The sequence below is a fragment of the Canis aureus genome, chromosome 16, assembly GCF_053574225.1.
Source record: "Canis aureus isolate CA01 chromosome 16, VMU_Caureus_v.1.0, whole genome shotgun sequence".
NCBI lineage: Eukaryota > Metazoa > Chordata > Mammalia > Carnivora > Canidae > Canis > Canis aureus.
Window position 1 is genome coordinate 55544200 of NC_135626.1, and position 406536 is coordinate 55950735.

The 406536-nt window shown below is 50.0% G+C and overlaps 1 protein-coding gene and 6 long non-coding RNA genes across 13 annotated transcripts; 4 read left to right on the forward strand and 3 right to left on the reverse strand.

Annotated features, from left to right (window-relative positions):
- Positions 1–60191: 60191 nt before the first annotated feature.
- LOC144285396 (uncharacterized) lies at positions 60192–73870 on the reverse strand. Its single transcript, XR_013353668.1, has 3 exons — positions 73103–73870; positions 63243–63314; positions 60192–62459 (listed from the first exon to the last, which is right to left on the reverse strand). It is a non-coding gene; the product is annotated as an uncharacterized LOC144285396 (long non-coding RNA).
- A 1440-nt stretch (positions 73871–75310) lies between these two features.
- On the forward strand, positions 75311–84562 carry LOC144286942 (uncharacterized). Of its 2 annotated transcripts, none has more exons than XR_013354899.1 (2): positions 75311–75537; positions 82429–84562. It is a non-coding gene; the product is annotated as an uncharacterized LOC144286942 (long non-coding RNA). The 2 variants fall into 2 exon arrangements; XR_013354898.1 differs by having other exon boundaries at positions 75311–75497.
- A 70181-nt stretch (positions 84563–154743) lies between these two features.
- On the reverse strand, positions 154744–173785 carry LOC144286943 (uncharacterized). 2 transcript variants are annotated; one of them, XR_013354901.1, is made up of 3 exons: positions 173580–173785; positions 168313–169046; positions 154744–156426 (listed from the first exon to the last, which is right to left on the reverse strand). It is a non-coding gene; the product is annotated as an uncharacterized LOC144286943 (long non-coding RNA). The 2 variants fall into 2 exon arrangements; XR_013354900.1 differs by lacking the exon at positions 154744–156426 and having other exon boundaries at positions 165454–169046.
- A 6677-nt stretch (positions 173786–180462) lies between these two features.
- Positions 180463–186803, forward strand: LOC144286944 (uncharacterized). Of its 5 annotated transcripts, none has more exons than XR_013354903.1 (4): positions 180463–180509; positions 180594–180648; positions 180733–181750; positions 185507–186803. It is a non-coding gene; the product is annotated as an uncharacterized LOC144286944 (long non-coding RNA). The 5 variants fall into 5 exon arrangements; XR_013354906.1 differs by having other exon boundaries at positions 180476–180509; positions 180721–181750; XR_013354905.1 differs by having other exon boundaries at positions 180507–180648; positions 180733–180820; positions 180922–181750.
- An 11777-nt stretch (positions 186804–198580) lies between these two features.
- LOC144286245 (uncharacterized) lies at positions 198581–374896 on the reverse strand. Its single transcript, XM_077852452.1, has 7 exons — positions 374229–374896; positions 240326–240400; positions 217741–221515; positions 209539–209777; positions 209307–209375; positions 200485–200741; positions 198581–199508 (listed from the first exon to the last, which is right to left on the reverse strand). The coding sequence occupies exons 1-2, from the start codon at positions 374894–374896 to the stop codon at positions 240397–240399; spliced, it is 672 nt and encodes a 223-aa protein (XP_077708578.1). The 3' UTR covers positions 198581–199508; positions 200485–200741; positions 209307–209375; positions 209539–209777; positions 217741–221515; positions 240326–240396.
- LOC144286945 (uncharacterized) lies at positions 298357–300086 on the forward strand. Its single transcript, XR_013354907.1, has 2 exons — positions 298357–298714; positions 299617–300086. It is a non-coding gene; the product is annotated as an uncharacterized LOC144286945 (long non-coding RNA).
- Positions 303168–305583, forward strand: LOC144286946 (uncharacterized). The gene is made up of 3 exons (XR_013354908.1): positions 303168–303417; positions 303672–303737; positions 303880–305583. It is a non-coding gene; the product is annotated as an uncharacterized LOC144286946 (long non-coding RNA).
- Positions 374897–406536: the final 31640 nt, after the last annotated feature.

The following is a 406536-nucleotide window of genomic DNA, read 5'->3' on the forward strand; positions in this document are numbered from 1 at the left end:
TCTGGCTTCTTTTGCCCATCACGATTCTATTCTATTTCTATGAAGCCCATCAATACTGCATGTGCCAATTGTTGATTCTTTTCTCTTGCTGAATAGCATTCCCTTGTATAAATGTGCAACGAGTTCATCCATCTTCCTACTGATGGACATTTGGATTTTGTCTACTTTGAGACTACCGTGAATAGAGCTGGTGGAAATCTCTCTTGGGCAAATGCCTAGATATGTGACCGCTGGGTCATAGAGCAGATAAACACTCAACTTTATAAGTACCTTCCAAACCATTTTTCTAAGTGCATAAATCATTATATACTCCCATATGAAATATAGGGAGTTCCAGTTCCTCTACATCTATGGCAACATTTGTTGTCAGATTTTAAAATTTTTGATACCTGTTTTTGTGAAAAGGTATCTTGTGCTTTCAATGCATTTCCTTGGTGCACTATGTAATTCTATTGCACATCCTTCTGCATTACAGAATTAATGTGACCTTGGTTCTGAGGACTCCCTACACTCTTTTGGAAGGATGCTTATTTCCTTTCTTTGGATGGGAAGAGTTTGGGTAACCATTTTTTTATGACTTTTTTTTACAGGTTTATTTATTTATTTTAGAAGGGGTGGGGAGAGAGGAGCAGAAGGAGAAAAGCAGACTCCCCCTTGTGTGTGGAGCCCAACACTCAGCTCCACTCAGGGCTTCAACCCACGACCTTGTGATCATGACTTGAGCCAAAACCAGGAGTTTAAAGCTCAACTGACTGAGCCACCCAGGTACCCCATGACTTTTCATTTTTGTAGCTGCTTAAGAATTGTATGAATTCAGCTGGAACCATATTGGGTATACCAAGCACGGTGGTCAGGGGAGGCTGATTGTATTGGCCCTGCAGAAAAATAAGGCTGGGAATCTGGGAGTGTCTAATAGGAGACTCCCAGCTCCACTATGGGCAGCTTGAGAGACAGAGGGAAGTCAGGATAATGGAAGGGAATGTGAAAGCCCAAATAAACATCTGAACTTCTCGGTGGTACTTATTCAAGTTACCCTAAATTCTCTTATCTGTGGAGACCCACATCTATGCAGATAAAAGACCTTATAGAAAGGCAACATTTGTGGGGCTTTTGCACTTTATGGCTTAAAGCACCTAGAAAGGGCCAGATTTGCTCCTCCTCTGGGTGTCATTCATCTCTGTAAGTTCAGCAGGGAGAAAAGGGCACTCTTCTTCTAGGGTCCCCAAAGCATAGCTAGAATAAGGAGTCTGGAGCTTCATTGCCCCTTCTGCCTGAGGCCCCTGAGGCCCAAAATGGTCATGCATTTGTTCCGTCTCCCAGTCAACAGAACTACCTCTCTCCAAGCCAATTTTGAAAGTCCCTGAAATTTCTGAAGCCCTCGCTGAACATGAGCACACATCTGACCTCTGCGTTGATTTCATCACCCAGCTGGCCCCTGTCTGAACCTCTGCCTCCATGGAGAATTCTTGAAATCCATCCTATTCTCCACCTGCAGCTGTTTTCTGGGATTTGAAAAAGAGAAAAAAAAAAAAAAAGATATGGCATTTTTAAGTTTCCTCCATGCCACTGCTCCTAGATCCCCGACTCCCACCAAGACTCTTTCATGTCCAATTCTCATCTGTGTTATCTGGTGATTTCGATTCAGATATAATGCAAGTGGTTAACTATCGAAAGCAAGCCTGCACTCATGCCAGACAGCAAAATTAAGATGGCAGGAAAGTAACTTGAGCCAACAGAGTATCAGAAGTCAACCACGAGCAGTAACCGATCAATGGACGTGAGGCCAAATGAAATTCAGCTGTCCAGCTAGAGGCCAGCACCCATAGCTATTAATCAAAATGATCCTCATGGGCATAGAGTGTAGAAAGAACTGTCTTGCTCTGGTCTATTCAGCTACATTGCTCAAGAGGTCATAATCATTGAGACAACAAATGATTCATGCTCGCCTACCACCTGACAGGCTCCACGCTAGAAGCTAGTGATACAGACAGACCCCACACCTAGTAAGAAGAGACCTGCATTAACAAGTAATTTTAATAAATTATGGAGTTATGTTCCTGGATTAAATATAGTCAAGGGAGTTAAATGAATAAAGAGCTTATAGTCAGGTGTTCCTTAACCTCTAAAATTCATCATCTGAACATGTATTACTTTTAAATACCAAAAGAAAAAGGAAAGATTGCTTAATAAATAAATAAATTGATTACCTGGAAATAAAACCCAACAGTAGCCTGATTTGTAGAGCCACCTTCCATTTGATTAGCATCTAGATTACCCCACTTGGCAAGGTTATACTTTATTACAACCCCAGTGGTTTAATCAAAGCTGCAGTTACCATTCATTATTGATAGCGGGTGGTGGGGAAGGGCTGGCCAATCCTCTCACTTTCCCAGAAACTCTGTCTCTTCTGATGTGATATCTACACTCTTTCTCCAAGTGGCCACATTTTTCACACTTGATTTCTCAGAGCTACCCAGCCCAAAAGTCCCCCCAGAGAAAGAGTCCAATAGCTTTTGAAAGGGAGCCAATGCTTCTGTCTAAATGTCTTTTTTGCTTATTCCCTGTAACATCCTGGGCCATCGTCGACAGAAGCGGTACAGTGTGCTAGCCCGCTGTTGGCTTGATGTGCAAGCACTGGACCAAAACCAGGTTTAAACAAAGTTGACATAATCAGATTTATCTCAAATTTATATGAGATTGAAGAAAAGAATAGCCACACTGCATAGATGATTAACCACCAGCAGCAGCGAGGAGGCCTGTTTGCAAATAATCCCCTCTGATATCTAACAGATCATCCAATCTTCATTTCACAGCCTGGCTCGGTGAGTGAAGGAGAAAGGTTGCAGGAGCCCCATGTATGCCAAGGACACCATTCTTGGGGATCCCCACCCTGCCTGGGAGAAGAATCTGGACAGATTGCAACCCCCCTCAGGCGGGGACCCACCCCACAAGCTGCTGTTGTCCTGCCACAGCTGTTTCCGTGTTTTATTACGATTTTCTCCGCCTTTCATTTTTCAGGCCAAGGAGAAGCTCAGGAGGCCCATCTGTTTCTCTCTTGCCCTCTTCCCTGTTCCCAGAAGCAGAGCACACACATGCATGCGTGCACACACACTCCACCACAAACTCCTCTTAGGACAATGAAGAGAAGGAACCAGAGAGAACACCCCTCACCCCAAGGGCCTGCAGTGAGAGGCAGGGTGAGGAGAGGAGGCTGAGCCCTCCGAAAGCTGGAAAGGAAGAGTGGAGCTTGACAAGAGCAGCAGATACAGGAGCAAAACCTGGTAAAAGCAACAGGTTTCCTCCCTAGGAGAATGCTTTGTTTGGTTTTTGTTTTTACTTAAACTTTCCTGTTCAAAAACAAAACAAAACAGGCCCAGTGTTGCAGCTTCACTGCAGTGCAGATTCACTCCCGGCCAGAAAGCCTAGGAGAAATGATCCCATCGGGCTTAGGAAGAGTTAGCAACTAATTAAGAGAGCAACTTTCCCATCAAGATAGAACAAAATAGTGTCGTTTCTACAGAGAACAACACGACAAAAGCCAGCCAAAGCTCCCAGGGCCCCAAGGACGAAGCTAGGTCTTCGAGGACATGGTCGCATTCAAGTACCTGACTTTAGGACCATCTCTTCTGTCTTCTGTGGCAGGAGTAGGTCTGCACATCCTGTTGGTTCTTTATCTCCGGCGGGTCCCTCCACAGCCACCCACCCAAGAAGAGCTGGTGCAGCCCAAGCTGAAGCTGATACAACTGTCATCTTCCTTCTGCTGTCATCGAAGTTTTCTGGAGCATCGATCTTGTCTGCATTATCCAAGAAGCTGCAAAGCCAGGCCCTAAAGACCACTGTGAACCCAGCAACTAAGACTGTTGACTCCTTTTCAATCTCAGGTCCCTTCCACTGCCATCTCCAGTTGTCTCTCTGGATAATCTGTCCCACACCCCATCACAATGCTAGATCACCCATCCCTTGAGAGCAGCGTTTCTCGATCCCTGTGCTTTGGGATTTTGTTGTTGGGTTGTCCCATGCATTATAGGGCGTTTGGCATCCCTGGCTTCTAGCCACTTGATGTCAGAAGCATCTGTCATCAATTGTGATAGTCCAAAGCTGTCTCTAGATATTACCAAATAAACTTCCTCTGGGGGAAACAAAATTGCTCTGGTTGAGAACCATTGCTATGGGTCTCTGTTTCCACGATTCTTGGGTGGTTGCATATTTCTACTTGCTCTCCTTATTTAGAACTTCGAAGACTTAAACCATCTCCTCCAAAGACCTTGAGTGAGCCATGGCCGAACTGGGGTTGACTATGCATTTTCCCTCGCTACCTAGATAAGTTCCAGATAGTTACATGTGTTTGCTGGGTCATTGCTTCCTAACTGTTTTGTATGGGTTTGTCTCATACACAGCAATTGCTTTCAAGCTTCTAGATGACCAGAGTTGTGCCTTACTCTTTTTTCTTTCAAGCATCACAGATAGCTCTGAGCAATTAATACAGCATTCCACTCATCGCAGAGTACATGGCACCCAGTAAGCCCTGAATAAATATCTGTGAAAGGAAGGGAGAACAGAAGGACAGAAGGAAAAAGAGAGAGGGGAAAGATATTTAGTAGCTCCTTATAGCTGGAAGAATGAGCAATGTTCCTTAGTTTTCTCTGTCTCCACCCCAGTATTTCTTTGTCCCTTTACTGGCACCTGCTTCCTGAAATCATCACTGGAAGCCTAAGTCTGGGGAGCCCTGGCGTTGGGCCTGGATGCAAATAGGACCCTGCCTCTCGATAAACGACAACTACCAATTTGAAAACCTTCTAATATGCAGTCTTTGATCCAAGGCTTCAGGGTCTGTAGTTTTGGTTTGGTTTTCCCCTGGAGAGTGCTCTTAGGAGCAGCTAGCTGCAAGTAGATAGAGTCCAGGCCTTGGGTCTCATCAGTGCCAACTCTGAAGAACCTCCAAAGGGTGTGTGAAAGTGGGCCAAAGGTGAAATCATGGAAGGCATGAAAATGCCTGAAAGCCACGCAACCAAAATGGGCAGTGACTGAGCACATCTCACATGAGGCACGTTCGTGTGGATTGGGCTTGGGGCAAGGTCTGTCCCAGCTTGAAGTGGGACTGAAGAGAGTAAGTGAGCCTGGAGAGGGGAAGACAGAGTTGACTCACTGGATTTTCCCAATAACTTCCAGGGTCATTTCAAAGAGCACATGAGATCATACATGGCTCATTGTGCAGGGCCAAGAGACGGGCTTCCATCTCCCTCCATTACTTCTCCACCACACTGTCCTAGTAGCCTTTGAGGTCACCTCATACTCTGCCTCCCATCCGAGTGTTTATAAATCTGTAATCCCCAACACAGTCCTGGTTACTCACCACCATGGTCCCACCCACTCATACCAACAGTTCCACTGGTCTTGTCTTGTTTGCATGATAAAATCCAGAAACTCCTGAGCTTGACCCCATCCCACCTTCCCTTTCTGACCTCTTTCCCCTCCATTACCTCTTTCCATTGCCCTCGTGTGTTCACCAGCCTCAAGCTCTTGCTGCTTCCCTACGTGTTTCTACCTGGCTCCTTTCCCCATTGCCCTGCACCCACTTCTGTCCATCTCAACAGGTTAGCCTTTCCTGAGCCTTCTTGCCTCCACACTCACACCCAGCGTAGAGGACCTCTCCTTCTCCCAACAGCAAAGCATGTTAAAGGGACCGTTGTATTGGATCAGATCTGGGATGCCACTGATTGAAAGACCAATGTGCCTCTTCAAATGAACAAAACAAGTATGTGTTCTGAGAACTCGTCTTTCCCGTGCACTTATCCTGCATCGCCGTTACTGTGCATGTTCTCTCTCTGAACTGAGATCTTCTTAGTGGCCTCCGGCTGACCCACTTCTGTGCTCCTCTTCAAACCGAGCCCAGGGCTGACGCCGCATTTATCCACACAGATGAACATATTCAGATGTGTGTACGAAACTGGAAGTAAGAACGAGTAAGTGTTCCCGACTGCAAGAATCCTCGTACAATTATTCACCTCGTTAGGTTTTGTCGTTAAAAACTGTCACTTGCTTATTTTAATGACCTAACTCATCATACATTTCAAAGTCTTGACTTATACCGACAAAATATAGACAGACAAATCAACGTGGAAGAGCAAAAAAATCATAAACTATCAAATCATATTGCACCGGAGCATCTACTAAGTGCAGAAGCTACAAACCACCTGCTGGATGTGTTTTTGCCTTGATCCTTTCAGTCCTGGGAGGTGAGTACGATGGGCTCCACTTTACAGATGGGCGTGCTGGGAAGGGGCTGAGGCCGAATTTGAACCCACTTTATCTGGATGCCAAAATCTGAGCTCAAGGTTTTCTAAACAATGCCTAGCCTACTTCTCTCATCCCAGAGGCAAAATGTACTCACTCTCCTAGAAACTAGCGAATCTCACTGCCAAGCCAGCCAGCAGCTGCTCTCCTGCCCCTCAAGGGAGGAATCGGGCCACCTCGGGATATGATTCCAGGGGAGGCAATGCGAGAGGCCACGGGAGCGATTCTGGAATCTTCCTCTTTCCTCAGACTGAGAAATCAGCAAGGATCTTCCCACCTATGTCTCTAGAGGTTGCAGAGCAAATCTCCCTCAGCTGAGCACCCTTGTCACCCTCGGCCCCTTGGCCAAGAGCCACCGGGGAGAGGCCTGACTTCTGCACCAGCCAGGCATCGGGTTCCACAGATCAGAGGCCTTTGGTCGACCACACTCCCTGCAGGGGGAAGAGATTCTCAACGGGAAGAAGGCAACGGGGGTGCGCGATGGAACTGAAGTAGTTCGTATGCATGCGTGACTGCATGGTTGGTGATGACAGGGGTGAAACTGGCTCAGCCCATGAGCTGGGGAAGCCCTAAAGACTATACTCGGAGCCACTGCCTTCTCTTGTGGGCTCTGTGCGTGCACATAACCACCGTTCACACCGGAGGAGGCGGTTTCTCCTCATCTACTCCACTGTGTGGCGGGCACAGTAAGAGACTCTCCATTTTCACTACTATGGCAGCTCAGCTTTTCTTTTACCTATAAAGATGTCAGACACGTTGTGAACAATTAACACATTGCACATATGCAGAAATAAGGAGTAGAAGAATCCACACGCCTAGACTCCCGGTGGAAACCTCCATTAACCGTGTGCATGTGCCATTCATTGCACGTGGCCCCTGGAAATGAAAGAGTGAGAAATCAGGCAACTTGCTGGACTTCTATTTATTTAGCACCTTGTACTGAGCACCTGTCTCATGCATCGTCCTGGTGAGCCCCCCACCCCTCCACCGAGGTAGGGCCCATTTGCCCCATTGTCCAGGTATTCAGTGAGCGAGTAGCAGCTAGAAGGAGGATCAGGTGGGCGGAGGACCTGACAGCAGAGGACCACCGACCAGACCCTCCCCGCGACTCTAAGCTTCTGGCCCATGAGGCTGCATGCAGCTCACACCACCGCTGCAGGGAGCCTGTCCTCTCTCCCAAAGATGATTCCAAAATGCATCCCTCGACAAGATATCCTATACGAACTTGGAAAGTCCACACTCTCCCCAAGAGGGACTGCATGTCTTCCGTCCACAACTGTCGTCACTGCGCTTTGACCCAGAATTCAAGGGAGAAAAGGATCTACCCATTCATCCGCGTACAATAAATGGCCAGTCTTACCTTTCAGCCATTAGAATAAAACACCATCTCGGGGGACAGTTGATTCCTGCAAGTGGTGCAGAGTTCCGCTCGCGACAGCATGAAAGCACACCATCCCATAACCCCGGAATCTTAGTCCTACTCTCAACTGACCGCGTATGCTTTGAACAAACAGATGCTATCCCAGAAGGAAGGAACATAATGCCTCCAGAGATGCTAAACCTGGACCATGTTTACTTTTGATCATCTCCGTTTATAGGACTGTGCCGACTGCCCACTGGGCTTTATTCTCTACCTAGGGGATTGCTACCCAGAGTTGCTGGGGCTCTGAGTTCCTTATCTCCCCCCGCCCCCAGTGGTCTCAAGTCATAAATTTCAAGCCACTATTAACTTGCCCAGACAGATTTGTAAGACTCCTATAGACAGCATACAATTAACCATCTCCTGTCAGCTGGAAAATCAGCTCAATGGCCATTCAAGTTCATGTCCAAACTCCTTTACATTAAGGAATGCTTAGAAAGGTTCCTTGAGTCTCAGAACTAGGATGTCTTTGAAACTATAGAGACAGGAAGAAGTCCAAAGTGGGAAATAGAGTTGGCCATGAGGAGGAAGGACTACACAAGTGTTATACATGCACATCGGCTAGAATTTAAAAAAAAAAAAAAAAAAAAACTCCATTCTTTCGAAAGACTCACAAAGAAGGAAAACAATGTTCCAAGAGGGGTCAGAGGGTTCTTGCCCACTTGATAACTTTGCCTGTGTCTGATTCATCCTGGTGAGGCTGGGAAACTCTCTTAGTCCCTACAGGCCGCTGTACTAGAACGCCACCATAACAGAAATTCATATCTCATAGCTCTCAGGGCTCAGAAGTTCAAGATCAAAGCTCCAGCAGATTCTATGTCTGGTGAGAGCCCACTTTCCGGTTCATAGATCCAGCTTTCTCCTTGTGTTCTCACCTTGTCGAGGGATGCATTTTGGAATCCTCTTTGGGAGAGAGACAGAAGGGGCCTAGGGAGCTCTCTGGGGTCTCTTTTTTAAAGGCACTAATCCCTTTGGTGAGGACTCCACCCTCAGGACCTAGTCACCTCTCAAAGGCCCCACCTCCTAAAACCATCACCTTCTTCTATTAGGACTTCAACATATGAACTGGGGAAGCTGGGGGAGGATGGTCACGTGTGGTGGGGGCCTGGACACAAGCATTTGGTCTGTAAAAGAAACACATCAAAGTCCATGTGCCCAGGGTCAGGGGCTCTCATGAGATGACTTCATTAGTGTACAAACATTATTTTAACCATATTCAAAATTTAAGTGTGTAAAGAATTAAAAAATAACACTATCATAAAATAAGAAAATAAAACAAAGCATACTAAGGTTTCCTCCGATTAAGAAGGAATTTTCAACCCTCTAAAACCCAGAAACCCAACATGAGATCGCTGTGATTTTCTCCCCTTGCCTGGAAATGGCAATATTAACAGCGAGGCCCAGCAATTTAAAGATCTCCAAAGGAAAAATAAAAAATTGCTAAGTCTTGAAATTCCAGTGGAACACAGCCTGCGTCCTGAACTTGCAGCTTTTATGGGAAATCTATTTAAATGCAGATTATAACTTTCTACCTGGGGTTGCTAAACTGTTTTACCAGCAAATCAAGAAGGCCTTTCCCCAAAGTGGAGCCTGGGCTGCATTTGAATGTTGTTCTCTGCGTCCTTTGCCTCTCTCCCTCGGTCTCCCTTCATGAAGGCTGATCTGGCTGTTACCTTTCCTCCTGCCTGCAGCCCAGCTGTTCAGGAACAAGTAAGTGCATGACAGGGGTGTGAGGAGATGATGAGCAAGGGCTGGGGGAAATGAAGAAGAGAAAAACACTTGTAAAGTCTGGAAGCAGTTAGACCAGCGTTGTCTTTCTGTCCGCAAATGGTCCACAAATGGGAATCTGAGTTATTATTTATATGTACTGTTGTTCAGCTAGATTTTAACTGAAGCTATATCAAAGCCTGGTTAATTTATAACAGAGCTGCTAAGTGAAAAAGATGCATCCCGAATTCCAAATAAAGTCACAAATGAAGGCTTGGAAAATAATCTGTTCTTGAGTTGGACATTACATGTGTCTTTATGAATAGACGGTAAGATTGGCTTCGATAATTTTGGCTACTTTCTCAAGACTTTTGATTCTTACTAACTGAGCTTACCTTTAACCCAGATAGCTCGTTTTAGTCCCATAAAAACCATTACCAATTGATTTTTGAAATTAAGATCTTCGGGAATTTGCTTTTCACCCCGTTCAATTTCTTTTGGCTTATCTGGATCCGCTACTACCAATGCTCAGCTCATTCTGAAATTTTTTTTTAAGATTTTATTTATTTATTCATGAGAGATACACAGAGAGAGGCAGAGACACAGACAGAGGAGAGGCAAGCTCCCCGTGGGGAGCCTGATATCAGATTCGATCCTAGGACCCTGGGATCACTACCTGAGCCGAAGACAGATGCTCAACCACTGAGCCACCCAGGTGTCCCCTCATTCTGAATTTTAATTGAAGTTATCTATATCAGTTATCCCTTCCAATTATTGATCACAAAGACATTTCCTAAGCATGTCATTGAATTTCCATTGATGAAAATGTTGAGTGGGACCATGGCAAAGTAGAACCCAAATGATCTTCCTTTGGAGATTCTCTGTCATGTTAACTCCAGTTTGGTATTGAACAGTTGAAACATGCTTGCACACAAGGACAGGTCTGTTTCACATCTGCCTCAAGCCCTTCCATTTTTCGGTGCCGGCCTGCCGTGGGTCCCACCCAGTTTCGGTGCTAGAGCTTCATGAGTTGAGACCAGACAGCTAGTTTTTCTTTCCAGCACACCCTCTAGTAAAGGACTCACAAAAAATTTATTTACATTAACATCTGTCTGCTTCACCCCTGGTGAAAATATCGATTTTGGAATATGAGATGACAGTGTAGGAGTTCAAATACTTCTATTTCTCAAGACCGAACCTGAGTTTTACAAAACGTAAGAAACACTGCCGGAGAGCATCCAGCCTCATTCTCCAAGCCAGTTGCGTGGGTCATGACTTGACCTTCTCTCTCCTTCTCAGGGACACTGTGGGGCAACGCTAAGAAGCTCAGCATTGCTTTTAGATGCAGTAATTTCCACCCTGGCAATCAAATCTTGTTCTGGGAAAGAGAACGTTTCATACCATGAGACGCGTTGTAGATAAGCCTTCTAGAACTGGCAGCTACCACAGTAAAATGGGTTGGGCGTCTCCACTGACCTATTACACACGGTGTGACAAAAAAGGGCACTATCTGATCATGAGCTGTCCAGTCCCAGCAGGCCTGCCACTCCCATGGTGGCAATGGTGGGGGACAGCAGCGGAGGCATGGGGGATGGGCCATCACGACAATCAATCATGCAACAATCTAAGAGGTCACCTGGGTTCCTTAGAGAAGGGACATGAAGACAATGGAAATGAACAAGAATGAACAGGAGAAGAAAGGAAGGATGGTGACACCTAGCACATATCACACCTGGCTTACGTGCCAGGAAAAGGCACTGTGATCTCCATTTTACCTGTGAGGCCACTGGGGCAGCATGGATTTGAGTCATAGAGCCAAAGTCAGAAGGCTGGTAATCAGCAGAGATGGGATTTGTACCCAGATAATCTGGTTCCAAACCCTCCCCTGAGGTCTACAGCCTCCCCAGTAGAGGGAGGGAAGCGGGATGGAACAAAGCTCCATCATGCCAAGTTCAAGTCCTTCCAGGGAGTGCTGATGGGAAAGCTAGGAGAGAACATCTTGCTCCGATCTAGATTGCAAGGTCCTTGAATAGTCCCTGCCCCTTGTGTCTCTTTTCTTTGCCCAGTACCCCACTCCCACCCTCAACCTTGATATCTCCTGCCCCGCAGCAGCTTCTCCCCCAGTATCACCAGTTACAAGGAGGCTGGCAGCATTGCAGATCCATCTGTTTTTAATTAAACTACACACACTCACACCTCTTTCTTGGTCATTTCCTAAAGAGGTGGGAGGGAGGAACAGGGGTCTGGGGAGGTTTTGAAAAGCATTCTTTCCACCTCTTAGGGCCCTCTCCTCCTCGCTAAGAGCACGGGCCCCAGGGGAAGTTCCACTGGGTGAGGGGCTCAGGCTTTCCAGGGAGAGGGGAGAGGGCCAGCAGAGAAAGGGGGAGGGTGGGGGCAGGAAGGGGGAGGGGGAAAGGAGAGCGAGGGGAGGGGGAGGAGAGGAGGAGGTCGAGGAAGGGGAGGAGAAAGAGGGGGAGGGGAGGAGGAGAAGGGGGAGGAGGAAGAGGTTTGCCTCTCAAAGATCCTTTTCCCATGGAAATGCACTGTGGCTGGTGCCCATTAGCATCCCTAATGCATAATCAGGGTTAGGCCTATTGTCATGCAAATTAATTCAGATGACAACACTCTCTCCTCGACAACATGCCCGGGCACAGGGAAGTTTCTCACACTGCCTCAGCCAATGCTAACCGGTGGTCTCCACCCATCTTTCATTAATTATTTTACCCCCTTCACTCCTGCAAGGTTTGTTTTCTGGGCTGCAACCCCCTTCACTCCCCAGCTGCTGCTGGCTGCTTTTCATTCTAGAGCGGTTGAGAGCATCCCAATAAACAAAATAAAATATAAGGAGGGCACCCAACAACTAGGAGAAAATCGGCATTTCAGAGCAGACCTGAAAAGGAAGAGTCAGACTGAAGAGGGAGGTGGGGCTCTTTGCAGGCATCCACAGAGCATCGGCCCCTTTATTCCCTCTCCCTTTACGGTAAGACTACCTAAGCCTAAACCCTATCTCTTTTTCCTGTTGGTCATTTGAGGCCTGATAAGATGGATTCTTTTTGAGGTTGACTACAAAGGGGCTGAGTCATTCTTGCCATTGTCTGCCTGCCAACCTCTTACTCCAGGCCACTGCCCAAGTGTTTCCCACTTGTCCACATCTGCTCGCACTGCCACAAGCTGAGACCAAGTCTTGCCCCGGAGGGAGTTCTCTGTCAAAAGAAAGAGTAAACATGGGTGACTTTGGACCAAGTCCGAGAGTAAGAGCAGAGTTACAGCACATTCGTGCCGCAGACGTGGGCTCCGCAACCCTCTTCCACCTCCCGCCCCACCTGGACATCCAGACAGGTCTTCCTCCGAGCCCTCCCCTGGCCTGACGATTTCTCCCTAAAGTTAAGAGCTGGCCTCACCCTGACTTCCAGAACTATGGCTACTTCTTCTATGCACGGCCTAGTGGACCAGCTGATCCATAGTTTGGGAGTCTGAGGACCAAGCCAAGTTGTGATGACCTGTCTTCACTTCGTGATCTCAGGCAAATTACTCACCCTTTGTGGGTCTCACTTTATTCATCTATAAAATCCAGGTAACAAGCGTACTCACCTAGTAGGGCTGTTGTGATGATGAACACGTAATACATGGAAAGCACTGAAAACAAAGCCTGGCACATCGTGAGCATTTTTGATTAAGTGCTAGCTCCTATCATTAATTACTTTTCCCAGGCTTTTCTCCTTCTTTTGGTTTTTCTGGCTAACTCTCCTCTTTCCAGTTCAGCCGAGTTCACTCCCCTACTTACTGCTTCTAACCCTCTGGACAGCCCTGTCCTGGTTTCTGTTGCCATCCAAGACGTTTTATGACAGTAAAACTCATAATAACGCAAAGCATTGTTGACACAGAATGTGTCATGTGACCCCCTGAACATCCTGACATTTCTGCCATGCATCTGAGTAGATGGGGTAAGGAGAGATGGGGAGAGAAAGACATTCTAGAAATTAACTTTAGCTTAAACATTATCTGAACAACAGACAGGCTTTGTAGCCAGACACAAATTATATGCAAATCATATGCAAATCTGAATGTAAATACTTTGGGCCTAGGGAGAAAATCCTTGAGGAGACATTCCCATTCCCTTGTCCCCTGCTTCTCAAGCTGCACTTTGTTTTCTGATTGGTTAGTTTGGAATTCATTATAGAGATTCAAAGGTGCATCTAATTTTCCAAAAAGAGTTCATTGCACCTGTTGCACCTAAGGGTCAGAGGCTAAAAGACCTCAGGGAGCTGACATTCCTGCAGGAACTTCTCCCATGGAAGGGAATGTTCTGTCCACTGTAACCACCACCCCTCCTCAGCCAAGAAAAAGTGTGTATATCAAAGACAAGGTCAAGAGCCTGAGCAACTACAAACCTCTCAAGGGGCTCTTGGTTGGGCTGGGGAAGGCCCCTGAGAGGTTTGGACCCTCGAAATAGCCAGAAATCATGTGTGTTTCCTTAGTGAGCTCTTGTTCCCATTCCAAGGAATGGCTGTATCCTACTTCTGCTTTCCTCCATCCACCTATCCCTTCTGCTTCCTCGCCCCAGTGCGATGATCACACCTCATACAGAAAAACAGAAAACAGAAGCAGGCCCACGAAACGCACAGACCTACCCGCACCTTGTCTGGTCTCTTCTCGTCCTCCAGTGCCCAAAGGAGGATACATTGTTCCTTCCTCTACAAACCAATTGCTCCAGGTCTTCTTGGGACCTTGCCTCCTCAGTTAGACCCCTCGCTGAGACCCCTTCAAATTCCCCTTCCCTCCTCGTGCTTGCTCTTCTGGCACTCAAACATCAAGCTGACAAAGTCACTGAATGGATGGCCTCCTCTGTCATGCACTTAGAACATTGCCTCCCAGGTATCAAGTGTGTCAAAAAGTCTGCTATAATTATTCTATGAAAAGCTGATCAAGGTCATTGGTGGCAGGGACATGCATCCCAAAACAACGAGATTCTTTTCTTTGTCCAAGAGCAGCGCTGTCTAGTAGAACGTTCTGTGACAATGGAAATGCTCTGTATCTGTGCAGTGCAATATGGTGGCCACTAGAGCTCTAGAAAGGTCGCTGGTGCAGCCGAGCTAAATTTTTAATTTAGTTTTATTTTAATGACCTTTAAACAGACACACATGGTCAGTGACTACTGTTTTCTTCAATAGCATAGATCTCAACGTGTGACAAAAATTTGAAGGATTGGTATTATCCGGTGTGGCCAAGTGTGTGGGAAGACAGGTGCCCCCATACACTGTGAGTGTGAGTATCAGCGACTATGGCCTTTTGTAGGACCGCAGGTCAGTATCTTTCAGCTCAAATGCACATTCCTAAAGTTGGCAGAATCTAGACTAAAATGAGCTCACATAAGGGCACAAAATGGGAAGAATAAGGAATTTATAATTTGCAAATGTATGTGCTTGTTTCCAATTCCTTACTCTTACATAGAATGCTGTAATAATGTACATCCTGTCTTGTCTATAAACTGATGATAAGGATCGAACAGAGTTATTGAGTGAATAGGAGCTAATTTATCTTAAGAGCCTAATATGGGTCCCAACACAAAGCAGATGCTTAATAAATGGTTTTATTAGTTAATAATAATCATCACCAGAATAACATTGGTAGGGTCAGAATTGGAGTCAAAGCCTCGTGAGCTGGTTCCTAAAGCTTCCTGATCTTATAGGAAAGCAAAATTCAAGGGGTAGCTGCAGGCTGAGTGGAAGAAGCCACCAAAGGCGGCATCAGTCAAAGAAGGGCGTACCTGGCCTTAGATCCCACCCGTTACACTCCTCAGTTGGAAATTACCCTTTCACTGTGTGACGGAAACAGAGTAAACACCAGAATCCCAATGACCTGTGTTGAAATTCCAGCTTTTCCTTTTAAAAGGTCTGTGTCCTTGGGCAAGTTACCCAACTCCTCTGAACCTTGGTTTACTTACCTGTGGGAATCGTTGTCAGCTAGCTGTCAGATTCCTCCTAACCTGTGAATGGCTCGAAAAGAATTCCGGTGTTTCGGGATAAATTGCGTCCTCCTCAAAATTCATAAGTTGAAGTCCTAAGCCTCTGTACCTCAGAATGACTGCATTTGAAGATGGGGCCTTCAATGAGATAATTAAGTCAAAATGAGGTATGCGGCTAGGGTCCTTGTAAGAAGACGAGATTAGAGTGGAAGAAGAGATTACACTTATGAAGGAAAGGCCATGTGAAGACACATGGAGAAGACGATCATCCAAGCCAAGGAGAGAGGTCTCAGAAGAAATCACCCTGCTAACACCTTGATCTTGGACTTCTAGCTTCTGTTGGGTAAGCCCTCCGGTTTGTGGGATTTTGTTATGGCAGCTGGAAAAAATGAACACATCCTCCCAGAGTCTTATCTTGTCTTGCCTTTTTGAAGATCCTGCTTGATTTGAGTTTTATTTTATTTTATTTTATTTTATTTTATTATTTTATTTTATTTTATTTTATTTTATTTTATTATTTTATTTTATTTTATTTTATTTATTTTTTGTTTCCGGTTTTTATTTGAATTCTAGTTAGTTAACATACAGGGCAATAGTGGCTTCAGGAATAGAGTTTAGTGGCTCACTATTTACATAACCACCCAGTGCTCAACACAAGTGCCCTCCTTAATACTCATTATCTATTTAGCCCATCCTCCACCCACCCACCTTCCTCCATCACCCTCAGTTTGTTCTTTATAGTTATTATGAGTCTCTTATGGTTTGCTTCCTTCTCTCTTTTTTTCCCCCTTCCTCCATGTTCATCTGTTTTGTTTCTTAAATTCCACATATGAGTGAGATCATATGGTATGTCTTTCTCTCACTGACTTATTTTGCCGGAGTATGATACACTCTAGCTCCAACCACGTTGGTGCAAATGGCAAGATTTCATTCTTTCTGATAGCTTGTAATATTCCTAATACATATATACCACATCTGCTTTATTCCTTCATCAGCTGATGGGCATTTGGACTCTTTCCATAATTTGACTATTGTTGATAATGCCGCTATAAACATCAAGATGCATGTGCCCCTTCGAATCAGCATTATTGTACCTTCTGGGTGAATATCTAATAGTGCAATTACTGGATTGTAGGATAGTTCTATTTTAACCTTTTGAGGAATCTCCATCCTGTCTTCCAGAGTGGCTGCACCAGTTTGCATTCCCACCACCAGCATAAGAGAGTTCCCTTTCTCCACATCCTCACCAACACCTGTTGTTTCCTGTGTGGTTAATTTTAGCCATTTTGACAGGCATGAGGTGCTATCTCATTGTGGGTTTGCTCCCAAGAATATCTGAAAGTTTCACAGTAACTTCTAGAACACCTTTGAGGTCTATAGGAGTCGATCTCTAATGGGAAAACTCTTGCAACAATGACAAGCAGTAGAAGAAACACACTTGGCCTGTTCCTGGCACTATTGCTCTATACAGTTTCTCGTGCTCTGAACACGGTCTGTGGAGTCTGAGGACTTGTCGTGGGAAAGCTCAGTCAGATTTGAAGGAGGTAGGAAAGATAAGGGAGATATTTGAGGCCCAGTGTGTATGCTGTTGGAATTCCTCTTGTCTGAGGCTTTATTGGATTCAGCACCTCAACATTGCTTCTACCGGTCTGAAATAGAACATGATGGGTCCGGAAGCTTGAGTGTGACAAGATTAACACAAGGACTGGGTCTCCCCTACTTTAACATTCTCTAATACTATGCAGCACCCTGTCTCCTTCTGTGCCCCCTTCTTCCTCATTCTCTGTCACACACACTCATTGTCAGTCTTTCTCTATCCCTCTGCATATTTCTTTTTTTTTTTTTTTTTTAGATTTTATTTATTTATTCATGATAGTCACAGAGAGAGAGAGAGAGGGGCAGAGACACAGACAGAGAGAGAAGCAGGCTCCATGCATCGGAAGCCCGATGTGGGACTCGATCCCGGGTCTCCAGGATCGCGCCCTGGGCCAAAGGCAGGCGCCAAACCGCTGCGCCACCCAGGGATCCCTGCATATTTCTTGTTTTATCCCCATGTCCTTCTTTTTCTACCACCATTACTCCTCCCACCCTCTATTTCTTCTCGAATCATGGTGGAAATAGGTTGGAATTATGGAAGGCAACCAAGACTTGGTCTGAGGTGGGGATAAACAGTCCCAATCTCTCTCTGTAGGGGTCCCTCTGCTTAGAAACTTCCTGTGGCTTCCCTGGATTCGGTAATGGACACCAGAGTCCCAGTGACCGGGTTGTCCTCCCCCCTCCTCCAGGAATGCCATAGCCAGGGAAAGAAATTTCTATCCAGGATTCATTTCCACAAGCCTTTCCATTACCAGAATGTGCTTTCCCCAAGGCCAGTCTTCTACTGGCTCTCTCTTTCTTCTACTTCCCCTGCAAGCCCTACCACCATTTCACAGGTAGGGGAACGCCAGGGAGGGCTCGCATCTCTTGCCTGCCTCTAGCCCCAGAAGAATGTAGGGTCCCGTGGAAACCTAACACAGAAGGAAAGAAAGGAGCCGTGGAATCAAGCTCTTTGCTTCCCACTTGTTGCCTGGATCTCGTTTCACCCAGAATACGTTTCCAGTGGTCGCACGGCCTGCTTTCTCTGACGACTTGAGCCCATTGAATACCTCTCTTCTCCACTGATGCTCCCTCGTGCTTTGTGCCATCAATGGAGACGAATGGTTGGATCTTCTGGCCATCTGCCATAGGAGTTCATTTCCAAAGTCCGGGGAAAAGGACAAGCCCGGGCACGGCATTGGGTCCCCTTATCAATGTGGGGGCTGGGGACAGGGGTGTGTGGAGGCTGAGTGGGCAGCCCAAGGGAAGACAACCTCAAAGGCAGCTCTTCCATCAGAGGATTCCTGCTTTTGATTTTGCAGCTTGCACAAAAGCTCTCACCACGCCTGCCAATCGCACCAGCAAGGAAGGGGGTTTGGCGGCGGGGTGGGGGGTGGCTTGGGGGGCTGGGGAGGAAAGCCAAGGCATCATTCAAGCTGCCTGCCTTGGCCCGTCATTCCCTGTCTGTGCGTGGACTGTGCTCCTCTGTTCTCATAACTCACTTCCCCGAGGTGTCACGGTGTGAAGGGACGAGGCATGTTTCCTCATGGTTTCCCTAATCCTCCCGTGTCAAGTAACATATGCATCGCTCCCCTACCCTCAACACAGTCTTGGCAGGTCCTCCGCCAACATCTGTTGCCCGAGGTCTGCCCCATACAAGCTTCCCCTTCATCAGATGACAGGGCCAGTAGGTAAAGCCCTTCTCTTCCTTCCCTCTCTGCCAGCTCGCAGCTTGGGGGCCCAGGGCCCAGCACCGGAGCCGGCAAGCAAGGCCAGGAGGCGGAGGCGGCCCCCGGGGTGCCTCCCCAGAGCCATCTCCAGCCCCATCCCCGTCCCCCCGCCCCCCCAACGCCGCCCGGGTGACCTCCTCGACAACACCAGTAATTTGTCTTGGAGACCGGCCATACCTACAGCAAACACAGGAAGGATTAGAACACAACATATGCCGCACAGCAACAGAAACATGTGAAGGGTCCTTCCTGAGCCTGCGGGATTACCAAGCGGGAGGAGAGGGGGACAGGGAGAGCAAGACAGATGAATGGCCAATCAGAGAAACCCCGTGTGCTCCCCCAGAATGGAAAGGAAGTGGATGCCTCAGAACTGGGTGTGTTGAGGTCAAATCCGATAGGGGCTTTGAGTTGCAGCCGCTTTAAAGCTCATTGGTGACAGATGTGGGGCTTTCGCCAAGTCAACCACAAAATAGGATCAAAGGAAGTTGAAAAACAACAACAACTGGAGCTCCCTGGCTGAAGTTTTTTGCTGCCCTCGGAATGTTCGCCCAGAGGACCCCGATCAGGAGGTGGAGGAAAGACCGGGGCTGCATTAGGATGATATGGGGAGGGAAGAACCACAAAGATCCAGAAACTGGTCCAATGCTCCAGGGTTGGGGGCATTCTCCATTGCAGGCAAGAAGCAGAAAAGGCGCCCCGGGGCGCCTCCAGGGACCCCCAGAACCAGTGCTGCTGCTTTGAGAGCACATCTCAGTCACCTTCATTCAAGGAAGGAGATGCTGAGTAATAATTCATGATTTTAAAGGTGAAAAGGACAGGGAAGCGAATTAGGTTTCAGATTACTGGCTTTGAGGTCAGAGTAATTAAGTTCTCTTTTTTTTTTTTTTTTTTTTTTTTTTAGAGAGAGAGTAATTAAGTTCTAATCTGGGTGTTGCTGCCTCGTGGCTGTGTGACCCTGAGAAAGTCACTGAACTTCCCTGGCTTTCTTTTTCTCATCCATAAATAGGGTGGAGAACAGTCTTAAACTTAAAGGGTTGTAAGGCTGCAAGGAACACACTGCTTGAAACAGTGCATGGCAAGAGTAAAAACTCAACGAAGGTAAGCGACTATTTTGACATCAATTCGTGAGAGTAAGTTTACATTCTCTAGAATGTCCACCCGAGGGAAGGCAAGATGAAAAGCACGGTGTGTATGTGTGTGTTCACAGTCCCGAACTCAGAGTCCTTACTGTGTGACAGTAATTTGCAAATGAAAATTGTGTTGCACCAACACATGTAAATTTTAAACTCGTCATTCTTCACCTTTAAAGCAGCACCCCATCCAGGGAAGCTCAAAGCTCACGCAAACAACAAAAATAATTGCCTTGAGAAGGAAAGCAGACCTCAGAAAGGGTTAACACACTTGCTAGCACTTTCTGGCTGTGGTCAGGTTCGAACCTGTTCTTGAGTCAGTGAGGATAGTCGGAAACATTAACCACTGTTTAGTTATCCGCCTGCCTTACCACCAATGGACTATCATGCCGTCTGTCCATCCCCCTCTTCCAAATCAACTTCCCCCCACTGTTCTCACAAAATCCACAGACCTGGAATTCTCGGTTCCCTGCAGCCCAGCTCCATGTGGATCAACTGCCCAGGTGTCAGGCTTAGTTATGCTTGGAGCCCTGTGGGAAAGGGGGTATGCTATCATCACTAACTCTGGGGCAAAGTCTCTTTACACCAGACATCCCATCTACCGACAAATGTTCCCAGCTGTGGGAAGGGGAGCTGAGGGTCCTTCCCTGTCGCCCATCAGCCCCTAGCTATTCCCCTGAGGAGCTTCCTGCAGGGAGGAAGTGGATATCTCTCCATGGGAACATCTCCAGGGCTGGCTGTGTGCCCCCAGGGCAATAATCGCAGTCTGGGGCATACCCCACACTGTCTCTGACTCAATGCCTTGGCACCGATCTTTACGATGGGGGCACAGGGTAGAAGGGCCCTGGCAAAGGAAATTTCTCCCAAAATAGTTGAGCAGAACTGACTGCATGAGTGAAACAGTGTTCTGGTTTTTAGATCTACCCAAAGACAGCTATGGAAGATGTCTGTGACAGGCAGGTGTCGCAAATAGGTTTCATCACATCTCAGCAACCAACCCCGACGGCTGGGTAGTGGATTCCTGAGGCACTCTGCTCGGGCAGATTGTGAAGCCACAGACCAGCATTAAGTTTGCTGTGATTGGTCAGCAGGGTCTGCCAGGAGTGGTGGCCTTGGACAGGGGTCTTGGATTAAAAAAAAAAAAAAAAATCCTCATGTTTTAATAGGACTGTTCTGAGGGGTCTTTGGATAGTTTCTTGAAACTCCTCCATTTTCTGAGGCTATAAAAGGGAGAGGAGAAGGAAGAGTTAATCCTTAAAAAAAATGTTTGAATGAAGTGGGGTGTGAAGTCAGTTTTTATTTATATATGTCATGGCAGGCGTGGAAACCCTCCCAAAGAAATACCAGATCTAATCCTAGAGAGTTCAGTAAAAGTTGATTTCTACAACAGTAGCGGACTTTATTTTCTTCCTCCTTAAAATAACTTATCAATAAGCCACCTACCTATCCAGGGGCATTCTGTTATCACCGCTTGAATCTGCAATCTTAACCATCAAAGACTGAGGTGCAGGAGCTCACGGGGAAAGCAGGTAAATTCACTGCAGATGACGTTGAAGATACGGCTGGGTGGGGGAGGTGCAGTATGAGCTTACATTGACTGCATAGGTCAGAACCTCTCCCTGGATAAGTCCTATTCTCTCTCTTTCTCTCTCTCTCTCTCTTCTACTTTGGAGGTCTTGTTCTCCATCTTTCTTTTTTTTTTTAAGATTTTATTTATTTATTCATGAGAGACATAGAGAGAGAGGCAGAGACACAGGCAGAGGGAGAAGCAGGCTCCCTGTGGGGAGCCCAATGCATGGGACATGATCCTAGGACCCCGGGATCACAACCTGAGCCAAAGGCAGATTCTCAACCACTGAGCCACCCAGGGGTCCCTCCTTCTCCATCTTTAAGAGACATGCCAGAAAAAAAAAAAAAAATAGGAGGAAATAACCCTGAACTATAGCCTAGGGTCCCCTCTACAAGAAAGCAAAGAAGAGAGGGGAGAGATTCTAAAAACATGAATGAGCTCAGATTTTGGACATGAAGTCCAATTGCATTGATTTTACTTGAAAATAATTGTTTGTTCATCCTCATCCGTATTTTAAGATTAGCTTTTGCCGTCCTAACAAAAGGGACAGAGGTAACTAGCACGATTAATTTCTGACCCTCTTCTTGCCTTGAATATAAATAAGTATGACGCCTGGAGCTGCAGAAGCTGTTTTGTGACCATGAGGCAACATCCATGAGGGCGAAAGGCCAACACACGAAGCTAAGGGAGGACGTGTAGAAAGGCCGACGAATTTTCCGTCATCATTCAGCGCCGAACTCGCCCTGCCCTACCAACCTGCAGATTTTCTTGTGAGGCGCAAATTAAATGATTCTCATTTTTAAACCGCTGTTATTAAAGTCTTATTATTTACAGCTCAATGTATGTCCATACAACTATTTATCTTACTGTTACAATTTGGTATTTTTTAAGGCATTGGACCCATACTGGTTTCCAGAATTCCCTTATATTGGGCCTTTAGAAAAAAAAAAAAAAAGTGCTAAAGGTAATAATTCTAAATCGTCAAGCAGTCACAAAGAAAAAGTGAATCCTGGCAGCTAGGGCAAATGCGATTTGAGAGATGCAAGAAGAGCTCTGTAAGGATAGCGAGGCCAGAATTTCAATCTGATTGACTTTTTTTTTTTTTTTTTTTTTTTTTTGATTGACTTTTCTAACATATTCTGGAGGATGAGAAAATAGGTTAGGCATTGGCCAATCCCTTCTAAATGCAGCCATTTCCCAAAGCTGTGCCCTGGGTGTCAACACCTTTGAGACTTGAGTCAGAGAGAGGGCCCATCTGTACACACAATCTCCACCCACCTGCAGCTTATCCAGTAAGCAGAGTGTAGCTGAGTCAGCTCCCCACACCTGTGCTAATAATTTGGGGGCACCCAGCCTGCTTCTTTTTGTGTATGGCTTACAAGAACAACCCAGAAAACCGCTACTCCTTTAGATTTCAGTGCCCTGGTGCTCATGGGCAGTATCATTTTGTGCCATTATTGTTTCCAACAGAGCCTGGAAACTGCCACCAGAGGAGTCAGGAAGGGTTCATCGTGGGCTAAGAAAACCTCTTCTTCCCAAACAACTAGATATTACTCATCTGCCTTGAGAAAACCAGCAAAGAATGCAAATGGCATCTCCTCACATCCTGATTTATCCAATGAAAACCATATGTAGACCGTCCTGCCTCCTCTCTTCCTATATGTCATAAGGAACAACTAATAGGCAGAAGGGATGGGGTTGAAAAGAGGGGAGCATTTCTTTAGCCTCTGCTCTGTGCCTGGCACCGTGCTGGTAGGTAGCTTCCTGCATATTATCGTATTTAATCCTCATAAGAATTCCAGAAGCTAGGGGATTTTGTCCTCTTTTTACAGATAAACAAGGAGGGCTTGAAGAGAACAAGTGATTTGTCTGGAGACCCACAGGTAAGTGTGTATGGCAGAGATCATCAGTGTTCCCCCGTATTTCCATACATCTCTCCATTTCCCAGTCTTCCTTCCAATTGTGTTGAACAGGAACAGGGCACATCGCCTCTCAGCCAGAGCCCTAAACCATCTTGCATATTCTTGCCCCTGAGACTGGAAGTAAAAGACTCCAAGATGGTGAAGCCACCAAATAAAAGGAGCCAGGGTCCTTGAGCCACCGCTTGGAGGGCAGCTGGGCAACTTTTGGGATTGTGCGAAGGGCTACTTGTGCATTTACTTGGTGCTGAAGCACGATCTGTACTACTCTATCTTATAGGAGGATCCCATTTCAAAGAGGGTCCGTGATATGCTACTGCGTGGAGTAATGGAGGAATTTTTGAAGTACGGACCCACATACTTCATAGGTCCATCATGTCCTATACAGACTCACAAGTGAAACTGCCCCAAAATGAGTCCAGAAGGATTGTATAAGGACAAGGAAGCCATATTATGAACTCTCTGGGGCACAATTTTTTGTGTCTAACCTTTTTATCTAACTAGTACTCAGACGTAATAGAATCCAGAAAATGCATGTTGAATAATCAAGGTTAGCCTCATGTTGGACTTGAACTTGGCGTAATAGCCCTCCTAAGGTTCACGTCTCAGTTTCTTCCTTTCTTTAGTGTTAGGAGAACAAAGGCTCCCCTTCTGAAGTGTTCTTCAGGTATATGAGAGCTGCATAGCAGACACTCGGTCTGACTCGGAGACCAAGCCGTGACATCATTGGTAGAAATTTTTTAAAACACCACGTGCAGGTACAATTTCAATACGCTCTGACTCTTCAGGTATATATTCCAGGCAGGGCTAAGCTCTGAGAAACCAAACCAGTGATTATCCCAAGCAGATCAACTTTTATTAAGAAGCCGTCAAAGAAAAGTAGGTGGTGAGATGGATTAGTGGACAGGGAAAGGGGTAGAGGCTGCTGGTGAAAAGCAACAAAGATTTAGAGGATTTTGTATCCTTGGTCCTCCTTCTCATTATATAGCATCTCTCGTGGTATGTGACTGTTGATAAATATTCATTGAAGGGGGAATGGACCTAATGTAATGCAAATCACATGCAAAGCAACATGTAAATTGGAACCATTATATGAAGTCAATAGGTGAGGTACTATGCATATTAAAAGTACAGGACAACAGCACAGAAAGACCTAGAAGAGGCCCATAATACTAGCAGGGGACCTTCCATTCCAAAAGGAATCCCATAGTCAAAGAGAGAACATTGCTGCCAAAGAATGTCACCAAGCATGAAGCAGGGACAGTGGGGCCTAACAGAGAGAGGGACGCGAATGCGGGCCGCTGTTTGCTCTCTCCATCCCTTTCAATGCTGTATTCAAAACACGTTCTCCTTCATCGCCTTCCCATACTGATCAGACCTGATACTGATTGATTGGTCAAATCCACTGAGTGACGGGGAGGCAGTCTGATCCGCTTGTCCATTAGCCACGCTATTCAGGATGGTTCCTTCAAGCCTCCCAACAAAAGAGCGAGGGACACCAAGCAGCCCGTGAGGCTGGTCACTTTGAACTTGCTGGCACCACACGTAAGAAGACTTCTATAGGCTTTTGCAGCCCCTGAAAGCTCCCTTCCCACGAGGGCCGCATGCTCACGCACAATGCGTGCGTGTTGGGCACAGATTTGCATGCGTCCGCAGCAGGGCACGAAGTACAAAGACGTGCCCAGAGACGCTCAGATACGCACTCTTTTTGCCTCCACCTAAGTCCCCCGGGAGCTGCAGGAAAGTTGACCATCACGACTGCTCTGGGCTACAGGAGGTCACAGGCTGGTTCTGATTGGAGCCCTCTGCTGTGTTTGCTTTCTGCGCCCCCACAGACCTCCTGACAGGACTGGAGGACATGGAAATAAGTCAGGGGTGACCCTTCTGGTGACCCATAGCCTCGCCAGCCCACTCCTGATTGCAACCTTCTGGCTCCAGTAACAGCCTTTAATGCAGGCCTTCTGGTTTCTCTAAGGCCGGAGCCGCGGCATCGCTGGTAGTGGTACACACGCTCAGAGGCGCCGTGGCCTCTCTCCACATGCGAGACGGCCCGAGGTGGAGGTTGAGTGGAGTGTGCGATGGAAAGGACCAGAAGCTGAAGCGTGCACCTGACTGCCCAGCAAGCAGGTATTCTTCCTTTGACTATCAACAGCCTCTGTCCCCGGTATTACGCTGCTGCCCAGCTGGGACCTGCTGGCTTCAGTCCCTGGGTGCAAGCCTCATAGAGCACTTGGACAAGCATCACAGAAGTCCTGCCTTCAAATCCCTGCTCCTGTGATATGGGGTTGTAGAAGCTAGTCCAGATGACATAAGTAACATAAATGTAGACTCAGAGTCAACTCTTTTACATACACTGCGCACATGCTGTTTGTGAGGGGAACGCACGTGTGCTTGCACGCACACACATATCTCTGCATATGGCATAGTGGGCATAGTCTGTCCAAGGACATGTGGCTTTTTCTTTTCTTTTTTTTTTTTAAAGATTCTATTTATTTATTCATGAGAAATACAGAGAGAGAGGCAGAGACACAGGCAGAAGGAGAAGCAGGCTCCTTGCAGGGAGCCCGACGTGGGACTCGATCCCAGGTCTCCAGGATCACGCCCTGGGCCGAAGGTGGAAGGTGGCGCTGCTAAACCGCTGAGCCATCCGGGCTGCCCGACATGTGGCTTTTTCAAAAAGGATCCCTGTAGGGGCATCTGGGTGGCTTCGTGGGTGAGCATCTGCTTTCAGCTCAGGTCGTGATCCCGGGGTCCTGGGCTTCCCGCAGGGAGCCTGCTTCTCCTCCCTCTGCCTATGTCTCTGCCTCTCTCTCTGTGTCTCTCATGAATGAATAAATAAAATCTTAAAAAAAAAAAAAAAGGATCCCTATATTAGACAATAGACTTGAAGAGTCAAAGCGATTCCCCGATCTCCGCAACCATAGGAGTGAGACTATCTGCCCAGCACAGACGGGGACATCTCACCGACTCTGAGATTGGTCAATCCTACCATCTCATTGTCTCTTTTTACATAGATAGACCCGAGGCCCAGAAAGAAGAAGTGACCTGGTCATACTGCTGGGTCATGTGGGCAGTGGCTGGACTCCCAGCCCAGTGCCCTTCCCACCACGCACGTTCCCAGATGGCGGCCAATGTCCAGGACCTCTGGCCGTTCCTTCCCTCCCATACAGGATTCTTACAGGTGGCTTTATAGCACGCAGATCCTAGATAAATGCAATGACCTCCTAAAGGGCGTTTAGAGTAGGAAGCAGAAGTGAAACGCAAGAGCCTGGGAGCCAAACTCATTGCGTCTGTTGTAGTGATTTCTGAAGGCGCTACGGAACGGACTTAGAATCCTCGCTGGACCTCCACTGGCCAAGAGGCCAGGTCAGATCCAGGATCTTCTGATAGCCAAGCACCACCCCTCCCCCGGCTTCCCCAATCCAAATTCAAACCTATCCTATCTTTTGGAAAATTTGCTTTCCGAACTCCAAGGTCCTTTTAGTTTTAAGAAGTTTCAAGACAAACAGTATAAAAAGATGAAAGTTGCTGGAAGGAAGTCAGCCTTGATAAGCCATCCTTTACAGGGGTGGAAACCCGGCTCCTCCCTCCCTCTGGAGGAATCAGCAGGCCTGCCCGCTTCCAGCCTCCCAACAGAAGAAAATTGGCTGCCTAAACCCCCGCTGCTTATATACATATTAAACACACTCTGTCAGGGTGATCCAGGCTTAACATTTGACCCGCTTCTATTTTCCTTTTCCTTTTGCAGAATTGGCGGTGAGTTTACTTTTTTATTTTTTAATTTTTTTTTTCTGCGTTCATTTATTTTTAAAGCTTCAAAGCAAAATCCACGTCACATTTTTTAAAAATCAGATGCCAAAGCATTCTCAGCGTCCCTCTCAATGAGTGGCATGGGGTTTAGCTTGAGCGCTCTTCCGAATGTGTGCCTTGCTTTTAAAAACCGGACCCTCTTGCTGTCCGTGTGTATGCAGGAGCACTGTTTACTCAGACCCACACTCTTGAGCGGGGGCAGGGTAGCACCTTCCCCAGTCCGCAGAACCCCTCCCCCCCCCATTACCAGGTGTCCACAGGATTAAGTCATTTGGTGGCTCAAGTAAAGTGGCATAAGCAAAGGTGGCTTCTTCTTTACAAAAGCAACTTGTAACCTTTTCAGTCCTGGGTAGCCTATTGGAAAAAGACCTTCTTCCCTTGAGTCCCAGCTTGGAAGTTGCCCATGGTGCCAACTCCAAGCTCCCCAAGTCATTCATTCACTCATTCATTCATTCATTCATTCATTCAACCAACAAATATGGTGAGCAGATCAACATGACCCTGACTTCACAGAGCACACAACTTAGTCAGGGAGACAGACAATAATCAAAGGCCCAAACTAATGGAGCGTGGTGGCCAAGGAAAGGAAGGCCACAAGGTGAATTTGAGAGGTAGACAAGGGCTGGTTCCTTATGACTAGGAGGCCCCGGAGGCCACTGTAAGGGTTCTGGTTTCCACCTAAGAACGGGGGGATGTCATGGCTGCAGCCCCCTCCCTTCTCCGGCTTCCATGCTCTTCCAGAAGGGACACACCCTTCTGGTTTGAGTTAAAATTGTACTCCCATCCACACTAAAAGTCTTCCCCCTCGAACCAGAGAGTGTCTTTCATGTCGTGCCACCCACAGCAGCCCCTGACACCACATGCCCCACAAGAAGAAGACAGAGTGGGTGTTCAAAGTCTGAAGATCAGCAACGAGAAGGCTCCAAAGAGTTGGGGCCCCCAGCCTGGACCAGAATTTCAGGCCAGCTGGAAAACAAGCATAGAGGTGATCCAACTGTTCTCTTGTTCTGTTTGGAAACACGTCAAGATGGCATGATATTTATGTTTAAGAGCCAAGACTGGCTATCCCATGGTGAGGCTGGCTAGTGCACATTCGCGAGGGCAAGTCCATGGTTGAGCCGACCACTCCCTGCACATCTTGACAGGCTACAGGACCCTACCCCATGGAAAAGCAGCCTTGCTAACAGCCACCCTTTCCAGCTTAACAGCTGCACCAGAAGGCAAAACAAGCCATGATGTAATTAGCAAAATGATGGGAACATGCATAAGCACTTCGAGTAGCGCCCGAGTCCCTCTAAATGAACACGTCAACGGCATTCGGTGCACGAGTGCAAAAACGCAAGGATCTGACACCATTGGGTGATTCTGCAAATGATTTTCAGAACTCTCTAGACCGTGGCAATCCTTTAGTTCAAAAACTTCTTCCCAGGATTCAGCTCGGAAAACTCATTTGCAGCTATTCCTGAGCAGGCTAAAAATTGTTATCGATTTTGCCTTCCCCTGCTGGTCTTCAGAACACAGGATCTGCTTAGAGCGGTTTTAAAGTCGGGCTGGTGGCCAGACTGTGGGCCTCCAAACCTCTGCTGTCTGAGCAGCAGAGTCCCCGTGCTTTGGGGTAGATGGTGCTATTCTCACACGCCGTCTGGATTATATTCTTCTAGGAGATAAGAGGATTTGAGTGTGTCTAGTAAGTGGAATCAAAATGAAAAAGGAGGGAGGAAAAAAATAGAAAGCAAACCAAGTCACTTTTGCATCAGTCCCTAACCTCCCGATATTTGGGGTTGAGATCTTCCATCGTTTTCTTAAAGGAGAATGGTTTTTATATGACTTTCCCAAGTTCCAGAGTGACTTATCAGGAAGGACAATGGCCAAAAAAAAAAAAAAAAGGAAGAGAATCCTGGGATGTGCCACTAAAAATAAATCATTATTTTTCTCTAAAGAAATAGTTTCCCCTCCCCTCTCTCTGTCCTACTTGATGATACATCTGACAGTGAGTCAGATGACCAGGCCAAAAGACCAGGCTCCATCTGGGGCCATCTCCCCCTTCTCTTACTTTCTGTAGCTAGAAGTTCTTTCAATTTGACCTCCTAAAATTGTCTCTCATCTTTCCCTATCACCGTTTAATTTGGGCCATGCTTATTTTCTTCAAAATATTATTATAGTTTCCCCCAGATATTGGCTTCCCCGAATCCCTCATTTTATCCAGCCTGGGCTCCAGTTCCACTTGCTCAGAAAGCCCTTCTCAGGCCACCCAACCTAAAATGTGACTGCCAGGGGGCATGTGGGGCTCAGTCGGTTGAGCATCCCATTCTTGATTTCGGCTCAGGTCATGCTCTCAGGGTCCTGGGATCCAGCCCTACATTGAGCTCTGTGCTCAGTGGGGAGTCTGCTCGAGATGCTCTCTCTGTCTCTCTCTCTCCCCCTCTCTGCTCCTCCTCCTGACTCATGCATGCACTGCCTCTCAAATAAATAATCTTAAGAAAAAAAAAGATCGTCTCTTTCCCTTGCTCTCTGCCTCTCCCCCTGCTCGCATGTGCCCTCTCTCAAAAAATAATAAAATAAAATAAAATAAAATAATAAAATAAAATAAAATGTCACTCTTCATTCTTATCCACTTCATTTTTCTTAAAAGGCCCTATTTGCACTCTCATCACATCACATATGTTGTGGTACATATGTGTCACGTAACTATATATGATACATTTATATACTGTATGTTTAGTTGTGTGCGTATCATATATTCGGTGTTGGCTTTTCCTACCAGAAAATAATCTTGTTTTGTTCATTGCTGCATCCCAGGACCTGGACTGATGCCTGGTGCACAAAAGGAGTTCTGTAAATATTTGCTTAATAAACCAACAGATAGGTCTCCCTACCTCTGCTCTCATGTACCTTGCCATCCATCCTCTGTATTGGCGAGACTCACTTTCTGAAACACAGATTTGACCGCATTCTTTGACAGATACAAGTGTTTCCATGCCTTCTGGTGACCCACAGAATAAGTCTCATGCTCACCACTTTTGCAACTGCCTTTCCGTGCCCACTTCCAACTCCCCAGGTCACACTGACCCAACAGACCACCATGGGCAATGACCATGGGTTCCCTCAACAGGCTATGCTCTTTCCATACTCAATACTCTCATGGGGGATATTTCCTAGGCCTCCCTTTGATTGCTGGGCGAGACTCTGAATATCCATCCCTCATCCACCCAGCGCCCTCCCTCCTCCCCTACTGGCACAAGACTCCTACCACAGGTTATAGAAACTTAGCAGAGTGTGGCGTGTGCACTTGTGTCTTTGTCTGCGTCCTTCCTTGGCCTCAGAGCGGGGACCATATCGTAACCATATTCTGATAGACGCTCAATGTTTGGAGACGCTCAATGTTTTGGAGTCTCTTATGTTAACATTTCTTATCATAAAATAAAACATAGGTTGCGAATGAGATAAAGACAAACTTTAAATCTCTCAATTCTGCTTTTCATACGCCCTCCCTGGGGACCTGTTATTTAGTCAGCAAAAAATATATAGGGAGAGAAATCATAAAGGGGAAAAGCAAGAAAGATAAAGAGATCAGTACAAGATGCATTTGTCAGCCAAACCAGGGGAAAAAAAAAAAAAAACCCAAAACAAAATAACTAGCTTTTGCTTTTTCGTTATATTGATTACATAACTGAGGCCTGAACTCAGATGACAGAGAACTTGGCAAAATTAACCGCCCCCACCATGAAGAGCGGCTGCGCATGTCCAGTGAGTGAGGTTGGCAGGAAGCCAAGGCCGGACAGGAAATCACTTTGGGCTTTGACTTTTATTTCTCTGGAGTGGCAGGGAGGTGTGGCAGGGTGTTCAGGACACCTCCGGCCCAGCGACCCTGCGACCACACCGGCGCAGGCAAAAACCCGTTACTGTCCTGCCTCAGCTTGGCCACCCCTGCCCCTCTGGTCGCCAGTCCCCAGCTCTCCTATGAAATGACTCCAGCTGTCCCAGGACCAGTTTCCTTTCCTCTGCTCTGTTTTCTTTGATGAGCTCACGCTGAGTGCAGAGAGCGAGCTGGGAGTGCTGGCTGCTGGTGGGTGTCCAGGGACACTGGCCTCGATCCTTACCTCCGCTCTCATGGCCAAAAGGGGCAAAAACAATATACATGACATGAAATATAAAAGTGTATTTCATTTTTGCAAAAGGAAAAGTGGTTGAAAGCTTTACAGAGAAAAGCCTGGATGGGAACATCCGCTGGAGGAAGGTGAAGCTTGAGAGCCAGTCTCTGGGGGGTAGGGAGGGTATGTTTGGGCGGAGGCCCCCAAAACAGCACACCGAGGGGGTGATCCTGCCAGGCTGACTCTGGCCCACTTGCTGTTGCCTTGTCCTTGAACAACGTGCTTCTCTATCTTAGAAACTTGGATGTGAAGATCCTGTTTTGACCTCTCTTCTAGTTCTCCTGGAAAAGTCTGGAAATGTGGCATGTGAGGTCCCCGAAGGCTCCAGAAAATAGTTCAGCAGGATTCAGCTTCGTGTCGGCCTGGCCCAGGAGGGACACATATAAATTCTCTCATTAGAAAAATTTACTGTTACCGGGCTCTGAGATATGGTAATGTATGGGGGGAAAAAAAAAATTCCACAAAAATTCTTGCCCTCTAGGAACTAATTTTCTGCTGGGGGCGGGGAAGGGAATAAGAAAATTGAAAACAACAATAACAAGAACAACAAAGGAGTAGTGAAAATGCACGGATGTCAGAGAGGGAGCGCTAAGGACGAAGAGGCCATCGCAGGGCAGTGCATGAAGTGCTAGGGGGTTGGTGGATTGTTTTTGGCCCAAGAAGGCTGCGTTGAGAAGGTGACATCTTAGCAAAGCTGGGAAGGACCACGTGAGGGCGGGTGCAAATCAATAAAGCAAAGCCTTAGGATTATAACGAAGATTCCAGGGAGGCTCCCATGCTGTCCTACCCTGAGGCAGGAGGAGCAAATAAAAATAAGGAGGAGAAGAAACGGAAACCACATCACCCACTGTACTTGTTGCCATCTGGTGGGCCCTGGAAATCATCAACGTGTTTGGTTACTGTGTTTACACAGCCGGCAGGACACACACTGTTCGCTCAGGGCTCCCCAGAGCTGTCAGAAAGGTCCCTGCTTCCCCGGATTCCTGAGGCCCCCACATCCGGGTGCTCAGCCCCACCCCTTGCAGGGGCTCAAGAATCCCCTTGGGTTGTCCAAAGACTGGGGCCCCCAGGACTCCCTAGGGGGGACTGCCCAGATCTTTATCTACCAAGTCTGGGGCCTGGGTGTTGAGTCAGGAAGGAGGGCTCGGGAAGCCACTGTCTCAGCCAGGAAGGAGGGCAATGGGTCTGAGGGGGCTGCTGAGCTGAGGAGAGCGAAGGAATGAATCCTATCACATCCTAAAGGCGGTGCCCAAGCCATGGGAGGAGCTCGCTGAATATCAGCCCTTAGTAATAATAATCATCACCCCTGGGACTGCATTCCAGGCTCAGGAAGCGTACACCTGCACATTGAGCATGTTACATGCAGGTTGGGTGGGTTTTGTTTTGTTTTTCTCCATATGATCCTATCTTGGGCCTATTTTATTTTCATTTTTTTTTAAGATTTTATTTATTTATTCATGAGAGACACAGAGAGAGAGAGAGAGACACAGGCAGCGGGAGAAGCAGGCCCCATGCAGGGAGACCGATGTGGGACTCGATCCTTGGTCTTGAGGATCACGCCCTGGACTGAAGGCGGCACTAAACCGCTGAGCCACCCAGGCTGCCCTCTTGGGCCTATTTTAAATCAAAGACCGTGAGGTTTAGAAAGTTTCAGTGCTGCTCCCAAGCTGGCACAGTTATCGAGTGGTGGCCACAGCCTGAACCCAAGGCTGCTCAAGCCTAAAGCATGGGTTCTCAATGGAGATGCCTTAGCTTCTACCTACATTTAAGGATAAAAGAGGGAAAATAGCTTCTGGTCTTGCAGGCGAGACTGGCATCTCTCCTTCCACTTCAGAACATTAGGATGAGGGGGCACCTGAGTGGCTCAGCGGTTGAGCGTCTGCCTTTGGCTCAAGGGCATGATCCCGGAGTCCTGGAATCGAGTCCTACATCGGGCTCCCCGCAGGGAGCCTGCTTCTCCTTCTGCCTATGCCTCTGCCTCTCTTTCTGGGTCTTTCGTGAATAAATAAAATAAATAAATTTTTTTTTTTTAAAAAAAGAACATTAGGACAAGGATAGTTTGCAACATGAAAAACCAAGGAAGGGCCATATTCATGTAGCTAAACCTCAGTAATTTCTGGTAGTTCTTCCCAGAGCGGTTATATATTTTTTGACTGCCGAATGTCATACCTAGGAGGCTGGGAAGAGCATGTGGATGGTTTGGACAGTTTAGACAAGTCCAGGCACCATCACAGGAAGTGCCCAATGGTTCTCAGTCACACACACACACACCGACCCTCGTTACACAATCGGCAGAATGTTTCAGATGAATATTTGTATCAACGCTGGGACTTGTTTCTCATTTCAGGGGCATTGAAAGCCAACCTAAGAGACTGGGATTGGGATGATTTATGGCCTCTGTAAGAAAGTGAGGAAAAAAGAAGCCCAGGGTTTGAGGGGGGCTGTCTGCAGTTAGCGCAAGAGCCCACAACCTGAGAGAGCCCTGCTAACTCCCAACATCCTGGGCCACCCGGCTGAGGCCTCAGGGACCAGGGAGCCCTCTGACCTGCAGGCTAACATCATCAGGCACGCAAATAAGGATCCATATTTAGAAGGAGAATGTTCCAGCTGACTCTAACCCTTTCCCACCACCTGCCACCCTGAACCCCCAGTCTCAGAGCTGCATCCAAGACACATCCAACGAGTATCCAAATAGACCTCTGAGGCCAGCCTGGGCCCACTCACCCACACGAGGAGGCAAAAGCAAATGCTTCCGCCCCCGGGACTGGCCAAGGCAGTGGGTGGACCAGCCTAGGCCAAGTCAAACAGGGACGGGGCATCCGAAGGCATTATTGACAAACTGGGTGTGTTCATGGACCCAAGAGTGGGCCAGATGGACGCTCCAAGGCCGCAGAGAGGGTGTAGGAGAAAAAAACTTCCAAAATCTCTCTGCAGCCTCGCCCAGCTCCCCTGAAAGAATCCCAGGTGTTTCACTCACCAGCCCCCCTCGCCTCCCTCGCCTCCCTACCATTGCTGGGAGAGTCGGGGCCTTCCTGCAGGCTGGCTGTTTAACGAGGCAGGTTGAGAATTTTCAGCCTCTAACTCATGTGTTCTAATCCTATTAAATATGCACCGGCTTCCAAACTCAGCTTTTTAAAAACTGGCTTCCCCACCCCCACCCCCACCCCCCCTTCATCTTACTTAGTCTGACTTGCTCCCTTCCAGCTTGGAAAGCCATTGCTCAATTGTTGGCAGGGGTCCCACCAGCGTTTTTGCAAGGATTTGGGCTGTGATTCAGCTACCTGCAGCTGTTCCCCAGTTACCACCCACGTAAAGGAATTTCTGATATTAAAACGGGTGACAAACTTCCTCCCCCTTCCCCCAACACATTACTTTGATTGACACCCACAGTCCAAGTGGCCAAGTTCACCCTCACTTGGTTCTCCATGTTCACTGGATGATACATTTAATTCTATCCACCCTCCCATGACTTACACACACCTCCTTCTCACTCTGAAGGACACCCTCTGCTAAAGATCATTGAAATACCCCTGGGGGAATATTTAAATAAATTAATTAAAAAAAAAAAAAACCAACCCATTAAATCTCTCAAGAGCTAAATTTTGGTCTCTATTTATCATCCAATGAAATCCTCTCCCCAGCACTGCAGCAAATCTTCCTAATTTCTCCCCGACGGGGGAGGGGGCGGGGGGGATGTCTTCAGGTGGGAATGGGAGTAGCAAAGCAAAGACCAAGATCTGAGGTTGAAGGCCCAAGTTCAGATGGTTCCATGGAGCCTTTCAGAGCTAATGTGGGCGGTGGGGGGGGTAGGGTGGGGTGGGGGCTTCTCTCCAACAGCTCAGAGATGCCAGGGTGTCCCTTTTGACCAGATGGCATTGTCTCCAGTGGGGCCCACTGAGCGAGTATCCACACAACTGGGCACAGGCCTGAGCGTCCGGGCTCCAGCTACTTTCCTTTGTGTGCATTGGTGGTGGGGTGAGGGGCGGGGGACGTGCAGATGGCCATGCTGTCAACTGCCCATCCTCCTTCTGGCAGAAGTCCCATCTCACCCTGGGCTCTTCAAAGGAGGATGAGACAGAGGCCAACACGGCACCCCCAAAAGCATCAACGTTCAGCACTCTGGGGACCTACCTTGAGTGTAGACACTCAAAGGAGACTTTTGAGCCCTGACCACACCGGTGCCCCTGGATGCCAAGTCCTGGGCTTTCTCTGCGTTTCTCCATTCCGCTTGGCAGGCACTCTGCCTGGGAACAATGGAGTGGCCCCACCAGTCCCATCAACCCCGAGGCCGTGTCCCCTTGCTTCTGGGCAGTAGCCAGTAATGCGATCCTTCAAGGCACTGCCAACCCCCCCTGTTGGGAATTCAGCCAATCTTGGGGCTCTTCAGGGAAGAGAAATTCCTTTCCCTGACCTCTGCAGGTGATCGGATTGAGGTCCCTGCAGCTTGAAATTTGATTTGATCTTTGATCTCTGCTTGCACAGCTGCGGTGGTTATTATGCACCATAAAGGATCCCAGCGCCCTTTCTCGCTCACCTGCCCTCCAGAGTGAGTGCTTGGGGCCAGGTATTCCTGAACTGGGCCAGAATATTGCCTCTCTGGTTTTCCCATACTGTGTCCCCCCCTCCCACACCCTCCACCCCCGCTTGGCCCTTGATTCCTCGTTCCCCTCATTCCCAGGACTTAACCCCAAATTCCAAGACTGTGGACATTTTCAAGTCCTTCGAAATGACAGCATGTGGTTTCAAAAAAAAAAAAAAAAAAAGGTGCTGTGCGTTCGAACTAAATACTTAAACAAGGTCATAATCCCGGAAGAACAGTGTATGGTTCTGAAGATGTTGGTATAGGATACTGGTCCTCAGAATGTGTTCTCCTGGATTTAGTCCGCTTCTCTGTCACTCTGTGCAAGGAGAAATGCCTAAGACTGAAAGTTTAATGCAGTTCATCAGGCCTGCATCCTTCTTATTAGTGGTAAATGACATAACAGGTGGTATTTATTGAAAGCTACCGTAATTTTGGACATGATGCTAAGTCTAAGCCTCACGACCTCTATGAAGGATATACTCTTATTGCCTCATTTTATAGATAAGGAAGAGTCATTTGGAAGGGTAAGTAGCTGGTTCGAGATTACACAGGCAGGGTACAAACAGTTAGGGCCCCCCCGGCACATTTGTCTGATCCTGAACTCAGGTACTGAACCAATTTCATCTGCTGCCTCTCTTTGGAGTTCTTTGCCCATGGGCTGCAAAATTGCACTATCAAGAGACCCTTGATATCTTGCCTACTTTGTCCACAACCCAAGAAAACCAAGATTTATTTGGCGGCTCCCTTGATTTTTAATCCGAAAACAAGATAAGAATAACATATTTTCTCCTTTCATCTTTTTAAAAAAAATTTTTACAAGATTTTATTTATTTATTTTAGAGAGAGAGAGGGTGTGTGTGCAAACAGAGGAAGAAGAAAGGGAGAGGGAGATAATCTCTAGCAGGATCCTTGATGAGCACAGAGCCAGACACAGAGCTCGATCCCAGGACCCTGAGATCACGACCTGAGCTGAAACACTTAACCAACTGAGCCACCCAGAGGCCTCTCTCCTCTCATCTTTCAAAATTAAAATTGAGGGACGCTTGGGTGGCTCAGGGGTTGAGCATCTGCCTTTGGCTTGGGGGGTGATCCTGGAGTCCTGGGATCGAGTCCCACATCGGGCTTCCTACATGGATCCTGCTTCTCTCTCTCTTCTCTCTCTCTCTCTCTCTCTGTGTCTCTCATGAATAAATAAATAAAATATTTTTTAAAAAATTAAATTAAAATTGAAATTGTATTCAACAGTTTAAGAGACTGATAAAGAGATTTAGTACCTCTTTTTAAAGAAACATCCAAATGGGTATAATATGGAAACTTCTTTGCTAATATTTAATTCCTGGGTCCCCATGCGGACCTTATCTTCTGGGCAAGAATTGATAAGAATATTTCTCTGTAATTCTGTGACGAGCAAAGCCAAATACTTCTCTCTTGACTCTCAGATTGATTAAATATTTTAGCTAGTGTTTTTGTTTTGTTTTTTTTTAGTTCCTGCTGAGTGCCAGGCATTAAAGAGCATTGCAGTTGCTGCCTTTTTTTTTTTTTTTTTTTTTTTAGAAAAAAAGAGAGAGAGAGACAGATGAAGAGAGAGCAGGGCTGAAGGGAGAGGGAGAGAGAGAGAGAATCCCAAGGAGACCCCATACTGAACGTGGAACTGGATGTGGGGCTCGATCTCAGGACCCTGAGATCATGACCTGAGCCGAAATCAAGAGTCAGATGCTTAACCGACTGAACCATCCAGGTGCCCCGACATTGCAGTTGCTTTAATGTTTTGAGTATCTTTAGTCACTTTAAGGAAGGAAATCGTTCTCTTGCCGAGATACCCCCTTCCATCCCGCTCTCCCTGTGATGGTTTTATTTTTCAATATTTACCTCTTTTTCTTTCTAGATCTCCTCCTTCATCTTCCATGTGGAAGAAGCAAGAAGAGGATATTGCTGTGTTGTGTCTCATTATCCACCACACAGGCCTTGAAGGAGTGTCTTCTGGCATCTCAATCTTTCCACCTTCCTTCTTTTTATTTTCTTTATTGGGTGGAAGTTTGTCTTAAGTTTGTCTTCAGTTTTCCCCACTTCTGACCGATGACTCTCAATAAGTCTTTGCTAATTAAAATATGATCACGTGCATTCTCTTGGCAGCTAATAATCTTTACCTACTGGATTGTGACTCAGAGCTGAGTTACAGCTTTATACAAGAAACTGTATCTTTTCGAAGGAGATGACAATAGCCTTCCCACTCCAAAGCTTTGTCTCAACGTTTTGGTATAAATTGATAGGAAACTGGAAGGAATAGTACGAGGAGAATCTATTTAGTTCCTAGACTCAACAATTGCTAACGTTTTTTGTTATGTTTTTCTTGCCACATTTGCTTTTTCTCTATTACATGTGTGTGATTTGTGATTTTTGTTTTGTCGCTGAACCATTTGAAGACAAGTTGCAGACAGCCGGACACGTCACCTCTAAAAAGCCTAGAATGTTGGCATTCTCCTACATAACCACATCACACTAGTGGACCTAACAAAAACTCACGCTGTTGCCTACCCAATACCTGCTACCCAGCCTGTGCGAAAGTTCCCTAGTTGTATTACGAATACCTTTTAGAGCTTTCAGTTTGGGGGTTGGTTTTAGTTTTAGTTTCTACTTTTTTACTCTGAATTAGAGTCCTGGTTTGCCTGGGTATGTTCCAGTTTCAGGACTGAAAGTCAGGGAAATATCCCCACTAATTCTATCCTAGGCAAACAGAAAGTCAGTCACCCCACCGGGGAGCCAATCAAGTGGCATGCATTGCCCTTGATTATTCTGTTTGGTATTTGCTCTTTTTAAAATTGCAAATGTAACCAGATTTTACCCAGAAAACTCAAGATGTAAAATTAGACATCTTAAGAGATCTCCTGACACTTAGGGCAAACCTTGTTTCAGGGGATCACGGTGTGGTCCAGAGACATCAGGCACAGATTTCCCAGCCTCACCAATACATCTAGCCTTGCAAAAGAAAACAGTCACCTCCAGAGATAGTGATTAGTGTTTTTCTTCTGTTTCACTTTGTTTTCTAACGATCTGATTTGTTGTTATGCTTCAGGAGCATTTGTAGCGAGTTGAATGGAGTCATTCACTCAGGCCACACCAGTGGGTAAAGGATCCATTCGGATTCTGGACCTCGTCATTAGCCACTAAAGGTGAGCTATCCCAGGGCTCCTGTTGCTCTTTCTTGGGAGCCTATATTGAGATACGATCAAAGGGTGGATACGGGGAAACTGCTCATCTTTGACAGTATGCTCATGGTGATCCCCACCTAGAGGAATGCTGAAAGCACCAAAATGAGACCCAGCTTGGAGGCCCTGCTCTGCATACAATCGAACAGCATACCTCTGGTCCAAGCATAGGTCCTGTCCAGGCCTCCGTTCCCTTGTCTGCAAAGCCACGAGTTGCTATGGTCCAAAAGGCAAGGCCATCTTCTTGGTTGGCTTCATTTCAGGCCCTCCCAGGAATGAACACCTGGGGCTCCAGGCACTCCCTCAGATTATTATTAGAATTTCCTCACTTTGTCTCCAGGAAGTCACCTCTGTGACGCAAGCCTGATAAATTCATGGAAGGTCAGGATACTGGCAACGAGCAGGCTTTGAGAGTTTCCTCTGCCCTCTTTGTGCCTCAGAAAAGTTCAAGCAGGATACCTGGCTCCCAGGCCTCATCAACGGATCCACCTTGTCCAACTCTCTCAGACCCTTCTGTCCCTCCATGGACTGCGAAGCTCTCCCTTCCCTCCATCAGCACTTTTATGATATGGTGAGAAATGCATCAGAGTAAGAGTTAAGATATTAGTTCTAAATCAGCTGTGATCTGTGAGTTCTGGACCGATGCATTAGCCGCCTCCTCAGTGTCTCCTGTTGGATGACTGACAGCACCTCAACCTTCCTTACATCTGAAGCACAACTCTTAATGGCCTTCAAACCGTCCTCCCCTAAGCTTCCCCAAAGCAAAAAGTGCATCATTGTTCACCTAGGTGCTCAAAGCAAGAGCCTAGGGATCATTCTTAAAGCTATTTCTGCCTCTGCCTCAAATCCAATCCATTTACTCGTCCAGTGAGCTTGACCTTCAACGTAAGGCTGAGTTTTCTCCTTACGCGTCGGCTCCTGGGTCATTCCTTTAATTAAAACTGCCACTGCCTCTTGTCCAAACTACTGCAAACATCTGAATTTCCAGCTTTCCCTTCTGCCCCCCTGCAGTTTAATCACTGCTCAGCAACCAGTGATCAATCAAAACTGTTAATCAGACCAGATCGCTCTCTTGTTTGTAATCTACCAAGAGTCTCCTACTGAGTTTATGATAAATTCTCACCTCAGCCCATCCTCTTCCTCTGCCTATCCTCGACCATTTTGCCTCATTGAACTTTTTCCCTTGCTGGCTGCACGCCAGCCACGAGGAGCTGTCCCTCAAACATTATCAGGTCCAGTATAGAGTCTACTATGCCTCATGCTCTTGGGCTGGGCTTCATTTCAATAGCACCTTTGCCACTTACCACCACCCCCTGCCCACTACCATCACCCCACGTTGACTCTCTTCACCCTCCTGCCTTATGTCATATTGTGTGTCTTGTGCATTCGCTCAGTCTCCCCTATGTGACCGATGAGAGCAGGTGCATAACTTGTTTTATTCAGTAATGGAACCCCAGTGCCCAAAACACTTCCAGAGACAAAAGGCACCAGATACATCTTTACTGAATTCCTTAATTAATTGAACATGATTATCCAATTAAGGCACAAGATAGAGGGTGCAGGTGATAATCAAAACACCTTCACTTTGACACTTTGGTAACTGCTTTTAACTCATTTAAATATAATAAGGTGTAGGGCAGCCCTGGTGGCTCAGTGATTTAGCATCACCTTCAGCCCAGGGCATGATCCTGGGGTCACAGGATCGAGTCCCACGTCAGGTTCCTTGCATGGAGCCTGCTTCTCTGTGATCTCTGCCTTTCTCTCTCTCTCTCATGCATAAATAAATAAAATCCTAAGAAAATAAACATAAGATTTAACTGTTATAAAGTCTTACCAAACCGATCCATGGCACATTTCTGTCATAGTAAACCATTACCTTGTTTATTTTCTTCCTAGCCCTTACTACGGTCAGTGATTATTTTGTTATTTCATTTGTTACTACCTCTTTTGGTCTGTCTCATCCATTTCAGGATATAAGCTCATGAGGGCAGGAGCTGTCTATACTTGCTCAATGCTGTACATCCCCGGTGCCGAGCTGACAGGCTGGCACCTAGTAGGTGCTCAGTACACATGGGTTGAATGAATAACTAAGTGGGAAAAATAACCGAGACCAGAAATCTCATTAGAAGGGATAGTGAGCTGTTCACGGTCAATAACTGGATTTTTTTCGTATTTGTCCTCCACTTAGAAGCCTAACACAGGGCTTTGCACTTAGTAGGAGTCCAGTAAACATATTTATTCAGTTGAATTTCACTGAGCAAGCAAAGTTTCTGAGGCTCCATGTCCTAATTAGAAAAACTCTTCTGGAGAGCATAAAGGCGGGGAGGAGGAGTTTGTCAGGAGACCCAGGTTCCCAGCTTGGCAGGACATAGACAAAGGGTTCAATGGGCTCATTTGCATTTTGTTCTGCATAAATATGCAAGCTGAGTGGCTGAGCCGGTGTCTCTAAGGATGTCAAATGGCAACTGACTGTGTTTTCAAATAGCATATCCAGGATCTTACGAACAGTCAGATTCCCACCCAAAAGAAGGTTCTTCATCTGCCCTGTTTATGGGGAGATAGCCTGACCCTGACTGAGTAAATGTGCCTTGACCGGGTCTTCCCTATGCCCTGGCCACTGCCAGCCACTTGGCCCACGCTCACCCCCTCCCGAGACCTTGGCAAGCCTGGCTAAGGTGTGGTAACTTCCAACAAGGCCCCGTTGACAGAGTTTAAAACAAACCTCCCTGTTCACACACTGGCCAGGAAGACAGAAAGAGCCAAGTTGGGGAGACCAACTCTGGCCGGCTGAGGCTACCAGTGCAGGAGAGAAGTTTCTAACTGAAAACAGCCCTTAAAAAAAAAAAGGCGGGGGGGAAGAAAAAAAAATCATCCTTTCTGAAGCCAACATGGAGTGCTGGGAAGGCTCAGAAACACCATGGGATTTTTTTTCTCCCCAGTTAATCCAGTTGCTTGATTTGCATGGGATTTGCATAAACAGCACGTTGTATTCAAGCAGCCCTCACTTCAAGGGCCAAGATTATGGTGGAGGATTTGTCCCACCCACAGTAGTTTTGTTCAACTTCCACTGTCGAGAAGCTCGGGGACACCTCAAATAGCTCTTTATATACTGGCCGAGGTGAAAAGGATACAAAGTGATGTTGGAGGAGCGGCAGGGACTGGGGCATGCAGTGCTCCGTCCTGGCTTCCAGGAGGGGAGATGGAACAATCGGAACTTGAAAGTGGCGTCCGGTTCTGGAATTCTATAAATCTCTGCAGGGTGCCAGGCACGGAAGGGCAGGCCTGGCCAAACCCTGGGATGGAACTGGGAGCAAGATGTATGGCTGCATCCAGATCCAGGTTGAGCTAATATTTGCTGAAGGCTTTTCTGTGACAGCCAGTGTCACGTGGGGAAAGGGAGGAGATGTGACACCCCGTTGGACAAAGGAAGGGATGGGCGAGAAGGAATGCGGAATTCTTCCCTTGACCCCACCACCGTGGCCCTGTTAGCCACGAAGCAGTGACAGGCCCCCGAGAAGGGTAATGTTTCCAAACCTCTTGTAACTTCCAGCCAGCGAGCCGTACTTTGTCCTTGAGGGAGAAACAAGAGCTCCCGTTGGCACTGGTCAAGAGTCGCCTTCCAGCTCCCGATGTCGGGCTCCACTCAGGGCATTTCCAAATGGGCCTTCCCACCCACAGCTGGCTCTCCCGGTGCTGGTCTTTGAAATTTCCCGTGTTTTCTTGGCCTGAAGGAAGTTGCCTTGGCCCCGAGCTCTGCTGAGCCCACACCCAGATATTCCAACCTTAGCTTTAGCATTGTGCCAAGAAAGATCACAGAGCAAGATCGCGCGGAGCCTACTGGGCTACCTCAGATAAAATAAACAATAGGTAATAACCTCCCAGGAGCAGATCAGGAGAACCTGGAGGACACTCATGAAAAGAGACTGGGGGGCAACGTCCAAGGTCTCGGTTTCTTTCTCCCCAACTTCCTCCATATGGACACGGAGTCCTTGTTGCTGGTTACTGTGTGCGCAGCTGGGCACCCGATACAGCCGGCTTCCAGGAGGGCCGTGTTGTCCCAAGAAAGAGGCAGGGGCAAGGCAGCGAGAGCAAAGCGCTGGGACCCTACGCCTTCCTGGCTTGGCCTAGTCTAAGCACCGCCCACTTTACCTCTACAAAATCAGGTTGGTCGTCCCACAACTCCTAGGCATCATTGTCAAGGCGAAGAAAACTGGAATAAAGTAAAACAGATGAGCGAAAGGTCCTAACCCTAAGGCTTGGAAGCTATGGAATTTGCTCAGGTCATTCTAATTCTCCAGGGACTTTACTGCTCTTCCTTACATAACGGGACTTTTAAAGCCTGCCCTACTTTAGACAGTTGAGAATCACAAAGGAAATTGCACAGGTGCTGATTGAGACGCCACCTGTCACAAAGTATGATTTCCCCCCAGAAAGACAGACTCGGCTTATGTTTTTCCCAACGTGTCCACCAAAAGTGAGTTATTCTGATCACCCTACATCTGATTTCGCCTAAATCATTTATGATCAGTAGCATTTTCTTTTCTTTCCTTTGTTTCTTTTTTCTTAATCTTCTTTATTTCTTTCCTTTCTTTTTCTTTCTTTCTTTCTTTCTTTCTTTCTTTCTTTCTTTCTTTCTTTCTTTCTTTCATTCTTTCTTTCCATCTTTCCTAGAGATGTGGGAGGAAAGAAACTCAGGATTCTGGAGTCTTTCCATCCCCACAGAGCTTCTTCAGCAGCTGGTAGGAGACACACAGTATCAATAACTCCTTCTATCTCATTGTTACCTTGTGGCTTAAGAAAACATTTTGTGATTTGGTGACTGTAAAGTAGATTTTCTCAAAGGGAATAGGAGTTTGGCTTTCTGTGGTCTTCAGATGTCCAGGAACCAAACTTAGCTTGTGAAGATGTGGAACAGAAAGTCCTGTTCCCATTTTTGATGCTGACCTCCTATCAGATTCTGATGCTCATGGGTCCCTGAGCCTAAATTTAAACAATTTCTAATAACCTGAATTATCCTGTTTCCCTCTGTATTTTTTTTCTTTTTCTTTTTTTCCCCCAATTAACCCAGAGAGTCAAAAGATTGAGGAAAATGTCCCAATGCCTTTTAGCTGGTCTCTGGTTTAAAACCAGTTTTCTTCTGAAATCTTTGGATCTCTACCGCAGGATGAGCTACATACCTTAAGCCTCCCTTTGGTTTACCCCAGAGATGAATGTACCCTGGTGATTTATTTACAGATCTTTGGGATGCTCTTCTCTCCACCCCGAATTGTTGCCAAAGTCCAGGAACTAGGGATTTGGGGAGGAGAAAAAAAAACCCATATTGTTGCAATCCCCTCCTTCTCCTTGATCATTAATTGTATCCTGCTGGGAGCCCTCCCGTGCACTCTGGGTGAGCATGTGTCAAACACATTTCCCTCTTCCCTGCACTTGCCAAGGGTGTGTTAGCCTCTTCATTTTGGAGCCCCCTCCCTGGGATGCGGAGAAAGTCAGACCAGAGGAAGGAGGGGGAGGAGAAGATCACAGGCATGCAGCGGGCCGGGGTCAGGCTCTGGGCTGCAGCCTGCAAGTCCCAACTTCCTCCCTGGACAGAAGGTGGGGGTGGTCAGTTCTTCTGCGGTGACCAGCTGGTGACGGGGCAAGCAGAAGGGCCCTGCTCGGTTGACCGGAAGCTAAGAGGCTGCAGACTCAGTTGGGGTTCTCTGTAAATGATGGAGCAGCAAACCTTTCTCTAACTCCGCCTCTGCTCATTCTGAGGCCCCCAGACAATCCCAGCAGCCAAATGCGGCTGCTTCCCCTCCCAGCTGTTTTGAATTCTTCTGAGAGAGCAGAATAAGCAGACAAATCCTTCCTGGATATTTATTTGCCCCAGAGGGCAACAAGGTACACGACCAAGGGGCCAGGAGCAGTCTATTGGGTTCCATCAAGGGAAGGAGCATTCACAGTCTGGGGGGCCTAGAAGCTCCTTTGGGGTTTTTGCAGTTGCTCGGGCTCACGTGGAAGATTCTTGCCTCTCACAGTTGCTCACAGAAGACTCAGATCAGCCTCAGCAATTCCCCTCGAGGAACTGTAGGCGTGAGATTGTCCTCTGTCGCCAAGCTTAGCCCTGTTTCCTTCAGCCCCAGCCCTGTGCAGCGACCTCAAATTATCCTTGCAGATCAAGGTGGGCTTGCAGAGATGCTGCTTCTCCAAGACAGGGGAGGACTGTGGCCCTTTCCCCAGGATCAGGAGAGGCTACTATCTGCTTTCATTAAGCTTCCCATGACTAGCTCTTTGTTGCACCCTACACGATATCTTCAACCCCACCTCGGTCCCATGGCCCTGCATACTCCTTGGATAAGTTGTGCGACTTGCCACAAAGTAGTTATCACTGCCCGCTGCAGCCTCCCTGGCTACTAATCCGCCAGGCTTCCAGGCAGGCAGGACGTGCCCCAGACCTCGTGTCAGCAGCAAGGACCCGTCCTATATGAACAACTGGAGCCCTAAAGCTGGGCACCCCTTGCTCATCTTTAAAAGACTGAATGAGGATGTGTATGTACGACCCGTAACACTCTGGGGACTCGTGGTGTTCAAGAAATCAGATTTTATTATTGCAAACCACGTGAGAAGCGGCAGGAGTGAGATCCGGAAGCTCATGTCGGGCCAGCCACCTTTACCAGTGACATTTGCTGGCCAGGCTTGTCCTCTGGTTGACGTCCTCTGGTTTATGTTCCTCTTTGGGTTGAGAGCACACACAGGCCCATGAGCCACAAACTCTTCACTGTCCCATAAAAACTCAACCCAAATGGAGACAGGCATTAAAAGGAGAGGAAGAAGAAGAAGAAGAAGAAGAAGAAGAAGAAGAAGAAGAAGAAGGAGGAGCAGGAGGAGGAGGAGGAGGAGGAGGAGGAAGGAAGAGCAAAAGCCAAAGTCTGGCTCTCCTTGGACCCTTGCTTCACTTGCATTCGGCACGCTGCCCACTTCTGCACTAACAGGCACAGCTGTTCTTCCCGCCACGCTCAGCCCCAGCATCTCATGTGTCCCCGCAGGCCAGCATCCTGAACCCAAGTCACAGCTGGTTCCTTGAGGCAGCCTGAGGCCTGACACCACCTGTAAAGAAAACTCTTCTCTCTGTTGAAAACGCGCAGGGCCCCCTCTGCCCCGGTCCCCGCCACTCCCCCAACATGGTCCTACTACTGTTTCCGTGGAGCGCATCTGGCCAAAGCAAACAGCTCTCTGGAGCCGCTCTCCAGCGAGCAGCTGCAATACAAAGTTGGCAGGCGGTTTCAGGAGGCCTCGGCCTTCCCCCTGCTCGCCCTGTGAGCTCTCCTGGAAGACACAAGAAATGAGGCCTAACCTTTTAATTAGCCCTTGCACAGAGCCTGACCCCGTTCTCCGGAGGAACTGGCCCTCCTCTTCCACTCCTCTGCGAGCGCCCCCACCCATCTTCCACATGTTGGGTGCCCAAGGCCTGGGATTGCTTTCCGTCCTCTCAAGGAAAAGGAGAGTGTCCTGTGCACGTGGGATGGTGGGAGCTAAAGGAGCAGAGATGAGGCCCACGTGTAGGAAGCCTTATTATTATCCCATATTCATGGCGCCCTGCCTGAGTCAGAGGTTTGGGGATGGATGAGGGTCTCAAATCTGGGAGTAATAAGAAGAGGAAAAGTCGGAAGAACAAGAGGAGAAAGAGAGAGATGGAAAAAAGGAAGGATTTTTAGCATGTTTATAGGTTAACTACTGTGAAAAGTGTTTTACATGGGTTTTTTCTTTTAAAATCCATGAGGCCATGGGTATTCATTATCCTTGTTTTATGTATAAGACTTTGGGGCCCCAAAGAGAAGTGAGATGCTCGAGGTCACAGTTGGTAAATGGCAGAGCCAAGGCAAGAACCCGAGTCTTTGGGATCCAAGGATAGAAACTTCCCATCAAGTTCTGCTGTTGCCCAGTAGTTTACAGAATCCCCTAGAAAGTACTTTGTTGGTCCCATCACCTGGAATATGAATGCATCACTTGGAATATGAATAAGATGCACCCTTATGCCTCAGGCGCCCCTATCTGGTCCAACAATCTGAAATGTGTTATATTGGCTAAGGTTGGTAGTACCTAACTTTGATGTTTTTAAGAGCTACCTGGTGGTGGCTATAGTGGTAGTTGGGATGGCAGGGGAGTGGCAGTGGCAGCAGTGGCGGTGGTAATTATGGTGGATGTGGTGATGGTGGATCGGTAGTATTGGTAATCACGGTGAGGTAGATGGTGAGGATAGTGGTGGTATTGATGGTGGTGGTGGTGGTGATAATGTTCTTAATGGTGATGGTGGTGGTGATGGTGATGGTGGTAATGATGATGGTGATAACAGTGGTCGTGATGATGGTGGTGATGGCAGTGATGATGGTGATGATGGTGCTGCTGATGTTGTGGTGGTAGTGATGGTGGTGGTAGTGATGGTGGTGGTGGTGATGGTGGTGGTGGTGATTGGGATAGTGACAGTGATGATGGTGGTGGTGGTGATGATGGTGGTGACGGTGATGGTGCTGGTAGTGATGATGGTGATAATGATGGTGATGGTAGTGGTATCAGTGGCATGTTGTTACTAGTGGTGGCAGTGAGAGTGACACGAGACATAAATAAACCAGGTAACTGGCTTCCTCTGTCCCTAAAATCCTTCCTCGCATCCCACTCCCACTTTCTGATCTTCTGATTTTGTAAAGAATGGCCAGAGTTCTGAACCTTTGTTTTTGGTAGCGGCATCTGTAAGATGATACGACAGCCTTTTTATTTATTTATTTTTGGAAGGATGTAAGGGAAACAGCTTCCCTGATTTAAACAAAACACAGAATCCCCAAGGCTTGAAAACTGGAAGCCGACTGTCCAGGTGGGCGGGGTGCTGAGCAAGCAGGGCCAGCACCTCTCCCGAGCTTCCTCCCTTGCCCTGCGCTCCCTCTGGCTCTCACAGCCACCACCAGGCCAGCCCGGCCCCGGGTTACCGCTCACCCTCACCCTCCGAGCTCCGGCCCCAGCGTGGCCAACCATCTGCCCCCGCGGAAGCCCCTCGTCCAGCTGAGAGACTGAAGTTTAAACGAGGGAGAGAACGAGAGACAGAGACACAGAGATAGGGACACACAGAGAGAGCAGGGAGGAGGGGGGGACCTCGAAAAGAAAAACCAAAGGAAAACAAACAAAGCAAACACAGGAAGTTTAGCGAGCATCCCGATCACAAAGCTTATTTTTCTGGACCTTCACGCTAACTCATTCCCAGGGCCCCGGGCCGGGTCTCAGTCCACGTCTGGTCGGACAGGCTCGCGGTGCGGGGACAGTCTAAGGGACACCTTCGGGCATCCACGCTCCCCACAGTTCCTGACGTGTGTCAGCAGGGAGAAGGTCGGAGCACGACCCCTTCCACACTCGTCTAGCCCCCTGGTGCCGGAGGAGCCCCTGCAGACCGTGAACCCCAGCCACCCATGACCACAGAGATCGCCCACCCCAGCCAACAACCCAGGGGCACCCCCTGCAGCCCCCTTAGCCCAGCTGTCCGGCAGTACTGCAGCTCCTCCAGGAGGGAATGAATGCACCCCTTTAGGCGACTGGCTTGGCCTTCGGTTGGCCTAGCAGCCCAGCGGGCCCAGAAGCCCAGAACGGGTGCAGCTCGGCCATCGCCCCCCCATCACTCCCAAGAAGGGCTTGATGCAGGGGGGGCCCTCAGCCTCCTCTCTCCTTCCTTGGTGAAGGTGACATGATTGACAAAAATGAAAAGGACAACACACTTAACGCTCAAAGGAGGACAATTAGAAACTCCCCGGGGCTGCAAACGGAGTCCCCCCACCCCGCCACCCCCCGAATTCCTCGGGAAGCCCTATGCAGCCCACTTCTCTCCCCCTTTCCGAAGTGAGCGCCAGTCGGAGGCTGGGATGCAAGCAGCCGGGCCTAGCTCGGGGCTGGGTGCTGAGGGTCCCCGTGGGGTCGCACCAGGCTGGGGGTGCTGCAGGACCCCTCGCCCCTCGCCCGGCTCCCCTTCTGGCCTCCCCCCACTGCTCCCTCCGGGGCTCTTCTAGAAACACTTCGATCGGGGACACAGGATGAGAAGATGGAAAACAAGCCTGGGAAGACTATCTGGCACATGTTTGTCTTTGCCGTTCAAGTAACAATTTCAGCCTGGTCAGTTTGGACCGCAGCTTCTATTTATTTTTGCCAGCGTCCTGCCCTATTCCCATCCCCGAGGGTGGGGTGTGGGGTGGGCTGAGAGTGGCTTTCAAGGCTGTACTAAAAATTCCAGCCTCCCTCATGACTGCAGCCCCCAGGATTACCAGGGCAGGCAGCCTGTCCCTCTTTGTCACCCACGGGACACGTCCCCAGGCCAGCCTCCCCCGGGGGACCTCGGGGTGCGGCCTTGAAGCCTTTGGAGATGCCCGGGGCCCGGGACATTCCGCCCCTCTCCTCTATCTCTCAGATGTGCTGCCTCAGGATGGCAATTGTTTCTTTTTTAGCAGAAACTCTGACAAAACTCCGAGTCCTCCCCGGGGCTTATCCCTCCCGGCCTCACCAGGAGTCCTAATCTTTCTGCAGAAGTGAAACTGTTTCCATGCCCCATCCCTGGGCTGATGGTTCCGCCTCCCACCTGCCCCCCAGTGCCCCCCCACCCACCCTCGCCCTTGGGGCTGGACTTGGCAGGGAAGGAAGGTGAGGCCGGGAAGCCGAAGGGTTAAGTTAGGCCAGCTTTGGGAAGAACAACCGACATTCCCCCTGGATCCCAGATGGAGAGCCCCGAATAACTCCCTTCGGCGAGTCCGCTTGTTTGGTTATCTTGGAGTGTGTACTGGGGCTAACTCATCCTGGCCGGTCCTCCCGGATGTAGCCTCGCTCAAAATCCAGCCTTATACAGGAGTGTTATTCCCCGGGGCTGCCTCCTCCCTGGCTGATAAAGAGTTTCATCATGGATGATTCAAGAGGTTGAGATGCAAGCTCTGGTGATAGCTAATGAGGCCTCCAGCCCCCAGCTGACCTCACTTTGGAGCTGTTGACAGGTTCAGTCAGGCTGGCCAAACGGCATCCCAACCAAGCCAAGACAAATGATCTCCAGCGCTTGCACCCTTCCATGCCTGCCTCCAAGTCCCCCTCCTGGATGGCCATCCACCTCCAAGACTCCCCATGGATCGTCTCCAGCCGCCCCTTCTTCCGTCGGCCAAGGGGCAGGCCACGATGGTGAGGGCTGGTTCTGCTCCCCGGCTCTGCAGAGCTTGACATGGATCCTCATGGATCCTTCTTATTTCTTCCCAGATTGTCCTTCCCATTTGATCCCTTAGGGGCCTGAGTAGGTGGTTTTGAGTCTTGGGTCACTTTAAAAAGTACGTGATAGGCCCAGTCTTCTTGGGGACAGAGACTTTAAGTAGATGAGGGACACATACACACACACCGGCACACACACACTCAGCAGCTCAGCCCACTCTCCAGCCAGGGGTAGGATGGGAAATAGAGACCTCCTTATCACCCATCCAGTGGCTCTGAGGGCCCCCAGCTCCCGGGGATGATCACCTCCTCAGATCCCGAGTCTGGGACTAAATGAAGACAGACAACAAGGCGGCGCTGGTCTCCCTGTGGGTGCCAGACACACCGGCCCAGGACATTTTCTCCATAACTTCTAGAGTTAAGCATCGCTTTGGAAGCCTTGGAAGGGACAAGAAGTCCTGGGACGTGTGAGGAGGAATTTTCGCCCTCCCCTCCACCCCACACAGCCAGCTCTTGGGGGCCAGCTCTCAGACCGATGTGCAGCTTGGGCCGTGTCCATACTGGACTCAAGGCTGAGGCTGAAAAGGCTCCAACCCCCGTGTGGCAATTCAGTCCCAGGAGGTAGACCCCAGGGCCTCACACTCCCTGACTGCCCTGTGATACTTTGCACTTCTTTAACCACCCCCCCTTTTTTTTGATATACATTATCTGATCCTCATGCCATGTCTAAGAGGTAAGATATTATATTACCCTTTTCTCCTTTATAGAGGAAGAAATTTGGGAGAGTAGGGAGCAGAATGAGGACACTAACCTTGTACCTTTGACCCCAGAATTGGCTCCTCCCTTGAAGAGAGAATGTAATGGAAATGGATAATGCTTTATGGCCACATGAGGAGGTGGAGACAGCTAGGCACGATGATGAGATTAACAAAGGCAAAGTGACAAAAGAATGGAGATCATTTTTCTTTTAAGAATTTTTTAGGGATCCCTGGGTGGCGCAGCGGTTTGGCACCTGCCTTTGGCCCAGGGTGCGATCCTGGAGACCCGGGATCGAATCCCACGTTGGGCTCCCGGTGCATGGAGCCTGCTTCCCCCTCTGCCTGTGTCTCTGCCTCTCTCTCTCTCTCTGTGACTATCATAAATAAATAAAAATTAAAAAAAAAAAAAAAAGAATTTTTTAGGGATCCCTGGGTGGCGCAGCGGTTTGGCGCCTGCCTTTGGCCCAGGGCCCGATCCTGGAGATCTGGGATCGAATCCCACATCAGCCTCCCGGTGCATGGAGCCTGCTTCTCCTTCTGCCTATGTCTCTGCCTCTCTCTCTCTCTCTCTGTCTCTGTGTGTGTGTGTGACTATTATAAATAAATAAAAATTAAAAAAAAAAAGAATTTTTTAATGGCTTTACTTCAGTGGAGTGGAGAAATTTAACTTTCATTACTTTATGTAGTTAGGTCATGGTTACTGTAAAAAAATGTTTAAGTTTAATAAGAAAAAGGGAAAAAATAAACCATTAACTAAAATTCCAGCCACAAGATGTATGTTCATATATACGTATGTACATACATATCCTTGCAGAGCTGTTTATGCATATAAATATTGCACTTAAAAATCATATGTTTGTTAATAAGAATTATATATTCATATCTCTGTGTATCCTCTTTTTTACTTAGAAGCCTAGACAAATCCTAGAACTATCTTTCCAAGTCAGTAAATAGGTCTGTACGATTTGTTTTTAAGATTTTATTTATCTATTCATGAGAGATACAGAGAGAGGCAGAGACACAGGCAGAGGGAGAAGCAGGCTCCATGTGGGGAGGTCCGATGTGGGACTCCATCCCGGGACCCCGGGATCACGTCCTGAGCCGAAGGCAGATGCTCAGCCACTGAGCCACCCAGGGGCCCCGGGTCTGTATGATTTTTTAATGGCTTCCCAGTGTTCCATTGTATTGATATTATTGGACACTGAACATTGTTTTCATCTTTTTGTAATTGCAAATCACGCTTTAAGGAAGCTTCTCAGGCACAGATCTTTGTGCAGCTGTCTGATTATTTCCTTAAGATAAATTCCTGGCAATGGAATACTTGGTCAAAAACATACCTTCAAGGTTTTCAATGTATTTTGCCAAAAAGTGTGCTTTTTTTGTAATCCCGACAACAGTATCCAGGGGTCGCGAAGCTTAGTCAGAGAACATGTGAGTAGGAGAGAATAGCTTGGGGGGTCAGAGGGCAAGTCATGTTTGGGGGGACCTTGGTTGACATAAAGTAAAGATTGGACTTTGATTTCTAGGGATTAGAGAGTTAGGTTTTGAACAGAGATTGACTTGGTCAGAAGTGGCAAAAACAGGAGGGGGAGAAACTAGAACAGCATAGAGCCCTGGTTAGGTGGGTGGAAGGAAGTGCTGAGATGGGCTCCAACAATGGACAGACAGACAGACAGAGTGGGGAATGAGATGGGGAGGGAGGGAAAGACGAAGAAAATAAAGGCTGAGGGAAAGGAGAAAGAGGAGGAGTAGACAGATGAGGCAGAGGGAGTCATGTCATATGTGGGAGTAATTCAGGATGATCTAAAGCTTTCACGTCTGAGCAACAGGAGAGGAGAGGTACTAACAACGCCCAGAGAAAATGGGGGAGAGTCAGCTTTGTTTCGAACGGTTTGTTCCTATCCACGCGCAGGCGTCTCTCAGAGCTGGCTGTTGGGGAGGGTGACCTGGCTTCCAGGCAGGTTTAGAGCCAGCCCCAGAGCTCAGAGTAAAGGCTGCCAGAGTGGACAGCCCTGCAAGGAGTGAAGAGCAGTATGAAGAGAGGACCAAGGACAGATCCTTGGATAACACCAACTTCAGTTAGGGGGAGGCAACAAAAGCCAAAAATGATGGTCAAGAAAAGCCAACAGAGAAGAAGGAAGAGGACACTGGGAATTCAGGTGGTGGGGCCTGAAGGGGAGAGGTTTGGGGTATGTTGTCCATGATGTGGAGAGGCCATCTAGAAAAACGTGGAGAAGGAGACATTCATTTGACCCCACTGGTAGGATCCTTATGGAATGAGAGAGAAGGCATCACCCAACTTGCCATGAGTCTGGGAGGAGTTTGGTCTGAACCTCTGCTGAGGGCAAAGATGGGAGTGAAAGAAAACAGAGTTCACAGAACCAAGAGAAGGATTCATAGGCTGGGTCCAACCAGGACTATTTCTAACCAGTGAGTCTGGCTTGAACCTTCAAAGTCTGATTGAGGGGACAGGGCTGGGGCACAGTCTCCGTGAATTACTCAATGAATGCGCAGCACACAGAGGATGCATAACCCACGCTGTTTCAGGCAGTGGTGCCATGGTAGCCCAACTACTTTCTTTCTTTCCTTTTTTAACATGAAATTCCAACACAGAAGAAAAGGACATCGTATTCCATATTATGGGCAAAATTTCCTCCTCTCCATTCAACAAAATTGTAAAGGTCTTTGGGCTGACACAAATGCCACCCTCCCTCCTCAAACAAAAATCTCAGTTACAGAAAAATTATTCCCCCAGAGAAGCTGGGCATTCTGTTACAATCTCCGTGCCTTGGGTGTCTCCGAAGGCAGTTCCCTCTGTTATGTCCCTCCACCCCCAGTTTCAGAAGGCGGGGGGCTGCCCGTCCGCTGAATCCCTCTGCTCTGCTTTGCCTCCTCCAGGACTCAATTGAGAGCACACACCAAGCAGAACAAAACAGTGGCAATTGATGACAAATGGGCTGAGCTGCCCCCACGTCCCCCTCCCCACTCCCTGTTGCCATGGAGACACCAGCCAGCCGAAGCCAAGAGACCAGGAAATATCCATAAAGGACAGTCTGGTGGACACAGGTGTTTGGAGAATCAATAGGAGCCAACAAGATCCTTTAGTCTGTTGAGGGTTGGAGGAGGGAAAGGCAGTGAGATGGGGAACAGGGAAATAAGTAACACAGGTGGGCTCTGTCCTTGGAACTAGAAGGCTCTTTTCTCCCCACTGGGAGTTATGCCATTGATGCCACACTCCAAAGCTCTGTTTTTGTTCAGTGTCTGCTTCTTCTCTCTTCTACTTCACCTGCAAGTCTGAAGAACCGCCCAGATGGGCAGGGGACAGATGCTCAAGGAGCCTTGAAAACAGGCAGAATGTTTAGACCACTTGGTCACTGAAACCTCCTTCATTCACTTTGGACAGTAGATGGGACCTGAATGCCAGTGAAGGTTTCTCCCCACTCTCTCCAGTTGGGAGAAACAGGAAATACGTCCTCAAAATTTACAGGCAGAAAGACATCATTTTAAAAGGGTACAGACACCCAAGTTCAAGAGAGAGAAGGAAGAGACTTAATTTATATTGTGGTTTATTCTTTGCTATTAGTTTTCTAACAGGAAGCTAACAGTCAAATATTAACTGGAGGCTTATCACAACTCAATAGGTCTAGTGGACATTATTTCATTCAAAGAACTGTCATCACACATAAACATGGGAGGAAAGAAATTTCTCAGGTATTCCTACTTTTTTTTAAATGCAAATACCATGTTCCTACTTAGGTGCTTTGAAGTTTGGTCATTTGAATCGTTCTCATTCTAAGTACGTGCCATGATTCTTATAACAGGACACTCACTGCACTCACCTCAGCAGCTGGAGGACGGATTCAGCCCATTGCCCTAGGATTTCAGGTCATTGCTTTGTCACTGCAGTAGTTGTAAAGATCAAGATTTTTGCAGCTGGTTTTGCAGAGCATGAGTTGCCAAAAATCTAGTAGGGTTCGTTGCTTGTAGAAGGCGCTCAAAACATGCTGGTTGATTGAATGCTGGAAAAATTCTAAGTCTCACTATAGAAGTTATAGCTGAATCCCCAGAAGCTTTTCTTTTCTCTTCTGTATAGGAGTTATAGGATTTGAATGGAGATTGATCCCACTTACCTGCAGGGTTGGACCAATCAGAGGTTCAATTCTGATCCTCCAGCCAAAATGACTGGTTCAAGTAAATGAAGTCTATGTCAGTCAACACATGGCATTTTCCTGAGCCCTGGGGGAAAACTTGCTAAGACTTTTTGAGAGAGTAAGTTCTTAACTTTGTCAGGGAGAGCCACCAAAGCCAATGTCCTCACTCCTGGAGAGCATGGCTTGAAGATGACATTCCAGGCTTTGGACATTTTACCACCCTGAAGGAAACCGGCCTGAAGATAAAGATGGCACCAATGAAGACAGAGCAAAGGGTCAAAATAAAATCAAGTTCTTGATGACTTAATTCATTTGTTGGATCAAACCAACCCTGAATTCCACTTTATCCATTCTTCCAATGGAGTAGGTCAATAAAGCCCCTCTTTTGTTTAAGCCAGGTCGAGATGGACTGTCTTTTTTGTTTACTTATTTGTTTTGTTTGCAAAACAAAGAATCCTCAGAAATTGTTTAAAATTTTCTAAAAAATAATAAATAGTCCTAAGCAATATATTTACCCAAACTGTCATCCTTTGACAGTTTTGCTGTCGGTGACCAGGGAAAATAAGTTTTGGAGATCTGGAGACTTAAGTAACAAATGTAATCTCCTGTTTGGAAAGGTACAGGCTGGTGAATCCACCAAACTTTCTCACCAGCTTATACCACTGGTGACACAAGACGTTGAAGCATAATCAACTTTTGAGCATTCTTGTTAAAAGGTGGGGGAAATTTAGAGAAGATAGTGAACATTTTGCAGTGCTCTCTATGTACTGTGAAAAACAGATCCATTTATATGTAGCGAAAGCTATTATTTAAAAGAATTTTAATATCTGAGCATGAAATATGGACCATTGTGAAGAACAGATGTTGCAAGTGCGCAAGCATTCCAGAAACCAATAAGGAATTTAAATTAGAAATGAATAATATAAAATGTAGCTAATCCCAATGCCAGTTGCTGAGAAAAACTTTTAGGCATTCTATTGGAATTAAACTATCTGTCATGTAGTCAAAAAGAACATGTTAACTGATCATTGGTCTGCAAGAAGACCCCCTAGTTACCCTGACCAGCTACACAATTGAAAGTACTGAGAAGTTAATGCCAAATATTATTTTTGGAGATTTAGTGATTTGCTGGCTGTATTCTGCTAATCCAGGGATGAAGCTGTGCTTTGTTCTTTGACTCTCCACAACTGCAGAGTTAAGAAAATAAGAGATGCTCAAGAAATAATAGACAGATGGATGGATGGATAGATGGGCAGATGGATATACAGATGACAGGTGGAACCCTCACTGGAAAGAATTCTAATCCATACCACCCCATCTAGCCTGAAACATTCTTTCCAAAGGCAGGAACTCATCTCTAATTCTGGGATTGCTAGTCTAAAACACATTCTTTAATAGCATTCATCACTCACCCAGGTCCGGAAATCTCCACCATTTCAGATGATCAGCAAGTCTCATGGTGGAAGCCTACCTCTTGTGTCTTGGACTTATGTGGCCTTAGCATCCAACTAACACATATACCTCTTCCAATTTCTTTCCTCTCAAATGAGGACTTGTATGTACCCAGATTCATTGAATTCCAACCAAACTGTCGACTTCCCAAACTCTGTTAATGGAAGCACCATTGTCTTTGCCAAGGCCCCAACTTAGGAAATCCCAGTTGTTCCCCACTTCCCATTTGGCTCCCACATGCAACTTGCAAGTCCTGAAGAGCCCGTCTCCTCAATGGTTCTCATCTTGTTTCCTCCCTTCCTTTTCAACCACCACCCCCTATGTCAGGTTCTCATTAACTTATCATTTAAACAATATAATTGCATCTTATTTGGTCTCCTTATTTCCAATCTTACCCATCCCAAGAAAATATGATGTTGTTCCAAAGAACCTCCTTTTTGCCCCAACTTAAAATATTATACAAGACAGAAAAAAGCAAGGCTTCTTTGGAGAAAGCTGGAATAGAGTTGGAGGAGCAGGTGATGCATTGCCCCCCATGGCAGTCCCTGTGGTAACTCTAAAGCACCCTACAGCTGGAGCCCTCTTCCCCTGCTACTTTCCAGGAGAAGGCTGCTGAACAGATGTAGAGAGCACAGGACTTGGAGACGCTAAAGAGTGTGGTGTCCCTCCATCCTCAGTGACCTGTGATCCTTTCTAGAGCCTTGAAAGCAATGGGAAATATTCCCTTTTCCCCATCTCTGTATCTCATAGTGTCAACTAGCTATATCCCACTTCTCACTTTGAGCTTTTGCCTGCAGCTGTTTTTTTCTATAGGAATTGGACTTGTGTGAGGGACTAGGCTAGGGAACAGTTACCATTCTGATGACATCCCAGCTTTGTCTCCTCATCTACCTCCCAGGGACCAAAGCAATCCTACCGTATCCTTCCAGATGGATGGATACATATAAATTATATATATCCAATTATATATATGTAACCGTAACCCTAACACTAACCTAACTTAATCAGATATGGCAGTACTGGGCTACTGCTTTAGTCCGTATCTATAAACATGTGTTTTCCCGGTGGTCTTAGGGATCATTGTCAACATTTCACTTGTCTCTTCTAGTATCCAGTTAACTGGTTCTGTTGATTCCACCTCCTAAATATGTCTCACTTCTGTCTCCTGGCCATCCCCATTTTTCATCACCCTACTTTAGGTTCTCATTAGCTAATGCTTGGGCAATACAATAGCCTTCTGATAGGTATCTCCACTTCTAAAATCATCCTCTCCTTTCTATTTGTTCTTAAGTTATAGTTGGAAAATACATACACAGCCCAGCTTAAATTTTTTCAATGGTTCCCTTTGGTCTAGAGATAGAAAGCTAACTCCATTCCTAACCCGGTCCTGCTTCTGCAGTGGTTTCCTGTACAACTGTCTCCCCAGTAACCCTTTTGAGAATTGGTTAAATGCCCCTATCCACATTTGTGGTGGTTCAGAGGAAATGGCCATGTCAGAATGTGAGCCTGTCCCGTGGCCAGAATTGTTCAGTCCTGAATGGGTATTTGATCATCATTGGGTCCATGAGTTCCCTCACGAATTCTATGCAATGTTAAACCGAGGAATGCTTCCCACCTATGTTGTCCGCTATGTTTTACACTAACCTGCTGTGAGACAGAATGGTAGAGCCAGCCAACACGGGAAGTGAGAAGTCATGCTAGAGAGAGGAAGTACTGATCGCACTCCAAGCTTTGGTCCTCGTTGTTCCCTCCTCTGGCAGGTGCATCACTGAACAACTCTCCCTTGGATCCCATGAGCTACTGTAGTAGTCTTTCTTTCAATTCTCATTTGACTTATGCTAATTGGAGTTGGGTTTCTAGAGCTGCAAAGGAGAGTTCTTATTACACAGCCCACCTTACATCTCAGCTACTTGAGACCAGGTCTGTGTCTCTGTCATCTCTGCTACCCTCAGTGACTGGCACTCAGAGGTCGTGGAATGAAGAACTGACCTGGTGCCAAATATTAGTTTCTAGCCATCTCTTTTTAGCTGCCTTGCTAGCTCATCATCAAAAGACAACTAATAATGATTTAATTTAAAAGACATCGGCAGCGTTCACCCGTTCCATGCTTCCTGGGGTAGCAGCACCTTCTCTTTGGAGGAAGTTTCTGGTATCCCAGCAACAGCAGCAGACATCTAGTAATGCCAACCACCGACGTGCACGTGCATGATCTCGTGTCATCCTCCCCACAATCTAGCGGGGCTGTGCTGTCATTACAACCGTCTCCACATTTACAGATGGACATACAGAGGCCCGGAGAGAGAGGAAACAACTGGCTTGATGTCCGTGACCCTGCAACTGCACGGAGTTCACCTGGCTCCAAACTCACTGCTCTTGCGGGGTTTGCTTCCTGGCCTGCTCGTCAGATTTCCTGAACTGATTGGCTCTGTTTTTAGATCAGAAGACTCTCCGGAGTGTGAGCGTATGTCTAAGGTCCCTGTTCTCTGCTTGCAGTCACTTCTGCCAGAGTGGAGAGAAATCCACCCAAGCACCTGTGGACAGGTGAACGGTCACATTCTGTGCCAGAGTCACACCAAGAGCAATTCCAGTCGGTGGAGTGAGCCTGCACAGGGTCAGGGACACTGGATTTTCCCAGAGCGTCCCAGGCGTGGGACACAACGCGTCCCTGCCCCACTGACCATCTTACCCCCTCGTCCCTCCGCCGCAAGGTGACTTTAAGAGCTGATGCGCTGCAGAAGCAGCAGGCAGGAGAGGGGACCCCGAGGTGGGTAACAAAGAGTTAAGGCCGCAGCTGCCAGTGCATGCAGCGTGGAGTTATGTTCAAACTGTTCCCACTGGAGACCGAGTCAGCTGTCATCAGAGAACAAAGGATCCCCCAGAGCCGCTCAAGTTATGTCACACCCGGGAAGCCCTGAGAGCTCCCTGATTAGGATTTCTAAATCAGCCCCATCGAGGCCTGAAGCACAAAGCTAAGGAACAATGAGCCGGCCACATTCACACAGTCCCAGTCCGGCCTGGCTGCCCGCCTCCCGCCACCGCCCCTCCCACGGGGCCTCAGAGGCCACTTCACCTCCATTGGGAAAATCCAGTCGCCTCCAAAGCCCCCAGCGGGCTGTGTCCTGAGAGAGCTCCGGCCACAGCCTAGGGGTATTTGCTGCCAGCGGGTGGGGAGGGGGAAGGTCTCTACTTGCCAATCAGAGTAAGGGGCCAGAGGCTCTGCTCAGGTGTGTATTTGGGGCCATAAAGTGGTATCCAGTGCAAGGATGGGGTGGGCCCCCCACCCCCAGGCATAGCAGAGGCTCAGTTTGGGAGCACAGATTTTGCTGTTTCTGTTTCACTCTGTGCAGATCTAGTTGGTCAGTGCTTAGTGCTGGAATCCTGGAAGACTCCACCCTGCAAACTCAGCCCCAAGCCTTAGAACCCCCGCTCAGCTCAGATACTACCTGCGGTTGCTAAAAGGCCCAGAGTCCTTGGCAGAGACCATGGCAAGATGAGCCACCATGTTTCCAAAGCACTTTATTTATTTATTTATTTTAAGATTTTATTTCTTTATTCATGAGAGACACAGAGAGAGAGAGGCAGAGACAGAGGCAGAGGGAGAAGCAGGCTCCCTGTGGGGAGCCCAATGCGGTACTCAATCCCCTCCCCCATCCCCTGATCACACCCTGAGCCAAAGGCAAACGCTCAACCGCTGAGCCACCCAGGTGTCCCCCCAAAGCACTTTAAATTCAGAGTTTTGACTTCACCCCCCATGTAAGGATCTTCATAAAATCATTATAGTCCTGAGTGCTACGGAAACTTCCTCTATTAGAAGTAAAAGCTCTAAAAACACCACTGTTAGAACCGTTCATTTGCATATATTTTAAAATGTTGTCATCCTCAAAAAAAAAAAAAAAAAAGACAGGCTGAAACTCTCAAATTCCGAGAATTCTTGCTTTTCATTCACACATTTTTCCTTTTTTTTTTTTTCTATCAAGAGTCAAAGTCATTGCCTGGGACCATCCTTCAGTTCTGGGGTCATGGGGTCCTTAACGAGGGGCTTGGGAGTGTTTGAGCTCGGAGGGGAGCCTGCGGCGGTAGCTGGGGGGTTCGGGCCATCCCCTGCTCTGCCTGAGTCTGGGTCAGCCCCATAATCTGTGGGTTTGGTGAGAGGTGTCCCACCTGAAGCCAGGCCCAGGGAAGCTTTGTCCACCTGCTGTTCTCCACCATGCCTTCCACCGACTGGAGTCACAAGGGGATATACTTGCATCTTGAGTTCCGTGTTCCACTTTTCTGAAGGCGATCGTGGAGGAAGGCATGGCCAGACTCCCAGACCATCTCTTAGAGCTCCAGCCCTGAGATCTGAAAGCCAGAATCAAAAAGATCACAGTCCTGGGGATCCCTGGGTGGTGCAGTGGTTTGGCGCCTGCCTTTGGCCCAGGGCACGATCCTGGAGACCCGGGATCGAATCCCATGTCAGGCTTCCGGTGCATGGAGCCTGCTTCTCCCTCTGCCTCTGTGTGTGTGTGTGTGTGTGACTATCATGAATAAATAAAAATTTAAAAAAAAGATCATAGTCCTTTGCAGCACAGTGATTCAACTGCTCACTGGTTATCAACTAACTGCAGAGGCTCCTGAGGGAAGCGGAATGCATTCGGCAGGTGAGCACACCAAATGCATTGAGCTCCAAGATTTTCTCAGAAGCATATGCCTAAGATAGGACAATCCATCACAGAGTCTGTTAGTAACACCTGCCAACACGGGACCCTTCCTAGGTATTAAGCATTGCTTGCAATTTATGCCATAGCAGTTGGCCCTCAGAGCCCTGCTGCAGAGAGCAGAAATAAAGAGCACACAGAGCAAAATATTGACAGAGCTAGGATCTGAGCCCAGGTCTGTCTGTCTGCCCCCCCAAGGCCAAATCTCCAGGTTTCCTGAGTGGCATTCCCAATCTAAATGTAAAAGTCTTCGGTTGCCACGCTTCCCCTTTCTCCTTCTGTCCTCTCACTCGTGAAGGATGGAACAAGATGGAACTGTCACCACCAGAGGACAGCGTCCCCTGGGTTGGGCTGCAGGGCAAGGGTGCAGCAGCCAGCCCGGTCAGGTGTGGAGGCGGCTCTGCTGACTGCAGGCTGAGCACCGTAGGTCAAACACCTACCCTCTTAGAGCCTCAGTTTTCTCCTGTGCGAAAGTCTGGACATGGCACCAATCTCACTCATATTGTGGGGATCCGAGGGAGAAACCTGCCCAGAAACACCTGACCCATCCTATGTGTCCTGCGAGGTCTCTTCTACCTCCCCTCCAAGAGTATAAAGGTAACTACCAACTCTGACCTGTCATCACTCTGCTCCAGGTGAACAAACTCCCAGAAGTGGTTCCACTTTCTTTGCTCTTTTTTTGGACCATCTTTTGTTAACACCTTAACACCTTCTTGAATCCTGAAAGGACTAACCAACCAGAAATGTCTCCTAAAGATGAGCCAAAAAAAAAAAAAAGAAAAGAAAAGAAAGAAAGAAAGAAAGAAAGAAAGAAAAGTAGGAAAAGAATTATGGGGGCACCTGGATGGCTCAGTGGTTGAGCGTCTGCCTTTGGCTCAGGTCGTGATTCTGAGGTCCTGGGATCGAGTCCCACATTGGGCTCCCCACAGAGAGCCTGCTTCTCCCTCTGCCTCTCCCTGTGTCCCTCATGAATAAATAAATAAAATCTTTAAAAAAAGAAACAAGGGGATCCCTGGGTGGCTCAGCAGTTTGGCGCCTGCCTTTGGCCCAAGGCGCGATCCTGGAGTCCCGGGATCAAGTCCCGCGTCGGGCTCCAGGCATGGAGCCTACTTCTCCCTCCTCCTGTGTCTCTGTCTCTCTCTGTGTCTAAAATAAATAAATAAATAAATAAATAAATAAATAGATAAATAAATAAATAAATAAATAAATAAATCTTTAAAAAGAAAAAGAAACAAATTATGATGTTATATCACGATGTAATGGATTCGTTGTCAGTGTTGGAAATAAGTAAACTGGAGGAAACAAAGATGAACCTCCCATCCCCTGAACATTAGGGTCAAATTGTTTTGTTTCTTTCCTAATCTAGAATATAAGTCTGATGTTAGCAGAAATGCCTGCAAGCTCATCACCACTGCTTATGGATCTGGGAAAGGACAAAGCGACTAAAGGGAGAGGGCACGTGTTAAATGCAGGCTAACCTAACACTAACGATCAAGATGGTGATGGCAAGACGCTGTTGGCGGCCTTCAACTTTTCTCCGAAGTTCTTTCAAGTTGTTCAGCATGTGGCATCCTACACAGGCATCAGGCTGAGGCCTGGGGGCCTTGACCCAGGAAGGAAGCACTGTGTCCTGAAGATGCTCTGTTTAGGTGTCTAGGTTCGGCGATGCTGAACATGTCTGGTGGGTTGAATGAATGATTGATCATTCATTGATCATTCAATCAATAATATCAAAGGGATTTGATAGCACATCCCAAATCAAGATTTTCTCTACCCCCAACTCACTGTTGCCCAATGACATCAAAGTGCTATCAAATCCCTTTTCCTAGATTTCATCTTAAAATGCAAACTCAACTCTTGAAACTAGAGAAACTTTCAAATTGATGTTGGGGGAATGCCAAGAAAAGACATTGGAAATTACTGACACACCTGAGTGGCTGGCAGGAGAGCAGAGGTGTGGCACGCCTGGCCAGATGCTGGGGATGTGAGGGTGTGTCGAGCCTGGAAAGGAGAATGAATAGCAGATCTGAGGAAGACTGGATTGTTGGAAGACCCACCAGCGGCCGTTCCATGGTGTTAATGCAGGGCGTCAAGTTTAAGAATTCACAGAGCAAGACAATACGGGGTGTCATTCCAAGAGCCGGGACTTTAACAGAGAATCTGGTTTCAAACTTGACCACTTACTGGACTGGAAAGCTCAGTTTCCTCACCTATAAAGTGTAGAAACAAGTACCAACTCATTTCAGGAGGCTGTTGTGTGAAAGAGATGAAATTGAACCCATATCTGGAGCCTGGCCCAAGGAAATGCTCAGTAAACAGTAGTACGATGGGGAGGAGGCGCGAAGGAAGGGGTTAAAGGAAGCAGCGGGCCGGGGACCCAGGCTAGGGGGCAGAGGGATAAGATCTGGTGCAGTAACCACTGTGTGTGTGAGGACACGTGGCCGAAAAGCGTGTCTTAATTATGACATGAAAGCCAATAAGGGAAAGAAAGGAAACATCTGTTAACTCAGGGAAAATAGGAAATGGGTGAAGACCCAAGAAGGATTACCTGTGAGACCCTGGCTTGGCCCCTGGGAGAGGCGTCTCTCACGGCCGCCATGGGCCACCTGGCTGGGGCAGTCCGGGTGCAAATTGTGCAACACACCCCATGTGTCCTCGTGGTTGGGGTCTTCCCGGTCCATACCTGTTCTCGCTCCCCATTTCCCAGAAGCCAGTGATGTCACACTGTCTCCCTCTCCCTGATAGAAAACCTGCCCTCCAAACGTTTCATTCATTCATCAATGTCAACGCATGGATGACAATTTGAAATACAAACCCACCCCACAGGTATTTATATTTGAAAGCCAGTTAAATAAGGAAGTTGACTTAGCAAATGTTTTTGGAACTCTGGTTTGCTCCAAGCATTGGGACAGGCACTGAGGATACAGAGCAGAGGGAAATGCCTAGTTCCCGCCTTCACTCCATGGCCTGCTTGCTGGTCCACCCCCCAGAGTCCTGACGTTTGAGCACCGCAGAGGCGCCCACGGGTCAAAAACACCCCGGCCACAGTCCCCTTCAGTGGGCTTCTCCGGCACACGGCATCCTGGGGGAGCAGGACATCGCTTCTTTCTGCCCGACCGTGAGCTCCGCACACTTGTCCCACTGGGCTGCGCACTGGGCTGCGCACTCCAAGGGCAGAGGGCTGATGGGCTCGGAAGCCAGAGAGCAGACAGCTGACAGTCCTTGCTCTTACTGGCTTGCTCTGTGACCCTGGCCAAGCCACCTTTCCTCTCTGTGCCTCAGTTTCTCTTTATAAAAGCAAAGAGAGCCCTTCTAGTACCAGCACTCCAGGAATTAAATGAGATGGCAAATCAGACTGGCTCAGAGAACCACTTTGCTTTTTGTATTATGTATTAATTATGTATTATACATATATTATTACATATACGTATATACAATAATACATAATTAACCATGTATTAATGTAATTAATATTAAAAATTACTATAATAAATTATAGTGATATATTATGTTAATAATATATAATAAAATAATGTATATATTAGTGTATTTACTATATAATAAAATTATATATACACAACATACACGTATATGTGTATATGTATGTATATATGTATCTGTGTATTTGCCCCCCTATTTAATTATGTACATATTGTGTATATATGTATGTCATATATGCTCACATACGTGTGCATGCATAAATGCACTTAAAATAGTATTAAGAACCAATGTCTAAATCACAGAGTATCTTCTCCATATAAAAAGGACCCACACAGTTCAGTCAGAGCCACAAACAAGTTTGCTGCTCTTTGGACAGTGTCATTATTTTAGATTTTGGCCCCCAGGGGACATGGGGACCTGTAATCATTTCCCTGGCTCCAGTCTAAACAGGGCTCAGGGGTGCTTGGGTGGCTCAGTCAGTTAAGTATCTGCCTTCAGCTCAGGTCATGATCCAGGGTCCTGGGATCCAGGCCCGCAACAGGCTTCCTGCTCAGAAGGGAGTTGGCTTCTCTTCTTCCTCCCTCTACCTCTCCACCTGGCTCTTCTCTCTCTCTCTCTCTCTCTATTTATATATCTCTCTCTCAAATAAATAAAATCTTTAAAAACCCAGGATTCAGTGAAGACTCCAGACTTACTACCCCCATGTGTACTTACTATCTGTTGTATTTATTTATTTATTTATTTATTTATTTATTTATTTATTTTGTTGTTGTGTATATTTAAACCACTTAAAGTGTGCTTTTTGTTTCTGGCCTGAAAGAAAATGGTGCATTTCGATAAAAGGGTAAAATTAGTAAGTGAATCATGGAGCTTCAATATCAAAATTACTGATAATGATGATGGTGAATGACAATGAAGGTGTCTCCAGGCAGAGAATGGAAGGTCCCCGAAGGACTTTCTGCTCCCTGTGCCAGAGACAGAACTGGATGATGCCATCATTCTTGGGCTCACAGGTTGGGAGGGATCTCTTAAAATTTAGCCGATTCCACTGCACCTGATACACACGTAGGCAGGACATCTGGACCCACCACCCAAGTAACAGTCGATTGCATCCCTTGACTCAACTCGTCCCATTCACCAAGTGAACACAAGAGGAGCTGGGCCAAGCAGATTGCACCCCTGGGGGCTTGGTGATTAAGACACAGAGAACAAGATGCGGTTCCAGTTAGCAGGTGGAATTGAGTAGAGAAGTCAGCAAGTGGAGTCTAGGCTGGGTCAGCATGGGGCCAACCACGGTCATGGCCACAATATTACGGTGCAGCAGAAACTGCAAGTACACCGAGCAGAGCAATTTCCCAGAGGGGCTTGTGAAGCAGCTCTATCTGCAAAGCAGAATGAGAGGGCATTGGCTCCTGAGAGGTGGGAGCTGGATGGAGAGCCCAGCCCTCGGTTCTCATGAAGCCCAGCAATACAGAGCTCCACGGCAAACCAGGTCAACGGCAAATAAAATCCTCTAGAGACATCAGTAGTACAAAGTATGCTGTTAGTTCTAAATAAAAATTTACACGTGCAAATTGTGAGCATTTCGGTATCATCTCATGCTCCCTCAGTATTTCTGTATCATCTATGTCTTTTTTTCATGCTAACGTTTTACCTATTTTATTTTATTTTATTATTTTATTTTATTTTATTTTATTTTATTTTATTTTATTTTATTTTATTTTCGTTTTACCTATTTTAGATTGTAGCCTCTGGAGATGAGGGACAGTATCTGTTTGTTTTCCTTAGTACAACATGTAGCACAATGACACGTTTGCAACTTGGGGGAGTGCTTTTGTTTTTTTTTTTTTTAAGCATCATATTTCAAAAATGAGCTAGGATTTTATCAATTAAGAAAATGTCCTCATCTTGCAAGCTTTGTAGACCTCTCTGAACTCCATGCATGTTCCAGTTATAAGAGCGCAGCCTGGAAAGTATCCAAATGTCCATCCACAGCAGAATGGAAAAATAAATTGTGGTATTTTCACACAATGGAATATTTTACCACAATGAGAATAAACAGTCTATGACTTTATGCAACAGTCAGACTGGATGACAAGAAGCCCGACGCAAAACCACACGTAGTGTGTGATTTCATTTATATAAGGTTCAAAAATAAGCAATACAAATTGAGAGTGTTAAAAGTCAGCATAGGGGTTTCCCTCCCTGGGAAGGGGGGAAGAGTCTCTGGAAGGAAGCACGAAGGGGTTTCTAAAGTTCTGCTTCTTAATCCCAGCGCTGGTTGCAAAGGTGTGATCAGTACACGAAATTCATCAAGCTGCTCACCTTTGTCATCCGAGCACTTTTCTGTGGGTATATTATTATATTTCAATACAAAAGCAAAGAACTATGTGTATAACTGTGGTGAACATAAAATAATACGTAGGAAAATACAGAGGTTTTACAAAGCATCTTTGAGGTTTATGGTATTTGTACTCGCACAATCGTTCTGAACCATTGAGACACAAGATGTTATAGAAAACTGTTTCATGAGAGGGCTTGCTTTAGAAAACTGTGGTTTTTGACTTTGGGTTATATAAATTCTGTCCTAGAAGGCTGCTCCCCAGCCATGCATCTTATCGAGAAGTAATTCATTATGACATCACTAACTCAGCTGCAGCTAACGTCCTGGACCTTTACAAAAGGTGTGCAGATTCTCTTAAAACTAGAAACAGAACTAAAGATGTTTCTTCTTATTTTATCTTATTTAATTAATTAATTTATTTGTTAAATAGGTGGGCATTGAATTCAAGACCCCAAGATCAAGACCTGAGCTGAGAGCAAATGTCGGATGCTTAAATGACTTGAGCCACCCAGGTTTCCTCTTATTTTTAAAAATTGATATTTTTAAGTATAAAATGGCTGTCTAACTAAATTGGGAGAAACAACATCAATTTCAGTGCTTCCTTCTGATACACCAAGACCCATCTGAGATTTTTTTTTTTTTTCCTAACATATCCCCTGGGCCATCTTCTTCCCAACCATTCTAAGCCCAATTCAAGTCAGTTTGAAACGGAGGCATAAACATCCAGAGCAATGCTCAAGTTTTGCAAAATTCCCTCTCAGACAAAACTCTGTCCTAACGCTTGAGTTCTTAGAAAGCTATGAATAAATGCATTATTTATGGATTGACGCATGGAGGTCTGTATAAGCCTACTTAGAGAAGGCACTCAACCCTTTCATGGCAACCAGAGACAAACATCTTATCTTTAAAAAGAAAAGTTTCTCAAAATTTTCATGAACCCATCACTTTCACAAAGCTACCTTTCAACCTTCTATGACTTGGAAGGTAAAGCTCCATGTTCAAACAGGAACATTTTTCTATTAAAAATAAGCCCCCTTAAAAAAAAAATAAGCAGGCTCTTAGAGTTCACTAATTGAATTGAAAGTGGGATTTTTTTTTTCATTTTTAAGTGTTCATCACTCTTATAGCTGCTTAACTCTGAGCTCACGCATCAGCTTCCCTACAGCTGAGCATCTTCTCAGGAGAGCAGTGAGTACTGCAGTGGGGTCTGAGGAGCGGTGGAGCCTTTGGATTTAGCTCTTCTACTCAACCCAACCGTTCTCAAACTTGAGCATGCATGAGGATCACCTGGGTGCTTGTTAAAATGCAGATTCGCAGGGCCCTACCCCTTTCCAAATTCTAAAGAGGCGGGTCTTGGCTGGGGACCCAGACTTGCATTTTGTCTGACACCCCCAGGTCACTGCCGCAAGTCCCCCTTGGCAGACACACTGGGATGGGTGGTACGGATAAGCCCTGGGATTCCGCATTAATCAGGGGAGGTGGTTCAGATCCACTCGGAGGCGGAGCCACTTCTTCCCCGACCCCGCTGATTGACTTCAGCTCCCAAGCCCAGTCTAATGCACTGATCCCAATTTGCGAATGAATTGTATTTCAAATAGTATTTTGTCAAGCTTAATTGGAACTAAGAACTCATGTGGCTTTTTTGTTTTGTTCTTTCCTTTTGAACGGTGCTTTTGGCTCTTAGGTCCTCTCATTTAACCTTTAAGGGAGCAATTTGCAGCAATAACTATTATATGCAGGGTTCTGGGAACAGAGAGGTGGAAAAGTCATATTACCCAGACAGGAATGCTCTCAGGCAAATTTTTTTTTCAAGGGGGTGGAGTTTGCCCAAAAGCCCCTCCCCTCCCTTTCTGCACTTTTCCCCCTCCTGGGATCCTTTCTTGGAGGATCTTAGGGCTTTCTTAGCCTTTATTCCACCCTTACCACACCGATTCCTGGTAACCAAGTTCCCATTACCTACAGTCCGTGATGTCAGCTAAGATTTAAATAATGGCAATTTGATCGAATCAGTTCATGCTAATAGGTAAATGACTGATAGAGTGGAGTCATACTTTAGCAGAGCTTCGAGGTCAAAGCATCTCTGGGCCAATCATAGTCCAATTCTCTAATTTCTTGTAGGCTCTCAACTGCATACCTGAAAGATGTCCTACTTAGCATCCTTAAATTGGCTTAGAAGCCACACCCAGGATCTCAGGGACTCCTCACTCACACCTAGAGCTAGCCACTGTCTCGTCTCAATTCTTGATGGCGCTGCTAAAATTGTGTAATTCCAGCACAGCCTGGTCTGTTAGTACTTCATCACTTAAAACCTATACAGATTTGACCAGGTTTGTCCATAAAAACGCTACAATTTCTCTTATTTTTAAAATAGTCTCCCTCCTTTGCCATATTCCTGAGTATGTTGGAGGGCATCCCATTTCCCAAAACCAATATCGATTACAATAGGAAATCGCAAAGACATTCCCAGCTGCCCACACAGAAGCACTTACTAGGCTGACTGTCACCCAGCGGGCCCTAGAGACAGACAGGGCTGGGAGTAGCTTGACAGAATGTCCTGTCCCCTTGAATCTGGGCATGGCTCTGTCCATCCTCTTTGTGTTGGGGCCTTATCCTATTTCCTCGACATCCCATCTTTGGAGATGTCAAGCGCCAAGGCCCGCTACTGCTAAAACCACGTAGGGGGCGGACGAATGGAAAACTATGTTGAAGCAAATTTGTGTCACATTACAAATGGGGAAAAAAGGCAATTGCATAGTTCCTTGACAGGTCTGAAGGAGAGGTCCGAGACCTGGGGTCCAGCTGCATATGTTCATTTCATTCCACCAGCAGGTTCAGAGTGACCCAAGTACACACTTTATGAATCAGACCTAGATGGGGGCAGGTGAGGCGACAGGGGTAAATCAGACAGACAAAGCCTGACCTTTGGGATCCTACAGGTCCTGAGAGGAATCATGACTACTTACGGTAGAGAATGATAAGCACAACGAAAGAGGTTATATATATATATATATAGTATATATTATACTATATTATACTATAGTGTATGTTATTCTATATTATATTTAGTATATATACTAATATATATAAAGTGTATATATATTATTATATATACTATATAATATATTAAAGTATATTATATATATTATATAATTATATATATAAATTGTATATATATAAATAATTATAAATAAATAAATAAATAAATAAATAAATAAATAAATAAATAAATATTTTAAGGCCTGAGATTTATTTATACAAGAAGCCACAGAGGGGAATGTGATTCAAGTAGAAGCAACAGAGGAGCAAAGAGCAGAGAGAGGTGTTCTCCTTCCAGGCGGGCCCGGGGACTGGGAGGCAGCCGAGAGAACCCAGAATCTCCAGGTGAGAAGTTCAGGGCAGGTAAAGGCGGGAGCCGGGCGGGCGGCGGCGGGGAGGCCTAAGATTACAGGTGGGTTCAAAAGCCAAAGGATGATGTGAGCAAAGCGCAGAGGCCTGTCCTAAGGAATGTGCCCCACTTTCCTGGCTCCTTGGGGACTCCAGGCATTCTAACAAGAGACATGTCGCCTGCCAGCCAGCAGATGTGGCCCATGAATAAACATCCCCGCAGGGCTGGGGAGGGTGGGGAGAATAATAAATATGAAGAAGGTGGTGGCCCGCCCCTCCGGGTCCCCCTCCCCTGCTCCCAGGGCAGCAGACACCCTGGCCCAAAGGGGCGGACTCAGACGTCCCCACTCTGGGCCGGGTCGGCCACACATTAATCCGGGTGGATTTGGCCATCCTGTGACACAGCCAATCAGTTCGAGGGAGGGGACGGCAGGAACGCCTCTCCTTTCACGCCACAAAAGGATTTTCGTCCCTTGAGAGCACAATGGGAAAAAAAGCCAATCAAGGCGGGATCAGCTGTGGGCTGGTCGCTGCGGATCTGTCTCTCCCAGAGGGGGGTGGGGGGGACATATTGGTCCGTGTGGGAAACCCACAGCCTCAGCTTCTCACACATTGTTCTCCTCCTCTTCAACTGCACCCCTCCCCAGCAGCCCGCACCCTCCCCTCTCCCCTCCCCAAAGCCGTTAATGCCACAAAAGATACTTTCCCCATTGTGCCCGGACAGCTGAGAGGTCCAAGCTCGCCCTACACAGCTCTGCGTCCTCTCCAGGGAGAAGGGGCCGGACCGTCCAAATGGAGAGCGGGATGCTTATCATACAAAGGAATTAAACCCACTTGGGCTCTCTCCTGCTAATCTGGGGCTGTGGGGGGTTAAATACGGTTACATTTTCATTAGGTGCTAATAGCCAGAGGGCAGCTCGGGGCAGCAGGGACCAGACATTGTCATGCAGAAAGCTCCCCCCAGGCAAGGGAAGGTCAAGGCAGGTGGGGTGGGGGGCTAGGAGGGCCCAGCCAGCCCTACAGCTTGGTCTGGGAGGAAAGGGTGGGGTGTGCTTGCAACTATTGTTGGCCTCAGAGTTCCATCAATGGGAAAAGTCATGTTTTCTGCAAAGGGTACAAGGTGGAATTGTTGGGGAGGGGAAGTGCCGGTGGGTGGCTGGGGACAGAGCGAGGCCACTTGTGACTCTGTCCACCTTCTAGGGAGCCCTCCCCACTGTCGGTCTCCTCTGAGGCTCTGTCAGGGTAAATGGAAGATTCCACGCCTGTCGGGTGTGGGGGGGCATGGGGTGGAGGGGCAAGTTTGGGAACCAGGGAGAAAGGACGTGAGCCCTGGGCTCTGCTAATCTCTCAGGGGCCTTGAGGCCCTGGAGCATCTGGGTGACTCTCTGAACCTGTTTCTTTTTCGTGCAAAATGGAGATAAAACTTCCAACCATGGATTCCTGAGCAGCCTCAGTGAATGAAAAGTGCCCGGTACAAACGAGGTGCTAAGAAAGAGGACAGCCTCCGACTGCCATCCGGCTCCTAACTACCACCAAAAAGACACATCAAAAGGCGGGCTTTGCTACAGTGGCCTGATGTCACTTCACTGCCTTGTGCTGTTCCAGCCTCTTGGACCCCGGAGCACATTCCTCTTGTCTTCGTTTTGGTTTCTTCCAGAGTCTCCATCCGGAGCTCAGCTCCGCCACAACCTCTTTCGGCTTTAACTTGGGCCCATTCAGACATTACAATCCCCCAGGCCTGCAAATGTGTCCACGAATAAATCAACAGGCAGGCTCATGATCTATTTTCTGTTGTGGTTTTCTCTTCTGTGCATTCATTAAGACACTGGCCAGGAAGGGCTTCGTGGGGACGCAGAGAAGTGTGTGTGGGAAGACAAGAAAACCAACGCCCTGCAGGCTGGCCCTAGCTTTATGGTGGTGGGTATATCGCCCTTTCACTCAATAAGGCAGGAGACCATTGCATTTGGGCTTCCCAGAAACTCAGAATCCAATCGCAAGCTAAAAAGCTAACAAAGTGGTGGATGGCCAGTAAAAGATCCTAAGGATCTTTTCTTTTTTTTTGTTTTGTTTTATAAATTTATTTTTTATTGGTGTTCAATTTGCCAACGTATAGCATAACACCCTGTGCTCATCCCATCAAGTGCCCCCCTCAGTGCCCCTCACCCAGTCACCCCCACCCCCCGCCCACCTCCCTTTCTACCACCCCTAGTTCGTTTCCCAGAGTTAGGAGTCTCTCATGTTCTGTCTCCCTTTCTGATATTTCCCACTCATTTTTTTTCTCCTTTCCCCTTTATTCCCTTTCACTATTTTTTATATTCCCCAGATGAATGAGACCATATAATGTTTGTTCTTCTCCGATTGACTTCCTTCACTCAGCATAATACCCTCCAGTTCCATCCACGTTGAAGCAAATAGTGGGTATTTGTCGTTTCTAATGGCTGAGGAATATCTAAGGATCGTTTCTATATGGTAGACAAGAAGATGTTGCGTGTGGTATCACAAGCTCAGCAGAGGTAGAATTTTCCTATCAACCCTTTGCCTCAAGTGGTCGAGGCATCCTATACCCTTCCCCAACATTACTACACCCCTGTGCTGCTCCCACCTTGTCTCCAGTACCCACCTCTGCCAACAGCGGTCCTGGATCTGCGTGCAGTGATGGCCTCTGCGGGTTTCAGGCTCTCCAAGACTGCTTTTCAACCAGAAAGAAGTGCCAGGTCAGGCTTATGATCTCCAAGAGTTCCTCAGGAACGGACTTCCCAGGACGCAAAATGGCTTGACCAACAGTGGCGCCTGTGGAAAGTCTACAAGAGGGACTTGTTTTCTGGAGCCCGCACACCCAATTTCAGAATGTCTCCAAAGAATTCAGTTGGGATGGATGTGTGGATGCGGAGGAAGAGGCAATTATGCCTTAAATTGGCGGAGTGTCTTGCTTGGTCTAACATGGGTCTTACGGTGACAGAGGCTCTCTGGTCATTTCTACTTCATGGGAGGTAGTTTTGGCATCAGTGAGCACCAAAGAAATAATGCACTCATCTAAATACCTCTGAATGAGAGAATAGATTATGCTCCAATCCAAGTAGCAGTCAGAGAAATTCCTCCTTGCAAATTCATTACCACGGGTCTGACACCTGAAATCTTTAATAAGCTCCCTCTTCTCTTCGTCAAATATCAGATGTGACTTCTGATCTCTTATTCGGAATGTCAAAACTCAAAACCAAGGAATTCAGGGGAAGCTAAAGCACTGGACCAGACTAAGGCAAAAGGAGAAGGTTTCTAAACTCAACCTGGACTTTTTCTTTCCTCTCCTTCTTCTTTCAGTAAAAAGAGAAAATGCCTCACCCAAATGGTTAATAAAATTAGAATTCAAAAATCTTTCCAGGTGCAATGATAGATCCCTTTAGAGGAAACTACTTCCCTGAAGCCAGCAGTGCTCAGAAATTACAACCGGTTTCAGCAATTAAGAGAAGTAAAACATTAAAAAGCAAGAGGCAAAGTACATTTGCATGCTAATAGCCCCTTCTGTAGTGCTGGGAAGCTGTGTTGTACAACAAAGCAGATAACTTTCCCACTATAGCAATATTAACCCTTGGGTTCTCACTCCAGCTCCTTGCCCGGATTCTAATGCCTGGAATTCTTCTGGCGCTGGTTGGGCAAGACCAGGCTTAGCTGCATATCAATCCATGCTCCATCCTCATGCTCTCTGGCCTGGGTAGGAGAAGAAATAGCAACTCAACACGTCTGAATGTCTTTCGGGGTAGTAAGAGGAAGGTGGGAAAGATGCACCAGGGGTGAAAAGAAGATTTCCCTAGAAAACACGCTGGGATGGGCAGGGCATAGGCCTGGGCGTCAAGCGAGACTTGAATTTGAACCTGGCCATACACCACTTCCTACCGACATGACGTTGGACAAGTTCTTTAAGTTCCTGGAGCCCAGTTTGCTCATTGAATAGGGCACAATGATCATTAAATGAGGGAATAAGGATAACACTTCTATGCACCTGGTGACTCTAAAGGTTACTGTAATGGTGTTGTGGCCGGTGGCGTTTGAGGTGCCTTAGGAGGAACTTTACAAAGAACGTGTGGGTACAATGCCATGAAAAATCACTATGATTTTATTGGAGATGGAAAACAGTCCTTTTTACCTCGTGTAGAAAGTGCATCTTGGAATAAGGGCAGGTAATATAAAGGAGTCCTTTTCTTTCTCCCCAAGGTGGAGGCCAACAAGGTTTTGGGTTCCATCAAAGATGGCAACTGTCAAGAATGTACAGTAGGCTTAAGGTAGCTCCCAGAAATGAGGGGAAAATATTCAGTTCCTATCGGAAGAAGAAGGTATAGCATACAGCTTGGGGTTGGGAGCCGTGTACCCCTGGTTTGGAGATCCGCTTGCTTTGAAACTGCCTGGCTGCATTACTTTGAACGAATTTCCTAACCTCCCTGGGCCCCAGTTCCCCACTATAAAATGAGGATGATAAAATAGCATGCATTTGGGGCAAGGGTTCTGTGAGTAAGCTCTCGGCAAGTATCAATTACCAAGGGGTATGTCTTTGTTTCTCTTTCGAAATCCGTCCTTCCCCATGACACAACGGGGAAGCAATGCCCAAAGTATGTCATGTCTTGGATTTCAAGCCAACTCACTGAAATCGAGTAAAGATGAGGAAAGAGAAGTTTCTGTTTGTGCTCCAATGTCCTCATCACTCACCACATAGTTCTGCTGATGGGAAAGAGAGGCTGCCGGAAGGAAACAGAAGTTCATCAAGGGCTGGCAAAATATTAATCTGGAAGCTCACGGATGGGCAGTGATGCGGGCTCTCCGGCAGCGGGCGTCCCCTTCATGGTCATGCTACCTGTGGGCTGGACGAGCCCACCACCCCGCCCTTGCAAGGGGGCGGGGGGCACTCACCGTGACGCACCACTCATCCTCTGTTCTAGATCTACCTCCACATTACTTTCTGAGACACGAGGCCGGGAGGGGAATGGAGACAGAAAGGGAGCAGCAGAGTTCAGCAAGAAGCACAGGTACAGGTCTGAATGAATGGAACTCCTCCCTCTCGACAAGGTGCATTTCTCCCCCTGAGTGGTGGGTGGGTTTAACTCTGACCATGCACTGGAATCGCAGAGGAAGGGGCGCCTGGGTGGCTCAGTCGGCGAAGCATCCTCCTTGGGCTCAGGTCATGGGCCCAGGTTCTGGGACAGAGTCCCAGATGGGGCTCTCTGCTCAGTGGGGAGTCTGCTTCTCCCTCTCCCTCTGCCTGCCGCTCCCCCTACCTGTGCTCTCTGACTCTCTCTCTCTCTCTCTCTCTGTCAAATAAAAAATAAATAAAATCTAAAAAAAAAAAAAAAAAAAGACAGAGGAAGCTTTACAAAGTTGTGCTGGGACTCTACCCCCATTGGTTATGATTCACTTTCGTTCTGGGGTGAGCCTTGTATGGGCATATTTTTAAATAGCTCCTCAGTGATTCTGATGTGTACCCAGGCTTGAGAACCATTGTCCCACTTGGAAAACCCCGCTGAAAGTGTCCCTACTGCTCTCTTCTCTCTTACTTTGCTGGGTGTGTTTGATCAGCCAAAAAGCTGCTCATTCTAGGGTACACATTAGGGTTACCCGAAGAGCTTGTCAAAATGAGGATGGCCAGGACCTGCCCCCAGAATTTCTGATTTATTTGAAGTGGGGTGCAGACATCCAAAATATCCCTCCACAAGCTTACGCTTTCATCCATACAAGACTATTCACACCCACACAATTTGTAATAGTCAAGATTGGAGACAAGCCAAATGTTTATCTAGAAGAGGTACGTTAAATAACGTTTAGTCTATTATCAACCTGGAATACTATGCATTCGTGAAAAGGGATGAGAAACATCTCTCTGATTGCACTGATTTGAAAGATCTCAGGGAAACATATAAAGAAAAAAAGAAACAGAGTAGCTATGATAGGAAGGGGAAAAAGTCAAAAACATACTTTCATGTCTGTCTCTGCATAAAGGAAGATGGGAAGAATACGTAAATCATGAAAATGCTGACTAGAGACTTTTTATACTTTCTTAATAACTGAACTATCTAAATTACTTTTTTTTTTTAAATAAAATTCTTAAATAGTCACTCTGGTGATTCTAATGAGTCCTCAGATTCGAAGACTTTTTTCCAGGGCAGGAGTCAGCAAATTACAACCTGTAGACAAAACCCAGCCTGCTCCCTGTATTTATTTATTTATTTATTTATTTATTTATTTATTTATTTATTTATTTATTTATTCAGCCAATTTTTATTTGGGAATGATTTTTGACTTTCAAAATTATTGAGAAAATGGCTCAGAAATTCCTTGTATGTCCTACACTCAGTTATTCCCCTATTATTACCAACTACTGAACATTATTATCAACTTAAGGCCAACTTCAAATCTCCTCAGTTTCCCCTAAAGAGCTTTTTGTGGTCCAGGATCCTGTCTAGGATCTCACATTATACGTATAGTCATCATGTCTCCTTAGACTCCTCTTGGCTGTGATAATTTCTCAGATGAACTTTCTCTGGTTTTGACCTTATCAGTTTTGTTTGTTTGTTTGTTTGTTGTTTGTTTGTTTCAAAGTAGGCTCCATGCCCAGGGTGGAATGCAATGCAGGACTCCATCTCATGACTCTGAGATCAAGACTCAGCTTAGATCAAGAGTCAATGCTTAACCAACTGAGCCACCCTGGCGCCCCAGTGACCTTGACAGTTTTAAGGAACACAGGTCCAGCATTTTGCTGGATGTCCCTCAGTTGGGGTCTGTCTGATTTTTTTACTTTTTCATGATTAGACTGGGATAATGTGTTTTGGAGAGGCAGCGCACAGACGTAAAATGCCATTCTCATCAGATCATTTCCAGGGCACATGCAATCCACAAGATTTATCACTGTTGATGTTCATCTGGATCACCTGACTGAGGCAGGTTTTGCCAGGTTTGTCCACCGAGAAGTTACTGTTTTTCTGCTCCCTGTCTATACTGTACTCCTTGGAAGAAAGTCATCATGCACAGCCCACACCTCAGTTGCAATAGCTACATAAGTTGTTTGGAATTTTCTCCAGTTCTTTGGAGATTTACCTATCCATTTTTTCATTCAATTTCTTCTTAATGTCATATATACACACACACATATATATATAATTTAATTTTCTTACTCAACCAGCTTTCAGTTAGTTTCTGTATCCTTTTAACATACTCCCATCATTGCAGGGTATTTGTGTTGTTGTTGTTGTTGCTTTGTTTTTTGAACATTTTCTCACATTCTTGCACTATAGGATATTCCAGGGTCATTTTGTATATTTCCTGTTCCCGAAGAATTAGCCATTTCTCCAAAGATCCTTGGGTTGTTTTGTTTGTTTGTTTGTTTTCACTATAGAAGATCATGGGCACTAGGTGTACTCATTGCTTCTGAGGAGTCGTGACTTTTCGATTCTCTCAGCTGACAGAACAAGGAGACATATGTATGTATACCCACCTGTGCCTACACATGTATCTACACATATCTCTATGTGTAATTATCTGTGTCTATATGAAGCTAACTGTGCGTTCATACTGATGTCGTTAATGCATTACCCCATGGATACTTCTCGCTTCCTCTCCTTACTTATTTATTTATAATATCCCTTTCCAACAATAAAAAGCCAGATCCCACCATTCTCCATCCATCAACTTAATTGTCCAATTCTGGCATACGTGCATAATGGCTTAACTCATATGCCCATAGTCTTGCAAACTCCACTCATTTCAAAGTTAATTAGATCAGCACTTGTTCCCCAACTTCAATCATTTATGTGCTTACATAATTAAAAATTTTAAAAAAAATTTTAAATTATTTTGTTGCATGCTACATTCCACCTGGGGATTCCTCCAAATGCTTGAGTGATTTTTAAAAATTTGTATAGTCTACTTTCTGTGCTATAAAGTTCCATGGGTTCTGATAATTGTTTGGTTCTTATACCCATCATTACAGTATCAAACAGAACAATTTCAGCACCCTAAAAAATTCCCCACGTTCCACCTCTTCAACTATCCGTCCCATCTGAACTGCTGGGAAGCACTCATCTATTTATCATCTCTATAGTTTTGTCTTTTCCAGAATGCCATATCATTGTAATCTTACACTTTGTAGCTTTTTCAGACTGTCTTCTTTCACTTAACAATATGCATTTGATTTATCCATGTCCTTTGATGGCTCATTTCTTTTTTATTGCTGAATAATATTCCATTTTATGGATATACTACAGTTTATTTATCCATTTACCTATAAAGGACGTCTAAGTTGTTTCCAGTTTGGGGCAATTATGAATAAAATTGCTATGCATAGGCAGATTTCTGTGTGGGCATAAGTTTCCAGACAAGTTGGGTAAGTGCCTGGAAGTGTGATAGCTGAATTGTAGGGTAAGACGATATTTGTTTCATCGGAAACCACCAAATTGTCTTCCAAAGAGGCTGTATCATTTTGCAATCCCACCAGGAACAAATGAGAGTCCCTGCTGATCTGCATCCTTGCCAAAAGTTGGTATAGTCAGATTTTGGATTTTAGTTATGTTAATAGATATGAAGAAAAAAATTGTTGTTTTAATTCATTCTTTCATTCATGTTGTTTTATCATTCTTTGATGATACATTGAGTATCTTTTCATGTGCTGAGTTGCCATCCAAATGCCTTCTCTGGTGAAGTTCTGTTCATATCTTTTACTCATTAATTGGGTTATTTTCATATTTTTGAGGGTTTTTTTTAAAGATTTATTCATTTATTTTAGAGAGAGAGAGAGGGCATGACTAGGGGAGGGGCAGAGAGAGAAGGAAAGAAGGAATCTTAAGCAGATTCCACACTGAGTGCAGGGCCCAACACAGGGCTTGATCTCACAACCCTGAGATCACGACCTGAGCTGAAACCAAAAGTCAGCTACTTAACTGACTCTAACACCCAGGCATTCCTCTTATCATTGAGTTATAAGAGTTCTTTGTATATCTTTATACAAGTCTTTTATTAGATGAGTGTTTTGCAAGTATTTTCTTCTAGTCTATAGCTTATCATTTTATTCTCTTAATGAGGTCTTTTGCATAGCAGAAGTTCTCAATTTTAATAAAGTCTGACAACAATTCCTTGCTTCCATGCACTGCGGTGTTAATGTTTTATCTAAGAACTTATCACCAAACCCAAAGTCATGAAGATTTTCTCCTATGTTTTCTTCAAGAGTTAATTTTTGTGTAAGGTGCAAGACCTGTGTTTAGGTTCTTCTGTTTTGTATAAGGGTGTCTACTGTTCTAGCACCATTTGTTGAAAAGACTATCCTTTCTCCACTGAATTGCCTTTGCTCCCTTGTCAAAAATCAATTGACTATATTTCTAGGAGTCCTTTTCTCAGCTCTGTATTCTGTTCCATTGATTTAATCTATTCTTCCGCTAATACCACACTGGCTTGATGACTAGCCTTTTGGTAAACCTTCTAAATTTGATAGTATGAATCCTCCAACTGTGCCTTTCTTTGTCAGAATACTGTTGCCTAATTGAGATCCTTTGTTTTTTCATATAAACTTTAGAATCAGTTTATTAATATCTACAAAATACTTTGCTAGATTTTGATTGGAATGGTGGTGAATCTACAGATCAAGTTAGGAAGAATTGATAACAATATTGAGATTTCTAGTCCATGAATATGGTATATCTCTCCATTTATTTAAATCTTTGATTTTTTTCCCCACCAGTGGTTTTGTTTTGTTTTGTTTTGTTTTCCTGTTGTTTTTATAAATAACATTCCTTTGGTCCATAGTCATGCTATTCATTTATGTATTGTCTATGGTTGCTTTTATGCTATAATGTCAGACTTGAGTAGCTGCAACAGAAACTATAACTCACAAAGCCTAAACTTACTATCTCGCCCATTCCAGAACAAGTTTTCTGATCCCTGATGCAGAGTTGCTGAGCATCTTTCTATCAACCCTGCTCTCAATTATCTTTCTTTTTGTTGGCTTTGGGGAAGAAGACATCATCCAAAAAGGAATAAGGGCATCTTGAACCTCAGCAATGGGTTAAAAATTCTCCCTTTCAGGCAGTGAACAGAGGACCAATAGAAACCTTCTTTATTATCAAAGTTTTGTGAGTTGAGTTTAGAAGTAGGTTATATATGAGTTTGCTTATGTTCTGAACTCAGTGCTGTTGGCCTACCAGTATCTTAGTGCCCATGATAGCACATGAAACATGAGAGATTCTTAATAAATGTTTGATGGATGAATGAAGTAAGAAATGAATGACATGTGACAAAAAAATTCTCTGGGCTCTGCTGAAGTACAGAAATAGCATCTCAGGAGCTATGAAACTGGGATAAATGGAACAGATGCACGAAAGATGTAGCTAGCAGCAGATATATATATTAAAAGAATGACCCTTTGTCTCCCAGGGAAGCAAACAGATAACATGAACACTGGTTTCTACCCTTAACAAATGCAGTCTCCTTTTTTAAAAGATTTTATTTATTTATTCATGAGGGACACACAGAGAGAGGCAGAGACATAGGCAGAGGGAGAAGCAGGCTCCCTGTGGGGAGCCTGATGTGGGACTTGATGCCAAGACCCTGGGATCACGCCCTGAGTCCAAGGCAGATGCTCAACTACTGAGCCACTCAGGCATCCCAGCAAATGCAGTCTTAAATTGAGTCTGTACCAGTACCAAAGCAGTAGGGAGAAAAATGTCTATTATGTATTATCATACTCCAGGCATTCATGATAGGGTCTTTACACATATTATTTCCAAACCATACAATAGCTACAAAGTAGCCAGCCCTTAGCGATCTAATATTAAAGATCAGCAAACTAAGAATCAGAGAGCAAAGTGACTCTTTCAAGATCTCTTCATGTTGAAGTAGTAGAGACAAAACTAACTGGGGGAGGAGGTATAAAGGAATCTTGATCCACATGTTACCATTCAGCCACATTCAGTGCAAGTACCAGCAAAGAGCACAATATGCTTAGAGCTCCCTGCTATCCTACAGTTAGTATCTCTAGATGCCAACTCCAGGGATCTCAAAGGCATGTCATAGACATAAAGAAACCAGCAGACATATGTCTATGTCCATGAAAGTCCATCCTTACTCCTAGTTTGTTTTTCTTGTGTGTTTTTTAAAATATTTTATTTATTTAGCACAAGTGAGAGAAGTGGCAGAGGGAGAAGAAGAAGCAGACTCCCTGCTGAGCAGGGAGCCTGATGGGGGCTCGATCCCAGGACCCCTGGATCATAACCTGAGCTGAAGGCAGATGCTTAACCAACTGAGCCACCCAGGAGCCCCTCTACTTGTAGTTTGTTAATCAATTAATTGGTCAGGTAAGGGAGTCACTTCCAGCTGAGCATACAGCCCTCTGTAGCAGGCACTGAATGAACATCAGCAAAGGGAGAAACCTATTTCCTGCCCACAGGAGCTCATGTTCTCCTTGGGAGTCTAGCACACATGTGCACATACCATCACCAGGAGAGTCAATGAATTTATTAAAAAGCACATTTAGACAAGTGATCATAAGCACATATATATATATATGTGGGCATTGACTCAGTATGATTCAGCTGCAGGGAACTCAAACTCTCCAGTCATTTGTGCATTCATTTATACAACAAATCCTCAACAGTACCTGATTTACACTGTCCAGTTAATCATCTAAACATCAAAAAAACAAAAACCAGACAAAACTCTAGCATTTTTATTATACTTTATAGTTTACATAGACCTTACAAATACATTTCCTACCTTCAAGGTACCTAGTACAGGAATTATTATTGTACCCATCTCAAATCTTTCTATATTGAGGTTCAGGTAAGTGACATGATTTGTCCAAGGTTACAGCTTGTAAGGCAAGGCCTGTCCACTAGCCTACCTACAGTTCCCTCCACCACCCTCAGGTCCCCAGATCTTCAATATGCTAATCTTTTCTCTTCATTCGTGTGAAATCCACAGTTCCCTGTGTGCTGAGCATGCAATGATGAGGGTCTCCTTCTCCTCTCCTGGAGCTTCAAAACTAAACGGCCTCTCCTAGAAGGGCTTGGTAATTTCTTCTCCAGTGACTAGCAAAATGAGGTAGCTCCCAGTCCAAGAACCAGAGCTGATTTAGTCCAGCTTTCACCTATGGAGCATCTACAAACTCTTGTTGTCTCAGCCTAGCTGCTTTGTTACCCCCAGCATGAAAAAGCATATAGGCTCAGCAAACAACTTGCCATGCAATGGCCAAGGCATTTTCCATGGATCCCATTCTCTTTTTAAAAGATTTTATTTATTTATTTATGAGAGACAAGCAGAGAGAGGCAGAGACATAGGTAGAATGAGAAGCAGGCTCCATGCAGGGAGCCTGATGAAGAACTTGATCCCCAGAACCTGGAATCATGCCCTGAGCTGAAGGCAGATGCTCAACCACTGAACCACCTGGGCGTCCCTTCCATGGATCTCTTAACACAAGGCAAGTGAATCTGGTTCAACTTCAAAGCTCTGTGCCCCCAACCCACTGCCTCACCCATCCCCAAGGAACACAGAAACCAGCTACTCTGTTCTCATCCTCCCACACCCCTGTGGCCCTTCAGTGTCTTCCAAACCAAAAAGAGACCTACCACTTCCAGGGGGTAAACAAGGAAGTAGAAGATAGAAATTGAAGTAGACTCCCTAAAAGAACCAATGGACAATCTTTCCATACCTTCCTTCAACACTAAGCAGTAGCTAAGCACCCAAGCCGTACGGAACAGGAGCTTGTATTGACAGAGCAGCTTTTGGCGTCTCATCACAGGTTGGCCAGGGTCCTTCCCCAGAGGGGAATATTTTGCTGTGAGTAAATCTCAAGGAATGGCCTCATCCAACCTCCCACCTCAGAGGAATCAGAACTGACAGGCAAATTCCCAGTACCAGAGAAAAGCAACAAGGTTGAAGGGTGACCGAGGGTTTCCTGAGCTTTTGTTGAAGGCCACAGGTATTCACAAACTCTTGTCGCTCTTTACTCAAGATGTCATGGATGCTTTCTGAAAGGCAGGCTGGAGTGCAGGAAGATGAAATGGATTAACCGTTCTGAGGACAGGCAGTGATTATGACCCAAGCCCCCAGGACCCTGAGGCTGCCATCCAACCACTCATCTAATGCCACTTGTCTTGCAATCCAAAGGACAGACATGTGGTACAGATAACAAGTCAGAAACTGGACAGAGCCAGCAAACGCTCTGAAATGTTTTCTCCGCAATGGGAGTGGGCTCCCCTCCGTCCACTGGGCTCAATGCAGGGAAGGGCTTATTACATCTTGTGCACTGCAGTATCCCTGACACCAAGCACAGTGCCTGGCACATAGTTGGTGACCCATACATCTTTACTGAATGACTGAGACTCTCCGCACCTTCTCTATCCTGGAGCTAAGTCCGTGCACGGACACCAAGCAAGATCAACTCCATTTCAGTGGGCACTAAACCTATGACCCTGGCTACTTTCTTCTGCTGCACTGATGTGGGTGTAACTACAGAGCTTGGGCCAACATGGTCAGAACAAGGAATCCGAGTGAGGAGGGGTCTGGTGAGGATGGAGGGAGGGACTGGGAGCAGTCACTGAACTGAGAGCTTCATGCCTTCTGGACTGGGGGCACCAGACTGCTGATGCATGAGAGGCAGTCAGACTCAGAAGATTCCCTGCAGGAAGGAAGGGTCTTGAGCCATCCTAAAGCAAGCGATTCGTCCCTTGATTCAAGATCCAAGATGAGTCACTCTAAACAGTAACTTGTGAAACACTCAGAAGTAATCGAGTAGATTCTTCCTCCAGAAGCTCTTGGGAGGAATCATGATTTTATGAGAAGTATTAGTATCGCTGTGGTTGCTACTACTCTTACTGCCACGATTTTCTTGTCTGACTCACAATGTTTCCCTTTGGCTTAAACTTCTTCTTGGATCTGCCTAGGAGATCATTCAGGAAGAGCGACCAGCACTCTCTCCCCCAGCCCTCAGATTTGTTTGAAGAGATCTGTATGAATCTGGAGAGAGAGAGAGAGACAGATCTCGGTCCCAAGGTTGGGCAGAGCTACTGCAGCTGCAAGGTTATAGGCCCATAAATAAAGTTTATGGTTAAACTGGCCTGACCTGGCTTTGCCCCTAGGTACAGAAGCAGTATCTTGTCATTAGTATGCAGAACACATCAGCCTAATGTCTGCTCATTTGTTCTCAAGCCACTCTGCTCTATAAATCTTTTGGCGAGGGAGGAGTGGGGGGGGGGGATTGCAGGGGGCAAAGAGAGGGGTAGACGGAGAAAGGGTCAGGCGAGGGAGGGGTGCGGGCTGCTCTGAGTTGAGTTTCATGACTAAACTCCAACAGGCCCGCCGCTAGTTCATTTGCTTGGTAGAGGGGCAAGTCACAAGTCACATAAAATAAAGTATTTTGTTTCTCCGGTGATAGGTGAAGCAGTAGGAGGCTGTGGGAAATCTAACTGGTAGGATGCGACCCTTTCCTTAATTCTGCAAGTTCCAAAAACAAGGTCAAGGTTATATAGCATAGGATTTTACCTAAAAGGCAGAGTCCTCTGCTTCTTGGGTTGCTTATTTTTGTCTCTGCCTTTGTTTTATTTTGGGTTTGGGGTTTTTTGGTTGTTGTTGCTGGTTTTGGGGTTTTTTTTTGTTTTTTTGTTTTGGTGTTGTTGTTGTGTGGGGTTTGTTGGTTGTTTTTTTTTGTTTGTTTTTTTTTTTTTTTTTTTTTTTTTGCATTCTAAGGAAAGAACTGGATTTCACTCACCCAGACTCCGTGGAGGAGAGCCCTTAGGGAATCAGAGGGGGCAGTTTTCATATTTCCATCCTGCAGGCTAGGGAGCTGCTGGGTGTGAGGGCTCAGCTCTTGGTCACCTCTGCAGAGGGCTACCCAAGAATGAAATGAGGGCGAACAGGCACGTAGGAGAGCTGACCTTGGAAACCTCCCTGAACTAGAAGTTATTGAGAATTGATTGCATTTCCTGAAGGTGAGAGTTTCTTCTTTGCTGGGGTAACGTCCAGACCAGAATAAATCCTGACCCTGGCAGTGTCCTGCCTGGGGACTCTGGTGCGGGGCACTGGGGAGTGAGGAGGAGAGGTGGGTCTGGGACCAAGGCTGGCCTGATGTTTGTTGCCTCAGGGCTTTCCAACTTTCCTGGGGCAGCAAGCAAGAGGACTTCTCACCTTCAGCCTCCACGCAGGCACAAAGAACCTTCCATGGCACATTGGCAAGGGGTTGCAGGAATCATGCAGAGCCATAAATGGCTCGTGTCAGAGACGTGGTGGCCCGGAAGAGCAGAAAGCCAGAGAAGAGGGCTCGGCCCACATCGTGTAGACTGCCCAGCCCCCAACATTGTTCTCTGCTGAAAGATGGTTAAAATTAACCCAGAGTAGCCTTGAAGGGGAAGTCAGGAGCAGGATCCTGCAGTCCTGAGGTCTGAGGGGAGGTGGGGCGGGCCCGGGCCCGCTGGTCCCGGGCTAGCTCTCCAATCCTTGATGATGGCACCCCGGGGCCAGAGGACATAGAGGGTGTCTGCTGAAGGTTTGTATTCAACTCTCAAGCCCTTCATTTATTATTATTATTATTTTTTATTTTTTAAGTAGATCATGCAACTCCCAATCTCAGGGTTGTGAGTTCAAGCCCCACATTGAGCATAGAGCTGCCACAAGCCCTTTATTGTACTGTATTTTTAAAAAAGATTCTATTTATTTATTTGAGAGAGAAAAGACGTGTGCATGCGTGAGCAGAGGGAGAGGCAGAGAATCTCAAGCAGATTCCCACTGAGCATGAAGCCCAATGAGGGGCTCGATCTCACAACCCCAAGATCGTGACCTCAGCCAAATCCAAGAGTCTGATGCTCAACCAACTGAGCCACCCAGGCGCCCCAGGCCCTTTATTTTATTTTATTATTTTATTTTATTTTATTTTATTATTTTATTTATTTATTTATTTATTTATTTATTTATTTATTTATTTTTAGGCCCTTTATTTTAAAACCAGTTTTCTTCCTCACTCTGGAGTTTCTCAACTGCTGCACTATTTACATTTGGGGCCAGATCACTGGTGTGTGTGCAAGTGTGTGTGATCTTGTGTGTCCGTGCACTGGGGGTTGCTCAGCAGCATCCCTGGCTTTCAACTACGAGATGCCAGCAGCATCCCCCACCCAGTTGTGACAACCAGGAAGTATCTCTGGGCATTGCCACATGCTCCCTGGGGGCAAGATCATCCAAGGGTGAGAATCACTGCCTGTGTCTCTTTTGCCTCCTCCACTCAATGCCATCAACCTGACCCTGCTAGCTGCCTAAGGGCTTTCTCTGGACGGGCAGGAGGAATTGAGCCCCAGGGGACATAGTGAGGGAGGAAATCAAATAAGGATGCCCAAGGTCCTGACCTTAGGGAATTCTGTTGACCCAAAGCACCTTTAAACTCATCCTTTAGAACATAGACCAGAGAGAGACAAGCCATATGGCTCTTCAGGTAGAGCTGTCAGATTTAGCAACAGGGACAAAAAGGATGCAATTTTTTAGTATGAGTATACCCCTATGTTGGATTTGGGATATACTTACACTATTTTGTGTGTGTGTGTGTGGGGGGTATATCTGGAATTCAGATTTACCTGGGGGTCCTGTGTCTTATTTGGCAACACTATCTTTAGGTGGTGGTTCTCACATATGGAAAAAGCTCAGAGAGATGTTCTCACAGTGCAGAAATCTTCCATTTTCTTGGAACAGGATTTGACCTGTAATTGAGAACAAAAAAAAAAGGCCCCTGAATCCCACTGAAGCGCTCTCAGAATTCAGGCTGGACTGGAAGACTAGAGGGTGTCTGCATATCCCTGTCTGAAAAAGTGGCCTCTGCTCCCCATTGGTGGTCCTATTTGCACACCCACCCTGGAGAATCTTTCCCTGGACCTGGCTGCAGAGAGGAAACGTGACTGCGGGCGGGCGAGTCTCTGCCCGGCTCTCTCTGGAAGGGGGAGACGTGGCTATTTCATAAACCCACACACAACAGGCACATTTCCTGCTGGAGCTGGGGAGGCAGGGGGACTCTTCACTGCTCTTTTCCTCTGCCATCAATCTTTTTCCTCTTTCAAGGAGAGGCACCATTACTCATGGGCCGACAAACTGAACAGAGGGGAGGAGGGCCGGGGCAGAAGAGGAGACCTGACTGGTAGGTGTTGGATCCGACAATCCAGGGGAGGAGGGAATCCCAACAGGACCAGACAAAGCTGACCAGGAGCCAGAGAGTTTCAGGGGATTAGATATGGGGGGAGGAGGGGATGGGAAGTCACAGGTGCTTATGCAGATCCTTCAGGGCCATTGGAACCTCTCCATCTGTATCTGTGTCGGAAGGAAGGACGGTGCTGTGAACCCGGTTGGGGTTCAGGGCCACAGTTCAGTCTTGACCTGCCTGACTCACTTTCCCACGCACATCCCTGTCTCTTCATTTGTCAAATGAGGGGCCAGATCCAAATGATTTTTTTTTAAGATTTTATTGATTTATTCATGAGAGACACAGAAAGAGAGGCAGAGACACAGACAGAGGGAGCAGCAGGCTCCCCGAGGGGACCCCGATGTGGGACTCAATCCCGGGACCCCAGGATCATGCCATGAGCCGAAGGCAGACACTCAACCACTGAGCCACCCAGGCGTTCCTATTGATCCAAACGATTCTTACAGTCCCTCGGATTATCTGCTTTTCCTTCCATTCTCCACATGCTACAAGCTTAGGGAATTCTGCTGCTTACTTCCTTTCATGAAAATCTGAAGCCCTGAGAAACCCTAGGGAGCCCCTGAGCCCCATGATTTTCTTTGAAGGTGATGCAAAGGGACACCACGTCCAACAAGACGTCTCCTCCGGGACAGTGTAACCTGAGGGAAGCAGGTAACTTCTGTGACTCCGTTATACCCACCTGTAAAGTGGGGGAGTAAGGCCTGCAGTTCGTCTACTGACACAACGAATGAGATAGGTGTTAGGGCAGCATTTTCAAAAATAGAACGGCTCCACACACTTTATACCTAATAGCACACACGTGTGTGGCAGAGACGCACACGCAGGGCAACGTGACTCCAGCCGTCTCTAGACTTTAAGAGTGGAAACAGAGCAAGAGCGTGTCTGGGAAGGGAGGGGGCCAGGTCTTTGGGAAGAAGCTGCCAGTCTGTCTTTCCTTCAGGACAACAGCTAAATTCCAGAGCCTCATCAGACGGGCCCTCCATGTCTTCGTAAAACTGAACTGACAAGCATGACCTCCCCTTGGCGGTTCACCTTATTGAAGCTGTCTGCTAGGTGAGACATTTATTAACATGGATGGACTGCCTACCGCCAGGGCCCCACCACTGAGCGCTCAGCAGAATGAATTCCTTCCCCAGATGCAGTAAGGCTCCGCTTCAATACCATGTCCTCCTCGCCGAAGGGCCCTGACTGAAGGAAGGCCGTGCTTATGACGTGGGAATGGTCAATCCAGGGGGCTGAGGGGCTCTACGTGCGAGCCCCAGTACTGGGACCACAGTGCCTGTTCCACGGCTCTGGACAGGCCACTCCAAACTCAGTTGCCCCAGCCGGGAACTGGATTAAAACTGTCCACGGGAAGGATGGAGCTGGGGAGGGACAGCATGAGAAGTATCACGGAGTCAATCCATTTGAATGTCAGAAAGGTCACAAATCACTCTCCGTCCTGGGGACCCAGTACACACACCCATGTTTAAGATGAAACATTGGGGGGAAATCTCAGAACCAGCCTCAGCAGCACAGCAAATGTATTAGCTATCTGTTGCTGTATAACAAATGATCCGAACACTCAGCGGCTTCGAACAACAAAACACTTATCATCTCACCCAGTTTCCGGTGGGTCAGGAATCTGGGCTCAGCTCAGATGGGTGCCCAGAGTCTCACAGAGTGGATTCGTCTCCAGCCTTGACTCGGGGAGCGGGGGTTCGAACCTGCTTCTAATCCCCTCTGCTAGGAACGCAGGGCTACTAGACGGAGGGCCTCGGGTCCACGCCAGCTGTTAGCCTGAAGCCTCCTTCAATTCCTTGTCGTGTGGGCCTTTCCAGAACATGCTCACAACCTACCAATCGGTTTCCCTTCCAACGAGGGAGGGCACGTGTGATGGTTACTTTGACCCATCACCCTGGCTGGACCATGGCACCCAGATATTCGGTTAAACATTTATCTGGAATTTTTCATGAAGGTGCTTATTGGATGAGATTAACATTTAAAGGGGTGGATTTGGAGTCAAGCAAGTTACATTCTGTGTTGCGGCTGGGCCTCATCCAATTATGTGAAGGCCTTAACAGAGCAAGGAGTGACCTGCTCTGGAGAAAGGAAAAAGTCTGGTAGCAGACGGGCTTTAGATTTGAACTTCACCTCTTCCCTGAGGCTTCAGCCTGTTGACCTCCTCCGTCAGATTTTGGACTCAATGAGCCTCGGCAATTGCACAAACTAATTCCTTAAAATCTATCCATCTATCACCTCTCTATCATCTATCCATCCATCCTGTTGGTTGTTTCTCTAGCAAACCCTGATTAATACAGACAGAATCAGAGAGCAAGCCAGATGGAAATCTCAGGGGGTTTTGTAGCTTAATCTTGAGAGTGAAACACCATCCTTTTTTTTTTTTTTTTTTTTTTACTAATTTTTTTAAAAAAGATGTATTTATTCATCTGAGAGTGAGAGAGTTTATGTGAGTGAGCAGGAGGAGGGGCAGAGGGTGAGGGAGAGAGAATCTCAAGCAGGTCCCCTACTAAGCACAGAACCTGATGTGGGGCTCGATCTTACAACCTTGAGATCATGACCTGAGTTGAAACCAAAGTCAGATACTCATTCAACTGCACCACCCAGGCACCCCCTTTAATTTTTTTTAATGTAAAATACACATAACATAAAATTGACCATGTAAACCTTTTTTTAATCTACAGCTCAGTAGGATTAAATACATTTATAATATTGTGTAACCATCACCACCATCCACCTCCAGAAGTTGTTAATTTTCCTCCACTGAAACTCCCTGTGCATTAAACCATAATCCTCATTTCCCCTTGACACACACACCTCACTCCTGGCCACTACCTTCCTACTTTCTGTCTCTATCAATTTGACGTTAGCTGCCCTATGTGAGTGGAATTCAGTACTTTTCCTTGTGACTGGCTGATTTCACTGTTCATTATGCCCTCCAGGTTCCTCCAAGTTGGAGCAGGTGTCAGAATTGCCTTCTTCTTTTTTTTTTTTTTAAGGATTTTATTTATTTATTCATGAGAGACACAGAGAGAGAGAGAGGGAGAAGCAGGCTCCATGCAGGGAGCCCGACATGGGACCTGATCCCAGGTCTCCAGGATCAGGCCCTGGGCTGAAGGCAGCACTAAACTGCTGAGCCACCGGGGCTACCCCAGAATTGCCTTCTTTTTTAAGGCTGGGTAATATTCCTTTGCATGGATAGACCACCTTTTGCTTATCCCTTCATCTGTGACACCCATCAACTTTTGCTGTATTCTACTGGTTAGAGGTGAGTGGCTGGGTCCAGCTCACCCTCAAGGGGAGAGAGTTCCAGAGGGTGTGCATGCCAGGTGACGGGGATCGCTGGTAGCCATTCTCAAGGCTGCCTGCCACAGCAGGAGTCTGGGGACAAACATTCTCGTGTAACTTATCAACTGCATGATTTGAAGGCAAGTGATTTCACCTCCTTAAGCCTCATTTTCTGTGTTATGTGTGTTATGGAGAGGGAGGGAGAAGGAGAGCGAAAACAAATACAAAATCAAAAACAAACCTCTTATAGTGATTCTATTGTGCAGTCAGCATCAAGATCTATTGCCTAGAGCAGGTTAGTGACTATGGCCTATGAGCCAAATGGCCCAATACATGATTTTATAAATAAAGTTTTATGAAACACAGCTACACTCATTCACTTGCGTATCGTCTATGGCAGCTTTCTTGCTACAGCGGCAGACTTGAATAGTTGCAACAGAGACCACATGGTCTGCAAAGACTCAAATGTTAACTATCTGGCTCTTTACCAAACAAGTGGCCTCCAGCAGTGATTGTTCAGTCTTGGTGGATATGGAAATCCCTGGAGAACATGATAAAAATGCAAAGGCCTGGGCCCTTTCTTACTTCCACGGGCCTGCGCCTCCGAGTCTTTATTAGAGCTCCCGGTGAGTCTGTTGCACTGGTTGTCCTGGAGGACAACCCCTAGCCTGCCTGATGAGGAAGACCAGGAGAAGCGGCACCCAGGCCTGAATATCAGCAGACACTGGGCTGAGGTTCTGACCCCTGACCTCTTGTCTTTCTCTCTGTCTCTCTCCTTCCCTCTCTTTCTTCCAGGCTTTTGCTCCATGGAGCTACAGATTCAAACAGGCTTCTCTCCCCAGATTGAGATGTCACAAGAATCATTTCAGTTCCTCATGAAACCGTGGCATGGAGCCATCCCACACAAGGTCCCTGAATCACAGGGGAGGCCTTGCTGGCTACAGTCAGGCACTGGGGTGCCATGGGCCGGTTATATTCTTGGGCAGGATCTGGAAGGCCCACACCTTTGTTCTGACCACTACCTCCTCTGTAGTGTTTTGCTCCTGGGAATAGCCCTGACATCTGTCCAATGCAAAGGGTGTTACTGTGGTGCAGTGGCTCTCAGCCATGACGTTGCATCATTAGAACTCCTTAAAAGATCTAAACAATAATCTGATGCTTGGTCTGCACTCTTGGGGATTCTCGTATAGTAGGTCTGGGGTGGCAACGGGGCAGCTGATTATTAGAACACGGTCGCCTGGCCTGGGAATCATTGTTCTAGACTCTAGAATCTAGAGCAGTGATTTCCAAACATTTCCATGCATCAGAATCCCCTGGAGGGCTTGTTAAAACACAGATTGCTGGGCCCCACCCTAGAGTTTCTGGGAGTTCTGGGGTGGGACCCGTGGATTTGCCTTTCTAGCAAGTTCCCAGGTGTTGCTGAGGCTGCTGGGGGCAAGACTGTGAGAACCACTATTTTAGTACCCCATCAGGTCGGACCAGGGAAGGGACTTGAACAGACAGAGAAACATGGGCTTGATTCAGGGTATTTGAGTCCTGTGGGGAAACCACTGGCAAGTCTGTCTCTCCAGATCTCGGTTTTGTTGTGTGCGGATACTAAGTCCATCGGCGGGTGGTGGTGGGGGGGCGGGGGGGCCAACAAGGTAACATAATATCTGCTGATCTCCAGATAATTCCCCCTGGAGGGCACCAGGGAAAGATCAAGGATGATGAACAAGGGATGGGTGAAACAAAGCCCAGGAAAACAAAGCATTTCAAAATTGAAATTACTCAAAGCTTCTTTAAAACCCACCACCAGTGGGAACCTGAAAGTGTAATTATTACAGAACCCACGAATATAATTAGGCGCTTCCCTCCTGTCCCCACCCACTTCTCCCAGGCTTTGGGAATGGGAGAAGGCGGGAGGGGGTCCGGAGAGTCTCCAGACTCACAACACAACACCCTACATTCCCCTGCTCTTATAAACTTCCTCAAAAAACAGTACTTGGATCCGGCTGGAGCCAAACCCCAGAGCTTCTTGTCCATCAATTAATATTTATTGGGCCTTCACAATGAGCTAAGCAGGCATATAAAAGACAACAGTTCCTGCAGACTGTTATTAAGCCAGAGAAGAACAAGCACCTCGCCTTCCTTTTCAGAAGGTGCTGGCAGCTGGGTGGTTGTGTCTGGGTCAAAACGAACATCCAACCACTCAGCCCACAAAAATTTACTGAGCACTCGCTACGTTGCCGACACGGTTGTAGGTACTGGAGGTGTGGCAGTGAGCGAGACAGTCAGAAGCCCTGGGCCAGGTGGAGGGTACAGGAGAGGGACCCTAAGAAGAATGGGAGAGAGGCCGGTGGCAGGTACAGCCCCACACGTGGAACCCTGAGTCCCCGCCACCCTGCCGTAACCCTGATTTTACATGCTCCTTTCCAAAAAACTGCTACTGGGATATAGCTGTGTAGGATTTCGAGGCCACCAGGGGAAGGAGTCTGAGTTTAGACCACGTGAAGTGCGTTTTCCCCAAGAATGAATCAGATGCTCGTTGGAGCTCTGAATCTCTTGCCCAAGTAAAATATTCACCTTCAAACCATTTGAAGCCAGAAAATCTCCAGAGCATCTTCTCATCAGCTGCCCTGCTCCTCAGATGCCATGGGCCAGTTTGGAAGCTGCCTTGACCCTCACTGGAAGCTGTGACTCCTCCAGGTCAAAGGTGGCTTGTCAAACTCTCCCAAAAGGCACTTGCGGGTTTCCAGCGTGTGCAGTGCCCTTCTGGGAAGGTGGCTGGGGACCAGAAAGTCCGTATCTGAGCCTGACTGGTGGCCACAGCAGGAGTGCTCCCAGTCAGGATCCTGGGACTAGAAGCTTCACAGAAGCAGGTATCATCGTCCACCATGGCCATCTGAGCACCTAGCAGTTTCTTTGGAACCCAACGGGTGAGTGAAAGAAGGAATGAGTGAATAAATAAATCAGAAGCACTTTGTGGGGATCCCTGGGTGGCGCAGCAGTTTGGCGCCTGCCTTTGGCCCAGGGCGCGATCCTGGAGACCCGGGATGGAGTCCCACGTCAGGCTCCCTGCATGGAGCCTGCTTTTCCCTCTGCCTGTGTCTCTGCCTCTCTCTCTCTCTCTCTCTCTGTGTGTGACTATCATAAATAAATAAAAATTAAAAAAAAAAGAAGCACTTTGTGGACCTTTGCAGTCCTATGAGGTTTGTGCCTGGAACCCTCTCCACCCTCACGTGTGTCACATTGACCTCATAGAGGACATTTACTGTGTCCATGGGGCATGGAGGTGAGACATGAGGCCAAGTTTGTAATCGGAGACTCACAGGATGGGAGAAACAGCCACAGAAAGACCTAGACTGTTGTCCCATGAGGAATGAATGGAGGAAATGGCTGGTGGAGCTGGAGAAAAAGCAACCTGCCTCATACACTGTCTCCTGCAACCCCACTCTTACACGTCAGGTAGAAAGGGGAGCATCGAGGGACACCTGGGTGGCTCAGCGGTTGAGCATCTGCCTTTGACTCAGGGCGTGATCCCGGGTCCTGGGATTGAGTCCTGCATCGGGCTCCCCGCAGGGAGCCTGCTTCTCCCTCTACCTGTGTCTCTGCCTCTCTGTGTGTGTCTCATGAATAAATAAATAAAATCTTTAAAAAAATAAATGAAAGGGGGCATCGAGTGAATTTTGAAAGAGAAGTATTTGAGCTTCAGAGGCAATAAATCTGGGATGAATGGGGATTGAGCCCCATATTTGGAGGCGAGGAAGAAGAAGAAACAATGCATAAAAGAAGCTCAGTGTTGTTGCAGGGTGATATGAGAACGTGTTACGGACGCAGAGCATGTTAGCGTGGGCCCGCCAGCAGAGGTGTAATGTGTACATTGAATGTCTAGTGTAGGTTCTATAGGGAAGCAGGAATCAGAAAACCAGACAAGTTTGTGAGAAAAGCTCCACTGGGGATAAACAATCACCATCTGCTTGTTCTCACTGTGGGGAACGTGTTTCGCCTTCTCATAGTTTTTTCTCTCTGCAATGTCAAGACTTATCTTTCTAGAAAACTCCTATTCAGCCTTCGAAATTTAGTTTTCGTGTCACCCCTTCCCCCCAAATGACCGCATTTCCCAGGGATTGCCATCACACCCTGAACTTCTACCATCGTCGTTTATATGTGGTTGACCTTGTTACCCATCGGATAGATGGATAGACACCTTGCTCGGCCATGAGTTCCTGGAGGCCAGGATCCTATCCTACTCATCCTCTGTCTCTCCAGTATCTGGCATGAAGTCATCCTCAACGCATGTCTCTCGGATTGAAAGAAATAAATTATTAACAGAAAAGGAAAAACAACCACTATGGGCCTTGTCAAATTTGAATGTCCTATGGAGACACGTCTACATGGGGGAAAACCAAGTTGTTGCAGAGAGTTGAAAACCATTCCTTGAGTCAGACCTTCCAGGTCATAGGCAGTGGGGATGACCCCATGTCAATGCTGGGCCAGAGCTACCCCATCATTCCGGAGGCCCTCTCTGGGAGCAAGGAGGCTCATAGGCGATTGGAGACTTGTTTATATCAAATAAGCACTTGCTGGAGTATTCAACCATCAGCAGGTTCCAACTTGAACTTTCTGGAGAAGTCATGGCCATATACCCTACATTTGGTGCAAGAGTGTGGGCTGCTAGACTAGGATTCAGTCTGTGCCTTGATGAGAGACCCAGTGGAATGGTCGGGGTGCCAGGGTCAGCAGGACCTCTGGAACTTTGTGAAGACAAGCTACCCCTCATCCCACTGCCAGGTGTCCCTGCTGCTACCTGGGGAGACTGGTAAGCAAAATGAAATAACAGTGGTATTTACCGCTGTTAATTAACAGCAAGGTGTTCATGAGTAATGTTGTGGTATTAAGGGCGTGGTGTAGCTTTTTCATTACTGACTCCCTCCTTTGCAGGGTTATAAACTCCAGAAGAGATGTTCCCTCCTGGCTGAAACTTGGCAGCTGGCCTGAGGATCTTCCCTGTGGCTGGTGCTGGACCTGCCTGCTCATCAGCCTGTTGAGATCTGCTTGCATTTCCACAGCAATCACGGCAGGGGCCATAAGCTTCTGGAAAACTCGCCATTGGAAGCCGCTCCTATGTAAAACCTAGCATATGAAGCTCACAAAGCAAAGAAGTCAATAATGAGATGGGCATCCTCTAGAAATGTCCAAGTCCTTCTGAAGGGCCACCCCAAGGGCCACCAGGAGGTAGTCTGTGAGTGCGCAAGGCTGTCTTTCTACGGCAGAGAGGTGCAGAATTGTTGAATCAAGAACAAATCTGTTATTCTCATGACCCGAGACTCAACATTTCTAGCAAAAGTCCTCCGAGGGTTGCTACAGATGAGAGGCTGTATTAGGGAATGAGCCGGGGGTGGTGCGTCTTTTATTTGGATTACGTTTATTATAAGTTATAACATGCTCTGACTTCTCATTCCCTGGGCAATTTTCACATCCCACTATGTTTTGCACTTTATGCTTTCCATTGCCTTTTCACAAACAATGTTTCATTTTCATATTCCTCCCTCCAACAACCCTCCAAAGTGGGATTCGTACTCCGGTCTCACAGATAAGGAAATCAAGTTTCAGAAAATTCAAATGACTTTCCCAGATTTATGTGACAGTGTCCAGATTCAAACTCAAACCTTCTGACGCTTGGCCCAGTGCTCAGACTTTCCACTCTAGCCTGTTCTAGAAAACTAGGAGTCACCATTGGTCCCACTTCCTGCAAAGCTGATTGGCAAATGGGCTGATGGTAATGGATTATGAATTTCCCTCTGGGAAAGGAGTGTTGCTCAATGAGCTGCGATTCTCTTTTGCTTAAGCACAGGAGAAACTTGGTTCAGCTTGGCTTGGATTCCCCATGGTTAGGGACCCAGAATGAAAGGCCCTTCTGAATTCCGTCAGCCAGAACACTAGGCCAGAGAAAGAGAACCAAGGGCAGATGCTCTGGAGACCATTGCCAGACCCCTCTACCCCAATCAGACAAGGGCTACATTAATGCAATCTTCTTAGCCCCCAAGTCCTTAAAAAGCAGTAGCACGATAAAAGGAACCAACAAATTAGTAACCCATTACCTACAGATTTTAATTAGTAATGAAAACTAGACCCAACATGAACTCCTCTCTAGAAATTCTTTCTGTTCCAACCACCTGGCAGGGACATTCACTCCTATCTGGGAATGCTTTCAAGAAGCTGGCAACAACCAGCTCAACCTGTCCCATCCTCTAAGATGAAGGAAAGAAACCCTGGATGAGCCACTGAAGCCCAGCCAATGACTCCAGCAGAGCCCAGAGATCCATGGAAAAGCCCAGCCAAGGACTCCAGCAGGGCTCAGAGATCCATGGAAAAGTGATAGGGCGTTGGTCTCAGTTGCCTCTGATTTCTTAGCAAATCTTGGCTGAACCATATAGAAACAAACAAACAAACAAAACCAAGAAAGACATCTCATTTTCATACTTGGAGATTTAAAGCCTCCTCTTGATTATCCACCTGAACAAAGTTTAACTAACACAGAGTGTATAAAGAGGTACTTATGTTTAATTTTGAGATCAGTGAAATATGCTTTATTTTGCAATGGCTTCCCTACCTGCTTAGAATTACTTGGCTCCCACTTGCATTATTGTGCATCAGCTGCACAATGGAAACAAGGAGATGACGAATGGGGAATATGAAGTGAATGTGAAGCATGGAGTATGGAGATGGCACACGTGAAGGAATTGCATGGTATACGGCTCTTGGCTCTTCCTCCCAGGTGCTTTCTTTTCTGAGCCATGAGAGGAAAGAACCATCCTAGGATTAGTTTTCATGCCTTCCTATATTCAGGGAACTGCCTTAGTCACTGCTTATCTTCTGGTCCCTCCACCACTGTGGCTACCCTGAGGTGATGTGGCTGGTAATCGATGGAGGTGAGGGTTGGTGCTCTTCCTGTCGCCTATCATCCCCAGCAATCCACAAGGTAAGGGGAAGCAGATATCTCTCCTTGCCCTGGGACCCTCTGCCTTTCTGGTCTTCCCCCATCCATCTGCTCAAATGTTCACATTTTTTCCCCGAAGTATTGGGAAGATCTCAAGGAGCGATATTGGGGACCTCACCTTCCTTATTTCCTTGTCCCGTACCAAGATGAAGAGGTATTACAGAACTCAGGAAGGCAGAGTTCCCACATGGAGATTCCTCTTCTCCTGACCCATCTCTTTCCACATGTTCTTTATCCTCTCATAGGACCCTCCAGAATGCACCCCATGCTCTTTCCTCAAGAAATCCACCCTTCTCATTTCCTACTTAGATCTAGCAAATATAGCATTCTATGGGATGCCAGTGAGGATCTCATCTGCGTGTGTTTGGAAACTCAAGTAAATGAGCCCCAAGAGTTGGGTAGAAGGTGGGAGTTCAAGTTTACGTAACACCTTCTTTAATAGGAAGCTGCAGCTGATATACTCCCAAGTTACCTAATAATCAAGCCTTCCTCATTAAAGCCAACAGCATTGTATTTTTCTCAGGGATGCCGCCATCTGGTCTTATATGAGGAAAATACATCCTTCTAATAGCATGGCTTAGGTGTTTTTCTTTTGAAAATAATAATCCTGGAATTATATTAAAATGTTGGATCACTTACTAATATAATGAGAATGTATTAGGAGTACATGACATTTACATATCAGGGCTGGGTGGTGGGAGCACCTGGGTGGCTCAGTGGTTGAGCATCTGCTTTTGGTTCAGGTGGTGATTCTGGGGTCCTGGGATCGAGTCCCACATCAGGCTCCCCACAGGGACCCTGCTTCTCCCTCTAGGTCTCTACTTCACTCTCTCTCTCTGTCTGTTACAAATAAATAAACAAAATCGAAAAAATAAAGAAAAGAAAAGGGCAATGACAGTTGCAGTTAGGTAGTGCTGGTGACCTAATATTTCCTCCGTTTATGTCAATATGTCCAGGATTGTAGTCCTGTCTCTGAAACTGAAATTCTTCCTCTCCTCCCAGAACATAAAGTTCTGTTTAGTTCATGCCATCTTGGCTATTTCTTTTCCAAGGAGAATAAGTGTCCTTCCCCAACCATACGAAGGGAGATAACAATCTGGAACTACCTTGGCCTCTTGACCTCATGGCATCCCTGTGGGTGTTGACAGGCACCAGTCAGAATGAAAGAGAAAGAGAGGAGTGCCTGTCACCCGCCCCCCCTTTGCTCTACGGTGCAGGTATCTCAGCCTCTACTCTACCAGGGGACAGGATTAGACAGGTTGCTTGGGCATCAGATTTCAGACTCTTGACTCTTTCACTTTCTCCTTAGCATGTAGGTTTGAGAACTGAAAGCAAGACAGGAAGGGGTAACGTGGTAGAGGCAACATGGAAGATTAGGAGTTGATAGATAACTCACAGAGCTGGAGAGAGAGTCAGAAAGTGTAAAGGAAAAAAAAAGTGTAAAGGTAGGAATCTCAAGGGGTCAGTGCAACTAAGCGAACAGTAGGGTGTCATGGCCACATCGGTGGTTGACCTGGGCACATCAGAAGTCTTCAAAAGGAGGGAGTAGACAAGAGATTCAGGTAGAAACCACACATGAGAAAAGTAAGTCTTATCAAGGGAGGAGACTCGATACTGGCTGTTGAAGTTTATGCGTTCTGTCTTTGATGAAAAATAGCATTTACTGAACTAATGACCTGTGTAATTAAGCTCCAGTGGCTAAAAAGTAATGAAAATTTAAAACTGTCTCGAGCTCTGGAGCAGGAGAAAGTAGAGGAGATATGCCAGGAAAGATGCCTCATTAAGAGTGAGGCTAATTAAAAGCAAGACCGAATGATTCAGGACTACCTTAGAAGGGGGAACTCTTCTAAGAGATGACCTATGATGGCTCTCTTGAATTCTGGACGGCTGCTGTGTGTAGGAGACAGCCTCTAGGCAGGCACTGAATCCGACGGTAAGATGAGGTTAAAAGCTGAATTGTCAAGTTCAATTTCCTCAGTATAATGATGAAGAAGAGTGAAAAATTTGGAGTCAGAGACTCCAAATTTGGGGTTGGTTCCCCAATCTGCCTTTCAGTCACCGTGTGATCTTGGGGAGGTTACTCGAACTCTCTGAGCCCCATTCTTTACTGTGTATGACATAAGCAATAGTGCTCAACACACAATATTGTTGTAAGCATCATACTTCTAGAAAGAGAAAGAGAGGAGTGCCTGTCACCTCCGTCTTTGCTCTGTGGTGCAGGTATCTCAGCCTCTACTCTCCCAGGGGACAGAACTAGACAGGTTGCTTGGGCATCAGATTTCAGACTCTTGACTCTTACTCTTAGACTACAAGTAAAAGTAGTCAGTGCCAGAACATACTTCGTAGAAGATACTTTGAATGTCAATATTCTTTAGCTCAGAACATCAAAACTCAAGAGATGAAATAATGTTCAAACGACAAGTTAATAAAATAGTCAAGAACGTAACTTGGGTCTCTTAGTATTTCTTACTAGTTGAGAGCCAGTGACTTGAGGGTGTTTATAAATGTTATAATAGGGTCATTCATTGAGATTTTCCTTTTTTTGCCATCTGGATTGAGCCGTGAGCAAACCCCAACTCAATTTCTCAAGCATTTGTTGCCTTCCCATCAATCCGGAGAGTGGAGTGAATGAGTACTTTCCCCAGAGACCAATATTGCAGCTTCCCAGGGGCTGTGGGAGTTCTTCATTCATCTTGACGGTGAGGAGGTGGCAATAGGCAGCATGAGGAAGGCATGTCAGCATGCTCCCAGAAAGCCTCTCAACGTCAGAACTGAAATCTTCACGGGGCATGGGCAGCCACTGTGGGGCCAGGAGGTTGGTACCATCTTAGGAAGGAAAATGGGTCCTGTCACAAGTAAAGACTCTCTCCTCCTGCAGCTCCTCACGAGACTGCCTTGTGTCACCCAGAATGCCAGCTAAGCCATAAATCCACCCATTGGGTGAGCCCCAGCAACCAGTCCAACCCTGCTGGGAAACAACACATCCGGCCCTTGACGGCACTCTTATGACTGCTTGGCTGAGAAGTGGTATTTTAAATAAAGAGAGAAAAAAAAACGCCCTATTATTTTACTCTGGTAATTGACAACAAGTTTCTCCTGAGTAATTTTATAGGGCTCAGGGTGTGCCAGGGGTTTGATTTCACTTCTCTTTACAGGAGCCTCAAAGTTGCAGTACAAACACTATTTTGAATGGAATGAAACATGCTTCAAAAATTTACATGGACATTGTCAAGGCTTTAGTTGAAATATCCTGATCCCGCGGCCCACTAAGAACTTGTCATTGCTGCTTCTCTCAGATTCCATTTTGGGGAAAGGGAAACATCTGAAATTTGGGATTCTGAAAGATCTTAACTAAGAAAAAAAGACTCTAGTTGTTTTAGCACAATTCTAGTATATATACTTTTTTCTTAAAAATCTATATCCTAACAACTAATGAGTGATTGGCAAAGTAGAATATGCAGAAAGTAAGTTCCCTGAAATATTCTTTAAAAATGGGTGGAGAAAAAAATAAAAATAAAAATAAATAAAAATAAAAATAAAAATAAAAATGGGTGGAGAGTGGGACACCTGGGTGGCTCAGTGGTTGAGCATCTGCCTTTAGTTCAGGTCATGATCCCGGGGTCCTGGGATTCAGTCCCGCATCAGGCTCCCCACAGGGAACCTGCTTCTCCCTCTGCCTGTGTCTCTGCCTCTCTCTGTGTGCCTCTCATGAATAAATAAATAAAATCTTAAAAAAATGGGTGGAGAGTGATTTCTACAAATCAAATGTAATTGGGAAACACAGCTTGTACACTACTGGTTCTAGAAAGTCACAACACACACTAGTGTGATAAAGGATCTGGGAAGTCCTGCAGGAAGAAAGCCTTGCTCACTGCTGTTTTGAACACAACATTACCCACCCGCAAAGGAAGTATAACACAGCATTTCCCTACAAGAAATTACATATACAAACACATTCCACCACTTGATAATGTCACAGTGATATTTGATCCCACAGAGTGAGAATTTTGAGAACCAGAGTGTGAGAAACCCTGAGACAAAAGAAAAGGAAGGAGGTAGGGGAGGGGCTTAGGAGTAAGCCATATCGTACTTGACTTTGGCCTTTGTAACCCAATACCTCGATTATTCATTCAACAAACATTTATTGAGACTTCAGTATGGATAATGGGCACGAGAGATGCAAAGATAAATCAGATATGAAGAATCTGATTCATATCTGTATTACTTGGTAATACAATACAGCACTGTTGTGAGATAATGTAATACAGCACTGTTGAGAGATAATGTGACGGATCGATTCAAAAGATTGAGTTCCACTTCCTTTCTAGCTAGATGGGGAAACTGGGACTCAGAGAAATTGCATGATTAGTCTCTGAACGTAGATCACCAAGGCACCGCTTCTATTCTGAAGCCCCTTCCCTTAGAACATCAACATGACTGAATTAATATTTAACCTAGAGGAGGAAAAATATGGTTCCAGATACAAGGGTCACGAGTTCAAGGCATCTGCAAGTGCTTTCAAAGTGAGGGTCTCTTCCTGCAGAAGTTTTAGAGAAGGGGCGGAAATCAAGGTGGCTTATTTGCAGGAAAGACATCAAGAGGAAATTTGATAAGCCAGATGTCCTGCATGGAGGAGGAAGTTGGACACTCAAACCTGGTCTCTGCATCGAGAGGAAACAGGCCGTGGTAGCCACATTCAAGGCCACCGGGTTCCTTCTAGGACTCAACGGCCATGGGAGAGCCCTAGCGTTTATGAGAGACACTGTCCTTGCATTCTCATGCTGGGTACCGCTGGGCTCACTGGGCGCTCACAATAATTGCTCTCCGTGGGTTGGGTTTTGTTCTCTCTCTTGCTTTTAGTGATGAGTCCTCCGTGTAGAGTGTTAGCTCAGTAATGTGATCTTTCTCCTTTCCAGCCCGCGGAGAGCTCATTCATTCCGAGAGCTTTGATTATGACCTGTGTGCAGATGACTCCCATGTTTGTGAGTCAAGTTCTACACTTCTACCCAAGCTTCCTGTTGGGTGTTTTCATTAGTCTCCACACATTCCCCTGGGACTCCTTACATATCTGGATGATCTTCCCTCAAACGCTGTTTCCATCCATACAAGCATTTTTCCATGATTCCCCATCCCCTCATTTCCAGTCTCCCAGGCACTCAACTTTGAAGGCACAGAACTTTGTGTCTCTCCTCTCCACTTCCCACAGGCAATAAGTCACTAAAATGTGCCCTTTCTTCCTTGACATGTCTCATGTATCTATCTTTTCCTTCCCTTTGTAATTGCTACCCGCATAGAAGAGGTCTTGCCCTCTGTGGCTGGACCACCAGTCTTGTAACTCCCGCCCACTGTTCACTCCCTGCTCTGGTCCTCTCATCTTCCTATGGGTTCTCATACCAGCTGGGAGCACGAGTTGTTGAAACTAAAACAAAACAACACTGAAACAAGCATGCTCGGGATGCTATGTATTTTTTTAATTAATTTATTTAAGAGAGAGAGGAGGAGCGAGTCAGCAGAGGGGAGGGCAGAAGGGGAAGGAAAGAGAGAAATCCCCAAGCAGACTCCTTGCTGAGTGGGGAGCCCAACATAGGGCTGAATCCCAGGACCCAGAGATCATGATCTGAGCCAAAATCAAGAGTTGGACACTCAACCAACTGAGCCACCCAGGTGCCCCCAGGGATGCTATACATTTAATACATTCCTCAGGTAATACTGATACTCTGCCACAATTAAAAACCCTTTGCACCCAGTTGGTGTTCAAAGCATGGTGGCCTCTTTGATCACACTATCTCCTGGGACACAGTCTCAATCTCCTCATCAACCATGAGTGGCCCCCGCCTGTTCCCTGCTTACCATATGCCAGACATTTGCTCATTTGCTCCATCATCTGCCACCAACATCTAAAGTTCTTATCAGGAAGTGACTTCCCATCTCTTCCATCAGCAGGAAGGACAAATTACATTTGGGCCCTTTAAAATCTTAATTTGCATATACCCCATCACCTTTGCCTATTTGAACAGTGAGTGGAAATAATCAAGTCATTGGGGAGAGAGAGAGAGACGTGAAAGGAAGGCATGCCTCTGTCAGACACAATTGGAGGTAGCAAGTGGAGAAAGCATGGAAGAGGATGCAACACAAGAGAAACTGTCTATATTAGACCCAGGCGCTGCGCATCAGCGCCCTAGGCCCCGCTGTTAACATCAACCTCAAAGCCAACCAATGGTTTGGCCTTGTTTTGCATTTTGAAGAAAAGCGTTACAGATGCCCCCCTGACCCAGGCTGTTGCAGGGGGGCCCCCACTCAGACCCCACCTTTCCAGAGTAGAGGTCTCAGACCCCTCCCCAGTCCACTCCCCTAATGGCTTTCCACTCCCTGAGCCCTGCTGAGCACTGTCTCTGCACCTGCCTCCACCCCAGCCGGCCCTCAAAATGGCAAAATCAGCTGAGGGGCGGTGGGATTACCACAAATGAAGTAAAGATAATCCCAGGCAAGGACCTTTTATCCAGGAAAAGTCTCCATCTAGCCGTCATCACGGCTCTGCACAATCTCCTCTTAATAACTCCAAGGCCGGAATGTTGCAGAGATTAAACCTGGTGAGGAATTTGATGCTTTGTAGCCCTGACATGGAGTGCTCTGAGCCAGGGAGGGAGGGGCAGGTGGAGGGCGGTGGACGGCAAAAAGGAGAAGAGGAGAGAAAAGCAAGACAAAGGACAACATACTCTGCAATCTTTCTGCTAAAAGCCTTTGTTCCGCCGGGACGTTATTTGGTGATCTAGACAAGGCATAATAATGTACTGTATCTGCTCGGTTTATTATGTGTGTGTGTCATGGGTGTACATGCATATTACGGACTCTAAAATATATAGACTACGTGCCAGAAAGAGGACAGAATGCAAATACTTCTGACTCAGTGAGAGTTTGCCTTCTCTTGGGCAAGCCCGCCTTCGGGCACCCTAACTGCGATGATCATCTCTAGCCCAGCAGTGATTTTTGAGAAGAGGCCGTGTCATAAAGTAGAAATAATTAAAACATAAGATAATAAACAATGACTGTTAATTCTTGCTTCCAAGGGCCTGGGCTAAGAACAAACCAAAAGATTCTCCTGGTCATTAAGTGTCATGTTTAGTTTTCTGGGAGTGCAGTGAGGGCGGGTGGGGTGGTGGGGTGAGAGATTGACCCGCGTATTACTGAAGAGAAACGTCCTATCTGCAGACCAGCTAGAGCAAACTGGCTTCTGTGGGTGTTTTCTGAAACATGTTCTCTGTTAACGAAATATTCATGGAGGTAGAATTAAAGTAGAATTTAAAAAAAAAAAAAGCTCTGGGGTTAAACAAACCTGGGTTCAAATCTTGCCTCTGCACCACCCCCTCCGGGAGCTGTGTGATTCTTGTATGATCCTCTTTGCTCCTTGGTTAAACTCATTTGCAAAATGGAATAATGATTCTGACCTTGGAAGGTTTGTCATGTACGCACTCAACACAGGGCACATGGCTTTAGCATCTGCCATTTACAAGGGGCGCAACTGGGGAGTTGCCTTCCCACCTACTGCAGAATAACTATGGCAAGGGGGTGAATTACTGAGGGAGGTTGCTGCTATCTGACTGCCTTTGGGAGGTCATCCTAACCCCCTGCAGTGTCCATGAAAGAAAGACAATCAATTATAGCCAATCAACTCCCAGAGAGTTTGGAGAATATCTTATATCTTAACCATACAATTCTTTTTTTTTTTATTAAGATTTTATTCATTTATTCATGAGAGACACAGAGAGAGAGAGAGAGAGGCAGAGACAGAGGCAGAGGGAGAAGCAGGCTCCATCCCAGGACCCCAGGATCACACCCTGAGCCGAAAGGAGGCACCCTACTGCTGAGCCACCCAAGGGTCCCTTAACCATAAAATTCTTTTAAAAGAGGGAACTGGCATAGGAATTCGCTTGTCTTTCCCTAAGGAAAATGGGGAGATGCCTCCAAAGCATCTTCAGGACCATTTGCCGCCTCTAAGTGAGCTTGCTGTTGCAGGATGTAGTTTAGCACCCTTGGCTCATGCATGGCCAAGTCTGTGCTCTCTCACTGACCATTGGAGTTATTGCCAGTCACCATACACCAGGTCTCTAACAATTTGCTCACTCACTTTGCAGATGTTTGTTCGTTTTAAGAATGCTACGGGGTGTTATGATATGTACAGGGAAGCGACAGAGGGACACATCTGCCGGCGGAAAGCAATAACGGACAATTTCAACAAATCTCAAAATCTTATCCTGGACACTCCTGTTGCCTTCAGCTGTTCAGACATCTGTGGAAATCATCAAAGACAGGAGGAGACAGGAAGAAGTGAAATGCACATTTTTTGGTAAGCAGCATTGGAGGGTATGAAAAGGATAAAAAAAAAAAAAGGAAAACAAAGGAAACGTCCAGTTTAAAACGGGCATTACCTTCAAGAGATAGTTCATCTCACTGAGAAAACTGGGCATGTGTGCACGAAGAAGTAATAATTTAGGGTAACAATTCCAGAAAAGTCAAAGCCCTATTCTTTCAACTTTTCTAAGGGTAATAAATAAACAAGTTACAAGCAGGCAATGTTCATTTTCACATGGGCGTCTTAAATGGCATTTGTATTATAAGAAAGCTGACAGCAGGGATGCTGCCCTGATCTGAAACAGATCGGAAAGTCTCTGCAAAAGAAAAAGGACTTGAGTTGAGCCTTTTGAGAAAATATAGTAAATCTCATGATCGGTGATGAGACAAGTTGCCTTCATTTCTCAACCTCACAGGCTGTGCCAGCCCCGGTGTTATGTGCTTAATCAAAACTGTCCTCATGAGATTCTCATATAATAACCAATGTGAGTTTTGTTATCCTATTTGACAGAGGTGAAGACTGAGGCTCAGAGACATTGAATGAGTTCAAGGTCTCAAGGCAAGAGAAAGTGGTAAAAATCAGGATGCAAACCCCATTCTATGTGACTCCAGGAGTAGTGCTCATCCTCCTCAGTCAGAGCGTTTCCCTGACAAGCAGGACTTAGATAAACAGGAGACTGTGTCAGGCAGGGGAGACCATGATGCAGCACAGCATGGTCACCAAAATACCATGTTTTGTGAGGAAATGAAAGGATTGGCTCTATCTCTGCTAGGGATTATTGGTTGATCCCAACAGCCGTTGCCACTTCTTGCTTTGGTAATAAAGCCCTGAGTCTTGGCCAGGCATGCACAATGCCCCGCCATAGTAAAGCATACACTTCCTAGCCCCCCTCCTTTGTGCCCAGCTGTGGTCAAGTGACTAAATTCTGACCAATAAGACTTAAGTGGAAGCTGTCTATACAATTTCCAGGAAATGTCCTTATACAGAAGGGCTGTAACCTTCTTCACTTTTTCTTACTTCCTTCTGGGTGGACTGTGAATTTGACAGCAGGACCTGACATGGCCACTCTATCCAGGATGCGCTTGGGGATGGAGGTCACACAAGGTAGAGCAACGTGATGGAAGGAGCCAGGGTCTCTGGGCAGTCGATAAAGCACAGCTATCATTCCCATCCTGGGCTTTGAAATGAGAGAGAAACAAGCTTCTGTGTAGTGTAAGTCACGGTTATTTTAGGCTATGGTGTTACTGGTAATTGAACTTAATCCTAATTAGAACGTGGTCTAAGTTGACTTGAGATGAGTTCCTGTAGATGATCCATGGGAGAGCGGGTCAGAAAAAAAAAAAAAATGGAGATTGTGAAGAACTTCTCAACTCATGTTAAGGCACCTGTTAGTGATTTTGTTGGGTTTCTGGGCAGGCAAGTATAGAAAAAGTGGCATTTCTAGAGGAATACACACTCTGTTTTATAGTGTCCCGGTTTAAAGAACTAAGGGAAGATGTGAAGGCATTTGGGAAATCATGCCAATGAGCCAGGTGTGAGGTGTTCAGGGCCTCACCAAGGGGACTGGACTGAGCAGTCAGGACCTGAAGCTATAGGATTCAGATACTAAGTTGACATTGAGGGTCAGGATACAGAGTAGTCCAAGGTGCCTGAGATTTCTCTTTGAACGGCCATGGTACCTTGACCAAAACAGAGAAGTCAGCAAGGGAATGAAAAATCAAAGACAGGGACCTCTGTTTTGGAATTACAAAGCTAGAGATCATGGCAATACTAGCAAAAAGACGACTGGGGTGTCCATGCATGCAGCACAATAGAGGACAAGTCGAAAAATACAAGCTGGAGCAAAGGTAAGCATAAAGGATAGAGTTGAAATCATGACCTTAGATGGGTTTGTTAAGGAATGTGCTAGAAGAATCAGACCAAAATCGTGAGTATGAGGAGGGAAAAAGAGACAGTAGAGGGGGAAAAGCAGTGGTGAGTATAGAGAGAGAAGGAGAAGGTAAATTGGTATGATTCATTGTCTTAGGGCCCAAGGAAAGATCTTCCATCCGCAGTCGAATGTGCCAGAAAGGAAGAATAAAAAAGAAAAGGTGATTGAATCTGACAAAGGAAGAGGTAAGTCATCGTTGACTTTTGAGTGACAGTGTCACCAGAAGGCTGAGGATGGAAGCCTACCTGAAGAGGATTGAAGAATCATTATCTAGTAGGTGAAGGGAGGTACATTTAAGAAACCTGTGTATGAATTGAAAATAGAAAAAAGGAGCTAGAAAGTGAGGCTAAGAGGACAGTGGTGTCAAAGTCTTACTTGGGATGGGGGAGCCCTACATGGATTAGTTAGGGGGAGGAGCCACCCCCCCAAGTCTTGGTATCTTCATGTGTCCCATGAAAGTATTACTATCTACCATGTGGGATCGTGGCGAAGATAAATTAACATGTGTGAAAATACATAGCACGGAGCGGGTCAGGTAGTAGTTACCCAACAAATATCTACATATTCCTCAATGGCTTCAGATTCACTCCCCCATTTCATCATGCAATTTTAGATCTAGCTACATGCCCCCCACACGGATGTCTGTGTGCTTATGGAGATCGGATAAGCTGCAAACCCATGCCAATCATTTAAGGCAACAGCCCGATTGCACTGTGACCTGGATCCCACATGGCCTCGGATTTCCCAGCAGCTTTGGGAGCCCTGTGGTGGGGGAGGGACCCCTCAGAAGTGGAGACTCGAACCATTCCTGTAGCTCTCCACACCCAAGGAGCATATGATGGCCCTCCCATACGGTAGCCAGGCCATGTGCTAAACCCAAGCAGACTTTATTCCACTTAATTCACCTTAGGAGGTTGGCACAATAATCTTCTCCATTTCCACAAGCTGGTGCAGAGCTCCTGTGAGGAGGAAGAGGGTTTTGAGCTCAGTTTGTGTCTAAAACCCATGAGTGCTGTGGTTGCTCTATTGGTTTCTTTTTGATGAGGTATTTGGAGACCTGGAACTTTACTCAGTGCTCTCTCTGCCCCATGAAGGAGAGGAGGCCCAGAGGGAGAGAAGGCCGGAGTCAGCCCTGGCCCAGCCACGAGAGGTGGGATGGTAGCTATGTTCGAGGGCAGCCGGAATGAAGGACGAGCCTGTTCCCAAACAGGGAGGGGCAGAGGGGAGGCCAGTGGCCCCAGTAACAGAGACGGAGCCCAGCCCTGTCACCTCATTTATCCAGAGGCAGAACTGGACCAGACCCACACGCCCCAGCTTGAACTTCCACACAGTCTGGCAAATCCTGACACATTTTATGCCTCCCCCAAGGCCCCTTCAGCCACCAGAAGCCACTACCTCATGGACACCGAGACAGCCCTGGCCTTCACACAGCGCAGTAATTGTGGTGGCGGCTGGGCCCCCAAGTGACCCCACCCAACTCAGACACCTCGAAACAGCTATTCTCTGAAGCAGGCCTGAGACTGTTACCTCTAAATGAAGTAAGCGAAAAGATGAAAGACCAAGGTGATCATTTCAGTTCGGCTTATGCATAATTATGTATTCATCAGTCAGAGCTTTAATTACCTGGAGATAAAGGTACCATTAGCGTTTGGGGGAAAACTGGCTCCAGCAAAATGCATTTCTTTTGTCTCCCAGCCAGTGACAACTCACTGTTATCCTCGGAAGGGCTTAGTAGGGAGACTCCAGCCTAAACCATAAAAGGCCCTCAGCCCGAAAAGGCGATGCCACTGAGTTAGGAACAGCATTTGTGGGAGATGCGGCCTCTCTGGGGAGCCTGAGAGAGCCTCCACGGGCAAGGACACGCTTCCCTGCGGGGTGGGGAACAGAGAAGCATAAGGCACAGGTTTTGGGGGCCCATAGAACAGGGTGGAGGGAAACATGAGAGCCGCCCTTAGAGTTTTACCTGGCTTGTCCCTGCCATGAAATGCAGAAATCTCTCACATTCCACCCAAGATCCACGGGATCAGAATCTGAATTCTCACATCATGTCCTCGGTGCTTTATACACACGTTCAAGTGTGAGACATATTGCTTTAGAGGTCTTCATACTCTGGACAACATCCTTGTTACTCGTTATTAAAAACAAGGAGGTGGAGCTTACTCACCTCTTCTATTTGTCTCCTATTCATTAAAGATGAAAACTGAAGACAGAAATGAGTGTGTGTGTGTGTGTGTGTGTGTAGCGAGTGTTTTTCTTTTCTTTTCTTTTCTTTTCTTTTCTTTTTTTTTCTTTTCTTTTCTTTCTTTTTTTTTTTTTTAACATTTGGCAGGAGAAATAGATTTTTCCCTTCCAGTGCTGCTTTAAAAGGTAAACATAATTGAATGGGGGCAAAGTGGGGGCGGAAGTAAAGACCATAAAACACACAACGTCAAATTGAAATGATTAATAAGGCGGAGAGGCAAAGCATCCCCCGGTGTGCTGTGCGATGCGACAGACAGGTCAGGGCAAACGCTAGCGAATCAATTTCAGTGCCTCTCGCCTAAGGGCTGGGACAGGCAGCAACAGAGAGAAAACCATTTCACAATGAGAAGAGGAAACTGGAGAGAAAGAAGCCTCAAGAAACAGGGGACAGGGTGAGAAGGAATCATGTAGGGAGAGAAATTGCTTGGGTGGTGAGGTTATAGGTGTGGTGGGACGTTAGGGCGGCATCTAGACCATACCCACAAGATCGGATTAACAGACCATAAATGCCAGGCATCCAACCCAGAGTTTTGAATAATTAGCCAAAGTTCTGAGGTCTGAAGACAGATTTGGCTTTTCATGCTAATGCAGCCATTTAGAAATACATATCTGGGTGCAATGCAGATTTTTTCGCTGTGCCTGACCTTCTTCGTCTGTAAAATGGGATAATTTTCTCAATCTCACCGAGTTGTAAAGATTAAATGAGGTATTGCCTATTAAACCTCAGCACAATGCCTGGCAAGTATGACGCTCTCAAAAATGGGACTATTATCATTTACTATTTGTCTGGAAAGTATTCCCAGCCATTATTAAATTCCCAGCAAATCTTTTCTCTTGGTCCTGACCTTAATCTGTGCCCTGAAAGAGTGATGGGAAGTGATTCCAGTGCCTCTCCATACTCTCCATGTAGGATCTAAGCAGGATCTTTCATCCCATTCGTTCTTTCTTTCAACAATATCCAGAACTTACAGCATATCAAGCATATTAACAAAACTTCACCCACTGGTATCAAAGCATCAGTGGAAAAGAGTGTAATAAAGATGCACAAAAGCAGGAGAGGAGAGTGCTTGGAATCCTGTCAACCATGTGCACCTGCATTTTCTATCAACCCAGATCTGAAGAAATTCGAGACAGGGTTTGAGCCAACTTCGCGGGTCCCCTGAAAGTGTATATATGCTCTGAAGAATGACTCCAGCACAAGGTGAACAGCTCAGCGATTTCTGCACCTCATGGAGCACTCCCTCCATGCTGTGTCCCTCAGATGAAGGGGCACAGAGCCAACGAAGCCTTTCTCGGCCACTCCTCAAGGGGCTTCTTGGCACTGTGATGTCATCTGCATCCCAGACTAGATCTGCTGCCACACAGATTCACGTCTTTTATCCTGAGTATGAAGGAATGAGAAAGCAGGTGGATCTGCATGATTCCCCTTTCAGGGGACGGGGTGGGAGGGATGAGTAGGCCTTGAGAGCAGAGCTTCGGAGCTGGTGAGTTTTTGACGTCATTATCAGGGGCTGCCAACACAGGAAGGAACCGCACAGAAGTCCTGAGGTACAGTCATCAATCACTGGCCTCAACTCAGATACACCCGGACCTGCACACCTCTTATAAGGTGGGAGCCCTTAGCCTTAGTGGCTTGCTCTCCTCAGTCCTCAGTTTTCTTGCCTGTAAAATGGGAATCACATTAGCAATGACTTCTATATTAGTCAGCGTCCTGGGAGGAACAGATGACACACTCAAATTAGGTAATTTAGGGACAGGTTAATGAAGGAAATACTTATAAAGGAGTGAGCAAAGTGTAGGGAACTAGGGGGGATAGAGCACTACCTCAAGGCCAACTCTCAGGGCTGAAGGACAAGAATGCAGAAGAAGAGTGATATGCCCAAAGAGCAGTTGTGAACTCTGATGGAAGGATGCAACTGGACAGGGTGACTCTGAAAGGTAGGGAGTGGCTCACCTTTGTCTCCTGCCCCTTAGCTGAACCCAACTGGAAGCCAAGGGCTTGATACTTGGATCAATAGGAAGCCAACCTATTGATATTGTCCCTACAGCTCAGCCTCTTGGGCACAGAATAGGGTGGATCTGGAGAACAAACTGAAAATACCCAGCACAGTCTCATGGGGTCATCATAGGGATTAAATGAGGTCACACATGTGAGCGTGAGATAAATGTTAATTCCGACAATGACCCTTTTCTTTTCTTTTCTTTTCTTTTCTTTTCACCAGTGAGGAGAGTGAGATTTAAGAAGTTTTTAAACTTTCCCTGAGTTACGAGGAACGGAAACAATTACTGGTTACTAGTCCTAGAATGTCACCTCCCAGGTACAGGGGCAATGACAAGGGGACGCAGCAGGTAAATGGAACATCTAGAGGAAAGATCTCAGGCCACCAATAAAATTGGTCACACACCCACTCTTCATAGCCTCTCGTATTAGGTCCAGGGGATGGAGTTAACAGGAAATATCACCACCTAAGATATTTATGGGATAAAGAGGGGATTTGGGCCAGACATAAGAATGCAAAAACAAATATGTGGAAATTGCAGGTCTGTCTTGACATCATCTAAGCAGATGTAGAGCTAAGTATAGTCCATAAGAACCAACACTTCCATGTACCTGTGAGCTCGACACTGGTAGACCTGGATAACATACCCAGCATTGTCCACAGAGCAGTCTGGAACATGACTGGTGGGTGGCTGCTGGCATAAACTGCATCTGTCCCATTCGGGGGCATCATGCTGAGTGAGGCTATGGAGCCCTGTATGCTCAGGGAGGAAGAGCTTGTTTAGCTAGCCCGCTAGAATCTGGAGTCTGCCTTCCTTAAACCCCTCATTTCAGTGTAATGATGCCTGAGTCTTGCACTAAATTCTTATTTTGGAGATGATCACCTAGAAAGGACCCATGGGCTCCAGGACTCCTGCCAGATTACACAGGTATCTACTACCCTCTCTGAAAACAGGATAGCACCCCACTACTGTCCAACTAGCTCCCCCAACAAGATCCTACTGAATACACAGTGCTGACTCAGGACCTGACGATGTGTTTCATTAATCTCCTGTCATGAGAAACATTTCTTCTGGACCCAGAGTCATTTACAAAAACTTGACTTAAATGTTTTACTTTGACTTTCTCAGGGACATCCATGGGGATGCCTTAAAATACCCCAGAGGACACCGTTTTTGCCATCGGCTCCCTCTGCTCTTGGCTTCCACTATTGCTGGCAGTCTACGATGGCTCTGTATCTGGCTATAAACCACAATCCCTGTATCCCCAGAAGAATAAACATCAACGTATTGCAAAAATCTTGGCCTCGTATGCAAACCCCTATAGCACTTACTCATACCCAAATTGTTTCATCCAGAGCTCATCTAATGGGCAAACACAGGAGTTGAAACAACTCCTCATTAGGTCAACCTCAGGTAGCACCAGAACCAGTAATCCCCAGGGATGGTCGCCAACATATGCTCCATTTGGACTCACGGGGTGAGATTGCTCAACTGTCAGACAGCCACCAGCTTGTTCGACAAGCGTGCAAGCAGCTCTCCCCCTGGATGCATCTAAGCTGAGCTTATCCCATGGCAACTTGGGTTTTCAGTGCCCTGCTAAAAAGTCCAATTTTAAAATAAGACAGCGACAGTTTGGTCTCAGGAGCAAATTCAAGCATAAGCGTGCATTCTTAAATGGATGCCTCAAGTTTCAAGATGCCCTGCAAGTCATACCTCTAATCATCAACATTTCTACAGACCTGAGTTTTATAGGCACTTCCCCAATTATTTTCCTAGAGGAACAGTGGAGATGCTACTTGGTATTTCTCCATCGGCTTTTGACTTTTCAGGACACCGGGCTCTGACCAAAAACCACAGGAGGCAGTATCCAGAGTGGGTCAGCCCAGGTTGTTGGTGGGAAGACAAACATTAGCTGCCAGGCCTTGAAATGTCCTATAGCTTTCCTGGCCTCTGTTTCCACAGCTGTAAAATGGGGCCAAGAACATGGCCTGTCTCCTAAGGAGGTTTGTGAGGAGGGGTGAGAGAATTCACAAAACATTGAGTCCGACAGACGGTGGCCCTCAGTAAATATTAGAAACAAACAGGAAAGAACGCTCACCATCCTGACCCATTTCCTTCCTCTTCTATCCCTAAAGCTAGTTAAAATACCACATTAAACACTGGAGAGGTTTGTTCTAGGCAATAATAGGAAATCCTTGATAGAAGAGGCATTTTCAATGACATTGGCCATTTCACCTCATTGATACAGATGTTGACAGAGGTAGGGGGTGGGGTGGGGCATGCACAGGCCAGTCTGACCAACGGCTGGGATGACAAGGAGGGCAAGAGTCATTTTAGTAGCTGTATGGCGATCAGATGAGATTTGGCTTAACATCTCTTAACTAGTGAGATGCTGACTCAGTTGATGAAATATGGAAAAACTTAATAGGAAAAAATGAATCCCATTAGGGCTGCCTCCTCTTGCATGTTGGCTACAAGGCTAAGTGTATCACAGGCTTCCAATAAATATGAACTAATAATCAAATTGAAAAGCTAGGAAATCATTGTTCTCCTAGCCTGGCTGCCAGCCCAGCTGCTGCTCGGAGGGTGATGAGCTGCGTTTTTATCTGAGAGTGGATCTCCCCTTTGCCCGGAGAAATTGTTAGGAACCCAGTCCAGCTGGAAGACTTTTCTCAGCAGTGTTTGCTTGGACCATGGCCTCCCTTCTCTAGCACAATCCTCACACCACACCCCCGGGGACCTCACCCTTGGCTTTTTTTTTTTTTTAATTTTATTTTTTATAAACAACTTGCATTGGTTCCAGTTTCCTTAAGGATCAAAGTATAAAGAGTCCACTTTTGGCTTCCAAGTCTACATTGCCAAGAACAGAGTTATACTAAAATCAATCAGAGCCCAGGAAAGACCAAAGGAGAGAAGCCACTAGTTCTTTAAGCTGGAAGAGTTCTGGGAGCTCCATGTTGATTCAAACCTGGAGCTGGAAGGCACACCACCATCTAAAATGGACTTATTCCATCTCTGCCCAGTACCTCCCTGCAGGATGCTTCTGGTTAGTTCCTGTTACTTCTTCCTGCTGCAGTTGTTGACTAAGTAATCTGGATATCAAAAAGGGGTTTATTATCAGAGATGGCAAAAAAACATCAGGTTTCTCAGAAGAGTAGCTTATACATTGACGCAGAACATACATTATAGGTGATTCTAGAAACTCTCAGTCTCTTAGGGGTCTCCATGCCATAGAAGCTTCTAAAATACAAACAAACCATAAATAAATAAATAAATAAATAAATAAATAAATAAATAAATAAATAAATAAATAAATAATCAAAGAGTTTTTGGCCAGTGCATTTGATGTATAAAGAAGAAATGTGACCTAAGGAACTGTAGAGACTGGTAGAAAAATTGTCCACGCATCCCCAAAACGCTGAATGGGTATCAAAAGGAGAGATAGGAAGGTGCCAAAGACCTTTCTGCTTACTCTGACTTTTACCCAGACCAAGCCTATTTTTTTGTTTGACCAAAGCTTTGGGACACTCTATTCCAATCCAAATTAAGGCAGGAAGGTCTGGATAATGAATATTGAAAGAAACCATGCATTTTACAAAGAAACCACCAAAGATTTCCTCTGGTAATTTCCTTAAATATGTGTAAAACTCACCCACTTCAAGTTTCCCATATCCACAAGGTTGTCAAGGCACCTGTCTTTTGCAAATGCGAGGCACACATCTGTAGAAGTTGTAACTTTTCAGACGTTTTGTCTTTGGAATAGAAAATCCTATTTTTATCCCATTTTCTTTCTCTTTTTTTTTTCTTTCTCCCATTTGATAAGATGATTAAAATTACCCTTCACAAATTTATAATTAGTTATAGGGGAGATTGAGAGCGAGTATAAAATGGAGAACTGATTCCACCAAATTCTACCAGCTATAGCTGTGCATTTCCTCCTCAAAACCCACCTCTGTAGGGCTCATGGAACCCTGGCAAAGGAGATCTCTGTTCTTCCTTAAAGACCGCCCACCCATCTCTAGAAGATGAGCTCCAGCAACCCTTTATCAGTATTTATTGGACCAATCTTTTCACATGCAGTAAGCGTGATGTTTTAAGCATGCAACCTAAAGTCCAGGTCAGAAAAGCAATCAGTTAAATAAAATGGCCAGAGAAGTCCAAGAGATTCATTGCTTTAAATATAAGTTTTTGGAGGTCTCTAGTGTCAACCCCCAGAGGGGGTAAGGGGCAGCAGATTATCTCTGCATGTCCTCTGGGCCCCTCTGGAGGAAGCTCATTTTGGTGTTGCAGGATCCTGCGAGTGTATGATCATGGGGCACTGGACTGTGGCTCAAATTCCAGCTAAGCAGACAAAAGATAACATGGGGGTCACTGGCCATGACCATTATGGAGGGAATCTAGGACCAGCAGATGGCATCTGAATGGAGAATGTAGGCATCTGAATTAAAGTCACGCCACCATTCCCACTCCAATACACACACACACACGTGCATATCCATATCCACACATACACATACACACACAGTTACACACACACACACAAAGATATACTCATGTGTGCATTCCACATCCACACATCCACATGCAGTTACGCACACACACATGCATATAGAGCCAAACACACAAATACACACACACAGACAAGCAGATCCACGTGCATACACGCACATGAACGCATACACACAGTGACACACAGACGTGCAGGTCCACACACATACACACGTGCACACATCTGTATGTGTGGCCGCTTCTCCCTCTAGTATTATCCTCAATCATGTTCAACTTGACTCATCAATCACACCCTCCACTTATCAATAAAACTCCAGGACCCCAGAACACCTCGGTCTGACACCTTAGCTGAATTCCCACTAACAATTTCAGAGGCAAATGTATCCAGAGGTAAGAAATGTCTAAAATGAAGTCAATCAATCCAATTCATCCGTTCTTTACCTAAGGCTACTGTTAAGAGAGGAAAGGAAAAAAAAAAAAAAAAAGGGAAGGAAACTATCCCATAATATCCATCCTCAGGCCTCCGAGCGGGTTTGCCTAAACGTTGCCATGGTGATGTGTATAGAAGTCGGTCTTCACCCTGAACCACAATCGCTGACTTGACAGAACACCCATTTGGGCTCCAACGTCAGGTAATAGCCGGGGAGCAGGAAGGCATGTTTTTGCTCAGGTTGAAACTTGAGATTGCTACCTCCCTACAGGAAGTCGCGAGGTATTTTGTGTGTCATGTTTGTCCCCGTGTCCCTCTTCTTCTTTTCATCCTCTCCCCACCTCTACGGGAAGAGAGGATGGGGCGCGGAAGGAGCCCCAGGACAAGCCAGAAGGGAGCGTGGGGCTGGCCCCGCCAGGCCCGGCCTTCATCTCTGCCCAGAGCAGAGGGCGAAGGGAGGCTGGCCCTGGCGCTGGCCTCCTGGTCCTCCCTCCTTGACAGAGCCTCAGGGGGGCAGGCCACCCCCCATCTGGGATGGAGAGGGACTCGCTCACTTGCTTCCTTAAAGACCGCCCACCCATTTCTAGAAGATGAGCTCCAGAAACCCTTTATCAGTATTTACTGGACCAATGCAGGTAAGCGTGATGTTTTAAGCATGCAACCTGGAAGTCCAGGTCAGAAAGGCAATCAATTAAATAAAATGGCCAGAGAAGTCCAAACACAGATTTGATCTCCTGACTCCCACCCAGGGCTTCTCAACATACGCGACAAGGGCATGCCCAGGACTGTCTGGGAAACCGACATTCTTCTCATAGGAAGTGTCGTGTCCGTCCCACACTCGGAGGGCGGCAACGGGCATTTGATGAATGAATGAATCAGTGAATGACTGCAAGATCAGAGAACGGGCAGCTCTGTCTTTCCGGGGTTTCTGGATTCCGAAGCCAACTCACAGCTACAAAAATAACTGGTCGGAAACACCTTGCATCCCTAACTACCCAGTTCACAACCCAGAGCCAGTCTGCTCCCAGGCCCGCAGGGTTCTCCTGAGTGAGTCGCCCCCCTGCCCATCGCGGGAATATCAAGTGATTGACAAACCAAATTGTAGTTCCAGGGTGTGTTTTGGGGGCGGTGAGGAGGAAAGCTACTCTCATACACCATGAGTAGATTGAGAATGTAATCCCCACACATCCTTTTGTGTGAGGTCCCATTTCGGACCGAGGTTACTCATTTATGAATGAATAAAGTGCCACCTTGGATCGGCAGTGCCTTTTGTGGCTCCAGATGACGGCTGGGCTAATTAGAACGTAAAGGGGGCGAAACCAACGGTGGTGTCCTTACCTTAAATGAAGCCAATTAAATTAGCCAGTTGCATGCCGCATTAACCCCCTCCCCATGGCACCCCAACGACACCGCTCCTCTACAAATAGAAAGGCAGCTGAAGAAATGCGTAGCCTCTACAGAGAGAGATGCTACATGTAGAAACAAACACACAAAATCACCTTCTCAGGATAAGCTCGCTGCTTCTTGGGCTTTTGTAGCCCAGCCCTGCTGGCTGGCAGCTTGGTTTGTCTCCTTAGTGGGAACCATGATGCATTTGGCTGGCTCTTGGCTTCCAGTCCTACTTGTAATTTGAAGCGAGGGTAGATGGCTGGGGTCAGACAGCAAGGAGCCTGCAGGCTTAGGGGGGGAGCCTCCTTGCTTGATGAGACACCGCAGGGCGCCGAGGTAGGAAGTCCTAAAACTCTGCAGTGCTCCGCGTCCTAAGCTGGATCCTACTAAAAGTCTAGAAGGGGGCAGATTTTAACTCAGGATCTTTAGGAGCTCCCTGGGGGACGAGTGCAGAACACACCTAAACACCCCACGGCTTGGCATTCCCAGGGCACCAGGAGATGTCCTACTTAAGCACCAAGGATAAGACAGATGTTGCTGCCACTTGCTGAGAGTCCCCAGGGAAAAAGCGAGTATGGTGCTTGGCACATGGCAGAAGCTCCTTAAATGCTTGTTGATTTAAACCAGGAGAACCTACGTCTGCCCCCCCCCCCCCCCCACGTCTGGCTTGCACTATTTGCCGTACCAAAGAGGAAATAAATTGTGGTGATGGGTGAGTCAAAAAATAAGTTCGGACTGACTTTGAAATCTATAATATGGTGCTTTTTAAAGCTGTTGCAGCAGATTTACTTCGCTCATTGTTTTTAACCAGGTTGAAAAAAGAAAATGATCTGTGTGTGAGGCCCCATGGGGATGATCACGAGAAGTATCCAGAAGTGGACAGGTAGGGATCCCCAGCTGAGCAAACCATAGAAAGCAGGCTCGTTCCTGTTCTACGGGGGAGACATGGTGCCAGTCAGAAGGCAGCGGACGTGTTTGGGTGGGGCAGTGTGTGCTCCAGGGTGACTCAGCTGCAGAGCTCCAAGGATCCAGAGTTGCAAGGGGCCAGGCTGGGAAATGGCCAACCCCGAGCCCAGGTGAGACCCAATTAACTCTCACCTCCCCTGGGAGGAGTTTACTATCTCAGACTCGCCTCTTAACCTGTCACCATCCAGCTACCCAAACTTCAGGAATGCAAACTCATGCTCACACCAGCCCAAAGAAAAATATACAGTCTTGAGTGTGAGTTCACCTGCAAAGTTAAGTGCATGTGTTCCGACGCTAACAACTCATGTTGTTCTTCTGGGTTCTGTGCTGGTCAGAATGACCAGAGACAGTTCCGTCTCTCGATATCGCCAAGGCAAGCCTCAGCTCTGCCTGTTACAAGCTGTGTAACCTTAGGCATGTGGTGTAGCCTCAGATAGAGCCCTCTCGATTCCATGCCTGTGATCCAGGAGCCGTGCTAGGTACTGGGGACACAAAGGTAACCACTCTTTCTGGAAGAGTCTTTGGGAAAGATGAGTACCTCCACCAAGAATCTCAAGACCACATGGTCATTGCTAAGATGTACTAGGCAGTGCGTGTGCCCACGTGTGCACATTGCACCCCGGGACCAGAGAGTAAGATACTAGGTTGTTACCATTCTACATGCTTTACATCCAGAACCTTACAGGTATCCCCCATCCTACAGATAAGGAAACTTGACGGCTCACAGAAGCAAAATAGCATCCTCATGGATGTCGCTAGGACATGGTGGAGCCAGAGTTCAAACTCCATCCGGTCTAAGCTCGTAATCCCTGCATCATCCTTGACCTTGAGGATTTATGGTCTGCTGAAGGGACAGTGGGCAAAACAATGTTAAAAAAGAATGACATCAACCGGAAAGCATACATGGATGGATACGTAGGTCAATACTCTCCTTCCAGCTTCGTTTTCCAAGCTCCAGATTCAGATTCCCAGTGGCTTCCTGAAAATTGCCACATGGGAACACAGGAATCCTGTGGCCACCTCAGAATTGGCAAATCCAGAATCTCCAGTCTCCCCACCTGCACCCTCCACCCCTGCACACACACCTGGTCTACCCTTTTATATTCCTTACCTCAGCCAGTCTGGTTATTGTTCAAACAAGTGTCTTCATGATCCTTCCCCTCGCCCCGCACGCCCCAAATCCTGCTGAGTCTACTTTCCAACCTCTCACAGGATTCTTTCTGCCTCTGTCTTCCCGCTGGCACTGCCTCGTCAAGGCTGCCGTCAGGCCTCCCTACTTGAATCTCGCCTTCACGCTAGAGTCAGTGACTCTCCAACAAACCCATCTGATCATGTCACTCCCCTGAACTAAAATGCCTCGCTGATGTCGCCATGCTTCCAGAAGAAATTAACCCTCGCTGATGTCCATCCTTGCATGCGACAGCCCCATTCTCATCTATAATCTTGCCCTGTCATCTATTCACTAATGTCTGGTCTGTGGACTTTCCCCCATTCCCTAAACACACCAATATTTTTCCAGTTCAACACACATTACCAAGTATCCCTTTATTTGCCAAGCCCTGTATTGGACGTAAGGATGCAGGGCAAGGCTTCTCAACTGTGGCCCTATTGACATTATATGCAGGTAATTCTTTGTTGCGGGGGCCTATCCCATGGATTATAGGATGTTTAGCAGCATCCCTGGCTTCTACCCACTAGGTGCCAGTAGCAACTCCCCCCAAAGTTGTGACAACCAAGAATGTCACCAGGCACTGCCAAATGTCCCTCAAAGGGACAAAATCATCCACAGTTGGGAACCACGGCTCTAGAGTAACATATGCTCCCTGGCCCCCGAGAGCCTGCCTGTGGTTTGTGTTAGAAGTGATGGGCACACGTTGTGCAATGCAGCAAGGGAGATGCCGAGAACATGAGCTTTTCGATGGGTTCACCCTGAGTTAGTGTTCTGGCTCCCCTGCTTCCCTCGGTGGGCCTTTGGACAGCTTCATGAACACTTTTGAGCCTTCAGTGACTCATGTGTAAAATAGTAATTCTAATTTTACCTCCAAGCTCTACTGTGTGCATTATGCAAATGAACGCCCATACATACCTGACGTGTTGAGACCCTCAAGATATGTTTTCCCAACCCTCACCATACACCTTCCTGTCCCCAGGGTGGGGCCCAGAACTAGCTTTGGTGCCTTTGCCCCATGCTGCTGCTTCTACTTAGAATCCTAGTTTAGCCCCCCTTCTACTTAGAATCCCCTCCCTTCTCACCCTTTGACAAATCCTTTAAAACTCAGTCCCAATGTCACTCCGACAAACTGGTACAGCCCCCCCCCAACCCCCGAAACAGGCCTAGACACTCTGTTCTCTGTGCTTTCCATGTGCTTCGCTTACATCTCTCGTAGCCTATTGTTCCTGTCATTCATTGACTAGTTCTTCCTCAATGTCAGGGGCCAGCACACATTTTTTCTTAGGGGCTAAAAGTAAATAGTTTAGGTTTGGGGGCCTCGTGGTCTGTATTACAACTATTCGACTCAGCCACTGGAGGTGAAAGCATCCATAAACTGTAGTACCCAAATGGGAGAGGCCGTGTGCCAATAAAGCTTTATTTATAAAACTAGATGGTGGCTAGATTTGGCCAGGCCTAGACCTCTGCTCTGAGCAGTGAGCTCCTTGGGGTCAAGGCCTGTGTCTTACTGGCTTTTGTCTTTGCAGCATCTCACACAGCACCTGGTGCATCACAGACACTGTTGATTTTTTTAAAAATTTTTTTAAAGATTTATTTATTTATGATAGACAGAGAGAGAGAGAGAGGCAGAGACACAGGAGGAGGAAGAAGCAGGCTCCATGCCAGGAGCCCGACGCGGGACTTGATCCCAGGACTCCAGGATCACGCCCTGGGCCAAAGGCTGGCGCCAAACTGCTGAGCCACCCAGGGATCCCCACAGACACTGTCTAAATCATCAATACATCGATGGATCCATATTAGCTACCATCTTACCAGTATTAGTAAGATAGGTAGCTACATAATCTTTTTTGAGATTGTGTGCGTTAAGGAGCTGATCAAAACAATGCAAACAGCCTCCAATGCTAATTCAGTAATTATAGAGCCAACAGCATACATTGAAAGAAGAGTAGAAAACCTCTCTCTTCGCTGGAGCCATGAGCCAACGTTTAGTTAGGTGTAGGATTGCCAGAGAAAGTATAGGACATGCCACTAAGTTTGAAATTCAGAGAAATAACAGTAAAGTTTTTGGCATAAGCATGTCTCATGCAATTTTGGGGACATACTTATTTCCAAAAATTGGTGATTGTATATCTGAAATTCAAATTTAGCTGAGTGCCCTTTCTTTGTATTTGTTAAATCTGGCCACCTGACTTAGGCACAGACTGTTGACAATCTCTTCTGTTTCCCTCCCTCAACCTTCCAGGAGAAAAGATGAGAGCCTGTCTGACCTGCTGGGCCACCTTCCCACCCTCCAGGAAGAGGGCCCCCTGTAAACCTCATGGCAGCAGCAAGAAGTTCTGTTAGAACTAGAAATTTAATTAACAAAATGCTAACATGTAATTTCGAGGAGGAGGGGGGAAAAAGTGTTATCACGAAGTTAATAAGAGAACTATTTTAATTACGGTATTTAACAAGTTATGACCATGCCACTGTTGTTCTCTGGGGAAGGATTTACACAGTTCAAGAATCTCGGGGCAGGGAAGGGATGTGATGAGGAACGGAGGTGGAAACATTGCTATCCTGTGCTTCTCTGCAGCACACCTCTGAGTCCTCAGGCCTGCCCAGCATTGAAAAGCCCCGAAAGTCAGGTTGAAGGAGCTCCCACTTGCCAAGTCTGGGATCATTTGAATAGCAAAATCGACCAAGCAAGGGCTTATGACTAAGGAAAATAAGAATTCATGAGTCCACACTTATAGAAATAAATTGACATTTTGATGAAAAACAGAATTATTTGCAGTGTCTCAGAGTGCCTCTCCGCACAGGAAAAATATTTACTAATTACATAGGGAAGAGTCGTAACTTTCTCATGGCAGGATCTAGTAGCAGATCCGCCTTCTTCAAGTGTTCAGTGTTGTGTATCATGTGTCAGGATGTAATGAAAAGAACACAGGGGCGCCTGCGTGGCTCAGTGGTTGAGCGTCTGCCTTCAGCTCAGGTCGTGATCCTAGGGTCCTGGGATCGAGTCCCGCATTGGGCTCCCTATGGGGAGCCTGCCTCTCCCTCTGCCTGTGTCTCTGCCTCTCTCTCTGTGTCTCTCATGAATAAATAAAATCCTTAAAAAAAAAAAAAAAGAAAGAAAAGAACACAGCATCGCTACCGTGATGTGTCTGCCTAATATGCACCACCTAAAGGCAATCAAGAAGAATCATTCATTACACAAACTAAAATAAAGGACATTCTAAGAATTCTAAGAATTACTGGCCTGTAGTCTTTAAAATTGCCAATGACATGGGGGACCCTGAGTGGCTCAGTCAGTTAAGTGTCGGACTCTTGATTTCGGCTCAGGTCATGATCTCAGAGTTGTGAGATCAAGCCCCACAGGGGGCTCAGGGCTCAGCGTGGAATCTGTTGGAGATTCTCTCCCTTTGCCCCTCCCCCTGCTCACACTCTTTCTCTCTAAAAATAAATAAATACATATTTCTAAAAAAAAATGGCCAATCTCATGGAAGTCAAGGAAAGATTAAGAAACTGTGATGGTTCAACAGGCCCCAACAAGTCATGTCAACCCCAATAACTGGATCCATTATTAGAACAGTTGGTGACACATGAATGGCCCTCAGGTGCTAATGTCAGGTTTGGGATGGCTGTCTCTTAGCTCTCTTAGGATGCAGTTGTGTACATGTAGCTCCTCCTCCCCAAAGAGCTTGTGATAATTCATAATCAGTGAGGCTAAGACAGTTGTCCTGGTGCTGGTTCTTCTGCTCCAGGACACCATTCCTACACCCTTGACTTTACCAGTGGCGGCCTGGGGAAGGCTTTGTTTCTTCGCTGCCCTACAGCCTGCTTCACGGAAACCTGGCTGCGGCTGTAGAGGTGCAGCTTGTGTCTGTCCCACCTGGACCCTCTCCTGGAGCCTGGTGGCCTACAGCTCACTGGAGCCATGACAGAGGCTCAGCAGGAAGAGCTCCTTTCTTCCAAGAGAAGGCGCTAGAAACACAGCCCCCCACTGGTCCAATACTCATAAACCTTCTAGCAGCAGTTCCTGAGATACATTCCAGGCCTTGCGTCATCTCTTTATCTTTACTACAAAGGCCAGTAGGATGGGATGGTTCTTCCTGGGCAGCTGGTGGTATGTCAGGGTAGGGTATTTCAGGAAAAGAAGTCAGATCTCTTCCTCTGCATGAAATACAGATGCTCACCCACCACAGTTGCAAATACTCCTAAAAATCTGCCCCAACACTTATTCAAATCACCGTCTTCTCCAATGAATGGTTGGTAATGCCTTGGAGCGCACCGATGCCCCTTCCTACCCCAGTTAAGGTTTGAGAGACTCCAGATCCAACAGGAAAAGGGTGAGGGAAATGCCCACTAGACCAGTTCAGGTGTCTTTCCTCATAGAATTCTCCAGGAGAGAGAAGAATGTAAACTATGCTTTTCTCTCAACTGCCGGCCTGCCATGAGGCATGGCAACAGGCGGGTCAGAGAGATGGCCCAGATCACATAACATGGCCCTGGCACCCGGCTCCATGTGGCACCCTGACAAACCAAACACGAAACTGCCAGGCTCATTCTCTGCCACCCGTGTTGCTGGGAATCCAACTCTGGGTGAAATGAGAGTTTGCTTAAAAGTAGGGGAGATCTGCCCAAGGGTCTCAGCAAATTTTATAGTTTAGCCTTGAGCAATAGGTGCCTGCCATCATTCGCATCAGGTGTTGCTCCATTAAAGAGCATGATTGTGCTCATCCAACTGAAGCACAGAAATGTTAAATGACCAGCCCACGCTCGTATTTAGAGATTGAATCAATTATGATGTTTCTGGCCATGATTTAAAAAAAAAAATAACCCGAGAAAAATGACTTAAAAACTAATACATTTAATTATGTCATAGAATAAGAGGTCTGAAGGTAGGCAGTTCCAGGGTGAGTTAATTTGGCAGCTCGAATATGTCTGGGCTCTGGGTCACAGTCCCTGAAATTTTCCACGCTTTTCCTCATGGTCACAAAATGGCCCCTGCAGCTCCAAACATCAAATCTGTACTGAGCAGCTGTCATCTGCTAAGCAGTATATAAGGATGAGCCAAACAATTGAGATCCCTGACTTCTTGTGTCCTACGGTCTGTGGTTAGTCCAGAGAATGTCCTGGAACATGCCCAACTACCGTGATTCTGATGCTTTTCAATCCCGATTGCATAAAACGGCTTTGCACAATGCAATCCGTACTCACATATTTTAAAACTCAGAGGTAGTCTGAAAGCTTGACATATCCGGAATTCCTTTCCTCCAGGATTCCAGCTTTCCCACCTCCTTGAAGGAGTGTTGTTAAATAATTAAAAGATGCCATAAATAGCACGTAGCACAGTGCCAGAGACATGGTGAATACCCGCAAGAAGTAAGTTCTAGTGTTCTTCTCCTGATGGTTGAGGGTCCTGGCCACCATGAGCATGTGTCCTCCTCCCTTTTAAGAAAGAGTTTCCTCTTGTTGGGTTCTTAATCAAACTACAGCCTGGTGACAGGCGAGACAGTGATTTATAGGGAACCTTCTATCCTCAGCCTCCATTCCCCTACAAGGGCATCTGAGCTACTTACTATCCTCAGAACATGGTGTGTCCCAGGTCCTGATCTATGAAATCAGTCCCGGATTAATTCTATACAGAGCATAAAGCTCTCCACAGCTGTAGGAACCACTTCTTAATCAGTTCAATGTCCCAGAGAGACTTGCCTTGAGACCAAAATACAGGTAGATGGATCTCTGTATGGATGGGAGTCAAGAAAGAATCTTTTCCTAATTGTTCCTAGATTCTGGTTACCAGGCTACACGTCACCAAATTTAAGCCTCCTAATAATCAAACGAAGGAGGTGCTATTTCTTTTCGTTTTCACCTGAACAAACTTAGATTCAGAGATTCGAAGATTTAGGCTCCACAGCCAGTGGTAAAGCCAAGATTAAACCCAGCTATCTTGAGACGTGATCTTTTTTGTCTTTGCCATCTATGTGGCCTTTACCATGGAGAACAATGGGTAAGAGATGGGAGCGGGGCAGGATAGACCCTCTCACAGTTATTTAAGCCTCAAAGCATCTGCGTGGAGCCATGGGCAAAACCATCATTTGTTCAGTAAACATGGCTTATTCATTCACCAAACACGCTCCCCTTCTGCTAAGGCCTGGAAGAGTTTAGAAGGTCCTACAATCAATGAGACAGTAGATCCCAACCTTCAAGGACCTCCCATCTATGCAGGGGTCAGATTGGTGGGAGGTAAAGGCATATAGAGATTTTTTTTTTTTTTTTTTTTAATGATAGTGGAAGTGGAAAGAGAGCCAAACATGTCTACTTCTGGAATGAAAAAATATAGGGTTTTTTTTTTTTTTTTTTTGACTTTTAGTAAGAGAAGGCCCTTTCCAAGCAAAAGGTATTGTCATGGAACCGATACATGTACATAAATAGCAACAGAGCTGGAGGGAGAAACAAGAAGCAATGATCTGATACCTCTTGTTGCCGAGCAGGAAAAACATTCCCTCCTGATTTTCACACCTCTCTGCCAACTGGGGAAATTCCCCTCCAGGTCCCTGTGTCGAATCTCAACACCAAATCTCTGGAGAGTGTGCATCGAGGAGGCCTGTGGGGACCAGCGCTGGTGCAGCAGGTCATGCGTGAGAGGGGAAGCCAGGCCGGGGAGACGAGAGAGCTGGAGGTCAGCCCTTCAGGGTGGTGTCATTTCAGGCAAAGTCGCCGATCGTCTTTGTTGAAGTTTCCACTACTCCGTAGGCTGGAAACAACCAGCTTTGCCCCTCGACTGTTACAGTGAGCGGAGGTCCAAGGGGTCAGGGCGACGGAACCAGCTGGAACGGGCCCACCCACCCCTCATCTGTTCTGCTCAGGAGACCAAGTGTAGCAAGAATTCCAACTGTTGCGTCTTTCTCACTAAAATGAGACTCATCTCTGACGTCTCTGGGTCCTGCAGTGTCACGCGTGCTGCCCTGTGGCCTCTTCCCATGACCGTCCCCGCAAGTGTCCCACAGGGACAGTGGCTGAAGTCCAGTGGACATGGCAGCTTTCTGGTTCCTTGACTCCAGTTTCAATGCCCATCCCTGTCTTTGCTCTTCATGGACCCACTTTTATGGCCATGTCTTGGACTTAACGTCATCCCAAACAGTCCCACCTCTGACATTTAAAACCTGAGATCTCTGACACAACGTCCCCTCTTTCCAGCTCTTTCGCTTGCTCAATCTCTCACCTCATCATGCTCTCTGGACTCCGGACTCCTCCCTTTTCTCTCACTTTGTCATCTTTCTCCCCCCTGTCCTTTCCTTCCCAGGTAAGCCCATTCGGCCAAGGCCACACTCTTGCCAACGACTAAAACAATGCCAGTGTCTTTCCACCTCCAGCCCCACTCGCACACCAGGCCAACCACAGATCTGCTCTGCCCCCCGTACCCCAGCCCAGTGGCCGGGGACCCAGTGAGAATTGCTCACAGACCCCCCCCCCCCACCACGGGCAGGGCCACGACGTGCCAGGAGCCAGCCCTGATGACTTCCTTAGCGCCCAGCCCTCCTCCTGCAAGTTACCCATCAACCTCACACCCTGTTTTCCTCACAGCGATGCCAGAATCGAAGCCCCTTCTTTCCTAGTAGAGGGGACCTCGCCTATTTTACTGAAACATAAAAGGAAAGAAAAAAAGAGGCAAGTGGACATGAACTTCCTCCCTTGGTACCCAACCCTCCCTGCCCCTGTGCCTCCTTCCTGCATCTCTAATACTAGTGGAACCTGTACCTTCCATCCAATAAGCACCCACAAATAGTGTCCATTTCTCCAATAAAACTTCCCTGCATTTTTTCCTTCTCTCCCTCTCCATTGACTTCTTCCTGTCGGTCTGTTGACATATTCAAGAGTTTTCAATCTTAAAGAGTCTTTTAATTTTGCATCCCTTCTAAATACTGTTCCTTGTCTACTTATCATCTACCTATCCGTCTATCAACCGCTGGCCTGTCTCGATGCATGCACACTACCAGGTTTTCGACAGTGACGCCTACATTTAGGGTAGCTACCTTCTTACCTGTCAATGCCCCTCAGCTCACTGGATGTGTCCCCTCCGTCTCTGCACTGAAACAACTCTCTCTAAGATCCCACTCAGCCTCTAACTCCCAGACTAAAGTGATTTTCAGTGTCCTTGTTTGCCCTTTTTGCTATGTTTTCCATGTTAACCACGCATCCTCTTTGGTTTTGATTTTGTTTTGTTTTGTTTTGTTTTTTTGAAACATTTTATTTATTTATTTATTCATGAGAGACACACAGAGAGAGGCAGAGACACAGGCAGAGGGAGAAGCAGGCTCCTTGCAGGGAGCCTGATGCGGGACTCGATCCCAGGACCCAGGATCACGACCTGAGCCAAAGGCAGATGCTCAGCCACTGAGCCACCCAGGTGCCCACGCATCCTCCTTTGAATGTCCCCTCACTTCCTTTTCAGACACTGGCCACTATCTCCTAACCGGCTCCTTTCTACTCTTATTGCACCCCCTTAGCTCTATGTGGACTTCTCTTTCTCTCCCCATCTCATCAATGTGGGTGTTTCCCAAGACCTAGTTCTCTTGCCACTACCTTTTGTCCCAGGGGGAATTCACCCACGCTGAGACCGTACCCACCACCCACATGCTAATGACTTCTAAATGACAGTCCCCACCCACACACATTCCTTCCCTGGACCCCATACCCCCAGAGCCAGCAGTGCACTGGATATCTACACCAAGACCTCCCCGGAGGACCTCAGAGACCCCCCCCTTAACCACTGGCTCCCCTCATCTCCTCACTGTCTCCCTCCATGAACAGAACCACCCACCACAGTTTGTCCGAGTAAGAAAACCAAGACCCATGCTTCCTTGATTACTCACGTGTAATTGAAAATTAAATCTAGTTGATCCCAAAATGTCTCAACTACCCACCTTTGCACCACCATCTGCATGCCATTACTGTCAGGTTCCTTTGCTTGGAATTTGGAAAATGCCCTTATCTGGTCTTCCTGCCTCCAGCCTAATTCCCTATACTCTATATCCTGCATGATGCCAGAATCATCCTTCCAGAGTGCAAACATGAGCCTCTCATCCCCATGCACGTAAAGCTCTTTACTGGCTCCTTACTGACAGCAGGATGAAGGGTACTCTCCTTTTCATGGCATTAGGCTTCCTGTGAGCTTGACCTCTTCACTCCTGTCTGGCTTTGTCTCACCATGGCCCCCCTACCCCACCCACATGTGATACTCCAGGCATTAGTAATTCCTCACCACTCCATGCTCTAACTACCTCAGTACCTTGACATTTGGCTTTTCATCTGTCTAAGATAGCTCATCTCTAACCCTATCTCCTTCTGATCTCCACTGGAGGTGGAGGGGTGCGGGTCTCTACTCTAGGATCTCATCTCTTGAGAAGTATCTCCTAGAAGTCTCTCCAGAAGATTCTGGTGCTCAGTCACATGGCATTGGTGTTGTTTATCTACTCCTTTCTTTCTTCCAAGGGAGGAGTCACATTCTTATACCTTTATGTTCCAAAGGCTTAGACTCAGGTATAGTGATCCCATAAAACTGTGTGAAGCGAATACATGAATAAATGAAATAAAAGAAGAAACACCCCTCCCAGTCTTTGATCTCAAATATATACAACTGAGAAGAAATATGCCAGCAGAAGGAAGGAGAAGGGGACCACAGCAACAAATGTAGCCAGGTTCAAATATGAAGGTCTTTATCTAGAATACGATTTTTGCAAACTGGATCATATAACTAGCATGGGACTACTATAAGAAGACCCTTGATTATGCATGAGTTCCTATTATTTGAAGTATGGGATTTAAAGTCAAATCATCCTCCAAATCCATGGAGTATTCACAGTGTGCTAAGCCTCCTTGAGCCTCTGGCTCCATTTCCTCACCACCTCAAAAATAAAGGTCTTGCCTTTGAGCATCTGGCCACCCATTGGACTGTGGCTCCTGAAGCAGATTGGTCTGCACCCAGAGAACAGACAGTCCCCCATGTGCTAGGCTGTTGCTCCCACAGATCCTTTCTACCATGACTTCAAATTTCCTGAAACTGATTCTTCCTGTTGGTCATGGCAGGAATCGGCGGCTGTCTCAGTCCCGCAGAGATGGGAGACGGGGCCAGGTGACCACTGCCTGCAGATTCTTGGCTATATGACTTAGCAACAACCCAAGCCTGGGCTGGGGGAACGAGAGTGTGCAGGGGGAGCCGACCAGGAAGGGGCGCACCCCGATTCCAATCCGGTGTTTCAGCTTCTAAGATATTTTCTTTTTTTTCAAACCTCTGGACAAGCAAGTCTCCTGGGAACAGAGCCATGTCAAAGGAGGTAGCATGAGAGAAATGGCTTCAAGAGAAAAAAAAAAAAAAGAATTTATCATGTCATCACTTATTATAGAGCAAAGAATTCCAAAATTTTTTAGACCATTTAATATAGTTTGGGGTGCACTTGCAGTTAGAGAATACTGCTTTGGATGACTTCCTAGGGAGAAGCCCCCTACTCTCCATCTCCTGGGTCTTCACCCACTCTGCTACCCCAACCCACCCCTTAGACACACCAAAGGAACGTCGAGTTCAAACATATATAAACCAAGCGTCTCCCATTCCCTCTCCAAGTCATTGTCAAACTACTCCTGGAGAACAGCCAAAGACAAGTGCCACCTTCTAGGTGACTCTTCTTTCGAATCACCAAACCCGAAACTAGATCTTTCGATGGTTCCCCAAACTCGACAGCCTGTGCTTCTGGGCCATGCAAACGAGCACAGACCCACCACTGGTCCAGGACTCCAAGACCATCAGGCCAGGATGAAGAAAACATACCCAGCTATTTCCTGCTACCTCAAGCAAATGTCACCGTGGATTTGTTGGCAAGTGGGCCAAACAGAAGTGAATTTTATTATGACCTCTAAAGACTTTGGTTAACAAAATAGAATCCTAGAAACCAACCTAATGAACCTTTATATCTGGCACTCTGTTAGGCATTTGTCACGAACTAGGTCATTTAACAGTGACCAGAGACTTTTTTGCTTCACTCTAGGAACACCTGCCTGCCTGCCTCTGAACCCCATCCCCCCAACACTGAAGGGAAGATCACACCTCCTCGACATTTCCCGGAGGCTGCCTTGGGTGCTTTCTGCTTCATCCCAAACTGGGTGCCCTCTCAAGCACGACTGGGCTCGGAACTCTTCCAAAGTATCCTACCTCTGGCCCCCTGAGGGGGACCTCCCAGAATTTGACCTCTGACTCTTAATAGGACTTCTGATTCGTGTTTCTACCACCCTGTTCTGAGGTCCTTCAAAACCAGCCCCTCACTCAAGCAAAGGGACCACAGCAAAGAGCTCCTGGAAGAAATTTCACCTCCCTGCAGTCAGCCCCTGGATGGGTCCAAGGCACTGATGGTGCCAGGAACGGAGGGAAGGCCAGAAGGGGCCTTGGATCTAGATAGAGACCTGTCCAAGTGTCAAAGCAATGCCACCATGTGCCCTGTTTATGTTGCATCAAGCCTGAGTTTGGTCCTTCTTTAAAACTTTTTCCTTCAAAGAGTAGGAAAATGCCCTGGCAAGAAAGATGATCCCCTCCTACTGAGTTCCTCTGAGCATTAGCTCATCAGAACTTCCTTGCTTGTTGCTGCCGTGAAAGGAACTTTCAGGAAGGGAGCTAAGGAGGAGGCGTGGCAAATTCAGCAGCTTCTCAGCTGCCTGGTTGGTTCCAACAGACCTCTCTCCTGCTGCTTAGATGGTAGGTCTTTGGAAAAAGAGTCTCAACTGATTAGGCTGCCACATTCCTCTGAGCTTGTTTCAGGTCTGGAGCCTTCCCCCAACCCACTGCCATCCTCTCTCCTCCTCTACCCTCCGGGCTCTCCTCCCTCCCCCCCTCCTATTCTGTCCTGTAGACAAAGGGTTAAACATTCCCAGAACTAGAAAGGTCAGGCAACAGAGGTGCAGGTGCTAACAGGGAAGCTGTGGGCTGGAATCTAGAATGATCTGTCACCGTTCCAAGAGCTTCTTTGGGTGAGGAGTGATCACAGATTTCACCAACAGTCTCCCGGTGAAAATTCGATAAATCCAGAAACTGTGAAACTCAACGGAAATTTAATTAAATGAGTTAGTATATGTAGAGGGTTAGGGACAATGCCTGGCACATAGTGAGCTATATAAACACTTTGAAATGAGTACGAGTTTGGGGAAATCTACATTTCAACATCACAGCTGTCTCTATATTCCAGAACCCTGGCGAATGGTCATTTGGATTCGCGTCTGTGCGCTCCAAGTCACTCCTCTCTGTAGCCAGTCCCAGGGTGTTTTTCTCCTCCATTTCTTTCCTTCTTTCTCTTGTGTCCCCCTAAGAACCTGTGAGTCTGCATGCATGGCTAAAGATTCCCGCCTTCTGTTCTCACTGTTATGCCTTACTCTCAAATCCAATAAAAAGGCTTGATTTCCCTGACCCTCATGTTGGTGTGGCTTGTGGGGTGTCTTTCCTATCGCCTTGGCAGCAAACACACTGGTTTTATAATAATAACCATTTAGTGCTTTAGAATCAAGCTGTAATTATAGGAATGCACTGGAAAGCCCATCTACAGTAAGCTTTCTTCTCCTGAACACATTGGCAAGGGTTCTCGTTGGGTTTTCAGCAAAGATCGGGTCTGGAAATCTCAAGGAAAGGAGGTTTGGAGGTGTGGGGGGAGGTGAGACTCCAGTGGTCCAAACATCCACACTCGCCCTGAGTGTGCCCCTCGCTGCTGTGCACTGCCTGTTAAAAATGCAGAAGCCTCCACAGCAAAGCAAGTCATCTGTCGTGTCCTTCAGAGTCGCAGCTCAAGGAGGAGAGGGAAGAGGGGCGAGGATGTTTCCTTCTTCCTAATTAATGTTTCACGGGGAAGAGGACAAGGTGGTTAGGAAAGCAGGAAACTTCCTTCACCCAAATGTGTGCACAGGGCCCGAGCTAGAAGCCGACCTCCCAGCTTTGCTAATTGCTCCAGGATTAGGCCCGGTCCCGGCTGCACTGAGTTCCAGCTCTCTCTGCCCAGGCCCTCCTGTTCACCAGGAGAAGGAGCGAGTGACAGACTGTTCTCCTGAGACATGATGAAAGATATGAGTCAGAAGAAGTGGGAGAGAAATTGGCTCCAGGTTCGGGGGGTCCAGGGTACCCACAGCTGGATGGGGCTGACGAAAAAGGAGAGGGACCCCTAAGGAAGAAAAATCATTGTCTCCAGTTCCTTCCTTTCTAACCTACTTCGGTATTTCAGAAATACGCCAGGTCAAGAGTGGTCAGGTCTAGGAACCAAGGAGCCATCTATAGATATATACTGAGCTCCTACTCTGCGTCTCACGCTGTTCTCGACCTAGGCTGATAAATGGTCCGGGGCAGGTTGGATGGGAACAGTGAGGTCACAGTGCTGACCTGGTTTTGATGTGGTCACGCCATATAATGTCCAACTTAGAGCAGTTCTCAGGTACCGCCGTTTTGCAGAGAAGCAAGCCAAAGCTTAGAGACAGCAAGGAGGTTACCTAAGACACAGCAACTCAGCTGGCTGGCAAGACTTCATTGTTTTTTTGGCCCCTTGGGACAATACAATGTGCAAGGACAATGCAGAAGAGCTGGTGCATGAACCCCACATCTGTGTCTCCTTGGGGACACTGACCTCCACACAGCTCCCCACCACTTTGTCACCTGCAGGCTTCAGGATGGCCACATAGGTGACCTCGTCCACCTACCCTGGTATCTCAGTCTAGGTTAGAGTCCAGGATCTGTGATTAACAAGCTCCCTCCCAATCTTAAGAAAAGCAAAAGAATCCATGTGACTAAACATGTATCCATGATGGAAGGTTCATCAATCAAACATCATAAAGCTTGAGACTCTTACAGTTCTTTATTATTAAGAAGGAAAGAAAGGGATCCATGGCCAATGTAAACGTACCATCTACCTTGGTGTCTTTTAAAAAACAAACGACAGAATAAATAATCTGTGGTCCATCCAGACAACAGAATATTATTCGGTACCAAAAAGAAATGAGCTATCAAGCCGTGAAAAGACGCAGAGGGTCCTTCCATGCATATCACTCAGTGAAACAAGCCAATCTGAAAAGGACAAATATGGTAAAATTCCAATTCTGTGACATTCTGAGAAGGAGAAAAACTATGGAGAAAGTAAGAGGATGAGGGGTTGCCAGGGGTTAAGGGAAGGGAGGAATGAGGAGGTGGAGCACAGAGGGTTTGGGGGAGGCAATGAGACTATTCTGCATGACACTGTCATGGTGGATACATGTCTTCATACCTTCGTCCAAACCCATAGAATGTGCGAGACAACAAGTAAATTCTCACATAGGCCATGCACTCTGGGGAATAATGACCCGTCCGTGGAGGCTCATGGATTATATAATAAATGCCCTGCTCTGGTGGGGGGTGTGGACAGTGGGGGAGGCTGTACATGCGAGGGGCAGGGGTATATGGGGAATCTTTGTACCTTCCTCTCTGTTTTGTTGCGAACCTAAAACTGCTCTAAAAAAAAAAAAAATCTCAAAAAAAAAAAAATAAAAAAGAAAAATTCCTATAGTGGCTGGGATCCAATTTCCAATTCAATCCAACCAACATTTAATTGACTTGCTAGTTTCAGCAAAAGATATTTTTTCCTCCCTGACATTTGCCAGTTTCACTTTTTCACAACCCTTGGTCTTCTGTTTTATTTTGTGAAAATGCAAAGAAAAATATAGCAAGTGGCCCCTGATCCTAAGAGAATGTTCCCCAACTGCAGTGCACACGTTTCAACCCATGGGAGTGGGGCTGTTGGGAGGTGTGCTTGTGAAAAATGCACATCCTTGGGCCCTCCCCCTAATCCAAGAATTCAGGTCCTCTAGAGCCAGGGCCAGGAAATCTGCATTTTCACAACATCCCCACATGCTCATGAGAGCTCAAGTTTGGTAAAAACCACCTCCTCAACGCTAGGAGGACAAAAGCCTCTGGGAAGAAGTATGCAGGCAGCATGACTGTGCCCTCCCCATGGACAATCTAAGATTGATGGGAACAGACTCACGGAGGACCACAGACATCAGGTGACAAGCAGGGGGCAGGAAATCAACACTTGCCCTTTCCCAAAGATCATTAGATCTGAAAAATCCGCTTTCACTGTGGCCTTTCCCCCCTAGATGGATGCCAAGAGCGTCACACTCGTTCGTGGCTCTCTCCTCGGTACATGGCTACACAGATAAATTGGGCTTGCCCTGGAGAAGACCCAGATAAAGACCCTGGCAAAGATTTCCCAAACCTCACCCAAATTATTCATTCACTGCTGCATTTAAAGGTGCAGGTCTGGGTGCCTGGGTGGCTCAGTGGTTGAGCATCTGCCTTGAACTCAGGTCATTGTCCCGGGGTCCTGGGATCGAGCCCCTCATCAGGTTTCCTGCAGGGAGCCTGCTTCTCCCTCTGCCTGTGCCTCTGCCTCTCTCTCTGTATCTCTCATGAATAAATAAATAAATAAAATCTTTTTAAAAAATTACATAAAATAAAAAATAAATAAAGGCGCAGCTTTCCTTGCAGGCCGCGTACTTAACACTCCAGGCTGCAGAAATGCATAATAAAGCCCAAACGGAGCTTGGACACTCACTCCTCCGCTGCTCAGAGAAAGTGACTGCAGAGAACTTTTTAACCTTCTGGAAACCAGGAACATTCTGTTTCCAGAAGTCACAGCTCTAGGGAGCCCTGCTCGCTCGGGGTGGTGGCGCTAGCATTGCTCAGTTTCCAGGATACGAAAACTACAGCAGCTAAACAGACACCAAGTTCTCAGAAGGGACTAAGGCAGTGAGCGAAATGGGGCCCAAGGCCTGCAGAGATCTGCAGCCCCCACCCCTAACATTTGCCCCATCACCGCTCAGAGGGCCCCGGATGCCCTCCTCTCCGATGCATTTCTTTGAAACTTAAAATGCTCCTGAAATTGTTGGAACCCTGACCAACACTAGGGGAGGAATCACTGCATGAGTTTGCTAAGGCCGCAATAACAAAGTATCACGAACTAGGTGGCTTCACCAAGCGTGTCACCTTATAGTCTGGAAGCTGGAAGTCTGAAATTGAGGGGTCGACAGGGCTGGCTCCTTCTGAGGGCCCCCGAGGGAGGGATCCATCCAGGGCTCACTCCTCGGCTTGCAGACGGCCGTCTGGTCCCCATGGCTCTTCATCTTTCTTCTCTATGCACCCCTATGTCCAGATTTCCTTTTTATAAGGACACCAGTCATATTGGGTTGGGCCCCACCCTATAAGGATCTCACCTTGACTTGATCACCTCCATCAAGACCCCATCTCCAAATATAGTCACCTTCTGGGGGACTATGGGGAGGGCGGTTAGGACTCCAACATGTGAATGTTGAGGGAGGGGGGGACACAGTGTAAGTAACTCCGCATATTAACTAATCCCCTTCTTTTGGGACAGAAGCAAAACAAAGAGAGACTTGAGGAGAAAGAAAGACTGATGGTCAGAAACAAGCCCTAAAAGATGGGATTGGCAGCCCCAGGGGAGGAAGAGAGAGGGACACACGCTAGCAACACGGCCCAGGGTTGGTCTCAGCACCCGCTGGTCCTTACCTGCTCCGTGGGCCACTATGTCGCTCCGCATGTGCCCCTCGGGTGATACAGGCACACTGGTGCTCTGCAACTATAGGGAGGGGACAGCGTTTGGAGGTCCACGTTAACTCTCCTTCTCCACGTCCTCAATCGCCCTAATAACCTGCTCCCACGCTGAGCTCCCTCCAAAGCCCAACGTGCGACGTTGCATTTGCTCCTAGGCTGCCTTAAAAATGCCCTCCAGTTGTGAGCAGGGGGCGTATCCTGTCACCTTTAATACATTTTTCAGTTCTTTTGGTGACAGGCTAACCCAAGGTCTAATACCAGTTCCGTCACTTACCACCTGTTTGGCCTGGAGCAAATTATTCCACCTCTTTGTGCCTTGGTTTCTTCACTTCCTGGTGGAGATAATGGTGACCCTCTGTGTTATTGTAATGATTCAATAAAGAGTGTATGTAAAACGTGTGTGTGTGTGTGTGTGTGTGTGTGTGTGGAGTGAGGACTGGGGATTACCTGCTGCTCTGCCTGCGATGCTCGACACTTACTGCTTTTCTGTGTGTACGATGGGTGCCCGGTGTTCCTTATCACCTGTCGTTGTTCTGTCCATATGGAGGTGCTAGGAAATGCTCAGCCCTGAGTGCTGACCCCAAATCAGCCCCAGACTTCTCGTCCCTGCCCCTAGAAACCAGGTACCATCCCATCCCATTCTCTTCCTTTAAGCCCAAATATTCTGTTTTTTTTTTTTTTAAGATTGTATTTATTTGTTTGAGAGAAAGAGAGAGAGAGAGAGAGAGAGGGCAGGAGCAGGGGGAGAGGCAGAGGGAGAGGGAGAGGGGGAAGCAGACTCCCCACTGAGCAGGGATTCCCAATATGGGGCTCGATCCCAGGACCCTGAGATCATGACCTGAGCTGAAGGCAGACGCTTCAGTGACTGAGCCTCCCAAGTACCCCAAGCCTCAGATATTCTGTTCTGAATATACCAATTCCTTGCATCACTTAAAGGGAAAAACCCTCTAGTAAAGGTTAGGTGGATACAGTTGGGAGGGTGAATCGTTCTCAGAACTTGAGGACCCCTGGCCATCCCACTGGGACATCTGGGGGATCCTGACCCATGAGGCCCCAGAACACCCTCCATGTATTTGGCAAGCCAAGCCAGATCCTCCACCCTTGATCTGTGGTTGCTTTTGAAATCCAGCACCCAGGCGAAAGAGTTAACATAAGTTCATTGCAGGAGGATTTCTCCATAATCTGTACACATGTCCCAGGGATCAGGACTGTGGGAGGTGGTGCTATTCTGTGGCAGTTCTTGGGTCCTTGGCCCACAGCCCACCAAGCTCCCAAAGCTCTCTTGTTCAAGTCCATTTCAGATTTAATTAAGAACAACCGAGCAGAGGCTGAGGCCTCCACGGAGCCATCACCCTGGAGCTTGGAGAAGGCCAGGGAGATAAGTATCTTATCATGAAACAGAAAGTTGGAAGAGGCTCCTGTCACCTCACCTGTGAAAATAAGCCAGCCTTAACCAGCAGGGCAGAGAGGCCCAGAGTTTGGGCCCAGAAAGAGCCAGAGTCATGCCTGTGGATGGTAGTAGGGGCGGGGTATGAACAGTGTCCTCCGCGGCAGCCTCGAACTGACCACCCTCCTGTGGTCCCCAGAGGCAGCAGGAGGGCCTGTCTGCCTCTCCACCTCCTTCCCACCCTTTAGGGCCGAGAGGCCTGGCACTACTTCTCCCCTCGCACTGGTGTGACTCAGTAACTGATGTCTGAGAATAGCTTGAAACACAAAAGCACAAAGAATATAAAGGGAAGAGAGAAGTAAGGCAACACAGACCGAGTCCTCTGACACACCCCTGGAGTAGAGGACCTGGCCGGGTGAGAGCGTGGAGAGAGATTAGTGCCTTGGTGGGGTCGGGTATTTCTACATGCGGGTCACTGGCTCTCGATATCAGGAGGGTTCCCAATTCTGGGATGCTTCTGATCAATACTGATTTCTAGGCCTGCACCCAGACTTAGGAGAAGACCATAAAAGGGGCCAGATGTTTTAAAACATCCTTCTGATGATTCTGACCACATATTTTAGGAAGCTAGGGTAGCCTAGAAGAGGGATTGGCAAACTGCAGCCTGCGGGCTGAATGTGGCCCACTGTCTGTTTTTATAAATAAAGTTTTATTGACACCCAGCCACCCCCACTTGTTTATACATTGTTCATGGCTACTTTTGCAATACAAGGGCAGAACAGAGATCCTGTGACCCTCAGAACCTGGCCCTTTCCAGGAAATGTTTGCCAGCCTCTGATCTGGAACAGTGATGACCTTAGCAATGTATTAGAATCACCTGGGAAGCTGCAAAAATTCCTGATGTGGGCCCAAATCAATGAAGTCAGAATGAGGGTAGCAGTAGCCTCGGGCACAGATCAATTTTTATGCTGCTAAAGTCTAGACAAAGTTGTGAGAAACCCTGTGTAGTTGCGGAGTTGGCAATGATTTGGAATTGGCTGGTGCTCCCTCCTCTGATGGCAAATGGCTCCAACAAACACTTATGGAGGATCTTCTAGTACGAGTAAGATACTAGCACTAAAAGGCGACTCAGCCATGCCTGTCTTCTAGGGGTGCATGGTTCGTTACGCAGTAAGTGACAGGGGTGCATGGTTCGTTATGCAGTGACACTCAGCATGTTTTATCCCCTGGACGCCAGAGGTCTGCTCTATCCTTAAGGAGACATCTTCAGTTTGCTCCAGTGACTTCCCAACGCTGGCTGGCCCACAGACTGGTAGACTCAGAGTCACTCGGGGGAGCTATTAGGAATCCAGATTCTGGATCCCACCCAGAACTATGAGTCCAACTCTGTGAGGCTGGGACCTGGGAAGAGTTTTGATTAATGAGCATCCAGGTAGTTGTCGAAGCTGCCAGACTCCGGAAACCCTCAGTAGAGGTCTGAGGCTTAGCTGGAGAAAATTCCATTTCAACTAGGTTGAAGGTGCTCTTCTAAAGCCAGTAGGTCCAAAGGAGTCATTTTTCCTGTTTATGATATGAATTGGGAAGGTAGCTGATCCGGGTCCATTTGTTGGGTCCCAGTAAGGAGAAGTCAGAGCAGAAGGCTGTGATCACTCTACAGTGGTGTGCGTGTGTGTACATATGTGCGTGTGTGGGCCTGCATGAATATGAGACTGTCTGTGGGTGAGAGAGTGTGGGGGCAGACATGTGTGACTATGAACACGGTAGTGTGTGCATGTGCCCATGTTTGAGTACAAACATGTTGGTGTGTAAGTGTGAACGTGTTTGGTGCAAAATGGTTTGTATAGGTGTGGACATGTTAGTGTGCAAGTGGGCCATGAGAGTGAACATGCTAGTGTGCAAGTGGGTGTGAACATGTTGGTGTGCAAGTGGTTTGTGAGGGTGAACATGATGTGCAAGTGGGTGTGGACATGTTGGTTGCGACGTGGGGGTGTGAGTGCAAACATGTTAGTGTGCAACTGCGTACTTGTGAATCTGTGTGAGCACGGGGGTACGGGGGTGAGTGCACATAATTGAGTGAGTGCGTCTGAGTAACCCCTACATGAGAGATGGTTCTAGTCCATGAGGAAGAGCTCAGGGTCTGGACCAGGGTGGAGGGAGTGAGATGCCCGAGGTGCTCGCCCTCAGGGTCCCCTGCCAGCCTTCAGGATCCCCCCCGCCCCAGCTACTCACCTACCCCCTGCATCCAGGCAGGAGCTGTCACTTCCCTAAGACTATTTCCTCATCCCCAAACTTGGGATACTAACCATGCCTACTTGATAGAGTTTGAAGAGGGAAAACAAAGAAAATGTGAGACGAGACCTCTAAGTGCTCAGTTGAGGGCTTGGCTGCCAGGAAACCACTCATCTGTTTGTCCTTCCACAAAATGTTCAGTGAGACCCCGCTCTGCACAGGTTCTGATCTGGGTACTGGAAATAAAAGCATCAAACAGAATAAACTCCTGGTCCTCGTGGAACGTACGTTCTCCTGGGGATGGGACGGGTCCGGAAGCAAACACAACCAACCGAGTAAATACGCTGTACCTTCAGCTGGCTATAAAAGCTACAAAGGACGGTCAGCAGGGCCAGACATCAGGCTGACACGGGTTCGAACGCTGGTGGTAATTCAGAAACGGGGGCGGTGGACGGCTGCCTCCCCAACATGGATGGCTCAGCGATCCTCGCTCCAACACCCCCCGACTTCCTGGGACCCGAACATAGTGATGTGTGGTTGAAAGCGGAGCCTTCCATCGAGAAAGCTATGCGAAGCAAAACAAAAAAACAAAACAAAATAAAGTAGTGATGTAAAAACAAACACAAAACCCCCATACTTTTGCGGGAGGTTTGTTTTTGCTGGCTTCTCTGCCAAGAGGGAGTATTTACCCACAGGAGCAACAAGAAGGTGGGGCCTCCAGGATGCAGCAGAAGCGGGGGGCCAAGGAGGGGGGACTCCCCCCCGTTTCTAGGGCGGCCGGCTGACAGCTTCAGGGACCGCTGGGGACCCTGAGCCTGCCCCTCCGGAACCCAAGCTCTCATTTGCAGCTTGTAACTCTAGATGCATTGAAGACGGAGCAACCCGGATCGTGGCCGTGTTTAGCCCACCACGCTCCCAGGGGGCGTTTCGTAATGGAAGGAGAAGATTTTGAAATGACTCTCTTCTGGCCAGTGAGAAATAAATCTCAGTTTCTGGTCAGAGGCTGAGACTGACTGGCTCTCGGAGTCAGTCGGGAGAGAAATGCATCCACCACCGCTCCCCCTGGCGCATCCCACCTCCGCCCTGCGCCACCCGGGAAATACATGACCGCTCGCGCACCCTACCCGAGCCAGCTTTGGAAGGTCCTCCAAGGATCCGAGAAGTGAAATGCTCAGGGCTGGCTGGGACCTCTCAGTTGTTCTCGTGGATTCGTGCAAGCAGCAGCCCTCGTGCAAGGGTCATTCCTTCAACCCCATTCATCCCCCACCTCCCACCTCCAATGCAGTTGGGATCCCATTAGACAACCTCAGTCCAAGTCCTTCAAAAACTGCTGGAAAGAGGGGCCCCTGGGGGGCTCAGTCCGTGAAGCATCTGCCATCGGCTCAGGTTGTGATCCCGGGTCCTGGGATCAAGTCCCACATCAGGCTCCCTGCTTGGCAGAGAGTCTGCTTCTCCCTCTGCCTCTGGTCCCCCTGCTGTCTCTCTCTCTCTGTCAAATAAATAAGTAAAATCATTGAAAGAGAAGAAATAAAAACTGCTGGACTGTCATTGCTATTCTCCCCCCCCCAGACCCGCAGCATTCTCCGACCCGAGTCCGCCTGGCGTGTTAGGAACCTCGGGGGGCTGTCTGCGTTTATTGCCCATTTCGAGGACAGGATGGTGAAGAATGGGCAGCGGTGATACGAGAATCTGCCGTACAGGCCGCACCCTCAAGACATTCTGGATTCTGCTGTCGGTGGCCGCTGCTCGCCTCCTCCGAGCTCATGGGCCAAGAGGAGACAGACCAGGGGGAGAAGTCACCCGCACTTGGATTCTAACACTGAAGCAAAAAATTCTCCTTAGCGTATATCTACTGAGCCCTCCCTCTGTCCCCAGACACCAAAAACACAAAACGAAGGGACGCCTGGGTGGTTCAGTGGTTTAAAAAAAAAAAAAAAAAAAAGACATTTTCTTAAAAAAAAAAATGCGGAACAAAGAAGCCATGTTCCCTTCTTTCCTCTCTAGGAGTGCAGTCTGTAAAGGTAACAGATAAACAAATGTATTTATTTTTTTAAATTTTTAGAAAGATTTTATTTATTTATTCATGAGAGACACACACAGAGAGAGAAGCAGAGACACAGGCAGAGGGAGAAGCGGGTCCCATGCAGGGAGCCTGACGTGGGACTCGATCCCTGGACCTTGGATCACACCCTGAGCCAAAAGCAGACCCTCAACCGCCGAGCCACCCGGGCATCCCTACATGGTGTTTTTCTAAAATATTAGCTACAGGGTTGCAGAGAACTCACAGGTCAATGCCCAGCAGTGTGACAAAACAACGTGAGGATCAGCCACGGAAGTGGGAGTAGGAATGGGAGGATCTTCTAACGGTCCCCCCACCTTTACTCCCCAAAGCAGTTGCTAAGACCGACCATAGGGCCTCCGGCCATGGAGGGACACGGTTTAAAATACAAATTCCAAAACTTACCCCCAAGAACTAAGAAATACAAAATGAACTCAACGAGAGCACATTTCTCTGCGGGCACCAAAGCTGCAAAGCTTAGAGAAAGCCTCACCACCAGCCTGTGACCCCCAGCACCCGGAATGAGCCCGCCCCCAGCTGTCTACTGCAGCACAAGCATCTCTTTTGGATTGCCCGGTGCTCGGTTCAGGACACTTGGGCGCAGTGGCTGGCTTTTAAAAATTTGTTACGAAGTTGATGTAACCGGCTTACTCTGATCAGAGCAGAAAAGGAAAGAGTGCTGAATTCGAAATGCAGCAGGAAGTGGGGAAATAAAGGAGACTTATGGTGGAAAAGCCTAGAAAGAATAGAATAAGACAGACACGTATTTACTGACTCTGATAGGAAAGGGGATGCCGGGAAGCTGGGTAGGACATGTGCAGGTGAGACCCCCGAGTCCCCCGCTTGCTCTGAGCCCAGTCCACTCCAGCCGCCCTCGCGGAGATCCCTCTGTGGGCCGGTGGACCTGGTGTCCGAGGCAGAGTCACAGGAACTAACGTCTCACCTCCGCTCCGCCTCGACAGCTGCAGGACAAGGGTCAGGAGAGCACAAATATCCATCACGGCAGCAATAATAATAATAATAAACCACATTTGGAGGGTTCCCTGGGTCGGCGAGACGCTAAGCATCTCACATTCAAGATCTCAGCTAACCTGCCAACAATTTATGAGACCAAAAGTGGACTCATCCCTGCCTTCCAGGTACGTTACATAATTACTCTACGGCTGCACCGCCCTGGGATTCAAACCCGAAGGACCCTTCAGACCGAGAGACCCTCTACCCACCTCCTCCTTGTCTACACAGTGGCCCTGACCCTTCCTACCCTGTACACCTCACAGGGCACAAATGAGGGACAAATGGCATGTCCCATGTGACAGTGTCTCTTAGGGGTGCCTGGGTGGCTCAGTTGGTTAAGCATCTGCCTTTGGCTCAGTCATGATCCTGGGGTCCTGGGATGGAGCCCTGCATCGGGCTCCCTGCTCAGCGGGGAGCCTGCTTCTCCCTCTCCCTTGGCCTCTGCTCCTCCCCTGCTCTCTCTCCCTTTCTCCCAAATAAATAAATAAAATCTTGAAAGAAAGGAAGAAAGAAGAGCCTCATAAATGGGAGCGCACGCTCTGGTTGTTCCCTTCTTCAGATCCGCACCGCGGGCCTCCTTGGGGCCAGACTGGCTCGGAGTCCGGGTGGAGCCCAGAGAGACGTCTGGGACGTGCTGCCAGCAGACAACGCAGACGGAAATAAAGTGAGTGGCACAAAGGGCCAGGAGGAAAAGCAGAACAGGCCAGGGCAAGTGATGGTGAGCCAGTGAGATGCCACCGTGCACAGAGTCGACGGGGAAGGCCTCCCTGGGCAGAGAACATTCCAACAGACAGCACCCGGCCCTGGGCCCCGCAAGGGAACAGCGCTCAGGGCAGCAGGACTATGTGGGCAAATGGCTCAAGCCCAGGGAGGGGAAGGGCGGGCATGAGGTCGGGAGGCAGCCAGGGCCGAGACGTGGGACTGTCCTGCTGCGAGGCGGGAAGTGGCAGGGGAGCTGCACCCCCGGGAACCTCGAAAGGGATGGCTCCGGCTGGACACCAAAGCAGCTCTCCCGTCCAGCAGCTCCTGACTTCCACCAGTCGCCCCGAAACCGCCCCTGCTGCCCTGGCCTTCGGCTCCCCTCTTTCTTCCCTTTGCGACCTGCACGACCTGCACATTAGCTGCTGAGCACAGAGATCGGGGAACAGGGAAGTGGGCCGGAGGTGCCTCCCACCACCTTTCCTCCCACCTGCCCCTGCTTATTTGCATGAGATAACGGCAGTCAGCAGTTCAATCCAAGGAACAGCAGAAACCCAGAGACGTGGGAGCGAGGGCATCCCAGAGCAGGAAATGATAAGGGTTAGGGGTAACGTGTTAAAGCAGAAAGGGAGCTGGGATGAATCAGGGTGCAGACTCCACTTAGCCAAATGTGATTCTCCACGTCCCCATGAGCAACGCCCAATGCAAAACTATTTGCATCCAGCCACCCTGTACAGCAACCCCCCGCCCCCCAACACCACAGGGGGACATGTGATTCAAAGGCAAAAAAAAATGCCGGATCGGCTTCTTGCCACATGCACGAGCTCCCCTGTGTGTGAGGCGAGGTTCAGGGGTGGCGGTAAATGGTTCCCACCGTTCTGGTTTCTCCCCTCTGGGTCCGTCTTCTGGAAGAGCTCTGCTTCCAGGACAACAGCCAGCGCTGTTGGCTTTGCTCTGGGGCTGCCCTTGGCCGTGGAGGGCCCAGGTTCTAGGCTTCCTTCACCGCTGGCCCCTCGCCGTGTGTCTCAGCAAGGTAGAAGGGGAATTGCCTGGTCTAAGGAGGGCAGTGATTTCTGATAGAAGGTTCCCATCACCCTCAGAAGGAACCAACCCCGCTGACAGCCTCCAGGGCTGTGAGACATTACGTTTCTGCTGCCTAAGCCACCCGATCCGGGGTTTGTCACGGTAGCCCCAGAAACAGATATACTCCCCGCCAACAGGTGACACTCCACAGCAGGTCTCTAACCATTAGTATGTTTCCCTGCCTCCCCCCCCCCCACCCCGATGCCCTGCAGAAGATGCTCATGGAACTGAAGCTGGGGCCAACTCCTGTACAGTTTTGAAAGGTGCTGGGCTCTCTGCTCCTGGTTTTCCCATGAGGACTGTGAACACGCCCGCCTCCCAGACTGTCACTGCTCCCTTCGTCCCAGGCCTGGGATGGTTTCATTTCATCTCCATGCTACTGGTTCCTCCGTTTTACAGGCGAGGAAACAAGGACATTAGTTCGTGCATGATATTCATGACAGACGCCTGGGGAATCCGGAGCATCTTGGCCAAAGAAGAGTCCTCCTGAGAAGAGCTCTGCTCCTAGTTGGTGAGGATGGTGCCCATGGAGCTGTGAGTTCTCCTGATCCAAGGAAACACATCCCAGAGGAGGAAGAGGCTGAAGTTCCAAGCCTGGCTCTGCCCCCCACCACGCCTACCAAACAGCCATCTGACCTTGGGCACATGGATTCCAGAGCTCTCTCCATGAGGAGGGTATTGACAGGAATGTCCATGCATCACAGGACGTTCAGCATCCCCAGGACCTGCCCACTCCTTGCAAGCAACACCCCGCCAGTGGACCCCTCAGATCATCCCACACATTCCAAATATCCCTTAGGGGACAGTGCCCTACATAGTAGAAAGTCACTGGGTCACTCTGATTCTCCTAAGCTTTGCCTCTAGAATGAGAAAGGGACTATCCTCTTGTTTAGGTCATGAGAGCCTAGAGATTTTCCATATACAGAGAGCAAGTTTTCTCAACCGTGGCACCATCGGCTTTTTGGACTAGATGAGTATTAATCATGGGGTCTGTCCTGCGCGCTGGGTGTTTAGGTGCATCCGTGGCTTCTACCCACTACGTGCCAGGAGCACCCCTCCCCCCAGTTCTGACAATCAAAAATGTCTCGGGGACATTGCCACATGTTCCCCGGGGTGGGGGTGGGGGCAAAATCACCTGCAGTTGAAAACCACTGATATAGAAGACTCAGAGCAGCATGAGGTTTGTGATAAGGAGAGAAGGAATTATAGGTTTTACGGTGAAGACACTCAGCTTTCTTCTGATTCTACTCAGTGACAGCAACCAATCAATTGGATCAGACGATAAGATTGACCCACTGACCTCTGGTAGCGCCTGCATTACGTGAGCAGCCCACAGGCTTTCTTATTGATTCCAAAGACAGAGCATATTTATTGCCATTGTCTTCCTCTTGCCAGGTTTTTAAAATTTTTTCCTTTTATTTTTTAGGTAGGATCCACGCTCAACATGGGGCTTGAACTCACAACCCTGAGATCAAGAGTCACACGTGCTACCGACTGAGCTGACCAGATGCCTCCTCCTCTTGCCAATTCTAAGAGCCCTTTGCAGAAGCCCTGGCCTCACCTCTGACCCCTCGGTCTCCAGCAGCTCTCTGATGCTCCCTGGCCCTGTTCAGTAGTTAGTCCCCCACTTGCCATTCCCTCTCCAAGCTCACCGCCACCCCCCAAGGCGAAGCGTCCTGCATCCTTCATCCACACACCTTAGCAGCTTCTCGAGAAAGACCCTGGTCCTCCCATATCCCTCCAATCCTTCCATCTCCTCCTGTCAAGACAACATTTCCCCGGACACCACGTTGATGCTCCATACACCAAAATCAAGAACTTTCACTGACTTCCAACTCCCCTTTGTCATCTTTCACCTTCCCAAACTGGCAGCCTTCCTTCCCAAGGCCCCCGGGCCTATCCTGTTGCCCTCTTGCTTTGTGCAGTCTTGCCACATCCTCCCATGCAGCGTGCGTCTTTCTCCCCCACTCTCTTCCCATTCCTTCCTTCCCAGGATTCAGCTGTCTTCAAAGCTTTGTTGAATTTCTCCAACCTCCAACTACTTCTCCCTTCATTAAATTCTATTACAGGTATGATCATTTCCAGAAGGCAGAACACTTATTCATTGTTTAAATCCAGTTTGCCTTAAAAAAAAAAAAAAAAGAAAAAGAAATCCTGGCATGATTAGATGAATGAAAATATTATCTTTATGGCATGAAGCTCAGGACCCTTCCATGCCATCCCACCAAAGGTACCTGGCTTATTCCATCCTTCAGGTGGGTTACTTGAATGTCATCTGCTCAGCACCACCTTCTCTGACCACCGTATTTCAACTGGCAACTCCCCCGGGACACACACGCAAGCAACCCATGCCCTCGCCTACTGGGGTCGCGGCAGCTAGAGACTGATGAGCTGTTGCTGTCATGGACCTTATGCGAGCTGACATATTTACTTGGACATCGGCTGTATTCACTTCATTCCCTCATTTTGTTCACAGTTCAATATCAAATCTGTTCTCAGTATTCTACGATGACTCCCCATCAGTAGTCTGTGACCTTGACTTGAATCTCAAAGACCAGAATCTCCTCGGGTCTTTTCCAGTGAACGTTTAATTCCAAGATCATTTTCTTTTTTCTTTTTTCTTTTTTATAAATTTTTATTTATTTATGATAGTCACAGAGAGAGAGAGAGAGGCAGAGACATAGGCAGAGAGAGAAGCAGGCTCCATGCACCGGGAGCCCGACATGGGATTCGATCTCCAGTCTTCAGGATCAGGCCCTGGGCCAAAGGCAGGCGCCAAACTGCTGCGCCACCCAGGGATCCCGATCATTTTCAATCCACAGAAGCACTGTGGGGTTGGTACAGCAAGCTCCCATACAATCCCACCCCGTCTCCCCTATTATGAGCATCTTCTGTTACTACGGTACGTTAATGCACCAATATCGATGCATTACTGTTAAATGAAACCCTTACATTTTTCAGATTTCTTTAGTTCTTCCCAATGTCCCTTTGCTGCCACATGCATCACATGTAGTCACCGCGTCTCTTCATGTGCTCCGTGGCCATGAAGGTTTTCAAGTTTCAGTTTTTTGTTTTTTGTTTTTTTCATGACCTTAGCAGTTCTGAGGAGTACCAGTCAGATATTTTGCAGAATCTCCCTCCGGTTTTATTTGTCTGATGTTTTCCTCATGGTAAGACTGGAGTTACAAGTTTGGGGAAAGAAAACCATGGAGGTAAAGTACCATCCTCATCCTATCATCTCAAGCCTACGCTCTTGACATGTTTTATTATTGTCAGTAGTGACCTGGGCCTCCTGGCTGGGGTAGCCTTCATCAGGTTTGTCCACTGTGAAGTCCCCTCCCTCCCCTCCTTTCCTGACCGTGCTCTTTCGGGGGGAATGTCACTAGGTCCCATCTCCTTGATGGTACAGTATCTACATAAATTATTTGAAATTCTTCTACACAGAGAACAGTCTTTCCCATGTATTTATTTATTCAGTCATTTATTTACATCAGTGTGTACTCATGGATATTTCTTTTATCCCTTGGTTTATAATCCAATACCACATTATTTATTTTTTTGCCCAAATTGTTTCAGCTTTGGCCATTGAGAGCTCTTTCATTTTGGTTCCCGTGTTCCTTTGACATACCCTCATCATTGTGTGTATGTGTGTTTTGGTTTTTGTTTTGTTTTATTTGTTTGGAGTTTAGGCATTACCTTACTTTCTGGCACTACAGATGCTCCAGGCTCATCTTGGATATTTCCTGCCTCAGCCCTGGAATCAGCCATTTCTCGAAGGAGCCCGGGTTCTTCTTCCTGAAGAGTAGGACCAGAAACAAAGGGGATTCGGTGTGCTCATTGGTAGTGTGGTGATGTTAATTCTGAATCCTCTCAACAGACAGAGCGGGAAACATGTACCAATCCACATTTGCACACACACACATTTATAAATGTTTCCGTATATAAACATCTGTATCTCTATTAAGCTAAACATGAGTTCATACTGATATTTCCAACTCTAATCCTTTACCACATGGGTCATTCTAGCCTCCTCCCTTTGCTTAAATGAGAAGTCCACTCCAACAGTGAGAACCTGGGCTCCCACCATCTGCTGTCCATTTACCTACATGCTCAGTTCCAGCAAACATGTGTAGCAGTATGAGAACTATTAACCCATGCCTCCGTGGGAACCAATTTTGTGAATCATGGTACCATAATGGGCCATTCCTTTTGCCCTTAGTTTTACAGAGACATTTCCAAAGTCAGGTAGGTCCATACCTTTCCCTCCCTCACGCTTCCATGAGATGGTTGCATATGTTTCCATCATGGTTAGATTCTTCTACCACAATCCATCTTAGAATCCTCCAACCTCCTAAATTTTTCTTTCTATTTTTTTTAAAGATTTTATTTATTTATTCATGAGAGACATAGAGAGAGAGAGAGGCAGAGGCACAGGCAGAGGGAGAAGCAGGCTCCATGCAGGGAGCCTGACGTGGGACTCGATCCTGAGTCTCCAGGATCAGGCCCTGGGCTGAAGTTTGCGCTAAACCACTGAGCCACCCGAGCTGCTCTCTTTCTATTTTTTAAAAATTTATTTATTTATTTATTTATTTGTTTATTTATTTATTTACTTACTTACTTACTCACCTACTTACTTACTTATTTTAGGGAGAGTACAATGAGGGAGGAACAGAGGAAGAGAACCTCAAGGAGACTCCCCACTGAGCATGGAGCCCGACATAGAGCTCGATCCCACAGCCCATGAGACTATGACCTGAGCCAAAATCACAAGTTAGACATTCAACCGACCAAGCCACCTAGGCAAAGTCCCCCAAAATAACTTTTTTCAATTGCATACATTAAGGTTTGCTTTCTGGGCTGTAAAATTCGATGGGTTTTGACAAATGCACACTGTCACAATTGCTGAATCGAACACAATTGTTCCATCGCCCTAAAAATTCCCCTGTGCTTGGCCTATTTAACTCTATTTCCCTCCTGAACCTCTGGCAATCACCAATTTTTTTTCTCTGTTTCTGCTATCCATATTTTTGCCTTTTCCAGAATATCATAAAAATGGGATTACACAGTATGTATGTAGCCTTTTCAGACTGGTTCCTTTCACTTGGCGATTCGCACGTGAGATCCACCAATAATTTTGTGTAGCCTGAGATAGTTCATTCCTTTTTGCCACTGAATAGTATCCCACTGATCATTATATGTACCCACCGAGGTCTCTTGATCCATTTCACCCACTGGAGGACATGACAGTTGTTTCCAGTTTTTGATGATTGGGAATAAAGCCGTTACAAATATGTGTGTGCAGGGTATAAGCTTCCAAATCAGCTAGGTAAATATCCAGGAACACGATTGCTGGGTTGCATGGTAAAACCATGTTTAGCTTTGTAAGACCTTCTTTGTTTATTTGGGAAGTTTTGTTGGTTTGTCTGGTTGGTTGTTTTTAGCAGTGCTCTGTACTGAGACATCCACGGACAAACATTTGATAAATAACATTTTATGTATTAAGGATCTAACAGTCAGCAGCTTGTAGACTCATTTCCTGTGAGAGCAACTTTAATTGCAGCAAAAGAAAAGGACATCCCTGGCATGACCACCTTCATTGCCAGAACAAGGAGTCAGGATGCCTCAACATCAAATCTGCTTATGGGGTCATACGCTGTGTCTACTTCTGCACCTCAATTCCTTTCAACTCAGCCATGCCTTGAGGTTTCTGAGATAATACATGTTAAAGGAATATTAATCATGATTAACTGCTAACCCATCAGTTAATATTAAATTGTGTGGCCAACTGAAAACCATATTGTCTCCATTTGATTACTGTATCCTCATTCCCTAGGCAGCTGTTTTCCCAAATCCAAACACTCTTGCTGCCACACCCCAGAGTGAGGAGAAGCCCATTTTTCCGGGGCGGGGTGGGGGGGCGGGAAGTAGTGTTAAAGAGCCTGAGCTCATTTAGAAAATACCAGATCTCTCCAACAGGATCTGGTTCTCCTCCCAAGCACTGGAAGACAGAAGATCCTGTCCCTCTTCTTTTCTAGTGTTTGGTGGGACAGAGAGGACCTGGGATGTGTCTGGATTCTCCTGCTGACCTCTGCAGATTTAGCCCAGAGCAGTGGGTGTGGGACTTGAGCATGCATTCAAATTCCCTAGATGTTAAAACTCAGACTGCTAGGACCAATCCCCACAGTGTCTTATTCAGTAGGTCTGGGTTCAGTAGAACTTTCTAACAAGTTCCCAAGTGATGAGATGCTATTGGTCCTGGACAAGGCTTGAAGAGCCACCCCCCTAGAGGATTATCCTTCATGCAACCAATGCACCCAAGCCATCACTAGGACTTGCTTTCACCACTCAGATGGAAGACAAGGCTAGATGAAAGAGCTGGGAAAGGTCGAGTTTAAGGGAGGAGTGTCAAGGAGTCTGGCACTTTAACAGTGGACACACAAGTCACCTGCCACTCTGGAAATGTCTCCCTACAGCAAAAATACAGGCATTGGGAGGTGAAATGGACTATGGTGGCCAAAACCCCTTCATTGTAAAAGGGAAGCAAGTGAACCCAGTGGGTGGAAGCAACTCCCACAGCAAACCAGGGCAGAGCCACAGTGACCTAGATCTTCTGGCTCTTCCTATAGTAGTAGAGCTACTCTTCCTTGATGAAGGCAGCACAGGCTACTTCTGTGCTCAGAGGTGAGGAGGGCAGAAGCAAGCCCATTACTGAAACGACGATGCTTGAATTGTCATCTCAACAGGAAGTGAATAAAACATAGCTCCTCCCTCCATACATGCCCTACACACACACACACACACACGGGTTCACGAAGGCCAGCAGTCCAGAGATAGAGGTTGAGAAATGGGCAAGTAAGGAAGATGAAGGATCATTGTTTCTCAGAGCAATAATTTATGTTGGACCACACAGGATAAAGAACTCCAAGCTTCTAGAAGATGAGGCTACTAAAATTCTCAGTTGAAAAACCAAGGGCTTAGATTTGATGTCCTCAGCTCCTCCCCCGAAATAAAAGAACTCTGGCCATCCATCCTGTCCTTGTGACCCTGGACATTGCTCACCTGAGCAATTCACCATATTTGTTGAAGATGAGTAACTTCCCATCACCGTGTATAGAATCCGGATCTCAGATCACCTGTAAAAGGAAAGGGGAGGGATGGGCAAAAGAAGGGGTGGGGGGAGGAGAGGCTTTGCCTGCTTTTCCTTAGATTTAAAATATTATTAGATGATTTCCTTGAATTTCTAATAAGCAAGTAGAAGTTTAAATTACAAGATCTCTAACAGAGTCAGAATCCAAATGGCACAGGAGTCCACAGACAACAATTGCCATGGCCGGATGGGTTTCAGGTTTGTTCTTTGCAAAGACAAAGCTCCCATTGAGTGGTGGAGAGGAGGAGAGCCCATGGAGGGTTTTCATTACCCTGATCACCATCCCCATGGCCAGGGGAGGACGCAGAAGGAGAAAAGCATAGCCTGACTGGCCAATGTGCTGCTGAGGATGACAGTTCATGGTGAGGCACACACCTGCTATTTGTGGCTCCTCTGGAGCAGGGTGGGGACAGAAGACAAAGATGAGAAAAGAAAGAACCAAGCCCAGCAATGCAAGCTCAGGCATTCAGCAAAAATTAAAAAGCACAAACCTCAGAGTAGAGAATGAGTTCTTGGTAGCAAACAACTATGTCGCCATTTGTGTGCGAGAGGAGAGTTCTTGCTGAGGTCTTAATGGGACATTTGGTTCACGCTTCCTTCATTTTGTTTATGAAGAATTTGCAAAACTCTTCAGCCGGAAATGTTCGTTTAATCGATTCTCTCAGAGGCAGTGCAGGAAAGGTTATGGAACGAGGGTTTGGGGTGAGGATTTCAGTCCTGCTTCGGATACTTAATAATAAATTATGCCCAAGTCTCCTACTTCTCCTAGGGCTGTTGTGAGCATTAAAATGCAAATATACGTAAATGTTAGCAGTGCTCCCAGCACTTGTAAGCACCCTATGATTTGTAGCTACTTGTTGTCCTCTCCCTTGTACCTGCAGAAAAGAGGCTCTGAGCAGCATGGTGACTTCCATTAGAATTTGACCACTCTCGGGATCATCCTTCACTGAAGGACCTTCAGCCGATTGCTTTCTTGCTCAAGTTTCAACATTTCCAGTTTCTCCTCCAGAACAGCTGGTCCCAATCTACTAAATAACCCCTTTGCACACTTGAAGACCATTATTAAGATTCCCTTTGGCCATAAACATATGAAGAAGTGTTTAACAGATGAAAAAAATGTTTAACCTCACTGGTAATCAAAGAAATCCAAATCAAAACAACAAAATGCAATCTTTGCCTATCAATTTGGTAACTTTTTAAAATGATAGTACTCCATGCTGGTGAGAGTAGGGTAAGGCGGCAATTTCGTACATTGCTGGTGGGAACATAAATTGGTACAGTCTTTCTGGAAAGCAATTTGGCAATATGTTATCAAGACCCTGAAAATTGTCCTTACCCTTTTACCCAGTAATTTCACTTCTGGGAATCTATCTCAAGGAAATAATCAAAGAATCGGACAAAGATTTCTGCTCCGTGGGATTTGTTCTAGCACACGGTATTTTGATTTGTGAATAAGTAAAACCACCCAGAAGTTCAGGGATGCCGTGGCACATATTAACAAGTTATTAAAAGTCATGTTAACAAGGCATATTCAAGGACTTGCAGAGTGGTCACCATAAGCTGGGAAACACAAGCACACACAACAGGACACAAAACAACGCAGTAGGATTTTAATTGCATAATTACATAGATTTATACTTTTATATGTGCACAGGGAAAGGCTAGATGCAAACACAGCAAAATAGTAACAGTTCTTATTAGACAGTGATAGAATTGCGGGTGACTTTTTATTTTCTTCTTCATAATTTTATAGGTAAAAGAAATTGTTTAAGAGCTATGTGGCCTTAAAAAAAAAAAAAAAAAGAGCTATGTGGCCTTACATATGTTTCCAGGTGGCTTAGCATGGTTGCTGTCCTGCCATAGCACATTGTCCAGAACCGAAACAATGGACGATCAAGGGTTGCAGAGTTTTTCTGGAAAGAGCCAGATAGCCAATGTATCAAGCTCTGGGGAATCATACAATCTCTGTTGCCCCTAACTCGACTCTGCTGTTGTATGGCAAAAAGCATCCATAGACAATCCGTCAACAAGTGGGCGTGGTTGTGTTCTAATAAAACTTTACTTACAAAATTAGGCAGCGAGTTCACTCTAGCCTATAGCTTTGGTTGCAGACCCCTGGCCTAGACGATGTGAATTTCTCCCAGCCTCAGAAAAAAAATCTATAGTTTCAAACAAATATACCTGGAGAGACTTCTAGAAGAACTGGTTGAGGCATCGCTCTTCTGTATTCTCCTGATGAGTCAGTCAATCTGAAACCTTGATTCAGAAGCCGTCAGCGAAGGGCACTCTACACGGGCCTTGCCTATTCACCACTGCAAGACATTCCCTCTACCCCATCATCAGCACCACCTTCCGAGGAGGCTGCTCGGCACCACCCACTTCAGCCCTTCATGCAGATGGTGGAGTGGGGAGTGAAGAAAGCCAGAAGTCTAAGTGCTGACAGCAGAGGGGCTGCAGACTTGGCACAGCTGATAGCTGGTTTGAGATTTCCACTCTCTGCCATCCATGTAGCTGTAGAACCTTCCAGAGTCCTAGGTCTATTGTTATGTATTCCTTTGGTCCCTGGGTTGAGAGGTTGACAATACATCAGCTGCATCCCAAGCAATATTCAAAGGGGGTACAAAGAGATGTTTTTGGTGGTGGTGGTGGTGGGGTGCTTGATTTTGTAGACAGACAAACTGAACCCTTGATGAGAGCATATGATGCACCTGTATGTACACATATGTATAATACGAAGCTCTGCAATTTCCCTTTTTGGGTTTGGAATCCTTCACACTCACCTTGGCAGAGACACAGGCCATCACGGTATTAACAGTCTTTCTCCTCACTCCCACCTGTCTTTCTTTGCCCCAACTCCTGGTGTGTGTTTCCAATGGAGACACCTTATCTAAACCATTGTAGACACTGGACACTTGTCCAGGAGGCAGGAACGGCATCTCAGAGCAGCCTGCATATCAGACCCGATGACGTGACAGGAGGTTGTAAGATGAACGTGACATTCCAGGGCTCTTTATTACCTTGTCACGTTTCCCTAATCAAATGTCACCAAATCAAATGTCAAGTTGTGAACCACCAAGTAAAAACGGCCCAAGTGGAAAGAAAAAAACCATAATCTGGGGCTTCTCCCAAAGTCCTCTTTCTGGCTCTTGGTTTTGATTCCCCTGCCTTGGCTCAGTCTGACTGCCATATTTTCTCTTAACTCTGAGTCCAGGCTGTGAGTCCAGGAGACAGGCACTGGTGTCAGCCGGGTTTCCACAGAGACTCTGCCATCCGGACAAGTAGACAGTAATAAAGGAAGAGAGAACAAAGAGATTTTGCATTTAAAAAAAATTAGGGGGCACCTAATTAAAAAAATTAGGGGTGCGTGTGTGGCTCAGGTGGTGAGGCATCTGCCTTCGGCTCAGGTCATGATATCAGGGTCCTGGGGTTGAGCCCCACTTTGGGCTCCCTGCTCAGCATGGAGTCTGCTTCTCCCTCTCCCTCTGTAGCTCCCTCTGCTTGTGTTCTCTCTCTCTTTCTCTGTCACATCGATAAATAAAATCTTTTTTAAATTTTTTTATTATTTTTTAAGATTTTATTTATTTATTCATGAGAGATACAGAGAGAGAGAGAGAGAGAGAGGCAGAGACACGGGCAGAGGGAGAAGCAGGCTCCATGCAGGGATCCCGATGTGGGACTCAATCCTAGGTCTCTAGGATCACACCCTAGGCCAAAGGCAGGCGCTAAACCCCTGAGCCACCCAGGCTGCCCAATAAATAAAATCTTAAAGAAAAAAAATTAAAAGCCCCAGTAGCTTGTTTTGCTCATAAAATGTCTCTGACATCATCACTAACACAGAAAATACTTACACCAAACCCTCTCCTCTACCTACCTGTCCACTAGGCTGCCCATCTATGACATGTTTTCCTGTTAAAGACCATAATGTAGGTCCTATTTCGATTTGCCCTGGATAGAGGCATTTGATTACTGTTTCATCAGAACAAGGGAATGGAATTGGCCCATTGTGACCTGCCCTGTTGCACAGCAGGCCCTCTTTTTTTTTTTTATTAAATCTTGTTCAATAAACAAATATTGGGAGTACCATGGTGTATTGAAAGGCCGCAGGATTAGAAGTGATTCATGCAGCCTGCTTCTTAGGCATTTTTGCTACAGAAGACATGGTTTTCTGTAGCAATGCAGTTCCATGACTTCCCAGCTGTGTGAATTACTTAATCTCCCCAGCCTTATCTTTCTTCCATGGGAAGAAGAAAAAGAACTATGTGGGGGTGGGAGGCACAATGAGATCCGTCACACAGAGTTGTAAAGTCGGAACAAGGGACCACATGTGAACGCCCAACACAGTGTAGGATGGAACATCTTATTCCCTTTTCAGTTCTTTAAGCAAGGAATGGTGCTAATACCTCCGAGAGATGCAGGGAGGAAAGGCACCTGGTCCTGCCCCCCCATCCCCAGCCATCCCCAAGCGTTGGATATTTAGGGAGCAAGATTTATGCGCAAAATGGTTGTGTCATGTGCTGTCAGAACAGAGAAGAGGGAGAGATTCAATAAAGCCAGTAGTATTCGTGAAGGCTTCTGGGGCGAAGGGGAGGGAGGGGACATGTGACATTTCGGTTGAGCCTTGAGGGACAGGGTTGGAGATGCAGGAGAGGCTTCTGGTCCGGGGAATGGCCAGAACACAGACTAGAGACAGAGAGGGACAAAGCACTTCGGGCAATGATGCAGGTGGGCTGCTCAGTCAGGTGAGCAAGGGCCCAGAAAGAAGGGGAGACCAAAGTCACCGAGAAGCCCAGCTCACAAGGGACCCACGAGCACTGTGCTGAGGCTACACCTTATTATTGCGGAGGGGGGGTGGCGTGAGATTTCAAAACCAGGAAATGGCATCATCAGAAAGTCCTGTTAATGGGGTGAACCCACATCGCTGCCTGCCCAGGGTGGCCCGGCCGTGTCATTGTTACTAGAACTCCCTTTGGCTCACAAAGTGTTTGTGTCGGGACAATGAATGATGAGCCACCCTAATTTTTCACCTTGCTGTCAACGGAGAGAAAGAAACCAGGACAGAAAGAGGCTAGCCCCAGAGAGATCCGTTCAAAAGCCACTTCGAGTATCTGGGCAGGAAGTTAGAGTCTCCAAAGGCAGAGGACCAATGGAAACAGAAGGAAACAGATCAACGACCCAGCCTGAAGCGGGTTCGCCAACTCCTGTACATTGGTAGTTGGTAGATGAGGGAAGGAGGGAGCATGGGCCGTGGCTGGTATTTTAGTATTAGATGAGTTGGGTCCACGGGGTGAGCAACACACTCCATGGAGAAGAACTAGCAAGGAGCTGGAAATGCGAATCTGGAGCGCCGGGGAGGTCAGAGCTGGAGATGTGGACCTGATAGACTCTTGGGTAAAATCGTGGCTGAAGAGGGAGTGTGTGAGACCACCCAGGAAGAGGACAAACAAGATGACACTCGGGGGGCTCGCGGACAGATGCTGATGAGTCACGAGCCAAAGAAATGAGGATCCAGGGAGAGGCGGACGCAGGGACGGCCAGGGAGGAGAGAGTTTGGGGATGACCATTGGGATGGCCAGAGCCAGCTGCTCCCCGAGGACCGAGGGGGCTGGAGGAGGGCCATCGGAGAGACCTGGGAAAGAGCCAGGCCGCCAGAGCAGCGGGGGCAGGAGGCAGATTGCAGTGGGCCCGGGGTGGGGGCGAGTGGGAGGCCAGGAAGTGGTGTCAACGAGCATAGACGATTCTCTGGACAGATCTGTGAGTGAAAGGAAGGAAAGAGAGGGGCCTGCGGTTTGAGGGAATGATCAAGAGAAGGCGAGCACTGCGGGGAGTGAAGTGAAGCCTGCACCCACCAGATGGCATGGGGGGGGAAGGGCGTTGGAGGCCAGAGATGCTCACGGGGAGGGACACCATGGGAGCAGAGGGCTCCTGCTTCAGGGGAGAGGCCTCCCATCACCAGAGGCAGGACTCCCCGTGGTCCAGAGTGGGGGGGCGTGCAAGGAAGTGAGGCCGTGACTCAAAGGTGGCTGTTAAGTTGAGGGAGTGCATGGTGGGGATGGAGGTGGCCTCCGTTTGTCACAATTGGCGACACTTAATAGCTACTGCTACTTCCCGCTTACGTGCAAGAGCAAGTTGCACGCATCAGCGGAAACCTCGCCGCCACCCATTTTACAGGCAGGAAAACTGAGGCTGAGGGAGGCGATGTCAATTGCCCACGAGCAAAACGTGAAGGCAGTGGAGCCCCACTTGAAGCCCAGGTCCTCCCCACTGCACCGCCGGGCTCGCAGGCCATGTGGAGTCCGGATGGACCGGTGGCTTCATCATCTCCGTGGAGCCGGAGGTGAGGTCACCCGCTGTGAATGATGGGGGTGGATTCAGAGGCCTGAGGACGGAGGAGAAGAGTTGAAACAGCTGCTGTGAAGAATGCGGCGGGGATGGGCCCAGGGAGAGAGAGGGCACGGACAGCTTCCCAGAGGCGCAGAGAGCTTCCAGCAGATTCCATCTTGCTCTTATCGGCCTGTACTTCCCAGCCCCATTTCCAGCTGAGAACTTGCCCCACGAGCTCCTGGTGTCTTTTGTTGCCCTCTCTCTTCCCCTGGAGGGAAGGATGGGTCACGTGGGCCAAGCAGAACAGGGTCAAAGATCTTCCCACCCCTGGGTGGCCTGTTGGTGATGAGCCGGGAATGGAGCCGGGGAGGTAACGCTGAGCTCCTACCAAAGAAACCTGGAGGGGATCCCTGGGTGGCGCAGTGGTTTGGCGCCTGCCTTTGGCCCAGGGCGCGATCCTAGAGACCCGGGATCGAATCCCACATCGGGCTCCCGGTGCATGGAGCCTGCTTCTCCCTCTACCTATGTCTCGCCTCTCTGTCTCTCTCTGTGTGACTATCATAAATAAATAAAATAAAAATAAATAAAAAAAGATTAAAACAAAGAAACCTGGAGCCTGGAGGGTTTGAGGAAGCCGTGCGCTCCGTGGGCAATAATGATTGCACAGGGAATGGCTGGGAGCCACGGTCCAGTTGCTTGGGCCCGGCCCATAGCGGAAGAGAGAGCTGAGTCAAAGGACTTCAGCCAGGTAAGCTGGCCACCGCCTCCTCTCACGCCACCTCCTTCTAGTCCAGCAACGGGCCCGTCCGTCCTGGGACACCTCTCCCTACTGAAGGTCTATTCCTTTCAGGTGGTGACCAATGAGGAAGCCTCCTGCCCTTGAGTCCAGAGCTTGAACGGCTCCGTCGGAGGCCCTGGCTTGACCACTATGAAAACAGTAACAGCCTGGAGCTGGCCCTCCCCCTCTGGGAGAATGCCATCGACCTAGTCGCTGATGGTGTTGGCCCCAGGGACAGGCCTGAAGACGTAGGGTTATTGCTCGTTGGACGTGGCCCACCAGCTCGAACACAACTATTAAGCCATGGGTGGAATTAATAAAATCCATACGGGACCGGAGTCTAGAAAAAGCTGGGCTCAATTCAAATTTCCATAAAAGCGGCTAACAGGACCAGGGAGTTGGCATCGAATTCTAGAAGTGTGCTGGCTTCCTGCCTCCCCGAACGTCATTTTCAACACACTGGGACTCGGGATAGAAAGTCTGTGGGCTGGAAGATTCCAGAAGCTTTTATTAGAATCTTCTCAGGGCTGTCTTTCTCCATGGGGCTAGAAACTCACTTGCAGGTGGGTGATCATAGTTGGTTCTTTCAAACAGATTGGGGAGAAAAGGGCACAGGGCAAAGACCTGCAGCTTCTGTGCAGGCCCAGATGGAGTCATTCCAGGGGGATACAGGCGAGTGGGGCTCTGATTTACATCCGAGGGCCTCTAGTTGTGGGGTGGGGCAAGGGAGAGGGGGCACTGGGGCACCTGGCAGAGAATTGGGCTGAATGTTTGTGTATTCCGGGGGCGTGGGCAGATGATGGAGAAGCAGTGATCCCTCTGTGTGTGTGTGTGTGTGTGTGTGTACACACATGAGCCCACAGACACTCCAGGCTTGGGAAGAGGTGCCTACCATCATCCAGCCCGAGGTAAAATACAGCACCTGTCTCCTGGTAGCCCCGATTTAAACTGGATCCCCCTCCCACAGGCAGGGGGGTCTCCTGAAACCCCTGGCCACATCTCCCACTCCCCCGCAGATTACCATCTTACCCAAAAGTCGCCCTGAAAAGAAGCCCATGGGCAACAAACCCCTCCCTCTCCTACCCGTTCCAACATTTCTCTAATTAATGCAGGAGAAAATTAATTACAGAGGGATTTTCAAGAACTCGGCATCTAATGGCCAGCCCGGCACCCCACTCCCCCACCTCCCCGGGGCCAACTGCAGCCCCCATTGGCTGAGGGGCCCTCCCTCCTCCCCAGCCCTGCACACAATACCGCAGGCTAATTAGGCCGGGAAGGAGTTTCTTGGCAAAGGGGGCTAAGCACTAGGTCAGTACCTTGAACAACCCAGAAGAAAGACAAAACAGCATTAAAAGAAAAAAAAAAAAGAAAGAAAGAAAGAGAAAAAAAAAAAAAAAACCCTGCTAATCCCAAGTGCATTTCCGCCAAATATTCTCCTTTTCAAGTGTTTTCTTCCTGGTAAACAAAATGCTGTCGCTGGCTCTGCAGATTTTAGGACACGGTTGCTTAGTAATATTGGGGAAAACACCAAGTCCTCACCTCAGTTCCATTTGTTTCTCTTCTGTCTTGCTCACTTCACTGAGAGGCCCTGACATTCCCACATCACGAGGGACTGCCCGTTTTGTAAAGAAGAGCTGGCTTTTCTTTTCTTCTTTCTCTTTTTCTTTCCTTCTTCCTTTCTTTCTATTTCTTTCCCTTCCTTCCTTCCTTCCTTCCTTCCTTCCTTCCTTCCTTCCTTCCTTCCTTCCTTCTTTCTTTCTTTCTTTCTTTCTTTCTTTCTTTCTTTCTTTCTCTTTTTTTCTTTCTTTCTTCTTTCTCTTGTTATCAAACTGCTCCCCAAAGCCAAGCTAGAAACACAGTTCAGGTCCTGTAGACCAGTGCCATCCTGTAGAATGGTCTACACGGTCCAATATGGCAGCCACTAGCCACTCATGGCTCATGAGTTAGAGCTCCAGGGCTCCTGACAAAAACCCTGTGAGTTGTGCTTGGCAGGACCACTGAAGGGACAGCCATAGAGTCTGGTGGCTCTGTGATGGTCGTAGGGGACAGAGGGTGGTTTAGCATAAGGATCACACAGGCTTCCATCCAAATGCATCCCCATCTTCCCTCTGTAGGGTTTTGTGCATCACTTAACTCCTCTGTACTGCTCTAGGCAATCCCACAAGCACACCTCAGGGTTGTGTCTGAGGCCCTGATGATGGAGGACAAGTCCCCAGCACATAGGTGAGGCCCCCAGTGACCCCTTCCACCAGAGCACAACGCGCACAGCTGGCGTGGCCCACTCTGCAGTGTCGCTCTTGCTTTTCTTGCTCCCAGAATCCTGTGCTGTTTCCCACCTCTGTGCATTCCCCTCTGCCGGAAACACCCTGCCTCCCTGCTCTTCTGCCTCGGCCTCTAATCTAAGAAGTCCGAAAGACTCAGCTTGAGAATCCCCTAAACTGAGATGCTGTTTCTTTTCCTCTCTAGAGCCCCTTACTCTCTCTCTCTCTCTCTGTCTCTCTCTCTCTCTCTCTCACACACACACACACCTTTACATACACCACACCCCTCCCCCTCCCCAGAACTGGGCTGGAGATCCTTCCACAACCTTGTCTCTGTGCCCATCTGCTCCTCTGCATTTGTCTCCTATCATCCCTGTTACAGAGTGAACCCTGAGGACATAGCCCGTGTTTGACTTTGTTTTGCTTTTCAGAGGTGTCCCCAATATCCAGAATGATATCTAACACACAATAAATTCTCAGTTAATATGAGTCATCTAGGAAGCCACAATTATCCATCACCATTTCCCCCTTGCATCAGAGGTCAGCAAACCATAGCCCACAGGCCAAGTCCAGTCCACCACCTGCTTTCAGTTGACCCTCAAGCTAAGAAAGTTTTTATTTTTTGGTTTGGGAGGGGGGGATTTTTTTTTTTTTTTCATAATGTTTAAAGTGTTAGATTTTAAATGGTTGTATAAGTACCTGTGTAATAGAACTCTGACTTTGCCTCTTGACTTGCAAGGCCTAAAATAGTCACTTTCTGGCCTTTTAAGAAAAAGTTTACAAACCTCTGGTCTAGATCTCAAGAACAGCCACTGATGGGGCTTGGTGCAGCCACCGTCAGAGAAAGGGAGAGAGGGTACTTGGGGAGGAGTGCTGAGAGAGGAGAGAGAGGGTGCTTGGGGAGGGGTACTGAGAGAGGAACCCAGAGCTCCCATCTGGGCCATTTCCAACAGAGTTGAGCCCATGGAGCTGGGCAGATGGCACGAGCTAGTCCCCAGGGATGCCGCCAGGGGGGCAGCACGGACAGGGCACGCTTTGTCTTTCTCCCACCACCTGCCTCTCCCCACTGCAAACACCTCAGGGAGTAGGAATCGGAGGGGCACACGATGTGGGCTTCTGAGAAAGCTCTACGTGCCCACACTCAACCATGGCAAATGGAAGAGGGGCTTTTCTGTCATCTGGGTTGTAGTTTGGCTGTGTTAAGTAAGTTTCTATTTAAAGTCAAGCCCCCCAAACATGTTTTCAATAGCAATGGGAAGGTCTTCCAGAGCAACAGGCACAGAGGCTTGGAAGCTGTCATCCAGGAGGCAGGAAGCAATCTGTTCTTCACCGTCCTGCTAAGACATGAACTGAGGTTTCTAAGAACCAAAGCAAAGATCGCTCCAGGCCCTGATGACACCGTGTCAAGGTGAGCAATAGGAGCCTCAAAGGCACCCCATCTCTCCCATGTCCCTCCCTACCTTCCATACACCCCCCAACGTCTTCCAATATCCCGTCCAGAGGCAACTTGCCAAACGTCTCAGGCATGTGGGAGTACCTGGAGGCTCACTGGTTTCACTGCTTGGTTCCCTCTTCCAACAGGGAGGGGCCGAGTGCACCCCACGTGCTAAATATTTCACTGCTGGAGAGTCTATTTTGCTTCTGCTGCTGTTTGGCAGCAGAGAGACAGGAAGCTATTTAGATAGATTATCTTCCTTTTCAGGAAGTTTAGAGGAACTTTTCTATTGCAGTTCACACAAACATCCAGCTAATGGTCATTTAGTCATGCCGGCTCATTAAGTCACCAGTGAAGAATGCTCAGCCTAGTTCAGCGACACTCGAGCGTCTCTACTCGTTGCCCTAGATCCAAGGGAGAGGGAGAGCTGGGTGAGTTGTAACCAAGACCAGGAGCTTAGCCTGAAGGCCATGAGGGTCCAACATAAAGCGATTCTCACTTCCCGGGGTTGCCTGTGATTTTATAGAGTAATTGAAATGTAAGTGAGTAAGAAGGTGTCTTCTTGAAGAGTTTCTGGACAGATGATGCTGTGTTTTTAAGGAAGATCAGAGAGAAATTCTTGGCAGGAGGTAGTGAGAATGTGGTTATGAAAAAAGTGATATGGACCCATGGACTAGAGTTCAAGTCATGGAGATGAGTCAACAGCTGGGAAAGGAGACTGGTACAGACCATCATGGTTAACTATGATTGATCCATGGCTAACCATCATGGACATTAGGCTCTGGACATAAGTGCTCTACATGCATTAACTCATAGGAGGCTCAAATAACTCAAGGAGGTAGGCACAGTGAGGAAATTGGCCTAGAAAGCCAAACATGCTGCTTAAGCTCATGCAAATGGTGAGCGGCAGGGCTGGCATGTGGATCCGGTCTGAGCTATCCAACGGGACTTTCTGCAAGGGTAGATATGTCCCACATCAGTGCTTTCCAATATGGAAGCTACATGTGGCTATTGAGCCCCTTGAGGGTAGTGTGACTAAAGAACTGAACCCTTAATTTTACTTAATTTTAATGTATTTAAATCCAAGTAGTCACACGTGGCTAGAGGCTGCCATCCTGGACTCCCCAGATCTAAGCAGTCTGGCTCCAGAATCCACAGCCTTAAACATTAGACTATCCTGCTTTTTAAATCAATTGAGAGAATCTGGAACTGTTTATTAGGAGAATACTTAAAATCTAGAGGTAGATTTTGGTTGATTTAATTTTAATTAATTTTCAATAGAACATATAAGAAATTGCAGTAAGAATGAATATATAAGAAATCAGACTGAATGGAAATGCAAGACAGAAAAGTTTGCTTATGTTAAAAAGTAACCAATTAGGTAACCATTCGGATCAGGTGTTTGGCAAAATATCTATAAAGGGAGGAAGGTAAAACATCAGCATGATTTGTCAAGAGAGGTTTCCTCTTGTTTCATCAATAAATTCTATCAAGCTCCTATAATACAACTTTATTAAATCTCTGCTCTCTAAAGACATATGGTCTAGGTAGGAAACCATGTCAAATCCGTCACACAAAGTAAGGCTGCATGATCCAGGGTGGACGGTACAAGTAAAGTGTGTTCATCCTGTTGGAATTCAGGTCAGATGTTTATCCGCAAAAGCGAGAATGATCAAGGAAGTCTTCATGGAGGAGATGGCATTTTAGCTGGAGGTTGAAGGATGGATTGGATTAGCACAGCGGGAAGTTGGAAAGGATGAAAGTAATGACAGGCTTGGAAGGAAAAACAAACTGTTCTTGACAGATCTCTCGGAGACTGACATTTAGGGATTAATCAAAAGTGACTCCAAATTCTCTAGCTTGGACAAAAATAGTGGTTCTGGGGGCAGACAAGGGAACTTTAAGGGGTGGTAGGAGGCAGTTTGGGGAAATTATGACTTTGGTTTTGGCCATGTGGATTCCGAGGCCACAGCTTGTGTAAATCTCAGATTAATACTCACTTTTCACGAGCCATTAAATGTCCAATTTAGATGGGAGGGGGGAGGATCAGAAGGCTGCCCAAGATCACCTCCATCCTAGTACTCAGTGACTTTGCTTTCCCTCTGAGGCTGAGAAATTAGGCCATGGCAAAATGGAAGAGAAGCCACAGGACTCCAGTGATGCGCACGTCACCACCCCAGTGGGGACAAACGCATACCTTGTTTTCTCTGCTACGCCGAGTTGACAGACATCCGGTTACTTCATCTTGGGAGTTATATTCATCTGCCCTTTGGAACATCCTGCCCAATGACTGATTTCTTTAAATAGCTTCCCCCCCAATTATATTTGTAATACCTACTTACTGCAAAACATTTGGAAACTTCAAAAACAGAAATAAGGAAATGCAATCACATATCTGCGCACACACGCAACAGACCTGCATACGTGTGTGCACATGTACACATTCCTATGTGTATGTATATTTATATAGATATAGTTTTTGTCCATTTCTACCTGGTATTTTAAAATACCTTTTTAGCTGAAAAAATCTGTATGAAAAAACTAAGAAGATAATGGTACCCAACTTTTATCGAGTTGTCCGTATGTTCTAGGCATAGAGGAAAAAAGTCATCAATCTCCGCACGCGAGCACATCTAGAGGTGTCTATTCCTAAAACGAACCTATAGACCTCTCCCCTTACTGCTCGGCAACTACGTCTTTAATGCCTGTCTTCATCATTTGCTTTATTCCTTTGAGCCAGACCACTATCAATTCAAAATTCCCTGTAAGGGACCGAGAAAACCAAAGAAGGGGCAGCAGTTGAGGCTTAGGAGTGAAGAGTAGGGATCAAAGGAAGCAGGTGCCCCGTCAATATTCTAAACCGCACATCTGGAATTCCTGGCTCGAAAGAAGGTTCTGGACAAGAAAACAAATGCTGAACAAACATAGGGGAAACCACAAATAGACATCAGCAGCACCTGGAGAGAAGAAGTAGCCTTGCGGAGGAAAGGGAGTGAAGAAGACACGAGATGAGACTGGGTAGGACCAAAGGGAATTTGTACGTTGCCTTTAAACTGCCCCAGGGAAATCAGAGATTGAATTATCCCCTAGTGAATATGACCCATGTAGACAGGGAATCTACGGATAATTCACACACACATAAGCAAGCAATCTCAACAGGGGATTCTTCACTCCTGCCTTGGTTTCCTGGGGATTCAAACCAAGGCACTGGTGCTCCATTCTTGGAGATACCCCAAAACACCAAGGCTGTAAGGCTGTGGGTGGATCCTTATCTGGTCCTTTTCTTTCTTTCTTTCTTTCTTTTTTTTTTTTGCAAGAAACGGCTTGCTCCCTGAGCAAAGCTTGTGGGAGGAGAGCGCTGTCTTAGTGTATTATACACCTAGGGAGGGGGTAACGAGGGGATGGCCTTTCCACCAAAGATAACACAACAGCCCCAGACCGCCTGTGATTCCCTCTCCAAAACTTTCCTAATGAGCTGTCTGGGGTGGGGGGATCTGGGGGGGGTGTATTTTCAACCATATTTCAGCCACTACTTGTTTTTTTTTAGATTTCTGTCTCCATTTTTTGATTTCACAAACGCTGTTTGCAATGACCTTTCCCTCTCCACCATCTTTGACAGTTTCTCATGCGTGAAACATATTTTTGTTCATTATTTTTTTTTTTTTTTTGTCCACAACCTCCCCTCACAACCGTCCAGCCCGGGTCTCCCTCCCTGTACCCTTCACCCCCATGTCAGACATATAATGAATTACCATTCCTTCAGACAACGAGGTTGAAAACTCGTGGTCTCCAAGGCAACGGGGTGTCCTGGGGTGGGGTGCTGGGGAGGGGGGCTTGCCTGGCCAGGAAAGGACTGGAAGTAAAGGGGGATGGGGAGGCAGAAGCAGAGATGATATCATTCCTGAAGACTGAGAGCAGCCAATCGGCTGGTGAGGATATGATGTCATCTCCCCCACCCCCACCCCCTTTTGGCCTAGGTAGCCCCACTGAGAATTCTAGACAAGTATTGAGCTCAAGTTGTATTGCTGTGAGAGAAAGAGGGCGGGCGATGGCAAAGGGGGGAGAGAGAGAGAGAGAGAGATCTACCGGCTTTCCGGATGGCCCTAGCAGACACTACAGTCTTCACTGGAGGCAGCCCCATAAAAATGTCATCAGCTTGGGCTCTCCCTGCATTACAACACAATGATTTCTTTGGGGAGAAGAAAAAACCCTGAGATTTATTTTGCAGCCACACCCCCGCCTCCCTTGCAAGAGAAAAACCAACCAACAACAAGTTGTGAATGAAGTGTCTGCACATCATCCCCCACCAACCCAGCCTGAGAACTTTCTGAAACCGAAAGACGCACACACTCACACAGAGCCAGCTGAGCACATTTATGCGGCCCTCTGCAGCCACAGGGATGGAGGAAAGGCTCTAGGTGCTCCCAGGGTGGGAGTCTGCTTTGGGGGAGAAGACGCCCAACCTGGCAGCCGGGGCCACTTAAGGTGCTGGGGGAGGGGCGTCTGTCCCCAAGACAATGACAGTATCTCGGGCTCGGTGCCAGGCTCCTAGGAGAAGCAAACAAGCCATGGCTTTAGGGAGGGGTGCTGGCTCGTTAGAGCGCCTACTGATGTGTTACCCCCACGCAGAGGGGAGGGTGAGTGTGCATGGCTCTCTTTTGCCAGATCTTTCTCTTGGGATTGGGAAGCAGTGCTATTTCACAAAAAAAAAAAAAAAAAAAAAAATTAAAATTAAAAAAAATGTTCCCAGGAGTACAGGCCATAGGACGGTGTGTCCAAGGGCTCAGATCAGGCCAGGGAGGCCCTTGCCTCTTGCCTTCGAATGGTGCAAGACGTGTAGGTTCCCCCACGGTGGTCTTTCCGAAGTCTTTCTGGAGTTGTCCGACCTGGACCCACCGATGTCACCTTTCAGGACACAAAGAAGCCAAGATCCATGTCCAACACCCCATTTTGTAGATCCGGGCATCAAGGCCAGACAAGGGAGGGACCAGCCAAATGACGAACAGATGCACCAGTAGATCGAGAGTTGGCCCCAGAGCTCTGCCCACTGTTCATTCTTCGAGACAAGCCCGTGACGCAATGGTGGCCCTGCAAGATGGAAAGCCTTCAATTTCAGGGTCACCTGCTTACCATCTTCTGCATAAGTAATTACAGGTACTGGACTGAGATGATGATCTCCAGCCCCGTTCCAACGAGGTGTGAGTGAGAGTGACCCCACAGACATCTACCTCGCATCCAGCTCCCCCTTGACCACCAGGCCCAATGCGCACAGAACCAGAAGCCACAGCCAGGCTCCCGAGGGGCCCACCTCCAGGAAAGGAGACAAAACAGGGGCCATGAAAGTATGTGCAAATTGTACACATGAGCATTACGAATCAGGGCTGGAGACCCGCGAGAGAGGGCGTGAACATCCCTATTGTAGCAAATACTTACTGATCACCTACTCCGTAGACAGATGTCGAAATAGAAGTAAGGCTAAGTCTGAGTTCTACCCTCATGGCATTTCTGCCAAGGAAAGGACACTGAGGCTGTGTGCACAATGACCTCCTTTGAAAACCTCAGGAAGACAGGGACTCGGTTGTGCTGACGGTGTATGCTCCGTGTGGTGTCTGGTATACAGCAGGTGCTCAATAAATTCTTGCTGCATGGCCAAAGGGAAGCAGGGCCTGGAACACATCATTCTATCTTTGGAGGACATTAGCAAGGAGCTGACACCCGAACAGGGCAATGGAAGAAAAATAAAAATTTGCCAGGTAGAAAGAGGGGGAATATTTTTTTTAAGATTTTTATGAGACACCCACAGAGAGAAGCAGAGACATAGGCAGAGGGAGAAGTAGACTCCCTGTGGGGAGCCCAGGACCCTGGGATCATGACCTGAGCCAAAGGCTCAACCACTGAACCACCCAGGTACCCCGGAAGGGGAATATTCTAAGTAGAGGGAACCACAGTTGCAAAGACATAGTGTATAAGGATAAGACAGGATGGGTTGGTTCTGCTAAGATAACCAATAACCCGTAAGTCTCCATGGTTAAAATAACAAATGGTTTCAAAATGGTGGTTTTCGGGCTTTACCGCCTCCCCCCACATTTACCCTCTGGCCTTCAGAATGCTATTAGCAATTTATCCATTATCTGTCATTCATCTATCGATATATTAGCATGGACTCACAAATTCCTATTTTTTAATGGCTTATAATTTTTATGGACTGAGTCCTTGTGTCCCCTCGCGTCCAAAATTCGTATGTTGAAATCCTAACCCCCAGTGAGATGGTGTTAGGAGGAGAGGCCTTTGAGGGGGGGATTAGGTCACGAGGGTGGAGCCCCATGGATGGGATCTGTGTCTTTATAAAAGGAGGCTCCAGAGAGCCCTCCATTTCTTTCCACACCTGAGGACGCAGCAAGGAGATGGCCATCTCTGAACCAGGAAGCAGGTCCTCACCAGACACTGAATCTACTGGTGCCTGGACTTTGGCCTTCCCAGCTTCCAGAACTGTGAGGAATCAAGGTTGTTTGTGGAAGCCACCAGTCTCTGGTGTTTTTGTTAGAGCAGCTGGAGCTAAGATAATCATTCCTTCCCGTACTAAATCATGGGGGTGGGGGTGGGGGGTCAAATTTGTGCCAGGTGTGGCCAAGGGGAGTGCTCCTTTAAGTTGATTTCTGTGTCTTCGTGACTGCCCCCATCCTTTTTAAAATATATATCATTTTTTAAATAGGTACCAAAATGACCTCATTCGCTTGGATGTTCCATTGTGATCACGAGGCGGCTGAAGACTTGGGGATGGCAGGAGAGTTTTGGGGAAGCAAGAGGAAGCCCCCTCTTGGCTTTCCAATGTTCTGGGGAGAGGAATCTGCTTTGTGGAGAAATGACGAGCCCCTCTTAACACAAACCGTAACAAGAGCCTAAGAAACAGTCAAAGAAATGACTACAGAAAATGCTCCTTTGCTGTTCCCTTTCAGAGACACTTTTTGGAGCCGAGGCTAAAGGGTTCGGAGGCACAGGGCAGAGGTGGGAAGGTACTGTTTCTTTGCACCGTTATAGCTCAAAATGCCACATTCTTGGAATTTTTGTGGAGTTCTGTGAGTTTTTAGCAGGCTGGATACAAGAGTCCCTATTACCACCCCCATTTTTGGCAACGGAGCTAATTCTTTGTACTATTACCCTTCCCCTCCCAACACGATCTTCTAATAGAACACATCTGGGTAAGGGTTTCTTACTCCCATTTTACAGATGATGGCACCGAGGTTCCAAGACATCAAGAGATTTGTCTGAGGTCACACAACTGGGCATTTGGACACCAGCTCCCTGACCACTCTATGACTTGGCTGATATCTGTAGATGGGAAGGAAACCAAAACAAGCATGTACTTCTGGGCTCTTCTTCACCCCCACTCACCTCACACTCACAAAAGTGTAGCCTTCTGAGGGTCTCAGGCCAGTCCAGGCCCCGGTATGAGGCAGGGTATATATGGCTATGTCCAAAAGCAAACAGTGGGATGTGCCCACTGCTCATTCTCTCAAATAAATACAAATTTTAAAAAATAATCATAAAGCCAGAGCCCTAATGCAGCAACCTCAGGATGAGACCAGGGAAGCTGTCCAGGAATGATACCCGAAGCATGGCGAGTGAGGCCTCCAGGTGTCCCAGCTGAAGGGAACCCATTCAGGTGACACCACGTATCCCTCTCTCTGGGGTCAGAATGAAGACAATGCCTTCAGATTAGGAGACTAAGAGCTCCTGCAACAGGGGTCAGCAGCACTGGCTGGATGTTGGTCCCCATCACAGGACTGCAGGGACCAGCGAGTTACCCTGACTTTCGGATTCCCCCCACCTCAGTAAAACGAAGACACTGAAGACCCACAGGGAGCCTGCAGGGGGATTTCTGATGCCAGCCCCATGTAAACTTTATTTATTCTTTTTATTCTTTCCCTCCCATGGCCTTTTATTTTTCATTCGCTTAAGAGATGGAGCTTGGAAGTCAGGCAACGAGAACAATTTATTGCAACCTGAGGTCCCCCAAGCTGATTTCCTCTCTACATGGGCCTAAGGATACCTCCACCTCAGGGCTGTGTTATGGTTAAATTAGACAATGTATTTCCCAAGGGGTGCTTTGCTCAGTCGAGCCCAGAGAAATCCCCCGGTCTGCGGGAATCAGAGCTGGATTTGGAGGCAAGGCCTCTAACAAAGTAATGAAGGTAAAATGAGATTATATGGGTGGGTCCTCGTCTAATCTTGACTAGTGGCCTTGTAAGAAGAGGAGGGTAGGATAGGGACATGTGTGCGCTGAGCGGACACAGAGAGAAGACAGCCGTTTGCAATCCAAGGAGAGAGGCCTCAGAGGAAAGCAGCCCTGCCGCCACCTTGACCCTGGAGCTCCAGCAGGTGAGTGTGTGTTGTTTGAGCTGCTCAGGCTATGGTGCTCCTGCCTGTCTTTTCCTTCTCACTTCTCCTTCTCTTTGCCTGCGTTCCCCTTGCCCTACTCATGGCTCTCATGGTCTTTCTGGAGAGTCTTGTGGCTGACGTATGGTTGGTCCCACCCTTCAAGGGACAAAAGGCTCCGAGGTCTCATCTGGGCCACACCTCCAGGTTCTGAGCCTTTGGCTCAAGAGTAGATGGCGAAAGACACACAAAAGATAGGACTTTGCCTTTAGCCCGGATTCTGTTTTTCACTTAAAAAATCCAGGTCTGCCGCCTGCCACGCTTGTCACGTGGCACATATACCACCAAAACCCATTGCACAGTACTTGGCATTCGGAGCTGGGAGGCCAGAGCAACACTGGAATAAAATCACTATTTATTGGTCTCTGACTTCTGACAAAACTGGTTCTCTGCTGCCCACCCACCCACGAGGCCCGCGGGCGAGACTGCGTGGTGAAGACACCGGTGTGGTGAGTCACCAGTCGGCTCAACCGAGCACGCTGGCTGCTCAGGGAGGCCCAGGCCTGAAGCCCCACTGGGCCGGCGTCCACAGTCAGGTCAGGCTCCCTAGGACCCTCTGGCCTGACTGATGAGACAAAGCCAGAGAGAATGCCCTTCCGACAAGGCGGCCCTCTCGTGCTCCTGTCCCACGGCCCTGGCCGCAGCCCCCTACCAGCCAGGGAGCTCTGGAAGGTAGAAGAGTGTCTGGAGGAGGCACGAGGGAAGGGGAGGGCTCAGGGCAGCAGGGGAGGGAAGCAATTCTTACCACCAGTTCAGATCAGCTGTGTTCCGGGAGGCAGGTGACCTGTACTGAGGCTCCTTTTGTGGCCTTTTCACATGCAACCTTGGCCTTCCCACCACGGCTAATCAGGGCATTTCCAGAAATGATTACAATCAACCACACTACCCCGAGAACTGCCCCAGAGCCCTGCCAGAGCAAAAACATGCTGTTCTTCTATTTTATGAATGAACAAACCTGTATGCTTTCTATAAATGTCTGCATAAATCACTGCTGAGCATTCCCATCTTGGCACAGGAAACCCATCCCAGGCTGCAAAAGTGGCTTCTTCCCCAAGAGAGAGGCCCGGGGGCCACTCCCTGCATTTCTCCTGGACCCCAGGGAGCTGCCTCCTGAGCTGTTCTCTGGCTCCGGGGAGAGAGCTCTTGCTCAGACAATGACTCAGCCCCAAAGGGGCGGCAGCTCACCTTTCCAGGGGCCTTCTGGGCTGAGCTCCAGGTGAGGCCCAGCCAGGCCTGCTGGGGTTTAGGGGATCCTTCGTAAGCCGTCCTCCTGGTAGCTCCAGCTCACCCAGACCCACGGCCCCACTCGGCCCACCGCAGCTCGCAGAGGGTAGCGCCTGCCGGAAACAGCCCCTGGGAATGGATCTGCGCCGCTGGCATTTTATGCAAGAGCTCCGTGTCCACTTAACTAACGAGTAATCATTAATATTACCCCTGGCCCATGTATCCAACTGTTAAACTGACACTAATGAAATGACTCTCAGGCACCATGACCAATATTAAAACCAAGTCTGCACTGTTAACTTAAGTGACCCAGGCTGATTGATACATCGTGCCTTGCATTTAACCAGAATGGAGGGTTTTTTTTATAACAAAATGCACAGACATTTCTTCCACCCTGGTTTTATTCTTTCTGATTATATCCCAGCGCCAACTGGATCAGACCAGACCGCAGCAGACGGTCCCAGACTTCATTGCTGGAATCCTAGTTCTGCTTCCTTGGTAAAAAAGGGATTGCCAGGAAAGGGGGATATTTCATGGAAAATCTGGGGTCGAAAATAATGTACCACATGTGACTTCGGAATCAGCTGTGAAGAGCACGCTATAGGGTGGACTCATTCAAATGTCCTGGCTTTGGTTAAAAAAACAAAAGAGGAGGGCAGCCTGGGTGGCTCAGCGGGTTAGCGCCGCCTTCAGCCCAGGGCATGATCCTGGATACCCGGGATCGAGTCCCATGTCAGGCTCCCTGCATGGAGTCTGCTTCTCCCGCTGCCTCTCTCTCTCTCTCTCTCTCTCTCTCTCATGAATAAATAAATAAAATCTTTTTAAAAAATTTAAAAATCAAAAAAGGAGGGTACTCAGTGTTAGGAGGGCTCTCCGGAGGGGAGGATCCAACTCAGCAGAGGTTGCTCACGGTTCTCACCTCCTCCAGGCTGGCCTCTGAGAGGCAAGAGAAAGTCAGGATCCAGAGGAGGACCGAGCAGCAGAAACCCTGCCAAGGATGAGAGGCCTGCCCCCCTGCTGTCCTTACCTCTTCCCAAGCATGCTGGGCTTGGTGGTCTCCCTTAATTTAGAAATAAGTGGTGCATTCATCCCACAGAACACTGCACGCCTGCCGGGCAGCTTGCCTTCCTCCTGGTCCCGCCCCTGGCCTCAGGGACACAGCCCAAAACAGTCACTCCGCCTGCATCATCTGCCCGCGACCCACAGACTCCACGTGGGTGGGCGGCATCTGGGAGAAACACAGGCTACAGACAGCCCTGGTCCTCTGGCGGCCCCGAGGGGGGCATGCGTGGGCCAGCCCAGGAGGCCACCTGGCCACGGGATCCTGAGGCTCCCCTGTGACAGGAGGGCTGGGGTCTTTGGGGTTGGGCAGCGATCGGGGCATTTCATTCCAAAGACCTTCGAAGCTGGTGCTGCCACAAGCCAGGATTGAGGGTTTGGGGAATGTTCCGGGTAGGCAGATAGCATCTACTCCCTGAGGAAGACTAGGGGGACCAGGGGGGCACGACAGTTAGGGAGCCCAGCTAGGGAGTGAGTGGAGGCATCCTAGGACAGAAGATGGAGCACACCCTCCAATCCTGGTGGACCTACCTGTCCCGGCCCTGCCGTGTGGCACGGTGGCTGGGCTAGGAGCGTGCTAAATCACGACAAAGCCTCCAGAGTCTCACTTTTTCTTTTTTTTTTTCTTTCTTTTTTTTTTTTTAAATCATTCACTAGTTGGTTTTGATTCTTGGATCTGATCTAGCTGTGTGGCCTTGAGCAAGCTACCTGCCCTCTCTGAGGTTCATTTCCCACATCAGTACAACCAAACACTCGTAGCGAAGGATTAAGTGAGATACTTCGTGTAAAGCCCGCTGCACAGTGCCTGGCACACGGAGGATGCTCAAAACCCGTGGCTTTTCTCATCTTCCTGCTTCTCCCTCCCCCGGGGCGGTCTAACCCCTTCACCTCTGGCAGGGAGGTGCTCTTTCCTCCTCCATCACCCCTTCCTTACTCATCAGCTTCACACGGGGCTCCCCTGGGAACGCGGGCCGCGGAGGGGCAAGTCTGGAAGCTTTGGGCCAAGCCAGACCATCTCCCTGCAGAGCCAGCGCTCAGCAAGCCCACCTCCACCTGACCTGCCCAGGTGAGCCCAGGTGGGCCCTCCCCAAGGCCACGCCCCCACGGTGTCACGTTCAGTTCAACCACCTTCCCTCTCCCCCCTCCTCGGGGCCTGGCCCTCGCCTGTCCCTTCGGAAGCTCTCAGGCACCCCTGCTGCCTTGTCAGGCCCTAACTCGTCGGGCCGGCTTGCCTTGGCGCTGTGGCTTATCCAAACATCTTCATCGCTTTTCATAAATTCAATCCCTCCTTATCAGCCGCACCATCAGGAGGAAGGGCAGGGGGGCTTGTGACTGAAGTGCGGGGAAGAGAAGCTTTAATTAGCCTCCCTGCTCGGCGGGGTCACCCGCAGTTCACGCGCCCTGCCCTCACATGTTCCCAATCACGTAGTGGGAGCGCCAGCGTGGCACACGCGGCGACGTCTGTCCTCTGCTCCCGGCTCACACGCGGGGCTGGGCAGGAGGGAGGCCGTGCAGGGGAATCAGCTGGCGTGACTCCCCACCCCCCCACAACCCCCCGATCTGTCCAGCCACCCCCTGAGCTGTCAGAACAGAACCCCAGCCCCACGCCACGAGCAAGTCCTCCCTGCGGAGAGCGTCCAAGCGCCCCTCAGAAGGCCAAGTGCCAGCTCTCGGGAGCCCCTTCGACGACAGTGACCGGAGCGAGCACTGGGCTTGGAGCAGCGCGCTCATCAAGACTCTGGACTCTACTACCCTTCAGCTGCGCAATTGCACAAGAGTCCTTGTCTCAAAACAAACAACTAAAAAAAAAAAAAAAATGTGGGGATGAGAACACTGATCTTCCCTACCTCTGAGTGTTGTCAGCCTGGAGCAAGACTATATGCAAACACGCTTCCTTCTGTGCCAAGTTCTAAACAAATGACACATATTCCTACCTACCCAGACCGCGGGACGTGTGGCGACGCTTTGCCACAAACAGGCTCAGAGACCGCCTGTGTTTTCACCAACTCTGACGTTTTCTTCAAGCCCCGTCTCTTCCACAAAGACTTTGACTTGGTCTCAGGCACCTCGCTGATGGGGTTTACAAGCTGGGGCTCATTTTTCACAGTGTAAGGGTGTCACACAAACGTCACCCCCACCCCCACCCCCTCCTCTGGCCACCGCCTCTCCGTGCACCTTTAACCACTCCAGGAAACCCAGACGATCCTTCCCAGACCTCCCCCCCAACCCCCCGGCCTCGAACCCACCAAGACAACCCAGCAGCCAAATGGGCTTGACAATCAGCGTTGCTGAGGGTCCTTCCCGGTGCCAAGCCCTGTGCTGGCTCCTGGGAAAAGTCCTTGACTTGCTTGTGGCTTCCCAGAGGGGTTACGGACGGTGAGCCCACGGACCTGTTCACCCAATCTGGAACACTCCTGAGAGCAGAGGTGGACTATTAATAAGCACATTGGGAAAACCCGTGTAAATTGGGGGACTGTCTTGGGCCAATCGGGAGGTGTGGTCTCACGTTTTCTAGATCCTGGGGGGAGAAGGGAGAAGCCAGGTGAGCTCTGAAAACTGGGTGCCCAAAGGGCTAGCAGGAGCCAATCCCTCTGTCACTGTGGCAGGAACTGGGAGAAATGGAAATGCTCATCCTCTAAGTGGGTTCCAGTCTCACCCGGGAGGGATGCCTCCACCACCACCCCCCCAGCTGCCCCCTCCCCCCTGCCATGCACAGCTGAGCACCTGGCACATGAACAGGCCGTCGGCGTTGGCTGGCCCCAGCTCCAGGGAAGAGACCAATCTCAAGGAGAGACACAGTCCCAGATTCCCCGAGAGGTCCCAGCCCCAGCCTTTATGATTATGATTCTAACTGGCATGTGTGTGGTAACCAGGCCTCCTGAGCACATTCTCATGCATTTTCTCTTTTGATCTGAAGCAGATAACGCAGACGGGAGCATGCGTCCCATAGGCCACCCTGTTGAACAGTACACTGGCTGAGCAAGAACAAAGACTGTAAATGAAGAAGGATGTTTGCACTACGCTTCCCGCTTGCCTGCAAACAGGAAGCTTTGGAGGCCTACTCTGGCGAGATCCCCACCTCTTGCTTACCCCAAAGTGACATGGCCTAAGAGGCTTTCCTTTTATTGCTTTTTTTTTGTTTGTTTAATGGGGCAAATCTCTTCTGATACACTTTTTTTTTTTTTTTTTTGGTGTCATTTTGCTGCAGCGAGAGGGAGCCACGTCTGTTCTGATGGCTCCGGGGGGACATGAATGGGTGGCAGATGCTGGTCCCCCTTCCCTCTTACCTGACTCGTGACCTCTGCAGATTCCACCTGGTATAAACACCTGGAGGGAGAAGCTGCCACTGGCGGGTGGGGGGAAGGCCAGCAGTTGACCCATCAAGACAGCTAGGCATGCTCCTGGGGCTAGTGACTTGGAAGAGGTCAGAGGTGGCAGGCTGTTGAAGCATGTTTCCCTGAAGACAACAGGGATTGCAAAATGGCCAAACTGACTTGTCTCAGGGATGGTCTTCATCAATCCCAAAAAGGACTGGAGAAGAGCTCTCTTGCTGACGGAGGAGGACCAGGGACCAGCCAGCTAGGAAACCCAGGGGCGGAATATGGCTGGGCATAGATAGGAACGGGATTGGGGACGTGTGTCTGGAAGCCGCAGGTGAGATGTGGTCCAGACCGGCCTCAGGAATTTTTATTCTATAGCCTCAGAAGCCTCTGGGTCTTCCAGGCTCCTGTTCTTAAAATGCAAAGGCTGGGGGCACCTGAGTGGTTCAGGGGTTGAGTGTCTGCCTTTGGCTCAGGTCATGATCTCGGGATCCTGGGATCGAGTCCTACATGGGGCTCTCTGCAGGGATCCTGCATCACCCCCTGCCTAGGTCTCTGCCTCTCTCTCTGTGTCTCTCATGAATAAATAAATAAATAAAATCTTTTTAAAAAATGCAAAGGCAGGCAAGGGAGTAATGCTCTGAGCAGTGAGAGTTCTTCAGAGAAACAGAAGCAATAATGGGATATGTACGTATATATGTATGCTTGTGTGTGTGTCTTTATATACATATATATACCTAATGTTCTCAGGGGCAATTGTACCCCAAGAACATGGCAAAGAACATCTGAGCAAATTCAGAAAGTAGGAAAAGAAAGAAAGAAAGAAAGAAAGAAAGAAAGAAAGAAAGAAAGAAAGAAAGAAGAAAGGAAGGAAGGAAGGAAGGAAGGAAGGAAGGAAGGAAGGAGAAAGAAAAAGGAAAAGAAAGAAAGAAAGAAGAAGGAAGGAAGAAAGAAAGAAAGAAAGAAAGAAAGAAAGAAAGAAAGAAAGAGAAAGAAAGAAAAAAGAAAGAAAAAAAGAAAAAAAGAAAGTGATAGGTAGATAAAAATCTGTAATTAAATATATCAAATAGAATATAAAATTATATAACCCAACATGAGGGGATATGTGATCCATGTGTTTTAAGATCTGGGTTTTCCTCTTTCATTTCTTAATCGTGGTTCTCTTTGGACACTTGCTGAAAACCTCTGGCAAAACCATATGCTTTGAATTTGGCAATTGCTACTGAGAACAGTCTGAAGACTGTATATACTTGTCTCCATATCTGAAGATAATAAAGTGGAAGAGCCACCCTGGAGAAAGACAAGACTGGGGTGAAGGGAACGGGAGACCTGCAGGGGGAATCCAAACGCCAAAACGCAGGAAAGGATGCTCTGTCTCCCAGGAATCACAGAGATCATCACTTCAAAAAGTACTGTGAGGAAGAGGTCCTCTCGCACTGTCGATGCGGCTTTTTCTTGGAGGTCGGTTGGGCAGATCTACCAAGTCTGACTTATATTCTTCAACCTAATTCTATGTATAATTATCTATCCCTAGGGAATACCCACCTTTGGGTGCCTCTGTGTTAGAATGCTTACTGCAGTCTATTGTGGCTACCAGAGAAACCACAAAAAGCTTATACATCCACAAAATGGCTAAATAAATTATCATATACCCAGGTGATGGAATTTTACGCAGCAGTTAAAGAACGAGGGGCCATATACATTGATAGGGAGAACGGCGGCACGATGCCTACGGCATGAGCCAAAGTTCTATTTTACAAGCTCTGTATTTGCACGTGTGTGTGTATGTGTGTGCATACAAAATTATCTGGGAAACGAACTAGGGGCGGTGGAAGGGGAGGAGGGCGGGGGGTGGGGGTGAATGGGTGACGGGCACTGAGGGGGGCACTTGACGGGATGAGCACTGGGTGTTATGCTGTATGTTGGCAAATTGAACACCAATAAAAAATAAATTTATTATTAAAAAATAAATTAAAAAAAGAATTGAAAAAAAAGAGACTAGGCAAAGTGCATTGGGATGGAGGAAGGGGGTGATGGCACAAGAGGGTACTGAATTATTCTCCCTACACGCACTTGTATCGTTTTATTTGTTCACAACCAGAATGCAGTCCCACACGGCCTGTATAATTTCAATGACAGTAAGAATAGCAACAACAGTATTAATAAAAGGCAAAACCAGAAGAGAGTCATTAGCCTTTTGCTAATCACTGTGATTGTCTCCCTGTTGTCCACCCTCCCTGCTCCCCAGACTCTCCTGGGCGAGGCTCTCTGAGGCTTAGCTTACTCTCAAGGAATGTGAAAGCAAAAGGGATCCGTAAATGCCACTGCAATTTCTAAACTCTTCCCTCAAACTTCCAGTTATGGCATCGGTCAGGGGCTCGGCAGGAAATGATGACACACTCAGATGAGGTCATTGGAGGTGAGTTAGGAGGAAGGTTGTTTTATAGGGTGCAGGCAGGTGTAGAGAAATCACGAGGGGCGGTACCATCCGTAGCAGCTCAGCTGATGCCCAGTGAGCGCACACCTCCCGGGGGGATAGAATGGGGTGGTGAGCACCCCGGCTTCACCGTCCTCCCTCTCTCCCATCTTCCTCCAGAACTCACCGTGGACCAGAGCCGATGTCCGGGAGCCTTTGGATGCAGCTCATGAGGGTTAGTCTCCTGGGGCCCAGAGCGGGGGACGCCGGGTGGAGAGGGACAAACGAGGGAAATCCACACGCACAGTTGTCCACTCAGATGCGGAAGATGTGCACGGTCACCACTGGACTTTGAGCTCCGGCATCACAAGACCGCTTGGACATGCGAGACTCGCTGCCACTAACTGGTGATGTGCCCTTGGGCGCCCTCCTACCCCAGTCCCGCCGAGCGCCCCTCATTTCTTAATCCGTAAGATGAGGGTGTTGAGTGGATCTAATTATTTCCTAGGTGCCTTCCAGCTCTAACTTCCATGACCGTGAGTCTATAGTTTTGCCTGGGCCCTGAGCCCTTTCCATGGCCAGTAAGTACTGGTGACAACTGTCACCTCGTTGGCAGCGGGGAAGCGGCCAGCTCTGGAGGACTGTGGCAGGCCGGGAGTCTGTAGGGATATTTGCACACCCACGGCCTGTCTGCGCTCCAGGACAGTAAGTGGAGCCCACACTAGCGAGCCCACGGGCAGGCTTACGGCTTCACCACGCTCAGACAAGGGGCAGGTGATCGGGTAAAGCTAAAAACAGGTAACAGATTTTCACCCACTCCAGGGCCACTTTTCTCCTCTATGGACTGCTCAACCCCCACCCGCTGAGTCAGAATAAAGATAGTTCAATTCCCGAGGGACGTTGCCAAGAACCCTCGTTCCTCAACCAAAGACTCACGTCTGAGGAATGTGATGCGTGGTACACCTTTTTATTTGGACCCCTCACAACCCAAACAGAAGGGTGGTCTAGTACCCAGGTGACCCCATTGTGGTTTGGCCCTGCCCCTCCCAGGCCTCGGGCTCTGAGCTCTCCTCCCTCAAGCAAGGAGCCATTCTTTTGAAATCCAGGTACTTCTTTACCTCTCTAGAGCGTAAGGGCTCTCAGCAGTGACCTTGAACCAAGAACACACAAAAGCTGAGAAGTCAGCTGACTTCAGAAGGGTACAGGACCCAGCTTCATGCCTCGAAGAAGCTGCAGCGGTGATCACAAATGCTTCCTCCATGACTTAAACAAAAATAAAAAAATAAAAAAACCTCACTCCCACCACCCTTCCTGCAGACTTTTGGCTTCAATAGACGGTGAATTCACTGAAAGGCAAGGATTTTACTGTGCATTTCCTTCTCCACTGTCATAGCTGTACTTCTGTTAGATGGGCACCCGTAACAAGGAGAGATGGGAGGGTGCCCATCAGCTGAAGAGATTGATACTGAACGAGGAAACTTGCCTTTCGAGCAAGAGACTCTCAGCTTATGAAATAAGTCCCCAGCAATGCAGGGCATTGCAAGGGATTGAGTCACACCATGCCAGGGCCTGTGCCAAGATGAGATACTCAGTTACCCGTCTTCCCAGGTATTCGAGCTAATAAAGAAAAGAGAAAGGTCTGAGTAATTCTTTCTCGGCATTTGGTTGATTTTCATTTTCAGGGGTTATCTGGGTGCCCCCGTGAGGTCTCAGCATTCAACGCTCAGGATCACAGAGATGAGAGCTGTCCTTTCTTCTGCGGACGTCCTAGGAGAAAGAGAAGGGAACGGGCCGTATCGGTCACGAATAGACTGGCCCAAGGGCTTCATAAACATCATTGCATCTTTTTTAAAAAAGATTTTATTTATTTATTCATAGACACAGAGAGAGAGAGAGAGAGAGAGAGAGAGAGGCAGAGGGAGAAGCAGGCTCCATGCAGGGAGCCCGACATGAGACTCGATCCCGGGACTCCAGGGTCATGCCCTGGGCCGAAGACAGATGCTCAACCGCTGAGCCACCCGGGCTGCCCCATCATTGCATCTTATCTTCACAATTGTTATGCCCATTTAAAGATGGGGACGTGGAGACATTCCCTGGGAAGGGAAATCGATTTCCCCAGGATCGCCGCTAACTGGCGAGGCCACTATCCAAACCTGAGTCCCTCTCACATTGGAGCCCTGGCCCCATCCACCTCAGCACGCTACCTACATGTGGATTTGGGGGAACGAAATCCGGATCTCACGGCTTTTGAGGGCCCAAGATGGTGTCACGTGGTTTACTTCTGCTCCATGGGCCGTACCATGTTGTCCATTGTCCACGCTGCCCGGCACCAGGGGGTCTGGCCACTGCAAAGGAAAGACTCGCTAATGGGAGGCATGGAGAGCTGCTGAGAGGTGACACCAAATGCTCAGCTCTCCGGGCTGGGCCGGCCTGAACTGAGCAGAATGGGGAGGCGGGGAGCTTCAGGTGAGGCTGGAGAGCAACCGGGCTCTGAGCTGGACAAGCTCCCCAAAGCAGGTAGCTGGCATAATGTTCTAGAAGTCTTAACTGACGCTCGTGCTCCCACTTCTCCATCCAGCGTGGCCTCGCGCTCCTGGGCCTCTCCTGGGCCCGCGGGGGAGGCCCTACTGAGTCGGCTGCATCGGGGCGGGGGGCGGGGGGACAGCACAGCAAAAATCAAAGTAATCCATTCCAGCTTGGGTTTCGAAGGCGGCTTTGGAAATGTATGGCATGGGGATCCCTGGGTGGCTCAGCGGTTTAGCGCCTTCCTTGGGCCCAGGGCGTGATCCTGGAGACCCGGGATCGAGTCCTGCATCGGGCTCCCTGCATGGAGCCTGCTTCTCCCTCTGCCTGTGTCTCTGCCTCTCTCTCTCTCTCTCTTTCTCTCTCTTTCTCTCTCTCTATGTCTATCACGAATAAATAAATAAAATCTTAAAAAAAAAAAAAAAAAGGAAATGTATGGCAAACACCACACATTTGGGAGAACCCAGGATGGGGAAGAGCCAAGAAGCTCACGGATAGAAACTAAGAGAGAGAGTCCCCGTGTTGCGGGGTGGGGTGGGGTGGGGGTGGGGGTTGGACAATCTGGGAACAGGGTCAGGGGTGCTTCCAAGGCTTCTTGAAGCAGTAGCTGGAAGCATGTGGCCCTGGAGGGTCTCTGGTGGGGAACAAGAGGTGACTCAGAGGTGACTGGTGTGGACTGATGGCCAGGGACCTCGTGACTAGCTGATGGAGGTGTCGGAGGAGGCCAGTGTGGACGATGACGCAGACACAGCCTGTTGCCGAGCGCCCCTCATGCCACCATGCTCTGTTAACGCCCCCATGCCCTAAAGTCGATGCCGCCCCATGGAAAACGGGGCAGTGGTGGTGCTGACACGTCCTGGTAAAATGCAGTTGTAAGAGAGTCAAGTTGTAGTCCTTGCATTTCCTTTTTTTTTTTTTTAAGATTTTATTTATTTAATTCATGAGAGACACACACAGAGAGAGAGAGAGAGAGAGAGAGGCAGAGACAGGCAGAGGGAGAAGCAGGTTCCATGCAGGGAGCCCGACGTGGGACTCGATCCCAGGACTCCAGGGTCACGCCCTGAGCTGAAGGCAGACGCTCAACCCCTGAGCCACCCAGGCGCCCCTAGTTCTTGCAGTTGTGACTGTGTAAACAGAGGCTCGCATCTGTTCCCCGAGCCAGGCATCTCTCCAGGACAGACCCCCATGCCCCTCGTCACCCCTCCTCACCCTGAACTGAGTTTCTACCCTCTGCTTCCTACCCCAAGGCCCCAGAGAACCTGCCCCACGGGCACCTCTGCCACCCAGGAAGATTCCTGAGTGTCACACTGCACCACATTCGTGTAGGGTGCTGCACACTGGGACCTGGACTTTGGGCTTGGAGGTGTCCCCCCCTCACCGCCTCCAGCCAAGGACAGCAATGCTGGTGACAAGTCCATCCCAACCCCATCCACGGGCAGAGGAAAATATTGAGGAAGGAGAAAAGCTGAACAAGAAAAGGACAATCTCCACCCCCCACCCCCACCCCGTGCCCCGCAGTCTCGGGAACACCGTATCTCAGGTTTGTTTGGCCACCCAAGGTGCCAGCCCCTGCCAGACCAGATAACCGTTCCGGTTTGACAGGCACCCAGGGCCCCCTGGTATGTGCCTCTGGGCCACCCCATAGTTCTGTTTTCCTTCTCCCCTGGGATCCCTGGGCTGCTGTTCCCTGCCCCTCCTCACCCCTGACTTTCAACGCAGGCTCAGGAGATGTCACCCCGCCCTGCAAGAGGCCACCCTACAAGAGGCAAGCGGCGGGACGCCCCAACATCAGGAAAGTTGTTTTAGGCTTTTCTAGACCTTAGAAGCCTTGCAGGGTGAGAAAGAGCCCGACATACCTCGGAGCGCTAGTTCTCGGCCCACCCCAGACATGCGCATCTGTCTTTCCCCAGTCCCGTGTGAGCACCTGTCGGGCACCAGGCTCTGTTCTGGGGGGTGGGGAGCAGCCACAAAGAAGATCTACGAGGGGATCCCTGGGTGGCTCCGCGGTTGAGCGCCGGCCTTCGGCTCAGGGCCTAATCCTGGGGTCCCGGGATCGAGTCCTGCATCGGGCTCCCTGCATGGAGCCCGCTCCTCCCTCTGCCTGTGTCTCTGCCTCTCTCTCTCTCTGTCTCTCATGAATAAATAAATAAAATATTTTTTAAAAAATAAGGAAAGGTCTACAAGATCCCTGCTCTTGGAGAACGTACATTCTGACCAGGCAGGGAGGGCACGGAGACGCGCCACTCGGATTCCCCTTCAAGAAAGGGCGAGTTGCCTTGGCCGAGGAGCTCGACTGGCTCGCGGCCCCCCTCCCCGGCCACTGGTATCTCCAAGGTCCCCTCCGGCTTCCCAGCTGAGGTCACGCTCTTCTTGGGGAAGCCCCTGGCCCATGCCTAACCAAGGCGGCGGGCCAAGAGCCAAGCCATTTCCACCCACGGGGGATTTCTCCAACGGGGCAGTCTCTGCTCCGGAGGCTCCTCGTGAGACTTTTCAGGTCTTCACATTCTCTGGGCCCCTCCTGACCAAGCCTGCTCTTCCCACCTTTTGCTTTTATGGGTGTTCCTCCCCAGGAAACCCTGACTCCATCTCAGCATCTCCGGAGCACCCTATCCACAAAGCACAGAGACGAACAGCTGCTCCGGAAAGAGGCGAGGGCGATATGATGAGCACAGCTGGTTTGGCCAAAGAGGACAACGTCAGCTAGATGTCAAGTGCCCCCACCTTCTCTGAGCAGGTGACATTGGAGCGGAGTTGGAAGGAGGAGAGGGAGTCAGCGGTGCCCCGAGGACCAGAGAGAGGGTTCCAGGTGGTGCGGAGAGGAAGAAGCGCCTCGGTGGCTGAGAGCGGCGATCGTGGCTGGGGCACAGCAGCCAGGTGACGGGAGAGCCACAGGCCGTGAGCCAGCGAGGCTCGTGGCATCTCAAGCACCACCGAGGGGCCCAGAATTCCCTTCTCTGTAGAACTGGGTGCTGGCCGCCCTGCCCTGGGTGCAGCGTGGTCCCCTGGACAAACCCAAATGTGATGAAACCGTGGAACATGGCAGTAACTTGTCATTGCAACACTACTCGGGGCATGTTACCCAAAGCTGCCCCTGCCATCTGGGCTGCGCCCTGAGTGAGACAGGCCTGGAGCAGTGGCCAACTGTGGCCACTTGGAAAACCATGCTGGAATTCGAGAGGCTGCAAGCCGTGTTGCTATGTCAGTACCTGCTCTAATTTGTTTTCAAAAGTGAATCACTCGCAGACCTCAGGATGTTATTCATAGCCACTCATCCGTTCCCCTCCTCATGAGTGACGGTGACACACTCGCATGTCACTTCTCCCTGGATTAGAGCTGCTTCCCTGGAGGTGGGGTCGCGGGGCAGGATTTTCTGGAACAACGAACAGTGCCTCCCTCCTCCGGGACCCCTGGGTCTTGGCAGAAAGCCTTTCCCTGAAATCGGTGGGAATCTCCAAAGAGAGGTGATTTTGTGCCCCTGGGAACATTTGGCCACGTCTGGGGACATGGCTGGTTCCTACGAGTGAGGGGGAGTGCTAGCGGCATCTGACGGGTCGAGGCCAAACATCCTGCAGAGCGCAGGCCGGCCTCCGCTACCCAGGACGGTGGCCCCCCGGGTCGGTAGTGCCGGGGTCCGGGAGGAAGTCCGCCTGGGAGCAGGGCTTGTCCAGCTGTGCTTCCCAGCCCAGCAGTTCCACCTTTACCGGGGAACGCGTTAGAAAGGGGCGCCTGGGTGGCTCAGCGGTTGAGCATCTGCTTTTGGCCCAGGGCGTGATCCTGGAGACCCGGGATCGAGTCCCGCATCGGGCTCCCTGCATGGAGCCTGCTTCTCCCTCTGCCTGTGTCTCTGCCTCTCTCTCTCTCTCTCTCTCTCTCTGTATCTCATGAACAAATAAATAAAACCTTAAGAAAAAAAAAAAAAGCAAATCCCCAGCCTGGGTCGGTGGGGAGCCCACCCCCAGATTTCCTGAATTTTCTTCCTCAACTATTTCCTTCTATGCAGTGACCCCAGTGGGCACCTGGGAACCACAGGACCATCTCAGGCAGGTGCCTTCGGCGGAGAGCTGGCCGCAGCGGTTGATGAACACAACCAGCGGGCATCCTGCCGTCTAATCCTGCGATTGCAAAGCACCAGGTCTGAACGCTTGCGCTGTCTTTTTACTGTAGTTAAAATACCAAGAAAAGATTTCCTTCAAAGAGAGAGCCTAACCTTTAAGATGGCAGTCTCTCCCGCACTGGCGGTCTTCCAGGCTGGCCGGTAAGGCCAAGTGGGGTGCAGACCCGGCCGGAGGGAGAGGATTGGGCGGGATGACCGCCCCCCGCCCCCCCGCCCAAGGGAGGTCCTTTCCAGGCAAGCTTTCCTATGATAATAATGCAGAATGTGGCAGAGTGCTGCATTTTAATTAATTTTAGTCCCTTTCAAGACCACAGTTATTATTATAAAAACACTGATAATACCAAACACATGTTGAAAGTACACAGCAGGCTGCAACCCTGGAGACCTGGGGACATGCTAAGTCATATGTCATCTGGGGTGGTGAGAAATCGGCGGGCCCCTCCCCTGCACGCTCTGACACCCCACACCCTTCTGGTAGGCCTGCTTTCTTTGTCACCAGCAGGCCCCTTCCCACTGAAGCTCGGCCCTCTCCCCTCCCTCCGCGCAGAAACTGCCAGAAACCAGGAGGGCAGTGAGGTGTCAGGCCTCCAGAAATCCCTGTTTAATTATTTTATTGAGCAAGGTGCGGGGGGGAGGCAAGAAAAGGCGCATTCTCTGATTTTGGAAGAATGCTTCATTATCTGCCTCTGCAGAGCGCGGAACAGCTCCCTGGGCTGTAGGCAGTCCTGAATTATGACGTGAGATGCTCAGGCGCCTGGGCTCTCCCCCTCCTCACAGCAGCCCCTCCCGCCCACCACCACCACCACCACCACCGCCCTCCCACCCTGCAGGTTGAGAGGTGCATGGGTGAGGGCTGAGAAGGCCCAAGAGGTGCAGTGCAGCGCGGTGTTGGCAAAACAGGGCTGGGACCCGGTCCCAAGGCAGCAGCCTCCGTAAGGGCTCCTGCCCTGGAAATATCCCCCAAGAAGAGACAGCCCGGAGGATGGCTGGTTCCCCCAGCGCTCCTGCCCGACCCCAGCGTCGCCTGCATCCGTGGCCTCTGCTCACTGCCAGTTCCCGGGTGCACAAAATCGCCTGGGAAAACATCTCGAGTCCCCAGAGGAGGTTAGGAAGCTCCTTGCAGCTGGAACAGGAGGACAGACACCTGCCTGGGGAGGAGCCCTCTGTCACTGACGAGTGAGTTTGCAAGTCTTCCGTATCCACGGTCTTACTCAACTTCACCTCCTCTTGCAGATGACAGAGCAGTACTGTGAGCCCCATCTTACAGAGGTGAGGTGGTTTTTCCAAGGACACGCAGCAATTATAAGGCAGGGTCATGGGGGCCAAGGGCAGGGGTGGCATGAGGCTCTTGCACACTGATCCATCCCAGAGGTGGATAATCCCCACCCTTGGCTGCTAGCAGCCTTCACACAGACATTCTCTCCAAACCCCAGGGCTCATGTGGCTCCTGGAACAGAGGGGAGGAGGGGGTCCCTGTGTTCCAAATAGTGGCCTCCATCATTCAGGGGCACAGCACTGGGTTCAGGGGTGGCTGATGCTGTCAGATGCTGCTTCCCCTACTGGCGGGGCCTCCCTCCTTCCCCGGAACAGGGGCTCCCCCCACTGAGCTTGAGCATCCAGGCCCTGGTTCCCCACCACCACCCCTCTCCTGCAGGAACCCCTGCAGTCACCTCTCTCCCCTATCCAGGGCACTGAAGGACCAGCCAGGCCTTCACTCCATCACCCATGGAAAAAAATTGAAACCTGTCTCTGCCTAACTTTCTAAAGACCTGAGTGAGGAGTTTCTTGAGGACAGCCCCTGAAAAAACCTTTTGTTTAAAAAAAAACATAAACAAAAACAAAAACAAAACACAGGTAGAGACTATTGAGTGTAGTAGGATTAACACAGTCAACCTTTATTTTTATTTTTTTTTAAGATTTTGTTTATTTAGACACAGAGAGAGACAGGCAGAGACATAGGTAGAGGGAGAAGCAGTCTCCATGCAGGGAGCCCGACGTGGGACTCGATCCCAGAACCCAGGGATCATGACCTACGGGTCCCTGCAGAGAGAGTTTCAAACTGGAGCTCCTTCTGACGACTTGCCCGAGCTAAAGCATCTGTAATTCTGCTTCCTTCTTTTGCTTTAAAAATCTCCAAGTCTGACCTGTGTTTTGAGGCCTTTTATAGGATCACATACTTTGAGAGATCACAGTAGCTACCATTTCAAACAACACACTCAACCTTCTTGACAACCCCAGTGAGATGGCACTGTGTTGTGCCCATTTTATGGATTAAGAAACGGAGGCACAGATTGCTGGAGGCCACATAACTGGCACGTGGGGGGAATAGGATTAGAAAGAATCTGTCATGGGGAGGGAGGGTCACCCACCGGCCATTTCCCAGGAATATTTCCAGGAGGATAAAATCACCTTCTCATGTTTTTAAGCGCCCTGTAGTTGGGAGAACAAGGCAGTATCCAAAGAGATTACGCCGCTACCCACATTGTCAGTACAAAGCCATCACGTCTCCCTTGGGTTTTCTTTCCCACAGCTGTAGTAGCGTAATCAGGGCAACTCGTGCGAGCTGCTGTAACAAAACACTCCCCGGATCTCAGCGGCTTAACCCTGGAAACGTTTATGTTTCATTCTTGTCACAGACCAAACGGGTGTGTTTGAGAGGGAGCCTTCCACGTGGGATTTCAGCGGATTTGGGGCGCCCAGCTCCTTTGATCTTGTTTCATCACACTCTTAGGACCAGTAAGGGAAAGAGCGGGCACAGAAGTAGCATCGTTCCACGGAGTGGTGCCAAAGGACCGCATCGCAGCTCACCATATTCCATATTCTATAATCCAGAAACGAGCTGGCTATAGGCCCAAATTAACTACGGCAGGAGGAGGGTGGCCAGTAAATGTTGACTTCCAGCGTGACCCAGAAGAGAACATGGGGACGGAGAGCATCTAGGGCTCTCTCCCGTATTGGTTAATCCACTTTGATATCTTCAGCTATAACTCCGCTGCGTGCCTCCCAACAGTCACTGTCTCTCTTCACATGTGATGCCCGGGATTAAACATACTCCTCTGGATGTGGCCTGGCCCAGTCCAGGAGACCCTGTAGCATCACCTCTCTGGATCTGGACACCATATGTCCATTAAAGCTGCCTACCAAAGATTTCAGCATTTTTTAGCAATAGTCACACTGTTGGATCATATTAGGCTTGTGGTCAACTAAAACCCCCAGATCTCTTTCATGTGAACTGCTGCCAACGGAGGGCTCTCTAATCTACTTCTTGTGCTTCTGAATTTGAAACCACATGAAATCGAACAGCAGTAGTTGAAAGTCTTCCATCTTGTTGGGTTTGGCTGAGCATTGGGGTCTACGGAGATTATCAGGGATGCTAATGCTTGCATCCATCATCTGGGCTTCGCTTCTAGCCTACGGTCATCTTTAGAATTTCTTGATCTTTGTTCAGGTCACTGATACAAGTTCAGAGGCCAACGGAAGCCTAAAGCACAACTATGTTTGAAACGAGCCTTTGATACTTTATGGGTATGGTTGTTTAACTATCTGGGGATCTGCTGAACGGAACTGTTATCCAGCTCACATTCTACTCTTCTAACCAGATGATAAAGTCAACTGCAACCTCATTCGTCTCGAGCTTGCTTTTGAGAGCATCTAATTTACCCCAATATATCATCCCTATTGAATTCAGTATGCTATAAACTCTAACCAATCCATGGTCATAGTTTCTTATCTGAAGCCACACGGTGTATTATTAACAGAATCCCAGTGGAATTTCGGTCCTGAATCCCACACCATCAAGAATACACTGAGACAACCAAGGCACATGGCCTTGCCACAGAAACCGACCCGATCGAAATGGTGCCACGTAGCCGTTAGTACCTCCTCCGAAATGCCCACATGTTTTCCACCTTACAGCCTCCCATCCATCAGCCCTCCTTTCTGCCCTTCCAATTAGAAAGACAAGAAATGTGCCTGCCAAATATCATGTTGAGTAAACTACCTGGAGTCTTTCAGGTGTGACTCATGTCACGTGCGTGTTCATCATGTGTTTAGGGAAGGCCTCCTGGGGACTCTTATGACACGGCCAGTGAAGGTCCACCTCCACACGGCTCCCAAGGTCAAACTCAGGGAGGAAGGCTGATCTGAATTAATGAAAACCCCCGGGTACCAAAAGCTGCGGAAGACGGATGCTTGTATGACTTCCAACGGCGAAGTACCTCATACCTCACCTGAGAGGGTGTGGCCAAGGAGACGTTCCTTGAGATCTGATAAGAATCCTCCCTAATTAACACACTAATTGTTTCCAAGTAGATGTTTCTAAGGGCTTGAGAAGCTTGTTCCCTCAAGTAGACCCAAACCCTCCCTCTCTCCACCAAATACTATTTCTGTCATTAACTCCCTGGGCTACACTGTTTATCATAGAAAATCTAGAAGCGAACCTAAAACATGGTGAAATTTATTCTGAATTCTTAATGAATGAAATCTGATAATTACAGTGTGTGTGTGTGTGTGTGTGTGTGTAGACACACACACGCAGATTAAAAAATATATATTTTTAGTGAAAGGGAATAAAGGGGAAAGGAGAAAAAAAATGAGTGGGAAATATCAGAAAGGGAGACAGAACATGAGAGACTCCTAACTCTGGGAAACGAACAAGGGGTGGTGGAAAGAGAGGTGGGTGGGGGTGACTGGGTGATGGGCACTGAGGGGGGCACTTGATGGGATGAGCACTGGGTGTTATGCTATATGTTGGCAAATTGAACTCCAATTTAAAAAAGAGAAAAAATAAATAAAAAATCAGGATCTTACTAGAAAATGGGAGGAAATTGTCCAAATTATTCTTTTTCGAACCATATGCCTTTTGTTTATAGGTTTGTTCTTTTTAAAATTTATTTAAGTCATCTCTACGCCCATCTCCATACCCATGCTCACAAGCCTGAGGTCAAGAGTAGAATGCTCTTCTGACTGAGCCAGCCAGCCAGGTGCCCTCCCCCCTCTTTTATTAACATAGGGTTTTTAATGCTGACATATTTAACTGAAGAGCTTTCTATGTAGGAGTCAGACACTGGGCTGTGTGCTTTCACTTATTCTGTTAATCCTCACGACAGGAAAAAATCAGTCCCATTTACAGATGGAGTCAGGGAGGCTGAGACGGATCACGGAGTGAGTAACACTTCATTTCTACAAAGCCAGGAATCAAACTCAGGCCTTCGACTTCAGCAAGACTTTCCTTTTTCTGGGAGATACAGGCACAGGGACTTAAGCCCACAGGCTTTTCATGCGCCCATGACAAAACATTCAGACCCTACAAACAGAGCAAAAAATATTGGCTCCATAATATAGAGGACTACAAAACCTATTTTCACCAAATGTTTAGCTAAGTATCTTTAAAATAACCTTGCTAACTGGCCAATGGTAATTTAACTCAATTCTCAAATAGTTATTAATGAACATAATCAAGTTTAAATCACGAGAATAGACCTTTATTCTGAAATCTCAAAAATAAATAAATAAATAAATAAATAAATAAATAAATAAATAAAAGTTGTCCCATTCTTCTCCCCCACCATAAAACTATGTTTAATGCGGGGTGTAGGGATATGTTAGGACTTTCGATAAGATGAGGGGTGGGGCCTCCAAAAATAAGCAGCTTAGGGGCTGCTGAGATCCGAAAACATCTGTGGATTTGAGTCTCGCCTTGTAATCCCTCTGCTACACTACATTTTGTGTCTAAGTTCATGGTTTTCCATCCTTGAGATGAAGCATAAGCTTATTGTTCTTTGCACATTTTGCACCAATTTACTCATCAACTTCTCTATGTTGGCTTGTAGGGTCCACTCAAGTTGAATGTATAAAATGCTATTTCTTCATAAATAGTTGCCAACACTCTAAAACGAAGGGCTTGGGCTAAATCAGATGCCCTGGGGAGATAGTACCATTGGCTTAAGTGGTGTTTCACGACAACTGGGCAGGAACAGGGCAGGACGACCCAGGAACAGTTTCAACACAGATTTGGCTTAGCTCAAAGGGACCATTGCTTCCCTAGGGGCACGGGCCAGGCCTTTTCCAGGAGGAGCCGAAAGGGTTGATGGCGCAGCAAGCTTGCCAAACTCACGTCCACCTACTTTCCGCAGAGAGATCACATGTGGCGCCCCCAGTCACAAGAGCCCCGATTTCCCGGAGGTGGTATCCAGGCCTGGCATCCCGGGCATTGGCCTGGCTGTCAGGAGGCTCTCCGCCTCTCATGAGGCTTTCGTCTCTGTCAGAAGCCAAAACAAATAAGGCAAAACCCACTTCTTGATTTCGAGAAAGTTCCAGAGAGCCCAGCTAAAGGAGATTGAGGGTTGGGGATGGGGTGCAGGTGGGGATCAGGGCTGGGCTCACATGAGCCCTGCAAACTGCCTCTCGAAACCGTTAACAATGGCACCTGACATTTTTAGAGTGGTTTTTTGGAAGATACGTGTGAGCACGTATCATCTGATGTAACTGTCACTCGGAGCATGGAACCTCTGTGAGGCCGAGTACTCCGAGTACTCTGGTGGTTAGGGGACTACCCCCAAAACCACGCAGTGATGCAGGGGCAAGGCCTGCACTAGCCCAGGGCCTCCGACCCAAGGACAGCCCTTCTGTGACGGCTGCCGGTGGCTCTCCCACGCTGCGGTCTGAGCCTCCCAAGAGAGTCACCAGCTCAAATCCTCCACTCCGGGCTACAAAAAACCCCAGAGACCCAGGCCTGCTGGCAGAGGGCCTCAAATTACCCAAGTGCTTGACTCCAAAATAGTGTTTGTGTGTCTAAGACCTGGTAACTTGAACTATGCTTCTCATTTTTCCCCTTTAAAGGAGCCCAGGAGCCTGACTCATGCTAGCTGTGCTGGAAGGTGAGACCACAGCACCCAGCCTTCACTCCTCCCCGCCACGGCCTTGCCGGGCTCCTGAGCTAGTGGGCAGAGTGGCTTTTGGGCCAGACGAAGCCCCATTCTCTCCCCACTTTAGAAACAGGGTGTTGGGCACCCGGGTGGCTCAGTGGTTGAGCATCTGCCTTAGGTTCAGGTCGTGATCCCGCAGGGAGCTTGCTTCTCCCTCTACCTGTGTGTCTCTCCCTCTCTGTGTGTGTCTCTCATTAATAAATAAATCTTAAAAAAAAAAAAAGAAAAGAAAAGAAACAGGGTGTTTGTCCTGCCACGTGGCATCCAACCCTTCATCAGCTCCTCGTGTCAGGGCAGCTAGCAGCTTCTCGTGACTGCTGTGCCCTCTGCCCACTTCACGATGCCCACACAGGTAAGTCTCCCAGACGCCTGAGACCCATGTGCCCAATCCCAAGACCGCCTGCAAGGAGGTGAGCCCTTGAGCCCATTTGGGGTACTCGGCTCATCTTTAAAACCCTTGTCATGTCCACTGTGATGACCTCCTTGCTCCCCCTCCCATGAGTCCGTCCATTCAGCAGGCGTTTTATTAGCTCTCCCTGACAGCCAAGAACTGGTGGGCACCTAGGATACAGTCTGTGCCTTCAAGGAGCTCACGACCTAGGGGGTGAAATGGACCAGGGAACAATTCCAATTCAAATGGGTTCGTATGACGGGGGAAGCATAGGGCCAACTATATAACCCAGGGGGGAAAAATTTAAGCACATGTAGCCCAGGGAAGGCTCCCTGGAGGAGGTGATGCTGGAGTGGAATCGCAACACCCGGATCAAATTCTGTTTCCTATCAGGCCTCTCTGCTGGCTCTGCGTGGGCCAGCCCAAGTGGGCAGACACTCAAGCCCATGCCAGTAGGTGTGGTCTCTTGGGATTATTACCAGGGTCTCCAGGGACCCCGCCCCTGCCCGGTAGCCGGTCTGCCCTTTCCCCAGGGTTATAGCATCAGGGTTTCCCTAGAACCAGGAAGCTGAGGCAGCAGGGAGGGCTCTGATGACAGCTGTCCTCCTGACGGCGGTGTGCTGGCTGGAAGGAAGAACCTCAGCAATGGGCTCCTCGGGACTGGTGCCTCCAGGGAGCGAGGGCATGGGACCCGCGGAGAAACCACCAGTTTGGCTCTCCAGGCCCCTGGAGAGCGGGATGCCGATTTGGCTTGGCTACCTTCCCAGATGAGGAGACGCTGCATAAACCTCAAGGCCGGTGGTGTTATTCCAGACGCCGAGCCTCTCCCCATAGTCACGGTGAGGCCTGGCCGTGCCCAGAGACCGTGTCTGCACACAGCAAAGAGGGCCGCCTCCCAGCTGGCCACCAGGAGTGTGGGACAAGCAGCTCTGAGTTTGGTTTCAACCCCATCCTGTGACTGACTACAGGCCCAGGAGCACGTTGGCCCCGCCTGGCTCCTCCCAAAGGAGAGGCAGACGCAGCTTGGCCACCAGGCTCTGACAGGAGGAAGGTCGGACATAACCACACGGCTGGGGAGCACCTGGGTGTGCAAAGTACACGGCGACTTTGGGGGAGGAGAGAGGACGTAGAACCCTGCTCATGCTGTGCCAGGCGCTGTGCTGGGGCCTTTGGAGGCACGATTGCAGAGCATCTGAGCCATGCTGAAAAGCGTGACCTGTCCTCCGTTAACGGAGGCTCATAGAGGCCAGGAAACTCGCCTAAGGTCAACCAGCCCAAGTGACAGCACTGAGGTCACAACCTGGTTCTTGCGACACCAGCGCCCCTGCTCAAGAGGTCGCCTTTCAAATTGTCCTGACATCAGGGAAGAGGAGGACAGGAAGTGGGCGCCCAAGAGCTGGGGCAAAGCTCAACGATGCAGGCCTTCCGGCTCCACCCCGGGAACGCCATGTGCCACGCTTGGGGGGAGGATGATGATGGTGAGCCCGTGACATGGAAGGAAGCAGCACAGCACCTGCAGAGTGGGCACCCCAGGCTCATCCGTCCTCCCACCGTCAGCTCCCGCCCTCCTTCCCGTGACCCAGAGAGGCCCTCCCGGGGGACCAGGCACCTCTATGCCTCCAAGTGAAGCCTCTGGCCCCTGGTTCTTTCTCCCACATCCTGCCAGCTCCGTGGAGCCAGGCAGCAACCTCTCCGCCACCCTCGGAGGTGGCTGGGAACACTGGTGCCTGGCTCAGGGAGGCTCCTGGAAGCCCTAGGCACGGATCACTGCACTCAGCTATCGGATTAAAGGGGCTCAGGACGAGGGCAGCCTGCATGGCTGGGCCTGCTGGGCTGCTCTGGAGCGAGGCCAGGCGGCCCTTCCCTCCTCGGCCCAGCCAGTGGGATGCCAGGCAGCCCGGAGAAGCTGTGGACAGAGAACAGAGGGTGACGTGGCCTCACCTTTTCCTTCCAGCTGCCACAAAGGGCAGAGCCCCTGGGGTCTGGAGGTGGCCTTTCCTGGGGAAAGGAAAGCTCTCCGTGGTCAGATTACCAGTGGAGGGGTGTGGGGCTGCTGCTCCATGGACGGTGTCCCACCCGGGGCTTGTTTAGAGTGAATCACTTGGAAAGAGACCTGAAACCGTATCCTACAGGAAATCACAGGCCAAGAGCCAGAAAGAAACCAGGTCAAGCTTCATGGAATCAGGCCACCAGGAAGGAAGGCAAAGAGCCCACTGTTTATGGAGTGTCTTCTCCATGCTGGGCACACTCAACGCTGGTGAAACCTCACCGTTCCAGGGAGGTCAGGCTGTGCCCCATTTCACGGGCGGGCCAAGGCAATAAGTGATTTGGTGGCGGTTACAGGAGCAGCAGGTGGCCCAGCTAGGATGCCAATCTAGGTGTTCCTAACTCCAAAGTCAGAACTCCATCCATCATCCCCAAGACCACCTCCGGTCACTGCCACCCGCCCCCTCCTGGGGGGGGGAGCACAGCAGCAGACATCGTGGAAAGTCTCAGAGGCCACCCTGCACCCTGATTCTAAGAGGCCGCGGAGCGTCAGGGCCAGGAGCGCGCAGGGGGCGGTCGAACCCTGGCTCTGCACTTAGAAGCTGCGTGGCTTTGGGCCAATGTCTTAACTTCTCTGTGGCGTAGCGTCCTCTTAAACGAAAAACAGAGCTGTGGGCGGTCTATCCCCGGAGCCCGACTGTGGGGAAGAAATGAGGGATTTGGGGTAAAACGTTTAGGCCGGTGCTTGAACCCTGTAAGCGCCCCGTACTACTGTCAATGTCTACGCCAACCTGAGTCTCAAAGACCCAGCTCCCATCACCAGACCTGCCTTTACCAAATCCCCCCTCTAAACCCTGAATGAGTCGCAGGTTTCCCTGGGCAGGTTGCTGATGGCTCGGGGCGGTCCCTCGGTGGGGGCTGAGACCAGCCCGGAGGAGGAGGCTGGGTAACTAAAAATAAACACTCATCATCAGCAGACCACACACTTCACCTCCCGCACCCCCTCCCTCCCTCCCTCGGCGGATGGGAGGAGAGAATGCAAATTTCCCCATCCACGTTGAGTCAAGGCAAATGTATTTCTTCATCAAGGGAGACGAGGCCACAGGAATTCGAAGGCAAGTGCCACAAACTACCACCCGAATGTCGGTCACCTCGTCTCAGGTACAGCCTCACGTGACCGCTCTGGAGCTGGGAAGGAGCCAGGGGCTGGGAGGGTTTGGGACCATCACGGGCTGGCAACCTGGAGCGGGGGTGGGGAGGGGGTACATGAGCACACCGAGGGGTCCCACGTGCCAAGACACACACACTCCGGCCCAGCTGCTCCTAAACTCTGGGGGAGCCACAACCCAACTTGACCTCCCCCCCCCCCAGGACACTGGACACAGAGCCACGTGGCCTGGGGACTCCAGAAGGAACAGAGTGGGGTAGCGACCCCCATGAAGGCCCTAGAGACGGGGCCTTCCAGGACTGAGTCCAGACCATCTACTGGGATGGGAAGCCCACTTTATTTTGAAAAACAATGGCCCCTTCCCCTCCCTCCTTGCTCACTGGTGTGTGCCCCAGTGTGTTTCTGCAGGTCACCGGCTCCTCCACTTTAGTAGCCCTAAAGTGTCCCTTTAGGGCTGTCCCTCCAAGGACCCTCTGTCCCTGAGCTGCAAGGCCCTCTGCTTGCAGCTGTTGCTTCTGCCCCTCTTAGGCGCCCCTAACACAGTGGCCCCAAGTCCCCTGCCCCATGGGGACCAGGGAGCACCAGCAGCTCGGCCGCTTGCCCTGGAGCTCACCAGAATTCATCTACTCCCAGTGCTCAAGGCTCACCTCCTTCACGGAGTTTCCAGCCTTCACTGCTCCCCGCAGCACAGCAAATAATACCCCACTTTATATGGAAAACGCTAAAATAGGATCACACCTTTTAAAGGATATTTCCACCTCACAGACTTCACCTTTCTCCCACCCTCCGCAACCACCGCCCCGGCCCCCTCCACACACACTCACACACACGTGCACACACACATACACACATGCACACATGCACACACACCCGTTTCGCTACCAGACTTCCCTAAGCCCGTTTAATTGAAAAGGCATGATTTAGGCTAATTGACAGCAGATGGGTTCGGCTGCAAAATGCAGAGAAGCATTTGTTGAACATGATTTACAGCAACGAGGCAAAACTTTCTCCTTTTTATATCGTTCTTCGAGCTCCACGGCCAACACAGCTCAGCAGAAATGAGAGGAGAAAAAAAAGTAATTAGTGTTTAATTTTTTAACAATTTTTAACTCCCTTTTTAATTGCTTTACATAAACCTGTCCTAGAATTTTACAGCCTTCAAATCTCTGTCTAAGTCTGGTCCTTGTTTCTGGTTTTAATTACAGGGAGGCTTGTCTGGCACATTAAATTAGAAGAAAAACACACACACACAATTTCAGAAATATTTTGCTCTTGGACTCCCAACTGAACATCTAATATTTCAGCGTGCGAATGGGAAGGCTCTGGTGGAAGCCGAAGTGGGCCAAGTGCTCCTGCCGCATTACTGCCTCAACCCCACAACTGTCCCTTAGGTTATTAGCAGTGAAAGAGCGTCACAAGCAGAGTCCGAGGGCCCACGGTGGCCGGTGGCCGGGGCGCCTCAGCGCGGCTTTGGAAATAGCCCACTTCCCAGAAGAGCGGGCGAGCGGCAGGGCCCTGCAGGCTTTGATCAGACTTCAGGTCTGGCTTCCAAGCCAGGCCATCAGACCTTCCGCCCGCTTCTCTGCGGTCCCTTCTCAGCGAGACTGGAGGGGAGCGTGGCCTGGAGCGGGGTGTCCTCGGTGCAGGGGAGGGGGGCCGCGAGGGCCCGGGCGGCGGTCGCAGGCTGCACGCTGGCCAGGTGGCTGCATCCGGTGGTGGCCTTTGCAGAGACAGCCGAAGCGAGGTCGTACCTGCGCTGAGCATTAGAACTTCTGGGCTCTCCCAAAGGGTAACCACCGGCCTCCGTGCGGCTATTTACATCCAAACGGATGCACACGCGCGATCCACTGGACGGTTGCCTTCTTCCGTGGGGCTGGCCACTGCGCGACTGCTCAACGGGCTCATGCGGGCGAACGCCAGGTCAATATAGTGTAAATACGGGGCATCTCCATCTCCATCTGTTGGACAGGGTCGCTCCAGATGCTTCCTATTGCAACCGGGGTCTGAGGCGAGGCAGCCTGGGCGTGCCCCCTCCTACCCCCATCCCCCCCCCCAGGGAGGTGGTGAGAAATGCAAGGCCTTGGGGACATGGTGAGAAATGCAGGATCCTGGGCCTCCCCGAGACTTGGAAACGCCTTCCTAACAAGCCTCCCCCTCCTTGGGGTGATTTGAGTTCATCCCCGCAGCAGCAGCAGCAGCAGCAACAGCAGCAGCACCGTGGCTGGGGCCTGGAGCAGAGTAATGGCCCGTGGATCCCCTGCAAGGTGTGCGCAGGGGTGGGGGAGAGCATGCAGGGGGGGATGAGGGGCGGCGGGCCATAAAATGTCCTCGGGACACAACCCCGCAGGGCCAAGGCTCCCCGACCCCCGGCCTGTGTTCATTAGCGCCGAGGCCGCAGCCCCCCTTGGCAGACCCTGCCCAGCCTGCCCTGGGCTCCTCCAGGACCCCCGCTGGGCGGCGGAGGGCTGCCTGGCGCCGCTGGGCGGGCAGCTCTAGGGATGGAGCCAGGCCAACGCGGCTCCCCACACACGGTCATTACCTCCCGAAAACCCAGGAGTTATTACAATTAAAACACGTTGCAGGGGGGAGCGGGGGCTGGAGGAGGTCCCTTTAGGAAGGAACACTGGGATTAAAAGAAATTAGAGCAGTTGTCATGACGACGCTGCCAGGCCGGGCCTACCCTGTGATTATTTCAATGGGAACGGGATGGGGGCAGATGGGCTGGGACAGGGGGTGCCGGGGAACCGTACCCAGCTGCAGGGCAAGAGCTATGCTTTTTCCCCCAGAACGGGGATGCAGCAGCCCCAGGAAATTCTCCCCAAGCCGACTCCTGCTGGCATTCGAATTCTCTAGAACTATTGCTTATCCCGGGGACCTCTGTTCTCCAGGAGGTTCACACCCCAGGCCTCTTCCATCCCAATCTGTTCAAACAAGGAAACTCCCACGGGGTCCCCTGCTCTTACTGGCGTGTAGGTGGGACGGCCTGGCCCGGTCTCCGGTCAGCTCCCCTCTGGCTGAGCCCCCGAGAGCCAGCCGTCCTTCCCCTGGACGGGAGGTACAGGTGTGCAAGGCGGAGTCGTAGAAACCAGGAGTGGACGTGTTCTGGAAGCGGGCCCATGATAATGAGCGAGATGGAAAGCTGCCTGGGACACCTCCAGGCACCAGCAGAGGATTAGGGTCCCTCCAGAATGGGGATCCTCGTTTGGCAGAGCTACAGGGACTGAAAAGAAAAAACAGTAATTAGCTCTCCATCCCTCTGCTCTGCCTCCCCACCGCCCCCCCTCCTCACGCCCCTCCTTGAGCCGGCCAACAGGCAAGGAGAACCTGTTTTGGAAGCCCCTCGGGGAGCAGAAGGGGAAGGGCTGGGAGGGGACTGGGGGTGGAAGAGGAGAGGGAGGAAGATGCTCTCAGCAAATTCTCCCTTCTCCAATCCCGCCTCCTCTGCTGCCACCTTAGTGGGCTCAGGGGCTGGACAAGAGGGCGTCCATGAGGGCGGCCTTCCATCCAGAAGGTTAACTGGACCCCAGACAAGTCCTTGATCCTCCTCACACCCCCAGGCTGGAGATCCTTGACCCTCTCGATCCTCCTCCTCCTCCTCTTCCTGGCTTTGCTCTCCCTTTTGAAAGCTCATCATTTCCAAATTTCCAACCCCCAGAGCCACTGCCCTTCATTCTGGATCTTCAACAGAGTTTCCCTGTTTATAGTTGCAAGGCCTGAGGTGTCCCTATAAAAAAAAAAAACATACTCATTGTAGAATTAGGCTTAAGTGTAAGCCTGGCCTCAGCCCGATTTTGCATGTGGCCTTGGGCAAAGGTCAGCTCCACGTGTCTGTCTCAGGTTCCTCCTCCGTACAAACCCATCTAACGTGCAGCATCATCTCAGGATGTAAGACTGCCAGTTTTATTTAGCTATTTATTAAATATTTTACTTATTTACTTGACAGAGAGAGAGAGAGAGAGAGAGCAAGCATAAGCAGGGAGAGCGGCAGGCAGAGGGAGAGGGAGAAGCAGACTCCCCGCGGAGCAGGGAGCCCAACGTGGGGCTCTATCTCAGTACCCTGGGATCATGACCTGAGCCGAAGGCAGATGCTTAACCCACTGAGTCACCCAGGTGCCCCGGACTTCCAGTTTTAAAATAGGGACATTCCCCAGCAAGTTGGGACAAGTTAGTCACCCTTCCTGGCACAGCCTGTGCTTCTTGGGGGTCTAGTTATTACTGTATATAGAGGGCTTCACTCCTCTGTAAAATTCTTTATACATCATAGATGTACACAAAAGGTGTGTGTATATATATATATGTGCACATATATACGCACGTGTGTGTACATATGAAGTTTCCAAAGAGGTAAATTGGGAGGTAATTATTCACATTTCAGCAAGAATCCTCATTTGGGGGGGGCGGCCCGGGTTACCCTGTGCTTTAGCACCGCCTTCAGCCCAGGGCCTGATCCTGGAGACCCGGGATCGAGTCCCACGTCGGGCTCCCTGCATGGAGCCTGCTTCTCCCTCTGCCTGTGTCTCTGCCTCTCTCTATGTGTGTCTCTCATGAATAAATAAATAAAATTAAAAAAAATGAATCCTCACTTGGCAAAACGACCAAATGTGACGTTCCGCTCTACAAGGTTAGGGTTAGGGTTAGGGACTGGGACTCTGTGTGGAAGGCACATTCAGAGAGTCTGAGTTCACAGATGGGAAAGCACCAGGAAATCCACGTGGTTCTGTGATCCTCTCATTTCTGGGGAAACCCCTGAACTTCTAGAAGATTCTTGCACCAGTTTTGCTGAGCTCTTTCTAGTGGGAAACGGAAGCAGAGCACAGCCACACTGGCCCCACTGCGCATCCCCAGGAGACCCCAGAACTAGTTGTCTACGGATGTGCTGTGGGGGCTGGTTTGCAAAGGCTCCCAGTGCGCTCCAGCCCTATGGGATGGGATGGGCATTCCCAGTTGCCCTTCTATGTATTTTCCTGCCCTCCCTAGGCTCAGGGTTCCCGGACCAGCTCAGGCTCAGGCTTCTCCAGCTCTGAAACGACTTCAGGTGGCGAGTTCCCACACAATCGAAAACACTCACGTATCATAACATCCTGCCCGGGATTTTTTTTTAAATTTATTTTTTATTTTCTTTTTATTTTTTACCATTTAGCATGTAGACCAACAGGTGAAAAGGGACAGAAGGGAAGGAAGGGAGATGACAATGGGGTCATGATCCCCTCTCCCTGCCAGCTCAGAAACCCAGAAACGTGGCTGAGTGACACAGGTACTGTGGCCCAGGGAGGGGTTTTGGGAGGCAATGTCTCTGCCGCACCCCCTCCACCTGCTGCTTTCAGGGACAACCTGAGCCACCTGGCATCAGCCACATCAGTATAATAAACTTCACTGGCTCCCAGTCTAAATCGTGAAGAGAAAGGGCCCAGCTGGAAACACATCCTGTCTCCTTCAAGGTGAGGTGACAGTGGGGCCAGGCACAGCAAGGGGGGAGGATATTGGAAGGTGTTGAAAAGGAGCCCTCTCTTTTCCTCCCCGTTGGAGGGATCAAAGTCCTCACTTAATGAAAAGGAGGCAGGTCACCTCTGTGCCCCCAAGGAAGTACAGGCTCTTCCTCCCAGGAGCCCCAGGCTCCCAGCCCCCCAGCCCCCCAGCCCTGCAGGGGCAGAGGCTGACATCCCAGGGAGCAAATGGTGACCACTGAGCCTGTTGGCCTTACTTGGAGACACTGGGATACAGCCTCGCTGCAAGGAGCTGGCTGGTGATGCCGGGCCTTATTACTTCTTTGTGGGTTGTTTGGTGAGAGGTGGTGCCTCACTATCTTCAAGACTAGGGCACAGTCCTGCTAGGAAGAGAAAGCTGAGCAAAACGATCCTGACATACCCACCTGCCCCCAACCCCAATCTCTGCCCCTGCCTGTTTCTGCTACTTACATTTATTATACTACTTTATTCTTTTTGTAATTTTTACTTATTTATGATAGTCACACAGAGAAAGAGAGAGAGGCAGAGACACAGGCAGAGGGAGAAGCAGGCTCCATGCACCGGGAGCCTGACGTGGGATTCGATCCCAGGTCTCCAGGATCGCGCCCTGGGCCAAAGGCAGGAGCTAAACCGCAGCGCCACCCAGGGATCCCTATTATACTACTTTAAAGTCAGTCTGTCTCTGTTTCTGTCTCTCTTTCTCTCTCCAGCCCCCCTTGCCTTTGACCTCTTACAAGACAAAACTGGGCTGTCTGCAGCATCTTCGTATCCCATGCACACAGGAAGCACTAAATAAATGTTTACCGAAATGAATTCTTTACTACCATGTGTGCCCAAGGGGCACAGGATCTATATGGCACCCAAGCCAAATCCCCAGGAATCCAGGCAGGTTATCCTGGCCTCTCCTGACCTCTCCCCTCTCCTTTTCCACAAATTTCCCTCCAAAGGAGGCTGGGGACTGGCCCATTGCAGTGCCTCACACCATTTAACAATAATAAAAAGAAAAAAAAATGCAAACAAGCCCTAGAGGAAAGAAGTTGCAAAGAGAAAAAAAAAAAAAAAAAAAAAAAAAACCCTGAGAGAAGAGGAACATAATGTGCATGTGTACACACATAATACAAGTTAGCATATCCCAAAGCCCCCTGGACAGAAACCAAACAGGAAATCTAGAATCATTACCAAATGCACTTCCCCTGTTTGCCCTGCCCTCGGCCCCTGGGGGTGGGCCAAGGGTACTCCGGCCCCCTCCCTCACAGGGCTAGAAGCCGCAGGAGGGTGGGGCTTTGATGGACTGATTGGCATTTCCTCCCCTCCCTCCTCCCTCCTGACCTCTGGGTAGGGCTTCCCGGTGGACGGTGGACGGTTGATGGGATGGGACGGAAGCCTCTTGCTGCTGCCACCTCCCAGGAGCAGCGGGGCTCAGAGCGAGGAGCAGCGGGGCTCAGAGCTTTTCCACGCAGGCCCCCCACAGTGTGGGAGTGGAAGGTGGCCAGCAGCTGGCCTCCCTCACCCCAGGTCCGCAGAGAGCTGTGTGATGGCCCCGGCTTGGGGATCAAGACCTCCTGCTCTTAAGAAAACAGATCAGAAATTTTGGCATCAAAATATGTTGAGAGGAAGCAAGGAACCCTTGGAGCGAAACGCAGGCCACGGGACCGAAGTGGAAAGTCTGAGCAGAAACCCGAGCTGCAGTGATCATGAGTTCAGGTTCACCCTCCATGGGCTACTCTTGCTCGAAAGCACGGCCAAGGATTGCACCCTGGCTCCGGTTGGCTAACTCACCCATCCATCAAGAGTCGGCCAACTTCTACTGTAAAAAGGCCAGATAGTAAATATTTTCGGCTCTGGGGCTACGGGGTGGGGTGGGGGTGGAGGGGTCTCTGTTGCAAATGCTTAACTCTGTCACTGTAGCATGAAAACTGACACAATACGTAAATGAACGGGCATGGCTGCGTTCCGGTAAAACTATTTATAGGGGCGCCCAACTGGCTCTGTCGGTGGAGCGTGCGACTCTTGATCTCCGGGCAGGGAGTTCAAGCCTCATGTTGGGTGTAGAGATTGCTTAAAAATCAGATCTTAGAGAGAGAGAGAGAGAGAGAGAGAGAGATTTTATTTATAAAAACAGGCAGCTGGCCAGATTTGCACCACAGGCTATAGTTTTCCAACACGTTGACTTATTGGCTGGGTCACCTTGGGCCAGCCACTCAACTCAAATCAAGCGCAATGTCCCCACATTTAATGAGTAATAATGCCTGCCTCACCGTGGTACATGGATGATGGAGGCTAACCATGTAAAGCATCTGACACTCAATAAATGCCAGCCACTAACAGTTCTCATCGTGAGGGGAATTAAGAAGAATCCCGGGGTGGGGGTGATCTGGAATCTTCCATTGCTGTGGGATGAGCCTCTGTGCACCTGGTGATGAGGGTCCTCAGTGTCTTACCGTGCAAAAAATCCATTTGCTAAAATTGAATATTCCCTGGATTCATCTCATGACATTAAGTCAGCAGTTGCACCTTAGAATCACCTGAGGAGCTTTTAGATCTCTTAAACCAGAGGGGTCTCTCTGGGGGCGAGACTCTCATGCATTGATTTTGAGGCTCCCCGGATGATTCCTCCGTGAAGTCCATGTGGAGGATGGGAAGCAGCACAGAGAGTCCTCTCACTTCTTTCTTCCACCCAAGGTGGGGTCTGTGCACCGGCAGCATCAGCCTCAGCTGGGAGCTTGTGAGAAATGCAGACTCTCGGGTCCCACCCCGGACCTGCTGGATCGGACTCTGCTTCCACAGGATCTCGAGGGGATTCCTGTGCACAAGCAATTGGAGGAATAGCAATCTACCCCACAGATGCCTGACCAGACTTGGCTCTTCATCAGAATCCCCTGCAATGCTTAAAAAAAATCCCTAGATCTCATCACCATCTCACTGAAGCAAAAAATCACCATGGGTGGCCCAGGGACTGGTACTTTGTTCCAATATTTTATTTGAAAATGTTCAAACGTATAGAAATGTTGGGCCCACGCACCCACCACTTAGATTGTCAAGATTTTGCTCTGTTTCGCTTCATCACGTACCTATGCACGGATCTATCCATCAACCCATCTCGCTTTTTAAATGCATGTCAGAGTAAGTTGCAGACATCCAGACCCTTCATCCCTAAACACCTGAGTACTCACATCATTAATTTTTAACAAGGTCTCCGATTGGCGCAGCTCTAGTGAGAGTCTTTTTTTTTTTTTTTTTTTTATCCAGAGGAAACAGTCCTTAAGATTTGATTTGGTAAAGAGCCGTCCTCTCCGTCCAACTCTTAAACAAGTGATGCCAGGGGCTCTCTGGAGCTGTCACTCTCAGGATGAGGAGAGGATTTCTGGCGTTTGACCTCATTCCACATTGCTCCAGGTACCTGGTCTTTCCTCTGGTAGGACATGGAGATGGTGGCCACTCACTACTGTCTTCCTGCCTCTCCTATATTTAACAGTCACATTAACTGGACAACGCCATGGCCCCAAAACCTCCCCTGGAGTGCTCCCTCCTGGCAAGCCCTCCAGTTCTTCAGCATCCCACCCGTGAGGTCTAACGGTGAGCCTGCCATTACAAACTTCCAATTCTGTCGTCGAGAACTTTGGAACGGTAGGCCACATGCTAGGTTGCCATTGCTCCTTGCTGCTGGGTTTCAGAATATTGGGGACCAGAGAGCTGCGACGTCACCTCCCCTTCGGATTTTTCCTTCATCTTGTCTTTGATTTTGTTTTGTTTTTGACAGTGACCTGGCGAATGTAAGTAATTGCCTGACCATTTCCAAATACTCTTCAGCAATCTACGGAAAGGGTCTCCCAGAGTCTGAACACACACTCCCCCACCCACCCACCCACCCACCCCCACCCTGGCAAGTTGCTCTGTCTTAGAGATAACTGGGTCACATAGAAGGTCACACTTCATTCAGCATTTCCACCTACAAACTTGAAAGGGCGAATGGGTTCTCTCACCCCCTGCCCCTTGCCCACTTCTTTTTCCAGACCACCCATTCTCTGTTTGTATTGGTCCTCCAACCTTGAAACCCGACACCCTCCTCTGTAGGAACCACCCATGCTTAAACAAATAAATACCCCAAAGTGGCCCTCTCCCTGGTGGTGGTATTCAAATAAATGTCCCAGGAAGGAGGGTGGGGGAAGGAGGAAGGGTACTCTGGGCCTTCTCTACCAGGTGCCTGCCTCGAAGCTTCCTTGGGTCAGTGTTTCTTTGCAAATATCTGTACAAGACTAGCAATGAGACCCACCAGAATGGAGAGGGTCTCCATGGGCTAAGAGGTTCTGTAAGTCACCTCCGGGAAGGTTCTGGCTCCTGGAGCTCAGGAAAGAGGAGAGAGGGGCATTGGGCAGTGCTCGGTCAAAGAGGGACCACTCCGAAGCCTGTATGGAGTTATCTCTGAGCTCCTCGGTACTCGCCCATAGGCCTGGAAATCCCTCCAACTGGGGATGGAGTGCTAGGTGCCAAGAGTCAATGGGTGGGCGAGTGGGGAGGAACAGGGACCGGTTCTCTATGACCCAGAAACACTTAAATAATAGCCCAGAGACCAGCCTGCAGAGAGGAGGGGAGGCGTGCAGGGAGACAGGATGGACCCTGCAAAGTAAAAACCTCCTTGCCTCTGACTCAAGGCACAAAAACCACCGCGAGTCTTTGGTTTCACGGAATGTGGACAGCTAGTTTGAATAAAGTCTCAGCTTTGTCACGGGTCGGTTGGTCAACGGAGTCACTAATGAAAAGGAGTTTCAAGCGTATCTGGGAAATAAGTCGCAGGGGAGGCAACTGTCGCTTTAAGGGAAACTCTGAGAGTTGCAGAACCTTCCCCCCACTGCCCCTAACCCCCAGGAAGGGAGGGGGAGGAGCCACTATCCTCAGGAGTTGGCCAAGGACACTTATGGATGGCCCAGGAAAGTGTGGACAAGACCGTGCTGGGAAGCTGGCTGCACACCACTGGTGGGTAAGGAAGAGGGCAGGGAGAAGGAGCCTACGTTTCAAAAATAAACACAAACCCCAAAATCAACACTGTTAATGGAAGTGACTAATCAAGGGTGTGCTGAACTTGGTGGTTCTTGATAAGATACAGGTGGAAATGCACTCGGAAAAAATAACAGAGTTTTTCTCCCCCTTTGGTAAATAAAGCGATGCGGAGAGGGTGGGGTGGGGGTGCAAGGGACCGGGGTTGGCGCACGGTTCAACCCTGCAGCAGATTTAAAACACAGATTCTCAAGCCCAACGCTACTGACATTTGGGGCTGGATAATACTTTGTAGGGGGTGGGGCTGTCCTGTTCATTGAGAGATCTTTAGTAGCCTCCGCCAGCTTCTACCCACTAAATGCCAATAGCACCCTCCCCTCGGGCGATGAAACCAAAAGTGTCTCTGGACATTGCACATGGCCCCAGGGCTGGGGATCGAGGGCAATGTCACTCCTGGTCAAGGACCGCTGGTTAAAATCAGGAGCACGGCTGAGTTTGAAAGTCACAGATGAGCTCGCTGTAGGGCCTCAGAGGGCCAGACAGCGGGCCAGCTGGAAAGGAACGTAGCATCCCATGCATTTGAATGTGCTGGTGGTTAATGGCTGTGCCCTACCAGGACCTCAGCTGGAAGCCACCCATTGGTACCCAGGCCAACATGACCAGGATCTTGTCGGTTAGGAAGCCCTAAGAATGAAGTCTGTTGACAAGCAGGTACAGAGCCACACTGCTCCCAAAGCTCTGGAGAGTTGTCATTGGTCTCAAAGTTGCCTTGACTGGGAAGGTGAGTGACTATGACCCACTTCAAGGAAGAATTCTCCAGATAAGGGACATCTGGATGTCCAGGGGGTCGAGCAACCTGTCTCACTGGGCTCCAAAGTGAGCCATGTGTAGGACCCGTGAGAGTCACTACTGAGACACCAAGTTTCTCTTGCAAGGCAAAGGCCAGGGAGAAGACAGGGGATTGGGGGATGGTTTTTATTATTATTATTTTTAAAGATTTTATTTATTTATTCATGAGAGACACAGAGAGAGAGGCAGAGACTCAGGCAGAGGGAGAAGCAGGCTCCCTGTGGGGAGCCCCATGTGGGACTCGATCCCAGGACCCCAGGATCATGCCCTAAGCCCAAGGCAGATGCTCAACCGCTGAGCCACCCGGGCGTCCCGGGGAACGGTTTTTAAAGACACCGTTTTCAGAGAACCCCTTGGCCACCCACCACATTTGGTCTACAGAGTCTCCAATGACCTAATCTGTAGTCAATGCACCTGTCCCTTTGTGGGAGGAGGAGGTTAGCTAAGGCCCGTAAGCAAAACGTCAACCACCTCACCTGCCATCTTGGCTGGCGAGCTCCTCCACGTTGCTCTGGGATCACCTTGAACCCAGGCAGCCCACGTTTCTAGAAGGGAATCGCATCACACGTCATTCTGCACCCGGGCAGCCTGGCCTGCTGTGTCATGAGTCCCACTCCGCAATACACACTACAGAAGGGGACGTCTACTGCAGCGGGGTTTTCTGTTGCATGTACGCATGGAATTAAAAACAGTGCTTGCCTGTCTCACCTGTACAAGTAGAAAGAGTTTCGGATGCTTCTGCTTGGCCTCCGAGGTCTGCCTGGACTCGGGGTGCTGGCTGGAGGAGAGGGTGATGGGCCGAGATGGAGGAAGGGGAGAAGCCCACGGAGCCAGTCCACAGGAGCTAAGTCCTGGCCTTTCTCTCTGCCTCCCCCGCCTCACCCCCTATTCTGGAAGCACCGCAGAATCATCTTCCCCACTGGCCTGCTGCTTCCCTCCTCAGCAATCTGCTTTCCACAAAAAAAAAAAAAAAAAAAAAAGTTCTAAATAGAGCGGAACTGAGAACGGGGCCGCAGCCCGGATGAAGTCTTCCCCTCCCCAGAGAGCCCGGCGTCCCCCCACAGAGGGCTGGTCTGCCCCCCAGCGCCTCTTATTCAAAGCAATCTTGACCCGGGAGCGGCCAAGCCTGACGGCAGGCGCGAAGAACCACAAATGGATTTTGCCTCTGTAGCACTTTGCTGGGCTGGACCCCTCCTCCCTCCCAGGCATCTCGGATGCTTTCTTCAGCCTCCTCTCCCTGCATTTACCTTGGGAGGCACCTGGGGGACCCTCTTCCAGGCAGGGGTTCAGAGGGTTCCCATCAATGCTCACTGGTAGCTTGCGGAGTGAGGTTGGGGGGCTCCACTGACCCACCTGAACCTGGGCGTTCCCCCAAACCGAGGGCTGAGAATGATGACAACAGTCTCTCTCCTACCACCTTAGATTGTAGAATGCCAATTTGTGTAAAGAGTCAACTGTTGCTCTCAAGGGGGCCTGGGCACCAGACTGGGGGTGGATCCTGAGACATTTCCTCCTCCATTCTGGAAAAGTCTACCCAAAGCTCCTGCCGACCCAGCATGGTAGCAGGGGCACATTTGTGGATCTGGGTATAGCACACGGTTCTGTGCATGTCACTCTTTCACACGCACACCCCAGCATCATTCCAATGTCAACCAGGTTTTATTAATGAGATTCTCACACTCTCTGGAAGAAGAATCACACCGTTCAGCCCCTCAGAAGACACGGCTGTGAAGAAGGCCTGCATATTCCAAAGGGGAGTGTCCAGCCTCCCCCTACATCATGCCACCAACTCATAACCCAGGTACCAAGCCTGGGTCTGGGGACCCTGGGCCAGCTCTAGGATATCTTTGGAAGAAGGGTGTGGTGGTGGCAGTCAAGAAGAACAGAGGAGGCCGGGCGGGGGGCCCATGGGGAAGCTGTGGGGGTGTAGCAGACCCCGCTCTCCACCCCAGACCCTTTCCTGGTGCCTCCACTGAGTTGGATCTTAAGGAATTTGAAGTCGAATCAATGCCATGACTTGTCCGTGAGTCACGCCACTCCGTTCTTCGCGGCCTCTCTGAACTCGGCACCTCCAAGAACATCAACTCATCCAACCAGGCGGAGGCAAGGAATGTAGAAAGTGAACTTGAACAGGAACTGGGGATTACCAACACGCATCGCTGACAGCGTGGGGTGTATCTCCTCCGCTCCAGCACAGGACGGCGGAGGGTGGAGGGGAATGAGGAGAACAGAGGGATGGTTTGAAATATGCAGACGGGGGTCCTTAATAACGCAGCACGGTTACAAACAAGAGTCATCGTTGTTCAAAACTGTTTGTGTGGGGAGAAATTTTTTGGTTTTGTTTTTTTCTCCAATCTTGTGTAGTTCAGAGCTAGGGGGAAAAAGAGGAAAAAAGGAAGAAGGGAAGAAAGGAAGGAAGGAAGGAAGAAAGGCGAAGGGAAGGGAAGGGGAAAGGGAAGGAAGGAAGGAAGGAAGGAAGGAAGGAAGGAAGGAAGGAAGGAAGGAAGGAAGAAAAGAAAGAGAAAGAAAGAAAGGAAAGAAAGAAAGGAAGGAAGGAAGGAAGGAAGGAAGGAAGGAAGGAAGGAAGGAAGGAAGGAAGAAAAGAAAGAGAAAGAAAGAAAGGAAAGAAAGAAAGGAAGGAAGGAAGGAAGGAAGGAAGGAAGGAAGGAAGAAAAGAAAGAGAAAGAAAGAAAGGAAAGAAAGAAAGGAAGGAAGGAAGGAAGGAAGGAAGGAAGGAAGGAAGGAAGGAAGGGGGGAGGGGAGGGAAGGGAAAAGAAGGAAGGAAGGAAAGAAAAAAAGAAAGAAAGGGAAGGAAAGAAGGAAGGAAGGAAGGAAGGAAGGAAGGAAGGAAGGAAGAAAGGAAGGAAGGAAGGAAGGAAGGAAGGAAGGAAGGAAGGAAAGAAAGAAAGAAAGAAAGAAAGAAAGAAAGAAAAAGAAAGAAAGAAAGAAAGAAAGAAAGAAAGAAAGAAAGAAAGAAAGAAGAAAGAAAGAGAAGGGAGGGGAGGGGAGGGAGGGGAAAAGAAGGGAAGGAAGGAAGGAAAGAAAGAAAGGGAAGGAAGGAAGGAGAAGGGAAGGGGAAGGGAAGGGAGAGGAGGGAAGGGAAGGGGAAAGGAGGGAAAGGAAGGGAAGGAAGGAAGGAAAGAAAGAAAGAAAGAAAGAAAGAAAGAAAGAAAGAAAGAGAAGGAAGGAAGGAAGGAAGGAAGGAAGGAAGGAAGGAAGGAAGGAAGGGGAAGGGAAGGGAAGGGAAGGGAAGGGAAGGGAATGGAAGGGAAGGGAAGGGAAGGGAAGGGAAGGGAAGGGAAGGGAAGGGGAGGGGAGGGGAGGGGAGAGAAAGGAAGGGAAAGGAAGGAGAGGGAAGGGGAAGGGAAGGGAGGGGAGGGAAGGGAAGGGGAAAGGAGGGAAAGGAAGGGAAGGAAGAGAAGGAAGGAAAGAAGGAAGGAAGGAAGGAAGGAAAGAAAAAGAAAAGAAGGAAAGAAAGGGAAGGGAGGGGAGGGGAGGGAGGGGAAAAGAAGGAAGAAAGAAAGGAAGAAGAAGAAAAAGAAAGAAAGAGAAAGAAAGAAAGAAAGAAAGAAAAAGAAAGAAAGAGAAAGAAAGAAGCTATTCTTCTCTATTTCCTTTGTCACAAATCTTGTTCAGTCCAAGAAAAAAAAAAATCGAAATGCTGCGACAAGGTATTTTCTCCCCCTCCGGATGAACCGTTTTACAATAAGCTACCTGCTGGGGTCAGGAAACCTGAGATCAGTGGCTTTCTGCTCACACAAAAACTCAGGAGGGGGATTCGTGCAGAAGAGCTTCTGCGGCGCGACGGTCACCCACACCCAGCCGCTGTGCAGCTGTTCCAGCCTGCGTGTGGACCCCTCCCGCTCCTCTGCTTCACCTCCTCGCCTCCTTCCTCCGCGCTTAGCCAATGCCACCGGCTCTCCTGGAGGAGCAGGGCATCCAGCCGTCCAGCCGGCGCCCACCGCCGAGGTGAGGTCGCGGGGTGAGGCTGTGCTGGGAGGGAAGAGGAGCACTCCGGCGGGCCGAGGGGAGAGCTGCTCCCAGGGCCCCGATAGGGAGCTTATTTTCTTTACTATTAGGTGTGTGATGCTCAAGAGGCAGAGGCAGGGTCAAAATAAAAATAAATAGCCAACGGAAATAGGCGGCCCCTCCCTGGGAATGGTAATTGCACAGGATGAAAGTTTATCCAAACACATGAGAAAAATGGTTCGTGTTGGAGGACCGGGGGCGAGAGGAGTGATCCTTACTGGAAAGGAAATTTGTTTACAACATTTTATTTGCTCCTTAGTTTTTAATGCTGTTCTGGCCCCGTGTCCTGTAAACAGACCGGCTTTTCCATTCTCCAGCGGTGCCAGGGGAGCCAAGGACGGAACAGGCTGAGCTGCTGCCAGAATTCTGGGCCGCCGAGGTCTCCCAGTTGCAGGAACCCACGCCCAGTCGGGGGTCCGAGAGAGGAGCTTGCTGGTCCGAAGGGAAGAAGGGTGTGATTTGAAGTCTAGGTATGGAAACCCGTCCAGCTGGTGAGGGGGGCTCTTTTCTCCGCTCCTCGTGTGGGAGGCAACAGGGGGGACCTCAGGTGCCCAACGTGTGTGTCTAATGGAGTATTCGGTAGAGGCCCTGGGGTCAGTAGAGGCCACGGGCAGAGCATGGAGAGAACGTGGCCTTTGGGAGACACAGCGTGACTGGTATTCGACTCGGTTGAAGGGACTGTGGTGTTGAGCGTGCCCAGGAAGGAGAACCACTTTTCCTAGATTCGGGGTCCAGACGTCATCCACATCAACACTCCTGGCCCGCAGCCCAGCATTACCCCCAGGACCAAACCAAACAGGCCAAACAAAGAGCATGCTCACGGCCAGGGAGAATCAGCGACGCCCTGCCACATCAGGAAAATGCAGACTCGGTGGTGGGGTTATATGAAGTTTCTCTTCCCATCCAGGCACAGAGATCGTCTGGGCCAAGAGTCATGGCAGGCGGGCACTCGGCTCCATGTCTGGAGTACAGAGTGCTCGCTGCCTGAACGCTGAGTTCCTGGCACTGTTCGAAGTGCCGTGCCCGTGATAACTCACGTATGCCTTGCTACCACCTCATGGAGCAGTTTAAAGATAAGGAAACTGAGGCCCAGGGAGGCTACGCTACCCCCTGGAGGTCTCACGGCTAGAGTGGGCGGGATGGTTCGGGCCCAGCTGGTCTGAGCCAGAGGTGGTTCCATCTAGCCTCTCTTTAGGGTGCCTGGGTCCTAAAGTAGGCACCAGACTCCCTGAATTTCTGCACGAAAAAGAGCCTTCTGCCCCCACCACTGCCTCCTCATATACCACCGAGGTGTAAATGGGAAAAACTTGGAGATCTGGGCTGTTTTGTTACAGCAGCCAACTGGGACCGATGCGGCTTGCATTTTCCGTCCCTCCCGAGAAAGTGCAACAGGGCGCGGAGGGCAGGGTCCTTATGGGGTGTGCTCCACGGCGAGTCACTGACCCCCTCAGCTTTGCATCCCCCCCTGTAACAACGAGGTCTCAATACCTCTCGCAAAGTGAGATTCAGATGAGAAAGTTTGAATCGTAAAGCACTCTAGAACACCGGACGTACGGATTGCTTCCTGACTTGCCTGATTTTTCTCAGCCAAACGTCCTATCATCTCTCAAATGTCTGAAACGGATGCCAGGTGACCGCAGGCTACAGATGGCATCCCCTTTGTCCCAAACCCTAATTCTACTGGTTTGTACTAAGTGAGAAGATGAGGGGGCGGACTTTGAGTTCTTCTCTTCCTAAAGAAGGTGGACCTCCCACATAAATCTCTGCCGCTCCCTTTTCCTTCCTTTGCTCTTCCCCTTGGGAGAGGTAGTTAATCAGAGAGCTAATGGGAACAGGCCCTTCTCTCCCTGAGCCTGCTTGCTTTTGAGGGACACCTCTTCTGTCTTTGCCTTCTGTCCCCAGGTGGTCAGTCCTTGAACCCAGGCCCATCCCCTGTAGCAGGGGATCTGCCCATCATCACCCAACGTCTCTGCCCGGGACTTACTGGGGAAGTTTGCATTATCCACCCAGATTCTCCAGGAATCCTCACAGAGTTCATCTGGCAAATGTGATTAAGTCTGTAAGATCCCGAAGGCAGGGAGCATCTCACATGTGAGTACTTTTCCTTCTGCGTTTCTCCTATCAGACACCGTGAAGTTCTTCAGAAATTTTGACCTAAACTTTTGAGTTTCAATTTCTCATTCCTCATTCCTATCTTAAAAATGAACCTAGCAAAAAAAAAAAAAATAAAAAAAAAAAAATAAAAATGAACCTAGCTCTCAAATAATCAGCGAAAACCAGACACGTTCTATTTCAAGAAAAGTTTCTGCAGAGAAATCAACCCATCACGCAACAAGCACATCTTCACTGTTCAGAAAACATGTCACTGATGAATAGTGGGCGAACAAGAAACCGGCAAAATTGGTGGGACACCCAGCCACAGGTCATTAGTAGGAAAAAGTCAACCCAACATCCTTCTTGCACATCTACCGTGTTCAAACGGCCGTGCCACAACTGAAGAGCTCTGAAGTTGAGGCCCCGTAATGACCTTGGTTTTGATCCCTCACACACAAGACTGGGTCCAAGTGATTGATCCATGGGATTCTGTTTTCTGGGGATTAAATGTCAAATCACAGTGCCTGCCATGTGATCATGAACATGAGTGGGCATCTCAGGGATAAATTTCAATGCATAAGGAGTGACCCAGTTCCCAGGGGAGGGAGGGTTGGGGAGAAGGGGGGTAGTTAAAACAAGTTCAGTGTCAGCACAGTAAATAACAAATGAAAAAGTACTGTGGTCCGGGAAGGAGGGGTCAGCATTTTTTTGAGGCCCTATCCAGTGCCAGATGCTTTAAAAGAACATGTGCCTGGTCGAGAGGGAAGAAGGAATTCAGGAAGGCATCCCAGAGAAGGGAGACTTGGAGCTGTGCCTTGAAGGACTAGTAGGACTTCAGTAGCCTGGGTACCCAACAGTGACCTTTTTTAAAAATAGACTCATCCAGGAAGAATTGCCAGAGGATTAAAAATCCTGCTGAGTTCAATCAAAAATCACCACTGGAATGTGAAAGGAACTTTCTTAATTAAGCAATTCCAGAACATTCCCAACTCTTGGCTACCGGAGTAGTGGTGGTGTAACCATTATATCCTGAACTGGCCCTTGAGATGCCAGGGTGGCCAGCCAGGGAACTTAGGGGCTGACATGGAGCAGGGTGCTCTGGTGGGTTGCACCCCAGAGTGGTGGGTGCTAGCAAGCAGCACCCATGAGGCCTGCGGACCCGAGAACCTCAATGCCTGAGTAGACTGGCTTTGCACTGAGGATGTGTGAGGCCAAGGGTAAAGAACGTTCCATGTGGTTTAGCTTCATTGCAGCTCATCCTTGGAAACTGGATAGACGGAGGGCCTGTCCAGCCCCTCTGGGCTGGACATTTCACTCCCTGGATGGTGACAAGCCCTGGTCTGACCCCAATTAGCATTCACGGCGCTACCTTCAGCAGCTCACCTTTCAATGCCTCTGGCTGAAATCACCGGTCACTGCTCAGCAAGAAGAATCACACAGGAAGGAAAGGTTACACCATACAGAAATAGGGGATGTGCCTCTTTTTTCTGATGCCCATACTTACGCTCAGGACCAGGGATGGGTGGGGACCCACAAGGACCACCTGGTAGGCTCAGGACCCTCCCTGAGCCTCCGCACCAGCAGCTGTTTGGTTCCTAGGCCAGCGAGAGCCTAGAACACAGCCAGCTTCGTGAACAGGACACCGTGACAACGTGTCTTCCAACCACCTCTTTAAAACCCAGCCCTGAGTTACGATCGCAGTGGGGGAAGGCAGGTAAAGGAGTGAAGAAAGGGAAGGAGATGGAAAACAATTTAAAAAAAAAAAAAAAAAAACCTTTGACAGAACTTGATAACCCGAGGTACACAGTGATCGGGGCCGGATGGCCTACAAAAGCCAAAAGGCAGGTCCCAGGACGGGTCAACTTAAGACTTAATATTTGTCTTTCACTAAGCAAACTAATAAATCCCCTCCAGTTGTGGCCACGCAGAGCTCCCAGTTTTTATTTATTGGTCAAAACTAGAAGCAGGGTTTTTTTTTTTTTTCCTCCCCCTCCTTGTCACCCCGGGCAAATAGCAGTCCCCCTTCCCCGTGCCTGTCATCAATCTATATGTCTATTTGCCTTCTCCCTCAACAAACTCAAGTTCACTGCAACTGACAACGAGTGCAAACAGCTTTGAAGTATTCTTTGGTAATGGACTTCCCGGGACGGCCCTGTTTTTGGCTTGTGCAGCCGAAGACAAAAGGAGAGGAGCCACTCGTCCGAGAACAGGCGGGCATCACCGCTGGGTCGGGCAAGGCTAAGAACTTGACACCTGGGGAGGACCTTGGAGGATCACCCACAGCCCCCCATTTCCCCTTCCCTCTCTCTTGCTTTGTAGATGAGAAAATTGAAACCCACAGAAAAGGACCTTGGGGCTCTAGCTAAGGTAGGACTAGAGTACAGATTTGCAGACTCGCCGCAGTTCAGGGCTCTCGTCAATCTGGGCACAGAAGGTCTGGCCCTGAAGCAGAGGTAGGGGGAGCCAGCCCTGCTTCCCACCAGCCTGGCATGAGAGTCTGGTTCAAGGTCAGTGGTCACTCCCAAGGTCACCCCTATGCCCTTTAAACCATACTCCTCCGAGCAGAGGGCTGTACCTCACCACTGGAATCTCCCATCTCTCCATCAACACCAGGGTTAGAAGAGGATAAAAAGGTCCCTGCAGGCCAAGTTTCGATGCCATGGGAAAATCTCACAGGGAAGCCTGAACAAAATCTTGGGGCAGGGCGCTAATTTGAGGTTATGTTCATAATGAATTGCAGCAAGATGAGTATGTTCAGCACATGGATGAGAGGCCTTTCCACCATACCTTGGGCAACATCTGATTTACTCGTCCCTCACGGAGCAAAAAACAAATCTTCAAGTCGTGGACTCGGTTAAATAGGGCAGCATCGCAATGTCAGAGACAGAAGAGGCTTCTGGGATCATGTGGCCCGACGCCTCCGTTTTACAGGGAAAGAACGAAGATGATGGGATTTTGGAGACAAAACCTCAGGTGTCCTTGTCTCTCCACTCTATGCTTTTTATCGGCAGAAGACACGCTGGATGCAGAAGTAAGAGACTCATACATGCTGGGGCAGAGGCAAAGCGCATCTGGCCCAAAATCTCATTAAGAAGTTGACATCCATGGTCTCTTGGCAGCCAAGGAACTGTTCTTCACAATCCTACTGCTTCCCCTACCGGGCTGAGTATCGCTCACCCCTCTCTCACCGTCCGCCTTCTCTGGCTCTGCCAAAAAGCCTGCCTTCCCCGGTCTAGGTGACCCGTCCCCTCATCAGATGTCGGAAAGGGGATTCCTGCCTCAGTCACAGGTAAATCTAGATAAAGGTGATGCTATTAGACCACTTTGAACGCTCGGATTCCGTGATTCTGTGTGGATGAGATGATAAGAGAGAGAGGGAAAGAGGAGATCGTTGCTTTTGGCACAACAGTGAGACTTCTTCTGGAACCAAAGCCTGTACGTGGCTCCACAATGAAGGGAACGTCAGAAATGAGTTCATTTTTTTTTTTTTTTTTTTTTAAAAAGGAAAGCAGCACCCAAGGAGCTGGGCTGGTTTCTAGATGTGCACAGGCTCATCTCCACCGCAGCAGGTCACCGTGTGGCCGCAGCATGCAGGAGGAGTGGGATGAGCTGAAGGCTCCAGTTCCAGCGCCTTCGGCACTGGAAGGCAGACGCTCATGCCCGTCTTTCAACAGGAAAGATGGAGACCTGATCCCCTGACAAGAAGCAACAACTTCAGGACGGCATGTAATCCTGGAAGCCTGGCTTCCACTCACCTGAAAAGAACCTGTAATTTGCCTTCAGATCGTTCTTACTTGTCGAGAACACCAAGAATTGGGCAGGTACAGCCTGCCCGTCCCGTCCTCCGCCGCCCACGACCACCACCACGTTCCGCTCCTTTATCCCAGGTAAAGTCAGTGTCTGGAAAGGTAAGAGTGAGCTGGGAGGTCCCATTCAACACGATCGGAGTCGAACTCGTAGGTTATCTAGGAGACTTTGGAGGGCAAGTACACACTTAGGCCCAATTTACAGGCCCTTGATATTTCAAAGAATCCTAGAGTTCAAAGGAATTTCAGGAAATCCTCCAGCCAGCTCTGTTGCTCTGTAGACAGCACCATCCCGCTGATTTCTAGCTCGTGCTCTCCGACTCTGGCAAAGACGCAGAATTTTCTTCTTGGCTTATTCTACGTGGTACACACGTGTCTCTCACATACGCACATGCACACGCAGCCTAGGCCGTTCCCGGTTCACAGTGGCTGTTAGTTTTTGGTTCCTCATGAATTAGTTTGTCCTTAATAAGAGAAGTCGGCTTCACTTTTTTTTAAGTAGGACTGTATCGGAGAGGAGTCCCTGATACCCGGTATGGCTCCCGTCTCCACTACCCACAGCACTTCTTCTGAAGGCAGTAGTCTCAGCTGGTTTGTTATACCCAGGTTTTTATTCGATATCACACAACCCTACTACCCGGGAAACACCTGAGGTGGTCAAGACCGGCCACAACCCACTGCCATCCATCCGCAGCCTGCCCAGCGGTCCATGATGTGGTCAGACGCAGGGATTCCGAATGGCAGCTGGCCAGGCTAATTAGGAGCAGCAGGTAAGGTGGCGGTAGAGGCGATGTCATCAAGCCACCCAGTAGGGTGGCCAATTGTTCTGGTTTGCCCAGGACTGTCCCAGGTTTATCACTGAACGTCATGTGTCCTGGGACACCTCTCAGCCCTGGGCAAATAGGGGCAGCTACCTCCGTCAGCTCATCATCACAGTACAATTCTAGAATCAGGAGCAGTGGGTCCGGGTGCTGAGCAGAGGATCAAAATGACCAATGGCGTCAGATTCTTGCCGTTCCTGGAAACTACCTAGCCGAATGGATGTTTTGGATGATGTTGGGCTTCTAGAAAGGCCTTGCCTGGCAGCTGCTGAGCAGGCTGTTTCCTGTCTACCTTACTTCCAGAGCAACTTGGAATACGTTCACGTTGGTGGAGGTGCTACAAGTGGGTCTCTGTTCCTTGAAACCTGAAGGAATCTAACCAGCATGACGAGTCTGTGTGCATGTCAAGGAAGGAAGGCAAAGGCCCAGAAACAAGCCTCACATTTCAACAGCACGACACATCCTCAAGAGGTTCTCCTCACTCATTTTGTGGGGAATCTGAGAGGCCAGAAGGGCCCCATTAGCAGACACTGAAGTCACAGAAAAACATCACCTACAACAAGGAGAAGATATAAAAGTGTGTGTGTGCATGGCTTTAATTCTTTCTACAAAAGCAAACACCATCCATTTGTTTTAGAAGCAGAACCGTACGGACATCTTTGGCTCCGCAATTTGGAGCAAGGTCGAAACTACAAGTGTTTTCAGCCCACGTGCGCGGTGGCGTCAGAGTGGAAGAACCAACAGGACTCGTGTTTCGAGGGACCCGATCTGCTGTCAGGAGCGTCATCAGCAACCGAGGCCAAGAGAGTCTTCAACGTGGCTACACCAACTCTGGTAGTCACGTAGTCCGCACCTTCTGGCGGGGACCCCCACTGCCACCTGAGAGACGGGGGTCTTCACAGCTGACTGTGCCTCCGTGTCAGCAGAAGACAGCTGGGAAACGAATATAATACTGTGTCAATAATGCATCAAAAAGATGTTGTTGTTGTTGTTTTCCCAAAACAGAAGACAGCTGGGATGACCACGCAGCTTTCGGGTTTTGCTCTTATGGGTGATCCTAGCAAAAGAGAGCCTGACACGGAGGGCCCCAGCTCCCCTACAGGAGCCCCCTCCTATGTCCCTGACCCCTGAGATCCCGAGGAACTTCTGCACCGCCCTGCGTCGCTCTGGGACCTGAGGGGCCAGACAGATCCCCAGTACGCGAGGGGACGTTCTCTTCCAATGCTGCTCACATAGCAACACAAACGCTGGCCTCTTTAGAAGGAACAGGAACAAAAATTAAAATCCCATTTGACCTAAGTGTGGTTAACAATTCACTCTGTATCCGGCTGGAAGATAATGGAGCAAACAAGAATTGAGGAGGCCAAAGGCACAGCAGATGGGGGAGCTGGGGGGCAAGAGAGGGTGTGGTAGAAAGAAAGCCCTTTGGTTCCTGGGCTTTGGGGGTGGGGGTGTCTTAAGGGCAGGCAGCAGCTGAGGAAGTGTTTGCCATAAGGAAGGACGGGGTCTGTGACGATGCTGTGGGTCGCCTTCAGTTCAGGCAGGTCCATACGTAGACTGTTCCTCGGTGCAAGGGTCTCTGCTTCCTCCTCCAGTGTCTTCTCAAATCCAGACATTTCTTCCTTCTCCAAAATAAGAATTCTTAATCAGATCCAGAGCCCTCGCCTCTTAAGAGATGGTCCCATCTTAGCTGGGTCCTTTGCGAGGTCCCGATGGCATATGTCGCCCTCCCGCCCCCCAGCTTCCTGGTGGCAAGAGGGAGCGAGGAAGGGCAGCCCCGGGCTCTCCTTTTCTGGTCTGCGGACCGGACCGAAACAGAGCATCAGAGTTAGATTCTGCTTCTGCTCCTTCAACGGTGAGCTTGACTCTCCTGTCTTCAGTCCATGACGTTCTAGCCGGGGAGCAGAACCCACGGTGCGAAAAGCACTGTTTGACCTAAGACAAAAAAAAAAACAAAAAACAAAAACAAAGGAAGGCCTATTTATATCACTCAAGAAACTCCCCCCCAACCCCCACGCTGAGTTATCACCAGGAACCCCCACCGCACAGATCTCACTGCTATACCCATAGCTTATTTAAACAAACAAACAAAAAAACCCACAAAACGCTGAATATAGCCGGCCCGATGGAAGGGGAAGCCTCTGCATTTCAGCGTGTCGCTACACGGTCCGTGAGATTCAGTGCAGGGAGCAGGGTGGGGTTAGGTCACCCACCTTCTAGACTGGAGAAACTGAGGCACAGAGGGAGGGTGCCGGGGTTCTCAGGACGGCAAGGGCCTGCTCCCTATCCTAATGTTCACGTTACCTGGGGGCTACTGTGTGTTCCCACAAGTCCCCTAACGACTAGTTAGATTACCCAGCACGGATGGGGTCTCCTGGAGGAAATGAGAAGACGCGGCTTAACACACGTGCTTTCCTAACGCTGACGGCAAATAAACCAAGGTGGACTTAGCTCCACATACTCTCTCCACCCCCCCACCACCGCCGAGGACCCCCATTTCTGAGCGGCAAACATGGTGAGCACCACCAAATGCCCCATCGTGAATTCGACGAGGCCCAGCGAGGCCAGCAAGGGGCCCGCTCGCAGGCTCGGATGCCCCAGGCCTCAGGATGGGGGCGATCACCATCAGCCCCTGAGGAGTAACGTGGACAACTGCAAATCCACGGATCCCCAAGGACCAGCCCCGGCGAGATGCTGTGGACACGGACCTAAAGCAGACAGCTGAGCCCCATCCTCGTAGGCCGTGGGAGGCAGGGCACACGGACCAAGGCCGGGCCAGGAGCGGGTCGGTATCTGAGGGACCTGCCCTGGAGACTCTAGGCCAACCCCTGCCCACCCCTCTGCAGACCCATGAGGGTGCAGGGGTGTTCTCCTTCCTGCAGGCTTTGGCTACATCCCCCAGCAGGGATGTGTGCGGCTGCCGTGACATCCAGAGACGAGGCACCCGCTGTCGGAGGCAGGAGGAGGTCGCAGCCAGGGTGGGGGGAGACATCGCTCCTGGGACAGCTGCCAGAGGGGGGCCTGCGTGGGAGAGCCACCGACCCACAAAAAGCCAGCCAGCATGCCCAGACAGGGGGGCTCTGGAGCCCCGAGAGGCTCTCTGATTGGTGGCCAAGAGGAAACCACGAGTCTCACCCAGGTGTCACCTGGGCTCTCCAGACACTCTCTCCTTTGGACCCGCACACACCCTGCGCAGCCCCGAAGTTCTGCTAACTTTCCTCTGGTTGCCTTTCCCTGCGGGGCAGCAGCCGCACAGACAGAGGGCCAGCAGGAGCCTTTCCCCAGGGAGACGCACGCAGCTAGCAAATTAATTGGCAGCGGCGGGTGAATCACACAGGGACTTCCTTCTTGTCGCCCGGGCAACCACATGCCCTTGGCAGCGGGACATTAAACACAGAGGGGAATGTTGGGAGGCATTCGCAAAATAAAATAAAAATAAAAAAGCAAAACATACTACACCCCAGACTCATCCCGGTCCTGGCAGGCAGACCCAGCCAAGGCAGGTGGGGTGCGGAGTGGGGCAGAGGTCTGGGGCGGGGTGGGGAGGTTCAGACCGGGGTGGGTGGATGGCTGGGGAGGGAGACAGGGAATCACTGCAGGGGAGGAAAATGAGGTGAGGACAGAAGCAGCCCGACACAGCCGAACACTCCCACCCTCCCTCCTGCAGTAAACTCAGCTAGGTGTAGCATTATGTATTTGGCCCAGGACCCGCCCCCATGAGCCCAGAGAGAGGCGAGGGGGCTCACAGATTCACAGGTGCCTAGAGATCTGCAAAGTTACCCAGAAACATGCAGCTCGTCACTGGACGGACGACCGGATCTGCCGTTTACGCTTGTCCGGTGTGCATGATGCCCAGGTGAAGTCACTTTGTCACTTCCAGGGCAGGCTCCCCTCCCCACAGTCCCTGGTCCACTTGGATGTTTTTCGGGCCCGTTGTCATGGCCACTGGGGCTGATTAGAGAAACCTCTGACCACACCGCCTTGCCCTTCAGAACCTGTTTCTGGCCTCGCTTCAAGCTCCTGGGGCCCAAGTGAGATGTGTGTATGCAGAGCCTGTGCGTGTCGGGAACAAGGAAGGGAAGCATGGGAGCCGGAGAGCCCCTGTGGCTGGCTGAACGTGAGCCCCCAGGGACACCCACACCCTGACCCCGTCCCAGGGCAACCTGTGACCCCTCTGGGGGCAGAAGGGATCCCATGTGTAGAGCTGCTCCTGGAAGACCCAGGTGGGCCCCAAGGGTCACCATGAGGGTCTCTCCAAGAGGGAGGCCGGGATTGGGGCGGGGGAGAGAGGACCCAGGAGAGGGACGGAGTGCAATGTGAAAATGAAAGCAGGAGTCTGGAGTGATTCAGGAGGGAGGAATCGGAGACACAGGGGCAAGCTGGGAGAGGCAAGGAAATGAATGGATTCGTCTCGAGCACTCCCGGAGGGAACCCAGCCCTGCGGGTACTTTGACTTCAGCCCAGTGGCATGAGCGTCCAGAGCCCCTGAGAACAAATGTGTGTTGTCTTAAGCCACTAAGTTTGTGGTGGTTGTATAGCATCCATGGGGCGCGGGGGCGGGGGGAGGCGGGCGAATCTTGTCAATCGGGCATACCACACCTGTTTCCAGGTAGGTCTGCACAAGCGGGGGTCCCGGTGGGGATGCAGGTGACCCTGGCACGAATGCTGCTGGTCAGAGGGGACGGGGCCCCACATTTGGCTTAGAAATGTCTAACAGACACCCTCGCAGGCTCAGAAGCAAAAAGTCAGGTCCCTGAGAGCAACTGAGGCAAGAGGCAGCCCAGGCTTTGAAGCAGGCTCTCAAACCATACCATCTGTGATCGTCACTTGGGCTGGTGGCTTGCTTAATCTGCGAAAGTCTCAGCTCTTTCATCCAAAAAACAGAGATAATATTGTGTCTGCCTTGCAGAGCTTTTAGGATTAAGTGATACACTGCAAGAAAGGCACACAGCACATGGCAGGTGCCAAATACGCAGGTACAAGTGGTAACTGTTAGGACGGATTAGGCGTGCACACATGGGCAGAGGCTGTTAGCTGATGACTCTACCGTGTACCCTCCCTTTTCTACTTGGTAACATAACTCTGAGTTTTGGCTGGCACATTGTGGCCCAAAGTAAAAAGATTACGTTTCTCAGCCTTTCTTGTAGCTGGCTATGGCCAAGTGACTGAGATCGGGCCAAAGAGGCGTAAGCAAGAGCGCTGTGGGATCTCTGGGAAGTATGTCCCAAGGGTGTTGGGAGGACGCCACTGTTTTCACCTGTCTGCCTTTACTACCTTCCGCTTTCAACCGGGACAGGATGGCAGGTGCTCCAGCAGCCATTCTGGACCACGAGGGACATGAAGATGGGAGTCATCCACTAAGATGATCTAACAAGAACACGGGATCTTGGGTCCCTGATAAACCCCAGAACCAGCACACTAGCCTCAGATGGCCTTTCTCTGAATTTCTGTTACGTGGGAGAGAATGTTCTTCTTAGTTATTAAGTTACTGCCATTTTAGGGTTTTCTAGTAACCACAACGGACGCAATCTATCACGGATCTAGAAACACAGGATTCCGAGTCTGTCTAGAGCAGTGCTTCTCAAAGCGTAGCCCTGGACCGACAGCTTGAGCAAGCACCTGGGAACCTGTGAGAAATGCCAATTCTCGGGCCCCACCCCAGACTTACTGAATCAAAACCTCTGGGAGTGGAGCCCAGGAGTCTGTTTTAACCAGGTCTCCAGGTGACTCTGGTACACTCCAGCGTGAGAACCACCATTCTAGAGCAAAGCTTCTCAACTCTGGAAGGAATGACGTTTGGGGCCGGAAAACTCTTCATCATGGGGGGCGGGGGCTGTCCTGTGTGCTGTAGGATGCTTACTAGCAGCATCCTTGACCTCTACCCACTAGATGCCAGTAGTGCCCTCCTCTCCATGTGACCATCGGAAGTGTCTCAGACACGTTAAGTAAGTAAGGGCGGTGGGGGGGGGGGTGATGGTCAACAAAATCACTCCCAGTTAAGAAATGCTGTCTCTTGGTGGTGGTCCATTCTTGACCTTGGCTGCATGTTAGCAACACTTGGAATTTTCGCCCCCAGCCAGGTTGAATCTGTATCTCCTAGGGCACGACGAGGCGGCCGTTAAAGCCCTCCAGGTGATTCCAGTGCGCAGCCCGATGCTGAGACGCCCCGCAGGGGGCCAGCGGGCCGGTAGGAGAGACGGCTCTGAGCTGGGGAAGGTGACACACCACGACCTTGACCATGGGAAGCACACAAGATGCTCCCAAGCAGACGCTGTAAAAGCATCACTGCTGCCGACCTGGGAACGGGCATCCTAGTCGCCAGATGGGGTGACTTAGATGGCGTGGAATTCCTGAGGCCTGCATCACCTCATTTCCCATCAGAACAGGGTGGACACCTTTTGGTGTCTCCCATGAATAACCACACGGAGCCTCAGTCCCTCCCCTAATAAACAGCACACAATGAACCAGCTCCCATGAGCTATAAACATGAGCTCATTCAACAAAAAGAACCGTCTTCATAAAGACAGCGGCGAGGCAGTGGAGCCCATTTAGAAATGGGGAGCAATAATTCTCCTTCCAACTGGTAAACTCCCGGGGCACTGAAACCACACTCCTCCGGCGAGGATGCGCTGGGAGCAGGGAGAGATTTCCCACGTATTTGACATTTGACGAAGCCCTGAAAGATCAGCTTGGCCGGGGCTCCACACTGGGTTGGGGCAGAAAGGAAGGGAAGAATTGAATGAGAAACCAGCGGTGAAGAAAGGGAGAGGGGAACAGGTTGATGCTCTGGCTCCTTGAAAAGAAAGATGAAGTCATGTGTAAATTGTCTCCCCTGCTGGGACTGTCTTTTCCTCCATTATTTTACTCCCTGCCTGGCCTGCCTGAAATGCTGAGCCAAGCTCTTCCTTGTTTCCCTTGGCCCAAACCATTAAGTCCAGGATGTCACTGGGGGGGTGGGGGGGATGGAGAAAAGGAGGAGGAAGAGGAGGAAGAAGAGAGGAGAGCGGAGGGGGGGGGGCATGAAAGAGGAAGAGGAGGAGGAAGATGGAGAGAGAAGCTCACATGGCTCTGACATTCCTAGGCAGCCCTTCATGGCAGCACGGGGACGGGGATGAGCTGGCCTCTCTGCCCCCCCCCAACCTATGTCAGCCCCCCCTGCTAGCCCAGATGCAAAGAAGAGGAACGGGTAGGAGTCCGGAACCCTCAGAGGAAAGGCCCAGCCCGCGGCCAGTGCGTCTCTACGAGGCCAAGGCTCAGCGGGACGGAGCCCACCAGCACGTTCCCATCCTTTCTCAGAGGTCCTGCCTTCTGCTCTTGGAGACCAGGTCATGTGTCGGATTAGAACAAGGTACAAGAACTCCGGTTGCTCTGTATCGGCGGCCCCGGGACAGGCAAGGAGGGAACCTGGGCCCCCCCTCCTCTGTTCTGAGAGGCCTTTAGACCAGGTTCCAAAGCGTTTGGGACTTTGCTGCGTACACCGGCCATTCCCAGCGCTCCCCCATCCCCTTCCCTGTACTCCCACCCTTCTCCAGAGTCGAAATTTATCTCCCGCTGGACCAAACCCCTGGTTCCCTCCAGCCCGTAAACCTCGTGTGCAAACGTCCTGACTCTTGCAAATGTGTTAAAAAATAAACTTTAAAAAGCTTCCAGATGTTCTGTTTGTGCGGTGCTGTTTCTCTGCTCCTGTCTCCAGAGGCCAACGCATGATGTCCAGCATCCTGACTGCCCAGATGAAATATGAGGCGGCCAGGAGGCACCGCCTGGGGGAGGGGGGAGGATGCCCCGTCCCCCCAGGACCACACTCAACCATTTCATCTGTCGATGCTCCCCCTGCAAAGATGTGACCCTGTGCTTCCCTCCGCATACTTCCACCGCCCACTATGTCCCGTTCCTTCCGCTCTCATAGGTGAGACATACGTCCCTGGGGTTTGTTTGTTCTGTGTAGTGCAGAAACCTCCAAAAGACCCCAAGAGACCAAGCCCGAGAATCCTGAACAATACGCCTTCAGGCTTTGTGTCCTCAGAGCACCCACCTCATTGCTCCCCTAACACCCTTGTTATATACCAACTGCCTCTGACACAGGGTCAAGCACGAAATGACACACGCCCCTCACACGTAAGAGGTGAAATCGCCACCTGCAGGGACATCTGAGGAGCTGGACCGCCTGGAACCGGGGAATGGTGTTCATGGCTGGTCAAGGCCCCTTGGGGCTGGTGGCCTCTGATCTATAGAAAGGAAATTGCCAGTGGGCCGCCTTGTGCACACACGGCCCCACACGCACCCTTCCCAGCACATACGCACCTGAGGGCAGAGGATTCTTTGTACAAGGTGACGCCTGCTTCCTTTGATGCTGGCCGGATGTGTTCCCATTGGGTAAAAACCAGACCTCAATAAAATCGGGCATTATCAAAAGGCTGGTGGTTTGTGATTGCACCAGCCTGTTATCTCTGTGGCCCTGGGTGGGGCTGCTTTGTGGTTGGCTCTCCACTGAAAAGCATTAACTTCTAGGTGGATCAAAGACCCTTCCGAACCTGCCAACCTGGATCACCTGTTTATCCGCGGGAGATTGTTTCTAAAGAGGGACTTTAAAGATAATAGGGACCCTAGTCCCACACTCCCTCTGTCCTCTCCTTATCATGCAGCATGTCCCTCAGGGGCTACCCAATGGCCAATAGCAAGGCCCTTCTCTTCTCTTTCTTCGGATGGCCCATTTAATCATAGCTAAGAGGGGACTAGGCCAGACGGTGTCCGGCTCTGCTGCAACAATGGGGACCACGGGGACGGAGAGACATCTACTTGGAGGGCACGCAGGAGCTACCCCGTCCTCTGTGAATCACGCCAGGGACGGGGCTCCAGAGGACGACAGGTGCCACCCTCTTTCCTCAGGAGGGATACACCGACGGGTCCCCTCACCTGGTCCCCAAAGTCCCATGCTGGACTCTACTGTCCACCCAGACTTTGAGGGGCCATAGCCAGCCCGCAGTGAGGACACAGTGGGACTCTCACTTGTCTGGATCCAGAACATCAAGGACCGTCAACCTCACAGGAGAGAAAGCATGAGCAGTCAAGGACTGCGGTGCTGGGGGGCACCGGGACCCCCGAGCGCTCCTCCTCAGCACCTCGCAGGTCTGACTCCGGGCAGCTAGAGGCTCACTGTGGCAACCGTGCTTCACCTCCTGGTATCCGGAGTTCCTGGCCTACCATCTGGCCCCGGAGAAGCCGATGAATGAATGAATGAATGAATGAATGAATGACCAAACACGTGAAAACTAACAATACAGGCGAGTTATCTCATGGGTGTGGGAGGGACGCGGGGCCATGGACACTCCTTCCTACGGACAGGAAACCAGGCAGGTGGCACACGTCACTGGAGACGACACCTCAGCCTTCAGAAATGGAGTCAAGTCAAGGATCAAGTCTCAGATCTCCCGCAAGTTGCCTCGATTCTCTCGGACCCACGGGACTAAGAGCCATACCTACTCCATCGTCAGGTCGTCGTGAGGACTGAGTCAAACACCAAAGGCTCAGCAAGGATATCTGCCATGATCATCGTATCCATCTCTGTCTGTACTAAAAAACACGGGAACCCACATGGAAGAAAGGAAGGACAATGAGCCACTGCCTGGTTATTTCCCCGGTATAGACCATACCTAAGAGGTGTACAGAAACTCCAGACCCATCGGTCGTGACTTTTTAATTTCTTTTGTGATCAATCATGTTGCCCGTAGCATTTAGATTAATAGTTACCTGGACTCCTTCCATGCTCCATCCCTAAAACACGGTGGGAAGGTGCGCCCCCTTATAGGAGCAGGTGACAGGGGCTCCTCCTTAAGAAGCCCCCACTGCGGACGAGGCATTGGGACCCTGGCTTTGGCTGCTGTTCAACTTTGGGAGCGCACGGACGTCCTCCGCCCCCGGCTCCTGGGTCCTGCCCTTAGCTTCTTTCCTCCTTCTAACCTGTGTCCAGTCCTCCTTGAACCTCTGGGCCACCTGCTCCGTCCCCCTCTCACTGCAGACACGACAGCCCGAAGAGCTGGCTCAGGCCACCCTGATGGGAAAGGGGGCCTCCAGGACCTCCGTCCGGTCTGCCCAGCTCGGGCCCAGCACCGCCTGGACAGCGGGTGGCAAGGATGCCAAGGGGACAGGGCAGGGGGGACGCGGGGCCTCGGCACCCGCCCGGCACGACGGGGCCAGGCTGTTACCCAAGGCTGCAGCTGGGCTCTCGGAGGCCGAGGGAGGTCAGGCAGCAAGTTCACAGGACAGGCCACCCACACGGCACATCAGGGCCGCCGGACTGTCCCCAGGGCCAGCGCGGCTCCGGCCTTTGGCCCTGACTCGGAACACTCCACCATATGGCCTCCCTCGGGGAGGATGAGAGGAGGAAAAGAATAAACCAGGGGCAAGAAGGAGCCGCACCTCCCTCTGGGCGCCAGCGACCCTTCCTGGCCTAGGGGGAGGAGAGGCTGGCACGGTCCCCAGCAGCAAGCAGGCGGGGGTCACTACATGACACGGACAACCCCGCCAGGCCAGCAGCGTGCCCACGAGGAGACGGGGTCTTCCTCTGTCTGCAGCCCCCAGACAGGCTCCCGGGGCTGGATCTGAACTTCAAACAGCCTGAACCTTGGGTTACTTCACACTTTTCTAATTAAAGACCCAAACTGGATTTTCATGTTTGCAGAGACAGCTTTGACCAAAAGTGTAGGCAGCGGAGCAAAACAGGAAGAGAACTATCTCTCTTGTTCTCTCTCCCTTGCCTCTGAAAGTACAGGGGCGGCCGAGGGGGGGGATTGCAAGGGGGGGGGTGGGGGACAAACAAAATCTTGGCAGCCTGAGCCCCTAGGTCCCCTGGAGCCTGCCTGTGTTCCGCTGAAAGCTGTTCTCTTTACTTTGGTCCCCACGGACACCCGTTGGTTGGTCACCGGTCAGGGGCAGGGGTGGGGGTGGAGGGGAGCTGGGTGAGGCTCCGGGAAAAGGGAAGAAAGGGGGGAAGCACGGATTCCCTGGCAGGGCTGCGGAGGAGAGAGCCCGAGTGCCTCATCTGGGCAGAAGGCAGCCTTCCCAGGCTCCTCGGCATGCTGGGACTTGCTGGAAACCGGAGCCCCGGCTGGCAGAAAGAGGGTGGACAGTGGAACCAGAATTCAAAGGGGCAGCCGGAGGAGGGGCGGGGGGCCCACGGGGGAAGAGGGGGAGGTTTCAGTGAATCATATAAATTAGAGACAGAAAGGATGTCAGGCCACCTTCACTTCCTTCCTCCCCTAATGGGAATTATCTCATTAGCCCCGAGCCTCTCAGAGGCCGACTCTAAACGATTCCTGTAATGGGGAGTTCAGTACCCCCCCTCCCCGCCCCGGCCTCCCTACGGGATCTGCCTCCTAGGAGGCCAAAGAAGGGCCTTAAAGCCATAGTAGCAAATACCATGCCACTCAATGGACATAATACTGGCTTCTCCAGGCGCTTCACGGTACGTTAGGGCGACCCTCGCACCCCGTGTTTCCACTGGCAGGAATTTACTGTGAGGAACAACAGTCATGGACATGGGGATAGGCTCATTGAACGACACCCCACTCCCAAGAATGAGAGTCATGTTCTAATCCCTGGAAGGTGTACATGTCACCTTATGTAGGGACTTGGCAGGTGGGATTAAGGTAAGGGTCCTGAAACGGGGAGGGGATCCTGGATTATCCAGATGGGCCCTGAATGCCATCACAGAGGTCCTTATCAGAGGGAGGCGGACGGAGGCCTGAGCGCAGAGAAGAACGGACGTGAACACAGAGGTAGAGAGTGGTGCGATGTGGCCACAAGCCAAGGAATGTGGCAGCGTCCAGAGGCCTGGAATGACTCTCCCCTGGAGCCTCCAGAAGGAACCGGCCCTGCCCACAACTTGGTTTTAGTCCCATGAGACCCATTTCAGACTTCTGGCTGCCAGGATTGTAAGAGAGTACATTTGTGGTGGTGATGTTTTTTGGTTTGTTTTTTGTTATTTTTTTCTAGACAGAGAGTGAGCAAGGAGTGCTGGGTGGCTCAGTGGTTGAATGCCTTTGGCTCAGGTCATGATCTTGAGGTCCTGGGATCGAGTCCCGCATCGGGCTTCCCATAGGGATCCTGCTTCTCCCTCTGCCTGTGTCTCTCTCTCTCTTTCTCTGTGTCTCTCATGAATAAATAAATTTTAAAATCTTAAAAAAGAGAGAGAATGTATGTGTGTGCCAGCGGGACAGTGCAAGGATGGTGTGGAGGGAGGGGTAAAGGGAGAGGGAGAGAGAGAGAATTTTAAACAGGGTCTACACCCAGCACATGAGCCCAACAAGGAGCCTGAATGACCCTGAGATCATGACCTGAGCCAAAATCAAGAGTCGGATGCTTAACTGACTGAGGCCCCCCAGGCGCCTTACATTCGTGTTGTTTTAAACCACCAAGCTGGTGGTGACTTGTTACAGCAGCCCCCGGAAACTAGGATGGATATGAATCAAGTTCTTGCTACCAGGATGGTCTTCAGAGCCTTTTGCAGCAAAAGAGAAAAAAATGTGGGAAACATTAAAGAACTAACTGTTTAAAAATAACTATGCCATGGGTCCTACAATGAAATACGATACAACCATAAAAGCACCAAAATATTATTTTTTTAAAATAGAGAATGGATACATAATTGAGTATGGATCCCGAATATTTTCTCTGCCTTTCATAAACTTTTCCAACGTTAAGCACCTCATAACTACCTCTGTCATCACATAAGTCACGATTTGACAGACTTGAGTCTGAGCATCCAGGGGCGGTACTTTTCTGGACTGTGAACACGGTCTCCCGGCAGAAGGGCTCTGCTCCACGTACACCTCAGCCTGGCACCAGGGCCCTAGGCCCATGGGCTAACAGGCCTGCAGACCCCACTCCCAAACTTATGAAGCAGTCCTGTCTCCTTACAGGCAGTCTGGTCCCCTAGACCCCTCACTTCGAGCCTGTTCCCGTAACCCGCCACAGAGCACGTTCACGTCTGCCTCACACTCTTACGCCGAGGCTGCCATAACAAATGACCACAACCTGGTGGCAAAAAAGCAAGACACTTCTCATAGTTCAGGAGGACAGAAGTCCAAAATCAGGGTGCGGGCAGGGGTTGTGCCTTCCAGAGGCTGAGAGGGGGAACCTGTTCCAGGCGTGTCTCCCGGCTGCTGTTGGCCTCTAGCCACCCTTGGCCTGTGGACACTTTCCTTCGATTTCTGTTCCCCTCTGGAGATCCCCATCCTCTCTGTGTCTCTGTTCCCCCTCTCTCCTCTCAGGACTTGTCATCGGGTGCTTCACTCATCACATCTGCAGAGACCCGATTTGCAAACACGGTCACATCTGAGGTTCTGGGGGACGCTCTTTGATGCACTGCCGATGGCCTGCAGCTCTCTCCTCTCTCTCCTCCAGCCTTCTTTACTCAGAGTCACAGCAGCTCCACAAGGCCTTCTTGGATTCTTCCCCGTTCCAGCCGTCAATCCCTTCTGGAAGGACCCGGAGGCAGATGGAGTCTCCTGAAATGACTAGGGCAGGTGGCCTCAGGAGAAACGACATTCTCCGCGAGTGTCCCGGCAGAGAATACCCATCCGGAAAGACTCAGAGGAGATCCTGGTCCAGACAGGAGATGGAATTCGATGGCCAGGGAGAGGCTGGCTTTACGAGAGCAAGGACTGTACCCAATCCACTTAGCACAGCGCTGGCCAAGGAGAAAGCACTCACCAGATGTGTACCACCCCACCAGAGAGGTCCCCTCAAATCTCAAGGTGCCTCCTTTCAACGGATATGTGGGACATTTTGGAACAAAACAAAGAATTAGACAGTTTGTATATTCAACGACTATTGAGCGCCTCCTGGTAAACCGCGCCACGAGATACAATCTGACGTTCCTCTGGGCATCTCCATTTGTGGCAAGACAGTGACAAACCACATGGCTGGAGACACCTAAATCAGCACCCCAATGAGTGTGTGTACTGAGAAAGAGACTCGGCATCACCAGTGTCCATATGGTAGGTGGCAGGTTCCTCAGGAAAGCCCAATAGATAAGGCGCTTGCTTCTTCTCGGCCCATTGAGGAAGGCAGAGGAGGCGCAGAAGGCAGTGGAGCATTCTCCCCCGCAGCAACCAAGGTCAGGCTGTCTGTTCCTGCTGCAGCCCAGACAAAGCACACCTACCAGGCGGTGATTTATCAGCCGTGGGAGGCCCAAGAAGATCTTAAGCCACAGGTGGGTGCCTGTAAAGCCACCCTCCCAGGGGGAGCGCAGACCTCAGGACCCGCTTTGCTGCTAATCACCATAAGCACCACGGTGCCGCGCCCTCGATCTGGGTGGCCCTTTGCCACTCCCGAAGCCTTGCCACGTTGCTCGGTGAGCTCAGCTGGCCTCACACAGACCCTGTCAAGTAAGCAGGACCTAAGTGTTGTTCTTATTCCCACTTTGCAGATGGGGAAACCGCTTGAGCATTCGATGACTTTCCCGGGGGCCACCCAGGGAGTATGTGTCCCAGGCAATAGCTCAGTGCTCCTTCCATCTCCATCGCCCGTAGGGCGGCCCCTCTGCTGCCCACAGGTATTTTAGGGCTTTACAGGGGAAACAAATATCGGGGAATGGCTCTTCCCTCTGGCTGCTGGGCTTTGTTTTGGGGGACACTAGAGAGCATGGCTTCCTAATATTCCCATCTCTTCCTGTTCAATCTTCCTCCTCCTGCTTGAGAGCTGGCAGTGGAAGGGCAGGGGCTGGCAGGGACCGGCACGGCTTGTGTCTAGCCTGAGCCTCTCCCAAGAGCAGTGAGGCATGCCTTTTGGGATCCGGAAGGAGGAGCTTTTGTGTATTTGTGTACATGTGTATTTTTTCAGGCCTAGAGAATGAGAAAGGAAAAGCAGAGCTGACCTGAATGCCTACCTCAGCTCTTGAGCTTCGGCTTTGCCAACCTGCCCCACCGAGGTCCTCAAAGCCGGCCCTCTGTTCCACCTAGCTGTCTCAAGCAGCCTCACAAAGTGGTTTTTGGTGACTTCAGAGCAGAACAGAGCAAGGACACTACCCTGTTCTGGGGCCTCAGGTCAATAGGGCAGGACCTAATGACCCTCAGGTCAGGCCTCCAGGGGAGGAGGCAGGGTTCCTTTGCTGGGGCCTCTGGAATGATTAGCCCACACCACCCCAGAGGCCTTCACTGCAGAGCTGATTGAGGCCCAGGAACCAGAAACGTGCAGGTGACACCTGCAGGGCAGGGCAGGCCGGGCCAGCCCCATCCACAGCCCACACCTCCTGGAAGGGCCAGGTTCAGGCTGGCTCCTTGGACCTCACCTTCTAGCTAAGGCTTCTCCTTACCAAACCATTTCCCGGTTCCCTTCCTTGTCTTGGGTGGAGTTTGTGTCATCCTCAAAGCACCTTGGGAGACACGGTACACTCAGGAGCTCCGTGGGCTCCTCTGCCTTTCGGTTCAGGCTGGAGAGGAGCCCCGAGGAGGTGAGTGGATGGTGTGCAGGCTGTGGAAAGCCCAGCTGCCTCCAGCAATCCAGGCCGGCGTCTGGTTCCCATGACACTCTTACTGGCAGCGTTAATAACTAACCACGTCCCAGACAGGTGCTGGCGGCCTGGCCTTAGGAGTTCTTGTTCAGGGCTGACAGTGAGTCACTTCCCTTTTATAGCTTTGCTAGCAGACTGAGTCACCCGGAGGCCGAGCCTTCCGCACAAGTTCTCACACCTGGGCCAAGTAACATTCGTGCCCATACCTCCGACCGCCTCATCTCCAGCCAGCGGGGCCCTGCGAAGCTGACCCTCGTGGCCTAGGCCAAACAGTGTCCCCGTGACCCTGCCTCTGCCCCAGCCCCTCCCCGCCCATTCCCTCAACAGGGACAGCGATCCCAGGCCCAAGGAGTGCCTGACAGGTGGTCCCCTAGGCCTGGTGCTGGGTTAGGCCCTGTTGCCTTTGACCTTTACCCTAAAGACCGCTCTCATACCTTCCTACCCCTTCCTCCGCTTGCAAACAAAGAAGACCGGACGTGGAAAGTCCTAGACAATGAGACAAAACTGTGAAGCCACGTTAGCTCCATCGCTCCGGGGAAGGACAGAGGCTGTGGGGCGGTAAACTGAGTCCCATGACCGTCCACCTGCTCTCTACGCGCTGTGTCAAGACGGGACACGGGCCTGGCCTGGCAGGACCGGCTTCCTCTGTGCTCTGGAGACACATATTAGATCAACCTCACCTGGGGGAACAAACCTTCAGGGAGCCCTCCCTTTCCCCACTCTCTTGTATGGTATTTTCCTACAAAAAAAAAAAAATGTTTTTAATTCAAAAGAGAAGGAGGGAAAAACATATGGAAAAATTAAAAAGAAAAAAAAAACAGGAGGCAAAAAAAAAAAAAAAAGCAACCAAAAACTTCACTGAAATAGTTGGGAGATTTACTTTTTTTTTTTAAAATCCTCAGAAAGTCCCTCTTGCTACCTGGTTTCTAAAACAGACGATACACACAGATGCCATTAGGTTGGACAGCGCCGGGCGTCTCACCGCCGGGGGCTCCCGGCAGGTGTGAGAGTGACAGGTTGGGAAGATGACACTATTTCTATCCTCAGAAGATGGGAGCGGAGGGGGAGAAAGGCCGGGTGTGGCGGGAAACCTGACACCCCGCCAGCCCGCGCTGGCCTTTTGGGTGAACTCTGCTTGTCTCGCTGGGGATGGGGCGACGGGGCGCCCCTTGGGGGACAGGCGGGCGGGTGCGTGCCCCCCACCTCTCAGGTCGCAGAATGCAACTCGTCCACGTGGCTCAGGGGGCACGGCTGCGGCCCCCCGAGCTCCACGGAGCCCCCCGGACTTTCCAGACCGCACTTTGCGATGGGCTTTGGCGCAGCCTTGCAGGACACAGGGGGCTTTCTGGGCTCCACACGTCTCGCACACCGTGTCCGGGGACGCAGCCGGCCACGCTGCGGTCACAGCGCCTGCCGAGGGGACAGATGCCAGAGGGGAGAAAGGCTCCACCCCCAGCCCCCTCCCCCCGCCCCCAGGGCTGGCCTGGGAGCCCGGGTGAGTCATCAGGCCCCGGCAGTGACCACGATGTCCCAGGGTGACGTGGGAGGCCCCGGGACGGAGCCCGCTGCACAGACGCTAGCCTCGGTGACTCACATTTGGGCCCCGAGGGGAAGTTCCATCTGCGAGTCCTTTGGATGGCTCTTGTCCCCCGGGTGAGGTCATCCCCGCTGCTGCTCACCACCAGGACTTGCTTCTTGCTCCCAGAGCCCCGGCTCCTTGCTGTCACTTATGGTTACGGCTGACATCCCCGGGTCGGCCACCCTCTGCCTGCCGGTCGCACACAACGGGACGGACGGAGCTGGGGACAGACGGAGCTGGGGACAGAGCGCATCCTCCCGGGGGGGGGAGGGGGGTGTCAGGCTTTCTCATCTATAGGGGAAAAAAAAGTTCTTCCTCCCGATGATCTCACACAGGAGCCTCTGGGGCCTAAAGGCGGTGGCTGTGACAGCCCCGTGAAAGGAAGGACCCCGAGTCAGCGCCGCACTGGTACCGCTTACGAGGACGCTGCGGGGACCCAGCCGCCAGGCCACCACCCTGCTCTGTGTCCCCAGGCCATCGGTCTGCAAGTAGACACGGCCACGGGTAGGAAAGTGTCCCCAGCAGAGTCGACTGGAAATGCGCTCGGGTTTGGGACAAAGATGCAGGTAAAGACGTCACCCGGCTCGTTGCCTTTTCCTTCCTCCAAGCGCGTACGACAGGGCATGTGCACATTTCTAAGGCTCTATTGGGTAGAAGGAGGTCCGGGCTTCGATCCTTGGCTAGTTCTTCCGCCCCAGGCACCGGTGACAGAGGAGTCCCCCGAGATGGGGGCGAGGTGTGAAGTTTTCAGCGCACTTAAAATCACAGGGCGTTCGCTACCAAGCACCAAGACCGGGTCCTCAGGGACGCGTGCTAAGAAAGACACGCTGTTTCAGGGTGAGCGCTGGAGCACCCTGAGCCCGTCCCACCTGGAGGGTCACTGTGACCGCAGGACGGGAAGGACAAACGGCGAATGAGGACTTTCCCCTGCAACTGTGGAGTTCCCTATAGTCAAAGGGAGGAGGAAGATGATGGGAAGACTGCAGGGCAGCAGGAGGAGCCCCCCCCCAGAGGGCTGAGGGGAGACCACGAGCGAGGGCCTTGAGCTAGGAGCCTCCTGGGGGTCCCTGAGGGCAGCCCGCTCCCCGCCACGGCCCTGCCTACAACTGGAACAGCAAAACCAGGGCATCTGGTCTCCCTCCCCCATCGTTCTCTCCGCTCATTCGCTCCCGCTTGCTCCTTCTTCACTCCTCTTCCTTGCTGCTGACCCTACAGAGGGCCCGTCTGATGCCTGGTGGCTCCGCAGGCAGGAGGGGGGTACTGGGGACAGACCCTCGTGGGAAGCCACGGCCCCGGTGCAAGACGCTATCCCAAATTAGGCGATCAGAGCCCCTGAGAAATGTCCTGGAAGCTTCTCAGCTCGTCCCCCCCCCGTAAATGCCATTCTGTTGTCACATACACGGGGTTGAGCGGGACAGAACAGGCACTTCCATGGACCCCAGCTGCTCTGCTCCTCTCGGTTTCTATACCAGCTGCCCGTAAGTGTGACCACAGCACACTCGTCTCAAGACCCTGCTGTGGATCCCAGGTACCCTCGGTGGGAAAGCTCTCCCCGGGCCGAGCCTCACCCCGGCCCCGCCGGTGCTCCTGCCCTCAGCCTAACGTCACTGTCCCCTCCGCAGGGAACGTGCTCACGGGCTGCCCCTTCAAGCCTGCGCTCAGACGTCACCTCCTCAGTGAGGTGCCTGCCCCCTTCAACACTGCAAGCTGCCCTCCCCTCCCCGCCCTGCGCTCGGCCTGCCTTTCCTGCCCACATTCCCGCGGTTTTGCACAATGCTATCACCTGCTTACGTACTAGATAATTAACCTATTTACCATGTTGCCATTTATCACCTACCCTCCCTGCACCAGCAGGCCGGTTCCACGGTGGCAGGATGGGCTTCTCTGCCTGGAACCGTCCTGGCGCATAGTGGGGACCCAATAACAGGCCGTTCCCAAGGGCACAGGGGGGCCGTGTATCTTAGGGAATGAACAGCCATTTAGGCTGAGGCTACCTGGGGATGGAGGGGGGAGGGAGGGCTGAGGTGGAGGGTGCTGTGCTCACAAAGGCAGTGCCCACAACTGGCTTGGAAATTCCCCTGGAGCCACACGGTCACACCCTGGCCCTAACTCACAGCTCTCCAGTCACCCAAGCACCCCCAGCAGCTACAGAACACCTGACTCCTCCCCAGACCCACCCTCCCACCCTTGGTCCACACCATCATCTGGACAGAAAACATGCAGGGAGAGAGGGCCGATGTGGAAGAAACACCCAACTAACAGAAGACGAGCCCCACTCCACCCCCCACCACTGTCAAGGCAGCAGTGCGGGGAGGCGAAGGTGAGCTGATGTTCTAGCTGAAGGAGCAACCAGTGCCCTGGGCCCCTGTGGTCCTGGGGTTTTGAGGAGGGAAGCACACAGATGGAGACGTGGTGGGGAGTCGGGGGCGAGCACGGAGGCAGGGTGTGGACAATATTCCAGGTCTGGGGGTGGGATCAAAGCAGGGAAGTCTGGCTGTAAGGATCCAAATTTGGGTGGGAATAATTAGATTAAGGGTCCAATGAGATCCAGTTGCTGGGATAACCAACAGGGAACCATGACAGGGCTGCTTTCCGGCTTTGTTTTTTTTTTTTTTGTTTTTGTTTTTGTTTTTGTTTTTGTTTTTGTTTTGTTTTGTTTTTTAGATCAGAAAGTGGCACGATGAAACCTGGGTGTGAGAAAGACATTTAGAGAAGACACAGGTAAGATAACTTCGGGAAAGAAAGACTAGAAATCCAAAGGTTGGAGACCCTGATGAGGACCCCCAGCTTGTGTCAAGATCAACAGGGTGGCTGCGAGAAGCGGGGGTGGAGGGGGGAAGGATCAGATCCAAAAATCACAATTGCCAGGGTTTAGTGTTCTAAGGGACGGAGGCATTAACACCTCTACTTGATCCATGTGGAGTAAGACACACAAGGAAGGGAAGACACAGGGCATCTGTCATGGTCTAGCCTTGTATTAGTATTAGTCGTATTATCTCATTTAACTCATGACCTCCCATGAGGACAAGGTATCAGCACCAGCATCTTCTAGGCGAGGAAACGGACGCTTAATAAATCACCCAAGATCCTAACCAGGGATGGTGAGGTAAAAACAAAAAAAACAACCACTGACATTTAACTGTGGGCTTAATCCACTCCGTATCCTCTCATCTCATGCCACAACACGGTGGGGATGGCTCCTTCATTGTCCCCATTTCACAGAAAGAAAAACTGAGGGCTAGGGAAGTGCAGGTCTGCAGCCTAGGGAAGGAGGCCATGAGAGAAGGCGACCCAGGGTGAGGAAGCATTCCTCTGCTTTCTCATCTGTAGCTTGGGCATGTGTGACATGCTCACCTGCTGGCGTGGCGAGAGGTGAGAGTGAGTTCACCCAGGTAGAAGCTGTGGGAACACAGTCTGCCTGGAATTAATTGCAATGACTGTTAGCATTTATTAACCTGTGTCTCTGGACCTTCTCTGACAGCTGACAGCAAGGCTCCTGCCTGCCAATCACCCCTCTGGGCTGGCACGCGGGTGCAGGTGCACTAGGGATGCCTGGGAAAAGGAGGTTTGCCGCCGAAAGGAAGAAAAAGCCCCAGAGCGAGCCGAGGAGCAGGGGTGTGGCTCCGCTCTGCTTACCGCCCCGCCACCCGCTCACCTTTCTTTTTTTCTTGTCCTTCTTTCTTGGTTCGGGGAGCACATCCCCAGGCCAGCCTCAAGCCTCCGATTTCACCTAGAAAAAGAAGGGAGAGTGACATCAGGAAACAGGAGAGTAAAACTTCTCCTCAAATCCAGAGGGAGATGTCTCTGAGTGCCAGACAGCCCCCCAAGGACAATCATAATTGTTGATTCTTTAACATAGAATAAAACTACCTTCATTCTGAATGAAGCAAAAATCCGTCACAGACATAGCAAACTAGAAGCGTATTGTCAAAAAAATACAGGTTATCATCCTAATGGACTAGACCTAACAATAAAATGAAGTGAGTATCACATTGGATTGTGATTTTTTTTTTTTTTGCAAGTTAAAACTTAAATTTATGGTGGATTTTGGCTACAAAAAATAATAATCTATTGCCACGGTGCTGAGTTGTTCTTTATTTTTTGGGGGGGGGGTGCCCTTTACTCAAAGACTCCTATGACTCTATTTCTGCATTTTTTTATGTTCTGACCTTGTGGCATGTCTGAATTCCTGACATGGGATAGCACATGAGGAACATCTAGCTCTGGGCCCGGCCCCCACCGTTATTAGCTACAGTTTCATTTCTTTCTTTTTTTTTTTTTTTTTTACTCCAGTTTCATCAGGCTTTGACAAGTCAAAAGTCACCATTAATAACAAACATTTATTTCTTTATGAGTTCCCAGAGAGCGAGGCTATTACGTGCCATCCGTCCAATTCCCGAGCAAATGTGCGCGGTTACCAACATAGTCGCTGCTGCTGCTGCTGCTGCTAAAATAGATATTTAATCTTTAAATCCGACCTCTGTCCAGCCTGATTCAGACACCAGGAAGAGTAGTATTTCAAAAGGTGTTTAAGATAATAGCCCCATTCGAAGCTTCCCCATCATTAAGCTCATGGCAAACGAAAACAGAGAGAAGAAAGAAAAAAAGGGGAAAGATAATACCATCAGATTTGAAACAGAAAACTTGTAACCTTCACTCACAAGGGAGAGGATTGTTTGGGTGGCGTTTTGTTCTTTCGCTGGATGCGCACATACATCATCTCGGCGCTTGGATCGCTCCCGGGGTTTCTAGAGTTTACGGAGGACAGGGTCCAGGCTGGTACTCCGTGGCCAAGCCCATCAACCGATGCCTACCACCAGATCAGCATCCTCTGAGCCCCAGCACCCCGTCCCCTCATCCTGAGGACACACATCTGTTGGGCCAGCTTTATTTTACCACGTCCACAAACTGATCCCAAGACCAACCTCGAATGCAACGTAGGGCTCTTGACTACAGGGCCAGGAACTCAACAATTTTAGCTCCCATGAACCATGCAACACTTGAGACCTAACTAGATGCCTCGCTCATGCTGGAAAACTCATCAAAAAGAAGCAAGCCAAAGCACAACATACCCTCCAACAAGTCGGGCAGCAGGATGGATTCCCGCTCCTGTTATTGCTCTATGTAAAGCCGCCCCCCATGCCCCACCCACGTTCAGTTTGTTAGGTGGAGCGCATCCGGTAACCCCGTGCAAGCTGAGGCCTACGTGAGTGGAAGTGATTCCAGCCCGACCCTTCCAGGAGGAGATAGGAAATTTAATACAAGTAAACCTAAACCCACCCCGCTCTCAAGACATTCCAATCCAACCAATGCAGTAACAGACCTTGGGGAGTATGAGACTTAAACCCTATGGTTTAAGGGGACGAGATCTGAAACGGAGCAAGGACTCTCACAGTCTAGGTGCCCAGACCAAGCTACCTACTGAAATCACTGTCCCCCTACCCCTGGGCAGCTAGAAAACCGTACTAAAGCCTGGGTCCCACTCCTAGCAATTCTGATTTGCATAAACTCAGGTCTGGGTTAAAACAATTTTTTTTTTCAATTCCCCCCACTCCCCATCCCCGGTAAGTCTAATATGCATCAAAATTTAAGGATCATCTGGAGATTCTCTTAAAATTCAAATTCAGTGTCAGCCTGAGATTCTGTATTTCTAATAAGCTCCTGGGTCAGCCCAATGCTGGTGGTCCACAGAACACACTCTGAGTAGCCAGGTCTTAGCAGGGATGCCCTCAAATACCCGCCTTATGTCCCCATCCCCAGAAACCTCAGGCCAACTGACCCCGCCCCACACACCTCCCCTCCCCACTGCCTCTCCAGTAGGGGACCTGCCCAGCTGACTCTGGATGCCAGATGGTCAGAGACATCACTCACATCCCAAGAGACAGCTGCCTCCCTCAATCCACTTCTGGGCAATCCAGCCCCCAGCCTGAAACATACTCTAAGAAACGGTATGTTTCTGCTCTGTTCCTTAACACGAGCGGGGCTTCTTCCCCTTTGCTTTTTGTGTCCACATGCCCATCCAGGGCAGGCAAGCTGCAGGCCTCCGAGACGGCCGGGGGACCACGGATGCAGCCTCTCCCTGCCCACAGAACGCTCACTCAACATCTGCCACGCAGGGCCCTGTCGCGGCCGCACACCCACCTCCCCGCTGCCCTTCCGTCCTCGGTGTGGACCACAGCAGGCCGAGGAGTGGATGGCACTCCCTCGGAAGCAGGCCAATGGCAACATGCCATGCCTGGCACCAAACTTCTGAGGGAGGCCAGATCTTGCAACGGGCTACCCACAGCCTGCTCCCAAAGGTTCCTCCCTTCCATCTGTACCTCCCACACCAGCTAGGTCCTTCCAGATGTCTCCACGGACGCCTTGAGCCAAACACCACCTAGTGGCTCCTGGCCCAACCACCTCCAGCCAAGATGGAAGGGGCTGGTGCTCCCGGATACCTTCAAGTGGGGATCATAAGGCCCAGCAGGTGAGGCCACAAGAAGACATCAGGCTGGAACACGTCCAGTCCCACACCAACCCACCCACTGCCTCTCCAGCAAGTGCACCACCTACGCTGTCACTCATGCAGGCAACAGAAGGTCATGCATCACAGCAGCGGGTATGATCGGCCAGGGTTGGCCAGGGTAGGGCAGGAAATATAGGTGAGCTCAAATGTGGGCTTTTAACACTTTATAAGTCTTTGGCCAAAGGAAGGGTTGCAGTTTGGGAGAATTCTTGGACCTTCTGAATGAGTCCCGTGTTGTGGGGACGGGGTGGGGGATGACTTCCATCAAGCAGGTCAAGTAGCTGTCAGGAGGCCCACCCGCTGGGTCCCTTTGCCAGGAACGCACCCAAGGCTGACACCCACAGAAGGCAGTGCCCAGGACCCCGATCCAGAAAACACATTCTAATTTCTTACGAAATTAGAAGAAATAAAATAAGTATAACGTTAATGCCTACATAACAACGGATCCAGCCTTTGTTGTTCATCCTTACACCACTGCCATCATGAATCGTCATTTTTCAGCTTTTGTTTTGGTTTTGGTTTTAATGTTGGAAGGGGCTCGTGAAGGCAAAATGCCTAAGGTCACCAGCATCTAACCCAGGTCGGAGTTGGACTTCCTTCCAATCTCCAAACTCGCCACCCTTTACGCGGACCCCCTTTGTCGAATGCCCTTGGCGATGCTCAATGCCACTGCTCTTTCCCGGAGACCCGTGCCCCAGCCCAAAGGCCTTGCCCCCAAGCCCCTCCCAGCTCTGTCCCAAGGACTCGGTCCTTAGTCCGTCTGTTCCATGCAGGTGCGCGGGGCCTGCTCCTGACCAGGCCGGCACTCCAGCAGGTCCCACCCCCGCTGTGTGGAAGCAGTTCAGCCTGGCAGGTAGAGCAGGACCTCTGAAGTCCAAACACACACACTCAGCCCCCTGCAGCATAAACACCGAGCATACATCACACCCAGCCCTATAAAAGATAATTACACAATCTGATCTGGCAAATTAGGCCCATAGAACCGTCTAATTCGTACAATGAATTCAAGGGTTGTATCGTCAGGAAAAATTAACCTGGATCTTTATTGGGATTTGCCCCCAGGTCAGGATTAGGGTTTATTTATCTTATTTAATTTTCTTGCTGAGGAAGGGCGGAAAGGCGTTCTCTGCTGCCCACCCCGACTCCTCCCCACCCCATCCCACTTTGGCTCTCAGACAAGTGAGCTGCCCAGTGGTCTCTCCCACAAATGAACTCACTCCGGCTAAAATCAAATAAGACACCAACTAGAAGAAGTGGATGGATGGATGGATGGATGGATGGATAGATAGATAGGCAGGCAGTTAATTTCTCACAAAAGAGAAGTTGGGACATCCCAAACCCAAATCAAGGGCTTTATTAGTTGGCACAACTCAGTACAAGTAAACAAAAGAACTGACATGCCCAGATGGCAATTTACCTCCTAATTATTCTGGCCCAACTGTGAAATGTGTACTTGGAGAACGCTCAGATATGCACATTTCCCTAAATACACACACACACTCACTCTCTCTCTCCATCTTCCTCCCACCTCTCCTCCAAGGAGTCTCTTTGGATGAGATGCCTATTAACAGGAGTTGGTGCCCATCTCCTTAGCTCATAAACAGCTAGATCACCAAAGCTGTTACTGGAATGTCAGGACAAGTTGACACCAAGTGAGGATTATCCTTCATCTAACCAAAATAAGCACTGGTGGCAGGGCAGCGGGCTTTTCGCTCCCTCTCTTTCCTCATGTACCTTTCTGGGGGTTTCCCCTAGGGGAAAAAATGCCCTATCCACTCCTAAGTCAACCCCACAAGCAAAAAAAGAAGCTCTGGTCAGTACAGGCATATTTAGAGCTCACACCTTCACGGTTACTGCAAGGCCGGGTCTGTCTGAGAAATGAGACCGCGATGAGTACGCAGGCTGAGAGGCACTTCATGCCAGCGTGATCTGCCCAGGAGGTTGTTTCAATGTGCCTACTCTTCCTTTCTTCTCATCTTCTTCTTATTTTTTAAAAAAGATTCTATTTATTTAATCATGAGAGACACAGAGAGAGAGGCAGAGACACAGGCAGAGGGAGAAGCAGGCTCCCTGTGGGGGTCTGATGAGGGACTCGATCCCAGGACTCCAGGATCACGACCGGAGCCAAAGGTAGATAGATGCTCAACCACTGAGCCACTCGGGCGCCCCTGACCCGGCTTTTCTAGGCTTACATGTGGAGCCTATGGTCCTTTTGCTCTTTGATCAAAGTGGCATGGGGAAGTACTATATATGGACAACCCCAAAAATATATATACAGGTGAGTGTGTGTGTGCACGCGTAGCCACGTATGTATGTGTGTGTACACTCCAGGACAAAATGACTTTATGGGAAAACAAACCAGTTCTAAACAGCAGCCTTTGACTTCAAACAGCACAAATGTTGCTTTCTTGCAACGAATCCATCAGGGTTCCAGGTGACCCCAGTTAGGAGTAGAGGGAAGGGGCCCCGGGATGTGCAAATTGATCGTCAGCTGGCTTACAGTCGTAAAGACTTCTAGCTGAGTCTCAGATTCCGATTTCCAAAAGGTTGAAGGTTGTTAAAGGTTAAACATCCATTGGGGGCCGACTCTATTAAGGAGACTTGGAAGAAGGGAGGACACGGCAAAGCGTCCCTCCTCCGGAACAGTGACTATGCTGACCGGGGCTTCATCCTGCAGAAGTGCCCATCCCGGGAGTGGGCAGTGAGCACAGAGGATGGATGAGAGGATGTCAAGTAGCGAGCAAAGGGCTGCAGATGGACGACAGAGAGTCTGTGTCACATGCTTACAGGTCCTGGGGTCAGGGAGTCTAAGACTAAAATTCTAGCTTGCCGCAACATCAACTCCCTGTGCCATCCTGGACCCCTTCCTGGGTGTCCACTTTCTCATCAGCAAAATGGGAGCAGCAATCGTGACCATTTTGTGTCGCTAGAAAGCCTTCCACATCTGATAGCCATGATCATTCCTGTTCTTCTTCTTCTTTTTTTTAAGATTTTATTTTTTAAATAAAAAATAAATCTTTTTTTAAAGATTTTTAAGATTAAAAAATAAAATCTTTTTAAAAATATTTTATTTATTTATTTTTTTATTTGACAAAGAGAAAGAGAGCGAGCACAAGCAGGGGAAGAGGGAGAAGCAGGCTCCCCCACTGAGCAGGGAGCCCAATGCAGGGCTTGATCCCAGGACCCAGGGATCACGACCTGAGCCAAAGGCAGACGCTTAACGGATTGAGCCACCCCGGCGCCCCTCATTCCTATTATTTCTAGGTGAGGTTATAAACTAGGATTATGCTTGTCTGTGTTTCACACATTGGTTAACTGGTGGTAAATTAAACCACGCGTTCAACTGCATAGCATATTTCCTGGTCAGTGGTAAGTAACTGTGTTAACTGCCAGTTGTGTAAAAATAAATGGATTACAGGATTGCATAGTTTACAAAAATGAACTTGGAAGGAGTCAGCAAAAGGTTAACCATTGTCATTTCTGCGTAGTGAGTTTATGGGCAATTTGTTTTATTTCTACATGTCTAACGTGAAAAGGCATTGTTCGATGAGGGGAAAAAAATCCCCCTTGGTATTAAAAAAAAAAATACAAATGAAACGGACATTCATCATCTTAAGTGAGAAGTAAACCTATAAATGCAATTTAAAAACCAGTCAAAATACAAGTTGCAGGATTGCTTGTGAAATCAGAAATAGATATTGCAGGCTTGCCCCAAAGTCGGGGTTCGAGGTGAGATCTCGCAGGGGTGCGCTGGGGGGGCCTCCTGCCTCCTGTGTGATCCTCAGACCCGGGGTGAGTTGCATCCAGGTGGCAAGTGCAGGTGATTTCGGAGGCCTCCGCCGTGGACGTCACTGACGGGAGAGCAGCGCTTGCACAGAAGCGTACAGTCACCACAGGCTTGAACTGTACACTTGACCACGAATCCTAGCCCAGCTGACACGCCGCAGGCCAGACGGTTCACAGACCTGCTCCGTGGCATTGTCCAAATACCTGTGCCATTACAGACAGAGGGCTCTGATGACACCAGCCGTTTTGGTTCAGGACCTGCGGCCCCGTGCACTTCCTGGAGCCTGTTACATAACCCCTGGCTGGAAACAGAGGCCAAGCTCCATGGAGACAGCCGAGGCCACGCCAGCACTCAGGGGCCTGCTGCTCCGTGACAGCATGGAATGGAGAGGGTGGATCCGAGCCTGAGAACCAGGATCCTCATGGGCCTCGTTCGGGTGCCCAGGCTCAGGAGCTCCCTCCTCCTCTCCTCCTCCTCCTGGGTCCCGTTAACCTCAGGTCCAGAACGTCCTCATGACATAAGGAAAAGTCACTTGTTAAGTGTTTACTGTGTCCCAGCCCTTTATGTGTGTTCCCGTACTTCATTCCTTCACCTTGTGCGACATCTCACCCTGTTATTACCCCTCCGCGCACTAAAAAGCTCCAAGCTCTTTTGGTGCCTCAGGGCCTTTGCACTCACTATTTCCTCAGCCTGGAACACTTTAACTTCCAGGGCCTCGCCTCAGACTGCACCCTTCTTGGAGAGGCTGTCCATGATGACCCTGTGACGCGGGCCACCCAAGCAGTACACGCCACTGTGCTCTTCACAGCACTTAACCTCATCTGAAATGATTGCATGTGTTTATTTATTTTCAGCTTGTGTCTCTGTGCTCAGAGAGCGTATCTGGTTCTCCACCGTATGATCGGCATCCATGGTAGGATGCGGCCCTCTTTCGGTTAAATAAATGAGTGAACATTAGCATCCCTGTGCGGAAGATGAGATCACTGACGTACGGAAGGATTTAAAAGTAGCTCAAGGTCCCAAGGCTAGTAAATAGTTGAGTCCACATTTGTACCAAGCTCCTCTGGCTCTAGGGGTAAAGCTGCCTGCCTTCTGCTGCTGCTGCAAACCCCCTACCCGGGCCTCCTGCCTTTCAGCTTGCCTGATCCGGCCCCTTCTGTCTCCCTCTCCCAGGTTATGATTCTGAAATATCGATCACGTCTGCCAAATTCTGCTCAGCAGCCGTCAGCGGCTCCCTACTGCCTTCTCCGCACAGACCAAACCCACCCAGCTGAAATCAGAGGCCACCTACGCTCCATCCTCCTCCTCTCTCCCCGGCCTTGTTTGTAGGACTTCCCTACTGTTACCTAATCTTTGCTCCCCACACCTGCAAGGCCTCCTTCACTCTGCCTCTCCCTAACACCTTCCCTTTAGGCCCAGCCCAGGTACCACCTCCTCCGAGAAGCCACCTGACTTTCCAGCTCTCACTAGTGGCTGGCACTTGAGCCATGATATTACTGCCCACCTTCCCCCAACACACAGACACACGCATGTGCACCAAACATGACAACGGAGGGGAGAGGTTGAGATCTTCAATTCCTCTAGGATGGGCAATATGCCTCCTGTGTTTGGATCCCGAGAGCCCAGGAAAGCGCACGAAACCCTAATGAGAGGAGCCCTGCTGCCATGAGCCACCCTCCAGCCCACGGTGCTCCAGGGGTAGGTAGCTGGCCGTGACAATGGCAAAGCTCTCTCCCGACTGCCAAGCCAGAGCAGTTGTAGCTGCTGCTCTTGGAGGCTCCTGACTCCTCAGGTCTTTCTCAAAAAACAACCCACCTCCACCTGGAGCTGCTAACATTGGTGCTACTCTGACCACTCTCCTGGGTCTTCCCTTCTGTAACAGGAGCCTAAAGACAGAGCCCAACCCAGTGTGCTTGAAAGAAGGAAAGAAGAGGAAAGAAGAAAAAAAAAGAAAGAAAGAAAAGGAAAGGAAAAGGGGAGGGGAAGGGAAGGGAAAGGAAAGGGAAGGGAAGGAAGAAAAGAAAAAGGAAAAGGAAAGAAAAGAAAAGAGAAAAGAAAGAAAGAAAGAAAGAAAGAAAGAAAGAAAGAAAGGAAAAGAGAAAAGAAAAGAAGAAAAGAAAAAGAAAAGAAAAGAAAAGAAAAGAAAAGAAAAAAGAAAAGAAAGAAAAGAAAAGAAAAGAAAAGAAAAGAAAAGAAAAGAAAAGAGAAAAGAAAAGTTTACAAACCCATGAGGTTTTTCTCTTTTGAAACCACATGCTTGCCCCCGGGGGCCACCTTCTGCCAAAGGTGTCAGTATCCCCTCCCGAGCCGAGTACCAAGGTGGAGCATCCCTCACCAGCAGGGCTCACACGGCCCCGTGGCTAAGTGCCTGCCAAGGGCTGACCCGCAGAGGTGTGCGGCCCCCGGGCCCTCACCCTCCCGCCAAGCCTTGGCCTCCATTTGCGTCGGTTTCACCGTGTTTAATGGAAAATAAAATGCTCAACTCAAAAACACTTTTCCAATGATATTTTAAGGGAAAATGAGATCACAGAAAATCAGGGAGGTAAGTTTAAATGGTGTAACCCCCAAGCCACATTTTTTTTTTTCAAAGAATCCCCTGAGAGGCTTGTTCAGCAGATTTGGGGGTGGGGGTTCCTACCTAGGGGAGACCCTAGAGGCCACCTGGGCAGCAGCAACGCTCATGGTGCCCTGAAAGGCCACGATACGACCTGAACCCACGTCACCCTCATGGCAAACAGCCTCCTCCCCTCTGAGGCCCAAGTGGACTCCCAGGTCCCTTAGGTTTGCGAAAGCTGCCGACGGCCCCCTTGCCAGCCGGGTCAACACTGAGCCTCTGCCAGAGATACCAAATGTTTCCTAAACCCACCCCGAGCCCAGCTCACTGAGCTATGAATAGTTATTAACATTAACTCGGGGCATTAATTAAAAAACGTTCAGCCAGGCAAATTCTCATACTTTTAAAAAGTCATTTGGGTAATCGCCTTTCCATGCCACAAACTTTCCAAACGACTGACAGGTTGACATTTCATAATGTTGTTTGTTTTAATCAAGAAGAGGGAAAGAGCCGGTGTGGTTCCCCGGTTCAGTTTTCAGGTGCCTTGATTTATTGATTGGCAAATCCCCCCCCCCACACACTTAATAGCTGTACAGGGAGGCTGGGGGAGAAAGAGTCTCCCACCTCCCTGGGCTGGTGTCTGGGCTGGTGAAGAGGGAAGCGCCCCCGGGCATTGCCACGGCTTCTTCCATCCTCCTCCCCTCTCCCAACACCCGGCAACCGGCTTCCCCTGGGCCAAACTGTGGGACCTCCCAAAGTCTGCACCCAGCTGCACACCACCCCATCCATGTGCCCCCTCTCTACCGGAGAAGGGGTACTTCCTATACAAATATCCATTGGTGGGGGTGGGGGGCGCCTATTTCAGCAAACTTAGGAGTCAGGGGGCAGTGGGGACCAGGCTCTTAAACCTCAAACTTCTTTCTCAAGACAGGTTGAGAATCCGGTTGGACCACATGACTTTGAGGCCCACCTCCACCGTTTACTAAGTCTTGGGCACCTCTGTGCCTTAGGTTCTCATCCGTCAGCGACTGGTGTAATAAGTGTAACACCCACCTATAAGGTTGTGTGGAAGGTTATATAAGTATTAGTAGAGCGGGGCGCCTGGGTGGCGCAGTAGGTTAAGCGCCCGTCTCTTGGTTTTAGTTCGGGTCCTGATCTCAGGGAAGTGGGATCGAGCCCTGCATCAGGCTCTGCGCTCACCGGCGGGGGGGGGAGGGGGGGGAGTCTGCTTGAGATTCTCTCTCCCCCCACCCCCCGCATCCCTCCCCCACTTGAGCTCGCTCTGTCTCTACAATAAACACATCTTTAAAAACAAAATTGATAGGTAAAGCACTTACAGCAGCATCTGGGTAAATGCTCTATGTTTAAAAGCCTATCAGAAAGGGAGACAGAACATGAGAGACTCCTAACTCTGGGAAAAGAACTAGGGGTGGTGGAAGGGGAGGTGGGCGGGGGGTGGGGGTGACTGGGTGGCGGGCACTGAGGTGGGCACTTGACGGGATGAGCACTGGGTGTTATTCTGTATGTTGACAAATTGAACACCAATAAAAAATAAATTTATTAAAAAATAATAATAATAAAAAATAAAAGCCTTCCCTCCTCCCGAACACACCCGGGTAAGGGCCCCAGCATTTCTGCTGACAACAGAGTTGAGGTTGCCCTGGCTGACAGGAGCACCGAGGGCTGGGCTTGCCCATTCCCCCACCCCACACACCCCAGTTTCCTGTTCCTGGGGGGACCACCGAGGCCCCCCCAGGGCCCAGCAGGCTCCCAGGCACCAAGTGTGACAGCCGCTGCTCCTTCTGGGAACGGGAGGCACTCCACTTTCCATCTGACACCGTAAGCCTGCCCACGCCAGAGTCTCTTATGGAAAGACAAATAAGCTTTCCCGGGAGTCTGTCCGGAGCACCGCAGGCTCCCTCTTCGGGCGCCCCCATGTCCAAGGGCAGGAAGGCGACACATGGCCAAGCTGGGGTGAGAGGCATGAGGTTCATGTGGAGGTGCACGCTCACCACCCAGCCCTTCCTTGGGACCCCAGCATGACCTGCCCGCCTGATGGACACAGACAGCAGCTGTCACCCTGAAGCAAGGGGGGGGTTTCTTAAGGAAAAGCCTTCTAGCCGCCCCAGAACAACAAAACACAGGACACGGGCAGGTGCGGACCTTCTCTAAAATCACTGCACGCCACTCGGGCATTTCCATGTCAGTGGAGCACCTACTACATGCCAGGCATTACTACTATAGGCACCAGGAAGGTGAGGCAGAGGAGGCAGATGCCAGGCTCCCCAGAGCAGAGGAGCTAGTGGGAAAGAGGATTTCCAAAACAACGGATGTGTGTGATCTGTATTCTGTGTGTGTCTATTATATATTATAACATGCACGTCATTCGTACGTATGTACATGCGTATACACACAGTGGCGAGGAGCTGGGGGACAAGGTGGCTCCCACCTCCTGGGGTTGGCAGGATAGGGGCATCTGGGCCGAGGAGCAGGGAAATGGCTATGGGGTCATTTGCTGGAGGGTTAACTTGGTTTAGTGGAAAGGAGGGTGGTAGACATTTTTACGTAGGAATTGTAAGTCTGGCACTTTCTACCTGTACCATCTTGGGCGCCAGGGTTTGTGACACTTTTTTGAGCATCAGTAAAAAGCACGTAATGCACAGACACCCTGACGCAGGCAGGCAGGCAGGCAGGCAGGCAGTAGATGATCAATTAAATGCCAAGGGAGAGAAAGCAAGAAAGCTTGGCAAAGGTGGTGTGCGAATGAGGCCGTTGGGAGGTACTTGGCTGTGTCCAAAGTCAGACGAGCAAGCGAGAGGCCCTCGTGGGAGCCCCGTGGCAGCACAGCCCCGACCCCGCGTTTATGCCGTTTTATCATCCCCATCGGCAAAATCTGGGCCATCCTTCCTCCTCCTTCCTGTCTCCCGGGGATGTCTGGGGACACATGAGACCCAAGCTGGGGCAGAGAGTGGGGTAAGAGATCTGTGATTTCAGAAGAAAGGCAAGCCAGGAGCTGAAAGGATGATTATTTTACTCGTGGAAGCCATGTGTGGGCAATGGTTGTGGTTTCTTCGGGTTTATCAGGAAATCCTAACAGAAAAGAGGTTACTTAACCGAGACCAGGAAAGAATGTGCAGATATTTTAAAATGCTAAACAGAATTCCTAAACCCCCTCAACATGACGCCTCCTTTTCCAAGCTTGGTGGAGTTTAAAGCCTTGAGCTGTAACCAGGGACTGGATGGATCACAAGGCTGTTGAACTTGGCTCCCCGGTCCCATGGCAACCAACCCCCTCAGGAGGAGGCAGCCTAGGGACCCGGCCTGGCTTCTCATACCATGTGGACACCACTGGCTTCTGTCTGGAGTACGATCTTCAGAGACAGTTACTAAAACTGAGAGGCAGAGGTCATTCAAGGCTTCCAATGAGACCCAGGACCTGTCGGGACTCGGCTGAACCTGCTAGCCCATCGACAGACACGATTAACCCTGGAGGAAGGCTGGAGGGGCGGGGACGGTGGGCTGGGGATAGATGGAGGGTAAACTGGGAGAGGTCCGATCTCCTGCCAAAAGGCTCAGAAACCCTCAAGCACAAAGCCAAAGAGCCTACTGGGCAGCAGTGATTCGCGCATGATGGTATGTGTACAAAGGAGCACAGAATAAACACGTCTTGCAGGCAACGGCTCAGAGTCTGATGCAGAAACTCGACAAAAGCCAACTCTACAGGACACACAATGCATATGGATACAGGCTGTCGAACCATGCATTACACCAGGACACGAGAAACTTATGGAGGTGAAGGGTCAAGCACATAACTGGGGAGAGACTGGGTATGTCCACGGCCTTAGGTGTTTCAGAAAGAACTAGATAGAATGACATTTGCACGGGCATCAATACAGGCTTTAGCACCAGTGGCTTCTAGTATTGCTTGGTGGACATTCATCTCCTCCTACCTAGCTGTGCCCCTCAACTCTCTCATGGCTCCTGAAAATTTCTAGCTGGGTCTGTATTATAAGGATTTAGTGGAGCTGTCTTACCAGGACGGATGCCCCTCGAAGGCACAGTCTGTAAGCCAACTTATCTTTCTGCACCGTTGGGTTAATGTAAACCCTTCAGAGTTCCACCTTAAGCCACCCCCCTTCCCCTAACTTCCACCATTGAGGGTCGGAATGGAGATCACTCTACTGTTCTGCGTGTAGGAAGATGTAGGGGAGTCCAGTTCTGCCACAATCTGAGTTCAGGCTATTTCCAACGAATAACAGGCAAAATTTAACACTACGTGGTCAAGAGATGGTTGGAGAACCGGAGGTTGTAACTTGTACCACCAAGTAGCTTAGAAGCCTCGTAAGTTAAGAGAAGATAACGTCTTCCAACCCTTCTTTGATCGGGTACAAGAGCCGCTGGTTAGTTTTGAAAACAGATGACATTTGGGGTCAAGTGGAAGAGGCAGCAGGGAGCAAGGGGGAAACAGAAGAGGAGAGGCAAGAAGGCTTCCCCCAGAGCAGGTTTCTCAACCTCAGCACTAGAGACGTCTAGGGCTGGATCATTCTTGGTGGTGGAGACTGTCCTGTGCACTATAGGATACGGGATGTTGAGCAGCTTCCCTGACCTCACCCACGAGATGCCAGTAGCAACCCGCCACCCCCCGTTGTGAAAACCAACTGTCTCCAGACCACTGCCCGGTGCCCCCCAGCGGGGGAAGCCGATGCAGAATCGCCCCTGGTGGAGAACCACTGGACTCCAGTCAGATTGGCTACAAGTCAGCAAAGGGATCTGAAGGCTATGTAGGGGTCTCTGTTCCTTCAAGTTCTCATCCACAAGAAGAGGACACTGGACTCTACCAGTGTTTCCCACGCTAGGAGGCACCTCCTCGTGGTACCTGAGTTAACCATTGGCCACACTCAGACATGGCATCAAACAGCGCTGAGTCACGCAGAAGTGCTCTTCCCTTTTTTGGTCTCTTTCCTTACTGACACAACAGGAGAAGTGTCCCTATTTGGTGCTTTAAGCAATATACCTCTGCAACCCTGACTATAAGAGGAGAGAGCAACTCTCAGGTACAGAGACTCGGGAAAGCCACAAAATCTCAATCTTTCATGATTTCACTGTATTTTCTATTTCCGTCCAGTTGGCCTCCTAATTCCATTTACGATAGTGACACAGATTTTCCCCTTAATGCATGTTTACTTAAATAAACTATGAAACCACGTAGAAAAATATTAAGGGGGGATCCCTGGGTGGTGCAGCGGTTTGGCGCCTGCCTTTGGCCCAGGGCGCGATCCTGGAGACCCGGGATCGAATCCCACATCGGGCTCCTGGTGCATGGAGCCTGCTTCTCCCTCCTCCTGTGTCTCTGCCTCTCTCTCTCTCTCTCTCTCTCTCTCTCTCTCTCTGTCTATCATAAATAAATAAATCTTAAAAAAAAAAAAGATGACGTCATACTGAAGTAAGGCGGGTCCCCAACACGGTATGACTGGTGTCTTTATAAAAAGGGGAAATCTGAATACAGACAAACACACAGGGTGAACAGCATGCAAAGGTCAAGGCAGAGATGGGGTGACACTTCAACACACTAAGGGACACCCAAGATTCCAGCAAACCCCCAGAAGGCCAGAGAGAGTCATGGAACAGATTTCATTCAAAGCCCTCAGGAAGAACCAATCTTCTAGTATCCAGAGCCATGACACAATAAATCCCTGATGTGTAAGCCACTTTATTTGCAGCACTTTTTGTTATATTGGCCCTAGTGAACTCACACATCCTCATGAATTAATTTGCTACTTTGGTGACTGTATTTTTTTAAATTTATTTATTTTTTATTGGAGTTCAATTTGCCAACATATAGCATAACACCCAGTGCTCATCCCATCAAGTGCCCCCCTCAGTGCCCGTCACCCAGTCACCCCCACCCCCCCCCCGCCCACCTCCCTTTCTACCACCTCTTGTTCGTTTCCCAGCGTTAGGAGTCTACTGGACATTTAAAGAAGAGTTAATACCTATTGGTGACTGTATTTTGCACTCCTGAATCTCCTTGCAGGGTAGGAAATGTGATGCAGACACCCTTACTGAAGAATTTATGTTCATTCAGGGAGGGTCACGGATGGCAAAGGCAAGCCATAAGAACAAAACAACCCCCCACACACCATCAGTGTTTATATACATCTTTATACACCTGCTCTACACGTACATCTCCACAAACTGTCTAAATTCGCTATTTTCTCATTGTGTACTCTTCTCTGGTTGTCTACAAGGTCAGTCTCCAGCTGTGAAATGTGGGTGCCCAGCTTCTGCACAGAGGGAGGCCCCAGGGTGGAGGCAAGGCAGGGCCAACAACGCAGGTTGCTGAACACAGGTGTTATCACCTAGACCTCAGAACCTGTAGGATTTGCACTGTTCCCCCTAAAAATATGTCCTGGCCTCCTGTGCAAACATCCATACCAACTGGGCCTTTCAACCAGAAGGCTCTGGCTACCTCTGCGTGCTTAGAGCAGGTTCCAAAGTTTCAATATGCAGGCATTTGAGAATCCAGGACCAAAAGCAGACTTTCAACTCAAAAGGATGCTCCAGTGAGTGACAAAGTGCACAGAGCATCTTGAGCCCTTCTGCAGGAAGCGCCAACCCACCACGTTCACATAATGAGCGGCCTTGTAGGCGACTAGGGCCACCTCTCATGAGCCAACAGCGGAAGGAACTAGAGATTCACCTTTTAACTAACACCAAACCAGAATTCTCAGGCACAGAGACTTGGGAAAGCCACAAAATCTCAATCTTTAGATACCTGGGACTTGTAGATACCTGCCAAGTGGCCAGGAGACTAAATCTCCATCTTTTTGGTTCAGAAAAATGCCCCTATACGTATTCACCTCTGCAACATACAACAGCAACAACAAAAACACAGAACTCATGACCCTGCTTGCATTTTTTTCCCATCTAAAATAAATATACCATCATCCCATATCTCTGATCTCATCTGTAGTTTGAGAGATGGATAAGGAGTTCTGAAAATAAAATAGCAATCCTTTCTTCTCCCTTTTCTGGGGGTAGCCAAGTATAAAGCAGAGCCAACAGAAGCATAGGAAGCCAGAAAGCACAACTGCCCAGATGCAGCCACGCACATCATTCCACCAGCTTCCACCCTGGAGGTATCAGCCCCGAGAGTGATTGGGCTGCAACAGTGCATCAGATGCTCTGCTGGGAGCTGGGGCTTCGTCCCTCAAAGAGCTGACACAGCCTCGGCCCATGTCCCCTGCCTATATCCCAGGCAGGGACACCGGTCACGAGCCAGGAAACACGAGCACTCAATTACAAATCATGAAGCTTCTGTGAAAAAGAACAGAATGACGGGGGGTGGGAAGCAAGGTACGGTGACGCCAAAGGCCCCTCTCGGGGACTGACATGACACCTGAAGGATGAGACTAAGTTAGTCATGGGAGCTAACACGGGGGGCCGCCGCCTGTGGCTGTACCCCTCTCCCAGTGGTTTCTACAGGGCGCGGAAACTCTGGAACAGTTAAAGCAAAAAAAATAACTAGACTTGAGAGAACACAAGTGAGGCTACAGGTCAGGGGAACACTCGTTTGCAAAGTGCAGACATGACCTCAAGGTAAGGTAAGAGGCTCAGAGAGTCCTTGAGAGCGGTGCCTCATTCTAGCACCTACCACTGAACCGAGTAGCACGACCAACATGTTTTAAAGGAACTGAGCAGGATCCGGAGATTCTTACCCCTCGGGTCCCCTGGGTTCTGGGAAGGCATTGATGAGGGCCTCCAGCACGGCCACTCAACATTTTGTATCATCCTGCGGGAAGCTAGGTAAAATGAAATGAAAAGAAAGGAAAGGCTTCCTGATTCCTCATCCCTCGTTGGGATAACCCCCAAGGCAAGCCTGGAAAATCCCTAGGCTGCTGGGTCACTGGGGCTCAAAGTTCTCCTCTTCCCGACCCCACCCGCCCATGGAAAAGTACTAGCGTCTCACCGGCTGGGTTTCTTCCAGGGGTCCCTACTGGAGACACGTCTATGCCTCCTCCCCACCCCCAAGGCCCTACCCTACAGGGAAATCCCACCACACTGGGTTGAGCCCCAGCCTCCCTCCCTGGCCTGGAACAACCCTGCCCAAATAACCAAGCAGTCGAGTGTGGCCGGGGGCCAGGAAAAATGCCTTGAAAAGCAGTGAGCTCTTCAGATCCGACGGCTCCGCAGCTTGGCTGGGACGCCTCCCCGTGTGGAAAACCAACGAACGTGAAGATCTGGTGGGGTGACGAGAGGAGGGGGGCCTGCCTGAGAGCAGAGGGGGTCCAGCGCCACGGGACACACGGTGATGGCGAAGGGGGCGCGTTCTGAGTGAATGGAAAGCTCTAGAACATGGGAAGGCAGAGGTGTGTTGTGGGGGGACACACGGGTGGACACTAGGACCTCCGTGCTGCTTTTCATGAGATGACACACCTGACTGGCCGGGGCACACCTGGCCGCCGGGGCAGGCCAAGCTCTCCAACAGTTGCTCACTGTTCCCTGAGCGCAGAGGCCTGGCAGCCGCCCTCCTCACAGACAGGGGGGCTTTTCTCCTCGGCGGGCCCCGCCCTCCCAGGCACAGACTCCCTCCGTCCGAGGGTTTCGTCCAAGCCCCAGGCTCTGACCACAAAAAGTGCCCTTTTCTTTGGCGGCCTTACCTCAGACGTGAGGTGCTGGAGAGCCAAGCCGCCTGCTAAAAGGACATCCCCAGCACATTTCTTTCTAGTCAGAGGGTCGGTGGCCGGTGGCCATAGACAGCCCATGCTCCCTCCCAACCCTGGGCCCGGTCCCCCACCCTGTGGCTCCCCACCCCGGGCCCCCCCAGAGCGGCTCCCTCACTTCCTGCTCTATTGACGGCCAAAGGGTAGTTGCCCGAAGGAGCTCTGGGGAGCTCCAGGCTGACCCAGAGCAAGTGGGCAAACCTCTGTGGACAGCCAAAGCCTCGGCTCACTCGTGCTGCTGCACCCACCCCAGTGTTCCTGGAAAAAAATGTAAAAAGTAATGGCAACAGGGCCCCTGGGTGGCTCAGGGGTTGAGCGTCTGCCTTTGGCTCAGGTGATCCCGGGGTCCTGGGGTCGAGCCCCTCATCAGACTCCCTGCATGGAGCCTGCTTCTCCCTCTGCCTGTGTCTCTGCCTCTCTCTGTGTGTCTCCCATGAATAAATAAATAAAATTTTTTTAAAAAGTAACGGTGACACCCTTCTCCCCTGTGAGCCTCCCACCAGAACATTCCAATGTGCTCCTGGCGAAGGAGTGCGGGGGAAAGGGGGTTTCCACCCTAACGGTGGGATGGAGGGACACTCTTCACGGGAGCTGAGTGGATGTCTTCTTTAAAAAGAAAAAAAATTTTTTTTTTTTGGTCACACAAAACCCAGTTGTGAAAGGAAACGAAAATGCCAGCCCTGTTTGACAGACATCAGATTTATGATCATTTTTTAAAGCCTCAAGTACGTCACAAGAATTGGCCCACCCACTGTACTGCCCCAACTGTAAACAGGGCCCGCTGCCCGGTGCCTGCCTCCCCCCCTATCGGATCTGTGGTCCCCCACCTCTGGACAGCCCTTGTTTCCCTCCCTCGGTCTCTGGTGGGTTAGAGACGCCTGGCTGTATGGAGACGAGGAGTGCCCCGTGGAGCCCTGCGGGCTAAACCCCTAAGACAAACACGGCCCGCTCACGCCTGCCCCGTCTGCAGGCAGCCCGCAGATGCTAATAAACACGGTTGAGGTTTATGGTCTGCCCATCGATTTCTCCATCCATCTCCTACCCGACAAGTCAGGAGATCTTTTATTCCCCCCTGCTCTTAGCGTACGAACTCAGTAAACTGTTGTCAGGCTTGGCGATACGTTTATGAATTTTGGCCTCCAGATGTGGCTGGAAATAAAAGTAAACACAGGGCATGAACAACTGCATTTCAGGTTTGTGCCCTGCGAGGCTGAGTCTGCAGAACCGGGGCCTGGAGAGACTCGTGTGCCCTTTTCAACGAGACACCAGGAGATAGGTAGCTTTCCTAAAGGTAGGGATGCTATTCTGGGCAGGAGGGGGATGCCAAGGTCATCGGGAAATGTGAGGGCAAGGACTGGAATGCAGGGATTTGGCCCCTTATCCAGAGTCACTCACAATCCGGCCCCTGCACCGCTGGCCCGGGGCCGGCGGGGCGGGGGGGGGGGGGGGGCGGGTGGTCACAGCTGTGTTCTCCAACTCCAAGTAGGACGCAAACCTGGTGGGTGGGGGAAAGGCTTCAGATTGGCAAGAATTCTAAAAATCCCTATCATGCGATCTACTTTGCTGGTATCATTTATCCAGAAAGAAGACACACGGAGGTGTTCAGAAAAGAGGCAAAGGGGTCAAGCGTAAGCGGATAGGTCTGTCTATTCCAACCATGAACCAATAGGTTTTATTTGAGTTTGCGAGTCAAGAATAGTAGTGGGGCTAGGGAGCCTTTAAATCAGAAGGTCAGCTCACCCATCCCTAGTGAGAAGCAGAGAGAAAGTAACACGCACCTCTGAAAAACGCAATGTGTTCTAAGTTGGCATTTCTTCTGCTTTTTCGTTAGAGGAGAAAAAAGGGAGGGGGGGAGACAGAGTGCTAGGCAGAGCATTTGGCTGAAGTGGAATACCGCATGTCTTTTTGGAGTGTATTTGTTTTAGCAAAGTAATAAAACAAAAATTCATAAGGCAAAGGTTTTCTTGGTAACAATTCAGTGGAAATATTTGTGAAGTCGTGACCAACTGCACATACTGAAGATGTTCCCCCTGGAAATGGCTTGGCGAGGTGACAGGCTGGGCATGTGGACTAACGAGGGGGCAGCGGTCACTACAATCCACCTTTGTTCAGTTCCAGGGAAGAGGCTAATAATTCATCTCCAAACATCGAGTAACGGACCAACATCTGCATGAAAACTGGATCCAGTAAGCCAGCGAGAATGGTTGCTCTGGGGGAGGTCATTAGCTCCACGCGTGGCACTTGCGTGGTTTGGGTTGTACCTATCTGGAGTTTATATCTTGTTTTGTTCTTGAAGACGAACCTGAAAAATCTAGTCCTTGGATAAGAAATCACAGAATCATTGAATTACATCCTCAGGAAGATTCACGAAAGGTCAACCATGAATTCTCTGCCTCTGTACTTCTATGTCGGGGGTGGGAGGGGGGCACAATGCATGCAGCAAGCTAGTTGGCTCAGTGTACAGCCCTGAAGTGTGCTCTGACATTCTTTTGGAACTACGTGTTGAGATATAAAGATGGGAGATCTTTAGGTTGTACCTAAGAATCCAGATTTCTGGATAGTTTCGAAAAATGAGAAGATCCGCAGCCCCATACGTGTATTCCTACACGGGAACAGTAGCCACCTGAGAAGCAGCTGGGTGTGTGCCCGCCAGCATACTGTAATCTATACTAGGCCAAAGCACCAGCCTTTTTCACTCACTTGGGTTACCTCTGTGGTCCCTGTAGGCATTTGAATTTATAATCCCTGGTCAAAAAGCATCTCCACTAGACACTTCTCTTGATCTCTTTCATGGCACTGTCAAGGATGGATTTTGATCCACTCAGCCCTCCTACCTACGTAGAAATAACATAGTGTAGTATAAAGGGGATCAAAGATAAGAGAAGATCAATGACTGGCCCTCTTGGATTTCTTGGTGCAAGCCAGTAGAACTTTCAGTGCTATGATACTTCAAGGTCTCTAACCATGAAGTGCTTTGAGCAGGTGTGTCTTTGTGCATTATAGATGCTACTTAACTGCAGCATGAAAGGACCCAAGAAAGCATCCAACAGACACAAGTCACCCCTGTCTCTCTCTCTCCCTGACATTTGCCATGGGTGGATCACAGTATTAATGTGTTTCAAGGGGGCACAATCTCTTCAGGGGGCTACAATACAATAAATGTGTTCGTATAAGGACCCAGGAACCAATGGGAAGGAGCTCCCACTGGCCAAATCTGGGACATTTTGAGCACCAAATAATTAAGTGAAGTAGTGAATTATAAACCACTCAAGAGGGGGATCCCTTGCTGGCTCGGCGGTTTGGCGCCTGCCTTCGGCCCAGGGCATGATCCTGGAGTCCCAGGATCGAGTCCCACATCAGGCTCCCTGCATGGAGCCTGCTTCTCCCTCTGCCTGTGTCTCTGCCTCTCTCTGTGTGTGTCTCTCATGAATAAATAAATAAAATCTTTAAAACAAAATGAAAAAAAAAAAAAACCCCACTGCAGAGCTAGGTATTCATGAGTCCATGCCGAGAGTGAACAGACTCATTTGTTTATTATATAAATAAGTAGGGAAGCGGGGTGGACTCTTGCTAATAGTACAATGCCAAGAACCAAATGATAAATGTTGAGGGAGCATTGGAGGTGGAAAATTATTTGCAACCATCATGGTAAAGACTGGATGAAGCAAGAATCATCACTGGATGCTAATTTTAGGAGGAAATGTAGATGAGGATCTCTGCAGGGCTTTAAAGTATCTCCCCAACAGACTGTTTATTAGTTGCAAGGAAGAATAAAAACACGGTAATGATATACACTGGCAAAATCAAGACGACACCTTACATGGGCGGTCAAAATTAACATCACCAGTCCCAGACAGATGGACATTGGGTACCTCTAGACGTGTCACGCTATGAAAGACACCATACTACCTATCCAGTAGTCCCACAACATACAACCTCAGTCTAACCACAAGGAAACTTCATGTACAAAATGAATTTTCCATCAACGAAATGGGGAAGGGGGGGCTGTACTCTTCAAAAATGCCCATCTCATAAAAAACAACGGCTGTGGGAATGTTCCAGAATAAAGGGAGCTGAGGACACATGACACCTCCATGCAGTAACTGACTCTAGACTGCATTCTGCACCAGAGGGAAATGGTTATCTATGATCAGAACAATTGATAAAACCAGGACATGGGTGGAGAGTACACAAAAGTACCACAACAGTATACATTTTTGAAGGTGGTCTCTAAAACATGGCTATGTACGAGGATATCCCTCTCCTTAGGAAACGCACATCCGTGTATTTAGAAGTAAAGGCCCAGGATGTATATAACTTATTATCAGGTGCTTTAGGGGGAAAAAAAAATACAGAAAGAGATAGAGCAAATGATAAAGCAAATAGGGTAAAATGTTAAAAACAGGTGAGTCTGGGTAAAGGGCGTAGGAGTGCCTCATCCTATTTTTAGAACGTTTGAATTTTTTCCACATTCAAAGTTTAGAATTATGTTAAGCACGTGCATGGGTATGCGTATAAAAACAAGACAGCATGCAAGCATACTTTAAGTTCAAATCTGTGGGACAAGCCACGCAGAGCAGAGGAGTGAACACCAACTGGCAAAGTCGGGAAGGTTTAATGTGGTTCTTACAGACAGGTAGCTCTCGGAGTTCAAAAGGTGGGGCTTTCCAGACAAAGGTTAACAGTAGGCGCCAAGATCTAGCGACTGGAACCTAAGTGTCTTCCTGGGGTGGGAAGGAATATTTCCCAAAATGGGCTCTAATGCTGGAAAGACTGTGAGCCAATGGAAGACCAAATGGCAGCTTAAGGAGCTCACCTTCAGGATCAAGAGTAGGGTGGGGGCAGGGGGTGGCATATGCAAAAAGGTGCATAACCTACTGGTGAGCAGGACAGACTGGAGAGACGGGCACCAGGAAAACCAGGTGGGGGCCACTGTCAAAGTCAAAGAGGTTGGTGGTCACCTCATGGCCATAAAATTAAGGTCAGCGTCCCACAAGATGAAGGCACAGGACGCATTGTTAAAAGATTGACAACATCAGGCCTCACACAAACAGGCTGTGTTTTTCGAATACTTAGTAGATAAGATATTGACTCATTACTTGGCCAACAAGAGTCTGAAAATACCTAATAGTAATGCGGGTCTTCACAGTGGAGAGGGTGAGGAGCTCTGGGGATAAGGTGTCAAGCTCCCATCCAGGGCGGGTCCTCGGAGGATGGGGCAGGGTGGTGGTGGGGGGGGTCAGGGGGAAAGAGGAAGGGTGGATCAAAAGGGCTGTACAAGTTTGGGGAACAATAACCCTGCGCTTAATTATAACACATTTGTTAAAGACGGCAGCGTGGAACGCACTCCCAGGAAGTGCAGAGAGGAACAAGCCATAATAAACCCTTGTTTTTACAGAGCCAACGTCGCAGGTATATATTAAAACGGTAGTGACCAGCGGAATGCCAGCCAAAAGGCAAAAAAGATAATAAAACTTAATGTGGAGGTCCAGACAAATTATTTTACCCCAACGAGAAAGAAACCCAAGGCAGAGGCCAGCCTGGGGGCAAGGACACCTCGGACATCAAAAGTAACGCACTTGAGGAGGTAGGTATAAAAAGAGATACACAGAGTGGACATTTGAAGAAAAATCCAGGCTACAGATGCAAGTTTCAGAGCTGGTGTTTTTTTTTTTTTTCTTTTTTTTTTTTTTTTTTTTTTGAGGGGTGTGACCACAACCCTGGCAGCGGATTGGACTCTAGAATAGAAACCTGGGGCTGACGCTCAACCCCTGAGAGCAGAGGAGGGATGGGGGGAACCTGTGGGTGGTCAGCGTGGAACAGGCCAGAGCGCACACAGGAAGAACTGAGAAAAAGGCCACTGGGTCTGAAGTGGTTTGGAGGGGATCACCCAAAGAGTGGGAAAAGCCGGAGTGGGATTTCCAAGAGGAAGGGATGGGTGAGGTGTTGCAATCGCATATGGGCCTCCCAGACATCTTTACCTCTCTGCATACCGCGGGGGAGAAAAGGGGCACCTGGGTGGCTCAGGGGTTGAGCGTCTGTCTGCCTTTGGCTCAGGGCATGATCCCAGGGTCCCAGGATGGAGTCCCGCATAGGGCTCCCCGCAGGGAGCCTGCTCCTCCCTCTGCCTATGTCTCTGCCTCTCTGTGTCTCTCATGAATAAATAAAATATTAGAAAAAAAGAAAAAGGAGAGGGAAGAAGTAAGTGGCTATGTCCAAGAACACCTTTCAGCTCAGAAAGGGGACATGTTGGCGGAGCTGGTGGGAGGCAGAATGAATGGGCTGGAAAGGGTCAAGGTGAGGAGGTGGCCTGGACACACCTGAGAAGCAGTGCTTCTGAGCTCTCTCGTCCGTATTTGCAATCTGGGGGAGGAAGGGGTTAAGCAGGACAAGGGGAAAGGAGCAGAGAAGTGGGGAGGGGAGAGAGAGGCAGGAAGAGCCTGTGTATAGTGGAGAGGACATGAGGAGACCAGGCGATGGGCCCTGCCTGATAGGGGTATTTTTTTTTAAATCCCATTGGGAGTCCCCTCCCTTGTCTTCCTCCCATTTTACCTGTGTATCATTTACCCCGTTTAGTTAGAAACCATGGCAACAGGAAGCATGAAGAAATGACTGAAATGCTAGGAGGACATCGTGCCTCGTGGGGCCATACTTCTGTTTTCTGGGGGAACTGTATCCTTTTAGCAACAAAGAGTGAGATGTCAAGCAGGCTGCTGCTGACTGTCCCACAGCGGATCTGACCTTTACGGGACAGACAAGCCGATCGCAGCAGGTGGACCAGGCACAGCCAAAGCCCAGGTTCCCAGTAACAGCCCAGCTCTGGGGACTCTGAGGCTAGGAGACTCCTTTCCTGGCTCACTCTCGGGCTCCCAGGGTCACCGCAGCCCTGCTCTCATGCACGGTCCTCCTTCGCATCCTACAAGTCATGAGCGATCCACTTCATCAAAGGATGTAGGAGAAACCTGGTTGAGAGTCTGCTGCTGCTCTGGGGTCTTAGCGAGTAGCTCCCTGCTCTGCATCCTTATCCCCACCTCTACTCAGTGCTTCGAGGCCCCAAAATCACAGAACAAGGTGCTACAGATTGAATATTGTACCCCCCCCCAATATTCGTATGCTGAAACCCGAAGCCCCAGTGTCATGGGATTTGAGGACGGGGTGCAGGCCCCATGATGGCATTGGAGCCCTTATGAGAGGAGACGTGAAAGAGCTTGCTTTCTTCACCCCGAACCCCCCTCATGATGGGAGAACGAAGCAGCCACCTATAAGCCATGAAGAGAACCTTCACCAAGAACCTGACGACGCCGGTGCCCTGATCTTGGACTGCCCAGCCTCTGGAACCCTGAGAAATGAGTGTCGTTTAAGCCGCCAGTCTATGGAGGTTTTGTCATAGCAGCTGGAGCTGACCATGACAAAAAGTAAAGGTTTTAAGACGAACACACAACTGTGAGCCGAGGGCTGGGGGGGTATCCACTCTTCCGCCCACACGATGTGACACAGCCCATCACGTCGGAAGCCTGATGCCAGCCACACGAGAGCGTCTGTGCCACAAAAAGTACACTCAGCCCGAAGCTGGTGGCATGTCCAACATAAACAAGGTCGATCCCACCCTCCAGCTCTGACTCCATATACATTTTCTGGATTTATTTTGCCCTGTGCAGGGGACCCTGGCACCTCCGAGTGGATCATCTCCCCAGGAGACCCGGAAATCCCTGGTGATCCATGGGCAGGATTAAATACTTCTTTTTTTTTTTTTTTTTTTTTTTTAAGATTTTACTTATTTCTTCATGAAAGACAGAGAGAGAGGCAGAGACACAGGCAGAGGGAGAAGCATGCCCCATGCAGGGAGCCCGATGTGGGACTCGATCCCAGGACCCCAGGATCATGCCCTGAGTCAAAAGCGGATGGATGCTCAACCACTGAGCCACCCAGGTGCCCTTAAATACCTCCTGAATACTCTAGATTTTTACTTTTTTTTTTTTTTTTTTTTTTTTTAGCCCTTAGGAAATAATATGAAATGGTTGCCCTTGCCCTGTAGCCTGCCTCTCAAGCTGGCCTTACTGCCTCTCCCTGACACCTCACCTTGGCTCCCCTCCTGGCCAGGTCCAGGAGTGTCTGGGATGAGCGCAAAGGAAATACCCCAGCGCCCACAGGCACCCAGAGGCTGCGTGCACCATGGTGGTCCCTGTCGGAGCGGTCACGGCCCGCGGCCAGACACCCTCGGTCCTTACGGCTCGGGCCCCGCCGACCACAGCCGTCTTCAAACACAGGCTTTGAAAAGAAGCATTGCTTCGGCTCCACCCCTACCACCATCCTGGGAGACAGGGTCCGCAAGGAAAATATTTTCTTAAAGTAACTCCCTGGTTTTGGAGGGGGTTTACCTGCCATAGGGGAGTTATTTTTTTATTATTATTATTATTATTATTATTATTATTATTATTATTATTAAAGAAAAACATTTAGCTGCCCCTGTAAGAGCAGCTTACTGAGAGTCGGGAAAAGAAATCTCTCTCTCTCTCTCTCTCTCTCTCTCTCTCTCTCTCTCCAGACCCGCCTGAATTTGAGGTTTGGCTCCAACATGAGGACGGGGCCCGGCCAAGAGAGAGGTGTGGCTCGCTGAAGGACATGTCCAGGAGGCCAGCAACCGTGAACTTGAATCCCAGCTCTAACCTCGCCTAACTCCCAGCCCGGACAGCCGGTGACTCACTTCATCTCTCCTGCCCTGGTGGCAGCATCCAGTAAAAACGTGGGGCTCCTGACCTCACTGGGGAACAGGGAGATTAGCTCATGTTTATAAAGCGCTTTGAAGATGAAAAAGCCCGTGCCTAAAGGGGGCTATTATTATTATAACTACCTGTGGAAAAAAGAATGGGAATCTAGGTCTAATGATCAGCTCCAGGTACCCATGGAGCCAGAAATGCAGGGAGCAGATCCTTGTGGGCAAGTACTCTGGGCAGCTTATACTCAGGTCTGGGGCACCGAGGCAGCAGTTCCCAAAGTCTGGGATGGGGAACACCATGGGGGGTGTCGGGCAGACAGCACAACCCAGCACCCGACTGCAGAGGAAGGAAGCAACTCCCTTTACTTTCTCTTTGAATCCTGCTGCTGGCACTTAAGGAGACAGGGTCAGTTCCAGGCAGCCAGGTCTGTGACATCTCTCCACGTGCTCACGTCCCTTCATCCTAAAGAGAAAGATAACCTCAAGGCCAGACGCGTGGTGGACAAGGCCACCCCCTGGAATTTACACACCGGGTTTTGATTTCACGGTGCTCGTTATTTTTATATTTACTCCGTACAGGAAGTCGTCGTGGGTTCACTACATTTCATCTTAAAATAGTGTTTCTTTAACCCAGAGTTTGTCAACCTCGGCCACTGGCACCGTCGGGCTGGATAATTCTTTGCCGTGGGGGCTGCTGTGCACATCACAGGACGCTTACCAGCACTCCCGGCCTCATCTACCCACTAGACGCCAGTAGCATCGCTCTGCCCCAGAGCGGGCGACCAAAACTATCCCCAGACATTATCCAATGTGCCCCCCCTCGCCCACTCCACCCCATTGAGAATCACAGTTTTTAGTTCGATTCACTGAAAAAAATAAAAAAATAAAACAAACCCAACAGATTTAATTAGTCGAAGACTGAGCTAACGTTGCCACAGTGTAGGAAACCCTGTCACAGAGAAGCAGCTGACTGATGGGCAGGAGTTTCAACCGCTTCTGGAAGTCATAAACAGGAATGTTTAGAAACCATCTTCATTCCAGGACTTTCCGAGGGGTCATGTCCCGGTTATCAGATCTCCAGAACTCAGTGGACACCTGCCTGTCGTGACTGGCCTAACCGCCTAGAAGCCAGAGAAAGGACAGGATCGGGGCAGTCATTGGGAAACATGGGTGGAGCCCATCCAGGAGGCTCGGAGGCCCCAGAAGGGCCTTAGGAGATCCCCTCGTGCTTTCTTTCAATGGAGAAGCTGCAACCTGGGATGAAAGGCTCTGCGAGGTGTCCCAGGACAGATTCAGTGAGTAATGACACAGGCCTAGGTGCAAGGCGTCCTGCACTGTTCACTCTCCCCAGCACCGCACCGTGCACGGCGATACGCAGGGCGAAAGAAAACATCACCGCCCTCATACTCACGATATGAGGCAAAGGGCTTATAAATAAATGGGCTGCTTTCAATGTTGAAAAAGATCAGCAGCAGTGAAGCTTATATAAATAAAATAATTAAAAACCCTGCCCTGGCGGCCACCCAACAGGCACAAAGAAAGCTGCTGGCCTCACCACCCATGGCCCCGGCACCCACTGGGTTCCCTGGCGTGGCCATCTCCTGGCTTTCCCCGGGACGTTTTCCTTCCATGTCTCTCTCTCCTCTGTGGCATTTGCATTCCTCACCTCCTTCTCCCGAGATCACAAGGAAGTTAAATGGCCAAACTTCCTGGTTCATGCAAAGTTAAGGCTGTCAGTTGCACAGAGAGCAGGAAAAAAAAAAAAAAAAAAACAAAAAAACAATCTAATGGCGAAAATCTGGTCTCAGCTCTCCCGAAATACTTCTCTGTCTCAGAGGTTGTCGGCACCAGGCACCGAAAACAAAGTCACAGCTCACAAAAGGAGCTTCTGTGAACCATCGGCGGAAAGGACCCGAGGGAAACGTGGACAGCAGGCTCTCCCAGCACGTAAGCCTGGTCTCGCCGGGCTTCACCTGCAGCCTACTGGAAGGAGCCCCTTGGGGACTATGCTCTGTGCATTCCCGAGGCCAGCCTGGAGAAGCAGCTTTTCTTCTTCCCGTTGTTCAGGGGAGGAACCCGAAGGCCACGCATCCACATTATCTACTTGGTGATTCAGAGAACCAAATCAATGGAGGCCAGTGACAGATATTAATGTGGCAACTTGCAATGGTCATACTGTCAATGGGCTAGCCTATCGATCCATAAATCAATATTCATGCAGCCTGAGAGCCAGGAGCCAGCGCTCCAAGGACCAGCTGGACACACAGGCCTGGTCTGATCCCTGAGACGCTTGCATCGCAGCATCCACTTACTGGGGTGCCACAGGGCGATGTGGGATCTGTTGCCAAAGGAACGGCACGGTCACTAAATGCAGTGAAGTCAAGAGGAGAGTCTCTGGGGACCGAGGAAGAACTGGGTCTGGAATGGTAAGCAAAGCACAGACCTGCAGAGAGGACCGAGGCCAAGCATTGCTGGCAGGAGGACGGGCGTCGGCAAAGGCCACTAGGTAAGAACACGTAATTCTGGGCCTTTGTCCGTGTTTTCTGCAACCGCGCCATGAAGCTGCTCAGCTTGACGCCATCAGCTGCATCCAGAAAGCTCTCCGTGGTCTCTTAAGCACGATACATCCTCTCCAAGAAGAAAAGAAAAAAAAAAAATGGTACCTGAACTCGTTTCTCTTCAGCTTTAGAATGTAAATGATTTAAATGATTTTTTTTTTAAGCGCTGCATTTCTACTTTGCTTAGAAGAGGGTAAGAGGAAATGTCATATCTTCATTCAAAAAGCACCTCTTGTGCCCCCACTAAGTGCCAGTGCTTTGCAAGGCCCTGGGGATAGAAAGAATGGATCCCACTCTCAGGAAGCTTTCGGTCCGGATTGGGAGGGAGATGTGGAGGGAAGGTGAGAAATAAAGAGATTTTTAAAGCCTGTACCATGGATAAGTCATAGGTCTGAGGTTAAGAAGATCACTGTCTCCCACCCCCAACATGCATTAGCCCTTCCTGGCTCTCCCAAGTGTTTGCACGCACACGGTCCCTTTTGATAATGTCCACAAATCCCTCCGAATGAACCAGCGGTTTATTATCTCCCCAGATAAAGCCCAAAGAAGCCACATTTGCCCCCAAGAGAATCAACAGCCCTGGTGGCAGGACGTATGGCAGGATGAGGCAGGTTTTATAACATGATTAAAATCTCCTGTCCGCAGTTTTATGTTCCCTTGTTCATCCTAATAGAAAAAAAAAGAAAGAAAGAAAAGCATCTCCATCCCTGGAATCTCATGCAGGTAAACCCAGTGACATGGGAAGGAGGCTTATTGAAGAGCTGGGTCTTGTGCCGAAGAGTTGGGGACAGCTTAGGCGCCCATCACCTAAGAGTAGACACACAGAGTGGTGCCTGCACCTTGCACTTTGCCCCTGCCTAGATCAGGAGTTGGCAAACTGTCAAAGGCCAGACGCCCGCCAGGCCATCTCTGCCACAACTACTTAACCCTGCTGCAGCGGAGGAAGCAGCCACAGATAATACATAAACACATGAGAGTGGCTGAGTCCCAATAAAACCCTATTTACAAAAACAAGTGGCTGTGAGTTTTGGCCTGAGGGCCATCATCTGCTGACCACTGGCCTAGAACATTCTCCGCCCCCCAGATACCTGCCTGGTCTCTGTTCAAAGGTTATCTCCTAAGGCTTTCCTGGCCACACTCGCCAATACCCACCATCGCTCTATCCCTTTATCCCTCTCTTACTTTTTTTCATAGCATTTATCACTTCTGGGTCCATTGGCTGATCTGTTAGTAATCCTGTTTTCCCTCCAATGATGCCAAGATTTTTTTCTTTTCTTTTCTTTTTTTTTTTTTTGTGCCTGGCGCCTGGCACATAGTAGGCGCTCAGTGACTATCTGTTGGATGAATGAAAGAGCAGCTGCCCCATCCGTCAGCCCAGGTCACCCAACACTGCATGTGTCTCATACTTTAGGATCGGGGACGACTCAGAGGTCAGCCAGGTTACCAGACCACCTCCCTGCCCCGAGGGAGGCTGCATGCTAAACCACCTTGCACAGATCTCTGGTTGTTTTTTTTTTTTCCGCTCTTTCAAGAATTTCCAGAGAAACCAGACAGTGAAATGCTGGTTGGTAGCAATCCCAGGTCACTGCTCTGTGCCACCGCTGAGAAGATCCCGTAAGCCAACAGCATTTTCTCTTAGAACCTGCCAACCCCTTCAGAACATTCCACAGAGGGCTCTAAGAGCGAGCAGGGCAAAGAAAGCAATTTGGGATGGCTCATCCTTGCAGCCACCAGAAGCCAGCCTCACGGCTCTTCCGGAGACAGAGCAAATACATTTGTTTCAGCCGAGAATAAAATCCACCTCTCTTCACCCACCTACCGTGGGTCCTCACTTCCTAAACCCCAAACCGGTTTCTCGGTGCTGACATAGTGAAACCTGCCTTCCTAAAACCTCGAGGCTTCTCAGGAAGCCAAAACCTCCACCATCGCACAGCCTGGAAGACTCTGCAGAGCAGATTATAATCCCCGGCCTCCCTCCCCGCCTTGTGACTCATGGCCCAGCTAATCTCCACTGACAGATTATGGATCTACTGTTCTGTTTCTCCCAAGGGCAGAGGGAGACCAGACAGGCCTGCGGTGGCAGGAGGAAAACTATCCCACCTAATCCACGGACGAACCCAGATGAAGCTTTCACCTGCAGTGTAGTCTGATGGAACTTCAGCCCGTGGCGCTTCCCCGGGCACCGGGCCCCCTCGTTTTCCTACCTCCCTGTCCCCTGGACATGACCTGGGGGAGCCTCGGGCAGCCTCCAGGTCCCTCCCTGCTGGGTCTCAGGGGAAGAGTCTGCGGTCATACTTTCTGTCCAACCGGTTCGGTCCCTTATTTTTGTTTTAAGGAGGATTATCGCCATGGTAATGTCCAGGTGACAATGACAGCGACAGGAGGGGGGAAGAAACCCACCTGTTCAACTCTAATCGCACCGAGTGTCAGGAAGCAACCAGCCTCAGGAAATGACAAAACTGACCGGTGTTTCGTACCTGTCACAAGACAGAATGAACTAGGGAACAGCTGAGCGGGGGCCGACAGGCAGCCCTCCACGAAGGAAGCGCTGTCCCGTCCGGCATCCCCAGAGGCTCTGCAAATCACCTCGTCGCCAGGTTTGCCTGACGCACGGTGTCATGTGCAGGAAGGAAAGAGAAAGCAAAGTCTATGATTAGAGGAAAGGGAAAGTGGTTTTCAAATATGATTCAGATAACAACGCTCCAGGATGCAAGGAGAGCCACGGCCCGTGGGCCGCAGGTGCACACAGCGCCGGTCGCGTCTATATTTGCTGTGCCCATGGCGTGGCCATTCTATCTGCACCCCTACCGGCAGTGGGTGGGGCGAACAAACCCCAACCCGGTTCCTGGGTATTAGCTTTGCATCCACAAACGTCCTCTCTGCTTCTGAAGAACTGGGAAGCCACTCAAGCGACACCCACTCACCAAGAACACCAGGAAGTTAGGAACTCACTAGAACCTGTCACTGTCTGTGCTAGGATGCACCCCCATAGGTACCCGCAGGGGCCAGCACACAGAGTCGTGAAATAATGAGCCCATAAATATGGACTGGAAACTGCTGCTTATTATTTTTAAGGGAATTTTGTTTTGTTTCCAGTAAGAATCCTATGCTAGGGTGTGCTGCAGACCAGCTACACGGCATGCAGTATGGGGACCGGTGGGCTTCCCCGGGCAAATCACATCCCCGATTCACACGCCACGCCAGCGACCGTCATCGGAACCCCATCTCAACGCCCTCTGGTTTTTCATTTATTTGTTAAGAAGGCATACACTAGACTTGTCCTCTTCATGGCTCTGTTATCTATGAGACCCTCTATTTTAAAGGTTTTTATGTTTTTGCTACCCAAGAAGGCAGGAACAAGCCAAGGGCTTTTCAGTAGGAGAGCATCGTAGGTGAGGAGAATGAAGGTTCTGCAAAAATATAAAAGAGTGGGAGCACCTGGGTGGCTCAGGTGGTTAAGCACCTGCCTTTGGCTCGGGTCATGATCCTGGGGTCCTGGGATCGGGTCCCCCATCGGGATCCCCACTCAGCGGGCAGTCTGCTTCTCCCTCTCCTCCCTGCCTGTGCTCTCTCTCTCTCTACCTCTGTCTGTCTCTCAAATAAATAAATAAAATCTTTAAAAAATATAAAAGAATGGTTTTATATATAAGCAAGGATGGGTCACAGTGCAAAGGGACAGGCTATATATATGGCATCTCATAGTTTGGTTTGCTCCGGGTGCGTATCAGGTTCGCAAGACAAAGTACAGTGGTGTGAGGCTGCTGTGAGCTCTATTCCTTCTCTATCAACCATCAGCGCAGTAAGGAGGCCTGATGAGCCAATTCCTATGGAAAAAATTGCGGAGCTCTCAGGCTGGGAGAAAATAAGCAGCCTGCACAGGGCTGGCCTTGCCTTTCTGAAATCAATTAAAGGTGGCCAATCCCTCTAACCACACGAGTGGAGTGTGCATGCCAAATCAGGAGACATCATGGTCGAACAGGGAATGTTTCGTGCAAATCATGGGTCTCGAGCATGGTTTGGGGGAGGGAAAGTCTAGGAGAAAAATGCTGGGATGGCTACAGGCGGGCGGGCTATCCATCAGAGCCACCTCCCCCGTGATTGCGCAGATGAGGGTTCTCACCACGCTCGACGGCCACAGAGTTGAAAGCTAATAACGAGGTCCCAGAACGGACAAGACTTGTCCTTTAAAACACGCACACACACGCACACACACATACACAAGGCAGTGCAGAGCCCCATCTCTTTGGCCTGGGAGTCTTCAGGCTGAGGATCTGGGTGTTACTCATGGGAACAAGTTCTCTGAGGCCACACGTGGCTGAAACTGCCCTCCCAGTGACGACATCACGTCTCCCAGACACTGGCTCCCTTGGGAATAGGCGAGCAGAGAGCCACCGCTGGGGTGATTCATAAGCTGAGCTCTCAGCCCGCTCACCCGCTCATGGATCTGCAGCTTCCATTACTCAGCTTCCCCTGGAGCCCATCCCCGTGGCCGGGGTCACGGCTGCCAGGGGCTGCTCCTGCCCAACCATGGTGCCGGGCGGGGGTGGGGGGGCATCCATCCGCCTGGGGCAGCCTCTGCTCCATCCCTGCCTTCTCTCCTCTATCAGACTGGGATCCCCCAGGGAACCTGTGTGCAACTTCTCCTCCACACCACAGACTATTTGGTATTTGGGAATTACAACTTGATCTTGGCTTTTTTTTTTTTTTTTTTTTTTTTTAACAGTCACCACGCTTAGCTATTAAATTGGGGCAAGGAGTAAGACTGAACAGAGGGCTGCTGTACCTGCATTCTTCTTTTTCTTCTTCTTCTTTTTTTAAAAAAGATTTTATTTATCCATTCATGAGAGACACAGAGAGAGAGGCAGAGACACAGGCAGAGGGAGAAGCAGGCTCTCCGCAGGGAGCCCTATGAGGGACTCTATTTCAGAAACCTGGGACCATGACCTGAGTCAAAGGCAGATGCTGAACCACTGAGCCACCCAGATGCTTTTGCACCTGGTTTCTTGATAAAAACTGCAAAATATATTCTTCTAAGGACTCTCATAATGCACTCAGAAAACCAATGAAATGTAAGATGTAATTGTATATTTTAATCATAATGTTTAGAAACAACTTGTATGAGTTTCCTGATGCTTCTCCCAATGTGCCCATAAAGACCCTTGGCCCCTTGTGTCCTCCTCAAGGGTTGGGTTCCCTCCTGAATCTGTGCCCTCTAAACTGCAATTCTAAGAACCCAAATAAATGCTTCTGTTTTATTTCAGTTCTGCCTCTTTTTCTCGGCCGACAAGACCCAAGCACACATAACTGGTCCTGTGAGGAGTGGGGATAGGGGTCACGGTGGACACAGAGAGAAAGGCATGAAAACAACGCTCCCTCAGTTGAAAAATTCGAAGCTCAGCTGCAAGGTCACCTTTTTAAAATCACCAATGACACTCTACTCAGCTTACTCTTTTCAACCACAGACTCTAAGCTTTGCCTCTTCTGGGATTTGTCATTTTGTACATTGGAGGGTCCCAGCTGCCATAAATCCTCTCAGGAACAAGGTAGGAGGAAGCAGACGATAAACACACAGATATGCACGACACGTAGAATAAAACGAGCTCCCCCAAGCCACGTTCTGTTTTCACAAGTGGACCCCACTTGTAAGAAAGGGTGGTGCTCTCTGTCCCATCCCTCCCCCACTGGAACCGTCCCACTCAACAACCTGGGATTTTCTACCTTTAAGGGGACTTTAGAACACATGGCTCTGCAAACACTGGCAGCCCACGATCCTGCAACTCAGAGGTTATTTCTGAAACTATGTCCTAAACATCACTGTAGGATTTCCAAAACACCAACCCCGTTTCCTCTTCCCTTAAGTATAACGTAGCAAAGCATTTATCAACTTTTCTGATTATTAGTGGGCTTTCCTCCAAAGTGCATGCAGCCCTCTAATTGTTGCTCTGAGTGCCTACACCTACCCGCCCTGTTTAAATAATCAGGAATCTAGAACAAGGGTTGGCAAATTTTCTGCAAAGGGACAGACAGTAAATATTTCCCATTGTGGGCTATATGCTCTCCACACTGAGATTTATATTTGTGTCATTTTTACGTGTTTGAGTCTTAGCTCATGACGTGCACATAAACAGGTGGCAGGTTGGTCTGGGCCCATGCAAGAGGAAACCCTCCGTGAATTCTTTCTTTGGAAAACAAATATAATAATAATGATAGTAACTGTGAACATTTATTAAGTGCTGATTAAACAGAAGGACCCAACAAAGAAAGGTGCTTTTTATTCTGGCTGGTATTAGCACCCCAAGTAGGTAGGGTTGGGTGGATTGGGAACCTAAGTCTTACAAGAAGACAAGGAGCAGGCCAAGTTCATGTAGCAAGGATGTTCACCTATGAAATCTGACTCCAGACAGAGATGAGGAGGTGCTCGTTCGGTGTCCTTAAACGACAGAATATATTAAGGAGGACGTGGTGAGATGCCAGCTGCCTGGGGCTTTGTAGGGCTAGTTCAGAAAAGCCTCCCATCAAAGCCACCACTGGTGGGGGGAGACAACCATCTCCTTCCTGCACCAGTTCCCTCTCAAACATTCTCCCAAGGGAAACAGAGCTGGAAGGGACTCTGAGAATCAGCCAGCACCGAGGCGAGGGATATGGGTGGTGCATTTTACGAACTTAGTGCCCCCTTGTCCGCTGGGCCATAGAAAGGAGTACAGTGAAGGGCAAACTGCAAGGACAGGAGCCGATCTCAGCTCATCACGTTCAGCTCCGCGGGCTGCACTGGCTCACTGGCTCCTGCGCTCCTACCCCGGGATCCCCAGAAGTAGGCTTTGCCCACACGCAATTCCCCACAAGAGGCCTCCGCCTTGCACACACTCCGGGCTCCCAAGCATTCCCTGTTCGTGCCAGCCTCCACCTTCTAAACTGGCTGCAGCACAGCCTCCGCGCTGAGCCTCCCCCCTGCTGCCACCCAGACAGAGTTCCCTTCCAAAGGGGGTGGGAGCAGGGAAGAGAGCTGGGTGGCGGCTCTCGGGTCCTCTCAGGGCCATTGCCCGACTTCTCCAACCCCAGGCACAGAGGCACATCTGGGTGCAAGAGCACACTCCCTCCCTGGCTGCCTGCGATCCCACCACACCCGGTGGGAAGCCGCGGATCCTGCATAGAAACCGACCCAAAGCCAGAGACCAGCGGGCTGCTGGAGCAGAGCTCCGGCCCTGTAGACACGCACGCGGGTTCGCTAATCCCCGGGACTCCGGGAGAAAGGAGGCCCGACCCGCCCGGGCGCTCCAACAGGCCAGCGGGGCGGGAGGCAGGCGGCTCATTATGTAAAACGCTTGGCTCCTTCCTCTTTCTCTGCATCCTGCTAGCAATTTTGTATCCGGTTTGGGAATTCCAGGAACATCTGCGATTGTCTTTTGCCCAACCACACATGTGCAAGCCGAAGGGCTCAATCATGTTCCTACCTGCCGGTGCCCTGTCATTAGCCGTGAACTGTGCAGGGAAACATATCAAACCCCGGGCCAGCAACCACACCTGCGGGTCCTACCTCCCTGCCTCGTCCCGCCCAGGCCCGACGCGGTGACACTAAGTCCCCTTTCCCCGTGGAGAGAAACACCAGGGCTGAGAGGGCTTGTTTGAACAGCCAGAGTCCTCTGGCCAAACAGACGGGACATTTTTAACAGAGCATCCCCACCCCCCCTCCCCAGGCCTCCGCTGGCACGTTAGCTTTTGTGTGGCAAGGTCAGGGCAGGCCAGGTGGGAACGGGCGAGGTGCAGCTGAGTTCAAGAAGAGGCATCAGCTGGGGTTAGCTCTTTTTCGGGGAGCACTGAGGGCCCCTGCTCAGATCCGAAAGTGACTCTCAGGGCTATGAGCACCCAAAATACAAGCAACGGTCATCTCGGGCGTTGGCTACTTCTACTTGCTCTTTGGGCCTCAATCTGTAAAATGGGGTAGAAACGGGGCCCTGCGTGGTTTCATGAACTAAATGCACGTAATGCATTTGGAAGCGCAGGTGGCCCAGAGTTCACACACCACCAAGGATTGCAAGTATGTGTTATTATTACCGGTCCTCATCCCGACTAGGAAGCCCTGTTCTTCCTCGGCCACCCTGCACGCTCTTGGCTTTCTCCTGTGTCCCCAGCCTCCATCCACCTCTATGGCCAGCAGGTCCTCCAGGATCCCACCCTCACCTGTCCTCTCAATCATCTCCCTGTGCTCCCACCATGGGCCTGCCCCAGACAACATCTTTCCTGGGCGGAGATGCGTGCCACCAGTCTCCCCAGTATCCCTGGGCCCCACTGCACCCTCTGCTCTACTCCCTTCAAAATTTCTCTGTCCATGCGCTTAGCTGCTCCCATGGGTCATTTGCTAGGCTCCAAAAGTAATGACACTCCACACGTGCATTTATTCCTGCCATTATCTGATACAGAGAAGGAACCCAGCAAATGTTTAAATAAATAAAGTGCTACCTTGGGCCTCTCTTCCTAACTCTGAATTCCCATCTCCACTGGCCAAGTAGACACCTTCCCACGTACAACATGCAGGCAGTTCCAGAAACTCATTGTAACCCCTCCTGTGTTCTCTATCTCGGCTTCCTTGTTACACCCAGATCTGAGCACACGGGAGACACCCAATAAATGCAAATTCAATAACTTGGGAAATAAACCCATTAGATTAGGGTTGGGCTTATATTTTTGACATCGTCTTGGATGCATCCCTGTCTCCCCCACAACCCTTCAGTCCCCACGTTGTCGATACCACCCATCGCCAAGGTCGCCTGCTCCATGGCCTCCTTTCTCCACCGCTGCTGACGCTCTGTGCCTAGTTCCACAGTCCAGTGGACAGCTCTTTGCTCAACGATCATCCCTCCCCTCATCCTGCTGCCAGGGGGCAGGTTAGGTCAATCTCCAGCTCAAAAGCCCTCCTGGTTCTGCAAACCTCCAGCCCTTGCTGTTGAGATCCTCCTACGTTTTGACCCCATCTCCTCTACTCAATTCCTCCAGCCTCACCCAACTACTGGGAAGCCCTGGCCAGACCCACCTGGCCCCATTTCCACCTGAAACAGTCATCTCTGCCATCCCCACTCCAGCTCTGCTGTACAAGCCAGCGATCCTCCGCAGCCTCCTCAGAGCTTTTATTCTTCTCTGACAACTTTCTAGACCTCTCTTAGACCCTCCTGCCTACCTTGGTCTTCCACTGAGGTCACTTGGATTGCTATTACTAATCTACTGTGCACATGGTCCGCCATGCGTTTATACTGGTCTGCTGGCCCCGTGAAGATGGGAACCAGATCTTACATATCTGGGCCTAGAAGAAACACTTGGACCACAGCAGCCACTCATATATTGTGAGCATAAATGTTTATGAGGATATATAAATATGTTTTTCTTTTTCTCATGTGGCAACCGCTAGACTAGGCTCTGAGCACCTTACAGGTGACCACCTGGCAGGCAGTGAGTTTCACATATGCTTATGGCAAGTAGATATCACACCTCTGAACGATCTGCCATAAGAGCCTGGGGAAGGACGGAAAACCCATATCTGTCTTTCCCAAGCCCCTGGTCCCCTTCAGCTGCCACAGTCGACAATTCCATATATTTGACTTTTATGCAAGATTTTCTTTGCACAAAGGGATAAGTGGCTACATTCTTTTTTCCCCAAAAGAACTACTACTATACTTCAGACAGTTCACCTTACATAAGAGAAGAGTGAGGCCTAGAGAAGGGAGTTGACTTGCCCAAGGATACACAGCTGCTGGTGAGGGGAGGGTAGATCTGCCTCCACATTGGCCAACACACCTCCAACTGCCAAGTTAAGTCCACATTTGAGAGGGTCCTTGCAGCATGCCAACGGCCACCCCAACTGCATCCACGGTTTCCATCATCCACTTCATTTCCTCCAGTGGGTAACTCAAGGCTTCCAGTAAGAGGGAATCTCAAACTCAGGAGCAGGTGCAACACAGAAATGAGTCAAGCTGGCTGAGCATCATGAATGAATAGGAGGTTGGAGGAGCTGTGATGGCCCCAGGTAGGTGGTGGCACTTTGCAGCTCCCAGAGTCTGCAGCCAAAGGAGAATACTGGCTCCGTCCTCAAATGCCTCACTTATCCTAGGAAAGCCAGAGATCCAAAATGTCACATGGAATAATACCCACAACTTAAGTATCGGCAACTACCTCAAACCTTTGTAGCAACAAGGTAGAAAAAAATAAAAAACAACCACACCCATACCCGGGTTTCTGGGGCCATAGATCGAGGTTGGTGCATTCTGACTCTTAAGAACACCCTCCAGGTGGAAAGACTCGTTAGCATGATGAAGGGAAGCAAGGTCTGAGACCCTGAGGTCATAACAAACTTTGGGTCTGAAAGTAAAACATTTAGTATGAAATATAACTTCGAAAAGTGAAGAAATTTCAAAATCCCATTCTTGTGTCCATGATGCCCGCACAGCGGCTGGGGATATCAGGCTTCTGGAGAAAACAGACAGTAGAAACAAACCAGCCATGTTTTTCTAATAAAGCTCTTAAAATGTTCCCCTAAAGTAACTGCAGTTCTGATTTTGGAGTAATAATGCAGCAATAAATTAAGGAGAGGAGCCCCAGTGGCTTGCAGCTCGAGGTGGTTCTCGGATGGAACATCCTAAAATTCTGACAGACATAAGTGGGAGAGACGACCCCTGGCTATCAGAGCCAGGGCATCCCCCACTTTCCTCTGCATCCCGTCCATAAAACAAGGTGATTTACAGAGACACAGAGAGGGACCTTCACTTCCCCTCTGCAGAATTTATTTCTCTTTAATGGCTTGTCATGCCTCCCCTGCCTTCTAATCTCTTCCCCTCCGTGTGCGCTCACCCTCTCCCGCCTCTGCTCTCTCCTCCTCCAGGGGACAGTCGGGGTGTCAGGGTGGCCAAGTGCTACTGGCCCAACAAAACGGTCCAAGAACAAAAGGGGGATGTCTGGGTGGCTCCGTGGTTGAGCGTCTGCCTTCCACTCAGGTTGTGATCCCAGGGTCCTGGGATCGAGTCCCATATCAGGCTCCCCGCAGGAAGCCTGCTTCTCCCTCTGCCTATGTCTCTGCCCCTCTCTGTGTCTCTCATGAATTCATGAATAAATAAATAAAATCTTTAAAAAAATAAAATAAAAAGAACAAAAGGGACAGGCTGAGTGGGCAGGAAAGGAGGCGGCCGCAGCCTGAAAGAGGCTGGCCTTGCAGATGTGGGTTTTCCTAGGCTCCCACCTGGCTTTTATGGGGGAAAGAACTTATTAAAGTGAATAATCCTGCATTTAGTGAAAAATTGGCATGTAGCAGACAGTGGGGAGGGGGGGAATGGGGGAGGGGGTGCATTGATCCCCGTTAAGGGAGACACAAATATTTCTGCTCCTTGCACACACAGCTCCAGGACTGATGGGGACCAGGATCTGTAATCACACTACCATTGTGATGACTTCAAATTCCTCCCCTGGCTTGCTGCTGCCCAATCCTCATCTTTTCTAAAAAGAGAGTTGGAACAAATAATCTTAAGATTTGTGTGGAATCAGAAAAGACCCCAAATAGCCAGGGGAATATTAAAAAAGAAAACCAGAGCTGGGGGCATCACAATGCCATATTTCAGGTTGTACTACAAAGCTGTGGTCATCAAGACAGTGTGGTACTGGCACAAAAACAGACACATAGATCAATGGAACAGAACAGAGAACCCAGAAATGGCCCCTCAACTCTATGGTCAACTAATATTCGACAAAGCAGGAAACACTATCCACTGGAAAAAAGACAGTCTCTTCAGTAAATGGTGCTGGGAAAATTGGACAGCCACATGCAGAAGAATGAAACTAGACCACTCTCTTACACCATACACAAAGATAAACTCAAAATGGATGAAAGATCTAAATGTGAGACAAGATTCCATCAAAATCCTAGAGGAGAACACAGGCAACACCCTTTTTGAACTCAGCCACAGCAACCTCTTGTAAGATACATCCATGAAGGCAAGGGAAACAAAAGCAAAAATGAATTATTGGGACTTGAGATAAAAAGCTTCTGCACAGCAAAAGAAACAGTCAACAAAACTAAAAGACAACCTACAGAATGGGAGAATTTATTTGCAAATGACATATCAGATAAAGGTCCAGTATCCCAAGATCTATAAAGAACTTATTAAACTCAACAGCAAAGAAACAATCCAATCATGAAATGGGCAAAAGGCATGAACAGAAATCTCACAGAGGAAGACATAGACATGGCCAACACGCACATGAGAAAATGCTCCGCATCACTTGCCTCAGGGAAATACAAATCAAAACCACAATGAGATCCCACCTCATGCCAGTGAGAATGGGGAAAATTAACAAGGCAGGAAACTACAAATGTTGGAGAGGATGTGGAGAAAAGGGAACCCTCCTGCACTGTTGGTGGGAATGGGAACTGGTGCAGCCACTCTGGAAAACTGTGTGGAGGTTCCTCAAAGAGTTAAAAACAGACCTGCCCTAGGACCCAGCAATTGCACTGCTGGGGATTTACCCCAAAGATATAGATGCAGTGAAACGGCAGGACACCTGCATCCCAATGTTTATAGCAGCAATGTCCACAGTAGCCAAACTGTGGAAGGAGCCTCGGTGTCCATCGAAAGATGAATGGATGAAGAAGCTGTGGTCTATGTATACAACGGAATATTCCTCAGCCATTAGAAACGACAAATACCCACCATTTGCTTCGACGTGGATGGAACTGGAGGGTATTATGCTGAGTGAAGTAAGTCAATCGGAGAAGGACAAACATTATATGGTCTCATTCATTTGGGGAATATTAAAAAATAGTGAAAGGGAATAAAGGGGAAAGGAGAGAAAACGAGTGAAAATACCAGTGAGGGAGACAGAACATGAGAGACTCCTAACTCTGGGAAATGAACAAGGGGTGGTGGAAGGGGAGGTGGGCGGGGGGTGGGGGTGACTGGGTGACCGGCACCGAGGGGGGCACTTGACGGGATGAGCACTGGGTGTTATGCTATATGTTGGCAAATCGAACTCCAATAAAAAAAAATAAAAATTAAATTCAATAAATAAATAAATAAATAAATAAATAAATAAATAAAGCGACTGCCCTGAACCCAGGAGGCCAGAGGTGACAAAGGGAAGGGAGGTCTTAGGAGTTACACATCTGCCAATAAAGGCCCCTGCCTGAGACCCTGAGAAGGTCTCCACTGGGGGAGAGCAAAAAAATCTCCCAGTCCAGGTAATTAGACCCTTGTCTGTTATACGTCACAAAGTTCCTTCACTGACATTGGTTCATTTGATCCTTGCAGGACTCCACTTGCTGAAGCAGGAACTGAGGCCCAGAGAGGCCAGATGCCTTGCCCCAGATCACACAGCTAGCTAGTATCAGATCCTCTCAGCCCAAGTCTGGAAGTTTTCCTCCATAAGTACACCCACCAAAAGTTGTCTGGGGGCGGGGGGGGGGGGGGAAGGAAAAAAAAAAGCAAATATTCACAATTAAAATTAAAAATCTACAGGTCAAATCGATTTTTGCAAAGCCCAACTCTGATGACCACTGGGACAGAAGCCAGGTATCTGGCTAAGTCATATTTTTTCTTTTCAACAACAGGATCCCAGCATCACAGATTTACATCCTTTCCCTTCCCTGCAGGCCCTGAACACTTTTCCATCTTCCCAACAGCCACACAAGGAGGGGAGAGGTGGGCAGGAGAATGTCAGGCGTGACAAACTCCAGATTTCCCGGGACTCGGTGGGTAACCCTCTGCATAAACTCCCCAGCGGCCAGGTTGACCAAATGGCTCCTGTGGGAGGGGTTTTCTCCGGGTGGGGCCAACATGAAGTCCCGGTGGCACAGTGGTCTTCAGGGTCCAGATCCCCCCAGATGCTCAGCAAGATGTGTCTCCACGGACAGAGTCCTGGTGTTTCCACACCTGGACCCAGGACATACCCTGGTGACAGACACGGAAGACACTTGACCAAGTGGCCCGGAAATGGAATGCATGTTTCTGAAGGGCCCACGCCTACGGCAGCTGTGACAATCTCACGGAACCAGTGATGGTTTGGAGGAAGATGAATTCCAGACCAGGTGCCTGACACAAAGGCTCCACCCACCCTGAGAACACAGCACGGCTGGCCGGCCCACACCTCAGGCTTGGTAGACCAGGAGGTTGATCTTTTTTCTTTTTTTTCTTTCTTGCTTTTCCCCTTTCTCCACAGGGACCTCCAAGTCTATGTTGCTGGCTGGCTCTGACCCTGCTAAGAGCAGTGGGAAGAACGGAGTGCTTGCCTTGCCTGATCCACATAGGCACCTTCCCTGTAACATCAGGGGAGTCTGGGTCATGATCCTGGCAGTAGAGACGGGTTCTGAGCTGGATTTCACGAGGGCTTTGCTCACATGCAGAGAAAGGCCTGGGGCAGAATGAAAGAGACCCTTACTGAGAAAGCATAATCCCCTCCCTTAAAGTTGTGACACTTGGTTGGGGTGACAGCTCCCATTCCCCACCTCCTCTGTCTATCAGGGCCATCCACCCTTCCCTCAGGCATCCAGGTCTTATTGTCTGGACCCAGATCTTATTGTCAGCTGGCTGCCCTCGACGTCCTAGAAGGTGTCAGCTGATCAGCAAGGTAGTAATTCAGTCACTTATATGCCTAAGTGTAGCCAGCTCCTCCCAGGGGCTTTTGCAGGTTAAAAGGTTATTTTGAGGACAGCAGTCTTTACAATTTAAGGAAAGATATTTTGACATAGGGTCTCCCAACCTCGGCACTACTGACTGCCATTTTAGGTTGGATAATTCTTCATTGTACACTGTGGGGTGTTGAGCAACATCCCTGGCCCCGACCCACTAGATGCCAGGGAGTACCCCCTCGCCTCTAATGTCTCCGAACGTTGCCAAGATCCCCTGTGGGAGGGGCACCTGGGTAGCTCAGTGGTTGAGCATCTGCCTTTGGCTCAGGTCATGATCCTGGGGTCCTGGGATCGAGTCCCATATGGGACTCCCCACAGGGAGCCTGCTTCTCCCTCTACCTAGGTCTCTGCCTCTCTCTCTGTGTGTGTCTCTCATGAATAAATAAATAAAATCTTTTAAAAAATCCCGGGGGGGGGGCAGATGGCCTCTGATTGAGACCACTGACATAATGGTGGTGGCAAGGGGGACCAGGGGCCCCATTAGATCATACCACCTGGGCAGCTGCCCAATCAGGCTTACCTATAAAAATCTGACTACAGGGCATTTTAGAAACCTCAAGGTGGTACCAGCAAAGAGGATGAAATGGCCTTCCACATCCACATCAGAAGAAAAAGCTAGGGCAAAATGGACTTCCCAGAGCGCTCCATCTTCGTCTGGGGCAGAGGGATGAGACACTGGACTGAGGGCTGAGAGGAGACCTTTCCAAGAAGCCAAGGGCCCCTTATAAAATCCTCACCTCATAAAGGAGATGACTTGTCCACCATCATTCCCTCCCCTTTTCCCGTTTGTATAGGAGAGAAGAGACATCTAGAAAGGCCTAGGCTGGCTTTTATTTACCTGGGCAGGTGTCTGTTTGGCCCCTGAAATGATCCTGGAAGCTGGAGCCCAGCTAGGATCCTGATAAATATTCAGAGAAGACAGGAGAAGAAAGGGAAGGGCTGGGCGGGGGGGGCGGGCGGGCAGGCTCCCGGCTCACTGAGAAGACCCAGTCGTGCCATGCGTGAATTAGACGGCCCTGCACAATGCGAGGCCCTTTTTTGTGTGCTCGTTCGTTTGAAACAAAAGGGAACAGAGTTGGCTACAAAGAGGTCAGGGGGAGAGTGACAACCAGTGGATTCCTGTGAGCGGACCTTGTTTGCAGGAGACGGAGGCGCTACAGGGACCGGCGCTTACCAAGGCAGGCAGGAGGGTCTGTGGATAAAATCTGTCCACACATGTCTTTAAATTCATTTTTTTTTTTATTCCTGTTTACGGAGAATGGTTTATTTCCCAAATTTAACCACTTAAACTTCCTCTCCAGACCTGCATTGTCCAGGACAGGCGCCACCAGTCGATGGGCACTGGAAACGTGACAAGTCCAGACTGAAATGTGCCGCAGGGTAAAATACACACCAGATTTCCTAGACTTTGCATGAAAGAAATAAAGAAGGTAGTAAAAACCAAAAAATAAAAAAATAAATAAAAAAAAAAGCCAAAACACAACCCAAAATAAAATACAGTAGAATATCTCACTAATAGATTTCTTGTATATCAATTGCATACTGAAATGATAAAATTGGGGATATACTGGGTTATAGAAAATAGATGATCAAAATCAACTTCTTCTGTTTCCTTGTCCTCTTTTAAAAGTGGTTACTAGAAAGTTTAAGATTACATACGCAGCTTGGGTTTTACTTCTACAGGACAATGCTGCTCTAGGCTAATGGTTCTCAGTTTCCCGTCTCTCTCACTCCTACCCTACCCCCTTCCCTTCCTCGCAGAGCTGCCTCAGATTATCTGGATCCTTTTAAAGAGTCTATCAATCTTAATTCATTTGCCAAAGACATTCAAGATGTCTTCTGCATGTAAAGCACTAAGTTGGGATGTGTGGGGGACCCCAAAATGAATCAGACTCTTGGAGAGGAGGCCAAGGCTCTGAAGGGCCTGGCTTAGCCCTTTAAGAAGTGAGGTCGAGACAGCCAGCTCTGGGAACCCACCAAGACAGAAACTGCAAACGCCCTTCCCTTCTAGGCTTGGCCGCCATGCTGGATCGGTTCCATGTGGGCAGCTGGTGAAGCTTAGTTTTCACCTTCAACACACAAGTGGCTTTTCTGGTTCTTTTCTCTCCCTGCTGACACCAACCCTGCCACCAGTCGTCTCTCTCTCTATACCACAGCCTTCTTTTTTCCCTTCCTCATTCTGACACAGAGATTGTGCATCTTGGAGAAAAGAAGCTGTGTTTGAGGGCATTGGGCTGTCCCCTTTCCCTGGCTGAGGGAGGGCATTCGGCATCCCAACCTATTGCATGGACTCTGGAGGCTAATTTTCACCAAGAAAGTCTAAGTGAAATAGACCAGTGATCAGTACCATCACTCATACAGGGGTTCTCACCGGGAGCAATTCTGACCCCTCGAGGAGGCATGTGGCACTGTCTGGAGTCACCCTTGATTGTCATAACTGGGGAGGGGGACACTGCCGGTGCCTGGTGGGCACAGGCCAAGGGATGCTGCTAACCATCCTAGGACACAGAAGAGAATTATCTGGCCCAAAATGTCAACCGTGTTGAGGCTGAGACACTGATCTAGAATATGGAGGAGGCCAGCATTCCCCACTACCATCGCCAAGCCAGAGCTTGCTCTGATCTCTGGCATCAGCGAGCATCCATCCTCCCTCAACACCACCTTCCAACAAACACACCTGGGAGTAGATCCAGGAAAACCTGAAGGATCAGGGCAAGAAGAACAACTGGGAGAAGAAAAACAGTACAAACATGATTAAATAAATTAGCTCCGCTAATTACCGAGGTTCTAACTTAGCACCTGGAGCAACAGCTGGGCTTGCAGAGAATTGAGCAAACCTCATCCCCAACTCAGGCAGACTCTGGGCATTATCGACTTGCTCCTCCCTGCCTTCCTCTGGCAAAAGATGGGACTGAGAAAAGACCAAGCGATAGTCTTCGAGCAGAGTGGCCGCCCTCTGGAGGTGGGTTCGATGCCACAGCCGCCTCTGGCACACCTGCACACCTCAGCATGGACATTCCCGGAAGAGTCGGTTGCTCAATGCAGTAAAATCTCCTCCTAGGCTGAGGTCCCAGCTTCCCAAGCTGCTGACTGCTGCAACTTACCCAGTCTCCTGCCTCCATGAGTATTGTTCACCTCTATGCTTGAGAAATGTCTGCACAGAATGCTACTGCCTCCCTCCCAGCCTCTGCTCTAACTACTACTCTGCTCTGTTCCTCTGGGCCTGACAGTAGTATCTCCATCCTGGAAGAACTGTTACTTGTTCTACAAGGTACTCCCATGAAGACCCACAGCCCCGTGTCTTACTGCTGCGTGCTGCGATTGCCCCCTGGATAGTAAAATCTAACTAGATGCCCACTGAGCATGGTAGACTCACTAGGCCTCCCGGAGGCTCCACATCACGGCAATTGTAGTAGCCAGACACTGTTGCATTGTGCGTGTCTCCAGTGCCCCGAGCTGCTTCCTCCCCATCACCACTGAAACGCAGCTGCATTGCAACCACGCAGCTTGCTGGCAAGAAGCACCAGGACTCCAGTCAGGGGCTATGTTTGATTTTGATTTAAAAGCTTCTGTTGGAGGGATTTTCCCAGATTGCACACTTTACTGGGTTGAATGATGGCCCCCCAAAAGATCTGCCCACATCTTCACCCTCAGAATCTATGTGTATGTCCTTATGTGGGGAAAAGGTCTTCACAGATGGAATTATGTTACAGACCTCTTCATTGGATTATCCCGGTAGGCATTAAATGCAATGACAGGTGTCCTTACAAGAGAAAAGAAGAGGAAAAGAGACATGCTGAAGAGAAGAACATGTGGAGATGGAGGCAGAGATTGGAGCAGTGCTGTCCCAAGCCAAGGAAAGCCTGTGGCCAGCTAATGCTGCAAGAGGCAACGGAAGATGCTTCCCTAGAGCCTTCAGGCGGGGCATGGCCTTGCTGACACCCTGCTTTTGGACTTCTGGCCTCAGAACCGTGGAAGAATAAATTCCTGCTGTTTTGTCCAGTTGGTGGCAATTTGTCCTAGCAGCCCTAGGAAATGATCATATAACCAACCCCACCTCTCGTCAACCACGTTGCCCACGCATATGGCTTATTTAGCACAAAACGTGGCACTCTGGGCTTGAGTTGTGAGTTCAGTCATTCGCACTTTTATTAGACATGCACTCTGCCCCAATGCCACCTCCTGGGGGTTTCCAGAACAACGCCACGAAAATGGTCCTTCCTGAACCTTCCACGTATCCCTCTCTCACTTCTTGCCCTGCTTTCTTTTTCTCTACATCCCTTACTTTTCATTATCGATTCATTTATCTACTTGGATATCATCCAACTGATATCCTTATAGATTCATTTATCTACTTGGATATCATCTGTCTGCCCCATTTGAATATATGCTTCCTAAGGGCAGATGATCGTTCTACTTATTTACCATTAAGACTCCAGCAAGGAGAATGCCTAGCACGTAGGTTCTTTTTTTTTTTAATTTTTTTTTCAATTTTTATTTATTTATGATAGTCACAGAGAGAGAGAGAGAGAGAGAGAGAGAAGCAGAGACATAGGCAGAGGGAGAAGCAGGCTCCATGCACCGAGAGCCCAACGTGGGATTCGATCCCGGGTCTCCAGGATCGCGCCCTGGGACAAAGGCAGGCGCTAAACCGCTGTGCCACCCAGGGATCCCTAGCACGTAGGTTCTTAAAACTTGTGGGTGGGATGAATAATGCCATAGTCCTTATCTTCAAAAGCAGAGAAAGTCTAGAATGTTCTACAATATTTTAATTCCAGAGCACTGTTGGCAAACAGAAAGGCCTCCTGTACCCTCCCTTCGGGCTACTGTGGACTTTTACACATATCACACTGGTTCCATGAGTTAGAAATCCATCATGATTTGGCTTTGGAAAAAAATGGGATTTTTCTCCGAAGGGAAATTCCTATGCTCCTGTTGGCTAAAGCACATCGCCTAAAATGCCCCTAAATTTTTAATGAGTGACCATGCTTTGTTTTTTGCATCCCCCACTGCTAGCATTTTCTTCAAGACATACAAGTTGCGATGCACAGGGAGTGATGATGTGGGATGCCTCAATACACAGAGGTCATGCTGACTGGAAGGCCAGTGCTCCCCTGGGTAGTCAGTGGCTCCAAGTAGGTGGTTGCCACCAAGGCTTGCCATGTGCCTGGCACACCTGAGGACATTCATGACACTGAAGTCACACAGAGAAGATCCAGCTGGACCTCTGCTTTAGGAACTCTAAGATCCAAGGACCCTCCGTGTAAACAAACTACAGCATTGCTCAACAGGTAGCTGTAGTTCTAATTTAGCCCAGATGAGTGAAGAGGATCTTTAATAACTGGAAAGCTCTGGTCTCTCTGTAAGGTATCAATGAGGCCCTCCCTATTCACTTTTTTTCGAGACATTCGTTCTGCTAGTAACATCATGGAGTTTTTTTCAGGGCAGGATAGTAAGTAAACAGAAGTCATCAGGGTTTTGATGCAGGGGGGTATTAACAGGAAGGAAAAAATAAAAACTGGAACAACAGGGGAATTTGAAAATTAAAAAAAAAATTGTCCTTCCAAACAAAGCCAAAAATATTATTAGTACATCCATCTGCATTCCTGTGGGATGCTTGCAAGACCAGTTAGGATAGTGGCTCTTGGGACACCTGGGTGGCTCAGCGGTTGAGCGTCTGCCTTTGGCTCAGGGCGCGATCCTGGAGTTCCGGGATCAAGTCCCACATCAGGGTCCCTGCTGGGAGCCTGCTTCTCCCTCTGCCTACGTCCCTGCCTCTCTCTCTGAGTCTCTTATGAATAAATAAATAAAATCTTAAAAAAAAAAAAAGATGGGGCTCTTTCACTTAAGCTTTCCGTCAAAAATGGCCCATCCCCTATTTTGTTCCTCTGGCCCAAGGACCATGTTAGGAAAGGAACTCTACCATCAAAGGACAGAGAAGACCTCAATGTGACAGAATAAGAAAGCTGATTAAAATGGTTGCAGATTTACACTGCAACTAAATTTAAAAAAGAAAAGAAAAAAGAAAGAAAAGAAAAGGAAGAAAACCAACCACTTATCAAGTTTTGGTGAAGTATCAAAGAAGAATATCTACAATTATCTAAAAAGGCTATGAATATATCTGAGTGCAGCTGGATTTTCTACACGAACGCCACAGCAACACGTGTGCCTCCAGGCTGACTGCAGAAAAAGCTAACAATCCAGCCAGGCAAGGCAGAGCTTAGCAGATGCAGGAAAAAATGCCACTCTTCCCATTTTTTGCTTTGGAAAACGCAGTTATCTTTCATAAAAATATTTTAAGTTTGGAATGCAATGCCTGTACTGTCATTTTTCAATGAATAAACAACTTTTAAAAGTGCCTCAGCTTTCATTTCAAATACAGTAAATACCAACAAGCACAAACCAACATAGGAAAGTTCTTTGGGCTCTCAAAAGTCTAGCAAACAGGGAGTCCGGAGACTAAAAATGGGAGGACCACAGCTGTCGATGAATATGATTGCATGATTGCAATGAGGAGGAGGGAAAAATAAAATAGATTACCAAAGACAATGGCAAATACCAGCGATTTTATTTTCTTCTCTCGGTTCTTCCTCTACTTCTAATTTTCTGTGACTACGCAGTGCATATCACACGGAGCTTTACTCCAGCTCGTGTGTGCGATACTGTCTCCAAAATGCAAAGAACAATATCTGGAGCCTACCTCGGGCTTAGGTCCAGAGTAACGGTTCCTAAAACAAAATTTATTTTCTTCTGGGACGAGGGGGGAGCGACCCAGTTCACAAAAACCGGTAATAGCAATATCAGATCGTTTCGACGAAAATGGGGTTTTTTTGTTGTTGTTGTTTTAGAGCCACAGGAAAAAAGTAGCAAAGTCCTAACACCGTGAACCCAGGCTGGGCGTGGGGGTTTCTACTTCAAAAAGAAGGTGGAGAGCCAAAGGCTGAATTTGTTTACCCTCTGCCGACAGGGAAAATAATCCCAAATAGCCACCACTCCCGTATCATTAGAAGACGCTGGGAGAATAACTTTAAAAAGAGACCTGCCTGGTCTTTGGTCACCTGGCTCTCCCTGGGTGGCCTTTTTTGAGCAACCAGCTCGGGGACATTGGTGTTTCTGTGGCCGCGGCAAGAAGCTAATGAGCATTCCCAGGGGAGCAGTGAGAAGCAGCATGCGAAAGGCCAAGGTGGTTGGTTCTGAAGAATTTCTGGAACGGGCATCCTGGAATTCCGAAGCTCCAGGGGCCTCTCCAGCTACCGAGTCTCCTCCGTGGAGAACCTCCAGAAGCCCCTTTTGGGAAAGCGCTGCTGTGGACTTGCAAGCAGCCGGGGCATCCAGCCCCGCTTCCCGCAGGCCCAGCGCCCTCCCACCCCCCCCTGCCCCCGGGGCTCATCCCTGGTCCAGACCCAAGGCACACAGACCCCTTCTGCGGTCCTGGATGACACCTCTCCGGGCTCCTCGGGCAGGTCCACGTGGCTCCTCGAGCTGCATAATTAGCGGGCCTTGGGCCGCCACCCCAAACTGCAGCCCCGGAGCCCCCTCCTACCGGCGCCACTCCTGTCGCCACGCCGCACACATCCCCACCCTTCGTGTCGCCCCCCCCCCGGGGGGGGCCCACCTCGCCAACTGTGGGTCCCCGCACAGCAGCCCCAGAGCCGCCACCGCCACCCTCACACCGACACGTTCCCTAATCCGCTGGCAAACGCAGAGCGAGTCTACAAAGCCCTGCTGTCACCACCTCGGAGCCAAACTTAGTCTCAACCCATTTAGAGACTTTTCAAAGCGACGGTGGGAATAAGGAGAAGGCGAGTGCGGCACCTCCTGCCGATCTCTCATCTGGATTCCGTCCTCTCCAGCTCATTCCCTCTTTCTGCTCCCACCCCCAGCCCCTGCAAAAATCACGACCCCATCACGGGAGAAGGGAAGGTCTTAAGAGGTCCTTTATTTCTCCCTCCTGCCTTGGGGCAGGGCCGTCCTCAAAAGAAACGTGCAAAATCGCCGTCTGTCTCTAAAAGGCTGAGGCCACGGCCAACCCCCTTTTATACACGTACTTGGGGCATGAATGCGGAGTCAAGCTCATACCCCTGCGCTTGACAAGCAACACGAAACACACAGCAAAACACTGTAACTGTCTCCAGGCCAACTGGGGACAGTCCCCTGGGCCACCACGGCCACCACCCCCCCCAAGCCAGCGCGAAACCCTCTTCCCATGAGCCTGGAAAAGGCAAGAGTGAACACACCGGTTGATGAGTTTTCCATTGTAAAGAATAGGGACCCGAGAAGCACACCCGTTCTTTGTGTTCGAAAGTTTACTTTCAGCTTCAGCAAGCGAAAGGATTTTTTTTAATATAATAAAAAAAAAAAAGTTATATGACTTTAATTAAATGCACTTATTAAAAGGGTGAAATATTTGGAGAGGCTGTTTTTGTGCTGGAGGCACATTTTCCAGCGTGCTGTAGAGCGTCTGCATCCGTCCGCTCGAGGCAATTTTTAATGCACAAATAAATCCGCACCTGACGTGCTGACAGATTATTATGCCGTGTGGCAGCCAACAAAAGTAAACACAGGGGCAAGTTTTAACCTCTTGTAGTCACAGAGCTTTCCCTGCTGGGCCCGGCTCAGGTGTACAGGACTTGCTGGCAGAGGCCTGGCTTCCAGAGAGGCATCTTCCTGCCCCGGAGCCCGTCCTGTCCCCGGAGACAGGCTGCTCGGGGTGTGGCGGGAGCAGAGGGACGGGAGGCGACCGAGGGAGGGGACGGAGAGGAAGACTGGCAACATGTGGTGCTCCCCTACACCCTGCGTCCTTTCCATCCTGTTTATCCTGTGGCCCTAAGATCCCCGGGCCGCTGCACAGCAGGCTGGTCAGTGATCCTCCAGCGCCCGCTGCACATCCCCCTCCGGCCAGCAGCCCTGGCTCTGCATCTGCATCTCCCAGCTTTGCCCAAAATGCAAGAGTCAGGACAGTTACTAGAGAGCTAATGAGGAAACCGGGGCAGTTTCCATACTCTGGAACCCTAACTTATGGAAGCGCCACTTAAAATTAGCATATGGCGAAAGGGATTTCCTGAAATGACACTTAGAGACGTGCTCACCTTCTGTTGCTCTGCTTAGATGGGACGGATGGAGTGACCGTCCCAGGAACCCACACTTTGCCATGACCAGAGGTCTGGGTTGGGCTTGGCCGGCCCGTGCCACGTGGCTCAGCGGGCTCATCGGTCCTGCGTCCCATCTTTGAGCTACTTTGCTCCCCACCAGGGCTTTTAGGACAGTTCCTAGGGAGCTAAAGAGGAACTGCGCAGTTTCCTCATCTGTATAACAGAACTGTCGGGTGAGAGGGTGCGCAGGATGGAGGCCTCTCCCAGTTCCTCAGGCCCTCCATCCCGCCTCTAACCTGGTGGCTGAGCTCAGAGCAGGCCTTCTGCATCTGTAAGTCATCGCTATTGTTACTATAATTTATTGGGTGTTTACTACAAACCATACCCCCACTAAGTGCTCTAATGCATTATCTCATTTTATCTCCGAACCCTCCAGGGTCTGGATCACTAACTCATTCATTATTACCGCCGATCTGAACAGCTTCCTCACTGCTCCTCCTCTCCACGATCTTATCATCCTCATGCTTGCGAGGAAGACCAGGTTTTCCCCCCCTTTCAGTGAATCCGTAACAAAAAACACAAGTACAAAGAAGAAACCACATTAACCTTTAACAATCCTGAGCATTTCTTTTTAAGGATTTATTTTGAGAGAGAGAGAGAGAGACCACAAGCAGGAGAAACAGAGGGGGTAGGAGAGAATCTCAAGCAGACTCCGTGCTGAGTGTGGAGCCCAACGCGGGGCTCGATCTCACGACCTTGAGATCACGACCTGAGCTCAAAGCAAGAGTTGGAACGTGCCACCCAGGCACCCACTGCCCCCCCCCCCAGCACATGTATTTTAAATATAGAGGAGCTCAGCTATGACCGCTGAAAAAATACTGTTTCCTCTGCGGATAAGTTTGGGGATACATTGATTTATTTTTAAAACAATAGAAAGGCTTGGGCACCATGAAATGTGATCAGATAAACACAGAAAATTCCTGCAGTGGGCGGAAGGCTTCATGAAGCAGGTGTCAAGAGATCCAGCTGGACATTAGCAGGCAGATCGTCATGCTGGTGGACATGCATCAACCTCCCGGGTTTGGGGGATGCCCCACTTCATGAAGCAGAGAGCTCGATGCTGCTACTGAGCCGAGGACGTGGGTCCTTCTCTTCCCGGTCTCTCTTGCATCTAAGGCAAGAGCAACAGGTGTAGGCTCCCCTCATCACTCACACCCACGGCCTGACCTTGAGCATGAATCAGTAACACAAAGCAGTGGAAGTCCTGAGAGACCCAGTCCAGTGTGGAGGGTCAGCCTCCTGTGCCTGGCGTCAGTGTCGTAGCCTGTGATGGACATGCCCAGTGGTAGAAGGGACACTGTCATCAGACCAGCCGTGCAGCATCTGAGACCTGTTCCTGGATACAGAGCCTCCAAACCTGGGTTCTCTCCCTTCACGGAGGTGCTGAGCTAATGCAATCTGCTTTTCATAAATGCTCGTTTCGGCTTAACTTAGCCAGAGGTCATCTCTGTTGCTTGCAAGCAAGAACTGTGATGGAGACAGGGTTCTGTGCAAGCATCCTAGCATTGGTACTTGGAAGCGACAACACCGTGTCTCTTAAACTGGGCTTTTTCCTCTTTTTGTGTCTTGCTTTTATTAATTTTAACTTTTCATTGCAATAAAAAAATGCAATAGAAAAAAATGTACATTTCCTGAGAGTACAGCTCACTGAATTTTCGCAAAGTAAACACACCCATGTAACCAGTACTCACGCGGAGAAACCACGATCGCCACCAGCACTCCCCGGGGGCCCGCCTTCCTGTTGTCATCACAACCAAACAAGGACAATCACTACCCTGACTGCTGCCACCGCAGATTGCCCTTGTTTGAACTTTATGCCAATGAAGTAATACGGTGTGTGTAGTCTTAACCTCTCACTCAGCATTTCACTTAGGAGATGCATCTTTCCTGTCGTGTGTAGCTGCAGCTCATTCATTTTCACTGCTGTATACTATTCCACTGAACGACTATACTGCAGTCTATTTACCTATTCTACTTTTTTTCTTAAGATTTTATTTATTTATTCATGAGAGACACACAGGGAGAGAGAGAGAAAGGCAGAGACACAGGCAGAGGGAGAAGCAGGCTCCATGCAGGAAGCCTGATGTGGGACTGGATCCCAGGACCCCAGGATCACGCCCTGGGCCGAAGGAAGGCGCTCAACCGCTGAGCCACCCAGGCATCCCTATGCATTCTACTCCTGACAGACATTTGGGTGCTTTGTAATTTGGGGCTATTTCAGACAAGGCTGCTATGAACATTCTAGTACATATCTTTTCACAGAAAATGTGAACATATTTTTACTGAATTAAAGATCAATGTATATAAAGTGTGTATACACACATATACGTGTGTGTGTGTGAGTGTGTTCCACTTTGGTGAACGCTGTCAAGTAGTTTTCTAAAGTGGCAGAGGGAGAGGTAGAAGCAGGCTCCCCACTGAGCATGGAGCCCAATTCGGGACTCGATTCCAGGACCCCAGAATCATGGCCTGAGCCAAAGGCAGCTGCTTAACCAACTGAGCCACCTGGGCGCCCCTAGAATGATTTTTAATTAAACTTCCAGAACAATTTTTGCCCCCAAGATATAAGACACTGGGGAAGAATGAGATGAGTAAGAATGATGTAGGAAAAAAAAAAATCGTACAGTAACATTTCCCTCTTCCTGAATGATTCCTCTGCAGACGTAGGAGTAAAGTCTTGGTATTTAGCACGCTGCCACTCGGCTTGACCTGGGTTAAGTGACCGCTGACAGGTCATCGTGAAAGTCAAGGGCACAGCTGGAACAAGACTTCTGAACTCACGGCCTTTTGACCCAGCAGCGCAGACTCGCATTCCTGCCAGCACCACTGGCCCCAGGAAACCTGCAGCCGACTGGTATCACCACTTCCCCCTGCATCTGAGAGGAGATGGCTTGCATTTGGCCTGCGATTCCGGGCCTCAACGCCTACGGGGCCAGCAGGAACTTCAATCAGGCCACGAGGGCCAGGCATGGTGGGATCGGGTCAGGAGTGGCGGGGATTTGAATAAATTGAGAGCGAATGTCCAGTCTTAAAGGAACATTTATTACTCAGCGTGCTGATTTCTGCCATATGGGAAAGAAGACCCCACTGCTGCCAGATTTTCAAGGGAAGCTGGAAAACTGGATTTTTTTTTTTTTTTTTTAGGAGACACTGCAATTTGTAATGTTGGTAACTAACTTTAAAAACACACACGTACACACAAAGCAGCCCTGAACACCATCAGCCCAACAAGACACATCTAGCAATCCGATCTGGGCCGAGAACCAGCTCTGGATGGGACGGTCTCTGACTTAGGTGGACTCAGCACAGCACGTTCACAAGGAGTGGCCTTCAAGGGGCAGCACAGAGTGACCCGAATGGAAATAACGGACCATGACAGCTCTCCAGAGAGGCACAGAGAAGCACCAAATTCCTTCTCTCTTCTGTGGACGGGCTCCCCCCTTATCCACGACCCTTTCTGTTGCCCTGATTAAGGCCACATTAAACCTAAAACCCCGACCGTCATGAACACCTTGCACAAGGTGCCTCCCACCTGAAGGCCGTGAGCTCTCTGTGCTCTCCCCTCTACATCTGGCAGCGAGGTGTCGTGTAATTACTGCAGGTCGCCGGCTCTGCCCCCGGGCCTCATTGCACTTGGCAGGATCCATCTGAATTGACTACATCTGGTGAAGTTAAGCACAACCCGACAAACAGTTCATCCACGCCAGGAGTCACCGATGAGAAGACATGCGCACTTTCTGCATATCAGACCTACTTGCTCCTTAGCACAACCTCAACCTCAACACTTGGGTGAGTTCCCCCAAGCTGCCAACGACAGTGTTTAGGAAGCAGGTCACTGACCTCTTCTTTTCTATCTCTCCCCTACCCCTCCTGACCGTGGAGCACCTGAGCACCGACACCATCTCCCTGCCTCTGCCCTCCTTCCCTTTCCCCGACGGCCCTCATTAAATGCATCTCTTGCACACACATCCGTTCACCAATTCTAAGAGTGAACAGGTGGAAACGATCTAGCAACAAACGTGGGAATAAATCTGCCTGTTTACTCTCTCCTGGCCTCAGCACCCACCTTCTAGATCTTCGTCAGGCAGGCACACTGTCGGTGCTCAATATATACCCGTCGAACGTCCCGTATAAGTGGCAGAGTCTCACGTGTGCAAACAGCTGCTGTGGAATGACACGAGCACCTTCCAAGGATGCATAATCTCACCACACCCCATAGGCAGGCTGAGACAGGTGTCCCCAGACAAGGGAACAGAGGTACCTGGGCAGCAGGCAGGTGGAGAGGTGAGAGGCAGGGCCTGTTCCAGATCGTAAGCCTCCAAAACCCTACTTCCCGAGTGGCTCTGATGATTATCCAATAAGCTAATAACCTAAGTGCTCAATAAACATTAACGATGTACCAGACCCTTTACATCATGAGCTAAGGGAATTCCTCCAGCAGCCCTATAAGGCTCGACTGAAGAGCCCTAGGAAGGTGAAGAGCTTGCCCAAGGAAATCAATTGAGTTAGTCTCAGAGGTTCTTAAGCAGGGAAATCTGGTGAAACACGGTGTGGGGACATCTCGGGTTGTCACAATTCATGGTAGGCAGGTGGCAGGGATGCTGAATTTCTGCATCCAGCAGGACTTCCCCACCTGAATGCTAACAGCACTTCTCAGGCGAGAAACACTGTTGGGTTTTTTTGTTTTGTTTTGTTTTTTAGCAAAGGCAGAGCCAGTATCTGAACTGGGGCAAGTCGACCTCGAGAGCCCCTGCTGATCTCACTACTTCATTCTGCAGCTTCAAAGACGTTCTTTAAGCCACGTGGCCTACTTCCCCCTGCAATGACTGGTGGCCCCGTGGCCAACATGTTATGGTAACTTCAGCATGTAGAGAACAGATCTTGATCTAGGAGGAAAAGTGCATCTCTCCAACAGAGAAAAGATATTCAAGACGTATTCCGTACGGGGGCTATAGCTCAGAAGGTAGTGCTATGGGGAAGTGCTTTATTTTACTATTATTATTATTATTTTTTTTTAAGATCAAGGCATTGCTGCAAAGGCTGCAGTGTCATAGAAGAGAGAGGAGTAAGAGAATATGAAGCAGACCATGAGTAACACCAAACAACGGTTAGCGATCACATATGTTCCGAGATCGGAATGCCCTGAGAGACTCTTTGTGACTCAAGCGTTCGGAGAAGGCGTCACAAAGAAAGCAGGACTTCAATCAGGCTTCAGAGGTGGAACTGATTCCAATCAGCACAAAAGGAGGAAAGAGAAAGAGCAGAACAAAGGCAAGGGTGCAGAAGTGAGAATCAGCGTGCCAGGATGACGGGCACACAGGAGAGCACGCTGGATGAATCGTAGGATTCATTTATTCAGAGCAGAAAGGGGCAGGGGACCGAAAAAGGTAGGTTTGCATGGGATTGGGGGAAGATTTCAACTATACCCAAGGAATTCCAATCAGTCTTGTAGGACATAGGAGCCACCAGAGGCCGAGTGCAGGAGAGATGAAAGTGGTCATTTCAGTAGAGGACACACTGGACAAGAGCAGGTGAGGCGAGGGGTCAGTTAGAAGTCCTCCCAATAAACCCACCAGGACCAAGAGCCTCTGTAGGTGGTACCAACCGAAATCAGCCGACGAGCCCTACCAACTCCTCCTGGGTACCCTTTCTGTGCTCAGTTGGACAGGAAACCATGTCGGGAGGCTGAGAGAAAAGAAAGGGTTGAATTTCACTTTTTATTTTATTTTTTAAAAAGATTTTATTTACTTGACAGAGAGAGAGAGAGAGAGCACAAGTAGACAGAGGGAGAGGGAGCAGCAGACTCCATGCTGGGCAGATGTAGGGCTCGACCCCAGGACCCTGAGATCGTGACCCCAGCCAAAGGCAGACATTTAACGGACTGAGCCACCCAGGCGCCCCCCACTTCTTATTTTATAATCCCATAACCAGAAGAATGATGGCACGACTGCTAATTAAAAACAAAAACCAACAAAAAACACATTGAGGAAGGGGAGTTTAGCTATCGTATCTTCCAGGTAGAAATGTCAAGGGACAGGATCCCTGGGTGGCGCAGCGGTTTAGCGCCTGCCTTTGGCCCAGGGTGCGATCCTGGAGACCCAGGATCGAATCCCACGTCCGGCTCCTGGTGCATGGAGCCTGCTTCTCCCTCTGCCTGTGTCTCTGCCTCTCTCTTTCTCTCTGTGTGACTATCATAAATAAATAAAAATTAAAAAAATAAAAGAAATGTCAAGGGAACAGTAAAAGCTAATTGGAGAGTCACCGCTGAACCTCTGATTGTCATTCTCAGATACAAAATGAGAGCTTTCCCATCAGACGGCTTTCGGGAGACCAGCATCCGTGACTTCCATGCTAACCGTGAGGTTGGGGGCTTGAACCTTAACACTATGCTCCTGTTGAGGCCCCTAGCCCTGAATTTAGGCTGGCCCTGAGACTTGCTTTAACCAACATAATGTGTCAGAAGTAATGTTGTGCTGGTTCCAGGCCGAAGTCCTAAGAAGATCCGTTACCCTACTGGAGGGATTATGTGGAGAGACCACGCGGAGAAAGAGAAGCCCTGAAATGATAAAGAAACAGAGAAAGGCCCAGTGTCCCAGGATCCCGGGGTCCCCACCTGAGCTCAGCCCCGGCCCACTCTCCAGCTGAATGAAGCTTCCTGAGTAACCACCACCGACCAGACAAGCCGAAGAACTGCCGGGCCAAGCCCAGCTCAGATTCCAGAATCATTAACAAATAAAAGAGTCGCTGTTGCTGCTTTAAGTCACTAAGGTTTGGGGTGGTTTGTTACGCGGCAATAGATAGCCACACCAGAGTGCCCCGCTGGTGCACGCGAAGCTCCGTGGTGCATGCTTAAGGTGCATGCTTATCGTGAGTGATGCGAAGCGTGAACCTAAACAGCGACACGGAATCACAGCCATCTACAAACTACTGGTGCCCAGGCTTTGCATATACTTGGCACCTGTGTACGCATTTGTAAAATGGATGCATAGCAATCAGTCCGATTTTAATAGATGCTAGAGAAGCGGGTCCAAAGCTTACTTATTCCTGCAAACCTTCCTAGGAACTTGTAGCCTGCAACATCAGGAAATGTTCTCGCCAATCCATCCGCCTGTCATCCCCGAGGCTCCTGAAGCCTGTTTCCTCTTACCCATTTGGATGGATAACAGCTGGTCACTGTCCCCACGTCCACCGACGTGGCCCCGTCCTCGGCTTAACCGAGTTCTCTTTTCATCAGGAAAGAAGGCTAACTGCATTTTGACTTCCGCAAACTGATTTTCTGAACCCTTTCTGGGGCGGCACTGTTTAACAAGAAAGATCCTGGGGATCTTGTGGAAGTGCAGTTTCTGCTTCAGGAGGTCTGGGCTGGGGCCTGAGAGTCTGCATTTTTAGCAAGTCCCAACTAGATACCACCGCTGGCGATCCAAGGGCCACACTTTGCATGGCCCTCTTGTGTGGTAGAGGAGGAGAATGAAGTACAGAGAGAAGGTTCTATTTCTATCAGCAACTTGAGGCCCCCAGTCCAGACTGCACGTTCCCCAGGGAAGTGTTAGCTGGAAACCAGTGTGAGCCATCAGGGCAGGCCTTTCCTCACCACAGAACACTGGTCTGGAAGCAGGTACTTCCTGGCCACCTAAGGAAAACCCTGATGCATTGGAATCAGACCCAGAGCTTATGAAATGCAGATCCCCAGGCTTTCCCGCTAGAGACTGACTCAGGGACTCTGGCACGGGGCTCCGGAAACTCCATGGGAGATTCTGATGCCAAACTGAGTTGGGGATTATTCATCCAGACTACTTGTGAGGCGGCGACCCCCAGAAAGTAAGACACAAAATGATTTGCTAGCCAATACTTATTAGGGGGCTTCTATGTTCCAGGCACTGTTCTTTTTTTCCTTTTTTTTTTAAGATTTTTATTTATTCATGAGAGACACAGAGAGAGAGGCAGAGACGCAGGCAGAGGCAGAAGCAGGCTCCCTAAAAAAAAAAATAAAATAAAAAAAATAAAAAAAATAAAAAGAAGAAGCAGGCTCCCTGTGGGGAGCCTGACGTGGGACTCAATCCCCTGAGGATCATGACCTGAGCCAAAGGCCGACACCCAGCCGCTGAGCCACCCAGGTGTCCCCCCACCCCAGGGACTGTTCTGATTTAAGTTGACACCAAATGATCCAAACCCCACCACAAGTCTATCTAGGAAGTACTATCATTCTTCCCATTTTACAGAAGGTAAAACGAAGGCTTGGAGCAGCTGTGTAACACGGCAAAAGCCACTCTCTTAGCAAAGGGGCTGAGCCAGGATTAGAACCCAAGTCCTTAACTCAAGTCTACATCGTAACCACCATGCTCCAGTCCTCTGATCTACAGCAAAAGTAAGCTCCTTGAAAAAAAAAAAAAAAAAAAAAACCAAGGGTAAAAAAATGTTTGATCAACTGGGAGCTATGTCTCCTCCAAGGAGAAGTCACACACCACTAGCGCTCAAGAATATCAACACGTGTTCCTCGCGAGAGGAATGGTAGGAGATGATCTGAATCCAATGTGGTAAATCCTGAGTTAAAAGCAAACTAAAGAGATTTCTTCCTGTAGAGCTTCCCCGGCAACCGTGAGCACATTAATATCCAAGGGTGGAAGGCGCCTGTTGCGACACTCTCCAGACGCATCGACCACAGAATCCCTTTGTCCAAGAGCATCTCGAGGTAGGATGAGGATGCCAGGGACACCGCCTCCCCCCCTTTGGGGACCGTGGGCCCAGAACGGTGCTTTTCAGAGTGTAGCACGCAGGGGAAGCACCTGGAGACCCTGATAAAAGGCAGGTTCTCATTCACCAGGTCTGGGTGGGGCCCGAGAGTCTGCATTTCCAGCAAGCTCCCAGCTGATGCTGAGGCTGAATCACACTTGCCCCGAACAAGACCTGGAACAGGACGCTGGCTGGCTCTGCTCTGCGCTGCCTCCGCAGACAAGCCTTACTCCATCCAGCTCGTCCGCCCCATGAGGACACTCCTGATGGCAGATTTCGAGAGGGCCCGGCCACCGTGTGTCTCCCCAAATCCCACACGTGGAACTGGTCCACCCCCTGCAAGTTTCACCACAGCCCCTGGGGTTAAGGGGGGGGGGATCCAGACTTTCTAGAGAGGCATCTGCCCAGGGTCTGCACCCCAGCAGCCCTCCTCCCTGTCTGTCCACACACATCACACCCCTGCCCAGGCCTCGCGGAGAGCCCTCCTTCTGCAGGTGAGGTCCACTTGTCAGGGAGCTCACTCCCCCGCTGCCCCCAGGGCTGCTGGGGTCCCGCTGCAGGGAAGGAAGAGGAGGTAAAAGGAGGATAAGCAGAGAGCGAGGAGGCCCCGTGAGGTCTTGTGACCGACTGGGCCTCCTGGTGCCGCCGAGGTGGCAGTGCCAACGCGCACTGCTGAAATCCTTGGCCTGGCTCCGAAGCAAACTCCCAATCCAAACAGGCCCTAGTGTGCCTCCGAACAGACTGTGTAAATAAGGGGGGGGGTGGGGAGGGAGGGGAAAAAAAAACCCCAACTGGCCACAGATCCCGCTTTCAAACACGTTGAAACAAAATAATCCCTCTCACTCCCTCCTGCTCCCTCTTTTTTTTTATTTTTATTTTTTTTATTTTTTAAATTTCCACTGGTGCCGAGGCCTCAGTGGAGCCTGGCTGGCGGCGTGTTAGAGCCTGCAGCCTACCTGTCCTGCATAGGAATGAAGCCTGGAGGAGTTACATGATATGCCCGCGCTGCAGGCCCAAGGACTACAGCTACCGCATTCAGAGTCCAGGAAACAGAGAAAAAGCTGTTCTCGGAGCTCCGGAGCTCCGCTGGGAAGGGACCTGGAGGGGAGGGGGGTCAGGAGGGTGGGGGTGTGCAAGTCAGCAGGGGGAGCGAGCTGCATGAGAGCCAGTCCCATTAACCTGGCTTTGACCAGGGTGGCCCTGCCTCCAAACTGCAGACCCCCAAAGCAGGGAACGGACCCCACAGAACGGAGCTGGCAATACAAAGCCCTTGAGGAGCTCATCCAGGCCAGCCTCTCCCTCCCCAAGGGCTCTCTGAACTCCCAAGTGTGTGCACAGACAAGGGGGCAACTTGCTTGTGGTTTGTTGCTGGTTTTGTATTCGGTTTTGAACTTTCTAATGGCAGGGCGGGGCGGGAGGAGCGGGAGGGGGGCCGGAGGGGGGGCATGAGTCATCTTGCAGATGAGAACCCATCTCCCCCTCTCTGCAAGTTGAAACAATTGAGTTCTCTCTCCTGGTTCTTGCCAACGTCTCTTACTCAATCTTGGATCAAAAGGGCGGTGGGGAGGGAGGCCGGGAACGGGAATCCAGACAGTTCTGTGCCTCTGACATCAGGCCCAGCTGTTGGAAGCGCGCTGAGGATATGTGACCCAGAAGGGGAGCCGGGACCGGCTTGGCAAAGTGGGTGAAGAACACTGCAGAGGGCGACCCAGATCTGGGGGAGCCAGCGGGGACGGTCCCGTCCTGGGGGAAGGGGCGGCCTCCGGGGTGACCTCTCCGGGTCACAGCCACTCACCATGTCCCTCCTCACTCGTGTTCTTAGAATCAGGGCTGGGACTGTAGCCTGTGCACAGGCTAATCGCCTGTAGGCATTTCACTGCGATTATTTACAATCGTCGCTACTCAGAAGAGACGAGACTCAGCCGGGTGAGCCCAATAGCCTGCGGCTCGGCAGGAAGAGAAGTCTAGGTCCCACGTCCAAGAATATCAGCAAATCCTCATGAAGCATCCGTTGTTGTAACGCAATTGAAAAAGCCCTGGTTTGAGGAGCCCGTCTGACACGACCCAGGTCTGCGGGCAGAGCCAACGTCACGCCCATTGTGGGATCCAGGCTGCCTTTTCAAAATGAAAAAAGGGGAAAAAAAAATCCCTTACACATGAATCTCCATTTACCATGTGTTCATTTGGCGTGTTCGTTTGGTCTGCACTCGTAGACTCTATGCCGAACACAGAGGAGAGCCCAGAAAAATCAGACAGGGCGATCCCAGCTTTTAAGGTGTGTCTGCCTTTTGCTAGGGGGAGAGCCCAGTGACCCACCAGAGCGCGGTGGCTCTTGTCGCTTCCAAGGTGCACCTGTGAACATAAGGAGACTACGAGCAGGCCCTCCCGGCGTGGCATTCTGCACCGGGCACATGCTGAGGGCCTTCTAGGCAGGGGTTCTGGGCCCCACAACCGCCTTGTGAGGTGGAAACCCCTACTATCCCATTGCACAGGGGAGCACATGGAGGCTCTGAGGCTCAGCCCACATGCAGGGTCACAGGGGTGGCAGGTGACAGTGTGCGGCTGAAGGCGCTTCCTTCCCGTGACCTCTCACAGCACCGGAAGTCAAGGCGCTCCCAGACAGAGCTCCAGAGGAATAGGCAGCAGGCCTTACATGCCTCCACACCACCCTCGGCCTCTAGGTTAGCACCGGGAACAGGAGATCCTGAGACCGTGTTTGCTGAATACATGGATAAAAACTTGCAAGGCGGGGGTGGCACCTGGGTGGCTCAGTGGTTGAGCATCTACCTTTGCCTCAGGTCGTGATCCCAGGGTCCTGGGATCGAGTCCCACATCAGGCTCCCCACAGGAGCTTATGTCTGTGCTTCTCTCTCTGTCTCTCTCATGAATAAATAAAATCTTTAAAAAAAAGAAAAACTTGTAAGAGGGAAAAGCTACTCTATCCCTTTATTCAGATATTTATTGAGCATCTACTATGTGTCTCTCCCTTGGCTGTACATGGGGATCCAGCTGAGCTGAGAATGCTCAGGTCTTGGGCTCGGTCTGGTGACAAGGGTGCTGCTAGAGCCTCAGGAACAAGCTGTGCCTGCACAAATCCCCAAGGGGGGCCTACTGGGCTTCCCAGCACTGGGAATCTGGTAGGGACACATGCCCTACCGTGAGGGTAGGGGAGAGAACGGATCTACGAGAGAAACAGGATATAATCAGAAAGCTCTAATTTGCTAAGAGAAAGGAAGGCTCCTGAGGTCCCCAGAGGTCAAACCAGAGGTAAGCTGGCTCGTCGTGCTTCTTCGCGGAAAGCTCCCTCTTCCCACCATGACAACCTGCTCTGTGTCCAAGCAGAGGTGACACCCCTAACACACAGTGAGGACACAAGGTCCACCCTCCCACCCACCAATATGGCTAACCCGCTCAAGAGTGACCGCTCTGCATGCAAAAGAGGGGAGAAGCCACTGGAACATTTGTAGGCAGTCGCTGGGAGTGCAAAAGCGTGCGGGTGCATAGGGAAGAGGGCTGATGGTTTCTTACAGAACCAAACTGGTAGCTATGCTATGACCCCTCAATTCTACTCCTAGTGACTTCCCCGAGAGGAAGACGTGTGTCCGCGAGAAGCCGTGTTCAAGAAAGTCCACAGCAACTTAATTCAGTGCAGCCAGAAACTGGAATCGAGGCAGGTGCCCATGGATAGGACAGTGGATAAACCATGGGTTAGTCAGTCAGCAGAGCCATGTGCAGCAGCAGAGCCACCAAGCCTAGGTGCGCAACAATGGGACAAATCTCAGAGACGTCATGCGGAGTCCAAGAGTCGTCACACGATGGAATACCTATATAGGGCCTGACTCTGGCAAAACTAATCCAGACAGAAAAATAAAATCAGAAGAACTGATTAGTGCCACTATCATGGCTCTATCTATGGGGGTGGGGACGGACTTTGGCAAAGGCCACGTGGGAACGCGCTGGGCGCCCGGAGCATCCACACCCTGGGGACACTCGAGGTGTGTGCAGCACCGTACACGCCGATGGTGCCTTCGAGGAAGCAGAAGGCCCGCAACCAATTACTGGCTTCTAGTTCAAGATACGCAAGCTGTGCTCTGGGAGGGAACTGACGTCTGCAGCTTACTCTGAATGGATCAAAGCAAAGGGGACAGAGAAACGCGTGGACATCAGGCTGGCTGTGTGATAAACTGAGTCCGGCAGAGGTCAATCACGGAATCGGGGTGGCGGGTGTGTGGGCGCTCGCTGCAAAATGCTTTCGATTTTTATGTATGTCTATAAATTTCCACAATAAAATAGGGAGCGTGTGGGGGGGTAAAACTGGAAGGCCACCCCGAAACTGCTCCATGTGACCAGCAAGCGGACCTGGTGGGTTTTCAGAGCTGCGGGCACAGACCCTTACAGATTCAGGAGGCTCCGGAGAGAGAGGAGGGGAGCAGAAAGCTTCTGAGGGCTCAGGGCTGGACCCAGGGCCTCCCAAGGCAGAGCTTCACTCTACACAGTCCGGGTCAGGACCAGTCACGGCGGCCTGGGTCTGCAGTCACCCCGTGCAAGGTGCAATTTCCTGTTCCTCGGGATGAAGCACCTCTTGGACTTGGAATTCCTCACCCTAAATAGCGTTAGGGTGAGTTACGTGTAAAATGAATCAGAAACAAGTGGATTAAGTTTCTCAGCACACATAGGGGCTTCAAGAACAAAATAGAAAGGGAGCGGGGTCTCTGTTTCCACCCGTGCACAAAACCACCGTTCAGGAGAAATACTTGATTGATTGGCTGATCGCAGTCCGGTACACCAAGGGCTTCTGGGGGCCTCCCCCCCCTTTAATATGCAAACGACTGTGAAAAATATTTCTCCTCCTGGAAAGCAGAGGGGAAAGGAAATGCTTTGAAGCCCTCCTGGTTATTTAGTTATTTTTTTCAAAGGTAAGGCGGTATATTTTTATCCAGTATTAAATAAACATTTTTGAAATGGTATGTTCAAAGCGCTCAAGCCTCTGATGTTGGTTTGGGATGTTTTTTGTTTTGTGTTGTGGGGGCCGAGGGAGGATGGTGCTGCTCTCTTGCCAAATGTTCTAGAATCATGGAACATTAGACCCAGGAAGCCTGAGTGGCCAGGATGCTATTGCGGAGGAGACCGCAGCTCCGACGGGCTCTGGGGACCCGGCTCGAGAGGTAAGCAGTGACCCGGCGTGGTGGACGCCGGTGGTGGCCTGGCTTCTGGGGCCATGTGCAGAGCGTTCTAGTCTCCGCAGGGAATCGCCAGCTCGGCTCTGAGCTGACGATCCTGGGGCCACCCTTCCTGGACATGTGAGTTTATAGGAATCGGTCTCCGCTAGGAATGATGGCAATGACCATCTCCCCGGAGACACGCAGACACTCCACTAGTGCTTAGAGGTAAGGTAGGGTGAGGACATGGGAAGTCAATGAACCTTTATGAGAGAGTCGGGGCTCAGGAAAACAAAATCACACCTCTGAAGGATTTTTCTCAACTGGCCTAATTTAGACACAACATATACAAACACAACCCACAAAGATTATTTGGGCACAGAGCACGGGACAGTGGGATGGGAAGCATAATCATGGTCCTCAAATACTTAATGTTTGAGTAACAGCCCATAAATTCTTACTAAGTGAATTAACAAATAAATATAACGCACACTCGTCTATCACAGAAGTGGTAACGATTAGCATATAATCTTTCAGAAGGGATAGATTAGAGTAAAAAACAGCCAACACCATCAGCCGTCAGGGGCAGGGTCCCCTAGGGGACTGTGGCCTCCACTGTTAGTAACACTGTATGGACTTGGTTAGCTTTTGCCCATGGCCTTAAGAGAACAGAGTTATTAACCCCATTTTCTAGATTTAAGAAAACATTTTTTCAAAAAAGAGCAAAGGCTGTGCTCCGGGTCATGACATATCTTGCCTGCCTGGCTGTGCCCAGAAGAGTGAACTAGGGGCACCTGGGTGGCCTTAGTTGGTTGGGCGTCTGAGTCTCGGTTTTGGCTCAGGTCGTGATCTCAAAGTCATGAGATGGAGTCCAGCATCGGGCGGGGAGTCTGCTTGAGATTCACTCCCTCTCCCTCTGTCCCTCCCTGGCCCCACATGAGTGCATGTGCGTGCGCGCTCTCTCTCTCTCTCTCTCTCTCTCCCTCTTTCTCTCTCTAAAATAATAAATAAATCTTAAAAAAAAAGAGTGAACTAAAACCCTTACCCCAAAGTCTAATGGAGAGAGAGAGAGAGAGAGGCAATAATGCCAAAACAATAACAACAAAATTATATTGTGTTCTACTTTCTTTCCCCAAAGGGAATAGGCTTCCCTGATTTTTTTTTGACATAAAATAATTCTCATCACAAAGTAGAAAATTAAAATCACCTATAATCACAGCACTCAGAGGTAATCTGTTCATCTTGTGTTAAAAATCCTTCCAAAAATTTTAAGTGTGCTCTTACGCTTTAAAAAACAAACAAAAACAACCTTTCATTTGGAGTAATACTAGATTCACAGACAAGTTGCAAAGATAGTACAGAGTACCTGTAGGCCCTTCACGCAGGGAAGAGCAAACGTCATGGGTATTTTATGTAACTACGGCACTTATGTCAAAACTAAGAAATTCAAAAAAAAAACTAAGAAATTCACATGGACATAATACTGTGAACTATGGCTTTCATGTCGGTTATCCCAGTTTTTCAACTGTCTTTGTTCTGTTTCAGGACCTAGTCTGGTGTACCATGCTATAGAGCTCAGAGTTTGCAAACAGATTTTTTTCACTGAACAGCACGCATCATGACGTATTTCGAAGTCAACAAAGAGAAATCTATAGCATTATTTTCAGTAGCTTCCTAGCACATATTCCACTCAACGGAGGGCCGATCCCCCCTCCCCTCAAAGGCTACTCCCATTTGCTTTTGGTTTCCTGCTGTTCCATAAATGCGAAAGCGCAAACCCATGCTGGGCATGTCTGATGATGGCCTCAGAATAAATTTCTAGAGGTGCACAGAGAGGGTGTCAAGGAGTGTGTCCTTCAAGGTGTTTCATCCATGTCGCCACACTCTCCTGCAGAAAGCCTGAGCCCATATGCCTTATCACCTTGTCACTTTAAATTCATTTGGACAATAAAAGATTCTTCTACACCTTACAGAGAAAACCATGGGACTGGAAAGAGTTAATGGACCCTCGGGATAGGCATTCCCCCCTCACACCGAAAACCAGACTCATCATTTCAAAGAGCCACTCAGAAATTAAACCTTCATTCCCTTTGGCTCAAGCTACTCCCACTCTCCCCTCTCCGGGTCTGACAGAGAGAGGGATCTTGGGATCTTTGGCATTTCAATCATGGAATTGCTTTTGGGGTGCAGGAGCAACCCCCACTGGGTTTAATTTCCTTCTCATCTCTCTGTAGTGTCTACAGGAGCTCCTGAAGCAAAGCCTGAGCAGGCCTGGGTAGTAATGCATGCAACAGGAAGGACAAAAGGATTTGGTAGTCAGCAAAGCTGTATGCCTTGTATTTTATTTTTATTTTTATTTTTTTAATGGTGCAAGAAATAGGGGGAGGGGTGGAGATTGCAAAATGGCCTGCATATCTAGCGCTGGCTGGGCTCTCAGTGAGCCGGACCAGGAACCTGCCCAGCATGCTAACTGGAGCCATCGTCTCCCTTTCCAAAAGAAGCCCATATTTTATTTTGAGACTCCTGTTCTTTGATGCAAAAACACTTTGTCCTCATGCTTTGCACTGTAAAATGTTATATATTTGAGAAGCCTGGAAAAGAGGGTGGCAGGGAAGGTTTAGAGAAACGGAGCCAGACCCCATGCTGGGGAATTCTTAAGTGCCATCCTGGCCTGCAAAAAAAGAAAAAAAAAAAAAGAAAGAAAGAAAAAGAAAAAACAAGCTACTGGTCAGAGGGAATGCTCTTCCATGCCAAGCTCAGCTTGAATTAATACACAACACAACCTCTTAAAGGGGGAAACGCTGCTTTCAACTCAGAGCTTCTTCGCCTCAACGCAACTGATTCTAAACGACAGGAAGTTCAGAATATTCTGGGAGGAAAAGGGGCTGCAACATGAGATACTTTCTTCCCCCCAATGTTTGCAATCTTGTCGCTCTGCTCAAGGCCACACCTTCAGGTCAGGAGGGATCAAGTCTTTGCGGCAAAGGATGCCAGTTCATTTCCCCGAGAACAATGCCCAAGGTCTCCCGCTTGTCAGCTCCCTGGGGCCTCTGTGGTCTGGTTGTGTGGCTGCTAAAACCCATTTCGCTTTTGAATTCTGCCCAGAAACTACAGAAGGATCTTCCCAGGGAAGAGAAAAATCTAATTGGTTAAAGGGATGTAGGAGCTGCCCAGAAGAAACCACCCCCTCCCACCCACCCTTTCTGTACAGGGTCCCCTGGCTGTTAGGGAGGTGAGGTGGGATCTGGTTGCAAGGAAGGAGAAAAAAAAAAAAAAAAACAGGCTTTAAGATGAAGAGGACACTTTCCCTTGTTAGCTGATAAAATACTATAGTAATTCAATAGGAGCAGGGAAGCGCACAGAGACCTAAGCCTTCAAAGCCAAGGCCCCATTACCCAGAGTGTGTCTTCCAGGGCAAATGAAGCCAGCACGTTACTGCTAAGGGAGACTTGTCCGGCCAATTTGGAAATCTCTGACATTAGGTGACTCAACCTATCAACCTTACATTAAAACCCAAGCCATGACAAGATCAGACCTTGGATTTCTAACTGCCTGGGTGTACGTACGTGTGCCTTATCACGGAGCTGGAGTTTGTGAAGTGACCGCACATTAACCAGGGCCCTGAGCTGTAAGCAATACCCCTCAGTGTTGTGTGTGTTTGTTTTCTTTTAATTGTAAAGAGTTATGCATGCTCTGCAAGCACAAACTGTAAAGAGGGAGGATCCATGGACAGACCTTCGTACTGTAAATAAAACATGCTGCTGGAATCAAATAAAACTTGCAGCAAATTAGGCCTGACATTTAGGAATAACCAGGGTGTTACTGTGCTACATACAACTCCAGCATAAAAGACAAACCTCCTACAGAGGTGACTCAAAGTCAGCTCTGGTGTGGCATTGGGGGGAGCGGGGGTTGCGGAGGGCGGGAGCGGGAGGGAATGGGGGAGAGCAGAGAACTCACTCTAAGTCCCTCTAGAGACTGGATTACAGAGGCTTTAGCCAGGACTCCAGCTCGGGCAGCCTGGATTCAGAATGCCACCCCGGGGCTGTGTCACAGGATAAACAAAACCACATGACTCCTTCTCTCAGGGTTTTGATTCCAGCCTCAGTAGGTGGCATGCTGAAGCCCACAGAGTTGGCCAGGGAGTGCCGGCTGGAAGGAAGGGGGTGGAGGACCTCAGAGGTCCCCTCCTGCCCCAAGTCACCAGGTCAGAGAAGCCGGCTGGGGGGGGGGGTGGTGTAATCCAAGGTCAGCAGGGCCCTTCCTCCTTTAAAGATGCTTTAAAGTTGCTTTCATATCACCTATAATCCCTCCAAGTCTGTATGCCCTTGCCTTTAAAGCAAACGTCTGTAGGGACTCTAGAACGTCTTCAGGACCTCAGAACTTGGTCTGGTTGTTCCATCCAGTGTACGGTTGACTTTCCAAGCCAGATCAATCACAGGAATGTGTGGAGTTATATATATGGACACGGGCTTCCAGAACACCCACCCCTGTCTCCCTTCACCTACTCTCAGGTTCCACTGCTCCCCACCACCCTCGCCCTGCCTGGCCTCGAGGAAGATGCGCCACTTCCCATATGCCAGCGCAGAAAGATCAGATGGCAATGTGGAACACAGGCCCCTTCAGGAGAGGAAATACAGGGGCAGCCAGAAGCCATCAAGTGGCAGCAGTGTTCAGTGCTCCCCGCATCCAGGCGGAGGGGAACAAGGAAGAAAGTGAAGTTGGGGGCAGGGGTCCTAATCCCAAGGCTGACTCTCAGTCTGTCCCTGCCTCTCGACCCTTCCAGAAGACAAGAGGAGTGATCTAACTCTGGGGTCCCTCTCATCAGCCCTCCTCACTGGGCCTACCCAGAGGTGGGCAGTGAGGGAGACAGAAGGGAAAGGCACGGCACCCCTGGATTGGCCACCCGAGCCTCTGGGCTACAGCAAAGAGCTGGTGCGAAGATCACAGCTAAGCCCCCCACGCCTGTCTCAAGACAGAGGTGAACTGGGCCACCCATGCTCAGAGGGCCTGACTCCACCTGTGCCCAGCCTAGGCAGGAGCTGGGGTCCACCACATGGCAGAAAGGCTGACTGCGGGGGCTCCGGGATCATTCATTTATGCTGGAAGATTCTGATACACTCGGACCCTCTCCCTTCCCTCATCCTGCTTGATTCCAGAGAAACCCCAGAGTGCTGCTGCTACTCTAGGCGGGGTCTCTTTAAGCAGCCACTGCCAACGCTGTGGGGGATTCATGGTGACTCAGCCCTGGCCCCGGAGAAGCTGGAGCCACTATCGCTCAGCCAGGATATGGCTGCAAGCCCACGAGCTGCTGCGAGGAGACAAAGCCATTCTCTGGAGCCTTCTAAAGCACCCTCCCTTCAGTTTGACAGGCATATTGCAGCCCCAGCCACGCTCCCCAAGTGGACATTCAAAGGCTGGCTGTGGTCTCTTGATGGCTTGAAGGCAAGACAATCGCCTGCCTCGGCCCCAGAAGGGAAGGCAGGCAGCCGCTGGGAAAGGCAGACGGGGGTCTCCGCTTCTGGGCCCCTCTTGTTTAAGGCAGCTCATCTGAGCGTGGATGGAGTTCTGCTTGTTTTCTCCTCAAGAGGCAGGGCCGGGGAAGGAACCAGCAAAGCGAGGGTAGGGAGCCTAGCACAAAGGTGGCCCCAGAAAGTTCAGGAGTCCCGCTCAGATGGCGACTGGCCTCTTTCCACCCGTTTCCAAGCAACACAACACGAAATCCACTGGAACGTTATCACCGAGCCGGTGAACTGGAAGGCACTGGGGGTCACTGGGGCTCACACCCCCACAGCACAGCGCCTAGAGGGCTCAGACACGGGGAGAAGAAGACACAGCCTCTGCCCAGAACCCAACGGCCCAGGAAGCTCCTTTTAGAGCTAATGAAGAAAATGAGGTCCAGTCTCTCGAAGGCAAGATGTTGTGATGGCCTGAGCCCCAGGCCTGTCCTTCCCATTTCATGGATCCCTGATGTGAGTAGTTTCGGGGCCTCCAGGTAAGCACTCACAGCCAGGGTCAGCCTCAGGAAGCCGTGGCAAGTCTACCTGAACCCAACCTGCTGACATACACGTTACGTCCTCCAGCTCAGCTCTCCGCTTACTATCTTCCTTAAGATGCCAGGGCAAACGCCCAGCAATTGTAGCTCATTTCTCCCCCAAGACAGAAATTCCCTTCGCCGGTCTTTATCGGTCTCCCCAGGACCACTCTCTAATTAGATCTGAAATAATTTCATCCCACGGGCTGGGCATCAAGCACTACCCTCCCAGTTGTGCAAATCTGCATGCGTACACGAGTCACGGTGCTCCCAACCAGATCTCAGGGATATTTTAGGAAAGGCGATTTGCATTAAAAATGAAAATCCAGGGATCCCTGGGTGGCACAGCGGTTTAGCGCCTGCCTTTGGCCCAGGGCGCGATCCTGGAGACCCGGGATCGAATCCCAGGTCGGGCTCCCGGTGCATGGAGCCTGCTTCTCCCTCTGCCTGTGTCTCTGCTTCTCTCTCTCTCTCTCTCTCTCTCTCTCTGTGACTATCATAAATAAATAAAAATTTTTAAAAAATGAAAATCCAGGGGCACCTGGGTGGCTCAGTAGTTGAGCGTCTGCCTTTGGCTCAAGGTGTGATCCCAGGGTCCTGGGATCGAGTCCCGCATTGGGCTCCTTGCATGGTACCTGCTTCTCCTTCTGCCTATGTTTCTGGCTCTCTTTGTGTCTCTCATGAATAAATAAAGTAAAAGATTAAAAAAAAATAGAAAATCCACTGAACAGCAAAGAGAGGTGACGTCAATTAGATCTCAATAAATCTGAGTTTATTGATATAAACCTGAGTTTAGAAAAGGTCTACAGAATAAATAAATAAATAATAACTAACTAAATAATAAAATAAAAAAAAAGAAAACAAAAGGTCTACAGGTTCATCCTTCCCAGAGAAAAAAAATGAACACACATACACATGCAATTAGGGAGAAAATAAGAAGGAAATCAAGCACCTCTTTGCTTGATTGAAATGTGAATGAAAAATCAAAAGCTCCCAAGAAGGCCTTCTGAGGAGCCTGCAGCTAGAACCCTGACCTATTTCTGCTCAGGTCTCCTGAAAGGCCCACGGAGCGCCAGCCAAGAATCAGGTGCCGTGCAAGGAGCATCCACGCCCTCTGCTCCTATCACAAGACACACACACAGGCTGAGGGCAAATGATTCACAGACGTGGGACCAAACCAAGAGGTTTCACAACAGCCAAGAAACAGAACCACCAATGCGCCCGCCGACATCCCCGCAGCCTGCCTCGCACAGTCACCTAGTAGGTGTTCAAGAAACTTCACAGGATTCCACTGGCCCCGTGTCAGGCTGCCATGTGAGGGACCGGGCGCTCGGGCAGCATCTCGACTCTCCCACACTTTCCGCAGGCCCTCCGTGTCACGTGTGATTAATGAGCGCCATGTCACCAACGTCCCAGGGGTCAGCCTACTGGAATGGAAACACGAATGAGTCGGGAATGGCCTTAGAATGGAGGAATTCCAAAAACGGTGAAGCGAGAGAAAAAAAAAAAAATGGGGACATTTTGTTTTGTTGCTGACTTGAATAGGAGCAAGGTTTTCTCCTTGTCACAGGCCAAGCCATGACCCGAGTTTAGAGCTTTTCAGAATCCTGAAAACCGACAAACGCACCCAATTAAGTGCTGCCCCAAAGCCCTGTGCACTTTCTAGAAGCCGCCAGAAGTCTAGAATGGCAGAGGTTGATGTGGGGTGGGGTACTGATTAATTTATCCTGGATTTTATTAACAATAACCAATTACTGTACATGTCCTAAATGTCAAGCACTACACTCGGTGTAAAGTGATTTATGGCCAGTGCCGCATGCAATCACCATGTAATCATCATAGCCCCAAAGGAAAGGCATTGTCATCCCTATTTTACAGGTGGAAAAACTGAGCTCATGCGGCTAAGAGATGACATAGGGAAGACGCACATGCCCGGCTGACGCTGAAGCCCACACCCCTAACGTCGTTCCCCTGACTGATGAAAAAGCTGGGGCTCTTCCGTGCAACGTCCTGCGCTCACTGCCCCGAGAGGGAACTGGTCCCAGGACCCATCGGATTCCTGATCCAGAGGATGAAAAGAGAGTAGCACTTGGCTGGGATCGCGAGGATGGAGGCTGCTCGAGAGAGGTCCCCGTTTGCACGGTCTTCTCCATGCCCTGGGTGAGCTCCGGACTCGCCTCGGCCCAGCCACACAGGGAGGGAAGGCCCCGTGGCCTCACTAAAAGTCCCAACGGCCCCCCCAAGTAGACAGCGAACAGCTCTGGTGGGAAGGCCCCGGAATGGAGAGATCAGAGGCTCGAGGCGGCCACGAACAGGACCCAGAGGTTTCCCAGCAACTGTCCCACTGTCCCTTGAGGCAGTCCTCCCACCCTGAGCAGAAGACAAAAGTCAATCTCCAGGACCTCGAGAACCTCAGGCTAGGGGAAGGAGCCAGCCACAAAAGGCCACGGATTGTGTGACCCTCTTTCCACGAAACCTGCAACAGCAACGGGAAAGGAGATGAGCAGTAGCCAGGGGCTCCTGGTGGGAGGGAGGCATGGAGAATTACTACCTAACGGGTACGGGGTTTCCTTCTGGGGAAAGGGGTGGGGTGGGTTCCACAAGTTCTGGAACTAGATGGTGGTGAGGGTTGCACAACTCTGTGAGCAAATGTACCTGATGCCACTGAGCTGTGCGCTTCAAAATGACTACAACGATACATTTCACGTTCTACGTATTTTCCCGTAACATCATCAACAACAAGTGACTCTCCAAAGGATCCTTGAATTTATTCACCACAGCGGGAGACCAAACCATGGGGGCCGGGGATTGGCCTGGAGGAGACTCAGACCTGGATGTTCCCCGAAGCCCCTCAAAGGTATAAACTCGGGGCTCAAGGAGAGGCTGGGGCGGACAGAGAGCGGAGGAGGAGGGGCGTCAGGCCGCCAAGCAGAGGGCTGGCTTGGCTGGGAGGCAACGTGGGGGACCGGGCAGTCTCCCCCAGGCTGGGGCCCACCCGGCGGGCATCCTGGCTCCCTGCTCGGGGCTGGGGGCCCGGTGTCCTCGGTCTGCATCACAGTCAACAGCAATCTACCCGCACCGGGCAAACCGGGCAGCGGTAAGTGGCGGAACTCCGACAATATTTAATGACTTCGGGGGGTGGGGAGGCTTTGCAGGGTGGAGGGGCAGCGAGCAAAGGAGCCAGAGAGCAAGCAGGCCACTCCAGGGGAAATTCCAGGGGGGGGAGATAAAAGGGGGCTGTAAAGCAATTTTGACAGGTTAACAGACAGGTAATATTCCAACGGTGTTTACTTAACCAGGCTAGCGCTCCATGCGGCAGCGATTAAGCCGAGGCACGGGAGCCTCAGCAACCAAGGGCTTCAGTGAAACAAAGATCTAGTCAGAGAAAACCAAATAACGGCCAGTCAGATGCTGGGCCTCCCCCCGCCCCAGCTCGGAAGCCACGGGAGATGCTTCCTGGAGATCAATCTGGAGAGATAGCATCCAGCGGGATGTGCTGCAGGGGCTGCCACCGGGGGCAGAGGGCCTGGCTTCTGACGCCTCCGTGGGAAGGGCGGGGCGCAGGCGACGGGGCCCAGATGCCTGTCCTCCCTCCCACTTCAAACCAGACCAGTTCTGCAGTCTCCTGGTCCTCGAAAGACAGCTCGCTGGTCCCACCCACTGTCCCAGGGCCCCAGCCAGCACTGAAACTCAGGCCGGCTCCCAAACCCCAAATACCGCCCGCCCCCCCCCCCCCAGCCTTCAAAGGCCCCTGCGCCTCCTTATCTCCTCGCTGTAATCCATGGGGTAAGTTCCCTAACCTCCCTGGGCCTCGATTTCCTCATCTGTCGAATGGGACAGTAGTTTCCCACAAAGCCATGTAACGAATGCATTACTTTATCATCAATCCTGTGTTAATGTAGTTAATGCAAATATTAGTAATGTTTAATACATCATTAAATAACTACGAGGAATCAATAAACAACACAAGGGTTACATGAAGCACACTGCCGAGATCACAGTAGGTACTTGATACATTTTTTTTTAAAGATTTTATTTATTGATTCGTGAGAGACGTAGAGAGAGAGGCAGAGACAGAGGCAGAGGGAGAAGCAGGCTCCCTGCAGGGAGCCCGACGTGGGACTCGATCCCAGGTCTCCAGGATCATGCCCTGATCCAAAGGCAGACACTCAGCCACTGAGCCACCCAGGGGCCCCTACTCCATACATTTTAGTTCCCTATTACAACTGCCGGTACCACCCACCTGCCCAGATGCCAAATACAGTAGAATAACTAACAGGCTAAAAGGTGCTTATTTTTTTTTTAAACATGTTAAGGTTGTTCTATATTCACCCCTATTCTCATAGAATGGGGAGAAAGCTCCTCATGGGCACTAGAAGAGGTGTCACCTTGGCTTAGGTACCAGAGTGAGACACCTAAGACACTCTCCGCGCTCTGAGCGCTTGGCATCCACGCCGAGCAACTTGATAGGACTCCATGTGCTCTGTTCCTGGGAGGACGTGAAAGTGTTCAAAGCCACTGAACCACCACATCATGGGTGCCAAAATTCTGACTTCATTTCCTACAGGGTTCCCTGGCCTGTGTTACAGGACACTATTTTGAGGTTGGATTATATATTTTCAGGTTATTTGGAAAATCATTGTGGCTTTAAATAATAAAATTCGGAGTGACATCTGTCAGCCCTGATTACCATGAGTCTGCTAAGCGGTGTGTTCTTTCTTTTTCATTTTTAAAAGTGCAATGAAGTAAGTGTTACCTAGAAGGGTTCGTTAGAGTCTTCAGGGTTGTGTATTCAACACTCTCTTTCAAACAGGTCCCAAAGGCGTGTACCAGAGACCGTGCTACAGGCCGGAGGTGGTATGGCCAAGAGTTGAGCTGGAAAACACTGCCAAAACCATGGTGTGGGGATCAGACACCAAAGAACCATAGGGGCATCTGGTCAACCTCTTGCATTTCATCAATGGGGAAACAGAGGCCCCAGGATGGAGAGGCAGGTCTTCCCAAGGTGCATCCAGCACTTTCCAGGTTATCCGTCACTCATTTTGCCTTGTTGCATGACTTTGAGCAGCACCTCAATGCGGTTTGTCTCTTATGGGCCAAGAAATCGTCCCACAAAAGGGTTCCTTCACATGAATCTCTGCCCCAACTCTTATTTTCAGGGTGCAATCAGTATCCCTATTCAGAAAAGTGCACCTTTAAGACTCCCTCTACCTATTGATCATGTGAGCTTTACCTAGTCTGGGACGGGTGGTCTGGGAACTAGCTGTGGCTGTCACCGCTTTAGTCCCAAGGGGAAGGTGCCATTTGCCAAAAGAACTTGGAATGTCTGGGTTCAGATAGTCTCTTTTTGTCAGAGAGCAGGGACCCCTGCACCAAAGATCTACCAAAAGCCATCTGCCCCATGTCACCGGTGTCCCCCCTGCCCCCACCCAAGTATCTATAACCTGTTGATCAACCACCAAGCCCTGAGTATCTATAACCTGTTGATATTCTCCTTTGATAGAGAAAACTACAGAAGCACAGAAAGATTGTTTGCATCCAGGTCTTGAAGTGATAATATCTGTGAGCATCAAGATTGCACTGGACACTCATCCAAAAGAGACAAAGAGGGACACCTGGTGGCTCAGTGGTTGAGTGTCTGCTTTCAGCTCAGGTCATGATGCCGAGGTCCTGGGATCGAGTCCCACATCAGGGTCCCCACGGGGACCCTGCTTCTCCCTCTGCCTATGTCTCCACCTCTCTCTCTCTCTCTGTCTCTCACGAATCAATCAATAATTTTTTTTTTTTTAGGGATCCCCGGGGGGCTCAGCAGTTTGGAGCCTGCCTTCAGCCCAGGGTGTGATCCTGAAGTCCCGGGATCAAATCCCACATCAGGCTCCCTGCAGGGAGTCTGCTTCTCCCTCTGCCTGTGTCTCTCATGAATAAATAAACAAAATCTTTAAAATATATTTTTTCTCAAAAAGGGAGAGGACAAAGAGGTGCTAAGAGTCAAAACAGCTTCTTTCTTTCTTGCTTTTTGGTGGAGGGAAAGGGAGAGAAGGGGAGGCTGCATAGTGCAAATTGGCCTCTGAGCATGAAAATAATCTGGAGGTATGATTTCACAGAATCCTCCTTTTTTCCCCAGAAAAGTTTGATCAACATACATTTAATCTGAAATTTTGTTCACCTCTCTCTCACTGGGATGCTAATGCATTGCCTAGAAAAAGGAACCCATTGATGATTATTTGATGAAGAGAGGAATGGATTTGGAAGGTAAGCCTTTCAGGGAAGACCAGGAGGTGGATTAGTGCACGTGACCCGAGCACGCATTTCCTTGTACAGATCAAGGGGCTGAAGATGGGCTGGGAGTTCCATTTGAACTGACAGGAAATCCTGTTTAAAAGGCTTCTGGGCTCAGGGACAACTGGGTGGCTCAGTCCGTTAAGCATCTGCCCTGGGCTCAAGTCATGATCTCAGGGTCCTGGGATCAAGCCACATGTCGGGCTCCCTGCTTGCTCTCTCACTCTCTCTCAAGTAAGTAAATAAAATCTTTGGGGGAAAAAAAGGGTTTACGGGCTTTGAACCATCCTTCCCTATGAAGACCTCTATGACATGGGAGGAGGGTAGGAATATTCTTCCCATGTGACCAAGGAGAAAACTAGGGAATACAATGAAGAGCCTCTCTAGAGTCTTAAAATGAATTAACAGAAGAACTGGGCCTGGCTTTTGGCTTGTTCACTTTCTTTCTTTTGTATTTTCAATTCCCTTAAAATAGTGCTTTAGTCTCTCTCTAAAAAAAAAAAAAATCTATCTATATCTATATATGGATATATATCTTAAACATCACATTAAAAGTTTCCAGACAATATTTATTTAGGGGACAATGACCCCACATGCCACCAGCCTTGCCAATAGCCTACACCTAAGACACATCATTGTTTGTGCTTTGAAGCCCACGAAAACAATCCTAGTCATATTTCTATAAATCTAGGAAAGGTGGCTTGCCAAAAGAAGAGAAGTATTAGACCATACCTCAAAGCATTCCGTGCAAGAAACGTGGGAAATGAGGAGTTTGAGGGGTTGTTTCCCCCCAAAGAGCTCAGCTTCACCCATACATGCTTCTGCTTCTCCATCTGAAACACAGAAGCCACACCTGGAAGCCCCCCAACAAGGTAACAGGCGTGTAGTCAAGAATGCAGTAGGTGCTCCAGACATGTGAGAATAAGAAGATTGGGTCTGTGATGTCCTTGCATTAAAAACTAGGTTCTAAATATGGTCTGTCGCGGGCAGCCTGGGTGGCTCAGCAGTTTAGTGCTGCCTTCGGCCCAGGACGTGATCCTGGAGACCCGGGGTCGAGTCCCAGGTCGGGCTCCCTGCATGGAGCCTGCTTCTCCCTCTGCCTGTGTCTCTGCCTCTCTCTCCTCTCTGTGTTTCTCATAAATAAATAAATAAATCTTAAATAAATAAATACAAAAATGTCCATAAGGGAACATTATTCAGCCCTGAAAAGGAAGGGAATTCTAACACATGCTCCAATGTTGGTAAACCCTGAGGACGTTACGCTTGGGGAAATAAGTTAGTCACAAAAGGGCAAATATTGTCTGACTCCATTTAAATGAGGCACTTAGAATAGTCAAATCATAGAGAAACACAGTGGAATGGTGGTTGACGGGGCACTGGGAATGGAGAGCTACTCTTTAACAGGGACAGAGTTTCAGTTTTGCAAGATGGTAAAAGTTTTGTTGGGGGGATGGTGGTAATGTTTGTACAACAACGTGAACGTCCTTAATGACACCAAATGGTACACATAAAAAGGGTTAAAATGGTTCATTTTATATTAAGTATGTTACCACAACTCTAGGTAAATAAATAGTGAAAGAAAGAATCCTCTAAGCTCAAAGAGAAAGCTACAGTTTTCAACCACCTTATTCCCGATAGGGCAAGAAGCAGGAAAGTCCTTCAAAAGACGCCAATTCCAAGTCTTGGTGCTTATACCCCCCGCGTCTCTAACATCACAAACACGAGACAAGGAGATAACACGCGGGGCACTAACCCCCTCCCGGCATCCTGACACTTCTCTCATTTCGTCAACTGATCACCTGCAGCTCACCAGAAAGCAGGCTGCAGAGCTGGACACAAACGGACCCATGAAGCTCAACAGCGATGGTGGCACATGAATGGTCCCAAGTCCAACTACCTGCCGCTCTTTAAAGGAGCCAGAGGAAAATCAATTAAAAACCAAGAAAGGAGAACAAAACAAGCGAGGACAAGCGACAGAGGTCAGGTAAAGCACTCCGGTGTCCAGGAGGAAGGCTTCCAGCCGGAGAGACGTGGCAACCAGAGTGGAATGAGCTGGAATGGGGCTTCCTCTTGTCCCACAGGGTGGGCAGGAGTTCTCCACAGAGGACTACAGATCGTCGGCCCCCATGGTCTGCCAAGTGGATCCAAGCAAAAGAAAAATGTGTTTAACCAGAGATACAGGATCGGAAGGGCGGCCGGCTCTTAAAACCTGGGCCATGAACGCACGCAAGGGTTGGTTTTGCCCTTAAAGGAAATAATATTTATGGTTTGTCAGATAAGTAGAAAGGAAAACCATCCGGATAGAAACCCAGCCAGATAAAAGTCTACACACGAGCAAAACAGTTTTCTTAAAACAGTGTCTAAATATCTCAGCCAAAGAAAGGTCCTGGGATCCACCAAGATTCATGCGACCTCAAAATGTAGCTCCATTTTAATTTCCTTTTAGACACATCTCCACAAGAAGCCAATGCTTCTCTCTTTGTTGGCCGGGCTCGTCTGCTGACCATCTAGCTGTGAGCGTGAGAGCCTTCCTTTCCACAACAGAACACTACAATTAACCACGAAATGTTTATCTGTGGGAAGTGGGGAGGGATTGGCAAGACAGCACCTTCCAGATTGCTGGAAATAGTCTGTATCTTGATTTGGATGGTCGTTACGTGGAGGCATGCGTATGTAAAAACTCATTAAGCTCTACATTTCATATTTGTTTATTTTATATGCGGTATTCTTTAATAAAAGGTCTACGCACAGAGATTTTTTATTTCTTTTTTTTTCCCACATACACAGATTTTTTTTGTAAGCCCCACAGGTTTATTTCACGCCCAACGAGAGCCAAGCCGTTTGTTAGAAAAGGTTCCAATCAACAGTTAATGCATTCTCCCAAGCTCCTACCTCCCCTCCCCTGAGCCCCACACTCCTGTTATCCAAGCTGGCTCTACCAACAGGTCACCTGGACGAAGGAAAGTTAATCGAGACCGTAGTCAAGCAGCTTATTTCCTGTTTGGATGGGTTTTGCAAGGCAGTAGATGGAAGCACATGACAAAAGGAACTAGAGATTCTCACCAAACTCTCCCCTAATTCGTGCTGAAATCTGTCACTCAAGAACTGTAACAAAGGTGGTTCTCTTCTTGCGTCATAGGAGGACGTGGCATACACATTCTCTTCCCAACATGGCAACCTTTCAGGTAACAAAATCCATACGTATTGTCTCATTTAGATGATTCACTCATTCAACACATAAGATATATCAGATGACCGCGATATGACAACTCTTTCTTTCGCAGTATGATTTATCACACACCCCCCCCCTGAGCTGGCCACCCTCCTCCTAATACACACTCCAATTTATAGGACCCTGAAATAACCAACTACCCTTAGAGCTCTGTGTGGCCCAGAATTGTTTGACTACACTTTTCATTATCTGGACACTGTTGACTCTCTTGATGCTTGATAAAAATATCAGCTTGATATATTAATCATATGACTGACTTCCAAAGAATCACTCCTTCTCCCTTATACAATTGTGTAGGACCTAACATTGCGGAGTTGCGTCTTTGCTGGTTTCAGCCCATGGTTTCTACCCTTTGTGGGCCATTTTTGAACCCAAACTCTGGTGTGACAGCTGTACTCTTAGCCTGGGGCCATCTTTGTCTATGAAAGCTCCAGCCTTACCAACCCCCCCCCAAAAAAAAAGGAAAGCTCCAGCCTTCACCCAAGCAACACGCCAGCAGCTACTGCAGATGCCCACATGGTGGAAAACTAGTTCACCCATCTGCACAACTGGGGATGCAAATGCACCTGAGGCTTCTTACCATCCAGAAGCACACCAAAAAGAACCATCGTATTTCCTGAAATCAGGACACTTGGCTGCCTGCCGCATTTCTCAGCCCCGTACAACCGTCGGAAGTGTGAGCAAGGTTCCAGACTCCCTTTCTCCACCTCCATCACCACCACTCATCCCCCCGCCACACAACCAGGAAACTGTTGTCTTGGTCTCATGTACGTTCCTCTTCTGTGTGCCCGGTGGTCTTGCTAACGTTCCTTCCGGGAAATGGAATGCTTTCATTTTATGTAGTGACCATCCTGGTGTGGGTCACGCTCAGCGCTTGGCTCAGTACAAGCACGTGTCTGATTCAGACCCAGAGTCCGGCTCCAGGGCTGGGGTTCAGAGTTGGCTCCATAAGCATCTCCGCAGAAAGGGATGGGCCCTGGGAAGATGGGGAGCCCGATGCGGGACTCGATCCCAGGACCCCAGGACCACGACTTGAGTCAAAGGAAGCCAGAAGGCTGGCTCTGGGGTGTAGACACAGAGGTCTCCCTGAGACGGATCCATCTCATGCCCAGCTCCCTCTGTGATCACCTTTCATCTTGCCTGAACTCACAGGCCCCCCTCTCACGCCCGGCACTCCACCAACTACCTTTGCCCACTTTCCCGATGTCATCTTGCTTCTAAGTAGCCCTTGCAGTCCATCTACCTAACCTGGGAGGTGTCCCCCACTCCTTGTCCCCCTCAACTCCATACCCACCTATAGAACACACCTGCACCCACAGAAAGGAAACACAGTACTGCGCTGCCCAGGGGTCCTGGATCTGAGATCCTGCAGAGCTCGCCTCACCTTTCCCTCCGCGGTCTCAACTCCCAGGCCGCTCCCTCACAAACCCAATAGCTTCCATTTATTTGATGTGTCTTCAGCTCAGAGCCACTGATCTGGAGCCTCTTCCCCCTCCCACCCCACCCCTGCCTCCCCACCCCCACCCCACAGCCCTCCCGCCCCAGCAAAGTGTCATGCACTCTCTTTGCCTGGCATTCTCCCAGACAGCTAGGGAAGCAGCGTCCCTCTTGGGTTCATCCCATCTCTGGTGTAACAACTCTCTTAGAGGTCGTGCGCGGCCTGGATCTCTCTGGCAGGGCCCATCTCCGTCCTGTCACCCCCCACGTGTTGTCCCTGCCCCTGTGGCTCACCTGTGTCATCCTCCCTTCTTGGAAGCCCGACCTGGTGCACACCAGCCACCCATCAGCTGGTGCTCCTGTCTGCTCTCACCTCCCGCATGCCATCCTCAGCTCATCACCCACCGCACCTCCTGGTAACCGTGGCCATCATCCCCCTAACAGCACCCCACCCAGCACCCCTGTCCCGAGTGCTTCGTGATCATTACCCCATTAATCCTCATAAGTGTGTGTGCTAACTATAATCTGCCCATCGTACAAGTGAAGAGACAGAGACAGAGAAGCTAAATACCTTGCCTAAAGGTGCACAGCTAATGTCTAGATTGTACACTTGGAGAGAGTGTTTCGACTTCTCTGACTTACGTAATATTTCATTCATTCAATGGGCATTGACGTTTCTGAAGGAAGGGAAAAGACTCCAGATGCATGCAGGCTCTGCACTGTGCCACCCCGGACTATTATCCCGGCCTTGCTTCCATCTGGGGGATGCTGCTTCCACGTGGTGGCCCTCCTGGAGGGCCTGTCTCTGCTTGTAAACTGGGGACAATCTGACCTACCTCCCAGGGTCCTCTGGGTGCTCAGTGAGATAACGCTTCTGAGCCCAGGGCTCAGTACACCATAGGTGCTCAAACAATGCTCACTCTAATTACTACAGCTGCTCACAAAGGCCAGTCCCCAGCGCAGCCCCTCCAACAGCGCAGCCCCTCCAACCCTTCTGGTGGCCTCAGAAACCTACAGGTGGGGCAGTCCAGTTGGCTGAGTGGTTTAGCACCACCTTCGGCCCAGAGTCTGATCCTGAAGACCCGGGATTGAGTCCCACGTCGGGTTCCCTGCGTGGAGCCTGCTTCTCCCTCTGCCTGTGTCTCTGCCTCTCTCTCTCTCTCTCTCTCTCTCTCACACACACACACACACACACACACGAATGAATAAAAAAAAAAAAAGAAAGAAAGAAAGAAACCTACAGGTGTCATCCCTAGGAAGATGCATGGCAGAACGACCAGTCTGTGTTTGAGGCTCATACCCTGTTACCTTGGAGCATCAAAGGAGGAGTCATCCTTCAAGTCCATACAAGGAAAAGACACCCACAGGTAAACAGAGGCCCTGGGACCCCCCGCACCCTCTGCCAGCCCCTTCCCAGAGCTGCTGTTCCCCCCAGGCTTGGTCTCCTAAGGGGATTTGCGAGCCTCATTTACTGCATAAAATAGAAAGAGTAGCCCTCACGTTTTAGTCAAAGGCATTCATTTGGCTTTTATTTATAGTCTCGCACATGTTTGCACACAGATATGCCAGCCAGGAAGCATGGGCTCAGGTGTACACACACACACACCAGGAGCAGCAAGATTCGTGTGTAGATAGGCACCGTTAAAGATAAGTCCATTCATGGTTTCTGCAAAACAAGAAGCTATCAACCCGCGCACTTTCCATTCTAGAAACAATCTTAAAATAAATACCGAGTCAACTTCATCAACTCTCAGAGCCACCCACGGTAGTGGATGTGCACACACTCCAGCGTGCTTCCTCCTTTGCTCTTTTTTATTATTAAGATTTTATTTATTTATTCATGAGAGACACAGAGAGAGAGAGAGGCAGAGACTCGGGCAGAGGGAGACGCAGGCTCCCTGCGAGGATCCCGACGCGGGACTTGATCCCGGGACTCCGGGATCACACCCTGGGCCAAAGGCAGATGCTCAACCGCTGAGCCACCCAGGCATCTTTCGCTTTGCTCTTACTTAACCTGATAATTTGGAAAATGGAAGGACAGTGAAGAGAGTAACAGGTGGCCTCTGAAACATGCCCGAAGCTGCCCGACCCTGGCAGGACGAACCTCCCGCCCCTCGTCTCTTGTCCCTCTGCTATTTGGGAAATGCTGGGTCTGCACGGCCCACCGAGGGACCCAGTGAGACTCGGTGTTTAGATCATCTCACAGGGGGGCTGGGGGACAGAGAAAATATTCCCTAATATTTTTTTTTCTGCTGTGGACCAAGAGGCAGCAGAAGAGATACACCAAGCGGAGGGAGGACGCACATGAGGTTATTCTTTGTACTGGAAAACACGACTCCCCCATTGGCCCAAATCCTGATGCTTCAAAGTAATTCTGTCAATGCATTTGTTTCTTTCTTTCATTTTGATTATCTTGCAGGAGGTGGACTCCCTGGCCATCCTGTTCCTTGCATTTCCATCTTGATCCTTTCAAGAGAAAAGGGAGGTCCTCTCCCTTCCACCCACACAGGCACTTTATGAACAAACAGACAGACAGACAGACAAAGTCTCTTTGCTGGAGCTAATCTGGAGCCCCAAGATGTTAAGAACCAAGCCTGAAACAATGTTGCCGGTTGCGGCCCATAAGTCACCCAAACGGTGGGAAGATTTTTGTTGAGTGGCAGGAGTCAGCTGAAAGAAAAGGAGAATGTTCTCTGGCTACGAGGGTCCCTGCCTTTTAATTAATTAATTTAATAGAGAGGGGAGGTCAGGAAGGAAGCGCCCTTTGCAACTTCTCAGGCGGGGCTGGGGTTTGGGATAAGAGGGCACTGGAAACACACAATGGGTATACTGTGAAATGTGACATTTCACGGGGGAATAGGTTGCAGAATTCCCAGGAATTCTGAGAATCAATAAAGGTGACTTCCAAGAAATAGCCAAGGCTGCAAAGAAACAGCCAAGGCTGCAAAGAAATGTCCGGGCCAAGTCGCTAGACATCCTGAGACGATCCCTGCCTGTCCGTGTCTAAAAATCTCCCAGGAGGCTTTCGATGTTAAAATTTGAAAATCAAAAAAAAAAAAAAAATTGAAAATCATTTAAAGGAAGAGATGGTCTTCTGTACCTTGGCTGTGTGTCTCAATTTCAAGCTCCCGTCGGATCCACCCACTCTGGCCTGTCCCTCGACCTCAGCACCCCCCAGATAAAGCCCCCCCCCACCGCCCTCCCAACCCTGAGATACGTAGGAACGCTTTCTGAGAGGTTATTAGCCTAACTCAGTGTGCGTGAGAGCACAGAAGGCGTGAGAAGCAATTTAAAAACACATTTCTTTCTTGCGTCCAAGCCCGCCGGTCATCCGTAATAATGCCACGTCTCCAAAACTCGGATCCCAGCCACACTTTATCACCATCGCTCTCGAAAGGGGACCTGTCACGTCCGTCCAAAACAACACACTCCGTGAACATGTTCAAAATACATCCGAAGTGTCACGAAAACAGTACTGATGTCAGGTTCTCCTTTGACAACGGTCATCATAACGTTTCTCGTGTTATCACAAAAAAGTACGTTAGGGGTCCAAAACGAAGGAAGAAAAACTCTGACGGGATGGCTCAGTGGCTGAGCGTCTGCCTTTGGCTCAGGTCATGATCCCAGGGTCCTGGGATCGAGTCCCACGTTGGGTTCCCTTCGAGGAGCCTGCTTCTCCCTCTGCCTATGTCTCTGCCTCTCTCTGTGTGCCTCTCATGAATAAATAAATTAAAAATCTTCAAAAAAAAAAAAAAAAAAACCTCAGACAAGTGGTGAAGAGGGAAGGGATGATGTTATTTTAATAGCAGAAAGATGGTAAAAGCAGACCTTTCTTTAGAGCATTACTTCCTAGGACTGCGCTCTGCACTTTACCTGCACTATTGCGTGTTCTCGTCCCCAAAGCTGAAGCTCGGGCGTTCCTATTATTCCACTCACTATCCCTTAACCTCTCTTCTAAGCCCCGGGGCCTCTGCACACGCTGTTCCCTCTGCCTGGAATGCCCTTCCCCTACTCAGTTCCTCCATCCAACACTCGTGGAACACTCTCGTCCTTTAGAGCCCATTGAACGAAACTCCCTGGCCGCGTCTTCCCGCTGACCGCGTCCCACATGGCCGGGCGGACCCCCAGGAGCCCCACACTTCCCTCCCCAGCCACTGACCACACACCACTTTCTGGCCCACAGGTCTGCCTACCGACTATCTGAGCCCTGCCCTGGAGGGCACGTATCTGCATGCATCTTTGTAGCCCGGGCACACAGCACCTGCCAGGCCGATAGTGCAGGCCCAACAAATATTTGTTGAATAAATTAACAAATGAATAAATTCCTCTCGTGGAGATCTGCGGATAAGAGGTTTTCTTTCTCAAACACAAAACAGGTATCCAAACTCATTCCAGGTGCGGATGTTTACAAGTGTCAGACCTGCACCCCCGCCCCGGGGCAGTCTGCGGGGTGGTGCTGGGCCACGAGTTGCTCAAGCAGAGGCTCCGCTGACAAGCTAGCTCGCCCCGCAAACAACTGCTCTGCCTTCCACTCGCGCTTACTTGCAGTCTGCAGAAGGTGACCTCTACTACGTGAAGGCTGAAGGAGCTCGGGGAGAGGCAGGCCGGGGTGCAGGCCCACGTGTATTCACCCGAGGCTTGAGTCCGAAGCCCAAGCAAGGTCATCTTGGCTTCTCCGTCCCTCGCTCCGAGGAGAAGAGAGGCTCCACAAGCAGGAGAACCCCGGGCAGGTGAAGTCAGCCCCCGGGACCCGAGGCAGCAGGCGGGGAGGAAGGCAGCGAACTCTTCCTGTTTGCGACATCCAGGGATGAATGGACTCAGGTATGTGCACATGGCTGTCACCACGAGGCAGGTCAGTGGGTTGTGTCTTAGACACCTTCCGGCTTGCAGATCCCATGGGGAAGCAGAAACCCCAGAGGGGTCTGACCACAGCACGTAGCTGTCCGGCTGGTTTTTGAACAACTGCCAGACAGCAAAGATCAGATCTCAGAAGACAACCACATGCTCCTCTGTCATCATTGCCCAGAGGGCTAGCTGACACTTCCCCCTTCCTCAGCATCCCCGGGGAGCAGGGCAGTGGGCTGCGGTGTCAGTCCCACGGGGCATTTCTAGCTGCAGCAGGCTCTCAAGGGGGTCAAGTTGAGCATATGAGCCCTTCCGGTGGGGGGGGGGGGGCAGACCCCTGGCTCTGGCCCCCAGTGTCACCTGGCGCTGAGCAGGAAGGGCACTTTCTCTCTGGAGAGGCAGACAGATAGATGAGAATCAGGTTCTCAGTTCTGCCCGAAACAAGCTGTGTGACCTCAGGCCAGTTGCTTAACTTCTCTGAATATGCTTCTGCATTCCCACCATGTCAATGATACCTAGCCATCCGCCCGGAATTGTGAAAGGTCTCAGGATAACCCATGCAAAACACCATCTGGGCACAGCACACGGGCAATAAACACAAGCTATTGCTTATGGGATTTACATGAGTGTTTGACTCTAAGCCCCAGGAGGGCAGCCTCTCACTGTTTCTATGAAGTACCGTTCTGGGCATCACACGCAGCATTACTGGAATACCCTGCATCACTGACACACACCTGCTGATGTGTGTGTCAGGGGTGCCCAGGGGTCTCCGGGAAAGGCCCGCGAGAGGCTCCTGCTGACACAACAGCAGCCTCAGCCTCACCACCCAAGAGCGATAGGAAATGCCAACATCCCCCCAGGACCACTTCCCTCATGCCTCCCCAAATTAGCACCGGTGGGGGGGTCATTTTTAGAGCTAAAAGAAAGGCCAGGAACTCCAACCTGGCGGTAAGTCCTCAGGCCAGCCACCAGCATCGTAAGGATGAAAGAGGTGATGGTCCCCACTGAGCAGAGTCACCTGTGGGAACATCAGGGGAATGTGGGGACCCCCCCCAACCCCGACGTGGGTTTTCAGGGTGGGACCTGGGGGTATGCAAGGGGCCATCTCCATCTGCCACCTGTGGCTCTCACAGGCTGTGGCCGCCTCCCATCTCAACTGGAGATGAATTGTGTTAACAACCCGTGTGGGGGTGTGTGTGCACACGTGCGTGTGCCCTAAAACTGAGCTCTCTCCCACGCTTTGTCACACAGGATGGAGAGACCCCTCAGACAGCAAGTCCTAGGGAGAAAAGCACAGTCCGGGGCCAGCTCTAGAAAGGAAACAGCTCTCTCACCGGGTCTATCAGAAAGTCCCTCCCCAAAGACACCTGGCCCAGCAGAAAGTAAATAACGTCACCCTGGCCGAGTCGGGTCCCCACGTTTGCCATATGCCTGCCTTCTCTCTTGCCTTCCAGCGGGCAGCAGCAGCCCTTCATCGCCACCGTCATCCTTGCCACGGCTGGGCCTGAAGGCACGCATGCTCCCTCCACCAGAGACACTGCTTCAAGTGATACCCACTGGCACTCAGGTGTCACCGCAGGCACTGCCCTGGGGGGCCAGCCCCTGAGAGTCAAATGAAAGGACCTTTTCTTCTTTGAAGGGTCTGAAGGGTCGATGTTTCTGGACTTACTGGATAAGAAAACCACAGCAGCAAGGACACAAGAGGCACGTAGGCAGGGGAGCCCCAGAAGGCACCCCAGGCCTTTCATCCTGCCCTGGAAGGCTTGCTCTGCCGCCCTGCTTCTCCCCACCTGCCCCCTGCGCTCCCCCACCCCACCCCTGCCTGCCTTCTGGAGTGATGCTCCGTCTCCCAGCATTGCCCCTACCTGATGCCTTGGGTCACGCCATCTGGCTCCAGTGCTCTTTCCACCTGCAGGGCTGAGGATTCCCCACCTACTCAAGTGCATGTTCACACACACACGCACACACACACACGTGCATCCTCAAAGGTTTGCTCTTCCTTAGTGGAAACGAGATACGGCAGAGACGTTTTTCATGTCTTATGACCACAAACGTGCATATCCACTACCGAATACGCTGCTCCTTTCTTTATTCAAAGCTCCAGGGTGGTTTCTTGTGGAGTTTCAGAAACAGGAAGTGGATCCCATGACTTCTGGAGGAAGAAACCCGCAAAGCTCCAAACCCGAGGTCCTTGGCAAGGGGTGGGATGAGCCGCCATCTGACTGGCTGCCTGCCACGCCGGAGCACACGGGGAAGGGGCATTAGAGGAGAGTGGTGTTGGGGAGGCGGCAGGAGGGGGGGCACAGCCACCAGGCAAAAGGTGTCAGGGTCGAGCTCGGAGGCTCCAGGGCCTGGCATCTGGGGGACTGTGGGCACAGCGACAATGGCCTGTCTGGGTGTCAGGTCCCCACCACAGGGACCATGATAACATGTACGTTGTTGGGGTCTTGTGAGGATTAACATAGCATGTGGCTCATGGGAGGCATCTGGTAACTACCAGCTTTTTTTTTTTTTTTTTTAACTACCAGCTTTTAAGAAGGGATTCTCCAGGGGCGCCCAGGTGGCTCAGTGGTTGAGCGTCTGCCTTCAGCTCAGGATATGATCCCAGGGTCCTGGGATCGAGTCCTGCATCGGGCTCCCTGCATGGAGCCTGCATCTCCCTCTGCCTGTGTCTCTGCCTCTCTCTCTGGGTCTCTCATGCATAAATAAATAAAATCTTTGAAAAAAAAAAAAAAGAAAGCGCTCTCCATTACTTCAGCTGTCCTCACATCAAACCTATGGATTGGTCGATGTTTCTGGACTTTCTAGATAAGAAAACCAAAGCCAAGAGGGTTGTGGGATTTCTCCCTGCCCCCGGAACACAAAGCTAGAGATGGGCCAAGCTGGGGTGTGAGTTCTGGTCAGTGTGGCTACGGGATGCTGTGCCCCCACCACCCCCATCACCCTGTCCTGCTCCAGGGCCACTGCAGGCACAGAGGACCTCAGTGTCATCCGGGCTATCACAGCTCTGATGACCACAGTGCTCTGTTTCCTCTATCCCTGTCCCCTGCGGTTTCTTCCCTGCGTCCTGAGAAACCACAGGACCCATCGTGCCTCCAGGGGCAGCCAGGCAGGGTGGCATAGAGGAGTAGGAGCAGGGGGAAAACAAAAAGAAAGAAAGAAAAAGAAAAGAGAGAGAGAGAGAAGACAAAATGAAATTTCACTTCTCCTGGAGCTAAGTGCCCCGCTGCCCTCAAAGCAGGGAACCAAGGGGTGCCAGCTCCAGCCTTTTCCTGCCCCTGCGCTTTGCTGCTGCTCTAGGTGGGGCACACAGGCTGGTCGGCTCGGGCAGCCTTGCTGCTGCCCCCGCCTGGGAGAGGAAGCCCGACCTGGGACAAGCAGCCCGACACCCCCTGCAACACACACACACACACACACACACACACGCACGCATGCATGCACAGGCACGCACACACGGGCCTCCTGCCTCTGCCCAGGATCTTCCAAAGGGACAAGGGCCTGAATCGGTGACCCCTGAGCCCCGCCCCTCGGTCCCCAGACCCGGGCAGCCTGGAGAAGCTGTGGCTACACACCAGACCCCGGAGGTTCTGCGAGGCAAGCTCAAAGCCCGGAGGCCTGGTCACCCCGCTCCGGGGGCTCTAAGAGCTGCTGAGTTAAGTGGGGGCAGCTCGCTTTGCAAGTCGAAACGGGGCAAGTCGGGCCTTCACCACGTGCCACATCTCCCCAGCTCTGCCCCCCGGAAGCCACACTTCCATCACCCTCTTCCAACCGTCTGAATCACGGCTTCAGGGAGATCTTCTCGCACAGACACCTAGCTGAGAGCCGTCTGCACAGAAAAGCTTCAAAAGTCGACCTGCTTGAGTTCAGCTTTCAAAAAAAGCCAGCTTGCCAAGGGGGGAAGTAAAAAAAAATAATTAAAAAAAATTTAAAAACGTACTTGATGTATTACATTAAAAAGCAGACAACCAAACCCGGGAATCAATGGATCCAATTTGGGGGATTAGGGAAGGCAGATCCGTGCGATTGACAATATAGCTGAGAATAAGATACTGAAATAGAAGTCCGTTCGGGGTGAAAAATCATGAAAGCTTTCTATTTCTTCCTCCGTGTTTTTCACGATTTTATAAAAGCGCCACTGCAGCATGTTTGGAGTCAGATAAAAAGTCCTCTTTTAAAAAGCTTCCTTTCTTCTTAATTTTTTCGCTTTGCATTCCACGCTAGACAGCTCGCTTGAACTTTATATTCAAACACCTTTCTCTCCCAAGCACCAGCCCTAAGAAGGACTTTTTTTTTTTTTTTTTCCTCCTTCCTTGGAGCAAAATCAGAGCCACAGAAAAGCTTGAAAAGAGGAAATAGGCCAGCCCGGCCATTTCTTCCTTCCATTCCTCCACCCCAAATCAGAGCAGAGATTAAATGAAATTATAGTTCTTGAGCAGGCCCCGGGGCTTGGGGCAAGGGACCCGGTGAAGAGCTATTAGTGAGACCGCAGAAACGTGGTGCAAGGAGGCAGGTAAACAAAACAAGAAAAAAAAAGAAACATGGTTTAAGGAGAATAAAAAGTCCGGGGTGAGCTGGATCGTCTCTGCCAGGCCGGGGCCTGGGCCAGGGCACCGAGGCCGGGGCTTCTTGCCTCGCGGGGCGGGAGCGGGTGGTGCTGGGCCAGGCCCGGGTCCACGCCGGGAGCCCGCAGAGCCACCGGCCCCGCCGCCCGCCGCCCGGTGGAGCCACAGCTCCATCAAGCGGCCTCCCGGGGAATGGCCACACGGGGGCCCGGAAAGAGGTCCCCGACGGGCCCTGGGGGAGGGTCTGGAGCGCGGTGGCCCGGGCCTGCCAAGCTGTCACTCCAGGCCCCGCAGGCAGGAGCCCGCAGACGGACACCAGCTGTCGGGGTGCGCTCCACACCCGGGGCCGGCCAGGAACCGGCTGCCCTGAGGATGCTCGGGGGCTGCGTCTGCAATCGCAGACCTACCCTCTCCTCCAGAAACTGGCTCCAAGTGACAAAGGATTGTTTCCCCCAGAGCGGCGGGGCCAGAGGAAAGGGGGAGATCTGATGGGCAGCAGGGCTGCCGGTCACACCCCTGGGGGTGGCGCAGAGGCACACAACCGCAGTGAGGAGGGACGTGGCCTCGGGCCTGTGCGACGGGCCACTTGGTACATGTGATCCCAGAAGTGGGCTTGGGTGGTCGCCCACCACCCTGCAAGGGCCACATGTCTCCTGCGAAACAGTGTGTGCCTCCCAGGACAGGATCTGACGCTCCCAAACAAATCATGGGGGAACACAAGAGGCCCTCCATCCACGGACCACAGCAGGACCCCAACACAGGAAAATTACAAATCCTGAGAACACCAACCAGGGAAACACATTTAAAAAAAAAAAAAAAAAAAAAGATTGATTGATTGATTGATTGATGAGAGAGAGAGAGAGAGAGAAAGAGGCAGAGACACAGGCGGAGGGAGAAGTAAGCTGTATGCTGGGAGCCCGACTCGGGACTCGATCCCGGGACTCCAGGATCACACCCTGGGCCAAAGGCAGTCGCTAAACCGCTGAGCCACCCAGGGATCCCCCAGGAAATACATTTTAACAAGAATATTCTATAACAGGAAATCAGAGCAAAGGCACGGAGTGTTTGCTCCGTGCGAATGATGGCGCTAATTCCGTTATACACATTATCTTATTAAACCTTGCAAACCGCCCGAGGGGATGAGCACGTTCGTGATTTTTGTTTTACAGAAAAGGAAGCACGCAGAGGTTCAATGACTTGCCCAAGGTCTGCGGCGGGTGAGTGGCAAAGCCTCGCTTGCCTGGATCTCAGAGGCCAGAGCCCCCCACTCCCTTGCTTATTGCCTCCTGAACCCCCTCTTTCCACCCAGCCCCCGTCTCCCAGGGGTGGATTCAGGTTTTGTGGGACCTGAAGCTTGTACCGTGTTCTGGAGGGCGGGGCAGTGCCTTTAAGAGAAATAATGAGGTTTAAAATACACATGAGACGAGAGACACATAGTTCGGTGCAGGGCGTAGAGGGCCCAAGCAGGTGAGGGGCTGCTGCTTCACCACCTCCAGGGTAGGTCCCCCTCTGCTCCCCCCACCTCCCCTGCAACTCTGCATCCCCGCCTCCCGGCCACTGCTCTGGCTTCTGCAATCGACCGCCACGCCCCACCTGTCCCTCAAAGCGCTTTGACTCGAGGTGGCCAATGACACCCCAACTGCCAAGTCGAGGAGTGCTCTGCCGCCCCTCCCCCTGGAAGAACTGTACCCCTGGCCTTTCCCCTCCTACACACCCCCTTCTCCTCCAGCATCCTGGACACTACATTCTGGTTTCCCTCTCAACGTCACCCACTGTTTCTCTACGTTCCTCCCTGGTGGAGCTCCTGTCACCTGCTCCTTCCACACCAGGTGAGCCTGACAGAGGAAAGAGCACAAGCTCTGAGAGAGCCAGACCCAGGAGGCTTTGACCCCCTCGTCCCCACGTAGGAGCTGTGTGGCCATCAGCAAGTCGGTCACCCTCTCTGAGCCCATTTTCTGTTCTGTATAATTGGGATGAAACACCGTAAGTTATTTAAAAGATCAGATGACATCATATATGCAGAGTGCTTAGTAGGATGGCCGGGCTCCATGGTCACTGAGAGCCAGTGTCACCCCGAGGGCCAGTCCCTCTCTCTGTCCAAGGAGCTAGATGACCAGTTCCAGGGCCTGCAGAGTCGCCTCGTCCATGCTCCCCCTGAGGACCTCGTCTTGCTGCGAGTGCTCGCGCCACCGCCCTCAAGCCTGTGGCCTCCTCCTGCAGATTTTTGAATGGCACAGGTGTCACTGCGTGGAGACAAGAAGTCCAGGCTCCATCCTGGACCCACCTTCCACTGCACCCACAATGTCCCTGGCATTCATCAACCGTCCGAAGATGTCCCCCATCAGCCGCGCCCTCCTCTCTGGTGGGTGCCCAGGTCCTCCTGGTCTTGCCCAGACCTCTGCACAGCCTCCTACGTGATCCGCATTCCCACGGCCCCCGCTCTGCACCGCCCCCAACCCACCTGCCTCCCCAGGAGGGCGAGCTTCCTCAAACACATTTCAGATCATGCTGTTTCTCTACTTGAGTGAGATGCACTGTCTTCCCTCCTCCACCAGGGTAAGGGCCAACCCAGCCACAAAGCCCAGGATTATCGGACTCCTGTCGTCCCTGTGCCTGCCTCATTGCCCCCCAAGGTCCCCTGCACGGCGACGATTCCCTCAGACATCCCAAACTGTCTGCATTTCCCAAACATGGCACCATGTGCCTCTCCGCTCTGTGCCTGTGCACACTCGATTCCACCGCCTGGAAGGCTCACCCCTTTTCTCTGCCAACTACCGTCGGAGCCCGGTGCAAATGTCACTGCCTCCTGGAAGCCCTCCAGGATGCCTCCTCAAAAAACTAGACCAACTCCCTCTGTATCCTGCGCATGCCCCAATCACAGCACTATTCGAAACCTACAACATTAGTATTTATTTCCTGCTTCCCGGGCTACACGGTGAGCTGAGAGCAGTGAGATCTTGAAAGGCAAGAGAATGCAGTGGTCAGAAGGGTGAGTTCTGGAACCAGACACCCTGGGGACAAATTACAGCACCTCTCAGTGCCTCCGCTCTGTCATCTGTATCATGGGATAAGGGTGGGTCCCCCTCAGAGTAGGGGTGGGGGATAAACTGGCGTAGGAAGACCTCACATAGGCCAGCAGTGAACAGGAACAGCAGACCATGAGCCCCACACGTCATTTAAAATGTTCTAGCAGCCACTTTAAAGGGCTCAAAAGAGGGACGGCCTGGGTGGCTCAGTCAGTTGAGTGTCTGCCTTTGGCTCAGGTCATGACCACGTCCTGGGATGGACCCGGTGTAGGGCTCCCTGCTCGGCGGGGAGCCTGTTTCTCCATCTCTCTCTGCTCCTTTCCCCCCAATTCGTGCTCGCTCACTCTCTCTCGCCCACTCCCTCTCTCTCAAATAAATAAATAAAGCCTCAAAATAAAAAAGAAAAAGCTCAAAAGCAGCAGCCAAGGTTAATTTTAATAATGTTCATTTAACCCAGATATAATGGTATCTCACATCTTATCACCTCAATATGAAATCAGTATTTTAAAAAATATTCATGGGCTACGATGCTCTTTTTTTCATGTGACTCTGAAATCCAGCGTGCATTTTTGCACTGAGACCACCTCTCGATTTGCATGTGCAGCTCCTGCCTGCTGCCCTGGGCTGCGTGCTCCAGGTAGCTACCCTGGGAAAGGATGCTGGTAGCCTGTGCCTGGTCTCCCCCAGACTGCACACACACCCGTTTCCCTTGGCTGGTTTTGCTTTTTCTCCTTTCACTGAAATCATGCGTAGCTGTGAGTGCAGCTCTATGGTGAGTCCTGCGAGTTCCAGTGAACCACTGGGAAGGGGGTGAGGGGTGCCCGGGTGGCTCAGTCGGTTAAGCGGCTGCCTGCAGCTCAGGGCATGATCCCAGGGTCCTGGAATCGAGCCCTGCATTGGGCTTCCTGCTCAGTGGGGAGCCTGCTTCTCCCTCTCCCTCAACTCATGTTCCTGCTTGCTCTGTCTCTGTCTCTCTCAAATAAATAAAATCTTAAAAAAAAAAAAAAGAAGGAAGGAAGGAAGGAAGGAAGGAAGGAAGGAAGGAAGGAAGGAAGGAAAAGAAAGAAAGAAAGAAAGAAAGAAAGAAAGAAAGAAAGAAAGACAAAGAAAGAAAGACAGAAAGAAAGACAAAAGAAAGGGAAGGGAAGGGAAAGGGAAGGGAAAGGGAAAGGGAAAGGGAAAGGGGAGGGAAGGGAAGGGAAGGAAGGGGGGAAGGGAAGGGAAGGGAAGGGAAGGGAAGGGAAGGGAAGGGAAGGGAGGGAAGGGAGAAGGGAAGGGGAAGGGAAGGGAGAAGGGAAGGGGAAGGGAAGGGGGAAGGGAAGGGGGAAGGGAAGGGAAGGGGGAAGGGAAGGGGGAAGGGAAGGGGAAACCAGAGGTGGTCTAGGGGTCCTGGACTCAGCTCCCCTGCCAATGTCCGGGTACCATGTTCACCAGGCAACCACCCAACCCCCAGTGCAGCGTCCCAGGGACCCTGACTTTGGGGGAGAATCTGTACAAGGGAGTCTCCCCCTTTTAAGTGAATAGGCAAGAATCCTTCTCTCTTCCTTGGTCACTGCAGATTTAGATAGTTTTCCTTGCGTGTCCAGAGTCCAAGCAGCCTACAAGTGTGTGCAACGTGAAACACAGAGCATAATTCAACGGTCGTGGCAAAGTCACTTGCAACACTCACTCACTCAGTACCTCCTAAACGCCAAGCACACGAGTCCCTTCCTTCATCAAAAAACAGACAACTGGCTGATACGGTGTTCAGCTCTTAAAATTGCCTTATCTTCTACGATGTAGTAATAGAGTTGCTGCGTCATAGGGACCTTCCACGAGTTCCTCCGCGAGGACCAACCCTAAGGCCATGTGTACCTTCTCTGGGTATTCTCGAATTTGACAGTTCTAGACTTTCAGGGCCGGGGCCACCTCAAAGGCTAGCATGCACTTACGGGGCTGCATTCTGACGCTGGTACACACACTTCTGGCTCTCAGGGCCATCTCTGTCATTTAAAAAAATTATTTTAAAAAAACATTTTAATTGTATCTTATCACTGTGTTGGTTACATAAAGGTAATCCAGGTTGGCTGCATTACTACATATAATGTGCTATATTCACTTTTCTTCTGATTTTGAAAGAAACTGAAATATTTTTGTGGCCCTTGTAAAGTATCATGAGCCCTGAGCACCAGGCCTCCTGCACCTACGGGATGCACTGGGCCTGCCCAGGTAAGGCCCTTCCCGGGTGGGGGACCCTCAGGTTGTCATCTGTGAGTCAGGTTTTTACAGATGGAAAAATGTACGTATTTCAACCTGCGTCCTCTTGCTTTCCCACCACACGGGAAGCCACAATCCTACCGACGTCCTGTGAGTCATACAGGAGCCCCGTGAGGCCACGACCCAGTCCTTCAGGCCAATACACTCAGGTGAGGCAGCGGGGGGTCACATCCCCCCATCCCTGAAGCCTGCAGGTGGACTCCTCACATTTGGGTTTTTCACGAGGATGGCGTTTCCGTGCCGGTCTGCAAAACCAGTCGGTCCCTCCTGCCTCTGTGCGCTCCCCAGGGCTGATGCAGAGCGGAACCGCAACGCACACCATCGGGTGCAATAATCCAATTAAATATCTGCCTCCCCCACCAGCACGAGCTGAGCATGAGACACGATTCCACTTTTATTCATCTCTGCTTCCCAAGGCCCAGCCCACCATTCAGGAAGGAAATGAAATATTTACTACGTATTGATTATAAATGCTCTCTAATTACCTTTCTACGTGAAGATGTGATAAGTGAACAGAAAAGTTTTTAGCATTACGGTGCCATCAGCCAAAATGCCTATCATTTCTCTCCAAGACACACACGGCAGTCTATTTTACACCCGAGGTCTCTCAGTACATCCTGTCCAAAATACGTTTATTACGTGGCAAACGCTAATTACTCTTATTTTAAAGCATGCAAAAGGAGAGCATTTACTGTCTACTAGCTGTGCGGGATTCCGTGAACGCAGGTGCCAAGAACGCAGCCCCGAGGCTGTGGCTTCCATGGTGCTGCTCCTTCTCTCACGCTCTCTCCTGCTCCCTTAGCCAGCTGCCACAGTGTGACCAGACCTATTCAGAGGCCCGTGTGACAAGGACCCAGGGCCCTCCCTCTAACAGCTCATAATGAACCAAATCTGGCCGACAACCTTCGAGTGAGCTGGGGAGTAGATCCCGCCCCACTTGAGCCTTCGGATGGCTGCAGCCCCGGTCACTACCCTGACTGCAACCTCCGGAGTCACCCTGGGTCAGAGGACACAGCTGCACCACACCCAGATTCCTGCCCCATAGACACCTGAGAGGACACGTGTTGTTTCGAGCTGCAAAGTCTGGGGTGACTTGTTACTCAGCCGTGAGGTTACGAATATAAGTAAGTACTGCGAACAGTGCCTGGCACATATGAGCCACTTGGATATTTGCTGAGTGAGTAAAGAGAAAGAAAATTAGATGCGAAGGTGATGACTTATGACCTCGACTCTCTTTTAGAGGAAGGTGGTTAACAATTGTAGAAATACGGAACTCTGCACCAGATCTGGACAACCCCCAACATGACGGCCAGCCTGCCCGGTTGCTACTGTCCTGGTTACGGTTTCACACTGCTGTGTGGCGACAGCAGCATCTGCCCAATTCCCTCACCTCTCCTCATCCCCAACCCACCCTCACAGACCGGGTGCTGGTTTATCTTCCCCAAAACCTCTTGTCCAAAGCCTTCCCGGTGCCTCCCAATACCAGCATCATCAAGGCAAAACTGTCACTCAGCAAGGAAGCCCCTCCCAATGCTGCCCTCACCGCCCTCCTCCCCGCACTGCCCAGCAGTGTCTAAAGCGTAAAATTCTACATTGTGCACCAATTCTTCTGCCACAACCTACTGTATACAATTGAATAAGTTATAAGTCTACTATATACTCACGGAGCCCACTTAACCATGGAAATCTGACTCTTTTCCTTGGGCTGGCAAGCTCACTCCCACCCCCACTCCCACACTGACCCTCACCTTTCGGTCCATAAAGTTAAGCAGGGCAGCTGCGCCTGACACTCCCCCCAGCTAGTGATCGTCCCTCTGCTCTTTGCAATCTGGCTCCCTTGCTCAGAATGGCCTAAATGAACATATTTTTATGGGCCCCTAGCCAGGACACCCTCTAAACTGCTCTCCACCTCCTCATTTAAGTCTTTCCTGCTGGAAGAACAAATTTCTTGGTGAGGCCTGAGAGGCAACACCACATCACCTTGGTCAGTACTGGCCCTTCCACTGTTAGCCAAACCCTAGCAGGACCTTCCCTTACACTGCTTGCCCTAAACACCTTCCCGATCACCTCAACCCTAGGCCTCCAGTGTCGCCCCTAGATAAGTAGTCTTGGGGGATGCCTAGAGGACCATCCCTAACATCCATGTCCCTAACCCCACTGCACACGCAAAGGTCCCCGTTGAAATACACCAGCAGGCTGTGACTTGATTTCCCCTCCCATCAACCCCATAGAAGCTCCATACCTATTGGCTCCTCCTTCATCTCCCCACTGAGAGAGGTCAGCCCCTTCTCTCCAGCAAATTCCTAGTGCGTTTTACATGACATGTCTGTGACTATGTCGGCTTTAGACCAACCATCCCATAAGCTCCTGGGGAGCTTGGAATCCCTTTCCAACTCCTAAAGCCCCTGCCTCATCCAGTTCTTCCCTCACCCCCTCAGATCCACCTAACAGCATTTCCTCCTTTCACACTCACCTGCACATGTGGGGGTGCACACGCACACACATGCACACCTATGCACACAGGCCCCATGCTGTCTCTTTCCCACAACTTATGAGCCAATCAAGAAGGACATTAGCATATGCCCATGTGTGTTTAGTAGAAGGGAGATTTTAGCTACAGGAAAATAACAGGGCTCGGGGCAGGGGGAAACACCTCTGTGTAAGTGACCCAAGGGATGGTCACAGGAGGTACCTCCCAAGAACCTTGAAAACAATCAAGAAGAAATGTTTCTGGTGAAGTCAAACTCATTAAATCAGCAGATGAAGAGAAAAGACAGTCCTCTCGATGAGTGGGATTACGACACCTGGGGGGGTCACACGGATGCATCTAAAGAAGGCACCACGTGGAAGCGGTGGCCTTCAGACCACAAATCAGACACACGCAATCACACATATATGCACACAGCCCACACATGCACACGTCTACACAGCCGCAAGTATGCACACACATATACCTGCACCCATACAAACTCACACATGCATGCACCCGTCCCCATACTTGTGAACACGCCCCACATGCATGCAGGCTGGCGCACGTGTGCACACCTGCACGCTCAAGCACTCATACTCAAAGCACATGCCTACACATTCGCACATGTGCACGCACACACTCCTATACCTGCACTCATGCACATATACTCATGCCACATATACAGGGACACACCCATGTACACACTTCAATGCGTATGCCTGTACATCCCCTGCACACATGCAATCACAAAAACACACCTGTGCACACGTGTACTCGTGCTCTACATACACACACACACACACACACACACACACACAGCTGCTCTGTGCACACATCCCCACCCTTACGCACACTCACCCCTGGTTCAAAGAGTTGACTGAGGCAGTGCCTGGCCAGCTCCACCCAATAACAATGAGGCGGACTCCTGGACAGAGGGTCAGGGAGAAGGACAAGGGGAAGGGGGAGAGGTGGCCCACACTTATCCGAGGTCAGCAGCCCCCGCAAGTTGCCACTGTGGGTACCATGGAAACTGTTCAGGCTGAAATGTGATAAATGAGTGACGGTCCAGATCCAGTCCTACCGCGGTTCGACTGTGACGGTGCAGGGGCCCCCGAGCAGTCTGACCTATTGGCCCTCTGCCTTTGCGGGTGACAGAGCTGCAGCAGGGCGGTCACCCACCTAGAGGTACACTCGGTCGGAGCAGCACCAGGATTTCTGTGCAGGAGCAGGGCCCATGCCCTGCAGCCTCCCCCAAATGACATGGCCAAAGCCCTCAACCACTGCAGGGGCCCCGCGTCGCCTGCCACCAACAGACCCCCATACAAAACCTATTTCTCATTTTACCAAACAACCCCACAAGTCCAAATCCAGGTGGTAATTATCCATATACATTATCGTGAGTTTTTTAAAAATACGGCACTAAAAGAAATGCTAAAGCGTATTCACCCAAAATCCTAAAACCAGAGCTGGGGTTACTCTCTAAGCTTGGAAAGAGTTAATCCATGATCAAGACAAGGAAAAATGCGTTTCAAGAGGCATTCATGAGCCCATACTGGTCTAAAAATAAACAACCCAACAGATATAATAATGGGAGGGGGAGGACAAAATTCTCTTAGAGAAGATTTCCAAACAATATATGCAGGTACTTCCCCCTCCAGGAAACGAGCTGGCTTCCCCTCCTGCGGAGCGTGGGCTGAATGTGGGGACTCTCCTCTCATGGACAGAGTGTGGGAGGGAAAAAGAGCAAAAGTGCAGTGGAGGCACCTGGCCGAGCCGCCTTATCGAGTGATGAACGTCAGTGTCTCCAGGGAGAAATCACACTGATATCACGTACCCCTGATGGGAGGCAAGGAGAACACTGCACCTCTGTGCTACTCTGTCCCAGACCAGTCTATTGTTTAAAAAAAAAAAAAGAAAAAAAAAACGGTTGAGCCAAAATTGAAGGAGATTCTTCAAAACGCATGACCGGCACTGTCCAGAATCGTCAAGGTCATTCGAAACTGCCCAGACCGGAGAAGGCTAAATGCAGTGTGGGATTCCAGACTGGATCCTCCCCCAGAAAAGGGTTATTGGGGCAGCCTGGGTGCTCAGCGGTTTGGTGTTGCCTGTAGCCCAGGGCCTGATCCTGGAGACCCGGGATCGAGTCCCACGTCGGGCTCCCTGCATGGAGCCTGCTTCTCCCTCTGTCTGTGTCTCTCATGAATAAATAAATAAAATCTTTAAAAAAAAAAAAGAAAGAAAGAAAAGAAAAGGATTATCGGTGAAGAAACGAAGGAAATGCAGATCAAGTCTGTAGTTCAGGTGCTGGCACTGCACGGATGTTAGTCTCTTAGTTTGAGGACTACCCCAGGGTTACGGAAGATGTTACGAGAACTCTCTGTACTAACTTTTCAAATTCCCCGGGAAACCCAGAATCATTACAGGACGATTAAAAACTTTATTTTAAACACTCTACTTGATCCGACAGGTGGATAACTGGCCCAAACCATTATCCACCCTACTCCCCACCCCAGGAATGATACAGTAGGATGGGGTCAGCAAGCTGTATACGCACAGCTTCACTGGCCCCAGGTCCACGGGCCATCACGAAAGGCAGTTGAACAGCTACTGTGTGCCAGGCAGTTTATTTCCTCTAATTCCCAAACCACGTCGAGCACCAGTTTGCCTATAAATGGGAACCGGGCGGAGGGGGAAAGTTAAGGAACCTGACCTCCAGGTCACAGGGCGCTCAGGGGTGCCTCGGATCCAGGGCTGGCCCTGAAGCACCGGCTGTCTTCCATGAGCCTCCTGGCCCCTTTCAAGACCGGAACCATAGAAGACCGCCCCCTTGCCCTATCAGAGCCCTCGGGGTCCTCTTGTAAGAGATGAGCCCCCCCCTGGAAGGGGTCCCAGTCAGACAAGTTCCTCCCTGTCCCAAACATCCCGGTTATTTCAAGAGCCGATACAGCGCAGGACCACTAGGTGGCGACAGACCCCACCCATGTCAAGGAGAGGTGCACAGGTGAGGACAGAGGCCACCCCTAGCTCGGACTCTCTTCTTTGCCTGAGACTTCCCAAGAGCCAAGCTTCTTATAGGCCACTCAGTGCACCCCCCTCACCCCTGAGATGACCTGTACTCACCCTTCAGAGCCAGGGCTAGCAGAGCTCATCTCGACAAGCGTGCTAACCATCCCCACTGTGGGGAGCAGAGCTCCTGGCCCCCATCTTTTAAACCTCAGAGCTCCAAAAGCAAACAAACAAACAAAAAAAACAAAAAACAACCAAACAAAAAAACCTCAGAGCTCCAGACAGACAACCCGACAGCCTGGGCTTGAACCTCAGCTCGGCCACTCCCTATATGCATGACCCCGGGGTCCCTGGCTTAGCAGAGGGCCTGGCCTTCCTCATCCAGCTCCTGGATCTAGTGATGCACAGCAACTATTAAGTAAGTTAACAGGTGGGGGGAGCCTGGGTGGTGCAGTCGGGGAAGCATCTGACTCTTGGCTTCGGCTCAGGTCATGACCTCAGGGTCGTGAGATCGAGCCCCATGTTGGGTTCTGTGCTCAGTGGAGAGTCTGTTTGGGATTTCTCTCCCTCTCACTCTGCCCCTCCTGCTTGTGTGCTGTCTCTCTCTACCAGATAAATAAATCTTTTAAAAAAATAAGTTAACAGGTGAAAGTCATTTAAACCAGTGCTTCAGAAATGGTCTGCCAATTTTTGGTGGTGGTTTCTCCCTCTCGACGGGGTATGCCTACCCACCCCCCTGAACCCCCAACCCCTATTCCGTTATATGGAGAGGATATGATCTTACTGTGGTAACCATGGAAGGAGCCCTAATGGACACCTGCCCTGGTGTGTATCCAGTTCCAAGAACTGAGGACTCTGTTTGTGGGAGATTATCTTGACCTCTAACCAGTTTCAAAGAACTCACATGGCGGACCATCCCCTTATGCAGGGAGGTCATTGGGCAGCCTGCATCGTGAGGGAGACACCAGGAGTCTGCATGGCAAACTTGCTTTACTGAGATGTGGGGTTTCATTTCCGTTTCTGAAAAGGTCAAGGTGAATGTTTAGGAACAACAGCTTTAAAGCTTTTTCTAGGCTCTGGGGGCACTGGGGTGGCTCAGTAGGTTGGGCATCCGCCTTCAGCTCGGGTCACGATCCCAGGGCCTGGGATCGAGCCCTGCATCGGGCTCCCTGCTCAGTGGGGAGTCTGCTTCTCCCTCTCCCTCTCCCCCTCCCCTTGCTCTTTCTCAAATAAATAAGGCTTTTTAAAAAATAAATTAATTAAATGAAATAAAATTTTTTTTTCTAGGCTAAAATACGACAGCCTGTAGCCAAACCTTGGCCCTCGAGCTTGTAACTCCTGTTACTCGCGTGTGCAACAGCTTTCTGGTGACCGTCAAGCTGCAGCACAGCAGAGACAAGGCCTCCCATTCTCGTGAGTCCCTCCATCTTCACATGAAGGTGGCAGCCCCATCTCAGCAGGGCCCTCCGCTTTAACACCCGCATGGAAGAGCCACCCTCCTGGGCCTGACAGCGCAGAGCTTTAAAAGCTTGTGCCAGCGAATAGTCACCAAAAAGCTCTGCTGCCTGCAAGCATTCATGGAAAGATGTGGATTGACCTGTTCCCAGTGGGATCCCTAGACGGGCAGCATGAGCATCGCAGGAGCTTATTAGAAATGCAGATCCCCGGGCCCCACCCAAGAACTACCGCATCAGAAACTCTGGGGGCATAAAAAAAAAAAAAAAAAAGAAACTCTGGGGGCAGAAGAGGGATCTGTGTTCTAACAGCGCTCACATGGCCCAGATGCACTTAGGCTGGAGAACCACCACTCTGGATATTCAAGAGCATCCTTGGTTACACCGGGTTGGCCCTGCACCATCCCGCCTTCCTCCGAGTCACAGACCTGCTCTCTGATGCTTACACCTCCGTGGAGAGATGTGACAGGAGATGAACCCAGACGTACCTTGAAGTTCCAAAGTCTCTGTAAGAATATGGTGTTTTGGGGGGTGGGGGGAGCCCAGAGGGCTGGGGCATCTCTACCAAAGCACGTAGACAATGTCATCTACCAAGAATTGACTGATCTAGAAAGCTCTAGACCACCCTAGACCATATCCATGCCACATTTAAGGATTATAGCAGACCGTTTTATCCTAGCTTTGTTCGTGGTTTCATCTTATTTTTTTCTACCTTTATTTGCCTTACTTATAAAAATAAGGTTGCAAGCAAACTGCCTTACGTTCATTTGGCGACAAGGCCAAGCGTACTAAGCCTGTTGAACATTCTGCAAAGACCCACAACGTCTTTAAAGCACCGTCCAAGCCGGGGGAGAAAACGCAGTTTGGATTTTCAGGTCTTCAGCCCCAGCCTCCAGTTGGTACAATGTGGAGAAGCGCCTGCGATACTCTCGATACCCTCGTCTACGCACTAGAGGGCACCCTTGCCCTAGAGTCGGGCTGGCCGTCACCAGGCCCTGGGCAGGCTCCAGGGGCCGAAAAAGCGGTAAGAAAAAGACCCACTCCAGACCCCAGAACCATCTGAGCTGCAAGATGCTGCGAGATGCAGGCCCCTCTCAGCCTGGCTCAGTAAGCAGGGACCTGGGGACACCAGGAGCTGCAAACCCGGGCCACTCGCTCTGCATTTGTAGAGATGCCCACGCTTGCCGAGTGCTATGAGGATAAAAAAAGACGGTACCGCTGAACATCTGAGATCACATCACTTTACAGAACATTCTCCCCCCACACGCAGACATGCACAGGTGCTCACCACCTCGTGACAGCAGCCCCAGCCCCCTGGATGGCTAGTTCCATCACCCCACTTGCAGATGAGGAGTGTAAATCCCCAAAGTGCAAAGTGACTTGCACGACCTGATGTCTGGGCCCATTGCTGGCCGAGCCTGGGGAGGTGTCACCCGGCCAGGGTGGTTTTCATGTTAGCACAGCACCTCCCCAAAGGCAAACATGAGCCTGTTCTCAGGAGCGCCGGCCTCAGTGACTCGGAGCTGGGATAAACCTGGGGTGAGTGTGGCTGACGGAGCCCAGGGCGCGTCCCCAGGAGCCCTGGCCCATTGCACACAGCGGTGGGGGGAGTCACGGCTGGGAGGTCTGCAGCCCCTTTCTCTGCCTTGAGACTTCCCTCCGCTGTTAAGAACCTCATCAGGTTATGCTCCACATTATGTTACAACTGCTGCTGTATCTCACCCTATTACCAAGTGAGGTAGGAATGGGTGTGGGCCTCAGAGCATGTTGCCGGTGGGCCCCGAGGGACCTGCCTGCACCCCCCTCCCATCCCGGCATCACCCAGCAGGGTCCTGCCCCGGAGGAGTTTGGAAAATACAAGAAAGAGACAAGGCACCTGCCCCAAATCCCCAGAGGCCTCCCCGCCCAGAGGACAAGCGACCCCTCCGGGTGGTGTTCCTGCCCCAAGGCTGACGGTAGAGCGTGGCCTCCCTGCCACCCAGCCCGACACCCCCGGCACCCCTGACAGCGGTCCCTCCAGGCCAGAACTGCCCTCACACAAATGGCCCAACAAGGAACAGCCGCCAACTTGCACAGCCACTTCGCATCAGGATCAAAAACATGGGCTAAATACACCAGCCCCAATTTTTCTCTGTACTTACCCCCTTTCTGTCCTGTCCTAATAAATATTTTATGTCAAAAGCAATCCCCAACAGGGTTTCTGGGCAGACAATGACAATGTGAGCCTTTCCTACATCCACAAGAAGGGGGAGTCTGTTGAAACCTATGTACGACCCCAAGGATACGTCCCCCCTTCATCACGAAAGCTGCCTCCGTTCCAGCCCCGGGTGTCTGTGAATTCCTGCCTGGTCCACACGGGCGGCCCGCAGCGCACGCTGCCTTCAGATTCCAGCTCCGTCGGCGAGGACACACCATCGTCCCTGCAAGGCGGCAGCCCTGCCTCTCCCTGTGTCCCCCGTGGTGTGTGAATCCAAATGCTGGGAGAAAGGGATCTGGAAATAAGCTTTGCTTTGCGTACATAAGTATATTCTCTGCCCCAGGAGAACATCCACCCAGTGAGTGAGCCATGGCTCAGCAGGGCTCGTGCGTGGAGCCGTATGAGCATCCCTTCCCAGCCACCACCCTCGGTTTTCCCCCCTCGGTTGTCCCTCCCCGAGGACGAGAACTGGAGGGGGGGCAGGCTCCGTGGCTGAGCCCCCGGGGGGAGCTGTAACCACTCCTTGGGGGACCTTCATCTCGGGGCAAGAGGCCTGGTCATGGTAACTGAGGCCGGGGGCACAGAGGCAGGCCCCATGGTATTTTTAAGGGCCATGAAAATGTTTTAATTTATTTTAAAATCAGAAGAGATAAAAAAGAACACGAATTTCTAGGCTGAAGGAAATGTCTTACTATATAATGTCAATGTGGTTGTATGGAAACCAACACAGCTTTTGGTTCTGTTATACAGTTTTTTGTTTGTTTGTTTGTTTGTTTGCTTGCTTGCTTTGTTTTTTTTTTTTTTTTTTTTTAGGAAGGAAGAGGCCCATGAAGGCCAAAGCACCTCGGACAGTCTGCATGAGGCCGGGAGCAGCCCCGGAGGAAGGGACCTGTGTCCCCGAGCAGGATCCCTTAGGCACCCCTGCAAGTGGGCCCCAGGAAGCCCCCCTCTCCGTGGGAGCCCCTTCTCCGCCCTGAGGGTCAAGCTTCTGCACCCACCACCCCAGGACGTGGGTTCTACATAGCTCACGTAGTTTCCCTTTGCCAAGAGACTCTTGAAAAATTGGGGAAACTTTGCAAAGGGCCTCCTCCTCCAATTCTGGGTCCCAAACGCTTTCCTACGAGGCACAGAGGGCCGGCCAGGTGCAGAAAGCCGGGTAGATGAAACTCTGAGCCTTTCCCTGAGACAAATCCTATGGCCAAGCCCCAGGCGTACCCTCCTTTCCGTCTTTCTTATGATAATATTCACCTAACAAAACTCTCTAGGATTCAGCGGCACCGAGCCTGGCCACACTGTGGTGCTGCCCTCCCCACTCTCTGTTCTAGAACATTCTCACCCCACTGAAAGGAAACCCCGCCCCCATGAAGCAGTGGCGCCCTCACCCCCACCCTATTCCAGGCCCTGGCGATCCTTACCCCGTTTCCTGTCCCCTTCATAGCCGCAGAATCATACAATACGTGATCCTTTTGTTTCCAGCTCCTTTCACGGGCATAATGTTTTCAAGACTCAACTACCCTGTAGCATGTCAGGACTTCACTCTTTGTAGGACTGAGGAACATTCTACTGTTCCCTTCCTCTTATTTTATTTTTTTCCCTCCCCTTTGTAGGCAGGAGAGCACTCAGATGGGAAAGCGAAACCCTCCGTGACGGACACCGTCCAAGCCCACTGGCAAGCCCTCAGCTTGGGACATAGGGACAGGGACACAGGTCCTGTCAGCCCCAGGACGGCGGCATGCACAAAATCAGACGCACGTACATGCACCGCAGGATCCTCCCCTCTGCTCCATTCTCCGGGGCCCAGGAGTCCAGGGCTGATTCAGCACTGACATCAGAGGATTCTAGAAGCAGCATGGCAAGCGGGGTCTCCAGGGTCTTGGCCATCAACCCATCTTACTGACCCTCTGGCAAACGCTGGGGCCTGGGCTTCCTGTTCCCCCTCCTCCATGAGGCCAGGGAGGACCAGCCTTGGGTCCTGGGAGAGGCAGACTCAGGAAGGGGGAGGCAGGAGGGAGCCGAAGGAAGGGGACGGCCTCCCCAGGAGCTGAGGGAGACCAGGGGATGGGCAAGCGGAGGACCCGGCCCTCCTGGGGCTCAGTGTGCAGTGCTGGGGGAGCAAGGGCAGCAACGAGGCTCCACGCTTTGAACACTGCGAGAGCTTTCCCCGCAAGTGAAGGAGGGTGAAGAGAGGGAGAGGGCACGGCCCCGCGACGGACAGCCCCCCAGGCCTCTCCGGCCACCGCGAAGGCCGCTTCCCGTTGACCAGGTCCCACCGCCGCCCCACCTCCCAACGGCGAGGGAGCAGGGGCCACAGCTCTGCTCCTCTTCCCAAACTCACCACAGTTTCAAAGCAACGGGGACAAGGGATCTCGAATTGTCAAGTCAGGAGACTCAAGTCACTGCAGATGCTCGTTATTTAAAAAAAAAAAAAAATGCACAAAAGTACAAAGATGTTCATGACAGCCTTGGGGTGAGAAATGGAAACCCAAAGACCCAGCACTGGGGACATGCTGAGGCAACAATGGTCCACTGACTCAGTGGTCCTCGTGCCACGAAGGATCGTGAACAAGGTACACTGTGACGTGGGTACGTCTCCTGTCGTGTAAAAGTGACGGAAGAATGGAAGGGACCCGCTACTGTGGCTCTGTCACATTGCTGTGATACGGATATCCGGTCGAGCACGGCAAGGGGACCTCAGACATATTTCATCCCCAGGCCACTGCCAAGGGCTCGAATTTTCTGACACCGTTTCAACGTGTCCCTTGCATGAAAATGAACAGTAACAGCCTCCGTGCTCCTCGCTGTCACATTTACCTCCGTGACGTTTCCCATCACCTCCCCTCCTTTCGGGACAGGATTTGGAAGAGCTTTCCTGGAAGAGAAGCTCGGCCACCCCTACCACAAACGTGTTCGTGTGTATCCACATGCACATACACACACACACGCACATGCACACACGTGCGCACACGCACTTGCATCCTGCAGGGCCACTTAGCAACTCTCAAGTCAGGGCAGTTGGTGGCACTTGGGGCCAGGCCATCAGTGCTGGGAGCACACAGCAGCTCTCCCCTTTCAAGGGCTGTTTGCTCAAGGCTCAGAGCTGCAGGGCAGGGCAGGGCTACAAACAGAGGAAGACTCTTCGATGCCCAGAAGGAATCCCTGTTTTCCATCCCCTCCCACACGTGCCCAGTGGTCCTTGGAGGATGGGAAGGCAGGAGGAGAGGGGGAGAGAGGGGTGCAGCCAACATGGGAACATGGACAGAGGGATCCCCCCCGGCGACGCGGAACAAGGCTGAGACTCCAGTTTCTCCTCCAACTGTGAAGATTTCCACACCCCACCTTGAACCTGGAAATCCACTTATGGGGACCAACGGTCCTTCGGTGGCAGCTGGGTGCCAGGCAGGCCCAAGAACATAACTGAAGAGTCTCCAGGTATCTCCAGGATGTGCAGCTCGAGAGGAGAAAAAAAAAAAGTGGAAAGCGGAGGCCAGGAATGCACCTGCACTTTGCATCTTACGACTGAAATGCCCAGTCTGACCGAAAGGTAAAATGGAGAAAAGGCGGTTTACAGGCCTCGTCTATATGAGACGAAGCCAAAGCCGGTGGTCGTCTGCTGGGTACTGCCATTCAGCAAACCGTGATCCTGGGGTTTTTTTGCAGGTATTATTCGGGCGAGGAAACAGAACAAGACGAGAGATGTCGGAACAGGAGAGAGAAAAGGAACACGAGAGGCTACGCTGGAAGGAGGATCAAACCACCTGCTGTGAGATCAGGACTCTCCAGGATGTAACGTGGGCCTGGAACAGGGGCCGGAAAGTACAAGCTGATGGCAAGGAGGCAGGATGCTGCAGAGAGGGCTGCCAAGTCCCAGGGGTTCGGAGCAGCGAGTGCTTGGAACGGTGCTGGAGAACAGAAGGAAACCCACCGGAGCACCCCCGAGGGATGGCAGCTGGGAAAAGCATGGACTGTGTGGCCAGGGGTGCTTGGGGTGGGGGTGGGGGGCTTCCCCAACAGCCCACACCCACCTCGAGGTTGCCACCAGGCATCTACCCCCCTGCCTTCTCCCCCCGATGGCAGCAGCCACAGCCCTGCGGCCTCCCTGTGGCACATCTGTGGGCCACCGGCCTCGGAGCAAGGGCTTGGTCACCTGCTCTGGCCACACTGTGGCTTTGCCCCCTCTCCCCCTCTGGCCAGCCCGCACCCCCATGCCCTGGCTTCTGCATCCACTTCCTCCTGGCCGTTCCGAGCAGCAGCACCCCGGTTGCTCCCCTATCTGGAGCGGGTGCTACCGTCCACCCAGCCTCAAGCTGTCCACCTTGTATATTCCCTTCCCTGCCCCTTGGGGAGCCTCCGAGAACCAGACACCCCAGAATGTGCTGGCTGAATGAATAAATGGCTCCTCTCTGTCTCCCTGCCTCCTTGGATTGGGGCTGGGGAGGGAGGAAGGGAGGGAAAACCCTGAAAATACATCTAAATGGGAAATTTAGAAAATACATCTAAAATAAAAAAATTTATTTTATTATTTTATTTTATTTATTTTATTTTATTATTTTATTTTATTATTTTATTATTTTATTTTATTTTATTATTATTTCTTTATTTTATTTTATTTTTATTTTTTATTTTTTATTTTTTATTTTTTATTTTTTTACCTTTGCATAGAACAGCCCTGAGAATCAGCCAGGGAAGAGAAAAATCAGCTGCAGCCATGGGGAGCGTCGGAGAGAGGAGGGAATTTGCCAACATCCTCCCAGATGCTCTCTGGGGAGCAGGAGCGAGGCCATGGGAGGGTCAAGTCCTTCCTGGCTGGGAGGAGGGTTGGCACAAGTTCCAATCTTCCACTTGCTTTAATTGCCAGGAAACAGAGCTTCTCCGTCTGTCATTATGACTTAATTAAGCCGAAACCGCCCGGAAGGAGGAAGCCAGGTCCATTAAAGCTGGCTGGCAAGGTGGGGTGTACAGCTTGGGAGCCCCCGGCGGGAGGCACAGAAGACAGGGCTCAGACCCCCAGGTGGGGCCCCCGTCCCTCCCAGCACACCCCCCACCCAGGTGCATGCTTCTGATCAACCCGTATTGGGGCCCGCAGTTAAGTCTGGGGACACACACACACACACACACACACACACACACGACTCAACGAAAAGTCAGTGGTGGCCCCTTGGCCACTTCTCAGAACCCCCGAGTGAAGGAAGCCAGATGTCCTATGACTGCGTGGACACAAGATGCCCCCATAGGGCAAATTTGCAGAGCAGATGACCCAGGGCTGGCCAGGCAGCAGGAAATCTGGGCCCGTGTGAGGAGGGAGACAGAAATGTCTCGAAACTGCACTGTGGTGATGGTCACACGACTCTACCTATCGACTGAAGTTCACGGAGTCAGACCTTTACAGAGGATGAATTTTACTGGATTTAAGTTATTTCTCAATAAAGCTGTTCTTTTGTTTAAAGGTTGGTGTCCACGTAGGCGGCTCATAGGAAAGAATGAAGCTTCATGTTCGGAGCCACCACCTGCCCCCCAGGTGCCCAAGTCCCCCGCTGACGGTCGTGGGCTGCACAGACCGCAGGCTCCCAGGTCAGCTGTCTGACCCTGGGTGCGCTTCTGGGTTTTCTCAGCTGTAAAGTGAGGCTAATAATAGTCACCTGCAGGTGTAATGTCACCAGAAGGTGGCATGTCATACACACGCAAGTGCCACTTCAGTGCTTTTCCTTCCAAGTTAGCAGGTACTTAAAGAGATCTCTGCGGTGTGCCTGGCCCTGTGTCTGATGCTCCGGGCGACAGTCCTGTTAGAGAACGTGCTCTGGATTTTCAAGTTTGCCGCCTTGTAGATGCACTCAAAAGGCAACTCAAGGTAGCTGAGAATAAAACCTCGTAACCAAGGTCTAAGGAGTCAGGGCTGAAAAATCCAAAGGTCGAGCCACGGCCTGGAGGAGACGGGTCCCCAGGAGAGGCTCTCAGGGGAGCTGGGGGCCGAGCCGGCTCTGAACAGAGGCCGGAGCCTCAGGGAAGCACACGGCCTTCCAGTCCTGGTTTAAAATCCCCGCTCTGCCCCTCACCAGCCGTGACGGTGGGCAGGACAACACTGAACATCTCAAGCCACATCAGTAAAACCAGCTGCAGAGTGGAATCCCTCCCAACGTTGATGTCAGGAGCAGTGACGCTGCACGGGCAGAGCCTGACACGCAGTAGGTGCGCAGTTACCATCTGGCATCTGTGCCTTTAAGGAGAGGCAGCATGCGAGGGTCAAGGAGGCAGGGGGGAGGAGGAGGAAGGAGGGAGAGGGAGGACAAGGAAGAGGAGGGAGAAGAAGGAGGGAGGATGAGGGGGAGGAGGGAGGGAGGGGGAGGGAGGGAGGAGGAGGGAAGGGGAGGAGGGAGAGGGAGGAGGTGGAGGGGGAGGAGGGAGAGGAAGAGGAGGGAGGATAAGGGGGGAGGGAGGAAGAGGGAGGAGGAAGAAGGAGGAGGACCCCTTAAAACAGTGAAGGAGGCCCCCCCTAAGTGGGGCAGACCCCAAAAGATAGGGAAGACAAGACGATTTCCTTCAAGGCACAACGGGTCCCCCTCGGCACCGTCTCAGCCGCTTCATGAGGCGGATGCGTCGTCAGCAATGATGAAAACTGAGGGCGGCCCCCCAGGGTGGGGGCAGCGTGCCAGGCCCAGGGCTTGGGGCCTGCGGGGCCCGTGGGGGCTGGGCCGGGAGAAGAGCAGGGGAGAGCCCCCCCGAGCGAACCCCGTCCTCCTCGCACCACGCCGGCCTCTCGGTGACACGGGCAGGGACACGCTGGCTTCTCCAGGCCCTCTGTCAAACACAAAACATACTGATTTACTGATGCAAACTCTCCCGCAAGGTGATCTGCTGACAGGTGGCGGGAACCACACCGAGTGTCTGCGAGGGAGCACCCGCCTGTAGGGTCAACGGGGCCCCACGGGCCACCGGGTGACCCTGAGCAAGTCACTAGACCTTGCTGAGCCTTGGGCTCTGCTGCTGCAAACTGAGGACAAACAAAGCCCTTGCAAGGCTACGCAGCCTGGTGCTTGGAGCACGACGGCTGAGCCCAAGAGCTCGTCTGGGGCCCCTCTCTGCATCTGACCTTGCTCCTTGGTAAAACCCAGATGATGGCTATGCCTTCCCAAGGGCCACCGTGAGGACCGTGAGCGTGCATGTCTGTGCAGCCACGTGTCTGAGCAAGCTTCCACGGGGGCCGATCTGGGCATGGGTGCCCGCGCACCTCACCGCGAGAGGCGCCTGAACATGGAACGAGCTAGTGTGTTAGCAAGTGCCCCGACCACCCAAGAGTGTCAGCACAGAGAACCGACGGCGCAGAAACTCCTCTCTCAGAACGGGGTGAACGGGCCCTGGTGCGATGCTGACCCCCTGCCTGCCCCCCGACGTGCCCCCTGCGAGGAGTGGCTCAGAGCCGAGTGTCCACACCTGCCACCAGGATTCTCCATCACGGCTCCCGCGGGCAGGTGGCTGGCAGTCCAGGTGACCCAGCTCCGGGCTCCTGGGGGGCCGTGAGGGCTGCCGTCCTGGGAACAAGACCCCTCAGCAGAGAAGGGGCTGTGCCGCTCTCCCTCTCCCCGGGACTGCTGCACCTGTGGGCCCCACGAGCTGAGGTCTACAACCAGTTGGGGGTCTACAAGCCCCTGTGGCTAAAAACCAAGAGGTCGGGGTGCCTGGGTGGCTCAGTGCTTGAGCATCTGCCTTTGGCTCAGGGCGTGATCCTGGGGTCTAGGGATCGAGTCCCACATCAGGCTCCCTGCATGGAGCCTGCTTCTCCCTCTGCCTGTGTCTCTGCCTCTCTCTGTGTGTCTCTGTGTCTCTCATGAATAAATAAATCAAAAAGAAAAAAAAACAACCCCCAAAAGCAAGAAGGCATTAGTTAGAAACCAAAGTGAGTCACTGGGTTTGGGAAGACCCGTCCACAGAGGACAGCAGGGCGTCTGCAGAAAAGACGCAGCTGGGCAAGTGCACAGGGCTGGCCGTGGAGGGTCCGAGGCGGAAAGCACTGGAGCAGGAAGGTCTCTGCACGGCCCCCTGCCGCCCCCAGACACCCGAGGTCTCCGGCACTATAGTGAGGACAGGTGAAGGGCGCCCCACCCCTTGTCCCCACGTCCCCCAGGGCCTGCCTCCACTGGGAGGGCTTCTCTGCTCGGTCAGACCCCCCCCCATTAGGCTCAGTGAAGGAAGCAGAACCGCAGCCCACCAGGAGCCCCCAAAGGAAGACAGAGCCCTCTCTCCATCCTCCCTCCCAAACCCCAGGGAGACTCTCATGCGGGATCTTCTCTCGGGCCACCCTCACGGAGCAGAGCAGATGAGGGACCGATTCCCCCAAATCTGGCCCAGAATGCAAACCATCAGGCCAGCCACCCCGCCAACTCCCACGCAGCTGGCCGTCCTCGCAGGGGCCCAGGACCCCGACACAGAGGCTGCAATCCGTCGGGCGCGGGAGTCCTCCTCGCACGCCCTCTCCCTGCCTCCCCGTCCCTCGCTCGCCCTGACCTTCCTAAACAAAGGTGCTTTTTTCCCCTGCTCCTCGGGGTCACCACATTTTCGTCAGACCTGTGCTTGTTTTCTTTCTGCTTGGGCCCATCTTGGCTTGCCTCCCCAGGCACCACCGTCCCCTGGAGACAAACCCCGTATTGTTTTCAGGGACCTAATAAATGACAACACTCCCCCACCCCCTGCCACTTACCCCACCAGCCCGCCCAGCTCCCCCTTTGCCCGGTGAAGCCTGCCTTGTACTACGTGTGGCCCTCCCCGCCGCCCCCCCTCCCACCCCGATGCAAGAACAGGAGGCTTATGTCCAGGGGAGAGCGAAACCTGCCCGGACTAAGGGCACCTCCCCAGCCGCGTGTCGTGCCGTGAAAGGTGCAGTCCAGGGAGAGGCCACGGGGGCGGGCAGCTCCAAAACTCAGCCCCCCGTCCTCCGGTTCAGGCCGAGAACCAACGGGAACACACAGACATGGCCCTTAACGGTGCGGATGATAAAACCGGAGGATGCGCGGTCCATTTTCCAAAATGCACCTCTCGTCACCCAGAAGGCTCCCTCGCCCGCTGAAAAAGTCAATGCCAGGAGGGATTAAACCGAGCACAGGCCGACTTTTTTCCTGGTCAAATTGTTGAGGTCGACCAGGCATGCTCTGGGAGGGTATGTGGGCGCCCAAGGAAGGTTGATCACCGGTTTAAAAAAAAAAAAAAAAAGGCTTCTGAGCTGCTTGAGTGTGGGCTGCGTCAAGTGTGCAAGAGCAATGAGCCAGTGACAGACACACATCATCCTGCTTGAACATAGACCCGCACGTGCGTTGTTCCAAGCCTCCAAAACAATCCCCAGAGCCTCCAGCCTTCCTTGGGTGTGAAAGAAGCCGGAAGGGGACAGCAGCCCCACCACCCTATGCCCTCAACCACGTGCTCTGAGCCCGGACCTCATGCTCGGTGCTGCCTCGTTGACCAAGCACCCAGCAGGGCTGACACAAGAGCTCAGCCACCCAGGAGACCGGCATCTTGACTTCTGACTCCCTACCCTTCCCTGCCGTTGGCCTGGCTGCCTGGGGCCAATGGGTTCTCGCATTTCCACTGGTGGCAAAGGTCCCACCCTCCTCTGGGCAGCGGTCGAGAGGTGGGATGACATCCTACCAGGGCAAGGGTGACCTGGGTCATGGGGAAATGTGCACGAAGAACCAAGAGACAGGAGAGTCCGTGTGCACACCCAGGCACACAGGGCCGCGGGTATGCCCATCGTAAAACACGTGGTTGCGTTATTTCTAGAGCAGGATGGACTCTGGGACACGTCCTGGTTCTCTGCCTACAACACAAGCCAAGGCTTAGAGAGGCACGGCAAGCTCTCCAAGATCTCCCTCCTGGGAGGCGGCAAGCTGATACAGAGACCCTGGACCCAAGACAACGTGCGCCCTCCTTTAGATGGCCCATCCGTAGACGGTGGCACCGAAACCTCTGTGCTCTACGTCCTGCAGTAAGTAGTTCCAAAACACTCACCTGTAGGAGATGAGGGCTCGCGTTGAGGCAAAGGTAAAGAAATAACCAGGGCACACCCACCAGCGCCGCTGCCCTGCCCGGAGTGACCCCGATCCCCCAGCCCCATCGGTGCTAGTTGTCACTGTGGTGTGAATGTTCCCTGGAGATTATTCTGGATCCCATGGCTGGTGGCGACTTCAGGCCGGTGATGCTCATTTTCTCCATCCAGTCCTGGGAGCCTGGTCCAGGAACACACCAGGGATGCCGAGGCCCACCCTCCGACTGTCCGAGATGGGGCTGTTGCTTCCCCTTCTTCCCCACCCAACCCGTGCCCAGCGCCTGCTTCTGAGACCCACCCAGCCTCCTCTTGCAGGAAGTCCACCTGCAGAGCCCGGAGCTCCTGCTGTCTGTCCGCAGAAGGTCAGGTTCTCACCAAGGTGGCCCCTCCATCACTTTAGTCCCAGCGATCCGGGGCAACTGTTGCCCTCCTGGTTCACACTGTACCAATGGGGAACCAATGGCCCGTGGGCAAGGCAGGCTCTGCCACGAGGGGAAGGCCCAGGAGCCTCCGGCCCTGGGATGCGGGTCCCCTGATTGCCCTGGCAGCCGTGATTTGTGAACAGGGACCTCACCTGGGCCACGAAGCCCTGCTGGAAAGGCCTCTCCGGCTGCCGCTGCACCCCCACCCGGCCTCCCGCAGGCACCCACTCCTGGGGCGGGCAGACATGAGACACAGGCCACCTGGGAATTTCAGGAGCCGACCCTCCTGCCCTCCCCTCCTCTCACCCCGCCAACCCCCACCACCAGGGTCCACCACCCCGAGGAAAGAAAATGGGGAGACAGTCACAGATTTAGGGTTCAGGGGGGCGCTGGGAACGGGGTCAGGGATCCTCTCTCTCAAGACATTCGTGGGGAAGGTTCCTTCTCGACCACAGCTCCCTCCAGCAAGGGCCCTTAACTCAGCTTGTTTGCTGCAGCAGCCAGGTGGGCAGCAGAGGCTCCAGCCTCTCTGCTGTCTCCCCGCTAGGAGGGGGCACCCGTGCGAGACAAGCACTCCGAGGGCACGGGGTACAAGGGGTGCGAGAGGCTCTAACGCACAGCTTCGCTTTGCAGCGCTTCAGGAGCAGCTTTCCAGCCGGAGCCACGTAAAGGGAGCGAGGAACAGCAAAACCCAAACCAAAGCCAGGCCAGGAGGCGAGGGCCCGGCGGCACCAGCACCCTCATGCTGCTGTGACCCCGGCGCCCTCAGCTCCTCCCCTGCACCCCCTTGAGCTGTGCGGGGGGGGGGGGTCCTCCTGCTGGGCAGCGGGCAGAGGCTCGAGGCACAGACACTCCCTTGGTGATGGGAGGCCCGGCGCTGTCCTCTCGGCCTACGTCCCAGGTCTGCAGAGCACTCAGTAGCTGTTCAACTAACAAGACTCCAATTCCAACAACCAATCACGGAAACGTCTGGCTTACATGACTGAGTGAAAACATCTCGCCACGCACAACAAAGGCTACGCCCGAGTTATGGCAACGGCCACACGTGAGGGGCCGGGGGTGCCCGCAGACCCCCAGATGGGGTGCATGCACGCAACCTCGCCCAGATGTGCAGGCACATGCACACAGCTGGGGCCTGGCCCACCAAGTGCACAAGCGTTGCCCTATCCAAATAGGCTGAAGAAAGAAACCAGGGATTCCTCTTGGCACAACCAAGGCGAATCCGCCCAAGGGTTTCTCGGGGCGCTGCAGGGGACAGCCAAGGTGGTTCCAGCAGAGTCACAGCCCACTGTCCCCTGCTGAGAGTCCCCCTAAAGATAAGCTGATAAGATAATGGCCCTGGAGGCTCTCCACTCCCCCCAGCCCAGCCCCACCACAGACCCCTCCTCTGTTTGCTCAGACCCCTGCTCTCAGCACAAAGTCCTTATTGGTCTCCCCGCAGGGGTGAAAATAAAGGGGGTTTTGTCCTTCTCCCCGCGGGTCTGAGTGAGTTTATCTGACGCTGCAGCGGGCTTTGTAAGCTGAGTGTCCCAGGATAAACGCTCCCTTAAGAGTTGCTTGGCTTGGGACAGAGGGACCCTCTCCAGAGGAGAATGGGGAGCTTGTTCCGATGGTCTTTTAATATGGGGGGCGGGGTGTCACGGAGGACAGGCCTCCAGCAGACTCTCACAGAAGGGTCTCTGTCCCGGGGCTACAATGCAGGGAATTCTTAAAGACACAGATGCAGAAAGGAAGAATGATTTTTTTTATTTTTTTTTCCTCCCCTCCTAGGAGGAGGGGAGGGTGAGGAGGGCGGGAAGGAAGAGGGGGTGTGGCGAGGACTTCTCCCTCCCAGAGCAATTCAGGTTATTACCAGGCAGCTCTGCCTCCAGGACAACAGAAATGCAAGCAGGGGGAGCAACCGCTGCAGAGCAGGATTCTGGTGGCGGGGGGGCTGTGAGCCCTGCAGCGGGGTCGGCCTCCCAAAGCCAGGTCGGGAACCCCCAGCAAACAGGAATCTCATGTTTTTTCTTAAGATTATATTTACTCATGAGAGACACAGAGAGAGAGGCAGAGACACAGGCAGAGGGAGAAGCAGGCTCCATGCAGGGAGCCCAATGCAGGACTCGATCTCAGGACCCCAGGATCACACCCGGAGCTGCAAGCAGATGCTCAACCACTAGGCCACCCCAGCGTCCCAGAAATCTTATTTTTACCGAAACGAAGGGCCTCCATTCCGTCGTCATACTAAGAGGATCAATCCCTCGAAGGCAGTTTGAGTCCAAATGTTGGCTGTGGAAAGCGGGGAGGCAGGACACCCCCAGGCCCTTCAATAAATAAAATTCTCTCCGGCCCCAGGGCGAGGGGGGTAATTTACTCCCCCCGTTGTTGTTGGTTTTTTTTTTAATAATAAATTTATTTAAAAAAAAAAATAATAATAATAATAATAAATTTATTTTTTATTGGTATTCAATTTGCCAACATACAGAATAACACCCAGTGCTCATCCCTCGTTGTTTATTATGGCCCAAGGTCACCCTAGCTTACGTCTGAAGACATCCCAAACTATCATCACAAGTGATGTTTTATAAAGAAGGGCCCACGAGACGGCTGCGTGTTATTTCGCTTATAGTTTCACGGAGCCCTTGTCCAGGAAGCTGTGCGGTCCGTACGGCAGAAAGAGCTGGAGCGACGCGTCCGCCAAGAACAATCGGGCGTTTCTTCTTGCCCACCTTGCTCCCGCGCATCTGCCGAAGGCAGCAGGGGAGACAAGGAGACGCCTTCTATGCCGGGATTAATCAAGGAACCGAGTGTACACTCGAAGGTACACAGGCAGGAGGCTGAGGCCCCAAGATGTGGTAAAACCCACCCAAAGCCACAAGGCAAATTAGTAAAACCAGCCCCCTTGCCGAAGCCACCAATTCTAGGCACAAGGGACGGAAGCGTGCAACGGCCAGGGCCACTTGGAGCAGAGACCTGTAACCCCTCCCCAAACCAAGATGCGTACCCATCTTCCCAACGCAACGTGTCTGGGGGGCCTTGCCAGTCCATGGGTGCAGCACCCAGGGCCACACACAAAGGGCAGAGTGGCGTGGGCCTCTGACCTGTCACCTCCCCAAGATATAAACTGCTTATACCAGAGTCGGCCTCAGGCCAGGTGCCGTGAATGGACGCTTCTGACTGTGCCGAAGGAGAAAAATCCACGTATGTGAACCAATCACCGGTACATGTTACATTGTCAGTCATGCAGACATGAGGGGAAGGGAAAGATTGGGTAAAAGCAAAAACAGAGAGTGAGTTTAACCCGAGGAATGACTGGACAGCAATATTGGATTCTAGGGTTCTTGCCCCCCCTCCCCGTGAGTGTCACTAAGTACAGGGAGAGGGACACAGCCCCTCGGGAAGGTAGTGACTAGCAGGTTGCAGGGAAGAGTGAGGGCTGAGTGAGACGAGCCCACTGCAGACCCCAGGAAGGAGGACCATCGGGGGCACCTCACTGCACCCCAGTGCTGTCTGTCCACTCAGGCCAACAGAGCTCGGGGGGCTGGTTACACTTGCCTGCACGTCCGAGGACACAGGCCACCTTCACATAGTCACCGCACTTAAGCCAATGGAAGCCCAATCTTGCGCTTCCCAAATCCTACCCTCTGCAGCCCAAGCTCTGGGCTTCCGAGAAGAAAACCCAAAGTGGACTGGAGCTCTGGACTAGAAAGTGGAATTTTTTTTCTCCCAAGTTATATCCAGCGACATTGGAGCAGAGAGACAATGGCAGCCGAAGCACATAGAGCCATGAACATGCTCTCCATTTCTGTAATGCTTGCACAGTTTTATTTTTTTTTTTTAAGAATTTATTTATTTATTCATGAGAGACAGAGAGAGAGAGAGAGAGAGGCAGAGACACAGGCAGAGGGAGGAGCAGGCTCCATGCAGGGAGCCCGACATGGGACTCGATTCAGGGTCTCCAGGATCAGGCCCCGGGCCGAAGGCAGTGCTAAACCGCTGAGCCACCCTGGCTGCCCCTGTTTACACAGGTTTTGTTTTGTTTTTTGTTTTTTTTTTTCACACAGGTTTTAAGCCAAGAAGAGGCAAGCAAAGAAGTGGGAGGAAGAATCCAAGATTCAGTCCACGCGATCCGCAAACTAGACACACCTCGACTGCCACCCCTCCCCAACCCCAAGGCCACACAGGCTCCATTCTCCACTTTCCCAATGACATCCTGTGAGCAAAGGACAGAGCACGTGGTGGCTAACGGGAGCGCGGCCCAGATGGGGCAAGGGTCTCTCACCTGCCCTTAAACCCGGGCGGAGGTGATGCTGGCCCAGCCCTGGACGACTCTGTCCAGTTTCCAAGCACAACATCAGAAGGGCAGGCCGAGCCGCAGGTGTGGTGTGAAAGCTCAGCTCAGCTTTGAGCTCAAGGAGTAAAGCGCACAGAACACCATCCGGGGGATGAAGCGTCACAACCCTTCAACACAGCATTTCCATCAGAGGCCTCCATCGTGGGCCAGTCTGCCTCCCTGTCCCGCTCACACGTGTGCACCCAACCTCATAAGGTTCCTCTAGCGAGGATGCTAGACCACCCCTGAATCACCGCTCTAAATGCCAACGATCGCAGGAGATGGAAAATGCGACAGGACTCCACCTGGGCGGGCCGAGGCCTGAGCATCCCTCCCGGGATTTCAACAACACGGGGACTGATGACGTCGACGCACGCCCGGGACACGGGCATCTCCTAAGTGCACAGACTCAGGACAATACTGGAGGGAAATGCAGGGGTTTAAAAACGAAATAGACCTGCGTCCGGATCCCGACTCCACCCTTGCCAGTCGGGAGCTGGTGCGCAATGACTTGTAGCTCTTCCAGCGGGATTTTACACCTGCAGGGAGCAACGGGAGGACGGCAAGACAGGAGGGGGAAGGCGAGGAAAGACCTGGAACCCGGGGAGCAGTTAGTGATCGTGTTTTCCTCGGGGTAACTCTAGATGAACCTTTCCATTAATTTGGTGTAAATTTGTTTTAACTCTTGACTTCACTGAGAAGGGAGAAGGAAAGGCTGTTTTAAACTTGTCCGTGGTAAGGAGGAAGAGGGGAAGGATGAATCATCGCTATCGAGATGTTATCAAGTCCATGTGTGACTTTTGGCATTTTCCAAAAGAAGCTGGGACGCAAGCTGGCAGCCAGAAGCCAGGTGGATGCCGTCATGTGCCAACCTGGAAGCAGATCAAGGTTGGGCTCCAGGAGGGCAGGGTGACTTCGGACAAGTGACTTAACTCTTGGGAGTCTCAGCTTGCCCATCGATTAAATGGGGGCAATACTGAACGGAGCAGCTAGCACACGTCCTAGGACATGCATCACTTGAAGACACGACAATCACCCCTCTCCTCCACTGCACCACCCTTCCTAAAGAGGCTATTCACATTCCAGCTTCAGAGCAGAAATAATTTATCGCCATGATAATGAACCTTTTTCCTCGCAATAACAAATGAGGCCAGCTGGGAGCACCTGCCAGGACAGCATGGCTGCCTTTAAGAGCTCACACGACCCATGAGCATGAGTCACTGCTCCCCAGACAAAGCCTACCTGTGTAATGTGCGGACAAAGCAAGCAAGGAGGGCCCCCACCTGGAGCTCAACAGCCTGGAGAGCAAAGCCATCCCTCTAACACGGAGCCCCCAGAAGCTGGGCCACAAGCTGGCACCTGTACCTGTGAACACATTGGAGCCATCTACATCAGTCTACGTGTGTGGCTGCTCCAGGTCGAGCCCTCTGTCTGGTCTGACTGGGTGCTCAGTCTCCTCCCCAGGAGCTCAGCGAGAAGCCTGTACAAACCCACTAGCCCCTGTTCCCATCACTGGGCTTTTCACACCAGGAATAGGACAGGATTTGCCTCTGCCAGGTAGGCCAGGAGCAACATCCCTAGTCTGGAGGTGCTCAGAATGGGGGAAGGTGTTTTCCTTCGTTTTAAAGGAATCTCAGGCAAGAGCTGCCATTCCAAGCATCAACTGGCTATGCAGGTAACAGCCCTTTCATGCAGGTAAATGAAAACCCAGCCGTGAGTGATCCCCTGCAAGGCTGGTCTTGGAGATCCCAGAGCCAAAGCCCTAGCTCCCTGATGGAGCAAGATGATGTCCCCTGAAAAAAAACAGACTCTCGGGTTCAGAGACTCAGAGGAGGGAAGAACTGGTAAGGTTCATCCATTTGCCACCTGTCACTGAGCATTACCATACCTTTCCACCCTCCTAGGTCCCTAGCTAGACAGTGGGAAACACAATCAATTCCCTGCCCACCATTCATTCTGGTGGATTATCCACTGGTCCAATTCATTCGTAGCAAATCTGATATTTCTCTGTATCCCGCCCTGCTCCTAAGGCCCTAATTTCCATCTGCACATCCCAGTGGCTCTGGGGAGGGAAGCTGCCTCGACCCACAGATCAGCTGTGAGGCATGTGACCAAGGACAGCTAATCAGGGCATCCCACCTCTTGGCACACGGATGGATCACCTCCCAGGGGTGAGCTCCCACAGGGTCAGCCCTCTGGAAAGCTGCGATCAAGGCATTCTCTTACTCTGGGTCTGTGGAGGCAGGGGTCTGCAAATACTCCTGCCGTTCTGCTTCTACTGGGAAAGTAAAACACAAGAATGAAACGAATTGGAGAAGAGCACCTAGGTGGCCCAGTGGCTGAGCGTCTGCCTTTGGCTCAGGTCGTGATCCCAGGGTCCTGGGATCGAGTCCTGCATCAGGCTCCTTGCAGGGATCCTGCTTCTCCCTCTGCCTGTGTCTCTGCCTCTCTCTGTGTGTCTCTCATGAATAAATACATAAAATCTTGAAAACAGATAAAAAAGGAAAAAAAAAAGAATTGGAAAAAAAAAAAAAACCAGAGAGCCCAATCACCCCCCAAATCACCCAAAAGCATAATGCATAGACTCTCCAGTCAAATTAACAACCCAAAACTTGATTATTTAAGCCCATTAGAATTGGTTTCTCTGCAATTTGCAACCAAAATCACTCAACCTAAAAATAGATTCGTTTTTTAATGAATGAGGAATAGAGCCCAGAGGGGCCCGGTGACTCATACAATGTCACAAAGATGTTGGTGACCGGGCCAGGATGGGACCCCAGGGTTGGGCACGTGTTAAGACCCCAGTCTGAACCACGGCTCCATCCTGCAAAGCTCTGGCGTCTTAAGGACATTGTTTAAAGTCTCTAAACCTTTTAAACCTCCGATGTCAGAGATGATGATGCCCACCCACAAGCAGGCCTATGAGGATGAAGAAAGAGACGCTGGAGCCACCTGCTCCCAGCCTGCAGAAGGCGGGCTTCTCTCTCCTTCCCGACGTAACACTGCTGCTCTGGCAGCCGGCACGGGTTGGCGGCTGTATTTGTTGAACCCTCATCCAGGGAGGCAGAAGGAACAGGGCAAGGGCCTGCTTTAGGGCACAGGTGATATCAAATGGCCATTCTGACCACCACCCATCAAGGCAGCCACACAGGCATCTTCCCCAAGTCATCTTCCCCTACAGACAGATGCCAGGATGACCAGGACAGAGAGAAAGAATCTGGAAACGAGGAAAGGCTTTAATTCAAGTACAACATGAGGCGGGTGGAGGAGGAGGACAGGATACAAACAGGTCAGTGGAAAGTGACCAGAAAACAATTCCGGGAAAGGCGGAAAAGCCCAGTGGCCAGGGTGGAATTAGAAACTGGGACCATCTCAGCTCTTTGGTTAACCACATTCCTGGTTTCTACTTAAGAAATTTAATTAAAAACCCAAACATCTAAATTTCCCAGCTGGCTTGCCAGGGGCCACGGATGCCCTCAGATTCAGAGAAGCCTCCGCCAGGGTGACCCTGGGGCCACTAGACGTGTCCTGTGTGAAGTCAGAGGAGGAAGGGGTCACAGGCCGGGGCCGGGGTGGGGCGATGCCATAGGCAGGCACCTCCTCCCTTCCCCTCCGAGAGAGAAGAAAGCCTCCTCCTCGAGCTTGGGAGCACCCTGTTCTTTCACCCCATCCACAGGAGTAAGAACTTTGGTTCTTGTTGCTTCGTTTTAAAAAATAAAAAGAAACATCAGAATGGAAAAAAAAAAATTGAAATGAACTAGAACCACATTCATGATGCTTCCAGGGACACGAGGTCGCTTTCTGTCTGCAGACACAATCGGTCCCCAGGCCACTAAGACCACTTCCTGCAAACACCTAACCCCCGCTGAGGCTGGATGCACGCTGGGGATGTCCAATAACCAGCCGGAAAAGAGTGAGCTTTGGGGGATCACACACAGTTTCAGGAAAAAAAAACCCGAAGAGGGAGCTGGGCAGCTGGGCATTCTGACCCAGCCTCGAACCAGGGCTCTCCACGGGAGCCGAGACGGAGATCTATCACGGCACCACGGTGCTCCAAAAGATGTTTCTTAACCCATGTGGCTGTGCAGAAGAGTTTCATAGAAAAGTTAATTTTTTTTTCCCAAAAACAAAACAAAACAAAAAACCACGGCCAGCAAACTTCATATATGAAATCTGGCCACCTAAAGAAGGCTCCCCCTGGAGTTCCCTCCAATGGAGACACCAATCTCCATCTTCCCAGCACCCACCCCCACCCCCATTGTACCAACACTTCCAAAATCCTCCCTGTGCACGGTGTGTGCCAGGTGAGGAGTCAGGAGCTGGCTCCTCTGGGTCAGTGTCCACCTCCGGCACATCCTTCCCTCACCTGTGCCTTGATAACCTCTTCCGTAAAATGGGGAGGACACCTGGCTGTTTCGCCGGGTTGGGGGTGGTACCAGACGCGATAGGGACACAAAACCACTTGTAAAAACTCCCATGGCAAATAATCAGGATGGAAAGAACTCACTAGATCATCAATCCTTTTAATGCACAAAGCCGACTTGGGCCGAGCGCTGCCCACGTAAACCCCACTGCTCCTCATTTCCCCGGGGTGCTTAGCTCCCAGGGAAGATTCTCCCTGGGAGAGAAAAGGAGATCCACAGGCATCCCCGAGTGTAAAACCAGGGTGGGAAACATTCTCACCGTGGGGGTCGACCTGCCTTTATAATTAAAGTGCCACTTCACACTCGGTGGGATGGCTGTGATCAAAAACAAAAGCCAGGGAGTGAGTGGGGAAATCCAAACTTTTCTGCCTCGCTGCTGGTGGAATGTGAAATTCTGCAGCTGCTTTGGAAAACAATCCGATGGTTTCTCAAAAAAAAAAAAAAAAAAGAAAAAAAAAGTAAAAGAAAAAAATCACACATGAAATGACCCTAGAGTCCAGCAACCCCACTTCTGGGCATAGGCACAGAAGACCTGAAAGCGGGGACACCAACAGGTTATTTGCACACCCATGGTCAGGGCAGCAGTGGTCACAGTGGCCACGAGGCGGAAGCAAATCCAAGTGCCCATCGATGGACGGGTGGATAAACAAAATGCGGTCTCCACACGGTGGGAAGGTATTAAGCTTTAAAATGGAAAAGAATTGGGACACCTGTTACAACATGGGCCAACCTGGGGGACGTGATGCTCAGTGACGTAAGGCAGACACGGGAAGGACAAATGCTCGGTCCCCGCACTTCCGCAAGGTCCCTATCGATGGAGACACCAGAATGGTGGCCGCTGGGGTGTGAGACAGGGGGACAGGGAGTTGGTGTTGGGAGGGCAGAGAGTCTCGGTCGGGGTCGGGGCTGCTCACCAAGCTCTGGAGACGGATGGATGGTGGCAGGACGGAGAGGCAGCGTGAGCGCCGTTAATCGCACCCGTAAGAAATGGTTACCCTGGTAAAATCTGCCACCATAACAAACAAAAGGTGAAAAATGTTTAAATTAGCTAAGGGAGGGGGACGCCTGGGTGGCTCAGTGGTTGAGTGTCTGCCTTCGGCCCAGGGCGTGATCCTGGGGTCGCGGGATCGAGTCCCGCATCGGGCTCCTTGCAGGGATCCTGCTTCTCCCTCTGCCTCTGTCTCTGCCTCTCTCATGAATAAATACATAAAATCTTTAAAAAAAAAATGAGCTAAGACAGGAAGGTAGGACAGCCAAAACAGTCATGGTCCCGGGAGCTCCTGAGGCCTTCACCCACACGCTGAAGGTTGGGCCCCCGAAGGCCAGGCTCTCGGAGACCCTCCCTTCCACACCCAAGAAGCGCCGCAGAACCTTCCTCCGCAAAGTCAGCGAAATCAAGCGCTTCCCGCCAACCCGAAGGCCACGGGAGAAGGCGGCAAGGGGCTGCGGCAGTGTCCAAGGAGGCGTCCAGCAGGCACTCAGCACCTGCAGAAGTTGGGAGGGAGGCAGGGCGTGTGCTGGCGAATGACGGGCCACGCGCCGACGGTGAGGGTAACGGGACAGGACGGTCCCTCGGTGGCTCCAGCCGGGCGCGGGCTGACACGGGGGATCTCGGGCCGGAGGAGACGCTCCGTCCTGCCCCGTCCCTCTCAGGCTTCCCGGCCAGCCCAAGGAAAGCACAGACCACTCTAAAGTGGGACAAGGTCACCCTGCAGGACATGCAAGGGGGTGGAGACCACACCACCAGCTCCCCGTAAGGGCCATTTCCCAAACGACGGTGGGGCCTGGCGAGGCGGTGGGCCAGGGGGGTTGGGGAGGGGGGGGAAGCTTACAGACCCCAGGGGGAGACTGAAGGTCTGACTCATCTCTACGGACCCAGAACGTTATCATCCGTCCCAACGCAGCCACTTCTGTCTCAACCAACTGCAAAAAAAACACCTGGTTTCGAGATTTCTATGTGAAAACCTGTACCAACAAACCAAATGCGGGAGGAGGCGATGATTCACATCACAAACAGAATGCTTAGACAGAAACCAGCCTTTTCAGCATTCCTGCGCTTGGATGCTTCCTCCAGGCCTTTCGCACGTCACGTGACCGACCACGATTGGTTCCGTACAGACCTTTCTCCAGGTGCAAACCTAGTCCGCAAAGCACGCGATTCTGAACAGGGCGTCTCTAGCCAACGACACGGATCAAAGTGAGCACATTCGTCCAGGACCTTTGTCTTGCTCGTGGAAAGTGAGCTGGGAGCATGTGCCACATGAAGAATGGGGGCTACCTGGCCGCGGAGGACCCCGACCAGCTCCGTGGGGACGGTGGACATTGCCTAGGACGACAACGTCCAGAAACAGGAGGAGCAGTGGTCTGCGTGGGCCCGACTAACAGAAGCAGCGGGAAGCTGCCTATCGCGGGGCCTCTTCTTCCAAGCTCCCCGGGAACTCGCAAACCCAGGGGTAGAGCCTGCAGATCTAAGTCGTCCCCAAAACCCACAACTGCCCAACCTTTATCATCCAAACACAGCCATTCCTGTCCTAACCAAGCACAAAGGATACCTGATTGCCAAGACTCAGATTTCAAAAGATGTACCTACAAACCAAATAAGTGCACGTGGGGGCCCCGGCCTGGTGGAGGTAGGCCTGGAAGGCTTCCTGGAAGAGAGAAAAGATCGTTTTGTGGCTGGGTAAGCTTCAGCGGGGGGGAAAGTCTCAATGCAGGGTTTTGCTGGCCAAGAAATCAGTCAACACCCTGATCCTTAAAGTGTCCATCTGTACTGGAATGGCCTGGGGAGCCTGTCAAAAATGCAGACCCCCAGCCCCCACACATACCCAAACAGAGCCTCTAAGGCAGGGGAGGGCAGGATGGCTGCTGAGTGCTCATGAAGAGTACTCCTTCTTCTCAAGTTCCCCAGGCAATCCGTTCTCGTGCAAACCACAACTTGGGGAGACTGGGGGAGCGGCCCAGCGAACAGTCTGGACCGGGCCCACGTCCAGCTAGGGGACAGCAGAGGCTCCTGAGAAGGGAGGGCCCACAAGGAGTCACTGAGGAGAGGGACAAGGCAGGTGTAGACAGAAGAAGCTGTTCCAGAAGTAGAGGCAACATCCCCAGCCCGTCTCTCACCAAGACTTCCTGTTATGCTCCTCGCCGAGCTGCCGGGTTACGGAAACCGTCTGGGCCCGTGTGTGCACACAGGGGATGGTGGGGGGGGGAGTGGGGAGGGACAGGGAAGGAGAGGATGAGTATCCTCCAGAGCTCAGGAGGTCTAATAGGAAGGCGGGAAGGGCTTCAAAGAGGAGGAGAAACATCCACGCTAGGCGACCAGACCCCCAACAACACCCCCAAAACTCTCTCTGGACAACTGAAGTCTGTTGTGTGGAGACTCAAGTAACTCAAAACTTCCTGATCCCGAACAAACATCACCTCCACTCGCTCTGGGCAGCCGCCCCCAGCAGGAGGGGACGGCCCTAACTCGAGCATACGTAGGCTGTTGACGACACTGAGGCTAACGTGGTCTCTGCTGGAGGCGCAGAAGGGCCTCTGCCGTGGGCCTCCTCACTGAACGCAGGTCTTCCTTCTCTCATGCAAGGACACTCGGGCCTCCATCCACATCAGCCACTTCCAAAACCCCTTCGGGCTGGCTCTCCGCAGCCCTCTTGGGTGAAAGAAGCCCCCTAGAGAAAAGGGGGATCACTCCCTGGCCCTTGGGGCTGGGCAATCCCCAAAATCCAGTCCGAGGTAAGAGTAGAACCCATTGTTCCTTCAAACCTGCCAAGATAACCAGGAAACACGGCCTCTGCTGGGTCTGCACACTTAGCAGCCCGGCACACCTGCTACTCCGGCCGGCGTGAGTCACCCACACAGGCATTGCACGCCGGACTTGTCAGCAGCGGATTCGGTGCTTGGCGGCTCGCTCTCACGCACACCGGATGTCATCCATCCACCTACCCCTTGGAAGACGTGTCCGGACAGATCAGGCTATAACCCAATTTTTACTCAACGACTCACTCCCAGTGGAGGTGTCGGGGGAAGGAAGGAGGGGTACACAGAGAAGTTTCCTGCCATTCCCGGCGGGGGCTCCCCTTTCCTCTGGGCCCCGTCGGGTCTCAGCGGCTCCGCTGGCCATAAATAGGGAGGGACGAGGGGCAAGTCAACCTGGGCAAGAAAGTGGAAGAAGTCTCGACTCAAAAACCTTCTCCGGAATAAAGACGCTCTGCTGAGCTGAATAAGGCCTAGTGTTCTCCTGTACAGCGCAGCGTCCACAGTTAACAATACTGCATTGTACACTTAAACATTTGCTAAGAGGGAAGATCTTCTGGTAAGTGCTCTTATCAACAAAATAATAATGATAATAAAGAGGGTGGGAGGGAACTTTTGGAGGCCACGCAGGTTTATGGCCTAGGCTGTGGTCAGGGTCTCACGGTGTACACTCATTACCGAGCTCATCAAGTTGTATACGTTAAATTCGCACAGCTTTGTGTATGTCAATCACACCTCAATAAAATGGTTTAGGAAAAAAAAACAAAGAGGAAGAAGAGCATCTCCTGAATCCCTCTCAACTCCCGCTTTTTTTTGTTACGTCAGAATTTTCTGCAATGCAAGATTCTGAATTGGCTCCTGAGCCCGGTAAAGGACATCAGCGGGACCTTAGGAGAAATCGGAATAAGGCCCAAAGAGGAGTTCAAAGTAGTCTGTGAATGTTAATCCCCTGGCTCTGACCACCTCGCTGTGGGTATGAAAAATGTTAACATTCAGGGAAGCTGGGTAAAGAGTATAGGGGAACTCCGTGTACTATTTTTGTGACTTTCCTGTAAATCTAGATCTCTATCAAAATCAAAAGTGAATTCTTTAAAAAAAAAAAAAAAAAGGACAGCAGTTTTAATCCAGCCGCCTACTAAATCTTCACCTGTGGCCTTGCTAAAATAATTTACAAGGTAGTCGTGGACGCAAAGCATAAGTTACTCTCATGCCAATGCTGGCCTCAGGAAAACCGAAATGAACGAAACACTGCATTTACTCAGCAAGTGTCTTCCCAGCGCCCACTGTCTTCTGGCTCCCAGGTGCCAGAAGGTGTGTGACGGATTAAGTGGGGATCTCTTCCTCCAAGCCCAGCTCCGAAATGTCCACCCAGAGGGGCATTTCTCCAGCTTCAGACATGACTCTGACTTAAAGCAAAGACAGTAAAAATAAATAAATAAATAAATAAATAAATAAATAAATAAATAAATAAATAAAATAAAGCAAAGACAGTGATTTCTGGTAATTTTCCAAAGGAAATAATCCAAAGGGTGGACAAAGCTTTGTGTAGAAAAGATGCTCACCGAGGCTCTACTTCTAAGGGTAAACATCTAGAAATACCTTCGTGTCCAACAAGAGGGGAATTGTCAGATTAGGATTTGATGCCGGCAGAGGAATACAGCCATTACCTGGGGAACTGTTCAAGCAAAATCGAGAGGAAAAAAGCAGTAAACAAAGTGTATACATTGCAGGGCTTCAGCAATGAGGAAATGCATCAAACTGCCAGCACTACTGGAACTGAGTATTTTTTTCCTGCTTTTTACACTTTTTTTGTGGTTTTCTTTTACATTTTAAAGACTTTTTTTAATTTATTCACTTGAGAGAGAGAGAGAGAGAAAGGCAGACAGAGCCCCAGCAGGGGGAGAGGCAGAGGAATAGGGAGAAGCAGACCCCACACTGAGCAGGGAGCCCGATGTGGGGCTCGATCCCAGGACCCCGAGATCATGACCTGAGCTGAAGGCAGACCCTTCAGCGACGGAGCCACCCAAGCCCTCCAAAGAAGAGAGAGAACACGGAATACTTTTAAAATCGAGTGAGGTGCAGAGGTGGAGCTGTGCGTGAATGGTGGGACAGTTTAATATTTCCTCTCTGGGGGCGGCAGGAGGCTGCCAGGGGGAGAGGGTGGGTATAAAGGCCACAGGAAAAGGTGCTGCGTCAACCTGAGCATTTCCAGGGACCTGGGTGCAGCCAGAGGCACAGGCTCCAGGGGGGAGGGGACAGTACTAACACAGACCACCTCTTCTCCTCCTGCGGTGCCTGGCCCTCCCTCCTTCCCCCCACCCCCAGCAGGTGCTCACTGGAGGCACAGCACCTGAGAACACCCCCAGGGAGGCCCCCTTGACAGCTTCCAGAAGTTGTCTTTGCAGGAGGGACTTCTGGGCTGGAAATGGATCATCAGGGACAGGCTGCCAAGGTGGGGGTGGGGGGGGAGTGAATCCCACATCTGGGAAAGCATCACCAGGAAGCCCATCTTCCGGGTTGGGGGGGGTGTCCTGGAGTTGAGCCCTAGTGGCAAGGAGGGAGAAGGTAAAGGAGACCCCCGCTTCTCTGCACATCAAGACGGACTAGCTCAGTCATTCATTCAACAAACATCTATTGGGTCGCCCACTCAGTGACAGGCACGGGAGCTGCCCCAAACCGTGGCCTGGGCGGCCGACACAAAAGGACAAGGAGAGGATGCGGCTATAGATTAAAACTGGTTTGCTTTTAGCTCAGGGTTCAAGACTAAGCCCCCTCCCCACGCTGACCTGGAACCCGGTGCATGCACGGCGGACGGTGGACGCGGTGCCCCGGGATCCTGCCGTCTCCCATCCTTCGGGAAGCCTTGCCCACAGCACCCTGGGTGGGTGGCCCTGCAGTTAAGCCGCTCACCCAAGGCCCGGCCACAGGGACCTGGGGAGACGCCGCAGCCCCCACGCAGCCCGCCGCAGTCTGGGTCGGCGAGGCGGCAGCGCTCCCTCCCGGGGTAACGGGCCCCGGGGCGGCCACGAGGGCGGAGGTTAGGGCGACGGGCCCCCCACCCCCACCCCCACCCCCACCCCGGCGGAGGGTCTGTCCCGCGGGGGGCCGCCCGGAGGGGGGCCGAGGGGATGTCTCTGCGGAGATGTCAGTGCGAGAGCAGAAATTTCCGTGCAAACCCCAAGAGCTCCAGAAAGCGGCGCGGGGGGGGAGGGGGGGGTGCGGGGAGAGAGGAGCGCACCAAACCCCCTCCCTCGAAACGCAGGGAACACTTACCTGCCAGGTATGCGCCCCGACCGCCAGGTGGAAGGAAGCAAGCCCAGGACGCAGACGAGGTCGCGGGGGTGGGGGTCGTCTGAGCCCGGCTGATGCACACCAAGTAATCCACGGTGGGGGGTCCGGAGCCCCTCGCCCCATTCCCCGCACTTTCCACCCGAGGCCAGCCCCGGGCTGCGCGCTCCGGCCGCGCGGAGATGGCGGGAGCTCGCCGCGGGGGTTCCCAAGTGCCGCGTCCCGGAGCTCCAGGGCGCGCAGCCCCGACGCCGCGCCTCGCCTTTCTTTGCTGCGCAACGCCGGCGCGAGCCCGAGGTCCCCGCCGGCATCCCCTCTGCAGGCCCGGACAGCGCCCGGGGCAGCTCGGCCCGCGGCCCGGAGCTCGTAGGTGCGCGGGGCCGGGGAGGCGGAGGGAGAAGCGCGGAGCGGCGGGCGGGCGAGCGGGCGAGCGGGCGAGCAGCAGCCTCCTCCGGCCCCGGCAGCCCCGCGCGCGCCCGCGCCGCCTCCGCGCTCTGCCCGCCGCCGGGCCATTCGGCCCTTATATACCAGCCGGCCCGGGGGCGTGGCCGGGGCGAGGCCGAGGCGGGTGGGGGCGTGGTCTGGGCGTGGCCTGAGCGGGGCAGCCAGGGAGCCGCACTGCTTCCTGGGAACTGTAGTTCCCTCCACCCCATCCCAGCTAATGCACAACAGCTGTCGGCATGGTTGCCGCTCGCCCTCAACAGCGGTGCCCCCTTGCGCCCTCCCTTCGCAGGGAAGGCTGGGATTCCCGCCTCGCTGTCAACTCCGTTAGATCTAGGCTGGTCCTTGATGCACAAGGTGGGGGACCTCAAGCCCCCTAAACGCCTCCCGCGATGACAAGCCTGGAGTCAGACAAACCGAGCTAGGTTGCAGTCCCAGCCTGCCATGAGCCGCCCGTGTGACCTTCAAGGAAGCGTGTGACCTGCGAGGCTGCAGAAACTGAAGTCTGATCAAGAGCATGGCAGCTCCTCAGATTCTTCATCGGAAGCAAAGGATATTAGAGTTTGCTTCCACCGGGTTGTAGAGGGAGGTGACCCCTGCACAACGCGGCCTGATCTCTCCGCCTCTAACACGAACTGTAATTCTCTAACGCTTGTTAAGTGCTGGGCAATTTTGGTTTCGGGGTTCCGCTCCTGCAAACCAAATGCCACCTTGGGACCCTCCTAGAATAAAATTCTGGAGCTGCCATGGCCTTCATCAGGCTTCAGTTTCTGCAGCCTTCTCCTGGTGTATGGGACACCTGAGCAGCTGCACACCCTGGGAGCCAAAGGCGGAGTCTTCCCTCAAGGAGCGCACAGTCAAGTGAGAGGCGACAGCGACATCGCAGTAACTATGTGGACACGCAAGGGGCTGTATGGACCAGGGCACCTAACTGTGCATGGTGGGGGGGCATGCCAAGGCAGCCAGAGGGCTGGTGTCTGAGTGGAATCTGGAAGGAATGGGTAGGAAGTAGCCAAAGAGACACGAAACAACAAAGGCAGGCAGACAGCTGGCTGTGCGGAGAAACTGAGGGTATAAAAGAAGGAAACGGGGAGGGAGACTCACTGCAGAGGAGGGGAAGGGTCTTGTATTAATTTCCTAGGGCTGCTGTACAAACTGGGTGGCTTAGAGTGACAGATGTTTATCATCTCAGAGTCCTGGAGGATTGTTACAGTTTTGCATACGTGGGTTCCTATCCACACACATTCCTCCAGACAATGACCCCCCAGCAGTAATGAGCATTAGATCTGTGGTTTGTTTCTCATACCGCTGTCCAATAAGAGGAACCAGGGCTCCTCAGAGAAATGGCTGGTTTTAGGATTGGGGTAGGAAATATACAAGATGAGCCTGGAGCATCTGGAGTGCCAGAAAGTAAGAAAGTGTGAACACACACACACACGTGCACATGTATACACACACACCCTCACATACAAGGATAAGGGTGCATCAAAGGCATACAGAATCCAACTGAATTTATTCCTATAATATCCAAAGTCGGGAAACAATCTGAGTAACAAACTAAGTATAGTCGCAGTGGATTTTAACCCAAAGTAAAAAAATAAATGTTCATGAATCTATCTTGATATAGATAATTGAATAACTAAATATATGAGGGGAAAATAAACAAATCTGTGCTGAAGAATTCCAAAAATTTATGCAGGTATTTTTGCCCTCAAGGAAGTAGAGCATAACTTTCCACAGTAGTGTAGGCTGCCCATAGTGACTGACTTTCTTTCTTTCTTTCTTTCTTTCTTTCTTTCTTTCTTTCTTTGTCACCCCCACCCTTTCAAGAGTAAAGTATGGATGGGGGGAGTGGTTGTCAACTCCTCATCATCTAATCAAGAGTAGTATTCTAGCGGAGGGACAATCTACAAAATACCTGATCGGGATGCCTCAAAAATGTCAAGGCCATCAAAAAAATGTTAAGATCATCAAAAACAGGGAAAGTCTGAGGAAGTGTCACAGCTCAGAGGAGCCCAAGGGGACATCCTGGCCCAGAAAAAAAGGATATTAGATCAAAACTAAGAAAATCTGAATAAAGTGTAGAGTTCATTCAATACTGTATCAATACTGAGTCACTAATCGTTACAAGTACACCACATTAATTAAAGATGTTAATATGGGGACTGGATGTGAGGTATATGGAACTCCTGGTATTATTTTTGTTCTGGAAGTCTATTCTAAAACTGAGACATGGGGATCCCTGGGTAACTCAGTCGTTTGGCGCCTGCCTTTGGCCCAGGGTGCGATCCTGGAGTCCCGGGATCAAGTCCCACATCGGGCTTCCGGCATGGAGTCTGCTTCTCCCTCCTCCTGTGTCTCTGCCAATCTCTCTCCCTCTCTCTCTCTCTCTCTCTCTCTCATAAATAAATAATAAAATAAATCTTAAAACAGACATTATTCAAAAAGTTAAAAAAATTTTATTTTTGTAATAGATTTTATTTATTTGACAGAGAGAGCACAAGCAGTATTAACCTCATGTTAGAGACAAAAGCAAAGCTGGGAACAGTTAGACAACGTGCTTAATGTCACAGAGCAAACAACGGAGTCTGGACTCGAACCGAGAGTTCTCTCAGAGACATCTCCACTTTCTCCACAGTTCCAGATGGTCTGTCTATAAATCCCCCTGCAGCAGGACTGAATCCTCTCACTCTTGTGCTAGCTGCACTAGGGTTCATTTCAGGAAGAGCGGGTGCTCTGCACAAGCTGGTATAAGAATGTGGCTGAGGGATGCCTGGGTGGCTCAGGGGTTGAGCATCTGCCTTGGGCTCAGGTTGTGATCCCCAAGTCCCAGGATCGAGTCCCACATCGGGCTCCCTGCAGGGAGCCTACTTCTTCATCTGCCTGTGTCTCTGTCTCTCTCTCTGTGTCTCTCATGAATAAATAAATAACATCTTTAAAAAAAAAAAAAAAAAAGAATGTGCCTGAATGGGTACAAAGCACCCAGCACGGCCTTGACCATCACAGGCGCTCCATGAATGTTAGCCTTTGGTGAGTCTACTTGTCCTCCTGTCCTTCCTTCTGTCCTCCCCACCCCCATCCCGGCCACGCTCTTCCATCGCCCATTCTACTCTTCCTTGTTGAAAGGAGATGCTGTCTAAGGTCAGTGCAGGACAGAGGACTAGCGTGATGGTGGGACCTGGCTTGGGACAGGAGCACTCAGAGCTGGTCACCTTGTCTCCAGCAATGAACGTACATAAAATGTGGTAACCGGGCACTGGTCTTCAGGTCCTGCCTTTGGGAAAGTCCAAGTTCCACTGTTCTATCTGTTAAAAAGGAAACACCTGTGGAGGAGGAGGTGAGTTCTGAGGCAAAAACATCAGGTTAAATGTGGGGAATCTGAGCCAGATGAGATCCTAGGCTCAAAGCCCAGCTTTGTCACCATCTGGCTGAGGGACTGGAGCTGGGTACCTACTGATGGGTCTGTGCCTCAATATCATCACCTGCAGAGAGGGGCTAATTCAGTGGGGATGTTTCAAGGCACAGATGATTTAGAGCCTAGAAGACACACGTGACAGTGGCCGCCACAAAGCAAGTGCTCAGTAAATAAATACTGACTCTACACAGACAGTAACAGGGCCATCGGGAAGCTTCAAGAAGATCCTGTACGTGAAAGGAGTCCGTCAAACACAACCTTAGGGTAATAGAAGGAGGTATTATTGGCATCGTAATTATTCCCACCATGTGCAAATCCCGAAGAGGGTACACAGATAAATGAGACCTAATCCCTGCCCTCGGAAAGTTTACCGTTGAGAACCGCACTGTCTCCAACAGTAGCCACAAGCCCGCCTGTGCCTCCTTAAATTCAAAGGAATGAAAAGTAAATCAAGCTTAAAATTCAGTTCCTCAGTTGCACCAGCCAGTAGCAACAGGTGCTCAGCAGCAACGGGTGGCTAGTGGCTCATATCCTGGGCGGCACAGATACAGAACATTTGCATCAGGGCCGAAAGTTCTACTAGACAGAGCTGCAGCATCAGGACCACGCAGACGCTTGCCTCAAAAATCAGAATCTCCGGCTGCACCCCAAGCATCAGCACCTGCATTGTCTGATGTACATTTAAAGATTCTTTTTGGTTTTGCAATAATCCTCCATGCATACACAATCCTACTTTAAAGAATTAAAAGGCTTAGCCAGGCTGCTGATCTTAAATGAATGGAACAATACCATACATCTCGTTCTGCAATATCCTTTTTTCTTCTTAGCAATACGTTTTGGAGAGCCTTCCTACGTTTAGCAGTTCAAGGGAGACGTAGCATTCGGAACTAGTTTGCCATGAAGGAAATTCAACGAACTCCAAGACTGACCCGATGGCCCACACCGCATGCGCCCAGATCACGGACTATGCGTCTCGACAAGCTAAAATACACAGATGCACCTGGTGCCCATGTCCAAAAATTTCAAAGCAGGGATTGCACAAGGAAAGAGCCAAAGGCACCGGGGCATTTTGAGAAGTGACAGCGCATATCTGTGAGCTCTAATTATGAAACCGGGCTTCCTGGGGTTTCCATCCTTGGTAGAGACACGAAAATAGCTAAGAGACAGGCAAACTCAAATGGATTTCTGGGGGGAAGAATGCTATCGCTGAATGGAAGCGAGTGCGCCCAAACCACCAGGATGTTTCAGGAAGGATCAGCCAACCAGACCACTCCATCTCTGGACAACTCCAAGTGTGTGTGTGTGGTCACATGTGCCACCACATGAGGTGTCATCAGAGCCCACACCGCTCTCTCCATGTCCCAGGACTGTCATCTTCTCCTCCTTGGCTTTGGAACAGGCTCAGTTCTCAATAATAAATGATTCTTAAAAATGTCATTGTCGGGCTCCATGCCAAGCATTTCCACATTGAATGCTCTGATCATGGCTGTCTTACAGATGACACACAAGGTAACCTAACCTACTTGGGCCTGACCCACCACCTTCCTACCTCCATCCGCTGGGCTTTCTCAGGCAGACTCAGCCCCTCTTCTGCCTCTGGGGAGCTCGTAGAGGCCTTCCTAGAAGTTTCTCGAAATCCCTCCCTCCCTTGGCTTCTGCAGTAATGTGCCAGGCACCATGTTGGTGCTGTTCACTAACTACACTGTCACCCTGACCCCCTAAACATGGGGCAGGTGCCAGGCTCCAGTGCCAAGCTGCCCACTCGTCTCCCTCCTTGGGGGCTTTCTCTTTCACACCCAGTCTCACCCACTAGGAGTTTTGAATCGACTCTGGCTGCCTCCCACCTGCCTGCTGGATGTCTCCACCTCAGGCTGCCTGAGAACAAGCACCTTTACCCATATACTGTCCATGCCTCACCCAACAGAACCTCATCGCCAGTGGACAATTCTAGCAAGTGACTGCTTCCTGCCTCAGCCAGCTGCGGTCGTGTTTCCTCTTTGCTGATGCTCTTGGGGCTTATTCAGCTCCTTGTAGGAACATCGCAAACGTGTCCTCCAAGGACACCCCTCAAGCAATGAGGGAAAGAAGGAAGTCATTGGATAATCCTTTGATGTGGCGAGTCTGAAGTTTACCCAGTTGCTCAGGGCTTCTCCAGAAAGATTCAGCCCTGTATTCCCACGGCGTAACTTCTCATTAACCCACCATTTATTGCCTGTTCTCCCTTCTATTCACTCCCCCCAATCCTTCACTTGTGCTTCCGAAGATAAACTCTCAATGACTTACACCCAACTATGGATCAATGACTTACACCCAACTATGTATCTACTTTGAGAAGAATCCAAAATAAGACCCCCCCCACAAATTGGTTTGCATTTTGGGTCTCTTGATTTACACCTATGATTTTCTACGTCTCCCAGACAACAGGGTTGAAATCCCCAAATCCTTTATTCTTTTGCTCTATTCCTTCCACCTCTCTGAGTCTTTCTGATTCACCCTTTGACGTATCTTTATTTCCATTTTTCCATTATTCCCACCATAGTTCAGGCCCTTTTAGCCTCCCTCCTTGATGAATCCCCATTGCTCAACCCATCCCATCTGCCAGGAATGCTCCTCAGATTTTGCCAGATTTATCCTTAAGGGCTCCTTTATGCCATGCTTGGTGCCAGGTTCTGTCCTTCAAGGCTCCTCTGGGATGGTCTTCCCTGCCACCCCATTCCAACAATGGTTCTCTTCTCTGCGCTTTGTTTACATCCATTCATTTGACATTGGCAATATGTTCTCTTTCAGCACTGGTTACTTACACATGTATATTTTTTGCTCCTCTGATAAATTTTAAGGACCCTAGTGTCAAGGACTATGGACATAGGCTTAACAAAAAAAAAAAAAAAACTCCTTAATAGGGCCTCAGCCAACATTGGCTGGTTTCATTGCCCAGCTTACGTTGCTATAACAAACTAAATGCAGGTAAATGGTGAACAAACTTAACTCATCTCACACACTATCCTGAATTCCCAGAAGTCCTGTCCACAAAGCTCTACCCAAAAGCTTGATATTACAGCAAGCTGCCCAAATGGATAGAATTAATCCCCCTGCATCTGCATGCTGGCATTATCCTACCCATCAATATTTCTGTGGGTCGATGGCATCATGAGGGGGTTAAAGTTGGTGATGTTACCACATAGGAAAAGGATAGTGTCTGCCCTAGAAGTGCTAGGAAGAGTGGGAGTCGATAGCCTTCTGCCTCTGGACTGAACAACGGTGACCTTTCATTTCTTCTTTGCTTCATTCAACAAACATCTATCTGGCACCAAGCAAGCCGTGGCCCTATGCTAGCCAGTGGGGGAGGAGTTACAAAGCTGACACTCAAGACCCTTATCCTCATGGGGGAGACAGATAATAAAAAAACTGAACAACCAAATGAAATAACTGCAGATCACAATGTGAAATAAACAAAGGAAGAAAGAAAAAGTTTAGGAAAAGAGGCTGTCACAGCAGAAAAAGGTCTGACATGGAAAGGCTTCTCTAAGGATAAGTCACAAAACTGATCAAAACTAGACCACGACTGGGCAGCCCGGGTGGCTCAGCAGTTTAGTGCGCCTTCAGCCCAGGGTGTGATCCTGGAGACCTGGGATCGAGTCCCACATCAGGCTCCCTGCATGGAGCCTGCTTCTTCCTCTGCTTGTGTCTCTGCCTCTCTCTCTCTCTCTCTGTGTGTCTCTCATGAATAAATAAATAAAATCTTAAAAAAAAAAAAAAAAAACTAGACCACGACTGACACACGCAGACACCTACATCTGAGGCAGTGGTGTGAGCAAAGGGGGTAGTCGGAGAAGGCTTCCTGGGGGAGGCGGCCTGGGCTTGGGCTTTAAAAGTAGACAGAGGGGCACCTGGGCGGCTCAGTCAGTTAAACGTCTGACTCTTGATTTTGGCTCAGGTCATGATCTCAGGGTTGTGAGATCAAGCCACGCATTGGGCTCTGCATGGAGTCTACTTGTCCTCCTCCCACCCCACCAGCTCACCCGAATGGCTCTTTCTCTAAAATAAATTTTTAAAATCTAAAAAAAAAAAAAAAAATTAAAAATTAAAAAAATAAAAGCAGACAGAGAAGCTTGTTGAAAGGATGACCTGGAGACAAAGGCAAGGAGGTGCTTGCTGGGGGAGGAGGAAGGGAAGCTTGGCTATGCTCCCTAGAGCACTCTGTCAGAACCGGTCTGATACCGTCTCAAGTCCGGGTGAAATGTGGCAGCCAGCTGTCCCCGATGTCACCCACGGATGTCAGAAAGCTGCTCAACCAAGAACCCACATTGTCCCCCTGAGATTGCGGTGGCTTCAGAAAGCCCCAGACGCCCAGGCATGCCAGCCTACAGTGACTGAAAGCCCAGGATGGGACAGTTAGACTACACCTTTTCCCTTTCACGGAACTAGCAAAACCAAACAGGCATCTGTGCAGGGGTGTACGGTTGTGTGCAGGGGACACAGAGCCTGGGGTGTGCCCAGGGCTCCTCCCCAGGGTGAGCAGCGGGAAGCCCTACCCAGATTTTGCAAGAAGCTTTGTAATGCAAATACTCTCCAAGACACCGTCCAGGCATTCACCTGAGATGCCCTCTCTTTCTCTCCCGGGTCATTTCTTCCATCCCAGGGAGCGGGTCAGATGGGTGGGAGATGTGATCGAGCAGTGCTGGGAAAATGCTCAGCCCCACCCCACCCCTCCTACCCCCCAGTAAGGGGGAGGCGTGCCCCTTGCAACACTGAGGCTTTGTTTGCACTGAGGTTCTGAAATCAGCCTCCTCACTTACCTCATCCAACACTGAAAGCTCTGTCCCTTCCTTCTCCTTCACTGGGGAGCGGGTGGGAAGAAAGGGGCAGAAAGAAGGAGTAGCTAATAATGGCCAACATGCATATCTAAGCCTGCCCTTCCCACCCATCAGTGCCCCCCACCTACAGATGAGAAAATTGGCTCATTCTGTACAATCTGTTGATTTTCCCTTGACAACCCCTGCCTCTCTGCTTGCCGGAAGCCAGACCACCCGAAGGAATGGCTGTCCAGTGAAGAAATAGTTCTGGGCCTACCCTTAATTAACAGATCTGGGTTTCCTACAGGAAAATGGGGGCCAGCCTTGTGTACAGGTTGCTGACGAGGCCAGAAGCCACCAGGAATTTTCACAGGCTCCAGAGAAAAGGCCCACGTGATAGAATAACAAACCATCACATTTTAATTCCTTTATTCAACTAAATGGCTATTGAGAGCTTCCACGTCGATGTAGACATTCCTGGGGAATTGGTGCATTGCTTCATTTTACATATTTGGCAAGTGAGGCCCAGAGAAGACAAGCAACTCCTCTAGGACACACAGCAAAGCAGCTGCAGATGAGGAAACAGGGCATTCAGAGACCTAGTGACCTGTCCCCGGTCACACAGATGATGAGTGGCAAAGCCAGGTCCTGAGGAATAGGGAGGGGTCTCATTCGATGCTTTTCACCACTTACTTGAAGCCACTTTGGAAGTTCAACATGTCAACAGCAGTATTTTCAAATGGAATGTATGACTCTTTAATAATTATTTTATCTGGCAAATTGACCTTTAACCTACCTATTTTCTTTTTTTTTTTTTTTAAAGATTTTATTTATTTTTTTTTTATTGGTGTTCAATTTACTAACATACAGAATAACACCCAGTGCCCGTCACCCATTCACTCCCACCCCCCGCCCTCCTCCCCTTCTACCACCCCTAGTTCGTTTCCCAGAGTTAGCAGTCTTTATGTTCTGTCTCCCTTTCTGATATTTCCCACACATTTCTTCTCCCTTCCCTTATTTTCCCTTTCACTATTATTTATATTCCCCAAATGAATGAGAACATATAATGTTTGTCCTTCTCCGACTGACTTACTTCACTCAGCATAATACCCTCCAGTTCCATCCACGTTGAAGCAAATGGTGGGTATTTGTCATTTCTAATAGCTGAGTAATATTCCATTGTATACATAAACCACATCTTCTTTATCCATTCATCTTTCGTTGGACACCGAGGCTCCTTCCACAGTTTGGCTATCGTGGCCATTGCTGCTAGAAACATCGGGGTGCAGGTGTCCCGGCGTTTCATTGCATTTGTATCTTTGGGGTAAATCCCCAACAGTGCAATTGCTGGGTCGTAGGGCAGGTATATTTTTAACTGTTTGAGGAACCTCCACACAGTTTTCCAGAGTGGCTGCACCAGTTCACATTCCCACCAACAGTGTAAGAGGGTTCCCTTTTCTCCACATCCTCTCCAACATTTGTTGTTTCCTGCCTTGTTAATTTTTCCCATTCTCACTGGTGTGAGGTGGTATCTCATTGTGGTTTTGATTTGTATTTCCCTGATGGCAAGTGATGCAGAGCATTTTCTCATGTGCATGTTGGCCATGTCTATGTCTTCTTCTGTGAGATTTCTGTTCATGTCTTTTGCCCATTTCATGATTGGATTGTTTGTTTCTTTGGTGTTGAGTTTAATAAGTTCTTTATAGATCTTGGAAACTAGCCCTTTATCTGATATGTCATTTGCAAATATCTTCTCCCATTCTGTAGGTTGTCTTTGAGTTTTGTTGACTGTATCCTTTGCTGTGCAAAAGCTTCTTATCTTGATGAAGTCCCAATAGTTCATTTAACCTACCTATTTTCAAAAAACATCTGAGAAATAGGATATTGAAGTAGACCTATAACAAGAGATTGAATTAGGAATAAAAAAAAATATCTCACACAAAGTAAAGCTCGAGGTCAGATGGCTTCACAGGTGAAAGCTAACAAACATTTAAATCTTCACAAACAATTAATCCTTCACAAATTCTCCCAAAAAATAGAATAAGAGGAATCACCTCCCAACTTATTCTATGAAGCCAGTATTACCCTAATGCCCAGTTATACCCAGGACTGCCTGGTTACCAAGACAAAAAAATTAGAGACCAATATCCCTCGGGAATATACATGGGAAAATGCTAGCAAACCAAATTCAGCAACATGTAAAATGATCGTATACCATGGCCATGTGGGATTTTACCCCAGGAAGGTAAAGTTGATTTAACATAAGGAAATTAATCCACACAATTCACTATATGACTTGAAAAAACAGCAAGACAAAACTATCTGATCATCTTAGTTGACACAGAAAAAGCATTTAACAAAATCTAAAAGTTTTTCCTCATAAAAACACGCAGCCAACTAGGAATGCAAGGGGCTTATCCAGCCTGATCAACGCCATCTATGAAAAAACCACAGCTGAGGGCATCCTTCGTGGTAAAAGACTAGATGTGGTCTGGTCTGGAACAAGACAAGGATGTCTCCTTTCACCCCCTGTTCTCATCATCATGCTGGGGGCTGTAGTCACAACAACTAGGCAAGAGAACAAAGGCATCCAGATTGGAAAGGAAGTAGTTAAACTACCTGTATTAAAGTTGACTTGATAAAAACAGGTGTTGGCAAGGATATGGAGAAACTGGAACGCTCAGACAACACTGGTAGAACCATAAAATGTTGCAATCACTTTGGAAACAACCTGGCAATCTTCCCATGATTACAGGTATTGTGCCCATATGACCCTGCCATTCCACTACTAGGTATCTGCCCGAGAGAAGTGAAAACATATGTCCACACAAATACTCATCGCAGCACAAGTCATAATAGCAAGAAGCAGAAACAGCCCAAATATCCATCAACAGATGAACAGATCGACAAAATATGATATATTTGTATAATGGAATATTAGCAATGAAAAGGAATGCAGTTTTGATATATGGTACAACATAGAGGAACGCTGAAATACACTAAGCAAAGAAGTCACACACAAAGGCCACTCGTTGCGTGATCCCATTTGTATGAAATGTCCCCAACAGGCAAATCCATAGAGACAAAAAGTAGGTTGGTGATGGCCAGGGGCTCAGGGGAGACAGAGAACCAAGGGGAGAAGGGAAGCACAAGTCCTCCCTGTAGAATGAGAACACTACATCTGAGTGATGGCCTGGTTGCCTCTGGCATTCCCTCTGAACCTAGCAGATGAAGGCACATTTGGGAGATGCTGCAATTTCAGTGGTCACCTAAAGCGGCAATGCCACAAAACCAGTATCACTGAAAATAGTTAAAATAGTTGGAATCCATATTTAATGGCAAACTGTGAGACCCGGAAATTTCTAATACAAGCCAGGAGCTGAGAAGTCAGCCTGCCCTCCACTCCTGGCCACCTGAGTCCTCTCCATTGAGGTGCACTTGATTTCACGTTAATCACGTGTTACATTTCTGGGCCACCATGTGACTTCTGGCTAGGCATTCAGAGCTCACCAATAAAATGAAAGGGTGGGACAACATTCTTTCCTGATCTGAAATGTGTCGCGTCAATCGCCAGGCACAGCGATCTTGGAACCATGCCAGCGACCAGCCTCAGGACAAAGGTGATGCTGGGGCTGGGAGGACCTGGGTCCCTGACAACATCATTGATCCACCAAATCGACTAGTCCTGGAGCCCATCCTACCTCTGGACTTCTTGCTATGTGATGTCATACGAGTCCTCACTGTTTATTCTTACAGGTTTTGTGTCACTTGCACAGAAGCCATCCTTGACTAATGACTGGTCATGTAGACTAGACCAAGCTGAAGTCTGGACACATGGCCTACTCTGGTATTGACTCTGCTGCGTGATCTTCAAAAAGTCACTCAACCTTTCTGGACCTGTTTGCTCCATCTCAAACGTAGGGATGATTTTTCCCATCCGTCCTTATTTTGTAAGACGACTCTGAAAACTGATGAGATGCAAAGGGTCTACAGACACCTGAGTGGTGCTGGGATTAACAGATCACAGTGTCTTCCCTCTTCGATCTTAAACCCTAAGAGGCTTTGCAACACCGTTTTGCAAACATTACATCATTCAAGCTCACGTCAACACTTTGAGGTGACAGTACCGTTATTTCCATTTTTGTAGATAAGGAGACAAGGTCAGGCGTGTTGAGTGACTTGCCCAAGGTCACATAAGCTGAGGCTTGAACCTGTGTGATCTCATTTATGGACCATTATCATACACCCTCAATCACTACCCTATCAAATAACTAAGGTCCATCCGTCAGCAATCAGAAAATAACGACACTGCCAATTACCTGATTTATTTATTTGCTTAACTGATAGCTTCTGTCAATTAAGTGGTGAATATGCCCAATGGTGTTTGTGGAACCTAGTAAAGTCCCATAATGTTGATTACTTTACTTCTAAAAACAATTACTATTTGACAATGCCTGTGATGAACATGTATTTGCCTAGTACCTCCCTTCTTCGAGAAGACTCCTCTTCTTACCACATGGACAAAGCAGATCGGAAATGAGAAAAAAGCTCACGTGCAGAGAAAAGCAGTTGCACCATGTTCTGCACATAGACTATTTCCTTTCTAACCTGCCCTTTGATATTTCCTTTTTTTTTTTTTTTTGCCACAAATCCTTTCAGTACATTCTCCCTTGGGCCCATGCTAGTTCCATTTGGGTGTCTACCACTTTCAATGGAAAAGGCCATGAGCTCCCGACCACGTGCAAAGAGGTCGTGACAAGACAGCCACGGCAACCACCAAGGCAGGAGAGCACACATCGCATGATGTGCACGCACGCATTTTAAAACAGACTGATACCCAGAGGCTATCTTCCAGCTAGAAATTTGCTCAGTTTTAGTAGTTTTAATAAACTTGAACAAAAAAGCAAATGCTCCTGAGCAGAATTCCTTTCTGCTTAGGTAATGCTGGTTCCACTCTAGGTGGGCTCTAGCATAGCAAAGAGCATCTCCCTCAGCGCACTGGGAAAGAAGGTAGAGGCTGCTCAGAAGTCATAGCTTTGACTTAAAACAGTAACTCATCTCAGTGTTAAGAAGCAGCTTTGAAGTTTCCTGGGGAAGTTGGGAACAGACACAGTATGAGAGAGAGGAATCTAGAAATGTTGAAAAGCAAAAGATCAAGAGCCGATCCTTCATGTTCAGAATGATGGACGAGTCCTAGAAAATCTGTGAATCATTTCAGCTTGTAGAGCTTTTCTCAACTGTAATGATTATTTGTCCATTTCTTAGAAGGTCTTTCTTGATTAGGAATATCATCTGTGAGGAAGAGACGAGATGGGTTCAACGTGGCCCTGACTCTAGTTTTTGTATTACTCGGGGTCCTGATAGGATACAAAAGGCCCATCCCAACTGTAGGGTTGACGAGAGTTTAAGGCAGGGACTGGGCACAGGGGGATAGGTAAGGTTCAGGGAAACCAACGAGGAAGAGTACAGGGCCTCAGCACCAGCCAGTGATGACGCCTGACCTCCCACTAAGCCAGAGGGGACAAGGGGTGGGGGGAGCAGTTGTTCCCAGAATCTGGAGAGGGCAGCTGCAGAGGGAGACCCACCTGCTGAGAACTGCGGCTACTCCCCTCTTACCGTCCGTCTCTTGCCTGTTGTTCCACTGGCTGAATCCAGCTGGAATCCAGAGGCCATGAGAACTCATTGATGCCATCCAGATAGGGCAGCTCCTGGAGCAGGGAGCAGGATGGGGAAGGGTGGGGACAAGATGGTGACAGGCCAAGGGAAGAGATCTAGCCCTGTATTTGTCTCCCCCACCCCGCCATTGGGGAAGCGTTAGAGTGGATAGCTAGCGAGAGATCACAGCTCTGACTTCCCGTCCAAGCTCTGGAGCTCCATTTCCAACTGGCTATGGGGCATGTGCTCTTTGGTGTCCTGCTGGCCTCTCACACCCAACGCATCCAAACCACACGGCTCATCTTGCTCTCGGTTCTGATCCTTCGCTGGACCTCCCAATTTGTTACATTTCTCCAGCTCCGTCCCCCTGGTCACCCAAGCTAAGAGCTCAGCGCCCCTCCATGCCATGGTCTCCATGGTTCCTAACCTCCCGCCATCTTACCACTCACCATCTTGCCCACCCTTTCATTTGCCCATTTGCTTCCATCTTGAAGGATCCTCTTCTTTTTTTTTTTTTTAAGATTTTATTTATTTATTTATTCATGAGAGACACAGCGAGAGAGAGAGGCAGAGACACAGGCAGAGGGAGAAGCAGGCTCCACGCAAGGAACAAAGTGTGGGACTCGATCCCGGGACTCCAGGATCACACCCTGAGCCGAAGGCAGACGCTCAATCACTGAGCCACCCAGGGGTCTCGGAGGATCCCCTTCTAACTGGTTTCCACATGGCTAACGTCCTCCCCTTTAAATGCATCTTACACACCGTGGCCTCATTAATTAAAACCCAACGTGGACCTTGATTCATCTGCCCACGACTTAACTGACCCAGCCCCAACTTGTTCTCCAAATATGCTCCACGCCTGCCTGCCTCAATTTCTCTGCTAAAACTTTTCCTTTGCCTGGAGGAGGGACTACCCTTCGTCTTTACTTCCTGGAGCCTAGCCTCCCAAATATTTTGATCTTTTCCCTCCTCTGCTCTCCTGAGATATTTTATTTGTACCCCTCTTAGGGCATATAACTCATTCAACTCCATATCACCCTAATCCGTGGACATGAGTTCTTTCCTCTTTTCCTTACCACTTTGTAAACTTGAGGGCAAGAATCATGCCCTGTTCATTTCAATAGTTGTCCTTAGTACCTAGCCAAGCGGCTGGCTTGCTGTAGATATTTAATACCAGCACATTGAATGAACGGACAGGACTATCACTTGGGAGGTTTTCCAAAGGCCAACAGGGCAATATATTTCTTGGTCTGTCTCTCTGGTCTCCACAATACCACGAATCAAGTAGAGCCCTAATGAGCCCCACGTCGATTGTGGCACATATGACTAATCCCATAATATACTTGAACTGCTTTATGAAAGCGCTTCTCAAACAGCTTTATAGCAGAGCCAGGCACCCAAGGTTGGGAAGAGATATCTAGAGGTTTATTGGATCATTAAATGAACCGGAGGACAATGGGCATTGTGTTCAGCTACCCAGCCAGAGGGAGAGCCAGGGCACCTGAACCATCCCCACAGTGAAAAAATCAGCCCTCGGGCTTCATATCATCTACGACTCACCAGAAGGCGCCCCACAAGGTTCAGATGAGGCAGCGGGAAGAGTCTGAGAGCCCCACGCCCACGATGGGGGGTGGAGGTGGGAGGAGGACCGGGATGGGGGGGGGAGGAGAGAAGAGGGGAATTGTCAAAAGTGCCGTGATTTAGTGTCTGTCTCTTTCTTCCTCCTTCCCTGCCTCCCTCCCATCACCCTGCCTCCTGCACAAGGAGCTATTGAGAAGGGACAGAACAAACGCTCCCTTATGCGGCTCCCGCGGCGTCTCCGGGTTTGTCCGAGACAGCTGCCTGCAGCACGCTATGGTTACTCATTACCCGGGTTCCCAGGCAGGAAGGGGAGCGAACTTAATAGACCCGAACTAACCAACCCCCCCCCCCCCCCCCCCCCCCGCTCAAATACTCCAGCCGTAAATAAATAAATAAGTCAGGTGTACCAGGACTCGGGCACGGGTCGGGGAGGGAGGCTGCGGCCGGGATGGAGGGGAAAAAACAAACAAGAGTTTCCAAAGGGGGAGGAGGAGGGGGAGGAGAGGGAGGAGGGGGAGGAGGGGGAGGAGGAGGGGGAGGAGGAGGAAGGCAGACGCCCTTTGGAGAAAGGACAGAGGGGCGCTTGTGCTGCTGCCTGCCCTCGCCTGCAGGGCTGCCTCGGGTCTCAGCTGGCCACTCGCGGGCTCTGCAGAGAATGAGGACTTTGAGCGAAGAGAAAAGAAAGCCCCGTTTCGCCAGCTGCCATGCCCAGCCTTCCGAAGCGCGCTTGCTTCTTGAAATCACCGACTGCCCCCACATTTGCTAGTGGTAGAGGCTCGGGGAGGAGGGGGCACGGGTTTTGCTGTACCCCCGGCCCCCCAAGCGAAGGCTTCGTCCTCCGCCACCATGGTGCCCGGTGCACAGACGGGGAGGGCAGGGATGGATGGGGAGGGTGAAGGGCTAAGAGGCAGGACAACTGTGGGCATGAAGACAGTCGTACCCCACGTCGACTAAATACATTGATACCACTGGTTCTCAAGAGGGCTGGTCTCTCTCCCCGCCTTGCCCAGGGCATGTTGGGCCATGACTGGAGATATTTTTTGTTGTCACCCCTGGTGAGGGGGTGGGGAAGTGGTCCTGGCATCCAGAGGGTAGAGGCCAGGATGCTGCTAAACACCCTACAACACAGAACAGCCTTCCCCGAGACAGGATGATCCAGCCCCACGTCACGATGCTGAAGCTGAGAAATCCTACTATAAATCTAAACATCTCAGAGCCCGGTCCCCAGCCACGGCCACCTCCAGTTTTGTAGATGACATCAGTCAGCCCACCGGCCCATAACAGTTCCATAAGTCCTCCCCCCACCCCACCCCACCCTCGTTCTTCCAGGGTGGATGAGGGAGGAAGATCCTAGAACTGCACCTGACGATAATGCACTGGTCTCCTTTTGAGTGACTCTGGGAACAAGACCACGGAGCCAACACAACCCCCACCAAGGAGGAGAGGAGGTACATCCATCATAGTGGCATTCGTCTGTCACCACCTGATCATTTAACAGACTCACTGAGTCATTTCAGGACCGGTGTGGCCGCCTATCACTTTGTCTCAGAGTCTCTGCCAACTCTGGGGGCTCGTGAGGCTGCGTTTGGGATTATTTTTTTTTCCTACTGAATTTGTTGCTCCCTGGCTAAACAATCTTGCACATGACTCTCACCCTCCCTGGGCCTCAATTTAATAAAGTCAGCGTGGGCAAGGATGGTCCCCAGTCACCGTCTCGAGACCACTGCAAAGTTTAATGAGCTCTTTCTGGAGTTTAAAGTGCTCCCAGCAGACCTCCTACAAAGATGAAGCCTGACCCAATTACTGTGGCCAAGTGTGCAGTAAGCGTGGACAACTTCAAGGGCCAGTATGAGATTTGTTTTCCAGTGTGGCTGTGGCAACCAAGCGTTGGTGGTCCAGCACAGCCCTCGGCATATTCCAGGAAGACCATCCTACCCCCTGCCCCGGGGTAGACCACCTGCTGCTGCTGGGCCAATGCCTCCGGTGCCTCCACATCAGTTCCTCAGAGGTGTGCGCGTGACATGTACGTTCATTGTGTGCCATCTGGGTAATGTGCGCGCGTGCATGTGATATGCGTGTGCATATCTGTGTTGCATATGTGCGTGTGATGTGTGCGTGTGTGTGCCACGGATGATAAATGTCAGGACATAGAGGACCAAGGAAGACTCCACAGATAAGACTGTCCTGAAACATCTCTGATGGGTAGCTTTGGGGATCTGGGATATTTGGAACCTTGAAAAGTCTGGCCTGAGTTCAGTTCCTCTCTCTGCTACTTTGGAGCCATGTGAACTTAGGCAAGGTGTTAACTCCTGTCGGATTCCATTTCCTCATCTCTATAAAGGGACAATAAAATCTCCTACCCTGTGGGTTACAGGGATTAGTGAATGTGGTGAAGTCCCTGGTGCTGGGCTCGTAGCAAGCACTCCGTAGAGGGCAAATGCTCTGATTATCAGTGTTTCAGGAGAGAAGCTCTTCCTAGAGTCTAACCTACTGCTGGCTACTCCCTTCTCTGCATTCCCCCTGGGTTGGTCCCCATCTCTGCCTGACACAGTCCTCTCTGACTCCAGTTGTCTCCCGGTGGAGGTGTCAGACCTCCACACAGCAGCTGGGGCATCTGGTCTACCTAGCCCCTGCTCAAAGGAACTAAGGTAAGCTGATGACCAACCTGCCACCTCCGGGGCCCCAAAGCTTCCTGGATGGCCCATCAGATTGCAAAGAAAGCCTGGCTGGAGCTTCCTCCCGTAGGCCTACAGCTGACGCCTGCTTCCTAGCTCCCCCAGATGCCTGATGACAACTTATTGCTACCATAAAGCAATGACTGGCCACTATCACCATTCAATCAGCCCCGCCTGCCCTTCACCACCGGTTTGTCAAAGCCACCCCGCCCTTCCTCATTGTTAGCTCTCCGCTTGCTTATCTGCTGCTGGAGACAGAAGTCTCTGGTTTAATTGTGGCAAATTAATTATTGAACTCCACAGTCTGCTCCTCCCCAGGCACACGACAATAACTCCCATTCAAGGCCAAAGTGGAGTCCACGGTCATCATAGACTAGCTAGGGGGAGCTCGTTCAGTCCCAGCCCCAGAGGGGGCTTGGGAAACTGTTCCTCCATGAAGCCTCTCTGTTCCAACCCTTCTGATCCAGATACCTCCATGCAAGAGCGACTCTGTAACAACACAGGCTGCATTAAACTCTTGCTTTGCAGTTCAATCGCTGATATTGCCACAGAACTCACCAGTTTACTTCTGGGGATCTGCATAAGCTTCTGAGTCTGGTTCAGAGCAGATGCTTAATCTGTGTTGAACTGATGAATGAACACAGATGACCATCCTCTCCAGCTCCTCATGTATTGAATGATAGTTGATATATTCAAAATAACCTACGTAACTCACTGCATATACGTGGTAGGCATTGTTTCTAGCACTTTTTCCTCCTAACCCTCAGGTGGGTATTGTGCCCATTAATTTCTATTTCCCGATGAGGAAACTAGGGACTTTTTTTAATAAAGAGGTTAAGTCACTTGCCCAAGAGCCTGGTGAGTAGCAAACCAGCATTCAAACCCAGAATTCACACACCTACATGTCGTCTCCTCCTGCTTCCTGTGTGGATATTGTTAACTCTTCCTGTAATAGTAACAGCAGCACCCAGAGTCCACCCCCCTAGCCTAACTAAGCTCTAAAGAGCTTGACCAAAACCACCGCCAGTCTTCGTGCAATCTTCCCAGCTGTCCTCCTTCCTCCTCCCCAGATGGACAAATACACCAAATTCTGTTTATTATTCCCTTTATTTTCATCACAGTTTTAACACATATGTGCAGATCCCTAAACAATATGATGCTCAGTTTTATTGTTGAACCTTATTAAAATGGTATTATGTTCCTTGGAGTCTGCTGCTTCGCTACCCTAAAGTCATGAACATAGTTTCTGAGATTTTTCTTCTCTGCTCCTCTACTTTTTATGCTTTTCTTTGCTCTAGCACTCCTGGGTTTAATCTATGCTGTCTCGATTTATATTTAAGGATATATTGTTTGCAAAGCTTTATGGTTCATAAAAATAGCTCCTCATCCATCTTTTCTTTTGGGCATGTAACCCTTACCTCCTCCTTTTTCTAGCAATGTACAAGACTCCCTACAACGAGGACCACACAATGAAAGGGGACCCAGGCTGACACAGGGTTTCTGGGCACTTTGGGTGATATTTGGGAATATCATTGGGCAAATCACTTTGGGTGATATTTGGGAATATCATTGGGCACCCAGGTCAATATTTTTTGGATGTTTCGTGGCCTGTGAGATGACAGACAGCACAGGATTACAATGTGGTTAAGACAGGGCTTTGAAGCCAGCCTCACTTGGGCTGAATCTCCCTGTATTAATATGTTATTGACATAATAGAGTTACGAACAATGGAATGCTATTGTCTTACAATAAGAGGCGTTTATTTGCACATTTGTTGTCCTGCAGGTTGACTGGTTCTGCCAATCTGGGATGGACTCAACTGGGCAACTTGACCTCAGGTTGCCTTTTGGCTGAACTTGAAGCCTAGGCTGTGAGTTAATAGTTATCTACTGTTGCCTAAAACACTGCCCCACAACTCAATGGCTTAAAACAACAATTTCTTTTTGATGACGATTCTTCAGGCTGGCTGGGCAGATCTACTGATCTTTTTTTTTTTTTTTAAGATTTTTATTTATTTATTCATGAGCAACAGAGAGAGAGAGAGAGAGAGAGGCAGAGACAGGCAGAGGGAGAAGCAGGCTCCCCACTGAGCAGGGAGCCTGATGCAGGACTCGGTCCCAGGACCCCGGGATCATGACCTGAGCTGAAGGCAGATGCTCAACCACTGAGCCACCCAGACACTCAGATCTTCCCTGGGCTCACTCTTGTGTCTAGGGCCCAAGGTGGTCTCATTCACACGTCCAGCAATGGATGCCTGTGATCCTCTGGGGATCACTGGTTCTCTTTCATGTGGCTTCATTCTTCAGTAAGCTAGACTGACGTCTTCACAACATTGTGGGCTTACAGTTCCAAAAGAGTGAGAGTCCCAGTGAGTAAAGTCTCTCAAGGGCTCTGGAATCCACACATCTGTCACTTTGGCCATATTCTCCTGGTCAAAGCGAGTCACTGGTGCCCCAGTTCAGGTTCCAGGCAGGCAGGGCAGCAGAAACAGGCTCCCCCTCTTGATGACACAAAATGGCAACTTCACATTACAGAGGAGCATGGATTCAGGGTGGCATGATTCCTTTGATGGGACAAGGCAGAGAGTTAAGTATCAGCACGATCTACCACGGTGCGGTTCAGATCCACTCCGCTTGTGTTCTTCTCTGGAGCCGTGACTGAAGGGCCAGTAGAGACCTGGGATGCGCTCTTTTTGAGGTAGACCACAGGAAATCAAACCAAGCCAAACCAAGCCTCCTGCTCCTGGCATGGTTGCTAACATTCCACCGGCTAAGGCAAGCGATATGGCCAAGGCCAACATCCACGGTGCAGGAATAGTGGGAAGGGGTGGGGGAGTCTACATAAACTAAACAATAATACATGCTATGATAGGCCTTTGGCAACGTACAATATTTAGTTCTTGCCTTAAAAATACAGGGTAATTCCTCCTCTAGAGAGTTTTTTCAGGCAAAGAGACTAATTCATTTGGTTTGCCTGGGACTCTCCTGGTTTTATTTTATTTTTTTTAAGATTTTATTTATTTATTTGAGAGAGAGAGTATGCACTTACAGGAGCAGGGGCAGGAGGGGCAGAGGGAGAGAGAGAAACAGACACCCTGCTGAGCAGGGAGCCTGATGCAGGGCTCAATCCCAGGACCCCAGGATCACGACCTGAGCCACCAGGTACCCCTCACTTTCTCTCTTTATGAAGCACTCTCCTCCTCCCGAGGGCTGTTTATGAAGGCCAGGGAGCAAGGACCTCAGGAGGGAAGGGTTTAGGAGGTATGGAGTACGGGAGAAGTAGGGCAGTTGGAGATTATTAATGGAGAGAGATTGTCCCACCAGCTGTGCATGTAGCTGCTGAAAAGTTGCTTTTCGTTCCCAGGAAGTGTGGATAATCATTATCCTCTTAATACTTAGTTGGGGGTTGTTGGGAGGCTTGAGGGGGTCGTTGAGGTTGTTAGTCCCAAAACTGTCCTATAGGACCACGGGAAGTCCTGGGATAATGGGACTTTCAGTGCTAAAACCAGAAGAGTCCTGGTGCACCCGGCTTAGTTGGTTGAGCATCTGCCTTTGGCTCAGGTCGTGACCAGATGCAGATTCCCAGGTTCCTGCATACCCCAATCCCCACCCCCTTGCTCATTGGATGGGTCTGGAACAGGCCCTGGGCATCTATATTTTTTTTTAAATTTTTATTTATTTATGATAGTCACACAGAGAGAGAGAGAGAGAGGCAGAGACACAGGCAGAGGGAGAAGCAGGCTCCATGCACCAGGAGCCCGACGTGGGATTCGATCCCGAGTCTCCAGGATTGCGCCCTGGGCCAAAGGCAGGCGCCAAACCGCCGCGCCACCCAAGGATCCCCTATATTTTTAATAAGCTCCACCCCCACCCAGGTGGTCCAGCCACTTCCCATCTGCGGCCAGATCCCTGAGATTCATTCCAGTCCCATGATCGTGAGCCTCCAGATGCACTGCCTGAATTGACTCCCTGGTGCTTTTTGAAAGAAGCAGGACGCAGCTCTCTATTCCTGGCTTTTTGATGGGGATTTGGGCCTAACAGGCCTTCAGTCTCCAAGGAACATTCCACAGGGGGGACCTCCCGTCGTGCACTCGGACCACCTCATTGCTGCAGGCACATGGGCACTGGAAGCAGCGTGTGCTCGGCGAGGTCTGTTATTACAGGAGCCTGTAAACCCCCAGGGGACACGCAGACACGTCTGCACGGCCACCACCTGCTGGAACTAAGGGATAGGAGGTTTCTGCGAGGGTGCCCATACCTGCATTCGGAGCACACGGTCCCAAGGAGGTGGTTAGAAGTGCAGTTGGACACTGTCACCTTTTAACATTCCAGCAGTGGCCATTCCTCTGCCCAGACCTGAAAAGTGTTCCCGGGCCATGGAGTGGCTTCCTGCGCCTCTCCACTGTGCTGCTGCTGCTCTATTCACACTCCCTGGGCCACAGCATGTCGCCGCTCGGCCGCCTCTGCCTCCCTGTCTGACCACCTCTCGTCTTGCATACGCAGAAGGTGCCAGAGGCAACGCTCTGAGAACAGCACCCAGCACGCGGGAAGCACCAGGTGAGCACCGGCGTCCGTTCAGCCTCTGATCACCCTGGGCACACCTCCTGCTGACCTCAGGCTCACCTGGGCCTTCCAAGCGGCGCCCCCCGCCCACCTTCCTCACCCACTCTGCGCCCCTGCCGTTCCCAGCTCTGTGGGGTCTGGCACTGTTTTATTGCCAGCCCATTTCCCGGCTACACAAAGGGGGCCTTTGTTACAGATCCTTCCAGATGTTGAGTATTTGGAAGGTGTTTGTCCTCTAGGTGCCCCCTGAAGGGTCCAGGACAGGAGTTCAGGAGTGGCAATCCCGGGCCTCGGGAGCTGGGACTCGCTGAGAGAACTGGAGAAAATCATGAGTGCTTTTTAGTATCATTTTCCCCGACCCTATCAGTGGGGTCCCAATCAGCCCACTTGCCACTTCACCTTTGTGCCCGCCCGCTTCTCTCTGCTGTGGGTGTGCCCTTCTGTCGACTGAGCTGGGCGACCTGCCTGCCTTATTTGAGCCAACAACCATGAGAAGCATACGCTGCTGTGGGCTGAACTGTGCCCCTAAAATTCACGTGTTGAAGCCTTAACCCCCAGTGTGACTATATTTGGAAATAGGGCTTTCAGGGAGGTGATTAAAGTTTAGTGAGGTCATGGGGCAATGTCTTCATCCAATAGGATTGGTGGCCTTATAAGAAGATGGAGAGATGGAGATTTTGTGCTCTTGCACTCCCTCTCTCTCTCTGCCATATAAGCACCAGAGAAAAGGCGGCCATCCACAAGCCACAAAGAAAGCTCTCACCAGAACCTGACCACACTGGCACCCTGATCTCAGGCTTCCAGCCTCCAGAACTGTGGAAGGTAAATGTCTGTTGTTTAAGCACCGCTCCCCGCAGTCTATGGTATTTTGTTACAACAGCCTGAAGTGACTAAGGGATAAGGCAAGAATTATGACTCACTCTCAAGCGCGACCATCGCTTCAAGAAAACAGGTGACTTTTAAATGACAGCACATAACCTGGTGTTCTGATTACGAATTTAGTGCTTTTCCATGACAATATGCCTCCTTTTCTTATTATTTCTTGAAAAAGAAATAACATATCGTCTCTTTTGGAGGTTCACCTGCGAGGTGGTGACCGGATAATCAGTAATGGTGCCTCCTGGCTCTAGGCAGCTCTCCTGTCCACCTTCCCCCTGATTCTGGGGAAGTCAGGAAGCAGATTTGTAAACACACAGATTGAGGCCCAGAGAGGTTGGACAGCTTGCTGCGGGTCACACAGCAGGCAAGTCGGAGGGAGGGCTGGACTGGGATCTGGCTCTAGTGGGCCAGCACAGGGCCCTTTTCTGGAAGTGTGAAGTTATGGAAGGGTGGGAAGTTCATTGGCAGGGTTCAACTCTTCCCAGCCAAGCCTGACCGTGCTCCAATAATGAGCAGGCCATGCCATACTCGCTGGGCATCCTCTTTCTTGACTCCTGGGGACCCCACCTAGTTATAGGCTACCCCCTCTGCTTCCATACGTTAGCCCCTGTCTTTTCTGTGTTACTCTCTGCTCCACACTGGCCGCGAAGTCCTTGTTCCTCAGCACCAGGTGCCCCCTTTAACTACTCTGGACCTCAGTTTCTCTCTCTCTCTCTCTCTCTCTCTCTTTCTCTTTTTTTCAAATTTATTGATTTATTCATGAGAGACACAGGCAGAGGGAGAAGCAGGCTCCCTGCAGGGAGCCCGATGCAGGACTCAATCTCGGGACCCCAGCATCGTGCTCTGATCCAAAGGCAGCCGCTCAACCGCTGAGCCACCCAGGCATCCCTATGGGTGACTTTTTTTAAATAATAAATTTATTTTTTATTGGTGTTCAATTTGCCAACATACAGAATAACACCCAGTGCTCATCCCGTCAAGTGCCCCCCTCAGTGCCTGTCACCCACTCACCCCCACCCCCCGCCCTCCTCCCCTTCCACCACCCCTAGTTCATTTCCCAGAGTTAGGAAATGGGTGGGAAATATCAGAGAGGGAGACGGAACATAAAGACTCCTATGGGTGACTTTTAAATGCCTATTCAAGTGCAAAACCATTGGTCGGATCATGGCCTAGCCTCCAATAACGCAGCACTTACTATTCGAAGGCATAGGGAGCTTCATTTGATTCTTAGACACGTCGAAGGCTGCTCATTTCTCAACATTCACAAAGTCCTTCCCAACTTTCATTTTTTACACCTACTCTTACCTTCGTAAGCCTCCTTCCCCTGTACATTTATGGAGCGTGAACTATGTGCAGCGCGAGTTCAGCGCACACCACCTGCCTTCACATTCAGGGAACTCCTCCGAGCTCCCTCGGGATGGAGAGAACCAGGAGAGAACCAGGAGGAAGGAGGCCCTAGGGAAAGGGCACCGTGGAGAGGAGAGCAGACATCCCCAGGCACCTGGCTCCGGGGAAGCAGTGAGCTGACTCCTTGGCGTGTCCTGGTCGTTTTTGTACAACCAGAGCACGGACAGTCATCAAGACTCAGAACTGCCATGCTTGGAAAAACAAAATTCCACTCTTGTTTTTCTAGACTTCCTTGTGGCCAGAATTGGCCATTTCACGTATTTCTGACCGAGGAGATGTTACCGGAAGACTGCTTCTAGGAAATCCTGGGCTTTCCTACCAAAAAGGAGGGATGCTGGTGGTGTGGACCTCCCCTCTCTTCTTCCAGCCTCGGATAGTGTATTCGTTTCCAAAGGCTGCCAGAAAAAATTACCAGAAACTCAGCAGCTTAAGCCAACAGAAACTTAAGTCTCTCATGGTTCAGAAGCCAGAAGTTCAAACTCAAGGTGTCAGCAGGGACACATTCCTCCCGAAAGCTCTAGGGGAGAATCCTTCCTTGCCAATTCCAGCTCCTGGTGGCTCCCGACATCCCCTGGCTTGTGGCAGCATCACTCCCAACTTCCGCCTCTGTCTTCACGTGGCCTCACTCTATCTCTGTGTCCTCCTTTGTCATTGGATTTAGAGCCCGCTCTCAGCAAGTATCATCTCATATTGATCCTAACCTCAGAGTTATATTTGCAAAGACCCAGAAAGGTCAAGTTCTATGGTTGTGAGTAGACGTGAATTTTGGAGAAATGCTATTCAACCCACTACAGACAGGGACGTGATTTGCGGGGCTGCAGCAGCCATTTCGTGGCACTGAAGTGCAAACATGAGGATAAAACCAAAAACACAAACAGGCTGAGAATGGCAGGGCAGAAAAATAACACCCTAAATGCTAAGATATGATTCTGAGAGCAGAGTCAGGTCTAGGAAGAGCAGACACGATAAGGGCAGAGTGGGTCAGAGCGGTGCATGTTGCCTGTGGAGTCACACAGACCTGGGATTAGATTCCAGGCCACAGTCACTTTTCAGGAGGGAAACCCAGGCAGCTTATCTGACCTCTCTAAACTTTACCAAAGCTCTCTGAAAGCCTGATTTGAGGAATACACAAGACAATGCACAAATCCTACAAGCACTCAATAGTTCTCTCACTTCCTATTTTCCCCCAAGAACAGCAACTTTGCCTCAGGTTTACATCTCCAGTGGGTGGCATATCCTATGCAATGAACTAAGAGCTGTGAGCCCAAACTGACCAACCAAACATTGGCTGTGTCAGAGGCTGCTCTTTAATATTTTGGGGTTTCAGTTCCTACCAGTGACGGGTAGAGACTCACTGCCAGGTTACTGGGGTATGATATGGGGATACAGAAAAAAAAAATCAGAAAGACTTCCAGTAAAACATGGTAGACTGAGCACACGTGATTCCTTCCACTCCTTCCTGAAACCACGAAAACGATAGCAAGTGTAGCCCCTTCCCCACGGGACACTGACAATTTAGTTTCCAGAAAAACTGACCCAGAGAGTCCAGACATGGGCACTGCAGACAAGGGCAAAGAGGGGAGCAGAGTCAGGACTATCAGAACGATCCCTCTACCTGGCCCTTCCGAACATTCGCGACCAACTGACAACGCCCTTGACAAGAAGCGTCCAGATTCCTCTACGGTGCCTCAATCATCCTGAGAGAAAAGACCTACACATAGTGGCAGTGGAAATTTCATGGTGAAAAGTCTAGTCTCTGCCCAAATGCCCTTCAGAGGGGTTGACCAGCCGTCCGGTCCCGTTCACATGGTCCCACCCACCTCCATTCCCACATATAGAGCTTTCGGTGAGACACCACCAGACATTGGGGGAAACTCCCAAGGAGGGCAGACGGAGATCAAAACACCAAAATGGGGGAGGGAGAGAAGAAGGAAAGCCGGGGTAAACTGAGGCAGGGAGCGGAAGAAAACAAAAACAGAATAAGACCTGCTAATCCTTTCATTATCGCCCTGGATGATAGAAGAAAGCACTGGAGTGACAGAAGAAAGTATTGCATCCAAGAAGCTGAGAAGAGGAGGCCACAAGAAGAATTATCATGGCAATCTGAGCTCTCAGAAATGAATAATGGGATCGTTGAAGAAAGCAGTGGAACTGGAAGATAATGTTGAGAGACAGAGACAGAGAAGGGCGTGGTAAATACAAGAGGGGTGATGAGAAAGAGGATCGGGCCAGGAGTTTCAAGATCCACCACATAAGAATTCCAAGAGAGAAACAGAAAAAAAATTGAGGGGACGAAACGGTGAGACAGATCATTTGAGACAATGGACACACGTTTCCTGGGTTGGAAGTTTTGTGTCAGGGACCCCACGTGATGGATGAGACCAGATCCACACCAATATCCGGTGTCACACAATTTCAACCCATTGGGAATGAAAAGGAGACCTTCCAAGGAGGGAGGAAGGGAGGAGGGGAAGAAGGGAGGCAGAGAGATGACACGTGAAAGACCAGAAATCTCAATAGTGCTGAACTACTGTAAAGCAGGTAAGGGAGCACCAGCAGGGCTGACTTGCTTCTGGAGGCTTTGGGGGACAATCCACCCGCCTGCCCCTCGCTGCTGGCAGCTGCCTGAATTCCTCAGCTCACGGCCCCTTCCATCCAGAAAGCCTGCAACGAGTCTTTCTCAACACCCCACTCCCGCCTCCTCCCTCCATCTTCCGCTCATGCGGACCCTTGTATTGATGCTGGGCCCCATCCCGATAATCCAGGGTGATCTCCCCATCCCAAGGTCAGCAGACGAGTCGCCCTCATTCCAGGGGCGCCCTTGGTTCCCCTCGGGCCTGAATCAGGAGATGCTCGCAGGTTCTGGGGACCAGAACTCAGACATCTTTGCCTACGACACTAGGCATGGTGTGTTCTGGACAGAACCGAGGCCCCTCAGAGAGAAGAGGAAGGCAGGCCTGTGCTGGGGGTTAAGGGCTGGAGTGGCAGGGGGACTAGGGTCCCCAGGGGCCAGGCTGGGTCTCCAGCACACTTCAAGTTACATTGAGAAGCGGACCCTTATTTGGTTAAGACCCCGCAGGGAGGCCTGTAGTTTGAACCCAGCGTGAGGCGAAGGCAACTTTCACTTCGCAAGGTAAGAAGTCAGTAGATAGTATCTGAAACCAAAACAGGGAGAAGTGCCAGGACAAGCATGGTATTGGGAAATCGGAGGTAAATATCAAAAGAAACATATAATTGGAATTGAAGAAGGTGTTCATGGGGAGCAGAACAGAGTTGAGGAAGCAAAGCGCAGAGCGTGAGGACGGGCTCATTGCGTGCGTTAGTGTGCTGTTTGATTTATGAAGCATTATTTACTTTGTACTCAATACACTAACATTTTAATTTTTTTAAAAGACAGTAAAAATGGTTTTACGCATTTCTGGCAACCACGCAGAAGGTTCCAGGAAAGGGATCCCTGGGTGGCTCAGAGGTCTAGCGCCTGCCTTCGGCCCAGGGTGTGATCCTGGAGTCCCAGGATCGAGGACCGGGATCTGGTCCCATATTGGGCTCCCTGCATGGAGCCTGCTTCTCCCTCTGCCTGCGTCTCTGTCTCTCTCTCTATGTCTCTGTGTCTCTCATGAATAAATAAATAAAATCTTTAAAAAAAAAAAAAAAGGCTCCAGGAAGATATCTGCTGGTGCTCCAGGTGCTGCCCCAGCTGGGGTGGGTCCGGCTGGAAGGGTCTCCTGGGAGAATGGATGGTCCCTCTGGGTGCCACTGAGGAGCTCGGTGGCGGGGATATGCCCTCTGAGCCTGGCTCAGCAGCATCTAGACGGACGAGCCTCCCCCTCGACGATGCCCAGTGCCCTACCGCTGCCCCTCGAGCTAGAAAGGGCAGGGAGTCAGGACAGGACCCAGCGTTTCCCGTCCCTGCAAGATGCCACCTTTAGGTGCAGAGCTCAGGAGAGCAAGCTAAGAGAGGAAAAGCCTGGGGCTGGTTTCCAGGGAAGGGACAGTGACCACAGCCATTCCCCTATGCACATCTGCTTCTCTCCGCCTGGCCCTGGGGAACACAGCCAAAATCTTAATCACCCAGCGTCGCTCTGGCACGCTGAGTGTGTGATACACCTGTCTCCACCGTCAGGCAAATGAGTGGGCTCACAGGCAGAGGCCTGCCCTGCCAAACAATGCTCTCCTTTGTCCCCGCCCAGAGCTCAGGCTTCGCGAGGAAGCCAAATCCATCAGCACTTGTCAGGGCCCTTGACGAACACAATGCGAGTTATGATCCACATTCTCCAGCAAAGCCCCAGGCTGCCAGCAGGCAGCTCTCACTGACACGCAAAGTGTCAGTCAACCAAAAAGCCCCCCGGGAGGGTGGGGGTGAGGGACCCGGGGAGGGGCAGGGCTACGGCTCCCATCCCCAGAAGCCAACCGGGGCCAGAGAAGGTGCCCCTGAAACTCTGACACATCCTTTCTCAAAAGCAGCCCAGCGAGAGCCGCAGTACGAAAAGTTACTTTTCAAATAAATAAATAAATAAATAAATAAATAAATAAATAAGAAAGAAAGAAAGAAAGAAAGAAAGAAAGAAAGAAAGAAAGAAAGAAAGAATTACTCTTCCAGGTGAGCAGAGGGCTCTTCTAGGTACTTTAACAAACACGATGAGCCACTGTGTCGTGTATGTCCCCAGCCTATGTGCCTGGCAGTTAAACAACAACAACAACAACAACAACAAAACTCTGTCTGGAAAGAGGGAAAATAAGAAGTACAAATTTCCAAAGGAGAGTCCCTACAAATGCAACACCAACCAGAAAGGTGTGCCGCTGCCCTTTGTAGCCGGAGAGGGGCAGGCTCTACAGAAGTCGGGGGCAGGGGGGACTTTGTGGTCTAGAGAATCTGCAAGGAGCCTGCATGGATGCTCTCCGCACTAAGATGTGTGTTTCTCGACAAGTCCTGCCAACCATTCTTGGCTGTCTTGTTCTGTTCGGTCACTGCCCCCCCCACCCGCCTTCCCACTCGGGCCACAGGATGGCTCGCCACTTGGCCAGGAACACGCAAGCATTTTCCTCCAGCAAACAACTGTTGCACTGCAGACTCCTAGCTGGGCTCTGGCACTCAGCACAGAGGGAGGGGACAGGCAAGGAGGGTGTGTCCAAACCTGCTGTCCCTCTGGGGTGGGGTCATTGGCACAAGCTGCCCAGGCCATGGGGGCAAGGCAAGTTCAGAGTTACGATGAGTGCGGATTGAGCCCTGCTCCCTGGGTCTCTCTCACTCCCCGTGCTTACCCCACGGGCTTATGTAGGGAAAGGAAAGGAGCTGATGAATGAGTTTTGAGAAAAGCACAGATTCCTTTAGAAATATAGGGTGTTCGAGCTAAATAACATCAGGTAAGATTTTATTGTTTTTGGCCAAAGCCTCCCACTCAATTTAAAGGGAGGGAAGAGGGCAGCCCGGGTGGCTCAGCGGTTTAGCGCTGCCTTCAGCCCAGGTCGTGATCCTGGAGACCCAGGATCGAGTCCCAGGTCGGGCTTCCTGCATGGAGCCTGCTTCTCCCTCTGCCTGTGTCTCTGCCTCTCTCTCAATCCTGTCTGTGTGTTCTCATGAATAAATAAAATCTTTAAAAAAAAAAAAAAAAAGGAGGGAAGACAGTATGTGCAGTATTTTAAAGCAAATTATATAATGTCACTTTTGGGGGGATATGATAATGGTATCGGGGTCATGTATAAAAAATAAATGCTTTCCTTTTTGAGATACACACTGACCTATGTATGAATAAAATGACACAAACATATGGGATTTTCTTTTCCTCAAAATGAGGAGGAGGAGGGAGGCGAAGGGGGCCAGACTGGTTGGTCGTTGCCAGAACAGAAACACTATTCTGTGTACGTTAAGGGCAGGCCCCAAATTCTCTATAATAAAATTTGAACAAAAACAACTTATAATGATTAAAAACACAGAAGAAAGAGTAAATCTGCCAACATAAGACTTCCATATGCGTCGTAAAGCAGATGATCAGATCTGGCCTTGCTTTGAAATTACCGTGACTAAAGTAGACTTGGTTTTTTGTGTTTGTTATTGTTGTTTGTTTTGTTTTTAAGCAGACAAAGGTGAGTAAGCTCCTGCGGTGTTGGACAGTAAACCACTCATCATTTATGGCGGGACTCCAGAGCAACATCTAGTGACATTTGCTCCCCCAAAGACTTCTGCTGTAGCACCAGATTATGTCACAGCGGAGATCAGATGGACTGAGGCAGTTCCTAAACACAGGACGCCTCTGGTCCATGCTGCAGACGTGGCTCAGAAGGAGACCGTCACAAAGACTTAGGAGCAGGAGGAAGGGCAGATTGGCCGGGTATAACGGCGGCAGCACCCCACGTAGTCATCTAGCCCCCCCCTCCCAGGTCAAGCATCCCACCTAGTCTGAAGGACACTGGTGCCCTCTCTGTGGGCGTCCGTGAGTTCCATCCTTAACTGGTGCTCTACTCAACCCGATGTTATCCAGTGACTCTCTTCCTCTTGTTATTTGTGTTCTTAGTGGGTTGTGCTGGTGCAGATTAAGATCGAGGAAATAACAAAAATCACCAGTCCACTCCCTGGGTCGTCACAGTCCCATCCAAACGCACAGGCGCTCTCTCTCCTTCCAACTGGCAAGATCTTACTCTCTACCACTCCCATGTGCTTGGGAGTGGACTCTTCCCTAATCAAGCCTCCAGACGTATCATACCCTGGGCTGGCTCGATTCCTCTTCACACCTGCCAACAAAATCTCTAGGAGGAGTGGTGCTAACCAATTCATGGGGACCCGGCGACACAGAAAGGCGATGACCCCGCAAGAAAAGGCATCGGGTGCTTATGGGTCAGAGCCCCAGGGGCCAAACAGGTGGGACCAGCCTCCCCCATCAATGAAAG

Coding starts and splice junctions, on each gene's coding strand:
- LOC144286245 (XM_077852452.1), bottom strand. CDS start 374,896: ATGGGGTGGAGGGAACTACAGTTCCCAGGAAGCAGTGCGGCTCCCTGG.